The sequence below is a fragment of the Diplodia seriata genome (genome assembly GCF_021436955.1).
Source record: "Diplodia seriata strain FDS-637 chromosome Unknown scaffold_2, whole genome shotgun sequence".
NCBI classification, from domain to species: Eukaryota; Fungi; Ascomycota; class Dothideomycetes; order Botryosphaeriales; family Botryosphaeriaceae; genus Diplodia; species Diplodia seriata.
Window position 1 is genome coordinate 3,083,473 of NW_027117309.1, and position 532,071 is coordinate 3,615,543.

Genomic DNA, 532,071 nt, shown 5'->3' on the forward strand with positions numbered 1-532,071 from the left:
CGTGGCACGGATGCCCTTCCACGTCGCGTTCTCACCGACAAGCACCGGCGTGCCGCCCTCAGTCCGCACAAGGATGGTGTCGACGAGTCGAGTCGCCTTGGCCGCCTCCGACAACACCGTCAAATACGGTGTGGGTGGCGCGAGCGGCGGGTTGATAAAAGCACCACCAAATGACGCACGTCGCACGACCGTCTCCACCGCGCCCCTGGCCACTTTGTCGACGAACATGAACTGATGCGGCAGGCTGAGCTCGTTGAAGCACTTCTCGAAGAACATTGCCTGTGTCGCAAGTTTGTAGCTGCCGATGCCGTAAATGTCCAGCTTGGGCATCTGCCCCATGCTGTGTAACGCCATGTTGATTTCCGCCGCGCTGAGCTGCCCCGGCGCCGCAATCATCGGCAGCAGTGGATGCGTGATAGGGGTGAAGACCTTGTTCAGCGTGCGCGACAACTGCCCAGTGGGACCCATGTTGAGTCCGGAGAAGGGCGGGTGCGGGAAGAACTCGGCCTGCACGGTCGAGCGAAAGTACTCCAGTTCGTAATTGTCCTGCATCTGATGGACCAGCGCAATCATCTTGACGACGTCGCCGTACACGGTGCCCCTTTTGAAAAGCTCCTTCGCTTCCGGCGACGTCCACTTGAATGTGCCCGAGAAGTCGTGGAAAGCAGAGATAATCTTACTCGCCCCCTTCTTGTGGGCCAGGTCTCGCCGGACCTCCTCGGGTAGCCACAGCTCGACGTCGATGTACTCGCAGCCCCACTGCATGGCGCGATAGAGGTATTTGTAGAACAGCATTGGGTCGTCCATGGGGAACCTGCCGTTCTCGTTGGTACATCTCGTCGTGAAGATGATGGGGAGTTCGGTCCGTTGGCGCAGGATCATGAGCTGCTCGCCGACATATTTGAGGCTCGGAACGGCGCTGAAGGAGCCGTCGGACAGCGGTTCCTTGAGCAGATCGACACGCAGCTCGACGGCATCGGCGCCGACCGAGAGGATGTCGAGGTTCGGGAGGGCGGCATGGACGTCCGGAAAGGTGGTAGAAATGAGGGTCGTTCTTGCCTTCTTGGCGAGGTCGTTGTGGGGCACGATCTGCCCGAGGATGAAGGCGAGATAGCGGGTGACGTCCCGTCGGAGGAACGGCGAGTGGGTGTAGAGATATTCGTAGTCGCAAGTTTCGGAGAGGGCCTCGCTAGGAGCCGAGTCGTTCTCGACGCAGTGGGTATTTATGAGCAGACGCCCGCGACTCCGCTGCGCCAGCTGGCCTGGGTCCTGCGCGCTCAGGAGACCGGCGACAGTCGCTGGCTTCAGCGTCTCTGCTTCCCTCAGCGACGCGGCCAGCGAGTAGGCCTGGCCCAGCACGCTCGCGATCAGCTCGACAATGGCTTCCTCGCCAGGCGCATACAGCACCGTCAGCGACGGCTTCGCGTTGTCCAGCAGCGACTCGATGTGCACGACGCTGAGGCTCTTGGTGGTGGTATCGAGGACCTGGTCGGCGTGAACTTCGGTAGCCATGGCTGGCAGGCCGGCGTTGACGCGCATTCGACCAGGCACGCAGACGCAGGAGGGGGCTGTCGGGAGGGAAAGGGCGGCCTGTCGCCGGGGTGGGCTCAGGAATAGACGTTATAGCCGTTGATGCGTAGTTGAAGTTCAGCGATGATGCGGCGTTGGGGATCAGGCTGTTGCGCGTCGAGCGTCGCGAAACGCATCTCCATATGCAATTCGGGGAAAGCGAGGTAGCGCGGCCGTGGAGCTGGGTATTTCTTGACTGTCAGGCCTGACGGGGAATTCGGCGATAGGTCTGCGGCCTGTTACATGGCCATATAGAGGGCGCGAGCAGGGATGCCGGGCAGCGCAACGGCGGCGGAGCGGCGGCGGCGCAGGCCAGACGGCAATCGAGCGCTGCGCGCGATTCGATCGTGTGCGCTGCTGTCGTCGAGCGATGAATATTGCCGACAACGAGACACAATCGGCGGGCGGATTGGCGGTTTGCACGCTGCACGGGCGCCGGGCGCCATGCTACGGTTGAAGATCCTGTCGGCCTTGCTTTCCTCCACGAACCCCGTCGATCCGTTCAGCCTGATATTTCTCCGCCAATAGACGCCGTCCCCCGCACTCCGCAAAACAACTGCGCACGTGCATCCCCACGACGCGGCCATGCTCCATCACCACTCTGTCCAATCCCAGCGCCGCTGTCTCCCTCCTCGGCCGGCCGGCCTTTACCCGCCTCAGGACTGCGCGTCCATCGGCAACCAGAACCCGGCAGTTCACCAGCCCGGACGGATAAATGTGTGCCTGTGGGCGTATCAGATACCGAGCCGGCGTGCGCAATGACATGGGCGCTATGAGCGCCGGTCGCCAGATAAGACGCCCATTTTCGCAAGCGAGCACATCATGATGCTTAGCCTGTTTGCTTGGTGTTACTCCACCGCTTTGTGAGCACCCCACCTGTCGATATAGGTAGCCCAAGACCACCAAGACGCCTTGCAGCACCACAGCCAAGATTCAATCTTCGTCAATTCCGTCTCAGCCTATATTACATACAGCCCACGCTTTCCCTGAAATCATCCGTTATCACCCGTTTCCACCCGCTCAAGCCGGGAACGACTGCAGAGGCCGACTCTTGTCTGCTTTAGCCTCAATCGCCACGAAAACAGATTGACCCGCCCAAAAGAGACCGCGACAAAAAGTCTAGATGCGTGTATGATACAAAAGACAATCAACGCAACCGTCGCGGAGCACCCGCGCCGCTGTTCCGCGCGCAGCAACGACAGCACCACCCCTCGGAGCCCGCCGGCATCCCTAGCGTCGTCTGCCAGATGAAAAAACGAGAAGCGGAGAGGAGTCTATGTCTGCGCGCCAGCTGCCAAAGAAACCCTCGGGTGTGCATGAAATATACAGGAAACAAGTTGCCCGACTTGCAAGGTGAATTCATATGTACGCCGCCCGCCTCGAACGAACCTTCCTTACTTGAAACCGACCGACCACCGGAAATGTTTGAGCCACCGATTTCCCCGCACTCCTTTGCGCCTTCGCTGGTGAAATTGGAAATTCGAGACGATGTAGGAGAAACCCATCCCATGCTAGCCGAACGGTGTCTGTCATGTGTTTGTCGTTAAAGAGGTAAGTTGCGGCACAGCTTCTTTCCGTGCTGGAGATGCTGCTGCTCGTGTGCCGCAGGAATGAAATAATAACCGGTATTGGTGTTTTCATACAGAGTTGTGAAGGGCAACTGTAGTTGTTGGTAAGGAGCCAGGAAGATGGATCAAGACGAGAATTCAGCTGCGTCGTGCCGAAGAGCCTCCCCGTCGGAATCGCTATGACTGCGAACCTTTTTAACCGTGCCGTTACTGCCGCTCCGCGAGGATTTCCGAACCGAAGCCCCGAAACCAGCCAAGACCTTGCCGCGAGACAGTTCCGCATACGAAATGCTCTCGCTTCGGGAGGGTCGCTTCGGCGCAGGCTTCTTACGGAGGTTCATCACTAGCAAGTCATCGTCGGAGGAGTCGTCATCGGAATCTTCTTCGTCGTCGCTCTCTATGGCATGATCGCCATCGTATCCGGCATGATCATGCTCGTGCTCATCCGTCACGTTGATCACTGGATTGGCGGCTTCGGTCGTGACGACCAGAGAATGGATTTTCTGATCCGCGGGAACGAGATCATCCTGCATGACTGAAGAGTTTGCGGACGCAACCGAGGGAATAGAAGGGTTGGATGTCGATTGGGACATGCCGGAGTAGAATTGATCTTCCGAAGAGCTTGATGTGAGAGGTTGTTGAAATCCCTTCGGCGTCACATCGTTCTGCGTGAGAGTGTGCCTCTGGAGCTCAAAATAGGCCTCATCATCGGGACTAGGCGGGCATGGCGGATGACTAAGTGCACTGCTAGGACGGTTGCCTGCGGACGAAGTCGGACGGCTTGAAGAAAGGCGTTCCTCAAGCATGTGCTTCCGTCGGTTCTCCTCCCGAGCACGTTGAAAGTTGATATCGCTGAGATAATCATGGAAGACGGGCGAGTTATAGAGAACATCATCTTCGCGTTTCGTGGGGCGATGAGATGAGGCCGAGGAAATTGACGATTGGCGAGACGGAGTCCCTTCCCGGCTTCGGTGGATGTCAGACTCGGTGAGCGATGGTGCCATCGGCGATCCTGGACTAGTCACAACGCTGCTTGCCGCCGAGGACTCCTTCAGCTGAGCCGGCTGGTCAACATGTCCAGCAGCAACCGTTTCGCTTAACGCGATGCTAGGTTCGCCATGCGCATTATCGTCGCCCGCCACCAGACGGTCAATTGAGGGGTTGCGGCTGTGTGACTTGGCGCCGCCCATGCCTCTCTCCTTGCTTCTCACCGAACGTAGGGTACGGCGAACTCCTCCGAAGATCCCACTCAAATTTGATGCTCCGGGCGTGTCCAGGGTAAGAGGAGTGCTGGGGACTCCCTGAGGCATTGTTGGCGACACACCCCGCCGCCTGTTGAGGTACTCAAAGTCTGATGGGCGAATGGTCCTGATTGATCCGGCAGTAGACATAGTAGATTCGGCTCGAGAAGCGAAACTGAGCCGGTGGTGCTTGTCTCGAACTTTCCCTCGTGGAGATTCATCGACATCATCAATGCTGCCGATGTCGGGAGTACCTGGCCTTGAATGCGGACCTATGAAAAACTGGGTGCGTTCTCTTAACTCGGGGCTGGCGGTGACGCTGTGCGATAACGGGTGGTCACCTTCTCTGGAAGCTCGCAGGGCGGCGCTGATGTCGTCGACCCTCAAACTAGGCCTTCGCGCATCCTGGCTGATGGTACTGCTCGAAGACGCAGCAGAAATCCCTCCTTCCTTGACCCTCCGTTTTCCAGAAGCGGACGTGCTGGAAGAGTGTTTCGTGCCGATTCCCAAAGCTCCGCCTATTTTGCGCATTCCAGATTTGACGCGTTCCAACAGATTGAGCTGAACGACGGCATCGTCGACGTCCTCTCTCGAGACCTCGATCTTCTTGTAGTCCGGTACTCGCGAAGGGTCGGATTGCTCTAGCCAGAGAAGCGGATGCTCGAGGTCCCGTAGCACCCACGGATGATGTCGGACTTCCGGAAGCTTAATGCGTCGACGAGGATCTTTGATCAACAACCGACACAAAAGATCGTGGAGCTCATCGTCAACCTCCTCGTAGATGAGTTCATGATGTGAACGTCTGTCTCGAGTCATGCCGCCCCATAAGCGATTGTGCGAATTGGGACGCGAAGCGGTACGATCATCGACGGCTCTGAGACGAAAGCGTGGGATATAAACCTCATCTTCCGCTATCAGACGCATGACCACAAACGTGTTCAGGTCGTGGAAAGGGACGCGACCAAACACCAGGCAGTACAGAGTAACGCCGAGAGCCCAAACGTCAATCTGTCCTGTGACTGGTAAGGCGTCTGGGTCACAGTCTGTGTCGGTTTGACACAGCTCGGGAGCATAGAAAGCGGGAGTGCCGACAGTCTTTGCCAACTCAATTGCTTCATCAACATCCTGAGCGTCTGATTCCGACTGGTCGTCGCCATTACCATACACAGATGCCGAAGCAGTTGCGGTTCTGCGTCCGAGATAGGAGACACCAAAGTCGGAAATTTTGATGTGGCCATCTCTTGCTTGGAGGAGATTAGCAGGTTTGATGTCGCGGTGGATGACTCCCTGGTAATGGAGATACTCAAGGCCCGAGACCGTGTCACGGAATGCCTTGCGAGCATCCGGGAGCGTCATGAGTGGAACGTAACGGAAATGTTCTGGTACTGGCAAGTCTCCAGGCAACTCTGGCTTGTTTGAAAGCAGGCTTCCGCAGACGCTCGGATTCCTGCCTCGTGCTGGTATCTCCTCGTACGGACCCCACATTGTCCCCTCAAGACCCGTAACCGATGCCGCACGTGGTTCTTCCTCGATGGGTTCCCTGCCGAGAGCGGGTAGAGAAGTGCTTGACTGTTTCGATGCCGCAAACTCTGCAACTGTCTCGTTCAGAGGCGCATGCGGCGTCTGGTCAGCGTCGAACTCTGTCGGGGTCGCAGGTCGACTACGGTACTTCAATCCGATGCCGTTTGGATCTTCGGTGGTTGCGGTTGAGGTCCGGGATAAGAAGTCGCTGTTCGTATCCTCATCATCGGTGTCTCCGCCGTACTCGAAACTCCAGGTCTGGGCGTCGTTTTCATCGTTCTGTGCGCGATGTGCTCGCCTCAGCCGTCGTCGTTCCTCTCGTTCACGCTTCCTCTGCGCCTCCAGCAAAATCCTCTGATCTTCCAAAGCCGCCGACTCGTTATCGAAAATACCTCTCACCTCGCGCTCGTACCGCCTGTGTTCAATTAGAACAATTTCCTTCGCACCTTCCGTTCTCCACCGCACTTCACCCATCTCCACGTGCTCGAGAACGATGTAGACCTTTTTCCGGGACGGATCATCGATAACCTCCAGCAAGCCAACAATGTTAGGGTGGCGTGCTTTCTTGAGAATGGCGATTTCTCTTCTGATCTTGTCCTCATGACTTGTATTCTTGCCCAGCCGACGCCTCTTAGAGTACCGCTCAACGATCTTGATGGCGACATATTGACCCGTTTCCAAACTGCGCCCTAGCTTGACCTTTCCATGTACACCGCGCCCAAGCTCGTCGATAATTTCATACTGATTAATGATCTTGCGCCCCGATATAGGATCAACATCGACGTCGGCAACGTGGGTTTCCTTCGGGACTTGACGATGGGTGAAATGAAGGTAAGGGCTTGAGTAGTACCCGGATTCCGCGGTCGAGGCGAGCACAGGTCGGATCGGGACGTGGTTCGGGTCGAAGAGGCCTGGGCTTCCTGCGGGTGAGTTGCCAGCCGTACGAGAACCGCCTTCGTGCGCAGTGGTTTCATGTGCGAAGTGTTGGGTGGGATGTAGAGAGGGGACATGTGCGGAAGAAAGAGAGGAATACTGTGAAGGGTGGGAACTCCGAGTCCGCAGGACGTGGGGACCAGGCGGTGGATTTTGATGGGCTTGAAGAGGGGGGTTCGGAAATCTGGGATATTCGATCTGGGTCTGCAACGCAGAGTATGCCTGGTTAGGGTATTTGGGATACTGGCGGGGCGGACTGGGCAGGGTGGCCATAGTCGGTATGGCATCAGTCGTAGCGTAAGCCCTGATCGTGGCATTGCTCATGGTGGAAGCTGTCGAGAGCTGGTCTCGCCGCAGGGACGGGCGTTCTGGCGTTGCTGTCGAAGCTCGGTGCGGATACTGAGCCCCGCCTGACTCACAATCGGCCGGAGCATTAGGGGATGTGTTTGTGTCATTGCCCGGAGAGGGGGTCGGCTCCGCGGAGGCAGTATTCGATGTCGGAAGGTATGCGGTGTGGTATCTCACCGGTCTTGGCGAGTGGTATGGGAGGTCTGAGGAGTAATGAGTCGACGGGAAGGCCTGCTGTGAGGGGTGCACAGGGGGCCCCGCAGAGGGAGTTGCATGATCCAATTCCTGAGTAGGGCCCTGGCTGGCAACCGGCGCAGCATCTGCAGGCTCGCAAGCGTCGGGTGGCGGACTGGAGCGCGGAGAGACAGGGTGCGCATCGGCGGCGTGCGTGTTATCAGGGCTGCGGGCGGCAGCGTCGGGCGCTGCGTCTGGCGGCGCCATGATGCGTGTCTCGCAGGCGTCTCGCTCCGTTCGCTGGGGATATGGTGCGGGTGCCTAGCTGGCAGAAACCTTCATCTGAGCCGTCGCGGCGGCGAAGTCAGTCGCGGGCGGGGGGCGTCGCTGGAGGCGGGCGTATCATGGTGCACCTCAGCGACCGGGAGAGCACCGCCGTCGTGCAGCGGTGAACGTGTTGCGGACCGGGCGGTATTATGAATGCTGAGAGCGGAGCGCGGGCGTGGAGGGAGTGGTGAGGCAGTGGCTGAGGAGGGTGTGGCCGGCGGAGCTAGTGGAGGGGACGAGGTGGTGTGGTGTCTCTGGCGGGCGGGCGAATGTCGTGCCCAGGAGCCGGCCGTTAATTTTTTGCCTCGAGGGTCAAGCAGGGCCCAATGCACCGGCGCGTGCAACGACGTCAACGCGGGCCGTCGAAGAGGGTGGAAGAGCAGCAGCTTGATTTACCGAGCGACGCTGCGGATCGGTGTGTTCGGCAAGCTCCAGCGAGAATGGGCCGCAGCAGCAGCGGGCACAAGAGCAGATGAGGCCGCGCTGGTCGCGCGCCGCCAACTTTTGAGTAGCTTGGGCGCCAATCACGGCACACGTCGAGAGCCGCCGGGCTCGGAGGTTGTTGGGATCCCAGCGATGGCCGTCTTTTTCGCTGGCGGTGATCCACGGCCCGCTGGACAAGGCAATCGGCCGCCTGTCTGATCTCTGCCCGCCCATGCACACAGCTCTGCAACGGGGCAGACCGGGGTCAGAGCAATTATCATCGCAGCCGCGTCCTAGCCGCAACGAGCGATGGCGGGAAGCCTGCTGCTGGCTCCTGCAGCTCCAAGCCGCCCTCACGCCCGTCATTTGCTGTCGCCGCGCCCTGGTCGCTCAACAGCCAGCGTGCCCGCAGCGTCGGGTTGCCTGCGCCGTGTCCGGCAGCCAGCACGTCGGGGGAGGCCTGACGAGCCTGGGAAAATGCCTCTCGAGTTGCTGCGCTGCGCTTCTGCAGGCCGCCGGCCGCCAAGCACCGCGCCGCTGGGCCTGGACCTAGGGACAGCGACGGGCGCTCTGGCGCGGTGCCTCGCCGCCTCGACGCTCACAGAATAGTCAGCACCGCCCACCCCTGGCCTCCGGCTCGCTCGAGCTGCTATTTTCGCGCAACCGCCCAAGCCGACAGACAGTGCGCTGCTCGCCGCCGCCGGGATCCCGGCCGCACTGCGCCCTTTGCAGGATCGGAGCCGCCCTTCCCCAGATTTTCTCGTTGCTTTTCGCTCCCGCTCAGCGCCCAGCATCACACGAGACGCGGCGTGATGAGCGGGTGGATACAGGCGAATCGCGTCGCGCCATTGGCTGCCGCCTGCGCTTGGCCGTGTCATGCCTCGCTGATGGAGCGGATGGTGTGGAGGGCCCACCAGGATCGCCGTCCCCAAACTCGTCTCCACGCACGCTGTGGAGGCAGACAGGATTCGCTCGTTAGCGGGGCTGGAAAGACGAGAGGAGGTAACAACGCGCTACCGTGTGAGCTATCACTTTTCGGCGCGACCCTTGTCGAGCACCTGGGGCGAGACTGCCCAGCACTCGCGGCTAGCTGAACTGGGAAATTCACGATACCACGCTCGAGGGACGATGCGTGCGTTCAGCCGATCGTCCATGTTGTGGTGGCCGCCGACACGCTTGCACAAGCCGCGACTGCGCTCCCGCCGCGGCCTGTGCCATCCCCGTCGCGCAGGGAGGCCCGTGTACTCGCACTCTGCGTACCGTTCACTGCACCCGCGCCTCTCCTGTCCAGCACCAGCTACCAGCACCGCGACTTTGCACCTGTCCCCTCATGCATGTCCGCGCCGAAGCCGAGCACGGGGCGGCCCCTGCGGACGAACGACGCGGCGCGCCCGCTCCCGGAGGTAGCTCCTCCGTGCAGCAGCAGGAGCCGGGTCTCCATGTCTTCCTGCTACTGCTGGCCATGCGCATCGTCAACGCACTGACGACGCGCACCTTCTTCCAGCCCGACGAGTTCTTCCAGTCACTCGAGCCGGCGTGGCAGATGGCCTTTGGCGAGCAGAGCGGCGCCTGGATCACATGGGTTTGCCGCCGCCACGCCCTCTGAGCGGGCGAGTGCTGACGATGTCTGGCAGGAATGGAAAAACCAGTTGCGCTCATCACTGCATCCAGCGCTCTTCGCCGGCCTGTTTGCTGGGGTGTCCGCCATCTCGGGTATTTGCAGCGTGTCTCTGGCGCTAAGGGCTGAACTACTCATCGCTGCACCTAAAATCACGCAAGCCGCCCTCGCCGCGTCGACCGATTACTTCACCTGGCGCCTGGCCGAGCGAGCGTTCGGAGCCCGGAGCAGCGCCGCCTGGGCAAGCGTATGGTGACACCGCCCGCAGGCGATCAATCACTTCGGCTGATCCTTCTCCCAGCTTGCATTGACGGCATGCAGTCCCTGGCAGTGGTTCTGCTCCACGCGCACGCTGTCAAATTGCTTGGAGACAACGCTGACGGCCGCCGCGTTGGTCTGGTGGCCATGGCAGTGGCCGCTGACGTCTTGCTCAAGCTCGACGGCCACCCGGCCTGACGTGCAGAAAGGCGTTGCACAGCGTTCTCCTACAACTCCTTTGGGGGTCATCCATCAGTAAGCCGCTGGCCTGACTGCCCCTTTAGGCCAGCACGGACGAGTGGCTGACATCAACCGGGGCATAGTCTGAGACTTTCGTTGCTTGCCGCAGCGGTGGCCTGTGTTTTGAGGCCAACGAACGGTCTCATTTGGATATGCATTTCCGCACCCACGTTGTGGCAAGCTTCGACGCGTGAGCGCCTTGCATTAGTGAAATGGACCGTGCTCTGCGGGTGAGTGTGCCACCAGACCTTGCGGGCTCGTTGATGTGCTGCAAATGCGACCTCATAATTTCATTGTTGCTGACGCACGAGGGTTCCCTTCTCCAGTTGTGGCGTCCTTGCACTATCCATTGTGGCGGATCGACGCTATTATGGCCTTTGGACGTTCCCGCCTCTTCGCTTCGTCCACTTCAATATTGCCAAGTCGCTGGCCGTCTTCTACGGCACGAACAGGCCAGACTACTACCTAACCGAAGGCTTACCGCTGCTCCTTACTACCGCCTTGCCGTTCACTGTTTATGGTGCCCAGCAAGCGGTACGCAGGGTTGGCCGTACAGGCCCCATGCTTTCATGCTTTGTACTGACATGCGGAATCATGGTAGGCACCCTGAGCCTCATTGCTCACAAAGAGGTTCGCTTCATATACCCTCTTTTACCAATGCTCCATGTTCTCGCTGCACAACCCGCCTCACACTTCTTTTACCCTATTACGCCTTACAAAAAGGCAGTGCTGGGAGTCCTCCTCGCCATCAACGTTCTCGTAGCAGGTTACGCTTCGCAGGTGCACCAGCGTGGCGTTGTCGACGTCTTGCATATGCTTCGACGCCAACACGAAAGCCAAGCCCTGGACGGAGGGTCTGGCAATACGACCGTGGGATTTCTCATGCCTTGCCACAGCACACCCTGGCGCTCACATTTGGTTTACCCCGATATCAATGCTTGGGCTCTTACATGTGAGCCGCCTATTGACGTGCCGCTGGACCGACGTGCCAGCTACCTTGATGAGGCAGATGAGTTCTACATTGATCCCGGCCCTGTCGCGTGGCTGGGTCAGCACATGGAGAGCGTCGGCACCATCCGAGGCAAGGGACATGTCAGCAAAGACAAGGATGAACATAAGACGCATAGCAGCGATCCTAAGAGACCCTGGCCCAAGTACCTTGTCTTCTTCCAGCCACTTGAGGGTACGCTCGCCGACTTTCTGCGGGGAACAAAGTACAAAGAGTGCTGGCGTGGTTTCAACAGCCATTTCCATGACGACTCACGCCGAAAGGGCGACGTGGTCGCTTGGTGCTTAGACGATGACGGAGCCGACGCCGCTCATGACCATGCCGAGCAGCATGGATTGCCTGGCAAAGAACGGATAAGCTCTGGACAATGGGGGATGGGAAAGCTACGGGAATAGGACTTGGCGTGGAAATATGATTTGTTTCCTTTTTCGAACGACATGCCGTAGCATAAGAGAAGCTGGGAGGAAGCAGCCCTTTCGACTTCTACCCTTGCATATTGTCGCATTACTTTAATCCAATCGCGTATCAAGATGTTGCCGCACAAGGGAGCTCTCCACGGGAAGATGCCCCCAACCACGCAAGCCTCGTCCGCTCTGGACCCACTCTCCTGGAGTCGCGGGCCTACCTCCTTTGCCTCAGTCATCACACCCTCACTTCAGATCCTCCGATGGCTTGTCTCCTTTTTCTTCACGAAGTTCGATCGGTTAAGAGAGCAGATGGCTTACGCGGTAGCAATGGCCACTATTAAGTGCTTACTGATCATGGCTCCGGTATCTCCGGGATGATGCTATCGCGTTCCCTTCCGAGCGCTATTTTGCAGTCGGCGTCTCGCCTCGAAAGCCTCGCCTCCGAGATCCGCTTGAGCCGCGATGTTTGAAGCGTGCTTAATCCCCATTATCGGTGTTTGACCTCCGTGAGCGGACTCGGATCACTGTCGAAGCGACGGACGGCTCGGACGGGGACTACCACCAGCCTCGTCCGAGCAAACACATCGTCGACCCCATGTTCCTAGCGCATCCGGTTCAGAACCCACACCCTCCCTTGGAAAGCATGCCTCATCACGGCCAGCGGCCTCGAAGGGAAAGAATATCGTCATCCCGACAGCGTCGATTGATAATATGGAGATCAAAAAACAAAAGTCATGCGGCTGCTCCGGAACTCTCCATCCCCTTCCGCTGCGCACATGGCCATGCAATCTAAGTCGACGGTCCCGTCTCCCGTTCCCGATCAAGCGCCCACCCTTATTTTTTTCTTTGCTTCTTCTTTTCTCTCTGCCTGCATAGGTAGCGAGCTCGAACGCCTTGCATATTGCCTTCCCGTTCCGCGTGGCGTCCATCGCCTGCTCGCCTGTCTCGGAACGAAGCATAAGAAAAAACCCTTGCGCAAGCCGGCGGCAAAGCCATCAAGCCACCAGAAGGGTCCAAGGCTGGTCCAAGGCTCCTTCGCTTCGTGACCCGGTTTCCTCTCGAGCCGCCTCTTGCTGACATCGCATGCGCTGCAAGCCACGTTTTCCCGGACCCCACTGCCTCCGCTCCTCAGACAGGAAAGGCAGAAAAAGTAAAGTCAGCGTTCTCTGCGAGCTAAGAGATTACTATCGTGGATGGCGCCGCCAATCGCCTTGCCGTAAATTTCCCACGTATTTCCTTTTTCTCTTCGGAGCGATCGGACATTGTAGGAAATCCCGCACGGCACGAGCGAATGCCTTCCTCTGTTCCCAACAGGTTCATTGAAGTCCTCATTAAATTATTTTTCAGATTGTTGAACATGATGCGCCAGTGGTACTCCGAGTCCTCCCATCCCACCTCCCCGGCCTGCCTTCCAATATACCCTTCGTAAGATCGTTACGTCAATGTTTAGTTTTATGTAGCAGATGCATGTGCTGCAACGGGGAAATGATGCAGCGTATGCGAGAATGCAAGTCTCGATCACAACAAGACTTTGGACGCCACGCTCAACAACCACGCAGCATCCTGCCAGCCACCCTCACCCTCACCTTGGCCAGGCTGCGGCAGGTCCTTCCTCTCCTTCGCCGCGCTGCTAGCAGCCTGAATGCGCGCCCGCTCCTCTCGCCGGCGCTGCAGCTCCTCTTCCCGCCGCTTTTTGAATTCCTCGCCCTGAGGCGCCTCCTGCTCCGTGACCTGCTCCTCCTCATCCGTCTCCTCCCCGTCTTCCTCAACGCTGAACAACGACCAGCCGATCAACCTCTCCATCCACCCCCCGAACCCACCTTCCTGCGCGAGCCGGGCGACCTCTTCCTCGTCGCCCAGGCCCTCCTCGTCCGACTCGACGAAGTCCGGCTCGAGCGGGATGCCAGACTGATGCTGGTCGGCAAGGTAGCCGTCCTCGACGCTGTCGCCCGGCGGCTTAGACGTGAGCCCGGTCAAGCCCCGCAGCTCGACCCGGCTCCCGACCCTGCTGCCGCGCCGGCTGTTGAACGCACTGCCCGTGCGGCTGCCACCGCGACTCTTGGGCGTGATTGGACTATATTCGTCGTCGGCGAAGAAGGTGCTGTGACTCCGCGACGGGCGGCCAGAGTTGCCGCCCACAGGGCTGCCGATGCCACCGCCGTCGTCGTCGCCCGAGCCGTCGCCGTCGCCGTCTTGGCGGACGAGCGAGGTGCTGCTCTCGCGGCGGGACAGCCACGATTGGCCCTTGGACTCGCGCGTCTCCGAGGCAATCGCGAGCCCGGCCCGATATAGCCAGTCGGATGGGGTCTCGCGGGTGTGCTGCTGCTTCGGCGTGGTGAGCTTGCGGCCGGTGTTGCTGAGGTTGGCGAGGGAGCCCGGCGGCGCCGTGTGCTTGCGGCGGTGGTGCCGCGGGTAGTAGGCGATGTCGGCGTGCAGGGCGGCATCGCTCTTGGACTTGTTCATGCCGTCAGGGCTCATCGGGCCCGCAAAATAGCCATCGTGCGCGTAGTGGACGTGGCTGGCGTGATGGCGATGGCGCGATGAACTGCGGCTGAGGATGCCCGGCGTGGTTGGTGCCGTTTTGGGCTGGATGTAGGAGCTGTGGGGGCTGCGGGGACGGATGTCGCTGGTAACAGCTTCGTCCTGGAATTGGGAGCTGAGGGGAGCAAGGGAGAGCTGCTGTATGTTGGGATGGGAGCGGCGCGACGAGCGGACGGGCGTGCGCGCGCCTGAACGCGGCTGTTCTGCAGTGGACTGGGCCATGATGGATCTAGATGGGGGATTGGGATGCGGGGACCGCGACGGGCGGCACTGCAGTTTGTACTCGCAGGCGCTGCAAGGTGTTGTGGAGGTCGAACGACCGTCACGATACTTTGCCTAGCGCGGCCGGTTTGAGGCAAGCGGATTGCGGAGATGGCCGGGGACTTTGCGCCGATCGGCTCGCAGCTTGCACGTGAAGAAGTTGGGTCGTGAATCAGGGAACGGCGACCGGCCTTTCTCGGCGCTGGCCTAACGCCGAGTGGCCGCGCTGGCACCGTCATAGCCATCTCCACTCGTTAGCCGCGTCTTGATTTCGCGCGCCGCCAGCTGGCAGGGATTCCGGACAAAAATATTCGACTGTGACGCTGCCGGTGCCATCTAGATGAGGAAAGCCGCGGTGCAGGTCCCTTGACGCCGCCCTCGCTGCCGGCCACAGAGTCGCAGGTGCTGGGCCTGCGGCAGCCGTGGAAGCTCCCGAACGCCTCATCCCACCTAGAGCGCTTCGGATCGGCCAAGGCGGCGCCAGCCAGCCGGGCTCTTTGACCACGCCGCCCGTGGTACGCTTGCCTGCGTCCAGCTCTCACCACCTTTTTTTAACGACAGCCCACCGCACAACCCCGGCTGGCCCACGCCTCCTAGCCCTGTTTCTCTCTTCCCCAGTTGCTCTTCAACCCGCCGGCAGCCTCGCGACCAAGACACCAGACCCACCGAACACCTTCGCCAACACACACACATCATGGCTTCCCTCACCGCGCCCCAGCAAGGCCGCAATTCGCAGCTGAGGTGACCTCAAGGCCGCTTCAAAACGCACACATCACACTTCTGCCCGCCCACCCCGCAGCTTCGCGTCGTCAAATCTCAAATCTCTCTCCGCACGTACCGGTGCACTCAGAGGCAGCAAACCCTCCTTCATCCTCTACGACTTTCAACCCCGAAACGTCGACACCTGACGCGCTTGCCGACAATCCCTCACCCTCACGCGACCTCCACCCCGCGACATCTCATGCCTTTGCGCATCAGCGACAAGGCACCTGAACCACCACGTCTTTGTTTGGCTTCCGGGGCCGAAATGTACAACATAGTTGACGACTCTGCCGCCAAGCCCACTCGCGTGGACACCCTCGTGGACGGCACCGATATGGCGACACCGGCGCTCAGGGGATTGGTTGTACCTGGTCCTAAGGGGTCAGTTTCGCTGCGTTCGCAGGAGGCGAAGGAGAAGAAGGTTGGAATGATCTGCGACGAGGGAACGGTCCAAGCGGGAGCAGGTAACATGCACCGTGCCTCACTGTGGCGGGAACGCCCTCTGACTCCGTGCTATTAGTCACAGCCGTCAGCTCGTCCGTAACGACAGCTAGCTCGACCGCGATGTCTTCGAGACGCTCAAGTTTCGAGGACAAGGCGCCCGCCCGTCTGACGCGCCTCACGCCGCCTGACAATTTCGGCGCCGTCGTCGATGGCAAGATTTTCCGAAGCGCCTACCCCAAGGAGGAGAACTACGGCTATCTGAAGACGTTGAAACTGAAGAGCATACTGTAAGTTCTGAGTATCTCAGACGCAAGAGAGGTTGCCTTGCTGATGCGTCTCTCAGCACTCTCGTCAAGGAAGAATGTCCTGAACCCTACGCCAAATTCATATCTGAGAATGGTATCCGCCATTACCGTGTGCACGTTCCCGCGAACAAGGGTCAAGTCTGCATACCGCCAGAGGTTATGGTGCATGCTCTCATGGTCGTTTTAGACCGGAGCAATTACCCTCTGCTCATCCACTGCAACAAGGGAAAGGTAAGCAAATCACTCTTCGCCATACCGTTTTCGGATGTACCGGAAGTCGAATTCCAGCTAAACAAAAAACAGCATCGCACCGGTTGTGTTGTAGCATGCCTTGGAAAGGTCCTGGGAAGGAGCAAGAAGCAGATCAAAGAGGAGTATCAGACGTACGCGGCAGAAAAGGCCCGCGCTTTCGACGAGCAGTTTGTGGATGGCTTCGACGAACGCTCCGTACTCTGGTTGGCCAGGTTCCAGGGTTGGGTTCCTGACGACGAGCCGCGGTCGCCGCTGCCCACACCCACGCACTCGCCTCGCCAGGCCGCATAGAAGGTCCCACATCACATCACAACACCCTCATTGACCCCGTGTCACGGACCGGATTCTCCACCAGCAGTCACCAGTCAACCGACACCAACCAACAACTCTAACTCACTTGTAATATTGCCATCATCGAGGATCATCCTGGCGTTTATCCAGAAGGAGCGGAAAGGGCGGCTTTTTTCGTTTTATCTCGCATCACATCAGATTTCCACTGTCAAGCCAACACACCTGGCTTCGCCTCCTAAGAAAGGCCACGACTCCCTGTCACATATCGGGCGTCGCACAGCATCGGTTCTTGGATAAGGCCACTTTTCATTTGTTCACGGGGACATGGCGCGGATTTTTGTTTATCGCCCACATCGAGTACCCCCCTTCAGCATTGTTGCTTTTTCCACAGCATCGGAAAGAGCTGGTGGATTACTTTCGCGCATTCTTTCGATTCTTCAATTGTATTATATCACCATTTGTACCAAAAGAGGGGATGGGGAAAGAGGGCATCGGGCGGGACACGAGTCACTTGCATAGAAATGGGCATGGGATAGCAGCCTGTCAGGGTCTTGCATTGGAGCACAAGGGGAAGCGATCAACTACTGGGATTCCTTTTCGACTGTTTTCTGTTCACCACCATCATCAGCCACCGATGCGTCTCACCATTGAGCTAGGAGGGTTCAGAGATAGCAGAGCAGGTGGCCTTTTTTTTTTCCTTTCTCTGCTGCCCCGCTCTTGCCGCGAGGCTTACGGCAGCACAGAGTACATAGGACGCGGATACTTGCATTATCGCCCCCGCTCAAAGTCTACTACTAGATCTTTCCGATACGGAAACAGAGAGGAAAACAAACTCATCTTCTTTTCATCTCGTGCTCCTTGAGGAGAATCTTTATTATCATGCTCGCCTCATTCCACGACATTTGTTGCATCGCATGCAAGGGGGTGGGAAGGGTTCAGATCAAGGTCTTGTTCCAGCCGCGGCACAGTGGTGGAAGAGGCAGGGGTTCCCCAAGGTTCTAGAACGTCTGGGAGGGGGGGAAGGGGGGCGCCCCGGGGCGATCCTCCGTTTTCTGCTCCATCCGCGCGTGTGCGCACGCGACGGCTCGTGCAGCAAATACTCCAAGATGGGGAGGAAAGGAAGGGCGAAGGGGGGGAGAAAGTGGGTCGTGGTAGGCATACAAACGCAAGGCTAACAGGGGAAATGAGTGTAGAAGCGGATTGTCCGACAACATGTTCCTACGTCCAAACGAACGATGATTTCGAGTATTCTTAGCTCCTTGCTGGTTATCTTTGCCGCTCTCGGTCTATAATGGCGTGCTCTACATATCACAGGGCCATCGGTGGAGGGGGAAAGAGGACGAGTATTGTCTCCATTATTGTTCTAACGGTCGAGGTGTGCAGTGTAGCACATTGAGGAACGCAATAACGATCAAAGCAGGGGTGCGGTATATCGATCGGCGAAATAAACCACTACACACAAAACCAAGGCGAGAAGGCCAGACGCAGCCCCCAGACAGGGGGCGCATAACGTGCGTGTGGAGCGGGAAGCGAAAAAAAAAAAAAAAAAGGAGATGGGAGCGGCGGTGATGCGCAACGGACGAACTGTTCCACCCAAACGTTTTTTTTTCCCTTCCCTTGAAGATTCTCCGCGGAGGGGAGGGGGCTGGTCGGATAGTAGTCGGTAGCCACTAATGCAGGTCATTCTGAACGTGGTAAGGAACAGGTGCGGGGGGTGGCTTCTAGTGCATGCAAGATACTCCAGACCGGAGATTTTAATGCTGGTGGAATGTCTCTTGCTTGGCCTTGTTCGTTCCTTGGAGAAGGTTGAAAGAGAATGACGACGTGGGAGGGAAGGTAGTCCGGGACGAGGAGGGGCGGGGGAGCAACGATGGTGCAGAGCTGGGAGGCCCTACAGATTATTGGTAGTCTACAGTAGCGGGCTCCCGACCTTGGCGGGGAACGGGACGTTTTGGTTCTTCTTTATCCTTCGCCCGAAGCGGTCTAGAGCTGGCTGCCATGCTATCATCTTCCGGAGGGACGGTCTGGATTGCTGGCCTTAGGCGGAACCATCTGTGCTGCGTCGGCTGCGAACGGAGCTTTCCTGGCGATATGCATGCTCTCAAGTGCCGCAGCAGCAGCACGTTGTGGCCTTGCTTTCTGCAGCAAGCCGCCGCGAAACATGGCGGCGCTTGAGTGGCGTTTTGGCCAGACGATTGATTGGATTGCGTGGTGCGCGCCAGCCGCTGATGACGAGGGGAATTGGTAGATCCACGTTCATTCCTTCGGCGGGGTTGTTAGTGCACTGCTTCGGGCGCCTCCGAGCAGTTTGGCGCCTCCGTCAGATCTCTCGGAGAATGACTGCTGGGTGGCTGCGCGATGGCTGTGCATCATCATGGGGGGTGGTTGGCTGGCATGCAGGCAAACACGTTCCACGCCCTGCATCACCCTCACGCAAGGCCTCCGGCAGCCGCGGAATATGTCTGCCTTCTTGTATGTACCTTCGGCCGAAGTTGGGAGTGGCTGACTACCTCCACCTCCGTCTCGATGGCCGACGTCGGCTTGCTGCAGCGCGCGATGCACTACTCGAGGACCTGACCAGCGGTATAGAGCAGCCCTTTACCACATTGGCCAATTTCTCTGCGTGCCGTCCACGCCTCGTGTGCCGTCCCTTTACTCGGCTTTCGTAACCGTACGCCCGTGACTCGCACACGCGTCGATCGAACCACGCGCTCGCTCGTGGCCGTGACGGAACCATGATCGGCAGATGGAGCCATTGCACTTCACGATTGGCGCGCGGGCTGGCCGGCCGAGGAATCATTGAGGAGCAAGGAAAAGTCAGTTCATCCAGCCACGCAACCCAGACCGAATCCGTTTCTCTTCGCATGATCCCAACCCGTTTGAGCAACTGAGATGTTGTGGCCGCTATCATACTCCGGCCGGCAATGACTTTCTACCCTGCTCATCCCTCCCTGGAGGGACGGGAAGTCTGTATGACAAGCGGACGCGGCCTAGGATTTCCCAACTGCCATACCGTGTCTTAGCGGCCGCACTATTTGCGCTATTGCTCGCGTGAAACACCATGAGGCAGACTTCGTGCGAGTCTATCGGTCCGGGTTCATAAGCATCTTCCTCTAGAGCTCGACAAATTGCCTTTGTGGCTGGCGGGCGTTGGGGGTGCCTAAGCAGTGCGCTCACTTCACTTCGTAGGGGGCTGTCTCGAGGGCGTGCGGCTTGGCGCCCGTGGCTGTTTCGCATCTTTCAGCTTATGGCAGAAGTGGGGATGTAGAGTAGGGATGGTAAGAGCTCGTTTGTTTGGAGGCCAAATGATGAACACAGGTGAGCATGGTTGGGATGCTGCGTAATTGGTTTTGGAGCTAATTGGATATTGGATGCCTGCCCCCACTTACGAGTCACATAGTGGCAGATAGCCCATTGAAGAACATACATCGATGAATGTCATCTTAATTCATGACTATGTTTATGGCACAATGTCTGTCAAGCTCGGTGATGTTCCTATCTCTTTTTATCTCCCAGTCTCTTGAATAAGGGAAGGTACACGTACCTCTTTCTATGTGCTCCTCCACCGCATCTTAAGTTAATACCCTTGTCTTAGCCAATGACTTCGCTATCAAATCGTCTGTCCACCTACCAAGACTGGGCCAGCAATATTTCGATAGAGCTTACCTTCAACTCTCACATACTCCTTTCCCCTGGCGAGATCACCAAAAGCACCATCGTTTGGCCATCGTTGACTACCCATCTCCAAATAATTCAGATGAGGTTAGATACAGGATATTCAGCGTGCACGCAAGTAGCCCAAATCTGTAGCAGATCATTTGTAACTTCGAACTTCTACACGTGAATCTTCCATAGATACTATCAAATTGGGTTACCTGGGCGAGGTGAGTGCGTAAGGATGGGGCTGTCATGTCTGTAGCATATGTGGATCACCTGTCATGGTTTCTTGGCTTCACCTTTGGCAACTCAGTTTTCCAATCTTCGCGTTCGAAACCCGTAGTTAGCTTCTGTCGCTTCTGACTATTGTTGCTTCACAAATTCACCGTGATGTAAGTTGGTGCCATCAACCGACCATCCCGCAAGGCAGACCAGCAGATTCATCTACAAAAACAAACATCTCTCTTCGTCTCTTGGACCCGCCACTGATACGCTGGACTCGTCTCCAACATCGCCATACTCAACACTTTCCCATACCTTCCTGTGCTTTTTCTGCCTTTAAATACCCTCGAATCCCCCCCAGTACAGCATACATAAATCGCCGGAGTCAAACACTTGTAAAGTGAGTATGCTTTTTGCCCTGATGCGGCTCGTCATCACTTAAGCTCCATGCTGAGTCGAGTCATCTTGCGCTCCATGCTGCACAGCAGCGTTTTTGCTCTACGTGCGCGTTCAGATGCCCAATGAAGCGGTTATGTGTATTTGACTCGAGATTCGGGAATGTGGTAACGGGAGTGGACTGTCGGCAGAAAGTGGAAGGCGGTGCACAACTCGTATAACATCGTATCGAAGCGGCATGTCCGCTGTCCACTGGTGCCAGAAGGCTATAGCTTGACGAATAGTAAAGTAGGAGCAGGCCTGGCCACTCCTCCATACTCGGCCCCCAGAACGGGCGCGAGTAAGCCGCACTATCCAATCTTGCTCTTCGCCAGTGAGGGCTTCACTAATGGCTTCCAGTCCAAAATGAGACAACAAGGACATGCATTTAGAGGACTCTTCGCCAGATCACGCTCATGAAGGATACTGTGCAGTTTCTCGATGTAGATGGCATAGCACCCAGTCACTGGAGCTCCGTTGCTTTCATTCAATCATTCTGCAGCCGATCCACTTGATAAATTACACATTCCACATGACGTTGCTTACGCCCTCAGCCAGTTTACAAGATGATTAGGAACTGAGACGCGACGTTGAAGTCATTCATCGAAGCGAAGAGCCACTGAGGCGTTCGGTGTCTATAGTTGGCCGGGCTCAACCTTTTATATTATCACCAAACAGAAATGGAATGAGAGAGACATACAAAAGAGCTTCATCAACTTTATAAGTACTTTCGAATATTTCCATCTGTCCACATCCACACGTCAAGAAATCCATGACTGCATCAACAAGGGAATAGCGCGTATGTAAATACGGTGAGGGCCAAGACATTTCAGTCTTAAGATAAAACGTGGCTTTTTAGTATAAAAAAAATCAACAGTCAGTGTATTCGGCTTGAGTGCTTGATTATGCTCCAGCATCAATCTTCCAGGATGCAACACATGTAAGCATGCAAACGTCGCATTTCACCAAAAGAAGCAAAGGCCCCCGTAGATGGATGGTTGGCCGCTTCAACCACCTTTGTTTTTCTTTTCTCCATCAATGTATTATCAGTAAGTCTCTTCGCACCTGCTCTTAACTCTACGGGTAATATCGCGGCCATAATCAACTTACTCCGCCCATCTTTTAAGGCTCTAAAATTGCGGCGGCGAATGACTAACGCTTGCCCGTGCTTCCTCCGGCTACATGATAAAATCCTGGCTATGGAATATCGAATTGACATTGTTGTAAACTGCTGGAGAGAAATGTATTCTTTCCCAAATCACAATAAACCAACGACTAGCTTCATTTTCACAGAATGGTGGTCTCCGCCATTTCTTTTAATCAGGTACCTCACCTCAACGCTCAACCGGACAACGCAAAACGTACATCTGTTATGGAGCGAGAAAACCAAAAACCCCACAGTAATGTGAGCCAATGTCTCCACTAACTATTCACTCACTTGTTCGAAAGACCATTGGCACTTCAGGCTAACAATATAGTTGACCGGCGTTAAGTACTCGATACCTTTAGAAAGGACAAGATGGGTGATAAATGCACCCACGTAAATCTCTTGTGCCACCCCGTCTCCGAGCTTAGTTTAGTTTCCCAGGTTGATCTGCGCGGGTGACCATTGGTCCAGTCATGGCCTTTAAGTGATCGGACCCTCAAACCATTTCGCGATCTGCAGATTGATCTTCCGGGGAAAACAACCCCCACACTACGACGATCAGTCAAGACCCTGACTGACCCAGGCCAACAAGCCCGACGAGATACGCATGCAAACTACATCTCAGCTCACCCCAACCAGCCAGAGACAACCCCATACGTGGAACGAGATGCAAGATCCCGCTTCCAGAAACCCTTTCTACCCCCGAAGTTCCACAGAAGCAGACCTTCACTTCGAGAGTACAAGAAAACGCATGCGACGTCGACTCAAGGCCCACCATATTGGATACTGGATGGGGTGGAAGAGCGAACGCTGATCCACTTACAATCCACTCCCCGCCCGACCCGACGTTCCACACGAAAAGCCTAAATCCCAAACAGCACCCGCCCGATCCGACCCCATCCGAGCAGCATGACTCGGCCCCCCCGATCCCGACTGTGCCACGCAAGAAAGAGAAAGGAGCGAGCGATATATGTGGGTCCCGATTTCCGGTAAACTCGGTAGAGGAAGAACGGAAGAACCGCGCTCTTGGGCCTCGCAGCCCCCCCAGCTTCTTCTTTCTTATTCTCCGGGACCGTCGGATCACATGTGGGGAACTTTAATTGGCTAATAATGTATTCTGGAAACATATGGAAAGATGCAACGCTGTACTCTCTTGATATGACCGAGTAAAAATAATGGGGGAAGGGGCAGCAGCTTTTCATCTTGGCGAAAGATAAGGCGGATGGCGATTGAGAAAACAAGGTTTCGGTTCATGAGCATGTTTTTTCTATATTGCTATGGCAACGAAGCGTTCCACGGGACAAGAACATTGTGATCAATACACTATTACTGAGTGGAAGGATCTTCAGATATCATGCAGCAACGGCATTTCAGTGATACAGCAAACGGCGTTTCAGTGATATTAGCTACTATAGTTTCCCCTTGACAGCAAGAAAATAGGGACACCCCCAGTGCAGCGTCTCACAAATGCGTCGAGCACGAAGCCCTTTTCCATTCCCCCACACCCCCAATAAATCAGGCAAATATACAGGCTAGAAGCAGCAGACCCAATCTTGACCAAGCATTATGCATTACAACCCTCCACGGCACCAGTAGAAAACGATTTCTCGTCACCCTATTTTGCATCCCCCGCCACTCAACGATGGACCAACACTGGAGAGAAACTAGATAATGAAATCTTTCCGCTCCGGAAAATGCCATGACATGCACCCCAACATCCCCATTATGCTTTTTACAGCATGGCGGCGATGCCGAGGGCCAGGCCGAGGGCACCGCCGGCGGGGACGTGCATGGGGGCGGCGGCGCCCGTCGACGAGGAGCTCGACGACGAGGCGGTGCTGGTCTCGCCCGAGAAGGAGTCGAAGTCGCCGCTCGAGGTGGAGGAGCCCGAGGCCGAAGCCGAGCTGGAGCTGCCCGTGGCAGAGCTGGAGCCGCTGGACGAGGACGTGGCCGTGGCGGAGCCCGACGACTTGGAGGAGGAGGAGCTGTTGCTGTTTGCGGGAGAAAATGTCACATGTTAGCGGGGGAGGGCTTTTGTGGGGATTGTGATGAGGGAGGGGAGCAACTTACGCCTTGGCCGCGGCGCAGAACTGCGTCACCTGGTTCTGGACGGACGACCTGGTGGGGTCGTTGGGGCAGTTGTTGTAGCAGCTGAGACTGTGTTAGCTTCCAATGGCTTCAATGGCTCTGCAGGTGGTGTACTCACGTCGCGAGATCAGTGTAGGCGGAGCACAGGCAACTCCAATCGTTACCGCCGCAGGCCTCGGTACGGGGCTTGATGCCGGCAACGCATGCGTCGACGATGCTGCAGGAGCAAGGCAATTAGTGAATGGGCATGCGTTGAGGTACGGGGATAACTTACTTGGAGGCATCGCAGTCCGAGGACGAGGAGGAGGAGGCGGCAGACACGGTGGAGGTCTGCGCGGCGGCGAAGCCGGCAGAGGCGAGGACAGCGACAGCGACAGTGAAACGCATTGTGGCAGATGGAGTTGGAGAGGTGTTGGAAGAGGAGAGAACGGGACCGTGGAATGAGTTATATGGTGTTTGTTGTTTGTTGAGGCGGAATGTTCTCTTGGCGAGCAAAGAGAGGTCAATTGGGGCCCAGAGCGAGTGGATGGGCTTGTTCTCTTTTGGGAGTCGGGTTGGGAACGGAAGCAGCGGACAGGTTGGGCGAGGAAGCAGCGCTGGGGAGGGCGCGACTAAATGCAGGCCGTGACAGCAGCTAGGGGCCCGCGCCAGCACCGGGAGCAGCACCTAGCATCACATGGAGCCCGCTCGTGTCTGGTATCCGTGCATATGCCGCAGCCTCTTGGTTGAGTGTATCGGCCAATCTTTGCGCGGGCTAGCCGCATGGGGCGCTGTATAAAGCAGCCGTCCCTGCAGCACGGTGGATATTCTTAGCCACATACGAGACCACCTCTCCACACACGGCCTGCACGGCGCGCCGCCGCCGGCCGCTGGTGGCAACCGCCATCGTGTTCGCGTCACACCAGCAGAGCCCAGCTGGCTAGCTGGCTAGCTGTAGCTGCTGGCCGAGCGCGGTGCAAACAGCGATGGAAACAGAGTGAAGGGGCACTTGCCTTCCCGTTGCTAGTGCCGCGGCCTTGCTCGCAGCTGCGCTCCGATGCCTCTTTTTCTCAAACACTCACACTTCCGCCCCGGTCCGCGCTAGCCTGCGCCCGCATCCATGTCCTCGCATCCCACCCAGCCGTCCCCCAGGCAGCGAAGAGCCGCACCTCCACCGCCGGATGCCATGCTGTCAGCCGCCCTCGTCCATTGGGCCATGCCGCTGGGAATAGGCCGCCAATGATAGCGCGCCAGCCTGGTCCATAGCATCGCTATTGGCGGAGCAGCGCGCCTCAACTGGGAAGACCACAAGACATCGGACGAGCGAGTCGGTATCCTTCCCCATCGATCGACGGCGGAGCAAAGCTACGCGAGCCCCAGGTCATGCGATCGCCGCTTCTGCTCACCGCGACAAGCACAAGAAAGTGCAGCAGGAATGGTCCCGGCTCGGCATCAGACGACGCTGTTGGTCGTCGAGGATTGATGGCTGCGCTGCGGCCACAATGCGCCCCTTTGCCCGTCCTTCACCCGCAAGACCCGCATCGCTGCCCGCGACCCGCTATGCGCCTCCGTTCCCCTCTCGCCCCATCCTCCGGTCGGCTCTTCCTGCAATCATGCCCTCACCAACCCCCAACCCTCAGCAGCGCTGGCCAGCAATCCTCACATCAGGAAAGGGCGCCATCGACGAACCCTGATCCACCTGGCCCAAACAATGCCCCGTAGAATCCCCATAGAACAGCGCGGAACGTTCCCGTGATAAGCTAGCTTGCCTGCGCCCTCCGCATCTGCCCTCCATCTCCTTGTCTCCCAACCATCCCATTTTTACCCATGTTCTCCGACTCGGTTGGAGCGAAGCCGTCCTTCCGCGGAATGCTTTGATCAGTGGTGATCGACAATGCTCTCTCCGGCGTTGCAAGCTGCCCGCAGTGTGACAGCTATGTCGTACATTTCAGCCACCTCCCGTGGCGTGCATAAATGCTTATGCCGTACGCAAACAACCATTCCGCTTTGGGATCGTCTTGCGCCGCATCGCTGGGGTAAACTTTCTGTCGCGCGCGCTGGCCGCCCCCGCCGCTTGTCGTGGTGATGGTGATGGCGGTGGTGACGATGGCACGCATTCCGCATTGGCCACGTCTTCGGTGGAGATTTGCCCCCCCTGCACAATCTATTCAGGACCTCGGCGGCGCCGCATTCCGTCTAACCTGAGCCAGCGTGATGAAATCCACACTCGGGTCTTGACGCAATCTATCACAAACGCGCGCTAGCGCATGAAGTAATAGACATTACGATGCTTGGTCGTCGGCATACCGACCGGGAAATGCCCGTACAATGTTCGCCTCACGGTCCGTCCCGTGATATCAGGTCCACTATCTATTGTGTGAGGCCTCCTACATCATTGTCGAAGCGAAGAATGGCCAAGTTAGCCAATCCTGACCTATAACGTCCACCAATATTATCAGCTCGTATAATCGTTTAGATCTCTATAGCTACGGCATTTTACAGCAATCAGAAAAGCCAAATTTAGCCCGGCTTTCGCCGTTATCGTCGGCCAGATACTATAGCCTCTATTTTATATCACGCAATGCCCCCCACCTCGTTCATCGTCAGGCGTCCTCCGAATACGTCAAGAACGGTGTGCAGCGATATTAATAGACACCCCGAAAAGCTTGTTGTCAACCGAGCTGCTAGCAGAGTAAACTTATCTCACAACCCTAAAATATCATCTCATATATCGAATATGGTATTGTTACGAGCTGTTTCTACTGGAAGCCCTTTCGCGGCCTCTTCCCAATGTTCCCATCGTTCTCCTGTATGCAGTCATCTACGTCGCTTCAACGTTGTGGTCAGCGACAATCCTTTTTCACCTCGCCAAGCCCATACTGTCCACGGAATCCATCAAAGTGTAAGGGAAGCAAAGTGGGAGGAAAAGAGCAACCAACACCGCTCAAAGGCATAAGATGACAACCAAAGTTGGCATCGCAAAGCGCAAATGCCGCACGAAACAAGAAGCAGAGCGGTGGCGAAGCATCAAGTAGCCAGATTCAAGCACTCGAACAACTAGCATGATTGATACTGTACCCCAAAAGTAAACGCCCCTCCCACTACCAGCCGTTCCAAACACAAAGCTACACACATATAAAAGAAGAAGAAAAAAGAGATCAAACATCCCCCTCACCCGTACATCAATGCTTTCCACTTCTTCCCACGTTCTGGTGCATGTCCCCCCCCCCCCCCCCCCCCCCCCCCCCCTACCATGGTCGCGTCTATCTTCCCGTTCGGCTTTACCGTCAATCATCGACCGATCCCTCTTTCAACACCGCCCTTATTTTGCTGTTTCCTTTTCTCTCTCTCTCTCTCAACTGCCATCCCTTCTGTTATGCCCGTTGCGTTCCACGCCACTCACGAAGAAATCACTCATTCGTAACCCACAGTCGTCTCTGCTCTTGACCCTGATGCATAGCAAAGAAAGAAGAGAAAGGGAGAGAGGGGCGGAGAGGGAGTAGAAGCATCCACACCCCACCGACCTCAACATGAATACAGACGAGCAAATAAGCAAACAAATGAGGGGAGTATAAATACTGTAAAAGAGCAGCGAAGGTAAGAAATGCAAGAAGTGCAAAGAAAGCGACACATAAACAACAATCAAATCCCAAGGAACAGAGGGGGAAGGGGAAGGAAAAGGAAGGTGAGGCGCCTCCCATAATCATTGCGAGGGAACTAAAGTGAAAAAAAAAAGAGCCAATGTCTAAAAAAAAAAGAAGCGATCGATATCCTCTCTCGTTCCCGACTGAAACCCACACCCATGGAGAGCCGGTAACGATGTATTACAAAAGAGGTGTCTTGTCCCTCAAGACGCAGCCCGCAGCCCAAAAACAATAAAAAAAAAGTGATGATTTTTCCCTTCCCTTTCCCTTACTCTCTGGCATCTCCTTCCCTCCTGGTTCCCTTGAAGCTTCGAATTTCCTTCCTCGTCCGCATGTCGAGCCTCACCACCTCATTCGTCCCCCACTCGCATCAGCTAATGAAGAGGGTCCAGCCTCTCTCTTCTTTACCCATCTCTCCCCGAGACGATGCAGCGCACCTCGCTTTTGTCATCTTATCGATCTGTTCCCATGCCGGTCATCGTGCGAGCGCTGTCAAAATAACAATTCGGATATTCCTCACTCCCCTGTTTGCGCCTGGGCCTGTACACGATAAAAAAGCGTTCTTTCCTTTTTATACAAAAAGATCGCAAGATGAGGGTCTGATGGGCGGGCGGGCGGACGGGCGGGCGGGCAAACAATGTTGAATGTGTGAGTTGAAGAAATGTCCGGATGACGGCAAAAAAGCAGGGTATACGCCAATCTCGAGTTTCCTCCGCGACAATTCTTCAAGTCTCGAGAACGCTTGAACGCTTACTCCTGTCCGAAACCGACCGTCTCCTCAACGGCAATCGTAAGCTTCTGGTTGAGCGCCTCGTACGTCTTGTAAGGCGGGAGATCGAGACGGTTGAAACTAAACATCGTCGTTAGCAAATCACGGAAAGCCATATCAAAGATTACCACCCACCATGTGTGCGACTTGGGCAATTGTGTCATCTCGCCCGCCTTCTCAATCGTGAATCTTCTTGGACCATCGCTGCCTTGGAGATCCTTGAAACCGTTCACGGGAATACGAGAAGTACCAGTAGCGAACTGGAGCAGACGCGACTTCTGCTCAGCGTCCCAGCTCCGGATGCACTGTGATTGACGTTAGCTTTATGCTCAAGCATTTCCGAGCAGCAGGATTCGATTTCTTACCTTCCAGAAGTTCTGGATGACCTCGTCGCTCTCGGTGTAGCCACGGTAATCGGTGTGTTTCTTCCAGTCTTCCACATCGATATCTGCAATACCTCCAATGAGCAGCTCCAGCTCACGCTCATCGAAGACTGTAATCAGATCCGCCGGGATCAGCTCGTGGAAACCGGTGATGAAGGCATTGAACTGCTCCTCCACGCGCTTCTGAATACGCCATTCCGTGATGAGTCTAGTCGAGTCAGCTCATGGTTCGACACTCCTTGCAGCGATTCTACTACTTACTCAACGTATTCTCGCTTATTCTCGTTGGTCACCTCGATATCTCTTCCGCCAGGCTTCAGATCAATGGTCACCGTCTCACCAAACCGCTCGTCATCGGTAGAGAAAGTGAGGTCGAGCACATCGTTAATGTCGTTGTCCCTATCAATTCTGTTAGTGACGCGGCCCCTTAAATTTTTTTTTTAGGGAGTGCTCGATTACTCACATTGTCCATTGAAGGTTCCTGTGGAAATCAGCGTCCACACCCTCCATGTCCTGGAGAGTGATCTTCTTCTTCAAGATCATCTTGTAGAAAGCACTGATGAAGAATGCGTCCAGGAACCGGCGGTGGAAAATGGCCAACCCCACAACACGACCAATGAACTTGAAATAGTTCAAGTGCTCCGGGTTAATTCCAGAGTGCGGGTTAATCTGGAGGGTGTAGTTGTCGTGTGCGGAGTACTCGAACAAGCAGTAGAACGGGTTAAACATCTCGTGGGATAACAAGAAGAAGAATTCTCTGGACAGACCACCGTAATCCAGACCATCTTCACCGTCGAACTTAATCATGAGACGCTTCTTTAAGTCACCAGCGCTCTGCCTCATAACCTCGTGGTAAGAATCCTCGAAGATGTGACTTCTGCGGACCTTGACGTGACACTGGCCAGACACAATCCGGAGCGCAGGCTGCGAGCGGAAGTAGATCAACTTCCTCCTGAAGTCACGCTTGTACTGTGGCACATTCTGGTCCAGAGAAGACGGTAATCTGGGGTCGTCCCAGGTGGTCGTCTTGGTGTTGTGATCAACAAAGTAGACGCGGGCAGTGTTGGTCAGGCGCATTTCCCATCCGCTAGGCAACGGTCCCAACTGCGATACAGGCTGCTGCTGAATGGTGCCATTTTGCGCATTTTGGCCGTACATGCGGATGTACTGTTGGCGACGGGGATCGACCCAGGTAGTGGTCCGGGTGTTGTGGTCAACGAAATACGCTCGTCCCTCGGGCGTATGCCTCATTTCCCATCCTGAAGGCAGTTCGCCGGTTCCAGCTGTGGTAGCCCCTGTGGCCATCATGGAAACTGCGCTTGCAGATGGAGTAGTGGATCCAGGCGAGGGCTGACGTTCTGACAGTGTAGGAGAGTTGGCACCGGTCCGGTCCTCTGGAAGCATACGGTTCTGGTGCCTCGTCCGCTCCTGCTGCGTCTGCGCCTCCAGCTGGGTCCTCTGTTGTGCTTCGTTGACGTTTGAGGCTGGTCGAATCCATGTCGTCTGCCTCGTATTGTGATCAACGTAGTACGTGCGTCCCAGATGGTCCTCCCGGCGCTCCCAGCCAGCAGGTAGGCGGCCCTGAGCATCTTCAAACGCACTGTATCCCGCGTTCCTTTGTGCGTTGGTCGCACCGGTTCCGTTAGGCGGACCTCCGGGCGGGGCAGGCTGATTCGGACGGCCTGCAGCCGCAGCAGCAGAAGCCCCGGGGCGGCTTCCGGGAAACATATCGGGATGCAAAGAATTCGACGGGCCAGCACTGAGAGGGGTGGTGGGGTTGTTCGACGCGGGCAGACCGTTGACGGACGAATGCGCGGAAACGGAGGAAGGGCGGGGTCCACTAGGCTGGTTGATGGGCTGCGACAAGTTGGTCGATAAATTTAGAATCAGCTTGCCGTGCACGACCATATTGTCGTTTGACTTCTTGAGGTCGCGTGTCAACATCTCTGCGGTAGCATTCGTTAGAACTGAAACCGGAGTGGCATGGGCCACCAGTCTAGCTTACCGTCGCCGCCGGCATCCAGGTCTATGGCGGTGCCGATGCGCACATTGATGACGCCCAGGAAACCCTGGTCCTTCTTCTTGAACTTCTTCTGGTCGAATATCTGGACGGCGAGAATGCTATCTTCGGTTGCTCTCCTGCGCCGTGTCAGCGATGGCCACTGGAGCCCGAGTGCGGGCAGCCCAGGGCACGCATGCTTACATGTCGAAACTCTCGTTCCAGTACGGGTTCAGCGTCTTCTTTATGACGCTGGTGGTCCGCGTCTGCTCGCCATTTATGGTTGCCACCGCGAAGGGATCGGGGAACCCTGAGGAGTGGTCAATATCCGGGCGCTGAGCAGCGGGCAGAGGGCGGCTTACTGAAGACATCGCGTTTGTACAGGCCATCGGCGGCGATGACTGCGGGACAGGTCAGCTCGGCGGCGGGCTGGAGCTATGGCATGCTGCGGGGTGGACTCACTGGTAACGCGCAGGTTGGGCTGGGCGGGCTGCTCCATGGCGCGCTCTTGGGGGCTCCGCTGTGGTGCCGCGAGCGTTGTTTTACGTAGGAAGGGAAGTGTCGTCAGAGGGCTCAGGGAGCTGGCTTGGGGCGCGCCGCAGCGGTTATGTCAGCGCGTGTTGAGCGCAGGACGGTGTCAAGGATGGCCGGGGGCTGTGCAGCTCTCGACGGCGGCGGAAGGGCCAGGCGTCGGCCCGCGGGCGCTGTGGCAGCACCGTTCAGCAGAGGAGGATCGGACGGGCGTACGTTGGCGGGTTGCGTGGCCAGGACGGCGGCGAGGAGCGAACGGGGGTTGTTGCGTGGGTGGGAGGCGCGGTGCAATTCTATCTTTGAGGTGTCGAGTCTGTCCGCCGGCAGCACTGGGTCTTTGCTTTGGGCGGCGGGGCGCGCTTACAAGCGCAAGGATCCCTACGACTAATGCGATCAATCCGGTCGGCGGGCCTGCACGAGCGACGGGAGCGAGCGAGAGCGGCGCACCACAACGGACAGGCACGATGGGCGACGATGGACAGTGAGCGATCGCAGCGGTGCAGGGGACATGCTGTCAATCACCCCGTCGCCTCTCCGCCCTCGCCTGACCGGGGCTCTCCTCCACAGCCCTCGACACTGACGCCTCCTCCAGGCTGTGCGCATGATGTAATCCGCCTCAGGCCCAGCCGCCTGCCCACGACGCGCCCGCCGCCAACGCCAGGCCCGTTGCTCGTGCGCCGGCCGCGAGCAATTGGAGCGCTGCCCGTTGTGCCCTTTGCTGTGCCGCCGCCCGCAGCGCCCTATTCGCGCACTGCCGCTCTGCAGCCTGGAGAAGCCTCCTGCCGTGCCGCTATACCCGAATGAACATCTGTCCTGCGCCGAATGCACTGCCGCAGCACGCTTTGAAATGCTTTGTCTTTGTCTCATCAGCACTTTTCTGGCCCTCGGCCCCACATCGCGTCCTTGGGAGCACTTCAGTCAGTCCTTGATAAGCATCTTGAGCCTGCGCTTCGCTTCCATTGCATCTAAAAAATAAAAATAAAAATCTCCTCCAGCGCCACCACATGCGAGCCTGTCCACGGCGTGCCTCTCAACGCCACAATGTGATCTCCTCGAGCTTCCTATTTACATCACCGGGTGCAGCCCAAGTACCCGTCTGATAGACAGGTAGTACTCGTACAAGTTAAGTTCCAAGTCCACCCTCACATACGAGAGCCAAGCCCGCAAGAAGCGGAAGAGGTTGCTCGGCCGCAGGATGCTGCCGCTCAAAGCCTCCATGTGCTCTTCGAATACGGTCCGGGATGCATAGCGCGCAAGAATCAAAAACGTCCGGATTGGTCCCTGGCGCGTGTGGAGGTTCTCATCGAGCGACCGTGCTGGGTGGTTGTTAGTCCTGCAACTGTTTGCCCCGTATCAACACTTACTCAAGTCATTAGTCTTCAAAATAAGCAGCATGACCCTAGGTACTTTGCCAAGTAGATCGACCAACTGTTGCAGCATACCCTCGCCAAGAGCGGTTGAGATGGCTTCCTTCTCGGCCGCATCCCTCGGCTTGTCCACGCCCGCCGTTAAGGCGGTGAAATCTCTGCCAGTGATGGCGCTCGCGAACAAGGGAAAGTATTCATCAGGGATACCAGCAACTTCCTTTGCGTATTTCCTCATTCGTGTCTCATCCGCATCCAGCACGGCGAGCCAAAGTTTGGCGTATGAACGACGAATGTCCATGGGAATATCTCTGTACAAGCCATGATCGTAAAGAACAATGTCGAAGTTTCCCTTACCCCATCGGGAAGGATTATGCCGGATGGCAAGGTTGCCTCCGTGGGGATCACAGTGAAGCGGGGCGTTGGCACCGAAAATCATCTCGTTGAATATACGCGCAAGAGCAGCAGACACCTCGTCGCGGTCGATGCCGTGGGAATCAAGGTATTCGAGATCATCCGGCCTACGTCCGGTGACATATTCCATGACCAGGAAGCGGCGCTCCGCCCACAGTACATCCGGAATAATCAGGGGCGCATCTTTGATGTTGGAGAAGTATTCCTTGGCCCGCATGGCATTCTCGGCCTCTCTACGGAAGTCCAGTTCTTGGGGCAGCGAAATGTCCATCTCGGCGGCGAGCCATGTAAGATCGTACTCGGGGAACCATCTTTTCAATGTAGCGAAAGAGAACCGGGTCAGAGCCAAATCGAGCGGGGCCCATTCGTCCAGTGCGGGGTGCTGCACCTTGACTGCTACCTTCTGTCCAGTCTCCCTCACCACGGCGCAGTGTACCTGGGCTAGCGACGCCGCGCCGATGGGCGTTTCCTCAAACTCAGAAAAGTAATCCATGAGAGTTTGTCCGGTGTCCTTCCTCACCATTTCCTCGATCGACTCGAACGACGACACCGGGCACTTGTCCTGCAGCGGGATGAATGTGTCGCACCATTCGGTTGGCAGGAGGTAGTTCATGCTGCTCAGATGTTGTCCCAGCTTGATGAATATGGAGCCGTTCTTTTCCAAGGTCCACAACGTTCTCTCCGCACAGCGCTTGTGGCACGCCTTGAGCAGCTCGGGATATCCGGGGTCGGCGTCATGCTTGAGCGTTTTGCGATAACTTTGAGGCAAGGGTCGTTAGTCAGACATACGTGGATGTAGGAGGGCATCTTACTCCTGAATGTTCACGTAAAGGGTTGCAACGACTCGCCCTGAGCGCCGAACGGCCGTGACCGCGTGCTTCGCATCGTCGCTCACCGCCACAGCCGTAGCGACAGCACCGCCGCCAGCTGCAGCAATAAGTAGCCGGCGCCTTCTCTTCTGTCTCGATATACTCCTTGCATTGGATTGGGTGGCGTAGTCGAGACGTTGACGCAAAGGTTGTTGAGACTGTTGCTGTTGCCGAAGGCAGGTCCTACAGGTCCACGGGGATGCGGCGGTCCTCCTCAGCAGGGGGGAAAACAAAGGGAAACCCAACATCATATGCGCATTTTGCTGAGAGAACGGATGGCCGTACAGAGGTTGTGCGCGCAGCCAGACGCTCGGGGGAAGGTGGACGACAACAGGGTCTAGAGCGCGTGGAAGAGATGATGATGCTCTGGCCAGGATCCCGACATTTTTTCGGACCTAGCGCTGCTCGCCAGCCACCTCCCCCTTCCGAGGTAGGAAGTCGCTGTGGCTGAGGTGACCCCCCATATCTAATCTTTAGCGTTGGCATTGGACAACACCGAAAAAGGCAGCGTACGATGCCAGACGGTGCCGTGCCGAACGCAACCTGTCCTATTCGGTGAATAGTCCGCACGACATCAACAGAGCATACGTCACGCGTCACGGCGAAGGCTACATGGCTCATCCATCTGTAATTCTGGCAATTCACTCTGCTCGCTCGACTTTCACCCTGATACTGCTCCTCAGCGACTTAGGTATCCTGATCAACTCCCGCCCCCTATCCTATCCATCGCCGCTCCCGCCGCGTAGTCCTGCGTATCCAGGCCCACTCGAATCGCCTAAGCCATTCCGCCTCCGCAACGCCACTCGCTGATGACTATAAGCATTCGTTCTCAGCATCCGCACCATGACACATGCCGCATGTCCATCGTCTGCATACATGACCACCGGACTTTCGTCCACCGTAGTCTGCATGCCATCGCAACCGTGAGACGCCAGAAGGAACGCCGACCGCTAAATGCCAATTGCCTTTTGAGTACCAGCAAATCGCTGAGTAAGCGATACGAGACCCAGCCACGCTAATGCAAGCAATGAGGAAAAGCCTGGAAAAAGAAGTATAGGATGAAGTAGCAATGTCAGCCCTCCGGCGGAGCAAGGCATCTCCATGTCAGCTAGAAGATTTCGCGAATGCAGTCACCCTGCGCTCTCAAGGTGCTCATTCAACTTTCTCTCCAGCTTCAGGCACGTGTTGTCCAGGTCCAGCGGGGGGAGGCATCTGCGGCGGCAAAGAATGCTGGGGCATCATCGGCTGGCTGTAGGCGCCGCTGGGGGTTCCGCGGTGTGGCTGAGGGTATTGATGGTGCTGGTGAGGGCTCGAGGCGTACTGCATGTGCGGTTGTGGATAAGGACCACGCATCGGTGTCACTGGATAAAAGTCAGCCGGTTTCATATTGCGTGGCGAAGGAGACTTACTTGACCCCGGCTGCATTTGGTGAAACAGTCCAGGGTATCCACCATTGGGCATGGGCATGAACTGCTGCGGGGCATGGCCTTGTTGAGAGCCCTGGTGGACCATCATGGGCGCTGGACCCGGCCTCGGACTAGGGAAACCATTGGCACCAGGAGGTGCAGGCATCATGCCGGGCTGGTAAGGATAGGCTTGGCCTGGAGCCGGAGACTGCATCATTTGTTGCATCTGGGGCATCTGAGGCATTTGCGGCATCTGAGGCCCAGGGAACATTCCGGGACCGTTCGAGTGCTGGTTCATCATGGGATGGCTACCCATAACAGGACCTTGAGCAACAAATCCCGGCTGCGGACCAACAGGTACCGCACGCATTGCTGGGCTCATCGCATAGGTTGCCGGCATAGCACCCTGCTGGAAGTTGGGCATATGCTGTGGTACTTGGCCGTAGATGAACTGAGGCATGCCTGCACGAGGAGACGGATGGATTGAAGACTGGGATGCTGAGAATTGCATGTTATGGCCATCAAAGTGGGGAGCGCCTGGATGATGGGGCTGAACAGGAGGGTGGCGAGGCGTGTGTTGGGGAGTGTGCACTTGCGGCATCCCCTGCCCACCCTGCTGCAAATGAGTGGGAAGCTGGTGCTGGTGCGGAGGCTGGACGCTGTTGAGAGTAGCTTGAGGAGCTGAGTTCGGCTGGACTGTGATAGGAGCACGCTCAAACAAGTCTGCAAAGAACTTTTCACGGTTTGGTTCCGTGACGTCCCACCTGGGCGGGGTCCTATAAGCCTGAGGAATACCGCCGTTGACCACGTACTCTTTGCTCTTGTTCTCCGCCTGGGCGTCCTTCTTCATACGCTTGACGGGGTTAAACAGGTCTGCCAAAGCCGGCTTTTCAGCAGCTGGGGTAGGCTTGTGCGATCCGAAGAAGCTAGTCGTCGGCGCCCTACGTGGCTCCGGACGAGGCGGAGCAGACTCCTTCCTCGGACTCGATGCGTTGCTACCGTTGCCTCCGGGTGTAAACGTGTTAGCGGCAGGATTGGGCCGGAATTCGAGAGCCTTGACATTGAACCTGGTCGAGATGCTCGAGGAAGGGGTGTGGGATCCACTAGATGGCGCGGCAGGACCCGAGGGCGGAATGCGCAAGTCGTGGATCGGCATCGGCATGGTAGGCATGCCCACACCGGCCTTGTGTTGCTGCTGCGTGATCGCGAGACGTTGACTGAGCATTCCCGGGCCATTCCTAGGTGGCATACCCGGAATGTTCTGAGCGTTCCTGTCGCCACGGGGAGCTTGAGGGTAAGGGCCTTGATTCGGCCTTGCGCCACGCTGGTTAACGGGGGCCGGTGCCGCAGGCCCGGAGGCCCTCTGCTGCGTCTTGACATCGGCGTTGTTGGCGGCGGCCTTCACATCGGTAGCTGAAACCACTGAAGACTTGCGATCCTCAGCGGCCTTCTGGGACTTCTGTTTGATTTCCTGTTGCTTGCTGGGGTCCTTGGCTAGGATCGGGATCAAGTCTTCCGGAATCGGAGCACTGTAGTTGAAGTTCATCGCAAACTTCTTGAGGTCATTGAGCTTCACATTCTTGTCGTGCCTGGCGGCATGACGTTGCCTCTCCTGGATCTTCATCTTCTCATTGGCAGAAAATTGCTTGAAGGAATCCAAAAGATCGTGCTCAACGGTATTGGGCCCAGTCCGTCCAGGCTTCCGAGCTGCCATATCCGAAGTCGTTTGTTGTAGCGCTGGTGGCGGCTTCTTGCTACCGTCGGCGGTAGTCGCAGCAGTTGAAGTCTCTACAGGCTTTATCGCGTTGGTGGCTGCAGTTGCTTGCTCTCCCACTGTTGCAGTCGCTGCAGGTTGCTTGTCCTCAGATTTCGGCGCGGCGCTGGTAGCTTGCTGATCCTTGGTGTCGGCGGCCTGGGGTTGCGGAGGGCGAGCAGCGGAAGTCTCAGGACGCGCAATTTGTGAAGATATGATGGCTGGATCGACCGGGGCGCCTTGAGTGGTGGCCTGCGCAGTAGGTGCCCTCCTCGCGGGAGGAGTATACTTGTTGGACTGACCCGACGAAAGCGATGGCAAGTCGCGCTTGACCCCGCTATACTTCTCTTCCTCATCCAACCCGCTATCATCGATAGCTGCTTGGCCACGCTCTTCCAAGACGTGAGCATTCAGCGCGGAACCGGACTCGATTTCCCTCGCAAGCCTCTCGGCCTTCGCTGCCCGGTCCCTGTACCGCGGATCGTTGCGATCGATCTTAGTAGTGTATAAGTCCTCATCGTAGTTGCTGGTAGCACCGAACAAGCGCTCGTTAGTCTCGAACTGATCCCACCCGGCACCGGAGTTATCGCCAAGCGAAAGGTCGACGTCGGTGTCTGCTGCAGGAACCCAGCGCTTGAGGTCGCGCTCCCGCGCCTGGAGATGACCGGAGATGTCGCTATCAGTCTTGAAGCCAATAGAGGCGCCTGCGGGTCATAAGTCAGCAGGCTCTTACCCCGAATCGCAAGGACGGTACACACCATTCTTGGCCTTCGTCTTATCCATGGCGACATTCTCTACGTTTAGAACGACAACATCCTTCACGTCGAAAACCATGCGATGGTCTTGGCCAACACCGCAGTAGTCGTCCTGTGATTCAGATGTACCGTTGACCTGACCACCGAGGGATTGCAGCCGCTTCACCATCTTGAAAGTGTAACGGTACTCCTGTTGCTCGAGAGAAGAGCTCGAGAATATACCGGAGAAGCGCTCGCCGCTCTTCAGCGTGACAGTCGCAGGCATACCCTAGTAATTTTTGGTGTTAGCGGGGTGGTTGTAAAATGCGTCATTGCATGACGCGCTTCAGCGAATGTGTCGCCAGGAGATGTTGATTGTATCTCTTTCGCGATAGCCTGACGCAGGAAGTGGTGCACTTACAACAAAATTACTGATTAAGAAGATCATGCGGTCGTGCGCATGCTTATTGTTGTCCGCGGCCGAGGATTCCTTCGAAGAAGCCGCCATGCCCTTTGCTCCAGCAGGACCTTTGCCTGCGCCGGCTGCGCCGTTCGATAATGCCGGATTGTTGGGGCGTTGGGTAATCGGGTTCGTGCCTGAGGACCAAGCCTTGGGAGCGGGTGCTTTCCTACGATGAAGCAAGGCGTTAGCTTTGAGTGCCAGAATTCTCAAGTGTGTGGCCGCGGGCCGAGTAGGGGGAGTTGCGACCAGACAGCGCCCAAGTGGAAAGACGTGGTCAAGTGAGCGGGCATTGAAGATGAAGGAGAGAGATGCAGGCGGGAGCGCAGGCGGACCAATCGCTGCAGCGATGGTGTAACCGCGAACCCGGGCAGAAGTCGAATCGAACCACAAGCGCGGAGGGGATTCGCTGGGTGAGAAACGGTCACATTGTGCCACGAACGAGGCTCATTGACCACGCACGGCGGGCGGGTGAAGGGGAGCTTCTTACCTCTGCGAGGCGTCAATGGGGCTGGCGGCCTGCTTGCGCGTGCCGTCCATGGCCTTGCCGCTCGTTGTCGTCTTCAGCTGTGCCTTGTTGCTGCCAGAACTGACTGACGGGGAGGCGTTGCCGTTCGTGGCGTTCATGGACGCCATGGTCGGGTTGAGTGAGGGTCAATCGAAGCCTCGTCGTTGGCGGGACGCAGGGAGGAAGAGGAGGACCGCGACGGGCCGGGGAGCTCTGGCCGGGGAGCGCCAACGTACGGTGGTTGCGGCGGCGGGAGGCAGGAAAACGGAGCGTTGTCGCCGCTGCGGGCACGGCGGGGGGAGGAAGGGTGCTTGGGCGAGGTCCTGGAAAGGGTGTCCTCTGCAAGTGAGGTGACGGCCCCGGTGTCGAGCCGTTGAAGGTTGTTGGATCGAGCGTGGTTTCACGCTAAAACGGAGATCCTGGGCTGCCCGCGGGAACCCTCGAGTCTCAATCACTATTATGTACGGGCAGCAGCGCCGCGCACCAGCCCGGGGCGCAGAAAACGATGCCGCAGTCAGTGGAACCAGTGCCGGGGCGCGCAAGCGACTCGACGGGGCGCCAGGCTGGGGGTGTGCCTGCCTGCTGGACGTTGCACACGCAGTCGCGGCCGGGCGTTGCTGGCGGTGGAGCTGCTAGGCGCATGAGCTTGCTGGCCGCTCCAGCTCCGCAACGCCTCGCACCGCCCATGCAAACAGCCGCCGCGCGCGGGCATGCTACGAGCGCTGGGCTCGCCCGCCTCCAGGTGCAGCGCGGGACGCCCTCCGGCTCGCCCAGTCGGTGAGCAGGCGGGCGACTGGCAGAGACAGCCCAGCCACTTTTTCGTAGCCACACCTCCGCACGCCCAAAGCAGCAGGGCGGAGGACCCAGCGCGATTGGCAGCCGCCGCTAACCACCGACAAAAACGCCCTCGCAACACTTTCGTCCTGTGTGTCTCTGTCTTTGTTCTACGCCGCCTGCGCCTGCATCTGCGCCCGCACCCTTGTGGCTCTGCACGCGTCTCAGGCACTCCAGCTGTCAGCCCTGCTGTCTTTCCGCCGTCTCTCGGCGGTCGTGGCGCAAGAGCACGTACGCACAGCGCGGAGCGGAGTCCAAGCAACAACGCCCGGCGGGATCCCTGAACGCTGGGCTAAGCATCATCAGCACCCGACACGCTCAGATGCTGCACGCTCGCATCTGCATCTAAGCTGTCATGCAGAGCCCCCCGACCGCACAACGACAACACCGCCGGTCGCCCGCCACAGACTCTGACCAGACCTTCTACTCCAACACCTCCAGCATGACGCTTGCCGGCGACGATGCCGGCTCCAGGGCGTCGTCGGCGTCCAACCGCTCCGCCGGCAGCCAGTCGCGGCGGCCCATGAATGTGAGTCGCGCAGCGTTTTCTCCTCAACGCCGTCGGGCGGGCCGCCGCCTGAATTCTGGCTAACTTCAGTCCCTCGACAGCCCCAGCAGCAACTTTCACAAATTGAGAAAAGCGTTACGCACCTCCTAGTCGCCACGAAGCAGCTTCTCGAAACGCTCACTCTGTGGTCGCGCGGCACTGCAACGGAGAGCGAAGTCTCTGACGTCTATGTGCGTCTCGGATATGAGTTCAACATTGCCTCTCGCGCCTTTAACGCGATCGGTGTCGACACATCGGACCTGGGAAATGTCCCAGAGCTTCTCCGAAGCATACTGGAGGAAACCCTCAGCCAGGAAGCTTCCCAAGCGAGTCTCGACCGGTTCCTTCCGAGGATACGAGACATCATAATCAACCTGCTGCATGGCTTGAAGAAAAAGCAGCAGAGATTACGCCAAAGAAGTGGCAGGGACTCGTCTGGATCGAATGGGTCGAGCTCTAGACACGCGAGTGTGGGTGAGGACGAAGCACAGAAGCAAAGACGTCAGGGGAGCGGAGATCTGGGCCTTGACCACCCGGATCTTCCTCCACGGACCTCATCTGCTCATGGCAGGGCGTCGCCCAGCAAGTATGAAGGCCAAGGCGCGCATTCGCGCGTCCGGTCTACAACTGGCAGTCGGGACGGGCTGAACACATCGGATTCCTCGCTATCGAGTAACGCCGCCCAAAACATTCCCATCATCGCTCCATACCCTGAAGACGAAGGTGGCATGCCCGTGGTAAACCCACCTTCCTCGATTCCTGCAGATTTCCCGCCGCCGCCACCGCCTCCGAAACAGCAGGATGCTCTGGCTGCGCTCCAGAGAGGTGGTGAGCTGGAGAGAAGAGCTTCAAGGAGATTCTCGGCATATCAGATCCAAAAGCACCTGGGTGCATCGAGTGGTGTTCCCATGATGCCACCGAGCCAGAATTCCCCGATCCCAAACCGTGGGCGAGATGTTCGCGAATCTATGAATGCCGTTCGCAAACGCGGCTCGCTGCTCCACACTCGCAAACAGTCTACTCAGCAGCCAGCTGGCGATGCTTCTCCTAGCGCGAACACATTGGCATCTCGCAGAATCTCCGAAGAAAGCAGCCAGAGTGATGCTACTGCGCCTCCTCCCGCCCTACCTCCCACCGAAGAGGAAAGCCCAGCCGCATCGGCCGCGGACGATCAAGACGCTCAGAATGACGAGGGTGAGGAAAAGCCTGAAGTCAGCGTACCCGTACCCGGACCGGCCGATGACGTCCCGGCAACAGAGGGAGAAGATAACGACGAGAAGAACACTAAACGTCAAGCGGTAGTCACGCCCACTCGTAGCGACTCTCGTAAAATGAAGCCGGCGACGCCTCCACAGAGTCAGGAGTTCATTCCGGACCAGTCTCCGCAGCCTGGTAAAGAATTGACTTTGTTCTTGCAGTACAAGAGCAAAATCAAAAAGTTTGTTCTCCAAGACGGCTACAACGATCTGTCGATTGCGCGCCTACAACTGGCTTTTATCGAGAAGTTTGCTTGGAACACCCACAACAACGGCGTCGATCTACCAGAAATTTACGTTCAAGACCCGATTTCTGGCGTTCGACATGAACTTGAGGATCTGAGCGATATCAAAGATCGCTCGGTCCTTGTCCTGAATGTTGAGGCCCTAGATGAAGTGAAGCGTCATTTCGATGACGGTCTCGGCGACATCCGCAAGCTCGTTGAGAGTGTCAAGAGTGCGGTGGTCGACCAGCAATCGGCTCTTCAACGAGTCTCGGATCGCCAGGCTCAAGCTGCAAAGGAAATGGCCGGCTTGTCCGTTGCTCCGTCTTCCCGTAACTCAATCGTGTCACCTCGTCCAGCCGGCAAAATCGGAACGGTCAACCTCAAAGACTCTGCAGCGCAGCTCGACGAGATCCAGTCTCTTAGGCGTGACCTGGCAGTCGTTCGCCAGACTTATTCATCCTTTGTTTCGGACATCGAAGCGAGCATGGGCGCTATCCGTTCGAAGGCTTCTTCTGTAAAGAGTGCAGCTATTAACGCTGAGGTCCCTGCTTTGTCTGGCGAAACGGGCCGCTCCTACGTTAACAAGGGCAAGAAGACTCTGAACGAGGATTCGGAGAAGATGGTCAACCGCGTCGATGATCTTCAGGATCTCGTGGAGGATCTGCGGAAGGACGTTGTTGCCCGTGGTGTGCGTCCTCGTCCCAGGCAGCTCGAGGTGGTTGCCAAGGAGATCTCCTTCACCACATCAGAGGTCAAGAAGCTTCAAGATTTCCTCAAGAAAGAGAAGCCAATCTGGACCAAGCTCTGGGAACAAGAACTACAGATGGTCATGGAAGATCGGGAGATGCTCACGATGCAAGAAGAGTTGGCCCTGGATCTGCAAGACGACTTGGAGAAGCTGTCAGAGACCTTTGGCCTCGTCGAACAGGCCACAAAGTCGCAGAATGTCCAAGGATCTGGCAACCGCCACCAAAGCGTCAGGAACGCGCCTGCCATTGCACTTGATACCTCCGCCGATCCTCGCGAGGCCAAGGACGGAATGCTCAACGAAGTCAGGGCTCTGCAACCTAATCATGAAAGCCGTCTCGAGGCTATTGAGCGCGCCGAAAAGATCAGGCAGAAAGAACTTGAGAGCCGCAAGGAGGGCGAGTTCCAAAGGGAGCTCGGTAAATTTGTCGAGGAAGGCAAGCTCAAAAAGAGCGGGGGCGTCGAGGAGGTAGAGCGCTTACGAATTGCCAAAGACGAGAAGATTCGAAAAGAAGTTTTCGAACTTCAAGCAAAGAGGGCTATCGAAGCCGAGGAAAGAAGGCGACAGAAGGCTGAAGCTAGGAAGCAGGCTCAGGCCGAGGCTGCTGCCGCCGCTGCAGCAGCAGAAGCGCCTGCGAATGGCGAGGCTCCACAGGCAGAGGGAGAGTCAGCTGAGAAGCCAGCTGAGGCAGAGGCGACAGAGGAAAAGAAGGAGGAGCAGGCACCCACCGAAAACGGTGGTGAGAATGCTTCTTCCTGAAGTCCCTGTTCCTTTCGCTCCGTCTGCTAATGAAGAGTAGGACAGGGTACAAAGCTCTCGCTACCCTCAGATGCAGACGCGCCGCATTTGAAGGGTGTCCTCAAATCTTCGCAGCTTCAACGCACCAAGGCCGAGCCCACCACTGCTTTGAGAACGCGCGAGATCTCCAACACTCAACATCCACAGCGCTACGAAGCGGCTACTGTGAGAGGATTCGTTGGTCATCATTCTCAAAGCTCGGAAAATATGCTTGTCACACAGATGAAAAATAGTCCATATGGCCGATCAGGACATAGTATCAGCCCGCGTACGCTTAGGGAGCCGGCTGAACGAACGACAAACATTTCCCCCACGCGCTCACTACCGACCCAAAAGTCGGCATCGAGCGTTCGGAAGACGAGATCATTTTGGAATAGCATCACAGGATTGGCTGGATGGTGATCTCGGATCCTTGTTCTTTATTATCGTTTTTTTTTTTTGCCCAGCCTTTCCGTTGTAACTATGTTTAGTTTTTTTCTTCCAATGCCCCTCCTTCCACTGACGCGTCTTTGAGCGAGTAATCATTAAATTCGGTCGTGTTCGGCATTTCAAGGGTGTCGTCTAGCGACGGGGAGTTTCTTTTCTGCTTTCATTATGGTTTTGTTTGCTATCACGCCATGATCCTACGGGCTTCATGCTGAAACGTTGCAATGTTTCTCGTTCAGATTGAGCAATCAAGATTGGGTATAAATACACACCGAGGTGTCCTATCTACAAGAGCTATGGGGAAAATGTGCCGCGCGATTATGCTGGATGTCTTAAAGATGGGGGTGGGAACGAGAGGATGTCCTTTTGATGGCAGAAATAATGATGTGCCCAAATGTATTGGAGCCCAGACAGGTTAGAGTTCATGTATAATTCCCTAATAGCCATATGCACAGTTGCAGCTACAGCTTCCGTCACCTCAGAGCTATGGCCTGGTGATACTTATTGGCGTATCCGCAACCATGCGAAGGCAAATGGCTTCATGTGCCGGTAAAACTGTGACCTGACGATGCAGCTCGTATCCGGAAGGAGTTCGTTTGATACACCGTGATGCTCTGTATGCGGCTGACTGCCCTTTGAAGTCAGCATTACGAGAACAGACGGCTCACACAAACATGACTGGCCCGGACTTTATTGAAGAATAGGGCCGGTCATAAGGCATGATGGAGTGGCGGTCCGTGTAGCCGCACCATATGCATCCTTCGCGCACAGTCGAGGCGCGAAGCACGGCTGGAAGATGCCGACAGAAGCCGTGGCAAGAGAGATGGATACCCGAAACGGGAAGCGGCATCTCGGTTGCTCGCGTCTACGATGGGGCAGAACCCGGTCGAGGATCCACTCATCCATGCTTGATCCCACAGCTCCCCAAATCCTGTCCACGACTACCTGCGATCTGGTCACTGGTGTCGGTCAACTTTTCAGTCGCCGTTCATGATCCCGCAGGATGCACGCACCCCGGCTTTTCGGCACCGCCAGCGGCCAAAAGGGCTCTAAAATTAGGAGTGAATCCTTCAGACGCCAAGCTTTTCCGCCGGTGCTAACCACATTTTAAAATGAGCCCCTGCGCTAGCCGCCGCTTGTTCTTATCCTGGGACTTTTTGGGGGCGTGTCGGACCACGCGATGCTTGGCAAAGGATGCAATGTCACTGTGGCAGACGGGCTGCTGCAGGTTCCTTTGCAACAATGTCGTTTGAGCGCGTGACTTGGAAGAGAGACGAAGCTAGCTTGCACACTCTCTGTGCATCTCGGTCGAGAATGGCGATCCAACGGCCGAGAACTCCGTCGCGTTGCTTCTCGTGCAGTCTGGCCATCATCGGCTGTGGTGGACGGTGGGGAGTGGTGCCTGGCCCGTTGGCACAAGCAGCAATGCCAAGCTCATTGAACTTACCGGAATAGGGAACGCAGAGACGTCGGGCAGGCGCTTTGACGGCAGAAGCACCACCTACGGCCTAGCGCCAGGCAACCATCCTCGCTTTGGCCCGTCGGCACCAGCCGCTCGGTGCCATGGCCCGGCTAGGATCGTGAGAATGGGACTGAGTGGTGCATCCACAGCGCCTCTTGTCCGACTATAAGATGAGCTGTAGAGACGATGGCGTTGCGGCGTGTTTTTAACTTCTCCACCGTTCAGCCTCCCGTCTCTTAACCAAGACCAACATTCACTTGATTTATCTATCTAGTCTCCGCTCTTTTTACTACCTTCACTTCTTCCTGATAACCATGCGTTCCGCCGTTGTTGCACTCGTGGCCGCCGCCACAGCCGCCAGCGCACAAACCACGTCCATTTCATTCTTCTACCCCGCCGAGGAGCCTTCGTACGATGAATACAGCGACATCGCTCTGTCCGTCATCGAGGTCCAGGACGCCGACCACACCGTCGTCGCCTTCTCCTGCCTCGGCGGCACCACCACCACCTCGGCCGACTGGCCGTACAGCACGAGCAACGACTTCGACAGCGACAGCGACAGCTACTACAGCAGCTATGACTACTACAACGACTGTGTCTTCGCCGGCGGCGCGCTGACGGCCACCGTCGGCCCCGACTCGTTCGCGTACACGACCGTCTTCGGCTACGACAACTACTACGGCGGCGAGTACGACTACACGCTGAGCATGGGCTGCACGTCGGGCGAGGAGGCCGCCTTCTGCACCATCCAGTCGGCCGGCGCCGAGGCGTGGTCCGAGTACTGCTCCTACACTGCCGACCTGGTAAGTTCCCCTTCTTTCCACCCATTCAAAAATCCTTCCTCTCCTAACACGCCTGCGCCCCCAGCCTTACGACGACGACGAAGCCACCAGCTCCTGCATCAGCAACTACGCTTCCAGCACGCTGCCCGCCTCCACGTCCGCCCTGCAGGCGTCGGAGATCACCACCATCGCCATGACCGTCACCGCCGGCGCCGACAAGCTGAGCGCCGGCGCGTCCGCTACCGGCACTGGCGCCAGGGCGACGTCGACGTCGTCGCACATCAGCAAGTTCACCGTCACCGGCAGCGTGGCCGGCGGCGCCACGACCACGATTGGCGGCCCGAGCGGCAGCGCTGGCGCGACCAGCAGCGGTGCGGCGCCGGCGCAGCAGACGGACAATGCTGCGGCGGGTAAGCTGCGGGCGGCGGGCGCTATGGGCGTTGTCGGCGGTGTTGTTGCGGCGCTGGCGTTGTGAGTGGTGTCTTGTCTAGATGAGCGAGGACCGGGTAATAGAGGGGTAAAGATGGGATGACGGTCTGAGGGAGGCTTGATGTTAATTTTCGAAAGAGGAGATGTGGCGTATTTACGTGTGATGTTTGAATGGCCTTACTTACTTATTGTTCATATATCCCCCCAACCAGCATTTAGAGGAGTAACAACATGGTAGCATGTTGGTATATATCTGTAATAGAGGAAAGATGCATGTGTACTCGTTCTCGTGAAGGTGCTGCAGTCCGTTACAAGCTGGGCTGAACTTGTCAGGTCATCTTTCCTGTTTCACCGCCGCCCTTAGGCCTTCAGGTCAAGTCGACTTAAGGTGTGAGTGAAGGCCGTTATCTGTGAAATGGCTGGATCCACGAAGACAAGGCGTCGTTGGCCATTTAAGCGGCGTTCAGCTAAAAATTAGTTAGTGGAAAAAAAGCAATCATAGGTCGCAAGGCTCTCTCTCAGGGTCCATGGAGAAAAGCACCACGCGCTATCGTCCGCACGCGCATGCACGCCTCCGCACCAGCTAGCTAGTGGACGTCAAACAGAGCCACGCGGACATTCTGGAAGGAGTTCGAAGGAGAGATGGTGGGTGGATGTGGGCATCTGGGGTCATGTGGGACGTGCCGGTCCCTGGCGATCTCGGCAGAGCTTGACCCGACCTGGGCAGCCGGGGCCGCCAAGTGACAACGACGCGCATCGCCGACAAAGGAAAGTCCGCCTGAGACACCGGGGGGCATGTACTCGCGCTGGGAACCGTGGGGAAAGAGTTCACGATGATGGAAACCCAGGGCGTGCCAACACAGCGCCCCGCCAGCGCATTCCCCGACGCTCTCCTTTTTTATTCTCCACCGGCGACTCGTTGTCCCTCCTCTCGCGTTGTCTCTCGCAACTACTCTCCCTTGATCGCAGCTCGTTGTCGCTGACCGGTTCCACCCACCGCCGTACTGTCCTCCGCAGCAGCATTCCCGCACACCTCCGATCACTTCCGCCATCCCCCTCCACCCCTCCAAATCTACAAAGTCCACCCGCGCCGGCCGCTCAGGCCTCCAACACCTCCTATACTGCCCCGCGAATACGGCACTCCCGCACGACCGCTGCCACCCCATACGCACACGCACCACCCTCCGCGACGGGGCGACGTTCGAGAATGCGGGACCACGGTGCTCGCGGCGGCGGCGACGACTCCACCGCCCACGAGCCGCTGATCGGCGGCCGCAGCTCGCGGGACCGGCTTCCATCGCCCACCGCGTACGAATACGACGAGGGCGCGACGGACTTTGGTGTCGGCGATGATGGCGACGACCACCACGGCGAAGATGTGGACGAGAGCAAGATTGCCTCGCCGGGGCTATTCATCTGGGCGCTGACGTTCTCGGCGGGCGTGAGCGGGCTGCTGTTTGGCTACGAGTGAGTGGGAACCAATTCCATCCCGCAGGCGTACGTGTGTATACAGCATAGCGTCGCATGCGAGGACATGTATGCGTTGTGTATGCCATGTGAACATGTTGGGGCTTATGAATCACTCTCTATCTTTTTTCCGCTTCCAGCACCGGCGTCATCTCCAGCACCCTCGTCAGCATCGGCACCGACCTGTCCGGCCGCGCGCTGACGACACTCGACAAGTCGCTCGTGACGTCGGCGACGAGCCTGTTCGCGCTGCTGGCCAGCCCCGTAACGGGCGTGCTGGCCGATGCGTGGGGCCGCAAGCGCGTCATCCTCGTCGCCGACGTGCTGTTCCTTCTCGGTTCGCTTGGCCAGGCGTGGGCGAGCAGCGTGTGGGGCATGATTCTGGGGAGGAGCATCGTCGGCTTGGCCGTGGGCAGCGCGAGCTTCGTCGTGCCTTTGTACGTCCATTCCTCATCTTCTTTTTACCTGTCGTTGTTGTTTAGGATAGGGAGGTCATTCGCCCGCCGTATGCTGCTGCATCTCCCCTTCAATGCGGAAGCGGCGGGTAGGACGCAAAGAGCAGAGAAGAGCAAGGCATTCCTGAGTGAAAGAACATCATGTACTAACGTGACAACCGACACACAGATACATATCCGAGCTGTCCCCCTCCCCCTTCCGCGGGCGGCTCGTCACCGTTTCCAGCCTGTTCATCACGGGCGGCCAGGTGGTCGCCTACATCGTCGGCTGGCTCTTCTCGGCCACGCCGCACGGATGGAAGTGGATGGTCGGCCTGGGCGCCCTGCCCGCCGTCCTGCAGTGCCTCACGCTCGGCTTCATGCCCGAGACGCCCCGCTGGCTGGTCAAGGCCAACCGGAAGGACCGCGCCCGCCGCGTGCTGCGCAAGGTGTACGGCGCCGACGGCGACGTCCGCAAGGACAAGCTGGTCGAGGCGCTGCTGCGCCGCGTCGAACGGGAGGTGCTGGAGGAAGAAGAGGCGGCCAACTCGCGTCGCCGCATCAACAACTCCTCTCCAAACGACGCCCACGACGACCACAAACCCGGCAGCCTCGCCGCCAGCCTCGCCACCGTCCGCGACGGCTTCGGCGAGCTCGTCGCCGTCGGCGCGCACCGGCGCGCGCTGGCCATCGCGTGCATGCTGCAGGGGTACCAGCAGCTGTGCGGCTTCAACTCGCTCATGTACTTCTCGGCCACCATCTTCGCCCTCGTCGGCTTCCGCAGCCCGACGCTGACCAGCCTGGCGATCGCGCTGACCAACTTCGCCTTCACGCTCGTCGCGTTCCACTCGATCGACCGCGTGGGCCGCCGCCGCATCCTGCTGCTGTCGGTGCCGGTCATGGTGCTGGGGCTGGGATTGTGCAGCGTCGCGTTTGGGTTCTTGGATCTGGGCGATGGCGGCGGGGGGGAGGAGAGCGCGGCGGGGGCGGTGGTGGCGAGGGTCGTGAGGAGGGTTGTGGAGGGGGATGATGGTGGTGCTGGTGCTGGTGCTCCCGGTGGCAGTCCGTGGGCTGTGGCGATCTTGTTGGCGATGGTAATCTATGTGGCCAGCTACGCCGTGGGCATGGGCAACGTGCCGTGGCAGCAGTCCGAGTACGTTTTTCCCTCCTTCCATCTCATCCGATTTGCATACCTACACACACAGAGACAAAAGCAACAAGACCTCTCTCGCTGACAATAACCAGACTCTTCCCCCTCTCCGTCCGCTCCCTCGGCTCCGCCACGGCCACGGCCACCAACTGGGGCAGCAACTTCCTCATCGGCCTCACCTTCCTGCCCATGATGGAGACGCTCACCCCGCAGGGCACCTTTGCCTTTTACGCGCTCGTCTGCGCCGCCTGCTGGTGGACCGTGTACCGCATCTACCCGGAGACGGCCGGCCTCGGGCTCGAGGACGTGGGAGGACTGCTGGCGGACGGGTGGGGCGTGGACGAGAGCTTGAGGCGGTGGGGGGAGAGGAGGAGGAGGATGAGGATGGACGCCGGCGTTGGGATTGGGGAGGAGTAGAAAGGGTGTTGTGGTAATGGTGTGGGGGAGGTAGGGAGGGAGGTATCTGGGTGTGTGTATATGTGTGTATTTTCTTCCCTTCTTCATGCGATAGCGTCGCTTGGGCTCAGATACCATAGACTGTATATAAACCATTTGGAATCGGCGTTTAGCGGCCGTTTGAGAGGCATGCTGCTTCTATCCTATTTAAATTTCATCCTTTTGAAAAGCGACCTCCCATGCACGACATTAACGAGGCCTACCGTAACTGCAAGTTTTGATGGGCATCGGCACATATTGCATTAGGATGGTCGTATGATGGTAAGATTTCCTCTGTTTCGACCTCGGGCCTCACCAGTAAAACATAATTCCTTGAAATCATCCTCGCCGTTGTCGTTGGCGTCGGCGTCGGCGTCGTTGTTTTATGAGAAACGGATGATGGCGGCGCGTTTCATGTATACTCGCTTTTTTCCCTTGGCTCTCACTAGGTACTCATCATCATCCCCACCGCAAGGTTTGTTCCAAGGTCGCTCTCTCCGCCGGAAATATATTAAATTGCAGGTGTGTGCGCGCCGGGCAGCTTGGCTTTTTTTTGTTTTTTTATTGGCCGTCGTTTGCTCCAAGCGCAGACCGCGTTCTGGAACGCTGTAGGGCCATTTTTTTGCCTGCAAGGCCGTTGTGGTGGTCACGCCCGCGCAGAAGAGCATGGAACACTATTTACACAACCGCCGCATGGTCTGTGTGCGAGAGTGAATGATTTGTGGGGCGCGAGTCTTGTCGTGGGCAGTGGTCGGGAAGGCGCGAGGTGCTTACTGCTTGTACATACATACAGGTTATGTAGCTCGCCCTTCAATCAGAAGGCCTCGTGCATCTTTGCATAGCGGACACAGCATTCGTGGTTGGCGTTGGCGTCGTCTGATTGGCCTGCAGCCACGTATATTTATCCAATCACATTGCTTCTTCGTTGTTCAATACACCCGCAGAGACTGAAGTACAGGCAATGAGTCAATGTCGCATGTATTCCCTTGAATTGACTTGTCTCGTCTCTTATCGACCGCTGAGGGGTTTTTGTTCCGCACGGCGAAAAAATAGGCGGTGGATGTGTGATGAGTTGGTCACCAAACCACACAGCAATGCAAAACCGCCCCTCACGATAAGCACGGCGGGAAGTTTGTCCGTCGTCCCTACACTCCGAGCGGGGAAGAGGAGGCCAGCGAAGTAGAGAGATGAGGAACAAATGGCGCATCACAGTAGTGAATACATAATGACACTAGCAGCTAATGCAGTGGCACATATCGCCATCGTCCCGAGCTCTCCGGGGAAATCCCAAATGTCTCAGAGCTCGGGCGATTGCGCATCTGCCATCGTGTACGTACTTCGTGGTGGCGATTTGGTGCAGTCCGCTCGCAGCTGCACCGTCTGCATGACCGATCTATTTCCCTTGCCTGATTGGCGTTGACCGGCAGGCTGCGGCCTCTGAATGGACCAAGTTTAGTGGTTGGGGGAGTTGGTGCGGCCAATTGGCGTGCTTTGCTGTTCCCCATCAGCAGCAGTCAGGCGGGCTTTTGTTCCGGACCGCTGGGATCGGAGTCAAAAGGGAAGTGAGGGAGAGAGAAAAGAAAAGAGAAACGGACGTAGGCGGTACGTCCGTGAAAATCGCCATGTATCAACGGCCGGCTGAATGGCTGTCGAGATTTCGCCTCACGCTTTTCCCGCAGCTCCGCCAATCCCTGCCCCGGTCGTCGATCTACCATGGACCTGGGAGCTGCGGACGCGGGTAATCAGACAGGTTTCTCTCTTCCTCTTTGTTTTTTCGTTTTTCCGTGTCTTAAGTCCGCGGATCCGAGCGCAGAGCGAAAGACGTGGAGGATGGATTCTGTTTGTTGGGGCATTGTGGTTCCACATTTCCGCCTTGTCCACGTCTTGCATGGCTGATCGACGGGAGATGCACTCTTGTCGGCGGCTGGCGGAATCCGCTCCGCTGTGGACACCGGCTCTCATTTACCTGTTTTTGTTGTATGTAGGAATGTAAGGGCTGGCTGGTAAGTGCAAGGGAGATGCCACCCAGCGTCTCTGATTCGCACGTGTGAGTAGCGCCCGGTACGTGTGACGGCGCGACGACATTATGTCAGGTCGGATATCAGATGGTAGCAAGGGTGCTAAGGACATTTCCGGACGAACATGTCCTCTTCGCAGCGATCACGGGTGAAGACAGGGGTTGAGAAGCGAGTGGTTAACCGGGCTGAGAGAGACAGCCGAGGCGAGGCGAGACGGAGCGGAGGCGGAGCCCGGCTGTGGTTACTTGAAGAATGGAGGCCAGCCATCGGAGCGGCTTGATTGGATCGTTGCTCACAGAATATAGCGGTAGGCAAAAGGTAGGAATGAGCACCGGCGCCACGGATGACGCTGTCAAGGTCCTCGGGCCTACGTAGTAGGTGCCAGGTGAAGGGCGACAGGGGTGTCTGCTGCCGTTGGATGTGCCCGGGAAGGGGGATGCGCGTGGGTCCCGCTGCCAGGAGCCAAGCTTTTGACTCTTCTCCACTCTCCTCCGTTCGTTAAACGTGCAGTCCCGTGATGGCCGACGCTGGAGTCGGAGGACGACCGCACGTACCTGCTGTGGCTGCTCGTACTCGCTGCTTGCATGATCACCGAATTTAAAAATAACCTGCTTCCCTCTTCAACCCAAGGCAGAGAGCAATTAAAACAAAAAAGACAACAGTGTGCACCAAAAAAAAAAAAAAAGAGACACGCAGTCCTCCGCCCAAGGTTGAGCGGCGGGACGGCGCACGATGAGTCCCGAGGGACGGACGGACCGAAAGGATGGTAAGACGGTAGTGGCAGCTAGCCAGCCTCACCGATGCGCAACGGTCCATCGTCATGCTGAAGCAGGCTGCGAGGTTGCCCTCAAGGCTGACTTTCGAACCGTGCCCCGTTTTGTCGTTCCTTTTCAGCCGAGCAAGGTACCCGGCCTGCGTGTCCCCGGCGCTTCTCTCTGCGCTGCTTCGCTCGCTTGTGCCATCGTCGACTTCCGCTCCAGCTGCTGGCTGCGCAGGCAGACGCGCGTCAGGCGTCCTGCTTCGGCTTGTGGGGCCCTCTTTCCTTTCCATCATCTCACGCGGCTAACGGCGCCGCCGGTACTTTCGTTGGTGCTCAAGGAAGGCGCCCGTCTCGTTTCGAGAAAATCGGATAACGGCAAGCGCGGATTCCCCTTCCGCCCCGTGAACCTCGCGCGGCCGACGTCAATTGACGCTTCGCCGCAGAAGGAAAGGCAAGGAAAGAAGGCTGTCAAACCCGTTTGATGAGCTTCCCGTGCACAATAATATGAAAACGACACCGAACAAAACCCACGCTGCACACAGACCGGGCGCTTGGGGGACACCGTCCCGGTGAAGGCGGCAACGCGAGCGCGAGACATTCAATAAAACAAAGATGCTCCGGTGGCGCCGAGAGAAAGATTGGCTATCTTTTGTCTTGGACGGCCCCGTCGCCGTAGAGTCCCTTCCCCTCTCAGAATAGGGGGAGCAGCGCCCATACGGCCTTGGTATCCTGACTCGCATCAAAGAACATGGGGGACCTGCAGACAAGTGGATGCATCACGGGCAAACAAGGCCCAGGGCCCAGGGCCCAGGCTTTCCGTGCGGGTTGCGTCGATCCAGTGCGTCTTCACACGCTGGGTTCAAAGGATCGATTGAGACGCCTATTTAGAAACTATTACACCTCCTATGCGCAAGATGACAGGACAAGACCAGAAAGGAAACCAGCAAAGCACACCAACAATCGAAAGGGGTTTCCAGCGTTTTTGCCAGAGATAAAAGAAAGGTGCCTCCAATTCCCAGACCAAGTAAGCGACCAGGCACGGGTGAAATGGCTCGGGATGACGGATGTACTGGGGTAGTGGGAACGCGCATAATCCTATCTCATTCCGTGTCCATCAAACCCGCTACTCGTCAACCTGAGATCTGACTTCCACACTGAAGACTCCTGCCGGTGTAATTGAATCCGAAAGCCCTGCGCAAGATGAACGCCTCAGGTTGCCGAGAATGAGAAGCTCTAGTATGTGGAATGGACCATGTAACTGAGAGAAGCGTCCACGCTTGTCTTCATTCACCGTACTCCATCATTCGCATTGAGCTTCGTTCGAGGTTATGAGCCCAGTGTCACAAGCCACGGATGTGTCGGCCATGCGCAGGCACCCAACGAAGCAGCCGTGGTGGTTGGTTCGCGGGGGTAATTTACAAGATGCTGCACTTCTTCTTCTCCTTCTTGCGGGTGAGCAGTGCAGCGCGCGTTGCGTGCTCGAACACCTCGCGCACGCCCTCGTTGGTCTTGGCCGAGCACTCGAGGTACTTGAGCGCGCCGATCTTCTTGCGGACATCTTCGGCCTGGAGTGGGGCGTCAGCAACCGGCCCTGCACCAGCCGTTCCACGAAACTTACCTGCTCAGGAGTGACGGGCTTCTGCGAAGTCTTGTGCAGCTCCTCGATCGTCTTTTGGTCGTGACGCAGATCCTTCTTGCATCCAACGAGGATGATGGGCAGGCCCTGGCAGAAGTGCAGGACCTCGGAAATCCACTGCGGTCGGGCTCCGTCAGCAAACAGCGGGCGAGCGGTCAGCGGCAGGGCGGCAAACCTTCTCCTGAACGTTGTCGAGCGAATCGGGCGAGTCGACGGCGAAGCAGATGAGGATGACGTGCGAGTCGGGGTAGGACAGCGGGCGGAGACGGTCGTAATCCTCCTGACCGGCGGTATCCCATAGCGCTAGTTCGACGTGCTTTCCATCGACCTCGACATCGGCAACGTAGTTCTCGAAAACGGTGGGAACGTAGACCTGCTCGCAGTATCAGCATCGATGCGCTCACACGTCGGGCCAGGCGACGATCGGAGGGCGCTCGGCGGAGCTGACGCCCGGCGACGGGTTCCACGGCCGCGAAGAAGAAGGGGTGCTGACCTCAGGGAAGGTGCCCTTGGAGAAGACGCTGGCGGACGGCCGACGTTAGCAGTGCGTCAGGAGGCTGCCAGGCGCTGGCGGCAGCGCGGCGGACAACGGGGAGGCACTCACATGAGCAAGCAGGTCTTGCCGCACGCACCGTCACCGACGATGACGAGCTTACGACGGATCTCAGCCATCTGTGCGAGTTTGTTAGGAAGGCGTGCGGTCGGGTCGTGGGAGATGGCGCGGGTGGGTGGAGGACGGTGATGTCGGGGGAGGAAGTGGTTGAGTGTCGCGGGAGGTAAAGGTCGGAGCGAGGCGTACTGACTTTCTGGGGCTAACAAACAGCACAGCCGCAAATACGTCTTCTGGACTAAGGGGGCGGTCAAAGCTGCTCCGGGCGGTGGCTTTGGCGATGGCGGTGCAGGGCGGCGGGATGCGCGCGTGAGGACGGAGCAGGTGCAGGAGAGAGTGAGTTTGGAGCGAGAGGAGCGAGACGCAGAGCTGCCGCTGGCTGTTGCTGGGCAGGCAACGTCCTCACTACCACCGCCCCCTTTCGGCTAGGCCCGCGTGCATCGGGCCAGCAGATAACGATGAATCACGCCGCAGCGCGATACCAGCAACAGCAACACCGCCCTCGCGCCTCACGTGGCGTCCTCCGCGGCCATGTTTCCAGGTGCGACCGCGCGGGACTCTGGGGCCCGTCTTGACATCACCGCCCGACGCAGTCCACGTCGCAGCCAGAGCGGGCGTTGCCTGGCCGCCCCGGGGCAGTTGCAGCCCTCCCCGCTTGGCGACGACGAGCGTGCACCGGCAGCACGCCTTTGTGCACGCCCAGCACACCAGGCCTGCGCCTGAGCCTGAGCCTGACTGAGTCCGTGGCGAGCCTCCGTTTCGGGCCCGCTCCCCTTCCCTTGCCGGCCCTGGTGCTCATTTCCATGCCACCGGCCGCCGCCGCCCACGCCGCGCGCTCGTGGGAGCTGGGCGCCGGATCAACGCGGTGCTGACGACCGCGCGCACAAGCTGGGTGGCAGCCTTATGCACGAGCTGCGCGCCGATCGCCCGCCGCGGCGCTGCGTGGGCGTGGATGAGGATGGCCTCTGGCACTCAATCCTGCCCCATTCGGCAGTCGTCTCTAAGGGATGCGACGCTTTTTCGGCGGCGCCAGTCCGACGCACTGAATATCGCGGCCGTCACCGGTGCAATCTGCAGGGCTGAAGACCCACCGCTGCTATTGCCTTCCCCAGTTTTCCGCACGCTCAGGTAATCACTCGATTTGCAGGCCTTTGGCGAGTCGGATCGGCCGCCGCTGCGGTTGATGCCAGTACGAAGTAGATCGGTGTCCGATATGCTCCGTTAGCTATCTTGCTTGTATGTAGCAGCAGATGCGGTGTAGCAACTGTCGAACCTGCGGTACTCCATTGCCCAAAAGCGTAATTAGGGTCGTTGGGCCGCTTCTCTCTGCGTCTGACATCGCTATCATTGATTCACCACTGCCTCTTTCTGGAACAGCAGCTTGGGACACTGTGACGGCACAGCGGGTGGCAAAAGAAATTTGCCCTCCCATAGATTGTGCACTATATTCATGGGTAGTTGAATCTAAGGATGCGGGCGTAAATGTGCGCATTTAAAGCTCACATTTACATCGGGACCCTTCTTTTGTCGCCCGCTGTGACAGTTGAGCCGGCGTGCCAGTGGTCCGTACTTGAAAATCATGACTCTCACATTCGAGCGCTTTCCATGGTCAAAGGCACAGTCTAGTACATCTGGCATGCAGCGCATGGCCAATGCCCCGTGAGACGCCGCTCGAGAAATCCATGCCCATGAGTGTGACGAGACATGTAAAGGTAAAGCAGCAGGCGTTATTTAGACATTTTGCAGCCCTGCCGCAGCGAACTTTAGGTGCGGAGTTTAGCGGGCGGCGGGGGAAGCCAGGGAGCGGGTGCCTGGTGCCGTGGGTACATCATCGCCTCTAGCTCAAGCCGGCCTCACCACAGCTCCAGGCTCAACGGCCACACCTCCAACTTCCCACCACCCCCAAGCCTTTCCTCATCTGCTGCGCCCGCTGCACCCCACGTCAGAGCTTCTTGCAGATCTTGTAAGCAGACTGAACCGCCATGTCCGACGCGCTGTCCGACGCGGATAAGGTACCTTTGCCCCACCCACCTGGCCACCCAAACCGCATCGCACTGATACTTTTGAGCAGATCCGCAACAAGCGTCTCGCAAAGCTCGGAGGCCAATCTTCTGCTCCAGCATCGCCTGTTCCAGGCGACTCAAACCCCCCATCGGGAGCTGCCTCGCCTTCTGCCTCGACGCCGCAGCCCGCAAGCGCCCAAAGTCCGACACCGGCTACAGTACCATCGCCCAGCCCGAGCTCCACGCCTGCCGCCGTGACCGAGGACCAAGTCTCCGCGCCAAAGATCAGCATAACCAAGAAAGCTCCGACGTCGTTACCCCAGAAGCGTGATAATGAGAGCGAGTCTCGGCCACGACCCCGTCCCGCCGCGGCGCCTGAGAATTTTGAGACGTGGCAGCATAGGATACTCAGCACAATCTTCAGGGTGACATTGGATGAGGCACACGCGCAGGATGCGCACGGAAACCGCTTGACGTACGTGCCCGGCGTGAAGGGGGACCTAGAGGATGCTGGGAGCCCGCTGCTGCTGAACACAACTGTGCTGGAAGGGGTGCTCTTTGAGGGTGCGTCCAACCGGCCTGATGGCAAGCCGTTGAACTGGCTACTTTCATGCTGGAAACGTGCTGCTAGAGTCTCGAGAGGTGCAACCACTGCAGACAAGAGCGACCCGGAAAGAGCTGAGGTGATGAGGGAGGCTCGGAGGCTTACCTTGAGCTACACCATGCTCGCGGTCAACGTGCCCGACATGTTCGGCTTGGACGCTTGGCTTGTGAATCCTCTGGCCCAGCACCTGCTGAACGATCCTGAAGATGAACACGGCATATGCCATGACTTCCTGAACGAAGCTGTCTCCCGATTCGAGGAAGACGAGTCTATAAAGGAAGCCTTGGTTGGTGCAGTGGAGCAGCTCAGCCAGGATTTGAGCAAGAAGAGCATGAACGACCAATTCAAACCTTACATGCTGGTATGTAACATGATCCTCAGTCTCGACCCAAATAAGTGACTCTTTGGCAGGCCCTGCGCAACATCTGCCAGTATCCTTCACTTGTAGTGGCTCTCTCGCAGTCACCCAGGTTCTTGCCATCGGATATCGGTGCTCCTAGTCTGGAGAATGACACTCTGCTGGGACCTTTCTTCAAGCTCTCGCCATTACAGGCCGAAGTCGCGCTGAACTACTTTGCCGGATCACGAACGAGGGATAGGTCTGTCATCATGAACGCGCAAAGGGCTCTCCGCATGACCTTGGCAACACACCAGGACGAGCTCTTCGACGTGGCTAACCGCTTCATTCGGGCAAAGGATTCCCGATCGAACATGCTTGATTGGTTTGCGGCGACGGTCAACAAGAACCACAAGCGGCGCGCCATGCGTGTCGATGCAAAGCAGGTCTCCTCTGATGGCTTCATGAACAATATCACGGTTATACTCGATCGCCTCTGCGATCCGTTCATGGATTCGACGTTCTCTAAAATCGACCGTATTGATATCGAGTACTTGCGGAGAAACCCACGTGTCGACATAAGCGACGAGACGAAGATGAACGCAGATCAGACTGCATCTGACGAGTTTTATTCCACGAAAGTCGAAGGAGAAAACAACTTCATCTCAGAGTGCTTCTTCCTCACTGTAGCAGCTCATCACTATGGTACCGAGGCTGCTCAGAGCAAATTGACCCAGCTCCAGAAGGACCTCAAATGGATGGAACGTGAGCTTGAGAAGTTCGAGACGGAGAGGCACAAGTACGCTCATGTAAGTTTTGCAAAATCTCTCTGATCGTGGCAATATACTTACTTCAACCAAGAACCCGGCGCAGCTACAGCTATTCGAAAATGCTCTGAAGAAATACAAAGATGCGGTCGAACGTAGCCACTGCACCATCTTGGCAACTCAGGGAGTTCTGCTCGATGAGACGATCCAAGGCCGAGCTATGCAATTCATGCGATACGTCATTGTCTGGCTGCTTCGTATCGTCAGCCCCGGTTACCCTCAGAAGCCGTTCAAGCTTCCGCTTCCTGCACAGCAACCAGAGGCTTTCAAGTGTCTGCCGGAGTACTTTCTCGAAGACATTGTGGATAACTTCAAGTTCATCACACGCATGATGCCTCAGATTGCTACCTCGACACAGTGCGAAGAACTAATCGCAATTTGCCTGACATTCCTGCGGAGCTCGGCCTACATCAGAAACCCCTATCTCAAGTCTGGACTTGTCACCATCCTCTACTACGGAACACTACCCTTCCAAGGCAGGTCTAAGGGCGTGCTTGGAGATCTTCTGTTTGCGACTAAGTTTGCTACCGACAACCTCCTGCATGCTTTGATGCAGTTCTACATTGAGTGCGAAAGCACTGGCGCACACACGCAATTCTACGATAAGTTCAACATCAGATACGAAATTTTCCAGGTGTTCAAGTGCGTCTGGGGCAACCCTGTGTACCGGGATCATCTGGGAACCGAGGCCAAGTACGTTGTTTCCGATTTCTACGACCCCATGTTCTCCTGATACTAATAACTGAGCAGGGTCAACCTGGACTTTTTCGTCCGTTTCGTCAATTTGCTTCTCAACGACGTTACCTTCGTCCTTGATGAGTCATTCACAGCTTTCACCCAGATCCATGATCTTACCAAACAACTTCGCGATCCGAGTCTCATTCCGGATGAGAACATCCGAAAGGAGAAAGAAGAGGCTCTCGAGTCAGCCAAGGGCAGGGCCAAGAGCTATATGGGTCTAACCAACGAGACTGTGGCTATGTTGAAGCTTTTCACAGAAGCCCTGAGCGATTCATTCACCATGCCGGAGATTGTGCAGCGTCTCGCTGATATGCTGGACTACAACTTGGACGCGCTGGTGGGTCCCAAGCAGACAAATCTCAAGGTCGAAAACCCGCAGGAGTATGGCTTCAATGCCAAGTCGATGCTTTCAGAAATCGTCGACGTCTACATTAACCTCATGGAGAAGGAGAACTTCCGTCTTGCGATTGCGCGAGATGGCCGCTCTTACAAGCCGGACAATTTCAACAAGGCTACTAGTATCATGAGGAGGTTTGCTTTGAAGTCCGAGGAAGAGATTGGCAAATGGGAGCGATTGGCAATCCAGGTCCAGGAAGCGAAGGAGGCGGATGATCAAGAAGAGGCTGATCTGGGCGATATTCCGGACGAGTTCTTGGACCCGCTCATTTTCGACATCATGAAAGATCCAGTCATCCTCCCCCAAAGCAGGATGACCATCGACCGTGCTGTCATCCAGAGCCATCTTCTCAGTGATCCTCACGACCCTTTCAACCGTGCACCGCTGAAGATCGAGGATGTCATTCCGGATACAGAGCTGAAGGGCAAGATCGAAGCGTTCAAGGCCGAGAGGAAGGCTCTGAAACAGGCCGAACGCGCCCAAGCTGCCGGCGGCGAAGCGATGGACACGTCTTAAAGCTCAGGGCAATGATGATGGGTTGATCTTCTGGGAGCGGATGCATGGTGGGCGTTCAATGCGGGACTGGAAATTTAGATGGCTCGAGAACCATCCATGAATGATGAGGTGCAACGGAAGGGAGGTGGTACCATAGAACCATGCATAAATTGTTTTTGGTATGATTACCTATCTGATTGCGGGATTCATGTGTGGATATTGAGCCGTTTTACCTAATGCCCACCTGTTGGCCAAAATGCTTGTCTTCAATGCTTATGTTGCATCAGTTGATTACACCACAGCGGGCGACACAAGAAATTGCCCGCTGTGACACTGTATGTTACATTTGTTATCGTAAGTTCGTGATGACTTGCCCTTCTACTCTAACCACTGGTAACCTGTAGTCTCTATCATCAATCCTCCTCCGCCTCCCTAGTTCCAAACGCGTATGCCAACCCACCGCCGACCAAATTGGCTCCGCACATCGCCACCGTCGCGCCGCGGGTAATACCTCTAGCGCCGAACTTGGAGTACAATCTCTGTTGTGGGAAAACATAGCACGTCAGCATCGATAATCAATCACTTCCGCCCTATGACCCGCTCCCACAGCGCAACGAATGCCTCCAAAAAGTTTCTTCCCAATTTGCTGCAGCAGGGGGCAAAACACAACGAGGCTTGACTGACCTGCTTCCTTCTCCGCGCAAGCAACACGTACAAGCCACTCCAGGCAGCCGTCATGCCGGCGGCGTCTTTCTTGTAGCCGTTGAGGTTCAGGTAGCTTGACAGCAGGAGGACGGGCGGGAAGAGCATGGGCAGTGGCTGGAACGGGCGCATGTGCTGGGCCGTGATGAGCGTCGCGGTGAGCGTCGCGGGGAGGGGGTTGTCTATTTTTTGGGGCAGAGGTTAGCTCTTGGATATCCATTGGGGCTTGGATGAAGGCGTATGCTGCCATTGCCGGCGCATTTGTTGGTGGGGATGGGTATGTTGTGCAATTGTACGCACCTCCCCATGCTCGCAACGTCTGCGCGACGCCGGTCTTGACTTTTTGCTCGGTAGGTTCGCCGGCCATTGTTGTGATTGCGAAGGGTGGAGGGTGAAGGAACGTCGTCGTTGGCGCGGGTTAGAGGTGGTGGTGTCGCGCGCGTCACGAAAAAAGACGGTTTCGTCATACAGCAGCCAGGGTAAGCTCGATGGGATTGGCGTCAGGCCAGCATTTTGGCGGGGGTTGCCGCGGCCGCAGCGCTGGCGTACGAGAGGCGAGAGCGGCCACCTGCAGCGGAGGCAGGGCCGATTTTGCTCCTGCCTCTCCGAAATGGAAGGTCTGAGCTTTTTTCCGCTTTCCGCCCGTGGCAGCCCGCGCTCTCGCTGAAGCAATCGACCCCAAGAAAGCCCGGCCCTGGTCCGCCCCCCGTCGCCGCCGCCGCCTTTTCCTGGAATCCCCCGGCCTTGGCCGACCCGCCGACGGAAGAGAGGCAGACCGACGTCGATACTACCACTGTGGCATCTTAAAGATAACGGGGGAAATTTACCAACACACAACAACGCCGCGATACCGCACACGACTCTTTGACCGCTGCATCAACTCAACCAAAGGACGACGCTTAAGAGGAGCGAAGAACGGGATTTTAGACTCGGACCGCCCGCCTGCAGCGGACTGCCTTTTCCCACGCCTTGCGCCGGGCAAGCTCTCAGCGACACACCACCCACACCACCACCCGACAAACAGCGTCCGTCTCCACCGCCGCCGGACTCCGAATCAATCTACACACTCGCACCCGTCACTTTCGGCCACCAAAGACACACACACACACAACCAGAGACAAACAGCCCACCGCATCTTTCCCCCACCACCACCGCCATCTACCATCACCGCTAGCAAACGACCGCCAAACAAACGCCATCTCCACCATCACGCACAAAAATGTCAGCCAAAGCTAGCGGCGCGGACGCCTCGGGCGGCGCCGACGGCGCGCGGCACCGGCAGCACCATGACGGGTCGGCGGGGCGCGCGTACACGGTGGAACAGAAGGCGGCGGTGCTGCGCATCCGCAAGTGCTCGCCGACGGCATACTACGAGATCCTGGGGCTGGAGGAGAAGCGGGCGGTGGTGTCGGACGCGGAGATCAAGAAGGCGTACCGCAAGCTCAGCTTGCTGACGCATCCGGACAAGAACGGGTACGAGGGCGCGGACGAGGCGTTCAAGTGTAAGTCGTTTGTCCATCCGTTGATGGTGCTTGGGTGGGGGGCTTTCATTTGTGCGGGATGGCCTGGGATGCGGGGCCCTTTTTCTTGGGCAAGAGAGCTGATATGTTTGGTGTCCAGCGGTATCGAGGGCTTTTCAGATCCTGTCGGATCCTGATAAGAAGGCCAAGTTCGACAAGTTTGGCGGCGATCCGGAAAGCAGGTTCGGCGGCGGTGCATCGGCGGCCGGCGCTTCGCCGTTCAGCGGCTTCGCGAGGTCGCCCGGAGGAGCACAGGGTGGAGGGTTCTACCAAGAGGAGATGTCGCCGGAAGAGCTGTTCAGGCAGTTCTTCGGCGGAGGAGGGTTTGGAGGAGGGCCCTTTGGTGAGTTTTTACCAACCAGAGCGAATATGGGTAGACTACAGGAAGGACGGCCGACACTGACTGGATCGTCTTCTCTATCACAGGCGGTATGGGCTTCGACACCGGCCCTGGCTTCGTTTTCAACCTTGGCGGCGGCCCCGGCATCCGCGTGCACCAATTCGGCGGCGCGAGACCACGCAGACGGCCGACGGCGGCCGAGCAAGCGGCCCAGGCACCTAGCATCAGCAGCACGCTCTCGTCGCTGCTGCCGCTGTTATTCCTCTTCATCCTGCCGCTGCTGTCGTCCATCTTCTCCGGCTCGAGCTCGACGCCCGCGGGCCCGTCGGTGCGCTTCGACGGCGCGGTGCCGCCGCACACGCTGCAGCGCACGTCGGCGCGCCTCAACATCCCCTACTGGGTCAATCCGGCCGACGTGGACGACCTGAGCGGGCGCAAGCTCAAGGAGCTGGACCGCACGGCCGAGGTGCGGTACATGAGCCATCTGAACGTCGAGTGCGACATCGAGCAGCAGCGCCAGGCTCGGCTGATGCAGGACGCGCAGGGCTGGTTCTTTGTGGATGAGACGAAGATGAAGGAGGCGAGGAAGATGCCGAAGCCGAGCTGTACCAGGCTCAGGGACTTGGGCTATGGACGGTGAATGAGGTGAGGAGGTTGAGGAGTGGACAAAGAGAACAAACGTAATAATAAAGAGACCATGAGGTTGGGGCACGAGGATAAGCATGATAAGGCATTTTTTCCCTCCTCTCTTCTGTATTTCTTAACTGGTCGAGAAAGCATGGGTCGGTCGGTTTTCTTCCTCGTTCACGTCTTCTTTTTCGAGGTGTTGATTATCAAGATATCGCTGGTATTTGCGAATGCTGTTCAAACTCCCCATTCTCTGCCTGGTTTCCTAGGTTCGTGGTGTGCGAAACGGCGAGCGGATCGTTGGAGTGGTGCGTGCGTCCGTTTTTCCTTGTCTTTCCTGCCAGTTTCGTAGTGCGGTGTCGATGGAGTTTCTCTCCGACATTTGCCGTTCTGCATGTCTTCTCAGTTCTATATCTCTTTCATTCGGCATGTGTAGCACGATGGTCAAGCGGACCGTCAAAAATGGAACGTGAGCCGACCGGGCGGTCGGACGGCAAATAGGGAGGGAAGTCGTGAGGAAGGGGAATGAGCAGAGAGATGGAGTTGTTTTCAAGCTTGACATAGGACGGGTTGGTTGTTCTGTTCTGGATAAGGCAATCGAGTGTACAGACCTCTTTAATTCATCGAAATGGGTTCATTCACCTGGACGACTTTGATTTTCGCCCTTCCGAAACCAACTTGCTCGTGTGTCATCATCACGCGTTCAGAGTCGTCGGAGGTTCAGTGATGCGGGTGACGACGCATGTGCCAATTTACGGCAGTTACTCGGATCACGAGTTGGACAGGTTGCTGTTGGCAGGTCATGAGAGCAGCAGCTGCGCAGTGCAACAGTAGCTCAATGCTCTCTTTATTTAAGCACTTCTGTCGATGTTCCTGCCGACGTCAAGAGGAGCCTTCAGTGCAATACCCAACCAGTGTGACTGGCTTTCTTTACTCGAAAGTACAGCGTATGAGTATCGAATACACTCGGTCGCCTCCGGTTCTCTTCGTTAGATGCAAGCGGCTCTATCACGACTTTTAATTGTACTAAACGCTGGCGGAAAATATGATGACCATGGTCCGATGGCGATCTCCATCATGGTAGAGACATGATGGCGAACTCCATAGGATTATAATGATAGTAGACGGTATTCCCTACACACCTTGGGCAGCAGAGATACTTAGATAGGGAGGACGAATTCTAAGAGGAAAAGCTTAGTGGGGGACGAACAGGCGGACAAGTAATGTAAATATATCCGTGGTGGCCTTTCGATTGATACTAAGCCTCGTGGGATTGGCAAAGTCAAGCATGAACATGCATGAACTTGAGGAACCGGTCTTCTCTCGACTTAAATAGGGAAAGTTCGGCGTCGAAAGGCACCGGATTTAGACGCCTGGACCCACATAATTGTCAGCGGACATAAGACAAGGCATATTACTAGGGCTGTTCTTGCCACGTGAGAAGGTAATAAGCGGTACGCAGAGGAGGCGGATGAATCTTTCGACTAAGGGCTATGAGGTGACCGTTACGTTGTCAATACAGATAGCAAAAGACTATATAAAATAACTAGACTAGCTACGCGGCTTCGCTGGGTAAGATTTGTTAGATTCGACTATCACAATCAGTTAGTGAGACAAATCAGGCGTGGGAATTTGCAGTGTCAACTCAATGGGGGGTGGCTGTCAACTGCACGTAGACTCGTATCAACCGCCCTCCAGAACACCAAAAAAATAGCAAAACTGAAGCCGCCGCCGCAGGGAATTGAACCCAGGACTGGACCGCACCGCACCGCCGCGCTACATGGGCAAGGCCCCGCAGGACTCCCTAAGCTGGCATAGCAGGCATGGACTGCTGCAGAAAGGCGACACGAGGGGCCATCGCCTTTTTTGTATCCGTACGCTTTATCCCACAAGCGCTGCCTAGGAGTCGTGGGCGGTTCGTAAACCATTGAACCACGTAGCCGTCATTAGCTGGATGATAGTGAAGGAAGTTGCGGACTGGGTACATATACCCCACTTTTATTTTCACTCACTCACTCACTCACTCACTCACTGCGCCAAGCAACCCGAACTCTCTCCATCACTGAGCGGAGGTGAGCGAGCCCCTCCACTCCCTGGCATCTCTTGAGGATGGCAACGAGGCAATATTCTCTCGCTCCCCTCAACTCTGCTCCACTCACCCGCATTCTGCAATCCCCCCTCATGCAACGTTCACGAAAAAAACAATCACGGCTTTGCTTTTGATCACTGCTCAAGCTGTCCAAACTACGGTCACGTCAGTGTAGTCAGTTCTTGTGCCAACGACGTATTGATTCGACTGTTGCACTAATAGAGTTGGGAACGTGAGGAGGGAAGCGGAGTTTCGGTCAGTGTCGTTCTCATATGCTCACGTGAGTCATGTGTCAAAGAGTTTTTGCATATGGGCAAGGTCGCGAAGGTGTACGGCATGAATCCCAGTGCTGATGCAGTGCGGTGTTGAATAAGAGGTGAAGAGTAGACAGCAACTGGTATAGCAAATACTGTGGGAGATCGAAGGCTTGATGGAATCGGCGCTTATAGGTAACTCGGATTGGAACCAATATATATATTTGGCTTATCACTTCGTATTGTACGAGTATAGAGTATTAAGATATAAAGGAAGATGAGCAAACCATGACACCCACTCTCCGCCGCAGCACCCACCCCTCAAGCCGAAAACACCTTCCTCAGCGTGTTCTCAAACGGCGTCGGCAAACTCGGGAAGTACTCCGACTCCCTCCTCTCCTCCGATCCACCGTCAACATTAGGGCGGCCAGCCGCAGCTCCCCGAGCCTTCTCCCTCTCCTCCCGCAGCCCGCCGCCGACCTCCTTCTCAATCTCCGCCCTCTCCTTCTCCTTCCTCTCGGCCTCCTCGGCCGCCGCCTCTACCGCCTTCGCGCAGCGCCACCTCAACGCCAAAAACGCCGACGGCGCCATGACGACGACCCACGCGAACAGGATGGGCAGGGCGCGATACAGCCTGTTGACGGCGCCGCCGGACCAGATGGTCATGAGGACCTGCCACGTCTCGTGGGCGGGCAGGGCGTAGGCCCAGCGGTAGAAGCCGGGGCTGAGCTCGAAGGGCGCGATGGTGCTGGTGACGTTTGCGATGACCCACGACAGGACGAAGAAGGGGACGAAGCTGATGGGGATGAAGGTGGTGGCGACGTCGAAGACGAGGAACTGCACGTGCTGGTACAGCCACAGGCACAGCCAGACGAGCGCGAAGACGGACGCCGGCTGCTCCCACGACTCCTTGAACGCCCAGAAGTAGGCGGATTGGCAGAGCGCGCCGACGAGCGTGTAGCCGAGCGAGAGCGCGAACCGCACCGCCAGGTTCTGCGCGAACGGCAGGTGCGAGTACAGCTGCAGCGACGACGCGACGCCGTTGACGGCCATGAGGAAGAAGAACTGCATGATGATGCCCATGACCATGGGGATCGTGTTGTACACGGTCTTGGCGGCCTGCGGGGACGGCTTGATGTTGGTCGAGGAGGCCTGGATGGGGTTGAGGTAGGCGGCGACGGCGGCCGGGTCCGACTGGGCGAGCGAGGTGAGCGCGGCGCTGCCGTTGAGGTGTGTGTAGACGGCGCGCGAGACGGAGACGAGGGTTTCCAGGTTGCCCTTGATGGAGCCGGCGGCGACGGTGGCGTAGCGGATCTCGTTCCAGACGTACGTCACGGCGGCGGACGAGTTGTAGGTCGAGGCGGCGTCGCCGCCGCCGAGGGCCGCAGCCAGACGGTTCGAAGCTCCGGCGTGGGTGTAGACGGCTGCCCAGTAGTCGCCGCGCCGCACTGCTGCGACCACGTCGGACACGTCGGCGTAGCCGTCGGCCTCGTTCTTGAACTCGACTCCGGGGAAAGAGGGTGCGGCGAGGTTCTCGTAGGCGCCGCGGAGGCTTTGGCCGATAAGGCCACCGTCGTAGTCGACGGCGAGAACCTTGAGGTTGTGGATGCGGGTGCTTTGCCGGTAGATGGAGCCGAATAGGTAACAGAGGGTGGTGAGGAAGAGCAGCTGAATCAATATGAAGGAAGCGCCAACCGCAATGCCGAATTGCTTCTTGCGGCCGCGCCAGAACTCTTTCTCGGCGACCATGGTTGCGGCGTCGGATGAGGTGGAGGCTTTGCTGGATCGATTGCCGGTAGCCATGGTGAGGGCGACGTAGGAAATAAAGGTTTGAGGATTAAAGTTAGTGAGGTGTGTGATGTCTCAGGCTGTCCGTTTCCTATCGTGGTGTGGATCACGGCTGCCTTTTGTTCAAGTCCAGGTAGTTGCCTTGTTCGGAACCACTGGGCTGAGGATCACCGAGCCCCGAGCCTCACGACGCCCATCCCTTACCAGATGCGCCTACTACCATCTCGGGGCGCGAGGTAGACGGCTCACGCTTCGTACGGCGGTCGCAACCTTGGCCGCTTGCGGGAAGCTATGATCTCATTTGGGCAGGGCGAGCGGGGTATCGCCGGATACTGCCGGTGGTTGCCAGGCGGTTGCTCCGGAACAAAGGGCACGTCGAGTCGGCGGTCGGGGTGTGGCTTCGCCGATCGGCCGAAGCTTGATGTAGGTAGTCCTGTCGATCATGAAGTTGAGTTTGTGGCTGTCTGGAATTTGATATCGACGCGGACTTGTGGTGATGTCGGCGGATGTTGGCCGGTCAGTCGTCCGGCTAAGAAAAGAATGGTTTATTGTTTGCTCTAGAGTCTCCCATGAGAATCAACAGTCCTATCACCCCAGACTCCGACTTGGGGAGCCTAATAGCGTAGGTCAATCCTCCGACGAGAGAGCCCTGGTTCTCGCTTCAGCCGCAAAAGCGAGCCTAATCCCACTACAACCCACCATCGCTCATGCGCCTCTACTCCCCCTCCTCCCCCTATTCAACGCCTCCCACTTCCCAATAACCTCCTCAGCGAACTCATGCACATTGCCCCCCATCTCGTCTTTCAGCCGCGCCACCTCCCAACACCCCTGCAACACCCTCCTCTCAGTGATCCACCTCACGCTCTCATGCCCCCCAGCCTTCTCGCACGCGCTCCTCACCTTCCTCTTGACATCCTCGCTCCCAATATCCTCCGGCAGCACCAACTCCCTTCCCTTCAGCGCCTTCTTCCGCTCCGCCTCCGCCAGCCAGCCAGCCACCTGCCTCTCCACCCCCTTCGCCCCGTACCCAATCGGCCCCATGACCGCCGCCCCAACCTTGAACGGCGCGCCCGCCAGCGCCTGCCCGACGCCTTTCGTAGCCCCGAGCACTCGGTCTCTCTTCCTCACTCTTTTCTCTCCCTTCTGCTTCTCCTCGTCGGCGTCCCTACCACCGCGATGAGGCTTGGCATCCCTCCACCCCAGAACCGGCAACACGACCACTCCTGTCACGGCGTCCGCGAACCCGAACACGAACTCCCGCCAGCCCAGCCGCATCCCGGACGCCACGCCGTCGATGCGCTGCCGGGGCCCGCGCACCGTCGGGTCGCGCAGCAGGACGGACGGCGCGTTGTGCAGGCTGTTGGCGAAGTTGTAGAGGAACGCCGCGGGCCCGCGCACGAGGGTGAGTTGGAGGGTGCGGGACGCGAGGGCGGCGAGGGCGGTGGGGAGTTTGCGATTCTTTTTAGATTTTGGCTTTCTTTTGGGGTGGAAGGCGGAGATTTGAAGGGCAGAGGGATTGGTGGTGGTTGTGGTGGCAGGGGAGGACGGCTCTGACGGGGTGGATTTGAACGAGGACGGAGGGCGGTGGTGGGTGGTCGGGTAAGGAGAGCTGGAGAGGTCGTTCTTGAAGTCGCTGAGGATGATTTGGTAGGCGCGGACCCAGGTGACGAGGGTGCCGACGATGGCGGCGAGGGGGTCTGCCGGGCCTTCTTCGACGTACCAGCGCTTGTGCTCGCACCTGGGTGCTGCCTGTTAGAGCTACGTTCGTCATGGTGGTTGGGTAGATGTTTCGATGACTTACAGCTTCAGGTCGTGCGGGTCTACGAGGCCTTTGGCCACGAGAACGGTTGCAGCTGCAGCGCTTAGCTGGATGCCTGTCTGCCGGACCTTCCACACGGCGACTCTGTCGGGACACAACGCGCAGGCCATGCCCCGCATCTGAGGCATGGACTGGAATGTCTCTGCTGCTTTCTCGGCGCCCCTCTCCCCGCGGATCTTGGCTGCCAGCTCCTTCGCGCGCACCTGCATCTCGGGCTTCAACGCTTCCGTGATGTTTTGCGCGAGCTTTTCGGCTGTCAGTTTCTTGAAGTGGACTGCCTCGGGGCCTGCGCCCGCGCGGTAAACCATATTCGCCCACCATGGTTGGTCGCCGAAGAAGGGGACGATGACGGTGGGTTTGCCGAGCGCAATTCCGATGGCCGTGGTGCCGGCGCCGCCGTGGTGGACGACGGCGGACACGCGCGGGAAGAGCCAGTCGTGAGGCACGTTTCCGAGGAGGAAGACGTTGTCGGGTACGTCGGAGCCGCCCATCTTGCCCCAGCCTCGGGAGACGAGCGCTCGCACTGCATCTGAATGAGTTTCTGAAGGATCAGGATATGTGCCATCTATTTACCTCCTGACATTTTAACCGCTTCAAGGACCATATTTGTGAGCCGTTGGGCGTCGTCGACAACGATTGAGCCGAAACCAATGTACACCGGGGGCGGACCGGCGTCGAGGAATGCTTGAAGCTCGGGCGGTGGAGTGTAGGACGATGCTAGAGATAAGAAAAAGAAGCCACTGATGCTGATGTGTGGTCCCCAGTCTGCTGGCTTTGGGATAAGCGCTTCACTCCAGCAATATGTATGTGGAACTTCATGACGGGTGAAAAGTTGATGACCCCAGATAGGACTTAGTGGGTCGAGATCAAGGGTCCGTACGCGGAAACGGTTGATAAGGTCCCCGAGGCCTTCCCACGTGAGAAGATCCATTTCGTAGTAGGAGGTCCAGTTGGCCACCTTGTTGCTGGATTTGCTTGACTGGACGTTGGCCAGCGGGTGCGGGAAGGCTGTGGTCGGGGACCAAGGCATTGTAAACATTATGTGGAGTGGGACCGAGAGTTTCTCGGCAATGTGGATGTGAGCATAGCTTGGAGGGTTGGCTATGATGGCATCGGCGACAAACGGGATGTCATCGTCCTTGGGATCCTCTATCCCATCTCCTGCCTCGGTACATCCTCGCCATGCACCGAATAGCATCTCTGCAATCTCTCTTCTCCTCATGCCCACGTCTCCGGCTTTCATTGACGCCATCGATGGCAGAATTGATGGATTTCGAACCATGTAGGCCATCAACTTCTCTGGATCCCCGCCCATGGAGTATAATTCGGCGCCGTTCTCCTCGACAAATCCTTTGAAGTTTGGATGGGTGACAATTCGGACCCTGTGACAGTACGGCGGACTTTGGAGGACCTTGGACAGAGCGAGGAAGGGCTGGACATCTCCGCGTGATCCAGTAATAAGGATGGCAATGTTCATGCGCGGAACGTGGGCGAAGTCTTGCAATACCTTTTCGTCCAAGCGACTTTGCTCCTTGTGTTTCTTCCATGGCGCTTTCCTTCTCTTTCCGAATGAACGATAGGATCTGAAGGAAAAAGGAAGTTTGCCCAACACTTTGATATCCACACGACCATCGTCTTGCAGAACGGTCACGGCGGAAGCGCGACGTGGGTGAACACCGGGTCGAGACATGATGCAAGGAGGGCACGGCGGTCTGGGACAGCTCGATCGGGCGCTTCGCTGAACCAAGTAGTGAACAGCAGTAGTGAAGACGGTGGCTTGTTATCAGTCAGCAGCTAAAAAGCTGATTGAGATGGGACGGAAGTGCTGGAAGGCTAGCGTGCAGCCTAAGAGAGATCTAGCAGCCGCAGGTTCCCGTCGCGCAAGATTGGCCAGGTCGGGCAAAGCTTGGCGAGATGAGTGTCTGCTTGTCATGGAGTGCACAGGGCTAGCTGAAGAGGGCGCAGAAGCGCAAGCTCGTTTTTCGGATTGTCGGATGCGCCGGACACAAGCTGGAAGAGGTAGGTATTGACTCAAGTGGGGGCTGAGGCTGCGTCTTGCATCATGTCCACGCCCATCGTCCGCTCGCTTCTCCACCGCTGCAAAAGAAATGTCCTCAACTCCCCCCGGCAAAGAGGCCTCCCCAAATGTCCTCGGCAGGCTGTCAACTGCGGAATACAGACAGGCAACCGAAAATGTCATTGGCAGGCTGCGCTCCGGGTCCGTCTCGGCGGCCAAAGAGCTGCTGCAGTACAACCCGCAGCTTGGAATGTGGGCAGCAACAGGCACTGCCATCGCACACGCTCCGAACATCACCGACCTGCAGCAGGACGACGTCGAATTCGACGCTCACGGCCACAGCGCACGTGAAGCCGACACGGCCACGCTGCGTGCATTTCCCACTCCCATTGCAACCGAGGCAGAACACGCGACTGCCGAGCCGAAAGCACCATGGACAACCGTAATCAAACGTGGACTCATCGCAGCCGGCAGGTTCGTCGTCACTCCCACTGGATTCTTCATCACCATCTACGGGCTGAACGTAGTAGCATGGGGAGCAATGCTGTTCTTCCTGCTCCTGAAGGCGGCGCCTGCCATGAACCACCCCGACGATGGCGATGCAGACTCGTCTCCGCGGAAGATCTGGATTGAGATCGACTCGCAGATCCTGAACGCGCTGTTCTGCCTCACCGCCTGGGGGCTTGCACCGTGGAGGTTCAGGGACCTGTGGTTCATTGCAGCCTTTCGCTTCGGGCTTGGGCCAGAGAGCGGAAGAGTCGGGCTACGCAGGCTCGCTCAGCAGAACGTGAGCTGGTTTCGACTCCGCCAGGAAGACGTGGATGCAGCGAGCGCCGAGAGAGTCACTACCTCGGGCGTGTGTGCGCCGGCGACGAAGTATTGGAAATTGGATTTCGTGGTCTGGATGTACGTGCTCAACACGCTATTCCAGGTTGGCATGGCCTTCATGATGTGGGAATACAACCGCATCGACCGGCCGAGCTGGGGTGCTGGCCTGTTCATTGGGCTGGGCTGCGGCGTCAGCCTGTTTGCAGGCCTCATGTGCTGGTGGGAGGGACGGAAGGTCAAGCTGATCGAGGGCCCGAAGCTTGTCGAGAAGGAAGTGTAGATAATAATGCAGAGTTTCGGAGCGAGCGAAGCGGCTGAGTGACCGGCCACTCGGGCTTCCTTTTCGGTCCGTCCGAGCGCGGGGACCCTGGCGTTCCTGGTGCGATGCCTGAGCAGTGCCCCTCAACTGCTCCTCCACACCGCTCAGCTCTCTCGCTTTTCCTGCAATCAATCTTCTCCCCTCAAAATGGCCGATTCTCAAGTCTACAGAGCGAGCACCACCGCCCCGGTGAACATCGCCGTCATCAAGTCCGCCTCTCGTCCCGCTGCTCTGCGCCATTGACTAAACCCAAGCCCGCAAATCACAGGTACTGGGGCAAGCGTGATCCCAAGCTCAACCTGCCCACCAACTCGTCGCTGTCCGTCACCCTCGCCCAGTCCGACCTCCGCACCCACACCACCGCCTCCTGCTCCTCCTCCTACTCCACCGCCGACTCGCTCCTCCTCAATGGCCAGGACCAGGACGTGTCGGGCGCCCGCACCCAGGCCTGCTTCCGCGAGCTGAGGGCGCTCCGCGCCGCCCTCGAGGCCGCCGACGCCAGCCTGCCCAAGCTCTCGTCGTACCCGCTGCGCGTCGTCAGCGAGAACAACTTCCCCACGGCCGCCGGCCTGGCCAGCAGCGCCGCCGGCTTCGCCGCCCTGGTGCGCGCCATCGCCGACCTGTACCAGCTGCCCGCCACGCCGACGGAGCTGTCGCGCATCGCGCGCCAGGGCTCGGGCTCGGCGTGCCGCAGCCTCTTCGGCGGCTACGTCGCGTGGGAGAAGGGCGCCGCCGCCGACGGCAGCGACAGCCTGGCGTACGAGGTCGCGCCCGCCGCCCACTGGCCCGACATGCGCGCCGTCATCCTCGTCGTCAGCGCCGCCAAGAAGGGCGTCAGCAGCACCACCGGCATGCAGACGACGGTTGCCACCAGCAGCCTTTTCCCCGCCCGCGCGAACGAGACGGTGCCCCTGCGCATGAAGCAGATGGAGGACGCGATCAAGGCGCGCGATTTCGAGGCGTTCGGAAAGGTCACGATGAAGGATAGCAACAGCTTCCATGCTACCTGCCTCGATACCGAGCCCCCGATTTTCTACATGAACGATGTGTCCCGCGCGGCGATCAAGGCGGTCGAGTATATCAACGAGGCTGCCGGCAAGACGATTGCGGCGTACACGTTTGATGCCGGACCGAATGCCGTGGTATACTACTTGCAGGAGCACGAGAAGGAGGTTGCTGGCCTGTTCAAGGCTCTGCTCGGGGAGAAGGAGGGCTGGGAGGCGAAGAGGGGCGCCGCTGTTCAGGCGAACGCCGAGGCGCAGTCCAAGGTCGACGAGAAGACCGCAGCACAGCTCAAGGAGGGTGTTAGCAGGGTCATTCTGACTGGAGTTGGCGAGGGCCCGATCAGTGTGACGGAGCACCTTGTTGATGAGAAAGGTCAGGCTGTCAAGGCATGAGTGATTGACGAGATTCCCCTTCTTCTATGAACATTTTAATGCATGTTGTAAAGTTCAAATGAGAAATATCATGAACTCTACCAGTGGACCTTAGCAACTTACAAGTGACCTGTAGAAACATTTGTCGTTCAGTATCCTGAAGAAACACTACGTACCTACTTAGGTAGTGAGAGCGTGCATCTGGATACAGATATTTGGATTTGCTTAAGAATATGCAGACAAAGCCTTCAGCTACTCACGTAGGTAGGCAGGCTGCTGTGTTGCTGGTAGGGCTATTTCGTTAAGGTAAAATGTGCTTGTGGCACCATCGTGCTGGTTCAACATTTCTTTATCGGTCAAAGACCATGCAATAGGGTGAAGCTCTTTGAGGATAACCTTTTCCTAATTAACGGTTTCTTTGTTTCTATCTCCACATTTTGCATTGGTTATACACGACAGCGAAGACTTGCTTAGAGCCCTTCTTTCGCCCGTACACTCGACCAACTTACCCAGCATTCCCCGCCGAAGTAGACGTGGTGGTCATCATGACCAACGCCATGATGCTCCAAAACACGCTCAACGTCATGAAAGAATTCACACTCAACGCCATCCTCCCGATCCTGCACTGGGTCTCCATACACGAGCACCCCGTCACGGTCTTCACCACCGCCGCCTGCCTCATCGTCCTCCTCGACATCATCGTCCACGTCGCGCGCGCCCTGCTGCGCCTCCTCCGCCGAATCGCAGACACGGGCGTGCCCATCATCGGGCCGTGCCTCCACGCCCTCTGGCTCATGTGCCACGCCTTATGCCTCCTCGTCTACGCCGCCGCGGTCAAGCCGGCGTCGATGGCCCTCCGCATCGCCGTTTTCCTCTTCTTCGCGCAGATCCTCCTCAACGCCCTGCCCGAACGCTTGCACAGGGCATTCCCGGACGTCGTCCCGGCGCTCGGCCGCATCACGATCCCGTACGCCTCGAGGGAACGGGTCGCGTGGGACGAAATGGAGGAGCACGTGCGTGCGTCGTTGCCGGTCGGCTTGCGGCCGGAAAGGGTGTGCGTGCCGCGCATCTTGGCGAGGGATAACGCGTGGGACAAGACGATTCGATACATCATATCAAACACTAATAAGGAGTGCGTGTGGGTGCCGAGCGGGTGTAGGGGGCAGCATTGGGCGGGGACGGTGGCGTGCGAGAATCCGCATGTGAGGCTGAGGATGGAGGATTGGGTGAGGGAGCTGCTGGATGTGGGACCACAGAGGGGACGAAGGGGCTGGGCTGGGGCGGGATTTACGGAGGAACGATATGGCTATGCTCACCTTCGTGGCTGAATGGAGCGGTGTTCTGACGCGGGCTGGCGCGGGTGGCCAAGTTTTTGAAGTGTTACTGTACTTTGTCTGGCCCCGAGAATGTTTATGTAATGTGTACTTGCAGAAGCTCGGAATGCTGGATGTTGTTGGCTTTAGATTTATTCTTCCATGTATGGTTGCTCACCACTTCGGCCGTGTGATTCATTGTTCTGAAATTTCTTTATCTTTGCCCACTCTTTCAACGCTGTCAGCCGCTCCTCAAAAGTCGCAAGACGTCCGACACCAAATAAAGGCTACCAGCAATGACAAGGGGTGCTTCATGACTGTCAGTGGAGGCTAGCTCGGTGGCCTTCTTCAAAGCAGCTAGGACGTCTGGTCCACACTCGACTGTTTCGCTCAGCGTTGCGGTGCTTTTTGCGGCCGCGATCACTTCTCCAGCGGGTGTTGCCTTCACCCAGGGCATTCCATCAACCGGGCCGAACTCTGTAGCGACGACAGAATCGCCGTTTCTGAGGAGCGGCTTCAGCATCTCAGTCATGGCCTTGCCGTGACTGATTGATAGCACCCAAACTACACTGCCCTTAGTCTTCTCGCGTAATGACTCTACAAACCGACCAAGGGCTTCAGCCGAGTCAACATTGTGTGCACCATCCAACACGGCTGGGCTCTTCCGCTCCGTGACCCGCCCCAGACCCAAAGTCTGCAGACGTCCGGGCAATTTGACATCTGTCAGACCGTCGAAAAGGCTCAACTCATCGGCAGGGTTCCGGCCGAGGGCCTCCAAAGCCAAGAGAGTGGCCTTATGAGCACATGCCGTGTTGAGAATCTCGTGGGGCTGGAGGTCTTTGGCTCTTAGGAAGTTCTTGTACTCTGTGTTTGATTCCGGCGGTTCCGGTAGGCCGTTAACCATGTATACCGGGCCTGCGGATATTTCCCTGGCGCGCCTTTGGATCACCTCGATGACGGATGGCCTATTGGTACCCTCGATGACACACGGAACGCCTGGCTTCAGGATACCAGCCTTTTCGAACGCAATCTTCTCGATGGTGTCGCCCAAAAATGCCTGGTGATCGATGCCAATCTTGCAAATGACAGTCACCAAGGGGTGCTGCAAGACGTTGGTGGCATCTAAGCGACCGCCCATGCCGGTTTCGATGACGCCAATCTCAATCTTCGCGCGAGTGAAAAGCTCGAAGGCAGTGGCGGTCAGCAGCTCGAACTCTGTGGCGTTGATGCCCTCGCGCTCGTTGCGACCCACGACCAGATGCTCAACCTCGCGGAAGACGGACTCGGCAACAGGCTCCTCGTTAATGCTGATGCAATCCCAACGGTCGATCAGGTGCGGCGAGGTGAAGCGGCCGTGCGAGATGCCAGCCCTGTGCAGCATGGCGGCGGCTGTTGCGCAGATGGAGCCTTTGCCGTTAGTGCCGGCAACGTGGATGGCGCGCCACGGGAGCGGCGTCTGCCTGAGCAGCTGACCGACACGGGCCAGGCCGAGCTCGATCATGACGGCGACTTGGGTGACGTTGGAAGAGACAGGCGGCGACCAAGCAAACGCGCTCGGGGGGCGTTGGGTCGCGCGCGGCGGACCTGCAGCGGCGTTGTACGCGAGATGCAGGGGCCGCTGATTGGCTGCAGCGGAGAGGGCTGGGCCAGTCCGCCTCACCCGGCTAGCCAGCGGTTGGCGGCGCGACCCCAGATCTCTGCGGCTGCTGCATGCTCTCTTCTCTGCCTCAGCCAACACTCCGCGCAGCCATCCTCCACATCCGTCCGCGCACACCCTACCAGGCACCTTCATCATCCGTCGCTCGTTATCGTCCAGTCGCGCATCTCCTCCGAACCATCTCCGCATCATGGGTCTCCCGTATGTCTCCTCACGCCACTGTTTATGCGCGACCAACACGCGCGTATCTTTCAGCCTCACAGGCGCGCCGCCTCCAGCATCGCTAACGCACCCCGCAGTATCTGGCGCGCGCCGTCCCCTGCCGACCACCGCGCCCAGGCGGTCAAGAACGACGCGTCTGCCGCGACACGCTCCCCAATACGCCGCTCCTCCCCAGCCTCATCGCGTCCGGCGGGGCGCATATCAGGGCGCAGTGATGCCAACGGCTACACTCGTCGTTATATCAACGTCGCGGAGCTTATCACGCGTCGCGCGAATGGGCGCGAAGCGGATAGGCGCAGCCAGGAGCGCCAGACCGCGGACCTGAGCAGCATGGCTGACGACTGGCTCTCCGACCTTGACCGGCTTGCATCCATCGCCTCCGAATCGCGCGAGCAGACCCGCAGCTCTGAAGACCGCGTCCACTTGTACATCAGCACCGATGGTCCCAGCATCCGCGCCAGCCGCTTCGGCCCCAACCACCCCGAGAACAGCCCCTTCTCCCGCTCCCGTCCCGCGGCCCACGAGCGAGAGTCGAGTAGCGATCCGGATCGTCCCCTCCACCGAGAGCTTGGGGAGCGCCCACGCTCCGCGCCGCGCGGCACGGACTTGATCCCCAGGATGTCCAGCAGGCGGCGCCGCGCGTGGCCGGGCAGGACTCAAGAGCCGCTTGGAGAACTGCCAAGACACACATATCGTCGTGCACCGAGCAACTGGCCTTTCGCGAGTGATTCTGCTGATGGTGACGAGGAATCTGCGCCAACGGATGCTGGTCGTGATGTGGCGGATGCTACACGCGATTTTCCTCCGCTCAGACGCATGGGCAGGAGACAAGTAACGAACGGCCTCTTGCCAGCCAGCTATCTGCGCCAGTCCTGGAGCCCGCCGGGAGCCATAGATGGCCTCGGAGATCGTGAGCGCAGCCTGAGTCCTCCCGCCGATCCCTGGGAGACGATGCTCACTACCATAACGCCAGACACACAGCTTCCTAGCGCGGACTCATCTTTCACATCCGCAGCCGCTTCCGCTTCGTTCTCTGCCTCGAATAACTCTCAGGACGGATCTGAGTCGGCTCGCGCGGCTTCCACGGACTCTCCGAATACCCAACTCACCGTGCCCTCTCGCCGGCCGAGCCAAGACGAGTCGTCCTCTTTACCGCAACGCGGATGTGAGACCGACGATGATATGTCTGGAAACGACACGGAGAGCGAGGAGCGACTGGGTCCCCATAACGCGGCAATGCGCTCTCGTAGGCATAGATCGTACGAGTTCAGTTCCCACCCCCGTCAGGATGGCCCGCCAATGCGCAACCCGGCGGCATACCCACCTTCCGTTCGGTCGCGCTCCAACGACGCAACGACGCTTGTCCAGAATTACTTCGCATTCGCCGAGCGTGCGTCATCCTCTGGCAGGTCCAGTCCCTCGGCCCCTCCCCGTTCGCCGCCGCCGCGTTCTTCTCAGTTCACGAGCTATGTCCTTCCCCGCCTTCCAGGCCTGTACCGAGAGAACAGCAGCGGCGTCGAGCGAAGCTTCGAAAACAGGCGCGATAGCGGAGTCGGTAGCGATGCCGCGAACACCAGCAGCAGCGGCGGCGACGGCGCCGGCGGCCGCAATCGGGTCAGCACCCCGGCCCTCACGGACTTCGCGGACATCCTGGACAGAGTTGCGGAAAGACAGCCCCAGATGGACCCGGAGCTGGAGTCGATGCGCGACATCCTGGGACGGCTGGCGCGACGCGACGACGTGCCTGAAGAGTTCTGGACCGGTGCTGGCCTGGTGCCCCCCATGCCTGAGGGCACGCCTCCCAGGAGGGAGCAGCGTGAGAGGGCGTGGGATGAGGCGTAGACGATGGAGTTGCTAGATTAGGGTGGAGGCTTTGTTTTGGTGCGTGAACTTACCGCACCATCGTCACCACCCGGGTGTCGTATCTTTCTCATTTTGCTCTGCGAGCCGTATTTTACAATGCTTTTTAGCTATCTTTTTGTTGTGCTGTACTAGGCATGATTATTTCAGAATCTTTGGAAAGGGTATACTCAAGGAACAGAGCGGGTCTGGCGTTTGGAAGGTGAAATGAGATGGGCAGAAGTTTTACGGCTTCGGGAACTGCGTCTCATTGTGGGATCAATGCAATCAATGCAAGGAAAAGAAAGAACAACAAAAGTTGAAAGGAACACTTGAAGCAAGGGAAAATCATCATCTATACCCGACTTCTTTCTCAGAAGATAGAAGAAGAGTCGAAGTCTGGCAGCTGGCGAGCGTGTGGTTGGGAGAAATCAAATTGATACATTGTTTTTCGCTGCCGATGAATAGTTCAATCAAACAAAAGGTTTCGGGAAAAGCGCTTCTACTTCAGCTACGGTTCGGGCGGATTTGGCATGTTACATCAACTGGCTAGCGAAAGCCTCTGTTTTCTCCCGTCGGCTACGGCAGCTTGCTTGACTGCCAACCGGGAACTGCCCGTGCGGGAGCGGCGGTGCGGCTGCAAAGCGGGGCACCTTCAGACGTCATTTCGTCTTGCTTGATCCTCAACAGTTTCTCAGAGACAGCTGCCACATACGCTTGAGCTCTTTACGAGGACCAGGCAATTGATTAAAATGATGACTCTACGCGCATTTGGCGAGGCGCTGACGTTTTTGAGGTGTGGGGCCGCGGCGGCGGCTCTGATCTTTCTCGGGGCGGATCCCCCGCAAAGAAAAATACGAGGCGCAGCAAGCTGCCTGGCGTCAACAAGCGTGAACCAGGCACAGCGTGGGGCATTGTTGGCGTCGCGACGCGCGCGCGTGTGGCGTCATCGATGCAGAACGGGGACGCAAAACGTCAATGACTTACTTTCAGCTCGCGCTTCGGCTTAACAGAACGGTGCAATTCTGGAGTAGCAACGGTTTGCAGAGGACTGGAGGCATTGCAGCGGCAGTGCGCAAGGAATTGATGATTTGCACACCTACCGATCGAGGCCGCGATCCCGGGCGTGGCGGAGAGCTAAGGGCCCACTCCCGAAAGAGTCAGAAGGTGGCAGAAGAGATGCACGCCGGAGATGATGTCGCACGAGGGCCGCCATCGCCCGTGACCAGAAAAATACGTGATCTCGATGTCAGATTCACCATGGGCCAGTTTGCAATGCCGATTGGACTGCGTGGGGAAGAGAGAGGAGGCCATAGCTCCTCGCAGCTGGGATCCTGCGTCACCAGCCACAGGCCGTGCGCCAAGCCGTCATGACGTCGATCCAGCATAATGGGCTATGGCGCAGCGTTTCTCTGCTTTCACGTCATGAGCGCGCGGGGCCTCGGAGATTCGCGGCGCTGGATGGAGGGACGGAGGAGGGCGCGGGCAGCTGCAGACACGAGAGGCTCCAATTGCTGCAGGCCGGCGATGAGCTGTGATGAGGACACCAACGGTTGCGCTTCCTAGCTACGTTCGACTGGTTGCTGCTGGCAACTGGCTCACTGGCTCACTGGCGTTCTGGCCCTTAGTGTGGCGCTTCTGGCCTTGCCTTGTTCCTCCGGGAACCGCTCCGCTTGCTCTTGCTCCTTGGAAACGGAAGGGCGTCCCAAAGCGTGCAGGGTTTCGTCATCATCATAGCAGTCGCGCAGCTCCCGTCTTTTAAAGAGCGACCCTCGTCTCTTGTCACACTCCATCACCACACAATCCCATCTCTTCCTCACGACTTTCTCATCTCAAAACCCCCCAATCAACACAACCCCACCCTATCGCAACAATGGCCACTCTCCACTGTACGTTTCCTTCGACTGCAATCGCCTCCCTTCCCTGCAGCCCCTCACTAATGCACACACAGACCTCCCTCCCGTCAAGCCCTCGGCTATCGCCCTCGGCACGGTCTACACGCACGCCGTCTCGCTGGCAGTCCTAGGTCCCGTCTTCGGCGACACCTACAGGCAAGCGCAGGCGGCCAACTCCAAGGAGGAGTTCTTCAAGTCCAAGGAGGCCGCGACGGCGGCGGCCAGCTACGGCTCTAGCCTACTGGGCAGCGCGGTCCAGGCCTATGGCGTGGGCGCGCTGATCAACGCCACCGGTACCCTCAGCTACAAGGGCGCCGCCTACCTCGGCGGCCTCATCTTCTTCGCCAGCTCTGCGCCTTCGGTAAGTTTCTCACACACACGCACGCACCCATATTGGGGCAGTCGGTTTCTGGGATTGATTACATGCTAACTGAGTACGCAACAGCTCATCGCCCACGTCGTCACCGAGAAGCGTCCCCTCGAGCAGGTTGCCGTCGGCGGCGTCTCCAGGCTCCTGGAGACCGTCGGCCTTGCCCTGACCCTCACCTGGTGGGGCACCCGCACCAACCCCTTCGACTAAAGGGTGAGCGGCGGAACTTAATGCGCGTTCTTACGTTGGCTGAGATTGCCGAAACGAAGTGATGAGCCTCTTTTTTTCTTCTTGATCACGAAAGGTCGGACATGGACGGTGAACAAGATACGAAGCAGTGGATGAATGTCGCCGCTAGGTGATACTGGTACCCTGCACTGTATGATCAATCAATGGAATAATTAGTCACAAGATCTTCTGGTGTCTGAGTGTGATTTGATGCGTGATGTTTGTGCTCAGGCTTGAGGATGGAAGCATTCGCTTCTGCGGTTCAGTCAATCGATCTTTTCAATGTTAGATATAAACATGATGGAAAGTTCCTTCTCCCTTGCAGGACGATGTATCAAACGCCTCCGATCTCGGAGGGCAACGCCTCCCCACGTTACCTCTGGAGTGGGTTGGTCTTTTCGGTGAATCGTCATCACGCATTCGCCAATATTGGAGTCTTCTCTTGTATTTAGAACCTCCATTTGGTTCCCAGTCATACGGTTGCGCCCCGTCGGTATCCCCGCGCGGAAATTATTCTTCTGCTTCCAGAACGGGTCCTCGCGTTCCAGCTGCGCGCAGGATCAGCTACGCAGATGGTTGGTTAAAAAGGCGCTTGTCACTCATCTATCAGAGCAGACAACCGCATCTACTTACTCGAATGGCTTACTGAAATTCAAGATGTCGAGCAGGATGCTGGTGCTGCCATCCTCACTGCCATTATGCTACTTTTGGCCTTTTTGCCGGGTCGTTTGGAAGAGTATACTTTTCTGTCTGTGAGCCGGCACCGAAGTAGACGCCGCATTTTGTTGTTACGCCAAAATGCTGAGAAGTATTGATAATGGATAATGGTGCTGAAGCCCATATGTATTCAGGAAGTCTGCAGCTCAGCTTGATGCGCTGCATGCCTTGGGGGATCTTTGAGACGAATGAGGGGTGCTGTTGTGATGCAAGGAAGTTAAGCCTTTGGTTTCCAGTCTCCACGGAGTAGGAGTGACTTGTTGTGTTTGTTCTTGACGGTGTAGCAAGGTTTGTGGGGACTCACGGCTGTCCCGCTGTCCCGCTGTGAAGTTGGGAAATGGAACATGCTGGAGGAGCTTCTTAAACAGCAGGTCTGGCTCAAACCTTCGAACTCGACTCGTGCTCCAAGGACCGTGGCCGCGGCACGGTATCTCGGGGGCTCAGATCGAAGGCATGTGCTGCAAGTCTACGCGGACGCGGCGGCATGGATTTGAAAGAGGTGCCTTGGTCAACCGCTGGTGTGTCTCGATGAGCTTCCGGACCGGAGTATGGTCAGCAAGAGCTTCCAAGCGATTGCAACGTTGCACTGTGACCGCCGCTCTGCCCTCGACATGCAAACCGACCCCGACACTCGCTTCCGATATGACACACAGGACTGACCTGAGTATTTTTTCCTTCTGCGTTCCCGGTCCACATCATCAACATGTTTTGCTGAGGAAACATCATCCTTATCGCCCAATGCAGAAGCCCAGCATGATTCCAGAATACGTTCTGAGTAGCCAGCTTGTGTAAAATTCTATCGTATCTTCTTAACGAGTTACCGGAGTGATGTTGCTTGTCTGAGGAAAGAAAGGGAAAGTATGCGACCTCTGTCCTATATCGGTGCTCTCAAGATGAAGCTTGTTTGTGTAGACACGGAACAACCTTGGCGAGTTAAAGGAACAATCATATACGAAGGTCATGGCCCACGTGTCGGCGGCTAGCAGAATAGCCGCGTGAGCGCCCCCGATGCGCGACGAGTTGCAGGTGCACACGGCTGTCCCCTACTCACTTGCTGCCTGCAATGCGCCGTGGGCACCGTCTTTAAAAGGACAGAATTCATGCTAGGGTTCTCTTCAATCTACTACCTTGTTTCTTGTCATGGAAGGGAACTGAACTCTACCAACGAGCTACTCTCGGCCTTTCTGGAGGACTTGTCAGGATTCAACTTCGCCGGTCGCAGAAGATACCGTCTGACAGCATCTCCACTGTTCCATTGTCTGACTGGCTTCCCCTGCATCAGTATCAAGCGATGGGGGGTAGCATCATCTCTATTGCTGATGGAGAAGGTTTAGCATGACTGGTAGAGGTCACAGTTGGCAGTGATCACTGGAGGAGAGGGCAGACCCGCCGTGTCTGAGGGTGAAATAGTAGCGGGTCACCGTGAACATGATGGAATTACAGAGGTGAAACCAAAAGCAAAGAGAGAGAAGAGATTCAATTAAAAAAATAAATTAAAACTACTTTTGCCCCCAGCACTTTGTGCTGTTGACCCACCCAACCCCGACCTTTGAGGTAGTCGTCACCCCGGACGCGTCAATGTCCAAGACAACACGAACTAGTCACGAGCAGAGAGGCAAGCTCCCTACTTCTGAATGCTGATCGGCGCCTTGGGCTCTTCGCCCGTTGCCCCAATCGAAGCCCCTTGCGGGACCCCGTAGAAGGACTGATGAAGAGAAGAAGAAGAAGAGGAGGAAGAGGTGGGGGGAGGAGGGGTTTATATATCCCGCCAGGCGACGTTGGCAGCTGCTCAGGGTCTACCCGTTGCTGGGGGCAACGGACCGTTTAGGGCAGGGGCGGCGCTTGGGGAAGGAGCGACCGGTTGTTGCGTCACTGGGGTTGCCTCACTTCAGTGTCTGTGCTGGGTGACTTGTCACCGCGGAAACCAACATCGTCATCACCACCACCACCACCACCGAAGCACGCCTCACACTCAGACTCATGCACGAAGACAAAGTCCAACAGAAAGGAGCCTTACGACTGGAGAAACTGCCTAGGGACATATCTCTCACGGTACTTCGAGAGTACAATCGGTTTGTGACCAAACACGTTGCTCAAATAGTGAATGAGCATCTACACATGATGATGCGCTTGACTTCCGGTTTGAAATGGTAATCAGTATCTGCGTCTACCTCTAAAAGTCTGTAGATGCCCTCATAATTTCCGCTTCTCCGCCATAGAAAAGAGAAAGTACAGCCTCTCTGTCTTCCGTTATTACTGGACATGGTTGGGCATCTTGCGACTTGACGCTGCTGTACCCCGAGAAGTTGGTTAAGAAGCAATCGCATGGCTTACCACCATTTAAACTGAAAAAAAGGGCACCCGATGGACAGCCTTACGTGGGGCATCTCAGGTGACATTTCTCCGTGATCTCTCTCAGAGGAATATGACAAGCCCGCTGTTGCCTGCAGCTGAACGCTTCTGAAGCGAAGAACACAGCTTGTGCATAAAGCCATTTCCGTGAAGATATGCCACACCAACAGACTAGTGATAGATCTCAACCGGAACTGGCGTCTACAGCATCCGATCTTCCCAACTGCCTCGTGCCAATGGTAGCCATGGTAGTGGCATTTCCCGTCAATGTATTGGATTCTTACAAACGATGCGGCTTGTCGATTGGATTGTGGAAAAGCGATGGCTATACGCTGCATTATAAGCAGCTGAGACCTGGTATCTATCGTAGACGATGACGTTCAGCAAGTTGCATGAATGATTCTGGATGAGAAAGTGATGAAATATGACCGAATAGCATTCCAGGTGTAACGAAATTGCCCCCAGAGGGACAGTAGAAGAAATGATAGTCCGTCGTGCACAGTTCTGAGCGTCGATGGATGTACCCGCTTGTTTGAGGATACAAAGTGAAGGCGCTGAGGTAGAATCTTGTAATGCTCAATATATTATTATAAAAGATTGTAGCCAGTTCTTTCATCCCATGTGCTGCATGTCCGTAAAATGCCTGCCATGAAGCTCCATCGCCGTACACCTCACCATAGCAAATCCACTTCAGATCGCCCGCATGACCACCCAGCCAGCCCCTCTGCCATCTCCCATCTTCACCAGCCACTCCTAGCAATCGGCCTACAACTCCTCGATCCTCTTCACCGTCGCCAATATCATCTTCTTCTGATCCCTCTTCACACTCCTCTCCTTCTCCCTCACCGCCATCGCCTCCTTCGCCGTCTCCTCGACGAGCGCATCCACCATCCCCTTCAACGCCTCCACTTCCTCCTCCGCCAACCCCCTCCCCACCTCCGCCACCTCTTTATCGACATTCTTCCCCTTGATCATATCCCTCACCGCCTCCTTCCCGAAGATGTCCTCCGCCAGCAATCGTATCTCCGCCTGCGTCTGCATCCACCTAGTACCGAGCTCGAAGAGCTTCTTCTCCTCCCGCGCCACCACAGCCGCGAAGTCCGCCATCAGCGCGGAGAGAGGCTGCTCGTTGTGCAGGTCCGGCGCCAGGAGGGCGTCGTCCGCCTTCTTCTCCTCCTTACCCCCGCCAGCGCCGAGTTTGCCTCCTACTCCTCCCTTGACGACCGGCGTGTCCCCAAACGGCACCGTGACTTTGGCCACGGCGGCATTGTGCGCGGTCTGTAGCTCGGCGGCCGTGGGGAGGCGGTTGGGCGGCGAAGACGCGCGGTTCGACGCCGGGGAGAAGGAGAAGGCGTTGCACGGCGGGCTGGGGGCGGCGGTGGTGGGGAGCCGCTGCTCGCCGGGACCGTTGGTGCTGGTCAGGCGGTCGATGAGGACGCGGCGGGTCGCGAAGAGGGAGTCTTGCGCCGTGTTGATGATGGTGCTGCGGTAGAAGTCTGATGATTCTGTGGGAGAAAGGTGAGTCTTTGGGATGCTGGGGAGTACCGTGGCGGCTGGTAAAGCGGTGAGGGTAAGGATGGAGGGGCAAGGCAGGACAGGAGATGAGGTGAGAGGTGAAGTGAGTTACCGTCGAAGAGCGTGGCAAGTGGGTGGTCTGGTTTGTGGACTCGACGAGAAAGACTACGTCCGTGTGACCTGCTTTTTGTGATTCCATGGGGCTTAGATGTTAGATCGTACTTGGTGAGCGGCGCTGCCCTGCCCCGGGCTGTGGTGGTGTGGTGGGCGTGGTTTTTGAACATATCGGAGGTGTGAACGATGGCTTCTGGCCTCGTAGTGAAGTGAGCGCGGTTGCGGGCAGCGGCATTGCCTTGCGCTGGTGGCGGGATACGCGGCGCCATGGTGAGTTTATTGGGTGGGCGAGCGAATTGAGTGTGCGGAGAAGTGAGGAGGCGGAAGATTTGTGAGGAAGGCACGAGTGGGCGTGACACAACCAAACCGGGCGTGGGCGAGAAAGGATGAGAAGAGAGAACAGAACAAGAAAATGTTGCAGCCGCATCACTCGTGTGCATACTAAATTTACAAGAAAAGGTTATGGGCAGACAGCCCCCCAGGATACAAGCTCTATACTCGTTCAATTACTTCATTTCCATTCATCAGCCGCATCTACTGCGAGCCCTCCTCCTCGGCGGGCACCAGCACGCCGTTTTCTTCCAGCAGCTTGGCCAACGAGCCATCCTGATGCATCGACATCAGGATGTCACAGCCTCCCACGAACTCCTTGTTAAGGTACAGCTGCGGGATGGTCGGCCACTCCGAGTATTCCTTGATACCTGTATGCCCGTCAATAACCATGGTCCCACACTCTGCCTTGACCTTTTCCAGCCTAGTTTGAGAGACTGTGTGCACATACCTGCTCTCAGATCATTGTCCTCCAGCACGTTGAACGCGGTGAACTTGCTGGGGTCGACGCCCTGCATGCCGAGGATCTGGATGCTGGCGCGCGAGTAGCCGCACTGCGGCATCTCCGGGGTGCCCTTCATGAAGAGGACGACGGGCGCGCTGGCCACGGCCTGGTCTATCGCGGTACGAGTCTCCTGCGAGAGCAGGCGGATCTGGAGGGGTGCGAAGCGAGCGAAGGTGAGCGGGTTGCGCGATGGGCGCGCGGCGGCGCGGAAGGCCTGGAAACAGTCGATTGTTAGCGGCGAGCGGAGGGAATTGATGCAGCAATGCAAGTCCCTACACTAGAGAATGCGGTTCGCGAGAACATGGTAGGCTCGGGGTGTGCGGGCGTGTGTTGTGCGGAGGGGTTTATGCGGAGAGCAGCGTCGTTCGGTGGAGAGGCGCGGCGACACAGAAAGTTCGCCGCAGATCTCGTCATGACATCGCCATCCTTTCGCCGCGCTGACATATCGCACGACTCCCACTCGTCCGAGCCCACATCTCATCTCGCGTCTGTGACTCAAACACCATGCTCTCCACCGCTCAGTGACCGCCTCTACCTGCAGCTCTGCAATCCGTGCATCCCGCTCCTTCGCAAGTCGTGACAAAGATGTCCGCCTTCGCACCCTCCGCACCACCGCGCCGTCGCGCTCCACCACCCCACCTCACCTCGTCCCACCACCTCGCCGACAACAAAAAGCACCTCCTCCTCGCGGCCTCGGGCTCCGTCGCCACCATCAAGATCCCCTCCATCATCGCGGCCCTCTCCCGGCACCACCCCCGCCTCTCCATCCGCGTCGTCCTCACCGCGTCCGCCTGCGCCTTCCTCGCCGGCCAATCGCCCGAGCAGCCCGAACTCGCCTCCATCGCCGCGCTGCCCAACGTCGACGGCGTCTACCTCGACGAAGACGAGTGGCGCGAGCCGTGGGTGCGCGGAAACTCGATCCTGCACATCGAGCTGAGGCGCTGGGCGGATCTGATGGTGGTGGCGCCGCTGAGCGCGAACACGATGGCCAAGATGGTGGGCGGGTTCAGCGACAACTTGCTGTTGTCGGTCATCAGGGCGTGGGATACGACGGGGGTGCTGGATCCGGTGAGGCTGCCGGATGTGGAGGGTGTGGAGGGCGAGGTTGGTGGCGGTGGTGAGGGCGGCGATGCGGCGGTGGTGAAGACGACGAAGAAGAGGATTATTGTTGCGCCGGCGATGAATACGGCTATGTGGGAGCATCCGATTACGGGGAAGCAGATTAGGGTGTTGGAGGAAGAGTGGGGTGTTACGAATGGCGGCTGGGTGGAGGTGCTGAGGCCGATTGAGAAGACAATTGCGTGTGGGGATACTGGGAGTGGTGGGATGAAAGAGTGGAAGGAGATTGTGGGTGTGATTGAGGAGAGGATGGGGTTGAATAGCCCGTGAAGTTTTGGTTTCAGCGATGGGGGTGTGGAAGACCTCCCTGAGTCCCGGAGTCGAGACTGATGCCCGAAGTTGAGCTCTGTGAGATACATCTACGGGATCATGGTTAGAAGATGCCACTTGCACTAACGTTGCGCTGCCGGTAACCTTCTCAGCTGGTCATTCGGATGTTGAAAGGCTGCTGTCTGCTAACACAAGGTAATCCTCCGCCGTTCAATCATGAAAGAACCAGGCAAACCAGTGATTACCACTCCAAAGAGTTTGACCGCCGTCAATGATGTAGCTGCTGGCAGCAGAATTGTGCCAACTACTCCAGCTATCCGCTCTCCCCTCATCGGAGCGGCATCAATTGGCACGTTCGTCATGTTAGAGTACTTATGAATATAAATAGTCATAGAATAGCCATAGGTTATTCTACTGAAAAGTTTCACGTGTACTCCTAATATTGACAGTACTATGTAAGCTCTCGCTGTCATCTCAAATGTTGGCTCAGAACCATCCGGCCTTCAGATGCAGGTCATGATCCTCTGCGTACTGGCGTGCCGAGATGCGGCAATACTTGCAAAATTGCGTTCGAGGGATGAGGCTATGATCTTCACTGAGTGGTCTAGCCTCAAGCGGGCATAGGTTGCGGGATATTGGTACTTATTTTGCTTGTGGGATCCTTGACCCTGAATTAATGAGCTGTCACCAAGGGTGACATGAGTACGATGGGCGACCTGCTTCTAATCTTGCATTTTCCACCAAGCAATGCTATCTGCATTCGGGGCCACAGAATGGACCCAATTGAGAAGAAGCCGTCGGACACGGGCATACATAAACCGAGAAAGCTGCAAGATTTCGCGCAACAAGCACCGGAATTGGACCGCTAGAGGAAGTTCCGGCGCAAACGCCGGTGTGAAAGCGAATTTGGAGCTTAGCAATATAGTCTCGTATCCAAGTGAACAAGGACACAGCCACGAGGGAAAGTGATGGCGCTAAGGCTGAGTATGGGAAAGGAAGGTCAAGAGGCTAGCTGCGGGGAAACAATAGCCGGCCGTGAGTTTGAAGAGGGAGTCCGTGTGTCAGCGAGGAGCGTAGGGATCAGCAGATCAAACATCGCCAGGGCACAGCCGCGAAGGTAGACGAGTCGCCGGGAACAAGCTTCCAACGGGTAGGGAGCATGTCAATAAATAGTACACTTCACAACCATTCGCTGTCACGCTGCAAGTGACTGAAAGCGGCAATAGGGGGGTGCTTTTTGGGAAGGCAGAGTTGCGGGTCGAACGTCTACTCACGTCAGATTCCATTCCCAAATTTGGTACCCTTGCGGGGGACAGGAAAACCAAATGATTTAGTTTCGCGCCGAGAGACTCGCTCGCTGGTGAAGATGGGGTGGAGTGGTCAGCATCCCGGCTGCCGTGAGGTGGAAGTTGCCGCACGGTGTTGGGCATGTTTTATTTCGGCTGTCAACTTGTTACGGGGCGCGGCTGCAGTTGGATGGCTTCGAGAGCCGTTTTGCCGCAACTTCCAACGTCCTGGCGATTTGGCTTCGCACCGACGGTCGGAGACGAGAAGCTTGTGTGTCGGGCTGGGGTGGGGCCATAGGCACGTGGCGGGCGCCTGATGACGCCGGGTTCTGGGGAAGCGGCAGGACCTGGGCCGTCAGCATCGAGACCGGGCCGGCAGCTATCACAGCTGCCTAATTCGGCTGCATTTGTCTGGGTGCCCTAGCCCGTCGCAAGAACTAGGCTGGTGTTGACACGGGCTGGCGGGCGGAGGAGCGCGCGCCCCGACACCGGTGCGTTCCGCTTCTGCGCGCCGCGTCCGCTGCGCGCGCCGTACACAGCCGGGTGCCGGGACAGGCGCCAGTACAGCGGGCGGTGGAGGCCTGAGGCGCACATGTGCTCGTTTCCACCATCGCCGCCGAGTTCGGAACAGCGTTCTTCGCCCCTGCAGTCGCGCGTGTCTGCATATATCTGGCTCCATGTTGGTCCGCAAGTACTCGACTGGGGTCGCCATCACCAACCCTCTCGTGCTTTACCGTGCGTTGTTGGCCACGAGCCGCATCCGCCCTGATCCATCCCAGCACCGGCTTGGTACGTCATAGCTCACATCGCACAACCCCTCCATATTACAAACTAACGCCGCCGCAGCTCTCCACCTGCAGAAGCTCTACGAGCGTCTGAAAGACTATGAGCCCGCCACCGAGTACAGCCACCGCCTGCATCAAATAAGTCGCGTTGTCGGCACCAATGGCCGCGCCAAGACGTCCGGCGAGGAGATCCAAGATGTTCACCCACGCGGCTTCTGGTCCTCGCTGCTCGCGCAGAAGGAGAAGCGCGATAGCATGGCCCTGACCCGCGTGCTGACCAGCCATGAGCAGGCTATGCAGCTCGACTCGCCCAAAGGCCTGATGCTGCACGGCGAAGTTGGCACTGGGAAGAGCATGCTGATCGACCTCTTCGCCGACTGCCTTCCCAACCGCAAGAAGCGCCGCTGGCACTTCAACACCTTCATGCTCGATACCCTGTCCAAACTCGAGACCCTAAGGCGTACGCGAAGCTCAACGAGGTTCTTCAAAAATTCCGTCTTTGACGACGAGCATTCGCTGCTCGTCCTCGCACGTGACATGATCGAGACGTCGCCCATTCTCTTTCTTGACGAGTTTCAACTTCCGGATCGTGCGGCGTCGAAAATCATGTCGAATCTCATGACGAGCTTCTTTCATCTGGGCGGTGTCTTGATTGCAACGAGCAATCGCATGCCTGAGGAATTGGCGAAAGCCGCTGGTATGGAGTTCACACCACCGCCGACGCGAATGGATTCTTTGAGATGGAGATTAGGCGTGCGAGGTCGGAGCGAGAACATGTTTACCGGACGCGGTGACTTCGCTCCTTTCCTTGAAGTGCTCAAGGCTAGGTGTGAGGTATGGGAAATGGAGGGCGGAAAGGACTATAGGAGAAGCGAGTCCGAGGCAGAGCTCCACGAGGCTGAGAGAGACTTGGAGACCGCTGTCCAGGCGGCAGTAGCAACCGACGGCACCTCAACCGCGCAACCATCATTCGGGTCACAGACGAAGGACTCGGTCCCGAAGATGGCGTCCATGCCAAAGAACTACTTCGTCAAGCCTTCCACCGAGAAATCAACATCAGAGCACGAGGAATGGCTCCTGAAGCTAAAAGAGGCCGAATCAACAGCATCGGGAGTCACCTCCGCCGACATCCCCTGGTCGCCCAGCACGATGCGTGTCTACGGCCGCCAAGTTACCGTCCCCCGCCAGCACAACGGCGTCGCGTCATGGACCTTCTCCGAGCTCTGCGTCAGCCAGCTCGGCCCGGCCGACTACATCACGCTGGCCTCGACCTTCCACACGCTCATCCTCACCGACGTGCCCGTCCTCACCCTGCTCCAAAAGAACGAGGCGCGGCGCTTCATCACCCTGCTCGACGCCCTCTACGAGGCCCGCTGCAAGCTCCTCATCACCGCCGCCGGCGGACCCGACGACATCTTCTTCCCGGAATCCCGCGTCGCACCTTCCACATCCTCCTCGTCGACATCCTCATCCTCCCAGCAGCAACAACAACAACAGCAACAGCAACAAGAAAGCGACGCAGTCTACTCCGAAACCTTCTCCGACATCTACCAAGACGCCACCGCCCCCTTCCGCCCCAACATCTCCTCCTACGACCCGTCATCCCCCCAGCCCGCTCACGAAGAGCCCGAACCCCCACAATTCCCGCCGCCCATGCTCGGCGCCGCCGACGACGACAACATGCTCGCCCCCGACGCCCTCGAAGACGACCCGCCCAACCGCGTCCGCCGCGGCACATCCACCGGCTCCTTCGGCCTGGACAGGGATTACTACTCCAAAACAGCGGCAGCAGCAAACGGCTGGAGGAGGAGGAGTGGTGGTCCATCATCATCACTAAACTTCGCCCAAACCACGGCCTTCACCGGCGAGGACGAACGCTTCGCCTACAAGCGCGCGCGCTCGCGCCTGTGGGAGATGTGCGGCGCGCGGTGGTGGGCGCGCGACTGCCCGGCGCGGTCGTGGTGGACGCCCGTGGCGCCCGAGGTGCGCGCGCGGTGGGAGGTGCCCGTCGCCGAGCGGGTGGCGGCCGAGAGGCGGGAACGGCAGGAAAAAGAGGCGGCGGCGGCGGCGGTTGCGGCTGAGCAAGAGGGTATGGGTGCTGCGAGCGAGATTCACGAGGAGAGGGATGAGGTGCTGTTTAGGCATGGGGGCGCGAGTCCGTTCAGGACGCATCCCGGTCCGCCGCCGAAGATTGGGTGGACGCATGTTTGGGGGACGATGACGTGGGGGAAGAAGGCCGGGGCGTGGGGGAAGGGGGTAGAGGGGTTGGAGGAGAGGAGGAGGGAGAAGGAGGAGTTGGCGGAGAAGGAGGAGATGGAGAAGGAGAAGGAGGGTCAAAAGTAGGGGTTGATTTGAGCTACCTTGGTGTATATACGTCTGTGAAGCTAGCGAACTCTCTTTGATGTTCTGTTCATAAGCAGGCGGTACCAGCGAAATTGAATAAAGCTGCAGCCTCCTTTGCTAGTATTCATGACCCTTGGAAAAACAAAAAGATGTGCCAGTGTCGTTATAGTAGTAGTGCCTTCGCGAACAGCCATGTCACAGCCTGACTATTCACACCATCCTTCGAACCAATTACGCATCGTATCGTTGTCTCTGTATCCGTTCAAGCATCAGTATTGCTGGCGGGATCGAGCTCGTAAACCACCGTCGTCACAGTGACCTTTCGAACCCTCGACATGAGTTCTTTGTCCAGCGATACTGCTACGAGCTTTTGCACATCCATTATGCCTTGCGGTGGTGGGGCTGCGCTGCTGGACGAGGTTGGCTGCGTAGTAGTGTGGGAAACGGTGTCTGGAACGTGTACTTCTTCTTGAGGGCGGGCTTGGCCTTGACCTTGCTGTTGCTGCTGTGACTGTTCTTGGGTCGTCTGTTCTGGCGCTTGGTTGACACACTCCTGTGCCTGCGTCTCTCGCTCTTGAGTGTCATTGGGATCGCCGTCATCCTCGCAGCGCTGCTGCTGCAGCACTCCTCCCTCACGCCCATCCCTCCGCCTTTCCCGCTCCTTTTTTCGCTCCTTGAATCGCTCTAACCTCTCGAGCTCTTCCAACATCCTCTGTTTCATTGCCTCCGCTTGACCCTTGTTCAAATTCTCCAACCAATCCCGTTCGTCATCTATCTCACTCGTCCACTCCTCCAGCTCGATCTCCTGATTGACCAATTTATCCATTCGCTCCTCACGCTCCTTGATGCCCCTCTCCCATTCCTTCTCTTGCTCTTGCAGCTCTAATATCTCTTCTGCAGGCCTCGTCATCTTCAGCCGCTTGTAAACGTGAGACGGATAGCGCCGCGGCGGCCAAGCGACGTACCAATCCGTCGGCGAGGCATTCTGGGAGGAGGATATGGGCGTCCAGACGTCAGGGCTAGTCGACCGCTCCCGATCATCGAACGAGACGGTCCGCTTCATTGGCTTTGACGCGGTGGGGGAGGATAATTGGAGCTGAACCGGGCTGCCCTTCGGGAGGTCCTGAGCTCGCCGCGTGCTTTGGAAAACCATATCGTGTGGTTCGATACGACGGTTGGGCGCGGTCGATGTGTGAGCGGTCGGCTTGGTTGTGGCAGTTCGTTTGGAGGCTGCAGCGGCCCGGAGCGCGGTGAGCTTGGCGGTCGAGGTGGTAATTTGGGCCGACGGTGGCGGTGGGGATGAGTAAGGTGTGCCAAGAACAGGCGAGCCGGATGGATGGGCCAGGCTGAGCTTGGGAGAATGCCGAAGCGTGCAGCTGGGCGGGCTGTCGGTGTGCGGTTCGGGGCAGCTGTTGGCTGCGGGTGGGTGGCGAGAGTTGTCGGGCGGTGTGGTAAGGGTATGCCAGCAGCCACTGCTGAGTTCCTCTGAGGGCGGAGGGATTAGCAATGAACCGTGGCTTGCAGCGGCAAAACAGGTGAGCTTACCGAATGGCTCGCTGGAACTGATGGAGAGCAGTTCTTCTTTAATGTTGCGGAAGGTGAGCGGGTCACTCGGCTCGGGCGCAATGTCGAAGTCGGCCATGGCGGCAGATTTGCGCTTCTGCGGGAGCTGTGAGTCGGCCATGACGCCAAACGTCGAGAGAAAAAGAAGACCGTGGGCGCTGGTGTGAGGCGGTGAAAGATGACTGGTGTTCTGCGATACGGAAGCCAGGCAGCAGCCACGCTCCTGCTCCTTCTGCTTCAGGAAAGAGCGCTGGCTCCGCTTCCCTCTCAGTATATTAACCAACCACGCCTCAATGAATCCTCAATAAAGCCCGCTCTAGTATCTTCCTTGTGTGGTCCAGTAGGCAAAGCCAACCTTTACCTTGACCGAACGAGTAAGCCCCGATTTGGCTCGAATTGTCTTTGCCTTATCCGAGCCACAAGGTATCGAAACAACGTCCAAGCGTCCTTGAGTCCACCTGTTATCCCGATGATGCAAATATTTCCTGCTTGGCTGGAAAAGGAAGAGGTAAAAAGGCAGCATACCATCCCGAGCCTTGCGGACGCCCATGGAGGCGAGCTACTCTGGTGTGACCGTCCTGCTTAACCTGTGTCCCTGGGCGGCTCGATACTTCTTTACGAGGCGCTTCAGGCTGTCATCGGTCAAGAAGAAATCTGAGTCCGTGCCCTCGGCGTCCGTATACAGCACCAGTCCGGCATGCTCGATGATGTACGAGTCATCGCGTATCGAGACGTAACTTCTCGTGCGCATCTGTTTTCCATCCTCAAGCGACAGTAGCTCCGACTCACCCTCCGGTCCCCCTTCCCCGTGGTCTATCAACAGATACTGGGATCTGAACTCGACGCCCCTGCCCCTGTTCCATTTCTCTTCCTTTGTCAACCCGTTCCAGGACGTCAAGGGCAAGACCTGCACCGCTTCATCGAAACTGTAGTTTGCGCTGCCCAGAGACAAAATCACCGCCGGATGGCCTTGGGCTTCTTCCCGGATGTTGCATGTCTCCCAAACGATCGAGTCCTTTTTGATCTCTGTGATGAAGACGATGCGGCCCGGTATCGCCGTCACCGGTGTGAGCAAGATCTGTGGTGTTCTTGGAGAAGGAGGAGGAGGAGGAGGAGGAGGAGGAGGAATAGGAGCGACGAAGAGGTGGATATTGTTATCGAACGGGTCAGGGTCCTGGCAACCTCGTTCCTCATGGGGGCCTTGGTGGGGTATCAGGATAGCAGACATGGTAAAGGAGTCAACTGCTTGGATATGAGCAAGGTATGGGAGGTGTATCAGTGTAGCAAGATGCTTGTTGACCGGCTTGAATCTCTGTTAAAACAGGGGAAATGGAGGTTTTTCACCCTGGTGCAGTGTCAGTCGTAGTTCTGACCGGACATCAAATGCATACTATTCATTGGACTACTGACCGGAACATCTCGTTCTTAACCGATGTTTGATGTTAGTGAACCATGGGTGAGCTAGGCACATTCTGAGTCAGAACATACTCGGCCTCATGCAACCTCAAAGAAGCACCCCAGCCGGACGTCAATCGCCTATAGGAGGGGCAACGGACATGAGCTCGGCGAATGTATTCTCGGCCTGTGCGTTTTTGGGAGTGGGAGGGTAGAGGTCTCGGAGGCTGACAAGGGAGGCGGGCTGATAAAGAGTGAGGTGGACGTAGAGTTGAGGAGCCTCGGTGTTGGTTGTAGTAGGACCGTGTGCGCATTGTGCTGGCACGGGCCGGGGGACTGATGGCCTGTCGCGGGCTGGAAAGGTATCCTGGGGGCCATGAGGCCGTGCGGCTGGCGATATCCGGACGGGTACGCCGCTGCGCGTTGTTGCAGACGCTCGTCCGGCGCTGAGGTGCGGGTCCGGGTGGATGGTGGTGAGGTGAGGAGGTGTCGTATCGGTGAGCAGAAGAAGCTGTGGACTACCCCCTGTCGGTCGCGCCTGCCAACAGCGCTTGGTGCGGCTGGGGTTGACGCACCCTCTTCGGTGACTGCTGGACGGGTACAAGATCTTGAATGGTCTTCCTCTTCACGCCGCCCGACATCATATCGTGGATCAGAAGGTCTGATTAATTCTTGCTATCACTACAAACAAGCACGCGACAAGAATATAACCAAAAAAAAGTTCCAGGAACCCAATAAGCACTCACATGAAAAGAGCCAACAAAAGCCAAACTCCCAGCTCCGCCCGACGATCATGGTACATAGCACGTACTCAGCTTCTTCAGCGTCACCGCCCTATGATCGGCCGTCAAGTCCTCCAAACACCTCTCCTCCAAAAAAATGTCCTCATCCCCCCCGTTCGAGAACAAATCCAGCCCCTCAATCTCGATGATGATCTTATCATCGCGCAGCGAGATGTAGCTCCGCGACCGCATCCGCTTCCCATCCCTCAACCACAACACCTTGATGCCGGCCTCCTCCATGACGGCCTCGCCCTCGCCGCCCACCGCGGGTGCCGGCCGGTCGTTGGCGATCAGCCGGTAGTACGCGCGCAGCGCGACGCCGCCCTCGCCCACGCTCCACTTCTCCGCCGCCGTCTTCACCCCGCCCCACGACGTGATCGGCAGCACCTTCACCGTCGGCTTCGGAGCCGGCGAGCCGTCCGGCACCGAAGGGAGAGGGTCGACGTCGGTGATGACGCCCGGGTGCTCGGCCGCGCTCGGGCGCGCCCCATATTTCAGCGCGGTGCTGTCCGCGGCGAAGGCCGGCATCCACACGATGCGCCCCGGGATGGCGGTGTCCCGCGTCAGTGGGGTGCCGCGCCGCGGCGGCGGAGGAAGGGGGGCGGTGGGGAAGGTGGGGGCGGGAGAGGGGGAGGAGGAGGAGGAGGTGGTGGCGGAGGTAGCGGCGGCGGCGGCGGTGGAGGTGGATGGCCGTGCGTTCTCGTTGTTTTGAGCGGCGGCGTTGGTGTTGGTGGTGGTGTTGGTGGAGGGCTTTTGGCCTTTCTTGCCCTTGCCCTTGCCCTTGCCCTTGCCCTTGCCCTTCTTGTTCTTCTTCTGATGGGGTGGGAAGGTGCCGTTGTGTGCCATTTTGTAGAAAGGTGGGATGGATTTTTGCGTGTTTGAAGAACGATGAGCAGCTCTGGGAATGTTTCGTCTCCCATGGGCGGGCCTGGAGTATATGTAGCTCACCAGCGTGTGCGTGTATACCTTTTGACCAGCGCAGAAAGTTTCTTCTGTCTTCCCTGGAAAATTTGTTCGGTACGTTGTGTTGGATTTTTGACTGAGTGAATGCAGATGGCCAGAAGTGGTAATGGTATATATGTGCAAGAACCGCATTAATGTTCTCTCCCTCTTTTGCACCGCACCATCATTCCATTCTCATCTGAACACTGTAAGCTTTGCAGTATTGCCTTAAGAGCCCACGCATACGAGGACTTCATTAACTGACGCATCACCACAGATATGAGTCGTTTCAGAACCGGGTTCCACAGCAAAAGTTCTCCGGCTTTCCTCTAAGCACTGGAAGGCCAATCCGCTCCGCTACCCTCCCGGCTGTGCAGTCCACGTAGATCTCTTTGCGGTGGCGCAATTCCATGCCGATGGCCGCCGCAATATTCCGCTAGAGTGAAGAGATTTCAAGTGGAACTGGCTGTCCCAAGTTGCCGAGGAAAGATGGTCGTCGAATTATTCTCCGCGCAGACAGCGGTACGCCAACCATGGTAGAGCATCACCGTTGTACGTCAACTCCGCGCGGCCCCGTGATGAAGGGTATAATGATGAGCGACGTTTGACCGGGTTCAGGGACTCAGCTCGGCATTCGAGTAAAGGGGGTTGGGTGCGGTTCGGAATGCAGCCCGCAGAGCTCAAGTGATGGAGTGTGATGCTTGTGCCAGCGCTGTCTGCCGTGGCTGGGCAGCGCTCGCAAAAAGGGAAGCTGCATGAGGGAAGCTGCGGGGAAGGCAGCCGCAGCCCTACAGTCAGGAACGGGGACCCTCGCCGCCGCCGCTACCGCCATCGTCTGATGATTGGTATTGTCGCTCGAATTCTACACTCTTCACCGCTGTTCTACCCACACATCGCCCATAGGATATCCCGCAGCGCAATTGCAAGCCAATCCCACGATGACGTGCGTTTACCATCAACCAGGAACCCGCTGCCGTACCTTGTGCTTCCGGAAGCCAAGCCAGCCCAATTGCCCCTAAGCCGCTTTGCGGTACTTGATGAGCCGGCATTGGCACGAACATACGGGATCTACACTCGACGAGGAACTGGACGAAGACACCTCTGCAGGCTTCGACGGGCAAATTACATCCAAAAGGCGGCATTTTCAAGTCGATATCCCTCTTTCGTTGTACTCCTGCCACTGTAGCTGCCCGGGGGCTCTTGGAATCATTGGAGACAGTGTTTACATTGTACCAAACTTCGTCCGAATCCCATAGTGACCGCCTGCCGCCGTACCTGTGGCTCATCAGAACCATCGTGAAAGACAACCACTATCAAAAAATGCCTCTCAGATTTTTCAGACTCGCTTCCAGAGTTCGTTCTGGCGACCTGGTATAATTCATGAGTCCCGCCTCGTTGCTGCTTTCCCCCCAACATACACACATCTCACAGCTTTCCAGTGAACACACATCTCACAGCATTCCGTCAACACACATCCCACATCTCTCTGATCAAGCATTCAACTTGATCCTGACGAATTCTTCACTCTTGAAAGCATACACACACACACACACACACACAATCATGGTTGTTCTCTCTACTTCTCTCTCTCTCAAGAGAGCGACACCAGCCACCATGGAGAAGGCGGCAGCCGTCCCGCCCGCGCAGGTCTCTTATGCAGCGATGCTTAAGAATTCCTCGCCCGCTCCAACAGAACCCGTTACTCCTCCTCCCTCCACCTCCACTCTCTCCTCCACTCCCTCCACCTCTCTCTCGCCTTTCGCTTCGGAATTCACCCCCTCTTCTTCTCCCTCCCCCCAGCCATCCCCCCAGGCTGACCCATCCACTCCGGGTGACGACATCCTTGCCACTCCCGACGACAACGAAGTTGCCAAGGAGCTTCACTGGGCTTGCCCAGGAAAGCTTGCATGGCTGGACATTGGCATGATCGGGCCCAGGTCGGTCATCCGCCAGCGTCTCACGTGTCAGGAACGGGTGGACGGGTTTGAGAACCATCCAGTTCTCATCTGGAGAGCCCCGGACGAAGATGGGATTGTTCAAGTCATTCCCATCACCTCGTACGGCGGTCAGCGGGCCGAGCATAAGTGGGGGAAGATGAGGGAAGGACCGATGAAACAAGCCAAGCTGCAGCAGCTGCTCATGCTTGAGAACGGCTGGGAGAGGCCGCACTGCGGTACGGAAGTGCTTCCTTTCACGAAGCCCTTCTCATGCCGCAAGAGGTCGTACCTGCACATCGAACACGGAATCTTCAATCTTGAGGTTGACTGCCTCACTCCGTACACTGTACGGAATGATTCCGACATTGTTCTTGCCGACTCCGCGATGCACTACATTGCCATGCAGCTGTATCGTTACGTCCATCCGTGTCTCTGGATGGGCGAGGAAGACGCAAATGTGCAGGTTCCAATGGCTTTCTCTGCGAAGGATCTGACGAAGCTGTGGCGCTGCTCGTAGATCATCAGGTGGGGATCGACCTCATCCAGAGGCGAATCCGGCAAGGGCCTGACATACCCAAGTGGCCAACCACCGACAATCCCGGCAAGCGACTCCTTGTGAGCTCCAGCGCTGGATCGCGACGTTTCGAACTCACAACTCTCGAACTCGCACCCCGTCCGTTTCGGTACCATTCTTCCCGGTTGGCGACACCTGCTTGCAGGCCTGCTACCGTTCGATTCGGCATCCTTTCTTCCGACTCTGCCTCGAGCCCGTCTTCGCTCTTGTGCTTTGGGTTCGGACTTCTTCACAATATATGTCGCGCCCGCTTGTTGTCACTTATCGATTGGGCTTCGTCAATACGATACTTGACCCAAGCCTTTCCTGCAAATCGTTCTCAGAAGATGACCTCGGGTGCTTTAAACCGATAGTCTTCATACGAGATTCGAACCGTGGGACATTCCTTGAAGACCTTTACGTCCTACCACACATCTTGTTATTCTTGGGCTATTCTTGTTGTTACTGTTGTTGTCAAAAGGACAAGGCGGAGGGACGCCAGCGATGTCAGGCTCGCACCTCTGCGTTGGTGCTGGCGATTAGTAGCCTCCGGCGTCCCCCATTGTTGGGCGAGCTGTGGGTGAAGCTAAGACGAGCCTCTTTTTGTATGTATGTACGTTGCTGTTGGTGACGATCTTGGAGGCTTTGGGCGTTTGGCGGAGGAGATGGTTGTGTGGGATCGTATGCGGAGGAGGCGTGCTGGAGGATTGGAGAGTAGCAATACAGAAGCTTTGAGATGACCTGTTTTTTACTACTGTTCTCATGTGATATGCGTCCTACCTGGGAATCTCAACACCATGTATCTTCAAACGGCGCCGCCCAGTTATATTGCCTGACCACCCCAAAATGAACTCTCCATCAAGAGCATTCCAGCACCCCTTCTCTCCAAAGGCCTACACACGGCGTGGTACTATGACGAGAGAGGTTCTGAGCACCTGGCTACAGAAGTGGAATGGGACGGTCGTCGACACCGCTTTGACAGTGCCGCGGGCCAATGTCGTAGGTGTAGAGCCGAATCGACGGGCATATTTACTAAGCGGACGCCCACTCATGTGCGGCCGTAGTCAAGCGCAAATATGCAGGCGTACGTCGTCACGGCCAGCTACTTTGACGAAGTCGCGTAGACGGCATGTCCAATCATCCTCATAATCGCCACGGCGATCTGTGTTCAGAACAACTGGGAGGTTTTGGGGACTGGTCTTGTAGCTCCTGAGATAGGCTGACATTTTCTTAGGGTCCTTGGGGGTGGAGCCTGTCCAGCGCCGAATCCGCTTCTGAGACGCATTCTTCAACGGATGCACCTTTTGCTCCCAGCAACGGCTTGATAATCACGGCGTCATCAGGGACCCGGCGGCTGAGGTAGCCATGAGTGTGCGCAAGAACGGATCATCCCCTCGCAGCGGATGGCGGAGATGCCTCGGGGTTGTAAACAGAGGCGGGACACCGCCGCCAGGCGCGAGGCGCAGGAAGCGATCTCATTCGTGCGCGGTGCCTTCTTCGTCACGGCCGACAAATCTGATCGTCCCGGGTTCAACATGCGGGAGAAATGGGATCTGGTACAGGCAATCGGTCATCGGTCAGTACTGGATATTCTATGATAACCTTAATCCTGTCAACAGAAGGCCAGTGTCCTCGTAGGTGGCGTTTAAAGCCCAAACCGTGAACCGTAGCTGTAAAGAAGACGCTCCATAGCAATCTTCCTCAGCGACCGGCACCGCACAGTAACCGTCCGCCGCGTCCGTCTTGAGATGTACCTGATCACTCGTTTTCATAGCGTTGAAGATTGGCTCCATCGGATGCATCGGGTAGCAGGACTTAGTCGTAGCATTGTTTATCGGACAGAACGTGCGTACTAATAGGCAAACACAAGCCGTTACGGCCTAGAAGATGGGACCTCTAGCGGCGGAGCTTGTACCTTATTGCCCACTGTGACTGTTCCTTCCTGTGTAACCCGAGGGCTGCGTGATTCGAGGCGTAACGGGCGGCTTGGGTGGCGCGGGTGGCCGGTCTGAAGCGCTGTGGTGATGACAAAACGTTACGAAGTGTAGCGCAGAAACTTGGCTGACCCCGCTGTGTGTGGAGAATATGATCGTAAACCGCTCGAGCTTGTGATGCCGCCCATCTCCCTCGTCAGCTGCTACGTCAGCAGAGATGCGGCTGCACAGGAAAGGGACTCGTGGGTTGGACACTTTGCGTCTTCTTGCGAGCAGACTCTCGCGGGAGCCATCTGGATGGATATGTGTACATAGTTCCGTGTGCTTCCTCTTCTCCTCCTCTCTTCATGCCAGATTCTTGTGGGTGCGGTCGCTCTGGGCGGGTAAAGTCGGCCGTTGGGAGCGGAAACATCATCTCAGGCTGGCTGGACCTACCAAGGAAAAGATGGTACCTGAATGTGCCTTCATGGAGGAAAGAACTTTGGGTATGACGCAGTGCCTGGGTGCCTGAGGCGGCGAGTGTGCGGCTGATTGCGGGTCGGTGTCAACGTGCAGCTTGTGCCAAGCTCCTCGTGTAGCTGGGAAAATCGTCGACGAGTGCGACGGCGGCATGGGAGGAGCGCCTAAGCGCTGGAACCACGGAAATAAAGGAACAAGCAAGGCCAATTGCGAGTGTTTCCGCCGCAATTGGTACAGGGGCCTGCCAGAGCTTTGGCATGATGCGGAGGCGGCAGTTAAAGTGCGGCGCGGCACTTCGTCAACAGTGACGCGCTGGGAAAAACTAGAGCTTGGGAGAACAGCTGTCAGTTGAGCTGTGGCGGCGCAATCTTAGTGTTGGCGCGAAATTTGGCAGGCGCCATGATAGCCGGCACAGCTCTGGGAAAATCTGCGACGGATGCCTGCGTTCACTGCGCGATAAAAACGGCAGAATCTCTGATTTTTGCATTTCACCTAGAAATAGGGCGGCGGAACAGCAGGCGGTAAGCCATTGGACCCTGAGAAAACGCGCGCGCGGCGGGTTGTTTTCTGAGCGCGCTCTTGCTTATCCACTCCGCGCCCGCTCGCGACACTTCCCCTCTGCACCACCACCTCTTCATCTCGCGACACCAAGATCTTCTGCACCCGCTACCTTCCCCACTACCACATCACACTCTCCCCCATTCCTGCACACCAGCAATCACCATGACGCGTCAGGGCGGTCTTCCTCCTCATGCTGGCGGCGGCGGTGGTGCTGGCCGCAAGCGCAAGCTCGACGACGACGAGGCGGTAAGTTGCAACTGTTGATCCACGACATAGAACGGGCTAAAGCGCTGGTAGCAGGACACCTATCGCCCGCGGAACAGGCGCCGTACATCACCAGGTAACGTTTGCAACTGAAAATGAGGTGAAGAACCCAGATAATTCGCGAGATCTTCTAGGTCCTGAACACCACCAGAGGCAACCCCATCAGCTGGAGGGCTACCCTCAGGATTGGCAGACGACCGCGGTCGGTCCGCAGCGCAACAGCCTGCGTGTCCTTCCCAACCTGCCTTTCCCCGCCGCCAGCACGAATGAGTCCTTCCCCCGTGCTCCTCTCGCTCCGCCTCTGCCAAACCCTCTCCCGCCCCAGGGCTCCAGGGAGCTGGGCGACATCAGGAAGCTCTCCAATGACGACATTGTCCCCGGCATGATCGTCTTCATCAAGAAGAAGTCCAACCAGGACTTCACCGGCCACCCGGGCCTCGTCGTCGGCCGCCAGGACATCCACGGTGACTGGCCCATCATGGGCCTCACCAACTGGAACGGCCTCTCCATCTTCGAGAAGTGGGGCGACAGCGTCGCCAGCGAGCACAAGGCCCGGTGCTTCCGCCGCCGCTACCTCCTCATCGACCATCCCGGCGCCAGGAGCCACGACGACATGCCGGTCCTCCCGCTCAACCCCACCGGCCCCAGACTCCCTAAGCAGTCCTACTTGGACTTGCACTGGGTTCGCCCCTTCCGCTCCGTGGATCTGGCGCGCTTCATGCCGGGTTGGGCGCCGCGCCACATCGAGCTGGACGACAAGCGCAGGACGCTGGAGACAATCGGCCGCATGAGGGCGAGCTGGCTGGAGGACACGTACCCCTACGAGTACTTCGACCGGAGCCATCTGGTGGAGAGGGAGGGCGAGAGGAGGGGCCAGAGGAGGGGAGAGAGGAGGGGGGGCCGCCAGGCTTATCGCGGCTCTTATCGTCCCAGCTACCGGAACCGCTAGTCATCACTCAGTTGGCTTGCAGGGTGCTCGGGTTTGATTCGTTCTTGGTTGTCTGTTTTGAGTCCGACGTGTTGGGCTCTTTTTTTCGGCATAGCGTAGCATTCTCACTGGATTCTCGGGGAGGGTTTTCTGGAAACAATTGATCGATACTTTTGGGCACTTGAAGAACACGCATAGACATGAATGTGAACTTCTCTATCGTGCATTCGTATCCCAATATTCTCTCCATTTACTCACGCAGCCGGGCACATACATACACATATCACGTCAGAATTTGGCGTTCTGAATAGGTCCTTTCCCCCACCCCCTGTTTCTTCTATTATTTGTAGCTGTAGCCCCGCAACGCCCTCTCCATCTCTTCGCCTCCTTCTCCTCCTATTTCCTTTTCCTCTTCCTCTCCACGGCCATCCTCCGAAAGTCCTTCTTCACGCCCTTCAAATACTACTCGGCCCCACCACCCTCCCCTTCTCCTCATCCGCCCGCCCTCTGCGCCTCCCCCATTACCGCCCAAAGTACCTCCCTCCTATGCATGCGCCTCCACGACCACCTCCATATTCTCCATGGACCACGTACTCACTTCTCCTTCCCCTCTTTACTTCTTCCTCATCATCGACAATATTCCCATTGTACCACCTCTCCACGCTGAGGTTGGATGGGGCCAGACGGCGAGATGGGGAGGTGTGGGTGCTAGAAGGGTAGTTCGTGTGTTGTTTCAAGAGATCACAAGTAAGAAGGTTGAATCAAGAGTGTCAAAGCAAAGCTTAATGTCGGATTAAGAAAGTCCAGCCAAGGAAGATCCAGATGGATGACCTCCATCCGCCAGTGATGAGGCCCTTGCGATATTGCCAGTCGTTCCTGACACATCTTGTCAAAATGATATGGGGTCTGGCCTGGCTGCTGGTTCGGGACGAAGGCCATAAGCTCGTTGGCGTCTTGCTGCCACAGCTGCCAGCCTTGCTCCCACCGTTGCTTTCCTTGGTAGCAGGCTTGCTACGGCTGGTGGCCTTGGCCTTTTCGCCCTGCTTGCTCTTACTCTTCTGACCCTTATTGGTCTCGGCCCTGGCCTGCTGCACGTCGACCTTCCAGTAGATGTCGCCCTTCTTGCGGTGCTGCTGGCTGTTATCCGGGGGCACCAGTTGACGAAGATTGGTAGGTTCATGAGGACTTGAAGACAGCTCCTGCGGTAGCAGTGCACGTAGGTGTGATTTGCAAGTTCAGTCCTCAGTACAGGGCTCGGTGTGAAGATAATCAGGGATGTGAAGTTCCTGTGTGTTATGGATCCGCCTTTAGTGAAGATGGCGAGGATGCCTGTGTCTGCCGCGCGCGCGGCGCTAAAGTGCTTCGCGAAGGCGACGGCGGCGGCTCCGGTGGCGCGGACCACGACGATGCCGCGGATCGTGCCGGAGGGGGGCCGCCGAGGGTCGTAGTCGGTGGGCGTGTTGGCCGGCGGTGCGGGGGGTCGCGATGGTTTGGCGTGGTGGGGCGGCGCGATGGTGGTGTGGCGTCGTCGTCTTGCGCTTGGTCTTGGTCTTAGTCTTGCTCTTGCTCGTGCTTCTGCTCCTCCTTCTGCGCCTGCGCTCGTACTACTCGCAGGGCGACTGTGTACTAGATCAGATGATCCAAGATCTCCAGTTTCTGCTCGACGGTGTACCGGAAGACACCGTCAGCAGTACCAGCAGCAGCCAGCCGTGGCTCGCTTCAGCTCCTATATCTCCCCAGATGATTTCGCCTCGATGAGCCTCAAACTTGATTTGGTCTGTTGGACAGCTGAGCATCCTCGCTCAGACCGAACCCGAACAATGGGTTTGTCCACGCACAATGATTGAACGGGTCCGCGTCGAGCTTAAACAACGTCGACCTGCAGACCGCTTCTGCGGTGCGGCCGTCGTGTACTGCGGCGGCGCAGGCGAGTGGATGGAGTTTGGCTATGCGCTGCTGCCGGACCAGGGCCGGTATAGATGTAGACTATGAGTCTTCAGCGGGGCATATTGGGTGAGTGTGAGAAGACGTCTCGCTTGCAGGCAGCATGTCGCATCTGAATAGAATATATAGAGTGGAGTCCACTGTAAAAGAAGAGTCAGTAGATTCTGAGAAGTAAGATGTCTTGCAGTAACTACCTAAGAAAGCCGCAAACAAAACGCCAACGCAGGCCAAGAAGAGCAGCTACATTCTCATCACCTAGGTGTATCCTACACCACGTCCTACTCCGTCTCCGGCGAAGACACCACGCTGAGACCCTTCACGGCCTCGGCAATCTTCTGCCTCAGCTCGGCCTGGATACGCTGCTTCTCCTCTGCCCTTTCCTTCTCTGCCCGCTGCCTCTCCTCTGCCCTCTCCCTCTCGACCCGCTCCCTCTCATCGGCCATCTCCTTCTCCCGCTGCTGGCGCCTGACTTCCGCCTCCGCCTTCTTGATGACGGGTAGACGGTGCTCCAAGTACCGCTGGCAAAGCTCCCAGCTCTGCTCGTCGAGGACGTACTTGTTGTCAAGGCTCTGGCCATCCGCGTACTTGCAGATGTCCGTCAGCTCGCAGTGGAAGCGGTACACGAACCTGAAGTACGTGGGCTTCTTCAGCGTCCGCCCTCCCCTCAGCTTGAGCACGGGCAAGCCCAGCCGTGCGTACGCCGGCGCGAAGTCGCGGTCCTTGGCGCCATCGCCGTCATCACCGTCGCCGACGCGCAGGTACTCCCGTCCGATGCGAGCCTTCTCGTGGCCCTCGCGGATACGCCGCATCTTGTCGGCCATGCCGCGGCCCGCGAAGCTCGTCCCGATGAGCATCTCGACGTACCCGGCGTCCTTCCACGCGTAGACCAATCCAAGGTGCCGGCCCGTGCCCCACGTGTCGTTGGGCTTCAGGTGCACGATCATGCCGCGCTCGAGGTCGCCCAGCCGCAGGTCGAACCGCGCGTGCGACCGCTTGCGGGTGTCTTGTTGCCACGCACTCGGCGGGCCGGCGGCGCCGCTGACGGCGCTGACGCTGCTCTGCCTGCTCCGCATCGCTAGTGGTGTCGATGCTGATGAGTGAGAGTCGGCGCCGCGCTGATGCGTGGCGGGAGGAGGAGGAGAAGGCATGGCGGAATCTGGAGCGGCACCGGCGGCGGGCTGTGAGAAGGAGACGTCCCTTAGGCCGGCGAGTGAGAGGGGTCCTGACAAGTCCTCTTCCTCGTCGCGTGCCGCGGCGCCGTAGGTGGCTGTGTACTCGAAGGTTGATCTGGGTGGACGGCTGGGGAGAGTATGATGAGGGAAGGGCTGCTGCTGCTGGTGGTAGTGCTGTTGCTGCATGAAGGGGTTTGGTGTAGGGCTAGAGCTGAAGCCCTGCTGCTGGTAGCCCATGGGTAGCCTGCCCTGTGCCGGCTGTTGCTGCGGGGCGTATGGCAGCATCCGTTGAGCGGGCGAGTTGCGCTCATTTGGGGTGTGGCGACTGGCACCGTATGGCGGTGTCATTCTTGTAGGCGGAGCAGTTTCACTATGGGCCTGCGATCCAACAGGTAGCATCTGCTGGTATGGTGCATTTGTGAAGGTGCCGGGATTTGCTTGGCCGTTATAAGGACCAGATGGAGCGGAACCGTCACGACCGTACGGGGCAGGCTGCGTCATGAAAGAGCCCGGGACGACGGCCACACCGTTGCACCTGAGCCTACAAGTGGGGTTCAGGTAGTGCAGTTGGCAGCAGATGGGCCGAGGGCCTGTAGGCGCGTTCGGTGGCGGCATCTGGCGCGGTGTCCGACCACCAGTATAGCGATCGCCTTGGGTGCTGCCGTACTGGTCTGGGGGGTTTCTGTCAGAAGAGTACGGCGCGGAATGACGGGACGGGTGTACATACTGTGGTTGCTCATGGTGGTATATAGAGCTCCAAGTGCGGGCGATTGGATTGAAGAAAGCCTTTGAATGAGACTGGTGACAGTAGCAGTGCTGGCTTGAAAAGTTTTGCACGAGGGTGAGTCCGGGCAATGGTAAGGTTGGTGTTGAAGTTACGGCGGCGGCGGCGGCGAAGAAGTAAAGCAGTTCAGCGCAGCGGCAGATCGCCTCGCTTGGCTGTTCAGCTCTTCCACGGTCTTCCATGCAGTAAATCAAGGTTACGACTGTTGGGGCTGACTAGCGGGTGATTTGAGGGGAGGTTAACTTTCACTCCGTGCGTTGCCTGACGACCCGCTGTTTGGTATCTCAGGTATCAGGGAAAAGAGGCTCAACCTGCTTAACAATGAGTTTAGTATAGCATATACTGTTTCTGAAGCGTGCAATGACGGCAAGGAGAGCGAGAGGTTTATATAATGTAGCTGCGTAGCTCGTAGGCTTTGGTCATAGGAGACCTTAGTCACATTGCTACCACCATACCAAACATCAAACCAATTACGGAAAACTGGCTCTAAAGGTCAAGCATTTGCCAGACATCGCGTGAAATTTGCTGATTCTTTGATGTCGTGATTGTTTGTGCAGCCCATTGCCACGAGGGCATTGTACTGCTACAACGGATCCCAATTTTGTTTGCATGAGAGGCCGGCATGGTTTGGGCTTTGTTACTATAATCATTCCGCATAAGCTTGTACGTTGCCGAAAAGTGAGAAATTGGAACTGTATCGAGGAAGCAAAGATGGTTATGCTAATTAATCAAGAGCTTGACTAGCAACTGTCACTGGTTCTTCTTGAAATACACCATGAGTTATATCTCCCAAATGCTCAGCAGACGTTTTTGTCAAAAAAGACCGTATTAAACTTGTAGAAACCAAAACCAACACCAAACAGGCTATCAAGGAGCCCTCCAATTAGCTCTGAAATCAAACAAACTCCAATCCAAAAAGCCCCGCTGATATTCAATCAGTACCATCCGGTCTGGTACTGCTGCGGACCCCGGTACTGTCCTTGCCACTGCTGACCCTGCCACGGTGCCTGCGCAACAACATGCTGCTGTGGCTGCCCAAGATACCTGCCACGCTTCCCCAACATTTCCCGCTCTCTCCGCATCTCATCCTCCCAATCCTGCTTCCTCAAGAGCTCCGCAATGCTCTCACGGTACTCCAACATCACCCTCACGCTCTCCGGCGTCAAGCACCTCCGCACGAACTGCTTCTCGGGCGTAAACAGCATCAGCTGCGCCAACCTCAGCGTCTTGACCACGCGCAGATTGACATACGACCGCTTCGGCAGGAACAGTCCGTCCGCAATCTCCAGCACGGGGCAGCCGTAATGCGTCTCGGTCCGGCCGCTGTCGGCGATCAGCAGGAACGCCTTGGACAGGTATTCCACCTGGTGTTGGTTGACAATGTGCGCGAAGCGCTCGCGCACGGTTTTGTTGTCCGCCCCGAACCCCGTGATCTGCGCGACTTGGATCCGCCGCGGCCCGTCCCAGCCCAGCACGATGCCCGGGTGGTTGCTCCAGCCGCACGAGTTGGGCTTGATCTGCACGATGAGCCCGACGGTCAGATCGGATAGCGTGAATTTCCACGGGTTGGTGCCGCCCGGGGAGTCGTCAACGAGGAGCTCGTGGGCGGCGGAGCTAGTGCGGCTGATCGTCTGCTGCTGCGTGGGGCAGGGGGAGGAAGGGAGAGCGGAGCTCATGCCGCTGTCATCAACGGGGGAGGTCTGTGGGTCTTTCGTGGGCTTGCTGGGAGCGAGGCGCTCCTGGGTGTCTGATGTGGTCGGCTGTTGTTCTTGTGCGGTTGTCGGAAGGGCGAGATGCTGGGGAGCAGCTTGGATTGGCGCGTGTATAGATTCGGCGGCAGGACGGCTGGATGCGTCCGGCTTGCTCGAGGTCGTCGGACTCGTATGGTGCCACTCGTAGATTTTGGCAATGTGCCGCTTGCGTCCCTTGGGAGCTGGAGGAGTCTGGAACGGAACAGCCTGAGCATTGCCGTAGTGCATCGAAGGAGCAACACCAGCATTGAAAGTGTTGAAGGCGAGGCCAGGTAGTGTGTTTGCCGGATACTGCGGCGGATAGACCTGAGGTAAGCCGCCGCCGCCGCCGCCGCTTCCCAAGTATGCCTGGTTGTTCATCGGGCGGTTTCCATGACTGAACTGGCCCGCACCATACGGCGATGAAGCGTAGCCAGCATACGGCTGCTGGACTACAGGAACTTGTTGATTGTATTTGTGAGCGACAGGATGAAAAGCCTGACCATGTGCGTGCAAGGTGTGGGGTGTATAGGGGCCGAAGGTGGCCGATGCGGTGGATGGGTAGCCGGTAGTCGAGAAGCTGGCTAAGCTCGAGATTTGGGCGAGGCTGGAAGGGCCTGTTGATCTTATTGCTGTTGGAGCGCTTGGTATATGCATTTGACCAGAGGCCATGTGCTGCATGTGAGCTATTGGATGCCCAATGTTCGAAGCGCGAGGACCACTGAAAATGCCAGAGTTGGGGTAGCCTGCAGCTTTATTAGAGATATGCCATGGCAAGGCGTTAGATACTGTACCGGTCGTGGGCCAGTTCTGACTCTCCGCGCAGTTATGTGCATCCATGTCTCGCGAAGTCGACGTGGCAAGATCTGAAAGTGTTGTTCTTGAAATCTCAAGTTGAGGGAAATGAGTGAAAGTTGTCGCGGCATGGAACGCAGGGTTGTTGAGGGCGAGGTTGTTGACATGAGTTGGAAGCGCCTGTAAAAGCGAGGCAAGCAGGTGGGAGCAAAGGTTCGCGTGTCTCGCCAGATATGGCAGGGGGAGTGACGCGACCGCGCTCGCATGTGCTCCCCGCGAGCTCACGGTGGCCTCAGGCCAACTGACAACTCAAGGGCCAGCCTGGCAAGCCGCCTGATGTCAGAGCATCTCTCGAGTATACCGCGCACGCACAACGAAGTCCGTCCTCGCCGCACCTGAGGAACCCGAGCATTTCATCTCGTTCATTGTAGTATACTCATTATTTAATAGAGGTGATACTTGCGTTCCATCTTCTTGTGATTTCGTGGAGAGAAAATAGCGATAGCTTCGTTGCGACCAAGGACCAAGGTCATCTTTTTATGAACCACGGGTCATATCAGCAAAATGCGGAAGCTAAAGAACCGGATTGACGTCTCACTAATGTGATTGGACTTCCTGACAGTGTGCAAGTAGTGGTCCGCAGATTTCGGCTGACGTTGACAGGTACCAGAGCCATAGCGCCAACCGCATCGCAGCCGAGCGCGACGTTCTGCACGGGCCACCCGCATCAGTCCGGTCGCAGTTTTGGCATTGCTGTTCTGCAACTGCGGGCAGCGCGCGGCTTGAATCAAGCCTGCCAACGTCGCGGCGCTCAGAACTAATGAAGAAATTGGCGATTCACCTAAGTACGTATCCGTTGCGTAATGACAAGAGTTTGCAAGCCGGAAGCGCTAAATGATCAAGAAAAACGAGCGGCCTGCCCCACAAATTATCGCGAGCAGTTGTAAGCAAGCATCAAGCAACATCAAGCAGGATGCTATTGCTTACAAGCCCCGCCAACATGGACCGCTCACGAGCAGATGTACTTGCTTGAAAACTCACCAAACAAGCAACCCAGATGGACTGCTTCTAAGCGAGCGACCAAGCGACCAAGCGATCTACAAGCAACCAAACCTGTCGCGAGCCTCGGGCTGTTGTCGTGTGGTCGGGATTGCGTTTCTCCGGGAGCATTCGGCGTGCGGAGGTTCTGATTGGTCGTTTAATAATTTCCTCTTCGGGAAACTGCCGAACACACGCCATGGGCCTTGAGGCACGAAAGAGGAAAGGAAAACACGGCAGACCTTGGGTTGGGTCAAAAACTCGAGATTCTGGTAAAGGTGGGTATCCGAGATTGTGCGGTGCACAGAAAGCATACGTGCATCCTTTGCAGTCGAGCGAAGGACTTGCGATCAATTTACCAATCATCGACTCTGGGCAACGGTCATGCAGCCACGAGTCTGAAGTGGCTTGAAAGTTTCTACGCCGTTTCATAGGTTGCGACCGACTGCTACTATGCTCCAGTCGTGTGCGCTGAACCGAACAGGGCCGCATTCGTGCAACTTCGCCTGCGTTTCAGCGCCGCTTTCGCCACTGCGGCCGTGCGTGATTCATTGCGATGCTGCCTCTTGAAATTGCCCCTGGCCCGAACGAACGACGACGAACAATGCAACTGAGTTGCGCCTATGCCTACACAGCCATGCCACTTCAGAATGATCCGCCATCTATGATTCGTATTGATGGACATCTCTTGATGACACGACACAATGCCGGAGGGATAACAGTTTCTGGTTTAGACTATTTTTCATAACCCTATACTCATGATAACAGCTTTTCTACTATTCCACATTAGTCTGCGTAGAAACGAAACGACATTCACTTTAGATGTAAGAGCCTCTGTTGGTGGACTAAATCCTTTTCTAATTTTGAGATGCTAACCAATGCATATCCAACCCTAATCGCAGTCCAATATCATGAATAGCTGACCACCTTCTAGCCCAAGTCCACGTGCAGAACGAACATCGACATCAAGTGATGCGCTCAAGAGTGTCGTTCTTTAGAACAAGATGGCGTTCTCCAGGACACGAGTAACCGAGATCATCAAGGTACCGGCCGCACTATCATAGTGCTCACGGTAGACAAGATGTCCAGTAACGTCCTCGGAGTCCTCATCATGGAACACCGACACCTGGTTATGATCGCCAATAGTCTCGATTTTCAGAAGGGTGCCAGACGGCGGCGTCAGCTCGCGGGAGCGCTCGCCAGTGCTGTTCAGATCAGCGTAGCAAGCAGGGCAGTTGAAGAAGCAGGCCATGGCATGCTGCGTCTTGAAGGCGAGCGTAAGGCAGGACAAGTGCAAGTTGCACCCACACGGAAGCGCGAAGATAGGCTCGTTGCGCGCGGCACCGCCGTACTCGAAGCAGAGGTTGCACACAGCCTCCTTGTCGGAGGTGCGGGGGAAGACGAGGGTACTCGTACAGTAAGCCATGACTCTTGATCGGAGTGCGGTTCTGATGGAGGCATAGGGACGATGTTGCAACCTTCTTTTAACTGAAATGACGCGAGGATTGTGCGTGAACAATGCTGTATAGTACCCAAATACCCGGACGGGCGTTGTTTATAATCGTGGCCGATCGCCTGAACACCTTCGTAAACAATGCAATACCATGCTTCAACCCTGCAGTGAAGATACTCTTGTGTGGAATCAAGACATCTTGAACAATGTCAATGTCTCCCCTAAATGTGTGAGAGTCATCTGACCATTGACACTGTGTCTTACAGTGACCAGGGGTCGCAGCTTGAACGGCTTGCAAGCACAGGGGGGTCCTCGAGGCGATCAAGCAAGCGGCCATGCTTGCGCTTGGCTTAATTGAACGCTTGACAAGCGCTTGCAAGCGCGTATATATACTGTAATTAGTAGTAAGAGGCCCGTGCCCGGTCCGTGCCCGGTTTACCTTTCGTTTATAGGCCACGATGCTTAGCATGGTGTTGAGGCCTCTATTACGCCCACTCTTCTTCCTTTCCTCCCCACTCCCTCTTCTTTAGCACCCGTCTCCTCCGACGCTATTTAAAATACTTGTTATAGTATTAAAGCGAAGATAAGACGTACTTACGCCTAGTTTCTATCTAATATATGAATAAAGATTACTTGCTTGTGCTTATCAAGCGCTTGCAATCAAGCGGGCAAATTTACCCCGCTTGCAAGCCAAGCACTTGAATGCCGTAAATCGATCAAGCGGGGTAGATCTGCCCGCTTGCAAGCCGCTTGCTTGAACGCTTGCAAGCGCTTGCTGCTTGTTGCGACCCCTGACAGCGACCAGTGTTTCGATCCATCAAAGGCGACCGTTTTATGGCTTCGACCAGATCAAACCTCGAAAGAAGATAGCTGACTGGTCAAACAGTGTATGAGTGATAAGTTGGTATGGACCAAGCCAGACCATTCTACTACGGAAACTGCTTGTAAAGTTGCTTTAATTGTGCCGCGAGTGTTTTCTGAGGCCGAATCTCACTTACCGCAGCATCTCTCCATGCACAAACAGATTATCAGGCGCCATGGTCAAGGCTATCAACAAGCATGCTTGCCAAACTCAAGCGCCTGCTCAAGTGCAATTGGCAAGCATGGGCGAATCAGATTGCTGCCAAGCAAGTTGTGTGCCCGCGCTTGCGCTTGTTTGGTAGCCTGGTAAACTTCTTGCACCTTTAGCTATGGAGCCATATATAAATCACAACAGACTGCGGACATGAATGTAGAATCATCCAACTACCGCGTACGTCCAAAGCGACATCCAAACTCCGGAATGTTCCCCACCCGATATAGGTATGTGAAACTCGAGTCTCATCGTATCCTGTATTATTGACGTTGCGCTGACTTTGAAAGGACTCAAAAACCGTTGCGTCAGGCCAAAGCAGCTTCAACAGCATACATTTGTGTGGCTGTGTCTGTACACAGTCGTCCGACGCGTACCATAATGGGTAGTTGGTGGTGTATCAGGCAGAGTGGCCAGCCAAAGTGCGACATGCAGCATGGATCAGGCCCGTCTAACAGCAGGGTCGTTGTATGAAGAGAAGTCCCAAAGTCTGCTGTTCTGCATGGCTTCTTCGTAGCTGCTCTGTTCCTTGGCGAGCTCTTCCGCGGACAGTTCCGTGAGAAGACTTGCGATGACCGCGATGCTTGAAGTTGATTGGCGGTCGGAGAGAGATCAAGTACCCCCTGTCGCGGATGATGGGTGTTAAGGAAGTTCGGAGGACCCACCGGACGGCGCGACGCGCCTCGCAGCCATGCCATTCTCTCTCTCCCAGCGGCATGACCTGCGCGCCCCCACCCCTTCCCCGACTACGCCTCTCCTACACCGACCACCATCCACCAGACACTCTGCAGCTGCCGCAACCCAGAAGCAATTCCATTGTCGCAACTTTCGAAAAGGAATTTCGCTTCAGCGCAGAGCTTCTCATCGGACCATTCGGCCCTTGGCACTGTACTTTCTCTTCTCTTCCAACCACAACACAGCTCTCTTGTTCCCCATGGCTCCATCAAACGAAGGTACATCCTTGTTTCCTACACGCTCGGCCCAAACCCATGGAAGCTTACAAACAATAGTCTCCGAGCAGCAGGAAAAGCGCCGCGTTGACCACCAAAGCCAGAAGGTGTATAAAAGGGCTTACAGCGCTGTGTTGAAATCGGCACCGGACGGACAACCCGGAAAGAATGTTGCCGTCGGCGCGTCGCAGGATCTGGGCGGTGCCTCTATAAATACTACAAAGAGTAAGTTCGCCAATTTGAAGAGACCTCCGACGAAACCGTGTGATCAGCCCGCTAACGGACATGCTTCAGCAGAGAATGCGGAGGAAGACTTGCGACGTCTTCGTCCTTCTATAAACTCCAACCACCCTACTGCTTTCGGGTCGCATCCCACCTCCGGTCCAAAACGTTCGACATCTCCCGGTCACAGCGTTCCCAAGATCCCCAAATCCGCTCTTCCGACTGGCCGGCGCCCCTTTGATGTCCCCCAACTCTGCCATAACATTCATGGGCCTGAGCCTGCAGACAGCGACGCCAATGCTGCTGGCTGTCAGGGACAGGACATCCCATGGAAGCCGGAGCCAGTGGGAGCGCACAACGACCTTTGGCCACCCCAACAACACCCAAAGCGTCACTGGGCACGGAAGATCCCTGGTCAGACACACCGTGAAGCCTTCGATCTCGACATCGACAACTTGCACTTTGGCAAGTTGATCCACATCGATTGGGTCGAGAACGAGCACTGGACGGATCGTCCAGCAATCGTCACAGGGATCAACGTGGCGGCAAGGCGTGTGCGAGTATTCCCCATGTACTCGTTCGCCAAAGCGGGTGGGTTGTATAAGCGGTTCAGCAATGCTGGACGCGTTTATAACAAGAAAGACCAGGCTCTAAGGATGCATGACATGATGAGCCATATACTCGTTAGCAGTGACGCACCAGGAGCAAGAAAGGGGCATTGTGGGACGCCTGTTGTTCGGTTGAGCGGAGACCAGCTGGGAAAAGACAGCTGGGTAAATACTGGGATGGTCTTGGAGCTTTCTCTTGACAGGGTCAGTAAACACTCGCTTGGCGGGGTGTTTATGGAGGCTTTTTTGCCTCTAGATCAGATGAAGATCCTGAAGACGCACGTACACTACATGAAGAACAATCTGTTTCCGTCGGAGGAAAATGGATTGTTGGAGCACTATAACGAGCCTTGGGAAGGGTTTCACGAATATTGGTAATACAACCACAGTAGATAGTAAAGCAATTCTCCTTGTTAGACAGAGCAAACTTGATTTAAACAGTGAACTTTCCTACGGAAAGCTACGGCTATAAATATTTTGTAAATGCGAAATTTCTAAAGCGAAATACCGATATTAGCGATGCGGAGACTTAAGGGGCAGGGTCTTACCGGCTAGTCTTTTCTGTGGCTGGCTTTACGCGCGCTCGTCGTCACCGTGGACAGCGACTCCAACGGGGCCCCTAATTGGCAAGACGGTCTTGAAATTTAAGCTTGGACATCTTTTTAAAGATAAATAAGTTACTCTCCTGTATTGGCTAAGATGAACTTACTGAAAAGTTGATAGATCTTGTTTTGTTTTGCGAGGTTGGGCAGTAGGCACACCGGAGCGTAACTTAAGAACATGGCTTAGAGGGCTTCTGTTAGAACAGAAATTGAGGCTTCGCCTTACTTAAACAAAAAGGAAGTTGCTGTTAAACTATCTGAAATAGTATACAAGGCTCTATGTGGCCCTTCATTCCATCTCAAGTGTCATACATTCGGACCCGCGCAGTGCGCAAAGCCCGGCAAAAGCTTAATTGGGCAACCGCCGAATCGGCTGCAACAGAAGAAGATTTATTCTATTCCAGGACCTACCGTCTCAATTGTCTCACAAGTTTCTTGAATAAGACAACGATCCTTGCCTGGGAGAGTCATGGACTCCGAAGTCTAGCGAGCCGTCTTAAGCCATGTTGTACGGCGTATGCGTACGTCCAACTCGTGTGTGAAGCCTTAGAGACAGTACAAAAGCCTGAGCCACTGACAATCGAAGCAAAATCTGACTGAATTCGTGTGTGCCTACGTGTGGACAAGGCCAAAATCTTGGCTTGACGAGACAAACGTGTCAACTGGATGTTGGCTCTTTTGACAACGTTTTGCTAGCAATACAATTTGCGATTCCCAAGCAAGAGTGTCAGTGACATGGTCACCGCTGTGAAAAAAACTTAGATCCAATCACTCACCTTACGTTGCATGATGGCACGCGCGTGGTTTTCGCTGTGCTTGCCATAAATGCAAGCAACAGGCAGCATCGATCCCCACAATTGCTTTCCCGCATGTGACAGAGCGCCGTAGATGTTTGGCAAGGTGACTTGCGGCTCATACCCCGCTTCTATGCATTACGGTGGGTCCTTGGTGTAGCATGCGGCACGGATCAGAGCCGCAGCGCTGGCGCAGCTTCTTCATTCGAGCTGTGAAGTTACAAGATGGGCTAACGTGTGAGTGCTTCAGTAAGGCACGTCCGAGCGCGACTTCCTCTTTCAGGCGGACTGAGAGTGAACTTGCGGATTGTCGCCGAATGGCATGGAACTGCCAGCCGGCAAACAGAAGGTGAAGGGTGAAAAGTTTGCCAGGCGGTGCATGTGCCAACCGGCACCGCAGTTTCCAGGGCAGCTGCGCCTGCCGGGCGCTAAGATTCTGCGGGAGTACTTAAGATCTCGTCCGCCACCCAGCTTCAAACCTTTACCATCACCCTCCCTCTCTGACCTGGCGCGAAGATATTCTGACAACCCTCACACCCTTTTTAAGTAAGCTTCCTGACGTGACTTCCGTTCTTGCTCTTTAAGTCTCCTGTGACCCCTTCTTCTATACTGATGTTATCATAACACTACTTATTACGTCTCCATAGACCACTTCCTTACGCCTCAAAGAACCTTGAACCGTGATCATGTCTGGACATCAAGACCCTGATAACAACAAGCGCGAGGCGGAGCGCGAAGCGGAGCGTCAGGCTGCCGCTCAGAGTGGATTTCAAGGTAAGTGATGCCCCGCTCCATGGCTTACCTCAAGATCTTTTGCTCACGCACCACAACAGACGAAGACCAACCCGCCGCCTCCTCGTCTTCCTCACTCTTCGACCCCAACTACAGGGGTCCGCCGGCCGTGGGGCAGCATGGGCAACAGCCGCACAACATGAATGCGTCCGGTATATACAGACATCCTACACATTCGTTCCATGTGCCTACTTACCACCGGCGTCAAGGACGTGGCTACCACAACAGCCACTTTGCTCCGTCATACCACCCCGCCGCAAGCCGCGGTCGAGGCTACCCTGCTGGACGTGGTGCTGGTGGCGGCCGGTTGCCGCCTACGGGCCCTCGGTTCAACGCACCGTATCCTCTTCGCAGACACCAGCAGGCCACCATCCAGCAATTCTCAGGCCGCGGCACACCTCCGACCGGTCCTCGCTTCCAATCGCGAGGCCATGGTCGCAATTCTGGCCAGCGTGGAGGCCAACATCCGCCTGTCCGGTCGTCCGCGAACTCGCAGCCCGTTGCACCTCGGCGTGATCGTCCTACTCCTACCGGTCCCAGCGCCGGTGCTTCTCCCAGGCCCTTTGGCAAAGACGACTTCCCGACCCTCGGCATGGGCCAACCCCGTCAGCCGGCTCCTCGCCAACAGCTTGACGTCGTGACCGGCCCGCCTCGCCAGCAAGCTCCTCAAGCGCCTGAGGGCCAGGCCAGGCCTTCTTCCAGCCGTGGCCGCGGCAGGTTTGTCCCCTTCACGGACTTCAACCCCAGCAGCGCGCCACCGCTCGAGAGCAAACAGCGACAGGCTGCCACCCAGCCACCTCCTCGCAGACGACGGAACCCTGCGTTCCAGGTGTCCTTGAGCGAGTGCTACCGCGGCAAGGTCATCTTCATCGACGACCTGCCGGGCCTCGACTACAGCGGTCACCCAGCTATCGTCCGCTCGATCGACCCGGTGACGCAGACCATCAAGTTCTTCAAGAAGTCCTCCTTCAAGAACATCGGAGGCTTCATGGAGAAATACGGTGAATACGTCAACCAGTCGCAGAAGAAGTGGCACGAGAAGCAGTGGCTGCTCGTCGATGACGGTAGCACCAAGCCTCATCACGGCACGCCACTGCTGAGGCTGGCGAACGGCGAGAAGATGCCGGAGAAGGGGAGCTATGTCGACATCCACGGCGACACGGAGCTCCACATCGACTACTTCTCGAAGTACTCACGGTTCGGCGTCTTCCCGGATTTGTTCCTTCCGGAGGAGGAGATGAGGACACTGGAGAACTACTCGAGGTGGTACTTGGGGAAGGACAGGGAATACAGGGAGGCGGAGGAGAAGAAAAAGAGGGAGAAGTGGCAGATGGATGGATCGGCGGATGTAGACATCGGAGATATCTACGAGGACTCGGAGAACGAGAGCGCCCGGTAGGCGGTGCTTGGTGCGTGGCTTGGTGGGATTTTCGGGGTAGAGTCTTGATGACCATTCGCAGAGACTGAGTAGATGTAGACCAAAGAAGTTCTTTCTTGCACAAAAGTTCAGAGTTGCCCAAAAAGTGGCCTACTTACCTGTGACAGCTGAGAAGGTCCCTGCGCTTTCGTGCGTCTCAGTGTTTGGTGAACAAGGCGTGGGTTTGTGTTAGCGATAGTACGTCATCACTGGTCCATGCTCTCATAAGTGCCCTTTCTGGAGTACCACCACCTTCCCGAACACATTCCTCCATTGGTGTCACTCCTCGCTGACGCTCAGGATCCGACTTTCTTTTTCCAGCAATCCTCCTTGGCCATTTCACATCCCGATATCCTTCTCTTGTAGTACATCATGGCGAACCTACTACCAGCTGAGAATGACCATGCTCACTATTTCACTGAAGGTAATTCAGAACCCTGTTGACCCCAATCTCTTGATTACATTGCCAACCAACACCAGACTCCGTCTTAGCGAACATCCCAGCCGCCGGAAACATAGCTACAGATGATGTAGTCAAGACAATACCATCTCCGCCGGACAAAGATCTTCCTCCCATAAACAGAATTGATACCCGGCCTCTCAAGCGGAAATGGGATGATGGCACAGCGAGTACCTCCTCCTTCCCCATCGACGAAAACGACAATCTACCCGCCTCTCCTACCCCGGACCACACCGAAGCGCTTGACACGTCGGGGCCAGCCAAAAAGCGTCGCAATCAACGCCGCAGCCAGTGGCGCAACCGCCGCCGCCTCACTACGGCAGCCAGTAAACCTACCGACGTAGCGACCACCACACCCACCACGCCCGACATCATCCTAACACCACCACCGCCACCCCGTACCACTACCGCCGCAGCTAGTAAGCCCATCAAGGCCATCACCGTCGTACGCCTGCACCTCGAGGCCACGCCGTCACGGGCCAGCGGCGTATCCTCCAGCCCACTCCCAGGCTACCCTACAGCGGCGTCCCAACGCATCCTCTCTCAATCTACCAGCAGAACCAACAATATCAACAATACCAGCAACACCATACCTCCCAGCCGATCCTTCCGCCCGCACTCGCGCCATCCTTGCACCCGGGTGTCTACCCCGGACCCTCATTTACTGGATTCCACCACCCCACGCCAACAACCCCCCAGTCAACGGAGGCAGGCCCGGATTGCAGATCACCAGCTACCCGCCTGCAAACCAACAACACCAGTACACCGCCCAGCCGACGCTTCCCCCCGCGCTCGCCACATCTCCTCCTATAAACTACCAGACGTATCCACCCAATCCCTTCTCCCTCAACACAGCAGCACCCCCGCACCACGCCAACCCCAATCCCGCCCGGCGCCACATCTCCCTCGCCGACATCACGCCCGGCCTTCTCGCATGGCTGCCGTGGAACGGCGAGTTGTGGTCGCGGCACCCCGTGCTTGTCGTCACCGTCGACCACACCGTCGGATACGTCACCGGCTACGTCGGCTGCCTCGCCGCGACCTCGTTCCACGGCCTGACCGTCGCCGAGAAGGCTGCGGCGATACCGTGGAGGAGCGTCGAGGAGAAAGAACGCTTTCTGCGGAGTAACGTGCCTTTGGTTCGTGCGGGGGATGCCGTCGATGACGAGCAACATTCAGGGTTGTTGAGGCTGGAGGAAGGGTGTTGGATGGAGAAGAGGACGTATGTTAAGGTGGGGATGGGCTTGGAGTTGGTGCATTATAGCAAGTTGAGGCGGTTGAAGGGTGGGATGGCGAGGGTGAAGAGGGAGGATATAGAGGATTTGAGGCGGGGCATGGAGAGTGGGCGGTATCCGGAGAGGAGGAGGGTTTTTGGCGGCATGTGAGAGACTGGACTGTGGGATCGAGGACATTTTCGGTTCTATTTGGGGACTGGAGCGGAGGGCGAGAAAGTGGCTGGTTCGGGCGTCATGGTTCCGCTGCGCGATGGATTTATATCCGGTTGGCCGATTTCGGATATTGCCTCCTAGTATTCTGGTGTAGTAATGAGATGTGTCTATAATGGTGAAGCAGGATGATCGATCAGGAAGGCTGCTGGTGGTGCTATATACCACCTGGTAGCAAAAACCCCGCTAGCCTCATGAAGGAGGCCCTGCCGATCAGTCCATAATGTTTGACTTTCCAATTCGTGAGATGGATTTGCTGTGTGGAGTGAGTTCAGTACTGGCCGCGAAGATTGAGTCGCTCGAGCTCAAACATTTTGAATGGGTTGCCAATAGGCTTCAAAGGTTACTTAAGCTGTTAGTCCCTTCCTGACAGGCATATCTCAGACTCGACACTGACTGTGGGTGTGGCTTATAATCCAGTGGAGTCGGCAGCCCGGCTGTTGCCACCGATGTCGCGTAACCTTAGGTGTAGATGTATACAAAAAATTGCTTACTTCATACGAGAAATGGCCATGTTCGAGCGTACTACGGTAGGCGTACAACGTCAACGTTTGTCCTGGCCGCAAGCACGAGAGCGGTGTTGCTCAAAAACACGCACTCAAACTTTTCCCAGTGAGTATGCAGGCACCAGCCAAGAGTACGCGTTAGTAAAACAAGTTTGACATAATCTAGCCCTGGAGAGTGTAGGTAGGATCAAGGCGCTGTCGCTGCAACGGTTTCACGGAAGTGATGTTGGCCATGGGGAATCTCTGCGCCCGCCCGCACCTCACGGACTACTCGACGCTGCCGCACCACATTTGAATTACCTTTAGTCCTCTTTCGACCCCATACCACATCGTGAGGGCGTGATATTTCAAAGCAACCTCACAGCCAGCAATCCGCCAATCGTTCCTGATATCCAAGAACAACAATAGTTACAAGCGCTGTGTTCTTCAGTTTGCAAGCAATGACATATGGCTATACGGCCAAGCGGGCAGGGTTTCACGGGGAAAAGATCCCGACCAGATGATCGCCATGAAAACGACTTATTTGTCCCGCCAATACTGATATGTTTGCGTCCACAGTAGCACACTAAGGCAACTGCGTATACAAGTAGGTCCTTCCCATCAGTTGCATCTCGTGCAGCAGTTGAACTGCATAGTATGGACACATACGAATCGGCTGTCTTTTACACTCTGCATTCTGCGTATCATGATTTTTTTCCGTCTTCTGTCCTCTCTTGTACATGCCTGTACCACAAAAGATGCTAAGGCCCTTTGGGGGCGCCCGAGCATCGGTCACGTTGTCCGTTGCTCGAGTTCATTGTCTATCTTCCTTGTAACGTTCGTCGGTGCGCAGTGACATTCGAACGCCGGATGACATCTGGCGCTTGGGCGCGGACATTCAGTCTGAATTATTGATACCCGATGAGCGCGCATTGTGTAGCTCGGCAAGACATAGAGTGCTGTAGGAGCGATACATGGCCCGCCTTTGTCTCTTTCCCCTTTGTCTCACGCACACGATTCACGATTCAAGGTCTCTCCTTGGGGAGTTCTAGAATCAGCATGTTTCGGCTTATCGCAATCGTCAATAGCGAGCTCCAGACCTGTAAAGTTGATGGTTCAGACGGGCGAATGGGTGCTACCATTTCAGGTTAGTCCGGCAGTTGGTCGCCCGGCTGCGGACTGCATGCTCTCCCGCGTTGTTTACCGCGCGCCACTCAAGCGTGATGGCATTGGCTGAGCACATCAAAGCCACATGAGAGCGAGTGGCTGCGACACCCGCGGCTTTGCTTCGAGCGCCGACGAGCCAGCAACCGTTCCTTCCTGTAACTCTTCCCGCAACTTCGCCCGCTACACTGACGACACTACTTCGCGACGCAGTAACCCTTACGCCATGTCTGGAAGCCGCAGCAAGAACCGCAAGAGAGGTTCCCACTCAAGTGCCGGCAACGAGGCGAAGGAACCGTCGAGCAACCCGCCGGCCACTCCAACGCCCCAGCAGCAGAATGTTGCATGTGCCTCCCAGGTTCCACTCCCGCACTCACTTCCCCAAACACACCCATCTCCTTCATGGGTATCACCACCACCAAAGTCACTAGGAATGGCTACATGTACCCCTGGTCAAGGTAAATATCACAATAATCCATATGCTTGAGGCTTATGTCTGACACTTAATGGCTCTACAGCTCCCAGACCCGGTCTCTCAACCAGGGGCCATTCAATTGACAATCTCTCTGCCGCTCGCAACCGTGTTTCTGAAGTTGGTGTCTACAAAACCAATGCCTATCGTCAAGTGCCTGCAATGCCCGTTACCGGCTACCCTCCAGCTGGCCAGCCCAGCATTCAGCAGACACTGCAAGCCGCCAGCAGCATCAGCTACCCCACACCGTATTTCTCAAGCCTGCAGCACGTGAAGAACGAGACCGGCATCCAAAAGGGCAAGAAGAAGGTGGCACGCGCACTCGCACCTTTCAGCAAGGCGGTGGCCGATCGCGAACCAACCACCGCCGCGCCGCCGCCATCCAAGCCCGCGTGGACAGGCAAGCCAGAGCCCTGGCTGGAGAAGGCCCGGCAAGCCTCCACCGCCAAGGTCATCCCCGTCATCCCCGTCGACATTCCCCGCGATCAGCAGCCTCGCACCACCGCAAAGCAAATACCCAAGTTCAAGCGCCTGGCACCGGCAGACATTGTCCCTTTCCGCTTCGTCAACATCGAGCCGCTCTCGGCCGGATCGCTACAGGCGGCGGCGCTGGGCAGTACATCACTAGATCATGCTGCGCATGAGCAGCAACAACAACAACAAGCTGTCACGGACCACGGCTGGCGCGGGCACCCGGGCGTAATCGTCGGCATCTGGGACGGGCTGGTCGGCGTCGTCGGCACGACGAGCTGGGGCGGCAAGGGGGCGGATCTGAAGTTCGACCGGGCGGGCGACCAGGCGCTGTACAAGAAATCCTTCTTCCCGATATCCGGAAAGTCGGATGATCAGCCCATATTGACGGATGACGGCGGCGACCGCATGATGATGCGCGTGGACGGGCCGATGGCGTTTGCGGCGAACACGGTCATCGATGGGCGGGCGGTGCGGTTCATCCCGGCGACGGTCTTCTGCGACGAGTGCTCGCGGTATTTCCGGCACGGGACGAGGGAGGAGGTCTTCCTGGCGCCGGCGTCGGCGCGGCATCTGGAGGAGCAGCTGTTTTATCTGGCTGGCTTGACGGATGTGCCGTGGAAGGCGGCGGATCATGGGGGGCTGAAGAGGTGGCGCGCGTTCAAAGAGCGGGAGGGCTTTGCGCCGACGGAGGACGTGCCGATGGAGGATCGCATTGCGTGAGACTCTTGCTCCTTGTTCTTGTTCTTGGTACGCCTTGCTTGCGCCTGCGTACAGCTTTCTCTCGCTGAACCTTATCGTCAGAGGCTATGTCGTTGTCGACAGCTTCTCTTATTATCTTGCCCCCTTCTCTATTTGGTCTTCAGACTTGCAATACATTGTCAAAGCGGTATAACATGACTCTAAGAGTTGAATTTTGGCATGGCGCCCTGAAGCGGTGAAATAAGCTAGCAGGCCATAGTCAACCTCTCTCTACCGAGCCATGCTTCGGGAGTCCTCACTCCTTCGTTCTTCCCAAGCCGATTTACTGGGCTTTTTTGACCGATGATACCTATTCTGTACTTTCTCTCCAGACAAATTTTTATCTGGGTTTCGCCTTGACATTGATGTTGAGTGGAACTGTTTTGCGCCATGTGGTTCAGCACATTGCAGTGTTGTCTCTCTTGGCGCAACAGCGCGATCCAGCGCAATTTCGCGGTTGGTCCTAAACACCACTGGGCGGGTGTCACACGTCACTCGGACGCGCGTGGTGTTTACCTGTGCGCCTGGTCCTCATATACTACTGCGTCTCTTTCCAGGGGCTCTCCGCAACCTTACTTTCTGCCTCCACCTCCCCACTTCTACTCCACTCCACGTCTGTGTTTGTCGCATCTATCATACAATCCAGCCGTAGAAGTCCACGCCATCGCATTGAATGAGATTTCTACGCACGAAGACCCGTGTCTCCTCAGTCTTGTTCTCGACACGCTCATCCACTGTTGGAGCACCGCATCATCTCAGGTAAGCCAGAGGCATTCCCGCTCGCACCGGGCTGTCGAGCTAATTATTACCAAAACAGTATAAATACAAAATATCAAGCGTATCTACTGTCCAGTATGCTGCCTTCATCCGGATCAGGAAGCATCAGGAAGACTTCTGCCGGACAGTCCCCGCATATGAGCCAGAGTTCCTGGGGAAGCGGCTACAAAAACTGGAACGTGGCTGCTGAGGTACTTCCATCGCAACAGCAACCGAGATGGAAGAAGCTCATGGATATGACTTCGTGGAGGCGTGAAAGCAACAACGAGAAATCAGTTACCGTCATTAAGTCATCGTCTGCAGCCCGCGACCTACAAGCCGGTCAGGGCAGTTGGTCGCGTCCCCGACCTTCCACCAAGCCGACTACCGCATCATCACAGCCCAGCAAATCAGCTGGCATCGCCTTACGTTCCCTCCCTGGTCCGTCCGTTCTGGCAAGATCCAGCGTCGTTCCAAGCAGCCAGCAGCACGAAAAGCACTCTGTGGCCTCGGCACCAACAACATTTCGACGCCCAGACCAGACTTATGCTTCAGTCGCAGGTCGTGGGCAGTCGAAATCGCGTCCAACGCCCAACGCCTCAAGGTCGACGTCCCTGATCCAAAACGACAGCAACGGGAAACCTGACCGCGCCGCTCCCACCACCCTCTCCGCCGTCCCTCGCCAGCCAGCCGCCCCAGCACCACGGCCACAACCCCGTGCCCTTCTCCCGCACGAGCTTGTCCCCGGCCGCATCGTGCACATCAAAAAGAACTCTCTATGCCCCAAAGAAGGTTGGCGCAACCACCCCGCCGTGATACTCGGGCGCCTGGGGAACAGTAGCAATGATGACAAAGAATTCCCCGAACCGGACGACCAAATCGGCGTCCTGATGTTCACCAGCTGGTCCAAGCTCCAATCCGGAATCGCAGGCAGGTTCGCCAACACCGGTGCTAACCGTGTCGCGTGCGAGCAGTGCTTCTGCCGGCTTGTTTTCATTCCCGCCGGCGTCACCGCGAAGGAGGAGAGCATGTTGATGTCGAATGCGCGTGCTGATACACCCGCGCATGTGCCCATACTGCGGCTGGAAGGCGCGGACGTGTTCGAGCGGGAAACATATGTCGACTGCCGCGGGGTGCGGGTGGTGAATGCGGGAGACTTGCAGAAGTACTTTCGCCGCGGGACGACGACGGAGGAGGCGTGGGTGGGGGAGGAGTCGTTTATAAGGATGAAGGAGCATTGCAGGATGCTGGCGGGGCTGAGCGCCACGATGACGCCGTGGGCGTTTAATAGTCGGATGAGGTTGAGGGATTGGCTGAGGATGGAGGGAGAGGCGGAGGAGAGGCGGAGGGCGGCGGCGGCGCAGATCGTGGTGGTGGCGTTTCGAGTTGTGTTTTGTTTTGAGTGGGCAGTTTTGCGTGGGATTGTTTGGCTTGGGCCGGTTTTTGATACGGCTGAGGGAGATGTGGATACGCAGTATAAGAAGTTGTTGGATTGCTCGCCGGGTATAGAATAGGAAACTGACCGGCACGAGCTTGAGTATGGTGGAGCCTATATGGTAGCTGAATCAAAGCTTCGACTTTTGTGGGACAGTGATCTTCCTATGGCGGATTTCATGCATGCGGTGAAGGATTTCTAAGACTTGCGAAATAAGAGCATGCGCTACTTGTTGAATTTGGTAGCATACTTCTGAAATAGTGTGTTTCGGCTTATTATAATATTAAAGCGGATCATCATATTAGTTCAATCACGTTGGCCGACCTTTCAGTGTTGGGGTGTACGGTTTTGAGCTTTTGCTGGCGATATTCCGTCTGGAAGCTCGCACGACATCCTTTCCGTACATAGATCATGATGCATCACAGCAAAATCCAGTACTTGATATCGAACAAAGCAATAGAGTCAATCAGTCCACTACCTGGGTGCATTGCGTTGATGGTATCTGATTGCTTGGACTGCTTCCATAACCGGCTACTGCACTAAGTGCTTTCGTCCAACTTGCCGAATACAATTTAGTAGCCCATTCGTTATTATAATCGTACTTACCTTTCAGGTATACGTATACATATATATATGTAAATCAAATTCAGCTGATGGCGTCCCGATTCGTTCGTCGTCGTTTTAAAGTAGAGAACAAACATGATTCACGATCAAAAATGACAAACTCGCTCTCTGTACTCAGAGATCGCATGAGGGTGCTGAGCCGGAGTGGAGCGACCTGGCTCTGTCGGCTCTGCTTAAGATCTATTTTTCGCGCGTCCCGACACGGCTTCTTCCCTTTCCCTCCGCCCTCTGAGCAACAACAACGCCACTCCTCCCGTTAAACTCCCGCCGCAGACGGCCCTTCGCTTGCCCGCGGGTCGCGCACTTGGACATCGCCAGCCCGGTCAGCAGCAACCCGATCGCCCGTACCACGGCGCAAACGCGCTCCACCATCGCGTCCCGATTCCGCCGCCGCCTGCAGCGCGTCGCCGCTCCATCCGCACATCTTGACCGTCAACCCGGCTGAGAAGCATCGCTCCGCTCTTTGTCGACCTCCCGTCTCTACCACCCAAGTATCTCTTCCAGACTCGTAAGATGTGTTGTCTTTCCCCTCCTTTCCAAGTGCCTACTTATTCCACGTCGCTCAACAGGGACAAAGTCATCGCGAACGGCCCAAACAGCCAGCATGACTTCCGACTCCCCTTCCGCACGTTCCAAGAACAAACGCGCAGCGCCCGGCTTCTTACCCTCGCCATCCACCCAGAACAGGCTCGAAGATGGCAGCGCTGCGGCCAGACCCCGACCCGTGACTGATTCATACCGCCCGCCCCGCGAGGCATCCCGGCCTTTTCCGTCTCTTGGCTCCAGGCCTTTCGACAGATCCACTCAGCGTCCCGTGATCGACTCGTACAGCACGTGTGTCCGGCCCGCCGGTGGTTACGGCCATGCTGCGCCGAAACGCAAAGTGTCAGACTCGCCCGAGCGGGCTCCCGACTATGGTGGTCCCGCGCACTACGGCAGCGAGCCGAATCGCAAGAAGCAAGACACTGGCGGGCCGTGGGCCGGCAGGCAGACGCATCCGCTCCCAGCCCGCGCACTGGAGAGCCCGAGAAACCGCTCGTCCTCTTATTCTTCTGGCTCCGCCGCCAGTGCCAGGCCCGCACATGCCACACGCTATCACCACGATACCTATGCCGAAGCCACGCGTGGCAGAGTTGTGCCAAACCCGTACTTTGACACCTACCGTCCGTCGAGACACCAGAGCTTTCGCTCTCGATCGCCGCCGCCGCCGCCGCCGCCGCCGCACGACTACTACGACTACTACTTCAGCTCGCCCCCGCTCCGCCGCAATGCAAGCCTTCCGTCTCTATATTCCTCGCAGCAGCAACAGCAGCAGTACCCGCAGCCATATCCCCGCCCGCAACCCGTCCACCGCTACTACGACCAGCCACCGCTCCCACCCCCACCACACCGCAGCATCACTAACGTCCCCGGCCCGTTCCCCCACCGACAGCAACCACTCGCTCTGCCGTCGCCGCCTCCTCCTCCTCCTCCACCGCCGCAGCGCCACCAACACCCCTCCACCATCACCGCCGCACCGGCCGCGCCCGCACCACCACTCCCCAACAACCCAAACCCCAACCCCAAAGACCTGCCCCCGCTGCAGTGCACGCCCGGCCGCATCGTGTGGGTGAAGAAGCTGCCCAACACGGCGGCGGCGCAGCAGGGCTGGCACAGCCACCCGGGCGTCGTCTTCGACGCCGAGGACGCGCGCGACGCGTCGCCGCAATCGTACGCGTGGGTCGCCACGACGACCAGCTGGCGCGACTTCGACGGGCTGGACGACAAGTTCAAGTACGCGTCGGCCGCGACGCGGGACGAGTTTGTGGGCTCGTTTTGCGCGGTCGTGCATGAGGCGGATGAGAAGAGGGAGGTGAGGGAGGAGGAGAAGGAGGGATCGTCGCGGATGGTGGTGGTGGAGATTGAGGGCGCGAGGGTGTTTGAGCAGGAGACGTATGTCGATGGGAGGGCGGTGAGGAGGGTCAGGAAGAGGGAGTTGTGCCGGTATTTGAAAAAGGGGACGGTGGAGGAAGCGGCGGTGACGGAGAGGTCGATGGAGAAGTTGAAGGCGCATTTTAGGGAGTTGGCGAGGAGGGGGAATGGGGTGTGGGATCGGAATGATTTGAGGGATTTGAGGGCGTGGGAGAGGTGGGATGCCGAGAAGGAGAGGAGGGGTGAGGGCAGGAAGGAAGAGCCAAAGGAAGAGCCAAAGGAAGAGCCAAAGGAAGAGCCAAAGGAAGAGCCAAAGGAAGATCCAAAGGAAGAGGAAACAGAAGAGGAGAGGGACGGAAAGGAAGAAGGGGAGATTTCGGATGAGGAACAGGTCGAGAAGCGGTAGGTTGGTTTGTTGGGAGGTACATCTATTTGTTGTTGGTTTGGTTCTCTTGATTGTCACTTTGGTTATCCCATAGAGTCACCTGCCCATCAATGAAACTATCACAAGTGGTTGATGATGTCATTTGAAAGTGCCATTCTATACTCGTCAGCAGTGCATTCTGTGGCAGGCAAGGACAGGCTGGGTATGATGCGCTTCACCGGAGGTAGGATCTTCAAGAAGGATACTTGAGAGGACTTCCTCGGTGTGCGCGCCGCCAGGACGGATGAGGTGGAGCAGTACGTGGCGAAGCTGTGGAGTAAGGAAGACGCTGCTGTTCCCGAAGAGCTGACGGAAGCCGAAAGAAAGCGCATGGGGAGGCTTTCATGTACGAGGAAAGCCTTTGGCGGATCGAGGTATTCTGCGAAAACTTTTCGGTGGGCTGCAGCCCCAAGGGCATCAAGCAGGCGGGAGAGTATTCTTTGGGACTCCAATGACATTGTTTCCATAAAGCGTTATCTGGAGACAAAGAGGACTGGCGTTCCGCCTGGTAACGCCTGGGCGGAGCAACAGATCGCGGAGCACGAGATGAAAGTCTAAGCAAAATCTTGCGCCACTGGTCTGTATTTTTTCGTTTTCGATAAAACATATATAAGAGCTTAGAGAGATCAAAGTTCTCGGGAATAACAACTTTCAGCTCGATTGTAAATACGGCGGAAAGCACGACTTGCGACATACGGATCATTTTCCCGATGATATCTAGAAATCGTTTCAATATCTGTATACAAATAGTACCATTCTTTTGTCTGAGTGTCAAAGTAAGCCCTCTGGCGTTGTGAACAGCTCTGCACTCACGGAATGACGTTCGCTCAGAGGCGAGCGACTTCCCAATTTGGCTAGTGCGTCTCGGTTAGGTCGCCGGCCAAATCAACAGCACGTAAAGGCCGCATGGCAGGAGCCACTTCGGACTACCGTGCTGAATACGGGTGCGTGAGGTGGATTCGATCTGTACGAGAAAGTCAGCTTCGCCGCCCACTGTAGAGATCTGGCCAAGCATCGCCCGCAATAGTGTAACGCTGTTGAACTTACAGTGCTCAGAAAATTGAGGGCGGATCTTGTCAGATACGTAAGAACTTCAAACTGTTTATAACATTGTTTCGGCAGAGCTACAGTGAGGGAAGGTTCCAGGATCGGTTGTCACCGAGTCTTGAAGTGTCTGGGCCCGCTTGAGTGCTCAGAACGCCTTGCCTGATGCTCCAGCACTGGAGTCTCCTACATTCACATTGCCTAAACAGATGCGCCGACGTTTCCGCGCCGGTGCGCCTCTAGATATTCTACGCCGCTCCACGACCCGTCCGCTCCTTAGCATGACACCACCGCATGACAGTGAGTAGCCCGCCACTCACACACCGCACGCCCATAGTGCTCTCAAGAGTTGCTAAAGCGCGATAGCATCCATTTTCACATCCAAACACCACCAAATCTGTCAAAGCCACCAAGATGGTGGTTTGTGGACCTGCCGGGCGCTTCAGCGCCAACGACAACAACAGCAACAACCTCTTCGCCGTGCTCGCCGACGAGCGTCCCGACGGGGAGGTGAGCGAGGGTGGCAGTGGAGGTAGCAGCGACGAGAGCTACCACACTGCGCCCGAGTTCCCTCCTCGTCGCCGTTCTGCAAGTCCCTCTCTACTACGGCGCCAGCCACCAAAGACACATCGCTAATTACCTCCAAGCCAGTCGCGCCTGTCGCCGCCGCCGCCGTCCCCAACCCCGCTCTTGCTGCCGCCACCGCCAGGCCGCGCCCTCCGCGCCCTCCGCGCCCTCCGCGCAGCAACCGCAACCGCAACAACACCAGCACCAGCACCAGCACGAGGCTGCGCCGCGGGGACGTAGCCCCCGGCCGCATCATCCACGTGCGCAACCCCACGGGGGAGAAGTCCTGGCGCGGCCACCCGGGCATCGTCCTCGCGGTCGACGGCCGCAAGGCCCACGTCGTCACGCTGACGACTTGGGCAGGCAAGACCTGTGAGCAGAAGTGGTCCGCCTGTACTGAGGACCCGGTCAAGTACCGGCGCTGGTTCATGCTGGTCGCCGACGGCCGGGCGCCGGGCCACGACGGCGTCCCGGTCGTCGAGCTGCGCGGGGGCAAGAAGATGCCCAGGCTGTGCTACGTCGACTGTAAGCGCACGCACTGGCTTGACGTCTCCGAGATGGAGAAGTACATGCGCCGCGGCGACACCGACTTTTGGGTCACGGACGAGAGCAAGGACGATATCATCAAGCATTTGAAGTATCTCGACACGGTGGAGACGCCTTGGGTTGATGATGCGCCCCCGAAGGGGCAGCCGTGGAAGCCGCTTATGGCTGGAGCTTTGCGGTGCGATGGGTGGTGATGGGTGTGTCCCCAAAACAACGACAAGCTACGCTTTGTTTCATCATTTCTTGGAAGCATCTATAAGCTGCCACCAAGCACTATTCTTCCAATGGGATCTGGCGTTGAGAGTCGACACCACGGCCTTGTTGTCCGCTACGGAGAATTTGGCTCATCTTACTACATATTGGCTGCGTTTGCGCGGAAACCCTATCACTGGGAACCTGTTTCCTGAGTCTGGCGCAGTACTCCTTCTTTCCCAGCGGCGGTTTGGCCTTTCGCACCAGGACTATTCACCAGGTTCCCCTATCCTTCCACACGCTCAGATGCCGCAGGTTTGCGCAAACAAAACACTGAATAGAGCCTTTTGAGTCATAGAGTGAAAAGAAACGGTATTGTACGATGCTCTATCTACTAACGCCCACAAAGAATGTGCTAACTGTATCACAAGTCTGAAACAGAAGCTTTGAGTTCGAATACGATACGCAAAGGCGGGATCGATGGTTATATCCTCGGGTGCAAGCACGCATTCCTCGCGCTGACTTGTAAAGATTTTTCTTTTCTGAGAACGTCTTGACAAGTTAGCTGAGGAGGGAGCGTCTGCGCCGTCATCTGATCGCGCTTCTGGGTTCCAAATCAGCGGAGGGTATTAGCGTGGCCGTCCTTGGTTGGGGTCTGCAACGATGTGCATTATGATTTTATTACTCTTTTCGACTGTGTGCGTTGTCAGCAAGAACTTAACAGAGCCTAGTAACCGCTCACCCCGTCCTTGCTACCCATAAAAATAATGAGCCCGTTGTGAATCTTTCTTCATTATTCCGCAACAACTCCGTCGACGTCTCTCTGCGGCCACGACTTCTTCATCGCGCCTTCGCGCCTGGTCCCTGCCGCCCGCCCAATCGCATCCATCCAACGTCACCGCGCGCCCAAACGGAAACCGAACACGTCCACCACCAAACCGTACCGCCTCCGACGCACAAGCTCCGCGGCATCCTGCACGACCACTCGCCCGCCAAACGCCTCGCAGCTGGCTCACACGAACTCCTCCAACCTTCTCCCCCGCCCTTTACACACGAGCGTCAAAAATGGTACGCGCCCCCAACGCACTCTCCAGTTCCCCCTCGTCCCACACCAGGCCCGCAACCACTGACGACCACTCCCCCTCGCCGCGAAATACAGACCGCCCTCTTCAACTTCCAATCGCTCCTGCTCGTCATCCTCCTCCTCATCTGCACGAGCACCTACGTGCACGCCGTCGCGCCCAGCATCATGGACCGGAACAAGGACGGGTAAGGCCCACCACCTTCCCCAAACGTCTCTCTCTTATTCCTCGCTGCCTGCCTACCGCTCGCTCGCTCCCAACCTTCATATCATACCTGGAGGACGAGAGAGAAGCCGAAGACTCTACAATCGCTGCAGCGGAGGAAAAAAAAAGAAAAAAGGACACCCGGAGCGAGCGGCGGAAAAGCCGGCGGAGAACCAAGAGAAAAAAAAAGGGCGCATTTGCTGACGTCGCCCTCTCTTTATCCACAGCGTCTTCGGCATATTTTGGAAATTCGCCCGGGTGGGCGAGCGGTTGAGCCCGTACGTCAGCTTATGCTGCGTCGTCATGGCTGTGAGTCTTCTCCCCCTCCCACACACCCCCAGCGATTCTCGAGGCGTAGAATCCGCTTGCTGACGGCACGGTGTTGCAGACTTCCCTCTTCATCGGCCAGTAAAGGAAGTTGCGCCACAATGCTTTGTTTAGTACGGTTTGTGAACGGAATATATGTTTGGGAGCGATGGCGTTTTGTTTCGGAGGGCGGTTTGATACGCGATCAATCGATGCTTGAAATACTTACTCCACGGAGTGGTTGCTTGCTTGAGACTGGAGGCTTGCCATTTTCGTGGACCTGAGCATGTCTTACGCCTTCAGACCCGGAAGATGCACAAGGTACCAACAAGTCGCTTCGAGAAGCTGACGATCAAGATTCACCGAGGCATCATCAGCGTAGAAGAAAGGTAAAATGAAGACCTCTGTTTGCTACATGTAAAGGCTACATCGAGCTGAATTTGGGTCGCTGAAATGAACATAGTGCCTCGCAATTCCCGAAAAGCAAATAAGCCATCTTTCACGTCCAGACAGTTATAAGCCTTCAACCGCATTGCTCTGCTTTTCTTCTTGAAATCTTTGTTCACAAAGTCATAGAGCCCCTGCTCGCGCCGCTGTCAGAAGAATTGTATCCACCATACGATTCGGGCTCAGTCTTCATCGGCTTCATGTTCTCGTTTTGCATATCACCCGCTTCCAGCTGCGGCAATCCTGGCTTGGACTCGTCTTCGGAGTCCAGCCCACTGTCGTCGATGAAGTCCGACTCGTACTCATCCAACATCGAGTCGTCAGAGTCGTAGTCCGTGTAGTCGGTACAGTATCCTTCACCATCGTTGATGTGCTGCCAGTAGCAGGTGTGCTTGTCCTTGTCGGTGTGATCGTGGTACTGGCAGAGGTTCTCCTCCCACGGTGGATAGTTGTCACTGAACTCGCCATGCTCTTCTCTCTGTATGAGAACCGAGATCCAGAAATCAGCTGGAACCTGCTTGCGCAAGATGAGTTCTTCGCGGCATCCGAGATCGGCCGCGTTCGTCCAGTTGCGAGCGTAGACATCGACAAGGTACTTGCGCATTAGTGGAGCGGGCACGGATGCCTGCCAGACCCTAAGCACGATGCTGTAGCTGGGGACGAGATTGCCACCTGAGTTCATCTCCAAGATGCAGTCGAAGAGGTCGTTCTTGAACAGCCGAATTTCGTACTCAACGGCGAACATGTAGCATTCAAGGGCTTCAGCCTCGGGTTGTGAGAAGTGGTAGGAGGCAAGGCCGTTTTCGAGAAACTCGTCGTCGCCGACTTTGACAGGCTCGCTAGACATGTCGCGACCTTCGCGAACGTTCCAATCTGGCAACTGGTCGCCATCGGAACGGATCCAGTCGAGGAAAACTCGGAACACTGCAGGGCTGACGTCCGGGAGCATCAGATGTTTGGGGTCGGTCACGTCAAACTGAGCGTCGAAGCATTGTGACGAGTGTCGAAGGAGGTCGGTGTAGGTGACGAACTTCTCACGATCAGATCCGACGAAGACGGAAGTAGTTGCGCTGCTCAAAGTTCCATCTCTGGTCCTTGTCAGTGGGTCTCTTAAGGCAGAGTAGGTTGAGGTAGCGCGTGGGATGGCAACGTACGTGAAGGACGGCGCCTTGTTGGGCGCGGCCTTGTCCTTGGCCATGGTCATTGCTGGTCTTCTTCCTCCTGTGAGGGTGAAGTTGGCTTTTGAGGAGGGTGGGGTGAGTCGGAAGGTAGAAGAGAGCGCCTTGCCGCGAAGGCAGACGCATTTCAGGGTCCAACCTCCGATTGAGGCAGGCGCGACCAAGAGCGCTTGCCCCCAACAACTCCCGGTCGGCCGAGGCATCCAAGCCGATGGCGCTATTTACTACGCGACAGTGCAGCTGTCTCGGGTGGTAGTCTCAGCTCTCACGGCGCAAAGCGTAGGGATCCCGCGTTCTTCCCGGTCGAGGCAAGTCGAGCGGCACCGCCATATCTGACGGCCAGCGGTGCACCATCTTGCTGGCTGGTTTTGCTCAGTACGTAGCATACTTTGGACGGATCGATTTGGATGGGGGCGCAAAGGAAACTGGAAGTATTGAGGCTGAGGACCGAAACGCCGGTGGTATCTCCACAAGCTGTGTCAGGATGGCGAACGACTCGCCCGAATTCAAGTAGATGCAACGCAAGCAGAGCAAGATTCACAGGTGACTTCATAAAATTGTATTTGAGCTGGTGCTGCATGGAAGTGTAAGCTATGTACTCACACCAATCAGCCGCCCTATGAAGCAAAGCTTGTCCATTTCCATTGAATGCAGATGCTATGATATCTCAAATTCCGCGACTAGCACGTACCTCTTCTCAGCTTTCAAATCTGAGATGATTTTCCTTCCGATTGATTGTGCATCTCTTTCCGACCTGTCCGTTCCATTACATAGGCTCCAAATAGTCATCTACCACAAGTTTATTCTCCTCAAATGTTTTGTTCACCACCTGCAGGAGCCAGGACACCAGGAATGTGTTGGGTAATTGTTCGCGGAGGGCCAACTCTCCTGGGTACATGCTATCAAGCTCCTCAAAGTATTTCCGCGCGTATTGGTCCACGAAGTACTTAAGAAGCAGCGAAGCCGGAGGAAGATGCTGGTAAGCTTTGAGCACAATAGCGTAAGAGACAACGAACGAGTGTTTATGGATCTCACGAACGGTATCGTTCCGCAGCGCCTTAATGTCGTACGTGGTGGCGAAGATGTAGATTTCTAGGGCGTGGTATTCGGCTTGCTGACGGTAATAGTTCTCTGGATCCTCAATGTCCTCCTTGCCATCAACCGTGATGATTCTAGGGTCTGGAAAAGTGGTACGAATCCAGGCATCCTGGAGTTGAGCTGTGTAGAGCCAGTGTACAATAATCCCGAAAACCTTGGCATCCAAAGCGAACCTGAGTACTTTCGGCGGCTTGATTGCTAGCATCGCGCGTAGCTTTGGAGACCAGTAGCAGAGAAGATCGGTATGCACGGTGAAGGCTTGACCGGAAGCAAGCTCTATGGCGGTAACGGCGTGACTGAGGGAGCCGTCACTGAAAAAGCGGGTTATCAGTATCTGGTCTCTCAGAAGATTTCGGCTGGTCTGAGCAAGTGAAGGTGGTCCAAGAACTCACCGGAAAGACGGCGGTGAGGTACGCTGCACGCCACGTGCATCATCAGGCTTGTCGGAGTCGACCATGGTGTCATAGTCGGGTATTGTGGGTCCGCCAACCAAGAAGCGGCGACGTTGTTGGTAGAAGAAGAGTGCAAGTTGTGGGAGGAAGACGCGCGCAAAGAGTCGATTCTTGGGTGTCCAGGCTCCATTGAAGTGGGGCAGGTCCGGCAGTTGCCCAGAATGGAAGTGACTGGGGGATATTCGGCTGGGCGCTTCATCAGTAGGTAATCATTTCTCGACTTGCCCTTAAGGCTTCCTCACGATTTCATCAAGACTCCAAAAACATGAATTTGAGCAAGGACCTAGGTTGCTCGTAAAGATACATCACCAGAAGACCATGGGAGGTAGGGTACCACACCTTACTCCCTCTTTACTTACCATATATCCCATCGCAAACATATAGCAATCACCAAGTTAGCATGAAATGGCCGACTCAAAAGAAGAATATCCATGTTCCTATCAGAACATAAAGGAAAAATAAAACTAGCTCTCCGAAAGACGGCTGGGTATAGTAAAGGGTATATTCCGGTTTGATGCCACAGCCTTCATGTGCTCTCACAAGTTTCAACGAACGCATGACAAAAAAAGCAATTACAGAGATCACCCCTGCACTAAGCCTCCCAAGGCTGGTATCGAAAGTGTCAATTCCATCCCATCAAGCTCCCGTGACCAAAATCCATCCTCCGGTGAATAGTAGAGTTGCAGTGGTACGACCGACTGTTGCTCAAAGGAAAGGAGTAGAACAATAACACAACGCCTCACCAAGCGCAGAGAATGCATCTGCTAAGAACGCCCACCCTTCCAATAATTAGCCCAGCTTCCCCAAAGTCAAAACATCAGTGTCAGTAACGTAAGGAAATGCTGTTCCCAATTTAGTTTCCATTCGTAGCGACGTCCTGCTCTTTGACGGAAAAGCCGTTTGCGGGCGCCTTGACGCTGTCGCCGTTAAGGGAGGTATTAGCGTCGCCCTCATCGTGATCGTAATCGTCGTACTTCTGATACTCCTCATGCTCCTCGATGTCTTCGATGTCGTCATCCTCCCTGCGGTTGCTGCTCCGCCGGCTGCCCATGCGGCCGGGCCCAGAGGAAGCAGGGTGCACGGGGCTAGCCAACGGGCTGACAGGCGGACCGCCTACGCCCGTGTTGACGCTGCCAGCCAGGCTCTCCGCGCGGCCGTGGTGGCCGTGCAGGCCACTCCGCACGCTGCCCGTCTCCACACCCCCTTGCTTGCCGGTCGCATAGTAGCTGTTCCGCTCCGAGTTCAGCGCCGGCGGCGCCGCACCTGACGACGAGTACACGCTCGCTCGCTCCGCGCTGGCCACCCCGCCCAGCCCGGGCCGGTTCTGGCTCTGATAGATGCCGCCGGCGGTGCTTGTGGCGTCAACGTTGCCGCTTAGCACCGAGAGTGGCAGCGACTCACGGCTGCCACCCCAAACGGACGAGGGCGCTAGCGCGCGGACCGAAGCGTTCGTGTCAAGGGAGTTGCGGCGCCGGCGTTTCGACGAGGAGGCTAGGGTCATGATCGAGGCGTTATCTGATAAGGTGTTTCCGGCGGTAGCCGCTTGGTAGGTGTGTGGGTTGGGCTGCAAATGCGCGGGCACGGCGGATGCAGGCGAAACCGGATATTGGTGGGAGAAGTGGACGCTCTGGGGGTGCAGGGTGTTCTGCGGTGCGGCGGTTGCGGATGCGCCATTGAGCAAGGCGGAGGGCGCGGTCGACTGTATTGTGGTGAGGGTGGTCGTCAGGGAGCGCTCCGAGTGGTTGGGAGAGGAGAAGGTGCTGTTGGCGCCGCCATCGTGCGAGCTCAGCGCGCCGCCGCGGGTGTTGCTGGTCTCAGCCTTGGACTGCCCTGCGTCTGAATATATTGTCTCGGGATTTGTCGCAAGGGTCGGGGCTGCGGACTTCACGGGCTGGCCGCCTTGGTCGAGGTCGTCGTCGGAGGCGTCTGAGCCGTAGCTTTGGCGGCGCGATACGGGCTCGGAGAAGGAAAGGTGGCCGTTCGCGCTCGCGGCGGGCGCAGGGCGATGCAGGTGGCCCGACTCGGGGTACGGGTTGTTCTTCGCAGGCGACTTGTTCTTGGCCTTGGAGGCTTGCGGCGCGCTGTTGGACGAGCCCTTGAGGTTCGCGACGCGCTTGATCCAGGCGGCAAAGGGCCGGCGGCGGGAGTGACGGTCTTTCATGGCTTGGTGAGCAGGGTGGGCGGAGGAGTAATAATGGGCCGGAGGTGTTTGGGCGCCGGATATGGATGCGTCGGCCGGGCGTGGGCGGGTTTAGGCTTACCTTGCGGCGTGGGAGCTGGCTCGGCGGTAGCCATCTTGGCACCCCGGGGAGTGACAGGCGCCGTTTGGGGGAGTTCACTGCGTGCGTGGAGCGCGTCTGGAGGCGGCGGTTCGCCTCAGGAAGCAATGGGGAGACAGGCGAGTTCAGCTGCTGCGCAGCAAGTCCGTGACTGTGGCGCCCAGAGCGCGGATCGACCGTATGCGGCCGCGAGCGGCCTCCACGGCCTGAGGTGATCGCCAAGCCGCTCCGAGACGCCCTCCTCCACGCACTCGCCCAGCACTCGCTCAGCACTGCGCTGCCGGCCGAGGGCTACGCGCGCGCGCCAGGTGGCAGCCCAGGAGCCCTCCGCGTTGCGCTGCGCCGCACCGAGAGCCTGCAGAAAGCGTGCACGCGCTGCACCTGCCAGCCACCCAAAGCGTGCGTGGTTACGTACCTCTGCGCTTGCGCCCTCGCCCATTCGGCACCTCTTCGCCTCGGGCCTGTTCGCGCTGTGCGCCGCTCATTCGTCACCAAGCCGCGCACGACTCGCTCCGCCATCTGTTCCCGCCGCTTCTCCGCTGCTCCGCCCTGCGTCTCTGTGTGGCAGCCGCATGCGGGAGAGCATTCTGGATCCTCCGAGCCGAAGCAAACGAGCCCTGATGCGCCCTGGTCTCTATGAATCTAGAGCCTCCGCATGATGTGACCCACCGCCAGCGCTCCCAGCGCTCGCAGCGGCCCATCGCGCCCCTGCCCCCGGACGTGGTTGCCCAGATAAAGTCTTCAACCGCCATCACGAGCCTCGCCACCGCCATCCTGGGCCTTGTTGAGAACTCGCTCGATGCCGGGGCAACCAGGATCGAGGTCGCTGTGGATGCTCGGCGTGGCGGCTGCACCGTTGAGGACGATGGGCTTGGAATCCTGCCTTCAGAGTTCAGAGACGGCGGCGGCCTTGGGAAACCATACTGTAGGCTTCCCGCAGGCTTGCAAGCAACACCACGCTGACGTCCGCCAGGTACGTCCAAGCACGACAGCTCTGACACGGTCTATGGCCGTCATGGCACCTTTCTCGCTTCGGTGGCTGCCTTGTCCCTTCTGACAGTCACGTCGCATCACTGGCTTCACCGGTCACACAACACCATTACTCTCCACCGGTCCCAAGTCATCTCTCGTCAGATTCCGGCTCCTCGTCAACAGGAGCTTGGCTTTTCTGATCATGGCACTCGCGTCACAGTAAGGGATCTATTCGGCAGTATGCCGGTGCGTGTAAAGCAGCGTGCCACCATGCTCGAAGACCGGGGCGAGCAAGAGCGCCAGTGGGAGTCTCTCAAGAAGTTCGTCACAGGGTTGCTGCTAGCTTGGCAGCATCCAGTATCTTTTCGTCTCCGAGATGCCGAAAGCGGCAGATCTTTAGTTCTAAATGCCAATCGTAAGCAACCTGTCTCGCTGACAGAGAAGCTTCCCAACGAGATGAAAATAAACGGCCCACTTCGTCCGTTCATCGCTATGCTATCGCAAGCATCCTACACCACGCCAGATGAGTGGAGTTCATGGGTACCTGCATCAGCGTCCACGCACTCTGTATCAATCAAGGGCGCCATTTCTGTGAAGCCTGCGCCCAGCAGATCTGCACAGTTCCTATCCGTTGGCATCAAGCCGATATTCTCTGATGAGGGCCACAACGAGCTTTTCGACGAGATCAACCGCCTGTTCAACAACTCCAGCTTTGGTGTTGTTGAAGACGAACATGAGCTTGACGAAAGAGAAAAAGAACGCCGTTCACATGATAAGCGGTACAAAGTAGATGGACCAACAAATCAACAACTCCGAGGTGGGCGAAAAGGGGTCGACAGATGGCCCAAATTCTGCTTGCACATTCGACTCGCGGATGCTAGTGGGAATGAAGACGACGTGCTCAGCTCGGAGTCTCGACTTCATTCCATCCTAGAGGTGCTCCGAGCCGTAATAACTCAATGGCTTCAAGTTAACCACTTTAGACCACGCCTTCGTCCACCCAGAAAGGTAGCGAGTCGGCCAGAATCCGTTTCAAGCCGTGCTTCAACTCCCGCATCGCAGGGACATGATGAGTTGCAGTCACAATCTCGGCACGGTGGATCCACTAGGGAACTGGCGGAAACAGTGCTACTCAAAGGGCAAAAGCGGAAAAGGCCAAGCGATAACCCAAGCAGAGCTACTACTAGCCACAAGCCGGACGATGTGGACGTACCAAGTGATTGGAGCAAAATCAAGAGCGGGAAGTCGTCATTTTATGAGAGCATTTGGGGTTCAAAGAGGTTATCAACGGCATCTACACCTCAAACTACACCAGCTACTTTTAGAGAGCTCGGATCGGCCCGAGCCTCGACAGGCCGAAGTGGAACTGCTTCCACGTTCTTTCAGGCAGACCCTGTCATGCCAGGTGACCTCGCGTCACTCCGCCCCTCGTTCTCAAGTCCACCGCAAGAGATGGACATTCCTGAGGATGAACATGCACCAGAGACAAATCACAACCCACCTGCAGGATCGGGACTAGATCCTTCAATGAAGTGGACGGACCCTCACAGCAAAGAAACTTACACGATCAATTCTCGTACGGGAACTGTTATCAACCAAGATGGGCGCCGATCTAAAACCGTATCGTCTGAACCCTCGAGAGCTCCGGCAAGTATCTCAACGGCATTCAACAAACCTCTAAGCTTGTCGCGAAAAGTTGCGAGCGCACCGGGTGAGGATGGTGGAAGGGCATGGCTGGGGGAGTTTCTGGCTGGGTGGGACAACCCCGTTTTCCGCGCACAAGCTCCAGCTATACCTCAAATCAGCTTGCCTGGGTTTAGCAACGAAGTAAACGGTCTCCTTCACGGCCGTGGCGAGCACTGTTCCCACGAGGACATCAAGAAGGCATTTTCTGAATATTCTGCACTTGGAGAATACAAGCTTTCGAAGGAAGCACTAAGTACAGCCAAAGTGGTGGCCCAGGTCGACAGGAAGTTTATTCTGGCAGTCATGAAGGCGACGAGTGCAACGGCCAGGACAATGCACGAACGTGCGACATCTCAGCACAAGCAGTTGCTCGTCATAATCGACCAGCATGCCGCCGATGAGCGTTGCCGGGTCGAGGAGCTGTACGCTGAGCTGTGTTTACCCAACTCATCTGCAGAGGGAAAGGAATGCCGTTCCAACCACAGTCACATGTCACGCATCAAGACAAGCGTCATGGCAAACGCGCTTTACTTTGAGGTCTCGGCCCAGGAAGCACGCCTGCTGGAGACGTACGGGGGTTTCTTTGCCGATTGGGGCGTCGTATACGACCTCAACAAATCAGGAAGCAGGCACATTCTCGTCGTGAAGACGCTCCCACCAGGAGTGGCCGAGCGGTGCCAGGCTGATCCCAAGCTGCTACTCTCGTTCCTTCGCTCCGAGGCGTGGAAGCTAGCGGAGGAGCGGACGCGAGCACCGGCGGCGGCCGCAGCAGGAACAGCCAAAGGGCGCACAAGCAAACCCGCAGGAACGGACCACGGATCGATGGGCACCCCGGCGACGGCGGAGGAGCCGCATTCCTCATCGCCGTCCTGGCCCGCGCAGATCGGCTCGTGCCCGCGGGGCATTCTGGAGCTGCTCAACTCGCGGGCATGCCGAAGCGCCGTCATGTTCAACGACGAGCTGCCGCGGGCGGGGTGCGAGGAGCTCGTCGCGCGGCTCGCCGGGTGCGCGTTCCCGTTCCAGTGCGCGCACGGCAGGCCGAGCATGGTGCCGTTGGTCGAGCTGGGTGCAGCCAGCGGCGGCGTGGCGGCGTCGACGGCGTGGACGGCCGCGGCGACGGCGGCGGCGCAGCGTCACCTCGCTCGCGGGAAAGACCAGACCGCCATGGACCCTGGGGGTGATGTGGCCGGGGGCCTGGGGGTCTTTGGTGCTGGAGGGTCTGTTGGTGCGGCAGACGGACAGCCGCCTGACGAGGAGAAAAGCGGGTTTGTGGAGGCATTTAGACGCTGGCGTCAGAGACCACCCGGGGCGGATGCGCTGTAGGATAGCTGTATGGCCAATTGCAGTGATTTACATCTGACGCTGCCGTTCTGCAGCATTGACTGGCGCGCGACATGCTAATTGGGCAATTGGTGATTTGCGGGGGTCGATTCTTCACAGCGCAGCCGCAGACGTGGGTGGTGCATGGAGAGGGATGCGGCAGCACACGAGGGGCTGCAGCGATACCCAGCACGGGGAACGCAGGAAAAGCAGGACACCAGCAGCAAGCGTGGTTAGCGGACTCGCCGGCGTCGACGGGACGATCAGTTAGCAGCTAGCGCGCCCTGGGCCGGGCGCGGGCGTGCGGCCAGGGTGCGATTGGATGGGGGAGCCAGCGCCATCAGGGTGGGAAGATCCGCACCACGACTGCAGGCCTTCCGCACGTCGGCGTATTTTGGCAGGCCTAATTAGGCCGGAGGCGGCGGGCGTGTGGAGTTAGAATGGTGGAGAGTCGGGCTGCTTGGCTGCGTGCGGACTGCGGGATATACAAATGCGGATGGGGCGGCAAACAACCCAGGGAAGGAAGGGAAAAAGGTTGGCGGAGCAGCAGGCCCGAAGCACGCAGTAGAAGAGCGGTGGACGGGCGAAACGCTGCGTTGTGAGCGATGGAAGCGGGCATGAGTGGAGAGCGCGTCAAGCTGGCATCAGCGAGCGCCCTTCCGGCGGGACGTGGACGGGCAGAAGCGCGGGCGCTGCTGCCCTAGCACGGGCTGGAGACAAGCTTTCGTGAGATTGAGCGGCGAGACGGAAGCAGTGTGAGATGGGGCCGTGGATGCCTGGGCGGTGCGGACGGCGGCATAATGATCAAGCGTCGCAGCGAGACGCCGCGGGGCCACGGGATTCAGTTTCATGGTGTCGCAAACGCGCGTTTTGAGGGCCTGAGGCGATGACAGCTATCGCGACCCACTTATGATGACATGGCCGCCGAGCTGCGGCTGCGCTGGGCGCAGCGGCGCGGACGTGAGGTGGGAGCCCCGACCCCCGACCGATCGCGAAAGAATGCGGGCAGGCGGACAAACCAAACACCAGCCGCGGGCGCTGCGGCGTCGTGCCTGCGCGGCCGCATCGTTCCTGCGCCGCACGCAGAGCTGGCCGGCGTCAGAGAGTGCGCGTCTGCGTGGGGTGACGGGTGCTTCAGATTCCGCGGCGTGTTCTCGAAGAAGGCGCGAAGGCATCATCATCATCATCGCCCAGGGCGATTGGCCCCCGGCACCCCTGAGCCAATGGCGTGCCCCATCGCCGCGCACTACCGCCCGCATCCCTGTCCGCCGCCCAGCATCGGCCGCCCGAGGAGGCGCTGCTGGCCCTCAATCTCCAGCCTGCCTCTCATCCCTCCTCTCCCAAACCCTCCTGCACAGCTGCAGCTCCCCAGCACCACGACATCTGTTCGTTCAAGCACCAGCACTCCGCCCTCGCACCTGTTTGCACGCCCTTTTCTCTTCTGCAGCACGCCGGACTGCTCTATTTGTCCCGCTGCCTTTGCGCGCTTGCGCCCTAATCCCCGAGCTTTTCCGTTTTCTCCCGCTATCTGAGCTCGCACCGAGCCCTGCTTGAGGAGGGAGCTCTGTCCTCCACGCCGCTGCAGCACGTCCGCACGACCGCAGCTTGCCTGCCTGCCCACCGTGTTGGCCACGCCGCCCACCACCCACGCCCTGCACCAGCAACCGGCCCTTCTGTTCTCTCCACTCTTTGGCGATCTGCGCCCGGCAACTTTAATATCTGAGCTCCCACTTGCCCCCCCCTAACGTGCGCGCTGCCGAGACATCGTCACCGCTTTGCGACACCCAACGTCGCGTCGCGCAATCACCACACCCGCGCCTTCCATCCCACCCTCTACGCCCTCCACCGCTCCTCACGCATTCAGATGACCGTTGCATCACGGTCGCAACCCCCTCCTCCGCCATGCAGTCGATGTTCCGCCTACCATGGAGCACCGAGAACCCCGCTATGGACAAGGCCCAGTTTGCCCAGCTCCAAAAGCAACGCCCTGTTGTCGACATCCCGCTGCTGAGCAAGCTGAAGCGGAAGCGGACTGACAGCCCGGAGCCTTGCCCGCCCTCTTACGCCCCGCAGCACGTCACGAAGAAGTGGAAGTACGCGAACGGCAGCGAGGTGCGTCCTGTGGTTGAGATAGGGAAGCCTGATCGACCAGTGTTGGATGCACCCACTCCGGCGCCTGCACCCGCAGCCTTGCCACGTGTGAAGAGCTCGGAGAAGGCCAGCGACGCGTCTGCACCCGCAATGGAGGCGAGGCCGCGGGACGTCAAGCTGGAGGACGCGGACCCGGCGGCTGCGCTCAACGCGTCTCCGAGCTCGCAGCCAAGCGCCACGACTCAGGAGGAGCGGCAGGCATCATCGGCAACTTCGGTCGAGGTTGATCCGACCGCGTATACGCCGGTCCAGCAAGCGATCGAGACGCACTTCAACCAGGAAATCCTGCTCAAGCACAACGAGCTTCGTTTGATCGAGCAGGAGCTTGCCAAGTGCCAGATCGCATTGGAGCAGGTTCGTCGCTGTCAGCTGATTCCGTATCCTGGAACGGATGCGGCGTCGACAGACGTCAGTTGCGGCGTGGGTCCTGCGCTGCAGCCTCGGCACGGCTTCACGACGCCCGAGCAGCCTGCGCCCTGGGGCGTGACGGAAGGCCCGTACAGTCGCCACTACGCGAAGTGGCTCATTCCGGATCCCAAGTTCGACTCGGTGCCGGTTGCGAGCTTGCAAGCCGGTGGCCGCTCGCACGCAGGCCTATCCGAAGGACGCGCGACTCGGGGAAGTCTAGCCGAGCTTCCGATGGCTGGAAAATCGCGTTCGTCACGTGCTTCCGCAGGATCCAAGCTCCAGGCACTGGGCGACCCGTCGGCTCCTAAGATCGATCCCTTGCTGCACAAGCGTTCGACCGACGGCAAGTGGGTGCGCCTATTCTGCCACCACCCCGACTGCCGGCATAGCAACTTTTCCAACACCCAAGGCTTCCTCAACCACTGCCGCATCAAGCACAACCAGAAGTTTGAGAGCCACGACCAGGCTGCCGTCGAGTGCGGTATTCCGGTTGACGTCAACGAGCTGGGTGTCGTGTTGCCCAACAGCGAAACCACTCCTTCGACCCCTGCCACCGGTGCTGCACCGAACCTGAACGGACCCTTCGTCCACCCTCTTATCAAGTCCAATCCTCCCACAAAGTCGAAGCCTCTTCCTCCGCGCGCATTACCGAAGAAGGACTCCTCCGCCTCCTCCGAGAATGTGCAGACTCCGGATGCGAAGCCTAAAGCACCAAGCACGTCTTTCGTTCCCTCACCGCAAACGCCAGCTTTGAACGCTCTGCTGCAGAAGCAAGGTTTTGCCGGTGACCTGAACAAGCTCGTCGATTTTGCACGGACGAAGGTTGATCTGACCGACATGGAAACCGAAGAGAGTGATGAAGATGCCGAGCAATCTCCGGTTGCCGCACCCAAGTCTACCGCTACCGTCAAGAAGACTCCCTCTGACGCAACCCCTCGCGGCCCGCCCTTGAGCCGTCTACCGGCTCGGGGTGGTATGGCGCCGGCCTCCCTCGCAACCACGGGTCTGCATCCCGCTCCTGGCGCCCCGCCTCGGTTACAGCACAGCAACAGTTCCGCTAGCAGTGCCGCTGGTGGCAATCTGGAGTCCCCCACCATGGAGCTTAGCCCGCACACTCTGGATTCGGCACCGGGACTTGTTACGGATCACGAGGATGATGACGACGACGAGGAAGACGGCGGCAGCGTGGCCATGCGGGATGAGGACTACGGGGACGACAATGTTGTTGTTGAAGATGGCAGTGACGTTGAGAGGGACACGAGGAGAGCGAAAAGTGTTGAGGGTTTTGTGCCCAAAGCTGGCGGCTCGTCGAGGAAGTGAAGCATTTTTTTTGAAAGAAAAGCAAGAAAAACAACAAAAAGAAAGAGACTTGGCTTATTCTTTGCCGAACGAAACTTCACAAAAAGAACAAAGGCTTGCCCAAAGCACCACTTATTCTCTACGTGTCTGATTAATTTCTTGCCCGGATGAGTTGGAGATGCGTCATCGCGCACGCTCCATCTCTCTCTCATTTTAATACCTCTCTCCTCGTCGCTTCAGCGCTCTTCCGTTTCGAGGAAGAGCGATTTCTTGAGCCTCTTGGTTTTCAATTCTCTCCTGTCCGAGTCTCGTACGGATGCCTTGTTTTTGTTTATGTTCCTCTTGAGGGGAACGGGAAAAGTAAACTCGGAACGAGGCTGTTCTTTGCAGGTCTTCGCGCGGTGTGAAAGATTGGGAAAAGCTGGTTGTTTTCCTAAGCGTTGTTTTTGTTGTACAGAAGAAGGGTGGGTGGTGGCCTTTGTCATGCGTACTTGTTATGAGTCTCCGTTGTCTCCTTTTTGCGTTCGGAACATATCACCCCCTGTCGCGTTGTATGGTTATGACGTTTCTGCTTTTGTTACGAACTTGAAAAGACTAAACCTCTCTACTCTCTTGCTTTATTGTTTTTTGTCGTTTTTGTTTTTGTTTCCGCACGCTGCTCTACACGTACATCTTTACCTACACTCTCCCTGCCTTTTGTCCAATATCCCCCCTCCTCTCAATGCTCTTCTTGCCCCGGCGCCCTGGAAACGGGTGGGGGTTTCGAGAAGGCTTGTGGTGCGAGGAGTGTGGGTTGGGCCAGACAGGAGGGCGGAGGTTCTCTTCCTTGTCCTTTTACCTTCACCTCCTTCCTCGTCCGCATTCTCGCTTTTTCCCGTGTATCCATACGTGTGGTGTGTTTCTTGTTGTTTTGTCAAGCGTTGGCGTCGGGGGAAAAGGAACGGTTGCGCGTGCGAGTATGGATTGACAGAAAGAAAAAGTGGCTAGGTTGTAGGTGGGATGGAAGAGAAGACGTACCTGTGTACAGAGTGTGACGGGGCTGAAGATGTGATGATTATGGTATGGACAGACGGATAGCTGGTTGATTGGCGGGATGGAACGGGATTCAGATGGGATGATGGACACGGATTTCATTGTTAAACTTCTTACTTTTTTTACTTCTCTTACCTCTCTTCTCTTCTCTTGTTGAGACCCGAATATACAGATATCTCTTATCTTTTCTCTCCCGTCCTCCTAGGACAACATGAGTCGGGATTCTTAATGTACGGTTCCGTTGAGTGAGTTACTTGGAAGATAGAATTATGCCAATGCTGGACGGAGGTTTTTGGAGGGCTGCTGGGCTGCTTTCCTGGCTTCTGACTAGTTTGGCTTTTGAGTTTGCATGGGTAGGTAGGATAGACTTTAAGACATGACAAGATTGATTTTTTCTCCGACGCGTTAGCATATCCGCTCTTAGCGGTGGTGATGAATTTTTTATCTGTTCTTTGGCCTGGTGAATAGTGCCGCTCCGTTTGAATTCGATGATCAGACCATCCGCCGGAACTGCTTTTGGGAGCTCTCGTTGGTGGGAGACCTCACAAGTCTCCAAATGTCAGAGTTCTTGGTGTGCCATGGTCTCATCTTTTGTGCAGAACTTGGAGACATAGCGCCAACGCCACGCGAGCCACTTGCACCCAGGACGAGAGCAGCAATCTGCAAGTTTGAATCACTCATGGTGCACGCCGTGTGAAGCATCTTTGCACTGCATGTTGTGGTTTGGGAGGCAATGGCCACGACTCTTGCACGGAAGCGATCGCGGGCTGCAGAGCTTCCTTACTTGTCATTGGTCAGCTTTGTGGCAGTGTCGGGCCTGGGTTCGTCACAAGAAATAAGCGCGCTTGTCAAGGCGCATTATCATTTCAGGTGTCAAGATCGCTTCCCGTGCCCGGAAATTGGCGGATCCCTGCGTATGCCCTTCCAACTCCAAGCGCAGGATAGAGGGCGGCCCCGGCTAAGCTCGAACGGGCATGGTCTGTCTCCCTCTACGTTCTCGTCTCGACTGCTTTGGATCTCGACGCAACGTCATCAACTTTTGATGCACCATCGGTGACATTCATAGAAGCTCACATCTTGAGCGATTCGACGCTGAGCGTTATGGACCGTTCACCTGAGCTTTCAGACACGCCGCTTTCCACCTGCCTGACCTTGGTCCGCGTCTGCGAGAATCTGCTGCCGGGCAGGGAAGGGCAACCGCCACCGACATCCTGCAGCGGGGAAAATTGGGGCGGACGTGCCGGCGGGCGAGCGCGCGGCGGGGAGTAGGAAGCGCGTACAATGTTTTACTTGGCGAATTATTGGCCTGAGGGCCGGATTGTGGGTCGATGAGCTTTGGCCGGTTCTCGGGGGATTCGGATGGGGTGTGGGCTGGTTGAGAGGCGTAGTAGGGTGGATCTGTGGTTGGAGGGTGTCGCTGACTCTGGGATGATGAATTATGCCGTCACGAGTTGCACGCATGGTGGCTGACGCGACTGAGGCCAGCAATGTTTGCCGGGGAAAAAGAGAAAAGGAGGCTAATGCTTGATGATGACGAACTCAGTTTCGGTAATGAAAGTAACACGACAGATGACGATTATGGATCAGCAAAGACCGCATGGTGACGATACTCTGTTATTGGAATTTTGCTCAGGAACATTTCCAGCGCCAGCGTACCATCTTCTCTTCTAAGGAAGACATACTCGATTATCGATCGTAGACAGAAAAGGTACCTTCAGTCCGGAAGAGCCAGTCGGAAAAGACTTAAAACATCTGCCAGTTCTGGCTTTCCATGAATGAAGAAGTGGCTCGTGAACAAGCCGACAAAGGCTTCTATAACGTAAGGGGAACAACACCGCCTTGTAGCCATAGCTTTAATTAGTTACTATGGGAATCTACCGGAGATTGGCTCTAAAGAAAGAATCGGGGGTTTTTGTGTGACATTTTTCGGCAAAGCAGACATAGAATCAAATTTTCAACCATTAATGAGATAATTAAAAGGTAACCAAGTGATAAATAATTTGGCGTATCTAAACAGGTCTTTACAATAAAATGGCTCATACCAATAGTCAAAGCTCTCCTACACCGACGTTGAGTGAGACCAACTAAAGTATTTTGTACAAATATCAAGTTACAGATTGGACTCACTCGAGCTTCGTCGGTAGATTTCGGAACAAGCCACCACATGATGCTGAAATAGGTGGCGGTGTTGACCCCGTGGCAAGCACTATGCGGTGCATTGGTATTTCGCTTCTCAGAAGTAAGCTGCAAGAGGCACTCAACTTGCCCATAGCCTTGCTTCACGTCTGGGGTGTACCTCAGATATAATATAAAGCTCCGTGGTGGATGTTGTTTAACCAGCATAGAATTGACACTTGTGAAGAACCCGCCTTTCAAAAGGACAAGTTCACTTTGTGGCCTTGTCTTTGGCTGTATGTGAAGTCTTCTTACCGCAGGCTGGCGAGGTGCGGTGGCCCCCGAGAACGAATTCATGGTGTTAATGATGTTGAGCAGCAATAAATTTTGATTATGCTCCTCGTTATTCTACAGTGCTAAAGCGGATTGTCATATATGCTGATACTTGACGCAGGTCGGCACTGCAAGGCATTTAGCCGTGAGTGAGTACGTGTGTATACATAGTATACATTGGTTTTCTACTCCAAGCCTCATAATCTATGGTAGCATATTTTCGGATAGAGACTGAGGCTATCTTGAGAGACTATACTATTGGATGAAGTGGGGTCTACACCGATGACATCAGTGTGAATGACAACGTATTAAGCATGAAGCGCACACTGTCTTCCCCCAGCTGATCACTGAGTGTTTAGCTGCTGGCACTTGGTCTTTGGCTCGAAAACTTGGTCACGCCAACGAGTGGCTTTCCGCGATCACAAGCGGTCTTCTTGGGATGGGCTTTCTCATTCAGACAACAGCAACAGCCTCTTTCGTTTCACTGCGCTGAGGCCAGACGGAGCCTTTCTGTCGACAACCGCTTTCGATATCTCTTACTGGTGGAACCCATCATTTGAGCATGTTGGAGACGGTCCCCATCATTGCTAAGCTCAATTCAATATTGTGCAAGACAATGCGAGGAAGCTTTAGTTGACTGAGCGACGCAAGGAGAGTGGTGGGATGGAGTTGATATATCGGAGCGCGACGCACACAGTGGCCCAGTAGTCGACCCAGTAGTCGTCCCCATAGGCGGCGCCCGACCAGATGAGAAGGCTCAGTTTTGGAGAAGCGCGGATCATATCGAAATCGAGGGGCCGTTTATATTTGAGGCCCGAACCCAGTCAAGCTCCGATACAGCTTTTGGTCTCGTGAGTGTCGTGGTCAGTGCCACATCGAGTACGATTTTGTCCATGAGCTCAGTAGCTTCTCATGTGACAGCGAAGGCTCTAGATCGACCTGTTGCTTGTGATGTTTTTTGAAGCCATAGAAACCCGGGATCAAATGGACGTTTACCATGATTTCGGTTCCCAACAATCGGGCGGAGCCAGCAGTGCAGGAACGAAGTCTGAGCGGTTCAGCTGAGGGTTTCAATGGTGTCCTTCTTATTGGCAGATGTGAGTAATGTGGCAACGGTTATAATTTGTGTGATGCAATAGCATGGCTGCTGCTTGAATGCGGTCTGCTCATGGGTGGTTTGATGCCCTGTGGTCAGTGCAGCATTCAAGCATGCACATATTGTCTTTTACAGTAAAGACATTCATCATTGACTTCACCGACCTTGCTGCTCCAGTGACGTTCCCCAAAAGCGGGGGCGATGACAGTGTTGATCTGCGATGGTTGGCGCTCGCCAGCATCATGAAACGACGATCGCACATGATCATCGAATACGTGAAACTGCACATCGCCATGATTTGAAACCCGTTGATCAGTCCTCAATATATGCACATATATGTGTAGGATTGGCATAGGGAAGTGCACGATCATCCTTTTCATCAAGACCTGGACCGCCGGAACGAGTCTTGGTCGCTGGTCGTCTGAGCTTGAACATCCACTCCGGGACCCCGGGATGGATTGGAAAGGTGACCGCTAGCAGGAAGCAGGTTGAACGTAATTCAACCAAGCGTACTGGAAATGGGTGTCGCACGGCATGCCAGCATGAGTCTCGAGCGGATGCTCAGGTGCCGCCGAGCAGCCCCCATTCAAACTCAAGTGAGGCCGCGCCAATCTGCATGTGAAGCACCCGATTGGCTGACTGCCCCCGTCACAAGACGCTTTCTCTGAGGTCATGTAAGCTTTAACACGGGTTTGTTTCCATTTGTGCCACTGCCTGTCACCGTTTGAGTGGCAAAGTCAGCGGCACCTCGGTCTTCAGTGTCGCTGCCGTGTAACACGTGCCGGTGTACGCATGAGCAACTGCTCCGGTGGCTGGATATCCAGACTACCTATCGAACACTTTTCCACCGTTTCCGTAAATACCGTATTCGGTGAAGATATCTCTGGCACACAAGTGGAAAAAGACGCAACTCCCAAAGCTGTCAATAGCGAATTGGACTCGTGCGTCTTCGTTCCGCGGCCTCGATAGCAACCCAGCTTTCCTAATGCGTCTTCATGACCTATTTCCCCAGCAAACTGACATAATCATGCTTACCATGGAAAAATAAAGCACCCCGCCGTGAACCGAAGACGCTGCGTAGCCTCATCACTCTTGCACGCTCGTCCGCACCACTGCATCTATCATACCCGTACGAAGTGGGCGAAGCCGTAAGGCTTGGCCGAGGTCGAGCCGCAAGTACGTGTCTTCACTAATCGCTGTTCTACAAGCAAGGGAGGACAGGGATCTAATCTCTCACACTGAGCCCAGTATTGGCGGGTTGTTGGAGGACTATTGGGAGCGTGGTCGGACTGTATTTATAGTCGACGGGGCGGGAAGCCGTGGATGGAAGTGAATTGTGAAGTCGAGGTCAGGTGGTGCCGTATCAAATGAGCAATGTGAATCGTTGATGGGGGATTCAGCTACATAGGTTTTTCTGAGAGGACGATGCCACAGAGACGGTTGAGTCATAGCGCCAGAAGGAATGGTTGATGGTTTTTCTGTTTGTTCCGCTGCTGGATTGGCATTGAGGATGAAATGTTCTGAAGGTTTGCGGGATCGGATAGTACGCTCTACATCCCCGATGCTCAACGCAGCAACAGAGCAAATGCCTGCTACACATCCTGCAGTGAAATATTGTCGAAGACGAGGCTGTCAGTTATTGGCGTAGGTCAGTTGGAGTTTTAACATGGTAGACCTCGTACAAAAGGAGTTACGTCCGGTCGTCGTCCGTCTCTCACTCCACAACCCCACCTCGCCTCAGGCCTCCTTTGCGGTGTTCCCCACCAATGCCACCAACGCTAAAGCGATATCGGCACGATGGGCGGGGCGCGGCATCGTATCGGTATCTCACGACACTATCGGGGCCGCTGTCCATCTACTTCAAACCGTCTGTCAAGCCACCGGAAGATATAAAGAAGACAAAATCAAGGCAGAAATTTTTCAGATGCAGGGCGGTTCATTGAGAATACGAAATCGAGGCCAGAATGTTCTCTCGCCATGGAGAGATTGTAGTCAGAAGTACTTCTGGTCGTTTCCAGTTTCCTTTGGATTGCGGATTCATAGATCCGTAGCTCAAGACTGATGCGGGCCGCGGTCCGTTGATACACGTCCGGTCATTGAACTGCTGGGTGGGCTATGAAGCGCTTATATGCGCCAGTCGTCAAAATAGAGTGGACGCAGGCCAACACAAAGCCAGGTCCTCACCCTGGAGCGGTCAAGGGAACAAGCCGTCGACGAAGGAAGGCGAAGCAAATAGTTTGTTGCTGCGCCTCTCCTACCAAAAAAAGGATCATGGCCAAGCGACACCGCTTCTTTCTACGAACACCTACCAGTGTACGCAGTAGCAAGCGCGCGTATGAGCTCATGATCTTCTTCTACGATCCGCATCGCCAGAGCTGGTGGGCGCATTCTAGAACCATCTACGGTGGAGGGGACAGGGAACAGGGAGGGGGAGGGGTTCTGCGGCACGGATCGCTCTCATCATGGCCGCATCTTTCCCGGTCACCTTCTGCGAACGGTGAAGGAGGAGGGGCGGTTGTTGAGAGCCCCTGTGGCTAATCCCGATCATACGCATCCGCCGCCAAGGGGAAGGAAAAGAATAATACCCCTCCTTCCTTCCACGGCGGCGCAGTCAAGCCACACGGCAAAGCGGAAATTTGCCCCGGCTGGGTTGACGATGACGAAATGATTGTGGCTTTCGGACGATACGAAGAAAGCGTGCAGGGCGGTAGCGATAACGAGGTAGGGCGGGGGTATGCGAAGAGTACGAGTACAATAAAGTCGGGTGGGCGACTAGCGAATAGGACAAAGGCATTATATTACGCCGAAATGCGCCTGGGCCGCTTTTCTGCTCCAGGTACGCAGGCACTTGCCGCTGGTTCGCTCCACTTGTACACGAGTTGTATAGATCCGGAGCTGCGATATTAGGGGCCCCGCTAAAAGAAGGCTGAGGATTTTTTTCACGCGCGGACTAGGCGACAAAAGTGGTCGGCAGAGTCATCGCCGGCGGAGCGGTCTGAAAAGGAGGCATCCAGACATATTCCAGAAGACGAATGGTCGTAGTGCACCGGTGAGACTACGTGCGACGACACCAATCAGCGCAAAATTGAGGGCTGGAAATCAGCCAGACAAGGCAGGAAATTGGTGAAGGAGCCGCTGCCACGCTGCGAGCGCCAGCACAGAGTCTTGGATTTGGCTCTGAAATAAGGTTCGGACATTGGCTGATAGCGCGTGGCGTCCGGTGCTCGGCAGGCGTCGCGAGAGAAGCCGGCTATTTTGCCGCATTTCGGTCGGAACGCAGTCAGTCAAGGCCGTCGGCGGTCCTGAGTGCGCTCTCTGTCGGGGACCGCCAAGCGTGTTGTTGAATGACACAGCGGCGAGTCTCGACTGAGGCGACTGGGCGCTTGGACGCTCACTGCGCAGCTGGGGGGACTGTGTCGTCTGGAAAACGAGGACGATGGCCAGTGCTGCGGGAGGTGCCACGGCGTTGGCGCTGGCACTGGCACCGGCGGCGGAAGAAGGCGACAAGGCACCCGCGCTTTCTGCACACGTCGCCCATCACCCCATCACCCATCGCCGATGATCCGCGCCGGCTCCGGGAGGCCCAGTGCTGTCCGGCCACGGCCGCAATAACGGTGCTCGCCATGGCCGCGGCGTCATCTTTATCCTCGGAGATTTGTGGTGGGAAGGCGAGCATGCCGGCGCTCGGGCGCAGGCAGCTGTCTTTCCAGCATGGTGAAACACCACCCTGCTCCAGCCATCTCCAAACCACCGCCGCGGCCCGCTGACCGCCACCGCGCACAGAGCCGGCAGGCAATGTGCCACGGCAGCGTCGCATCACCGCCTGCGCCATCGTACAGCGCCGCCTGCAGGTACGGAACTCGCCCACGCCGCTCCCCAACACGCCTTGCATGCTCTCGTGCTGACGATTTGCCGCCAGATTGACGGATCGCCCGGCGCGTCATCGCATCAGCGGCCACCACGCGGCCAACAGCCAGCCAAGAGCCGGCCGACAAACGAGATTGACCTGATGAGATAAGGAAACAGGCCGGCCGGGATGCAGCAGCGCCGTGTGCGGGGGCCGCGATCAGCGGCGCAGCATGGCCAAGGTCGTCCGATGCGACTCAGGAGACGGAGCAAACACCACCAACGAGCCCCCGCGCCGACGGGCAAGACGACGGCGTGCGGAAACAGGCGAGCTGCCGACCGCGCCAGTCAGTCGTATGCGCGCTCTTCGGGTGCCTCTTCGGGTGCCTGCGCGACACCACCGCCGCCAACGCCGGCCAGCTCGGGCGCCGTCGGCCAATGTGCACGCCGGCCTTGCGGACGGTGGTGAGCTGCAAGCGCCGCGCTTCGCGACGACATTGGCGCCGCTGCAGGTACGGGCTGCGGTAGGCTGGGATGCTGGGGGGCGCCGGCTAGGGCGAGGCCGAGTGGCGCGGTGATTGGGCCGTGCCTGGCGGCGCGCGTGGGTGGCCCCTGTCGATAGGCCTGTTCCTGGAGATCCATCTGAAATTGCACCAGGAGGGTCCACGGCCGCAGCCTGCCGCCCAAGCCATCCGCGAGGCCTTCAAAACTGTCGCCTTCTCCCCGCCTCTCCACCCTTTGCTTTGCCTTGCACCGAGCCTCTCGCTTTCGACACTCGTTCACCGTCTCTCAGAGACACTTACTTTCCTTACTTCCCATCGCTCTTTCTGGGAATATCGGCTTCTGCGGAATTGACTTCTGCACTCCCACGACCAATCACTCCTCCAGAACGCTCAGTCCTCAGTCGCCTCTTCTAGCGCAGCTTCGACCATGCAGCTCACCGGTGCTCTTTTCCTGGCTTCGGCCGCCGTCGCCGCCGCCTCGGTCCAGGCTCCCCACCACTTCGAGCGCAGGCAGTATGCCAACGGCACCGCGTCCGTTGACGCCGCCGCCGTGACCCCCGCCGAGATGACCACCTCGACCGTGTATGCTACCCAGCTGCACACCATCACCTCGTGCGCTCCCGAGGTCACCGACTGCCCCGCTCGCTCCGGCACTCCCGCCGTCGTCACCAGCGTCGTCGCCGTCAGCACCACCGTGTGCCCCGTCACCGCTGCCCAGACCCCGGCTGGCGAGGCCCCCGCTGGCACTCCCGTCCCCGCTGTCTCCTCGGCCGTCGAGGGCGCCACCGTTGGCGAGACTCCTGCTGGTGTTCCCACCCCGGCCTACGAGACTCCCGCTGGCATCCCTACCCCGGCCGGCGAGACTCCCGCTGGCGTTCCTACTCCCGCTGGCGAGTCTCCTGCTGGCATCCCCACCCCTTCCAGCGAGGCCCCCGCTGGCACCCCCACCCCCGCCGCCTCTTCTGGCGTCGAGGGCGCCACTCAGGCTCCCTACCCTACTCCTGAGTCCCCGGTCTCCGCTGCCGCTGTGCCCTCTGTTCCCCTCGGCACTGGCTCCCCAGCCCAGCCCAGCTCCGCCAGCGATGTCCAGGCTGAGTCCGCCCCCGCTGGCCAGACCCCCACCGTTGTCACCAAGACCAGCGACTCTACTCTGACCTACACTCTGGGCACTGGTGCCTCGACCACTGTCGTTACCACCACCGTCAAGAAGACCAGCTACGAGACCCTGTACTCGGTGAGTTTATTCCGCTCCAAACCCAATAGATGCGCAGCAGCTAACCCGATTTCAGACTGTCTACGCCACGAAGTCGACCCCGGCCGCTGTTAACGCTGCCGCTGTCTCCTCTTCCGCCGGCCTCAGCACCATCTCCTCCACCTCCACCACCACCAAGTACAAGACCGTCTACCCCGTCACCCCCACTGGCTCTGGCGAGGTTTCCGCCGAGACTGCCGATGCCGATCTCTCCGGCACCTGCGCTCCCAAGACCGTCACTGTCACTGAGGCCGCCAAGACCGTCACTGTGGTACGTAGACATGAGCACTGAATTTGGCCAGCCTTTACTGATTGCTTTTAGACCGCCGCTGCCACCGCTGATGTCCAGGACGCCGCTGCCACCTCCTCGGCTCCCATGACTACCAGCACTGTCTACACCACCATGCTCCACACCACCACCAGCGCCGGCAAGGAGCACGTCGTCACCAAGACGGTTGCTCTGTACACGACTGTGTGCCCTGTCACGGCGACTGCCACCCCCACCGCCCACTCTGTTGCTCCCCTCCAGTCCAGCTACAGCGCCTTCTACCCCACCCCGGGATCCCAGGACGTTGATGCCGCCGCTGTCAGCACCCCCTGTGCCAGCACCGGCTTCGTCACCGTCAAGGGCGCCGCCGCCCCCAGCGGCTTCCGCCTCCCGGCTAAGAAGTACTAAGCTACTTCTGACGGCTGCCAAACCCTCACTGTGCAAAGTATGAAGAGAGCGTACATACATTCCACATAAAGGCGCTGGACCGTTTTTGGACATGAACGAGGAGAGAGAAAGGGCTGGAGCTTGGGAGTCAAGAATCACTTTTTTTACTTGCGTTTTGTTTTACGTTTAATCGCTGGTCGGTGTTGCAACCGGACCGCGGCTCGGTGAGCCCGACCGATTTTGAACTATTCACTTCTTCAACGAACCATCTGCTGTCAAGCTACTCGTAACTCGATAGAATCTCAGGGTTCCTCCCAATCGTCTTTACCGCCTTTTTTTTCTTTTTCTCGACTATCAAGCCCTCTCCCTTTCTTTCTCCCTGTTCTCAAAAAAGAGACTGGTGGGAAAGTTTGCATTGTGTTTATTGTCTTGTTTTGCGCATTGTAGATCTATACCCTTCATCCGTGTACTCTTCATCAGAGTCACTGTTTTGTGCTTTTCCTTTTTGTTTTATTTGCCATGATGAAGTTACGGAGACTGGAGCCCCTCAAACCGAGCGACTGAGCTTTTTCCCTTTTACTTGTCATTACAAACAACAGCATCTCAAGGTCGCATTGGGCGCTCCTCAAAGGTCGGCGTCGATTTTTCTTTCCTATCATTTCCTTTGTTTGCAGCGGTTTCCGCACCCCTCTAGTCATAACTGTACAATACCCCTCCCTGCACACCACAAGCGTACTTCCCTTTTTCTTTCTTTGTTCCCTTTTTCTTTTTGGACACTACTTGGGACTGGCTTCCTCGAAAGCGAAGAAAAGAGCTGGGAAGGAAGGAATGGGGGGAAGGAGGAGCAGGAAGGATTATTTCGAAACAGGGGGGGCCTGCGGTGAAGAACAATTACTATGCCGCTAGCTAGCTAGGATGGAAGAGAGAAAGAAAGAGAGACCCCCGTCTTTGACGGAGGATTTTTATCCCCAGATTTCAAGTCCCGCTTTGGCTTCTGATGGTGATGATGAGTGTTCGTGATCCGGCCCATTGATGGTGTAGTAGTAGTCAGTAGCTCGAAGCGTCGGTCGGCTCTTTCGCTGATCTGCCGTACCCGGCGGCGGAAAGAAGGCTCTATGAATAGATTCAGAAAAGCCGCTACGTACAGAAGCAGCGACGGCGATGGTAGCTGCGCCGGTGCGGCGGCATCTAAACATCAAGCGCGCCAGACGGAGAAACACCGGCGACGGCGCTTTGTATTGGTGAGTGCGATTTGGAGCGAAGGATCATTTGGGGGCGTTTGTCATTTGTTAGTGCTTTGTTGGCTGAGAATTACCGACCGGATGGACTAGGCATTCGTTCCTTCGTAAGCGTGCGCCACCATGGTTGGGGCTATCACAACACCTGTGTTTCTGTTTCGGTTTCGTCGCCTGCTTCATTCAGGGTGACAATAGCACTTTTCATCCAGCCCGCGTACTGCTCTCGCGGGGCTTTGTCGCCAAGTTTCGTGCGGTCTAGACTTCTCTCCCTCCCTCTCCCTTACCTTCCAAGCCTTTTCATCTTCTATTTTTAATTACATGTGATGAGAGAGGTGAGCGGAGCAGCGGAAGCATCTCCACGCAAAAACCATCTGGGCTCCGCCCGCGCGCGCCGGCCCCCGGGCCCCCCCCCCCCCCCCCCCCCCCCCCCCCCCCCCCCGGTGTTTTGGTTTGAGCATCCGCTCCGTGGAGAGAGAGATACGGGGTGATGGGGAAGACCGAAAACAGAAGCCAGTGTCGCAGATGTATTGAGATTGAAACGAACCACCTTCTTGTTTTAATCCTCCGGTCCGTGCACGCACCACCGCCGCCCAACTACGGATGGCATGGAAAAAAGGCTAATAAGAGGTTTGGGGGTTTGGCGGGGGTGTTCCTTGCTGGAACGTTGGCGGGGTGGTAGGTAGTCAGAGGATTTGGGGCTTGGTGGGTGGCCTGGGTGTTTGCGCGTGGCAGGGATAGGTGGGTGGCGTTGTTTGGTGGAGAGTACTGCGGCGCCCGCACGCGGGGTGGAGATGGCTGGTGCGGAGTTTTTGGGTTGGGAAGGGGACTATATATTTTTGTTTCGTAGGGTCTCTTTCGGCTTCTTCTTCTTCTAATGCGCATCGTGCGGAGGCTGCGGGTGGGCGACATCTGCACCCACTCCGCGCTTCACTCCAATTTTATGGATAGACTCTACACTGGATGGCATAGTATGCTCCGCTTGGGAGATATTGTTGATCATCTGTCTTAACAATGGGGAAGGTAATTGTCGTGTCATTATGATGAAGCTCATCATTTCCGCAAGTGTAGGGGCGAAGACAATACTGAATACAGCCGTTGTGCCGGATCGGTGCCATTGACTTGACGGGCAAACCTCCAACACCGGTACCATCAAGTATACCTAATTTCACAAAGAAGTCAACGGCTGGAGTTGGAAATCCCTCAGTAAACTACAAGCACCCAAGGTGTCGCCGTTCTGGCAGCTTTCCCCAATAATAAAAAAACACCTGCAAGACGTGTAGTCTCAAGGTGATTCCAAAACTCGGCGTTGAACCGGTTCGGTGAACACGAACTGCCGTCAATGATAGAAACTCTCGCCTCTTTCGCAAGATGATCCACAGACCACACATTTTGAGAGGAAGGTGGCCGCAACCGCAAAGTACACGGCTTCCAGCCGAACCGATCATAGTGTAGAGGTCTTGACTTCAACCACCGAAGGTCTTTTGTTCCGCGCCAGAGTTCCGTACTGATTAAAATTTTTGACCGTCTATTTTAAATGCTTCGTGAGAGTCTTTTCAAAATCTCGGACTGGCGCCATGAACCGCTGTGATGTGCAGTCTCGGGTGCATATGCAGTCCCGGAGTGGCGGGCACCACTGCTGACGTTTTGGAGATTATTAGTCCAGTGGTAACAGCATTGCCGGATGGCTGCTGCTAACTCTCGTTAAACCTTTCGCCTCCCATGGCTTGGTCGTCTTGTCTCAACTGTGGACGTGAATGCGTGGATTCACCATGCGAATGCAGAAAGCCTGGGTGAATCATACTTCCCTCGGCGCTTGGGCTGTGTGGGATTCCGGCCTCAAGGTCGGCACATATTCGAGGGATCTGGGACTGTGACCTAACCCTTGAGCACGATGGGACATCCCTGCTGAACATCGAGTGTTGGAGATGCATATATGCACGCTCCTCTGGTGTTCATGATATTATTGACCGTGGAGCCAATGAAACAAGAACTGGCCAAACGAGCTTCGCCCCAGCATCCACAAGTCCCCAAAGAAGTGTTGGTTTTGCCGGGGGCCACGTTACGAGTAGCCTGTAGATACACTGCGGCTTTCTCATGCATTGTCGAACGGCGACGAGGGAAAGCTCCTATACACAAAAGGAAGTGGCCGAGGCCGGTAGCATGGACCTCACCCTGTGATATTGAGGCCTAACACTATGGAGCCCCAGTCTGGGCCACTGCGCCCGTATCGGAGACGTGTGGCGGTCAGCCGCCGTCACGCGGACATACAGATGTGCAGGGACCCACACATGCCAATACCGGTGCTGTTCGCGTATTTACTTACCTTAAAACATGCACGGAAAGCGAGCAGTCATTTCGAAACTACGCCTTGTCAGAACTAAAGGTCAATTCGGGGCAAGAGAAGAAATTGGGTAGACGAATACACTCCTGTTGTCGTCTTCTTTGTGTGACCCGAGCATGTTTCTTCCCCTTCCCATGTTGCGGATATCACTCGGCACATAATGCTGCTACGCAGCATTGATAGAAAATTCCGACGTTCAACTCTCATTTAAAATCTCCAAGTGTTTCTGAAAAAAGAGACGAGTGTAAAAAAGTTCGTGTGGGTTCTCACCGAAAAGACACCGTTCAATAATCCGGTCTGTAGTTCTGAAGCTGGCAAGGATTCGGAAACACTTGAGCAGACGTTGTTCCCAGCTCTCAGCCTTTGTATACTGATCGAGCCATCCACCAGACAACAAGCGCCTACCACGAGTGGTGACTCAAGATTCTCATTCCTCTCTGACTATATATCAATCGGCTTGGGGGTGCTAAAGGTTGCGCTACTTTGTTATGTCCTTCGGAAGAGGTTTCCTTTGATGAAAGCAGAATAAACAAGATATACGAATACGTCACTGCTGGTGTTGCGCCGGCCGTTGCCTTTCACTGCGTTGAAATGCTTTCTTTGCTTAAGCGGATCTGCTCCGAGCTAGCCGGCGTGTGATGATGTCGTTTATCGGCATCGAGGTATTACGACGGCGTGCTTAATTATCAAAGAAATCACATGCTTCAGCATTTCCAAACTCTGATGCCTGCTGTTCCTCGATTGCACAATGATCAGATGGCGCCCAATTGAGGCCACTTGATGGAACAAAAACACCCGAGACTCGAAACCGGTGCGGCGTGAGCAAAGTGGAGCAGAGTTGATACAAAAATCAAGTATCCAGTCGACCTTCATCGAACAATTCAGTTATATACAGGCTCATATCTGTACGTCAATTCTACAACCATGCACACCCCATGTTCCTTCAACTTGCGACTCCCGTGTTTGGCTTGATGCATCGAGCCATGGCTTTTATCTCACCTACAGCATTTCTTCTTGTCCAAGGCATATCATGATGCCTAGATGCTGCGCCGCAGCTTCGTGGGTTGATGCTGACAAGGTCGAAGTCTGGTGTAACCGTCTTCGAAAAAGATCAAATGATCGTAAAAAACTGGAACGAGACAGTCCGGATGGTGATTGGATTCGTCTCAACGGACCAATACTCAAATCTGCTGCTGCAGGACTGGTGGTATCGTGTCATTGTCTTGGACAGCAAGAATGCATTTTTATGGGAAGCGATAGATGGTTCGCATGACGTGCAAATGCAGGCTGTGAGCCCAAAAGGGAAATGGAGTACGAAGCCCGCCACAAGTATTGGTGCCTTCTCCATTTCCAATATTTAACGCCGGCCAGAGCCATCGTGTTGACAAACTTGAATTTCTCGCTCGGTGGAGCAACGTACTCGTAATTCTTCCTTCGTGTTATAGTCACAGGCCAGACGCTTTCGATCATCATTTATCCATGATGGAGACCATTGTGAAGGTTTGATAAATGATCAAGCCATCTCTGCTTCATTCCGGAGAATAGCACAAAGCTGACGCTGACCTCTCCGACATATGATGGCCTGTAGCAGGCGCACACAGGAGAGCCGCAGTCATGTTTGTGCAGGTTGACACGCGCGAGTCGGCGAATGGCCATGGCCAACGTTTCGAATGAAACAGTGACACCAGTACGGACAGAAAGAAGAGTCCTCCGCAAAAAAGGGTTGAAATACTCGAAATGAGTACACTCCTGCACCAGCGGTGAGAGACTCGTTGCTGCGAGCGAAGTCCGCGCCGCGGCGCATGACGCACTACGACTATGCAGGCTCGGGGTCTATAAAACCCAAGCGGCATCAGCAAAGTCAGATAAATGGCGTCAATGCGTGGACATTGCGAGGATATGACCACGCTGGCTGGACTTCAGCGTCGACGAGAACGAAGACTGTCACTGTCTTCCCCCGTCACTCATTTCCTGACCAGAGACCGGGCCAATCGGCTTTCTCTGCACGATCTCACTGCGGTTGAGCATCGCCATGATGTGCAAGTTCGGCTGAGCAGCAGGTGGTCTTGCTGTTGAAGGCGGTGATGCTGAATAGACAATCAGGAGATGCCTATGGTCAGACTCAATTAGTTCACGACAATTAGTGAGTTGTCCGGGACACGGAGATTCACCCATTTCTTGAGCCTGCCTCAGACCTTCGACGCGCTGGAGCTGGCACCTTTGGAGCGTAAGTAGGGAAAATCATCCAGAAAAGGGTGTAATATAGCTTCAAGCGCCCAGCTGACTTCACACGGGGCGCAAGTCGCTTTCTGGGCCTGAAGTACGGTGGATAAAAGCGAGTGTACATCGTCATTTTCATTCTGCTGTTTGTGAAAGAGCTACGTGGATTCAAGATAAGTCCGCAAGCACAAAGCCTTATTTGACTTGCGTTTCCTTCCTCTGCCTCCATCACGATTGGAAAGGGTACACTTTCCTCCCGCTCTTTCCAATTTCTACTTACAGTATGCCAATGTGCTTGTAATTCCATTATCATGTCTACGTATTGATCAGCTTCATCACTGTGTTATCCAGCGCAGCATCATTTGGTGTTCTCGCTCAAAGTTCAATCCACCGCATGTAACTTCCCCCGAGCGTAAGATACATGAGCACAACACTCAATGAAGGCAAGTACTTCATCAAAGTAAAAGCTTGACATGTCCTCCAGAGGGTTCGGCGCAACCCTGTGAGTGAAGACCGTGGGATCTCGCTCCTTGAGCCATGCTTGAATATCTTTCCTCAAAGCGCGTTGACCATGGAATTTGGCAGTGCACTGCTCCCGACCGGTGACCCTCAGATTGCATAGATGAAGTCACCGGAGACTTCTTGCAGCATGTGATCTGTGTTTCCACACCACGTATTGAATACGGCTGAGCGCTCGGAAGCTCCTCGATTCCTCAGCTCTGCGAAGCGAAGTGCACCACAGTTCCCACTGTTGTGGCTGTGGTGGCGCTCCAAGGACATCTCATATCAACCTCACTTTGTGATAAGACATATATGCTGAGTGTGCGATTGCGATAACTCATGCCAATCCAGCACCGCCGACCATGGGTGATGGATATCACCATGACAGATACATATCGCTGCACAGCAAATTCGCATGATGCTGAGAAGTCCCAACTCTTGTAAGTGTCACCAGTGCTGATGAGATCATACGAGATTTCCAATGTTGGCCTTTAGGCAGGGCGCGCGAGACGCACACAAGTCATTGATATTTGCGTGCTCGATGCATGGGATTCCAACATTGCTGTGCAGAAGGTCTGGCGGACAAGATTCAGGAACAGGCATAGCCTCCCTTGATAAAGCACGGCATTCGGGCCGGACCGCAGCCTAGCGCGTGCCATGACGTCTTAGACGCCTCGGACACCGAGTAGCTGGCGTTTCGAGGAATAATTGGGGAGAAAAGACAGATAAGTTTCATTCATCGACTGGCCGACACTATGACTAGGCTTTTTGCGGTATTTTAAGCGTGAGAGACCACGACATCCAACATCAAAAACGTTAAGGGAATCATCAACCAAACAGGCGTCGTGACCAAAAAAAGGGCGGAATCCAAAAAATGACCAGGTCAAAGCGGTGGTGGCTTTTTGACCCAAAGAGAGATATCGAAGAGCTTCAACACGGAACATCTGCACGGAACATCATCGTCGTCATGCATGTGCGCTGCTCTCTCTCTCTCTCCCTCCCTCTCTCTCCTTCGCACACGCAAACACTCACTCACATCACCGCGACGACAACAGCGACAACATCACCTCTTCACCACTCACTTACTCTCCCCGTCAACACCGGCCTCCTCAGCCGCATCCGCCACCTCGCCCGCCGTCTCCGCCTGCTTCTTGTCCTCGACCTCGCCGCCGCCGCCACCGCCCTTCTTCTTCACCAGCTCCCGCACCACGTCGACCGTCGCGTCCGGGCCGCCCGCCTCGGCAGCCAGCACCTCGCCGCTCTTATCGACGACGAAGACGCCGCGGACGGTTCCCTTTGCGTTGCCGGATTTGGCCAGGCCGATGGCGCGGATGAGCGACGCCGACGGGTCGCAGAGGAGCGTGTAGGGCAGGTTCTGCTTGGTCTTGAACGTCGTGTTGGCTTTGGGGCTGTCGGCCGACAGGCCGTAGATGCTGAGGCCGGTGGCGGTGAGGGGCGTGAAGGAGTCGCGGAAGAGGCAGGCTTGTTTGGTGCCTGTTTTCTTTCGTGTCAGTTGATGGGAAAGGAGGGAGGGTTGCGAATGCGGTGGTGATGAAGGGCGGATGTGGGATTTGTCGGTGGGAGTGGGCGATCCGTGCGCGAAGCGGGGTTGGTGGTGGTTTTGTGGGGAGGAGATGCGAGAAATTGAAGGGGAGAGGGGGTGGGTGGGATAACTTACAGCCGGGCGTCGAGGCCCTGGGGTAGGTAAAGAGAACGACGCCTTGCTTGCTCTCATCGACGAGCTTCTTCAGCGTCGTCTTGGTGCCGTCGTTGGTCTCGATGTCGCCGCCGAAACCATCGAGGTCGAGCTTCGAGCCCACCTCGGGCTTGCCGCCGACGGCGGACGACTTGGTGGTGGAGGCGCCATTGGTCGCGGTTTCCTCGACCTTGTTAACCGTCTCCTCGACCTTCGCGGCGGCCGTTTCAACGGCGTCGGCAGCGGCTGCTTTGGCTTTGGTCGTCTTCGACTTGGGACCGGGCTTTCTCTTGGCCGCCTTCTCGGGCGCGGGCGGCGGGGTCTTGCGCTTGCGGAGTTCGACCATGGCGGGCGTGGAGATGGAGATGGGCTATCACGGCAAAGCTTGATGGCAGAGATGGGCGAGGCGTGAATTGTTCAGGTGGCAGATGGGAGCAGCAGTGAGGGCTGCCGGTGCAGTGAGCTGGTGGTCGGGCGCGCGGGTGCAACGGTAACGTCGACTAGAGCTGTAGGGGTCGCACGAAGCAGAGGAGGTCTCGACGAGATGGGTTGGGAGGAAGTTGTGCAGCTCTGGTTGTCTCTCTGAGCTGAGCTGTGGAAGCTGGGGAGCTATGGCGAGGAGCTGGTCCTTCCGGGCGAGCCCTTCTCCACCCGTCGGCTTGCATCTCGGCCTGGGCCCTGAGAGGCTGCATCCGCCATTGGTACCGCTCGTGGCCGCGCTGATTGGCCGGCGGTTGCGAGCTCGACGAGCCTGCATGCGGTGAAGCTCAGTGCCAACCGGCCATGTCATGTTTTCCGCCCGGCCTTCTTATCGCGCCCCGCTTGTCAATGGCTGCGCCCTTCGCCGAGGCTGCCAGCATATATCAGACACGCTGCCCTCGCCCGGGCTTGCGGACCCTGCCGTGTCTCGTACGAGTGCGCAGAAGAGCATGCAAGAGCTTGGGATTTTCGAGGGCTCGAGGCCCTCCGACAGCGGCGCGGAGACGCTTGGCCGGCAGTGCGCGCGCCGGTACCGCTGAGAAAAACGCCGCCCGGGCGCCACTCCGACCGCTGGGCTCCGACGGCCTGAGGATGCATCAGAAGACTATCAATCCACCAGCCGACGTCACCTCCCGCGCGTTTTCGCCTCCAGCGTGCTCCGATCCCGCCTCCGACCGTCGCGCGCTTGACGTGCCTTGATGGCGATCAGCTATTCTGTGACGGCGCGGGTAGCGAGGGAGACAGATCAGCCCTGCTGCGAGACTGGTGTGCTGGGAGGCGCTGGAGGGCCGTTCCGTACCGTGGCTCGCGTGGGAAACAGTTGAGCGTTCAACCCGCCCAATCACCGACTCCGTGTATCGCCCGTCTGTCATCGTGGCCCCTCCTTCCCGGGGCTCGGCTCTAAGACAGTCATCCTGCGCCTGCTCCGCCGAGCAATGCGCGCGAATCTGATACCAACGGCTCCCATTACAGGCGACAATCACACATGGAGATCCCAGACGACGATGCGCGAGCCGGCTGTCGCCCCGACGGCTCGCAGCCTTCATCAAAACCTTCCAGATCTGTTCTCCAGCGGCAGTTGGCCTGGGGTATGCTGGGCCCTCTGCGGCGAGATCACGTAACAAGAAACCACCTCCTGGTCTTAGCTCTCGCCTAGTTTTTCCTACGTCCCAAAACTGCACCATCGCAGCTGTGCTCGCCGCCGTAGTCGCCAGACCTCTCGTCGTCCGTCGCCGCTTTCCTTGAGTCACTTGGCTGATGGCGCGCCGCGACAGGCCTGGTTGCAGCTCGGCCGTTGACGGACCCGCTCGCTGCCCTCGAATCCACTTCGCCTCCCCCGGACCGGCTACTTCAATGGTGCTTGCACGTTCTCTTTTCTTCCCGCCCCTCCCACGATCTGAACTTGCATCTCGCCATCCTCCACTCCACCCTCGAAAGCCGACGCAACCCGCCGCTACCCTCGTCTACCCTCCCTAATCTTGCCCACCATGGGTGTCCAGGACCATTCCCCCGCCAACGTCCGCCCTAACGAGCAAGATCTGGACATTAGTGCCGCTGCCCCGGTCGTGCGAGACGAAAGCAAGCCCAGCGAGGCGGCCGTTGCTCTCGAGACCCGCTCCAGCACCTCGGAAAGCCAGGATCTGGGCGACGCTGAGAAGTTGAAAGATCGGCAAAAGGGCATTGACAATCTGGAGAAGGCGATCCCGCCGCCCTACACGACTTCTGACACTGCCGTAATTGCCCCCGCTCTCATTGGCTCTTCATCATCTTACTGATTTTGAAGTCTGAGCAGGCTGGCGAGGTGAATCCGTTCGGCCATGAAGATGAGCACGCAGAGATCAAATATCAGACCATGGAGTGGTGGCACGCGGGGTTGCGTAAGTTGTTCCTTTTTGTCGCTTTTTGGGGCTATGGACTAACTGAAAGTATAGTCATGGTTGCTGAAAACATCTCCCTGGGTGTCCTCTCACTCCCTCAGGCTGTTGCCGTTCTGGGTCTCTTCCCGTAAGCTCTAATCACGCCCCTCTAGCCCATCAATTGAGTACTAACGAGAACAGCGGCATATTCATGATCGTCCTGTTTGGTCTTATTTCCAGCTACAGCGCCTTCGTTATCGGCCAGTTCTACCTGAAATACCCGGGCTGCCACACCTTCGCCGACGCCGCCTTCTTGATCGCCGGCCCCATCGCCCGCGAGATCATGGGCGTCGCCCAAGTCCTCATCCTCATCTTCATCCAGGCCGCGCATCTCCTGACCTTCACCGTCGCGCTCAACGTCCTGTCGAATCACGGCACGTGCACCATCGCCTTCGGCATCGTCGGGTTCGGCGTCTGCTTCATCCTCTCGCTCAAGCGCCAGCTGGAGAAGGTCTCGTACCTCTCGGTGCTGTCGTGCATCTCGATCCTCATCTGCGTCACGCTGGCCATGATCGGCATCGGCATCACCAAGCCCAACGCGGGCGCCGTCGTGGCCGTCAATAGGGCCACGGACTTGCAGTCGGGCGTGCTCGCCTTCCTCAACATCATCCTAGCCTACGCCGGCCACGTCGCCTTCTTCACCTTCTGCAGCGAGCTCAAGAACCCGCGCGACTTCCCCAAGTCGGTCGCCTTCATGCACATCACGGCCACGTCCTTCTACGTCGTCGTCGGCGTCGTCATCTACTACTACGCCGGCGCCGACGTCAAGTCGCCCGCGCTCGGCTCGGCATCGCCCATCGTCGCCAAGGTCGCGTACGGGCTCGCGCTGCCGACCATCGTCATCGCCGGCGTCGTGTGCGGCCACGTCGCGTGCAAGTACGTGTGGGTGCGCTGCTGGCGCCACCAGCCGCACCGCCTGCACCACCGCCGCGGCTGGCCGCTCATCTCGTGGATCGCCATCGTCGCCGTCGGCTGGCTCGTCGCGTGGATCATCGCCGAGGCCATCCCGTCCTTCTCGCTGCTGCTCGGCCTCATCAGCGCCCTGTTCTGCTCGTGGTTCAGCTTCGGCTTCAGCGGCGGCCTGTGGCTCTGGATGAACCGCGGCCGCTACACCGAGAACTGGAAGAAGTGCGTCCTCACCGTCGTCAACGTCTACATGCTGTGTCAGGGCGCGGCCATCTGCGGGCTCGGCTTGTGGGCCAGTGGCTCGGCGTTGGCCGAGGGCCAGGGAGGCGCGGCGTTCAGCTGTGCGGATAACTCGTAAGTGGGGGTCGATGAGGAGTTGTTGCGAGTTTGGTGTTCCCTTGTTATTTTTCCCTTGTTTTTCCAACGAGCGGGGTTGTTGATACCCAGATGCCGCATTGCAAGGAGTTTGCGCCTTTTTGTCGTTGCCTGTCTGTCATGTTATGACGGGCTGACGATTGGTGCTGGATCTTTTCTTACACTATTACTACTACTTTTACTCTTCAGCGCTTGTGTTTTTGTATCAACATTTCGTTCTTTCTCTTCTATTGTTACAATTTTCAAATCATGTCAAGAGGAAGACGGCCGTTATCAGTCTCAGTTGGGAAAAGCTCAAAGAAGAGGAAATAGGTATTAAGAAAAAGCCGGCGGCGCGCAGGAAGTCTATTCGATTGAACGCTACAAGGGAAAGAAAAAAAAGCATCGCTGTTTTGAGGGCATTCTCCATTGCTGGGAAAAAGGCAAAAAGCGGGTCATTGGTGTCTCATGGCGCACGACGAGGGACGAAGTCCAGATTTGTTGGTTGGGGATCTGGCTCTATTAGCGAAATAATTCATGATTAAACAAAGTTCAGTTTTTCGTTCGATCTTGTAGGTCTTCATCGTTTTGCGAAAATGCTGCTCGTGGATCGTTTTGGAAGACTGTTGGATGATGTTTGTCTGTGGTTGGTGATGATGGGGTGTTCGGGTTGCTACGCCCTCGCGGCAAGGGAGTCTGCCAGAAGCCTCCAGAAAGTGATGGTGAGGTCGACTTTGAACTCAAGTGGCGAGTACCGTTGAGCCTTGTAGCTCCGACGAAGTCGGAGACATGCTGGTTAGCAGTATAGAGCTCCTGGAGTGAGAGTTTTATGCATTATGGGTTGGGACCTGTATGCCAAAGCGTCATGTGCTGGGACCTCAGAATGTGACGTCTGGGCATGTGGTTGCGCGAACAAATGATCCGGCCACGTGTTTTACGTACAGCCATATTCTTTGGGTAATCTGGAACGATGTGACATTCGTGATCAGGTATTTCACCAATCGAAGATTACGACAAGCTTTGCAAACTGTTGCAGTAAGCTCTGAATGAGGATTGTAGCTCAATTCTTCTTCCCAAATAGAAAACAATAACGTCGCCATTTGAAACCCAAGCCGATAAAAGTAAGCTCGGAAGCAGAGCGCTAGTAGGACCATTCCCAAGCGTGCCCACGGACACGTACACCAGTGGCCTTGGAATGTACGCTCATTTGTTGGTTTCGACTTTGGACTTCAGTTCTTTCATGTCCTCACGACTTCAGATTCTCGAGTGCCATGGATGCGCACTTGAAGCAAGACGAACAGGACGGGATGGATGAAGTGAGCGGGAAGGATCATGAAGAGCAGCGAGCAGCAATCGGCGGCAGTCCGCGCAGACTGCACCAGACCGCCCTCGCAGCCCTTGCGGTCTGATTTGCGCAGACCGTGTTGCTAATATTAGGACAAGTCACCCCAGCACTCTTCACTACCGCCGGATGGCTCGACTATCATCCGGAGGATTCGTGCTAATGTACCGGACGGCGCGGATCATATCCGCGCGCCTAGGAGGGCCCAACTCGACAGCGGTGATCGTCGATGCTGAGTTATCCCTGGCTTCCTGCGGTGGAGCAAAGACACGTGCGTCGGGAAATTTCTACGGAAAGCATTCTCCAAATCACGGAGTTACTGGTCTAGTACTCAGTAAATAAGGGGATCGCCAGAAACCCGCAGTCTTCTATGCTTGAGGAGTTCCAGAGAGTTGGATCAGATTGTTCGCAGTCTCTTTTGGAACAACGGAAAAAAGGCTGTTACACGTCACATATTTTTCTTTGCTCTATGTCTGGAAAAGCCGGCGGCTACGTGATTAGACGGATCACGCGAAGTGACGACAGCTCCGCGCGACCATGTCGGAGAATATCCAAAGATGGCAGCCATCCAAACTGACGGCGAGCGCTACACATGGCCCATGCTGACCCGCTTGCTGCCAGCGACACCCGACGCTCAAGGTACAGGGAGCACAAACCAGATTTATAACGGTATTTTCAGCTTGCTGCGGGGCTCCAGGGGGTGGCGACGAAGAGGTGGCTTACAGAAGTGGAGAGATGATGCGCACTTCATGCTTTCCGCCCCACTACTCGATAGTCCTGTTGGGGTTTGTTGGCCGTGTGCATGATGGGCTTCCCGGGCGGGGAGTGGCAGGAAGCGGGCGCAGCCGCTGTTCCGCCACTCGATCTGATTGCTGCCTTCACGGATAACCAAGCAGCCCCTGCATGCACTTGGGACACTCTCAAAGGGCGATCACGGCAATCTTTCTTACTGGAATTGGTCATTATAAAGAGAGCTCGAAGAGAGCTCATAGTGCATATGAGAGCGGACAGTATCAGACTGAAAAGCTATCTTCATGAGAGGAGTGTCAGGCGTGATGATTGAGCAGTGCAACTACGCGTGCGAGCCGTAGGCAATCAGTCATGTGTTGAATACGTGACCCATCTCCTCGGGCTGTTCAAGGCAATGCCTGCTCCGCGACAAGAAGCTTTACACGGGAGGGAAATGGTATCTCAAGGATCCTCGGCGGCGAAGTGGCATTAGCAAGCCTGGAGTTATCAAGGTGGAGGTCCGAAGGCAAGATCAGACAGAGGCCAGCAGTATTCGCCTCGCTCAGGCCCATTTGGGGCTTAGTCGTAAAGGTGGGGATTCAGATCGCACGCTACGTAGCTGCCTCCAGCGGCTGGGACGGTCTATTAATTCAAGGCATGATCGCAGAATTCGCGAATGACATAACGCGTTGCAGCTCAATATAGAGCTTTGATTCAAACAATTGTGGCCTCGTCCTCCCTTCACTTGGAAGCCAAACACCAGACGCCGCAAACCAAGTTATCCTATCTAGATGCGCGAGCTGCCGCCTCGAGAGGTTTTCCGGCGATCCATGATGGCACTAACCACCAGCCCTGAAAATATGCTCCACGTCAGGGTGTTCCTCAAGACGTGTTCCAGATCAGCCCCTAGAGCCAGGGACAAACCGAGTCCAACGAGAAGCGCAACGCCGATAGCTCCGGTTTGATGAGGCCAGTATTTGTGTTGATTGTACCACCAGAGAGCGGCCGCTGAGTACGCGATGCAAGCGGCGAGTATCATAAGGGCGTTCGGCCTCCAGAAGCACTCGTCGGTCCCGCCAATGACTATCCAGTATCGCGAGCAGAACGGTAATGGATTGTCTACCCAGAAAGTGCTGACCATGGAGGACGTGACCATCATGACGGTCGCGGCGAGGTAGTGCTCCCATATGGACACCAGTGTTGGTGACGGCCTTGGTCGGCGGGAGTTGTGTGGTCTGGCATATCTCGAAGGGCTGATCTCACAGACATCCTCAGGATCTCTGTTAGCGTGAGTGGAAATGAAGAGTGATCAAGGCAGGCTGCTATGACCCACCGTTCCATGTCGTTCGAGTGTTTCGTCAGATGAGGCTCTGCCGTCGCTGGTTGATGCGACGGGGTTGGCAACGGTCCGAGCAAGTGTCGCGGACACCAGAAGTCGTAATTCAAGTAGCGCAGAGCTGCGAAGGGCACGTGTAACTGTTCTTGTTTGGCTGTGCAGTGATCGCGGAGGATCCTCAAGTTCGACTCGAAGAAAGGCGTGTCCTCTGAGCCTACTTTGGCCGTATCCTTTCGCTCCACAAGGCCCGAGCAGCCGGTAATGACAGGTCCCGAGGTGTCTGGCAGCGATCCTCGCGCTTTGGAAGTGCAGAAGGATCAGTATGAATTGGAAGAGCAGAAGGACCCGTCAAGTTAGACTTGAATTAGCCGCTGCAGGCAGCCTTCTTTTCTGCCCTGTGGCTGAATGACCCACATATCACGCAGCAGGTTCATGCGCGAATCGGATTTTAGCCGACCCGCTGTATTCTGCACACCTTCTCTTACTGAACGGAGATCTGCAGAGGCCCCCTTGCACGGTTCAGGGTTGCCGAGTAAGCCTACGTGGCACCCGCGACTCCGGCTGGCCGGTAACTGACACAAGTGCGTGAAGAAAACAAAGCCGCTCTTCTTAGTTTCCCCGGCTGCATATTCATACCACGAGGGATGCGTAACAACGTTGAACTGAAGTCGAGCTGAAGAGTTCATTTGCCCTGACCCATCGCTTTGGATGATATGCGTTCCGCATACTATACAAAGAAAATGCTGTAATGATTACAAGAGGAGGAGCACAGGATGCGGTAACCCCATTCGTCGTCATGCGATTCGTCGCTGATCGTCATTCGCGGAATGTAGGCGAGCACTCCACCAGCTCCACCAAAACCGTAGTGTTGGTAACGGCATGACTTCCCATTCGGCCCCCACAGCTCGGCCGTATACCGGTATCCGGTGCAGCTGTGCCGCAAGCATGTGGCACAGCTCCTGGGTCTGACCACGGGCCTATCTGCCAACCATGCGTGCTGAAGCAAAGGCCTTGGAGGATTTCGACGCCGCACACTCTGATACATCCGGCCACGCACAGAGGGGGCTCGACGGCCGAAGGCCAGCGCGAAGGTGTTTTACTGTCATTCGATGCCATCTGATCTATCACATTACTTGTTTACCGCCAGAGTCCCTTGTCCGAAGGAGCCGAACTCATCGCGCCAGCCTTCAGCTCGAAGAGGGTGTCGTAGACCAGGCTGTCCAGCTCACGAATGAATTTTCTTGATATCCGTAGAGTAGGTATGACCCCGATGGGTCTTGCATACGGCGATCCGCTTACGCCCAGACGTCTTTTTGGGGAAGTCCATCGCATCCATGTCATGTGTCTTGTCGAACACGAACCCGTTTGCCACATTTGATAGCCAGCCTGAAAGCAACTACGTATGACAGGATGACCTACACACTGAGAACGGGTCTTCTGGTCGAACTCCAACTTTCATTGCGTCCTTTGACAAGTCTTAGGTCTCTAATATACAGATACACTTCCGTACAGTTTGGCGGTGAGTGCCTATCAGACTCCGCAAAAAGATGTAAAAGAGTAGGCATTGGACCGATTTGCCCACTTGGCGCGCGCCAACTGATTAAGCTTAGCTTCCCATGAGAACAGCCGGTTGATCATTATGGGTCGGTCCAAGACCATCGCTGGCCATCGCTGCCTTGCCTTGGGCGGGTGGGGGCAGAAGCAGCCGGCTTACTGAGCCGCACCAGCTCTGCGTGCACGTCTCTTGTATCCGTATAGATACCGCTAGGTCCCGTTAGTGTCATCACGAGCACGCTGGCCGTGAAGTCGTCCCAAGTCCCCCTCATCTAACGCTTTGTCTTCTTGACTATCTCTCTCCTGATTACTGGCCAAAGCGCCCCGCGTGGATCCACAGACAATACAAAGATGCGATCTGGTCCGCCCGTACCACCAAAGGACTCGTCCAAAGCCCCGCTCACAACCGAAAGTCGGCTCAAGCGTGATCCCGCACATTCTTACGAGAGGATATCCCCCACCTCCAACACATCTTCAAAGGACCTCAACCATCCACAACTTGCCTACGCCGAAAGCAACCAGAACCACATACTGCCCGAAGCAGTCCTAGTACCCGATAACCATGATGCACATAATGATGAGAAGACACTTGTCTCTGCCGACAAACCCCCACACGGCTCATTTTCCCAGGATCAGGGCTATCCCGAAGTGAGCTACGCCGAACTTGCCCACGGAGGCTCTCTACCTCAAGCACATCTTGAACTCGAGAATTATCCGCAAATTTACAACGAATCCCTGCCTGAGCCGCTGAATCGAGATCGCCGACCTCCTTACGCGTTAGAGACGACAGATGAGAAAGCATCCACAAGAAAGATTTGCGGCTTGCGTCGATTATGGTTCTGGATAATCCTCGCGGCCGCGATCTTAGTAGCTGCCATCGTCGCCATTATCGGCGGGGTACTTGGTTCACGAGCCGCGAAGAGGGCCAAGGCAGACACGAGCTTCCTTCCGACAGGGGCGCTTGCAGCAGTCAATTACACCGAAGGCAATGGCATCCAACACCGCCGATTGTACTTCCAAGCCGAATCGAATGCGCTTTACCAGTCAGCATGGAACTCTAGCACTCAGAAATGGCACGTATCCCCGCTGAACCCACGGGATGCTTCGGGACCGTCAGTCAGGCCAGGAACTCCGCTAGCCGCATATACTAAAAATGATGGAATACATGTGAGTATCAAATGTCCATCCGAAACATTCGTGTGCATTTCTGAGACATTCAACCTGTAGGCCGCAATTGAGTACCACATCTTCTTCCTCGACAACGACAACAAAATCTGGGAGCGCGGCTCTTACGATCCCGACGACATGTGGGGGGAACAAACATCAAACACCCTGAACGGAACCCTTTTCGCCGGCAACAACTCCAAACTCGCAGCATACGGGCAACAGTGTGACAGATATTGCGTCCAGACTTCCCTGGTCGCATACGAGGACTACGAAAGCAAACTCTGGTGGGCCGCATACATCTCCGACTACGGCTGGTACGCGCAAGCGGCGAAGGCGGACTCGAACCACTCGCTCGTCACCGGGAGCAGTCTGTCTATGGCGCCGATATGGAACAACGACTCGAGCTTGGTGGCTTTGTATGCCAACACGGGCACCCTGACACGGTTCACGTGGTATCAACTCACGGCCTGGGAGGACTCGTGGTCGTACGATCGTAAGCTATTCCTTCCAAGTACCAGGAATTACAGAGGGAGAATTAATGCGTGACACAGTTTCATTCAAAGGGAAGATAGAATCGAATGCCGGCATCGCAAGCTTTTCACTCGGATACAACGGAGGCAATGACACGATGTCGGACATGGAAGTTCTGGTAAACGAGCCTGGGACGCATGGTGGCATCACGGTGTGGGATTCAAACTTTACGAACCGAACCTTCTCCAATAACAGTGCGCTTGCCTCCACATTCTCATCTACCACGGAGTTATCCAACATTGCGGCATCATCCGGTGGTAGGGTATATGCCGTAGAAGGGGAGAGCATAGTCGAGTGGGAATGGCAGCATGGAAATCGGTCTTTTACAAGACTGGGGACTGTAAACACGGACCTGACTTCGTAGTGCGGCGCTTAATTTGACTGCTTTGTTTTGATGCTTCGTAAAGATACGACTGACATGCGAATATTGATGTCCCGGGCTGGTTCCTCTTCAGTTTGGCGAAAAAATTGTCTTAAAACAGCATACCAACGTCCTGTAAGTGAGGATAAGATCCAGGTTGTTGCTACACTATACATAAAAAGTGATAATATAACAGTGATGAGCTCACAATTAAGGATTTAAAGCTGTTCCATCCTTCTCGAAGACCTTCACTTTTGTGAACCGCTGCTTATAATCTTCAAAGGAGATTACTAAAAGAATTCAATAAGTGATAAAAATGATGAGCGGCTCAGGGTATTCCGTTCCGCTCAGCAAAGGGAAAAAAAAAAATTAACCAAGCAAGGCCGAATCTGGTCCTGTTGGCGGGCTATCTACAAGTTCTTACTCAGTCTCAGCGTTTTATACCTCTCACATGCTTGCTCCTTGGTAGACCACCTTGTCAAGTGACCCCACTCTCGGCATCCATTTATCTTCTCGATATAAAGGCCGCACCGTATGACCATGGATTTCAGCCACCGGTGATGAGCCTTCTCCACATCATCTACAAAATGCACGGGGCCTAAGAACTTTGGCTGTTGCGTATTCATCATTCAATCTGATAACACCTGGACCACTCAAATACGTGGCCTCTTGCCAACCTCTAGCTTGTTCAACGTTAAACGAGAGTGCTGCGTGGCCTCATCATGTGCCAAACATGCGTCAGTATTGGATAATGCTGTGATAACCTCTTAAGCGTTCTCCATGTGTCGATCAAGCCAACGCAAAGCAGAGACGCGAGTCGCTGTCGGCCATCTCAGTGCAAATAGCTGAAGTGATGTCTGACGCACCGGTGGTTGACCATGGACTGCCGAATGTTGTCGATTAAGCAAGACCATTGACAAGAAGTAAGTCTTTATGTGATCGTCTTCGACACCCACCCCTCCACTGGTGAGGCGTACTCCTCACGCGGACAGCATATCATGTGATCTTTACTACCCAGCTGCTCATTGTCCATAGCTTCTTGCAGGTCAACCTGACTCCTTTCAGTAAGGCGTTTTCAACGGTCTACGCCATGCCTCTTAAATAGGGACACACACTACCTGAAACTGTCCGGCATCCACCTAATGTATCTTCCGCAGAGCCATGAAGAGCCTCGAGAATTGCTATACTGTCTGGTTCTGTGGAAGTCTCGTCTGGTCGCTGTTAGAGGACACGAAGCAACCAAAGAAGCAGCAACTCAGTGTACGTGGGAATTCCTTCACCAAAAAATATTGATGATTGACAGCTGTACTGCGAAATGCTGATTTTCATTGTTTGGGTATCTTTTCTGAAGAGAAGAGAACAAAGGTGGCCAGTGCTGATGGACGGCGGTGAGAAAAGGGAATGAGTTAACGCGGTGTTCATTGGCCAACAAAGCCTGACAGGCTATTCGAAGTAGACAATGTTACTCACACGAAGATAACTTTTGAACAGAGAATTCCCCAAGCATCTCCTCGGCTGGTCCATAGCCCGCGTGCTCTCATTTCCCATTGAACCCACATGCGCCTGCATACGTCATTCGGACTGACTTCCATTCTATAATTGGTTTCCGTGAGTGGATTTGGAACTTCAAACAGAGCCACACTGAGCGTTGCGAAGCAGCCGCAACTAGATGTACTTGGCTATGCTTCTGATTTCTCTATTCTTTTACTTGTGTTTTTGCCTTCTCGCCAGTTGCTCCTGGAAGCCGAACGCCCGGCAAGGACCATTCCGAATGTGAGCGATATATGCTGCTCGTCATCACCAAGTAAACCAATTCTTGCACGGCACTAGTCCAAAATGACGCCGTTCATCATCTTGAAGTGATGAAGAATATGATGCCCCCCGAACGCGTGGAGCTCACTTAATCTCCGATCGGCAAGAAGAAGACAGCCCACAGACGGAGTGACATAGGTTGATGTCGCGACAAGCTAGACCAATGGCAAATGTCGACAACCCAAGTGCAGACCCAACACCGACACCCGATGTTTGGTCTTATACCTCCAATTCTTAGCCAGGAATCTCTTCCACGTGCCTGGTCACCGGCCGCATGACCGTCATTTCCTCCGCCCGAGCCTCCGTGCGTCCGCTGACCAACAGACAGCCATATCGACGCCCTTTAAAAAGCAACCCACCACGTCCCCAGCAACTCGATACATCAAATCCCTTCCTTGTCGCGATCGGAGCACAGTCCTGGAGCCGTAACCACTCTGTTGCCGCCAGTACACTGGGCACATTCAACTGTCCTGCCTTGCGGAACAGTCACAGCACACTCCCGTTCCATTGGCAACTTCAGCCGCACAGTAGACTCCACCATGCACATCGTCAGCAAACAAACCCGCTGCTCAGCACCATTCCCTCAAAACGCTGCTCTTCCCCTTCAGGCTTGCATGACGCACAGTCGCAGCGCCTGGGGTGAGGCTAGCTTGCATACATAGACCGAAGGACAAACGACGACCAAGTCCATGGTCCAGTCTGTGGTTGTATCATCTCCAGCGCAGTGATGTTCACTAAGATCTAGGAGAGCTCCAAAACCCGATAGGTGCTGTGGAAGTTCGATTGGAAGGCTATCGAGACAGAGTATTTATACCTGCGACTCGTCAGTTTGGCACCCATCATGTGCTTGCTTCACTCCCACGCACGAGTACGGAAAGCACCACGTTGGCGCTCAGAATATTGATAATCGAACTGCTACTACCAGCAACAAAGTGACTACTCTGAATGACCTGACCCGAAAAAGATTTTTCCAAGGTAAAGGGAAAGGTACCCGGTAGTAGAAGCTATCGCAGACAAAAGAAGAAGAAGAAGTAAATACTACAACAAGAAAGCGTGTCCAGCATAACACATAACAAGCGTTAAGAATGATGAAGAAGATCGAGGAAGCCAGTTCAAGAATGAACCCCGTCCAGAGCGCCATCGTCCCACCGACCCAAAGAGCCACAAGAACAATACAACCCAGTAATAATCACACACACGTCTCCATCCGCTCCAACCCCCAAATCAACGACCCCGACCCAACCTCGCCTCCTTCTCATTCCCCACCTTAACCAACTTCTCCGCCGCGCCCGCCTTGTTTTCGAATATCCGCCTCAGATCCTCCACGCTCTTCTTCTTGAGATCCAGCTTTCGCGGGTTGTCCCGCGGGATCGGCGGCGGCTCGAGGCTCGGCATGCGCCGGAGCAGACCCGACGACAGGGCGCGCGGCTTGGTCGCCGGCTCCGTCGCCATCGTCGCCGCGCGCTGCAAGTGGCTGTTGCCGGGCGGGGCCTGCGCCGCCGCCGCCGGGAACATGGGGCGGGCGAGCGAGTTGATGGTCGGCCCCCGCGAGCGTGAGCGCTGCTGTCCGTTGTTGGCTTCGTATTCCGAACCGACATTTTCTGCGGAGAGCGAGGAGGAGGAAGGGCGGCGGGATAGATCGTTGTTGGGGCTGAAGGGAGGAGAGAGTTCAGCTCTGCGGAACTCGGCGTCTTGGGGAGAAAGGGAAGGTTGGCGACCGTAGGTGCCGTGTGCTGAAGGGCTCATGAGGTTGGGTGATTGGATGGCGGAAATGTTGCTTGAACCACTTGAACCTGGTCTAGAGTTGATGGGCTTGCGTTGGACGCCACCGGCCGCCGCGGCCGCACCGATCATCTCGGCGAGACCGGGTGGTGGCCGAGTTTGCTTGGATGAAGGCTGAGGGTTTTGGTGTTGTTGTTGTGGGAATTGGGTGGCAGAAACGGTGCGCTCTGGGGAAGAGACCGCACTCTCTGCGCTAGCAATCTGCTCGGCAGTCAGGGCTTTACGCTTTGGAGCTGTGATGTGAGGAACGCTAGGACCGGGAAGTCGCCTACTAGACTTATCCTCTTTCTTCTCGTCCACGCTATGCCCCGAACTGCGAGAAGGGCCAAAACCATCCGCTGCTGCGGCGTACGTCAGAGGCGACTGGTTGTTGACCGATCTTCCCCCCATTTCATCAGCAAGAATGGTGGAGTACCGCGGGGGCACCTGAACAGATGGTGCTGGTTTGCGTCTTACAGGTGAATCGTCACTACCAGTGGGGCTCAAAGGTGTGTCTCTGGAACTAGATACCGACGGGCGCGGCGGCAACGCTGGGGGGCCCGACACGTCCGTGTTGTCCTGCAGGACGATGCCCGAGAACTGCTTTTCGGAATCCGCGAACCCGGCATCCTCCTCTGACGGCGACTCGATGCCAAAGTCTTCCGACCTTGGACGGGGCCTACGAGAAGACTCGAGGGGATCATCATATTCTTTCGGGTCCTGCGGTGGCTGGAGATCACGTTCGAAAGTAGCGCTATCAACACCGCAGTCCTCGCGGAGGCCCTCGTCCCAAGTGTCGATGGCCTCGGTCATGATGCGGCGAACCACGCTCGACATTTTGGCGTCTTCGATCTGATCGGGTCCGCAGACTAGCGTTGGGGCAAAGCAGACAGCCAGGTTCTCGGCCGACATCTTGTTGTAATCCTGATGCGCTGCCACGATGCTCAGAAGGGGAAGCAGATGACGAACCAAGATCTCGCGCGATATGGCTGGGATCGCCGACCATTCCGACTTCGGCGAGATCAGCTCCACCAGAGCTTTGCGCGATGGCGGCTCGTCTGGATCTCCGAAGAGACTCCGTAGCTCCCGGTATGCGGATTGAGGGAAGATAGGTTGACGTAATTCGGCGTACCAAGTCTTTGTCAAACCAGCAGCGAGGAATACTCCGTAGCAGTCCCTAGCATCGACCTCCTCGACAATGGCCTTTGTTACATTCGAATCATCGAAAGGTGGAAGAGGCAGCATGACGCCATTCTCTTTCCACAAAATGTACTTCTGGCCTCGGTCGTATGCTTCCTTCAGGATCTCCTTGAGCCGAGAATGAGGCGGAATCCGGAAAATGCCTTCAGTCTCAATGTTAGGCTCCATCAGCAAAAATGTGCTGGTTTCACGCAAGATGCGCGGTAGTCGTGTGCCGCCGCCAGCATTCTGAGGCAAAGGATTCCGGACCGAGAAAGCCCGGCGGCCGCTAGCAAAAGGTGCGTGGATGTCCTGCGCCAGTCGTCGATCGTGAAGATATGCGGACGGCGGTATCAACAAAGTCTCTATCGGAAGCTCTAGTGCCAGTTGCGTCAAGGTGGAAACTGCGGATCTCATGTCAGCATGCTTCTCGGTAAGCCACACCGCCACCATGTGCGCGGGTGAGCTAGAGCGCGGGTAAGCCAGGAACCGCTGAGCTCAGCTATCTGCGCATAATATGCACGAGATGTTCTAGTCGACTTCGTACCCCTTCGTACGAATACGGAGCTGCGGTCCATTTTGCCCAGACTTATGCGCCAGGCCCCCATGCAGCGGCCTGGCTCACGCGCACTCTTTCCGGATATGGGGCGCACTCACCATGCACGATCTTCCTCCGGAACTTGGGGCTGACAATGGTTGAGAACATCTCCACCAAGATCCTAACCCAGCTTCTCTCGTGTACAATGTACAGCTTCTGCAAGCGTTTGCGCATGGCGCGGCTCAGGACGTGGTAGGCCTGGATGAACCAGCCCCAGCCAGGGCGGTTCTTCCTGGCTCCAGCTGCGCGCTCGGCATCGCCGCCTGCGAAGAAGATGACCTCGTATTCGGTGCCACTGAGCAGCTCCTCCTCGCCAGGCAGACGGGCCAGCACGTAGGGGAGCAGGCTGTCGAAGTCGGCCTCGTCGACATCGGGCAGTGCGGCGGCGTTCAGAATGTAAATGGGGAGGCCGGAGTCGGAGGGGACGGGGGTGCGGTAGAGGATGCTGGCGGCGACTCTTGCCAGGTCGTGGTCGTAGTCGGCGGAGGCGCGCGGAGGAGGGACGGCGCTGAGGGAGGTGCTGCGGAGGCGGCCCGCGCGTTGGGCGATTTGGGCGCGCATTGTCTTTCCGGACCAGGTTAGTCGGCGACGAATGTCCATAGCAGACGTATGGTGGTGGTGAAGGGAATCGCAGGCGTGCGGGTGCTGCGACTTCATGCTCCACTTCTTTTTTGCCCGTACGACGAGACGGTGCGTCACAAAGGGACGGGCGGACTTTCAAAGAAGGAGCGAATCCTGGCGGGGCTGTCGGGGCTATCTGGGGAATTGGCAACTTACATACTGCAGGAGTGGCTCCTCTGTAGGACGATAAGAGGGTTGGCCCTGCCGTATCCCTGTTGGCGTGCGAAGAATGTGCCGTACGGAAGGACTCGTAATGCGGGCAGCCCTGAGTGAGAATGCTTGCGTAAGGCAGGGGAAGGGTGTTGCCTCACAGGGCTGAGCCAGAGGGTTCTGGCAGGCTGACGGGGGTGGGTCGGCGTGCACGAGATCAGTCGGGCGATTTAATGCTGTCGAGCCCCGCAGGTGGTCGACGTCAGGCAGTGGGAACGTAGAGGTGTTGCGGCCGGGATGCGGTGGTTAGCGGCGGCCAGCACGGCAAGGTCTCCTGGCGACGCGTAGCCGCGCTGCTCAGGGTCTGAACTGGCCGCCTAATCTGGCGCCGCCTACGTGTCCGCCGCGTCAAAGCATGCTAGCTGTCTATTTTTGCCTACCTAATTCTTGCGTTTAGCCTCCGCGATCTCCAGCCTCGCCTAGTTGAGCACCCGCCACTTCTGATGATGCGTGTCGGCACGCTCACGCGCTCCTGTACACAGTGCCTGATCGACGACTATCTACGCCGCAGGATCCGCCCCCCTGGCGTCCTCGTTGTCTCCGCCGCCCTCCGCCCGCTCTACCGAGGGGTTCTGACCTGCCCGACTTTCCTCCGTCTCCGGAAGTTCCTCCAGTTCGCCCATCATTTCCATTTGGTTCTGCAGTTGCTCGAACCGCTGCGTGCGCTCCCAGAACTCCTGGAAAGGGATCCCTCGCTCGACCATCCGCCTGACTACCTCCTCGTCACGCACTTCCGCATCCAGCGCTGGCGCTTCATCCAGCTGCTCTGCTGCTCGCTGTTCGCCCGGGTTGCCTTCACGTGCCTGGAACCACGGCATGAGACTTTGGAAGAATGCCCTCAGATTGCTGTACTCCTCTCGCATCTCGTCCGCTGTCTGGCCCTCGCGCTGCCGGCTCGCCTTGCTTGGGCTGGGGTCATACGAAGCCAGGTTGTCGTGCGGAGGCAGCGGGTCTGATGTCGACTGCACTTGAGAAGACAGAGATCGCGGAACTGCCCCAATGAGTGCCGGATTATCGGTAAGTATGGTGTGACGACCTATGTCTCGTGTGATGGTGATGTCTGCAGGGTCTGTCATTCCAGAAGCCTGCACCGCCGAAGCCACCTCGACCAGTAAGTTTTTTGCTTCTGGTGTGTTCCAGATATCCTTGGCGCGAATGACGTACAGCTCAGTCAGTAGGTGCTCAAAGGGCGTGCGAGGCTGCTTGCCCCAGATCCCTGGTGGGATGTCGTTGACCTCGAGTTCCTGGAACAGACGAGCAGCAACCCAAGGGTATTTGCCGATCGCCGTGTAAAGTTTCTGTTGCCCCTTGTTGCGTTCGTTTGCTTGCACTTGTACTAGGCCCAGCGTCAGTTGGATGTTTGGAAGGTCTGCCCATGTTTTCTTGAAGAATTCGCTCTGAGCTAGGTTGATAAAGTCCTGCTGCTGTCGACCGCGGATGGCATACTGGTCGATGACGAGTCGAACGCAGTACGGATCGTTCTCGGGATCAAGGCTGAGAAGTAGCTTGGCCCATTCATATACCGTCCTCCAGGTCGCACGCATACCGAGGTTGGCAATGTAGCGCCACGCTGCCAGCCAGAATTCTCTGTTCTCCGGTCTCCGGAAATCCAGCCTGGCTTTTCCTTGCGATAGGTTGTTGGAGAAAGTTGAGTGGATGGATCGGCCAAAGGAGAACAGAGCACGCTCGAGGAGATCGCCAGATGTTGCGTGGTCTCGCTCTTGCTTTGCGATTTCCGATACTTGAAGGAGGGTCGAGATGTGATATGGATTGAACTGGAGCAACTGTACCAGCCGATTAGGATCCATAGAGGCTACACAGCTCTCGAATTGCCTTTGTACGTCCTGGTACGCTGTGCTGTGTATGAACCTGTACTCCACAGTTCCGTCGGCGCGTTTTTCTACAATCTCCATGCCGAGACCACCACTCGTTGCTCTAGGCCACTCTTCCTTCCCTTGAATGAATATGTTCCGGCGCAGACCTAGTGACGCAAAACCTTGGCCGCCGGGGATGTTGCGCGCAGCAACAGCCTGCGCCAAACCAAGCTGCTGCGCGCCGCGACCGCGTCTGCCTCTACCAGCAGGCTCATCATCCGACCTGTTCTCCAAGGCAGCCCTTCCGAAAAGCTTCCGCATTTCATTCTGCGCATGCAGACCTTGAGTATCGACCGCCAGCAGCTTGTACAGTTCTTGTGCCGCAGCATCGGCCGCGCTTTCCTCAGCCGACTTGCCCTTGTCCTCCGATCTGCCGACTTTCAGAGATTGCAGCGCAAGGTCGATTTCGTCGAGATCGGAGGGCGCAGATTGTTCTTTGGTCGGCGTATCGGTAGCTTGCTTCGCCGCCTTAGCCTTCTTCTTCTTCTTTTTATTTTTCTTTGCGCTGGGAGCTTTCGGTTTCGGTGCTTCCTCCTCGCTCTCCTCAGGCGCTTCCGGAGTATCTTGCGGCTCCTGCTTCTCGTCTTCATCCTCGTCCTCGTCTTCTTCGGCGCCTAGCATGGCGAACATGCTAGCCTTCGCAGGGGGGGCGGTTGGCTGCTCCTCCTCCGACTCGTTGTCTGCGTCATTGTCGGCGGCCAGTTGCTCCAGCTGTTTCTTTTCCTCAAGCTCGCGCTGGAGCTTGCGCAATGCACGCGCAGACATGGTGGTGAAGAATTTGGTGGTACGGATGCAGCGCAGGTTCGAACGACGAGAAACTAGAAGATTATAGGTGCTTGTGCGCGAGTGAGTGATGACGTGGGGCAGCTTTGCGAGGAACCACGGCGGGGCGTCCGTCCGCAGCACCAACGAAACGGGCCGAGCGACCGGCAGCTCAAGCGATCGGCGGGCATGCGGGAGCCTCAACACCAGGACAGCACTCCCTCGTTTACCTCCGACACGCCGCCCCTCTCTCCTCGGACACCGCTCCTATCACCTGCTCCCCGCTCCACCGCCGACTCAGGCACTCGGGCGCGGTCTTCCAAATGCGTCGTGCCGCCCTCCAGACGTGCCGCGCCGTGCGCCGCCCGGGCCTTCGCAGAACCGTCCGCACGCCCGCGAGCCTCGTCAGCTCGCGTGCTTTCAGCACCCGACAGCGATCCGGCCACCAGATCCTTCAATCCTCGATGCAATTCCGCGGATTAAGCTACGCCTTCGTGTCGGCCGCCGTCGCTACCGGCGCCTGGCTCGCCTACCGCGGTGACGGCGATCCTCTACACGGTGCCTCACCCGCCGCCTCGGTGTCGGTCTCCGGACAACAGACCCGAGGCTTGAGTGCGTCAAGCGTCTACACCAACGCCGCAGACACCAGCGGTCCTACATCTGGCAAGGCTCCCGACGGGGGCAACAAAGTGCTGGTCATAGACGAGGGCCAGGTCTGGACGGGTACCTTGCCGGCCGACGCGCCTTTGTCCAAGGAGACGGACGACTACGGACGCAAGGTCGTCGAGATGCTGACGCCCGAACAAGCGACACAGAAGCTGAGGAGGAACGAGGAGTCCTGGCTTGTCGGCCGGGGCAAGGGCGTGGTTCGCTACGACGTCGTGCAGATCCCCAGCAACGATCCCATCGAAGACGATCACGCAGAGAAGATCGTCGAAGTGCCCCAGAGCGTTGCGTCGACCGACGACGGCTCCTCCAACAGCGATTGGATGTTCTGGGGTGTTTTCGATGGCCACAGGTATGGGCAAGGATGTGGAGTGATCAGGGATGACATTGGTTAACTTTGCCTTCTAGCGGCTGGATCACCTCGGCGAAACTGCGCAACTCTCTCATCTCTTTCGTCGCCCGTGAGCTTAACGCCACATACAAGTCGGCCCTGTCGGACCCGTCTGTCAAGCTCCCCACTGCGGAATCGATTGATAAGGCAATCAAGACTGGCTTCCTGCGTCTCGATCACGAGATATGCCATGAGTCGGTGCAGAAGGTCATGAAGGCGCAGTCCAAGCGTGTGGCCGCCGAACTGCTTGCTCCTGCATTGGCCGGCTCGTGCGGTCTGCTGTCTTTCTACGACAGCAACTCCAAGCTCTTGAGGGTAGCTTGTACCGGAGACTCTCGTGCCGTTCTTGGACGGAGAGGCTCGAACGGCAAGTGGACGGCCACTCCTCTGTCCCAGGACCAGACTGGCGGTACTCCCGAAGAGGCCGCCCGCCTGCGAAGGGAGCATCCCGGTGAGCCGGATGTGACCAGAAACGGTCGCATTTTGGGTGGTCTTGAGCCTTCGAGAGCATTCGGTGACGCGGTTTACAAGTGGAGCATTGAGACTCAGAGGAAGATCAAGGACTACTACTTCGGCCGTTCTTCCCCTGCGCTGCTCAAGACCCCGCCGTACGTCACGGCGGAGCCTATCGTCACTACGACCAAGGTCCAGCCTGAAAAGGGAGACTTCGTCGTGATGGCCACTGATGGCCTCTGGGAGATGCTGACCAACGAGGAAGTTGTCGGTCTTGTCGGCCAGTGGCTTGAGTCGCAGGCCGAGGGTAAGACCAGCCAGAGCAACACCAATGCTTGGCTCAAGAGTTGGTTCAGCCAGCAGAAGGGCCTGCCGATCGAGAAGGATGGCGTCCAGCAGGACATGAGTGGCCAGCGGGCTCCTATCAGGCAGCGTCAGTGGGGTGTGACAGGCTCTGAGACCGAAAGGTTCATCGTGGAAGATAAGAACGCTGCAACGCATCTTGTGCGCAACGCTCTTGGTGGAAAGAACCAGGACCAGCTTTGCGCGTTGCTGACGCTGCCAAGCCCCTTCTCTCGTCGCTACAGGTAAGTTTCTGCTCAACGACGTGTTCTTGAGGAGTTTAATGTTAATGTTCGCAGGGACGATCTCACTGTTGAAGTCATCTTCTTCGGAGAAGGCGAGAACACGGGTAACGTGGCGCTGAACAAGGAGGCTAGCGCCTCAACAGAGGTGAAGCCGAAGCTCTGATTTGATATACCCTCAAATGAGCAACACTATCATAGCTGAGGATACCCAGTGTTGTTCTGCACGGCATTTGACTTTAGGCTCGGTTCAGATGATTGGCTGCTCAGCAAAAAGCCTGGTATAAGGTCTGGCGCAATGCTTGATTATGATCGGTTCGCTGCGATGGCGTGGATATTCGTCCGGTAAATAGGCTTGTAACGAAACGAGTTGGTATACTCGTGTACCATTTCTATGCTTCGACACGTGAAGACCTTCGCCATAGACCGCAGGGCAGATGAATTGAATGCCTGCAATTATTACGTCTATTTCGATTCCACCGGCCACGTCCAGTTATGTGGTCTGCGTGAATGCGTCGTGAGCTCTATAATCCTAAAATGCTCTTCCATGATTGGTTAATCACATGCTTCCGATACCGGGCGTCCACGTCTCCCCTATCCTTTTCACCTCGTTGGTGAAGCGCCGACTCGTAATCTGAGTGGAGCCGACAGACTGCTCGGCGTTGGCAGTCAGAGGAGAATGCTGGTCCGGATCGTAAAAGGGGTTCCTCAGCAGCCCAATATATGCAGACTGCAGCGCCTTGAAAGCCTGCACGAACAGTATCAACACCACGAATCAACCTCCCTTGGAGAAGGGGATATGATAGAGAGTCACTTACAGGCTTCATGTCGGCATCTCTCAAGCCGATGGCGGAAGTGGTTTTTGCGTCGCTTGAGGTGGCGGGGCGGCCCTCCATGTCGACGACGACGACAAACTTGACGCCGGTGTTGGTCATCCAGCCGTACATGGCCAGGCGCTCGTCGACGGCCTGCAACAGGCCGAAGTCCTGGTCGGCCGTCTTGTGCGGCATGCGGGCCTCGAAGATGTCGAGCGAGGACGAGAGCAGGAAGGAGAACTCCAGCGGGGCGCGTGCATCTGGCGGGAAGAGCGAGACGTGGAGAGGGTTGTTCTGGTGCTTGCGTGAGCTCTGGACGGGCGGATGGTTTGCTTGAGTTTACGGCTACCTACATGTTTTCCGATGATGCCGATGCATGCTATAGAGGGCACGCGGGTGGCTGCCATGATTCCAACGGCAGACGGTTTCGTGGGTTCACATGCGCTCAGACGGGATTAGATTTAGCGGTGAGGCCCGGGGCAGCGCGCGTTTGCATTTGAATTGGAGATGCGCCTTGGTTGCCTCACGGGGCTTGGGTTGGGTGTAGTCATCAGGGACGTCGTTGGCCGCGACCCCCGGGCCGGCAATATTGCGGGGCTCTGGCGCGGCCAAATCAGAGCGCAGGCTATGGCTCTTCCGTAATGGATGAGCCCTAAAGCACAAGCGAGAGAGCGTGAACGTCGACGACATCGACTTGCTGCAAGCGCGTCCCCATCCGCCACCCGCTCCCACCGCGCCCACCTCTCTCCACTCCACCCTTTCCTTGCGTCGTCCCGGATACCCACCGCAGCCATGCTGTCGACGACCAGATCCGCCGCCTCAATGGCGCTGCGCGGTACGCCAATCCTCCACCCACGCCTGCTCGCCCGCCCACCACCACTTCAACCCTACCCCGGCTCTCCCGCATCTCTGCCCCGCCACTCTCGATCAATCAATCACCACTAACGCCTGCGCCGCCTGAACAGCCAAGCCTTCCACCGCCATCACCCCCTTCCGCGCCGTCTCCGCCGCATGGATCTCGAACTCGTCGAAGAGCAATGCCACTCCGATGCAAAAGCCCGCCATCATCGCCGACGGCCCTGGCGCACCGCCGCCCATGAAGAAGGGCATGCCGACTAACGTGCCGCTGGCGAGTCAGGAGGGAAAGAAGGGTGTTGTCCAATACGCGCTGTACGTTCGCCCTGCAAGCAACTGGTCACGGAGGAAAGGAGCATGGGGAGGTGGCGGGAAGGAGAACAACATCAACAATTGCGGACGGGGATGCGCAACACGATTGGTTCCTCACGGCTGACATGAAACTCAGCACCACGCTCGACCAGATCGCCAACTGGGCGCGCCAGGGCTCGCTGTGGCCCATGACCTTCGGTCTCGCATGCTGCGCCATCGAGATGATGCACCTGTCGACGCCGCGCTACGACCAGGACCGTCTCGGTATCATTTTCCGTGCCTCGCCCCGTCAGTCGGACGTCATGATCGTCGCCGGCACCCTCACCAACAAGATGGCGCCCGCCCTGCGCCAGGTCTACGACCAGATGCCCGACCCGCGCTGGGTCATCTCCATGGGCAGCTGCGCCAACGGCGGCGGCTACTACCACTACAGCTACAGCGTCACCCGCGGCTGCGACCGCATCGTGCCCGTCGACATTTACGTTCCTGGCTGCCCGCCCACCTCCGAGGCGCTGATGTACGGCATCTTCCAGCTGCAGAAGAAGATGAGGCACACCAAGGTACGTCAATTTATTTTGCCACTGCTTGCCAATATCCTGGTTTCATGCTAACGTACATGCCAGATTACTCGCATGTGGTACAGGAAGTAAATGTGGCAACGGTTAGCGGGTTGCTGGTTAGGCACGCGGTGTGGCATGGATACACAACAGCAAAGGGTTTTGCAAGGCGTAGTAGATCTCTTGACCATTATTTTTTTTTCTTTCTTGCGCAAGTGGCCGCGTATTTGGGCCCACGAATGCATGTACAAATTGGGATCCCCCATGATACAACACCAAAAGAAGGCTTTTCCTTTGTCGTACCATTGGCTTTGTCATTCTCCTCGCATTCCTGAGAATGTACTGTCTTATGCTGATATCAACATGCCGGACTTACACGTTCAGTCACTTTGAAGTCGAGGGATTTGGATTGTATACAAAGGTTATGCAATGAAGATACCCTGTCCGCCGCTGGACGAGACTCACTCATAGGACAAAGCATTTGGATCCAGCTTAATGGAAACCTTGCAAGGTTAGCAGATTAGTCAGAGTCCGACAATATCCAGATTCATCAACACAAGTCAACCTTTGTATCTTAATTTCCTTCCATGCCTTCAGAAATGGAAAATCGAGACAGAATATGTAATATTCAATAATTTCTCATCTATATACCAAGCACCCTGACGATCAGTCTAAAAGAAAGGGAAGAAAAAACGGCCTCAGTACTCGACAGCGCGTGGACACCCCGCCCCCTAAGTTTGCCTTGTTACGAGCTGGACCTGGTGTACGGGACGGGGTGACCGGCGTGCTGTGTTTTTGTGGAGCTTTTCATCATTGGCCATACACTTTCATGGTTTTGTATTCACACTCTCGGCTGCTGATCCTTTGATTCCCTCTTGACCTCAGCGACCCTGAAAGCACTCGTCCCCTTCGCCAGCACCCTTGCACTGTGGGCCATTGTTTCGACGAATGAAGGATCAAGACTTTTCTCAGCGGGTGCGGTTTGCATCATCGGTCTGGTTCATGGAGTCATCCAGTACTCGCAAAACGTCGAAAGGATCAACCGACATTTCGCGACGTACCTCTTCAAAGGGTTGACCTCAGTCTTTTTCGCATTCCCCTCAAGTGACTGGTGTATAGGTCAGAGTGTTCACGGTTTCGGATGAACATGGATGACTCCCCCCCGTGTTGAGTCTTTGAGCCCCCGGGTCCCCTCAATGCTTGCGTTTCCCTTGTCTTGTTTCCCACCCCCCGTGACAGTGGGAAACTTTTTTGCAATGGAGCAAAAAAAGACGGACAGAACGTCCGCCTTGGATTCCATGTTCCCTGGAGGGAGGCACGTGCCTCTCACGACCTCCGGGCAGTTTCCAGAAGAACTGGAGTGTTCGCTACTAGCGGTAGTAGGGCTCGCGGCTCCGCGGTTGCTCGTGAGGTTCCAGACGTGGAAGTGGCGCCGATGTGCGCTGGACAGGATGCCCGAATCGTGGGGCGAAGGGCGGAAATAGGGAGTCGAGGGAGCGATGCTCGCTGCTGGGCGGTCCTCGCTGCTGGACGGCGGCGTCCTCGCTGCAGCTGGTCGCGGTAGGACTACACAAAATCACATTAATGGCGAACTTGCTTGGATGCGACTGTGAATATTGGTCAGCAAAGGGGTCTTCACGACAGACTGGGTGGGTAGGCTGTAGACAAACCAGGTCAAATATCCATACGTATCCGTTCGAGCTTCGCCGTCGGCGGCGGCGGCGCTGCGGGCGCTGCTGCAGCAGCACTACGGACGTCATAAAACCAGAGGATCCTCCCTTGCCAGCTTGGAAGTCGATTCGACCGACGCGTCTGGATAGCCGTGGCCAACCAGCTTCCGACATCTCGCATCGCTGTCGAAGACTCGGAGCGGCTGTGCGTGACACGACGACAACTGCCGGTACGAAAACAGATTCGAAGTTCGCAAGAGAGGATCGTGGTCATAGATGCCAATAGTGAGAACAGGTTGGTGTTTTTTCGACATTCAGAGCTGGTAGAGGACTTTTTATGCTGAAAAGATTTTTCTAAGGGACCCGCCTGGAGGAGTACCGTGGCTAGCCCTGGGTACTTCTGACTGGTACTTCTGACTCCTCAAGCTTGTGTTCTAGGGTCTCCTCGTCATCGACCCAAACTTCTTTTCCGCGCAGTTCAGGGTGAGTCATGAATACTTCGCAAGCTAATTGGGAAGATGGAGGTGTGTCCGGCAATCCACTTGCAGAACTATGCTATACATACTTAAGCGTATGACGAAAAACAGGCTTCATACACATATTGCTTTTGCGGTAAAGCTATCCCTCAGATGGTCTTGAGAATTTTTGAAGTAAGGTGGGCAATGAGACTGTTGCGTGTAGAACGTAGTTGCTCGATCCCCTAACACACACACATTCAACGCAACTTCCATCTTAATCAAGAAAATTTATTATCAGCAATGAACGGCATTGGTATCTAACAACCCAAAGAAAATCAAAGAAGAAGCCAAGCCCAACTGAGGGAGGATATGAGAAAGAGGTTCATCCTCGCCATCACATCCAATCTGACCAGTGTCAAGCGCCGCGCCGCGGCTGTCCATGTTCCCCAATTTTAGAGATCAACCGACCCAAGCCCAACCGAGTCCCAGTTCTTGTTTCGTTCTCTCGTTTCGTACACGTAATAATCGACAAGCAAATAAAACTCTCGTCTCACTCAGACCATCATGCTCTTCCTCCGTGACGAGCTTCTCTCCGGCTTTGCTTCGGCTGCTGTGGACGAGGTTTTGGACTGGCGCGAAGCTTTAGCGCGGCTGGCCTCATCGCCGAAGCTCACGGTCTTGGATGACGATGGTGCCTTTTCACCGCTCCCCCTCTCCTTGGTTGATGTGGACATCACAGAGGAATGGCGTCGACTGCTCGAGAAGGAGGCCGTCTTCGCTGCAAGAGCTCTGCTACTCTTCATGATTTGCTCTACATTTTGGTCGCGAGCACCGTCCTTATCGTCAGGCGGTGATGATCCATCGGTGTTGTTGAAGTCGAAGATGGCGAGGTCTGGGCGGTCCTTACCAACCGAGTCGGTTGATGAGCTTTTGGCCGTAGCTGTCTTTCTGCGGGATGATGATGCGGAAGTAGACCTGGATATAAGGTCCTTGCCTGCATTCGTGGACGTCATCGGCTTGTCATCTGCCTGCGCCAGGTCTTGGTCGTCGGGCTCCTTCATTTGCGATTCGGAAGCGAGTTGAGCTGCAGCAGTCTTGCTGCTTAGTGGGCTGTGGGGTTCGGCTGGTTCCGATGAAGCTGGGTGTGCTTTCCAGGCCGAACCTGCATCTTCCTGCCGTTCTCGCTTGATTACCACGGTCCGCAACGGGTTTGCTGAGCTAGACGCGGATTGGCTCTGCTCGGATTGTACATCAGACGAGCGCCTACCATCCACTACTGCATCGACGAGGTTCTTGTTGGGCCGACGCATTTTGCTTACCAAGCTTGGCTCGGCGTAGTTGACTTGGGGACGAGCACGCCTCGACGGGCGCCCGGCTGCAGACGTTTCTGAGTTCGTAGCGCCGAGCTCACCCGGGGGAGGGGTGTCCTTTGACTCTTGACGAGCCGCGGAAGGCTCTGTTGACGTAGGGGATGCGAGATCAAGGCCGGCCGGGGTCTTAGGCGGAAGCTCTGGCTGCTCTTGCTCTTGTGGATCCTCGACCTGAATTTCTGCCGTTTCAACTACATCGGTTGTCTCCGTCGGGGCCACGTTGACCATTGCAGCTCTTGACTTTCGCTCTTTCACACGGTTGCGAGCAGCTTCTTTTGGGATCTCAAGCTTCTTGGCGTCCGATTTAGATTCCGACCTCTGTACCTTTTTCGGAGAGGTGTTGGTTTCTGTAACTTCAGTCAGCGACATGGCAGATAAGGCTTGAGATGTGGATAACTTACTGTCTCCCAGAGCCTTACGCTCAGTAGTAATGAGCATGTCGAGTCTCGCGTTCTGCTTGGAGGTAGGCTCCAGAGGTTGGCGGTTCTCTCTATCACCACCTCTGCGGCTATACCTAAAATCGTCGCGATAATCCTTGTCGCCGGCGTCTCCATTGGTCTCCTCAGCAGTGGCACTAAGCTTCCGCTTTCTTCCCGCTTTCGACGGCTCTTGGTCATTGCTGATTTCCTTGTTGACCTCCTCGGGCGACTGGAAAACGGACATCTTCCTGAGGTCGAGCTTGGAGCTGTCCCTCCGTTTCCTCCTCGTCTCCAGGTTGATTGATATGGTGGCTGGGAGCACTTCTTCGTCCTTCTGGTCCACTTCCATGTCGTCATTGCCGTCTTCGTTTGCGGGCTTGGGATCGAACTTGATGGGATCCTCATCGGTGAAATGGGCGACTGGTGGTGGGCCCAGGTCTGGGGAATCGTCGGTCGTGGTCGTCAGTACCGCGTGAAGCTCATCAGCGCTGTCACTTGTCAGTACTCATCATCGGCCAGTGGATGCATTTCCGACATACTCCAGGGTGCGACGAGGATAGAATTTATCCTCTCTGATGGTGGGCAGGACCTCTTCGTCATCCTGCTCACCAACTTGCTCTTTCATTGCGCGCCTCCATTCAAAGTGTTCCACCGCCCTTGACGGGCCGGCATCCGACTGTCGAGCCTTGTGCGACGGCTTGTTGATCGAACTCAGCTCAGCAACCAAGCTGCCTATCTCAAGGAGCTTGGACTCCAGCTTATCCTTGACAGAGCTGATTTGGTGGACAGCATTTGGGCCTTGGTTTTGCTCAAGCTCGGTCTGCAACTGGATTACTTGCTCTCGCAGGGCGAGGTTCTCGGCGAGTATGCGGGCTTGCTCGTTCTCAAGGGCGCGGATGCGGACGGATTGGGCCGAGTTGTTCCTGCGATAACCGGCGTTAGCGCCACGTAGACGGACACGGTGGTGCTGAGGACGCACTTTGCGAGCTCGCGATTTTGTCTGATGAAGCGGCGCTTGACTGCAGGTATTGTCAGCGGCGGTTGCTTGGGCGAGCGGGGAAGGTAAACATGCGCTGATCGACGGATTCCTGTGGCGGCGGGGCCTCGTTGAGTCGCGCCATGGGCGCAGGATGCAATACAGCCAAAACTGATGCTGGAGCAGAGTAAAGCGATAGCGGCGGGCCGCGTGGTGGCGGTCGCGAGGTGGGATGTGGGATGGGGAATGATGTCGAAGGTGGAGATGGGAAGCTCACGAAAGTTCGGGTGTAAACAAAGGCCGCATCTGACTCGCGCGAACGCCCGCCCGCCAAACTAGCGCAGCCCTGCGCAGCCCGCTGGCCCGCCCAAACCAACAACACCGCGCCGCCTTCGACTCGCTCCGCGCCGCCCACTGTTTGCGACTCTTGAAGCTCGTCCGCCATAAGGTTCTGCTGCGCACTCCGACCGCTTCGACTCCTGTTGACATGGAGAACAAACGCCAAACGCTCTCGCGCCCACTCGCGTCCCACCTTCGCGGCCAGTCCATGGGCGCATCTTCCGGCGGCGCATCGCCTGTGCTGCTCGCACGCATAAATGAGAAAAAGCAAGAGCTCGCCAATCTCAAAGAGCTGCAGGCCCTAAGCGGAGGTCTTGCTGACCAGATGGAAATGCTGGAAAAGAAGCTGTCCACACTGTCAGACGGGACGGAAGGTGCACATCATGGTACACTGCGATTGGAGAGTACTTGAAGGCTGATACTTCTCACAGCTGTCGCCGCCGTCCTATCTAACTGGCACAATGTTCTGCGCGCCATCAACATGGCCTCGAGTAATATCCCCAAGGCTTGTCTTGTCTGCGCGGTTCTCTAACAACACATAGTGAAAATCCCCAAGCCCAAACAGACCGAAGAGGAAGAGGGCGCGGAGGACACCAAGGAAGAAGTCCCTCTCCCGCAGACTCTCGTCCGTATTCCGACTCAACATGCGGCGCCACTGCTTCAGCAGGCCAGCTCTGGCAACCCCGCAGAATGAGGGTATCTATGCGGTCACCGAGACTGAGAGTACAACCCTCCTCCCAACGACCTAAAGAAAACCACCACTGGGGGTGGACAAGAACCTTGCCTTATTCCGCCGAAAGGGAGCCTCGACTTAAGTATACCACCAGACAAGCTTAGACCAAAGCTTCACCTTTGGAGCCTATGCGCCTACCGAGGGGTATACCGAATTAGAGGGTGCAATGCTGCCTCTACCAGGGGATAAACGGAACGTAATTGCATGTCATCCAGGGCCGCCCGCTCAACGGATGTGTCATGCACGCTCAACCTTTAAGCAGAATGCCGCCTTGCGGCATGGAAAGCGAGAAGACGGGCGGACCTGATGGGATAGTGCATGATTAACAATCGAAGTAATTATGAAGATAGAAGCTTCGAAGCAGGCAGGCGAAATTTGGGACAAGTGGAAAGAAGCAAAGGATAATTGAAGAAGCAAATTGGGTCAGACTCAGAATCACCCTTGACAACTACGTTTTCCTTGCTGAAGACCGCGTCTGTCTGCGAGGAGGGTCCACAGGTACAGCTTTCTGGACTTTCCTCTTCTTTGATTTGTTCGCGGTCTCCTGTGTTTTCGTTCCTTCCCCCACCTTTTCCACTTCTCCTCCCTCCCCCTCCCCCTCCGCCTCCCTCTTTTTCCCTTTCCCTTCCACCTGCTCATCAAATATATCCTCACCCTCAACAACAACCCTATCGCAATCAACCCCCTCCTTCCCCAAAACCCACGCCACCTTCTCCACCGCCACCGCTTCGCCCATCTCGCCTAGCTCCCCCTCACCTAATCCCCACCCCCTCACCCTCCCTACCACGTCCCTCACCTTCCCCACCAACACCGCATACTCCTTCTCCGTATACCCAATCTTCCTCTCCCATCCTCTCCCCTTCCCATTCCCATCCTCCTCCCACACCGCCAACCTAAACACCTCATCCGAGAAGAACGGCGTCGACGCCGGCTCCCTACATGCCAACACCAACGACGCCGTCGCGGGTCCCACGCCCTTGAGCGCCTTCGTAAGCACCCTCAGCGCCTCGATCTCTTTTCCCTTCTCCTTTCCCTCCCCCCTCCCCTTCCCCTTTGCCTCTCCATCATCCCCTTCCCCATCACTCGCCGCCGCCGCCGCCGCCGCCGTCTCGCGCCGCAGCATCCCAAACGCCTCCGCGCTCGCAGCCTCGACGGCAGCCGCCGCGTTCGACCGCACGAGCGCGAGGAGCGTCGGGCGGTAGGTGCCGTGCTTGAGCTTCCATTCGACCAGCTGCTCCAGCTGGCCGAGGGAGAGGGAGGAGGAGGGGCCCGAGGAGGAGAGGGCGGACGGGATGTCGTGGTAGCGCAGCTGGTCGAGGGGCTTGAGGGCGGGCGGGACGAGGGCGGGATAGCGGCGCAGGGCGGCGAGGAAGTGGGGTTTGCTGATTTGGTGGGGGGTGAGGTTGGTGGCGGTGGGTTTGGGCGGCATTGCGGTGGTGGTGGTGGTGGTGGTTGTGGTGGTGGTTCGGTGTGGGTTGGGTTGGGTCGAGGGATGTTTGTTGTCCTTGCTTTGTTGAAATTTGCTGGCCTTTGATGGATAATGGGAGTGGCTTGTGGTTTTCGTCCTGGCAGGTGTTGTGAAGCGGAGAGTGTGAATGTGGCCAAGGATGGACCAAAAGGGTTTCTTGTCAAAACATTTTAGCAACAGGAACTTGTCGAAAGTTTCTCGGGCAATGTATCGAAGCCAGAGATTAGTGCTTCATGAAGCCACGGGGCGGCTGGGTGATGTGATGAGGGTTCTTTGCGGATTGAAGCCACAAATTGACGAAAAATGCTACTCGGTCGGAGATGATGCCGGGGGTGACGGAAATGAAGGATGACCAAACACATGACCTACCTACTTATGCTCTTTGGAACATCAAGCGTAGCTCATCAGCTTGCGATCAATGATATTCTCTGTCGTTGCAATTTTGAGGTCGAGCTGAGGTCTGGATAAAGTCCGGGGGCGCGTGCGACGCGGGGAGGACGCGTAGGCGCGCGCCACTTCGTATGTATAGCAATCAAATGCACGTGCACTGTAGGCACTTGCCTATTCGGACCTCTACCACATATTTAGGCGGTCTTGACCAATCAGAGATTTGCCATTCGGAGACTTCATCAAGTGCTCTCCTCCGAATGAGCCAAGCTCCTAGAATGCTTATTTTGACTGCATCTGCCGATGCGTAGTGTGTGTCATATGTGACGCAAGTCACGATCAACCAACGAAAAAAGTCCCATCGAACCCGATCCAAAACGCCGATTTTTAGCCAAAAACCAGGGTATCGTGAGAATGTAACCGTAACCCAAGGCCGTTCATAAGGGCAGTCAGCGCCTGTTCCGTCCACTCATGCTCCCGATTTGATCCAAATTTCAAGCCTTTTCACGTACTCGTCCCTCCTTGACTGCGCCAACGCTGACTCCTGCATCGCCTGCCATCCAACCAGGCATTTTTTCTCCGTCTACTATGCCTTGCTCAACTAGCTGTCGCACGCCGGCGAAGACATGCGAGCCTTGAAAACTGAGGTGGACATCCGGTGTCCACGATTCTTCGCCAGATTGGGCTTGATCGGCCGTGGAAGGAAATGGGTCCTCCATACGTATGTCCAAGCGTTCAAGGCCCTTTCCATCGTTTTCTTTCGCAGAAGGGCCAAATCGAGCTTCTGCAACTGACTTCCTTCTTTTTGCTGCAGCATCATCCTTGTGTCCACGGCCTCTCTTGCCGCCACCAACGGAGGTACTATTGTGCAGTCTTTCCGTAGAATCTTCTTGTTCAGCACCAACTCTACCATCGGCCTGCTTACGATTAACTCGAGCATCATAATCAAGCACATCATGACCAAAACTGTTCTCCGCGAATATAGACCAACCTGCAGGGGCAGCATTGCTACGACCGGGACCGCGCAAAGAGAGGAGGGTCGAGAGAGAGCGGGAAGACAGCGACGTCGTAGTCAGTGCGTAGCGACTATGGGGCCGCGAAAGCGCCTTCGGAACAGCCTAACCATGGATCAGTGTATTGCAAATGTAAATGATGAGATAACTGACATCAACAACCACTTTCCTGAGACTGCGGCCTTCCATTCCAACCGTCTGGCCCAGATTCGTAGCTAGCGAGACATACACATAGGGCGAGTCGTCGGGAAAGACCAGGAATACGGATTTGGATCCCTCAGAAGCGGTGCTGGCCGCGCCAGGAAGCGGTTGATTGTAGGGGGAATCATGGATATGCACGCGCAGCAGGGAAATGCCAAAAGCTTTGACGCGGGTGATATAGTAGTGGGCTTTGGTGACAGGCGCCACTTCTTTCTGCAGGTTCAAGACGAAAGTTGTCGCATTGAAGCGAGGCAGACTAGTAGCAGTGCTCTCATCGATTACCTCGATGTTGTCTTCGGCAGATGAACCTCCAGAGCCGGTGACCTTGGAAAGCTGCAGCGCATTCCAGCGCAGGGAATTCGGATGGTCCAGAAGGTAGCGCGTTTCGGCCATGGCCAGCTGATACATCGTGATGCCATGCCTCCAGTCGCCTTCGACAATCCTATCGGCAACCTCGCGCTTGCCGCCCTTGCGTCCCTTGAGCTCCTTGTACGCCTCCACGATCTCTTCCTCGGATGCGGCGGGAGTGTAAGGCGATTCTTCGTCCTCATCCTCGTCGGACGCACGCATCAGATAGGGTTTGCAGAAGGCGCGATTCTTCTTGTCGAGCCATTCCAGAACGAGCTCAAGAAGCGACTGGCGGCTGAGGCGGGACAGGGTTTTGGCGACGTCAGGGCTGTCGGCGGGCAGGCGCTGGATGTGCGGCAGCGCCGCATTGGTGGGCACGGTAAGGGTCTTGCGCGACATGGCGTGCTGGGGCGTGTGGTGCTCAGCGCGCAGCGTCGCGGTAGCTCGGCGGAGACGCGTTTGGTGTTGACTAACGCGGCGGGCAGCTGCAATGCCCTAGCGCTTCACCCGGCGTGGGGGCGCTTTGACGCACCGCATTGGGAAGTCAGGCCCAGACGCTGCTGCCGTTCCCGCCGGCGAATACCGGCAGCGTCGGCCGTGTCGGCGTCCGATTGATAAGCCAGCCGGCGTCTTCAGCGGCAAAAGCCCGCGCACGTGGGTGGGATGGCGTGGTGGGATGCATGCCTGACGAGAGCGGGGTGAAGAAAGAGAGCACCGCGTGGGCGCTGAAGTTGGCGTATCCGTTCTTTCAGCACTGCAGCGAGGCCGTCTTTGTCTGCAGTGATTGGCAGATTTGCAGGAGCTCTTGCAACTCCGGACAAAGACGCGGAATTGGCTCACGAGAGACCCGCCGGCCTGACGACCCGCGCGGCGATCGCGGCGCGCCACCTACTGCTACCTCGAAAATACCCCATCGACCCGAGCGCCCATCCTCTCCCGATCCACAACCAGGACTCAGCGACCGCTTCGACACAATCTCTCCAGCACATCCGCACCCTGCCGAGGACGTCAGCAACGAGCCCCAAGTGCCTTGGTGCGACCGCGTGGACCACCAGGGCGATCGCCCAGACCGATTACTCAGCGCGCCCTCCCTCCGACATAGGCGCCCCATCACCACCATCGACGACGACACTCCCTTTCGACTGCGCGAACACTGCCATTGCCAACCCCTCCAGTGACGTCCAGAATGTCTGGATACGCCGGCCGCAAGGCACCGAACGTGTCGCAGTACATCCAGGACCTCAACACCGTCCCCACGCCGCAGGAGCTGGCGCAGCCCAAGGACAACTTCCCTCTCGACGACGATCTTTCGCTGTTCACCAACACCGAATTTTTCGACTTCGACCTGGGCACGTCGCTCCCGGACGTGTCGCAGGCAGCGCCGCTCGACAAGTTTGATCCGCACGCCGAGGAGCGTGCGCAGCGCCGCAACGCCTCGATTGCATCGTCGTACGGGGCGGCGCCCGCGCAGCAGCAGCAGCAGCAGCCAAAGCAGAACATGGACTTCAACTTCACTGGTGAGTTTTAATTTCCGTCTCGCCTTTTCTGCATCGCACATGCGGCCCTGCGCCCTTCGCCTCGGCGATTGGCAGGGTCCTCGCCCACTGCACCAACGGTGCCATTTGACCGCGAAATTGCATCATCCCAAAATTCCGCTGCTCTGGCCCCTATCACCTTGTTGGGCCTAAGCTTGCCGCGCGATGCACCTATTAGGCTGCTCGCAGTTGTGCGGGATGCGAGATCCCAGCCTGCGTATCTAGTCTAGTGGGCTCCGGAGCACGCCATCACCCGTGATCCCAGCGGGTAGCCCGAGCCATCGTCAACCACCGACCATATTTCAAGTCTTTGTATACACTACTACTCTATCCAGTATACCGTACTAATGTCGTACTATCAAGGCGAGTTCCAATCGCTGGACTTTTCCTTCCCCGTTGGTGGGCTGTCGGACCCCAACTTCCAGCACCAGCCGAACCCGTATCCCGTCCAGCACCAGAACGGCACCAGCACCTCGTCGCCCATCTCCGCCACCTCTCCGACTGCCGCCGGTGGCAAGCGCAAGCTCGATGGCTTGACCCCACAAGGCGCCCAAAACATTTCCATCGAGGATGTCTCCCGCTTCGCCGCGGAGGAGGACAAGCGCCGCCGCAACACCGCCGCCTCGGCCCGCTTCCGCATCAAGAAGAAGCAGCGCGAGCAGCAGCTCGAGAAGACGGCCAAGGAGATGACGGACAAGGTCTCGTCCCTCGAGAGCCGCGTCGCCCAGCTCGAAATGGAGAACAAGTGGCTCAAGGGCCTCATCACCGAAAAGAACGACGGCAAGAACACCAGCGAGTTCGCCGAGCTCTACCGCAAGTTTATCGGCAACGACATCAGCAAGGAGGAGAGAAGTAAGGGGGAGAACAAGGACGGCGTCGGCACCAAGAGCGAGGCCTAAATGCAATACATTCGCGGCATTCTTGTTTCCGGAGTTTGTTTGTTCTTCGTTTCTCGTCTTTCCTGCGGAGGCGCGAGGGCATGGGCGGGGTTGGAGACGACGAGCAGCAAACAGCAGAACCGTGGATGGGCCCGCCAACACCGCGATTCCACATGCCTATCACGGTGATGCCTTGAGCATCTAGCTGGGCTTCTCGTCGTCAACTATGGGCACGGTCTCGGTTATCTGCACACGGCTAGCCATCCACGAAGTAATGCGGAGGTTGTATAGCAACAAAGGGCGATTAAACAGCTCTTCACTTTCATTCATGATTTTACTGGCTGTGGATGCCTTATCCGCCCTTCGCCTTGATGTTTATACCCAAATGATTTACTGTTCGCGTTCTGTCTACGAAACTCTCGCCGTCCTGCTCCTCGCCCCGTGTGCTAGGCTGATGGCTGGGCGAGAACACGAGGAGAGTCGGGTAGTAAATTGCATGAATCAATGCAAAGGGCCGACGTGGGCGGCACTGGCGTGGGAGCCGTAAGCCGTGCTTTTCCTTGGTTGGAGTCGAATGGCGTGCTTTTGGCTTTACCTAGCTTGTCCATTTCCCGTTGCATAACAGGCAACTGTCGGCGGGGCATCCCACACCCAAAGGACGCAATGAACATCAGCTTCGCCACGGCACACGGGTACGGGCGGCACAGTATAACGGCGTGTTTATGGAGAAGGAAGCGTGCGTTGAAGAGCGAGGCTGGCGGCAACGACTTTTCCACACCTGAACACCGCCCTTTTGCTGGGAAGTGTCATCATGCATGGCGTCATCACTTGAGCGACTTACTGCCTAGGTCCCGCTCACAGCTCGAGCCTTCATCCCCTTCTTGACTGTCGATCGTCGACCGTGTTGTTGTCTTCATCGCGAGCTAAGTGATCATCAGGCCTTGGAAGTGAGGGTGTGACGATGTTTTCCTCCTTGTTCTCACGGCTTCCTAGCTTCCTAACCCTGCTGACACAGACATCCCAGACCTGCGCCCCGATCGGCTCCGACAAGTCTCTCGCCCTCGCTGTGCCTGTAGATGATCTGCTCGCTGCGCAGGTCGGAGGATATTGATGTGTTATCTCTCCGGGCGAGTTGGAGCCAGCCTTGGGCAAGGGATGCCGGGAATGCCAGGATGCATGCGCAAGGAAGCCGTCCCACCGGCGCCGGTCGAACGGACAAACATTGTAAGGAGCGCCTTGTCTGATTCACAGGCTACCATCGGTGTATTCACGGTAGGTGTTGTCGTTCGAGGCTCTGCCTTTCGCATGCAAGCGTGCGTTGGCACAAATGCTTCCTGCCTCGGGCGTGTAACCTGAGCCTGAAACACCATACACGAGCTTCACAGGTGCATCGAGATCGTGTCACGGCTGCGATAACGCTTCTTCAGCGACAAGTTTCGCATTTTCTGCAGTCTACAGTTTCGCTTCAGGGGCTGTCGAATCGACCCACTGACAAGGGACCTTCGTAACAAGCAGAGTCTACAACGCATTCTGCAGCTTCAGATCCAACATTCGTTGCAATTAACAACTATCACAGTACTCAGGGACGAGATACTCTACTTCATCGCCGATAGAGCGCAAAGTCAAGGATCCGGCAAACTCTCAGAGCTTCTGGAAAATTCCGCTTCCTTCAGACACATCATTTCTTACTTCTCCAGTGACACAGTTGACTGTTCAGAGCAACTGGCGCTCGGACTCCAGAACATATAATTTTCAAGCTTTCTGCATTGACTGTTGTGTGCGACCCAGGCGACGACAAACCGTCCGGCAAGCGAACCGTCTGCGCCCCGGGCCCCTATCCGACCCGGACCTCTATCCGCCCCCAAACGCCCCGTCCTAGTCAATTATCGCCAAACGTATCTATCTCATGCCAAATGTACACGTTCACTTCTCATCGCCCTCCTTTGGTACATATGCCTGCGGTATGCTCCCGTAGGGCAGCAGCCTAACCATATGCCTCCTCTCCCCGTCCTCGAAATCCGGAATCGCCGTATGCGCCGCGCTTCTCTATTACGAAGACACCAGCCACGAATTAGCAAAAACCACAAACCAAAAGAGAAGGCAAAGCAGGGCCACTATCCATCACGAAATGAAGATACGATGCCCCAACAACAACCAGCCAGGAAGAAAAAGGAAGAAGGGGGACAAGAAAAAAAAAACTCACCTGATCCCAAACCACCACCGTCCCTTGCTCCCACCGCACGCGGCACGAGAAATCCAAGCTCCGCACGTGCGCGTGCAGGAACCCCAACACGTGCGCGCTCTCCTCGGGAAGGCAGCCCACCACCTCGCGCGCGATGGTCGGGTTGACGAACAGCGCGGGCGCGCGCGTCACGGGGTGCTCGATGACGAGCGGGTGCACGGCGGACACGGCCTCCCTGAGCGCGCGCTCGGCGCCGACCCGCGCGACCTCGCCGACGGACGCGCTGGTGTGCACGAGCGAGAGCGGCCGCAGCGTCGCGCGGAAGGCGGGCGAGAGCGCGGCGTAGGCGGCCGTGAGCGAGGTGAAGGCCGTGTCGCCGCCGCAGCCGCCCGCGGGCGTCTCGAGCGCGAAGAAGAGCGTCGTCGAGGGCGTGTTGGGCGTGAAGGTTTGGTCGATGTGCCAGAGGTCGTAGGTCGTGCGGGGGCCGAGGAGGGTGCGGAGGGTGCCTCTGGTTTCTTTCTTAGTGGTGGTGGTTGGGTAAGATGTGCTGCTACTGCTGCTACTGTGCTTGTCTACTCCTACTAGTTACTCACACTTTCTCGTCCGCGTACACGACGTGGAACTCGGGCCCGGTGGCTTCCGGGTGCCCCATCGTGGGGTGCTTGTGCAGCGGGCCATAGTGCTCTGCGATCTCGCGCTGCCGGTCGAAGCCGATGTCCGCGAAGTCTTGGTCTCTCTACTCACGCACATGCACATGGCGTCAAAAAATATCCCAATCCAGCAGCATAGAGGAGAGCGATATGAAATGCACGGCGAAACGTCATCAATGAATTGTAGGTATGTTCTTACAAACACCAGAACGCCTCTCTCGGCCGCCAGCAGCGCCACCTGGTCCAGCCCGGCCGCGGACAGAGCACTCAGCTGCACACCCTGGATCTCGGTCCCGATGCGCGGCGTGATGTTCTGCACGCTCGCGCCCTTCGCGCCCAGGAGTTCTGGCTTGGCCGGGTCGGCGCGAAGGCCGGGCTCGGCGGCGTCGAAGGGGGGCACTGCGAGCGTGGGCGTGAAGCCTTCGGGCCGGACGGGCAGGTAGTGCGGGTAGAGGGGCTCGGATTGGGACGAGGCCGAGGATGGGTTGGTGGTGGTGACCATGTTGGGTGGGCGTACGTGTCGATCACTACGCGGGTAAACGCGGTTGAAGCAAGAATGAAAATAAGGCGGAGGCGAAGGCTTCGCTTGGGATTCGTTTCTTCAGGGACGGACGCGTGGCACGGGTGGGTGGGAAGGAGGAGCAACGAAACGAGTGGCGGAGGCTGAAGCGGCAACCGTCCATTTGTGCTACCATCGGCTGTCAATCCTGCCTACGCGTTGTGCTTAGCTCCCGCGCGCCTTGCTCGATAGGTTCAAAGCCATGTCGATCATGGGATTTTTGGGAGTGGCATCGTGATGCTTCTTTGCGGGGCGGCCTTGGTGTTGGTCGCCAAGGCGATTTCGCAAGAAGGAGCTGATATTTGCACATCGGGAAGGGACCCGCAAAAAATTGCTCCCTCCGACCATGTCGACATGGCCCCACTGAGGGCAATCCTACAATACGTGCTTCAACTTTAATTTCCTGCTATTGCGGCGATGTCGGCGAAGTGAGTGAACGAGGAAGGCTTTCCCGACGGCTGCTTCTCCGCGGAATATTGGATCCACGATGCCGGCTCTGGCCGATAGCGAGGTAGTATCTCTTGCCTAAGTGGCAACGTTTTTGTTAATGTAGTGGCGGCAGTGGTGTGGGGGTTGCACAGGTGATCAGGCTGGCCTGGACGCTGTGGCTGCTTGCTTCAGTCCTCAATCATGCACGTACTGATTTGCCGCTCCCTGTCACTTGCATGAATTCCTTGCAACCCCGAAAACCTTGCAGTCAGCTTTTCACGGTCCGGCCCGGCGAGGGTCTTGCCTCTGTCCACCGACGGAAGTACGCCCGGAACCGCTCTCGGTACCGGACCAGACTCACCTGCACGGCTTGCTCCGCATGACGGATGGGCCTGCACCGTGTATGCAGGAGCATGACTAAGGAAACAACAGCATTAGCCGATGACATTGTTCAATCGCCGATAGGTTGACTTCTAGCTTCCACCTCCTCAGCCGCTTCGGGCTGTGTCGACATGTAGAGGTGAAATGGTGAACAGTGCCTCACCCAATGCACGAACAGAACAATCCCTTGCTGGCATCGACTCAAGCCTGACCAGAGTCAACGGTAGACGCTGACTGTTACCCTACTCTGAGAGCTACTGCCGCTACCAAGACATTACCGAGCACGCAAGATTGGGCTCAGATTCGTAAGGCAACTTCGCAGCGTGCTGCAGGCATCTTTGAGATAGATGTTCAATATCAGCGATGAAGAAGTCCACTCTCCAGATACCACCCACCAGTTCCTTTTCGTCAACACGTGCAAGTGACAGCGGGACATCACCACCACCACAATGACTACAGAGGGCCAAACCCCACGATGGTGGAGCGCGCTTGCCAAGCCTTTTGCGAATCCTGAGCGTCGTCTGCTGCTCAAGATAGACATCTTCCTGCTGGCTTGGGCGTTTGTCGCAGGATTGACCAAGGTCAGCAGATTTGGAAGGTGGCAATGCAGGCAAACCATTCTGACGCTTATTGAATAGGACATGGACCAATCAGCTACGACCCAGGCTTATGTCTCGGGAATGAAGGAGGCTCTCAGTCTCAACGGCAATGAGCTTGTGGAGTTCACTACCTACTTCTCGATTGGCTATGCGCTCGGCATTGTGCCCGCGCAAATCATACAGACAATGGTATGGAGTCGCTTGTTCTTTTACCGCAGGCTTGCTTGCTAACATTCAGGCGTTGATTCTTGCAGTGGCGGCCCTCGATATTCTTGCCGGTCTGTGAGATAATTTGGGGCACTCTCACCTTGGTGTATGTCGATTTGCATTGGAATCTTCTACGAGACAAGCGACTGACTTGTTTGCAGCACTTACAGGTCGAAAAATGCACAGACTGTCTATGCGATCCGCTTCTTTCTGGGAATATTCGAGTCGGTCAGTGGCCCGTATCATCAGCCAACAAGGTGCCCAGTGCTGACTCCCGGAATTGTAGACGTCATGGCCTGGTCTCGTAGCCTTGATATTCAACTGGTACACGCCGAAAGAGCTTGCGACTCGCCTCGCCATCTTCGGTGTCAGTGGCGTGGTTGGCAACATGTTCCTTGGAATCCTTCAGGCGGCCTTGTATAAGAACCTCAATGGCGTGAATGGGCTTGAGGGATGGCAATGGCTCTTCATCGTCTCGTGAGTTCACCGTCACGCTCCGGAGAATCTCCCGAAGTCCGGCAAACACTCTCCACTAAGACACAACTAACCTTATGAATCCATATAGGGGCGCAATAACCATGTTCTGGGGATTTCTGGGTCTCCTCACCATTCCAGACTCCCCGGCCATCACCCGCGCACTGTGGCTCACCCGGGCGGAACGCGAGTTATCCCGCACGCGCATGGCAGACCACGGGACAGAGACGGCCAAGATGATTGACCGCAAGAAGCTAGTCGTCAAGCTGCGCAAGATGGTCATCAATCCCGTGTGCTGGCTGTTCATTCTGGGTACGTCTTTCAAGACGTAGCTTCACAATCCAGCCTTAGCAGAACCCCCATTCGAGCTAACCATAAAAACACGTAACGCACAGCCTACCTCCCTTACGCCTGGAGCCAGCGCGCCAACTCCTACTTCCTCCTCTACCTCAAGGGCCTCACCCGCGCCGACGGCCACACGCCGCTCTTCAGCACCTACAAAGTCAACCTCATCCCGCTCGGCGGCTACGGCCTCTCCGTCGTCAGCTCCATCGGGCTCAACGCCATCAGCGACTGGAAAGGCTGGCGCTGGCAAGTCTCCATCTTCGCCGTCGTACGTTATTCCCCTCTTTCCTCCCCTCTCCCCATCCCCATCCCCCACCGTCCATGCAGCTGGGGCCAACCAAAAACCACGCAAACGACCCGACCTAACACCACATCCAGGCCATCCAAACCCTCTCCTGCGCCGTCCTCTCCGCCTGGCCTTCGTCAACCCCCACCATCCTCACCTTCTACTTCCTCACCTTCACCACCGCGGCTTGGGGCTACTCGCTCGTCGCCTGGCTGGCCGAGCTGCTCCGCCGCGAGCCCGAGGCGCGCAGCGTCGCCGTCGGCGTCGCCGTCACGCTCGTCTACGCCGGCCACGCCACCATCCCGCTGCGCGCGTGGCGCACGTCCGACGCCCCGCGCTACCCGCTGGGCTTCCCGCTGGCCACGGCGTTCGCGGTCGCGAGCGGGGCGTTTGTGTTGGCGTTGAGGTGGTACGTTGGGGGGAGGAAGGAGGAGGAGGGGGAGGATGGGGTTGAACGTAGCAGGAGTGAGGGGGGCGGAGAGGAGGAGGGAGGATTGAGGGTTGGGGCTGGGAAGGGGGAGGACAGGGTGGTTGTGGAGGTTGCGGTGGACGGAACGTTGGTGGAAGGGGGAAAGACGGAGGTGGGGAGGTCGAGGTCGCGGTGAGGCATTATTGGGGGATTGCAATGTGAAAAAGAGCGTGGCTGCTTTCCGATACGGCAACTATTCATAGAGGTATATTATGGCTGGGTGCTTTAGACATTGCACTGCATGATATCAATGGCTTTTCACTGTAAACATGGGGAACTTCAAGTTGGTGGGAAAATCCGTTTTTCGCAATTCTTTGTATGAGCCTTTCGTTCGGTGAACAATGCTTTCAAGACATCTCAGGCTATCGCAGGGCAGAACCAATCACCTTCTACGTCAGTACAGTGTCAGCAGATCTCGGCTTACCATCTACAAGTCATCCCACCCACACAGCCCGCCCTGCCAGGGCAGTGTCCACATTGGGCGTTAGGGCACTCCCAGAAATAGCCAGAAATAGTCAGATTACACTGGCAGCAGACCCAATCGCCGAGGTCGAAGTGGAAATCGCAGTGGCACTCCAGGCTGGGGAGATGGCTGGGGAGGTGCGCGCATCCCGCGATGGGGCACTTCTCGACATCATGAGAGTTGGCCTTGCCACACTGGCAGCAGACCCAAATGATCATCGGGTGGAAGTCCCACTCACAGCAATCCTCCATGCCGGGGCAGTGGCCACACCCGGAGGTAGGGCACTCCTTGTAGTCGCCAGAGTTGATCTTGCCGCACTGACAGCAAGTCCACGTCATAGGCCTCTCGTCCCTCTCGTCCTTTTCGTCTTTGGTGGCGGACTCAGAGTTCGACATGACTGGTCGGAGAAAGAAGAAAGATGGTTAAGGTAGTGGAAACTTTTTGGAAAAGAGCTTTGTCAGCTGGGAGGTGCTCGGAACTGAAGGTTCGAGTTGTTGGTTGTGAGAAATTGGAGCGAGTTGCGTCTGTATTTATATGCCTCCGAGTGCGGAGTTTTCGATGGACAACCAAGAAACTCGGAGAAGAGACAATGGTCTTGTAGGAGAACAATGCACCCACGCCCTTCTTAGCCACCTACGCGGGCCCCTTAGCCATTCACGAATTTCACCTACTACACACTCAGAACTATAGAGTAACCACTTAGATTAATGATAGGAAAGCTCGACGTATTCAATACGAATCTTTTAAGATTGTTTTTCTTTGCTTATTAGCTTCTCTCATTGCGCATCTTGTATCACCATATCCAAAACAAGACAAAGATGACCAATACACATAAACAGACCACGAAGGCGCCAAAGACAACAACAAGATGACACCGCTGGGATCACCGGGATCGCCGGATATCACTGGGATGGACGTGGACGAGTGGTTCACAGCCATGATTCCGAGCTGGCATAGAAGAAGAGTGCGTCCTCCCGCAGAAGGGGAATGACTTGCATGTCTTCCTGATGTTTAGCTACGTGCTAGCTGGAAGAAGTAAGAATTCCATATGGGAAATGTGTGCGAGTGCAGGCCAAGAACTCGGCGTCGGCGGCGGATGCAGCACACACAAAGCAAAACGAGAGAAGAAGGGCAATACCAGAAATGTAAAAGATCAATAAATACTACCGTGAATACCCACTGAAGTCCATATACGTGATACGCGTCATGTCAAGGCAGAGAGCAGGTGTTCACCGCGTACTGGGCGGGGCTCCGGCGACCTCACTTTCACCTCCAACCCCCCCCCAAAAAAAAAAAACACCCGCAGATTCCCGCAACACCATCGCGGCCGCCTATCCGGTTCGAATCCCACCGGGAGCAATGCCAAAAACCAAGCATGCGACGGAACCAAAAGACAAAATGGCAAAAACTATAGTTATCCTTCTATAGAAAACCCCAGACTGTCGCCGAGGGGTTTTTTTGGTCGCGTCTCTTGTTAGTTTTGCACATTTGAACTATCATCGATCAAGGTTAGCCGGTTCTTTGCAAGTTCAGATCTTAGAACTTGCCACTGCGCCACGAGGACGACTGAATCTGTCGGATGCCCTTGGGCGAGAAGAGCAGTTGCCGGCAAAACTTATAAACCCACCCACCCCCCCACCAGAAATTTACTACCGCCTATGCCTGCCGTGCGCCCGCAATGCTGCAATGCGCCCGCAACGTCCACCTCGTCGCCGCCGCCGGCGGACGTCGACGCTGCCAACCTCACCTCGACACCCAGCGGCGGCGGCATGGCCCACCACCTACGCCCACCTTGTTCAACCAGCACGCCAACATTCGCCACCTGTTCTCACTCTCCGCGTCCCCGTCAACGTCGGGCTTAGCATGTCGCTCATAATGCTTTCGTAGGGACATATATCCGTTCAAAGGCTCATCGCCGGCTACCATTCATTGCCCGCGCTTTCCCAACCGTCCAACCTCACCAACACAGCGAAGCCCCGACAGTGGCCTTTGACCCACGGGTCTCACTATCTAGGTTCGCCTTCCTCGGTCGCTGGGCGCAAGCGCGCGGTCGATCAGCCATAACACAACGACAGCTCACTGTTACTCACTACCTTCACAGTCTCCAGATACCGGATCTCATTGAATATCTACACGAGCCACAACTTTGCCCGACAAACTCTGACAATCAATTACCCTAGCCATACGCATCATCCCCGTACGCTCCGCTCTCCATCTGCGTCGAGCACCACTCCTCGCTCGCCAAGCCCCTCTCCTTCCTCTTCCACAGCGCGATCGGATCCTTGCACCAATCGCACGCCCAATCGCACGACACCGCCTCCCCGCTCTCTCCAAAGTACGCGGCGATCAACCTGTGTCTGCACCTGTTCGTCTCCTCGCAATAGTCCACCAGCTTCTTCAGGCTCTCCGCCCTGCTCCGATGCTTCTCCAACGCCGCTCTGTTGTGCGCGGCATCCTTCGGCATGTCCCTCGCCATCATCACCACCGCGCGATCGCGATCCTCGCGTGCGTAATACAGGATGCACGCCGCCGCCTTGCCGTCGCGCCCCGCGCGCCCCGCCTCCTGGTAGAAGCCCTCGAAGCTTTTGGGCAGCTGCCAGTGCACCACGAAGCGCACGTCTTCCTTGTCGATGCCCATGCCGAACGCCGTCGTCGCCACGATGACGTCGAAGCCTGGCGTGTTGGCGACCCATCCTGCCAGCGCTGCGTCTTTCTCGGCGTTCGACAGGCCGGCGTGGTACGGTCGTGCGCCGATGCCGCTCTCGCGCAGCCGCTGAGCTAATGTCTCGCAGTCCCGACGGAATAGCGTGTAGATGATGCCGGAAATGGCTTCGGGTCGTTTGCCTGCGGCCTTGAGGGCGGCGACGCGGACTGGGTCAGCGGTTCGTCGGGCCTGCGCGGCGCGGAGCCAGCCGATGAGGTTGTCATAGTGGTCTTCCTCGTCGCTCTTGAACCTAACCTCATAGTGAAGGTTGGGCCTGTTTGTAGTCATGGTGAATAACTTGAGCTTCCCAGGATCCAGCTCCAAGGTTCTTATGATGTCATTCCGGACTTGAGCGGTAGCTGTCGCGGTCAGACAGATGATTGGGACATCTGGGAATTCGTGCTTGAAAAACGACAGATTCTTGAAGGATGGCCGGAAGTCATGACCCCACTCGCTGATGCAGTGTGCTTCATCAACAGCTATGCGGGCAAGCTCGCGGTGTGAATGGATGATGCGGAGAATGCGGCGGAAGGAGTCCAGTTGGCAGTACTCGGGAGTGATGTAGAGGAGACGGGTGCGTGGATGGCCACATTGCAGATCCTCCATGATGACAGTCTTTTGTGAGTATGGAACTGTGCTGTTTATGGTAGCAACCCTGATGTCAGCAGCTCTGAGAGCCGCCACTTGGTTGTTCTGGAACGGAAGTTAGTAAATGTATAGCAGTGCCTGACGGGTGCGGCGGAATACCATCAGTGCGAGAAGAGGGGAAACGACGATTGTGACTAGTTCCGTTAGTGGGCTGGCATAGTTAGGCTCCGACTGTGTACGTACGGCCATGGTCTATCACCGCTGGCAGCTGATAGCAAAGACTTTTGCCGAATGATGTTGCCGCTTGCACGAAAACATCATGTCCTTCTAGAGCAGTGTTGATTATTTCGCGCTGCCGCGGTCTATTAGGCGAGACTTAGCAAAGCGCCCCCAAGCAGAGAACTCAAGTGCCCAAAACGTACCTGAAGGTTTTCTTGCCAAAGATCCTCTTGAGCGTGAAGTCGATGTCGATCACAGGCACGGAATTCCTCCTCTCGGCCGGCATGCTGAATTTGCAAATAAGGCGTAAGCGAGGGAATTTGCCAGAAGCAGAGAGAGAAGATGCGTCAAGGTCAAAGAGCGGCGATGTTGATAGGTTTGGAAGGAGCGACGGAGACAGATTATTGGGAAAAAGTCGTGTCCGAGATTGTACGGATAAGGCAGTAGTGCGACCACGCAATCAGCCTCCTCATCGTCCGCTGCACGCGTTCACGCTGGCATATGCGCCTTGAGGATGGTTGATCGAGGCCCTATGCGGGCGGCTGCGGATGCCTGTCCAGTACGACGCGTGGTTGGTGGTCGATGCAGAGGGCGACGCGGTAACGCGAAGTCAGGCCGTCGCTTACATGCCACTACTTAGGCAACGACTTTACCGCCGGGCTTTCCCCAAATGGCAGTTTCAATATCATTCCCAGACAGCGACTTCTTCATGCGACATCACCATACACTGCTTAGGTAGACACAATCACCACATATCTTTTTGTACACGCCAACCGTTGCTTTTGCTATCCAGTGGCTCTATTTGGAATTTTACAGTCCCCAGAAATGACGCCAAAAATATAGCCTGCAATTCGTTCACACTGGTGGTACATACGTTAGCGGGTACTTGACATTACCCAAGAGCTTGAGCGTACTTTCTAGATCCCCTTCGGACGGATTCCATCTCCGCCTGATCTCCTCCCAAACCTGTAACGTCTTTTCCTCGCTGGTACACTTGGAAAATGCCATGATGATGGCCTTGGTGATGCTGCGATCCAAGCCGACGTCCACATTCTCGTTGTCGAGAGACATCAAAAAAGCGCGCCACGTGCCCTCCAATTTCGCCTTCGTCCACGGAGAGTAGCGCACACCGCCGTGGGCATGGAAGCCCCAGAACAGCGTGTAGTAGATATCCCCCTGGACCGGGATGTTGTAGATGCGATCCATTTCGTCCAGCAGCTGCGTGACCCGGTCGATGTCGCCGGATCTGTTTACATGGTACCTGATGAGGATCTTGAACGTACCGTGGTCGGGCCCCACCGGCGAATGATCCTGCATGACCCTCCGGCCTTCGGCATCGTCTCGCGTCCGATGGGCCGCCTTGTTCAACAGGTAACCAAGCTCGCGTCGTTGCCGCCAGTCCCGCGGCGCTTTCTTCGTGGTCTCCAGTACGCCCGCCATGTTCTTCATCCGCAAGAACACCTGTTCTGCTGCCGAAGGCTCCCCTGCATTGAACAGGGCTGTGAGGACGCAGTTCATCACGGCCGAGTCCACAATCTCCCCGGCCTCCACCAAGTCTTTGTATGCCCTCCTGACGCCCTCTCCGTCCCGCGACAGCCCACGCCACATTATCGTGCTCGTGCGGAAATATCGGTCCAGCTTCAAGTCTCGGGCCTTCATCTCGTTCCTGATCATCTCCGCGAGCTTGTACTTCCCTGCCTTGACGGCGATATCGAAGAGGATATTGAAAGTAATGTGATTTCCCTTGGTCTCGGCATCGTTCTCCATTTCTCGCCACAGCCACAACGCGGACTCGACCTCGTCGTTCGTGATCTTGCGGAAGCACTTTCCCACGAACTGAATCGCCATGTTCCAATCCGCCACCGCGATTGGGATATCCGCCGCCTTCATGTCGTCGATGACGGCTAGGTACCTCAACATCGACGCCTCCGTGGAATGCCTCACGACGCCCAAGCAGTTCAGCAGGTTACGGAGGGTGTCATAGGACAGATACGCGGCGCGCGGCCACGACAGAGACGAGTAGATCTCGTACGCGATCTCCGGCGACAGTCCCTTCTGCTCCAGCAGCTCCTCCAGCTCGCCGATCGACTCGTTCTCCACCTCGTCCTTGTTCGGCCACGGCTTGTGCCGGCGGTGGAACGGTACGTATGCTTGTTTGATCGCGTCGGTCTCGCCCTCGACCTCGTCGCCTTCCGAAAGCGTCGGGCCACTTGCTTCCGCCTCTTCTTCCGCTTCCCTGACCTCCCTCTCTTCCTGCTCCTTCCACGTCTCCAGACGCGCGGCGGGCCCGTAGAAGTCGACCAGGCGCTTCAATTCGGCCAGTGCAGGCGCAGTACGTCCTTGTTCTTGCCGCTGCTGCCGCTGCCGCTGCTCTTCCTCATATTCAGCGATCCGCTTCTCCATTCGCTCGTCCGCCCGCCGACGGTGCAGTTTGGTGGAATGGCCAAATTGGCGGCGCGCCGCATTGGTCTCGCCCTCTGCCGCCACACCGACGCCATAGTCCGCCCTCTTCCGCCGCGGACGGTCATAGTTATGCATCCGCGCGGCATTGGCACATGGCGCCTGCCACACACGGTGCTTCCGACACGATCCAGCCTGGACAAGGGCGTTGACGAAAAAATTGTCCATCTGCTGCGGCGAAATCGGGACGAGCGGTCTGCTACCGGCGCGGGTGTTCTGGTGAAAAGCGCGACGCTGCGCAGGCGAGTGGTGGCGATTGCGGTCCGGCGACGCGAGCGTGGTTGGGCAGAGCAGGGCAAGAAGCGGCCTGGATGCTGTCATGCAGACAGCCGCCGGGGACGAGGGCTTGGTTGAGAGGAACATGAGACGCGGACATGGTGCTAAGCAGCCGGGCAGAGGTCCATTGGCGGGGCGAATGTTGCGCGGAATCGTTCGTTGCGGGCTCCGAAGCAGGCGGCGTGCTGGCTGGAGCAGATGCTCCAGGCTTGAGCGATGGTGGTTGCGGTGGTGGTGGTGGAATAAAGTGGGCTGAAATAATTGAACGCAGATCGAGCGCGGTGTTTGCAGCGCGGCGGAAAGCTTCCTTGCCAGCCCGTCCGCCGGCGATCTTTCACGCTACGTACTTTTCCAACACCACCCGCCGACGACAACAACCATCCCGATCCCGCCGCCGTCGCTGCTTTCCCCGCCCAGCGCGATATTCCCCCCGCCGCTGCAGCCTCGACCTGTGAGCCTCTCAGCCCGACAGCCCCGGGCCTCGCGCGACAATGGGCCGCTACAACTTCGCCCCCTCGCGTGTGCACCGTGCCGCGACCCAGCTTCTCGAGACGAAACGCATAAAGGCGCCGCCGCCATGGTACGACGTGGTCGCCAACGTGCCGCCGCCGCAGCAGCTCGTCCGCCCGGTGCAGCGCGCGTACAAGGCGCGGGAGGCGGGGAAGAACCGCAAGCCGTCCCGCATGTTCCAGCCCTCCAAACTCTACTATCCCGAGGACAGCCTGCGTCAAGAGTTCTTCAAGGACCACCCGTGGGAATTGGCCCGGCCGAGGTTGATAATCGAGAACGACGGCAAGGACGGCAAGAAGTGGGATTGGAGCAAGATCGTGCAGCCGGGCAAGAAGTTGGACGGCGAGAGGTGAGCATGCTCTGTGGACCTTCCCCCAAAAGCCGGGAGGAAACTCAATGGTCGAGCGTTTCAATTGATTCCCGTCTGCAGCGTCGTCCAGCGCCAGAACTGGCTCATGCAGCATGCAAATCTAGACAAAGCCGAGGCTTATGACCAAGCCCGTAAAGAATTCTACGAGTACCGGCACAAGGAGGCGATCGAGCAGCGCATCGCCAAGGAGGAGGCGCTGGCCGTGGGCGCATACTTCGGCCTCAGCGAACTGGAGGTGGGCATGGGCCTAGAGAACGAGGCCTTCGAGGACTGGAAGGCCTGGGCGCTCAACGAGGTCGAGGTCCAGCGCCAGATGCAAGCTGCCATGTACACCGGCACCGACTCGACGGCCGCTCTGGAGAACGACGACGCCGCCACTCTGGCGGCCACCGAAGAGCTCGAGGAGAGCATACCGGCAACAAAGGCCGGCCAGACGGCTCGCGGAGGTGCGATGCTCCACCCGTAAGTTCTCAGGCAGAGGGCTGTTGTGCGAGGAGTGTCTTGTACAATATGTATTGTGGATATACCAAGTGCTGGGAAATAAAGCAAATCAACGAATATTCCATCATACAGTCTACTTAAGCTTCACGTTTGGATGAGTGTAGCATGTACGCAGTCGCCCACCCTTTAAGGAATACCGCGAAGGCTTGTGATTTTGTTAAGCCTGACACTTCACTCTCTTCGTAGTAGACCGTCCACTGGATGCCGAAGATACTGAGTGTCTAACGTCTCTCTTCTCTATTCTATGTATTGTCTCATCGAGCATCGAGCAACCCTACATGTCAGCCACTTCACTCGACCTTCTCCCCCAACCCAAACATCCTGACCGAGTTGTTCCAAGCCCTATCGACAGAATTAGCACCAACCGCACAGAAGAAGATAGAAAGCGAGCAAGCGGCCCAGCAGAACTTACGCCTCGCAAACCTCCTCCACCGGGATACCCTTGATCCGCGCAATAACGTGCGCTACGAGCGGGATTGTCGCGGGCTCGTTCCTGCCCTTGACCATGCACCCCTTCGCCCACCTCTCCTTCTTGACCGCCTTCGGCACCTCGGGCAGCGCCGCCGCTGCCTCCTTCAAGAACTTCGCGCTCGCGTGGCTCGGCCGCATCTCGCACCACGGCCCGTCCGTCTCGATCTGCAGCCGCTCCAGCGGGATCTGGCGCACGACGTCGACGTTCTCCTCCGTCTTCAGGCTGCAGCCGTTGACGCCGACGTCCAGCCCCAGCGCGACGACGCGCCGCATCTCGTCGGCGGTGCCGGTGAACGAGTGCACCAGCCCGCCGCGCGGCAGCCGCGGCAGCCGCTCGCCCAGCAGCCGCTCGAAGTCGTCGGCCGCGGCGCGGCTGTGCAGGAAGAGCGGCAGCTGCAGCTCGACCGCGACGTCGAGCTGCGCCGCAAAGTACTTGAGCTGCTGCTCCTTGGGCGTCAGGAAGAGCCGGTCGTAGTCCAGCCCGATCTCGCCGAAGGCCACGGCGTGGCCCGCCGCCGCCGCGTCGCGCGCGAGCGTCGTGAGCGCCGCGAGCAGCGCGTCCGGCCCGCCCGGGTGCTCGTCGAATTGTTTGGCGGAGCAGGGGTGGACGCCGACGGTGGCGTAGCAGAGGCCGGCTGTGGAATGAGAGTCAGAAAGTGATTTCGGTGAGTGTGGGATTGGAGTAGAGGGAGAGCGATGGATGATGGTGAGTAAGAAAGAGAGTAATGTAGAGATGATTTGGTGAGAAAAGAGAGTGAAGTCTTACGATGCTCCCTCGCGATCTGGACCGCGTGCTCCGACTCCTTCAAGTCCGAGCCCGTCACCATCATCTTCTCGCAGCCGGCGGCCAGCGCGCGCTCCATGACGCCCTCGAAATCATCCTCGTGCGCCTGCTTACCGTGGTAAACACCACGGAAGATGGGGTCGCCCAGGTTGATGCCAATCTGCCAGGAGCGAACCAAAAAATTAGTCAAATCACGTGCGTAAACCCTTTTGTCGACGTGGATGTGTAGAGCGCATGATTTGGTGGCGAAAAGCGATTACTGTGTATGCATCGGTTGCGTGGACGGACATCGATATATCTCAGCCTCTTCGTCTGCTCCTGCGTGCCGTTCTGGGCGGCAGCGTTATCGCTGCTGAGAGTGGTGGTTGACATGGTCGCGTAAGGTCGAGGCATCGGACCCCTAAATGATGCCGGGATACGAAAGTTCTGGGTCTGCCTTGGGACAGCAGTGGCGTGAGCAGGATATCCGCGTGTGACTTGTGTCCAAAGATTACCCGCGCGGCGTGGGAGCATAGAGAGAAGCAAAATGTGTTGATGCGGATGAATCGTGTCTGGTCGCCGCACTTTTTGAGACGTCTCGATCCGCCTCCGAGCTTAACCCGAATAGGAAACCCGCTCGGTGACTCTTTCACCGCAGAGAATAAGCACATTCGAGCAGGCATCACACTGGTCAACCGGTGTCTTCTGTTGGCTAGCAGAATGGGTACTGTCATATCCCGGTTGAAACTCCCATAAGCACGATGAACAAGCCTGACCTGAGGAGAAAGTCATTCTGTCATTCGCAACTACCAACGTCTAGTAGAAACGTCCATATGCCAGCGCAATCTCCCTAAGCCATGTACACATATTGCGGACCGAGAAAGCCAGAATTCCCACCCATTCCAATCCGTGCCCTCTATAACAATCAAACCATTGCGTGGCCTGTGTGCTCCGATTATACCTTGGAAACTGTTCCGTGAGCAGACCGAAAAACATAAAGGAAACCATTAAAACGAAACCGTCGCTGAACCCAGGAATGCCCTTATTCGCATGCAATGCAAAAATGGAAACTCAAACAACTAGACAGAAGACAATTAACCAATAACTGTGGGTACTCGTGATGCTGCTGTCCAGGGGATGTCTCATGCAGATAATGAAAACGACTTAATCACTCCGAGTCCGCCAGACGCTATGCGTAGAAGTAGCCTGAGGATAAATCGAGACCGAACCACAACACCAAATGGTTATTAGTATGAGACGAGAAACATAAAAGAAACGTGCGCCAAGCTACCGGGTGCTCAGTCAGTTGCGTCGCCGTTGCTGTGCACGCAATGTCGGAGATCGTTCGCGTCGTCGTTTCCAACAGGGAAATATGTGTCTAAGTATGAAAAGCGGAAGATTGTCGGTACGGTTCCTGAGAGGGGGTTTCCCCTTTTCCCTGCACATCAAGGTGTAGAGAAGACACACCCGCTCCAGATATACGGGATATTAGGGTTGATAAAGGCGATATCGCGAGGTAGAAAGATGGTGGAGAGGTTGATAGCCATACGAATGCTGGGCTTGTGCTTGCTGTTGATGCTGCTGTTGCTGTTGCTGCTGTTGCTGCTGCTGTTGTTGTTGCTGCTGTGAAGACTGGCCGGACAAATGCAGCGCCTGCTGGTGTTGCTGGTGTTGTTGGTGTTGAAGATGGGATTGCATCGGACGGTTGTGCGGATTGAGTTGTTGAGGATGCATAGGAGTGAAGGGCTGGTGCGAGTGCTGATGCGAGTGCTGTTGAGGCGGTCGATGAGGCTGATGCTGGTGCGGGTTTTGGTGCTGATGTTGAGTTTGATGCTGTTGCTGTTGTTGTGGCTGTTGCTGATGCTGCTGGAGGCTGAAGGGTTGAGGAATGGATGGTCGGAGGTGCTGTGCAGACATCGGATCTTGCGCGGGATGTTGTTGACGCCACTGAGCCATCGTGACCTTTAGTGGACGACTATTGAACCTTTGCTGTTGGTTTGCGACGGTTGCCAGAATGTCCATACCGACCAACTCCCTCTTTGGCGGTTCCTTCGAGTCGGGGAATAACGTATGGAAAGCCCTGTTGGCCTCCTTAGAAGCCTCGCTCAACGCCCGAGTGACATCTTCGTCGCTAGGGAGCGTAAACATGTCCTTCGGCCAGGTCTGGACGTTCGATTGGTGATGTGTGCCGAAATGTCTAATAAGCTCAGCACGGGAGCTAGGCATCCTGGCATAGTTCTTGCCACCACGTGTCTTGCCATCTGTGGCCTTCCGGCAAACACCACAACACATTTTGTCCAAGATGTCGTGGTTATTGCTGCTCATCAGGAATGCATCCACCTCGAAACGCAGAGTATGCCAGTCAGGCGAAGCGTCTTTGCCCTCTGCCTTTTTGCATTGGCGGTCGGCGAATTCGATGACGATTTTGCTACGAATAGCCGCGCTCAGCCCTGTACCCTCGAGAATACGTAGAGCATCTCGAACGTTACCGACGAAGTCCGCTGGTCCCGTAGACGTCGCATTTGGAAGCGACTCGGGAGCGCAAACATCTTTTCGCGCGAATGCAGACTGCAGGATATCTTGAGGCTGCTCTGCAGATGTGTCGACCGTGCCGTATTCTGGCTCGGAGTCCTTGTCCCAGGTACCAGTAGACTTCTGCTTGTCCGTGAGAGCGGGCAGGTTCATGGGCCAGGGAACTGCGCAGAAGTAGGGCTCGGTTCTGAATCCCGCAAGTCGGAAGACCTGGAAATCGCCAATTGTCGTAGCATGGTCCTCACGGATGTGATTCATCAACTGCCGGAAAGTGCGTTGCTTACTAACGTCATTCCGTTTGCATCCCGGGCACTTGAACTTCTGGACGTTGCGGGTCGGTTGACGGAATTCGGGATAAAGTCCCTCGAGGTTGGGGACGACTTTCCGTTCGTATATCCTGCATGCATGCTCAATCGTAAGGACATATCGGCCATCTCGAGGATAGCAGTCAATGAAAGGTGACCGATCCGGGATCTGCGAATGGGCAGCAATAGGTTGCAAGGGCCAGGACCGGCGGACCATGTTCAGAACACGAAGTGCGAACTCTTGGTGAGGAATTTGCACCTTGCTGTGAGCACCCATATTGTGGACCCGTTTCAACGAAGCGTCTACCAGCCCCATGAGCTGGTGGTAAGCACCGGGGGCACAAGTGCTCATTTGATTGGTTTGGTTCTGTAAGCCGGGTAAGAGATCCCAGTAACCGACCTCGTTGGCACTAGTCTCCATCGCGTACAGTCTCTCTGCCGTGGGACGAGCTTCCTCCAGCTTGGGCATCAGGACCTTCCAGAATTTCTCCGTCTTGAATTCCTTGTTGATCTTGATGTTTTCCTGGAATGCCGGGATGAGCTTGAGCACCTCCTCACACATCGGGGGGTCGAGATTTTTGGCCCTGCGGATGATGAATTCCCTGCGCATATTCTTCAGATCCACACTCTTCTGAGCTCTGGCAGCGATCCATTTCTTTTCGAACTTGTCGATTTCCAGGCGCTCGTCCATGACCTCCTTGGCTTTTTCCCTGCGCTCCTTTATCCACTCGGTCCGTTTCTCCTCCTTTTCTTCGGCGGATGAGTCCTCTTCTTCCAAGGTCCCCACGAACTCCTCGTAGGCGAGAGCAACTGCGCTCACATCATCCTTCAAAAAGACCGGTTGGTTTCCCGAAGCAGTCGAACGACCGTTTTCGTCTCCCCACCCGGCGTACGAGTAATGGTTCCAAGAATCCACGGTTGCGCAAGGAATACACTCAAGAATACCAGGAAATTTGCGATTGATGGCGAAGCAGTCCTCTTGCTGCGTGCTGTTAGCTAGCTCCGTGTAACCGGAACCGACGTGGCGGCCGGAAAAATACGACGAACCTTAATTACTTTTTCGCTGAAACACTTGGTGCACCAGCGACGGAGAAAGGCCCAATAAGTCTTGCGTGCCTTTGGCTCTTTACATGACATGCAGCCTTGGCCGGATAGTAGATCTGCATACTGACGATCCTGAAGATCCTTGGGGGTTTCTGGAAGGCCGTCTCCAAAGTGGTCGACCATGCTGTTCTTCCAGATATGGCTGTAGGTGGCAAGGGCTCCGCGAAAGGCCTTGTTGACTCTCTCGTATGTGAACAGCATAGCGGGATCGCTGAGCTCGAATATTCTCTTCCAAACGTCGTCGTAGACTGGCGTTTGAACACGGCGGTCTTTCCGTATCCTGGTGGGGCCGGCATGCTTGGCTATGGCTCGTGTCTTCTTCGGGGGCGGAGGGGGTGTGCTAAGTTCGCTGCTCAGAGCGCGCTTGCCCAGAACGGCCTCGGGAGCGGGGAGAGTTGGCCGGGCAAGCTGGGGCTGGACCTTGAAGGCCAGGGTGCCGTGATCCTCACGCACGGTATACAGGTACTGGGCATGGTCGATCTGCGAGAGCCAGACATCGGAGCGTTCATCATGGTAGGTGGAGTCGTTGAAGAACGACTGGGGCGGTATCACCTGAGGCGATATCTCGATGTAGCCGCGGATGGGGTCCCGGAGGAAGAGGTGTCCGTTGTGCCACTGGGCGCTCCAGCGAGCAATGGCGGCCAGGCGGGCATCGTTCCTCGAGGCGCCAGGCGGGCGATAGGCGAGCGGCAGCGAGGGAGCAGCAGCGGTGGCTTCGCTCTGCGGTCTCGAGTAGGCGGGTGCCGTGCAGTGAAAAGGCTGCATGGCAGGCAGACGGGTTGCGGCGCCGAGGGCCGGTGTCAGGGCGGCGGCATGGGCTGGCGAGGACTGGCACAGCCTGGGGGTCGGAGGTCGGAGCCGGGGCAGGCAGCGGGGCGGTGGTGAGAGGGCGGGTGGTGGGAGGAGGCTCAAGGCTCGGGCGGGCGAGGGCGAGGACAGGTGAAGGTCAGCGAGGGTGCCCTGAGGTGGTCGTTGGATCGGCAGCCGGCCTACAGTCCGCGCCAAAACCGCCGGGCAGGCCCCGGCGTCGCCGCATGGCCTGGAGCCCGTCCAGCGTGAGCCCTGCGCTTGGCCGGCGCCTCTCGCCAAGCGGGCCGCGCGCTGACGCAGAGCGGGCCTGGCCGCCACTCTGGAGATTGCGCTGGCACCGGACCGCGGCTGTAGGGCTCGGTCAGTCGGTGCCAGCACTGCCCCGGAAGACGTGGCCGGCGGTGACGGGAGATCTGAGCCCTCTGGGCCCGCCGAGGTTGATGCGCTCCTCCTGCACGGGCAGTTGGATCCCAGATTCGGACGCAAATCTGAGCGTCGAATGCGCGCGCCCATCTCTGGATACTGGATTCCACTGCCTATTGGAACCTGCTCTGATATCTCTACGCGGCCGATGCGCGTGGGCTCAATTCTTCTGTCACCCGCTGTGGGGGCAATGCGGATGCACAGCGTTAGCCGCATGCGCCCTAGTGCGATCTGCCTCTCTCCACACGCCGCCTCTCCCGTAACCAATAAAATACACGGCAATCCGTTTGAGGCAGCATTACCGCCCCGAGAACGCGGGGAAGCGTCGTGCCTCAGACCAATGTGGGCTGGCGCTGCGATACCGGCGTTAAGACTCATTGCCCTCGCGCGCTTGCTCACCGAGCTGTCAGCCATGGCCGTACGCTTATAAGGGATCGTCCGCCGCCGGCTGACGGCTGTCAGTCGCTCCCCTTCCTTTCCCTGCGTCTTTGCTTGCCTGTGGAAAAGTGACGGCTCCTCGGCATGTTTTCGAGATCAGAAAGTGAGATTTAGCTGATTCCTTGCCTCACCGCCGCCGCGTGCTAACACTTCGCGCAGAGGTCGTCGTCGCTCCGCGCAGCTCGAGCGACGACGGCGGCTATGCCCAGGACCCGGCTGCCGTCGAATACGACTCTGACCTCCACGTCGAGTGCCCGCCGCACACCACCGACCGTCGCCTTGTCAATCGCATCGATTTCCGCGTGATCCCTTACCTGTGCATTCTGTACCTGTTGGCCTTTCTCGACAGAGTCAACATCGCCAACGCCAATGTCTTCGGCCTGAGCGAGGATTTGGGTCTTGCGTCGAAAGACAGCATGAAATACAATATTGCGCTGGTTATCTTCTTCGTTCCATACGTTCTGTTTGAGGTTCCATCGAACGTGTTGTTAAAGAAGGTCTCGCCGAGAGTGTGGTGTGCGTATACCCCAGTACCCCAACTCCCTGAAAAGCACCCACACTGACTTCTAGGCCAGTGTCTGGATGCATGTTCTTCTTTGGATTTACTACTGCTATGCAAGGACTGGTCCAGAACTATTCTGGACTGCTGGCAACAAGTAAGCGCTAACCCCCAAAGATGCGGCTGACAAAACTCCGCGCACCCTAATCGAGCTAGCCTACCGCAACAACCATTGGTACAGTAGTGGAAAGGGCCCCGTCGCGAAGGCCTTTTCAGCTCTGTTATATTCATATGTGTTGTTGCGGGTTCTGAGATGGGCTGCTGCGGTGCGGAGAGATTTGTTGGCTGCTTGCCTTAAATCCATTTCTAATTTAGCAACAGGATTCTTCCTCGGTCTATTCGAGAGTGGGATGTTTCCCGGTTGCTTCTACTTGATAGGAATGTGGTATCGACGCAGCGAAGCTCAGCGCCGCTACAGTTTCTTCTTCAGCAGCACAACCCTTGCAGGAGCCTTTGGTGGCCTCCTCGCATCCGCAATCGGAAAGATGGATGGAATCCGTGGATATCGAGGATGGAGATGGTGGGTTTACACAGTATACCTTGCGTAAGAAGCCAAAGGCTTACGATTGACGCAGGATCTTCATTCTCGAAGGCCTTCTCACAGTTGTGGTCTCTGTGATATTTTTCTTCCTTTTGCCTAACTTCCCCGAGGAGGCGAATTGGCTCAGTGAAGATGAGAAGAGATACGTCAAGGCCCGCCTGCAGGCTGACCAAGGCCGGTCGGCTGCCGAACGCCAAATCACCATCCGGGATGTCGGCCGTGTTTTCAAGGATCCCAAAATTTGGGTCGGAGGATTCATGTACTTCGGCCTGATCGTCCCTGCCTACGGATACGCATACTTCTCTCCGGCTATCCTCAAGACCTATGGTTACTCGGCGATCCAGACACAGCTGCACAGCGTACCACCTTGGGCAGCCGCTTTCGGGCTCGCCATGACAGTTGCTTGGCTATCAGACAAAACTCGACACCGCTTCCTCTTCACTCTGATCCCGATCGCCATTGCCATCGCCGGATTTGGCATTCTAATATCTGTACACGACAACGTGGATGTGCAGTATGCTGGCCTGTTCCTTGTCGCAATGGGTTGTTACTCAGCAATGCCCGTCATTGTTTGCTGGTTCAACTTGAACACTGGCGGACATCACCGCAGGTCAGTTGCTAGTGCGTGGCAGGTTGGATTCGGGAACATAGGCGGTATTATATCCGTCTTTGCCTTCCTTAGCAAAGATGCCCCCGATTACATTCCCGGACACAGCATCTGCATAGCGTTCATCTGCCTTAGCGCGCTAAGCTGCACCCTTTACTGGGTCCTCTGCTCTTGGTCGAACAGGAAGAGAGACAAGACACCCACCAATCTCGGACTGACCGAGTGGGAGAAGACGGAGATGGGTGACTTGAGTCCTGACTATAGGTATCAGCTGTAGTAAGCATCTGGGCTTGGAGGTGTAGATTCTGACAGAGGATGGAGCTCAAATCAGAGGATAGAAGTGTATGTTTAGTCTACGTATTTATGGAGAAGGGAAGAGCATTAAGAGGGGTAAAAAAGCCAAGGTCTGAACATCAAGGCATCGGCGCACGGACAAATACTGCTACACGTAATGACGAGCAATGTATGAGGTATCAGCGAAGAGATTTATGTATGATGATAAATAGAGGATGAATAACTCAGTAATTGAACTGCGGAGCATATGAGCGGTGTCTTGCAGTTGAAGGAGTGTTGTTCATCTAATACAGGCTTGGCGTGCCAGACCAGGTCACCATTCTCGATGGTTATGGTCCTTTTCTCCCTAAATGTGAAATCGCCATGGCAGTTAAAACTATTTTGAACTACGAAGTAGTTGGTATCAAGGTTCCACAATGACCTAATACACACTCTGAGTCGTTGTGATGAAGTGAGACAGAAAAGCCACAAAGTAGAGTTGGTACGACAATTGGATAAACAAGATAACGCCAAAGAGCACAAGGATAATTACAAGACCAGAATACAGACACGTGTTACGGTGCCTTGTAGTGCAGTGCGGCGCACACTAGGTGTTGATGCAGGGATTAAAGTTGCATTGGCGCTTACGCCAAACGCCCTTCGGCCAGCATTTATCAATCATGCACCAGCTCGTACGAGCGCCTCGTGCTGGGTCTGCTGATACAGCCAACAATGCGTATCGAACAACAGACGCACACGTTTGCTCTTGGCATCCTCATTCCTACAACCGCACAACCGGGACAAAAGAAATTGGCCTGCGGACGTAATTGCGAATGTTGAATACGTGAATATTTGTCCAGACAATGGATTCAACTACCCATGTAGGAAAAGTGTATCATCCTCGGTGAGCTCAAAGGACTCGAATCTTCTGCCACCTGCTGTGACCGCGCTTCCCTGCATGCCGCTGACGTCACCAAGTCCGAATACATCAGCTGTGGCCCCCAAAGTGCTTTCCAACCCTCGCGTTTCGGACTGACCCCGCACTCCGCCGACCCCGACACCGACGGCGCCCTCATTAATATAGCTGAATTCCACGCTACTCTACGACCACCACCCTTCCTAAATAAGCTACAACTTCCACGTGCATACCACCCAAACCCTCCGTCCAACCCCTCAACCAAAAAAATCCCAATCCATACCACACAGCCAGCGGAACACGCCGTCAAACCCACCGTTCCGTCCAACAGCAAAAGAACACCATCAACCCTCCCTTGCAGCAACAGAAACCCCTCAACCGAAAAAAATGGTGATCGTCAACGTCGCCTTCACGTCGCCCATCAACCCGGCCGGCGCCGCGCCCGCGCTCTCCGTCGGCCAAGTCTGGGCCGGGCTGGAGCGCAAGATCCGGTTCGCGCAGGAGTTCGTGCCCGTGATCGTCGGGACGGAGGTGCTGGAGGAGACGACCGAGGGGAGCGGCTCCGAGGCCGTGCCGGTCGTCGTGCGCGAGGCGACGTTCAAGGAGGGGTTCAGGCAGGGCAGCCCGAAGGTGAAGGAGGTGTGCAAGTGCTATGCGCCGTCGAGGGTATGTTTTTTCTTTCTTTCTTCTTTCTTTCTCTCTCGTCTTGGGTTGGACTTGTTGTTGTTGTGAGGAATGAGAAAAAAGAGAAGGGAGGAAGACTATATTCACAATTCCCAACGATAGCATGTGAGGAGTCAGTCAGTTTGCTAACAAGCCATCGTCAGGTCGACTTCCACCAGCCCGACGGCACCACCGTCAGCAACATCGTCAGCTTCGACAAGGACGACGCGCTGAACATGACGTACAGCTTCGCGTGGCGGTACCCGGAGGTCGACGCGAGCGATGCGGCGGCCGTCGCCGAGTTGCGCAAAAAGCACCGCGCCGGCGCGCAGATGGCCGTCGAGTCGAGCATCCAGGCCATCAGGGAGATGGTCAAGGATGGGCGGATCAAGGAGGCCTAGGGCGAGAGAGGTCTGTACGGTTGCCTGCCACGCTGGAGGCAATGGCCGGTTCAGGGTTACAGAAGGGATCTAAATGGAAAGTAATTGAAGGGCTTCACGATGTATGAGTGAATAATCATTGAAAGAATCGAAATGATGAAATGTTTCGAGTCGTACTCGAAGAATTCTCAGTGCCGGTGCGAACACTGGCTGTCACCCTGCCACAATTCAGTCGTTGATTCCAACAAGGCCACAGCGCTCTATAGAATATTTGAGCTCTGTGATCCTCGCTGAGAGCAGTACGCGTGTAGTTGAATCTAAAATAAGGACACATCTGTTAGCATTGAAGGCATACACCTACGTCCGGACAATAAAATCAGGCTCGTCTCGCGATCATATTAACAGTAAACATTTTTGATTCGCAATATTTGGTACGTTGGCAGTATCATATCGAATTTCGAACAGAAAAGATCAAAAGAGATGTGGTATCCCGAAGAACCCAGACGTGAAAAATACAGCAAACATCCAGAGCGCCTTGCGTCGATAACGTGAGTCTGTTGAAGAAAACAAGCCAACCAGCCATGTAAATGCCAATCTCCACCCTTGTGTCGTGCATGTCAATTAAAGAAAGTCGAGGAAATGACACGGAAGAAGAAGAAGAAGCAAAGGAAGTCTTTGGGTTGTGAGGCCGTCCGAGAATGCTTCATCGTGGCTGCACTGATAGCTCAGAAGTACATATCCTCCGCCTTTCTCCTGGGACCGCCACGACCCTGGATCTTCTCTCCGAATAGCTCCTTCCCAGCATTTGATCCAGCGCCGGTCTTCATGGGGAACAGCTCTTTCACGTCTGCAGCTCCGCGGATGGAAAATCCGGGCGCATCTGCTGAACCCCTGACGTTGAATCCTTGGTCATCTCCATTGAGGCGGCCATTGCTGTTGGGTCCTCCGGTGATACGCTCCTCAAGACTACGTCCATTCGTGAAAGCTACATCAGATAGGTCTCTTGAGTCATAGGCATCCTGCCGGCGGTGGTTACTGTGAGCTGTCTTGTGCGGGAACAGCTCGCGAGATCGCTTGCCAGGCGTGTGTCCGCCTTTTCCGGGGAACAGCTCCTTTGCGTTGCTTGTTGAGGGGTTGGGGCTGGAGGCGGTCGACGAAAGAAGGGTAGACTTGGAGGTTGAGGCTGGGAAGAGCTCCTTGGTCGCACCGCCACGGCCCGGGAAAAGCTCTTTACCGCCGGGAGGACCACGGTTCGACGGAGGGGAGTAACTTCTTCTGCGGACACGGCGATGCGCGGCACTGTCGTCGTCACCGAAACCGTAACGACCATCGCCATCGCGGAGCGGGGATGCACTGCGGTCGCGCAGACGTCCGTCAGCCTTAGACGGAAGTAGGTCGTCCAGGTTCTTGCTCCGCGCCTCCCTCCTCCTGCTCCTCCTACGGCCATCCATCGAATCATCTGACAGCGAACGACGTCTGCCGCGCCTGCTGTCATCCCGAGCTCTGGAGGGACCTTCTTCGTCGTACATGTCCATGTCGTACTCGGTATTGTCCTTTCTCCGTCGCTGCTCGCGTTCATCGTAACGCCTCCTGTTGTATCCATCGCCGCCTCCATTGCGTCGGTCACCTTGTTGCTTCCTCCTCCTCTCACGAGGGTCTTTGTCGGGGTTCATGAGGTAGAAGCGGCTGGCTTCGTGCGCGCGCGCAGCCTTGACGTCAGTGGTGACGGCCAGCCTGATCTTCAGCTGAACTTCCGGGTTGTCAAAGAAGGGTCTCGCGTCGCGCTGCTCCAGGGCGTGTTCCAGCGTGTCGGCAGCTGTGGCGGGATCGCGCTTGTTGGGGTCGGTGAGGCCGATAAGGGCCTCGAGGGCGGCGTTTCCGGTCTCGTAGACGATATTCGCGTGGGAGTCGTCAATCCACTCAAGGCGGACATACTGGTCGGAAGGGAAGTGGTCAAGGGCGTATGCCTTGACTTGGGCAGTGGTGAGGTTGTCGACGCCCTCGACGTTGACCTTCTCCAGCTGAGGCTCGATTGAGGGAGCATTCGGTTGGCCAGCTCCAGTGTTCGTGTTGGTATCATCCTGCGTCGGGGGTCAGCGAGAGGGGCACGCCATGGCGATTCGAGAAGGCGCACAAGCGTAATGCCCTCGGTGTCGAAGGCTTCAATGTCGTCGGCGGTGGTGAGGTCAATGTCCATGTCGATGTCCATGTCGGCGGCATAGCCGCCCGCAGGGTGGACGTTGCTGGCATCCATGGTGCAGAGGGTGCTGGCAGGAGGCAGCTCGCAGGAGGAACGGGCGAGGGCGGCGTTTAAGAGGACGGCGCGTTTGGATAGGTAGAAGTGCAACGGCAGCATTCGACTGGGCTTGGCACGGGTCCGCGCACGGACGGAGCAGCTAGCGGGGGTGCGCCATCAGCCGCGCCCGCCTCCGATTCGCCGACCTCACTTCCCCGACGCCACCGGTCACCCCGCCTCGCAACACTCGCCCTCCCTGCATCTGTGATGTGCATTCCCTTCAATCATTTCTGCCTTATGCGCGCGTCCACCTGCTGTATCTGCGCAGATCTTCCAACCTTACCCACAGCTCCACGCTAAACGAAGCAAGTCGTGCCAGCGTCTCCAACACCTCGAGTGCCAGATTCATCTCCGTGTTTTCCTATGGCTTGATCGGCCCTTGGATTGGCACCAAAAACATGCGATCCGCTTTGGTCGCTCGGCGTTCTGGAACACCGCTTTCTGCACGCTGCGGCAGCCGTAGCCGCACTTGCCAGCCCAACGGCAGGTCATGGCGAACTGAAGAATTGCCGTTCGGCTGATTGCTCCTGATCCTCAAACCGGAGTATGCCTTGCATGCAGCCTTTGTGGAGACTGAATTGTTCCGTCTGTGGCCCTCATCCCTCTCCCAATCTCCGCATCTTTGTCTTCCTGCCCCCGAATGCAAGTGTCAAACTCGGCTCGTCTGAGTGAACTATATCTAATACAATGGCGAGCTCACTTCTCAACAACGGCTGAGTGATCTATTGTTTGACGATGCTGTTGAGTGTCGACGTGTCGAAAGGGCTTACGCAGATTGCCCAACCAGTAAGGCCTTGTTCGGTAATGCGAACGCAAGCAACTCAGAAAAAGTACGAAACAGGATCACGTAGGGCCAAACACGATAGTGGAAACAATCCTGCCTCTGCTTCCGTGACGAAGAAGCAGAGCCAGCAGACGACGTTGATACTACACTAGAGTTTGGCACCGCGCTGCCAGCAGCCGGGCTCCCAAAAGCAAACAAAAAGCAAATCTGAGGGGCCCGAAGCCCAGAGCCTGACCGCCGCCAAGCATAGAAAACTAAGAGAGAGAAAAAACAAGACAAAAACCAAACCAGAGCACCACCACCGCCAAAACAAGACCCACCACACCGCCACCACCGCCATCACCGCCATCACCGCCATCACCGCCATCACCGCCATCACCGCCATCACCGCCACCGCCTAACCGCGACGAGCGCGGCGCGAACGGGTACGGGCGGTCTCCTCCTTATGGAGGCGACGCGCCAGAGCCTCGTCCGCGGCCACCTGGGCAGCCTGGGTATCGGGCTCCGCCGAAGCAGAACCCTCACCAGCCGCGCCCGCCACGGCCGGCTCCTCCTCTTTCTCGTCGCCGGGCTTCGGCGAGTCGGAGGAACGAGGAGCGAAGCGCACCCTCTTAATGCGACGAGGGGCCTTCTCGACCTCCTCGTCCTCCTCGTCAACCTCCGCCCGGCGACGCTTCCCCTTCCCCTTCTCCTCCTCTTCCTCCCCCTTCCTCCTCCTCTTCGCCTCCCTCTCCCCCTTCTTCGCCTCCTTCTCCTCCTCCCTCTTCCTCTTCTTCTCCTCCTTCATCGCCTTGTCGGCGGCCTTGCCCGCCTTTGCCGCAACGGCTGCAGCCTTCCAGATGGGAGCAGAACGCTTCCCGGTCTTCTGCACCGAGGTCTGCAGCCGGTGCGGCTTGGGCGTCTTCCGCTCGTCGACGCCGGTCGCTTGGCGGACTCGGCGGTTGTACGCCGAGCGGAGGGCCTTCCAGGACCGGCGGATCCCCGACTCCCGCTCCATGCGCGCAGCGCACTGCTCGTAGCGGTCGTCGACGGTCCATGTGCCGGGGTCGACCGCCAACACCCACTGCATGGCCCTGCCGGCCGCCTGGATGTCTCGGTCGATCCACGGCATGTTCTCCCTGTCTTCGACAGGCGGCGGGGCAGGGCTGCTGCTGGTGGTGGTGTTGGTGTTGGCGGCCGGTACCGCCGGTTCCTGGCTGGCGGGCAAGGCCGCATCATCCTCCTCTTCCTCCTCTCTCTCCGACGCCTCCGTCTCTCCGCCCTCCTCTGCAACACCCGCGGGCTCCTGCCCGTCCTCAAGCTCCGGCTCCGACAAGGAAGGTGCCTGCACCTCCTTTGCCGGACCTTCGATGTCCACCAGGGACACGAAGGGGGCGGGCGGCTGCCCGCCGGAGCTGAGGACCGCAACAGGAGGTTGCGATCCCGGGGTGTGCAGGGAGGGGGGGACGGAGGCGTCCACCTCCTCCTCATCTCCCTGGCCCTCTCCCCTGGCCCAGGCCTCACCCTCGGCAGGCTGGAGCTGCTGCTGCTGCTGCCCCCTCAGGCGGCGAGCGGCGAACTCCTCAAACTGCCTACCGGGGTAGGCCTGGGCCAGGAAGCCCACGAACTGATCGAACGCGCTGTCGATCGACAGCCCCTGCTGGTGGACCGACCCGAACAGCTGGTGGACTGGCAGGAACTCGCTGTCATCAAGGGGGACCAGGTCCTCGACGACACCCTGCTGTTCGGGCCGGCCACTGGGGCAGGGGCTTGGGCTGGGTCTGGGGCTGGGGCTGGGGCTGGGGCTGGGACTGCGGTAGACCAGGCCCAGGGAGATGAGGATTCCGAGGTTCTCCAGCTCCTCGTTCGTCATGTCCTCGACGTTCTTGGGGGGGCGCGCCGCCGCCTGACGGGAAGACTCGGCGTGTAGGATTTCGCCTTCGTCCAGGGGAGCCGGAGCCGCCGCGGTGACGAGCGACTCGGCGACGGCGCGCCGGAACATCTCTTCCTCGGAAATGGTCTCGGCTGGGATGATGCCTTGCTCGATGAGCCACTCGTGCGCCTCCGGGCGGAAGACGTCCTCGACGGGAGAGGCAGGGTTGCTGGGGGAGCGCAGACCACGGTTCATGATGGCGGTTGGGAGGAAGTGTTGGACGGGATGTGACTGAGGGAAGAGCTTGGGAGATTCGAGCCGCTGATGGGAGCTCGGAGGCGTGAGGCGTCAATGGAGCTTGGTCCTGAGGCTGGTGATGGATGATACGATCGTATGGACGAAGGTATCGGGCCTGTGGCTGGAGGAGGGAGCTGCTGATGGAGCTTGGTGACGAGAGCCTCTGGTGGAGCCTGGGAATGCGAGCTGAAGATGGAATGGTCCAATCGTTACCAGACGATGGTACCGGATGCGACCTGCTGATGGAGCTGGTGGCTGAAGGAAAGGGCACAGTCGTACCAGACGAAGTGCTGGGTGGGTGGTCGAAGGTGCGAGCTGCTGATGGAGCTGGCGGGTGAAGGAAAGGGCACAGTCGTACCAGACGAAGTGCCGGATGGGTGGTTGAGGGTGCGAGCTGCTCTGCTGGTGGAGGGTGACGATGAACTTCGACGATACGATCGTTGCCAGACGATGGTACCGGATGCGAGCTACTGATGGAGCTGGCGGGTGAGGAAAGGGCACAGTCGTACCAGACGAAGTGCCGGATGGGTGGTTGAGGGTGCGAGCTGCTCTGCTGATGGAGGGTGACGATGAACTTCGACGATACGATCGTGACCAGACGATGGTATCAGATGGGAGCTAGGAACTGCGGATGGTGCTTGAGGCTGAAGGTGGGATGGTCCAACGTAACCAGACGGAGGTACCGGGTGTGAGCTGCTGACGGAGAGCTGGCGGCTGAAGGAAAAGGACACAATCGTACCAGACGAAGTGCCAAGTGAGTGGATGAGGTTGCGAGCTGCTCTGCTGAGGGAGGTTGAAGATGATCGTCACGTCGACAATACGATCGTACCAGACGAAGGTATTGGATGGGTGCTGGGAGCTGAAGATGGAGCTTGAAGCCGAAGGTGGGATGGTCCAATCGTAACCAGACGACGGTACCGGATGAAGTGCTCACGGAGCTTGGAGGTGCGGGGAGGCTGTGAAACGAAAAGGTCGGTGGGGCTTGTCAAAAGTCGCTGACGATCACAGATGGTCAAGAGAAGTTCGAAGACGGTGGGGCTGAAGAGGAAAGAAAGGAAGAGGTCCAAGGCGAGGTTCGAAGAGCAGGTGTAGGGCATCCGGACAATAGGAGCGGAAGGCTCCTGCCTGCTCAATGACATCCTCATTGAAACAATAGGAATCGGTATATTCTGAAACGTTTGGGTTGGCTGGCAGGGGTAGGCTAAACCGGAAGTGGTCTTTTGAACGAAGGTGAGGCCGTGTACGAGTACTGTGAGCAGTCAGTTTCTGTGGCGCGGCATGTGAAAGAAGAACTTACAATAGGAACTCTGAAACACATGAAACGTGAGCCAGGAAACGCGAGCCACGCGAGGTGGCGACCGGCGAGCATCAAAACTTTGGGCTGAACGCGTAGGGTGGTGGTGTACGGAGAACAGCTGAAGTGAGGCGCGTGGACAAGCTTGGCAGAGCCGCACCAACACCACGCCCAATTCGGACGAAGAAACAACAGCAGCATGCTCGAGGCTTCGAAGAGATACTGAACTATCTTGAAGGTGCTTTATGGCTTCCATCCGTTGCGGACTGAAGGCAAGGAGATTGTTTGGCGGAGAAGATTCGGAGTGCGGGAGCACACAAGCAGTGCTTAATACCTGGAACGAACATCACAAACATTTCGGGCTCGTGCAGAGTATGCAGGTTGCCCAAATTACGCTCGCTGCTTATCCAAATCAGGAAGTTGTCAGGCCCAGAGCTAGCTGCGCGACTGCAGGGACCGGCCGTGCTTGACGAAAGATTTGAGCCTCTCCCTACATGGGAAGTTCGATTCAATATCCAGACATGGAGGCGAGTTCGAAGCGCGTGCAATCAGTCTGGAATCGAATTCATTGAGTATGGTGCACTAGCTCTGTGCGGTAGGTGCGGGTGGGGCTCGACTGTTTTTGGTTACCCGCGACGGTGCACAACACTTTAAGACGACGTTGGATATTCAAATGCAACGCCAGAACGAATATCACTCGACTATAGTAGGGACGATACTATATCAATGCAAGAATGAACGCAAAATATCTTCCGTTACTGGTCGTGGAGAGGATTTGCTCTGGGATGACGCCCACCGCGCCCCGAATCATTGATTCAGCTTGAGGCCGTCCACAGCAACCACATCAAGACGAAAGCGCCAAGTCATCAATTTGAAGTGTAATCACAAGCGCTACTTTGGAACACTTGAACGCTCCTGCGATGGTTGCGGCGATGCCCACATATGCCCAAAACCGAACCAGATCATTCGCGTAGACCACACAGCGACGCATGGGCATTCTGAAGGCGCTGGAGGTGCTTGATGAGATAACCGCGCCATCACAGTGAATTACAGAATATTTGAGTTCACCTGTATAGACAGAAGCAGATGTCCGGACGTAAATGTAAGTTTTCTTGGCCCTCTTACGTGGACAGTTGGAGCAAATATCCGGACGAAAATGGAACCTTAGGGACTGTACATGTGCATCCAGACGTATGATTTCACTATCCCCGTAGGTACGGTTCATAGCCTCAGTGGGCTCAATTATTTCACAACCCACATTGCCATTCTACAAATGCCTAAGCCACGCGCAGGCCAGCTCAATCGGGGCCCAAGGTAACGTCGTGGACGAAACATGGATATGGACATGGATATGGAAGCTCAGATGCTACGAGCATGCAAGAGAGCCTCAAACAGCATCATCCATCCACGGGCGTGGAACGCTTAACCAATCATTGGCAACTGACAACCGTGGATACAGCGATAGTGCGCCGGACCATGGCAGCAGTATTATTCACAATCGCGCACAATAATGGAATTATGTCCAGCGCCGCCATCTCCACAACCCCGGTCCGAGTGTTCGCGCTGCTTTAGCGCACCATGATTGAAGCCAGGTGTGCAATTGGAGCGGTGATTTCACGATATGTAACCTCTGCTGATTCCTAACATCTCCTACAAGTCGGAACGACTCATCGAAGTCAGGCGCCCAGCCATGGGTATCGGTCTCCGCGCGGCGCGAAAACAGCATCTCCACTGAAGGGGGAAGCTGTCGATAGTAATGTGATTTGTTGCCGGCGTAGTTGATGAGGAGAGGAAAAAGGATTTTCGGCGGCGGTTTTGTAGCCTCCCCCGGTCGCGGAGCCACGGCGACCCACCGCGCCGATTGGCCGGCTAGGCCGCTTCGGGATCACCGCCTACAACCTCAATGTGGCCGCTTCCACCCATTGCACATCTGTCCACCCGCCCGCCTGCCCTTGCAGTCGCACCCTCAAAAGCGACGGCCCACTCTCCCAGAGCTCCGCCGCCGCGCGCTCGAGCACCCGTCAACCCGACCTACACCTACTCTCAGCGCCCGCAACGCGACCGCCTACGACACACCCCGCCAACCCTGTCCAGCTGCCACCATGGACTACGAGGCGCTAAAGGAGCAATGGAGCGACATCGAGGACCAGGACGGCGTTAGGCTCAGCTGGAACACCTTCCCCAGCTCGCGCATGGTGCGTATCCTCCAATCATCAGCCCCGCGCTTTACTGACTTTCTTGCAGGAAGCTTCGCGGCTCGTTGGTAAGTCGGCGGCTCTCGCTGCCCGACCCCATTGCTGACCTTCGACAGTGCCTATCGGAGCTCTCTACACCCCACTGAAAGAGAAGCCTGACACCCCGCTGCTCCAATATGAGCCCGTTTCCTGCAAGGCTCCGTGCCGTGCTGTCCTCAACCCTTTCTGGTGCGTATTAACTGGCCGCATCTGGGGGCCCGTCCGCTGACGCCGCCACAGCCAGGTCGACATGCGCGCCAGGATATGGATATGCCCCTTCTGTCTCCAGCGCAATGGTCTCCCTCCTCACTACAAGGACATCTCCGACCAGGCGATCCCGCCCGAGCTCCACCCCCAGAACACTACCATCGAATACCGCCTCGCCCGCCCTGCGCCGTCGCCGCCAATCTTCGTTTTTGTCGTCGATACTTGCCAGGAGGAGGACAGCCTGAAGGCATTGAAGGATTCGATCATCATGAGCTTGAGCTTGCTTCCGCCGTGGGCTCTTGTTGGTTTGATCACCTACGGCACCACCACTCAGGTCCATGAGCTTGGCTACACTGAGTGCGCCAAGTCGTACGTCTTCCGCGGTAGCAAGGACTATACCGCAAAGCAGGTCCAGGAGATGCTTGGCCTGATGGCTGCTGGTCTGAGGCCGGGAATGCAGCCCCAGCCCGGCCGCGCTCCTCCGCCAATGGGTCCCGCTGCTCGCTTCCTGCTCCCGGTCCAGCAGTGCGAGTTCCAGTTGACGAACGCCCTTGAGCAGCTTCAGAAGGATCCTTGGCCTGTTGCGAACGACAAGCGTGCGCTGCGCTGCACTGGTGTTGCTCTGAGTGTTGCCACTGGCCTTCTGGAGACTTCTTTCCAGAACTCCGGCGGTAGAATCATGCTCTTCACCGGCGGCGCTTGCACTGAGGGTCCCGGAATGGTTGTTGGTCCTGAGCTGAGGGAGCCTATCCGTTCCCACCACGACATTGACCGTGACAACATCAAGTACTACAAGAAGGCGCTGAAGGTAAGACATGGTACTGAATTTCTCGCAAAGTGCCGCCAGCTAATTTTCCACAGTTCTACGATGCGCTTGCCAAGAGGACTGCCCACAATGGCCACATTATCGATATCTTCGCTGGCTGTCTGGATCAAGTTGGTCTACTTGAAATGAAGGGCCTGTCGAACTCCACTGGTGGCCACATGATTTTGACCGATAGCTTTACTGCCTCGATGTTCAAGCAGTCGTTCGCGCGCGTTTTCGACAAGGACGGCGACGACAACCTCCTGATGGGCTTCAATGCCTCCCTTGAGGTTCTCACCACCAAGGAACTCAAGGTCACCGGCCTGATTGGTCACGCGGTGTCCTTGAACAAGAAGTCTGCTTCCGTGGGTGAGACCGAGTGTGGTATCGGCAACACGTGCTCGTGGAAGATGTGTGGTATCGATCCTGGCTCGAGTTACGGTATTTACTTCGAGATTGCTAGCCAGGGCGGCCCTAGTCAGATGCAGCAAGGTCCGCAAAAGGGCATGATGCAATTCTTGACTTACTACCAGCACTCGTCTGGTCAGTACCACCTCAGAGTTACCACGGTTGCCCGCAATTTGAGCGGGCCTTCTGGTGACCCTGCGATTGCCCAGTCTTTCGACCAGGAAGCTGCTGCTGTTCTGATGTCCAGGATAGCCGTCTTCAAGGCTGAGGTAGATGACGGCCCGGATGTCCTTCGCTGGGTTGACCGCATGCTCATCAGGCTCTGCTCCCGCTTTGCTGAATACCGGAAGGACGATCCCTCCTCCTTCAGACTTGAGAAGAACTTCACCTTATACCCCCAGTTCATGTTCCACCTTCGCCGCAGTCAGTTCCTGCAGGTCTTCAACAACTCTCCTGATGAAACCGCTTTCTACCGTCACGTCCTGAACCACGAGGATGTCAGCAACTCGCTCATTATGATTCAGCCTACGCTCGACTCCTACGGTTTCGATCACGAGGGCGGCCAGCCGGTCCTCCTCGATTCCGCATCTATTCAGCCCGAGACGATCCTGCTCCTCGACACCTTCTTCCACATTCTCATCTTCCACGGAGAGACCATGGCTGAGTGGAGAAAGGCCGGTTACCAGGACCAGGAGGGCTATGAGAACTTCCGTGTCCTGCTGGAGGCACCCAAGGAGGACGCCAAGGAGCTTATTCAAGACCGTTTCCCGCTGCCTCGTTTCATCGTCTGCGATGCTGGCGGTTCGCAAGCTCGTTTCCTACTTTCCAAGCTCAACCCCAGCACAACCCATACCACTGGTTCGTACGGCGGCGTTGCACAGACGGCGCAGACCATCTTCACGGACGATGTCTCGCTGCAGACGTTCATGGACCACTTGATGAAGTAAGTTTCGCTTGCTCTGATCATCTTTGGAATTGTACTAACATGATGTTCTAGGCTGGCTGTTTCCGGTACTGGTTAGGTGAATTCAAGACGATGTAGAGTCGAAAGGTCGTGATGCCCAACGCAGGGGATTTACGACCCAATACGAGAGGTCATGATGCAGTTGGTAGATGCAAGATTCCCCGAGGAGATGAAATAGTGCACTTGGGAGGCTTCTCGGATCAGTGTTGTCTACGCTAGAGGAGTCCCGAGAGACGGATCGGATTATGGTGTGGAAAGGCGTGTGTTGAGGACGTAACCATTACTCATGTGTCATTAGCGAAAAAGAGTGCTTTAATTTTTTGATACTGTTCGCTGACGGCTCGTATTGATGAGTGCATCACTTGATTATCGGGATGATTAACTTGCTACCGTCACAGCAGGGGGCGAAACATTTGGGTTTATCCGCATCTTCCTCTCAAATATAGGTATTGCACCATATTTATAAGAAATTGATTCCAAGATCCGGACGCATTTGTGCGTATTTAGGACTCGAATCTACATTCGGATTTGGATTCAACTACCTGTGTATGAGGGGCGGTAGCGTCATCGGTGGAGCTTAGAGGCCCCAATTCTTCTGTTACCTGCTGTGATGAGACACTGCAGCCAAGGTCACTGCCGCGAAGCTGTAAATGAACTGAAAGCGCGGCAAAACCGTCGGGAGTCGGAATTGATCTGTTGTTAATACATGTACACATATCCCCCTCTCTTTCCGTTGGCAAGCGCTCCCACCCAAACAATTCCGGAATTTTTCACTCTTCCAAACCATTCCCACCAATCCGCAACATCGTCCTCAAACTTATTGCTTGTACAGCGGACCCTTCCTGCCCTTGTTCGGATTCAACGGGTCGTGGTAGACGGACTTCTGGTGGATCTTCTTCACCTCCTTGCCGCCGGCCGTCAGCTGGTCGAAGCGGGAGATCATCTCCTCCATCTCGCTCTTGCCCTTGGATCCGCGGAACTGCAGCACCTTCTTCAGGTTGGCGCGCGTGATGGGTGTCTCGGGCAGGTTCTCGGCGCGCTGGCGGGCGACGACCTTGGCCATCATGGCGAAGCGGATGTCCTTGGGCGAGTCGACGAGCTCGAGGATGGCCGACGGCGCCTGGTCCTCCTTGAGCGGCTCGATGCGCAGCACGCGCGTGTAGCCGCCGGGCCGCTCGGCGTAGCGCTCGCGCAGGGGGCCGAACAGCTTGGGGATGAGCTCGACGGGGCGCTGTTGGGGGAAAATCGTCAGCTCGTTGGTGTCTTGCCTACCAATGTGGGACAGGTGCCGTGGCCCGTGATATGTGTGCCCAGTTCCACCATATATGCGAATCTGGCAAGATGTATGTATGCATGCGTGGCGCGCGGGTTCAACGTACGTAGAAGACCTCTGTTGCTTTTCTCCGGCTATTCTCGGTGTTCTTCTTGCCCAGGGTGATGAGCTTATCCGCCAGTCTTTGCGCCTCCTTCGCCTTGTGCCATGTTGTCGAGATGCTCTCGTGCTCGAATAGCGAGGTCACCAGGTTGCGCAGCAGGGCTTGCCTGTGCGAGCTCTTCCGAGACAGGTGTCTGTACTTCGCGGCTCCGCCTGCCATTGTGACGGCGTGAAAGTCGGAGGGTGTGCGGGAGTATCGAGAACGCGGGCGCGCCGCGGAGGTGGTTCAATTGAGGTTTTCGCGCTTCAAGGGATCGCTCCGGACCGGTAGGGTGTCTCCGACGGGACGGCAAGCAGCAGCCCGGCTTCCGGGCGCAATTGGGCGGGCGGCGGTGGAAGAAGCGCAATGGCAGGGCGGGATACAGGTGATCTACCGTCGTCGGAGGTGCAGGTGGTGGTTCATTCGGCCGGAGAAATTCACGCCAAGACGGCGACGATGGAAGCTCGTGCTTTCCGCTCCGCTGATAATCTCTCTATCGCCGCCGTGCTCGGAGCTCCCAAATCAATCCCGCAGCATCTTCCTCCCACTCGCCCTCGCTGCACTATTTGCTCCGCGAACGACATTTATATTTACGGTGGCTCACTCGGGAGCTCGACACGAATCGCTCGCTTCTTCCTCCGCGCAGACACGCAACCGGCCAGCACGCGAACCAACGCCGCGCAGCTCGCCTCATCCCTGCGACGCGAACAAGAGCTCCCAGCTTCTGCCGCTCAACTCCAAACGAAATACAACCCTCTTAACGACCGCTCATCATGGGCTTCACAGCCGGCTTCGTACGTTCCCCTATCCCCTATCCCCCCCTTCCATCTCCTCCAAGCTCCCGTACCCAGCCAGGCCCCCTCTCTCCCGGCGGTCTCCCCACCACACGCCCCCCCACCGCCAACCAACTTCCCTCCCAGCTAACCGCTCTCCCCTCCCTCCCCACAGATCGGCGGCCTCACCCTCACCTCCTCGGCGCTCTACCTCTCGGCCCTCATCCACCAGCGCAACCGGCTGCAGCAATCGCTCTCGCTCCGGCAGTCGGCGCACCTGCTCAAGCAGATCTACGACCCGGACCGCCTCTACACGCCGCCGTCGATGCGCGAGCGCACCGCCGGCGTCGAGGACCTCGCCAAGGACCGGTGGAACCGCGAGGTGGCGCGGGCGGTGCGGCGCGTGCAGGAGACGGACTGGCGCGAGGTGGGGCGGGGGGTCGAGGAGGCGGCGTGGGGGGCGTGGGAGAGGGTTAGGAAAAGCAGCGGTGGTGGTGGAGATAAATAAAGGACGGTGAAGGGTGTTGGATGGTGTGGGAATGGGGATGGTCAAGAGGTGCTTTTCAGGTTTGAGGGGCTAGGTTGAGATGGAGAAGGGGGGAAGAGCGAGGCTGGTTGGCGTTGATGATACCCTTGTTCTTCGCCGGAGGAGTGCATGCTTTCCTACGGGGATTGATGTCATTTGCGTACAGACGACCGAGTACACGAGATTATGTCCCTTTTTTCTTGCCCATAGACTTTGCACATATTGGAATTTATTAATGTTCTATACTGCCTCGGTCGTTCATTCTTGTACGCTTCTCATAGACGCCATTAACGTCTACCGCCGATTACAACCTACCGCCTGTCACCTATAGTATTCCCGGAATCGCCGCCTTCCTATTCCCCACCTTGTCCGCCCCAAACTTCTCGATATACCACCTCTTCCCCTGCACCGCCCGCGGCAACATGGTCGCAACCTCATTCAACACGAAGCTCCTCGCCGGCGTGCAGCCCCACCCGCCGACCATCCAAAACCCGCACCACTCGACCCACTCGCACAAGTAATGCGCGTACAGCACCCACCTAAACAAGCCATTCTTGGGCAACATGTACACCTTCTCCACGCCCCCCTCCGCCTTCTTTCCCCCTTCCTTCTCCGCCTCGCGCGCCTGGCGGCGCGCCGCCGCCCGCCGGATCTCGCGCAGGTCGTCGTCGTGGTACACGTTGGCCAGCAGGCCCCAGCCCCACACGACCAGCCCGACCTCGGCGACGTACAGCCGGCCGGCCCAGTCGAGCGGCGTGCGCGGGCCGTGGCCCGCGAGCCAGCCGCCGAGCGAGACGGCGTTGCAGAGCTGCCACGCGCCGGCGCAGGCCCAGACGAAGGGGTGGATGGGCGACATGCTGGGGTTGAGGACGAGGGGCGCGAGGACGGCGCGGTAGGCGTAGTGGATGGTCTGGGATTGTCAATTAGCATACATACCTATGCTAGTTTTTGGGGGAGGGAAGGGGGAAAGTCGAGACGCACAAACATGCCCGCCATGGTCCAGTTGCCCCAGGGCAGCGGCTCGGCCAGGTTCAGCTCCTTGGGCAGGCTGTACATGATGTAGAGCAGCGTGACGGCGCCGGGTATCTCCATGGTGAACCACGCCCACTTGCCCGGCAGGTTCCAGCGCGAGTCCGTCGACGTCTTGCCCTGCGGGTACCAGTCGACGAACCATTGGACCGCGGCGAACTATGGAATCACGTCAGCTGGGAGTGCTTCTTGGTTTTTTTTTTTTTTTTTTTCTCCTGCGAGGACGCGTAATATTGCGTTGAAGGAGAGGGAAAACAACATGGTGGGAATGCGTAGGTGGAATGGAGCAGAGAATGAAGGGCACGAGTCATTATTGCGGAATGCCACGGGACTGCGCGGCGAGATTGGAGATTTTGCGGTACGCACCAGAGGAAAGAGCTGCCACACGGACTGGATGAGTTCCCAGTTCTCCCGCGTGGGCGGGAGCCAATTCTGTATGATCGCCATGGCTATTTGTCCGGGAAAGCGTCGCAGCTGGCGGTGTGGAAGAAGAAGAGCGTGGAGAATTGGAGAGAAAAGAAGGGGACGAAGCTCCATGGACCAGCTCGTACGCGTTAAGCTTCATGTCGTCACCATACGCGCGATCCCCGGCCGGTTGGCTGACCAGCCCACCGCTCCCTGCCGACAGCTCCCGGATCGGCACGGTCCCGCAGACAGAGCTAGGTACCCTACTGTACCAGACCTTGTCACAGCGGATGACAGAAGATTTCCTGCATCTGCCTCAGAGATATATCATTTTACAGGGATATTTGAATCCAACGTCCCGCAGTGGATGTAAATAATGAACGCGGACAATCGCGTCCAGACATTGGATTCAGCTACCCATGTAGCGTGGTCGTGGTAAGATCCCCCAGGTACAAGCCAAGCGATTAGTACCGTCAAGTATTGACGTTCACAGGGATTCTCATGAACAAAAGCTTGATATTATTATTATTACGTATGGTCGCGCGCTTGTCTCACCTATCACCCCCCATGCCCTATAAATCCCGACCCCGCTTGAGCTTCCTTGAACTCGACGTATGCCGTCTCCTTCAGCAACCCTGCTGCCCGACTGGACTTATGTGCTATTTGCATCTCGTCCCTCCGATGCTTGAAATCCACGAAGCAAAAACAGACAAAGTGGTATATGATGCAGTAAAAACACGAACAAAACACAACCGAAACCCATCGACCCAACCTCCTCCGCTTTTCCGTCTGCACATCTGCAGCGGAAGGTATCATGTGCTTTTCAACCCACTCTCCTTGTGTCCGAAAGTATCCAAAAGAAAAAGGCGTTAGATGCATCCAATGCTGTTGTGCCCTGATCATGCGGTCATGTCTTGCTGATGATGATGATGATGATGATGATGATGCCGATCCCCATCCCGTGTTGTTTGTCCTCCTGCTTTCTCTCGAGCCACGAAAATAGAAACGCCCTCCGCTGTGCGAATAGGAAATTGGGCGCTTGCAGCACCCGGGTATACACCGCTGTCTCAAACTTACATCAGCCCACCGAGAACGACCTTGCCGACGCCCGCCACCTCCTGTTTCACGCCGGAGCGACTTGCGTCCTCGAACTCCCGGACCACGCCGGCAACGATGATCTTGCGCACACGTGCGTCCGCCTTCGCGAACAGCTCCCCCACACCGGGCCCACACGTCTCGGGGCCGTTGACCAGGCTCATGATCTTCGTGTAGCAGTCGATCAGCACGTCGCACAGCGTCGAGAAGGTCTCGAAGAAGTCGGGCTCAAAGGGCAGGTGCGGCGTCATGAGGTGCGTGTACTCCTCGCCGGGCAGCAGGTGGTCGCTGTGCTCGCCGCTGGGCAGCATGGGCGCCGAGCTGACGTCGCTGACCTCCATCAACCCGATCTCCGTGGCCGAGCTCTGCCGCCGGCCCTTTGCGGCGCCCGACGCGGCGTGCGTCGCCCGCTTGAACATGCCTGCCACGCGCCCGCGGCCCAAGCTGCTCGGCATGCTTCCGTCGGGCGGGTGGATCGACTGGTATGTCTCAAACTCTATGAGCAACGCGTTCAGTGCGCGGAGGTAGTCGGAAGCGCTGTTAGAGTTGAGATCCAGAATCGTGGGTAGCGAGAAACCGAGGAGGAGGTAGTTGGTCGCCCGCTTCGACAGCGTCTTTTGTGAGAAGTAAGGGAGCTTGTTGAGGTCGGTTTTGTTGAATAGAAGAGTGTTGAACCAGTATACCCTGCCGTCGTGCCTGTGGATAGCTGTCAGCATCTGTCGCTGGGGCGTCCAAGTGCGACCAAGACTCACGCTTTCCGGAGGTAGTCCAGAGTGGATATGCGCTTTGACGACATGTCATGGATGTGCTGGAAGATTGCGTGCGGGTTGTGCCCGCCGGCAGCAGATGGGACGGGCGGGATGTTGGCGGGAGCGGCCAGTGGGTTGCTGCTCTGGCCAAAGGCCAGGTTCGAGTGCGCCGTGCCCGACGGGCGCGACGCCCACATGTGCGCAGCGCCGACGGTGTTGGCCATTCCGGGTGTTTTGGGCTCGTCAGGCTTGTGGCCTACTGCTGCAGCGGCAGTAGCGTCGTAGGATTTCTGGCGACCGCGCGTGAAAGTGGCGAGGAGCTTGTTCGACGAGGCATTGGCAGCAAAGGTGGGCTTGTCGGGGGAGAGGGTGGCCTGGGCCAGGGACGACGACGGCAGCGGCTGCTCCTTGGCGGAATTGGAGGATGAGGAGCGCAGGGAGGCAGAGCGACGCAGGTTGGAGCCGAAGTCTGCGACGGACGAGGCGAAGCTGTGCCGCGAGGAATGCTTCCCGCGATGCGGCGGCGAGGTGCTCGAAACGGCCTCTGACTCGTCGATAGGCGGGACGGGCGTCACCGATCGGGGTTGGGGCGTGCTGCTGCGGGGAGGCAGGTCGGCGCCGTTGCCGTCTTTGTTGCGCGATCTGTCGCGGCGGAAAAGCGAGGGCTTGCGCGGCAGGAACGAGTGCGATGTTGCGCCCGAGGTCGAGGTGGGCGCGGTGGAGGAGGCGACCATGATACCCAGGCCCAGGGGCCGCTCAGGGACGGGAGAGGCTGTGGTAAGGAACGCCTAAGCCCAATCGTGAGGCGCCGACAGTCGCGCTGCGAGCCGCGAATCGTTGTCCGTCACTGGAAGCGCGGCGTCCAGGGCAGGCGAGCGGAGTCAGAGTCGCAAGTGGACATGTCTAGCAGCGAGTGCCTCCGCTGATGAACGATGCGCACGAAATTGCACTGCTGAGCGCGCACGAATTGATCGTCGAGGCATTGAAAGCACGTCCAGCTGGCCGGAGGCCCGCGCCCGCCGAGTCATGCGTGGCGTCGGTCGAGTCGCAACGGGCGCGCGTTAAGGCAAGCTGAATGCCGGTGGCGCGCTTGTCCCTGGATTGCTGGTCCCTGAGCGGCGAGAGAGCCCCGCGCTGCTGCCCCTCGCTGATGCACATGCACCCTGCCACGAACAGCATCTCTGCAACTGTCTCGAACACCGCCATGAGTGTGCGCCACGATGCCCTTGTCGCTGCCGCCCCGCGCTGACCTCGCCCCAGGCCGAAGCAGCCGAATACGTGCCCGCGCGTGGCCAATGGCCCGTCGACCCGCAGGACGATGTGCCCATAGCCGACGACCGCATTTGGATTGATGGCTGCTTCGACTTTGCCCACCACGGTACGCCTCTCCGTTCCTGCTATTTTGAATAATGACCAATCCCCGCAGGCCATGCCGGCGCCATCTTGCAGGCCCGCCAGCTGGGCTCCGAGCTGCTCGTCGGCGTCCACTCGGACGAAGCTATCCTCGAGAATAAGGGGCCCACGGTCATGACTCTGAAAGAACGGTCAGTCCACCCCCGCCTCCCCCGACCGCGATCGCGTCCGCTGACGCCCGCTCAAGCGTTGCTGCCGTAGACGCCTGCCGCTGGGCTACCAAATCAGTCCCCCACGCCCCGTACGTGACCTCGCTGCCCTGGATCTCCCATTACGGCTGCAAGTATGTCGTTCACGGCGATGACATCACGTCGGACGCCTCGGGTGAAGACTGCTACCGCTTCGTGAAGGCTGCCGGTCGCTTCAAGATTGTGAAGCGCACACCCGGCATTTCAACCACCGACCTGGTTGGGCGCATGCTTCTGTGTACCAAGGGACACTTTATCAAGAGCCTGGAAAATGTTCTGACGGGCGAAGAGGGCAGTGGCAGCGAGGAGGAGAGGAAGAGAACGGGTGCGGAGCTGAAGGAAAGAATCAAAGTCTACGCCTCGGACGAGACTGGTCTGGCGCCAGGCAGTGAGGTCTGGGTGTGGCATGGTGAGCAGGACAAAGCCGCAGAACCCAGCGCGGCGAGTGGGTCTGGAAAATGCTCCAAGATGGTCCCGGGAACTGCACCTCGCAAGGGCCAGCGCGTGGTCTATGTCGATGGCGGGTTCGACCTGTTCTCTTCCGGTCATATCGAGTTTCTGCGACAGGTCGCCCTGCTTGAGGAAGAAGAAGGCAAGAAACGCGACTGGTACTCCGCCGAGGCCACCCAGCAGCGAATCGCCGAGACCGGTTCCGACTACAGCCCGTACTATGTGGTTGCTGGTATCCACGACGATGAGGTTATCAACCACTGGAAGGGCATCAACTACCCTATCATGAACGTATTCGAACGCGGCTTATGCGTTCTTCAATGCAAGGTAGGCCCAGTATCCGCATGCCTAATCTGGCAATGTGCTCATAAACCTGTGTGACAGTACATCAATGCCGTGGTCTTCTCCGCTCCATTCACGCCCACTCCGGCGTTCCTAAATTCGCTTCCATATGGAACTCCCAACGTCGTTTACCATGGCCCTACCTCGTTTATGTCGTCTGTCGAAGACCCCTACAAGGATGCCAAGGAGCTCGGAATCTTCCATGAGGTTCCTGCGCACGATTTCCAACACGTCAACGCTGGTGAAATTGTCGAACGCATCATGGCAAGCAGAGCCATGTACGAAGAGCGGCAGCGGAAGAAGGGCGTCAAAGGAGCTGGCGAAGATGCAATCAGGCGCCGAGAGGAACTGGAAAGAGAGGCTAAGGCGATGGAAGCTGAGCGTGATGCTGAACGTGAAAGACGGTCGTAGGGCATGTTCACCTGCTACCTCGACCGCTTATGAATGAGAACGTACATGATGGAAGGAACAAGGCTTCAACATGCCCATGATCTGGATGCAGATGTTGGCTGTACAGAGGATAAAAGTTCAACATAATAGCAAGCAGATGCTTGTGGATATCACGAATCGAATGGATATATATAAATACCGACGCATTGACAACACGAACGAAGGCATATGTTTTGTGGAAGAACTGCAAGCAAGCCATGGCGGTCCAGGCCCAACCCTATTACAGAGAACTTAGAAATCCCGACATTGATGAGTCGACGTTGAGAGCTCATGAGGTTAGGAAGGTCAGTCCGAGCGCTCAGATCCTCATGGGGAATAGAATCCCGACCCCGACATCGGGTGCGTCGGCCGGTCATCTCGCCGATGGAGCCGAATGTCTCCCCGCAATTCGAGCAACCAGATGCCGGTCGCCGACGTCACCCGCCTCCGCCGCCCCGCGATCAACCATTCCCCGACCGGCCTGACGATGCGCCAGGATTGAGCTTCGTGGTGTTGCTGTCATGACGGAATCGATTTTCCGGCAATTGGAGCTCGAGGGAGCTATGACAGGCTGCTTCTTAACCGTCCGGTTCCCAGCGAGACTTTGGTGGTTTCCCAAAATAACTGTTCATCTTCCCTTGCCTACTCCTCTTTGACGTTACATACCACACTTTCACAATGGCCGACCCCAAGCAATTACCATACCGCATCGAAGACCTGGAGGCGCAGCTGAACACCAAGCCCTCACATCCACCGAACGCCAAGCAAGGATTTGTGAAGCCGCCGCCAACCGCTACGACAGAGCTGCAGGCTCATGAGAAACCGCCGCTGGACACGCTACTGAACTCATACGACTTCGAGTCAGTGGCGTCGCGGACGCTGGCGCAGAAGACGTGGGCCTTCTACTCATCGGCGGCGACGGACGAGATCACGCGCGACGCGAACAAGAGCAGCTTCGACCGGATATGGTGGCGGCCGCGCGTGCTGAAGGACGTGTCGCGGGTGGACACGCGCACGCGCATACTCGGGTGCGATGTACAGGTGCCGTTGTTCGTCAGCCCTGCGGCCATGGCTCGGCTGGTACATCCGGAGGGTGAGAAGGCGATGGCGGCGGCATGTGGAAGCAAGGGTGTCGCGCAGACGGTACGTTCTAACCCGGGGCGGGACAACCCCACGTTCGGTGCACTTTACCACGAAATCTTCCACCTGCCATTGAGGGGTGAAGGGCTTCGGGAGAGCATCTCAGCGAAAGGTGGTGGCAACGCCAGAAGGCTGACGGCCGTCTTTGTTCGACCCACAGATTTCAACCAATGCCTCGTACTCGGTCGATCAGATCCTGCCGAACGCACCGCCGGATCACCCCTTTTTCTTCCAGCTGTACGTCAACAGGGACCGAGCAGCGTCCGAGCGGCTGCTGGCGTCGCTGCCGAAGGGCATCAAGGCCATTTTCGTGACGGTGGACGCGCCAGTGCCGGGGAAGCGCGAGGCGGACGAGCGGGTGCGCGCCGACGAGGGCTTGTCGGCGCCGATGACGGGCGCCAAAGCCGTCAACGACAAGAAGGGCGGTGGCCTCGGCCGCATCATGGGCTCGTACATCGACGCCAGCCTCACGTGGGACGACCTGCGCTGGCTGCGCACCGTCACCGACCTGCCCATCGTGCTGAAGGGCATCCAGGGCGCCGCCGACGCCCGCCTCGCCGCGCAGGCCGGCGTGCAGGGCATCGTGCTGAGCAATCATGGCGGCAGGAGCCTCGACACGGCGCCGTCTTCCGTCTTGATCCTCCTCGATTTGCAGAAGAACTCGCCCGAAGTGTTCGATAAGCTGGAGGTGTACGTCGATGGCGGCATCAGGCGTGGCACAGATATTTTGAAGTGCCTGTGCTTGGGTGCTACGGCGGTTGGCATGGGTAGGCACTTCCTCTATGCGTTGAACTACGGTCAACCTGGTGTCGAGCATTTCATTGATGGTGAGTAATGCCCTTAACTCTTTGATACAACTGGAACCTGTTTCCTGGACGGTTTGCTAACGAAGCGACAACAGTGATGAAAGATGAGCTGGAGACGACGATGAAGTTGCTCGGCATCACGGACCTGAGCCAGGTGCATCCCGGCCTGGTGAACACGCTGGAAGTGGACCATCTGATACCCTCGACGATCGATCACCCATACGCCAAATGGTCACCGAAGTCTCGTGCTTTCCCTAAGGCGCGGTTGTAGCGCTTTAATCTGGGTCTGATCCTTTCGTTTAGTGTTATTATTTAGAGATACCGCGGGGCCTTGCTTGACTCTAAGAGTGAAATAATAATGGGTTCTTCTTGAAGCTGGTGTTCAGAGACGCCGATCATGTTGACATCGATCTGAATAAGCGGGCTTCGGAAACCTGCGGATTCGGCGTGTGCTGGGGAGCCGCAAGGGGAGCGATCTACTCGTGTTGAGACTACGGTAAAAGCCACTACGAGGAGAGGAAGAGGGTTTGGCCGGCGGTGGTAAATCAAGGCAGTGCCTTAGCGTGTGCGCCTGAGGCATCAGAAGCCTGCCCACTGTACCTGATCAGTGACAGCGTGTTCAGGAAACCGCCATCAACGCCGCTGTCGCCCACTCCGACCTCGCCATCGTGCTCGCCGTACTGCTGCTCTTTTCGTCCATCGGTGGCTCCGTCGGCACCGCCATCTGTAGGGTAGACTTCCTCAATCTGTTGGACACTGAGGTCAGATTCCATCTCCGCACGAAGCAGTCGGCAAATTCTCCGAAAGAAAGCTGCACAGACAAAAGACCAAGCACGTTTACTTTTTGCTGAAATAGCGATGTGGCGGAGCTGTCTGCCACCACACTGGGATCCGACTGGATCCCAAGTAACGTCACGTGAAAACAGGTTTCCTACCTCCCGTCTGGCACAGCCTTACGAATTACGTGGCATAAGCATAACCAGTGACCGGAACATCGTGAGAACATCTCAGGATTTGTCTCGGGCTCGCCGTCGACCTTGATGATAATCGCTTCGAGGTCCCAGACTGCGACGACGACGCGGAGACGATGACGAAGATGAAGACGACGATTATGATGATGACGACGACGACGCCGACGAGAAGGATCGTTTGTGAGCGCGAACGGCGAAGGAGGCTGGTAATATGAGAGGGGTGCGGTGCCGGCGGTTCCAACCACCGCGAAGGAACAGTAGGTCTTCTGCTTTCGGCCAAAGGCTTTTTGGAGACCCCGCGCAGATGTAGGGTTTGGATGGGACGGATGAGGCGGCGGCGGGTGCGGCCCGCAGGGGGAGGCGTGCGGGCGGCTGGCGGGCAGATTGATGAGTGGATGGTTTGTTTGGTTGATGACTTCGATGGCTTTTGACGACTTCCGCTTTGGTGTCTTTGAGAAATCCTAAACGAGGAAATTGTTGATCATGGGAGTTCTTGGGCAGTGGTGGACGTGTATCGCCCGTGGGTGGGAACTTGGGGTTGGGTGCTGGGTAGGAGGCACCAGTCTCAGGCAGTCTTACGCTTTGTTATTCCTCCTCATGACAGCTTACAATTTGATCTCACTTTCATTTTGTCGGTGTCTTTTTTTTTTTTTTTTTTGCCGGGTTGCCCTGTTGCTAAGGTATAGTCCATCTCACACAATTTGTTTCAATCTTCACGAGATATCGTTCAGGCTCGAGAACGTCTCGCCGAATAGTCACTGGAACTTTGTGAAGGGGTATCAGTGCTTTACTCCTCGTCTCAGCGATGGTAGTCGGTCTTCAAACGAGTCGAAGGATTGCAAATCCAGTGGAGCAATATCATGACCCTGGATTCCCACTGACCTTTGCCAAGACAATGACGCCTTCGATTTGTGTATAGACAACATCTGCTGCTCCTCTTTAGCTGTTGATCTCGAAAATGTTGTCTCCATCGAAGGCCCCATTACTAACAGCAAACCCGACTTGGTTACTTTGAACCGAGAGGAGAACGCTCGCTTCGCCGGAAACGGCCACGGCAACGAGGTCGGCGCGGAAACTTCCCCTGGCCTGCACATGGATGACGTGCCGAAGTAAGGGTGCGAGGCAGTAGTAGTTGTTGCTTGGCAAGAATTTTCCTGGAGATTGCTCCGCGCCAGAGTTTGAATGCCAAGAAAAGGGGATTGGGTGAAGGTGATCTCTTTGTACCTTTGTCGGAGAGGAACAATGACTGCATCTGTTTGACAACTCAAATCGTATCCTTGTAGTCTTGCGCAGACTGATGATTCCCAACTGGCTCTCCTGCATTGAAGCGTATTGTGGTCGGAGCTCGGAGGTGTGTCTTTTTTGCGCTTCAGCACGGATAAGGCGGAAAAGTGGCTGTGCGAAGGGCAAACATCCAATAGGACATTGTGAGCATCCTGGGAACGATAACTTGGGTCGAAATAGCGTAAAATGAGATACCGCTTTGGCTGCAGTATTTCCAATAATAGGGGTCAAAAGTTCTAGAAGAAGCCGGTGCAGTTCTAGAAAGGCCTTGGCCATATTCTCTGCCTCGGCAGCTACGCTTCCCCTGATACCGAGCAGGACCTGTATCCAGAGCAGTGGTTACGTCCAAGGCAGTGCTACCCTGGGCCACTAACCTAGACTTTATTGAGTGTAGCAAGGGTCCTTCCACACTTCAGATCGCTGTTTGCAGCGACGGCCGCTGCAATCTAGGTTCGCCTACCTTGGTAGTTCGGGTAGCTGGGAATCGTTTTGCCTCAATAGGGAACGCAGGGGCATCTCTTTACCTGATGCGGAAGTACCTCCCTGATATCCGCCAATTGGAGAGAACCGTGCTGTTGACTATCACTTCTCCAAGTGGGCCTGTAGAACCAGCGCCGAGGATTGTTCTCTCGGAGAGCACGAGGCAGGCGGGCCAGATGTGTGGGAATACCTGGTGCGAGTAAGAGAGCCTGGAGCAAGCAAGCTGTACGTGTATCTCCGGACCGTCATCTGTCGAGAATGAGCGTATAAAGATGGACGAACGCACGTCTTTCTCTCAACCAGAACACCACAGCTCCTCATCCCTCTACTTCTTCAACAACTCCAAACTCCTCTCAGAAAGCGGAAAGAGCCCACCAAACCGACTCACCAACACTTCCAATCAAACCTCCACTCCTCTCAGGACACCCCACTACCAACCACCGCCAAGATGCGCGCCGGCTACATCCTCCTCACCCTCCTCACCCTCAGCACGGCTATCTACGCCCTGCCCGCCCCCACGACTACAGCCGACGCCGCCCTCAGCGCCTCCGTCGCTGCCGACATAGCCGCAGCCCTCAAGAACGCCGACTTGGTCGATGCCACCAAGGTGGACGCCGCCGTCAAACTTATCATCCAAGCCGCCGCCGCCGCCGACGTGAAGCTCGCCGCCCGCGACGCCACGATCATCGCCGAGCCGGACACGAGGCTGACGGACCTCAAGGGCGTCGCCGTCTCCAGCAGCAAGGTGGGCACCGAGAAGGTCAAGGCGGCGCTGGGCACGAAGGCGCAGGCCGATAACGGGATTTTGAACCTGGACAAGATCGCTAGCACGGCTGTGCTGGACAGCCCCAAGAAGCGCACGACTGGGGCGCTGAGTAAGGATGAGGCGAAGGATCTTATCTTGCAGCTCGCGGTTGAGTTGGATGTTGACGTCAATGTGGTCTAGTCAGCTTAGACCTGCGCCTCGAGAGTCGGTGATGCTCTCATTAACGAATTATGTTTGCTTTACGATCTGTATTTTTTTGTTTTGTTGGTTCTTTTTTTTTCTTCCACTTGCTTTTCGCGAACTGATTTGAGGAGTAACGGTTGCAGAGACGACTGAGGTGGAAACTTCCTTCGGAATGCTGAGCGTGTATTGTATAAAAAACACATCAAATTTAAGGAACTATACTCAACTGGAACCATCTCTCGATGCTCGGTGATTACCGTTGTCGTGGCATCTGAACAAGTTGCAAAGGTGAGCTATGCACTGGCCGATTGAGAACCATACCTCGCCTTTTCGGTAGATACCGAAGGCCCAAAACAATGACACGGCCTAGATGGAGGCAGCGATCTCTAGGGATGTCTCGCTTCACCTTCCCACACCTGGGTTCATCACTGATTTTGTTTCTTGATTTATCAGCTCGGCAAAACGTCCGGTCCGATCCCGTTTGGAAGAAGAAATGAATTATGACCGATCAGACCATCAGAGCGAGAGGACGACGTTTGGTAGTGTGTACCTTCCTCTCGCAGCGAATGGGTTCACTCAAACGAACGACACCACATGACTTGGCTGAACGCGTAGACGAAGAACCGTTTCAGAAAGCTTGTCCGGCAGGCACCCGAACCTTGTTTCGACGCAGCTGAGTCGCTTAAGACATGAGATATTGAGCGATATCGAATTTAGGCGGGCTGCAGCATGGCGGAGTTGAAGATTAGGCGAAAGCGGAAGCGCAATCGCACTCGTCACAACGGATGAAAAGCGCCCTTCGGAAGCTGGTCCGGATATTGCCGGGAGCGATGGTGCCGATTGGGTAATAAGACGGTACGCCATAATGGTGGTCGTGAGTCGTGACGGTGCGGTTTCCGAGTAGACAGACCCTTTCCAAGCTGAAAAGGGCTTGGCCGCCAGCATTAATTGGTCCGCTAAGCTATAGCAGCATAAACGTGTCTCATAGGCGACGCTTGCGAGAAAAAAAAATGATAACCTGATTTGGTCGGATAACGGCTGGCACCGAGTGGTTGTAGTTGCAGAGACGTCGACATTCGCGACGTCACGTCGCCGCACAGAGCCGCGGTTGGGCTGCTTTCGCCCGGAAAATTTTGATGCTTAAAGTGCGTGCAATTTAAGTGACGTCTGCACCTCGTGGGTGGGCCAGGAATGCCTGGCAGCAGCAAATTGCTTGGCGGACACGTAGGGTGCAAAGAGGAACCGGCGTGTGCCGGAAGGTCGGCAGTCAGCCTTACCTCTGGGTTGCTAGGGAGGCGAAGCGAGTACGGCGCGATTGCGCGGCGCATGAGCGCGCAGTGGAGTTGGGTCGCTGAAGGTGGGCAGCGGAGAGCGTTGAAGTTGGAATAGACCCTGCCCGACTGACTCGAGGCCGATCTGCCGGCTGGTCACAGGCGGATCAACAGCCCCGCGACGCGACGCGAACTCGCGCGAGCCTGCAGCGCGTCTGCCTGCGCCGGCGCCCCAGCGAACGCCCGAGACCAACCATCCATCCCCCACCCGCTGCCATCGCCCGTCCGCCGTCCCGTCCGTCGCGCATGATGCGCGCCGCCGTTGCGCAGCACAGGCCTCCGCGTCGCCCGAGTTCGATGTGCAGTGGTGGGCGGGCTGCATGCTGTCAGGCGAGCCAGCCTGCCGCACCCAGCCACGCAACCCGCCGGGCGCTCGTTGCTAGGGCTACCTGCGGGAATGCCAGTAACGCCAACGCCAGGGTCGCTCCATGTCGCGCATCTGCTCCGGCTCCATTCCATTGGCCGCATCGAGCCAGCGCCGGCTGCACGTGGATCTAGACGCTTGAAGAAAAAGCATGGCGGCCTGCTTGCGCAATGGGCCACCCGCGAGGCTGGTTGCATGTGTTTACAGCGGCCCATCCGCCGGCCGCGCCCCAGCTCCCAGCCTCTGACTTTCCATCTACCAAATCGTGACGCGCTCCACCGCATGCCCTCCACAAGATCGCCCACTCGCAAGACCGCTTTCGCCTGAGAGTTCGAGACCGCTGCACCGTCTCCCCGTGCATGATATCAGCCTGCGCACGGTCTGGCTGCTGCTTCAGTCCCGCTGCCAGTCCCGCTGCCATGTCCTGCTAGACGCATCGCAACCGCCCACTAGCCGCGACGCGCCTGCCCTCCACCGCGCAACCCAGGGCAATGGACAGCCCGCGACTGTTCGACCCTTCTTTCGGCCTGTTCCTCCTCCTGCTGGCCCAGTCCGTACACGCACAGCTGCCTTACCATCCCACGAGACTCTTCCGCTCCTCCAAGGAAGACGGCCTGGTCTACATCTTTGGTCCTGCCACGAGCGCCCCCAACCAGGCCCAGTTGCGCTCAATCGACGTTACTTCTTCGCTCGACCCGGCGAGCCTCAACTACACCACCCTCTACTCTACTCTCCCATGGTCCTCTGCCGCCGATGCGGTTCCATACATACCTGTCGTGGAAGCTGACGGCAATTTCACCGTTTACGCCGGCGCATGCACGGACTCGGCGCAAGATGCAAAGACCTGGACCTTCGAGATAGGTGGTGATGGGAACGGCACCTGGTCGCAGGCAGACGTTGTGCTCGGTGATGTCGGCCAGAGTTCGCTACTTGCGCCGAGTTTCCTCGCCGGCGGTCTATCGTTCTCGAGTTCAGAAGATGGATCAAACAGCAGCCTGTTCGTCTTTGGTGGCATGTGTCCTTACGCAGCCGCGACCCAGGATGACTGGCAGGGCTCCGCTAATTACTCCAACACCATGCTTCAGCTGGGGCCCGACTCCACCACGCAGTTCTCTCTGAACGTCGCGCCAACTCGCGGCCCACCTGTTGCGGAGGCGGGCTTTGCATTGGTAGGTCTGGCCCCAACCTATTCCAACGGGGATAACGGCTCGAGGGACCAACAACAAAACTTTGTCCTGATCGGGGGACATACGCAAACCGCCTACATCAACATGTCCCAGGTCGCTCTTTATTCGCTGCCGCAAGCCACCTGGACCTTCCTTGGTGTCGACCAACCCACGCAGGAGCATACGGATCTGGCCAAGCGAAACCAAGTAACCGAGGTGGAACCTCGTTCAGGTCATACGGCGCTCTTGACTGCAGATGGCTCCAAGATTATTGTTTTCGGTGGTTGGGTTGGCGACGTCAACACCCCAGCCGACCCGCAGTTGGCGATTCTAAACGTTGGTGAAGGCTATGGTGGGGATGGATCCTGGGAGTGGACGGTCCCCACAACAACAGGATCGGGTCTCGCAAACGGAGGCGGAATCTATGGTCACGGTGCTGTCATGCTTTCCGGAGATGTCATGATGGTTGCCGGCGGCTACTCTATCTCTTCGACCTCCTCTCGGCTGAAGTCCAGGGCCGATTTAGCGCAAAACACCCAGAGCCTTTTCTTCAACGTTACGTCAAATACCTGGCTATCCGAGTATCAACCGAATTCAGACACATCGAGCGACTCCTCGGATTCATCCCCATCCAAGGCCGGGCTGGGTGCTGGCTTGGGAATCGGGCTAGCTGCTGTTCTCGCCATGACGATTTTCTACTTCTGGTATAAACGATATCTCCGAAAGAAGCGAGAAGTCCGGGAAAAGCAGATCGAGAGGGACTTCTCTCGCGGTGGGTACGGTTTGCAAGGAAATGAGCCGTATGACAACGGAGGGAACTATTCCGAATATCTCAACGACCGTGAAGCGGCAGCGCTTGCTGTTGATCCATGGTTTTTGAACAATCGCCTAGGATGGAAGAATCAACAATCCCAGGAGGCGGAGAGAACAGGTTTGCTCGTCGAGATCCCGAGTCCCACTCGCGGCCTGCGCCGCAGTCTGAACGGCCGAGCATACCACCAAGCGCCGCGTTACGACGACAGCCGTATGAACCAGGGCTCAGGCAACATCCACCCCATTGACGAAGAGGATGAGATCGAGTCCGTAACAAACGAGCGGACCGGTATGCCCGAAATGAGCGAGCGGCCTCGCACAGCAGAGAATCGATTCTCCACTCTTTCATCGGCTTCGTACACCCCTACCCCTGGCCAGGATCCCTTCCTCGACCCCGATCCGCTCAGGAGCCATCCTGTTCCCATGCCGCAAAACGTGGTCCACTTTCCAACAAGTCTCAAATCCAGTGGAAAACAGCCAGTCATTCAACCCGGACCGTCGTCAGTAGCGCAAGCGCGAATAGCAGATGTGCGATCTGTTTCGCCGAATTGGGAGCTGGTTGCCAACGGTGGATCAAGCTCCGGACGCTCTAACCCACAGTCTACTGACACCTCTGAGCGCACCGAGTCCAACCTCAGCGATCAGAGCGCAAGATCCGCTCTCTCCATGATTTCTGCACGCTCAGGCGCAGCGAGTGTAGCCCGGACGCTTTCCAATGCATCGGCTGCTATCATGGCATCGTTCACAAATCCCTTCAACACACCTAACACTAGCCCGGTCAGGGAACGTCATCAATTATCCTTGCAGATTCCTCCTGGGCAGAGTTTGGCCACTCGGGGTTCGGGCGAGAGCATCGGGAACGGTCCACGCACGAACGCAGATGCCGATTCCTTTAAAACTGCGAAATCATCCTTCGCAAAACTTCAAGCCGAAGGAGAAGCTCTTCTTGGTGGCCGACCACAGGATGTTGACGATCTTCCAGCCCCATCTAATTACCCCTCAAGCCCCAGCTCTGATAAAGAATCCCCGAATCAGGTCCACACACCGGTCGACTTCTACCCGGAAGGCTCATTCGAGCAGCCTCAAGAGCAAAACCAACCTACGACTCCTCTGCACCAAAACCCGGAGACACTCCGCAGACTCACACACGCCGCTTCTTCTGACACGCTGGACCTGTCGACGCCAGTTGACAACTCCTTCGCTACACAGGATCGCAGCAAATCGTGGATTAGAGGTTCAGTCCGACTCGCTCTTGCACGCCGACCTTCGTCTAGCCATCGCCACAGCAATTCCCATGATCGAACTCAATCACTCACCTCCAGCATTCATCGTCGTCGGCGCCACACGAACGAAGATGACGGATCAGGCTGGTTTGGTAATGGTGCAGGTAACCGCAATAGTGGAACCAACAGTCCAACCAAACTGAGACGGCACCGGAGGTCGGGATCCGGCGTTGGGATCGGAGAGTCGACCAGCGGCAGCCGCCCTTCTACGGGAGGCGACAATGTCAATCCGCCGCGCCGCGCAAATAGTGATGCGTCCTTTTGGAAATCCAAGCGCGGCTCCAAGGCTTGGTCGGAAGACCCGGCATCGCCAATGTGGCCATCGGACAGGCGAGATGAAGGAGACTGGGCCGTCGCAACACCGGACCCTGGGAAGAGCAGGGAAAGTCTTGACGCATACCAGGAGGGTGAAGATTGGGATGTGGAAGCCGCCGCAGAAGGGCGTGTCGTCCAAGTCATGTTCACAGTTCCAAGACAACCACTTCGGGTAGTCAACGTCGACTCCGAGTTAGGCAGTGGCGAGACGTCGGACGAGGCAAAAGGCTCGCGTGTTCCAAGCGGAAGCAAAGGGAAGCAGCGCGTTGAGCGTCTGGGAGCCGACGACGAGTCCATCTCGAGCCCACCCGCCGCCATCGCCGCCGCTGATGATCTACTCTTGGACCTCGATAAAACACCCACACCCAAAGGCAAGGCAAGGGCGACGCTGCAGCCACCTTTAGAACTTGCGCCTCCGCCCAAACTTCGCCCCCGTCCAGCCGCAATAACCTCCTCATCTCCTCCGCCAGACATGCGACGCCCTGGTTCCCTCCCAGATCTTCAACCACTCTACAAGCCTCCCCCAGTCTCCCCCGCCTTCCCGCCGCCCGACAGCGAGGACGAGGAACCACTAGTTCCTCCGCCGTCGCTCTCTCAACTCACCAGGTCAAGCGGCGTAACGTCAAGTAACACGGCGGCTTCCCTGATCTCTCCTTACGGCACCAATCCCCGAGCGGACAGCAGCTCGACGCTCGGAACGACAATGACGGCGCCCGAAACGCCGACGTCAGCGCCGATGCGCGGCCGCCCGAGCGAGAAGAACTTGCGCGAGTTGCGCAGGGAGCGGGAGGATACAAGAAGTCGGAGCCGCAAGAGGGGCTTGGTGCTGACGACGCCGCCGGTGAACAGGCAGTCGTTGGAGAGGCCGGGGCTCGGGGAGAGAAGCAAGAGTAAGACATCGGTCCGGAGTGAGGGCGGTGGTAGTGTGAAGGATTTGATCAAGGAGATTGAGTTGAGGAACCGGGGCTAAATCGCGGGTCACAGCGGGTGACGGGCGGGCTCGAATCTTCTTGTCACCCACCGTAGGGTCGTTGATTCTTCTTCTTTTCTGCGTTCATGGGCATTGGTTTCCCAAGTATGGGAACCTTATATCTTTTCCATTTTTCCCTATCCCTTCTCCAGCGGTATAGATTGAGCGATGTGATCACGATGGACGATACACCAGATCATGCTTGGAGTAGTTTTTTTCTTCTCTTCTCTTTTCTTCTTCTTCTTCTTCGTCTTTCTTGATTTGTTCTGCTTATCTTTGGGGGTTCGGGCAACAAGGCTGGGTTTGGCCTTTGGCAAGGGTACGGGTGTTTTTTGGGTGTTTTTGCTCAGGGTGTTGGCTACCTACGGTCGGGCGGCGGGTATTGTTGATTGTATCCCTTCGATGGCAGTTCGCATTGCCTCGTTTGACTCTTCCTTCGTTCTTGCTTGTAGTATTTCCATTCGTTTTGGGTGGAGGCATATCTTAGATTCCTCTTGGCTTGGAGATTGAAATTAGGAGCGGGATGCAAGGACGTTGTAGATGATATTGATGGTTATTGATGTGGAAGTAGTCATGGGGCTGCGGACGATGAGATTAGGTAGTCAGCTAGGAATGGGGAGAAGAAGATTATTGATTCAAAAGTGGACGTGTGTCTCTCGTGGCTGGGGAAATGTTGGTGCTACTAGCGGCTGTCTATAAGCTCGGTCACCAACAGATCCCCACGTGCCTAAAGCCAAACACGAGAGCTTGTTTCGGAAGTGCACAGAGGGAGACTAGCGAATAGCAAGATAGTCGAACAACGCTAGGGTTAGTAAGCGGTTTATTTTTGTGCCCATCTAACCAGATGTAAGATGGTGTTGTAGATGGAGAGCGAGCAGGGATCACTATGCAGCGCGATCTACGTCATCGTCTCACAGGCAGCCCACCACCCCACCTTCCGCGCTTACGGAAAGCAAGAGCGCTCATCTTCCAACAGCCGACACACTAACAAGGCTGCAATGCTTCCTCAACCGCCCCTCAGCCAATCGACAGCTTGTGAGGACCCACAGTGGTGCCGCTGATGCCTGCTTGCAGCACTTGATATATATATTACCCCAGTTCCACCGACTCGACATAATCAGACGCGCTGGAAAAATGTCGTGTCTTCCAGATCTCCCGCATCATGAGCCGGACGCCGCTCTGATTGTGTGCTTGTGCTTACCTACAGCGACGGATGGACGAGAAAAGTTGAATGAGGCGCTGGAACAATGCCTGCATCCGAAGACGAGAAACACGTCTGAGCCGAAGGTCGTGTCCGTCGTAGATTGCACTAGGCAGAGGAAACTTGAAAAAGAGAAGACTGAAGGTTCACAGTCCTGTCCATCTACGAGGCGGGGATAGCTGACACCTCTTAGGCTCGACATCCGAGCTCTTCCTCGCCGCGTGCAAAGCAAGAGAAAAAGGATGGACGAAAATCGCCGTTGTCGACAACCTGACCTACCGCCACCTCTGCGGCCAGAAGCGTCCCGGCGAGAAACCGGAGTGCTCCATGATCATCCTGCAAACCTCGCCACCGTCAGCATCCAGCAAAACCGACCCTGGGGACGAGCTGCTGCAACCAGAAGTCGCGGCGAAGCGCTTCCCCCTCGACCAAGCCGTCCGCATCCTCACGCAGCAAGGCGACGAGGAACCGATCACGGTCAACCGCACCGCCGCCGCCTTCGAAGAGGACCGAGGCCGAACCTTCTGCCGCCCCGGCGGCCTGTACGGCGGCGTCGGCTTCGTGCTGCACGACTGGTCCCTCCCGCTCTTCAACTCGGCCGCCTCCGTCCGCGCGCAGCGCGCCCTCGACCGGTCCGTCGCCCAGGCTCTGGCCGGCGCCGCGCCCGGCTGCCCCGCCCTCCCGCTCGAGCTCGCCGACGCCATCAGGGAGGAGCTCGCGCAGCCGGAGCCGATCGAGGAGCTCACGGCGGCGCCGACGTTCGTGCTGAACGACCACGACGTGCTCGAGTTCCACGCGCTGGTGCCGCTGAGGGACGTCGAGGCGTCGACGGCGGCGCTGAACGAAAAGCTGAGAGCGGCCAACAGCAAGGGCGTGAAGGACGACGCGGACGTGGCGACGAAGGCGGTCATTTACCCCTGGAAGCGGGACGGGATGCCGGCTTCGCGCCGCGAGTTTTGGCGCCTGTGGCAGCGCATCCTGCACCATAACGAGAGGCCGAGCCGGACGGTGGCCTTGTTCTTGGATGTCGACCCGGCCGCGGATCAGTACGGAGATGACGACGACGACATACCCGTCATCCTCGCCGAATGGCAAGACAGGGGCAATCCCACCCTCGTCAGCCGCGCCGGCCTGCGCGCCGAGGGAAACAACCTGATGCGCCTGTGGCCCACCATCCTCGGCCCCCGCAACCGCAGCTACTCGTACTGCTCGCGGGTGGAGCTGATCCAGAAGCGTGAAGAGAAAGGGCCCGGCAGCCCGGTCTTCCCGCCGACGGACCGAGTCGAATGCCTGCTCGGGCCCGACGCGCGCTTCTTCGTCGACCCGCCGCGGTGGAAGTTCGCGGACGAGGGCGCCCTGAACGAGGCGCATCCATGCTTTTTCCTGACCAAAGGGGAGGGGGAGGGGGAGGGGGAGAGGGGGTTGAAGGGGATCGTGGAGTTGATGCATCAGGAGGTGTACGACGGGGGGGACGTCAGCGAGGATGACGGGCCGTACGCGTTCGTGGAGTGGGAGGGCGAGCAGGACGGGGGCATGGACGACGTGTTGAGGTTGGCGGTGGAGTGCTTCGAGTGCGCGGGCTCTCTGACGAGAGGGAGGGAGGAGTATTGCATCTTTGTCGATCGGGAGGCGTTGAGGACGAAGGAGGTTATGTATTCGATGTAAGTCCTTCCTCCACTCTCTCCCCTCCCCCCGCCTCCCCTCCCCTCCCACTTACCATTTTCTCTTTCCTTTTTGCCTTGGTAAACTGACTCCTTAGCTCAGGTACTTGAGGCCGCTGGCGCAGGAAGACGAGACGGCGTCGAGGGAGATCGAGAAGGACGAATCGCTGGATGAGGAGACGAAGCTTCAGAAGAGATTTGAGATGTACAGGGAAGGCATCGTGGTCGCTCGTGCGAAAATCGAAGAGGAGGAGCTTCATCTTGCATGGTAAGTCACTCTTGATGGTGTTGACAAGATAGACAGACCCAGAGGAGAGAACATACCGGCATCAGCTGGTGGTCGTCTTCCCGGTCTCTGTAGAGGATATGGTGGGTGCGAACGGATTCACTGACGCTGAGCAGGTGCAATCTTACTGTGGCGAATGCGAGCTTCGACGAGCTGTTCGATGTAAGTCAGGCTGAGACCATAGAGCGGAAGTGGAAGTCGGAAGAGGAGAAGAGGCTGGCGTTTGAGAGATGGGACCGTTCAAACTGGCGCCGATATGTGTAGGTCAGCCGCTGAGATATCCTCGTCCGAACGGCTCTTTCCCGTTTCATGGATGGATAATGGAGTGTGAAAGGGGAGGCTTCTGCTTGAGACGTCATAGTAATTATCAGGATGCTTGATCGCATGCTAAGCTCTGTCGCACCTTCCGTAATCGTCTACACAAGCATACGTCTCGGCAGAAACCCCAAGAGGATTGGCGCAATACTTCACCGGTCGGCGCAGCATCTGCACGTTCGCCCCGAATGCTGCGCGGTCGGGGTATCACAGCCCCTTACGTTGAGCCGAGCCACCTCCTCAGCGGAGAAATGACTGGCTCGGCCCTCTCGCTTTGCCTGTCAGCCTCGTGTTCTGCTGTTGCGTGCATGCACACCCCGCGCGTTTCGGCTTACTTTATGTGGAGCAGCCGGCTTACCATCCTATATCATTGGCATCTGAGCACCACTGTTTTTGCTTCTAATTGTTCGCAGCTCATAGGTATTGTGGCAGTCGGAAAACAACATCGATCGATACTTTGGTGGCAACTACTCAAACAAATACGAGCAACTCTCAAGCCTCCGTGATCACCGGGTTTGAACACAAATCCTCAATCCGGTCTTTCTACTGCAATCACCAACAATGAAACTTGATAACCTCAGTGCTGCTCAGCAATAGAGTGAGCTTCACGTTGTAAACTGAAGGACATTAGCAAGTTAAGGTGCTGAGGCACATATATTCGTACAGGATTTGGCCAAATTAATGGATGAAGGGATGACGAAGGACAGACGGAAATCTCGGAGGGTAGCCACGGAGCTTTGTAGATACAACATGAGGCTACAACGGAAAGCCCACTTCTACTTTGAACTGACGCAACGGTAATAGCTTTCAACGCAGCTACACCTTTTTCTTTCTCTTCTGAGTTTTCGAACGTGACCTAACGCAAAAGCTACGGTGAAAGGTATTACGTGATGGAAAATGTATGCTCTCGGTCGAAAGAGCAAAGGCGGCTCCGCAAGCCTACGAGTAATAGACCTGCAACTTTCACGATTCCTATCGAGAGCTTTAAAGCGGCGACTTACATATGATACAGGCGCGGGCCATGCCGGTCTTGTCTCGCTAGTGTGTTTGCCTTCTGTACGGAGGGGTCCTGCGCCGGAGTGTTAGCGCGAGAATCATAACAGGGGGAGTCATAGATTGCTCCGGGGATGTGACTGGTCAGAATTGGTAATGTATGCTGATTCTGGTGGTATGATAGGCTAAGGCTCAGGTTTTCCATGAAAAAGCAACTCCGCGCTAACCGTCGGCTGCGGAATCCCTCTGTATTGGTCTATGAGTGCAAGGCAAGCAGTTAGCAAAAATGCGAACCGTCAGCAGGCAACCACGGGGTGCGTCCGGTTCCAGCCCCCATCACGATGCCAGTCGCGCAAGCCAATTGCATGGAGCCGCGCATCTTGCTGTCAAGATCTGCCTGTCCCCGATCGCAGTTTATATAGCCGCACAGGTCGTGGACACAAGCAGTTATCTCGACACAAAGCAGCGGACTTCAGATTCCCTTCACCTTATTTAAGGTGTATCTTGCTCACGATTGTGTGAGAGCCGCGTAATTCTTTTCTTTTACAACTATATTTACGTGCAAATTTCCTGTTATTGTTATATTTTTATCACTGCAGGGGCTCCAGTCACTACCAGCACATCATTTGGGCCCCAAAAATCCCAAAAAAAAAAAAAAAAAAAGAAGAAGAAAAAGAGAACCGCTGGAAGAGGGTCCAATCACAATCGCCCATGATGCAAGCCCCTCCCACTCAGCCTACCAACAACTGTAAGTAATTCTCGCAAAGACTTTCTGATCCAGTGATTCTCAACGCACGTGCTCGCAGACACCATTCCGGCCCTCGGGCGCCAGGACCACCAGAAGTGGTCAACCGAGGCCGTTGTCGCCCTTGTTGGACTCTTCATCGCCATTGTCCCTTTGTTCATGTTTCTTTGGAAGAAGAGCGAGCCTTACCGGGCTGCTCTAGGCAATCGCTCGCGACAGAGAAGGTTTTTACAGTCAAGTATGTAATTCATGACAGATTGTGACAAACCTGCAATGTGCTGATATGTTACAGATCGCGAGAGCGCTGCGGAGCTGGGCGAGATTCGACCGTTAGATCGACCTCCCACTCTGAACCGTGCCATGACACTTTGAAGGATTTTCCTTGATTTCGCGGGGATCTTATCGGTTCGCATGCAAGATAACCTTGGTGGTGGCTGGAGGTGCTGGGGTGCCTCGCTGTGCCACGTTGTCAGCCACAAAGCTCTCGATGGTGCATGTGAACACATGGTCTCCTTGAATTCAAGGCAAAAAAACACTCTCGAACAGTTTGAAGGTTCCAAATGATATATTTGTCATAAATTTGATCAGTGAAGTTCGTGAGCATGTCGTCCTCATTGTTAACCCCTGAAAGAAATGCTCGCGGCAATCGTCCACACCTTAACAGTTGAGTTGGTCTGAAGAGTGTTCAAGCCCATGTGTTTCGTGCCCCCAAACGCCAATGAGCGAGCGTTGCAACTTCGAGTGGAAAGTGGAATGACGTGTGGGCGCATCTCCCGGACAAACCCGATGTTTGGTGAGGAGAGAAATAGTTTGATAATATGGGAGAGTATCGAGGCGTCATACCAACGCAAATCGGCGACCGCTTCTAATTGCCCAAACGACTAGACAAGACACGCGCTAAGTTTCTAAGCCCCGATCCTTCACGCATTGCACGTTATAGTCCCACTTGTAAAGTATACTCACGACGTGCGGGGGGGACGCTCCATGAGGCGTTGTCGGTGTATGTGCGGAACCTGGCATATGTAGTCTGTGATGGTGGATACAGTGGGGTGGCGCGTAGGTGTGTGTGATTTGGTGAGATAAGGTAACGGCGCGGATGAGCCCGGAAGGCGGCAACAGTTGAACAGTAGATCTTCGGACTTCAGAGCGGGGACCGGGTTCTATTCCCTGCAACTCCATAAGCCAGACAGCGATCTAGTTTCATACACATGACCCTGGCCATGCGGCTAAACTTTTTCGTGCGCCGCGCGTGGCCAGGGGGCGTCAAGATTTATACGCACAGCCAATGGGCAATGGCAATGCGGCTGAACGTTTCGGTGCGCCGCGCGTGGCCGGGGGTCGTCAAGATTTATATGCACAGCAAATGGGAAATGGCAATGCGGCTGAACGTTTCACTGCGCCGCTGCGTGGCCGGGGGTCGTCAAGATTTATACGCACAGCAAATGGGCAATGGCAATGCGGCTGAACGTTTCGGTGCGCCGCGCGTGGCCGGGGGGGCTGCAAAAACCACAGGCCAGCCAATCATGAGTTGGTATTCCACATACGACCTCTCAATAAACCTTTCGTCATTCGTCTTACCTGCGCCTGACTTATAATCTGTGCGGCTTTCTCAAAAGCATGGGATGTGAACTCGTATGCCAGGCTGGTAAGGTCTTTCTGTATATAATGTATGTACGGATCCCATTTCGAGGCGCCCAAATCTTCAAAGCCTCTTCATTAAAGCGAAGAATTGAAAACACCTCCTAGTCTGCCTTTTTCCCCCTGGGTATTTTTGCCTTGACAGACAACACTTCATCAGTCGTCAGAAGACAATCTCACCGTGTCGCACAAGCACAATTCAAACTTCTCGGCTCCTTACCATAATTGCTTCAAGATTAGAAGCCAATATGTCCGATTCGTTCGGGCCAACAGATTGTAACTCAATTCGAATTTCTCCGGAGGAGTCAAGCTGAACTAGTGGGCGGCGGCTGACTTTCTATTTTATCAGATAAAATCCCAGCTCTACAGCCTGACGACCATCGAACCTGGTCGATTGAAGCAATAGTCGCTGTCATCGGGATTGTCGTTGGCCTCACGCCACTCGGAATCTTCATGTGGAAGAAAAGGGACCGCATTCACGCCAACATTGCGGCAAGGCGGGTCCGCGTACCATCTGGTAGGCTCCGAATTTCTCAAATCGCACTTCGCATTATTGTCTCCTTCACTTTTTTTCAAGCTGTTGTTGCAATACATTATACTGACTAGCGTACCGTACAGATTTGACTGGGATGGTTGAGTTGGGTGATCTCACTCGAGGCCAGACACCTCGTACCTTGGAACGCGCGCAGACCTTGTGACGCCTTATCTTTCTACCTTGGTGAGAGCTCTCGTGGGACAAGGTTGTGCAGAGAGGCAGCATTACTTGATGGCGTTGTGGCAGAAGCCCGTGGTGCACACTGGTCGACGTGATGCCCAGGCTTTTTTCTTTCTGATTGTCTCACGGTATAGCCGATAGAGAAGTAGTAAATACTAGTGGGCATTTTGGGATAAGTTTTTGTTTGGTTTTTCGGAAGTGTTGGCATGGCCGGTAGGCCAGGTTGTGGTACGGTGGAAAGTCAAACCACGGGTCAGAGGTCGGCAAATGCGACATACTCCCCAGTTTGCAGAAAATTACTTCATACATGATTTCAGGGCACAACGCAATAATTTATTAATGAATATGAAGATTCGCTCTAACCGCGCTCCCGATAAGCCTCATGCAAAAACTATTACCCCACAACGCCCAAATGTCCGATCCCGCCCACAAATTCATCTTCCATGATGACCGAAATCGAGATACTGAAGCAGACCATACCCCCCGACGCGCATATTGTGTGCTTGCTACTACGGAAGACTTGAAGCAATTCGACACCACGTGCTGCGACATATGCCTGCGGGGGTTCGCCAAGCTCAGCGAAATCAAGGACTACGTAAACGGCAGCGATGAGATCGTTTCCGGTGAAATCCCCTACAAACTCTGGTGTGGCCATGTGTTCGGCCACAAATGTCTCATGATTGTCGCCACACGGAGCAAACTGGGCGGGAAGCTTCCGACGTGCCCGATGTGCCGGGGGCCGTGGAAACTACAAAAAGACCCGCCTTACTGGCCCCGCCAATATCACCTCCCATGCTTCACGCGGGAGTTCTTCCTTGAAGAGACTGCAGATGCCTACCTGGAATTCTTCACACGGCAACACTTCCCTGAGACTGCAGAGGCCGACCTGGCCTACTACAGGAGGATACAAGCAGATCGCCTACTTTGAGTCATCAGAAACTTATAAGTGGTATCGTTCCACGAAGCGAAGTCTGTTATCTGTCAGGCAGCAAAGCCAAAGCTGCTGTATTCGGGTCGATAAGAGAAGGTATTCGCGGGGGGCTTGCTAGCGCGGCGGTTGTAGGGACTTGACCAAATATACCCTTGGGAAAATTGAAAATGATAGGAAAATCATCACAAAAAGTATACACATAGATCGTGTATCAGCGCCGAATCAACGTGGTAAATGAACTGTTATGCATGCAAAGATGGAACCAGTCTAAAGTCAAACCTGGTCGAGAGTCATACCCCCAAGAGCACTTGAGACATACAGAATTGATAACAAGTGCAATCACACATCCGTTACAACCAAGGATATCTCACCATCCTCGTCGTCTTTGTGCAACCGACCCTTCTCCGCCGCAGCTACCTCCGCTTTCAATATAACAACCCACGAGTTCTATTTTCGCTTCATGATACCGGCCACTGAGGAAGACATGCAAAAAATTGGCACAGAACCCTGTCCTATCTGTTTGGAAAACTTCCGCAGCTCTGGAGATGATGACAAGGACTGCGACGCCATCAACTGTCCGAAGCCCAGTAAGCTCTCCTGCAGCCACCTCGGGGAATGGCAGTGCCTTCTCACGGCACCGCATGGACGCTGGGTCGACCTAGCATGTCCCATCTGCCGGCAGCATCCCAAAGCCCTCGACAGATGTGTCGTTTTTTCGTACAATGAACCGATCCAGGAAGAGGAGATCTCGGCCCCGTTCAACGAAGTCATTGACTTCTTTGAAGAAAAAAAAAAAAAAAAAAAACTGGACAAGAAGCTGCGCCCCGTGAACTGGTGGTGTGGTGGGAGCGAAAAGCATGGAGACGTTTACAGTTCATTGACCGATTACACCTATCGGTATAGCAAAAGGCAAGGATTCATCGATCCCCAGATGGTTCGAAGGACGTATCATATACAGTGGTGCACTGCTATAGCAAGTTGAAGATTTCAAAGGTCTCGAGACGCAGTCACGAGGGGTATAGAGTCGAAGTGTAAAAGAAGAAAGCGGTGAAACGCCATCACCATCAGCGCAGGAAAAAAAAAACCAAAACATGTTCCCCCTAACACCAGAATCTGAAAGAGTTTGGCTGTGCAAGCAAAATGATTTTGTCGAGAAGGAAGAGAAAAGAAAAACGAAATCCACTACGCCTGAATCCCAGAAACGCGCACCCTGTCCCATCCTGAAAAGATACTACTCCAAAGGCCGTCGAAGTGGACTACGTCCAGTCGGGTTTTTGGGTCAAATCTCGAGAGGTTGCGAAGAGGACATCCCGGATGGTCCACATCCTTCGTCTTCGTATTGGCCGTCCGGTCGTCGGGAGTGTGATCCGGATCGACCGATCTGATGGTGTCCAGGCCCTGTCCTGTAGTCGCTATGGTTGTACGTGGTGATCCGTTCGCGTGGAGTAGCGCGTATCTCGAGAAAAGCGTTCGTCGGTCTGTCTGTCTTCTTCTTCCACAGACCGAACCGGCATGTGTCCTGCATCATGCCGGGGCAGTTTCGGAGCCGAGAGGGAGAGAGAGGAGAGGGGGAAAAGGAGAGCGTGCGTTCGATAGTTTCCTTTTGGTAGCTCCCAAAAAAAGAAAACACTGATCTTTGTCGTCTGTGTCCTGTCGTGCACCACCTCGTCAGCTGACATTGTCCATCAAATACTTAGCACCGACCAACCCCAGCACCCTCGCAAGCCCAAGCTCCCTCCACCCCCTCATGACTCCCCCACCCCAGATGACGACGACCATCACGAGAGAGAGAGGGAGAGCCACAAAAAAACAAAGACCAACATACCTTTCACTCCGAAAATCCCTCATCACCCCTCCCACTCCAACCCACCGACCCCACACGCACACAAATCTCTCGCTCCCCCGCCCGGGCCCTCCATTTCCTCCACTCACTCACTCCGGCCCGCTCTCCGCGCCCCTCGTCCCGCTCCTACTCCTCGACCTTTCCCCGCTCGCAGCGCCGCCGCACCGCAGCTCCTGGCTCCAAATCTCCAGCGCCTCGTGCTTGTCGTGCAGCAGCTTGATGCTCTCGTCCAGCTCGCTGTTGTAACGCCCGCGCGGCGTGCGCGCCTCGCGCTCGTGCCGCGTCGTCGTGATCTCGCGCACCAGCTCGTCCAGCCGCGCCTTGGCCGACTTCTTGTACTGCGTGCGCCGGAACGACCGCGCGCGGTCCGACGAGTGCGCGCGCGCCGTCGCCCCCACGTGCTTGGGCACCTGCAGTGCCCCCGTCGCGAAGCCCGCCGAGGCCGGGCCGGTGGCGGCGGTGGCGGTGGTCGTGGCCATCATGGGTGTGGTTTTGATGTAGTTTTTTTTTTGGTGGTGGTGGTGGTGGTGGTGGTGGTGGTGGTACGTAGGCCGGTACGCGTAAGAAAGAAAGCTGGGTTCTTGTCCTCTCAGAAAGAAAAGAAAGGCTCAGACGCCTGGTGCTGAAGCTCTGTATCGTGGGCGTGAGCGACTGAAGAGGAAGAAGAAAAAAGGTGTTGGCGGGACGGGCTGGATGAAAAGTGAAAAAGTATCGGTGTACGTGCGAAGCCAGAGCGAAGTAATGATGGGCGGCATGAGGCGAAATAATAGCGGAGATTCTATAACTTTCTGGCCCTCATCCACGCCCCATGTCTCGTCGGTAGCGAGATGGTGCTCCGGGCACGGGGCGCCTTCCAGCACCTCGCGCTCTGGTGATGGGGGGGAGGCGCAAACGGTGGAGCGTGGGTACGTGTGTGCGGCCTCGCATAAACCGCAGATCCCCGTAATTAGACCTGTGCGTCCTCTGCTTGAAATCAAACTCCCAATTTCGTGGGAACGTCGTTCCGTCCACGCGGCGAGACCGAGACCAGACCGCACCCCCCCTTCTGCGGATCATCGCTGTCAATTTGGCGAGTCCGATCAGACATGATGGAGGGACGACGCAATAAAACCATCTTCCGGAGCTAAAATGCAAGCTTGCGTTGTCAATGATTCACTTCTCGACTGCTCATTTCACTAACGGCACCATCAACGGCCACGCGGACGTGCCGCGCCGCCCCCCTTCCGCGGGTGCTAGCCGGAAGGGAGTGCTGCCGTTGCCGCTGCCGCCGTCGCCTTGCCTATTCGCCTTGTCAGTCCCTTAAATGGTGAAACACGGGCGAGGCACGCTCTTGAAACGCAATCAAAACGCTGCTCTAAAATTGTCAGCCCTACCCGCCGTGCCGCGTAAAGCGGTTGCGGAAAGAGAGGCGCCGCTGATGCTTACTTTCCGGCTCGTGGACCGCCCCCCATTCCGTGCGCGCCTTTCACCGGTCCCTTAGTCACCCGCCTCATTTCTCCCTCCCGTTGCGTTTCCGTACAAATTAATTCCTCTTCTGGGAGGTTGGACGGGATCGCTCGGCTACGCTCGTGCTGCCGGAAGCCCTTTATTGAACGGCCCACGCTATTGGGACGCCCATCTCATCACCTCGCATTTACTGAGCAGGGGCCATCTCGTGCTTATTCGAGTAGTGTGAAGGACCATTTTCCGAAATATGTCGACCCATCAAGCCCCGAGCCACAACGGCAAGAAGAACCGGTGTCTGCTGATGTATTGGCTTTCATGTGCCTCGCTCTGGCGACTTGTTGAGTAGTGCGTCGGAGAACCGTGCTGCCATCTCATTAGTGACACAACGCCGCGGAACGCCGTGAGCAGGGACCACCATCGACGTCAGGGTTCAACACCTTTTGGCGCCTCAGGGGCATGGTATCGATAGGAAAGCACGCGGGGTGGCTCGTCCCAACAGCACCAAGGCTCCAAGCTGACTGTCGTCAACACCCGAGGCCGTACGCTGGTCGAGGTGTCTTCACATGATAAGCAAGCGAGGTGGGATGAAGTCAGAAGGAACTTTAAATCTTGTTCCGTTATTGGTATCTTAGTCGGGTTGCTTCTTGCGGCACCCTATATACTATCATCAATGACCCTGTTGAGGGGTATTCAGCTCTTAGCCAACCCAGAGCTTGCGGCGCATGTTGAACGCTGCGATTTTTCCCCATCCGTTCCCCTGGACCAAAACGCCTTGCAAAGTTTCCATTGTTGAAAAAACGCCCATGTTGAATTCTCTCAACCCCACTCATATCATGCCTGTTGAAAAGACTTTTGATATCGTAACACATGAAATGCCAGTCACCATTGGTGGTGTCTGTCGCAGCTATGTTGGAGTAGCTGCTGCACGCTTAGTTGGCGTGCTTCTGGCGGTAGAACTTGGCAGCGTTGACGAGGTTGGTCAGCGCCTCCTTGGTCTCCTTCCACTGACGGGTCTTGAGACCGCAGTCAGGGTTGATCCAGAGCTGCTCGGGCTTGAGGTAAGCAAGCATCTCCTCGATGCGGTACTTGATCTCATCCTCAGAGGGAACACGCGGGGAGTGGATGTCGTAGACACCGGGTCCGATGTGGCGGGGGTACTCCTTGTCGACGAAGACCTTGAGAAGCTTGGCGTCACTCTTGCTGTTCTCGATGGAGAGAACATCGGCATCGAGAGCGGCGATGGCGTGGAAGAAGTCCTGGAACTCAGAGTAACAGAAGTGAGAGTGGATCTGAGTAGAGTCGCCGACACCAGCAGTCGAGAGCTTGAACGAGTCGACGGCCCAGGTGAGGTAGGCCTCACGCTCCTTGCCGGAGCGGAGGGGAAGACCCTCACGGAGGGCGGGCTCATCGACCTGGATGACGTAGATACCAGCAGCCTCAAGATCAACAACCTCATCGCGGAGGGCAAGGGCGAGCTGCTGAGCCTGGACGGACTGGTGGACGTCGTCACGGGGGAAAGACCAGCGAAGGCAGGTGATGGGGCCAGTAAGCATGCCCTTCATGGGCTTGCTGGACTTCTGGGCAGCATACTTGGACTCCTTGACGGTCATGGGAGCGGGACGAGAGATGTCACCGACGATGATCGGGGGACGGACGCAGCGAGAGCCGTAAGACTGGACCCAGGCGTGGGTGGTGAAGACGTAGCCGTTCAGGCGCTCACCGAAGTACTGGACCATGTCGTTACGCTCGGGCTCACCGTGGACGTAGACGTCAAGGTCAAGCTCGTCCTGGATCTTGATGACATCGTCGATCTCCTTCTCAATGAACTTCTCGTACTCCTCAGCGGTGATCTCACCCTTGGTGAACTTGTTACGATGGATACGGATCTCCTTGGTCTGGGGGAACGAGCCGATGGTAGTGGTGGGGAAGAGAGGGAGCTTGAGGTGGGTCTTCTGCTGAGCGTAGCGCTCAGGGAACGCAGACTTGCGGTTGTGGTGCTCAGGGGCGACCTCAGACTGGCGCTTCTTGACGTTGGGGTCGTTGGTGCGGGCAGACGAGGCACGAGACTGCATCGACTTGGCGTTGGCATCGATCTGCTCACGGACAGCGGCGGGGCCCTCAGTGACGGCCTTGGCGATGACGGCAACCTCAACCGCCTTCTCGCTGGCGAACGAGAACCAGTCACGGACCTCAGCATCGAGCTTCTTCTCGCTGGCGAGGGTGTGGGGGGTGTGGAGGAGGGAGCTGGAGGTGGCAACGATGACACGCTCCTTGCCGAGCTTCTGGACGGCAGTCTCGACGAGCTCGATGGCCCTCTTGAAGTTGGTCTTCCAGATGTTACGGCCGTCGACAACACCAGCCGACAGGATCTGCTGCGAGCCGAGCTTCTCAATGACGGGAAGGAGCTGCTCGGGGTTGCGGACAAGGTCGATGTGGAGACCGTAGAGCTGAGAGATGGCGGGCAGGACATCGAAGTTGTGGACGATGTCACCGAAGTAGGTAGCAAGGACGAGCTTGGGAAGGTTGGAGCCAGAGAGCTTCTCGTAGGCAGGCTTGAAAGCGTTCTTGACCTCGGTGGGGAGGTCGAAGACGAGAACAGGCTCGTCAATCTGGACGGTCTCGGCGCCAGCAGCCTTCAGCTTCTCGAGCAGCTCGACGTAGACGGGGACCAGCTTCTCGAGGAGGGAGATGGGGTTGACGCTCTGGCCACGGTCGGCCTTACCAAGGGCAAGGAAGGAGACCGGGCCGAGGAGAACGGGGCGGGTGGTGATGCCAGCCTCCTTGGCCTCAAGGAACTCGGCGACAGGCTTGGGGTTGGCAGCCAGCTTGAAGGTCTGGTTGTCCTGAAGGGTAGGCTTGACGTAGTGGTAGTTCGAGTCGAACCACTTGACCATTTCCTGAAGGCTTGTCAGATTCAATTTGCCCCATTGTAGTATACGTGTGCGCTTACCAGAGAGGGGACGTCAATGCCGTCCTTCTGGTGACCACGGCCCATGGCGAAGTACTCATCAATGGGCTCGAGACCGTGCTTGGAGTAGCGCTCGGGGATAGCCTGCAAGATGGGTTGTTAGATGAATTCGCATCGATGGCGGCGGGGAAAGGGCTTACGTTGAACATCTGGATGTGGTCGAGAACGTGGTCGTAGAAGGCGAAGTCGTTGCTGGGAATGACATCGACGCCAGCATCCTTCTGGATCTGCCAGTGGGCGAGACGGAGCCTCTTGCCCTCGGCGAGGACCTCGTCGCGCGAGATCTTACCGGCCCAGTAGGCCTCGTTGGCCTTCTTCAGGTCACGGTTCACACCCATGCGGGGGAAACCGAGGACGGACGACTGGACCATCTTGGCGGGAGTTGCTCTGAGTACGTGGGAGTAAAGAGCAGGTGAAGAGAAGTGTTGGAGTAAAGGCTCCGGCGGGTGCAGAGGCCTTTATGAATGAGGAGGGAGGAGATGGAGGAGGTAGTGGGGAGGATGAAGGTGGACGGTCGGCGGGGAGGGGCGCGAGAAAAATATACTCGCGCCCCGCCATTGGCCTGTGGGCGGGAGGTGGGCTAGCGCCGAAAGCGTCACTGGCGTGCTCATTCCGATGTCGGTCGCAATTGGGCGAGCCGAGAAAGTCTGCGACGCCGACATGGTCGATTTTTCACGAGTCAAAGCTCGCCGACACATATGGCGGAGGTCTCTGGAGTATTTATACGCCTCCAACAAGCTGCCCCGCGTTCTGGGGTAGCTACCTTGATGGAGTCCGCGCGCACACGCAAAAGTCGATCTTCGGCAGATACCCCTCGGCATTGCAAGCTCTGCCACGCCCGGCTGCCTGAGGCCACAACAAGCTCCTCCGGCGCAGCCTGCACTCAAACCTTCGCCCCAAGGCCGCACATGGGCATGGGCTGGCCAGTGCTGAGCGCCATCTCCACGCGCTGTCGCGCTTGAGGCAGAGCGTGCTTGCCCCGGGGCCCCTCGGCGCATTACAGTTTGGATTGTCGCCGATGGGTGCCCGAAGAAGCATCTGTCCGAAATGCAGCCAGTCATTCGCGCAGGACCCTGAGGCCAAGCGTACGGAGTAGTAAACTCTCAAAAGTCCGAGCGCGATGACTCGCAGCGGCTGCGCCGTATCTGTGGACGATACGTACCTTGTAGGTCCGCGCGTCAGGGTATGTATACATAGATATGGGCGATGAATCAAGCAACCAAACGCAGGAGCAGGAGCGGAATGTCACTCCAGATCCAGCCTGACTCTCCAAGTAAGCCTCGCTCTGTCAAAAAATCGCATGAATCAGCCAGACCCGTCATGCTTGCACACGCCACAGCGGTTGTGCGATGTAGAGCAGGCACGCGCGGTAGAGCACGTCAACGGCGTGCGTGCGGTGCTTCCAGCTGCTGCATGGCAGGCAGTGAACGCGGCCCAGCAGCGCGCACGCGACCAGCTCTCTCAGCCGGCGACGCTCAGAAAGGCGCATGCAGCAAGATAAGAGAGAGCCTAGGCCAGCCGCCGGCTTCTTGTATCGCGATGTGCATAAGACGCGGCCGTTCTCTTGCCGATGGAGGAGTGCGAGCGGCGGCGCGGACGCTCGGAAACCGGCGGTGGAGGGGACGGCACATGGCGCCCGGTCGGCCACATACTTTTCTGCGCGCCCCTTCTGTGCCTCGCTCCTCCGCACGCGTCTCTCGAACAATATCACCCTCGCCCGTTGTCACTCCATCGCTGCCCGTCATGTCCAAGGAAGCCAAGGACGCAAAGGAACGGCACGCGCCGCATGACATTGCCACGCGCGTGCAGGCGCTGACGCTCAAGGTCAATGGCTTCTCGGACAAAGAGATCCTGGAGCAGACAGGCGTTGCGAGTCGGACCATCCGGCACATCTACAGCAGAGCCCGCAAGCGCGGCTTCGATCCAGACGTCAGCAAGAAGATCGAGCTGAAGCACATTGAGGATGGCAAGCGCACCGGCCGTCCCCGCAAGGATGCAACCGCTACACCGAAGAAGCCCGACGCCCAGCTGGCCGAGGACGAGCAGCAGGAGCCGCCGCAAGGTCCGCCGTCAGCCTCGCTCGAGGGCCAGCAGCCGCTCCCCCAGCTGTCGCCGCCCCACGAGCAGCCGGACCAGCAGCCGCAGCAATTGCAGCGACAGCAGCAGCAGCAACACCAGCAGCAACACCAGCTCCAGCAGCAGCCAAAGTATGCGCCTCCGCCTCAGCCTCAGCACAGCCCTCTCTACGTTCAACATCAGTTAATGTCTTTCGCCGCACCCAGTGAGCACGAGACTGGCGAGCCGCCGCAGGACGTGGACATGCAGGAGGCAGACCTGGCCTCGCGCCTGCGTGAGGAGCTGACGCAGCCCGACAGCATCCCCATGGACCCGGCTGTTGTGGGCGACTCGGCAGGGCGCAATGAGGCCATGAGTGTTTACCCGCCGCCGCCTCCCGCGCCTGTTCCCTGACTGGTGATCTGACCTCACCGCGAGATCGGGTCTGTGCGCAATCTCCGTCGCGTCGCACCAGTCGCAACCACCACAACCAGCCTTGCCCTGCTCACTTTTCGCACTCACCCTCAATGGCAGACATGGCGGGCCGCATCGCATCCATGCGTGCACTACTCCCAGAGCTCGAATCCGCGCTGCATGCCTTTACTTCCTCGTCGTCTGCCTTTCGCGTTGTTCGGACAATCAACCCCGCTGCCAGCTCCCCGCAGCCTCCAAAAACGCTGTACATACTAGACTCCTCGTTCAACCCACCATCTATTGCCCACCTAGCACTTGCAACATCTGCTGTTACTCGACCTGTCATCCGAGACCCCAATCCTCACCGGATTCTCCTTCTCTTCAGCACACACAATGCGGACAAGGCGCCTACCCCTGCGAGCTTCGAACACCGTCTCGCCATGATGACGCTTTTCGCCGAGGACCTTTCGGCAAGCATCTCGAATACACCCTCCGCTTTCCAATCGCGCCACGATGTAGCGATCGATATCGGCCTGACCAAAAAGCCGTACTATACCGACAAGTCCATTGCGATTACGACCTCTGAACCGAATCCTTACCCCAGCAACCCCACGCATGTACATCTCATCGGCTACGACACCGTAACTCGCTTTCTCGCGGCAAAGTATTACCCTGACCACTCGCCTCCGCTCTCAGCACTGGCGCCCTACTTCGACCCTGGCCACAAAATTCTTGCTACTTTGCGCCCGTCCGATCCGAACGACTCGAGCTCCAAGGAGTTCGGATCGACAGAAGAACAGATCGCATACATCGAAGGGCTGTCCGACGGGTCGCTGGCGAAGGATGGGTTCAAGCCAGAATGGGCACGACAAGTGGATCATCTCGTTAGTCAGGAAGGCATCGGTGTGAGTTCCACGCGGATTCGCAAGGCGGCAAAGGCACATGACTGGGCTGAGCTGCAACAACTATGTACACCCGGCGTTGCAGCTTGGGTCGAGAACCAGCGGTTGTATCAGGAGGATGCTAAAGGCGCGAAGATGGCTTGACGAACTTAAGTTAGCCGGTTATGAATGAAAAGTGTAATCACTGGGCGAACAGACCCTTCCTGTAGTGCTGACAGTGACAATAGCACGATGGGTGAACATTGAATCCAGCTGCGGCTGCCTCACAGAGGTATTGCACCATGTACGCGGGCAATTGAATCAACTGTCTGGACGCAATTGCCCACATTCAAGACTCACATCTACGCCAGGACAATGAATTCAGCCACCCATGTAGGAAAAGTGTAGCATCTCCAGCAGGACCTGATGGGCTTCAGTCTCCTGTCGCCTGTTGTAGAGCATGTGATCCGGGATCGCTAAGGCGCTTTTGGAGTCTTCGTCGCAGCTTCCGCTAGGTGTGTTGTTTGCCCCTTCCTCCTGTATCGGCTAGTGGTCTCAGGGCCCTAAATGCCTCTCTCCCGAGCCCGTTCATCTCACTTCTTCTCTCTTATTCCTGCATTGTTCGATCTTGATCATATTCCCCAAACATCACACATCTCGTCGCGCAGCACCGATTCTGCGATTCCAGGCGCCGAGCAAGCGGTGTTTGTGACCTTGGTACACGTCGCTGCAGCTCGCCCGCGGGCAATTGCCCGATCGAACGACGTGTAAGCAGCCCTCGCAAGCAAGTCCCAGGCGTTACGAGACGGGCCCTGCCATCATGCCTCCACCCCCAGCGGTCGCAGAAGCATTGTGCTGCAACGCACATACGGACTCTCGCCCCAACTCTCCACAGCCATTCCGACGTCACCCACAGCAATCGGAACAACGGAGCGGCCCTCACACCACCAATGATCTCATTGAGCTACAGCAAATCTTTGCCGAAGCAGGCTCGACCGTGCCGCAATCTGCTGGTCTCGCTTCCAGCATGGCGCTGCTCGGCCTCAAGTCGCGTTCGAGGCCTGCCCCGGCTGTCGAGAGAACTCCAGACGACGACAAGAGTGGCAGCAAGCCCAAGAAGCGAAAGCTCTTGAAGCGTCTGACGCGGGACCTGAGTAGGTCGAACCTCAGTCTGTCTAACGTAAAGAAAGCAGCTGCCGCCAAGGACAAGGCGCAGAAGGAGCAACAGCAAGATTCATCCGGCAACAAGAAAGTCAGAAACAAGAAGTCGAAACTGACGAGTCAGAAGGATGGCGATGCTGCTGTCGAGATGCATCCTGTTGGTACTGGGACAAGAGAGGTCTTGCTTGATCGGACGTATGACTCCGATGCTGCGAGCTTGCCGGATCTCAGAGACAGTGTCGTCGACCGTTTGACGAAGCAGGTGACGCTTTCTGAAAACGACGAGGAAAAGGCGGGGCGGTCGCCTATCAAAAGCAAACGCAGCACCGATAGGAGAGGCGACGTGAGCAGCATTGATTGGACTAAAAAAAGTACTGGTGGTGAGCCATACGGGTGAGTCTACTTACGTTGATCAGATGCCGGTGAAACGATGTAACTGATTACTGTTGTGTAGATGGACCGAACCCAGCAACAGCGCCCCCGCCCTGTCCGTTCACATACCCGAGAACGCCTCAGACTTAGGCGTGCTACCTCCATGCAATGGTAGTGTCGAAGATCTGCTCCAGCTATACCAGTCCAGCGGTAGAAGTAGCCCCTGGAAAAAGTTCGCGGAACAGCACCTGCGCAGGCGTTCAAAGTCTGCAGACAACCTACAGCCCGCGACACCAGATCTCAGAGCCACAGAGCTGCCCAACTTCACTACAGCTTGCAACAGCAAAGCTTGGCGCCTCTCGTCAGAGGCAACACCCACTCTCAACCTCCCACTCAGTGAACCGAAGCACACCATATCCGAAGACATGGCTCAGGAGGAAGCTCACGACGCAATCAAGCTCAATGAGAGTCGACTCTTTCCGAACAATGTCCCATTCGCCTCGCCTCCAACCACGGATCGCAGCACCGATAGCACTTACCGCTCCAGGTCTGAAGCCTTACCTGATGTGGAGCACCGAACTTTGAGCGTCATCCCTGGCCTCGCCCGCCACGCCTCTATCAATGATCATCCTCGCAATCTTCCCGACTCGGAAAGCGTCAGCGTGCACTTGCACAACATGCGAATCTCGCAGCATCTTCGCTCCGACAGCACGCTGTCGGGCGACTCGGGCACGCCGACCACAGAAACGCAGCAGCGGCCGCGGGACAGCGTCGCGAGCGGTGGTGAGCAGAGCCTGGCGCTACCTCTACACACGCAACCGAGCGACAGCACGGTGAGGGCAACGCGGAGACTGCGCTGCTCGTCGTCTGGGTTTACGAGTGGCCGCGTGCCCGAAGGCTGGGGCAACGTCGTGTCGGGGACGACCAGCAGCGTGTACGAGCCCAGCTCTGTGTACTCGACTCGTCAGAATAGCTTGACAAGCAGCAACTCCTGTACGCCTGTGGCGTTATCTGGGTTGAATATTCCTACGAGCTACTTTCCCGCCACCGGCCATGGGACCATTGTCAGGAAGAGCGGGTACGAAGTGTTGAACTTGGGTGATATGGGCATTTTGGGGATGGGGGATGTCGAAGCCCCGGATGAGAAACCAAAGGCAAGTGCCAGGGAGGATTCAGTGGTGGAGGCTTCAACCATGCCCGGTACCTTTCCGCCCTCGAGCTCGATGAACCTGCTCAAAAGGACGGATACGGGCTTGACATTCAGGACGGCAAATGAGAAGCTCGAGGCGGTTGAGAACAGCCGTGAAGCTACGAAAGAGAAGGGGAAGCGGAATCCATTCGAGTTTGTAGATTCGTCGGACCAGACGACCGACGCAGGGGAGGACGCGGCTTTGCAGCCGAATCAGCAGAGCCCTGAAGAGACGACGGACAGCTCTTTGGACATCACTCCTGTCACGGCGGCCGAGTCACCCTCGTCGTCTGCATCGATCGAGAAGACACCAAGAGCACAGATCGTTACGCCGGCTCCAGCGGCGGAGCCAAGTAGCGCCAAGCACAAGAAGACGACGTCGAGCGTCAAGACGCCCAGCAAGAGGTTCTCGACCTTCTCGTTTTTTCGCAGCAAAACTTACTCAAATTTGCGGCGTGCGTCGCACAGTCCTGCGCTGCATCTCAGGAAGAGGTCGAGGTCTGAGGAGCATCTGGCTCTTCGTGATGCTAGAGAGAAACAACCCAAAGGAGCTCGTGGCTTTGAAAGCCAGACGGATGGACCTGCTGACCCACATGCATCTTCGGAATCTCTCGAAGATCCACCTGCTCGAGAGCAAAAGCAGTCCACGGTGTCGGAAGCTGTCGAGGAACATCGGCCTGGCCGACTCTCTCGCTCTTGGCTGATTGGCGACGGCCGCAATGGCATCGGCCAGGGTGCCGTGTGGGAGAAAGCTCTGAAAAAACACCGAGAGGAGAAAAGTGCGATGTTTTTGTCGCCGGAAAAGGGAGGCAAAGCTGAGGCACGCGGCTTGTTTCGAGAACGCAGCGGAAGCGCGAGCGCCCTGAGCGCCCTCAGCGCGCGGTCCCAACAGAGCGATCGCAAGGGCAAAGCCCCGGCTATTGCAGAGGATTTTACGTTTGGTGGTGCCAGGCCCGGTCTTCAGAGGACAGCGACGATGGTGCTCGACCCGTTGGAGACGACGGGATTCGGAGAAGAGTTGATGCGGCAGAGAATGAGCAGTGGGATGTTGGGCGATGAGCTCAGGTGGAGCGCAGCTTCTGGTTCTTTGGCGCCGTCGGCTGGCATCTCTCCTGGGACTTCGGTCAAGGGAGAAGAACCTAGCGTCGTCTCGATTGAGAAGGACCAGCACCTCGATACTTGGGGTGGAACGACACTCGCGGAAGTCGATTTGGGCGACCTCGGTGCCTGGGGCCGCTTCCCCAGTCACACTAGAGAACAGCGTACAGGAGCTGCTGGTGAAGCTGACAACGTGTTGACTCGGGACTTTGCATACGAATCTACCGGCACGGCAGGAACTGAAAACGAAAGTTCGACTGAGGACGAAGATACCAGCAAGAGTGCAGCGAGACGGCTTACCACGCTTCGTTCCAAGAAGAGATCGAAGACCCGCAGTGGTATGTCGAAGAGCAAGAGCATGACCTTCAGCCGCAACTTCAGCTTTTTCAAGCACTACATCGGTCTGTTCAGGAGCCAGAGCGAGGAATTCAGAAGGCACGGCCACGGACACCGCAGCTCGATTGCTGAGAGCGCCACGCTTGAGCATCCAGAGCTGGAAATCTTACCCCCGGTCTTCTCGCCTATCCTGCTCGAGTCCCGAGAAAATTCAGGGGGATTGCAGACAGATGGTTCAGCCTCGAAAGTGGATCTCACCGATGATCCAGAGGCCACTGGCGTGGAGAACAAGGCGAAGGAGAGCAGAGTCGAGTTCCAGGTTCAGCCCATGAACCGCCGTGAGGAGAGCAAGACAGACAATTCAGACGGATCTTGGACAGCCAACGCTCGTCTCTTTACAGGCGCTTATGGCGATGACCTCGGTCGCTCCAGGAAGAAAGTTGATAGCTCCGCTGAGTGGTGGAGCAATGCGCGTACCTGGACACGGTTCAACACGCCAAGCCAGGATTTCCAAGACGTCATGGATGATGCACGGCAAAAGTTCCTCATGACGCCTACGCGCCTGGGAAGGCAGGTGGAAGATGTGACGGAGGAGGGCACAACCACCCCAGCGGTGAAGCGCCCGCCACGGGCGGCACATAGGTCGTCGGAGGAATGGCGTTCGGACGCCCGCCTATACTCACAGCTTTACGAGTCTTGCGTACAAGTTCCGAACTTCGGCGGCAGCTCCGAAGACGCAAATGCCAGCGAGTCGGCTAAGAGGCCACTGTTGGCTAACAAGCATCGGAAGTCGTCATCGGCAGCTACCGCATTCCGTCTTGCCAGCACGGGACATTTAGATGCTGAGAGAGGAAATGGGGAGAAGGTCAGGTTTAGGACGTTGTCAGGTGGACATGGTGAAAACGAAGGCAAGAATGGGGAGTATCTGGCGAGGAACGATAGCTTCCTTAGCATTGGAAGTGCTGAGGGCACCACGATGGACTTGATGAGGTACTTGCAGGACTTGGAGGAAGGAGAGAAGGCTAAATTGGAGGCGGAGAGGGGAGGAGATTGACGTGATTAGCGGACATTATTCCTACTGGGGCACTGCTAGTACCGATGGAGTGGAAGGATTCGTGGGGATTTTAATATTGTCGGGTTGACTGAATAGGATAATTGAACGTTCGCTCATTGGCAGCCCTCTAAGCACCGCTGAAGATGCTATACCCTTCCTACTTGGGTAGTTGAATCCACTGTTCGGACGCGGATGTGAGTCTTGAATGCAGACAATCGCTATCAGATACTGGATTCAATTCAATTCCCCACGTAAGTATGCTTCAGTGTTTCTTTAAGACAGACGGCGGCGCTGTCCACAAGCCTTGCACCAATGCGGCCATCTCTATCATTCGAAAGGATCGAGTAGCTTAACGAGTTTTCCTTCGTCTCTCATGTAAGTATGGTGTAATATTTCTTGTGAGGCGGATGCGAGCTGGGGTGTTTTGTTGCCTGAGGCAGAAATAAGCAGCGACCAATCAGCACCTCGCTGACTTGAACTCCCGCCAACCGCCAAGACAGCGCCGCATCACGGTTGGCGGCAGTACCTCCAACGTCAACGGCCATCTCAACTCTCCACTCCGAACCCCCGGATAACCACCACAATGTCGCAGCCGGTCAAGTCCGCCGCGGCCAAGGTCGCTCAGGCCGCCTCCTTCAAGGTGCGCTTGCCCTCCGCTCGCCTGCTTTAGCCTTCGCCCGCGCCTCCGTTTCCCTGGCCCTGCAAGCTCCCCCGAACACCGCGGCCACCGGAGCGCGGCGTTGGGGGCGAGCCATTGAGCCCGCCTACGTAAACCTCGACCTTGCGTGAGACATCATTGACACAGTGCTGCATCTTGGGGTGGAACAGAAGTACACGGTGCAGCCCGAAGGCATCTGGGCGCGCATCAGCAACATCCTCGCCGTCGACTCGAAGCGCAGCACCGGCGTGCCGCTGAACCCGCAGTTCCGCAACCCGCCCCCGGGCGCGCTCGACCCCAAGACGTACGACGACCCGGTGACGGTGCCGGCGGGCGACATCGCCGACAACCCGTACTGGAAGCGCGACGTGCGCCGCAACTACCCGCGCCTGGCGGCCGTCACGCAGGGCGACGTCGTCGGCCTGCTCAGCGTCGGCAGCGCCGCCAACGAGAAGGTCGAGCTGATCGGCGAGGCCGGCAAGAACAAGCTCGTCGCCGTGAGCAAGGAGGGCCAGAAGGGCGTTGCTGCCTTCTTCGAGAAGGAGCCTGCGGCGGTGAAGAGCGTGTTGGGCGAGGACGGCCTGCCGCCGCTGCCGAGCGGTCACCACACGACCGGAAAGCTGGGCGAGAAGAAGTACAATCTGGAGGAGGAGCAGTCGTATGAGGGAGAGTGAGTGGAACCCTTTCTGCTCGATTCGGGTACTTTGTGTGGAGGACTTGTGTTGTGCTAACTTTGTCACAGTTACCCTTGCAGGACTTTCACGTAGGAGCGAGGTAGTTCCTAGAAAAGAGAATAGAGATGGAGTTGCTTGTGTAAATATAGCACAGGAAGAGATCGCGGCTTTCGTTCGTATGCCTTAATTCTCAGGTGCGATCAACAACACCGTGATTTTGTGCACCATGTTGGATTCTGCAGGGCGGAGCATGTAATATGAGACGCGTGACCAAAGCCAACGCTCACGTATTGCATCCTGTTGGGAGCAGTCAAATCGAGTCCTGCCTCTGCTGTGCCTGATGGAGTGGGTACTGCATTTGGCAGGCACGCCAGGCAAACGCGCATCACACCCAGGGTCCATGCCGCCTCCACCGCATCCCCTCCCACCCCACAGCGACGATCTTCGAAGGCCAGTCATGGCGCCTGCACCAAGTACGGGACAATTTCCGGGTGCCCTGGAAGTGATCTTCACCTGCGACATCTGCCAGGCCAGCGTCTCCGACATCTACGGCAAAGGTGGTGCCGGCGCGACTGAGACAGACTTCCAAGATGGCCGAGCTCACACTGCAGACCGACGCGTTACCTGCCTCTGGCTCACTCAGTGCATGCACTTGACGTGTGGCAAGCATCTCGAAGGTGGCGGTGAGTCGGTCACCTCTATTGTTCAGTTTCAAAGCTGTGCCAGGCTGATAAGGCCCCGGGCCGTAGGTGCGCCTTTCCATCCGAAGGGCCAACATCCCAAAGCGCCATGTCCACTATGCCGCAGGGACAAGAACGACGAGAAGCCGAAGACGCTCTATGCTGTGCGAGGCTTGCGACCCGGCAACTTTGATCCCGATATACCAGACGTCCTATTCCAAGTACCACCGATGAAACTCCAAGGCCAGAGCGTGGAGAGGGAAGCTCTACAGGTGTGGTCTTCTCGGTTACGTGAACTTGCTCGCTCTGCTCACTCTGCCAGTTCCAATATCTTTCCCTCATCCGTTATAGCACATCTGTGGCACACAAGCTCAACGAGTTGGAGCAAGAAAGGCGTGAGACCGAGCTACAAGCAAAGAAGACCGCTTCCCAGAACGCAGCATTAGTCACGGAAAACAAAGAGCTAAAGGCCAGGCTCTCATCACTCGATGAAGATAACGCGAATATTGGCAAATGGAAGCAGAGGCTTCCGAAGGTTACACACTATCTGAAGCAGTGGCCCATGGTCGTAGAGTAAGTTCCTCGCATTATGACTTGTTGACGTGAGGCTCATCCATTGATAGAGAGGTGAACCAACTACGAGAACAGCTCGCTGACCTGGGCTACGCCGTGCCTAAAAAGGACTATTCTTTCCGGGACGTGGTAGGCGACAGGTCTGAACAGGCCGTAGATACGAACCAACCTGAGCTCACTGCCCGTAGGAGGGGGGCCTCAACAGCAAGACTGCCCACCGACAATACACGTACCGATTACAGGACAGGTAAAGACTATTTTTCCTCTCAGATCATTGCCGTTTCGTATCGGCTAACAGCTCCGGCTTAAAAGCGCAGACCCACATCTCCGAGTCGAGCTCTGGTCGGAAAAGGAAACTTTCCGAGTACATGAACCACGGCAATGCTTCTGGATACGACCAACAACACCAGAGCCACAATGATAAAGACCGTATTCCCGACACTAGAGGGACTATGCAAGGATTCATTGTGCCTGGCCCAACGGAGAAGATCGTACGAAACCAAAAGCCATGCGCTTCGAATGCATTCCTCTCAGATCCAGCAAATATCCCCGAGGTACAAGTATTTGAGGACGGTAAATGGCATGGGCACCCCAACAAAGAAGCGCGCCAAGGTATTCCGCATACACCGAAACTTCTCGACCAGCCTGAAAACCGCGGGAAATACCTCATGACCGGAGGTATACGTCATTCCACGGAGCATTTGCCGGACAATATGGGAAACGAAAGGCGTCCACAACACGGCCGGCGCAACGATCTCCTACACACTCAAGGGCCGGGAGGTATCTACGAAAACGAAGCGGCGTTTCATGTGTACGACAGGCGACCAGAAACCATGCGACAACCTGTATTCAAGCAATCGCATGATCGAACTACGTTTGAGGATTCGTCCACATCCCACGGCAACCGGCAACTAGGAAACTGGCCGAACACCCGGAAACCAGACATTGGAAGCGATCAATTGAGACGACAAGAGTTCTCCATGTATCCACAAAAGCCGGAGAGGCGTCAACGCCTAAATCACGAGCCTATCACGCCATTGGCAGGGGCAAATCATGTCTCCGGAATGCCACACGTAGGCCAGAATTCAAGTCCATTCTTTTCAAGACTGCGAGGAGGAGCTCGTTCCGGCCTCAGCCCTGGTGTAGCAGGTCTATCCGCAAACGCTCGTGTGGGTACTGTAACCAAGAGAATTGACGCATCAATGGCCCCTCAAAGCAAATGGAGTCAACCGCGTAGTCTCAATGGTCTTTCTTTCATCAGTGTCCCACGAGACCAAACTCAGAATCAGCCTCTGTACCAGGACAACAGTACGTTGGCATCCCGGGGAGCTAACGCCAGCCGCCCTTTTATCGCACATAATCCTCAGCGAACTCAAGATGGTTACTTTGTGCGTCCGGAACAAAGTGGGCTTTCTTCTTCATATTTTGGCTCTGTGCCCCAGCTTCAGAGAACAGCTCGAATCCCTGAACCATTTCAGACACCGCGCATGCAGTCGATACCTCAGTATGCTCCGCCAGACTCATCCAGGAGAGCATTTACTCGGAATGACGCACTGAACCTGGTTGGAAGTTCGAATCATCAGGCGCCTGCATCGTTTTATCAAAACCAGGAAAGAGGGATGGGCTTTGGCGGTCCTGCGGGTCATCAGGTTGCGGAGAACCGAGGCCTCTTTTCATCCACGGGCGGGAGGCGCGCCGTCAGGAGGTGAACAGGAAGCCTATTGAGTTTCATTCTGTTTTTGAGGTTTCCATCTCATATGCTTGGCTGCTGGCAACTGGCAATAGTAAAGTCCCGGACTTCAACGAGAGTTGCATATTTCTGGCGTCCAAGGGAAGTATGTTAGCTAATCGCCCTGCTTTGAGCGGCTGTCAAACCTCTCATGAGAAATCAGTAACGAGTTTGATCTGCGGTTTCATCTTTTTCGAGAGCAAAAGGTCGCTTAAAAAATCTGTGTTTGGGGGGTGAAACGCATGAGATGTGTGGATCCGGTACGTACCATGATGCAACCGACATAACGGTCAGGCGTCCAGGCAGTAAGCCACAAGATCCACGCGCTCGTCAGCTGCCGCAGAACTTCTCCAATCAAACCCTCAGCTTATTATCTTCCGACTGGTGGCCTCCGGCCAGACCGTCCATGGGCTCGGTGAGGCTACCTGCCAAGGCGGGGAAGGGCTGCGCGGAGGATCAGATCTTCGTTTGCCTCATCCTTATCCGCACGGCCTTGGACTTTTCGTGCACCCCAGCCCCCACAGCGACTTAATGCGGGAGGAGATCTTCACTGGGATCGGAAGTACCAAATGCTACAACGGTCGGCGGTCGTACATGCATCCCAGACTTTTGGATTTTGGTTGGAGAGTAGTATGCTGGAGGAGCGAGAACGCTACGAACAGGCGGACATCTCGAGGGAGCCCCGGATGCGTTCATACGTTCCTACCCATCAGCTCCGGCGGTCCTTTCGGGTCTTCTACCGTACACGACGTAGCTGGCGCCCCGGGTCAGTATATGTGTTTTTCTTTTCTATTTTTTGACTTGTGCGAAGGAAGGTGGGATAACGTACAACGAAACGTAGCTGTGGAATTTGTTGGCCATCAGCTCTTTGCGCATCCGCATCAGCATCACCTCCATCTCCTCGCGCGATCGGCCGAACTCTTTCGTCATTCCTAGTCGAAAAGTAAAAATCAGATCAGTACTTCTGTGGAACAGAAAGCTTCCATCCAAAACAACATAAAGGGGAAAGGGCCAAAAAAAAAAAGGAAAAGAAAAGAAAAAGAAATGAAATGACATAAACCACCGCACCGCACCGCACCGCACTACACCACACACGCATACATGACATACCTCTCAGCAAAAACGCCTCGCCGCCCTCGAGCAGGTTCAGCCGCTCGAGGGCGCCGACGCGCTTCAGCCGCGCGTCCTTGGGCCACTCGGACGTGGGCACCTTGAAGACGACCTCGTCGACGTCGACGAACCCGCTCTCCCGCATGTATCGCGCGTAGCGCCGCGGCGCGTCGGCGTCGGCGCCGATGGCCTCGCCGATGTCGCGGAAGGTCTGGCACAGCTCGACGTAGCCGGACGCGTGGTCGAGCGTGCCGTCGTCGCTCTGCGGGACGGGCCAGACGCACGAGAGCTCGAGCCAGCCGGTGCCGGGTTTGAGATGGCTGTTTGTGTGTGGTTGTGGTTAGATGGTGGTAGTAGTAGTGGTGGTGAAGGGGGAGGTGGTATTATTGTTGTTGTTTCGGACTGGCGGAGGACGGATAAGGGGAAGGGAGGGGCGGGGATGAGGGAGAACAAAAAGGACATACTCGTACGCTTGGCCGATCAGCCGCGGCCAGTTCCGGATCGAGAGGTAGCAGTCGCGCGTGTGGATGAAGTCGAAGCTGTCCTTTTTGAACTGCCAGTCCAGCTCGCAGTCGTCGACCTCGAAGTAGCAGTTTGGCGGCGTCCTGTATTTCTCGGTTTGGGACCGGTTAGCCCCCGGCCACTACTAATAATGCTCAAGAACCGTAGGATCTGCACCCCCGCCTCTCCCCCGCATACCAGTTTGGTTGCACCGGTGCGATGTCGGTCCCGACGACCTGGTTTTCGATCAACGTCTGCTCGCTTTTTTCGACGCGTGGTGCGTGGACTGACCTCGGCCGAGTGGAACTTTTCGGCCATGTCGATGGCCCAGATGCCGGTCCCTACCGATGTGTGTTAGGAAAGGTGGGTGCATAGAAGGGCGGGTGTTTGGCGCCCCACCTGTGCCGATGTCGAGGATTTTCTGCGGGTCGTCGTGGAGCGGAGCGAGGTACAGTTTGTCGCCCTGGAGCAGGGTGTACTTGTGGTGCTGCATGTCCATCCGGTCGAGTTCGGACTCGTCGACGGGTAGCATGTACTCTGGGGTCTATTGTTAGCGGGATGCACGGCTAGGAAGGAAAGACCGACCTTGAGAGCCATAGGCTGCGTATATCCGGCCATTTTCCTCGCGACCCCTCCTGATTTCGGAAGCGATCGAGGTCAAGACACTCGAGGCACTGATAGATGCCAGTTAGTCGGAGTCTTGGTGACTGCCATGTCGCGGTGGCAGTGGCTGGACAGCTACTACATGCCTAGACTCGGCGTACGCCTCATCGGAGAATTCTGTGGCCGACTGGGGTCAAGTCTGCGCGTGAATATCAAACCCTTCCAACAGGGGGAAGTGTAATAGTTGAGCTTACATCGGGCTCAATCTCCTGCGGCGGTTCGTACGCAGCGGTGGCTTGTTCGGGCTCTGGCTCAGCCATGGCGGGGGAGATGCAGCGGGAGCAAATGTCAGCAGGCGGGCATGGTGGGCGGGAGGCGGCGGCAAAGGCGTCTTATAGCTGGAATGGCTAGCTGGGTAAGCTCAGGGGATCGTACAGACCGGTAGGCCTCTGCGACGGGTCGGGCGCAGATCGCACGCGGGTGGGATACAGGGGATCGGCGGCGAGCAGGCCGTGAGGCGTGGAGATCGACATGTGGGCAAACGCGGGGCGCCGGCCCGCAATGGGCGTCACACTGCGCCCAGCCATGTGCAACGCGTGCACACCGTATCTCTTCACCCGTCTATCGTGGCAGCCGCGTCGTCGAGGATGCTGCGCGTGGCGGCCAATGGCTGGTGCTGCGCACCTTCCTTTGCTGTCGCGTGTCGGCAGCTCCTTCCTGTCTCCACACCCTCTACTTTAAATTTATAGACTCGCCCGCGCCACTTTGTGTTCCCACCCATGCACGAAGACCAACCCTCCATTTCCACCATGGCGGACTCGCTCAAATCCTTGTCCAACCATCTCTCCCAGGCCATCGATGGTTACACCGACTCGTCCGGCCCGGACGGCTTCGCTCAGCGCAAGAAGATCATCTCACTCGCCAGGCAAATCATCGACGATGTTCAAGACCCGCGTGAGAAGCCGTTCGATGACTACTGTGTCTCGGTAAGGTTCCCATTACCCCGCGCTTTGCACAGCCAGCCCCACGTGGGAAAGTCGTGACCTGACCGCATACGCGTGTAGATGGCCGAGATGGGCGCTCTACGCGTCTTGATGGACTGGCGCGCCCTGGAGCACATTCCGTCTGATGGTTCCATCTCTTATGCCGAACTGGCGGCCAAGGTCGATGCGGAAGAGCCTCTGCTGCGTAAGTGCCACATCACTCATTTGCATGCCACTCTCACTGACTCCTCCCCAACAGGTCGATTTGCTTGGGTGCTTGTCTCCACCGGTGTTCTCCGCCAGATTGGTGAAGACCGCGTCGCCCACACCAAGTTCTCCCCAATCTATGCTAATGACGTCCCTCAGGGCAAATTCTTCCAGATCATGTACGCACTCGCCGCCCGACCGCTTGTCGCGCCGCTTCAATGCTGACTACCGCCCAGGTTCGACGAGGGTCTCGTGCCTTACTCAAGGTTCCCTGACTACTTTAGAAAGTACGGTCGCAAGGAGCCTCTGGAGCCGACGCACTCGCCCCACGGCTTCGGCTGGGGCGTGCCGGAGAAGAACTTCTGGGAGGCTTGCCCGGAACAACGCATCCTGGACGTCAACATCAGCATGCAGACCCTGGACCAGATGCTGCCCGTCATCGGAATCTACCCCTTCGAGTGGATCGTCGAGAACGCTGATAAAGTTACGCCCGAGGCCCCCCTCATTGTCGACGTCGGCGGTGGCAAGGGCCAGGTGCTCGCGCAGATCAAGGGAAAACTGCCGGAGCTCCCTGCCGAGCGCCTCGTGCTTCAGGATCGAGAGACCACCATCAAGGATGCGGAGGAGAACAGGCCGCCGCTGCTGAAGGGCGCGAAGTTCATGGTCCATGACTTCTTCCAGCCGCAGCCCGTCAAAGGTAAGCCTCGAGTCCCACGCTGAATGTTCAAAGGCTCCTAATCGATAGCAGGAGCGCTGGTCTACTTCCTTCGCCGCGTCATGCACGACTGGTCGGACAAGTACAACGCGCAGATCCTCGGCCACTGCAGGGACGCCATGACGCCGCAGTCACGTATCCTCATCATGGACCAGGTCATGCCGAACCCGCCCACGACCCTGCCGTGCCAGACGGACATCTGCATGATGAACCTCGGCGCGAAGGAGCGCACCGTCAAGGACTGGCATGCGCTGGTTGACTTGGCTGGGCTGGATCTCGTCAAGATCTGGCAGATTCCCTCCACGGAAGTGTCGGTGATCGAGTGCAAGAAGAGGGCGGAGGCGTAAGCTGCACTTTGAAAGTGCTACATAGTCTACTTCCCGGCGGCTTCCAAAACTTTCCTCGGGGTTTGCAAGTGATCTTTGCAGATCGACGTTCATATTCACATGGAATGGCAACAGACTTGCTTGAAGTTCTTTCTTTCAGTTTGCGTCATCGAGCATGGCTACCTCGATGATAACGTGAAGCCGTACCTGGTTGTAGAGCAAAGCCTTGCAGGTTTTTTCTTCTTGCATAGTAAGTCTCCTGAGCAGGGCGGCATTCAAACCCAACATTGGCTCTTCCACCAAGCACATAATCAAGGTACAGCATCTTCCGCGGCGAAGCATGAGTGGCCGAATTCCATTTTCCACTCACGGTGGGCGTCGATGTCTCGGTGTCACAGTGTCTTGAAACAAATAGAATCAACACCCAAACAGCCGCTCCGCGGCCTTCCTCGACCGAAAAGACGCCAGCCTCTCCTCGGTCGCAAGATAGCACTCCGGCAGCCACCCGCTCACGTCCTCGCCCCTCATCATCCCCGCCAGCGCTTCGCCGCTCAACCAGCAGTTGCCCATTCCGTAACCATTGAAGCCGGCTGCTATCCATTCTCCCCCTTTACCAGCACTACCACGCCTCCCCGTCGCAGCCTCCGGCAACCGCCCCACCAACGGCACGCCGTCCGCCGTGAAGCCCATGATGCCGGACCAGCTGCTCGTCACCTCGGGATGCCGCCGCCGCCGCCGCCGTCCCTTCTTACCATCCTCCTCCTTCACCTCCTCCTTCTCCGACCAGACCTCGTCTTTGAACTCCGCCCGCAGCACGCCTTCCAGCCGGGCGAGCGAGGTCGCCGACGCGCGGCTGTCGTCGGCATTCAGCATGTCGGCGGCCGTCGCCGACTCGCCGCCGATGAAGACGGCGCCGGTGGCGGCGTTTTGCTGCATGTAGTGCAGGCCGAGGTCGAAGACGGGATCGTTGTTGTTGGAGGAGTTTTTGTTTGGTGGCGGCAGGACTACTTTGACGCTGCCGTAGAAGCTGAGGGTCCGGCGGGCGCCCTCGTCCGGGAAGGACGGGCCGCAGTCCTGCACCGTCATGGTGCCGCGGAGGGGGAAGAGCGCCGCGCCGCCTCCGCCGGGACCTGGACGCTGGCGGAGGCGCGGGAGGAGGTGCCCCGTGTGGCCGTTGGTGCAGTAGACAACCTCGGTGGCGGCGATGGGGCCGCGCGGGGTGGTGAGGAAGTATGGGTGTTGTGTGGCGTCCGCTGAAGAAGAGGTGGCGACGGAGGTGACGGGCGTCCAGGTCTCGATGCGGAGGCGGTTGGGGTGCTGCGAGAGGAGGTGGGCCCACGCGCGGGTGATGAGGCGGTACGGCCAGAGGGCGCCGCCTTTGCCAATGGCGCCGCCGGCGACGTTGCGGAGTTTGTATTTCTTGAGTGGTTGGCGTTCTTGTTAGCTTGCAGGTAGGTAGGTCCCCGTCCAGGCTGTTGTTGCCTGGCTGATCAACATACCTCCTCCAACTCCTCCTTCCCCACCATCCTCATCTGCCCCTTCCACCGCTCCGGCATATTCGCCTCAAACGCCTCCAGCGAAGCCTCCAGCTTCTCCACCGCCCCGTCGTCCCGCAACGCCAGCACCTTGTCCACCCTCCTCAGCTCGCTCGCCTCCCCGACCCCCGGCCCCAGCTCCCCGGACGCCACCACCTCGAACATGCGCTCCACGTTCGCCAGCGTGAACGCCGCAACCTTGACCGCCATGGCCGTCCCGAAATCCGCCTGCAGCGCCGAGAAATCCGCGACGGCGGACGAGACGAGATGCCCGCCATTGCGGCCGGTGGCGCCGCTGGTCAGGCCGCGCGCCTCGCAGACGACGATGTCGGCGTCGGGATCCTTTTGGAGGAGCGCGTTGACGAGGCTGCAGGCGGTGATGCCGGACCCGATCACGACGGTGGTTGCGGTCGGGGGAAGCGAGGCTGAACTGACCGTGGAAAGATCGTGTGGTGGGGTTTGCCAATATGCTGCGGTAGGGTGGGGGTGGGGGAGGCACGGGTCCGTTTCTATGAGAGCGGAGATGCGGGAGAGGAGATCTGAGGGTGGGGGGAGGGTCAGTGTCGGTTACTTGTTTGACGGGGTGGAGGGGGGAAAATACCTTCTGAAGCCATGTTGGGCTTTGTTTATTCTTTTCCTTTTCCTTTCCTTTGCGTATTCATGTAGAAAAGACGAAGTAGTGTTGGCTCCCCACGTGGGTGATATATGGACTCGGATCTGCATACCGGATCGGGACAGCGGGGTTTGCGGAACCCGCGGACGGCGCCCTAATTTCAATATAGATAAGCGCCAGCTGATCCCACACGCGACACCTCCACCCTTCAGCTGCCATCCTGTGGTTCGCCAGCCCCACGCCCTATAGCCGAAGTCATGGTAAGGCTCTTATCTTGAGGACCGGTATCTTCTCCAGCATTGACAGCCACAAGTCTGCCACCCGGAGCCAGAGCATGCTCTGGAAGAGAAGTGCGTGGCTTCAACCGGATGCTTGAGCTGCAACCGCTGTGTTCGCCTGCACCGTCATTTCCTCCGCAATCGCAAGGACACGCCCTCTACATCAACCGAAAATCCACAGGTATCGACTATTTACACTCCTGATCGTGACTCATTAGACTAGTTGACGTCTCAATGAGCGTTCTTGCGGGAGTGCTCCCACTCCATCCTGTACTAGACACTGACAGCGAAGTCCCGACCGAATCGGTGAGCGATGCGGCATTCTCTCATCTCCACATCAAAAATTTTCAGCTACTTTCATACACCATTTCCTCGATTCGGTGAATATCTTTGTTGGCCACACCTTTCCGCTTCTCCGGAAGCAACTCAAACCCTTCCTCACAGCACTGTGGAACACGCGGGATTACTCAACTGGATCATTCCGGTTCGACCTTGTCCCTCACCTTCCACTGGTGACAGTGGCCATTTGATAGCAAACCTTGGACTGTCGTTGTGCCCTTTGGATAGAGCTTCCGAATCTAGACTAACCAGATAACCGCTTGGATTGGCTGAGGCTTCTAACGAACGCCCTGATCTGAGGTTGGGCTTACTGGCCAATGGGGTCGATTTGCGCCGCGGGCCGCTATCCAATCAACATATCGACATACGTTTCTGCGATGCTCGCAACAATTCCCCGCAAGGTAGTTGCATGAAGTCTCGCCCACTTTTGTACGACCCCCGCATCGATTGTTATCAGTTTCAAACTGGTGGCACATGTGCAACCTACAAATGTCGACCACGTCCGAAGCCGTCAAGCGGACATGCTGTTTCGGCCTCGAAGAACCATAGCTGTTCAACATGCCGCACTTGAGCCCGACGTCGTCAGAGTTATGGCCGCCAGGCACGTTGAAGTTGGAAGAGCGTAAGTCACTGAAGCATCGGGTTGATGGACGTACCTAACTTGGTAGTGTCAAATGAGGGCTTGTCCAGGAACTTTCATCCTGTTCCATCCAACGACCCAGATGAGCCACTGGTAAGCTCACATATCAGACGCACCCGACTTCCAAGCTGACGCGTCGACAGAACTGGTCCAAGGTCCGGAAATGTACGAACTTCAGCATCGTGCTCTTCTACTCTCTTATGGCTTTTGTCGAGTACAGTGTTACGCTCTTACTTCTTTTGCAGCTCGGAAGCTAACAGCAACTCAAGCCTCGACATCGGCACCGTTATCTGGGGCGACCTGAACGCCGAGCTCGGCATCTCGTACTCGAACCTTAACAACAGCTTCGCCGCCAACTGCGCCGGCCTCGCCGTGGGCTGCATCTTCCTGATCCCGTACACGCTCAAGTACGGCCGGCGGCCCATCTACATCCTCAGCTGCAGCCTGATGCTTGCGTCGGCCGTGTGGCAGGCGAAGATGCAGACGGTGACGGACCTCCTCTTGACGAACGTGCTGTCCGGCCTCGGCGGCGCCGTCAGCGAGACCATCGTGCAGATGACCATCTCCGACCTGTTCTTCGTGCACCAGCGCGCCACGATGAACGGGCTGTACATCCTCATGGTCACCGCCGGCACGTTTCTGGCGCCGGTGGCGGCGGGGTACGTCGCGGTCGGCGAAGGCTGGCGGTGGATCTGGTGGTGGACGGCCATCCTGCTCGGCGTCGCCTTGCTCCTCTTCGTCTTCGCGTACGAGGAGAGCAAATACGTCCCGGTCTTGACGTCAACGACTGCCGCATCCTTCGAAGAGCCTCCGACAGCAACGACCACAGCGTGCGAGCCTGAGCAAGAATCAACCGCCCTCAAGAAGAAAGACGCCGACTTTAGCGAACAGCAACTCGACGACGAACAACAACAGCCGGCCACCACCACCACCACCACCACCACCACCACGCCCCGGAAAAAGCCCCTACGCCAGCGCTTCGCCCTCATCACGCGCACTCCCGGCGACCATCTAAGCGTCCGCCACCTCATCGCCCGCTTCGGCCTCTGCCTCGTCCGGTTCCCGGCCGCGGCGTGGACGGCGCTCGTATACGCGTCGTCGCTGGCGTGGTTCTCCGTCATCCTGACGACCATGTCGACGTACTTCACCCTGGCCCCCTACAACTTCGGCGCCGCGCAGATCGGGCTGCTCAACCTGCCGCCGTTCATCGGCTCCGCGGTCGGGCTGGCGTTCAGCGGCCCGCTGAACGACTGGTTGAGCTTGCGGCTGGCGGAGAGGAACGACGGGGGCGTGTTTGAGCCCGAGATGCGGCTGTGGGCGGCGCTGCCGAGCGTGGTGCTCATGCCGGCGGGCCTGTTTCTCTATGGGTTTAGTTTGGTTGATGTGGGTTTCTCTTTCTTTCTGCTTCTTCTTTTTTTTGCTTCACCTCTAACCTTTATTTCACTCCGGGTGGGCTTGTGTGTATGTGTGTGCTGATTGATATCGTTGTAGGGCCGGCATTGGATCATCCCTTGCATCGGGACGGCCGCGTTTGGCATCTCGTTCTCTCTCCTGGGAACCGTGTCGTTGACGTATCTGACGGACTGCTACAGAGAGGTATTCTCCCTCCCCTTCGTGCTCGGCGCGTGTTGCTGGAGTAGTGCTAACTCCTCGATTGCATCATGAAGCTCATCGGAGACGCGCTCGTCGGCGTCACGTTCGTGCGCAATGCCTTGGCGACCATCATCGTCTTCGCTCTGACGCCGTGGATCGAGGCCATCGGACTCCGCAATATGTTTCTGAGCGTCGGCTGTCTCGCGTTTGGCATTTGTCTGACGACGATCCCGATGATGGTGTTTGGGAAGAGGATGAGGGTGGCTACGAGGGAGACGTATTTCCGAATGGCGGGGCGGTAGAGTTTGAAGGTTTGTTGAGCTCGGTATATATGTTGTTGGGCGTCAGTGGGCAGGAAGACAAATGTCATGTTTCTGCGTTTCCATTGAATAGGGAAAAAAACGAAAGAAAGATTAGTTAACATCGGCGTTAGGCCGTCCCTGCAGCGGGACAAGATGCAGGCCAGTGGATCATTTCCAGGAACCCGCTGCACCCCACAATGCCCCGAACCCTCCTCACATGATGGTGGATTGCTGAAGAGTCACAGTGAGATTTGATCCCTTAGCGTCCCATGCAAGACACGACACTCTTTTGTGTGGGCAGCCGAAGTCAGCATTCGGACGCAAACTTGAGATATAGAACTATACGGATGATACATCTCGACATAGGACCCCGCTATCCATGTGAGTAGAGTAAATATCTACGAAATGGATGCAGGCGGGCTCAACTGATCTTTTGCAACCAGCAGTGGGGGTTTGTAACCGAGCCCATCAGGCGGTCAGGACTCGACATTCCTACCAATCACAAAAGACGTGTCCAGTGGACACCAATCAAAGGGCGGCCCGTGGGTAGATAAAGCGTCGAGAGAGTACGTCATTCGGAGAAGATCGGCAAGCACAAGTGCCGACCGAGAAAACACCTCCGCCTAGCCGGACATGGATTCGTCATTTTGTTATCGGGGCACCACGACAGATTTTCTGAGAGCTTGGCCGCTTTGCGTAGCATCACCTGAAGATCTCCGCGTCGGTGTCCGCCGGGCTTCGGCCTCCACCCTGCATTTCGGTACACTGCACCTTGACGGCGGATCATACCGAGACCACCACTGTCAATTCAATTGACAGCTACCGGCCCATGCTCGAGATCCAGGCCAAGGATGACGACGAAATGCCGAGCTCCTCGCAATCGAGCAGCCGCTATAAATTGTCTTCATTTCTCGCGAAGTTCCGCCCGGGTTGAGCAGTGAGTCCAGAGCCAGCAGCCAGCCAGCCAGCCATCATGAAGTTTTCGGCATCCGTCCTCTCCCTGCTGCCCCTCGCGGCGAGCGCGGTCCCCACGACCATCCGCAGACAGACCAACACCACCGCCGCGTACAAGCCCAAGGTCATCCTCGACAACGACTGGAGCCCGGCCGGCTTCATCCCGTTCCTGCAGGCGCTCGACGCGGGCTGGGAGGTGCTCGGGCTGGCGTCCGACACGGCCAACACGTGGGCGCTGCAGACGGGGCTGCACGGGCTGGCGACGCTGGAGGTCGGCGGCCTGGCCGATTGCGTGCCCGTGTACAAGGGCGCCGACTGGCCGCTGCTGCACACGCCCGAGCGGTACAACGCGTGGAAGGCGATCCACGGCGCGTTGCCATGGTGCGTGTTATTATTTCAAAACACCAACCCAACCGCTATCAGGGAATCTCTTTTCGCTGACATGCAATTGCAGGGAGGGAGCCTTCGCCCCCGAAAACCTCACGGCTGAAGCGCTCGGCTCGGACCCGACGTCGGGCTCGCCCACGCGCATCTCGCGCGCCGCCTTCACCGAGGGCTTCCCCAACGCGACGTTTGCCAACGACACGAACGCGGCGTACTTCATGGTGCAGCAGGTCCGCAAGTACCCGGGCCAGGTCAGCATCTACTCGGGCGGCGCGCTAACCAACGTCGCGCTGGCGGTGCGCATGGACCCCGAGTTTGCGAGCCTGGCGAAGGAGTTGGTGATTATGGGCGGCTATGTCGATGTGAACCTGCTGCAGGTGACGGGGAGCGTGTTGCAGGCGGATTTGAGCTCGGATGTGAGTGTTGAGTCTGGGGATGTTGGAGGATGTGGAGTAGTGGCTAACGACGATCGATGACTTGCAGATTAACCTCATGATCGACCCTGAGGCGGCTAAGATCGCTTTGACGGCGGACTTCCCCAATATTAGTAAGGATTATTGCCCCTTCTAGACAAGCGTTGTGGGTGGTGGAACTGACCCGCTGCACAGCCATTGGAGGAAACGTGGCCAATCAGGTCATGTCGACCCAGGCGTTCCTGGACGAGGTGTACGACGTCAAGAACCCGTACTCGGAGCTCATGCACACGTACTACGGCACCGAGTTTCCTTTCTGGGACGAGACGGCCGCCGCTATCATGCTCGACCCGTCCATCGTGACCAACTCCACGCAGTGTAAGTAGTTCGCCTGTCCACCAATCCTTTGCGGCATCCACTGACACTCACGACAGTCTACCTCGACGTCGACGTCTCCTTCGGCAGCCCGAGCTACGGCAACATTCACGGCTACCAGAAGGCCCTGTCGCCGCCCAACCTGCGCCTCGTCAACTTCCCCATTTCCATCGACGGGGATAAGCTCAAGACGGCTATCAAGCACGCGGTGCAGTACCCCAAGTCGTGCGCGGACTTGCAGTAGTATTAGACGTTAGTAGATTAAAAACAAAAGACTAGGAAAACAAGCAATTAATGGCATAGCTTCGCAATAGCTTCTGCATGCACTAGGTGGGGGCGCGCTTGACCGATCGGGAAGGTGAACTGATAACAAACCCCCGTCGCGTACGCGCACTCACACCATCCCGTCGTATCGTCTGCAGTATCGTGTTTGCAACAGGGGAAAGGGCGCTGTATAAAAAGCCTGGGTCTATAGCCATGCGGCCAGCTTCCTCGACGCGCGTCTTGCTTGCTCTCCGGCTCGACGATAGCAAGGATGAAGTGGACTGCAGGCCTCCTCGTCGGGTGCCTTTTCGGCGCCGCCACCGCCAACGTCCTCCCCAAGCACCGTTCGCTGTTCCGCCCTCCCCCACCCCCGGACGGTGAAAGCGGCGCCAGCGCTCTCAAGGCCAGAAGCACCGGGACCGGCGTCTTCGAGCAGCTCATCGACCATGAAGATCCGTCTCTCGGCACCTTTTCGCAGCGGTACTGGTGGAGCGATGAGTACTGGGCCGGACCGGGCTCTCCCGTCGTCTTCTTCACGCCTGGCGAGGGCGCTGCTGATGGCTACGAGGGGTACCTGACCAATCGTACCATCACGGGCCTGTTTGCTCAGGCCATCCAGGGTGCCGTTGTGATGCTCGAGCGTTAGTGAAAAGGTTCCTTGTCCAATTTTTCCTTCTAACCATCATACAGACCGCTATTGGGGCGAATCATCCCCATTCGAAGATCTTACGGTTGAGAACCTGCAGTACCTTACTCTGCCGCAATCCATCAAGGATACGACCTACTTCGCCAAGAACGTTGTCTTCCCCTTCGATACGAACGGCAGCAGCCAGGCCACTCGCGCTGTAAGTCCTTCGCGCTTATGTCTCTGAATCCCCACTGACATGACCGCTCCAGCCTTGGGTCTTCTCCGGCGGCTCGTACAGCGGCGCACTGGCCGGATGGGTCGAAGCCGTGGATCCAGGCACATACTGGGCCTACCACGCCTCCTCCGCCGTCGTCGAAGCAATCAGCGACTTCGTAAGTCCAGCCCGTTTCTTTCTCTCACAACCAAAACCAAACCACTAACAATGACAACAAAAAGTGGCAATACTTCGCCCCCGTCCAAGCCGGCATGCCGGCCAACTGCAGCGCCGACGTCTCGCTCGTCATCGACCACGTCGACGCCGTGCTCGCCAACGGCAGCGCGGCCGAGAAGGCGGTGCTCAAGGCCCGCTTCGGCGCCCCGCTCGCGTCGCTCGCCCACGACGCCGACTTCGCGTCCGCGCTCGAGAACGGGCCGTGGCAGTGGCAGAGCAACCAGTTCTACACGGGCTACTCGTCCTTCTACCAGTTCTGCGACTACGTCGAGAACGCGGTGCCGTTTGGCAATTCCACCACCAACAGCACCGTCACCCCTTCGGCGGATGGTGTGGGCCTGGAGAAGGCGCTGGACGGCTACGCGGCGTGGGCGCGCGAGGTGCTGGTGCCGGGGTACTGCGCGAGCTACGGCTACGACGAGTGGACGGCCGACGACGACGTCGGGTGCTTCGATACCTACGACGCGGCGTCGCCCATCTACACGGACCGCTCCGTCGACAACGCGGCGAACCGGCAGTGGAACTGGTTCCTGTGCAACGAGCCCTTCGACTTTTGGCAGGACGGCGCGCCCGCGGGGACCCCGTCGATCGTGTCGAGGCTGGTGACGGCCGAGTACTGGGAGAGGCAGTGCGCGTTGTTCTTTCCGGACGATGGCAGTGGTTTCACGTACGGCCACGCCGAGGGCAAGACGGTGGCGGACGTGAACGCGTACACGGGCGGGTGGAGCGTCGCGAACGCGACGACCAGGCTGGTGTGGACGAATGGCGAGTTCGACCCGTGGAAGGATGCCACCGTGTCGTCGGATTCCAGGCCCGAGGGCCCGCTGGAGTCGACGGCGGCGGCGCCCGTGTTTGTGATTCCCGAGGGGATCCATTGCTCGGATCTGCTGGCGAGGAATGGCGAGGCGAATGAGGGCGTGCAGGCCGTCATTGATGGCGAGGTGGCGCAGATTGTGAGCTGGGTGGCCGAGTACTATAAGTGATAGACGATGCATTATCTTTCCTCCGCTCAAACTTCGCTGTTTCACATGAGTTCCGATCTTTCGCTAGTACGACTTCCTGGAAAAGACCAGAACTATACTTGGCATCGTCCATACAGACCAAAAAGTGAACCTCATTCTCTCTGGCTTCAGCTCCCTGCTGAGGTTCTCGGTTACAAACACTTGAGCCGTTTGAGAATGGTAAAACAGCATCATAGCTTGAAGAAGGGTGGTTCCAAAGAAACCGAGCACTGCTGTCAAGGGGTGTCCAAACAGCCCCTTTTTTCTGGACGAGCTGTTTCCAGAGAGCCACGCAATGTCATCCTTCGAGTATGGGAGAAAAGTTTCTGCATGGCTTTCGGAACCATCTCCTCAGAAAAGTCGTCGTAGATGGCCTCTCCGCATCGCTTCTTGTTTTGTGAACTTGCAAGCCTTCCAGCAAGAGAGATGAACAATAATTACACAGCGCCATCAAATCATTTGTGTGCCCGCTGCTACTGGCTTCTCCAATAGACCCATACTTTGGAGTGGTCTCCAGAGAAAGCTAAACAAGGTCATCCAGAATACTGCTTCTTTTGCGTAGATAGTGATTTTCCAGTGTTCGCCAGTCTCTTACCGAAAACAAAGGCCCAACTTGATCAGCAATGACCGCAGGCCTCGAGATTCCCGCGAATGCAGAATCCGCCGAACCCAGCCTCCTTCACCCCCCACGCCGATGACCATCCCTCCCCCAACAAACCTGAGTGTCGAAACTTCAGCTAACCCTCTCCGCCTGAAGCGGCAGGTACAGATAGCAAGTGTCGCAGGCGTCGACGCGGAACTTGGCGCGGACGTGGTACCACTCGATCGAGAGGCGCGTCGCCGGCCTGCGTCTGCCACGGGCCCGGGGTGCTGCAGATGCGGTCTGAGGGGGGTTGGGGTCAGCGGAGGACTGGAAGGGGAGGTAGGGGTACCCTTGCTCTGGCGATGGAGGGTGATCTCCATCGGGGTACCTGATAGACAACCCATCTTGATGGATTTTTGCAGAGATGGGCTAGTTGGGTGTTGAGTTTGTGGGTGATTTGGCGGGAGGTGGTGACAGTGTTGGATAAGAGGGACTTCGCTACAGCCGAGTCTGTGAGGTACTGGCAATGCATCTTTCTTCGTTTCGGCTGCCATCTCTCCTTACTGCCTTAGGTAGGGACAGGATAGTGAATGTAACGAACTAATGTGATTGACTTTTGAACCATTCGCCCGGATGAATGCTTGACTCCCCTCGTGGGGATCCCGCTTCATGAGCTCGCTACCAGTATATGAGCTTCCTCATATACCAGGTTCGTGACAAGCAATACGGCTTACGGCTTTGTCGTACCTCATATCGACACTCATTCACTACACTGAATTCCTTCAACTTGAATGAAACGTTTGGCTCTATCATTGCATATGTACTGAGTCTATGGTCACTTGCTCCGAAATGTAACATGAAAGCTGCATCCTTCTACCCTCCTTATATATGTCGCATCTACCACGGAGGGTTGGCGCCATCGTACTGGTTGATGCCCTCGGCATGCTCCCAGCCGGGAACGTGGATGTTGAAGAACTTGCCGGTCTCCTCCTTGCCAACGCGGAAGACAATGTCGGTGACAGCCTTGGAGCCCTGCTCGATGGTCAAGTCGGCAGTGGAGCCGCCCAGATCCGTCTGGACCCACTGTTGTAATAGCGTCAGTTCTAGTGTTCGAGGGATGTATGGATGGAGGATGGTACTTACACCGGGCGAGACGGCGACGAAGGTGAAGCCCTCGGAAGCGAAGGACTGGGAGTATTGGACCGTGAGCATGTTGAGAGCGGCCTTGGAGACCTTGTAGGCAGGGACGGGGAAGAGGGCGTAGGTAGGGGCCTTGCCGATGGAACCCAGAGTAGTGGAACTACAGAAGCTCCGTTAGTAAAGGTATCACGAAGGCATTCAGGTACAACTTACATGTTGACGACCTTCTTCAAGTTACCCTTCTTCAAGAGCGGCAGGAAAGCGCTCGTGACGTAGTGTACACTGGTGACGTTGATCTTGAAGGTCTCATCGAGGTCGGTCCTACCGTAAGTCAGTACAGATGTTACCAGAAGCGTCGAGGAAAATTACATCGTCTCAATGCCGTTGGGGGTGTAGTTCATCACACCGGCATTGTTGATGATGACATCAAGACCTTTGCCGCCAAGCGACTGCTCAACGGTGCTTGCAGCCTTCTTTGCACTCTCCTCAGAGGTGACATCCAGCTGGACGAACTCGACGCGTCCGTTGGACTCGGAAACCAGCTTCTTGATTCCGTCGGTCTCGCTACGAGCAGAAGCGAACACCTTGCTGACCTCAGAGGAGGGCTTGGAGGCAATCAGGCCGGCAATGGCCAGGCCAAGGCCGCGAGAAGAGCCAGTGATGAGGTAAGAAGCCATGGCGACGGGAAAAGCGGTGGTTTAGATGGATGATGGTGCTTCAGAATGGAGAGTGTAGGAAGGCTTGTGTTGATGAAGGTCCAATTGCAGAAGTACCCGTCTTTTATGTGTGGTTATAAGCCCCGAAGGAAGCAGCGCCAACACGTTGGCCCCCATTGTGATGTATAAGCCGGGGGGCACAAAGCGCGGCGTTGGTGCTTAGAAATTAGCGCGCAGGCAACGAGCTGCGTGCGGCTGAAAGAAAGGCAGCGGCCAAGCTGTATGCACGCTCGTAGTGCGGAGTGCCTGTGGAAGGATCAAAGAAGCTTGTGTTTCTGTGGCTGGGCTGGGCTAGTGCTTACGGCGGGAGGGATGCCATTTTGGGAGACAGCGGGATGCTTGGGCTCCCGCCCCCACCCCCCACGGCCTCCGTACTCCGTGTATACCCTGCAGACAGCCCGCGCCGCCGCACAGACTGCATCGCGCCATAGAACCCCGCTACAGGAGGATTCTTTTACGTTTGCATTGCATGCATGCAGCAGACAGCGGGATTTGTAATGCGCTGCTGAGCAATGCACACGTCTTGGTTCTCACTTCAGCCAGCGTTCAGAAAGCAATTTGATTCATCTACAGTCTAACCTCTAGTCCTCCATCCACAAACGCCAATCCACCAGCAACTACGGGTTCAAGATGTCGTGGGCAATCTTCTCGGCCAGGGCGTCTGCGCACAGGTCAGCAAAGCGGTCTCCACTCGCACGAGTCGCATGTCACTTACAAATGGTCGCAACAGGGTGGCCCGGGGGCAGCAGCGGGAAGGATGAGGCGTCGACGACGCGCAAGCCATCGACGCCGAAGACGCGCGCGCTGGTGTCGACGACGGCGCTGGAGTCGTTGGCGCGGCCCATGGCGCAGGTGCAGGCGGCGTGGTAGACGGTGCTCACCGTCTTGCGGATGACCTCGAGGATCTCGTCGTCGGTCTGCACGTCGGCGCCGGGGAAGTACTCGGGGCCAATCAGCACGTCCTGCATGGCGGTGGCGGCGAACATCTGGCGCACTCGCTTGTAGCCCTGAACGACGACGGCCCGGTCCGCCGGATGCGTCAGCCAGCGCGGATCAATCAGCGGCGCGTCCGCCATGTCCGCCGACGCGATCGAAACGCTCCCGCGTGACAGCGGCGCCACCAACGCCGTCGACACCGTCGCGTAGTTGAAGCCGTCCGTCGGGGCGTCGCGCGCGTAGTCCTGCTGGTAGCCCAGGAACCCGCTCATCGACAGGTACTCGACCTCGGGCCAGTCGGCCGGGAACGCCGCCAGCGCCCCCCGCGTCGCGTTGTCGAAGCCCGCCCGCTGCGCCGCCGGGATCTTCTCCCACGCCAGGAAGTCGCCGCCCGAGTTGGTGAGGATGCCCTCCTGCCGTTCGAGATAGTCCTGCTGCGCCTGCGCCAGCACCGCCGGGTCGGCCAGCGACGACGAGGTCATCACGTTCACGCGGTACGACGGCCCCATCAGCACGTGGTCCCACATGTTCTGCCCGACGCCCGCGAGGTCTGCAACGACGGGGATGTCGAACTTGTCCAGCGTCGCCTTGGGGCCCACGCCCGACACCATCAGCAGCTGCGGCGACTGGAACGCTCCGGCCGACACGATGACCTCCTTGGCGGCCGACAGCGTGTACTGCACCCCGTTCGAGTCGACGGCGACGCCCGTGGCCTTCTTGCTGGCGTCAAACAGGATCTTCTTGGCCAGCGTCGACTGGTACACCATCAGCGACGTCTTCTCGAGCGCCGGCTGCAAGAACGCAGTCTCGGACGACTCGCGCGTCTGCAGCGTGGCGTCGATGTTCTCGAGGACGTAGGACGACCCGTTCAGCGTGCCGCTGGTGAAGCCCTTCTGCGACCCGATGCCGATCTCGGCGAAGCCCTTCTGCACCCAGGACGCCATGGCATTCGCGTAGTTGGAGAAGGTTAGCGACAGCGGCCCGTCGCCCTTGCCCAGCGTGGCCTCGTCGTACTCGGCCGTCGCGTTGGCCGCGCGGCTGCTCTTGGGCGGCGTGAAGTTCAGGCTCTTCTCGAAGAAGGGCGCGAAGTTGTCGAACGTGTAGCTGTCGTCGCCCACCTGCTCCGCCCACTTCTGGTACGTGCCGACCGTTCCGCGGTGGTACGCCATGTAGTTGCGCGCCGTGCTGCCGCCCAGCGTCTTGCCTCGGGCGTAATGCACTTTAGCGTCCAGCAGCTCCTGCGATCCTGCTGTCAGAATGGGACTTCTCTCCGGGAACAACAATTTCAGCACGTACCTTCTGAGGTTCGGTAACAAAGCCCCAGTCCACGCGGTTCGTGTCTTCGGGGTCCTTGCCGGTCCACATGGTGTCGTAAGCCGGGATCTGGCTCAAGTTTCCGTTCTCAATCTCGTAGAAACTTCCAGCTTCGATGACCGCAACGGAAACACTGGGGTCTTCGGCCAGGCGGGCAGCCACCGTCAATCCAGCGTTGCCGCCGCCGACAACGACATAGTCATACGTCGCGTTCCGCGGAACCCCGAACGAGGAGCCAAGCAGTTTCCGTGCAACGAGCTCACTGCGGGGCGCAAGTGGGACCGACTGCACCAAGTATGCACAGAGAAGAGGTGCTAGTAAAGACAGAGAGAACATGATGGTACGGATGGGAATGTCGGGCAGAGGAAGGAAAGGTGGAGTGTGTTGTTGATTGGAATCTCTTGGCCCTCCGGTACTTGAACTCTATATACACAGCTTTCCCTCGAGGCTCAGCTCTCTCTCCTACGGTGGCTATCCAGAGGGCGTTCGGCAAACACCATCCTACGGCGTCAATAGATCAAAAGCACATTCATGATAGTCCTGTTGGCAATTCTCCACCCGAAGGCTCCTGTTCATCCTGTGGCGGCCTATCAGTGCCACCTTGGGGCCAATACACCAACAGTCCAGGTATTTTTGGCGTAGTGAAAGGTGCTCGCGCCATGGTGGCTGACTTCTGAGTCTCGTCGAGGGCTGTTGGAATTAGGAAGGGGCAATGCGGCTCGGAATTTGCCCGCGGGGCGAAGTAAGAGCCTTTACGCGCAAGTCCGAGAGGTACTCGGGGATACGACTAAGGCCCCAGCTGGTGGCTGAGTAGCTACGCAACCAATGGGATACCCAGGCTTCGCTTAAAGTGATGAGGCCGGCTAGAAGCGCATGAGGCAAAAGTCATGACACCAGCTGGATCGCATCAGGCAAAGCTCTAGAACCTCTCCGGAAATAAGGTGATGATGGCTCGCGTGGTGACGGCTGACACAACTGCTGCCTGCAGACGCTCGAGCATTTCCAGCTTCGGGCAAGGCGTGCAACTGCTTTCCGAAAGGGGCGCAAAGATGGCCCCAACGCGCTAAGCAGGCAGGGGTGGCGTGGAACAGCGGCAGGATCTCGAATTAACCAGCCCAGATCAAGCGTCCCAGCCTGCCGGGAAGGAGCATGAGATCCCCTGCAGGGCCCCCCACGCTAGCCCGGAGCGTCTTTATGAAGCTTAGGCAGATGCAAAGGTTGCATAAGCCTCTCTGGCGTGCTCCAGCGCTCTTAGCACCTACTCAGCCCCGGTCAGCAGGCAAAGCCCTACCCGGAGCCTCTTCCGGCATCGTCCAAATCCAGCACTCTCCGACTTCCTGCAACCCTTGCGCCGCCTTACGGTTCTTTCCATTCCTTCAACCTCGCTTCCAGGAAAGAAAAGAAAAAAAATCCCTCGGGGCTTCCGGACTCCCGGGCTATGCATACTGGACTCGCATGGCCGCTCGCCTGGTTCGCGGGACAGGCGGGTGGTTGTCTGGGCCGCAGCAAATAGTCCTTTGAGCCGCTCTTTGTCCCCATCACACACCACTTCCCAACAGCAGGATGGAATCCTGGCGCCTGGCTGGGCCAGCGTAGGATCGTGTTGTTGCGGTCGGTGAGGGTTCGTCCGTCATCGGGTGGAAAAGCCCCGCCAGGTGCGGGCGAGTCTGGAGAGTGACTGAACGTGGGAGATGCTGAGTGTACTGCACCCGTGGATTAAATATCGGCTTTGAGATGTACAAGTCACTGTTCGAGTGAGCAGGAGATCCCCAGCTTTGCATTACGCTGTCAGCTGTCATCGCAATCATGAAGTGTGTGACTCTTTGGAGTTACCTTGCCTCTGTCCTTACTGTGGGCGCCTCGGCCAAGTGAGACCTCCACCTAACATGGTGCAATTTTGTGTAGCCGCTGACAAGTCCTCTCCAGAAGCCTGACTCGTTCACTGCCTCAGCATGCAACGAATGGACAGTCGAAATGGGGAACTCTGGACTGTCCGAGATTCCCCGATTTCCTGACGTCCAACCCACTCCCTGGCGGCTTCCCGTGGGGAGATAGGAGTGGCCTCAGCAATGAACCTTACACGGATGTGCCAAACACCGGAATCACGAGATACTACGACTTCAATGTTGCTCGTGGCTACCTCTCTCCGGATGGCTTCAACAAGAGCGGCATCTTCATCAATGGCGAGTTCCCTGGCCCCGCAATCGAGGCCAACTGGGGAGACATGATCGAGGTGCGCGTGCACAACAACATCACTGGTCCCGAAGAAGGCACTGCGTTCCACTGGCACGGCATCACCCAAAAGGGGACTCAGTGGTTCGACGGTGTCCCTGGAGTGTCCCAGTGCCCCATTGCACCAGGTTCCTCCTTTACCTACCGCTTCCGCGCAGATGTGTACGGCACTTCATGGTGGCATTCGCACTTTTCTGCTCAGTACACAGCGGGTGCCTTTGGCCCATTGATCATCTACGGCCCTAAGCATGTCCCTTACGATGTTGATGTCGGCCCCGTCATTCTTGGTGATTACTACCACCGGGACTATTTTGATGTCCTGGAAGATGCGGCCAGCAATACCACCGACTTCAACATCTACGTGCCGTGGTCCGACAACAATCTTATCAACGGCAAGAACAACTACAACTGCTCCATGGCTTCGAGTAACTCAACCTATGGCAACTCGACTGCGACGTGCATCTCCAACGCCGGCCTCGCGCAGTTCAGCTTCCAGCCAGGCAAGACGCACCGTCTGCGCCTCATGAACGTGGGCGCGGCAGCCTTACTCCACTTCAGCATTGACGGCCACAAGATGCAAGTCATCGCCCATGACTTCGAGCCCGTCGTGCCCTACGAGGCCGATGTCATCACGCTCGGCGCCGCCCAGCGCACCGACATCCTCGTCACCGCCGACGCCGCTCCAAACGAGACATACTGGATCCGCTCCACCATCTCGCTCAACTGCTCCGTCTCGCACAACACCCAAGCCCTCGCCGTCCTCTCCTACGACACCAACCCCAACCCCCAGGCGCCACGCAGCACCATCAGCCCCGCTGCGGCCGCCGCCGACGAAAAGACCTTCCTCTGCAAGAACGACGACCTCAACCGCACCGTCCCCTTCTACCCCAAGCCCGTCGCCGAGCCCGACGTCACGCAGACCATCAACGTCGACCTCTTCACCAACGCGACCGGCCACCACGTGTGGCTCATGAACAACCGCACGCAGCGCACCAACTACAACGAGCCAGTCCTCCTGCTCGCGCAGCAGGGCGCAAACGCGAGCAGCTTCCCGGCCGAGTGGAACGTGTACGACTTCGGCGGCGCGCGCACGATCCGCATCGTGCTCAACACCGTCTACCAGTCGGCGCACCCGATGCACCTGCACGGCCACTCGTTCCAGGTGCTGGCCGAAGGGCCCGGCGCGTGGGACGGCCGCACCGTCGTCAACCCCGCCAACCCCGCCCGCCGCGACACCCACATGCAGCGCCGCTACGGCCACCTCGTCATCCAGTTCGAGGCCGACAACCCCGGCGCCTGGAGCTACCACTGCCACATCGCCTGGCACGCGAGCATGGGCTACAACATCCAGATCTTGGAGAGGGGTGACGAGCTCGCGGCCGCCGGCGCGATTCCGATGGTGATGGAGCAGACGTGTGTGGACTGGAAGGAGTGGACTGCCAGTAATGTGGTCAACCAGATTGATGCTGGGATTTAGAGGGGTTGGGTGCCGGTCGTTGCGTGTTGAGTTGGTGGTTGTTGTTTTAGCTTTGTGGATAGCATGAAAAATTTCGTACATAGAAATAGAACGCTGAGTTATATGCAATATATATGGGCTATTACAGGAAGTAATACCACGCTTTGTGCTAATTTTTGCTGCGCTTTCTCGTTTTGGCGCAGATATACTTGCGTTACTCTGCATTGCGCGAAGTCAACAGTCGACGGATATTCCGCAGCCTTCCCACCCGGCGACTTTTATCATTCAAACAGTTCCGGGTTGCGAATCATATATGACCACTAAGATCGATCAGGTCTTGCAGAACGAATCTCTCAACTTTAAAATGGGACATTAATGGTCAGAATATATGGAAAGAGCGCATTGTTGTCCATATGAGACAAGCTGTCTTTCCCGTGGGCGGACTGCAAGTTGAGCGTTCAGTACGCGGCACTCGTGGCCAACCCGGCGAACCTGTTCCAGTAAGAGAATCACTGCTGAATGTCTCGTACTCCAGGTGTCACCACACCACGCGAGGGATCAGAACTCAAATTAGTGAAAATAAGCTTCTTACTCTGCTTTGAATTTTTACGCTCACGGAAGAACTCAACATCTAAGCTGCGAAGCAGCTGAGACAGCTCACGTCATCTTTAGGCAGTGTCACGTTGCATAAGAAAGGATGAAAGGATAATGCAAATTCGTATTTATGTGCAATGCGGTGGGCAGATATTCTACTCTACTGGGGGAAGGTGATGTGGATAAGGCACCCGTCTCAAAGGGCCTTGTGTTTTTTGCGCGACTGGCGACTGTTGCTTTGTGCTAAGCGAGCGAACAAAAAGAAAGAAAGGAAACCAATCTACTGTAAACTCCAAAAACGAAAGGAAAGAGGGAAGAAAAATGCAGGAGTTCTGTTTGACGTTTATGCTGCTGCTGCTGCTGCCGCCGCTGCTGCGTTAGCGAACCCAACCACTTCCACCGGGCCGGCCGTGTGCACGGCTCTCAGCTTCGCCAGCTTCTCGATCTGCTCCTCGCTGAGGCTCTTCGCCTCGACGCCGCGCCGAGGTCGCACGACCAGGCGGTTCGGGTACAGCGGCTCGAACACCACGTCCGCGTCCTCCCAGTCCCACAGCTCGGACTTCTCGCGGAAGAAGTGGGGGGTGGCGGCATCGTCGTCGCGGGCGACGAGGACGTGCGTGTCGCGCACGCTCTTGCTGTGCACGGTGCTGTAGGAGCCGTCGAGCGCGAGCGCGACGCTGCTGTGCCACGGCGTGCGGGGGAACTCGCCGGTGCCGGTGACGATGAGCGGGACGGACAGCTTGACCGCGCCGGTCGAGGGGTGGATGGACAAGCGGACGTAGTCGGGGCATTTGGCTTGGAGGAGCTTGGTGAATGACTGTGCGTATCGTAAGCGTTGTTACACGGCGTGCGTGGTGGGTCGGTGGTCGGAGAGGGAGGCTTACCTCAGCCCGTATCATCATGTTGATGGCGACCTTCTTCACGCACTTGCGGAACTTCTGACCGCTGGTCGCCGTCTTGGAGACTTCGCTATGGCGCAGGTCGGACTCGAGGAAGCGGATGAAGCCACAGTACGTGAGGAGCGTGTCACTGTCTTCGCGCATCATCTCCCGCACCTCCTCTTCGGTGCGGCCGAAGCTGGCCAGCAGTTCCTCGCGGCACTGTTGCGTGAGTGACAGGTACAGCTCTTTGTCAAGAGTGCGACCCGCCGTATGACCGAGGATGTCCATGACACGCATGAGCTTGATGTGGCTCTCGTAGCCCCTCTTGCGGACAATATCCATAAGTCCTTCGCTGTATGCCCAGGTATCTTCGTCTGGAATGCCAACGACGTCATCGAATACCATGCCGTCCGTGGCGATGTGAACCTCGCCACCAAGGGGATAAATAACCCTGATGTCCTCGCACATCTGGTTGAGGCGGGCCAGAGCAAGCTCTTCGCCCAAGTCGGGCAAGATTCCAGTGACCTTGTCAACCTTGTTGATCTGCACTGACTGTCAGCGACGTGCTAGAGTAATTGTATGTAAAACTTACACTCTTCCAAGGGAAGGCAGGCAAGATCATCCGAATGGGCTGATTCTTCTCCAACTGTTGCATGACCTTCTCCACGAACAGTGGCTTGCCAATCCAGCCTGATGAGTGGTCGCCGTCTGGGGGAGCGAGATGCTTTCCATAGCGCTGAAGAACATCCAGGATGTCACTTGCAAGTTTCTCAAGCTCTTCAGTAGTGGGCTGCTCCACAGGGGTAGCAATGCCTTTGGTTGCTGTTAGTACGTGGTTGGCAAAGATGATACACCGGTTACTAAGTTCTTACCAGAGTCGTGGATCTCCTCGACAGTGACTTCAGGAACCTTCTCATCTGCCAAGAGCTCCTCCTGGGCTTCGGAGACGGAAGACTGGACACGGGATGCTTGGCCATCCCAGTCGGACAGCACCTTTTTGAACTCAAACCCAGCTGGCAGAGAAAAGGACGTGGCGCTTCCCAGAACTGCCACAAGGAGCTTTTGCACCTGCACCAGACTCTGGAGCTGCTGCTCGATAGAGACAATACGGGCCTCCATTGCGAGAACTCGAGAAACAACGAGGGGTAATGGGAAGTAATGAGTGATAGGGGCTCGAAGATTCAACAAAGACAGTGAAACGTGCACGTCAATGGATCGCTGGAGACTTGGTGTCGAGGCTTGTGGGTGCTTGAGCTCGATAGCACCGAGCACAACCCGAATATATATCCCCCATCGACGAGGCCTCCATACTGCCACGCACAGTGAGTTGGGTCAGAGCGAATTCTCTGCATCCATCCCACTGTCTCGATCCTTCGACCAGGCAGTGCCGGAAGCAGGCAAAGCCCATTGCGGGCTACCGGATGGCGCAGCACTCACGGCGGAGGTCGGAACAGCGGAATCGGCTCAACGCCTGGGAAGGAGGGCCACGATGTCTTACCCCGGGGTGTCTTCACCGTGCGTCTCCAGCCCGCTACGATTCGCCAACAGGGCTGCGCGTTGCTCTCCACTCAACCGTGGTTCTTCGACCATCACCTCGCGGAAACGGCTCCATGGTGACATCTGACTGCCTGGCGAGCAGCGTAGCACAACCCCAGGGCGCCAATCGGATTCCGCGGTACGCCTATTGCTGGAAAATGGTGGAATTTTCCCGCAGAATTAGGACTCCCATGTCACATTGTGGCTGCCGACGGGGCCGTTGCGAGCAGTTCTTGTTCGCTTGATGGCGCAGAACCCTGATGTCTAGACCCAACGCCTCCTTGCACGTGCGGTGTGCACCGTGCTCGGGTCGAAATAAGCCTTACCATGCACCCAACAGCCGCTCGAAGCTGCAAGATCAAGCACACTCGGAACAATCCTGGATCCAGCAGCCTGGGAGGCTGTACGTAAAACGCTTGGCTGCTGAGGAGAGACAGAATGCGAGAGCCGTCTCGAAGTGTCCATCTCAGCTGTAACCTCAGTTTTGCATTAGCTTCCCGCGCGTAAGACCAGCGAATGTTCCTCCGCTCGCTCAGCCACTGGTCTAGCATGCGTCCTAATGGTCGTTGGATATTGTGTTTCTTTCGTCTCTACAGACAATCCTCTCGTGTTGGTGTGAGCCGTGGGGTAATCCTGCACACACCGCCCGCCCACTAAGCGGCTCCGCGTTTGACATGCTCTTTCTGAGGGGCGGACCATCAAAAGCCCCACTAGCTAGCAGGCAGCAGAATTTGGCCCCGGGAAAAACCGTCTCGCACATTGATGCTGCTGATGTTAACTCCGTCCGACGGAAGGATCACTAGGGAATTGTCACTGAGTCTTCGCCCTCGGGGGTCCCGCACAGCGAGGCCGCTGCGGGCCGCGTCCCCGTGTATCCACTGAAGGATCACCGTTTGTGGGAAACGTAGGATTGGGGCTCAGTGGCGAAGAGTCTGAGGCCATTTTCCCCTCCGCTAACGCAAGTGTTACAAATCAGCTATTTTCGTTGCACACAAGGCCCAGCTGTGCTGATGGGAGGTAGTTGACTATGGTCTATGACCCCCTCACTTCTGAGCAACTCACCAGCTCCGAACCTTCCTGCCGCTTTGTCTTCAGAGTTCTCAATTTTCATCATGTCTTCTTCGAACACGTCCACCTCTGATCTTCCGAAGGAGCAGTTTGAGTCGCAGGAAAGCTTGCCGGTCTCCAACGACAAGCCAGAGGTCAAACTCAACGGCGGCTTCGTTGCGTGGTCCCAAGTCCTTGTTAGCCATCTGCTCGTCGTCAATGGGTTTGGCTACTTTTCTTCCTTTGGGCTGTTCCAGTCGCACTGGATGTCCTTCTTGGACAAGTCCGCCTCGGACATCTCCTGGGTTGGATCTCTGTCTCTCTTCCTCCTCTTCTTCCTGGGGACCCTCTCCGGCCCAGCGATGGACGGTGGGCATTTCCGCTCGATCCTCTTCATCGGCTGCGGTTTCCAGTTGCTCGGCGTTTTCACGACTTCGGCCATCAGCCAGTACTGGCAGCTCATCCTCGCCCAAGGCATTGTCCAAGGCATCGGCAACGGGCTCCTGTTCACGCCGTGCATCGCTCTCGTCTCGACCTACTTCACCGAGCGGCGGGCGTTCGCTCTCAGCCTTGCGGCCTGCGGCGCGCCCATTGGCGGCATCGTGTTCCCAATCATCTCGCGGCAGCTGTCGCCCAGCATCGGCTACCCGTGGACGATTCGGGTCATGGGATTCGTCATGGTCTTCAACACGCTCGTCATCTTCGCGCTGGCGCGGCCGCGGCAGTTCAAGCGCAGCAAGGGTCCGTTGGTGGATCCGCGAGCGTTCAAGGAGCCAACGTACGCGCTCTTCGCGATCGGCATCTTCTTCACGCTCTGGGGCGTCTACATTGCCTATTTTTACGTTAGTCCCCAGCCCGCCCCCAAATCATGCTCGCAAGTGCTGACCTGTCCGCGCAGACGACCACATTCGGCAAGGAGGTGATGCACATTTCCGAATCCGGATCGCTGACTCTGCTGATGATCCTCAACGCGGTGGGCATCCCCGGTCGTGTGGTGCCCGCCTACCTGGCTGACGCCTACTTTGGGACGTTCAACACGCTGCTTCCTTTCGTTGGCGGGGCGGGCATCATGCTGTTCGCGTGGACGGGGGTGCACAGCAGGGCGGCCTTCTACGTCTTCGTCATCCTGTACGGCATCTGCGCCAACGCGGTGCAGACGCTGTTCCCGTCGACGCTGTCGCAGCTGACGCCGGACCTGTCCAAGGTGGCGTCGCGCGTCGGCATGGTGTTCACCGTCGGCAGCGTCGCCTGCTTGACGGGCCCGCCCATCGCCGGCGTGCTGATTGACCTGGGCGACGGCGACTACCTGTACGCGCAAGTGTTTGGCGGCTCGGCCGTCTTCCTGGGCTTCCTGTTCCTCGGGCTGGCGCGGCGCTTCCAGTACCGTCAGCAGCGGAAGGAGCACCGGGAGCCGCAGCAGGCCTGAGTAAGAGGCGGCTGGGGCTGGATCTCGAATCTCGGAGGATGTGCTGCAGCATCAGGCCCGGTCCGCTGTCGCGTCATCCGCCGTGGGGGCTGAAAGCGCGGGCGAAGCGCACGGAGCAAGGAAGAGCAGGGAAGAAATGTACAGGGGTTTGATGTGTTGGCGCTTAGTCAATTGGAGAAGGTGAAGGATTTACATAGTTAGTGCAATAGACTAGAGAGATTTTCGTTTGCCTACTTGCACAATTCTGTGAACAAGCCGCGCCAAGATGCCTAACTCGGCAATCGCACGGCAGCAGCCACAAAGAAAAGCTTTGCGTGCTTGGTACTGCACTGCCGCTAACGGCGACGCCGATCACACCCTGATGGACGCAGCCCCCGCGTGGCCCCTGTGCCCTCCACTGTGCGTGCTGCGACGTCCCTTTACCCTGCCCCGCTTCCGTAATTTTTCTTTTTCTTGCGTGTCAACGCCGCGTATTCGCCATTTCATCCTCAATCCTCCAGGATGCAACCGCTGCTGCAGCCTGGGAGCTAGCAATCTGCCGAGAAGGCGTCAGTTCATGGGACTCCGCTAGGGCTCGCCTCCTCACCGTGCCCACCACAGCCGCGATGGATTCATCGCCAACCTCCGTCGGACTATTCGCACCGTGCCTCATCCGCAGCTTGCTGCCGAGGAGGATTCGACGCGCCCACTCGGAACGGGACGGTATTACGCGTGGAGAGAAATAAAAGGGTGAGACTCAAGCTGTGTTGTGAGGCATCCAGCACCATCAGCCTCCGCGACACTGCCTCGTTCACGATGCCCGCTTCTCTTGTGTCCCTCGCGGCTCTGCTCAGTGCCAGCGGCTCAGCCCTGGCTGCTGCCGCAGCGTTCCCCCAGTACTCGAACTCGTCTTCGGCGAACTCGAGCTACGTCCCCGTCGCCGCAGCGTGCGGCCCGTCCACGGCCAACATCACCTGCATCCACCGCTACGGCAGTGTTCTGCCGCCCTCGTTCTCGCGCGACGCAGACCCGACGGTTGGCTACTCTGGCACTCTCGTTCCCGACGACGCCTCGTGGGGCTCTCTGGTGCCGACTGCAGACTTTGTCATCTTTGACAAGGAACGCGGGCTCTCGCTGCTGGGCCCGGCACCCAAGATCTGGCACAACTACATCCCCGTGCTGAACGTCATCCACGAGGCACCCATCTTCGTGCCGGAGCTGAACAAGCTGTTCACGACGCAAGACGGCCCGCCCGGCAACCTCAGCAACATCGTCATCGACCTGAACAACGATCCTCCCACCGTCGAAGCCTTCGTGACGGACCCGCCGGTGTACCAGCCCACGGGCGGCATCCTGCACGACGGCATGATCTACTGGGCGGTGCAGGGCAACAACGTCTCGCTCCCCAACGGGCAGCAGCAGCGCCCGGGCATCGTGCGCGTCGACCCGCGCACCTACAAGGCGGAGTGGCTCCTCAACAACTACTACGGCTTCTTCTACGGCGGACTGAACGACCTGACGGTCGACTCGGTCGGCGACATCTGGTTCACCGACTCGGACTACGCGTGGGGGCTGGGGCTGGCGCCCGACGCGAACCAGAACCAGCTGGCGACGTACCGCTTCCGCCCCTCGACGGGCGAGGTCGTTGTCGTCGACTCGTCGCTGCAGCACCCCAACGGCATCACCTTCTCGCGCGACGGCAAGACGCTGTACGTGACGGACTCCGGGCTCGAGACGGTCGGCGCGCCCGGCACCGAGAACAAGAGCGCGGGCGACTTCTACGACTACCCCATCCGCATCGAGTTCACGTCCACCAACGCCCGCAACATCTACGCCTGGGATGTCGCCAGGCCCGACGGGCCCGAGGGTGTCCCCGTCATCACCGGCCGCCGCAACATCTTCCAGAGCCTCGAGGGCAGCCCCGACGGCCTCAAGGTCGCCAAGAACGGCTACCTCGTCGTCGGTTCGGGCCTGTCGAACGGCGTGGATATCCTGGATGCTCGTGGGTCCCCCATTGCGCGTATTCAGACGACCCATGCTGTTGAGAACATTGCGTGGACGGGCGATGATCTGAAAACGCTATATTTGGTGGGTATCGGTGGTATTACGAAGGTGGAGTGGGATCTGGAGGGGCCGGATCCGAACAACTACTTCCTCTGAGTGGTTGGATCATGCAAAAAGGATGGGCTGTATGTAGAAATGGCAGGTTTAGTCCTGGATGTGAGGATGAGCTCGCTGGATGTTGGCTTGGAGAGTTGATAGACTAGACCTCTTAGAAAATTTCCCGCAATGGACTTTACTTCCTCTGTCCGCATCGTCTTTGAATCTGGGTATTCATTACAGTGAGCAGTGATGACACGCTAACAAATTTGCCAAATACGGATTCTCTCGTGTGAAACAATCAGAACCCCACTTAAGATGACTTACGTTCAGGAACAAGGGATGATGACAACTGTATCAAGAAAACTCTCTCCAGAGACTGACACGCGAGTATCAATTCCCCATGTGCCATTCAATACAAAGAGATATTCAAACAATTCTGTAGTACTTGAATGAAGATACGAATTCATTGCTCATAAAGTCTAGAAGAGCTACCGAAACCTACAAAAGACTTCGCTCAAACGAGGTAAACTAGCTTCACACCGCTGACCTTATCCTGCCTGAGGTCCTCCAAGCCATCCAGCACGCCCTCCAGCCCGCCCTCACGCACCTGGGGCGGGTGCACCTTCAGCTTGCCCTGGGCCAGCAGCTCCTCGGTCAGCTTCCAGAAGCGGGCGGCGAAGGCGAGGTGGTCCTCGTTGGCGGGGAACTCCTTGGCGCCCTTGCGGAACGTCTCGCCCAGGGCCGTGTAGGCGAGCGTGCCGGCGTTCTCGACGTCGGCGCGCGGGAACTTCTCGACCGTCAGCAGGCTGCTGTACTTGGCGACGCCGGACGCAGACGTCAGAGCCGCGGCGCAGATGGCGGCGGTGCTGTCGTACGCGATGCAGTCGAAGGCGTGGCGCAGGCCGTCGTTGGTGGCGGCGCGGATCTCGGCGCCGACGGTGGGCGACTTGTAGTCGAAGACGTGGTCGGCGCCCAGCCGGCGCACGAGGTCGAAGTTGTGCGGCGAGCAGGTCGTAACGACCGTCAGGCCGGAGAGCTTGGCGAACTGGATGGCGAGAGTGCCGGTCGCGGTGCTGCCGCCGTAGATGAGGATGGGGAAGGGTGTGGGAGCCGGGGTCGTGGGCCACGGCAGCGCGAGGGATTGGTATAGGCCCTGGGCGACGGTGGTGATACCGACGCCGAGCGTCGACGCTTCCTCTAGAGAGACGTTCGAGGGGACCTTGAGCGCGAGAGCGGCCTTAGCAGCGGTGTGCTCGGCGAAACAGCCGTCCTCGTGGTTGGACTCGTTACTGCCATGCACGAAGCCAGCAACCTTGTCGCCGACTGCAAAGTTGGTGACGCCGGGGCCGACCTTCTCGACGATGCCGCTGTAGTCACACCCAACGATAGCGCCCTTGTCGGCGCGGAAGTCAATGTGCTTCCAGTCGGTGGGATTGAGGGCCACGGCGACGGTCTTCACTTTGATGTAGCCGTCGCGGAGCTTGGGGATGGGAGCATCGGAGACCAGCTTGGCCAGCTTGGGGCCCTGGATCTGGATGGCGCGCTGCAGAGACATTGTGACAAGAGAGGCGGGAGCAGAGGAGAGATGGTGATGGAATTGTGCATCAGAGAGCCGCGCAGGCGGCCAATTTCTAGTGGGAGCATCGTCGGGCAGAACGAGGGTTTGCAACGCGATGGAGCATCAGCTGTGGTCGTGATTAGCAATCAACAGTGTAGGCAAACACGGTGGGCAGCTGGAGTAGGATCGTCAGGCAGCCGTTGGTTTGAGGTTTCAGTGACAAATGCATTCGAGTGTGGGGTTTATGCAGCGGGGTTGGTTTAGTGTGCAGCGTAAGCGTAGGATCTCCCAGCCCCGTTCCTTCCCGTGCACGCGGGCCGGCCCCCACGAGCCCCTGCCAGTGCCTGCCGCCATCAGCCCCCCGTTCCTTCCCATGCACGCGGGCCGGCCCCCACGCACTGGGCCTGTCAGCAGGGCCAAAATCCTTCCGTTTCATCGTCCTGCCCAATCCGGAAATCTATCCTCCCGATGATTAAGCCGTCATTTCTAAGCCCGCTGTGGGCCAGCGTGGAGCCTGAGTTACTGTGTTGGCTTTCAAAGCAGTGTCGCACTTCTTTGCATTTCGCCCACAGAGCCTCTTTGTCTTACAGCGCTGGCAGTTCATAGACCTCGCTCGTCTCCGTGGTTTGGTTCCCACAAGCTCTTTCTGCCATTCCCTCAGACCTCTTGCGTGGCTCTTACCCATTATTTGTGCCCCGCAATGGCCTCTTTCAAAGACTCGCGAGACACGTTCGCGAAATCCAACAATGCCAGCGACGTTGATTTCGCGCGTCCTGCAGAGGCCGTACCCGAAGTCTCGTCACCTGCTCGGAAGCTGCACGGATTTTCGGTAAGATAAACGCCACCATCTCCAAACAATAGCGAGTTTCCGAGACCTAACAAGATTACAGTGGTTTCTCGTGGTTTTCAGTATCCTTTCCAGCATTTTCTTGTATGCTCTGGACAATACGATTGTCGCCGACATCATTCCGGCAATCGTGAATGACTTTTCCTCAATTAAAGATCTGGGATGGCTTTCAGTTGGGTAAGAAATCCTCGCTGGCAACTTCGCACCGCAACTCCGCTGACCGATTTCTGAAGCTTCGTGATTGGCGGTGTTGCCGTCATCATGCCTCTTGGGAAGATCTACGGCATGTTCGATGTGAAATGGCTGTACATCATTTCCATGGTTATTTTCTTGGCCGCATCTGCCCTGTGCGGCGCTGCTCCGGACATGAACGCTGAGATTGTTGGTCGAGTCTTCGCCGGAGCTGGCGGCATTGGCCTTTACATTGGTGTGATGATTCTTCTCTCCATCAACACCACCGAGCAGGAACGTCCTGCTTACCTGAGCCTTGTGTGAGTAGCCGATGGTATCTCTATCTCCTGCTCCCAAGCTGACAATGGCACTCATAGCGGATTGGTCTGGGGCTTCGGAACTGTTCTTGGACCCGTCATTGGAGGCGCCTTCGAGAAGGTCAACTGGCCCTGGGCATTTTACATCAATCTCATCATTGGTGGCGTCCTTTTCCCAGTCTGGCTCTTTCTGCTTCCCTCGTTCCATCCGGCCAAGAACCAGCCTCTCGGCGACAGGCTCCGACGCTTCGACTCCGTTGGCGCGATCCTCAGCATTGGCGCTTTTGTGACGCTCATTATGCCCATCAACTTTGGTGGTACCCTTTATGCTTGGGACAGCGGCCAGATTATTGCCCTGTTCGTCATCGCTGCCGTCCTCTGGATCGCGTTCGGCGTGCAGCAGGCGTTGTGCCTGTTCACAACCACTTCCGAGAGGATGTTTCCTGTCCAGTTTCTCGTGAACAAGGAGGCTATCCTTCTGTTCATATGCGCTATTGCGTGCAACTGCGCGGTTTTCGTCCCCATTTACTACGTTCCCATTTACTTCCAATTCTCCAGGGGAGACGATGCGTTGAATTCCGCCGTTCGTCTACTTCCTCTCATCTTCCTACTTTGTTTCTCAATCTTGACAAATGGATGGCTCATGTCACGCCTGGGCTACTACATGCCTTGGTATGCTGTCGGCGCTGTCTTGGCACTGATCGCCAACGTCTTTCTGTGTAAGCCGTATCACTTTCACGTTCGATCATAGATGCTGACGTTCCAACAGCGCTCATTGACCTCAACACTTCACAAGCCTACCTCTACGGCTTTGAAGCTATGCTCGGACTTGGTGGTGGCGCTTTCGTGCAAGCAGGGTACGCTGTCATTCAGACCGCAGTTCCTGCGCATGATCTGGGCTACGCTGTGAGCTTCATGATGATTGGTATGTCACACGAGCCTTGGACGTACATTCAAGCTGACTTTCATCCTCAGCACAAATTGGCGGAATCGCTCTTGGTCTCGCATGCGCTAGCGCAGTTTTTATCAACGGCGCTACGGATGGTCTGAAGGACCTTCTCCCTAGTCTTCCTGTTGACCAGCTCCAGGCCGCCATCTCCGGTGCTAGCAGCGATGTCCTCCAGAAACTGGATGAGGAGACTCGGCAGGCGGCCCTGAGTATCATTGTCGACAACATGAGCAAAGCGTACGTCTCACTATCTTGCCATTGAACCATATGCTGACTTGAATGCGCAGATTCATCTTTGCCTACGTTGCAGCCGCAGTTGCCTTGGTTGGTTCTCTCCTCCTTTCCGTAAGTTTGACCTGCCCTTATTACACCGAGGAGTAAATTCTTACGTTATGTGCAGAGGAAACGGGTCTTCGTACCCACGGCTGCAGGAGCTTGAAGAGGGAGGAAACAGATTAAAGCATGTGATTTATGAGAGAGTACCAAGAGCGAAATACTTTAGATTGGTCGGTAAAGATGATATACACATGAACATAGAACGGTGTCTTTGGAGTTTGGAGTCTACTTCATTATTTTAGCACGAAAGAAAATCAATACTGCAGACTAAACTTCAAGTAAAATAAGATGCAGTTCCATCCAAGAAGTGAAGCTCTTGAGAGCGGTCACGACGAATCTCAAAAAGGCATGACAGGGGACACATCGTAACCAATTCCTGTCCAACAGAAGCTACAACTACGTGTGCCCATGACTTCTGTACTCCTCGCAAAATGGCGCAGAAATTGCACACAATTGTGTGATACAAGGAACGTAATCCTTCACTTTCTAGTTTCGCCCGTGTACGTCTGCATTGCCCGAATGCGCCACCTCGGCCGTCAGCTTCCAAAAGGAACTGCAATGTCATCAGGCAGCATCCTCCGGGATATTGAGCATTTCCCGAAAGTTTGGGAGCTGTGCAACGCAAATCCGCTGCCAAGACCTCCACGTATTTCATAATCAGCACTAAGTATCTTCGGGCTGAAGTATATCCCGCAATAAATGGCCAATTTGTAATCAACATGGATGCGAAGGCATCGAGACAGAGATATAAACTTCTTTCATCTCTATGGGAGAGTGTCATTGAGAGCCAACGTCAACATCCCACATCTATTATTCCCCAAGGTTTTCTTCTTTCAGCGGATATGTGGACTTACCTCCTTGGAGTCGCCAGTGCGGTAGCACTCATCGGCACCAAGGCTGCATTCGCTCAAGAACTTCTTGCAGACACTGGCGTTGCCGGTCCCCCTGTTGAGGTTGTGCACTACTACTACGATCAATGGCCGACAGGTGAGTACTACATGCAACTTTGGAAAGTCTTCCAGGAACTACTTCCATACTGACCTGCATTTTAGGTGTTGGTGTTTCAAAGGCTGGCCGCATTTTTACATGCTATCCTCCAGGCTTTGACGCTAACAACACCTTTGATGGCTCGAACGGCCGGTACAGTGTTGCGGAGCTGACCTCCAAGGATACTGAAGCGGCATGGCCCAGTGTTGAGTTGAACAGCCCTCCTGGAGGTGCAATAAATTACACCACCAATCCACCCAGTAAGTTCACAAATTCCCTGCTTTCATTGACTATATACCTATCGACTACTTCTGTCCCTTTTCGCCTGTGAACAGTTACACCGCAGTTTCAGATATCGTTCACTGACGCAATGAATTCTCAACAGCCGGCGCAAACTACACCGACTACATAATCGCCGCCCAAAGCGTTGTCATCGACCCCCTCGACCGGGCCTGGATCCTCGACACCGGCCGCGCCCTCACCCCGACCGGCAGCCTCGTCCCGGCCAGCGTCCCCGGCGGGCCCAAGCTCATCGGCATCGACCTGTCCGCAAACGACACCATCTTCACGACCATCGTCTTCCCGCCGTCCGTCGTGTTCCCGGACTCGTACCTGCAAGACGTCCGCTTCGACCTGCGCCCGCACCTCACCGCGTCCGGCCAGGGCGTCGCCTACATCACGGACTCGTCGATCGAGTCGACGGCGGGCGTGATCGTGGTGGACCTGGGAACGCACGAGGCGTGGCGGCGGTTCGACGGGCCCAGCGTCGCGCCGGTGGAGCGGCAGTTCTCGGCCTTCGTCTGGGGCACGCCGCTGCTCTTCCAGCCGGGACCGGACGCACCGACGCGCTACCTGCCGGTGGGCCGCCGGCTCTCCCTGAGCGCGGACGGCGAGGAGCTGTTCTTCGGCGCCGCCGAGAGCCGCACGCTGTGGTCGGTGCGCACCGCGCTGTTGCGCGCCCGCGACGGCGCCGCCGAGCTACGCGCCCAGGCAGGCGTCACCGGCCGCGGCCAGAAGGGCGTCAGCGACGGGTACGAGGTCGACTCCAACGGCCTGCTGTACCTCGGGAACGTCGAGCAGAACGCCATCAACATCTACAACCCGGACAACGGGACGGCGGCCGTGTGGGTGAGGGATCCGAGGATCAACTGGCCGGATACGCGTAGGTTTCCCCTGTCCAAGGCGGAGGGTGATGTGGATGGCTTGTAACTGACGTGTGTGGACAGTGGCCATTGCCGAAGACGGGTATCTCTATTTCACCGTCAACCAGCTACAGCTGTCACCTATCATTTATCCGGGAACAGATCGTAGGGTCAAGCCATATGGGCTTTTGAGGGCCAAGTTGCCGGGTAACGGAACGAAGGTCAATCTCTTGTAGGATGTCATACATTGAACTCAACAGCATGGCCAGAAGAAGAGAAGCGTTTCCTACAAATTGCTCCATATATGTATACTCGATGTTGCTGTTGAACCTGCCTGTGGACCTGTAGTGCCGTGCTCTCTTGCTCTTTTAATTTCTTGCATCTTCGGCCCAGCAGACTCGTGTCACAGCTGCGCGCCACTCAAAAGCCTCTGGAAAATCACGGTACCTGTTACTTGTGGCTGTTGCTGCCTGGCCGCCACTGTTACCAGCGTCGCTCGTACCGAAATGGGCAGGTATGAGGCTGACAGTGCATTCCTGGTAGTCACCCAATGTCTGTACCCAGCCTTATTTCGGCGTATCCCTCGAGTTTGTCATCCGACTGCTCAGTAGCGAGCACTTTCGGTGTTTATGCTGGATACCAACGGGTAGTTCCACCTGATATTTGGAAGCTTTGCCAATATTCGACGCCATGACCGGCACTGTACAGAACGCGTCTGCCAGTCTGCCTCCTGAAGAGAAAGCATGGCCGAATGATACAGCTGGATACGGCTGTAAGCCAGTACCGCCTGATAAGCCGCCACCGACTGAATCGAATACGTTGATGCATTTTTGGCAAAGTCCAGACTGTGTGGCGGAGAAGCAGACGTGGACATTGCAGCAGTTTCCAAAGGGAATTGGAGATAAGCTAATAGCACGAGTCGAGAACCCCGTAAAGGCCTGGGGGATCTACCTCAAGAAAGGTACTTTTCCTGATATCCCTCAACCTGGCAGTGATTGATTCCTGGTTTTTGGGAATGTATGGTCGGATGTGAAGCAGGACATCCAGGGTGGACTTGGGATAGTTGCATCTTGGCTTGCGGTGCTTAGTCTGGCTTTTCCGTACATGGAGCTGAGTGGTGTTTGAGCTTTCGACTTCGTGTTTCCTTCAATGGTAGTCTTCTTTCATTTCGCACCTCTATGTTGTGTTCACCCTTCTTGAGCTTTATGAGAACAAAATATGCCACGTGTACAAATATCTACACATACTTACAGATGATAGAAACGAAAAGCATAGCCCACCCCAAGAGCGAACAGCTCAGCAACCATATCCGATGAGATAAGAGATTTGCATCCTGAGATCATACAAGGCTTAACCTCCAAGCTCATACGGTCCCTCCTTCTTCACCTGTTCCTCTGGTAGCTGCGGCAGCCTCTTGTCCGGCGGCGTAGTCGGCACCCTACGCAATGGTCAGCCCTACACTCCATCACAAAGAGCAAGAACTTACTGATCCCTCCCCACCTCCCCATACGCACTCAACTCGCTCACCACCGTCTGGCTCTGGCTCTGGCCCCCGGTCCGCCCCCGCCACGCCGCCGGCGTCCACGGCGGACTGACCAAATACTCGCCACCAGCACTCCCCGGCAACTCCGACACGACCGGACTCCTCCTCCCACCACCACCACCACCACTGGCACCGTATACCTCCCCTCTTCCCCCCGCCTCACCAAACCCCTCCGGCACATGCCTCTTCCGCCAATGCCGCAGCGCCCATATCCCGCCGCCAACAACCGCAGAAGCGACAAGACAACCAATAACAATCCCCGCAATAGCACCAGGAGATACCGACGACGATCTCGACGACTTCGAGCTAGCGGCGGCGGTACCCGACGACGCGGTTGATCCAGACGACGAAGAAAGGCTCGAGCCTTGCGGCAGGGCCTCGCCCGGGCTGAGCGCGAGCGTGGCGGCGGCGGCGGCGCGCTTCTGGACAGCAAGCTGGGTGGGCGAGGCCGGGTTGATGACGCCGACCATCTGGTGCCCGACGCAGGCGTCTGGGGCCGAGTTGTAGAACCACAGGGGCGTGACGCGGTTGATTGTTATGTAGTACGCGGGCTGTTTGTTGTGCACTTGTTAGTTGTTGTTTTTCCGTCGTTGCCGTCGTCGTGCTTGGGGAATATGGATAGCTGTCTTGCGGTGGGTGGGTAGGCGGGATATATATATGATGGTGGAGGAAGGGGAATGTTTGATTCAACTCACGAGCTCCGTGATGTTCACCTGCGCCAGGTTGGCGACGATGGGCCGGAAGCCGGACCAGAAGGCCGAGTCAGCGCGGTCGGGCGCGGTGAGGGCGTACGGCACGCACGGGTAGCCGTAGTCGGCGCGCGCGACCGAGTTGTTGGTCGGCCAGAACTCGAACTTGACGACGTCGCCGACCGCCGCCGTCACGTTCTCCGGCACGAACAGGTTGGCGACTCGGTTCACCGTGATCGTGATGGTGGCTGGGCCGCCGCTCGTGGACGTCGTCACCGTCGACGCGGCCGCGACGTCCTTGGATGTTGTCGTCGTCGTGGTTTGTGGGAGGGTTGTTCCGAGGATCGAGACATCGTTCTGGGCGGAGACGAGGGCTCGTAGGTACGCTAGTAGGAGGGCGATTGCTGCGAGCGCTAGTTGATACATGATTTGGGTGTCCTTTTTGACGGTGTTGCGGCGATGTTGGAAGTTGAGTCAAACTTCGATGACCCAGCGCAGTGGCGGAAGGAGAGACAAAGGAACGGCATCGCATTCAATCGCGTCGGAGCTCTTGCCACGTGCGGGATAATGAAATGATTGGGAATGACGTATTTCGTGGGAACAAAGAGTAAAGTGTACGAACTCAGAAAGAAAAAAATGTATAGACGTGTGTAGTGGATTCTTATGTTTGGTGTATATGTACAAGTCTGAAAAAGTTGATCCGGGCTCAGAGATTTGGGTCGAATGCTCCCGTAGGAAGACTGTTTGGTCCAGATGTTTGTTTCAACTGCCGACATGATTTCCATTCCCTACTATAATTTACGAGTGCTTCGGATTAGCGTCCACGACAAGGGTACCCTCTGGGGGTGTCTCTGGTTGAGTTTCCCCATCGACCGACTCCGCCTTCAGCTTCCGCTGTTCCCTGTTACCACAGTCAGCATACAATTCTTCAGAGAAAGGGTTGTCAGACTTACTCCTCCCTGTTATGCAGATGCCTGACAACAAACGTCATTAGCACCGTAGCAATCGTGCTCGCCAACACGAACGGAAACCCCTTGGGATACCTCGGCGCCTCGACCGTCTTGAAGACGAGCAGCGGCGTCCAGGCCGTTGTGCTCTGGGCAATCGTGTTCATGGCGATGAGCATGAACGAGCGCTCGTCGGGGCGGTGGCGCATGATGTCGTTGGCCCAGCCGTACAGCACCGACGACATGGCGACGGAAGAGTAAAACGTGTTGAACGCGAACCACTTGGCCGCCTCGGGCACGTCCCACACGCACAAGATGATCATGCCGATGGCGTTCCACGCGTACGACAGCGTGATGGCGCCGGCGCGGCCGAGGAAGAGGTCGGCGCCGAAGCAAATGAAGAGGACGTAGAAGATGCCGATGGCGGGCGCGGTCGAGCCGAGCGCGTTGACCGTCGGCGACGCGTACCGCTTCAGGCTCTTAATCCACAGCAGGTACGCGCCCGAGCTGGTGTTGATGCTGGCGTTCCAGAAGAAGATGTCCCAGATGACGAGCACGTACAGCTTCCAGCTAGTGAAGACGTTCTTGACGGTGCGCAGCGTCAGCTGGCCCGACGCGCGCGGCCCGTCCTTCTCCAGCCGCCGCTTCGCCAGGGCGATGTCATGGTCCTTGAGGATGAGCCGGTTCGGCATGTCGGGCGTTCCTGGGAATATGAAGAAGCCGATGAAGCCCATGAAGAAGGTCATGCAGGAGCAGATGATGTACATCCACCGCCAGCCTGAGAGGCCGTGGACGCCCTCGAGCGTGCTGGTCGCGGCACTCTGGATCAAACCGGCGGTCAGAGTGCCGAGCGTGAGCCCGACGTAGAAGACGCCTCCTCGGCGACCGAGTTCATGGCCCCGGTACCACGCACCGAAGACGTAGTGGACGCCTGGGAAGTAAGCACTCTAAGCGCTTTGTCAGCATGCTGATATCGAACGGAGGTTTGGTGGCTACACTTACCTCGAAAAGCCCGACCAAAAAGCGATAGGCCATCATCTCCGAGTAGCCATTGGCTCGGTATTGCAGCAGCGTGAATACTCCCCAGGCAAGGTCCATTCCGGGTAGCAGCCAGTGCATACGGACCTTCGTGAACAGCCAGGCGAACGGAATCTGTCCAACCACCGCTCCAACAGTGTACATTGTTTGCAAATGTACGAGCTCATTTCCATGGAAGCCGAGCTCATCAGAAAGGCCGGCAACGTAGGCATTGTCTATAAGTGCGCTGGTCAGCGGCATCCATATAGGCCCTGTTCAGGGTCACTCACTGATATTCGCCTGGTCGAGGTACCTGCGCCCGTCAGGAACGTCGCTCATAGACTGGGGTAAATGCAGAAACTTACTTCAGCCAATAGACCAAAAACGCATACGGCACAATCAAAGCGTCCAACTTGACGATGAGCTTCCGCTCCTCGGGAGTGTCATCATCGGCGAACCAGTTGTACCAGCGCTTGGCGCGCTGAGGCACAATCGACGGCACAATGGACGGTGCCGACACCATGGTTGGAAACACAGGCGCTTCCTTTGCGATGAAAGTGGTGGTGGTGGCACAAGGAAGAAAGCGAGACAGGCCTCCATTCTTGAATCCCGGTGATCTTACCCTTTTCACAGCGTTGCCTGCAGGGACGAATAGCGAAAATTCCGGGTATGAGGGAGCATCTCATCGCTCCACTGCAACGCGCCATCTTCTGCGGCGACGCGCATGGCTGCGCTAAACGGGAGGGATCGGAGCTCGGGACGTGCAACAAGATAACAAAAATTTGGAAACGATCCCGGAGCCTGCCTCTCGAGTCAAGGCCTGTTACCTGATGCATAGGCTTTAGGAGAGCGCACGGCAGGGCTGCGTCTTGTTTGGAAGCGCCCTATCACGTTTTTGGTAATTCGCCATCTCTACCCGCGAGCACACAATAGCAGCCCGGCAATTTGCCAAGGGGCCAGACGAAGAACGATCGGATGGTTCCAGCCGCGGATGACGGTACGGTGGGTCTCGAAAGAGTCAATCTGCAAATACTCGCGTCTTGCAGCTGCCGTTTAGCGATTGCTCGGTCTTGCTGTGTTAAGTCGAGTCGCTCGGTTTCAACGGGTCTGCTGTTGCACGCAGCGTCGATCTCAGAGGTACTACGTTACGAAGATATGTCGCATCTAATTTTCAGCTAAGCTTCAGTAATAGTAAGAGTTTGGCCCCCTTTGGACATTATTGAGAACAAGATTCTTCAGCACTGCGCGGTGCATATTGCAACCCGCCGTTAGCGCCCTGCAAAATCGTCGGGTAGCTTTCATGAACAAAACAGAACGCAAGCCTTTCGAGGGCGTCGATAGCGTAATTAGCTGAATCTTATTCGTGCCATAGTCATACCACTTGCCAGGCAGCCTGAGTGTGTGGCCAAATAAGGGTATCCAATTCGAGGCGGCCAGCATCCAAGGCCCACAATGAGGTTGCACCTGACTCTCAACGCCATAGCCGAAATCCAATCATCATTCCGCTCGACCGAGGGCGCATGAGAACAACAGCATTCTCTTTAGCCTCTGTGGTTCCTTTCCAGCAAGCTGGCGTAGTGTCCACGTGGGTTGAGGTTGCCGTTGCGGTCGTACAAGGCATCCCCAAAACTCTCGCTGGCTTCCCGCTGTCCATAGACTTGCGATGGGTAAGAGCTCCACTCCTGCTGGAACTCACTCAACGGATGGCCGCAGTTCTTCGGGCCAGGCCTCCTCTTACCCCAAAACTCCATGACTCCGCCATGAAGACCAAACAGCCTACCCTGGATTGAGCCCGGCTCAGGAAATTCCATCTCGCCGTGGCATCCTCGCCCGAATCGAACGCTACCGCCATCTTTGTCACGCGCACGCCATCCAAGTGTGACGGAAGCAGGGGAGTAGTCGGCTGGCCCTGGGTTCATCTGGATGACTCCGCAGTACGGACCCCAGGCGAAACAGCCCCAGACCTTTGAAGACCTGGTCTCGCGGCAGAGCAGGAGCTTGAGGTTGTTCTGGCTTTCGAGGAAATCTTCCTCGATTGCCGGGCACTGGACGTCATACACACCTGTGATCTGGCCGATATCTGCAGAAGCAAACCTCGAAGGAGCGGCGGACGGGGAATTGTTGTAGAAAGCGTCAGTGGACTGGATGTACGAAGTTCGCCTAGCAATTGCGTTGACGGACAAGGGCTGTGCATCGGGCTCCCGCACGTCAGGTTCGTCTTTGATCTTCTGCTCCTCCTTGGGTGGTGTGCCCTCAGGGCTATCGACGGGAAAGTAACGCGGCTCATTGGCCTTGAGGGCAGCAAGGGTGGAGCTCTTAGCAAAGTTACCGGATGGAAGCCGTTCGCCTTCGGGAACCTTGATTCCAGGTCGTCCGAACCAACCATTCGCTTGCCTGTAGTCATCCCATTCAATGGCGAAGCTGAGAGCATCTCGAGGACACTGGCGCGCACCGGCCTGGACTTTGCCCTCAAAGGTGGTCCGATAATCGTGGAGATTGTAGAAGGTCCCTTCAATCTGTTTGGCATTCAAGAAACGCATGTCTCCAAGTCCGGTGGCAAACTTGAGTTTCGCAGGATCACTGGTATCCGTGCCGCGCCAAACAAAGTGGAAAGAGCCATCATGAGGGTCCTTGTCAACAAGGAAGACACCATTGAAAGGGCCGAGAGTGTAGGAACCCCACAACTTCTCCCCGTCCGGACAGAGCAGCATCTTGAGCGACTTCGGAGCTGCGGCATGAGTGGGCCATTTGTCAGCGACGACAGGTGCGGTGAGGTAGTAGAGACCCTTCATGTCGCCCAAGGCGGGCTTCTTCGGCGTAGAAGATGCGGCGCTCTTCCTCTGCGGAGCTGCTCCATCACCGGATTTGGGTGTCGTGGGCGTCTTCTTCGTCGCAAGCTCTTTCTTTGCAGGTTCCTTCCTCTTCGCAGGCTCTTTCTTCCTCGCAGGCTCTTTCCTCTTTGCAGGCTCAGCCTGTTTTGTCTTCTTCACAGCAGCGGGCTGCGCAGCTGGCACCGCGTCCTCTTCACCATTCCTCTTCCTCTTTTTCGGTGGAGTTGCGGTTGGCGTGTCGGGTGCCGGTGACTTGCCCTTCCTTTTATTTTCTGGAGCTGCAGCCATCGTATCGGGTGCCGGAGACTTGTGTTTCCTCCTCTTGGCAGGAGTGGTTGTGTCGGGTTCCGGTACCTTCGCCATCAGGTCCGCTTTTGCCTTGCGATTGGCAGCGTCGTATTCCTTCTTTAAAGTGGTCTCCAGATTCTTCACGTCGGCAGGCACCTTGAGTTTGTTGGTGTTGAGCGCGTCGAGCAGGCGAATCTTGGCGGCGTTCTTGTCTTTCGTATGGGGCAAACCATAATGCTTGAGTTGTGCGACGTACCAATGACCAACCTGGTCTTTCGGCTTCTTTGCTGCCTTTTCGGGGCGCAGCAGCTCGTTTAGCTCGTCCTTGGAAGCGCGGGGGTGTCGGTTGAGATTGCCGGCGTCGGCGAACAGCTGGCCATGATACACGAATCCGGCGCGCTCGATGGGAGGCGCGAAATTGAACGTGCTCTCCGCCATGGGTGGAGATCACTTTTCGAGTGACGGGTAGCGGAGGTGTAGAGGAGGCGAGCGGACGCAACGGTGGAGTGGGGTGTGGGGGACTTAAAACGCGGGCGCGTACCAGTGATGGAAGGGCACGCGCTCACGTGATCTCGTCAGCCCTTGCATTATGTCATCAACTGCTATTCTCCTCCATTCTCCCGCTTCATCTATCTACACCTCGCCCGTCTTCCGCAACCCTTTGAAAAACTTGCGCTGTCCACTCATGTCGACATCATCCTCGGCGTACACCTCACCCTGCTTGGCCGCTTTCAGCCGCAGCCGCCTGATCCTGCGGATGTCGTGTTCCAGGTCCTTCGTCAACCACCAGCTCCAAGCAATTCCCAGGCACGTAGCTCCACACATAGCTGCGCAGATGGCAAATGGCACCTTGTAGCCGTTGTACGCGTACTTTTCCTGAAACAGTTGCGGCCCCACCACCCCGCCCACTTGACCCACGCAGTTCTGGAACGCGAGTCCGAATGCCGCGCCCGTTGCTCCGCTGAGAGTCGACGACCGCCATGTGAAGAAGGGGATAAAGAAAGCCGCTCTGATCGAGTCGCCGACCACGATGGCCGAGTAGATGGCTGCCTTGTCCGACACGCCCGCCAAGACGCCGAAGAAAACCAGCACGATGATGTTGATGATCATGATGAACATCGGACGCGTCAGGTACGCCTGCCGCAGGAACCATCCCGCGAAGATGATGAACAGCACCGATCCTGCCGCTGAAGGAATGTTCAGCAGCTGATTCCGCGGAAGTCCAGCATATCCGAGAGCCGTGGTGATGGTAGGAAGCTGCCACGATAGCGCGTAGCCCGCCATATTTGTGGAGAAGTGTATGGACATGAAGGAGTAGGTACGCCAATCCTTCAGTGCAGCCATGACCTCGGTCTTGTCGAATGACGGCTCGTGTGTCTTGGGAGCGTTGCCCGTCAGCCGCGCCTCGAGATATTCTTGCTCCCGCGGTGTGAGCCAGCTGTTTGATCGCGGTGATTTGGGATAATCCGGCAGCACTGCATACACCACGGCGCCGAAGAGCACAGTTGCGATGCCCTCCAGCAGATAAACCCTGGAGACAAAGGTCAGTTTCGTTTCGAAGTAATCATGACTGACAACAGCAGCTGTTCGTCCAAACAGAAGCGCTCGCTCTTTGACTTACCATCTCCATGCGCTAAGGCCACCGAGTCCATTCATGTAAGATACTCCATACGCGACCAGGGACCCGACGATTCCCGACGTGTTTTGAATCGCAAACATCCACATGAACGGTTTTTGGATCTCGTCCGCTCTGTACCAAGAACAAAGCTGTACAGCAAGCCCTGGGAACATCCCGGCCTCCATCATGCCAAGAAAGAAGCGAGCAGTGTAGAGGCCTTCTTTGTTCTTGACGGCGGCGTGGCAAGCCAGGACAGTTCCCCAGGATACGATGATGCGTGTTTGCCAATTGCGCGGACTCGTCTTCTTTAGAAGCAGGTTGCTAGGGACCTCAAACAGGATGTAGGATATCTGAAAGGGGTCAGTGCCAATTCTCAAGGAGAAATCATCAAAGGAATATAACGTACAAAGTATATGGACTGGACCCAGTTGTATTGGTTCGCCGACATCTTGAGTTCGTTCAACACATTGCTCGGCTCTCCAACTTGTAAGACTTTTACACTGGCAGCGTTGGTGTAGTCGATCTGGACCAATGTCAGTTGGGCTTCCTCGCTCCATTCCGCGCCGAACTCACATTTTTGAACAGGTATATTATTCCGATGAGAAGAAGGAACTTCCGATCAACTTTGCGCCTGATGGCTTTGTCTTCTTCCGCAGTGAAGGAAGCAAGGAAGGCTTTTTTGCCCGCATCAGTGCCATCGTGAAATTCGTTGACAGCGATTGAAGATGCCACAGGGCTTTCGGCCACTGCAGTGTCTGTGGCGGTAGCAGTTTTGCTGTCCGTCATTGTTGAGCGAATGAAGGGAACTGGAGAGCTATGTGCAAGCTACAACTCCCAGGAGCGCAAGAAGTACAAATGCTTTATCGTCGATGCTACTCTACCCATCACCCGCCACCCAAGACGGAAGATCCCACCGTATCAAGGTTGCACCGAAATTTTCATCGCAACGTCCAGGCTTGGCTGTCTCGGGTCCCAATGAAAGACGGCTCACGGCATGTCGAGTGTGGATCTTGTATCGAGGTGCGATTTAATCCTCCGGGCACGCCATGGCTTATCAGCGGAACTAGGGCGAGGCGATCCCATTATTGCGGCAATTGGGCAATCGGGCGCGCTGCGAAGAAGAACCCCGCATGGCTCATGCAACGGATGCAGGCGCTAAAGCGGGGAGCCATGAAGCTATATGCCCCCGGTATGGCGTGCTTCGCTCACCCGCTTCCGCTGACTGACTAAGCGGTGATCCAGGAACATCCGAACCCAAGTGCGCGGATAAGAATGCTGGCTGTTGACTGTCGAAACTTCTTTTTCCGCCGTCGTAGTCGATCTGGTAAAGTAAGAGCCGCCTGGTTGCTCGAGTCGCGTTCTTGCTCCACCCGCCACGTGACTGACAACACACCTCCTCTCTCATTCTCCCGCATCGCCCCCACAGCCACAACATCTCTCCTTGTCTTTTTCCATAGCCACTTGGCGACCTAAGCCACAGCCTTGACCATGCCGGCGCAAACGAACGGCATCAATGGCTACCATGCCGAGAAGAAGCACATCCTGCTCAATGCGTTTGATATGAGCACCGTTGGCCACTTGTCCCCAGGCCAATGGAAGGTTAGTCCGGTTGACTGCCCATGCGTAACCTCGAACTCACGTGTAGTCCTGCAGAACCCGAATGATCGTTCAGCTCACAAGAGGAAGCTGGATTATTGGATTGACTTGGCCAAGTTGCTGGAAAGAGGAGATATCAATGCGCTTTTCCTGGCGGACACCTATGGCGGCTATGATACATATGAGGGAAGCTTGGATAATTGCATCAGGAGAGCCGCACAATGGCCCATGACAGACCCGACGATTGTGTGTTTCTTCCTTTTTTTTTTTTTTTTTTACATGAGGGACTCAGGTCTCCCCTGATGTGCTGGCTATCCGGACTATCACTAACGGTGTACTAGCCAATATCCGCAATGGCAGCCGTCACTAAGAACCTGGCCTTCGGAATCACTGCCTCGACCACGTTCGAGCCACCCTTTTTGCTCGCTAAACGGTTCTCGACCCTTGACCATTTAACCAACGGTCGGATCGGCTGGAATATTGTCACTTCGTGGAAAAAGGTATTTTGAAATCTTTATTTACACCGTGGGAGCTTCCCGCGATAGCGCAACCCGAGCTTATTGTAATATCCTGGGGAAAGGCGGCCTTCAAAGCCATCGGCCTAGACTCGCCAATCGAGCACGACGAACGCTACGTACAGGCCGACGAATACCTGCGGGTGCTCTACAAGCTATGGGAGGGATCCTGGAGCGACGACGCCATCGTTGAAGACAAGGAAAACGATACCTACGCGATGCCCGAGAGGATCCGGGAGATCCACCACCACGGCAAATACTTCAAGCTCGACACCCGACACATCACCGATCCCTCCCCCCAACGGACTCCCTTCCTATTCCAAGCCGGAACATCCCCGTAAGTCTATTGCCCATCTACCCCCTTCCCCGCAACTCACAATCCAACAACAAAAACAGCGCCGGCTCCAAATTCGCAGCCACTCACGCCGAAGCCATCTTCGTCTCCTCGCACAGCCCCATCCCTCTCCGTCCCAAAATCGACACCATCCGACGCCTCGCCGCCGCTGAAGGCCGTGACCCGCGCTCGATCAAGGTGTTCGCGACTTTCTGTCCGATCGTGGGACGCACGGACGGCGAGGCGCAGGAGAAGCTGCGCGAGTACCGCAAGTACGCGTCGACGGTGGGCGGGCTGGTGCTGTTCAGCGGGTGGACGGGCATCGACGTGTCGACGCTGCCGCTCGACGAGGACCTGACGCCGGCGCACTCCAAGGAGGCCAACAGCGTCAAGTCGATCCTGGCGACGCTGACGGCGACGTCCAAGGACGTGCCCAAGGTGACGCCGCGCGTGGTCGCGGAGAAGGCGGCGATCGGCGGCCTGGGCCCCGTGGCCGTGGGGAGCCCGGCGACGGTCGCGGACGAGATGGAGCGCTGGGTGCGCGAGGCGGATGTGGACGGGTTCAACCTCGCGCACGTCACGACACCGGGCACGTTTGAGGATGTGGTGGAATTGCTGATTCCCGAGCTGAGGAGGAGGGGGCTGTATCCGGAGAAGATCGAGGATGGTCTCACGGCGAGGGAGAAGGTTTATGGGAAGGGCCAGTCGAAGCTGCGGGACGATCACGAGGGGAGCAGGTACAAGTACGACGTCTACCAGGAAGATCCGCCGTACATCCCCCCGGAGACGGTCAAAGCCCAGAACGGGGTAAAGCCGACGCCGGGGAAGGCTGTCGCTTATGATCTCAGGAGACAGCAGGAGCTTGTCGCGTGAGGACACAAGGGTGTGAATAAAGATATTCGTCTTCCTACTTTTGCTGGTGTCGGTACCATTCTAGCGTCTCTAATGCAGAGTCAAACCCAGTCCATCCAACCCGTAACTTTTCCCCTTCTATCAATCCAACTCAACGGCCAACCTCCGCCCGGAAATCTCGCCCCTCCTCATCCGATCCAACGCGCCGTTCACGCCCGCCAACCCACCCTTCTCCACCACCACCTCGGGCGGCGTCAGCAACCCCTCCTCTAACAACCGCTCCAACCACGCCATCGTCGCCCTTCCCACCTCGGGCACCTCATGAAACAGCTTGATCGGCACCGAATGCACCCTGACCCCCTCTCCCACGTCCTTCGGATTCGACGCCAACCCAACCAAATGCGCCTTCTGCACCTCTCCCCCCGCACCATCTAACGCCCGCGCCAACCTCCCCGCCGTCTCCCTCCCCACGAAATCCACCCCGAACACCCTCCTCCCCCCAGCACCACCACCACCAACAACCGCCCTCACCACCTCCGCCGCCCTCTCCGGATCGTGGCTATCCACCCACAAATCGACGTCGCCGTTTCCGTCCCCGTCCCCGTCCCCCGCCCACCGCCTTCCGTGCTTCGCCACGTCCCCCACCGCCACGACCCGCAGCCCGGCCACCCCGCGCGCCAGCCTCGCCGCGCACCGCGCCGTCGTGCTCGAGCCGCCCCACAGCACGAGCCAATCGCCCGCGCGCGCGCGCTTGTCTTCCGCTATGTTGCCGCCGTGCGCTTCGGCCAGGCAGTCGGATGGGATGCGGGACGCGGGGACGGAGCGGAGGAGGGCGCGGTAGTTTGGGCCGATCGGCACGTTGGAAGGAGTGGCAGTCGAGGGGGAAGAGGGGGAGGAGAAGTCGATGCCGAAACAGATGCCGAGGGTGAGGGCGGCGGCGACGAAGGCTACCCCGAGCGAGGCGCCCGAGGCGGCGGGGAGCGTGCGCGGGAGCCGGCAGATGGTGTGGGGGTGGGCGACGGCGTATTGTTGGAAGGCGGACTTGCGGGGGTCGCGGTAGTCGGTGGAGATGGCGAGGTAGAGGGGGGCTTGGTGCCCGTCGGTGTCTGGAGAGGAGGAGGAGGCGGAGGAGGCGGAAGCGGAGGAAGATGGGATGGAGGAGGCGGAGGCGGCAATGGAGCGGGGGTGGAGCGGCGAGGAGGGGTGCGCGTGGACGATGGTGCCGACGAAGTCGCGGCCGTTGATGTAGGGGAGGGTGGGGATGCCGAAGCCGAAGTCCCTGGTTTTTGGATGGTGAGTTTAGTTTTGGAGGGAGGCGCAATGGTGCGTGGCAGTTGGTGAACTTACGGCCCCTTCCAGTCGATTGGATTCAGGCCAATCGCTTTCACCTTGATCAAAACCTCGTCGTCGGAGTGCAGAGTCGGTATCTCGTGTTTGGGCGTGAGGGCGTAACGGGTGCGCGGTTGGTATAGCATGAGGACGGTCTGCATCGTCGGGACATGCGGCGGCGGCGCCGTCTGTTGGTCGGCCAATGATGATGATGGCGCTGTATCCATCACCACGCCGCCGCTCTCCTTGAGTGTTTGAAACGGCGCTTTCTTCGAGGAGCCATTGACAGCATTGGTTTTTAGGTCGGCGATGGTCAGATCGCGCTTCAGGTTACCCCAGGCGGGCGCCTGCACATCACGCTGGCCAATCATCTTGTTGCGTTTGCCCCGGAAAAGAAAAGAAATTGGCAATGCTGCGAGCAGCAAGCAGAAGTAGAGGCAATTGAGGGAAACAAAGTCAACGAGAGGTTCGAAGGTGGAGAAGCGGCACATTATTATTATTTCTGAGAGACCGGCGGGCGAAGACGACGTCAAGCAGCAGCGCCGAGGTAGGGCGTGGCGCTAGAGCCGCTTTCACGACGCATGATTGCGTGCTGCTCTTCACCGCGGCCGTTTTGCCGGCGGATGCGAGTCAAAATCGGCGCATAAGTGGGAGCTGGCGCGTGGTGTTGAATAGCGCAAGCATCGCCTCAGATGCTCCCGGAATCACGTCATCCACCACGCGGATAATTCCCGATAACACAATTCTGGCCCGCCCTCCGACCCCGTCGACCGGCTCGTCAGTGGAGTACATAAGCACGAATGATTTTCGAAGCACAATTGATGTGCAACCGTGACATGTTTGGACGGGCGGGGTAAGTGAGCACACTGCTTACGCCAAGCCTACGGTAACTACTTCTTCCCTTTCCCCAAATCTCAACGCAAACTCAAGCCAAAACACTCATACCCTGGATGATATCCTCCGGCATCTTCTCATCCCTGAGCAGCCACCCAAAAGCAGCAACAGACGCAAAATTCGACTTCTGCCCGGAAACCAGCCCCTCAAACGTAGCGTGCGCGTGCGGCACCCCGGGAGCGACATCGATGCGCGTCTCCGCCCCGCGGTCCCTCAAGAGGCGCCAGTACACCAGCCCGTCGTCCCGCAGCGGATCCTCGCCGCAGGCGCTCACGTAGGTGCGCGGGTAGCCGACCAGCGCGTTCTCCGCGTTCAGCGGGCACCAGTCGGGCGACGCCGTGTCGGGCCCGTACTTGTCCATCAGCGCGTCCACCGCCGCCGCGTTCAGGATGAAGGCGTCCCTGTTCTGCTCGCGCGAGAACCAGAGGTCCCGGTAGGCCGCCGGCACGTTCGGCTCGACGAACAGCACCGGGATCCCGATGTGCAGCCCCGTCAGCGCCGGCTCTTGCTTCTCCCCGATCCACCTCTGCGCCGCGACGGCCGCCAGGTTGGCGCCCGCGGACGCCCCGCCGACGATGAAGCCGGCGCTGGGGTCGGCGCCGAGTTGGGTCTCGGCGTTGGCCGCGATCCACTGCAGGTTGTCCCACACGTCGTTGGGCTGCGTGGGCCAGCGGTGGCCCGAGGGCACGAGCCGGTACGACAGGTTGACCACCGTGGCGCCGTGCAGCTCGTTGAGGATGCGGGCGAAGGGCGACATCTGCGTGTTGTCGCCGACGAGGAAGCCGCCGCCGTAGATGAGGACGACGAGCGGGCTCTTCCCGTTTGCCGGGGGGGACGTCGGCTTGTGCACGCGCAGCGGGTTGAGGTGGCCGTCGCGCATGGGCACGTCGATGATGTAGCCGTGCTGCGCGGCCGAGCTATTGACAGCGCCAGACGAGGCGTCGAGGCCGGGTAGCTCGGCGAAGCTGGCCATGTTCTCGTAGCCATTCTCTTTAATGTACTGTCCAGTGTTGTTAGCTTGGAGGCCCAATCATTGTCCTGGGATAGGAAATGCTCTTGGTGCAGATATACGGAGCAGTACAATCAGAAGACAAAGCGGTACAATGACAAGGGCCATGGACCCTGTTTTTATTTCCGCTCTTCAATTTCATGTCCGCAACATTCGTCTTACCTTCGTGAATTCCGGGCTGGTAAAGAAGTCAGCATGAATAAACCAAAGCATTTCAAGCCGGAACCTTACTCTCTGATTCCCAACTTAGCGACTTCATCGTATGTGTCGTACATCTTGGATGTATTTGAGGTGTATTCCGAAGGCGTCTGCAGGCTAGTTTGGTTGTGTGAACCATCGGCCGTTGCCGCTGATGCTGTCGCTTTTAAGAGTAGTGTGGGGACGATTAACCCCGCAATGTCCATAAGCGCCAAGATCCTCATTTGTCTGATGGTGTAGCGTTCTCTAATTTTATATGATCAAAATCCGTGAAATTTGGCAGGATTTGTTTGCGCGGCAACGGCGGTATATACAGGTATGTGGGGCGTTGCGTCCGGTGTGCATGCGGTGTTGTACAAATGCGGTGTTGTATGTGGTCTCCCGTACGGTGTTGCCTTTTCGCTGGCAGAAAATCAATTGAATGCTGCAATCCTTCCGGACAAGACGATCCGATGACACTTCATATATTATGTTTGCTGTGATGGAGTAGTACAGTTAGGTGGGGTAACGTCGCGAGTAATGAACCTTGTGAATGAGGAGAGTTTCTGTCTGACGAACACTTCGCAATATCGAACGCTGACCCTCAGATCAACCAATGCTTATGCGCTATTTTCCATCCTTGTTGGATAGTACTTACAACCTCTCATCTACAACGCCTCTCAGAATGCACATTAACTAGTGTCGACACCTTCGCTCCAAGACAACTTTTCTCCACGCTCAACTCCAAACCCCCACCACGCAAAATAACTCAAACTCCATTGACACCGTTCACTCCATTGGTGACCTTTTTCGTTGGGATCGGCTCCAAACTCTCCTTCAAATCCTGCACCCATTTCAGCTTGCCCTCGGGGAATATTTCACCGCCGGCCTCGAGATCGTTTCCGCCCTCAAGCAACAGTGTCCGCACAATTACCTTCTCCGGCATGGCATCCTGATGGTGGTAGATGTGCGAAGTGCAGGTCGGGCAGAAGTGGCATCGCACGTCCTTGCCTGCAATCATCCAAAGTTGTCAGCAATCGATCCGAAACGGGGGGAACAAGTCCCACAACACTTGCGGCGAAGGATAAAAAGGGGGCCAAACTTACCGCTCGCGCCCTTGTACGTATACACGCTCGGCCGCCCCTTGGTGATCGTCAAGTCCTCCCTCGGCACGATGTAGTTGCACGAGTAGGGGCCGCCTCCCAGCTTCTTACACGTGTCGCAATGGCACAGCACGTGCTTCAGCTCCTCGCCCTCGCCCCGGACCACGACCTCCCACTCCGTGCCCCCGCAGTGGCAGCTCCCCTTCCACCTCTTCCCCTCCTCCTCGCCGGGAAACGTCACGCCCTCCGGCCTCGTCGCGCCCGGCCCGAACAGCACGCCGTCGCGGATGTCGACCACGACGCTGTCGTCGATGAGGGGCCCCGCGGCCCGGCTGAAGGCGCGGTGGACCGGGTCTTTCGTGAGGTAGTAGTCGAGGTCGTCCTGCGACGCGAATTCGAGCACGAAGGCGTGCGTCATGCCTTTCCCGAACGGCTCCCACGACCGGTTCTTGCCCATCCGCATCGAGAGCATGTACGGCCGGTTCGTCACCGGGTGCAGGCATTTGTGCGGGAGCGCGCGGAAGGCGTCGAAGTGGGTTTCGAAGTCGGACCAGGTGATGGTGGGCTTGTACTTGAAGAGGACGATGTGCGTGATTGTTTGGGTGGAGCTGGCGGGGGCCGACATGTTGGGCGGAAGCTCGGGGGGCGAGGTTGGATGGGGGTGAGGTGACTGTTCGGTGTCGGTGGTCGGTGGCTTTGGAGGAGGGAGTTGCGCTTTGGTGGATGACGACCGCGAGGTGATTGGTGGTGCTGTTTGCGCAGGTAATGGGTTCCGAGTGCGGTTCTGCGGAGGAGAGGGAGGCGGTGATATGGTGTCTGGAGCTTTACAGAGGCAGGGTAAGCCTCTACGCAGGAATCGCCGGCGGCGAGAAGTCGAGGAATGAATGTTTAAATGCTAAAGACAGAAGTGGTCATAGTTTGGGCGCAACAATGAAGCAAGACTTTTCCTGTCGTGAGAGACGAGATGAAGTCAAGCAGCTTTATATGCAGGGCTTGAACCGGTTTTGTAGCTCGCTACCCAGAGCAGCTCGGTCTTTGAAATCGGCATCGGCATGGCAGGATCCTCACAAGGAGAGCAAACTTTGCCCGAGCAACAGTTGAAATGACGAGCATTGAGCAGCGCGGGGTACGGTGCCTTGCATTAGCGCTTGGCGGGGACGAGTGTAGGCTTTCCGGGAAGTGCTCGGAAGAGGAGATTTGTCCCGCAGGAAGGTCGCCCCGAGGGAGCTATGGCCACCCCGCTGCTTCTCATGGAGTTACTTTCCCCGTGGGGTACGGAAGGTGGAGTAAGTAGCTATCTCCGCTCCCGAGGTGCTATCGAATTGCGTTTCACTTATTACTCCCGCCACAACCTTCACTACGGCTTTTCTTTTAATCTGCTCTCTGGAGAGGAAGGAAAGGTACAATCACGACATTACGCCCCACACTTCGCAAGCACCTCTTTCTCACTTGAGGGCATACGACGGTTTTCCCTCTCCACGCTGATTTCTTTTATCTTTTGCGTCGCAAAGTCCATCCTCCTGCCCCAACAATTCTGAGTCTATGGACTGAATGTAGCCTTTTTAGAGTTCGAGAGAAGCAAGGCCATCTCCAATAGCACCGACCTTCAAAAGATCGAGACCAAATCCACTGCCGACGCATCGAACTCACCTTCAGGTAAATCTAGGCATCCTGCAAACCATCGGTCGAATATTTCGATGAGCGGGACCGTGCTCGGCCTCGTCCAGGTCTGCATCAGGCCATGTCCACCCATCAGCGAATCGGTTCAACGAAGCCGCTCGCATTGTCTCACAGAGTAGCGCCATGCGTCGCACATCCACGAGGCTGACTTGAGTTACTGCCTGGGTTGTTGAGGCGTGGTGACGCTATCTCGGAGGAGATCAGCCTTGTGCTGATGCGGGGTACTGATGATGCTGCGCACATTGGCGGCTTTGCGATGCGGCAGTGCCGCTGCTTATCTTTCGCATCCGCACGGAAGTGCCCTGTATCGGCAACCGGGTTCCACAATTACTTGGTAAGGCTTGAATAGGTATGGAACGCTCGAAATTTGGTTGTAGCTCTTGTCGTCCGACAAATACCTATGGCAAGAGGACTGAGAGGACTGGGTCTGCTTGCTGTCACAGCATCTATGCGAAACAAGAGAAAGAAATAATGGTTATTTGGGCTGCTCCCGGCGTCCACCAAGGATGCGGGAAAAACGCGTATTCACGTTGCATAGGCTACTCCGTTTTGTCAATATTTATAGTGAATGATTATTATCATTCCTCACTCCACATGAGCTATTACTGATCCAGAGCGTCCATGTAATAACCACTGGTCGTTTATGAGCCGGGTTTGCGTCTAGACACTAAGCAAAAACCGGGAGGCTGGGCGTAAGCAGCTGACCGTACCCAAAAGGCTCCTGCAGCAAGGCATAATCATGCTCTGGAGTGTTGTTCGAACCTTCAGCCTTCCATGTACGGGGTGGACGGGCCAATCGAGAGAGCTCGTTCAAGGCTGACTTGCAGCAAAGTACGCCTTGCATGCCACAATCAGATGACCGAGAGCTTCAGCCAGTCATCTCTGTACATGTGGCACTCGGCAGTGCGATGCTACCCTTGTCGAAGCCAAGGAGCTCCATGGAGTTCTTGCATATAAATGGAGAGACTACCACCATTTCTCTCCGTCATCACACAAGTTACTTTTCATCATCCTGTTCCAAAGTTTGGCGGCTGGTCAGCATGGAGCGGCCGTCGTGGCAGTGGGATGCCACTCGGCAAGACTATTACTACTGGGACCCAGCGGACAACTGCTACGTTTATCAAACTTACGGTCGAGTATACCCCGAAGTCAACAACTCGCAATACGTCTCGACGAGGATGAAGGATGGTACGCCGGAGCAAATGACGGAGCCAAGTGCACTTCAAAGCGGTATCCGATCATATAGGAGAGTTAGGGGGAGACCCGGAGATGCAGAGCGTCTCGATCCTCGTAAGTATAAATCTATGTTGTATATATTTATAGTGCTTATTTCGTATAGGATACGTAAGACACTATCCAGGTCAGGATTTCTACAAAGTTGGAAAGGTTTTCAAAGTCCTATGGCCCGAGCCCGCCGGAAACGCGCATTCCGGAGTGACTTTTGTCACTGGGGCTTACAATGAGCCAATCTACAACAAGATACGATGGTTTATCGTAATTCGAGAGGGAAGAGATTGTTGTACATGCCTGTAAGTGCATTAGAAAACACAGTACAGAGTTCGTTCGCTTAACTACGCAGGTCAATCCAAACGTACAACAGACAGGGTGTTGCTAAGTCTGGCGTGGATAAGGCAGAGCACTCCGTGGTGTATACTGGATCTTGCTCTCCCGACGTACCTGAATGGGAAGATCCGGATGGGAGGATGCTTCCAGCCATTCCTATTGTTGCCACCGATCCTTCCCAAGCCAAACTGGATGTTATGACTCGTCTCAACTACGCAAAGCCATACACTGTGGAGCATAACGTCAAATCCCTTGAATTTGGACATGTTGCTCCGGAATGGCTGGATGTATTACGAAAGAACTTTCTAGATGTACTGCAAGGTTCAGACAAAGCACCATCTGCGCCTGAAGTATCATACTCAGGACACCAAATGTCTAGATCAAAGCCAGACCGAAACCTCGCAACGGATCAAATCTACACGCCTATCTCAGAGGTTGGGCCCCCAGAAAGTACTAGCTTGATCTACAGTCAGACGCAAAGCGGACATACATCAAGTCCATCGAAAGAGGAACAAGTTAGAGTCCCAAGCCAGTCCCCCACCTGGCCAACAGCATCAACCCAAGGTTCACATGGTGGTCTCCAAGACAGCCCTTACAATGCGTCCCAACTCCATGAGCAAGATGGCCAATCTCGGACAAAAGAGGCCATCGAAGGCTTTCTGGCTCCTGGTGAAGGTCAAGCCCATTCGGATTCCGGGTACCATAGCGGGAAAGGCACAGATACGGCATCTATCTGCTCAACGGAGACAGGGAGTAGTTCTCGTGTTATGCCTACAAACTTCTTGCAGGATTTCATCGCGTTCTTTGGCAACACCCTGATCGCGAAAGCTGGAGCGCGTGAATGGGCACCCTATGCTGCCACACAGCATGAGCCAGCCGTTATGGAGGCCCACTTGGATCATCTCCTCAATCGATATGTAATCGACCTTGAAGAAATTGCCTCAGGAAAGGATTCTGCTGCGTAATTAAAGTTTGAACCAAACGTGAAAATAAAAGAATATCTGGACTAATACAAAATGGCAATAGAAATCCCCTGGTAGGATTCGACAACAGCATAGTCAAAGACGCAATTCGTCTAATCCGAAGGTACCGGTCCACAATTGCGCGCTATTTCCGACAGAACGCTCTCTCCACTGTGGACCCGAACGCACTTACTCTTTCTCGTCTCCAAGGGTATGGGATGCGACTCTCTTTGGATGAGCGTATCAGCTTATTTGACAAACTGCAAACGGCCGAAACGAATGACGACTCGGACACCGATGAAGACGATGACTTCGAACTGAATCTCAATGCGGTCAATGATTTTCTACTTGCTGGACAGCCGTTCAAAAAGTTGATGATCTCAATTCGGCGAGACTTGTACTGTGATGACCAATCGCAAATGAAGTACATCCAGGAGATCGTTGCAAGTAATCTTCTTGCACCTGGCGGGGAACATTGTTCCAAGTGCTTCCTCGAAATGGCCAACGAAGGAACAACAGAACAATCCAACTGCAAATGTCACCCTATTGACACCTTGTATCTCACGTCATTCTCAATCGATTGGGACCCAATGGAGTTTCTGCAATCCCAATATGGCGATCTGAAAACACCTTTGGCAAATGTACTTGTGCTATGTGGGTCTGGACTTTACGCGTATGCCGCCACCTGTGCGGACTATCTCCAATCAATCTGGCCGAATAGCTGCGACATATTTCTACCTTTGCTCCAGAAGTCGCTGCAGAAGTCAACATCTTCTATCCGTCTTGGAAAATGCGGATCCATCAGTATCCACTTGGACAGCAAATTTCTCGACAAGCGGAAACACAATTTTGTTCGGGTAGAACTGGTTGCCACGATGGATTTAATCGTGGAAATTGCCCAGCAGATGTCATGGCTTGCCACCGCGCTCAGAGGTGGGCTCTCTGGTAACGTAGTATCATACTCGGAAGCTACAGTTGCTAAGAGCACATCGACTGAGTCGGACATTCGCTGCTTCCACGTATCCGTCGCCCAGCGGCCTTTGGATCCGAAGGAGGCATCATGTTGGTTCTCCCTCTTCGATGGTGCTGGAATCGCTCGCGGCTTCCCAATACCGGAAAGGGAGAGTGTATCGGGTCTGGAAATCTCAGTCGACATTCTAGCAGCATTGGCTGGTGCCAGACATGCTGTCGAGTTCGAAGGAGGCATCATTTTGAAGGGTTTCTCAACCATGATTGTCCCCACAGAAAGGGTTCAGGAAAGGATTCGATGGCACCTTGTTCAAAGCAACGATGGCAAGGCACTTACGTATGAAGATGGAGTCAAGAATTGCCCGAACAGGCTGATGATCCACGAGTTCGACCTGAACGCGCTTAGGTCTACCAGGGCGATCGTCGGTTGGTGTAGCGCGGTCAAGTTATTCCTTGGAAGTGAGGCGATCAACTACGAAAATCTCCACTACTCCGGCTTCCACTTGAACAGTTTCGGTCAACATCTCAAACTCAGTGGAGGAACCGTCGGGTTTTCTCAATTAGGTGTAGGACAGCTCAATGTTGCTTTCGGCACCAAGGATGGAAAGTGTCACTTCCAAAGGAACAACGGCCCTTACCAGGAAATCGTCGCTTTGGCCGAGAAACTGAAGGTACTGCTTTATGACACCAGCGAAAAAAGAGCTTGGCTTGTACCAGCGTCACATGTGGTGCTCCACATCGCTCAAGCACGACTGCAGAGCGGCTTTTTTGCGGACAACGAAGGAAAGATCAAGCTGTTTTCCACAGACACCTCCAAGTGTAGTGCACGAGAAACACTTATGAGAGATGTCAACAACATGATAATTCCTGAGGAGAACTACCGCCTCAAAGAGCTGGTCGTGGACATCTGGTCATACCTCGATCGTCTCAAGGAACATAAGGACCCCGATGACGCCACTCCAGGAGTCGAGCCCAAAATCAACTTCCGGGACGAACTGATTGGTTTTGAGTTCAGAGACATCGTGCAGAAAGAGTCCCCTTGCGCCTTGAAGAGATGTAATATCGCCAAAACCAATGGAGGTTGGGTCAACCTCATTCACGATATTGGCGCTCTCGCACTCTTCGCGAACGGCTTCGAAGATCTCGTCAGACCCTCCGCTACTTGTCAAACGTCTCTATGCCGCCGCTGGATTAGCCTACCAAAGGGCGAGGATTATCTCGCTGTTCCTGTGCAAATGCTCAAAGGCCTGTACGAAGTCGCTGGTTGTCCTCTTGATCGCAAGTTCCTGAGCAACACCTGTTTGCAGTGGCACCAAAGTCGATCAATCTTTGGACCATGCGACGTCCGAGTACCGTATGATTGTGGATGCAACCGCCTCAGTCAAGTAGTGGGAAAACACGCCATCGGTACTGTCAATGGACCCGGCAACTTGGATCCATACGATAAAGGTGCTGTGATATTTGGCCAGTCGGGGACGCTTCTACAAGACATCTGTGGCCGCAAGCACACTCCAACCAAGAAACTGTTCAGTCAAGAGAATCAGGATATCACTTTTACGCGAATACAGAACGACAACGGACCAAGCGAGTCGTCAATATCCGATGGCGGCTCTTCCATTCAACGTTCTGACGCAAGCGAAGGAATGACTTACTCGAGCATCTCGACCGTCCAATCCGAGGACAATATTACTTCTCTGTCTGAAGAGAAGAACGTTGAGGTACAACTGGAAGCAGAGCAGTCACAGCTTACAGCAGTTCCAGGCAAGTGTAAGCTTGAAAAACTCACCTTCGAAGACAGTCAGCGCCAAGAGAATCCGGCAAAGGGGAATAATTCCAATCATCCAAGGAGTGTATACACCGACAAGCTTCAATTGCATCACGGTACGCATCCGACCGTATCGAAAGGAGCATCGCATGTATCGCGAATTCCGTTGCCTACGCAGAAGACACCGCAGGCGTATCCGAAGGTCCAAAGCTCAGAGGCCAGCGGACATCGCCTTCGCCGGAAGCACGGAAAGACCAACCTCGAAATGGACTCTGTTGACTGAATTCAGGAAGGTGGGAAAGTTTGATATGTCTAGCAGGGCGTACCAAAGCAGATGTAGAAACGCAAAGTTTTTTTTTTTTTTCCTATATTCCATAAGCAAAAGCTAGTACTCCTACAATGCTACATCTTCTCATGTGTAAAACCAAGATTGCAGCTGCTGCGACAGGTCATCGTAGTACTTTATGTCAAGCGTCACGAGAGCATGTATGCATTTGAACCCGTGAATAAGTTAACACACAATGCGAACATTCAGCGGAATGTACAGATACGTGACCATGAATTTTCGTATTACTCATTACACAATAAACAGCCTCGACCCGGAAACTCTCAGGTCCGCACTCAAACCACCAATGCCGTCAAGTTTTCGCATCCTCGGCCACTTCTTAGCTGATGACGACGTAGAACCCAATCGGGCAGAGATCGGAGTCCTGGAAGTACTCGAAGGTGGTATCGGAGCTGCACAGCATGCCGCTGACCTCAAGCGAGCCCTGGCCGGCCTGGACGCCGCAGTCGCCAGCGTTGATGACGTAGGCGTTGCCCGGTGCCAGCACGGCAGGAGGGGAGGGAGGGCCTGTATATCAGAAAAAAAGCAAACAATCAGTCACAAGTCCCATACACAGCATCATATGAATAGCGGGACAACAACAAGAAAAAGAAAGAAGAGGGGGAAAAGAAAAAAGGAAGACTTACTCGGACCCGCGGACGGCTGGTTGTTCCACGTCGTCTCGTCGGTCGCGCCGGTGCCGAAGGCGTAGCCGGTGAAGGTGAAGTGGCCGGCGCCCTCGTACGTGTAGCTGCTCGTGCGCAGCTGGTCCTGGGACGGGAACAGGAACTTGAGCGTGCACGTCTTGCCCGCGGCCGACTCGGGCACGTACAGGTTGAAGATGGTGCAGAAGTCACCCGGCGTGATCTTGGGCGAGTAGACGGTGCCGTAGTTGGTGTCCGGGTTGCTCGCCGACACCGGGTAGATGCCGACCGGGAACAGCCACGAGGCCGGGTCCGCGGGCAGGTAGCCGTCGGCGGGGCAGACGGGGTCGGCGCGCTTGGTGAGGAGCGGGGAGGCGGTGGTGAGGGAGAGGAGGGAGAGGAGGGCGGCGGCGGCGAGGGACTTCATCATCGTGACGGGAGTTCTGAAGGTATGTTGTGTATAAGATGTTCTAAAGGGAAGGCGCTTGGGGTATGGGCCTATGCGCTGGGAGGAGGATGGGATATTCTTGCCGGGATTGACTTGCGTTACTGAGACCTGGCAGATCATCTCTTTATATGCTGCTCACGTTGGCCATGGCTCGACAACTATCAGCCGGCACAGTGACTTTGCCAGGCTGTGCTGTGCCGTGACATGGACCAAGGAGGCATCTGCCGTGCGGTCAATCCTCCGGGCATGAAGCTAAAGTGGGCACGCGCTTCGCCTGTTCGGTGTCAGACAGCCGAAGCGCAGCAGAAGAATTTCTGGAGACAGAACAGGGTTGTGGCGAGCATCGCGGCTCTTTCTCTCTCCAGGGCTGTGGGTAAGCTGCGGGAGTCTGCATGCTGACCGTGTTGGACAAGCTTTACCCCGAATGGGACAAGGCGGTTCTGACCAAGAACCTGGTAGGTCAAGCTTTCGTATCGAGGCATGCTAGCGACGGTGATGGCGGCGGGGATCCGGCATCGTCATGTGGGGAATGCTGCTGCGTTAATGCAAGCCCATCTTGCTGCAGCTTCGTGTTGCACGGCGGTGAAGATTAATTGCATGTCTTGAGGGACAATTTACATGTACGCTGGTAGCGTGACTACGCTCTGAGACAGGGCGCTGGTTGCTGTAAGCACTGCGGATATGGCGGGACCCAGTGCGGGATGCGCAAAAGAAACACCGACGATCACTCCACGTTCCGGAATCTTCGCCCAGGCTTGCTGACCAGCATAACCATGGCGGGGTAGTAGGATTATACGAGCGGGCATTTTAAACGGGTATAGCTGATGCGGAGAAGGCTCCATTAATGGAAATCTGCTCGCTGACGATCTGAGAGGCGGCATGAAGGATGGGGCGGTGTTCCTGGCTGAAAGGCAGCAATAAGCAGGCTAAGTGCGATCAGCAGTGAGCTGTCCCTGGCTGTGGCTTGGCTCGACGGTGCTAGAGTAGCATTGCAGCAAGGCTAGAGGTCAAGGATCGGTTATTCTTGGTAAGTAGTCTTCGGATGGAAGCCGAGAGCCGCTCTCGCCGACGCCCGCCACTTGGCCGCCACCAACACCCGACACATCCCACGTGTGCCGCCCAATGCAGCCACAAAAGGAGAAGTCCGACACTGCCAAAGAAGGAGAAAAAATCTCCTGGCTCGGTGAAGCTCGAACAACGAGTTCAAGACTAAAGCACATGCCCATCTTCTCGTTGTGTGGATCCAGGCGGAAGAGCCTAAAAATTCCCAATCAAATAATAGAACGACAGACCAAGGAAACAAAGAGAGTTGGCGGATCAAATAACGAGCATCCGATGCAAACAGCAGAGAGTTAATCCCAAGCAAGGATTCTCCCTCACGCGATGAGGCGCATAGCAAGTCTCGAGTCCTCCGTAATTTTGATCGGACCTTGGGCGTGTGAAGATTCCCTCTCTCAACATGGCAGGTTTTCCAGACGCTACACGTAGGCTATTGCTAATGTTAAAATTGGTGCAAGAGGCGTGCTCGATAGAACCTACGCAGATGAAAGGTCGAAGCTCGCTGCCGCCCAACAAGTTGAGGCATCTCAAACATGCAACTTGTTTGAGCCTGGGCCTTCAATAATGCTCCGCCACCAGCTAAGCAACCAGTGAGTCTTGCATGCAATCCTTCATTCGATCAAGCAGTCTTGCAATGCACGTCAGCAGAATGCATTTTTCTACTACCACTCGCAGTCTGCAAGCGCATGCGCGTATTTAGGATGCGAGGGATAAGCCAGTCGGGATAAACCACAGACGTGAATGAGCCCATAGGCAAACATGTGCGCCATGCAATGCAACTAACACCTTTCAGCTCAATCCGGGGAAGGCTGGCCCTCTCGGACTTGCTTCCTCAACGGCGGAATTACTGCTCAGCTCAGCTCACTCTCTGCCCACGGTCGGGAGCTGCCAGAATAAGTGCTGAAGGGAAAGAAAAGGGCTCAATCGTATGGCAGATCGTAAACATTACGTTCCGTTCCGGTCAAGGGATTTGACGCCAATCTCATCTATTAGCGCCCTCTACAGGATCCGAAGTCTAGCCCACGAACACCGAGGAAGATGTGTTAAACGGCTCACCGGCATACCCACCCCGCTTAAGGGCTGAACCGCATACCTCCGTTCGCGCAGACGACGCTTCCAGTGCTCCACCCCGCCTCTGGGCTGCATAGCATGACCACGACACCCGCAATCTCCTCCTCATACGCCGGGCGGCCACCCGCCTTGGGTGCATTCTGAACAAACTCGTCGCGGTCTATCCCCTCCCTCGCCGGCGCCAGCGGCGTGTTCTTCAGCCAGGGGTTGATCATGGTGAAGAAGTCTTCGCCGTTGCTCGCATACATGTCCGTCGCCACCGGGCCGGGGTTGACGCAATTGACCGTGGCGCGCTCCGACAGCTCGCGAGCCCAGGTGCGCGTCATGGCCTCCAGCGCCGCCTTGGTGCCGCCGTAGATGCTCTGGCCGGCGAAGCCCAAGCTGCTGCTCACGCTGCTCAGGCTGACGATGCGGCCGGAGCGGTCGTGCGGCAGGTGCGGCTCGACGGCCTGCATGAGCAGCAGCGGGCCGCGCACGTTGACGTTGTACAGCCACTCGAAGTGCTTGGGGTCCGTCTCGGCGATGGTCTGGTTGCCCGAGACGCCCGCGTTGTTGACGACGATGTCGACCTGGAACTTGTTCGTTTTCGGGTGCGAGAAGTGATTCTTGGCCACGTCGACGACGTGCGCGGCCCCCTTCTCGCTGCCCATGTCGGCCTGCACCGTCGTGGTGCGGATGCCGTACGTGCGCTCCAGCTCCGCCGCGAGCTCTTGCGTCGGCCCCGCCGACTTGTCCGACGTGTAGTTCATGACGAGCGAGGCGCCCTTGCTGGCGAGGTTGGTGCAGATCGCGGCGCCGATGCCTGCGGAGAGACATTGGCTCGTCAGCGATGGTGTTTCCCCGGGTCGAAGGGTAGCACAGGACGATTTACTTACCTCGAGAGGCACCGGTGACAATGGCCAGCTTGCCATCCAGCTGACGGGCGCTTGAGCCGCTGGAGAGATTGGTCGATGCAGTTCTGCCGAAATCGGGACGCGACATGGTTGTGTGGGTGGAAAAAAGGCTGTTGGGGAAGAGAAGACTGGTGCGGGGTATGGCGGGGTACCTAGGTGGTGCGAAGACGTCACGCCCACCGGAGTCGGAGTCGTCGCACGTTCCAACCTCCCACCGTGCAATTGAATGCGCACGAAAACTCTGCACTCCACGATGCTTCTTTCGGGGAGGAGTATGGTCCGAGTCTGAATGCTGCGAATCATTCATTCTCCACAGCCGGTTACAGCAGGATTAAGTCTTCAAACTCATATCTACTCAATTGCATCAGGCAGGCCAGACTTCTCATGATGCATCATGGCAAAGAGCGGCTCCCATACGGTGACGGACCGCCTCGTTACCTCTCCATTGCCCATCTCCGGCAGCTCGTAGAAATGCAGCTTGTCGCCCGACGCTTCCACATTCTTGCCAGTCATTCCAGTCTCGTCGTCCAGGAACAGTCTGTACCCCCTCAACACCGTCTCGACCGGGGTGATGCTTGCGATGAATCAGCTTTCGGTCATCTTGTTTGACCGGAGAATTTAACCCACCATTCGCGCGACACAGCCTCTATCATCTCCGGCGGCACAATCGGCGTATCCACAATGCCCGGATGCACCACGTTGACCGCAATGCCCTCCCTCGCCATCAACACGGGCGCGACCCCGCGCACAAACTGCACCACCGCCGCCTTCGCCCCGCAGTACTCCGGGTAGCTCTCGTGCGGGAACATGGCGGCCACGCTCCCCGTTACCACAATCTTCCCGCCCGGCCCGGGCTCTCTGTTGTGGCGCATGAAGTGCACGGCCAGGCGCGCGCCGTACACGACGCCCTTCCAGTCCGCGTCGGTGCACGAGAGGTCGGGCGCGGCCGGCACGTCGTCGACGGGCCGCCCGCGCGAGTCCAGGAGGTAGGCCGAGGACTGGTCGACGATGCCGGCGTTGGCGCAGAGCGCGTCGACGCGGCCCCAGCGCGCCCACACGGCGCGGAACATGGCCGCCTGCGACGCGTACGACGACACGTCGGCCGGGAAGAAGTGGGCGTTGTCATCGTCGTCGTTGGTTTCCCCGCCGCCGCGGAGGGAGGCGGCGATTTGCTCGCCGGCCGTGGCGTTGCGCCCGACGAGGGCGACTTTGTAGTTGCGGGAGACGAGGTCTCGCGCGAGTTCGATGCCAATGCCGGACTGTTTTGATTTTTGTCTCAGTCTTGGGGGAGGGTTGGGAGGTGATTTGGGCAAGGCGTACGGTAGCTCCCGTCACAATAGCTACTTTCTGTGCACGTTTAGAGTCTCCCATTGTGGCAGCAATGTCTTTGGGTGAATGGCCGGGGAACCCATCTTCACAAGGCACTTGTTGAAATATCTGGCACGCAGTCCCAGTTGATCAAGAGGAGGAACTCGAGTGATGATTGGGATCCAAAGGCAGACATGCATAGAGTAGTCAGGATGACTGATGAGCTCCTACATCATCAGGCATGGCTTTGGACCGAGAAGGCTCAGTAAGCATCTTGTAGAGGGCAGGCGCCGGCGGCAGGCACCAGGGAGACTTATCGAAAGCCCCTCTTAGCCTGCATTAGCGAAGACCCACCCGCTAGTAGCCCGGCGATCTTTGCCCGCTTTTACAGGAACTACGTGCGGCACGGAATCACGCTCGACGAATTACAACAAATTTTTCTCCCTTGTTATCTGCGGCGCGGCGATGCTGTGGAGCTGGCTCTCAGGCAACAGCACGATGTCGGAGAATTGACCATGCATGTTTAGGGGACTTGGCAGGTTCCGTCCAACTCCGTGTCCCCTCAGTATCACGACTTTTAGAGCGCTAATAAATTAGGAAATCACAACTGACTCTTCGTATCTATTACCAACGAGGAAGAAACATCTATTAGATGCTTTGGTGTTCGAAGGGATGCTAGGGCCAAGACGCTGGTCAGCACTGCCAAGTCACGGACGAGAACCACCACTATGATTTCCAAGATTTCGCGAGGCTAAGTCTCTTTACTGATGTTACAGGATCACCAATGTTGAAGTATTTACTAAATTTGATCCAGCTTCAGCGAGGGAGTGTGAACCCTAGAAGGTTTGAAACATTTCGCGGTTGGAACCTGTAGCGTATCATCTCAGGAACGACAGCTCTCCACACACGCAGCTCACCAGATCATCGTAATCGTCCGAGAAGGGTTCCTTTGAGACATTGTGATCGCTTTTCGGCCTCTTGGTAGGTCACTCCGACCACGCAACCTTGAGAAACTGTAGCTGAACCTTACCCAGACCCGCCCTTTTCAAGGTGGCCAACAAGTAACTAAAGACAAAGATGAGGTCCAATCTTTGGTTGATTGCTAAATATATGTAAATAGGCAAATATCTTTGCCTGTTTGCTTGACATATGCACAGTGGCCAATATGAGTTTTGCCCCGATTCGGTAATGACAACCCAACCCAACCCAATCCCCCCTCCTACCTGTAACCTAACCGAATCGGGGCAAAACACCATAAGAGCGGCCCGCGTATACGCCAACCAGACAACCAGGCAGTTCGTAAATAACCACGCCTCGCGATCTTTCCTTGATTGCTTCAACTGGGACCACGATCTTTGCGCCTGGTTCATCTACAGGGTTCCCCGCAGCTTGTGTTACAAAGGGTCCATGGCGCGCTGTATCCGAAAGTTAAATCTGTTGCGGGGGCACAGCGTTAAGCCCTGTTTCCTGCCCGCCCTGCGTTCTTCCTTCCCTGGCAATTAGGTAAGTTGATTGTGCGGACGTAGAAAGTTTGTTCTGGAACAATGCAAACACGTCCAGATATAGAATTTCACCATCCAGGCATTGAGTCTTCGGGCTCTTTTCCTAAAGTCTCCTCTGCCCAGAATGAGCAAGGATGTCTTTACGCCGAAACTTCCTGTCCTGTTTCCAAAACATGGCATCCTCCCGATCAAGTGGTACAGTATTGTTAATATCACTTCAGGATGGCTCACAACCGAGTCAAAGCTCAGTCCGCGAATCATGGACGAGATCTGCGGTCCGTGGTTAGCAGCGGGCCGCCCTCGCGAGCCGGGCCACCCGTCATGTCTAGTCGGCTTTACCCGAGCGCCTGGGTGGCGTCTTGTTCCACTCGGCCCTTGCCATCGTCGGTTGCACTGTCTTGAGTGTGTGGCCGCCACAGTTACTCTGTACCACTTTAGTGTTGCAAGGCGGAAGCAGAAGAAGCTGGCCGTACTCTGCTGTGCCACAGCGGTCAAGGATCTTTTTCCTCGGACAGCCGTGAGCCCGTGGCATGTGGGGGCGGCCTGGCGGGAAGCGCGAAGGTGGACTGCGCGAAGCCCGAAAGGGGCCATAGTCCCCTCGTGCTGCAATCAATTAGCCTCGTTCTGACTCGCACACCACGTCCACGTAGTGAGCGGCGTAGCATCTGTCAATCGTCCTTTCGTCGATTTCTTCTCCCGTACAGCGGCTTGCGCCGTCTTGGTAAGCCGCTATGCAGTGATCGGTCCAGAAAACCACTCTCTGCAGAAAAATAGTCCTCCAACGCTACCTCTTTTAGACATTCTTCCGTTCTCTCGCCTTTTAATGCACAGCCCTTATTCGTCTTCTGCTTTCCTGCTCGCCTCTGCGCGCTTGGCGCTAAAGCTGCGGATGCGCAATACTGCGCGGCTCTTCTCGTGTTCTTCAGTGCCGATCGAGCGCTACATTTATCTCGGTGTTTCCGCCTCCGTCATTTGCTCAGCTACTGCGCCTTGCTCTCAGCAATACTCCGGTCTTGCAGTCATGGCCACCGCGGAAATAGCCCAACAGCAGGACGACTCGCTGCATGACGGCAAGACACTGGCGAATCCCACCGAAAAAGATGTTGAAAACTCGACGCCCGAGTCCACCCCCGCGCCTTCCGAGTTGGAACCGGTAGTAACATTCAAGACTTGGATCGTCGTTTGTGTAGGTAAACGTAGCTACCGACCAGCTGACACATGACTGACCATGCATCTTTCAGTTTCTGTCCTTTGGATATGGCCTCTGCTTCTGGCCTGTTCCCACAGTAGCCGCTGTCGGGGCCCTTGTGTCGGCCGACTTCGGACAGCCTAACGCCTACGTGTGGTTCGTTCCGGCCTGGTCTGTCTCGGTAACTGTTTCGTTCATGGTTGGAGGAGCAAATACAGACATTCTGGGGCGGCGTTGGTTCCTCGTGGGCGGCAATTTCGTGAGTTTCCTGTTTTCTCCTGCACGATCTGCGCTGATGCACTGCAGCTCTGTGCCGTGGGTCATCTCATTGTGGGGGCGTGCAAACAGACGGAGAACCCTAACATGTTCACCGCCGGGATGGCAATCATTGGATTCGGTGGAGGATTTTGCCAGGTTCGTCTGCCCCACCTCCGCTTGCCCTGCATGATCCCCACAGTGGGTTGCACAATAGTTGAGCCCTCTTGCATCGGCGGCAGGAGCAAATGCCCACACAATGATATGGGTTCCCAAGCCTTCCTACGTGGATGGTTGAATACTACACCTTGATGCATAGGTGCAACTACCAAACGCACATCTGGGTTCGGACATTTGCTTCGGCTGCGGCCTCTATTCCTTTGCAACTCGCTGCGTCCCCACATCAACATGAACGTACTGATCGCCTTTGCAGATGGCAGCATTCGCACTCCCGGAGCTTCTCCCCACCAAGTGGAGACACATCGGAATCATCATCGCCGACGGCACCGTCTACGTCGCCATTCTGATTGCGCCTATCACTGCAAGGTACAGCTACGAGTTCGCCAACTGGGAGTGGAACTTCTACGCACCGGCAATCTTCCAGTTCGCCTCCTTCGTCGGTCTATTCTTCCTATACTTCCCGCCGGCGCACCCAGCCGGGCTCCCCTTACTCCAAGCCCTGAGAAAGATTGATTACCTTGGCATCCTCTTCTTCACCGCCGGCTGCGTACCCGTCCTGGTCGGCATCGTCTGGGCAGGCATGTACGCCGGGTCGTCCGCGCACGTCGTCGCGGCGCTCGTCGTCGGCTTCGCCTTCCTCGTCGCCTTCGGGCTGTGGGAGAGGTACGGCGGCGCGCCGCACCCGCTCGCGCCGACGCACATCTTCGCCGCGTCGTGGGGCCGCGACTTCACGGCGCCGGCGCTGGCGCTGTCCATCACCAACATGTTCTACTACTCGAGCAGCATCCTGTGGCCGACCATGACGACCGTCTTCTACACGGACGGCGGCGCCGACTGGGTGTACGCGACGGTGCTGACGCTGCCGCAGGGGACGGCCATCTGCTCGGGCGCGCTCTTCCTGTTCTGCTTCGGCAGCAGGATCCGGCGGTGGCGCTGGCAGCTGGTCGTGTCGACGTTTGTCGTCGTGCTGTTCGGCGCGCTGTTGGGCCTCGCGACGCCGCACAACATGGGTACCATGTGCGCCTTCTTGTTCATCTCCCAGACGGCCTTCGCGTGGGCGGTGCCCCTGAGCATCATGCTCTCGCAGCTGGGCGTGAAGCACAAGGATCTTGGCATCAGCGGTGGCATCTCTGGTTCCCTTCGTTTTGCCGGAGGTGCGGGTACGTATTCGCTGCAAGCGCTCACCTTGGACAGCTTCGAACTGACTTGGCGGCAGTTGCAACCACGGTGTATCAGACCATCTTCAACAACGAGGTCACCAAATGGACCCCGAAGCTCGTCTTGCCCGCGGCACTCGAGGCTGGCTTGGATCAGTCGCGGTCCGCAGAGCTGCTCTCCGTCATCGGGACATCGCAACTCTCGACGTCCTTTTCCCCCGCCGTGGTGGCGGCGGCGTCGGAGGCGCTCAAGTGGGCGTATTGCAAGGGAATTTTCCTGGTTGCCATGTCTTCGATGGGGTTCGGCATCGTTGCAATCATCGCCTGCCTGCTGTGCAAGGATGTCGATTCCAAGATGACGAATACGGTCAGTGATTGCTATCCTTTCGTTTACAATATCATGCTGACTTCTCGCTTTCTGCCAAGATTGACGTGTATCTTGAGAATGATGAGTTTGCGCATAGGAACAGGGTTCACTAGATTCTTTTGCGCAGAGATGTAGGTGGAAAAAGTTCTCAATGGAAGGGAAAGGTATGACCGAAGGAAATGGGAAGACAATAAAAAACGTAGTTAGTAGGGTCATTTGTCTGCATGTATTTCTACGGTATCAGTGCTTCCAACTGTATCCGGGTACTTACTCCGACTGTCCACTAGCAATACCGATGAAGCCTCCTTTGCGTGGCACAGAAAATAATCCACTATACCCCTACTGTTCTACCGGCACGTGACTCTGCTTCGGATGTACTCTACCGATGTGCGTTCCCGTCGTCTCGCTCTAGAATTTGCTCTCGTATCACAACCCACTTGTAAGGCTCTCTTACGATAACTATACCCCGCCAGTCTCAAAAGCGTTGCATGCCAAGCCACGTGATGTCGTGAGACTGGCGTGTTTCCATCGTATCGCTCCATCGAACACCCACCTGCCGCCACGTACTTGACCTCATCAATGCCAGGAACGGAGCTTTTTCCAGTCCCACTTGCCTCGCCACCCGCCAGCCCAAGACGGATGTGACTGTTCCTGTCCGCTCCGCGTCGTCGTCGGACCGGTGTGCCGTTAGTGACGGCGGCTATTCCGGCTTCTGAAGCCGGTCGTCGCGTTCCGTTTGAACTTCTTTCTCCCCTGATTGGAGCTGGGCGCTGTTTCGCTTGGCTTTTCGGCCATCTGTCCAAAACTTTTGGCCGTCTTGCCGCTGCGCCTAACGACAGCCAAGCCCCCGTCCTACTCATTGATTCTCCTTATTCTATCCTCCGCCAAACAATTGACAGTTCTTCCAGGGAGACACATCACTCGCTGCTCGGGACGCGTCCTCGGTGAGGACTGTTGTGGGTAAAGACTACAGACCACTGTGCTCATATGCGCATAGAGTGGGCCGCGCGGTGTGATGGCGACCATGGGGTGATGAAACCGGCAAAACAGGCGTGGCGATCATACCGCCCCAGACTTCCCTAATCACCCCGGGCCTGACTTCCGCTGGCATAATGCGGAGACGACGCGGAGTTCTTTCGCCGTGACGCAAATGAGGGCTGCCAACAGTTCAGGACTTCGACTGCCCTTGCACGCTATATATACACCCTCGTTTCGTCCCACAATGCTGTCTCCATAGCCCATCTGAGAGGCATTCTTTCCTTCACTTCCTTGCATTCTCTCTTTCAACCCCAAGATGCGTCTCTCCATTTGCCTGGCCACGGCCACGGCCGCGTTTGCCATGGCCGCACCGGCCAAGCAGCGCCGTCAAGACAAGTTCCTCTGGTTCGGCATCAACGAGAGCGGGGCCGAGTTCGGCGACGGCATCTTCCCCGGAGTGTACGGCACGGAGTACATCTGGTACGACATGGACACGGTCGACACCTTCATCGAGCAGGGCATGAACATGTTCCGCCTGAACTTCGCCATGGAGCGGCTGATCCCCGACTCGCTCACCGGCGAGCTCGACGCGGCCTACATGGGCAACCTGACGGCCGACGTCGAGTACATCACGGGCAAGGGCGCGTACGCCATGATCCAGCCGCACAACTACGGCCGCTACTACGGCGACATCATCACCGACACGGCCGGCTTCAAGGCGTGGTGGGCCAAGGTGGCGGCGCCCTTCGCGGCCAACGAGCTCGTCGTCTTCGACACCAACAACGAGTACCATGACATGGACCAGGACCTCGTCGTGCAGCTCAACCAGGCGGCCATCGACGGCATCCGTGGCGCGGGCGCGACGACGCAGTACATCACGCCCGAGGGCAACAGCTGGACGGGCGCGTGGACGTGGGTGTCGTCGGGCAACGCCGACACCATGGGCGCGCTCACTGACCCGGCCGCGGCCAGCAACGACTCGTCCAAGCTCGTGTACCAGATGCACCAGTACCTCGACTCGGACGGCAGCGGCACGCACGAGGAGTGCGTCAGCGCCACCATCTTCAGCGAGCGGCTCGCGGCGGCCACACAGTGGCTGCGCGACACGGGCAACAAGGGCCTGATCGGCGAGTTCGCGGCCGGCCCCAACGAGCAGTGCATGGCCGCCGTCAAGGACGGGCTGCAGTACCTCAAGGACAACAGCGACGTCTGGACCGGCCACTTGTGGTGGGCTGCCGGACCATGGATAAGTCTTCCCCTTCCCGCCCTTTTTTGTAGCTTGAAACGCTCTTGACTGACCAAAGAAACACTGGGGCGACTACATGTACAGCATCGAGCCTCCGAGCGGCACTGCGTACGCTTACTACGAGGACACGCTCGTCCAGTACGCGTGAGGAGAGTAAATGGGTGGAATTGGAGCCCGGGACTTCGCTTCTTGTGCATAGCCATCACTTCGGCAAACTTTATAAAATTCCACCACACATTCCGTGTAAATATTCAATGCGATTCGTTATTTATCTCCTGTCGCGCCGGTGCACCCAACCCCCTTTGGGCAACATAAGCGAGAGCATGCCTGAGAGGAGACCAATAGGCACGTGAAGGATGCTATGTATTGCTACCTAGATTCGATGGTGGCGTCACTCTTACCGACAGACTGGGATCAAACTCGGCTTATAGTTTTGCGCTAGTACTACACCCTCAAGCATCGTCAATTATGCGGGGTCGACAAGGGATGGTCACAACAACAACAACAAGAAAATCATACACACACGCTTGATTCGAGAACGATACTTGCAGGTCGAGGTAGTCAAAGAAGGCCTGAACGACTTGTCTTAACTCCAATGTCCGTTAAAGCCACTACGAGTCTATACACGGAGCATCTCAGACCTTCGACCAGATTCCCCCGAAGTTCACCCTCGGCCGATCGCTACAAGTCAGTCCCGGACATATGCGGACGAAGCAACAACGGACTTGAAACCCTTAACCCCGCCGGGAGCATAGGCCAAGGGTCCCTCCTTCCTGCTGTGGGTGTACGCACGTCATGGTATTTAAGAAGCTTCCGCCGTGAACCCCTCATTGATCCAACTTCATCCCACCGCATCTCCCGCATCCAATCCCATCGAACCACCGCAGCTGCATCAATTGCTTCAGAAATCGAGCAATAAAATAAAATAAAAACAATGGCTTTCCCTCCGGCTGCCACGCCCAAGACGGCTCTCGGCTACCACCGCATTCTGTCGCCGTCGGCGGGCGTGAGGGTGTCGCCCCTCTGCCTCGGCGCCATGAACTTCGGCGAAGCCTGGTACCGTTTCCCTGCCAAATCAGAGAAAGCATCGGTTGGACATTGGCCGCTGACATTTCAAATCATAGGGAGGGCTTCATGGGCAAGTGCGACAAGAAGACGACGTACGAGATCCTCGACTTCTTCGTCGAGAGCGGCGGCAACTTCATCGACACGGCCAACAACTGTGAGCTTTCACCACCCAACCAATTCAAGCCATCGATTCCCGTGCAGCAAACAACAGCAGCAGTTGAAGCTGACACGCACATGCAGACCAGGGCGAGGAGAGCGAGGAATGGCTCGGCGACTGGATGGAAGAGCGCAAGAACCGCGACCAGATCGTGCTCGCGACCAAGTTCACCACCTTCTTCCCGTCGGGCAAGGGTGGCGAGAAGGTCAAGAGCAACTTCCAGGGCAACCACAGCAAGAGCTTGCGCGTGTCACTGGAGGCCAGCTTGAGGAAGCTCAAGACGAGCTACATTGACTTGGTAGGTGCTTTTTTTTTTCTTTTCTCAGTTATAAAAAACTGATGGCCAATCTCACAGCTCTACGTCCACTGGTGGGACTTCTCCACCTCGATCCCGGAGGTCATGCAGTCGCTGCACCACCAGGTCGTCGCGGGCAAGGTGCTCTACCTCGGCATCAGCGACACGCCGGCCTGGGTCGTGTCCATGGCCAACCAGTACGCGCGCGACCACGCCCTCACGCCCTTCTCCGTCTACCAGGGCAAGTGGAGCGCCGCCGACCGCGACTTCGAGCGCGACATCATCCCCATGGTGCAGCAGCAGGGCATGGCGCTGGCCCCGTGGAACGCCCTGGGCGGCGGCCTCTTCAAGACCGAGGAGGAGCTGGCCAAGCAGGAAGAGGGCCGCAAGATGTTCCCGCCGCGCGAAAAGGACAAGAAGGTGGCGGCGGCGCTGGACGTGCTCGCGAAGCCGCGCGGCGTGCACCGCACCGCCATCGCGCTGGCCTACGTCATGCACAAGTCGCCGTACGTCTTCCCCATCGTCGGCGGCCGCCGCATCGAGCACCTGAAGGGCAACATCGAGGCCCTCGGCATCGAGCTGTCGCCCGCCGAGATTGCCCAGATCGAGGAGGCCGAGCCCTTCGACGTCGGCTTCCCCATGAACTTCCTGTTCGAGTTCGGCGGCGGCCAGACGTACCACAACCGCATGGGCACCGGCGACATCGCCCTCGTCAAGTCCGCCGTCCACATCGATACGGTCCCGAAGCAGGAGGTGAGTTGTGCCCCGCTGTGCGCGCGCGCATGTTGCACCAGACTGACCGTTCGTTGCAGCCCATCAAGCCGCGGAAGGCCTAGGGAGGGTCCGGTGATGGCGAAAGAGATGTGGCATGAGGAGCTTGGCAATGAAAAGAAAAACGAATTTGATTTACATGGACCGGTCTATTTGTGCTGTCGTGTGTCGCCCCTGGGGTATCTGAAAGTTGCATGCATAATAACGCCAGCGAACCGCGCATGCTTTGATGAGAAGTTCCAAATGCGGATTGCAGCGTTGTTTTATTTACCGCCTGCGCGAGAGGGTAAGTGGACCTGCAGTCATCGGAAACGGCGTTGGAACACTCACCCGTCAACACACGTATCTATTTGGCCAGCCCCGCGCTCTCGACCTTTTCGCGGAGGCTGGCCACCTCGGCCTCCAGGGCTTGGTGCTTGTTCCAGAGCTGGTTGACGAGGGCGGCGGTCCCGAACATGTCCTTCTCGGTCGACGTCGACGGCGAGGCCACGGGCGACAGGGCGCCCATCCGGCGCCAGGGATCGCCGCCCACGACGGGCACGGGCGGGCCGCCGCCGTTGACGACGGGGATGGTGATGCCGAGCTCATCCTGGCGCAGGAAGGTGGCGCCCTGGAAGACGGGGTTGCCGCGCGCCGACACGGTCAGCGAGAGCAGCAGCGGGCGGCCGTCGGTCGGCGTGTCCTCGGGCCACAGGGCCGAGTACTCGTCGGCCAGCTGCAGGTAGGGCAGGCCGCTGGACCGCTCCTGGCTGGCGGGGAACAGGATGCGCTCGGTCTTGTCGCGGTCCGACACCATCAGCCCGCCCTCCTTGGTGTCGATGGCGCCCTCCTCGAAGGGGGCGCCGATGCCGATGATGCTGCTGCCCGTGAGCAGGTTGTACACCAGGTCGGGCGTGTACAGCACCCCGCGCAGCACCAGGTCGCCCGTCTCGTCGCCAATGGTGCGGATGCGCAGCTTGACGTCGCCAATCGCGTAGGCGAACTTCAGCCGCCGCGACACGTCCGACGTCTGCAGCGGCTTGATGGCGCGCAGGCTGGTGAAGCGGCTGAGGTCGTTGCACATGGAGTAGCCGCTGTCAGCTGACAGCAGCACCCAGGCGTTGTGGTTGAGCCTGAAGTCGGTGTTGGGCATCCTGGTCTCCTTCCTGGTCCTGGTCCTGGTATCCTGGTCGTCGGGTGGGTGGTCGGCGGGCCAAGTTCCGGAAAGCAATCGATCGCTGCTCTACTGATGGGGAGAATGTTTGTTTGGTTGGCAAGGTGCAGGAGTTGCGGGCGCAAGTTAAGGTGGTGCAGGTGCAGCCCAGACCCCTGGATGATGGATCATCGCGGGGAAGAAAGGCGGCACTAAACCCGCTTAGGCAGTCCTGATCACCGCTGTTCATGCAATAATTTACCAAGTCCCATGCTTTGCTGTAAACAGTGGGGCTGCTGCAATCTGTCTCTATACGAAGGACTTTCCCTATATTATCAATCCCGCTATAATCCTGCCCGCCCGTAACACCACCGCCAGCCACTCCTGTACGACGAAAAACAAGACTTTTGCGACGCTAGCCGCCAAGCGTCTTTCCGCGTAGAACACGGCCCAATGCCAAAATACGCTTCCAATCCAAAGCACCCCCGGCTGGGCACCGCAAATCACTTGGGAGTTGAGCCTCATCGTTCCGGCACGGCACAATGCATGCATCCGCTTGGGTGAGTCCATTGCGGTGGAGAACAACGTGACACATGGCTGAAATGCCGTGCATTCATGTGGCTGCTGTGCCCCACTCCATGGCATCATCTTTGCTTGCTTTGCCCAACTCTATCCTTGCACGCAAAACAGCTTGCGCGAGCCTTGATTTCAACTTCTACCCTGAAACATGCAATGAATAGGAACATATCCGTATTGGAACTGGTCATGTAAGTTGAATCTACAGACCCGAGCATAGATACTCTTATTGTCCTACAACTTCCATCTGTGATACTCTATCCGCAGCGTGTCTCCCAGTTAGGAAATCACCAGGTGAACACATATGCAGAAACATGCGTCACGCACGAAAAGTAAGTATCCACATGCAGCCTATACCGCATCAGATGGAATACACCTACATGAGCAACATCCGGAGATGCAGACGACGCGGCAAGCTGGGGCATGGCTTCTGTTGTCTTGCTTTCAGGGCCGTAAGCATAAAGATGCCGCTTGAGCTCTGGAAATCCAACAGCAGCTGAACAAACAAACGAGATGAAACCTGGTCTCTACAGTGCAGCATTTGCTGCCTCGTTATTTCTCACGCTTTGCCATGCTTTACCCAATGCTCGGCTTAAATCTCCCCGGGGCACAAGCCGTACACCCCCCCATACCAACCACGAGAAGAGTACCATCCGCCAGCGAGACGCTGATGACAAGTCGCGCACCTACGTCTCCATCGCCTCTACTCTCCAGAATCCGTTCCTACCATTGAGTGACATCGAGGCTGCCGATGTTACCAAGTTTCTTCACAATCAGTCGAAACTCAACCTGACGGCTGCGGACAATGCAACAAGGCATGCATATCCTTCTCCATTGTTCAGACCTTGACATTGCTGACTATTCCAATAGCTGGGACAACACCATCGTCACAGTGGAAACCCTCGCACCGAACAAGTCAGCTGCTCTGCCTTACCTCAATGGTGAAACCACAGCACCGCCAAAGCGATTTGCTAGAGCGACCATCAAGTTCGGGGCAAGCGAGCAGCCGTATTTCCAGGAGTATTTTGTAGGACCATTGCCTATCGGCGACACGACTGAATGGGAACCGCTTACCTTCCTCTACAACAAGGAGGTCCCCATCCAGCATATATACGATGCGGATGATGGACTGGTTGGGGATCTGATACAGAAACTTGGAGCTGATGTTGCTCCTATCTTACTAGACCTCTTGAGTGCATCAGATGGTGGTGCGAGCAATGACTCAGTGAGCGCTTGGAGGATTGATCCCTTGTGGAAAGAAAACGGACACGTCATTGCCTGGTACCAGTATTGGAGGAGGCCTACCCTGGGCTTTGATGACGACACGCTTCTTCCGCAGGGCCTCTACTTCAAGCTCAACATCACTGGCCGGGATCCTAACGGTTGGGGGGTCATAGGTTGGTACTACGGTAAGACGAAATCCCATTTCCATACGCCCATACTATTTATTCTTCTTTCACGGTGATCTCCTACCCTCCGGCTTGACAACTAACTTGTCAGATGGAATCTTCTATAGCTCTACAGAAGCCTTCCAAGCCGCCTGGAAAGCTGGAAAGGTCATTCGCCTCCCATACGAAACTGATGGCACGTGGGGAACAACCGACTGGAACCGTGAAGAGCTCCCCCTAGATCAGTATGACCCACCAATGGCAATCAAGCCGGACAATCCACGGTTTGGGCTTGACTTTAGTCAAAAATATGTCGAATGGAGTGAGTATCTCTTCCACGACGAGGACCCTGAACTGACATTATGAAGTGGATTTCTCTTTCTTCATAGCCTTTACTCGAGACACTGGCTTGGCTCTTTACGATATCCGATTCAAGGGCGAAAGAATCATATACGAGCTGAGCCTGCAGGAGGCCCTCGCACACTATGCCTCTTCAGATCCTTATCAGTCAGGGATCTCATACTTGGACTCATATTACGGTTTCGGGCCATATGCATTTGAACTGGTCAATGGTTACGACTGTCCGTCTTACGCGGCGTATCTCAATACTTCCTTCTACGCGTCCGAAAGAACTCATTGGCATCCAAACAGCATCTGCTTGTTCGAGTTCGAGAATGACTATCCGATCCAGCGCCACTCAACATCGAGCTATGTTAGTATCACGAAGAACATCAAGTTCGTTGTTCGGACCGTGTGTAGCGTCGGCAACTACGATTACCAGTTCACTTACGAGTTCCACCTGGATGGCTCCATCCAAGTCCTCGTCCGGGCCTCCGGGTACATCCAGAGCGCTTTCTGGGCTCACAATGGCGACTACGGATTCAAGATCCATGACGCCCTGTCAGGTTCAATGCACGATCACGTCCTGAATTACAAAATTGACCTGGACGTAAAAGGCACGGAAAACAGTCTGATGAAGACAGAGTTCGTGCCCGTCACGGAGACGTCAGTGAACCCTCCATCCCAACCTCCTAACACGCCCTTTCGGCTGACCACCCGCACAGATACCCATGGTTCAACGGCACGCGCAACACGATGAAGCTCGAAAAGACCTTCATCGCCAGCGAGGCCGATGCCAAGATCCACTGGTCCCCCAACAGCGCCGCCGTCTACTCCGTCGTCAACAAAGACGCCCGCAACGCCCACGGCGAATACCCGGGCTGGAAAATCGTCCCCAGTAAGGAAACCCCAACCCAACCCTCCCACAACCAATCCCACCCTCTCTCTCCCATCCCCCTTTTCCCCCAAAACCCCCCACTAACAAGAAACCCCCTCCTTCCCAACCCCAACAGCAACCGGCACATCCATCCACCTCACAAACCCCAACTCCACCAACCTAACCCCCCACTCGCTCGGCTGGGCGACGCACCCCCTCCACGCCGTGCGGCACCACGACACGGAGCCGCGCAGCGCCTCCCCGCTCAACGCGTTGGACCCGGGGGCGCCGCTCGTCGACTTCGGGCTCTTCGCGGCCGACGACGAATCACTACATCAAACCGACGTCGTGCTCTACGTCAACCTCGGCATGCACCACGCGCCCGACACGGCGGACCTGCCGAACACGGTCGCGACGCTGGCGCAGAGCGGCGTCACCATCGCGCCGCAGAACTACCGCGTCGACGGCGATGCGTCGAGGGCGGCGGCGAGGGCGCAGGTGAGGGTGCAGCATGGCGGGGGGAGGGCGGAGGTGGTGAGGTTTGGTGGTGGAGAGGGGGAGGACGAAGGAGAGGGGGAGGGGGATGACGGGGGTTTGTTCAATCTGACGGCGGCGAGGGCCGGGGTCGAGGAGTACACAGGCGGCTTCGTCGTGAGGAAGTTCCCGTACGATCCGGCCAACTGGTATTGGGAGGGCGAGGCGGAGGATCAGCAGTCGGGGGAGTGAAGAGTGGGTGGTTGGGCAGGGAGTGGGGAGGGGCTTATGGCTGATGATCTTGATGACTTTCAGTATCCTACTTGACGCGATTAACGGCCGTGGTGATGAGTTCTTCTACTAAATAACGATTTTACTTTGAGTTCTTTTCTACTATCTCTCCGCCATATCAGGTCGTCCTCGACCCCTGTCCCTTCTTAAGCGATTGTGGGAATCGAACATAAAGACCTTCCAGGCAGTGAATGTTCACCGCTAACTGTTTCCAAAAAGTATCCCAGTACATACATCATGCTCGTAGGGAACCAAATCGACTTGACATTGAATATGTAGATGACATTACAGAGTGAGGAGCGTGAGTGGGACGAACACTGCAACTATCCCTCTGCATTTGCACCGACGTGTTTCGGCACTACTTTGATTAATCCCGCAAGTGCGGTTCTCGCAATTGAACGGGTGTTCTGCTGTTGAGATTGCGTAGACGGGACGAGCAGAATGCTGCCGTGGGAAAGATTGAGTAACGGCATCTCATCTCTCCGAGACATCAAGGTGGCCGCAGCCACGTCACTCGGAGACCGGCCCCACCGGCCATGCTGTGGTAATGGCCACAGGGACAATAAATGGGTCAGGTAAGGAACACAGCGTCGACGAGTTAGTAACCAACAGAGCACACGCATGCATAGAATAGACAACCCCATATACATTTCATTGAGCAACACGAAAAGCAGACTCCATTACAACATATTACAACGCACGCAAATGCATACTCACTATCCCCAACCTTGAGCTCAAAGACTCACGCCAAAAGATATACCGAAAAGGACAGTGCAACCCCTTGCCGGTGAATAGGTATACCCAAATCCTCGTCAGCAAAGCAAAACAAGCATACACCACCGGAGTACCTCTCATACAGCGGAAAAGCAAAAGGCCATGCCCCAGGAGAGCAGCCAGACGAGAAAGCGTGCCTGTTGGTGTGCAGGCAGCTCCTCCGGGCGTAAGAAGAAAATGACCGATGATTGTTGCTCCGAATCCGTGCTTTTAGGAAATAGGCGAAAACCAGAAACCCTCCCTGCATCCCGACTCTTTTTCAGCGCCATGCCCCCACTCAATGATCCGGAACCCCGCCAAGCATGAATTGATTTGAACTCCTTCTCCTTCCCAGTTAGTGCCCAAGGCAAAGTAATAGAGATACTGTTGCGGGGTATAAGTAGGGGTATAAGTTAAAGGAGCAACTGGACAACGACCGGGGGATCCTATAAGGAACGCGAGACGAGAAAGAGAGGATTAGATGAGAGAGAAAGCAGAAGCCAGAACAATTTTTTGTGATGTGACGTGTGTTTGAGGGAAAAGATTGCGCCATTGACCCACCAGCCCGTGTAAAAGACGAAAACAATAAACAACCATATCCGACCGTCCCATCTTTCTTGAAAAGGTATCCATGCCATCCCTCATGAGTAATCGTGGCCGCCAGCTGAACACCCCACACTCCCCGGATTCGTTTCGTGCGCTGGAAAGACTCTTGAAGATGTGAACAAGCAGACCAAGGACCCAGAGAGTGCGAGTACAAGGACGACCGACGCAACTAGAACACCTCCCACCCGTTTTATCAACCCAAAATTCGTGTACGTAGAGTGTGTGAGGACAGAGAAGGTCTATGCCCCCCGGGAACACCCTGAAATGCAAAAACTCCGTTCCAGGGAATAAAGCAAGTACTCTTGTCGTCAAGAAAGATTTGAACTCCGAAACCCTGTTTCCTCCCAGCCTCCCAGTAATTCCGAAGCTCCGCCCACGCATGCATAAAGGTTTCGCATCTTTTTTTTTTGGTTGAAAGAAGGAAGATTGCCAAACCAAATACAGTACTTGGTTTGACATGATTTAGCCCCAGACCGAGGCCTGGACGCCGAGAGAGCTCTTGGAAGAGCCCCAAACGCCGCTGTTGCTGCCCCAACCGAGGCCGGCGACAGTCCCCTTGTCAGTGATGCTCGACGAAGGGTTGGACGAGGTGGACGCGGCGCGGTCATTGCCCTGCTGGTCGCTGGCCGTGAAGCCAAAGCTCAAGGGCGACGGAAGAGGCGTGGTCGAGCGCTTGTTGAGCGCCGGGTTCGCGGCCTGGCCTGCGGCCTGCGTCGGCCGAGTGCCGATCGGCGCAACGCCCGTAGATCCGCCCGACTTCATGCCGCCTCGAGGAGGAGAGCCGCCGGTGGGCGACGAGGTCGAGGTCCTGCTCGACTGCTGGGCATTCTCGAACAGACTGAAGGATGCGTTATGGTTCGACGAGGGCGAGGAGGTGCTGTTGGCGCGAGAACGCTGGGCCCCGGCGTTCGCATCCTTGCCGTCACGGGCCGGCATCTGCACAGCAGGATCGCCGCCACTCTGCATACTGAAGGGGTCGAAGGCGAGCGGCGAGGGTCCCCGGCCGGCGAGGCTCGTTGCGACCCGGGCGTCCTGGCTAGGCTGGCGGGGGGTGCCGTCGGCGTAAATGGTGGAGTTCTCGCCATACAGGGCACGGTGCTGGCGCGCGATGAGCTCACGGCGCTCGTCCTCACTCATGGCGTTTGGAGACATTGAACGGTCGGACTTGGCTCCCGAGATATCTGAAAGAACACCTGATGGGTTAACTACTTTCTCCTATTCTATTGTCCATTCTCAATCTCCTTACTCCGGTTGTATTGCTGCTCCTGGTGGTAGTTGCGGAGATCCCGTTCCCGCTGAGCAGCCATGCGCCGCTTCGCCTGCATCATTTGGTCGGTCTCGTTGGGACGCGGCGCAAAGCGCTGATTGGCGTAGTACCCCTGGAGGTTCTGGGCCGAATTCGAGCGAATGCCATCGTAGTCGCTTACCGAGTGGTGACGCTGGCTGCCGGCCATGCGCGGGTCTGGAGCAAGCAGTCAGTTCCGCCTGCGCGCAGCAACAGCAGCCCGGGGCAGCGCACTCTTACCGAACTCGCCACCGTATGGGCGGCCGCCCATCGGTGGCATCGAGTCGCGGCGGGGGACGCCAGGCACAGGCGGCATGCCGGGCACGCCGCCAGCGCCGCCAAACATGGGCATCTTGCCGCTCTTGTAAAGATTCTCAATGGCACGCTCGACCTCTGCATGTCATCCGTCAGTCAACTGATCATTGGAAATTGGGCGGCAGCGAGGGAGCAGAGGCCGGTGCCATCTGCGCCATCGTCACTGCCACGACGACGATCCGGCGGCATCGATCGATCGAATGGCAGGGCAGGCGGCGGTTGCGCGGCGACGTACCTTCTATTTGCGAGGCGAAGGCGGCGCCATCGTCGCGCTGGACGGTAGAGCTGGTGCCTGTGGTGGAGTTAGCATCCGTCCTGATGCTACGCGCAGCGGGAGAGATGGCGCTTACCAGAGCGCGAGGGCGGGGCGGGGCTCTCCCAGGACGGCTGGCGGCCAGCAGGCCAGGCCTGTTCGTTGGCGTAGTATGCGGACATGGTGGTGGCGTGTTAGGGGCGCGGAGCTTGGGCTCGTGGGAGGAATGGCGGGCTGGCTCTTCAGGGCAGGGCAGGCAGCGAGGATTATTTGGGGGGCGGCAGGCCGGGTAAGCAGAGTGCTGATGACAGACTCGAGGATTAGCTGAGCACTGGGAGGGCGGTGGTGTGCCTCGGGCGCTATGTACAGGCGTGGTGTTGGGGGAGGGCGCACGGGGGAAAGTGGGTGCTCTGGCAAAAAGATTTCGTGGGAGGGCGCGCGGCGTCCGGGGCGCGGCTCACGCTCAGCACACAGACACACACACACGCACCTGTGCTCGGGGATGCGCTCGCAGCGGCGGAGGCTAAAGGAGTGACGGTTCTGCTCTGCGCACCGTCCGGGGAGGGAGCGTGGTCGGATGAGGGGATCGCGTTGACGCTGTTACGGAGGGTCCAGCGGGTGTTGAGTGCGCGGCGTGCAGCGCAGGACTCAGGAGGAGTACTAATTAATGCCCGTGATGGGTCCGCGCTAGGCGACGCTGCTCATTTCCGACAGCCCTGAGCGCAGTGCCGGGCAGCAGAGGGCGATGCCGCACTTTTCTACACGCCTTGCCAGAGAGCGCGGCGGCTGGCTCGCCTTGCTAGGCCGAGTCGCGCTGCGGATGCGCGCAAAAACTCTGCCCATGCATGACGTCTCCCCACGGCTGGTCGCTGCCGTGGGCCAACGGCGCGGCAAGCGAGCGACTGCACTTGCGCCAGCCGCGGACACCCCGGGGCTCCTCCTCAGCAGCACCGACGAGCACCGACTCCCGCGGCTGCACCAGCTCTCTGCAGGAGCAAAACTGCCAACCACATGCGTTTCCCCGCTGCGCATCCTGAGCCTCCAGCCCGCACGGTGCGACTGCCCGCGCCCGGCCCGCGTCGACGCTGCCTTTTTGCTGTCAGCGCGCCCTCAACTGCAGCCCCGTCACACGCGCCGGCTGCTGGCCGGTGGAGTCACGGTGGCTTGACAGTGACAGCATCGATCATCGTCGCCATCACAAAGGCGCGCGCTGCCCCGCCTGTCACGCTGCCCAACCGCAGCCAAGTGTCGCTGTGACGGCATTGGGCAGGGAGCAACACCTGCATTCCTTGCGCCGAGTGCGCCTCGCTCGGTGCGTGACCTCCAAATTCTCGCGCTCAAGAAGATCGTGCGGGTGCGCTCGATCATGAGCCCTAAATCCTGCCCGGATCTACCCTTGAACGGAACGGCTTGCATGCTCTAGCACCAAAGCATCTAGCTGCCGCGGCCAGAGGGTGTTTGGCATCCTCGTGGCTTCCGTGCGTCCTCCCGACTAGCCCTTCACAAGCCGGCTGCTGGCCACGACGAGAGACCCTGCGTCTGATATAGAGACGCTCTGCGCTGAGGCGACTCGGGTGCGGAGCCAGACATTCCATCGTCGAGCCGTCGCTGTGTCCCCGTTTCAGACCAGCAGCAGAGTCCAGACGCCGGGCTAAAGACATGGCTTCCGTCCATCAAACCTCCTTTGCTTTCTTGTCTGTGCCGCATGTCTCAAGCACATGCGACTTTCTTTTCTTCATCTCCCCGTCTCCAGCCATCCTGCTGTTTTCAGGCTAAAGTCTCGTGCGCAACCCTCCCTCTCCCTTTCAACCCGTACCCAGGATCTCGTTTATGCCCTGGTTCCCTGGTCATACGCTGCAACGGCCCGGCTGCGCCGTTTGGCTTCGAGAACGTCATCTGTGTCTCACCCCCCTCGAAAGCACGTGTCTCGCTTTCCAGCCAGAACTAGGCACCGGACCGCTCCTAGCTTGGCAGATTGCATCACCAATTGGCCCTCCAAACCTTTATCTACTCACATGTCGCTTCCATGGGACACCACGGTTGCTCAAAGAAGCTCGGTTTGCTTCCTGGCCTGGCAAACGTCATCTTCGCCCGTCGGCCCTCACAGAAAACCGGTCCAGCATGGAAAGTAGGCATCTCGATCGGAAGCAGGCCCTTGCATACCGAGAAAAATTTCCACTGGCATGGGATCGTGCCGCGCGCTTGCTGCTGCAAAGATATGAGGGCGGCGAAGGCGGCGCAGGCGGCGCAGGCGGCACATGAGGCGTAGGTACCTGGATCATTCTGATCACTCACACACGCAGCATGATTTAAGCTTACTGGCGACCTCGGGGTCTTAACGGTCTCAGATCCAGCAGCTTCTTTTCTTTTTCATCTCTCTGTTCCGTCTGAGTTGACTTCCTCCCTGGACTCCCGTCTGTGCGACCAAGCTGCTCAACTTTGGGACTTGCCCTATTTGGAGCAAACTTTAACGTCACATGTGATTTCCAATACTCAGAAACAGGATCTGGAAAGCCTCTTGGATAAGACGCTTGAAAGAAAGGTTTACCTGCTCCTATGCCACGTCCTTCTACCCCTGCTATGGTAACAATATATTGAAGACGGCTGATGCAGAAATATATTGGAACAGGGGCTGTCGAAACGTCTCTGGATGTGCGGTTCTCTTTCAAGCGGTTTGAGGCGTCAAATTCGACTCAAACGCGTGATCTTTCTCAGCCCTTGGAGCTCAACACGTCCTAGCTGGCCACGCAGATCAACTTTAATATCCGGATCGACGTGATTTTCACCTGGGTATCTCCAACTACCTACATTTTCGGCCACCGCCAACATCAACGTTCAACGCAACTTGAACACTCTTTCCCACTGCCACACCGCTCACTTCAACCTTAAAGTATCACCCACCTACGATGGCCTTCTTAAGCCTGACCATTCCCTCGCCTTTACCTCCCATGGCCGTCAATCCCACCACCCCATGTCCAACCCGCACACCGACCTTCCTCACCCTCCCACTCGAGCTCCACCTCCTTATCGGCGCCCAACTCCCGTTCCCGGCCTACCTCTCCCTCCGGCTCGCGCACCCGTATCTCTACCACGCGCTGGCCACATCTACCCAACCGCCGCCGCTGAGGGCGCTCGACCAGTGTGCACGCGTCGCCGTTCTGACTTACCTGGCGCCTTACCTCTCCCCCTCCACTTCCACCGCCGAGAGGAGTGCCACAGACCGAGTTACACCAAAGGAGCAAACACCACAGCAACGCCAACAACGCTGCGCCCTCTGCGGCAACGTCTACCCCCTGCACCTTTTCAGAAGCGCCGCCAGCCCAGCATGCTCGATCAAAGATCTCGGCCCCATTCACACCGCCACTGGCAGTCATGGTCGCCTTCATCATCACCCCTCATCCAGCAGCCGAGGTCGGACACTTCTCGAAGAGGTGGAAGAAGAGGCAATATCGGGAGGAGCGGCAGGAACCGGGGGAGCATGCGTTGGCGGTGACGAAGCAGCGAAAGAAAGGAACCACAGGCTCAACGGCGACACGCTAGCCGGGAAACGGCGGGGCGAGCCGGGCTGGGACGTGATCGAACTGCCCCAGCGGATGTGTTGCTGGCATGTGGGACGATTGACAAGGGTAGTGAAGGTCAAACAGCAACGACAACAACATCAGCAACAGCAGGACGTGAAGATGAAAGATGTGGGCCACCACGACGCGAGGATGATGGTGCAGAAAGTCAACAATAATCGAAACGACAAGAATTGTAGGGCTGCAGAGGGGCTATGCACAAGCCCGTCATCGCTTGATGCGAGAACCGGGACGCTGCAGGCGTGGGTCAGCCGCGTGGAGCAGATGTGCACCCACTGTGGGGCGATTCAGGCCTGGAGGCCGTGCCGGTGCCGGTGCCAAGGCTGCGGGCTGAGGGCTGCCAGGACGTACACGCGATACGCGGAGCCGGGTTGGCGCTGCTCAGGCTATGTCTTCTGGCGAGACGACGGAGGCAGGTTGTGGGTGAGGGAGACGGTGGTGGTTGGTGGTTCGGACGGTATGATATCTCCCTTCTTGCAATGGACAAGCTAACTGACCAATTGCAGAGGAATTCCGCACAACTTCCTTCGTAGACGTTCCTGTGATCTTCGAGTAAATTAAGTATTAAGATGCGAAAAGACGAGGACCTACACCAACTTTAACCAATCTTTTGCATTTTCATTTTCAAACACTAATCATCGCTCATCTAATCATCATGTAAAAGGGAAAGAAAAAAAACCTAGGGGTATAGTCATCACCGTCCGAACACCTGACGCTGTTCCAACTCAGGCGCCAGCTTGAATGCATTCCAGTGGCTCTTTATGCCACCAGCACAACAGCAGCCTTCTTCTCGTCCAACAAGTACCTCTCCTCTCCGGCGCGTCCGTCGTCCAGGTCAGCAGCACCAGCCTTCTCCTCCACATCGCGGCCGTCCTGGCCATCAGTGTTCAGTGACTTGGCGAACTCGCGCACCCTCAGGGCGACGCTCCACTGAGCGGCGCCGCTAGCCACAGCCAGGAACGCGGCGACCCCCATCAGAGTGTTCATGACGACGAAGCAGCGGTCCGGGCTGGTAGCGCGCTTGGCATTGTGAGCGGCCGACGGTAGGCTAGGGCTCGTTGGGGGCCGGAAAGGGTTGGGGAAGTCGGACGGTTCGCACAGGGTGCCGGGCAGGCTGGACAGGAAGGCGCAGAAAATGACACGCGGGACGGTCATGAGGATTGCGTCGAGCAGCACGTGGTTGGCAAAAATGTCGACGCAGGTTTGGGATTGCTAAGCGGGCGCGGTCAGCGGGATTTGCCACTTCTTTCGGGGTTTTTTCGTCTGTGGTGCGGTTTTTGCGGTGGAGTTTGGGTGTTTTGGAAGAGGCTCCGTTCGCTCGGCCGAAGCAAGGGCCTCCTGGTGGTGACGTACCTTGATAGTGCCGGCCAGGCCCAGCAGGCACAGGACGGCGGCAACGCAGAAGTAGAGGATGAGGGACTCGCCGATGCCCGAGGGCAGCTCCTCGTAGAGGTATGCTATGCAGAACAGGAAGGTTGCATTGTAAACGAGCATAAAGGCGCTGAAAGCCAGAGTGATTTGGCTGTTTCAGGCAGCAAGCGAGTTAGCCCAGTCGGGACAGACGTCTCTGCGACGCCAGGCGAGTGTGACACGTACCGTCGTCCCGCGTCCTTGTGAGCCATGGTGGGCGGTGGTGGGTTGGGCGTGTCAGCGGCAGGGCTGGTATGGGCGGAGCTGCTGGATGCGGAAGCGCAGGGTTGCGGCGTGGCTCGGGCCCCTCCTCGCGCGGGCTGGAGGGAGAGGGGATTGTAGGGCCGGGGGATATTGCGGATAGAATGCTGGAGGAGGGGAGAGGGGAGCGGTTAGTACAAGTAGTGGGCGACAAGAAGGGCGGAGGTGCCTGGTGTGAGCTCATCGTGATCCATCATTCATTCCTAATGCACCAGGCTCGCTCGCACAGACCCGGCGCTCCCGCAGCGCCGCCGCCGCCGCCCTGCCTGCTCCATCAACGCGTCCGCCCCGCCCGCGGCGCCCGAAGCGGCGCGAAAAAACGAAGAAAAAGAGTCGCACGTCGCACGCGGTCCCTCGCCTGCCTCTATCCGCGACAGATCTCCGCCTTGCTTCCCGCCGCCAGCTGCCAGCGGCCGCCGACGCACGCACACGGGCCCCGTCCCTCGGGTCCGCGTCGGAGAGCAGCGCTGAGACCGCATCGGGGAGCAATCATGCTCGACCCCCGCAGCAATGCCTGCGCTCCCGCCCGAAGCCGGCCGCCTGTTTCGACGGTTCTTCACTGGTTTCATGTGCTGCTGCCCCTTCCCGCCGGTACTGCTGAACCAAGAAGGCGACATAGCAGCGCCGTTGGACTACTAGCGCGCGCGCCGGGCATGTGCAAGATGCCAGCCCAGCCACCAACAGAGTGCTGTCTGTCCATGACCTCATTGCAGCTGGCCGGCCAGCTCGTAGTGTGCAGTCGGGCGGCCAGCGCCAGAGGGGCTCCCGTGCGCCGGTCGCGTCAGCGCACGTCCTGCTGCCGTCGAGCCGCGAGCGTCCGCTCCGATTTTCCCAGACCTCATCGCATCCACATCGAGACCTATGGCTCGCTCCGGCTCGGATCTTCCCAACTCCCCTCCAGCGCCGTCCGTTTTCACCGACTGATCATGCAAGTCCCTTCCTCACGCGCCCGAGAGATCGTGATCCCCAGCTGCTCCGTGGCGTGTTTGCTGGCGCGCCGGTCCCCAGTTCCCCCTCATTCTCGTTTCCGCCATTGTGTCCGTCCCGCAGTCGGCTTGTGTTGTATAACGCACCACCACCATCTCCTTTGTCCGCCCGCACATCGATAACTAGGGCGTCGCGTACCGCAAACTCCGCGTCGCTAAACTCCGTAACGCCGACAGAATAGGCACCACAACATGTAGTGGGGACCCTTACCAAGCCTGCCTAGCCGTCCCTGCTTCTGCTTACCCAAACATCGTCGGGCACGAATCACGAAACTCGTGCTTCGCATTCACGCATTCTCGGCTCTCGGGAGCGCGCCATCGCCGGGCGCGTGTCGCGCGGTCTCCACCCCTGCACCTTCCGCTCCCCGTGATTGAGAGCAGGACAAGGGCCCCATCTTTTTCCCACTCTGTGATCGACGACAAACCACGCGATTTGCGGTGACGCCCGTCTAGACCCCCCGCCCGTCACCACATCCAAACGCCAAGCCCGGTTAGCCGGTGGCCGTGCAACCTGCCCGACTCGGGGCGGAGGAGGCTTCGTCACTGTTTCGTCGAAAAACATACCGCCTCGTTGTCCGCTGCCGGTGTGGTGTGGTGTGGTGTGTGGCTGCCGCTCATCCATACCCATGCATGTCTCACAGCAATTGTAATCGTCAGCAAAAGCCATGCGGAAATCGTCCATGCTTGTTGCGATTCCCGACCGGCCTTCTCGATCCCCATCTCTGCCAGCAGCGAACGGGGGGCCCACACTTACCGTGACGGATGCAGTTGACCGGTTCTACTTACCCCCCCCCCCCCCCCCCCCCCCCCCCCACGCGTTACAATCAATCACCCCTTATCTCGATCCCCGGTTCCAGAGCTGAACAACGCTTTGGCTTCACGCTGGTCATCGCCAGCAGTGGGGTAAAAAAAGCAAAATTTTGGCCACGGCGTGCGTGTGTGTTGTCCTCACATACTACAATATTGTACTACTGCGGTGGAGAAGAAAAGGAGCCGGCGCGTGGATGAAAACTTGATTTAGAGTTGTTGATATCGCAGGGCCGATCGCAGACCCGCCTTTGTACCACGGTCTAGAACTCCTGCTGCAAATCGACGCTCTGAGGTGGAGAAAAGACATTCTCCTTAGCGCTTACATGTGAGGTGTGCACCCTACCTCCATAGACCTTGCACTTTTTGCCGTGTGCAGTGGGAGAGCGAGGTCGTTGCTGAGGCTGCAGTGTCTGTCCCCAGCACGCAAACGTTCACGGGGCCGAGGAAAGGAACAAAAACAAAGTTTTCGCGCATACTGTGTAAGGCGACCAACGCAACCATCGACTAGCTTCATCCATGCAACAGGCAGACCAAGCTTCGGTCACAAGGTCACTACCGCGCGTCAATTAGGTTTCAGGGTCCAAAGTCTACTTTCAAGCCCTATCCGACGCACCCCAGCTCGCCGATGCAATCCCCGCACCAAAGTAGATCATCTGCGTTCAATAAACATCATGCCATCTCGCTTTTCGCAGGGTATATGAGTAGCATGCGTGTCTAAGATGCTCTTTGGATATTTTGATACCTACAGGCTGCTCAGTAGTGCTTGCGAGCTAATCCATCTATGCTTGGGGTTGACGCGCTCTTAATTATAATCATTTGGCCGTAGAAGTGCACCTAGGTAGTGACCTTTCATCAAATGCATAGCATGCTGTTGCAATAGAAAAGAAGACCATTGAGGAAGAGCGACAATTCCGTAAGCAATGCGAATTTGAGGTCGCCAAGTGGTGGTGGTTGGTGTGTAATATGCTTGGTCTATTTGTGCTGACTGGTAGGTAGGCCGGTTGTTGGTGGACGGTCCACATTAGCCATGCATTTTGGCCCATAATGCAAATATCTGTCTCGTCAGACAATCAACACATGGCGAGTGGGAAGAGTTTCCCCCCAGCGAATCGATGCGCAACTCGCCGGTGCGGTCTCGGCCCACACTCTCGCAACACCCCTCTACTTCATCCTCCGAGAAACATCCGACGACGCCCTCCGACGGAATTCCAGACGCTCTGGAATATTCTCAGGGCGTTTCGTTATTGGTATTAAGACCAGGTTCCCTTCCCTTTCACCTTGTCTTGGCGTTTTGGGCCTTCTTGTTCTTCTGCCATGGCGCAGTCTGTATTTTCTTTATCACGCTCTCTCTGACTCCCTGCTTCTTGCTAGTCTTCGAACTTTGGCTTTCATGCGCGGCTGGCCAGCTGCAATCTCTGTTGCCCTTCTCGCACGCGGCGCAGGTAGGGTGCCGCCCGTCGCACTTTATTTTCCGGGAATGGCAGCTGAAACAGCGATTTCTCCCATCTCGATCACGCTTCTTCTTATCTGGGGCCGAAGCCGAAGCCGGTGATGGGCTTGTAGCTGGAGGCGGTGCTGGTGCAGTGTGCGAGCTAGAAGCTGAAACTATTGGCGCTGGTTCCGCTGCGGCTTGCGTCTTGGTCTTCCTTTTCCTTGGCTTAGATGACGATGCGGAGGAGCCTGGGATGGTGCCTTCGATGGCCCCTGTAGCTGAAAGATGTGACGCGTGTTGACTGTGCAAGTTGGACGCTGAGACTGTTTGTGCTGGTGGCGCTGAGACCTGCGTTTTGGCCTTCTTCTTGCTCGGCTTGGATGATGATGTTGCGAGGCTCGAATTGGCGCCGTTTATGCCCCCGTTCAGATCTACAGTGATGGCGTTAACCAGCGTTTCAAGACCGCGTGTATCCTGAGAGGAGGAAGGACCGCTGGATGCTGCATTCAAATTTTGCGAAGACTTCTTCGGGCGTGCTCGTTTCTTCTTTGACGAACCGCCACTGGCTGCATCAACTTGGGGTGTCGAGGACGATGCGGTCTGAACGATTCCAGATGGTGTCTCCCAAAAAGCATACCCAGGCATAGGCTGGTTCTGCATTGGTGGTTGCGCAGCACTATTCTCAAACATCAGACAATTGCCCCAGTCTTGCAATGATGCTTGCTATATGACTAAGAATGAATTGTAAGAAGGGCAGTGAGGAAAAATCAACAAAAGACGGGAGATGATTGAGCGCAACGGCCGGGACGACAACCGAACTTGATATCACGGCCTACCTTGCGATGACATGTTGCGGTTCTTCTTCACTCTGAGGTCTGTTCACTTTATCGAGCTCGAAGGCCGAGTCATGAATGGGCAGATGGTGATACCAGACATCGACGCAGAGGTTCTTGATCGAAAAGGTGACTCGGGCTCCGCCTTTGCAATCGAAAGTTTCCTTCGCATCTATGTCCAGCTCAGCATCGATACCAAATGTCACTGGCGCAAGACGTGGTCAGAGCCCTCATACCTGGTCCAGTGTCATGCTCCCTAGCTCGTTTGTTCGCCACTCTATCTTTATTTTGCAGTGAGTCCCGACATACGTACCAGAATCTGTAACCATCTGACTTGGCCGTATCCACGGCACGTCTCTCGGCATATCGGAAGCCGTCCGCTGCGCCGACTGTGCCGATGATGGTCTTGGCGACGATGCGTTGATACTTCAGTTTCTCTTTCGAGTCACAGAAATTTGACAATGCGGCCGCGATGCTGTAACCGGGACACGGATCAGGATCAATCGGGGCATTGGTCGCTTTGTTCAACGACAATGGCGGGTTTTCTGGAGACGAGGACGATGATGCGATCCGCACCTTCGGGAACTCGAGCCCGGCGTTCAGCGTGAACTGCAGCCGGCAGTGGGCCTCCTCAGGAATGAGGCTCTGTGAATGCGTCTGAACCTCGTACTGCACAGCGGCCAGCAGGTCGTCGAGATTTCCACACTGGTAGGCCATTTCGGGTCGGGGGCCGCGTTGCCATCCCGCGGCCTTAGTGCTGCTTTTCTTGGTACTGGTTGCGGCGGCGGGGTCACCGCCCGTCTCTTCTATCGACGGGACAATATCGCTCATCTTGGTGGTGGTATCATCACGGTTCGTGGGTGAAATGCAAGTTGCTTCAGAATCGGGCGATCGACGCCGACTGCTGTTTAAGCTTGGCGAGGGGCAAGCTGTCGTCGCGGCAGGTACGACCAGGCGGGCTGCGGGGCTTGGCGCTGGAGAAATGTTTTTCCACTGCCTATGCTTAGTTCCATCGATGTTGATAACGGGAGGGACATTATTCTTAAGGCGTTCATCAAATCAATATCGTCATTAGGGCTCTGGTCATTTTCTTGTGAGTGTTCGAGTAAACTTGAGGCGACGAAGCCTATTTGCTTTGACGGTATTATCATTGGTGGCAATACACGCGGTGATAACATGTATTTTTTTTTCTTTCGAAGGGAAGAAAATTCAACTGTTGAGCATACTTACATTTGACACGTATAGTGGAGGCAAAAAGAAAACCGCAACCTATAAATCGCTGGAGATACTTAACACCAGCCTTCTATCGTCTTTCGAAGTATTGGGGGAATGGACATCTTTCATTCCTTCCGCGCTGCCGAACCCAACCTCCGTAGCATGATCGACTCATTGGCACCGTCTTCATTTCCTCCACTTTCCACATCTGTAGACATCCCTGTCGACTGGCCCGGAGGGCCTTTCCTTGATTCTGCTCTTCGGTCTTCATCGTCTTCTGGCGCGCCGTCTCGGCATGCCCATGCATCAACGTATCTCAGAATCTCGCGGTTCCATATCCGGTTCATGAAATGAAGCCGGATTGGCACTAGGAGGATGATGATAATTGGGAAGGCCGGCCCAGCCTTCGTCAAGGTTACAATAAAAATTATGACCGTCACGATGATCTGGGTCAGGGTATACAGATGAATAGGCACATAGTTGCGGACTCGTTGAGGGAGCTTAGGCAACTCTGATGGCGGTGTGAGCAGGTAGAATGTGCGCCAGAGGATAGGGCTGGACAGTATTAGCTAAATTGGTTCAGGACACCAGACAATTGCACACTCACTTCACAGAAAGACTCTGCTCTCCCATGAAGAGGAAGAGGCCCGCGAGCACACTAGTAGGAGTCAAGCCCAGGACGTGCATAAGCGGAGGGCTGACGAAAGCCATGATGCCAGCAGCGTGAAGGAAGTGGCTCCATCGCTGCTCATAGACACGGCGGGATACTCTCAGCTCACTGGTGTCGCCACCAGTGGGGCTTGCCGTCTGTATGGTTTCGCGGTCATCGTGCATGAGACTCTCGGAGTGGAGTGGAGCTTGTGGTAGGAGTCCGTTCGCAGGGGGTATGCCAAGGATGCCGCAAACAGCCGTTGTGGTACCGAGCAAAACGATGTCCCAAGCGAAACCCCCCGGTTTCCGGGTCCCGTAGCGGTTAATAGTGCATATGATACTACTCACCTCATGGTCGAAAAAGAACAAGACAGTAATGATTGCGCCAGGTATCAGAGCGGCGAAAATCCAAGCTACGGGAAGTTCCCAGAACTTGACGAAGAACACCGACCTCTCAGGGCTGCTCGGGCGGAAGGACTTGCTGACATGCAAAGTGTCCTTGTCCAGGCTTGCGAGCTCCCCTGTATATGGAATGCCAATGAAAATGATGATGCTGATGGCTGCGGCGTATTCGGAAAGGCCCATGCGAATGTAGCGATGAAAGAGAGGCTTCCACTTCTCAGCAGATGCCAGGAAAATAGCCAGCAGGCAGGTTCCAATGCATCCAATGATGGCGTAGAGGAAAGCGGCGAAGGACAAGCGCGAATGGGCGCGCTCGAGCTCCTGGATGGCCTTATGAAAGTAGATGATGCTGTTCAGCAAAGAAAAGATCTCAGTGGAGAAGGTGGTGACATATCGCATGGTATAGTCGTGGGCATTGAAGATGGCAAGTAGCCAGTGCATCCAGCAAGAGTGGATGAGCGACCAGGCCATGAAGGGTAGGAACGGTATCTAGACAGTCAGGGGTATAGCGTAAAGTCGGGCAGGGGCTCTCACATGGAAGGAGGAGGTGCATAGCGAGTAGATGTTCTCGGCTAGGATGGAGAATGGACCGGTAACGCCCAGAATGGTTAGAGGTTGACTGGAGAATCTGTTGGCCTGGTATCAGCATCAGTCCAAGTCGGACTGGGTTCCAGGGTCGCGTGCATACACCGAGAAAATAATGCCGCAGAGGCCGGTGCTAAACACCACCTCAATAGTGCCCCAGTTCTCGCCGGTGAGTTCGTACAGATCGCTCGCAAAGGTGATGCCCGGGAGCAGGTTAGTGAAGAAGACATAAACGGCGCTCGCGAAGATCAGCTGGTTGAAGACGGTCCAATCAGAGGCGTAGCGGCCGTTGAGGTTCGCCAAATCCTGCCGCAAAAGGCGGAAGGGCTGTAAGAGATGTGCTCTGGCCATGGTACGGCGAGCGTTTGCCAGAGGGTCCGGTTGAGGGATGCGGCTCTGGGGACATGGGCTTATTAAAAGACAAGGAAGAAGGCGCAGCCGGTGACGTCTGACCCGCCCCGCTAGGGCCACCTTGCCCACGCACTCCATCCGCGCCCAACGATTCGTCCGCATTTTCTCCCTACACCTCCGCTTAGCATCTCCGCTTGGCACCACCGCGTCCGTTCGCCCCAGCTACCATGCCGCCTAGCGCCCAGCGCGATAACATCCCTCGGCCATGGTCTCACGCTTCGTCCCGCGGGGCGCCTTCCCCCCCCTCGATTCGCTGCCACGCTCGTATTTCCTCGGCCACCATCGCTCCGGCCTGGCAAAGATGAAGTCCATGCTCTCGCGCATCGACCTGATCATCGAGTGCCGCGACTATCGCGTGCCCCTCACCTCCACCAACCCGCTGTTTGAGGAGAGTCTGGCTGGCCGTGAGCGACTCATAGTCTACACCAAGAAAGACTTAGGCCGCCGCCGCAACGAGCAGGACCAGCAGGTACGTTCCCCACATGCACCGCCTCTCGAGAGAAACTAACGCGTACTGCACTGCAGCGAGAGCAGATCATTCGCCAATGGCACGCCCCTTCCCAAGTCTTCTTCTCAGACCACCGCGACAAGAGCGACGTCCGCCGAATCCTCAAGTTCGCCAAGGACTACGCCTTGCGCAGGGTGTCGCTGATAGGCTTCCGCATGATGGTGGTCGGCATGCCCAACGTTGGCAAGTCTTCACTCCTCAATGCTCTGCGTCTGGCGGGGACGGGCAAGGGCAAGGCCGCGAGCACGGGCGCACAACCGGGTATCACGCGGAAGATCGGCTCTGGCGTCAAGATCGTTCAAGGTGAGGCTGGCACCGAAGGTGTATACTTGCTTGACACTCCTGGTGTATTTGTGCCCTATGTTCCCGATGCCGATGCCATGCTCAGACTCGCGCTTTGCGGGAGCGTGAAGGACACTATCATTGCTCCCGTCACTCTGGCCGATTATCTTCTGTATCATATCAACCTTGTCGACCCAGGGCTTTACGCCGAATACCACGAGCCGACCAACGAGGTTGTTCCTCTGCTTGAAGCTGTGGCGATGAAGACTGGGAGGCTTGGAGCAGGTGGTGTGCCAGACACGGAGGCTGCCGCCCTATGGATGATCCAGAGATGGCGTACCGGTCACCTCGGACAGTTCATGCTGGATGAAATCACTCCAGAAGCGCTGAATGAGCTTCGTGCTTCAAGAGACCGTCAGGAGCCAAGTATGAATCAGGCCAGAAAGGCCGACAAAGAGCGGAGGAAGGCCGAGGCAAAGCGCATACGATCTCTATAACCCTGCTAATGTGAGGATCGTTGTAGATATAATGTATTTTACTTTGAACTGGTAGTGCTACCCCATGGATGCGCGTTTGGACCCTTGCTACCATTGATCCCTCTCTTGATTGACATCTCATTCAGTATTGCAGCTTGAAGATTTAGCAATTTTGCCATAGGTATTGAGCGGAGATGGCCGCCGGAATCCACGAGTTGGCTCAGCTTTTCCACTATTACTTCACACATGAATTGCTCCGCAAACAAGTAGCCAGAGTAAGGAAACCTCAGGGTTGTTCCCGTTGGGGACAAAACAGCTGACCCGAACACTACCTCGGTGAGTTAGATAATACGTCTGTTCCACGGTTATATACTTCCTGTCAGCCCGCCGTTGATTTTCATTGAAAATCATGAAGTCGAGAGCTACTTTCCCAATGTCGGGTAGCAGTTCCCCTACGCTTAGGTTGTGATCTTCAGTAGTAGTGGGAAACTCTCCCGTTGTGTCGTGCAATGCATCGGCGGGGGTAATGCTACAAGCCTAAGCCGATGCAATGTGTCATGCGAGCCGGATGCAGGTGCGGTTTCAGGAACAGAGCCGATCAATTCAGACCTACCATCCACAACCCTAAGAAAATCGTAGTAGGGGCAGCAGGGTTGACAAGATTACGAGCAACCCAATCATTAACTATTGAATTCTTTTTGAAGGGCGAGACATGGTTAGGTAAAAAACGAAAGGTCGGGGTCGAACAAGTTGCTTGGCAACAGTCAGCTGGACGATGTCTCCGATGACGCCCCTTCCCGGCCGGCGCAGCGCTAAACCTAAAGGCCACTTCACTACTCGGCTTGCCTAAGACGCCTGTTCCATGGCGTAGGCCGAGCGCCAGGCGGTTGGCTGGGGAAGCCACAACGCTGGCCAAGCAATTCACCGTCGCCGTTGCCGGCCTGATCGGCATTTCCAAAGCCAGCAAGCTGGGAGCCAAGAAAGGAAGGCCTTTGGTAGCTCTCCAGCTCCCTCCTACCGGCCTTGCCCTAGGCCCCCCTCCCTGGCGTGCGAGTTGCGAACCTAAGCTACTAAAGCTCGAACACACCCTGCGTCCTGCGCCATATTACTCTTCCCCCGGTTCCCCAGAGCTGGTATTTTAGTGCCTGTCGTTGTTTCGTACGAGTCCTGGAAACCGGATTCAGCGGCAGCCGCCATCATGAAACAGAAAGCGCTCGATCGAGAGAAGGCCCACGCAACCGATGGTTATCCAGACCTCGATTCGAAGGACACAAGCTCAGATCCCACCGCGCAAGCCGGAGTGCAACGGATCGAAACCGTTAGCGCTGCGTGGACGAAATGGTCGTTGATATGTGCCTACGCTGGGTAGGTACCGGACATCCTTCGTGTTGCACGACGCAACTTCTTCGCAAATCGTCTACCAATGATATTTCTGGGTATACTTGTTGATTGTGCTTCCTAGCTCTTAGTCTCTACCTCATGGCCTACGCAACATCTCTAGAGCAGCAAACGGTAAACCTCTTTTTGCCTTTTGCTACCTCGGCCTATGGAGCGCACTCTCTGTTGTCAACTGTGTCGGTAGTACCCATTGTCAATTGTTAGTTTCTCCAATGGTCTGTCAGACATACATGACGCTAACAAGAGCAGCCGTCATCAAACCACCAATGGGTAAGATTGCGGATGTCTTCGGTCGATGTGAATCTTTCACTTTCGCCGTGGTCATATATACTGTCGGCTACATCCAGCAGGCTGCGTCCAACAACAATCAATACCTATGCTTCAGCCCAGATGTTCTACGCCGCAGGGTCTCAGGGAGTACAAGTCTTACAGCAGATCTTCGTCGCGGATACAACGGATCTGCTGAACCGTGCCCTCTTCTCCACCATTCCAGATCTTCCATTCTTGGCGACTGTTTGGATCGGTCCGGAGGTCGCTGGGGCCATCCTACCTGACTGGCGCTGGGGATATGGCATGTGGGCCATAGTCTTGCCTGTTTCATATTTGCCCCTTGCTCTTTCTTTATTCCTAAACCAACGTAAGGCGGGCAAAATGGGCATTCTGCCATCATCTCCGTTCCAGGGAAAAGATGCCTTCTTTGTACTGAAGACGCTGTGGTATGAGCTAGACTTCTTTGGCCTTCTGCTGCTCGCTGCTGCGGTATCTCTCATACTTATACCTCTGACCATCGCGACAAGACAAAACGACGGCTGGGCAAGCTCTAAGATCATTGCCATGCTAGTCGTGGGTATCGTCTGTCTTCTCGGCTTCCCGTTGTGGGAACGATGTAAGAAGCTAGCTCCGAAAGCCTTTTTCCCACGAGACTTGTTCAAGGAGAGGACCGTTTTGGCGGGCATATCCATCGCCTTCTTCTACTTCAGTGAGCTTTCCTTCCGCTTGCTTGTTACAATCTTCCTGATGAGTCACAGTGGCCTTTTACTTGTCGGTATATCCGTATTCCTCAAGCTATCTGATGATTGTTCAGAACAAGAGCGTCACAGCTGCCGGCCGCATAACACAGGTCTTCACCTTTGCCTCGACGGTGTCGTCGGTAGCAGTCTCGGTCCTGATCCGATACACGGGCCGTTATAAGTGCTTTGTCACCCTTGGCGCCTGCATATACATGATGGGCCTGGGCCTCATGTATCGATATCGCGTGGAAGGCGCATCAACGGCTGCCCTAGTGGGGTGCCAGATTGCCACTGGCATTGGAGGGGGCATGCTCAACGTCCCCGCTCAATTAGGCGTCCAGGCATCGGTGAGCCACCAGCAGGTTGCAGCGGCCACGGCCATGTTCCTCACGATCCTGGAGATCGGCGGGGCGGTAGGCAATGCGATCTCCGGCGCAATCTGGACGAACAGCGTTCCCGGGAAGCTGGAAAGGTACCTTCCGGAGGGCATCAGGGACCAAGCGTCGCTAATCTACGGAAACGTTACACTGGCGTCTGCCGGGTGGCCCATGGGCACGCCGGAGCGCATGGCCGTCAACCGAGCGTATCAGGAGAGCATGCATACGCTGCTCCTAGTCGCCGTGGTTGCGTCGGCGCCGCTTGTGCCGCTGAGCCTGATGATGGCAAACTATAGCCTCGACAAGGTGAGCGCGAGCCGGCGTGCCGGGCAAGCCTGAGACGACGGTGCTGACGGGGCACAGATGGACAAGAAGACGACGGAGGTAATTGGCCGAGCAGAGGGCGCGGCGCCGGACGCGGGCCGCAGCGCAGACGGTGTTGATGCCGGCAGCGCAGCGGCGGGCACGCGTGCGCGGTGGGCCAGCGTGCTGCGGCGCTGAGGCTGCTTTAGAGTTCTGCTGCTGAGGCGGTGTTTCAAAGGCGATGAGACAGGCCGGGGCTTTGAGGGCGATTGTCGGTGGATTGGGCTGGTGCTCCGTGCTGTGCGGAGAGAGCCCGTCCTCCTCTCAACGGCAGCCCGGCGCAGCACGCCTCAAGTCGGCACAGCGCCCCGGCGCGGCGCAGGTGGTGCGGTTTTGCAGGCGGTGCAGTGCAGTCGCAGCGCCGCCGCCACGCCCACGCGCGCTGCACCGCGCCGCCGGCAGCGGGCATAGGTAGTCGTAGGTCGCCAGCATGAAGCGCGGGTTGTGCAACGAATGTGATGATGCGTGCGTTGAATTGCGAGGCGTCGGCGAGCGGCTGAGGCTGAACCTATCAAAGGGGGCAAGACTTGTTCGCGCCATACAATCTCCGCCGTCCCCCAAAAAGACCGTCCCTATCGCACCGTCTCGTCCTGCCATCTGCCGTCGAGAGCAGCCTGCTCCAGCTCGTTTCCCAGCGCCTGCGCCAGAGACTCCGCGCGCCGCCCCTCCCTTCTCGCCCTACCAGCGCCCTCCACGCCCAGGCCCTCAGCACGCAGACCCACGACCAGGAGCCCCCATCTTACGTTTCGAGTTTCAACCACAGATCGCTCCGCGTTGCACGCGTCCTCGGTGGTTTCAATCTCGGGGCGACGGTATGCCTCCCTGCGCGCGGCCCTGACGATGCGCGGCGCGTCGGCGTTGCTGATAGTCCACCTCTCCAGGCTCCTCATCACTACTCCACCTTCCTTTGGATACCTCACCGCCAGCCCAACACCACCACCGACCCCCGCGCCCCAGTGCTGAGCCGCCCAGCCAGCCCCCGACCACGCGACCCGCCGCCCTCCCACGCCCCTCGCTCCGCGCCGCCCCGACGAGCCTCAACCTCACTCCTGCACGCCTCCGATCGGCGCCTGCCACCCGCCCTCAGCTTCGTAGCCCGCACATTACATCAACAACATGGTCGTCGCAACCATTAAGTACGTGCTGCCCACCGCCTCCGCGCCCCGGCCCCCTGCGCCGCCGCCTGCTCCGCGCTAACCACCGAGTCGCACAGATGCGTCGTCGTCGGTGACGGTGCTGTCGGCAAGACGTGCTTGCTGATCAGCTACACGACCAACAAATTCCCGTCCGAATACGTCCCGACGGTCTTCGACAACTATGCCGTCACCGTGATGTGAGTGAGCCTCCAATCCTCCCTGAGACGCCATCTCGCTCTTGGCGTGCGGATGCACTACATGCATTTGCCTTGGACGACCGCCGCCGCCGGAAATCATCCGCTGAACTTTACGCCTACAGGATCGGTGACGAGCCCTATACCCTCGGTCTGTTCGATACTGCCGGTCAGGAAGATTACGACCGTCTGCGGCCCCTGTCATACCCTCAGACCGACGTTTTCCTGGTCTGCTTCTCCGTAACCTCGCCCGCATCTTTCGAGAACGTCCGCGAGAAGTGGTTCCCTGAGGTTCACCACCACTGCCCCGGCGTCCCTTGCCTGATCGTCGGGACGCAGGTTGACTTGAGAGACGATCCGAGCGTCCGTGACAAGCTTGCCAAGCAGAAGATGCAACCCGTTAGAAAGGAGGACGGCGAGCGTATGGCGAAGGAGCTTGGTGCCGTCAAGTACGTCGAGTGCTCGGCGCTGACCCAGTACAAGCTGAAGGATGTGTTTGATGAGGTCAGTTATCCCCAGGCCTGCTAATCCTGCCCGGCGAGAGCTGATTGCGTTGTGTGTAGGCGATTGTCGCGGCCCTCGAGCCACCGCAGACCAAGAAGCCCGGCAAGCGCTCGCATTGCGTGGTCTTGTAGTGCTCCGGCCGTGGAAGGCTCACAGCGCAGCCTAGGCAAGCATCGCCACTATATCATGCTTCTCGTTTCTTTCAGGTCGGGCGTGGTCGGTTTTCCCCGGATACCTTGTTGTGGAGACCCGGCGCATTGGGTAGCGGATCAGTTCTTCTGAGATTTGGCAGCTTTCGATTTCGAGTTGGAAGATCAAACATTGAAGACATTTGACATTGGCCCGCGGAACTGCCCATGATCATGATGCGACTGACGTGACGGTACAGTTGCGGCTGTGTGCGTTGGGAACTTGGAGCGGTCACGGCATGGCAGGGCGGATCCGGGGTCAGATGGGTGGGTGCCGGCGGTTTCCAGCTTAGGGACCGCGGCGGTGGATGGTTCGTAGCATGAGGACTTTGGAAGGTCAAGGATATGTTCGTTTATGAGGAATTTGTACTTCGGTCAAGGGTTGGATGCGTCAGGATGAGTATACGTCTCTTCTCAAGTCCCAGCTCCAAATTTTCAACTACCAGCGCGTCTCCCAGCACTTTCCTTCTGAGTCAATTTGCGTGACGTTGCCCGCGCGCCGCAGTGTGTACGCGGGTGCACGCGCTTTGCCTGGACAGCACAGCGCAAGCTCGTGGCTGCAGGCGAGCGCGCGGGTTGGCATTGACTGCCGATACTGCTGCAGAATCATGGGGAGCAATGCGTAGAAGCTACTGGCGGAAAGATGAGAATAGCATTGTTCTGCATGGCATCGTTGCCGCCGCCGCCGCTGCTGCTGCTGCTGCTGTTGGTAGGTTGTCCGTTTTGTTGTCCCTCTGCCACCACCCGCCTCCATCGTCACCCTCCCTCTTCAAACCCTCCCGACCGCCGCTCTTGCTTCGCCTCAAACTTTTGGCGCCGCTCCGCTTTTGCAAGCTATCAGCTCTTTCCCCAGCGCACACTGAACCGACCGCAACTTGGGCGTCCATCGAAGATGTCGCTCAACTGCTACAGTCCGACGAAGCGGCGCGTCGCGTCGCCGAAGAAGTCTTCCTCAGCCAAGTCCTCCGAGAACGAGAAGCCCTATGCGGCTTTGGATGAGACGCAGCGCTCGCACGCGTACCGCTACAACATTGGAAATAACTTCTATCGCGAACAGGTGGACAGGGAGAATGCCACGAAGAAATGCGTTCAGACCGGGTCTGCACCTGCGGACAACCGTTCGGACAAGAGCCTTCCTCGCATGCCAGAGATGACGTCGCCGCCAAACACTACGATCACTATGTTCATGACGCAGCTGAACCAGCCTGAGCTTCCGCAGAAGCATGACGACCTAAAGCTTGTGCCCGAGTCTGACACCGAGGAGATGCCTACCGACCGCGCTCTGATTGAGAGTCGCAGTGAAGGCAGGCTCTTTCGTATGATGGCACAAAGGGCAGAGACTCCTCTGCATACTGCTCCATCGCCTAGCTCGGAGGAGGGTGATACGCCGCCTAACGTGCCTCGCCAACACTTTTCGAAGTGTCCAGCTCATCAGCGCAAGGTGTCTATGCCAGACAGTTCCAAAGTTTCCTCTTCCAAGGATCTACGCCACGAGGTAACTGCCCGTCGCAAGCCTGGAAAGCTGGCGTTCAACCTCCCTGGTATCAAAGGCCCCGCCAGCTCCTCGACCGTGGGCGTTCAGCGTAGCACTTTGGCTGACCTCGACATTCCGACCAAAGCTGCAAAGTTCCTGGGCAGTTATACTGCCGCAGACCCTCACGGCAGCTCCTCCAAGTGGACTCTGAACTTGAGCCGCCGCAAGACCCAGCGGAAACGTGCTAACACTACCAATTCTCTCCCGGAAACGACTTGCGAGCAGGATGAAAAGGACATAACGGCGCTACCTCCAGTGTTCCCAACCAGCTCTTCGGCAGAGCCTGATCGCAACACGGCTTTCGAGGACGGCACAGTCCGAGTTGCCATTGATTCCCGTGGTAACGGCCGCCGGTTTGCCCATCAAGAGTCCAACCCATCCCTCCCACCTACGCCTCCTGCCAAGAATACTCCGCCTCATATCCGAGCGGCTCTTGACGCTCTTGCTGGAAAGTCTCTAGGTGGCCTAAGTGGGCTGGGAATCGCCACGGCGGAGAGCCATGACGAAGTGGCCAGCATAGATTTCGGTGAAAAGACGCCGAAAGACGAGAAGGGCCCGGCGTGGATCAAGCATGGAGTGGCTGAATACGCGAAGTTGATTGAGGCTTCTCCAAGCATGCACTCTATGAAAGCGAGCGTTGTCGGTTCTCCCACATGGAACACGCAAGCCGGAGAGCAGACTCCACGTCCGGCTGGTCCACGTACCGATGGTCTCAGGATGGATGGCTTGACGAAGGAAGGATATCTCCCGCAAGCCGTTTATAAGCCGAACGACTACTCTCCGTCCGTCTACTCGACGATGTTCAAGACACCAGATCTGAAGGAGGTAGGTTCTCGGAATTATTCTTGGAGGCGGGTGAGCTGCCAGACTTGGGCGGCCCTGGTGTCATTCGCCACTGCCGTTTCATGTCCGGCTCGTGAAGTGCCTTCCACATCCAGAAGCCACGCGCAGCTGTCACCACTTCACGCGCTCGCCCGCCCGCCTTCCGCCAAAAGCTTTCGCTAACGCAAAAATCCAGCGCGGAAAGAAGCCATACTCCGTCAAGCCCACGCCCGCTCTTCGCACCATCGCCGACTCCCCGCCGACCCGCGACAACTTCGACACGCCGGCGAAGCGCAACGACGACCTCACCAACCCTAGGACCAACGCTCACCTCAACTCCAGCTCAAAGGAGTCTTTGCCCATCGTATACCGCTTGTCGCAAGGTGAGTTCATCCTCGAGGACGAGGACGGCATCCGGGTCGTAGACGATAAAGATCTCTTCGCTCGTCCGCCCCGCACCTCATCCTTGAACTGGCAGAATAAGCCGCCGCCTGGCGCGCGTCTTTCCCTTATCCCAAGCATGTTCCTTCAAAAGCTCGCTACTTCAGAAAACCCAATGACTTCTTCCAACCTCACTACAGACCCGAGTTTGTCAAACACGTCAAGCACCATGCGCGACGCCCCGCATCACGCCAACCACGAAAGCGTGGCTGAGCGCAACCCTGCTTCGAACAGCATCGACTCTCCGACCGACGGCTCCGACGGAGTTCATATGAGCCCCAGCGCGTCGCGTAGCGGCCAGCCCTCCGACCAGGCCTTCCCGCATTCGGTCGGATTGACGCCGTACTTGGCCCAGCAGCTCGACAACAACCCGAACGCGATCAGCCCAGCTGGCTTCCACCACCCGAGTGCCGTACCGTCGCCGCTTACTGGCCCTTTCCCTCCCACCATGCAGCATAGCATGCCGACTCACGAGCAGCTGCTCACTCACTTCCATGTGCTGCACTATCATATCGAGGAGACATTCCGCGCATTCGGTGATGCCCAGAAGCACACTAGAGAGGCGATCGTGGCCGACAGCGAGAACAAGTTCAGTGAGATGCGTAACGCCATCGACGAGTACTTTGCGGACGTTCGCTCTCACCTCAACGCTATTGAGCACAACATGAGCCGCGCTACTGGTGAGACCGAGAACTTGAAGAACGCTCTGGATACTCATGTCCGCAGCATGGACGAGCACGTCTTCAAGCCCATGAGGAACATGACCAGCCAGAACAACGATTTGATCAAGAAGGTGGAGACGCTCCAGCAGCGCATTGGCCAGCTTGAGAAGAAGTCGGAGAACACCCCACCTGCTTATTGCTTGCCCGACAAGAACGGAAACGGCCAGGGTCCCACGCAGAACCGGGCCGTCATGGAGGGTCAGTCTGCGCCTTTCGCACGTCAGTGGAACTACGATGGCTCTCGCCACACGCTCTCTGGTCAGCAGCAGGACCGTTCGTCGTACACTGATGTTGGTGGTCACTACTACAATGGCGCCGATGGTGCTCAGCACCACAACTACCAGGACAGGTACAACTATGCCGGTAACTCTTCGTACAACAACTACATGCAGTAAGTCTGGAAGCCCTCCGGCGAACAGAAAGCTGCTTTGACTAATCACAAGGTTTGAAGGCGCCATTAATGACGATGAAGAAGCTGTGATCGATGGACGTGAACTCTTCAACTCTCTTTTCGATACGTTCAAGCGCAACCGGCTTTGAGTGCTCATTCAAGATCCAAGGCGGGTAATGGTCAAACTGCGATCTGCTTGATTTGCTTTTGTATTATTAGATAAGAAGAACGACACAAATAACAAAAAAACGTTTAAAAAAAAATCTGGCTGTCGGTGATTGTGAATCACCATTGGAATTCAGAACTAATTGACACATGCAAACGTGGATGTAAGTCTTCAATGCGGACGAACGCGTCTACATCTTGAAATCTACTCTCCGCGTAGATAGATTAGTTTCTTCGGCGGCGCCCAGAAGGCTCAAATATTTCGTAACCTTCTGTGACACAGACAGGCGGCACAGCGGATGACAAAAGATTCTAGCCACCGCACCATGTTCATATCTGGACGGTTGAATCTTGGCTATCGGATTCAACCAGGGAGTATAGCGACCTCGGTGGGGCTCAGAGAGCGCAAACCTTCCGTCACCTGCTGTGGCCAGCCGCATCGGCCACCTACCTCGCCGTGCGAGAGCGTTGAGGTGCTAGCGCAAGGCGGGTGCGGAGGAGCAGGGCCTTGATGGAGAGTACCCTGCTGATGCGGCTTCTGTCGCACGCTGGCCGGCTTCAAAGGAGTCGCATGAGCCAGGATGTTCCTTCCAGCGTTCCCGAGACAGCGTGCAAAACGACGGCCAGCACGGCGGGAGCCCGTATCGTGCCGGCTATTTTGGAGCATTGGAGGGGCGCGGCCCCTGTTCTCTTTGGTTCGGACGGCGCGGGCAGGCGCTGGCTTCGGGCCAGGGCCGAGAACACATGGTGTAGGGCGCAGTGGCCACCCAAATAGCCTAGTAGCCGCCATGTTCACGCTCGACGTTCCGCAACGACGACTCCAACCGCCCGCCTCTCACCTCTCTTCCGCTATGGGCGAGCCTGAGAGCTTGCCTGCACCGCCTCAAGGCTCCCAGCCTGCTCTGTCCCGTCCCGCTCCCGCGTCCGCGACTGGTCAGCGCCGCGCCTCGGCCGCTCAACACCCGACATCAGCCGCTCAGCCTACGAGGACGACTCAATCCCAATCGCCAGCCCGCGACGCCGCTGCGCGCAACGCGCCAGCCTTCGTAACCTTCCAGCACGCCGTCTCGTCCGCTGCGCTGCCGCGGATCGACACTGCGCCTGTCTATCCGCCCGCCCACCTGCCTATCCACCCCGGCAGCAGGCCGCACAGCCGCTCGCCGTCCGCCGCCGGCCTGCAACTCCAGACCGACTTCTCCAAGCTGACCCCCGGCTCCCGGGAGCTGTCGCAGACTCCCTCTATCGTGAACACCCCTGCCGAGGCCTCGCAGACCCCGGGAACGGCCCCCATGGATATCCAACAGAACGTCAAGGGCCTCCGCTCCACCCTCTCGGCCGCCAGTCTCACGTCCTCGCTTTCTCCCAGCTCCGCCATCTCTTCGCCTGCCCTGGGCGCCCTTACTGACATAACGCCCCTCCCGTCTCCGTTGATCGTGAGCGATTCGCCCGGCCCGTGGCGCCGAGCCGCCGCAGGACAAGCACACCGACCCGACTCGCGTGGGTCCGCCGCTGTGTCTCGGGACGACTCGCTGGCCATGTTGTCGAGCGGCACTCTGTCGCCCTCGCGCACACCGTCGAGGAAGAACAAGGGATACTCGGGCCTGATGACGGCAGCCGTGGAGGCGCACAGCGCCAACGTGCATGCGATAGAGAAGAACAAAGCGAACCACAGCCGCAATCGGAGCCTGAGCGAATTCGTGCCGGAGCAGCTCGTGAATACCCGTCCACGGAACGTCACTATCTCCAACGCTGCTAATGCTCGCGTGCAGCCAAACGCTCTAGAGCAGGCCGCTTCGCAGTCGCAGCTGCGGCGCGAGGAGTACCTTGCCGCGCAGCGGGGCCTTGCTCCTGCTCCTGGCGCTGAGCCTACCCGGACGCTTCCGACGCCGCCGCCAAGCAACCGTGGTTCTATTGAGAGTGAAGAGGAGGAATTGAAGGAGGAAGATGCCGGACTGGAGTATCTTGCGGTGAGACACGATTCTGGGAAGAAGAAGTTTTACCGGCCGATCCGCCAGCTCGGCCAAGGTGCTTTCAGCAAGGTCCTGCTGGCCACAAGAGAAAAGACGGCCTCAAAAGATATCACGGACGAATCCAAACTCAACCCGAGAAAACTCGTGGCCATCAAAATCGTCGAGCATGGCCCGGCTGGCGGTGCGGACGAGGCACGCGTGGAGATGACATTGAAGCGCGAAGTGGAGGTGCTCAGATCAATCTGTCATCCCTCGCTCATCCATCTCAAGGCCTTCGATTTCGACGAACAGCAGGCGCTCATCGTTCTCAACTACTGCCCGGGAGGCGATCTGTACGAGCTCGCAGACAGAGGACGCGATGCTCTGACTCCACCTGTCGTGCAGCGACTCTTCGCAGAATTGGTTGGCGCGGTGCGGTACCTGCACAGTGAACTTATAGTCCACCGTGACATCAAACTTGAGAGTAAGCTTCCACTTGTTGTGATGCGCCAACTCCTGTTGGCCGGTGCGTTGACCATCAAACAGACGTTCTTCTCAATGTCCCTGTGACCACCCTTCGTGAACTCTTGATTCCTTCGCGCCACCGCACGGCTCTCGTAACTCTCACGGACCTTGGCCTCTGCCGTCGCATTGACCCCAACAACCCGAAGCTCCAGACTCGTTGCGGAAGTGAAGATTATGCTGCTCCTGAGATCCTCCTGGGTCAGGAGTACGAGGGTCGTCTGACCGACGCCTGGGCTCTTGGTGTTGTGCTCTATTCGCTCATGGAAGGTCGTTTGCCGTTTGATCCCCCACCCGGAAAAGCCCGCGGACGCAGCAGGGCGGTGCACAGGATCGCGCGTTGTGATTGGATGTGGTGCCAGTTCGGTGATGAAGATGGCGTCTGGGACCCTACGAAGCCCGGCGCTAGCGACTGGGGTGGCGCACGGGACGTCGTCGAGGGCTTGCTGCAGAAAGTCAGCCGCGGTCGTAAGTCACTCGACGAGATCGAGAAGATGGACTGGGTCGTTGGCGGGATTGCTATCGAAGGCGAGCTCCGACGGGCGGACGAGGATTCGGACACGGACGTTGTGATGGGCAACCAGCCAGCATAGCGGCTATTGAGGATCCCATTATCAAGTCCCTATCACGCTTGCGGCCCCGGTCAATGACGTGCCAGAGGTGTGGTCACGATGAGATGGTTGGATCTGTCTTTTTCATTACTCTCTTCCTCTTCTCACATGCGTTCGTTTCTGCCCTGCCCTTTCCGGCCTTCAACTTTCCCAGTGTCCCGTCATCTGGGACGTGTTCACAACACGGCATAACTTGATTGCACTCCACCTTCACTCACACTTCCCTCAAATTCAGTTGCCTGACGGCCGATTCACTTTTCTCTTTTTCCTTTTCCCTTTTAATTTGACCTTCTACTTCTACCGCTTTGTTTTGTTCCGCATGTCGATGATACCACGGTTATTGGTGTTGCGCGCAACTCTTCTCTTTCTTCTCTCATATTCTTTCCTATGGAAAGAAGCCACCACTTCTCACCTTCAATCCTCGCAGTCCCTCCTCGCCGATAGGATCTCCTTTTTTTTTTTTTTTTCTTTCCTCATTCTCTAGAGCCGTGGTATAACATGGCTTTTTTGATTAGTTCTCTGCGTGTTGCTCCTGTTCCGCTTAAGAAATTACGTGTTCCTGTCTGTTTTCTTCAGAGGGGTTTCAAAGAGTATTAGAAAGGATTAGGATTGGAAGGACAAGAGGTCGCCTCTTTTGGTCTAGCAAATCAACAAAACGAAACACACAGAGAGAAAAAAACAATAAAAGAGCGTTCTTGAAAAAAAATTGGAGGCCCTGCTTCTCGTTCTGCAACTGCTTTTTGGTGTTTATGTAGAGAAAATTTAATATTGGTACGGAAAGAAGCACACCAGAGATGACATGTGTAATTCAGTAGACCGACCGATTGTGTCGATTTCCCCACGCTCAAACGCATGGCATGTTCCGTCGAAGGATCTAGTCGCGATGGCGAGTAGTGACTCCATAGATCGCGGCGCTTGATGGCTTACCTTCCAGATTCGGATAGGAGGGAGGGTGGCCAATGAAGCCCTTGAATATATGGCATGTAGTTACGTTTTATGTTACTATGGCGTAGAGGAAACCAAAGAAGGGGCTGATTGGTCCCGTGCCGATTCTGGTATGCAGCATATGTGTGTGGCGTTTGGGAGCCACGTGGAAGGTGGGGAGCCATACCGTCTGACGTGCATGATCCTCCTGCATGCAATGCAGGAGCTCGCTTGCTGCCGCTACAATCTATTTCAAAACAGTCGAGCCCTATGGCCGGATGCACATGTCCCGTCTTGAAGTTCATATATCTACGTCTGGGTATTTGTTTTGAAACCCCGCGGGCCAAGTTCATATCTGCATCTGATGTTCTGCTTCAACTACCCACGAAGTTAGGGGAGGTCTTCAGGTCGAAAGAACGGAAAGGTCTCGTTAGATTTGGTTAGTATTTTTCTTTGGTCTTTTCTCTCAGAGTCATATCACATGAGTTACGCTTTAAAAAAAAAAAATAACAAATGAAATCCTTCCCCCTCCCTTAGTCCCGGCTATACGCCCTCCCGCCGCCCGCACTACTACCCCCCAAACTCCCCGCACTCATCCTATCCCCCGCCCCCCAACTCAAGCTTCTTCCTCCACCTCCTTCTTCCTCCTCCTCCTCGCCCTCCCTCTCCACCCTGACCACCGTCTTCTTCGCGATGATCATCCGCTTGCTGTCGTTGCTCTCCAGGCTCAGCTGGTCCAGCTCCGCCATCATGCCGATCGCGCCGCTGCCGCCGACGGCGCTGCCGCGCCCGGCGGCGGCCTCATGCTCGCAGAAATCCGGCCGCAGGTCCAGCGACATCTTGCCCGGCTGGTCCGGCGGGGAGCCCGCGCCGAAGAAGAAGGCGCTGCCGCGGTGGCCCAGGCTCGGCTTTTGCCTGTGTTGATGATGATGATGTTGCTTGTACTGCCCCGCCGCCGCCCCCGCAGCCGACGACGACGACGAACCGGTGGCGACGGCGGCTGCCTTCCCGGAACCGCCGCTGTGGTGGTTGCTGATGGGACCCATCTGGATGGCGGTGCCGAAGGAGATGTTGTCGTTGAAGGAGCGGCCGTTGCCGGTGCCGCCGCGGCTGCGTTGGTTGTAGGAGGGGTATTGGTCGCGGTATTGTTGCTCGGCGTAGTAGCGGCGGCGGTAGCTGCTGCCGCCGCCGCCCGCGTTTTCAAAGGGGCGCAGGAAGGGTCCGAGGCAGCTGATGGTCGTCGAGATGATGGCGAAGTCCAGCTGGAACTGGCCCGAGATGACGGAGTAGGCGCTCAGGAAGGTGGGGTCCACGTTGGGGTCGGTGAAGGCGCGGATGTATTTCATGCGGAGGATGGAGGCGATGATGACGCTGTTGACAGGAGAGAATGGTTCGTTAGGATGGTGTGTGGGGGACGAGGTGGGATATGGGGATGGGGGCTTACGGGAGGCGGATGCTGAAGGCGAGGATGACGACGATTTTGAGACGGACGGCCATGTGCAGACCTGCGACGAGGTAGATGGCGTTGAAAAAGATGAGGAGCTCTGTGAGGCAGTCGAACACGCCAATGACGACCCATCGCCAAGTGATGTCTCCGCAGATTCCCAAGCCCAGTGTGAAGAACTGAACGGGGTTACAGGAGATGGAGACCATAACGAAAGAGGTGACGATCCAGGCGGCACATAGCGCCATTGTCGCGTAGGCAAGCGCGGCATGCTTTTTACCCGCGGTAAGACGCAGATACAAGAGACAGACGACGACCTTGGAAAGAAAGAGGGTGAAGATGTAGAGAAGCTGCTGAGCGAAGTTGGCCTGACCATGCGAGTCAGCAAATGGTGCTTGATCTTCCCCCGGAGCAGCATCGCGCCCGTTACTCGGCACTGGTGAGCCGATGCAAAGCTTACCTTTCCAAGCTGACTCAGTCTGGCTGGGTCGAGATGTTTCAGGCCCAGGCCCTCGTGGACTTGGAGGTACACAGTGGCGGCCTGGAAAAAGGAGAAGAGCTAGATTGCATGAGCGACAGTGTGGAACGGAAGTGGCGGAGGGGCTGACCGTGGCCACTGCCAGCAAGGAGTCGTCGCGCTTCCATTCCCTGACATTTGTGCGAATGTAGATTCTGACGGCCAGGCAGAGCATCACAAAACTGACAGTGACGGTCGTGATGACCATGACGAGCCCCCTCTTGTCATTCTCGTTGATATGGTAGGCGGGGGGGATGACATCGCTCGCCAGTGCCTCAGCCATGGGCGTGGGACGCAGGGTGGAGAAGAGAAGGTCGGGACGGGAATGCTAAGCAGCAGATCTGGAAACACCACGATCTTATGAGCGACATGCGATCGGCGGCAGGGCGCGGATCGTCAGGGCAGTTCCAACGGGTGTGGAATTGGCGAGATGGGCAGCAAATACGGGCACATGGGTAGGCCGCAGCACGAGCGTTACAGACATGGTGAGAGGTAGTCTGACGGAAGCGAGAGGCGTCTTTCAATTTGCAGGCTGGGACATGTGCAATCAAGCCTCGTGGGGTTTCCACTGCATGACACATGTTGTTGGACGAGGACGTGGACATGGGCCCGGCTGCGGTAAGGCGTAAGGCGCGACGCCGCGAGTCCGGCGGCGAGGATTCGCCCTGGAGGGCTGAGGCCACGGCGAGTGCCGGCCTCGAGGGGGACTTGAATCAGCGACGACTCAATCATTTGCGGGTACAGTGCTTGGCATGGACTGAGGAGCGAGCTGCGAGGCATCCAATGCAGATAAGCGGGAGAAAAACGCAGCCTGCAGCGGGCCAAGGCCACGCCGTCGGGTCGCTTGCACGGCACAGGGTGAGTCGACGCGGGTAATGTCGAGCATGGGGGGTCGGTTGGATGCAAGCACGCGGGCTAGCGCGGGGCGACGACGATGGCGCACTGGATCAAACGGCGGACTGCACGGCAGATTGAAGAGGACCCGGAGAAAAACACGAGCTGGCGGGCAGTCGTCGTGGATTCAGCGATCAGCCGACAGGCGATGCTCCCTTGCCGAAGGCCACGGCGCGCCCGACGGCTGTGGCGTGGCCGTCCCAGATCTCGGCCCCTCACGAATCGCTCTGGCTCCACCCCGCCGTTTAAACCTCCCCGGATGCGCGCGCGGCTCGGCGTGTCTGCCCTGAATGGCCATGTGGCCATCGTGGCTCCGCCCTCTAAATTGCCGCCTCCCCGGCCGATGCGTTATTGATCAGATGCTGCAGCCCAGATCGAAGCGAGCGGCCAGGGTCTTGCGCGCCCTTGTATACGCCCTGCCTGCTCCGCCAGCTGCTCCCAGTCACTCTTTTCCCACTCACCCCTTCCACCTCCGTCCAGCATGACACGCCCCTCCACCGAGCTGGACGTGCTACCTGCCGCAAAGGGTTACCATGACATGTCCTCGCGCGAGTTGTCCGCCGCCACTGCTTCGCCCTCGTACGCCTCGGACGATGAGCCCCACGGCCAGAAGGGCGACACCCGCCATGACCGCGCCGACATGAGGCGAATGGGCAAAGTTCAGGAGCTCAAGAGAAACTACCGCCCGCTGTCCGCCATTGCCTTTACCGTCATCTTGCAGGGCACCTGGGAAGTCCTGATGACGGCCACGACGCAGGGCCTGGTGGACGGCGGTCTGTCTGGCTTGATCTGGTCCTACGTGTGGACCTTTTTCGGCTTCAGCTTTGTGATGGCCTCGCTGGCCGAGATGTCTTCGATGTATGTGTTTCAGCGCCTAAGCCACCCCTTGCCAAGACCCCGACTTACATCTGACTTGCGCTGCAGTTGCCCTACAAGCGGTGGTCAGTACCATTGGGTATCCGAGTTTGCCCCTGCCGAGTATCAGCGCGGCTTGAGCTTTTTCACCGGTATGTCTGGACATGTCTGCCGTGCAGCGCCATCAATTGACCGAATGCAGGATGGATGTCGACCATGTCATGGCAGGCTGGAACCGCCTCGGGCCCTTTTCTGGTCGGCACTCTTATTCAGGGCTGCGCCATAGTGGCCTATCCTGACTATGCCGTGGAAAACTGGCACGGAACTCTGATGGTCATCGCCGTCGCCATCATCGTTTGGTTCTTCAACGTATACGGTGCCCATGCCATGCCGATGCTTCAGAACCTGATGCTCATCGTCCACGTCCTTGGATTCCTGACCATCATCATTGTGCTTTGGCTCTTGTCGCCACGCAATACGGCAGAGCGAGTCTTCGTGACGGGCTGGTCCAACGATGGAGGGTGGAACAGCATGGGGCTGAGCTTGATGGTAGGCCAGATCTCAGCCATATATGCCTGCATCTGTAAGCGTTTCCCCTTCTCCCAATTCCTCAACCCTGCTAACCAAAGCAGGCTCCGATGCTGCTGCCCACATGAGCGAGGAGATCTCCGATGCTGGAAGAGTCGTCCCCAAGGCCATGATCTGGAGTTACTTGGTGAACGGCGGCCTCGGCTTCGTCTTTCTCGTCACCTACCTCTTCATGATTACCGACGTGGAGGCATCTTTGGAGGACTGGTACCCACACATATGGGTGGGTGGCCTTGCTCATTTGACTTTCGATTTTGATACTGACACATTTCAAGGTGTTCCGCCAAGCTGTGGACGACGCTGGAGTCATAGGCTTAAACGTCATCCCCACCGTGCTCATCTTCGCCGGCACTGTCTCTTACAACCTTTCGACCTCGCGTCAGACCTGGTCGTTGGCCCGTGACAAGGGCCTCCCGTTCTCCGACTGGATTGCCAAGGTCGATCCCAAGCTCGAAATCCCGACAAACAGTGTCACTGTCACCACTCTGATCACCATAGCCCTTTCGCTCATCAACATTGGCTCCGACGTCGCCTTCAACGCCATCATCTCCCTCAATGTAGTCTCGCTCATGATCACCTACATGACCAGCATTGGCTGCATCCTATGGCGCCGAATCTACCACCCGGAGACGCTGCCGAACTGCCGCTGGAGCTTGGGGAAGTGGGGCGTCCCCGTCAACATCGCTGGCTTCTTGTACAGGCAAGTCTCAATAAATCCACTTCTATTGATCTTCTGCTAACTTCGAAAAGTACGCACGCATTCTTCTGGTGCTTCTGGCCCAACGCGACCCCGACAGATGCCGTCAACTTCAACTGGGCTTCTGTCATGTTCGTCGCAGTCGCCATCTTCTCAACCGCATACTACTATATCAAGGGCAGGCACTCTTACAAGGGCCCCGTTGTGTTGACTGAGGGTTGGAAAGGCGAGTAATTTGTATACTACGGTGAAGGTACTATGAGGTATATGGTAGCTGTCCTAGCAAGGGATTTCTTGAGGGTTCAATCTGCCTGAGACATAGACCGTCTGCGGCTGGACCGTGAGACATCCAAAAACACGGGCAATTGTATACAGAATAGAAGCTTTTTAATTTTTTCTTAGCATGTCTCTTCTTAACCGTTTCGATTTTATTTCTGGGTTGTTGTAAATCCACATAAATTTATCCGGACATAGAGTTCTAGAGCCTACGTACACGGGAACATCGGAAGTCCTGGTGGACCTGTCGGCGGATTAGGGAGATAAGAACGCAGAAGGGCGTTAGGGTTAGGCCTAAAAAGAACTGGAACGCTTATGGGTACCGGAACCACATTTCCAGACGTAGAAGGGTATGTAAGATTCAATTACCTCCGTCAATAGCTCCATGGGCTCACTTGTTCTGCAGCTCCCGACAATCACGCCTTTCCTTGGCCCTCCCCAGGCTCCGTCTTCTCCCTCTTTCCAATCTCTTTGTTCTTCCGCGAACTGCCCTCCAGCCCAGCCAAGATATCCTCGCCCACCTGACCCGAGCTCGGAATGACCATATCGAACGTGTCCCTGATGACAGCATATTGATAATATCCACATCGGGCGATGGGCAGAGTCTTGCGCACGTCCAAAATGCCATCCGTCAGCACGTCATCGGCAATATGCACAGCGACAACCTTCCCGATGACGACATCGACGGTGCCCATGGGCGGGTTCCCAGGCAGCCTCAGGGTGGTATGATATTCGCACTCGAACTTCACGGGGCTCCTCTTGACCATGGGCACGCGGGGCTCGGTCAGCACGGTAGAGTAGTCCTTCTCGAGGCCAGCATGGTCGAACTCGTCGACATCGGGCGGCACCTGCTCAGCCGAGGCGTTGACGGCGTCGCGCAGGTCCCAGGTGGCCAGGCTCCAGGAGAAGCGGCCAGTGGCCTCGACGTTGGCGACCGTGTCCTTGCGGCAGCCCGACGGCGTCTGGTTCGCGCTGAACATGACATACGGCGGGTCGAAGGTCAGATTGTTGAACTGTGAGTAGGGCGCCAGGTTGTGGGCGCCCGCAGGCGAGACGCTGCCGATCCAGCCGATTGGCCGTGGAACTACACAGGCCTGTTTGGTCAGGACAGAGACTGGCACGCGGAAAGGGGAGTATTGGGAGGATGCGGAGGGATTGGCCGGAGGATTGGCAGCTAACCTTGAACGGGTCGTGGGGCAGACCATGGTCGGTCTTGCCGGGCTCGTAGAACATATTGGAGGCTGGCTAGCACTTGCGATAGGAGATGCCCACCTTTTCAGAGCTTCTCCAGTGGCTCGCTGACGGGGCGAGGACAAGCTGCGGACGCCATGTCTGGAGCAGGCGGCTCGGTGGATTTTCAGCACACGGCAGAGGGGAGTGGAGTCCTGGTTTATCAGCATCCAATTGCCGAAGACGCACCCCGGTCGAGCAGTGAAAGCCGGCATGGCAGAGCAGTGGAGCGGGGGTTGTGCCGCCAGAGATTCGGCCCGCGTCCCGATCGGCGCGACCTGGACCCTTCGACCCTTCCCAGTACGTACGTCACTGCCAAAAGTAAAACAATTGGATAATCACCATGCCGTCACCCCCTCGCGCTCTCACTCTCCCCGTCACCTCCCATTGCCCTGGGAATCTACCTGTCCAAACATGGCGTCCGAGGCACCCGTCGACTCCAGCATCTCGGCCCCAACCACTGCCCCACCACACCAACTCCCACCACGGCCCCGGAAAGCACACATCCTGGTCACCGGCGCCTCCTCCGGCCTCGGCCGAGCCTTCTTCGAGCACTTCTCGTCCTTTCCGCCCACCACCCACATCGTCCGCGGCATCGACGCCCGCCCCTACCCCACCCACCCGCAAGCCAGCTCCTGTCCCGTCGGCGCCTGTGGCACCTTCAATCAAGTCGACCTCAGCGCCGAGCCTCTAGTAAAGAAATTCGTGGCCGCCGCCACCCAGTCGCGTTCACACTCGCGCTCGACTTCCAATTCCGTCCCCCTCGCCTCCCCAACCATCTACTACCGTGACCGCCACCATTCCCAAACCCGCTGGCCCGACTCTTCAGAACACATCGACTATGAATCAATCACTGCTCCCAAACCACCGACTCCATCATCCTTAGCCCCTCCATCGGCGCCACAAACACCAACCAAAGAAACAAGAAAAGACTCCTCTCAACCCACTCCGCAAGATGGTGACCCAGCAGCACCAGCCCCGCCACCGCCCTACACCGGCCCCTTCACCCTCATAATCCACAGCGCCGGCATCCGCGGCCTCGTCCCCACGCAAGAGGCCGCCCGCCCCCACGACGTCGCCGGCGCCGAGACCATGGCCGCCATGGACGCCGCCACCATGCGCCGTGCCTTCGAGATCAACACGGTTGCCGCTTTCACCTTGATCAAGGCCCTCGTCCCCACTTTCCGCATGAACTCCTCGCCGGCCGCCGACAAGCCCAAGTTCGTCGTCATGGCCTCGCGCATGGGCAGTGTCGGCTCAAATGGCACCAACGCAGGAGCCTCCAACGTGGCAGGCGGCGGCGGTTACGCATATCGCGCCAGCAAGGCGGCGCTGAACGCCGTCGTGCGCAGCTTCAGTGTCGACGTGCCCGAGGTCGACTTCGCGCTCGTGCACCCGGGCAGGGTGGAGACGAATTTGGTGAGGACCAAGGAAGAGGGGGCGATCGACGTGGACGAAAGTGTCGCGGACGTGCTGAAGCTGATCGACAGGCTTGGTGAAGAAGAAGAGTTGAACTCTGGCTGCTTTGTAGACAGGTTTGGAAACGTCATTCCGTGGTGAATCGACGATACGGTTGGTAGGTACCGACGAGAGAAAAAAGAAGCGTTGCTTTTCTGGTTGTGGTGTGCATGTGCACTTGAAGCAAATGTATGGATACAGATGCGAGGTTTTATACTGTACGATTACTTCCGGATTGAGATTCTAGTATCAACGTATGTAGACTTTTGTGAGTTAGATGTATGTAGATAGATCTTCCTACTCTTACGAACCCCCTGGAGAGACCCCCAACTTCTTGGTTTCGCTAACCATCATCACCAGCACCAACAACAGCTAATATCACCAAATACCAACAACAATCGCCAAGGCTAAATTGACTACCATCCTAACTCTAGCTTCTGACTGCACTCCAATATTGCGCCAGCACCCAAGCTTGCATCGACCTCTAAAAGCCGCCGCAGAGGGCTCATTAATCCATTCCACTAGGGGGAGACGATTGCGATGACTACAATCGGTGATCCCGCAACATCTAAACGCACTACGCTAGCTCTCCGATCCACATCTATTGCAAGCGCCACGGCCGCCGTTTCCTCGTAATCGATGTCCGTCAATCGTGCTGGGCGCACTCAAGCGCTCACAACATACGTGATATCTACCGCAAAGACGGCAATGACGACGACTAGCTACTAGAAGACCATCACGAAGAAGCAACTGCTACGAAAATGCGTGCGTGGACTGCCATAGCTTGTTCGGCATTTCTAGCTTACTCGCCTAATGCTTCGCCGCTCTTGTCGCATGCGAAGAGTGCGACGTCCGCTCACATGGCCACCTATCAAGGCGGAAGAGGGGGGTGAGTGAAGGAATAGCAAGGACGGAGAGAGTGTGTGAGGGAGATAGGGATGACGGCGAGGGCGAGGAGAGCGAGTGAGACTTTAGAAAGGTTGTTGAGGACGATGGGTTTATAGATGGGAGAAGGGGGTGAAGGAAGGCCACGCAGATGGAAGGCTACGACCGCACCTATCTCCAAGTGTAGAACATGATTAGGCAGGAAATGACACCCCGCTCCTCTCAAGAAGACCAACTAAGTACAAGCTCAAGGCCAAGTATGTACATACAACCAACTTTGCCATGCTTGTTCCTCCGGATACGCTCGAGGACATCAACTTACAACCTCAAGGTCAAATGTAGCAATCTACGCCAATTCGTCGCTCCGGCTACAATCTCATGATTAAGTTGTAGCAACATACGATTAGAAGGACGTGGCTTCTCAATGCATGCAACGACCAGTTTTCAACACAGGAATAGCTGCATAATCTAAACAGGCCGGTGGTTCTTCGCATGCCACGCGGTTAGAGGTCGACCACAAGATCAAACACGCACTGCCGAAGAGGTATAGCTTCAGATATGCTGACGGCTCGCACCATTCTGACAGCTACTCCCTTCTGTGTTGCACTTTCTTTACTTTCAGATGGTAGTCGACGAAACTGTCCTTCAACTGCTATTCGTTAGAAGCATTCTAATGACACACAGTGACCTCTATGTGCCTATATATCCACATAAATCAAGCTGTATAATTATTGTAGGGACATCATGCCTGACGCGGGCCGCAGCGCAGGCGGTGTTGATGCCGACATGACAAGCCGAAGCTGGCAGAGCGATTGTCGTTGGATTTGAATGGGTTGGAACACGGGGGAGAAGTCGTGAGAGACCGCTCGACCCGAGGCCGCGCGTCTTTCCAAAGATTCGAGAGCGGTAGGTGAGACGCAGAATATGGAGATAAAAGATGACGGTAAAGACTGAGTTATATAGGGATTTCTACGAACTGGACCATGACAAAACTCAAACATTGTTTAAACAGCCTTCTTACGGGGGCAGTTGAAGCAAACATCTGGAGATATATGCGAGATGTAAAAACCGTGCGAATACATCTAGACGCAGGCTTCAACTGCCCAGGTAAATCGAACGCGCTAGCCCACGTCTTCTGGTTGGATGCACTTGATGGCATGTTCGCCCAAGCACAGAGAAGCAGTAAAATCCATAATTGAACCGAGACCAGCAACATCAAAAGCCATGTGTCTTTACGATGTTCCGATCCGAGAGAATGAGCAGTTAAAATCCAAAAAGAAGCAATACACAAATTCGACAACCCTTGAGGCCGCGCACCCAACTTCTGGCCTCCGCACCTCTTCGATATGTTCAGTAGTCCGACTGCTCGGCTCCTGCGCTATGTTTTTATGAGTTTTCTGAGCGTTTGTGTACGGTGAAGACAGGAACCTAAGCCATGTTGACTGCCAGTGGCCAACGTGGCGGTCGGCTGTAAACGATGCAAAAGCCCGTGAGAGCATGCATGCACATCGTAACTGTGAACTCGAGCAGCTGACTGCGTGCGCTGCCGACCATCGGGCGAGCTGCATATGCTGACGAGCAGTCGCCTCGGACGAAGCAGTCGAATCAAACGCACAAGTGAATCCCGGGAGTGGATCAGTGCTCCAGAAAAGCCAGTAGGAAAAAGCGTAATGAGTAGTGAGCGCCGTCCTAATCGGTCACTCAGTCCCGGTGCCTTACGCTGGTTCCCAGAGCTTGCGTCTGCCGCCACGGAGCGAGCGGGCAATCGGTGGCGGGCGGGCGTACGAATCGGGATCGATGGGCCCCGAAGGCTCGGCGTTCTTGGGCGCAGTAGGGGGGACACGGGGCGTGGGTGTAGCAGAGGGCGCAAAGTTTCCGCGACCACGGTGGCCACCCCTTCCTCCACGTCCACCTCCACGGAGAGCGGGCACGGGGTGAGACCGGCCGAAATCGTTGGGATCGAAGACCTGCTGCTGTCCGGCCTTGGGCTTTGCCGCAGGCGCGCGCTTGAAGACGACTTCATCTTCATCCTCGGACTTATTCTCATTCACCACGATGCCGGCTTCCTGCTCTTCCTTCTTGATCCAAGCCTGCCTGTTCCTGAAGTCGCGTTCCTCACGGCCGATGATGTCACGGATCTGCTCCAGACGCTTGGCACGGACGCTGAAGCGCTGTGCAATCGTCTGCTTCCTCGGGTCGTTGGTGAGCAAGATGAAGGACTCGGGCGAAATATCGGGGTTCTGTTCATGGTGGATGCGCCAGATCACATGGTTGAAGAACGGCTGGAGCGGCACAGGGACCACAGACTTTCTCTTCGGCTCGGCTCTGGCATCCTCATTGGTGCGCGAGTTGTTGCGCGACCTGGATTTGCCGTGCTTGTTCACGGCGGTCTCGATCTTGTATGGGCTGGCGTTCAGAAGACCGGGGCTTGTGGCAGAGTATGCGGAACGGGGAGACTCCGACTCGCCCCCGTGAGAGCTCTCGGAAGCCTTGTCACCGTTGCTACCCAGAGAAGCCAGAGAATTGTTCAGTTCGTCGGCTAGCTCGTCGGCCTCGTCGGCGGACTCGGTCATGGAGAGCAGCGTCTCAGGCAAGAGGAAGCTCTCGACCTCCTCCCAGGCGCGGTAGATCTCGTCGCCGCCCTGCAGTTGTACGAGACCAGCGGTCTGGACTTCGGTGATTGAAGTAACGTCGTCGAGCCACTGAAGGGCTTCCTGGGCGTCGGTGGCCGGCTTGCCGCCAGCCCGCTTGATGCGGTCGATTTGCTCGAGGGCTAAACGGCGGGTCAGACGGCTCAGCCGAGGGCAGCGGAGGACTCACTGTAGAGGGGTACGAAAAGGCGCATGGCGCCGTTGCTGATCCACTTGCGAATGCCATCGCGGGTGCTCTTCTTGACGCCGGCCAGGAAGGCTGTCTCATCGACGATGCAGTTGAATACTTTCCGCGCGGGCGCATCGGGCTTGGGCAGGCGGCCCTGCTGGGGCTGGGCCTGGACCTGCGCGCGGAGCGGAGCGCTTGCGCGCATCGTGGGCGATGCGAGCGGGGGGAGCGTGGGCGCAGACGGCGGCGGCGGCGTTCGCAGGGCTGGTGGTCTTCTTGGTTGGGCGGTGTTGGGGGTCTGGGCAGTTAAGCAGCTGGGCGACGAGGCATCGCCGTGCGGGTTCGGCGCTGCAAGGGCCTAGGGCGAGGCTGGTCTGGAAGGGCTCACGCGGCGACCGAGTCTCACAGCAAGCGCATGTCCGGAGGTGGGCTGGTCAGAAGTCGGAGGCAGTGCGCGGGCGAGGTGCATGTCGGAGCGGGTCGAGGTGTGGCGGGCGTAGGCGCCGTGGGCTGGCGAGCCATGATTTAACCACGGCCGCCGCCCACAGCCCTAAAGCCGGAGTCACTTGGAGGTCTCACTTCACAGCCAGACACGTTGCCCGGCCTCGTCGTTCTAGCCATTGTTATTTCTTCATGCATCCTGCATGGCCCGGCTTCTACGTCCCTGGCCGCCGGCCTGCACGCTGCGTCTCGCCCTCACGCTCTCGCCCTGGCCTCTGCCCGCACCCGCATAGATCGGACCAAGGGTGTGTTGAGGCCTCAAGCCTGACGCCCCTCCTGCATAACCGCGCAATCGCCGGGCGCTCAGAAGCCCTCGACCTCCTCGCGACCCCGGCGCTCCCCTCCCAGGTCGGGCATCCAGCCCTTCGGCCGCTCTCGCCCACGTATGATCAGCCCGTACAGCGCACTCTCAACCTTTTCCACGCATGTCCGCATCACCCCCATCTTCTTGTCCACGTCGCCTGAGAACTTCCGCTCGCCGATGTCCAAGCCCTCGAGATGCGTGCGCAGCTCCCGCATGTCCTCCAGCACATTCCTCTGTGGCGTTTGCGTTGGCGTGTCCACGTCCATCGCATCATCCTTCTGCTCCTTTGCTGCAGGCTGCGGACGGGACTCTCCACCCGGCAGCCCTCCGCTTGTTGCCATTGCTGTGATTGCAAACCTCATGAGCTCGCCCACCATGTCAAAGATGCCCAGGATGTAGTCCTCAGGCGTCAGGAGGATGGCGCCACCCTCGCTGCCCAGCTCTGCCAGTTTCTTGCATGATTCTTCGTACGATATGAGGGACTGGGTCTCGAGGTAATGTTGGAAGCTCAGCGATTCCATGAATTCCTGGTGGCCTCCTGTGATGTTGCGCGAATAGCGATAGGCATCGATGCCCTGCAGGTCTTTGGAGACGGCAGCATACGTCTTCTCGATCGTGTCCCAGTACTGTGCATTCGCTTTCTTTATATTGGGCGGGATCGGCTGTCCGAGCTTGCGCATTCTACACAAACGTCAGTCGAGATGTGCTCCCATTTCCCGCGTCACCTCTGCAGCTGAAGGCGCATTGTTGCGACGGGCTGGCGTACCTCTGGAGTGAGAAGATACTGTCGACGGTTAGCAAGCGCTCATCGCAGGCATGTACTGCGCCGCTCACATCTTCTTGCTTGCAGCGGTAATGTCGCGTGAGGCCTTGATGATGCGCTCGCGACGGTCATGATGCTCGTCCAGTTCGGCGCGGAAGACCTCGAACATGGGCATGAAGGGGGAGGTGCGCTGCTGCTTGCTGGAGTCCTCCATGGCTTCGGTATATGTGCGCTTCTGGCCCATTGAGGTTGTGTGTAGAGGTCGGGCGCCCGTGGCTAGGGTAGGTGCATGGAGGAAGGCGCGATGCGGGCAGCGCGTAAAGCAGGTGCAGCTCGGGCAGTTTTACGCGCCGGCAAGACCTGCCTCTCCTTTTCGTCGCGCTGGCCGTCTCCCGTCAGCGACTGACCCCCGCCGTGCCCGGTCCATCGTCTCTGTCACCATTTGCTGTTTCTTTGGTGCCCCGCCATGGCTCAATTGATCTCCAGTCCTCAATATGTCTTCTCGGCCGCATTCGTCCTTCGCGCTGTCCTGCTTGTCTACGGTCTCTTCCAGGACGCGTATTCACCGATGAAATATACCGACATCGACTACTTCGTCTTCACCGATGCGGCCCGCTTCGTCTCGCAAGGCGCCTCTCCATACAAGCGTGATACCTACCGCTACACCCCGCTGCTTGCTTGGTTTATTTACCCAACCACTTGGTCCCGCCTATGGTTTCACTCGGGCAAGGTCCTCTTTGCCCTCGGTGACATTGTTGCCGGCTGGTTTATTTACCAGATCCTGCGGCGCACTGCCAATATGCCTACCGAAAGAGCAATCAAATTTGCAAGTATCTGGCTTTTGAACCCTATGGTTGCTCAGATAAGCACCAGAGGAAGTTCCGAGGGCCTCCTCGGCGTTATCGTTACCGCTTTACTCTGGGCGGTTGTCCAGAGGCGCATTGTGCTCACTGGGCTCTTACTGGGCCTTGCGGTACATTTCAAGATCTATCCGTTTATTTATGCTGCCTCCATCGTCTGGTGGCTAGACGACGAATACCGTGATCCACCGAAACCGTCGTCACGGTCCGGGCTCTTGGCGTTCTTCAACAGAGCACGCATCACATTGGCCGTTGTCAGCCTTCTAACTTTCATGGCATTGAATGCCATCATGTTCCTCATGTGAGTCTCAGTCGAACCCTACGTTCAATGTCGCTAACACGCAGCCCAGTTATGGAGAGCCTTTCCTCGAGCACACCTTCTTCTACCACCTCATTCGACTCGATCACCGCCACAACTTCTCGCCTTACAACACCATGCTTTACCTCAACTCATCCCCCGTAGCCAAACCAGCTTTGAAACTTGAGTCCTTAGCTTTCATTCCTCAGTTGTTCTTCAGCGCCATCGCTATTCCCTTGGTGCTTGCGAAGAAAGACTTGCCTTCCACAATGCTTGCCCAGACATTTGCCTTCGTTACTTTCAACAAGGTCTGCACGAGCCAGGTAAGCTTTCCGCTTCGACTGTAAGCTGACTTTCGCTCACGGAAACTCATTAATCAGTACTTCTTGTGGTATCTCATCTTCTTGCCCTTCTACCTTCCCACGTCATCCCTTCTTCGAAGCCCTTCCAAGGGAATTGCCGCCCTTGTCTTATGGGTTATTGGACAGGTAGGCCTCCTCTCCTTCCACTACCTCCTAACCATTCACTGATTCTGTTCAGGCGCTCTGGCTACAACAAGGATACCAGTTGGAGTTCTTGGGCAATTCCACTTTCGTTCCCGGCCTTTGGTTCGCCAGTGTGATTTTCTTCCTCATCAACACATGGATTCTCGGCGTTGTTATCACAGACATCGGAAGCGCAAAATCTGCGAGGCTTGTTTCCGGTGTTGGCAAGAAAACTTCTTGACATGCTCATTTTATTTTCAAGCAATCTCCCATTTATGTCAGGGATGATTACTTCAACTACCCATGTAGAAAGGACATAGAGTCCTCGACGGAGCCCAGATACTCAAATGCTGCTATTGTGACGGTAGACGCACCGACTGATGAGATAAGTTCGCAATTAAGGGACTTCTTATTGTCTATTAGGAGATGGTATTTCATTTTCGTGCACTAGGAACGAACATATATTTTGGATGTAGGCGGACAAGGTATTGTATCGTTGCACACATAACAATATCCGTCCGCGCATCGTCCGCATCGCGAGGCTTCCTTCGAAACCTCGGTCTCACCACCAGTACACTTTCAATTCCTTCTTCAATAGTACACAGTTGTTCAGCCAACCAAGCAAACAGTAGCAAAGTGTCCCCACCAGACCCTCGTTGGATTATTTCTGCCCGTTTTTGAGCCACGAGAAGGCCGAAGCGCCTCCGATTGGGTTTGTAGACCGAGGCTTGCTTCCATCCCTTGTGGATCCGCTCATCTTGGACAGGTCAGTCGATATGGTTCTCTTCGGCTGCTGCTGTTGCTGCTGCTGTTGCGTATCTGCACCGGCCGTAGACACGGAAGAAACACTTGTCACGCGGCGGCGACCCTCATCGAAAAAGCGCGACTGACTAGTGGGAGTAGTCACAGAAGCAGGGCCCTGCGACATTGATGGAGTGCGGGATGAAGTGCGAATGGGCTTGAGGACCTTGATTCCGGTATCACGGCGCTGGTACGTATCGTTGCTTGGCACTTTGCTTGCGCCAGCCCAGTCCATGGACTCCGACCTCTCGGCTGTGCGCCGCCAGTTACTCCAGATGGCAGGGGAAGATCCTGAACGAGAAAGGCCGGGACCTGAGGACTCTCCTTCTGAGGGTTCTTTGGCATCGTTCCGGATGCTCGGGCCCCAGGCTGGTCGTTCGAGACTCCTACGATCGCTTTGGGAGGTATTTCCGTCATCAGAGGATGGAACAGTGACATTTCGGTCGCTGTCGGATCCAGGGGGCACAGGCGACACGGACACTGCCTTGAGTCCCTCCAGAGTCTGAGGCATGGGCCTTTCCCCAACAGCTGCATGGTTTGTTGCAGGCTCTTGGTACGTATCCTGGTATTTGTCTTGCTCATCCGGCCTAATCCATGGAGAGCTGCTGACTTGGAGCGTTTTGAATGCGTGGTCATCTTCAGGACGTACCAATGGTACGGAAAGCTTGCTCCTGTCGTCATCAAACAAGGTCAGTGTGTTTGACGACAGCAGAATGTCTGCATTATGTGACCGCAGCAAGTCACTACCAAGGAAAACCTTGACAGCCTTTGACTCTTTTTCCGATGCCTGAGACTCTACAACGGTGAAGTCAACGGTCAGCGAGGGAAGTTGAGGTGTAGGGCTACCGGAACGAGACGAAGCAGGATATGGTATCGCTTCGGGCAGATAAAGCTCGAGTTTGATTTTGCGAACACCATCCTCAGAGTACCTAATCTCTGACTGGAAGCCCAGCTTGGTGATCAGGGCCAGATCCAAACACGAGGTGTAGGATCCAGTGCACACAGCTGCATAGAGGAGCGAGTCATGCTTGAAGTTTCGATTGAGCCAGCAACGGATAATAGCCGGCACCGAGCCCAGGATGAACAAGCCGGGGGCAAGGCGTGGAACCTCCAGCGTCGGGGCGCCAACAGGAAAGGTAGAGTCAAGACCTAGGCTGTTGGCACGACCAGAAGTGGCTGAATGTACGGATGCAGCAGCGGAACTTTGGCGTCCATCCGACTTGTGGGAGAAACTCCGCTCAGTCATTGGGTGGCCACCAAGGCTGCTTCCGGTCCGCGGTATCAGGTCCATGGACGAGCGGGACGCGTGAGACCAGTGGCCCTGATTAGCTGTTTCATCAAAGCGGACACTGTTGGCGCGTGAAGTTGTCCCAAGACGCCTAGGCTCTTCGTCCGCATCTAGATGTAGGCTAGACAGCAGATTAGTCGACTGGTCGTCAAAGCTGGAGAAAGCGTCGGCGGTAGGCTGCTGCAAAGGCACTGGAGAAATGTTAGCTATATGCTGGGGCTTGGCTGAATTTTATGTTTGACCTTGCTGCGGAGTGCCGCCCAGGACACTCGGAAAAGGCGAGGAAGCGCCCCAGACAGACTTCACGCGGGCGTCCTCATCCTGCCTCCTCTCCAGGCGGGCGAGCCGGTCAGCGTGATCGGTCTGGGTCTGCTGGACGCGCAACATCTCGGAATGGATGCGCCAGAGATCGTCGCGTGGAGTGAAGGAGACGCTCTGAGGATCCATCACAGAGAACATGCAGTTCCTACGCCAGCCGTCAAACAGCAGTATAGGTCCGAAGCGAACAGAATGCAACCATCACCCAACGGGGCAGCCTAGCACCTCTCCGCTCCTCTCCTCCGTCACCAGTGTCCCAGCGGACGGCGCAGCCGCCAGCGACCCAAGCTATGTGGCCTCGCTTGTGTCAACAGTGCTGGTATCACGCTGAGTAATGGTACTGTTTATCGGTGACGAGGGCCGCGGAGCCAGACCGTTGTCGGAGAGCAAGGGGAAGCGGACGGATGTCGTAGCAGATGCGCGGTCAGCGGGCGGTAGAATGTTGGAGCTGAGGCTCAAGGCGCGTCGTAGCGTGAAGAGCGCGGCGGAGCGAGGCCGACGGTGACGGTGGCAGCGAGGGATGGGCGGCAGGCGTTGATAATAGCAAGCGGCACGGGCGAGGCAACGACAGGCAACAGGGGAGTGGACGGCTACAAGAGCGGATGCGTTGGATTTCGTACAAGCCGAGCACAGCGAAGGGAAGGCCGCGGAAGCTGGAGGCGTTGGCGTGAAGCCGATGTTTAGGTAGCTGAGGTTGGAGGTTCGAGCAGAGGCCGGGCCGCCCGTGCAGATCAGGCAGGCGGGCGTCACTTTAGTGGAAAGCAGCTGCCTGTTGTCACGTCCAAACACGCTAGCACTCGCTCACTGGTTTGCCACCCTTGCGCAAGCATAAGACAATAAATAATCCAGTCTAAATGCTATCTATTTTCTGCCCTCGATACAAACGCGTTTCGCGATTGTGGCTCATGCAGCGACACAACCGAACAACCCGAAGTGCGGCACAGCACAGGGCTAAAGCCTACTCCACCCGTCCGCATCGTTCCACGCAGGGAGCGCAAAAGGAATGTGTTGCGGCAGCTGCTCCGGATAAGCCGAAGCAATCAAGCTCATTAGCTCGTCGATGAGTATTTTGTATGCTTTTGGCGTCAAATGCAACCCTGAGCATTCCACACTTGTGAGCCAAAGCCAACAGCGGCGTTATCGGACATGACTCACCGTCGTACATGAGCTCCTCTATCAGCTTGTTTCTCTCGACGCTTCTGCAGCCAGGCAGCGGCTCGCCCGCAACCCAGCCGGCTCGAGCCATTAGGATGGACCACAGGTCCAATACTGGCAGATTCAATTCCTCGCCTACTTTGCGTGCTGCATTGGCGTACTTCCTGGTGTGTTCGGCAGTGCGCTGAAGGCCGTTGTGGCCCTTCATGATGTCAACCGGCTCCATCCGGCGTTCATCGACAGGTGTAGGCGTGATTATAATCAGACGCGGGCTGTGTGCCTTGACACAAGCATGCGTGCATATTTCCCGAAGGTTCTGCATGTACCTCTCCAAACTGACGTGCTGCTTGCTGCTGCTTCCCTCGACACAGGCGTCGTTGGCGCCAAAGAAGACGGTCTGATGAGTTGTGGTCAGAAGAGTGGGCGGCACGGCGGGGCGTTGGGACTACCATTATCCGGACTTTTGCCTCATCGGGAGAAGGCATGAAGCGTGGGAGGACCTTCAATGCCTTCTCGGTGTTGTAGCCATTGAAACCACGGTTCACCACATCGAGTCTGCGGGCATAGGCTGCTCGGCCATCAGCATGTGCTTCGTCGGAGGCGGCGAGGGCTCCAACGCACCCTGCTGCAGGGGTGCAGCGAAGCCAAAGCCGTCGTTTTCACCGGAAGCCTGGGTGATGGAGTCTTGGGAGGCGGTCAGCGCGCGCTTACATCACCGGCGTGTACAGTGTGGCATGTACCAACCTCCGAAGAGCAGTATCTGCTCATACAACGCAACCTGCCCCGCCGATGGTCAGCGTGGGCGCACGCACGCGATTCGCTCAAGGGTGCTGACCATGACTCGGACGGTGTGCGGGCCGCAGCAAATCCTGCTTCAAATGCTGATCTATCCAGGCCGACGATGGGGGACGCGGAGAGCCAAGTTGTCGCATGACAGACTTTAGGTAGGGTGGAGGGGATGGGGCGTGCGCGCAGCCGGTGCAAGAAACGCCGAAGGAGCGCGGAGCTTGGGTCGTGGCGCGGGGCGGACACGGCGATAGCACGCAGCCGCGATAGCCAGCGCCGTGGACGAGAGCCTCGCAGATGAAACATGGCGTCAGCGCGCAATACGGAGGGCGGTCAGCTGCCCGCGCGCTGGACGCGCCGCGCATCGGTTCGGCTGGCTGTACGATGGGTCGGGGTCTGCTCGATGAACCGGCGTCGCGTGGGGCTCTAGTGCTCTATTGTTGGCCCTGCCCATGGTCCCCGCCTGGTCCCTTTTGACCGACTGGCGCCGCTCATTCGCCAGGCTGCTGCCAACTCGCCGGGGCGCGTGCACACCGCGATGACCACATCTGCGTCGGTCATGCCCGCATCCTTGTGGAGATCCTCTTGTCGCTCTGAGTATTAGCTCCCCATTGTCCTCGCGCCTGCCCTCTGCCCAAACCCCTCCTCCTGCCACATGCGAACAAAGCGGGCCGCCCGCGTGAACCACAGGCAACATGCCCAAGTCCGTTTCCTCCTTCTACGACAACGCCGTCGGCTCTGACGACGAGCCGTCGGGCGAGCACGACACTCTGCTTGACCACTCTGGCTACCTGGATGGCAGCGACAGCAGGCACCCGACCGGGCCTCCGTCGCCGAAAGCAACCCGCTCCACGCTGCGCGCCGCCCGTTTCTCCGAAGTCAACCTGCACGACCGCCTGCATCCTCACCGCGCTGCCGACGAGAGCTCCAGTCTCTTGGGCAACAGAGACCACCGCGCCTACCATACCACGGGCCCTGGCACTCCCCGTCCCCTGCATGGCCGCCAGGGCAGCGGCAGCGTGCGTCGCCCACACCACCAGAGCCGCCGCCAGTCTTTCAGCAACCGGCTCGTGGCTGCGCTTGGCCAGGAGCAGCGTGAGGTTCTTGGTGAGTGCGCCCTCCCTTCGCCGCTCCCTGCAATATTGACTGGCTTGGAGCAGCGAACGAGCTCGCTGAGTCGAGGCACTCCGTCTTCCGTGATGACCGGGTATGGTACGATCAATTTACCTCGACCGATTGGGTGCATGACAGCATTGCCGATGCCTACCGTGTGAAGGCCCTGCGCAGCCGCAAAGACATCCGGGGCCGGCTGGCGGCATGGTTTGATGGCGCCCAGGGCTGGATACTGGTAGCTATTATCGGCGTCTTGACTGCCTTGGTTGCCTTTGTTGTGAACACCTCTGAAAGGACCCTGTTCGACTACAAACACGGCTACTGCAGTGTCCGCTGGTACTACAGTCAAAAGCAATGCTGCACTGGTGCTTCTACTTGCGATCAGTGGAAAACCTGGTCCAACGTCATTCTCAACGAGAGGGTTGATGACATTTGGATTGAATACTCGGTCTTCATCCTCTTCGCTGTTGGGTTGGCCCTGCTTTCGTGCCTCCTCACGCTCACCACCAAAACGGTCATCCCCTCGAGATTCAACCTAACAACACTTGACGAGAATCTGGCCGCCGACACTCCCCTTATCCGGGACGAAGATGGCAACAAGCTCAACGCGAATCCACAAGAGGTTTTGGAGAAATCTGGAACCCGCCCGCCGATGGTCTACTACTCTGCCGCCGGCAGTGGCGTTGCCGAGGTCAGGGTCATTCTCAGCGGCTTCGTTCTTCACGGTTATCTGGGCTTCCGGACTCTTGTAATCAAAACCGTTGGCCTGATCCTCAGTGTGGCTTCTGGTCTCAGTTTGGGCAAAGAAGGGCCGTATGTCCACATTGCAACGTGCATTGGTAACATTGCTTGCCGTCTTTTCGCCAAGTACAACCACAATGATGCCAAGAGACGAGAGGTTCTCAGCGCGAGTGCTGCAAGTGGTGTTGCGGTGGCCTTCGGTGCGCCTATTGGTGGTGTTCTCTTTAGTCTGGAGGAAGTCAGCTATTACTTTCCACCGAAGACCTTGTTCAGGACCTTTTTCTGCTGTATAGTAAGTACATTGCTGTCTTGTAGCCACAAGACTGAATGTTGGTGCTAATGATCTCTCACAGGCCGCCGCTCTTTCCTTGAAGTTCTTGAACCCCTACGGCACGGGCAAAATTGTCCTGTTCGAAGTGCGCTACCTTTCGGACTGGCACTTCTTTGAGCTAATCGCCTACGTGATGGTTGGCGTCATTGGAGGTGTCTTGGGTGCTCTCTTCATCAAGGCGTCAAAGCTGTGGGCACAAACTTTCCGTCGGATCCCCATCATCAAAAGGAGTCCCATCCTAGAAGTATTTCTTGTTGCCCTCCTTACCGGAGTTGTAAGCTTCTGGAACAGGTACACCAAGCTTCCGGTTGCGGAGCTGCTATTTGAGCTGGCCAGTCCTTGCGATACCTTTACCGAAGAGGGGACCGGACTCTGTGCAACAAACGAGAGGATTCCTGAGATTATTTGGTACCTGTTCATCGCATTCGTCATCAAGTCTTTGTTGACCATCATCACTTTTGGTATCAAACTTCCCGCTGGCATCTACGTACCGTCCATGGTGGTTGGTGGCCTGATGGGTCGCATGGTCGGACACATTGTGCAATATCTGGCTCTCAACTATTCCTCCACCGGTCTATTCGGGACATGCCACAAGGACGACAATCCGGAAGCATGCGTTGTTCCGGGTGTTTACGCCATGGTTGCCGCCGGAGCTACTATGTGCGGAGTAACAAGACTTTCCGTCACTCTGGCAGTCATTCTTTTTGAGCTGACCGGAAGTCTCAACCACGTCCTGCCCTTCTCTCTTGGTGTGCTGGTGTCCAAATGGGTGGCAGACGCGATTGAGCCGTTGAGTATTTACGACCTACTTACGGACATGAACTCTTACCCCTTCTTGGACAACAAGATTCGCCCGGTGTTCACGTCACAACTGGGGGACATCACTCCGCGCGTTCGCGAAGAACGTCTGATTGATATTACCAACTCTCCGCTTGTGGCTGCACAGCATCTGCGTTACCAGCTGCAGCACCTCCATATGGGAGGTGAGCTAGATGGTGGTCTGCCCATTATCAGAGATGGTATCCTCGTTGGCCTTATTCCTGCACCGGATCTAGAGTTCGCGTTGGACAAGCTTCAAAATGAGGAGAACACCTTATGCTTGATGTCTCCTGAGGTTGGGTGGAATGCGCGCGAACAGCCGTCGGATGAGCAAGAGGAAGATCCGACGGATTTCACCCCCTTTATTGATCCGGTAAGCCTTGTACACGCTCAGGTAATTGAAACTCTAGCTGACAAGTACATAGTCCCCAGTTTCCTTGGAATACCGCTCGCCCATGGATTTAGTCTACGAGTGTTTCGTCAAGCTCGGTCTTCGCTATATCTGCGTGCTCCGCGACGGCCGCTATGCTGGCCTTGTGCACAAGAAGGCTTTCGTCAAATACATGAAGGAGCTTGAAGCAGGTGAAGCCGGTCATTGATGAAGGGCTTGTTCATCTAGGCTTTCTTACTCTCTCCCCCCTCTTCGTATCTTTGGTCCATTGCGAATGTCTCTCTCCAAAAGTCAGTGCGACCGCCAAAAAACAACACTCCTGATGGCTGCTCGGTTGCATATCCTATTGTTCGTTTCTTTCCTAGAAGTATTGCATATAGTTCGGTGTTTTATCGGGTCTCCCTAAACCCCTTTCCGGGGCATGATTCGTCTTTTGACTGGGAAATTTGGATTCTCAGGGTAACATTGGCCCCCGCTTTGTTCACGTTCTCGAACGTTCTATACATTGATCCTTGTTTTTGTTCTGTCACGATTGTTGTATATGAGGTCATGATGGGAGGTCAGCAGTCTTGGTCATCTGCTTGAAATTCCAGGGTCTCGACTTGGGTCGACGCGTACTGCGACATGTCCTTGTTTGCGATCTGCATCTGAAGCGAGAGAGAGAGAGATTCTGATTTTAGATCAAAGTGCCAGCTTGTGCTTTAGATAGACATGAGGAGATAAACAGTACGATCCCTCGCAAGAGGCCGAAACAGATGATGAATTACGCAGAAATTAGTGCAGCTACTTCTACGTGCATGCTTCGAATAAGTTGGAATGCTGAGCCACAAACGAACCCAAGGCGGGATTTCTCTCTGCAGTACTGCACGCTGAATATCACAACAATGCCAAGATAGTTGAAGCACTTGTCCCAATGCTCTCGTTCCAACGCATCCTGATGTAGATGGCCGCCCAATGCCCGTCCATTATAGGTTCTCATAGACACGGTCATGCGTGATCATACTTAATGAGGAACTATACTCGTCTTATATACCTCATCGACGCTACTATCTAGACGGCCTTGTAGAATTCTCTCATGATATCTACGTCCGGCTGGTCAACTTGACTACCAACAGGTCGTGAAGGATAAAGGTAAGTGTTTTAGATACGACTATGTATTCTTTTTGTCACAATACTCGGCGAGGACGTAAATGAGGAGACAAAACGAGCAGGCGCAGACATGAGTGGGGAAACTGATCAGATTATTGGGCATATACTCGACCAGTTTATTCTTCTGCTTATCACGCTCTAAAAGAAAGGGACGATGATATGCTCTTCTCGCCATCGCATGCTTTTGTTGACATAAACATGACTTGATTTTGATTCCTCTATCGTGACTCAATCGCTGGGGGCCAAGTTCCGTCTTAGGTCCTCACCAAATGCATATTATCATACATACATATCCCCCCTCAACGCTCTTACTCTGTCGTCATTTAATCCTCATCCCAGTTGGGGTTGGGGCCCGGCGGCTTCGGGCCACCTGCCTGGCGAGCGACGATGATCTGGTCAACGGCCAGAACCGTACGCGCAGCCTCTGTTGCCAGCTTGATAGCCCAGCTCTTGCTAACCATCAGGTCGAGGATACCCTCGTCGACGGCATCAAGGACGCCCGTCTTGTCCTCATTCTCGATGTCGACACCTGCGGTCCAGTAGGGCTTCGAGTCGTCGGCAGCCTTGGAGGCGGCGTGTGCCGTGTACAGGCGCGACAGCACCTCGGTAGCATCAAGGCCGGCACTCTCGGCCAGAGTACGGGGCACGACCTCAAAGGCCTCGGCATACTTCTTGATTGCATATTGCGAGAGACCAGGCGTCTTCTCGCCGATGGCCGTGATGCGCTCGATAAGCTGCATCTCAGCAGCACCGGCGCCGGGGACGAGACGCGCGTCGCGAGTGATGGCCTTGACGACATTGACGCCGTCATCGACGGCACGCTCAACATCATCGAGGTGGTTCTGAGTGGCGCCACGGAGCACCAGAGTAGCCGTCCTGGTCTGTTCGTTCTCCTGGCGGAAGACGGTGACACGGTCACCACCAATCTCGATGGTCTCGACGACATCGACGGAGCCCATCTCATCGGGCATGGGCGCGCCGAAGCGAGCCAGAGGGGTCCCGCCAACAACGCGGCACAGACGGCGGAGTTCGAACTTGGAGAGGATCTTGATGACGAGGATGCCGAAGCGGTTGAGGTAGTGGAGGGCCAGCTCGCCGACGGTGGAGCCAGCAACGACGACGCGCACACCGGAGTCGTGGAGCTCCTTGATCATGGTCTCAACCTGCTGCTCCTCACCCTTGGTGAAGTCGAGCATCTCCTTGGCGTTGTGCAACAGGACGGTGCCCTTGGTCTCGGTCTGGGAAATGTCGATGGCGGAGGTAAAAATGGCGACCTTCGCCTTGGTAGCCTTCTTGATGCTTCCATCAGGCTCACGGCCAAAGACCATACCCTTGACGACCTTGCTCTGCTCCAAACTGCCACCCATGATCTTGACCACGCGGATGTTGTCGACATTGAAGTTGACGGGGTTCTTGGGCAGGACTGCCAGCACGGCCTCGGCGACCATGTCGGCCAGGACGTCCTCGGAGCCGCTCTGTTTCGCGGCGATGACGGTGCGGATGGCCTTGCTCAACTGCGCCTGGTCCCTCATGTCCTGAACCTTGTCCACTTCCAGCTCTGTGTTCCATGTGTCAGCATCTAGCCGCTTTCCCACCACGGACTCGGAAACGTACGCTCGAGCACGTTCAATGCCTCCTTCTGAGCCTTCTCATAGCCCTGCACGATATCGCTCGTCTTCAGACCCATGCGGATCAGCTGCTCGGCCTTCTTCAGCAGTTCGCCGGCCAGCACGATGACCATGTTGGTGGCGTCGCCCATCTCGGCCTCCTGCTGCTGCGAGGCCATGACCAGCAGCTTGGCGGCAGGGTGCACGACCTCCAGCTCACGTAGTATGGTGGCGGCATCGGAGGTGAGGATCATCTTCTGCAAGTGGTTGATGACGATCTTGTTGCGGCCATAGGGGCCCAGCGACGTCTGCACCGTCTGGGTGATGGTGCGGCAGGCGTCAATGTTGCGGATGACGGCGCCGTCCTCGGCATCGTAGCTGTGCAGCTGTCAGCACTGGGCGCGGGGGGTTGGGGGCACCAGGGGGAGGGGAGAGAGCTCGGAGGTTGCGGGCGGCGGAGGGGCAGCTTGAGCGGGAGGACAGCGTACTTGTTGTAACCCTGCTTGAACAGCCCCGCGTTGGGGGCGCTGGGTATCGAGAGCGACATTTTGCGGCGGATCTGGGGTCTGGCCGGGCGTAGCAAAGAGGGGCGGTGGAGGGTGGGCGGGCTGCGAAAAGTCGAGGAGCTGCCCGCTGGACGTCGTCGCGTTCGCCAAAACTAATCCGCGTCGCCGCAAAACCCCCAGCTCTTGGCGCGGGCCCGTCACCGCCTTCCTTCTGCCACTCACTTCACACGGCACTGCAGCACGTTCATCTTTAAACTTCGTCCATTCACTTCACTAGTAGAGCGATACGATGTCTGACTTATACAGTTTTGGCCAACGCAGATATTGCCACCCGCAGTATTCAGATCCCGTCCAAAAAAGAAAACCTTCGCAAAGGAGAGAACGCACGCACGTTTGGCAGATGGGGACATTTGATTAGAAAGACCAGGGTACGTCCGCCCTCAAGCATGCACCGCGAATCACGTAGATGCAGACCAGCCAAGACGCAACGCATTCCCGCCAAACCCCATGTCTAAACGCCAGACGGTCAGCTGGATAGAGAGAAAAACATTGAGACGCTGAAGAAAAGGAAATTAGTTAGGAGGAGAGTGGTCGTCCGGACTGTGGTATCTGAAATTCGACGAAAGTAAAGGGATTGGCTGGTATATCATTACTGATACCCACGAGAAAAACTACATCATGCCCAAGGCTGACTCCTTCATTGTGGCGTGCCGGTGCGATCGAGCTCATTTTGGCTGCCGAGGAACATGCTCGCGCCAAACGAGCTGGACCGCGCGTGCGACGACTTGCGCTGGTGGCTGTGGTGATGATGGCTGTGAGGCTTCTTCGACAGCGATCCGACGTCATGTTTACCTGTCACAGTACACGTCAGTAAGGGGTAACTGCCATCGCCGGTGTGACAATCGACGATTGCCTTAGCAGAGAACTCACCGTCACAGCATGCCCGCACGTTCTCCAGCCTGTCAGATTCGTCCTGCTGCGCCGCCATCACCTGTCTCAAATCTTCCGCAGAGTCGGCAACGATTGAAGCGTCGTAGATCGATGCATCCTGCCCACTGGTCTTGCTCCTGCGGCTCGAGAATGATCCGCGGAAGGTTGCTGTCGGGGGGCGGAACAATCCACTCAAGCTGCTGAAGCGGCCTGATGTTGACGGAGTAGTAGGCGTGAGTGTTGCAGCACGCTGCTCAGCCGCTCGCCGCTTGGCAATCGACGCCAGACGGCTGTGATGCTGAGGGGAAGAGTTCCTGGTACCACGGCTGTTGTATGACGAGAGCGACATCCGGGACCGGGCAGTCCCCCGCGAATTGCGCCTGACAAGCCCAGGGTGAAACTCGGAAGCATCTTCCGGAGTCATTTCCTTGTCGTGCGAGCCCGGCTCATCACCATCGGTGCTTGTGCGGAGGAGCAGGTAGGAGAGCGCGTTATGCCACGTCTCGTGCCTCTGGCTGGTCGTGGCGGTGAACTTGACAGCGCGACCAGGGGTAATGACGATTATGCTCTTGCGGTGGAGACCAGGCGGGTACGGGTTATCGTCCACCTCGACCTTGACAGCTTCGATCTGGACGCTCTTTGCCTTAAGCTGCGCTTTACCTGCCGTGGCCGGGTCTTGGTCACTCCAGTACAGAGTTCGAGTGTACGGGTGGACCCAGAAGAAACGCCTGTGTCTGTTGACCGACATCTCCTCGCGACCAGCCTTGCGCGTGTACTTCCACAAGTACTCTCCAATCATAGTCTGAGTAATAGCCTGGACCATGCGTGGATCGATAGCCTGACCGTACTCGTCACGACCAACCGGGTTGCCAGCGATGTTGAAGCGGTTGTCGATTTCTGAGGCAAAGGATGAGACCGAAGTACGGCGTGAGACAGGCGATGAGACCTCACTGCGAGTCGCTTGAAGGCGCGGGCGAGGCGTAGTGCCACTCCTGGCCGAGTGCGGGCTGGTGGCTCTGACACTGCTGCCGTTCGGAGTACGGGGACGGAATTGTGAGGTGTGCGAGCTGTTTTGGTTCTTGAGTGCGGATGCGGGCTTTGTAGGGGGGCCCATGGTACCAGGCGTCCTTTGCGTCAAGGCAGCGATAACCTCCCGGTGGTCCCGAGGAAGTGGTGGCGCAGGCTCTGAGCGGGCGCTGCGCATGCTCTGCGAGCTGGTTGGGCGGCGCACCGTCTTGAACGCTGGCGCATCCTTCTTGGAACTGGAGAAAGAACCCGTGCTGGGAGAAATGGCGGCGGATGCATCAACGACAATATCGAGCTCCTTCGCGGCCAGAAGGGCATCAAGTTCAGCGGAGGACACCATTGTCTGCGTGCCTCCGTCAGCCATAGACGCCGTGGTCTTCTTCGAACGACTCGGCTCCACATGCGCCACATCTTCATCGATAGGAGCGAAAGGTCTCCGATCCTCAGCAACGGGCTCCTGAGTGGCAATGACATGAGTTTCCTTGGACATCGCATTCTCGTAGGCTTCATTAAAGCCAGGCGCTTTGCGCTCTGCTGCCAGAACGCGTCCCGGCATGGTGGCCTCCTCCGGCTCAACGTGTTGCGTCGAGATGTTGGCGTAGGTGAGAGAAGGAACGGCCCTCTTGGTCTCTTCGGGGGCAACAGGCTCGACGTGTTGCGTTGAGATATTAGTGTAGGACAGCGAGGGAGCGGTCTTCTCGTCCTCCGTCGGCATAGGCTTGGAGAAAATGTCCGGGAGAGGCAAGGAAACCGGCTCAACAGACTGGCCAAGGACGGAAGAAATTGTCGACGGAATGACCTTAGGAGGTGCAGGAGCTTCCACAGCAACCGGCTCTGAATGAAGAGACGAAATCGAAGAGAAGTGGAGATCGGCAGGCTTGATCTCGGGCTCTGCCGGCGCGATGGGCTCCGAGTGCAGAGAAGAAATGGAAGAAAGCTTGAGATCGACGGGCTTGATCTCTGGTTTGACAGGTTCCACTGGCTCCGAGTGGAGAGAAGAAATGGAAGATAGTTGGAAAGAAGGTGGGATGATCTTGGGCACCTCAGGGGAGACAGGCTCAGTATCGATAGACGAAATCTGAGAAAGCTGCGAGTTCGAGGCAGGAAGCTCGAGCTCACGCGCAGCGGGATACTCAGCCTCGACGGGCTCCGACTGAAGGGAGAGGATGGAGGATAATTGCGAAGGCTCTGCGGGAGCACGCACAGCCGTTGCCGGAGGCTCCGACTCCAGGGGTTCGGAGTGGAGAGAGGAGATGGGGGTGAAATGAAGAGGCACTGGTGCAACCTTCCGTGGAGTAGGAGTCTCAAGCTCGACAGGCTCCGATTGCAAGGAAGAAACGGACGATAGCTCAAGCTTAGGAGCCGCAGGCTTCTCGGGCTCGATGGGCGCCGAGTGCAGAGCAGAGACGGACGACAGCCCAAGCTTCGGGACGACTGGCGCTTCAGGTTCGACAGGCTCCTCCGAATGCAGAGCCGAAACAGAGGAAATAGCAAGGGCAGGCACAACTGGCGCCTCGGGCTCAATCGGCTCGGAGTGCAGAGAAGCGAGAGATGAAAGAGCAAGCTTAGGTGCAGGTGGAGCCGCAGGCTCAACCGGCTCAGAATGCAATGATGCAAGAGAAGAGAATGCAAGTTTTGGTGCCTCCGGAACGGTGGGTTCGACCGGGTCCGATGCAAGCGAAGAAATGGACGACACCTGGAGGTTCTGGCTTTGGGGCTCGAGAGGCTCGACTTGCTGCGAGTTAACCTCCGAGAGGCCGAGGTTGGCGGGCACAGGTGCCGCGTCCTCTTGTGCCAGAACCGTCCCTGTCGATGCCGCAGTCGACGCCGGAGAATCGAGGCTCGGCTCCTCCAGTGCCGAAGGGGCCAACTCAGGCGTAGATTCTCTGTGCCTGGTCTCCGATGCATCATGCTCCTTGCCAAGACCAAATCCAAGTCCTCCGGCAATCGCAGCACCGAGAGCTGCGGAAGTGCTCGAGACGGGGCGGTGGGATTGAGGCTTCCAAGGCTCCGTGTTCGTAGACGAATCGACCATAGGCGCCCTGGCCAACGAAGCTTTGCGGATCAGGGCGCGATCGGCAATCGCCTTGCGAAGCTCAGGAGATTCTTGAGGCGAGATGATTGAACTACGGCCAGGGGTACCAGGCTCACTCTCAGGGTCCAGATCGCTGTCACGCTCGCTGAAGCTGCCAAGCTCAGCCAATAGGCTCTTTCCACCGTCAGGTTCAGCTTGGCTACCATCGCTCATGAAACTTGCGGAGGGCGACTTCGTAACGTCAGATGTGTTTCCGTTAAGCGCTTCCGTCGCACTGCGAGCAGAACGGCGGGCGCCGCGGGTCACCTTGAGGCGGTAGCGGGGCTGCTCAGTCCTCTGAGGAGTCCTGATGTCGACCTCGCTGTCAATTTCATCGCCAGACGTGGATGCAGTGCTGAGATAGGAATCGCCAAGAGTCTGATGCGAGTAGCGGCTGCGAAGCTGGCCCTTAGTAGAGCCAACTTCGGTTTCAGTATCCTCCTCGGTGCTAGAGCCAGCCATGGTCTCGACACCTGTCTGGAACGCTTCGGTTTCCGTGGTAGTGTCAGGCTCGTTGGCCGTTTCAAAAGCGTCGGACTGGTCGGTGGCAGCCTGGAAGTTTTCAGTGCTTGAGGTGAAAGACGCAGACGTCATACGACGACTGAAGGGGCTGAGGCCAACGCCGCCGATGCTGGGCTTTGGCCTCCTGCTCGGTGTTTCAGGAACGTCGTGCTCGTCGTTGTCCTCCCAGTCACCATCGTCGACGATGATTTCATCCCTGGAACCTCTTGCCATGCCTAATCTGTCCGGACGAGGCGGTTTCTTGAACAGGTCTTGCTTTTCGTTCGGTCGCCGCTTCTTCACGGAAGCACCTACGCCATTCACAGCTTCACGTCGTGCGATGTCAAGCTCGTCTCTGGTTTCCTGCAACAATCGCCGGAGTTCCATCTTCTCGGTCTTTTCGCGGTGGATGTTGTTCTTGAGGTTTTGGATCATACGGTGGGCATGTTGCAGAGAGCTCTTCAAGGTTTCCGTCTCAAGTTGGCTATGACGGGGTGTGAATTTGCTGGGCGATGGCGGCGGCGAGTGGTCAGGGGTGCTCTGGTCGGAGTCGTGATCGTCGGCCTCTTCGTTGGAGTTCCTTCCAGATCCCGACTCTTCAAGCCTGCGATGGTATGCAACAGCACGAGCAAGCTCTTCGTTCTGCGACAGCAGATCCTCGACCTTGCGTGTGAGAGCACTCCTCTCGGCTTCACCCGAGCTAACATTCCGCCGCAGCCCCATGATCTCGGCCTCGTGTTGTCTGTGGGTGGCCTGGTAGTCATCGTGCAGCTTTCCGTGTGCTTGCTTCAGATCTTCGAGCTCACGCTCTACCGAGCTCTTCTCCGAGTTCACATTTGTCAGGTTCTGGTTCAGGCGGTGCTCCTTGTCTGTGGCCTCCTTTTGCTGTGCGGTGAGCTCTTGGATTCTTGTCTCGAGGTTCCAGTTTTCATCTTTGAAGCGCTGCTCGCTTTCGTCCAAAACACGCAATCGTTGTGTCAAGCCCTCCACCTCAACTTCCAGGCGTGAGCGCTCGGAACTGATCATCTTGAGCTGTTCGTCCTTCTCGGCCAAGGCGGCTTGCAGCTCTCTGACTTGGTTGAGCAGAGAGCTGCTGATCTCGGTGGCAAGTTTGATGTCATGAATGCGGTTTGGTTGCTGGTTCCGCTGTTTCCTGGACGAAGGGACAGTGATCTTGGAGGGTGAGTTCTGGGCTTCGCTCGAGAAGATGGAGTTACCGTCGGCGTCCAGAGACTGGTGATAGCTGGGCACTCGTGTCTTCGGGATGAAGGCGCGTGCAGTATCTTTGCCAACCTCGTTGAATTCACGTTCCAGCTCTACGAGCTGCGCGCGCAGATCGGGTCCGATTTCCGTCGCATCCTGCTGCACAGAGATCTCCTTGAGACGGTCGCTGAGCTCCTTGCGCTGCTGCACTAGGACGGTGCCCAGCTGCGACGCCTCCTGGAGCCTGCGCTCCGTCTCCTGCAAGTGTGCCTCAAGAGCGAGCTTTGCCTGCGAGGGGGAACCCTCAGCGTATATGGAGAATAACTGATTGTCGAAGCCAGCATATCTGCGCCGCGAGTCGGAGTTGTTGGAGGCAGCAGGCGAAACGAAAGGGTCGATGTCGTCGACATCGACGGCGACGACTTTGGGCGGGGACGCGGCCGTGGTCGGCATGGTCGTCGCAAGACGCCAGGCGGAGCGTCAGCGTCGCTGCCGCTGCCGCTGTCGTTGTCGCGTTCGCAGTCGCGGTTGTGGTCGCGGTCGGCGAGGGTGCGGGCGACGAGGATTGGCGTGTTCGGGTTTGTGCGGGCAATGGCGGGACCGGGGCGGGTGGTTGGCGTCGGTTGTTTGTTTCAAGCTATTAAGATTGGTAGGGAAATGAAAAAGAGTGTCGGTGGCCGTGGGCAAGGCAGGCCGCAGAAGGGGAAGGAAAGAAAAGAAAGCGGAGAGGGAGAGGGAGCGCCCGCGCAGCAGCCGGCTGTCGTTGCGCCAGCGGCCGTCCAGAGGTCGAAGGCACGGCGCGGACGGAGGAGAGTTGAGTGATGCGCGTCGGGCAACAACAACAACAACAGGCTCGGGGGGCAAAGGCAGCGGCGCTGGAGGCGCGGTCAACAGTCTTGAGCGTGTCGACGCGTCTCTCTGCCGCTGGGAGGGGGTTAAGGGCGTGGAGAGCTACGCATCGCTGGGGTTGCGCGCGCAGATGGGGTGGCCTTCGCGAGGAGCAGAAGCAGAGGGGGCGCGGGCGGCGAGGCGCTATGGCTCCATGGTCGGAGGAGGGCCTAGCTCACCACGCGGCCAAGCGACCTCTCCTGGCCAGCAGCCGCAGCCGCAGCATCTATCCGTGACACGTCTGTCTGCAAGCATGCATTCTACGCCTCTACCGCCTGCCTGCCATCTGTTTGCGTGCTGCGCCCGCATTCCCAGCGCCCGCAACGGCGCGGGACAGGACGTTGGGCATGACGTCCCGTCTTCTAGACGATACGCCAGAAGCCGCCTCGTCCCGGGCGCCGTCGTGGGTTGCGCCGATCCCAATCGATCCCCTTTCGAGCCCGCTGCCCCAACCACATCTCCGCCCGCGCTCCTTGAATCCAATATATCATACACGCCCACCGTCGCCCTCTCCACACCCGCCTCCCCTGACGATTCCCGCCGCCTCGCAGGCCGCCGGCGGACACCTCACATGCGCAGGGCTGCGCGGGTGGGACGCGCCCCGTGCGGGTGATGAGGTGTTCCTGCATGTCTTCCGCGCGGATGTACCGTGCTCCCGCACCTCGGCATGCCGTTGCGGTGGAGAGGCGCTCCCTCGGCGCGCCGCCTTAAGGCACCAGCACCACCTTCCGCGTCGCGCGCACTCGGTCGACGTCAGCGCCAAAGTACCGCTGTGATCTGAAGCTGCGAGCAGAGTCAGCGCGTGAGCCAGCGGTCTGCTTTGGCGGTGGCGCTGTGTGCAACGTGGCACCCGGCGCCCGGGCAACGCTCGTGCCCCTCGAATACGGCTTGGCCGTGGCGCATGAAGACTGCTTACCTCCAGCGGACGTTCGCCCTGAGCACGTCCAGACACGCCTTGAGGTACTGCTGCACCTGCGCGTCGACCTTTTCGCCCCAACACGGCACCGCCGCATGCGCAACGTACCACTGCCGGTAGCAGCGGTGCAGCAGCTCGTCCGCCCTGTCGTAGCTCTGTTGCTGCGTGAGGCCGAGCCGCCGGCGGAAGATGGAGATCAGGTTCTGGCTATGGCCGACGCTCTATCCGAAATCAGCCAGTCATTTCCGCGACATTACGCCTTCGCCCTTCCAGAACGCAGGGCTGCACTCACGTGCTCGCGGTGATACGAGAGAATATCGTTCTGGCTGTCTCAAGTCAGCGTCGGCGCTGCCCTAGTATTGGCTGCGAGTGCTCGGCCTTACAGCGTCAGGATCTCGGCCACGAGTCGCTCAATCTCCTGGATCGCCTCGTGCTCTACTACCTCTTGCGGCAGATCGACCCCGTAAGCGTATCTCCAACATGTTAATAATTCGCTCCAATAGTTTCTGCTTTTAATTTCTTACTCTTCCAGCGCAAGCAGCGGATACAGCCCAATGTTCTGTGCACGGACTTGCAAATAGCGGCGGATGTTTTCCATGACGACCATGCCATCAAATTCCTCGCCGTGCAGTTCTGCGACGCTATGGCAGAAGTGGACGTTCGATTTGACGTAGCGCTCACGGACAGCTGTGTTTTGCTTTAGTGCGATCCGGCAATTGGGATATACATGGACCCTACCCCGGGATGATGTCTGAATCCTACGTCAGCGTCTAGTGTCCCCGGATACGTGAACTGGCAGAACACAAACTTTTTGGACTCTCTCCCAGATCGATTGGAACAGCAGTTGCAACGACGTCGCCTTCTGGGAGGTTGCGGCATCGTGCTTGGGCACGGAGCTCGTCTCAACTTCATTTACGGCAGCCGAAGTGACAGCCGCCCCAAATCTCTTGGAGGCGTTCCTAGCAAGAAAACTGGAAAAGTGCCTTGCCTTCGGCCGAGGACGCACGGAGGGCTCTCTGTGTTCGCCTTCGCCGGCGAATATAGACACCATTGCTGCCACCTCGGCCTTCCCTTTGTTTTGGTCCCGGCCGAGCTCGCCCTCATCGAATTCTGGGTGACTGATCAGCAAGTACCTCACAGTCCGTTTGTTGCGGACGCTTACGATCGTCAAACTCAAACACCTACAAAAGAGATGCATTAGCAACACAATGTTGCTGGCAGAAGTGTTACACGTACCCAGTATATCCAGTCGCAGAGAGTGCGAAATTCCTCCTTGCCAGCATCTGGGCACATGACTGCGCTGAAGAAGCAGAAGTCGGCGCCGCAGCGCTTCTTGATCTCATGCTCAGGCATGTTCTTCCAAAGGTTTTGCCTCATCCACTCTTCGGATTCCCGTTTCACCTCCTCGTAATGAGGGTTCACTTTTGGCTCTGGGGCAATGAAAAGGACAAAGAGATCCGGCAGAGTGGCCATGTCGGCATTCGTTCGCGCCTCGGTGGGCGTGGGCGGGCCCACGAATCTGGTTTGGCTGATCTCCATGATATCGAGTGCTCGTGTCAACTGATTCTGAGGAGACAGGAGGGAAGACAGCGAGAGATCAGGAATGGCTCCGAACGGAGTGATCGCGTGACGGGACGCATGGTTTGATCTTTTCGAGTACATTGTTTCTGTTGTTGCAAGCCTTTGGTATTGAGTCAACTGACCCGTGTTTCTGGATTGCTTCATTTCCACGCTTGTTGACCCAAGTCTTTATTCTTTTATACACATGGAGGCGGGACGACCGCGGCGGGGAGTCGGAGTCTTTCCCGCTACCTTGAGCCCTATGGCCGTCACACGGGGGCGAAGTGTCAAGCACATGAGAGTATTGCATATGCTGCAGGTCGGCAGGTCGGCCCTGCGGTAGCCTAAAGCCCAAGTGGAGTGCAACGCCCTTCCTTCCGATGAAGAAGAGCGAGGCCAGAATGCTCAACTTCGAATGCTAGGCCACAAGCGGCGTCACAAGCATGCTTTGCGCGAGGTTCGTGCCACTTCAGTGCGACGGACTTCCGAGGCCCCTTTGCACGGCTGGACCGGCGTTGTCCATTGGGAACGATGCCGGCCAGCGGCTGTTGCTCAATGACGGTCTTAGGGTGAGCTGCTGAAGACGGCTTGCCGCAATCGGTAAAGACGAGCTGCAATGCGCATTGCTGGTATGACGCTTCGCATAACGAGTCTCAATTGGGCATTATGGGTTTTAGTAAGGCTCAAGTGAGCCGTCGAGCACGCGTCGGAGCTCCCTCCATCTAGCTGCCAGGCGCCTGAGTAGGGACGCGTGTCTGCGCTTTGGTTCCAAATTTTAGTGTTGCAAGAGTCCAGAACATGATGTCAGAACCAGGAGCATGCGAGATGCCAAAGGTCAGCAGGCCGAACGTGACTTTGACCGGTCTTTATGCAAGCCTGGAGTTGGTGTTGCGAAGGCGCTAAGCGCGCTTACCTGAGCGTGGCGTTGCCCCCCGCGTGACTAAGCATCGGCGATGTCTTGGCCGCGCCTTCCAGTTCCTCCCAGCACCCCTCATCTTCCCCGGCTGCCACTCCCAGTCTCCCTTGCGCTGCTGGCCTTACGGACGCTTATTCCTGCTACGACACATCACATTGCAGCCATGGACGCGCCAGTCGTCTTCAAGAAGCGCTCGGCCAAGGCCAACCCTCGCAAAGTCGCACCGCCGCCGCGCTCGCCTTCCGCAATGTCAGATTCAGACTCGGGCTCCGATCGCGAGGACGGCCGCAGCGTCAAGCGCCGTAAGACTGGTGCCGTCGTCAACGCTTCCTCTGCCACCCAAAAATCCAAGTACGAAGTCGAAGGTGCCACAAAGTATGCCGCAGACACCTCTGCTACCATCGCCGATTCCAACGACGCCACCAAGCAATCCAACTGGTATGACGAAAATGGGCACGACGCCTTGAGTGCCAAAAATTTGCTAGGCAAAACGCGTGCGAGGACGGACGAGGATCCTGGAACGGACGGCACATACAAGGGACAGAAAAACTACTCCAACTTCATTCAGAAGAACCCTGACGGGCCCAAGGTCGGCCCGGTCAAGCCTACTAACACCAACGTACGCATGGTCACCCTAATTGATTATGCCCCAGACGTGTGCAAGGACTACAAGCAGACTGGCTTTTGCGGTTTCGGAGACTCCTGCAAGTTCCTGCATGCGCGCGAGGACTATGCGGCGGGCTGGAAGCTGGATCGGGAGTGGGAGATAAACACTAAGGGCAAGAAAACGGCGGGCACAGTCGTGGCATCAGCCAACCGGGATTCCAAGACCGATGACGGCGAGGATGAGGAGGAAGCTAAGATGCTGGAGAAGATCCCGTTCGCTTGTATCATCTGCAAGAAGCCTTACACGCAGCCAGTCATCACGAACTGCGGTCACTATTTCTGCGAGAAGTGCGCACTGCAGCGGTTCAGAAAGAACCCCAGTTGTGCAGCTTGTGGTGCGGGCACCGGCGGGAGATTCAACGAGGCCAAGAATCTCAAAAAGCTGTTGGAGAAGAAGCGAGATAGGGACAACAGGAAGAAGGAGAAGCTCAGAGAAGAGGGTCAGGAATTCAGTGACAATGAAGAAAAAGACTGAGGAGGAGGGGAAGCGGAGCAGGAGCCGAAACAACCTTTGGGTTCGCCGAGCGCGGCTCATGAGACTTGTCAGGCACCGAGCCCTAATCCGGTGTTGTGCAGATCTACATGAGGCAACATCCTCGGGTCTAGAACGCGGCTCATGGTAACCTTCCAAGGGCGTCGATTTGGAAAGGCGCACCCTGACGTGGTTGTGCACTAGTCTCACCCACATCAAAGTCATTACAGAAACCGGTGAGGACTGAGCTACACCTGCCGGTGCAGTGAGTTCGGCAGAGCTAAATACACTCGGATCCAAGCTATTCGTACTCCTTCATCAAGGCATTGTCCTCGACCATCTCTGCAAACCGGTCAATGGCAGTCGAGTGAGCCCACGGCTTGAGAGCGATCTCCTGTCTGATGGTCTTGGCGAAGCACCCACTCCACCCACTCCTAGGATACTTTTCCACAACATTCCTGATGGTGTCCGGATGAACCAGCTCCTTATGGTGGCCGGCATTGTCGAACAAAGTCGAAATCTGGACCAACAGACCGACGCAGCTAAGAGTGCCTGTTTCGCCGGGATCTTGATGGCGTATGATTGCTTCGGCCACGCTTTCCGCCTGGCTCTTGTTGGCGCCAAACCTCAGCAAGGTCTGCAGCGCTTCGATGCCGCCCCACAAGTCAAAGCTCATATTAGTGGCGCGTAGGTTTTCCTGGGTAGTACCAATGTCGTGAAACAGGCTCACGAGTAGCCAGGTCTCTGCGTCGATCCAGCCGTCGGACAGCCAGTGGGGGAACTGGGTTCGAATGATCGACATGCCATAGTAGTAGACGCGGAAGCTGTGGTTTAGCGTCTCAGTCGGGAGCTCCTTTTGCACGCGTGCCAGACTCTGGCGCACCAGCTCTGTGTCTGGGAAATCGATATCGGCTGGAGAAAATGGGACTGGGTCAACGAGTTTGGACTTGCCCTGCAGAGCGACTGAGGGGTTTCGGGGAACGGCGCGCCACCCGTAAAGCTTGTCGGTGGCGGACATGGTGTGATCTGCGAATAGGGTTGTGATACTAGAAAGCAAAAACCGCAGCAAGCAGCAATTAAATATTCTCACCAAGTGCAACAGCGTTGGTCTACTGGCGAGGATTTCGAGCGTTGGTCAGCAAGTCGCAAGGGTGTCTGTCATCTGTCTGAGCCGCACATTACGTCACGGCTTCTGCTGTTGCTTACTATGCCGAAGATGCCGAAGACGCCATGAAAACGAACGTTTCCGAGGAGCCCAGATTTTGTTCGGGTGGTTCTGGGGCGAACTACGAGCATGGCAACACGTGCGTGACATTGATGTTGCATGTTAGAAGCTAGACCCCGGCTAGATGTGTGACCCCGCAGGACCAACGACACGGAATACATAAGCACCGGGAGATTACAAGATCAGCCCCTGAATCACATTCCTCGATGGACATCGGCTCTTTTCCGACGCTGATGTCACCGGCGTTGCTGTCCTCCTCCCATACTCACGGCACCATCAGGAACTCTCGTCCCACAATGCGACTTCCCTTCGTTTCTCAGCTCTTGGTGGCCGTGTTTTCGTGCACTATCCATATTAGTGTTGCCTCGACACAGTGCCCAACAGCGAATTACTCTACATGGATGGCCACCAGCATCATCTCACGCGGCCAGGGTGTTTTTGCTGGGGACGGTGACGCCTCCCAGCTGCTCCAAGCAGGATTTACCCAGAAAGCATTCCGCCGATGGTTAGAACAGTACCCGGACGATCCGGATGCGCAGCTCATCGGCTCTTACATCAAGCAGAGCACCGACTCCGTCATCGCCGCCGTATCAGACGCCGCAGCCACCATCGACACATGGTCGTTGGACCGCCTTTCCAGCGGTAACAACCTCATCTACTTCTACCGGGAAAGCCGCAACGAAACTTACCGTGCAGCGTTCGACGCACTGCGCCAGTCCATAGACCTGCAGCCCCGGAATGCCGAGCGTGGGCTGTTCTATTATGTCTATCCCTATTGGTCCTACCTGGATGGAATGTACTCACTGACGCCCTTCTACACGCTCTACACCGAGCTCTTTGACGCTGCAAACAGTTCCGCCGTGCCAGACGACATGGTGCTGCAGCTCGACCTCCTGTGGCAGCACTGCCGAGACAACTCGTCGGGCCTGCTCGTCCACGGCTACGACGACTCGCGTACCGCCGTTTGGGCGGACCCAGTCACAGGAGCGAGCCCGCACGTGTGGGGCCGCAGTCTGGGGTGGTATGCAATGGCGCTGGTCGACACGCTCGATCTGCTCTCTAGCCACGGAACGGCGGCGGCGGCGACGGCGGAGGCACGGCAGCACTTGCACGCGCGGTTCGCGGAGCTGGCGGCGGCGGTGGTGCGCGCGGCGGATGCCGGGGCGAGCGGCGCGTGGTGGCAGGTCATGGACCAGCCAGGGCGGGCGGGCAACTACATAGAGAGCAGCGGCAGCGCCATGTTCGTGTACGCCCTGCTCAAGGGGCGGCGAATGGGGCTTCTGGCGGAGCCGGTCCCTGCGACGGATGTGGCAACCCGGGCGTACGAGTACCTGGTGGCCAGCTTCGTCGTGGACAACGGGAACGGCACGCTCGGGTTCAATGGAACTGTTTCCGTCTGTAGCCTGAACTCGACCGCGTCGTACGAGGTACGTATCAACCTGTCTACTCCGACCCGTGGGAGGGTGTAGGGTTTATGCATGTTGCTGCAAGGAAGGCTTGCTGACAAAACCCGGTGTCTCTTCGCAGTACTACGTTGGACGGCCAATGATTTACAATAGCGTTCTTGGAACTGCCGCATTCGTACTTGCGTCTTTGGAGTACGAGGCACTGAACGCCGGATCAGGAATTGGTTCGTAGAAGAGGCCGTAACACTGCGGGAACGGTCTCCGGGGTTGATCTCCATGTCAGGGCCAGAAGGGGAAACAGTGGGAAGCATGAATCATTTTGACCCTGTCAGTATATACACGGAAAAGCCGAAAGGGGAAAGGCTCGTCTAATGGTATCCTGTGTAGAGGCTTGCAGCTGACGAAGACCGAGGCTGGCCAGTCTGCATAATAACGCACCAATCTCCAAAGGCCTTCCATGGAGAAATATGCGTCTATTTGAATGCTTTCACTTCCCATTATTAATCTACAGTCGCACCTGTGCTGTTTTAGTGATGACTGGTCTCATACGTCATGACCCCGGAGAAAATTCAACCGTTCAAATCAGCAGATCTGACGCGAAGATAACAAGGCGATGTGGCGGATATCAAGCATGCGGGTGTGGGGAAAGCTTGTCTTGCGGCTCGTGGCACACGCGATCAGCAGAAGGGGCGGTCGGCGGATGTTGAGTGCTTCGGTCTCCGAGTCACGAGGGGTGGATGATAAATGGAGCAGATGGAGATAGGAGTTAGCTGCTGGGTGGAGCCAGGCTAAGAAGGAGCTCGGGGCTCGGCCTCGCCTTTCTTTCTTTCAACCTCACCTTCGACCATACGTCATGCTGCGCTTGCACAACGCCATCGCCGGACGCGGCTGCTCTGACGCGCAGCATGCCAACCGGCAGCCTGCGGCTCCTAGGCGCGGCACATGGCCTCCACGAGGCTGTTTCTAGATTGCCGCCAGTCCAGATAACCTTTTTCCGATGGTGGTGGCGACCACCGACAGACCCTCATTCGGCCGAGTCGCTTTATCGGTCCCCGTCTCCCGTCTCCCCGTGATCGCCATGATGCGCTGATCACCTTCCTCGGCCATGTTTACTCACCGGCAGCACTCCTCATGATTGGGCGTCTGCCTCGGTAGACGGGCCCTAACCACCCTCCATGTACAGCAACTGCCCGTGCGTCTCTGTCGGCATGGCGTCACCTGGTCGATTTTTAATCCGTTGAACTGGGGAAGTGCCGAGCACCCACACAACTAGTAGCTTTTCGCTCTTCGGCCGGCGTTTAGGACTCCGCTTTCGAATGTCCATGTGTATATTACCCTGTGTTGCCCTTTCCGATTGATCAAGTACCTGCAGACAAGACGACCACTGCGCTTGTCCGTCACGAATGAAGTCCGTTGTTGCTTGATACCCCAATTCCGCAGTACTCCATTCGCAATGGCCAGTAGCGATCTTGGCGAAGGCATGATAAGAGAATCTTTCGAGTCTGTAACACCGGTAGACAGGCGAAGCATAGACGAAAAGGACCTCGAGAAGGATGACGTGCAGCCTGACCACTTCCGGTCTCCTGGTCGGCAACCGGGCCCCTACGAGAGCGACAGCACCGACGACGACATCGAGAGACAAGCCCCGAGGGAGCAGGAAGCACCCGTAGAGAAGCAACAAGAAGAGAGCGATCCCAATCTCGTCGTCTGGGACGGTCCAAATGATCCAGTGAGTGTGGTCGAACACTGCTTGTTGCCGAGCTCAAATACTCATCGATGCTAGGAAAATCCTATGGCTTGGCCGGTATGGTGGAAGTGGACTGTGACTGTGACCCTTGGTCTAATGACCTTCTGCATCACGTTCGCATCGAGTGTCTTCAGCACAGCAACCATGGCAACGGCATCAAAGTTTGGCGTGTCTACTGAAGTAATGACCTTGGGAACGTCGCTTTTTGTGCTGGTGAGTACTCGCTCCCTTCTGTCTCACGGGTCCAGTCGTATCTAACAGGACAGGGCTTCTCATTTGGACCCATAGCGTGGGGGCCACTCTCTGAGCTCTACGGACGAAAGCTTCCTCTCTTTTTCGGGTTTTTTGCCTTTGCCATCTTCCAGATCCCAGTCGCGGTAGCTCAAAACCTGCAGACGATCATGATCTGCCGCTTTTTCGGAGGATTCTTTGGTTCAGGTGCGAATCCCCCCCCCCCCCCCCCCCCCCCCGCGGTGTAACGTTGCTCGCGACTGACGTCTTCATACAGCACCGCTCGCCATTGTCGGCGGCACCTTGGCCGACTTCTGGGACCCGATTGACCGCGGCATTGCCGTCTGCATCTTCGCGGGTGCCACATTCATTGGTCCCGTCGCAGGCCCTATAGTTGGGGGGTTCATAACCATGAGCCATCTCGGCTGGAGGTGGACGGAATACATCACTGCCATCATGGGATTCTTCTTCGGTGCCATTGGCTTCGTTGTTGTTCCGGAAACGTACGCGCCCGTTCTGTTGCAACGTCGGGCCAAGAAACTCCGCTATGAGACGAAGAATTGGGCCATCCACGCCCGGCATGACGAAGTTCGCGTCGATCTGAAGTCCATCGCCCGGAAGTATATCCTTCGGCCATTCGCCATGCTGGTATTGGAGCCGATCTTGATCCTAGTCACTCTCTACATGTCAGTGGTGTACGGAATCCTGTACCTATTCTTCGAGTCGTACCCGATCGCCTTCCAAGAGACGCGCGGCTGGAACGAGGGTGTCGGGGCGCTGCCCTTCCTCAGTATCACCGTCGGCGTGGTCATCGGGGGAGCGCTAATCACCTGGACGACCAAGACGCGCTTCAAGCGCAAGATGGAGAAGCACGGCAAGGTGATCCCCGAGGAGCGGCTGGTGCCGATGATCATCGGCGGCTTCCTTTTCCCAGCCGGGATGTTCTGGTTCGCGTGGACGAGCAGCCCCAACATCAACCCGTGGCCGCAGATCGTGGCCGGGGTGCCCATCGGCGCGGGCATCCTCATGATTTTCTTGCAGGGGCTCAACTACATCATCGACGTGTACATGATGAACGCCAACAGCGCCATCGCCGCCAACACTTTCCTGCGCAGCTTGGCCGGGGCGGGCTTCCCCCTGTTCGCCGTCGCCATGTATCATACCTTGGGGGTTGACTGGGCGACAAGCCTTCTGGCGTTCATCGCCGTCGCCTTATTTCCTGTCCCTATACTCTTTTACATCTACGGCGCGCGGATCAGAAAGCTGTCGCGCTACAGTCCGTCTGCGTAGACGGCTTTGTTGTCATGGTTGGGGTTTTTTCAATGCTTCAGACCCCACACTTTACCAAAACATCTAGTTGTTATGCCTTCGACACCCTCGCCCTTTTGCCATGGTCCTAATTTGGGTGGGTTTGCATGTTTATAAACGGGAGTGGCGAACAATTGGCGTATAGAAATATTAAATCCTACTTGTATATATATGGATAGTGGAGCACCATCTTTGAACATATTCGTATGTTTCATAAACTTCGTGTACATCTGGATACTGCCTTCAAGTATCCACATAGGCAGAAGGTAGTAGAACATCGGAAAGAAGGTTTTTAGTATTACAGTGATGCAAAGCTACAGTTGTGCGGCATTCCAAGAGAATGCGGAATGAGAGCATTGCGCATCGCGCGTGCCACTACACCGGGTCGCAAGAGGAGTCAAACTTCCCAAACTGTTACCACCAGAAATTCAACCAAACAGTTCAAATGTATGTACAGATGGTTACATTTCCCGTCGATGCATGCTTGGAACGTCGTCTTCGCGACACCAAAAGAGTTGGCACGTCTGGAAAACAATCGAAAATCGCGCCTCCTTGAGGATGGAGGGGTCTTGGCCTGGCGTCATACCGCCTTCGGCTTATCTGCACGACATGCACGAGCTAGGATGATTGGCGGTCTCAGGTAGATAAAGTTTATGGTCAAGCGAGCTGTCCAAAAAGGGACGGCGGCGGTGCATCTACGGAAGAGAACGGCGGGCGAACAGGCGGTCGGCGATAGGGCCACCTGTGTCGCCATAAGCGGAGCTGTCTCTGTGGATGCCACGGTGGGGCACGGCATGGCGGGCGGGCCGGACGAGCATCGGAGACATGCTGATGCACTTGTTCTAGAAGGCTGGAAGCAACTTCTGCTGTGTGCGCAAGCCACGAGAAGAGGAGCGTGGAAGCGTTGCATCCGTCATGATCTGCTGTGGCACGCTCATCGGTGGTTGGCGATGAGGCTGGTGGTGAGGCCCGCCGAGTCAGGCGCGGGTGGAGCGGTGGCGGAGCTTTTGACTAGCCAATGCGGGTCAGCCATCGAGTGCCACAGTGCGGAGGACAGGTCCCAAGCTTTGCTGCAACGGGCGCGGGCGAGAGCGAGCAGAGGCGCATCATAGGCTGGCCCGATAGACGCGAAGCAACGCTGACCATCTAAGAATAGCAGCCGTGGCTTCGCCGTCCCCGTGTCTGGCCACCCGCACAGTACATCGGCCTGACCTGGCCCTGCACGCTGCAGGGAGCCGCATGCCGCTGCTTCTGCCATTATTGTGCCTGCCCTTGCTCTCACCGTCTTGGGCGACCGTGCCTCGAAGCGGAGCGCAGGCCTGTGCAGATCGCCCAAGCCGGCGCTGAACTGGCTCGGCCTCCGATAGGCGCCCGCAAACCACCGCCTGCGCGCTACCTCTTCCGCCTGCCGGGCCTCTGAGGCCTCTGAGGTCAGACGTACGAGCCAATGCCGCCCATGACGACGCCTGTCTCTCGCATTCCCTCCGCCCTGTTGATCGTGGCAGAGCCCGATGCGGAGCCCGGCCGGTCTCGCCAGGCGCTTCCTCGTCGTTCCTTGCGCCTGCATGCTGCTAGCGCGCCAGCACAGCTTTAGGCTTCCACTTGCTTTTGCGGCCGGACATTTTCTCCTCGTCTTCGTCCCTTTCGGTGCTGTCAGGCGGCCGTCATCAGGCCCTTTGGCAGCAGCCAGTTCCCCATATTTCCTCCTGCCGGACCCACCTTTTTTCGCAGCGCAGCGTGCACCGCGCCGTGCCCCGCGCGCTGCGGGTGAGGGCGGTGCGGTCAAGCCATGGCGAGCTGGAGCTCAACCGTGGGTGCGCGCTCCCGCCTAGCGCAGCTAGCTACGGCGCGGCTCAACACCATGCACGCCCGCACGGCTGGAGATCAGCTGCGGATTGCTCGGTCACGGGCAGTTCGGAATGTGCAAATGCCAGAGTCGAAGAAGTGCGCAGAGCCCACAGCCCGAGCCCGAGCCGGGCGACGACGTAGCTAGCGTCGGCGGCGAATAAGCGGTGGTTGGGTCATCAGATGCCTGTCCGGGTCCTCGCTCTCGTGTGATCCTACCCTTGGCCGGCAACGTACCTTGCAGCTACTCCCAGCTAGGGCGCCATCCCGGATCGTCGCGCACATCCTCGCAGCCCGGACCGGAAAGACCCTGTTCTGCTTGCTCTGACTAGCGCCACGCGCCTCTAGCGCCCCGTCTCTCCATCGCCGTCCAAGCTATATAACCATCCGCCCGCTGCCGGAACTACTGCCCATCATCCACAGCAAGCATTAATTCTACAATCCAAATTCCCCAACAACATCCACACCACCACTCCTCCAAAATGCAGTACCTCACCGTCATCGCCGCCGCCATTGCGCCCTTCGTCGCCCTCAGCTCTGCCGCTCCTCCCACCAACAACATGCCCAATGGCTTCGTCAAGCGCGAGGTCGGCCGGGTCACGTTTTGCAAAGGCGCCAACAGCACCGGCGGTTGCCTGACCCAGACCTACGCCACAAATCAGTGCATCCTGCTGCCAGAGGAATACAAGAAGAACGTCCGGACCTTCATCCCCGACCACCAGAACCTGTAAGCCCTGGCCCCACCCACTCAATGCTAACCAGCCTGCTAATGCCCTGCAGTGTTCGCATCACCCACTCTGCCGACTCCTGCACCACGCACGGCGACCTGTTCCTCGAGTGGCCCGGTTCGGCCCAGTTCGATGACTACGAGGGCGTCGACTACAGCGACATGACCTCCTTCCTCATCCAGGGTTGCACTGGCTGCGCTTAAGCTCGCACATTTGTTGCGACACGTCCATTATTCCGCCGCCCATCAGGTGTCTACCCGATTGTACAGATGGCGGCATCAAAAAGGTGGAGATCACGATCCTTGTTTATATCGCATTGGGCGAAAAAGATGCATACGGCACGGCGTTCTGTTTTATTCTATGGGTTTTGGCATGCTGGCGAAGGCATAATGTTGGACACGACACGACACTCTCTTCACGACACTCCCTAACGACAATGGCCGGATTGATAGAGCACCCGGGCCCACGACGATCCCTACGACATAATCAGTAATGATAATCAATCGAGATGGTTGACATGTACCTTGATTCCTGCGCAGCTGCAGAGGTGTAAAAGTTTCGCACTGTTAGATTGCCTACTAACATCGTAGTTGAATCCTATGTGTGGATGCACACACACATGTTTGTACGACTGGATCTTTGCTTCAGCTGCCAGCCCGCCGTCCCGCACAGCAATCGAGGCCAAGGGAAAATCCGGAATGCCATACTCAAGAGTCAAATTCACGCCCACAGGACTTTCCTGCCTTGTGGCACTGGCGGGTCCTCGCACCTTCCCAGTGGTATGGTAGTAGGGGACGACATTGCCAAAGCCGGAAGAGCGAGGGAACATAGCCGAGTGAGTTGGCGCCCCAGGCAGACGCGGGCTGTGTCGCCGCGAACACGTCCACCCACGCACCTCCACACTTGGTATCTCCGCAGCCCCCAACCTGGCGCATGTCAGCAGCGGCTGAGCTCACCCGGCCCGCTTTTAGAACTACCGCAACGAGCCGCATCTGCACTACCCTGGCTCCCGCCACTTGTGTTTAAATACCGCGATCCCCACCTACCATGACGGCTGTCCTCACCCTGCCACACTATCATGGCGCCTCCCGATGCCAACAATACAAACCCGCTTGCACTTGGCTTCCATCTTGGCCTGGCGCCAGCCGAATCGGTGCACGGAAAACACGAACAAGCCAGGCTCGCATTCAACAAGTTCGTGGACGCACGATATAAAGATGGGTCGAGCGGATACTCCGAAGTTGGCGTGCTCTTGGTGTGTTGGACGGCGGATGATATGGATGTGCAAAACGAAGTAAGTTGGCAAGCGGTCGGAATCTGCCCTGCAAATGCTCAAACAGCGGCAGGTTGACATGCTCAAGCAAGTCTTCGACGAGCAATTCCGCTTCTACACCGAGGTCTACAAAATCCCCAGTCAGAACTCTGCCGTCGAGCTGCGCGCAAAAATGCAGCGATGGGCACATCAGTTCGAGGGCGCCCAGAAGCTGAGCATCATCTACTATGCTGGCCATGGTAGTCAGGTCGATGGGAATCCGACAGATCTGGCAATGCATGGGACTCGCCAAGAAGAAAAAGCGGACACCTTCTTCAACTCGTCGTTCCAGCCATTGAACTTGACCGACACAGACTGCTTGCTGGTCCTCGACTGCTGCTACGCTGCCGCAAGCTTTTCTCGCGCTGAAATCGGGCGGAGGAAGTTCGAGCTTCTTTGCTCCGTGGCTCCCAACGAAAAGGCTTACGGTCCCACGTATGCCAATTCCTTCACCAAGGTTCTCTGTAATGCTCTTGAAGAGTTGCTGGAAGAGCATCCATCGCAAGGCTTCTCGACCTCGGAACTGTACAGAAAGCTCTACCACCGATCCGGCAGGACCAAGAAGCCCTTCCTTTTCGACCAATCCTCCAAGAACTTCGGCTGGATCTACCTTCGACCCTTCTATTACGGCCCGGAAGCCAAAGAGGAGAACATAGCTGTGGAGTTGCGCCTCGAGATGTCCAGGGTGCCTGCGGAACCGGAGATGAAGGAGCTGGCGGCTCACATGCAATATCTCCCGCTTGTGAAGAGACTAAAGTTTCAGCATTTGCATGCACCAGACCACATTCTTCAGGAGTTTTTCGACGACTTGATCAGGCGGCAAAGAATCAGGCCATTCATCAGAAAACTCCGTCAGCGAGTTGCCATGAGGCGCAACAGGGACTTCGGCCTACCGGATACCGAAGAGGAAAAGCGAGTGGCCCGTGACGACGTCATCGACTTGTACGACTGGGGAGCAGAATCAGAGCTTACCCATCCGGACCGCCCGATTCGACGTGCAAGCATGCCCTACAAGAAGGGTCTTTCCAGGCAATCGACGGCGGTTGATAGCAATGCTACTGAAGACAATTGCATCGACTATGAGCCCGCTCAGAAGACCGTGTCCTTGGCAGTCTCGCTTACTGTTTTCAACTCTCCTTTACTAAAGGTGAGGCGGAAGTATGCAGAACTCTCGCCTTTCAAGCGGCTGCTCGAAATTTCCATTGCGTTCGTAATCCTGTTCTTGGAAGCGATGTTGCGCTGGTGTAATGGGATTTATGAATGGACACGGCAGTCTCAAAGACGAAGAGACTAGGATGCTTTGATTTTCTCGATTGATTACTTTCTTTCGTTACCTCAACCGCCTTTAGATACCCAATTTGCACGCACTACAGCGGAAAGTAAGAACCCACTAATGATATGTCTCGTTCTGGGTGATGAAAGATGCGTGATATCCATCCTCCTCCTTGCTGACGAGGCTGAATTGCCACCGGTTCATCCACCAATGTGGGGAGGATAAGTAGAAGCTTCTACAGCCTCGTGTGATAGATACCGATCGCTGACCAAGGCGTAGACGCCTGGTAAAATGTGGGCTGACACTGGTTGAGCCTCACAAACCCCGCCTGTGAAGCTCACTCGCATGCAAGCAAGCCACCTCTCACTGACTGCTTTGTAATCACGGCTGGGCCAACCGGTAGATGACAATAAGGCTGATTACCTCCCAAAAGCAAATCCAGCTGCGCCACCTGGCTTCCACTTAGCCATGGTCCGAACGGCTGGGGCCAATTGTGTTGGCCGCATGGGGAGTGTGATCCGCGGTGGGGGCCAAGATCATCGGCTGCGGTGCACACTGCTGCCTCGCGCAGTCGCACTGCTTGGGGGCTGCGAGCAGGCTATCGCCGGCGCTCCTAGAGGCGGCAGCTCTGCCTTTCAGCCTCGCCAGGTATAAGTTAAGGCTGCGGCACGCTATCCGGGCGGCATCGCAGGTGCAGAGCAATCCAGCTCGACCAAAAACATCAGTTCCATTGTTGCCCCATTTGTGGCAGCGTCTCCAGCCAGCATGGTAGGCCTTCTCCTCGCCACAGCTGAAGGCGGCTAACACGATCAATCCTGCAGGCGCCGCACAGCGAGGCCGAGGAGGAACAGCAACAGCCCGAGGCGATCGGCGCGTCCGAGACCAATGAAGCCGCCGCCGGTGAAGAGGGAGACTTCCGCTCCGTCGTCAGGCCGGGCCAACATGCGGATGTATGCTACTCGGATCAAGACTGTTGCCACAGTGGCTAACGTGGACTCAGCTGCCGCTCTGCTTCGGACATGGCGATCTCGTTTACTACGTGCCGGATCCCCGGAGGCCAAGGGCAAGGCAAGGCCCGTACAAAGTCTTGAGGGGCAGAAGCGGTGGGCGTGGCCATCCTCCGCTTTACACTCTGGAAGGCTATGGTAGAGAGGTTTCGGAAGCGAACCTGGCCTATTAGGAGGAGACGGCGGTTACTTCGAGACATAGCACATGAAATGTCGATTTTTCACTCATGCAACGCCGAACACGATTGGATGGCTGGCTGCAGGTGTGGTAAGACCAGAAAGAAGGCAGACCGCGAGGCTGTGTTCTGCGCCACCGACAGGCATCGGACTCCGCCTCAGCACTCGTGGAACGTTGCATGAGAGGGCTGGCACCTGGCCCGCTCTGCGTTGTCGGCCTTGCCCCGCCCGCTTCTCTTATACCTGGAGGTCGCCTTTGCGCTCACACACTGCACACTACACGCACCAGCTTCTGTTCCGCGCCATTCCATTCCTGTCCATCCTTTTAGCCTGCATAGCCGCTGTAATGTCCACGACTCCTCCCCAGACTCAGCCACACACGCAGCCCCCACTTTTGTCGCACACGTCCTCCACGAGTGAGAATCAAGAAGCATGTGACCCAGAAAAGGGTGACTTCGCGAAGGACTCCGGTGCTCCGACATCGAGCAACGACTTTACGAATCATGGCGACATTGAGAGTTTCCAAAGGCGCGATACCGACACCAGCATCTTCAGCCGCTTCGCACGTGCCATGACGGGTCTCAGCACCAAGAGTGAAGACGAAGAGGTTGGAAACAGTCCCGACGACATTGACTATCATCCCGCCGGCTATCCAAAGTTGGCGGCGTTCATCAACAGCGATGAAAACTTCCTCATGTGCCGCCGGTACGGCCTTTTGCACACGCGCGTCATGCTGTATCGGCAGGACGAGCTGCGCGAGCTCGAGGCGGAGCTGCTTGGACTTGATGCCGAGGATGCAGAGCAGAACCCGCAGATGCTGAACTCGCGAGCTCGCGATGACAGAAGAGCCGGTCAGCAGCGGAGAGAGCTGATTCTCAAGATCGACGAGAAGCTCAAGGAATATGGTTAGCAAAGCTGACCCCGCTTCGCCTGCGGAATGATACCTGCTGACTATGAGCAGATGACTGCGTTCTCCGTGCGCGCACCATGGCCCAGCTGCCGCCCGTCACGGACCGCAACTACAAGAGCGTGTCGCAGTACGTGAACAACAATGGGCCGGTGGTGTGGGCGGAGCAGGACACCTTCACCGAGCGGCGGCAGGACTCGGTGGCGCTGGTCGACCCCAAGGAGGGCAGCTGGTTCGACGCCGCCATCGAGGACCTGCTGACCTCCCTGCCCTTCCCGCTCGCCCGCCTCGTCTTCTCCGACCCGGCCCAGCGCCGCAGCACCCGCGATGACAAGGTCCGCTTGTACTCCAAGATGCGCGTCGACTACTTCGCCCGAATCCTCATCGCCCTGCTGGCCGTCGGCCTGCTCATGGCCCCCGTCGTCGTCCTCTTCCTGCACGAGGAGAGCGGCGGCATCAAGATCGTCGTCGTCCTCCTCTTCACCCTGTTCTTCGCCGGCGCCCTGTCCGTGTTTACCAAGGCGAAAAGACATGAGGTCTTTGCTGCCACGGCTGCGTAAGTGCTTTTCTCCTCAGTCACTTCTTTATAAGACAGAGCCGCGGCATGCTCCTTTGGCTCCACTTCTCAAGTACATAATACTTTGCGCTCTGTTTTCTTTGGGCCCTCTAAGCCTCGCCGAGGAAGTCATACTCTTTCTACGTGGGTAGTGGGATCCAGCTTCTAGACGAACTTCCCGCATTTGAACATTCAAACCGATGCCCAGACTTCGGATTCAACTACCCGCGTAAGTAGAGGGAACATGCTCTCCATAATAAGGTTAAGAGGGCCAGTAGATGTGTGAACAGCTAGAAACCAAGCCGCAAGGCCATAAGATACCTGTTTAATTTTCACTTTCTTGGCGCCTCTTTCACCTCATCATTCTGGAAACGGGTGGTCTCGACAGGTCCCAAAATGGCCACACTGTACTTGATTGCAATAGAAAGCGTCGTGGTCGGGTTCCTTGCTTGCTTTTACCAATCAGCGCTCTTCTGCGCGCTTGCTTTCAAAAAAGAGAGGACCCCTGGAAGATCGATTTGCTGAGACAGTTCAAATGCTGAGCAGATATTGCGCCGTCCTCGTTGTCTTCCTGGGCAACTTCCAATAACAACGCCGCCAACGGGCCGCGACGTCCAATTTTCTCAACCTTTACGATCGATCGTGGAATGTCTCAAATATCCAGCCAATCTCACATCGCCTTCCAATTCCTGTGGTCCTCGGCCCCGACCCATGTCTGACCGGTCACCAAATTCGGCCGCTTCCAAGGCAGCCTCGCCACCACTTACGTACCCCCCATGTCTTCGGGCAACGGCCCTTTACGAGAAGCAAAATTTATCCAAGCTTGCATTGACCCGATAGGGTGGTATCATTTGCCATGTAAGCTCTGGAATGGCGTTCTGATAACAGTATTTGGTAGAAGGAAAGAAAAAATTCAATGAATGTATTACTTGGCCCCGAAGCGGATCACGCAGATGGAGGCCATGACCGCATCTTTATCTCAATGTCGAACACGAACCAAATGTATGAGCGAAATGAAGGAGCAGTTGGGAGCAGTCAATCCACCGACCTTAGTTGTTGAACAATGTGCGATGTAAAAATACAGGATTGCAATGTAGGGCGCCTTCTACCCAAACACTTCGACTTGGTCGTGCCCCTTTGAGAGATAACAATCCTTCGATCTGTCACGCCAAAAGAAGAGTTAACACGGAGTCGAGCATTCAGCCACCAGATCTCAGCCCGGGGCATGTAAAGTCGCGCGGTCTGCTCGGTGGTGACAAGTAAAATCCGAAGGAACTAGTAATTGCTCATTCAAGGTATATCTCTGCTGTCGCAAAGACCTTTTCTCCTAACTCCAGTAAAGACAACACAAACAGTACAGGAAAAGGGGTTTCCATAGACATCCCAACCAGACTCGCCAGCATAATTTGCCAATCGGTAATAAACGAACATTGACCGTGATAACTCCGCGTCGGACTCGCCCAACGATCACCAGACTCCTTTCGCCCACCTCCATTTGATTTCCTCTCACGCCTACCTCACACATACCCTTCCTGGAACCTCTCCATCCCCTTTCTAATCTCCCTCACGATTTCGGCCGCCTCCTCCCGGCTCTGGGTCTCGAAGTCGTACCGCTTGCTCTCGCGCTCGCGGAACACGACGACGCGGAAGGTCTTGGGGTGCTTGCTGCTCACCTTGCTGCCGACGACGCTGGTGAAGTGCACCGTCGTCGTCTTGCCCATGCCCGTCGCCTTGTTGGCGGCGTTGGCCGTCGTCGTGTCCGCCGGCATGATATGCATGTACTCGCCGTCGAGCGCGAGCACGCGCGTCGAGCTGGACGTGAACGACATGGGCTGCTTGCGCGTCACGATGTAGCGCTTGTACGACGTGTTGTTGGTCGCCGTCAGCGACAGCAGCGCGTCTTGCTTCTGCGCGAGCGGGTGTACGAGGCCGCTCGGGCCCGGCCCGCCCTTCTGTTTCTTCTTGGGCGTGCCGCCGGTGCTGATGAGCAGCGGCGCGTTGGGCGACGAAGACCCTGGCGAGCCCGAGAGCCCAAAGGCGCCATCGCCGACGAAGCGGCGGCGGGCGAGGTCGAGCTCGGTGCGCGGGCCGAGCGCTTCGACGGTGCGATCCGAAGGCGCGATGGTGGACGTGCCGCTGACTTTCAGAACGTAGAGTGCCTTGTCGACGTTCAGGTCGCGACAGGCACGATCAAAGACCTCGGCAAGATATGTATCGGTTGTGACTTCGAGCGTCGAGACACGCGAGGTGAAGTCATCCGAAATGAAGTGTATGCGGAGCGTCTTCGGCGCCCCCGTACGGGGAGTGAAGTTGGGTGCAGCTGCTGCCGGAGCATCCAGAAGGCTGGTGCTGTCTTTTCGAATGGCCGAGAAGTACGGTCCAGTGATGGGGTTTTGTTGGGGAGCAAGAAGGGGTGCGGGCGTTGGGGCTGTTACTGGTGGAAGGTTTGAAGTAGGATCGGCTTCCGACGCCGAAGCCGTTGGCACTTTTTGGAGTTCATTGCCGCCGTTTTCGCCGTGTGCTTCCGCAAACTCTCGGCTGTATTCAGGAGTCGACTTCTCGTTTTCTGCAAATTCTGACGGGGATGCTTCGACAATGGCGAACTCATCCCAAGGCTTGTCCCTTGCTCGCCCGCGAACTGGTCGATTGTTGGTCGAGGTGAAGTCCTGAATCGGCCGTGTCCGAGCAAAAGGAGGAAACTCGTAATCGACCTCTTCATCCTCGATCATTCGTAGGACCCACTTGTTAATGTTTTTCTTTTCCAGCGGGATCGGTGGCTCCAATCCATTCTCCTGGTACTTGAAGAGAGCGCAACCAATGGCTTCCGCGACAATCACCTTTGTGCCTTCGTCGACTGTCTTGCGGAGCAACAGTTCGAACGGCTTGGTCGGCTTGCTAGAGAATGGGGCGTAGATCTTGATGTACAAGGGACTCGACTCGGTCTGTCCCAATAAGATGCCGAACCGCTGCACCGGATCCGCAGGTTTGCTGGACTTGGCCTTTAATGCCTGTGTGAGGGCGCTGACGGGCTGCACCACACTGATCGGGCGTGCTGGCGGTAAGGTTGGGAGAATTGTCTGGGCTTGCTGCTGCTTCGTCCGCTTGTTTGGCGACGAGTTATGAGGAGTAATGGCCGGGGGTATGTTTTGAATCTGCTTAGGAGGCGGTGTAGAGTCCAGAGCATCGGCTCCCACTCCAAGCAAAGAGTTCGAATCAGCGGTGCCCGCAAAGTCCGAGTCGAGATCGCTATCTTCGGTTTCATCCTCGTCGTCCTCTTGGATCTTCTCTGAAAGCAGCTTGGATCTTCTCTGCAGCGAGCTGATTTGCTTCCTTTTGAAGACGGACGGGTCGAGTTCGTTTTCCGAGGACATTTCGCTGCTGGTGACGGTGTCTCTCCGGGGCCTTTCCTGGACAGTATCGAGAGCGCTCAAAGATCCTCTGCGCACGCTGCTGGTCTCCGGAGGCCTGGATGGAGAAGTGACCATGATGAGCTCGGGAGCATCAGCCAGCCTGGTTTTCTGTATGGGCGACGAACCAGCGCGCGACCTGACAGGCATCTTGGTGAACTTGATCTGCTGGGCACCTCGCTGTCCATCCGCGTCCTCGTCGCTGTCGTCGCTCAGGTCGCTGCTGTCCTCCTCTTCCAGTTGCTCCTTCCTCCGGCGCCGTCTCGTCAAGGGCATGGGCCCAACGGTCTCGGTACTCTCTCCCCGGCCAGTAACCATGCCGCCCTCTTCATCGTCATCGCCAAAACCGGGGCCAGCCAGGCCGGCAGAGCGCGGCGCTTGAAAGTATTCCGAGGCAACGGCAGTAGGTATGGGTGGTGAATAGGTGCGCTTGATATCAGACGTGTTTGGCAGCCAACCGGAGGCGCGAAAGGCGGGATTGTTCAAAACAGAGGTGTTGACGGAGATGAGGCGTTCGCCGACGCCATCTTTGATGTTGGAGAGGTAGGCGGTGCGAAGCTGGTAGAGAACGAAACTGCGCAGCGCGATTAGCGAATCGCACTCCGACAGACGGCGCGACGCGGAGAACGATCATTCTGGCCGCTGTAGTGCTCGTCAGAGGCGGGCGGCAGTGCGGAACTCACTCTTCGTTCTGGAGCAGCGACATGATGCTAACGAAGGAACAGGCAGGCCGGAGGCGGCAGCATGTCTCCAGCACAGCACAACAGAAAGAGCGGGCCCAAGAGGCGTGGAGCGGAGCGGAGCGGTGCGGCGGTGGTGTCGGGCGCGGATGCGGAGGGGCGAGATGCGCGACGCGGGCCAGTGCGTCAGCGTGCGGGAGCTTGGGTTCCTTGCGGAGATCCACCACTCGCTCTCGCTCTCTCACCTCTCCACAACCTCGACCGAGCAACCACCGCCGTTGCAAGCCTGCACCATGGGTCTCGTCGACTATTCCGACTCCGAGGGCTCTGACAACGAGGCCCCGCCCGCCTCCAAGCCCGCTGCAACCTCTTCCGTCACAACAAAGCCGACCTTTCAAAAAGTCGTCGACCGCTCCAACCCGGGCAAGATCCGTGTGAATCTCCCTTCCGCCGCTGCCTCGGGCCCTGCCGGTGCACAGCCTTCCTCCGACGAACCTCCTGCAAAGAGAGCGCGCACCGCCACCGGCGCTTTCAGTGGCTTCAACTCCTTCCTGCCTGCCCCCAAAAAGTCCGGGGGAGCGGCTGGAGGTGCAGCAAAGAGCCAAGGCTTGCGCAAAGGCATTTCATTGAAGACGAGCGCTGCTCCCGGTTTCAGTCGAGAGCTAGCGGAGGAGGAGGAGACTCAGGATGGCGGCAGCAAGCAGAGCGGCGGCGACGGCGCGGATGAGGATGCGTACGGGCCTGAGGTTCCCACCGATGAACCCAAGCCTTCCGAAGAGGTCAAGTTGGTTGGGAAGCCAATGATGTTCAAACCGCTGTCTGTGTCAAATAATGCCAAGAAAAAGAAGAAGGCGGCGTCTACGCTACCGACCATGGCCAAGGCGCCGAAGCCTGCAGAGAACGCAGCGTCCGCTTCGCAAGCAGAGAAGGACGATGCCTCGGCCGTGGCTGCGCCTAAGCCAAAGCCCAAGGTCTCCCTCTTTTCCATATCTCAGGAAGAGTCCAGCCCGGTTCCCAGTGCATTGGGGGGAGAATATCAGCCCATGCTCTATACATCGCAACAGCCCAGTGAGGTGGAGTACGCAGATGCCCCAGAGACCGCAGCTCAGGGTCAATCAGCCAGCCAAAACGTTGGCCGATCGGCTGGGCCACAATCCTTGGACACCATCGCTTCTGACCTCAACCTTACTGAAGCCCAACGACGCCAATTGTTCGGCCGACAGCGCGGAAAGGGCGGAAATGACCTTTCCGCCATAAGCGTTGTCAACTTCAATACCGACCAAGAATATGCTCACAATGAACAATTGAGAGCCGCCGGCGAGACGGTCCAGCACAACCCAGTCAGGTCCATTGCACCTGGCAAGCATTCTCTGAAGCAGTTGATGAACAACGCTGCCACTCAAAAGGACGCTTTGGAGGAGCATTTCGCCTCAGGCAAGAGAAACAAAAAAGAGGCTGGAAGCAAATATGGTTGGTAACTGAAGAAGAAATAGCTTCGTCCAAACTCAACTGCCCTTGCAGAGGTTGTAATTCCTTTTGTGAAAGAATCAGTGGGTTTGGCGGCTTTTTAGGTCAGGAAGGGAAGCAAGCACGAACCAGGTTTAAGAGCTGTCAAAAGTGAGGCGGAAGGTTAGAGGATACCCAATTAGGAAAGGAAGTGTTACTAGGGACATCATGAAGCCAAGGAACTAAAAGGCACACGTGGTTTTCCGTGGATCTGACTGGGTGCTACGCATTTAAATAGTGTGCTGGCATGCCAACAAAGAAGCAAAGAGGAAGGCCCAGTCGAAGGGTGGCCGTTTCCTCTTCCGGAGACGCACTCGCGTCGGGTGCTGCTTTATCTCGCGTCTCCTCGGTCACTACATCACCACTTAACACCTGCGCCGAACCCAACCCCGCCGCCAATTTTCTGCTCCAACCTTAGCGCCTATTCACTTCGCCTCAGCGCCCTTAAAACGTCTACCCTAGATGCTCAACTTCTCCCCTCCCCAACCGCTACCATTGCTTCATCCACAAGAATCTCAAAGCGTCTCCTTCACCCTGAGACGTTCAACTACTTTGAAAGCCTCTTCCGCGACAGTCAGAAACCACCCATCATGAGCGGCCCCATGCAGGAAGTCGTTGTCTACATGCATTCCAGCTGTAGCGAGAAGCCGGCTGTCCTGATGATGACGAGGGAGCAACTTCAAGACACCATCTCGGCCAGTACGTCGGATCACCTTCGCCATCCCGCTCCCCTCGATTACATTCCCGAACCTCGACTCACTCCCCAGCTTCACCTCCTGTTACTGAGCTTCGCATCACCTTTCCCTATATCGATAGACTGACTCTCTACTAGACTCATCCCTGCGCCTGTCACACAAGCCCATTCCCCGCGGCCACCGCCACATCGAGATCCTCGGTCTGGATCTGATCCCGGAGGCAGAGCGTGAGGCGTGCGCCGACAAACCAAACATGGGCGCTTCGATCGCGGCCGTTACTCTACCCAACCGGGTCTGGGTACAACGTCAGATGGCCAACCAGTTCACCGAGCTCTACATACTCTCGGTGAGTAGCCCACCGCCGTTTCCGGTCGTGTGTGTGATGGCAGTGATACGCGAAGGGAGCGATGCGCGGGACGTGGTAAGTTTGACGCATGTCAAAGTCGGCACTCCTGCGATCGCTTTCTTCCATACACGGCCCTCGGACGAGGCAGGGCATGAATGGCTGATTGATGTGAACAGATCTAATGTGGCCTAGAGCCAAAGACGGATGTAAAGTCTCACGATGCTCCTGGACCCGAGAAGACATGGTGTTGACGGCATGGGCTTCCACACTTCATCCCTGGGTGTCCTTGACGGAAAATACGGTCGCTGATTGGGAAGCTCCAGGCATTGGTATTTGGTTTAGAGTCAAGATTGGAGATACGTAGAGCACATAGGCAACCGGCATTTGGTTCGCTAGGGGCTGGTAGACGGTACACAAAACCATTGTTTGAATGTCTTCCGCAGTGCTTCCGTGCCAATTGATTCATCGTGATGGAAATGTGGCAGAGTGCAGTCGAGACGGACGCGTCGCGACCCCAGGCGCACTGACCAGCTGGAACGTGCGGCTGGGCGGAGCCTTGCGCGCCACGACTCCGGAGCTCCTGCGCAGCTCAACCACCAACCTCACCTCCGCGCCTTCGCCGACCATCCTGCCTCCGACCATCGCCGCAGCCGTAGCATCTTACGCCATCTTCGTCTCCTTTCTCGCGTGCCACATCAGCCTAAAATGCCGCCTGCAGGTTTGTACCAGCCCTTTCTTACCCTCCATCACTGCCAATCGTTACCTCGTCTTTGCATTTGCGCTGTCGATCTCACCCCCGTCGCCCGCAACTGGACCTACGGATGCGCCCAATCCTTGGATCCGAAGGACTATCTCCTCCTGGCCACCTCTCTCGCGAGCCTGCCTTGAGCGCCACCCGCTCCAACCTCCAGTCCATCCCCGGCGATCGAAACATCAGAGCAGACGAGGCCTGGCGGCGCAAGCTTGCAGCGCGACAATGCATGTCTGGACGTGAAGAGCAAGCAGAAGAGCACGGACCGACGGGGCGATCAGGAAGAATATTGGGAGAGGTCCTCTCGCGCTGGCATTAGATGCTCCGGTTTGGCCGGTCGACTGAGAGCGCCGACTGTACGTCGCACAAACATCCTGTCTTGGCGCCAGCCATGTCTCTGGCCTACAATTCCAAGCTGCCCGTCGATTGAAGCCATGAACCTCGGAAGGCGACCATTACCATGGAGAGATGCTAGAGGGCTCCAGGGACATGCGGCCTCCCATGGAATCCAGTTGCGCGCGACGGGAGATCAACCCTTCATACTTCATCACACTCATTGACACTGCCTTCGTGACTCTGAAACGGTGGTTCGTCAGCATACTAACCAAAAATGCAGATAATGCCACACCTCTGCCCCCTTCTGTCGAGGCGGCGTATTACCGCAAGTGCATTGCGCTCAAACGCCGCCTGAACGAGATCGAGGCAAACAATGAGGCTGCCCGGCTGCGCAAGGTGCGCCTCGACCGGGCCATCCTAAAAATGCGGTTGGAAAGAGCATTCTTGCTGGAGCGCCTTGCCGAGAGAATGGCTCCAAACGTGGACGACTCGGACCGCAGCACTAGCCCTCCTCCAACTGTACGCCACCAACTCTCTCCCTCGCTTGGAAGCTCTGTCAAGCCTGACATTAGATGCTCGCAGCCACAAGAGAAGCCGACGCGTAGCAAGCGCACTGGCCGTCAGAAGACACCTCCGCTCGAGGGACACCAAAGCGGCAGCGTACCGCCCCATCACTCCCCAGGATCCGTCAGCAACACCACTCAGCAACCACACATTCACCCGTTGCACGCTATGTCGTCAGCGCAATCGACTCCTGATCCAGTCCGACCGGGCTCGGCGATTCCTTATGGCAACACGTCTGTACCCACAGGACTCAACGGAACTCCGTCATCTACGCCCTACAGTGGATCGGCCCAGCCGCCCGCTGTTCCTGCCCCCGGCAGTGCTGCACCTACCTTGCCATTGCCGCAACCAGAGTTTGGCGAAGGCAGGCCAGAGGATCGGGAAAGGCCGCTCAGTGCTGCGAACAGCACGTCCGCTGCCAGTGGTGATTATGGTCGTCCCTTTGCGGCAGCCTCTGCCTCCGGCACGCAAGGTACTACTGGCGAGATGCTCAATGCCGGTCCCGAGATCAGATCGGATGCAAATGGTGAAAGGAGGATTGTGCAGCAGGACACAGAGATGGGAGAGGCGGATGCAGCGCCCCGGGACTCTGAAGATGCACGTGCCCAAGCTGGAGGTCTCGGCTTTACCGCTGTCAATCGGTGAAAGCGCCTACACTAGTCACTGGACACGGTTGGACCGAAATCGTGGATGATTGTAATACTCAGCCCTTACCAGAGGATTACCTTCAGCTCATCCTTTCATGTTTCCTTTTTTTCCTTTTCTTCCATCCACTTTAAGATAATCTGCGCAAAAGAGGGATGGGGCAATGGTATAAGCACGAGTGGCGGCGGCGTTGCGGGATGACGGAGAAAACCACCTTAGCATGTACGATTACTTGACACCAGCAAAAGAACGAACTGGCTTTCATCTGTCTAGATCCAAGCGTGGGTGATCTAACCCAACCATATCTATTTGGCCCCGCTGATTGGCCCAAATCTTGTTACACCCGCTTGACATGGGAGCCCAGACGTGGGTGAGGACCGAGATGTCCCATGCATGGTCAGGGGTTCCCTTGGAGAGTAGGCGCACCGGTGGCATGGTTGGCAAGGTCATGCTGGGACAGGTGCTGCGGAACGATTACCGCAGCATGTTGGTGGTCGTGGAGGAAGGGGTGAGTTGACGCGTGTAAGCAGCGTACATACCTGGGGTAATATTTGTGGCCCTGTTTCTCATCCATGCGCGGGCAACTTCATCCAATCGGATGTTGCCCGTTTCTTGTCCCTGCACCGACGATCACTCACCACGGGTCGTTACCAGTCTCCGTGTCCCGTAACTGCTGTCCCGTCGGTCTGCCCGTTCCTTTTCAAGGGCCCTGTTTGCACAAGTTTTTGGAAGCTTCATAAGGCGATTGACATACGTGGGATTCCAGCGGGAGAAGCGCGGCAAAGGGACGGAGCACCGTCCTGCCAAGAGCTGGCCTTGGAGGATAACCTCGCGTCTGGAAGGACGGTACTCTTGAAGTGAGGTGGGTCGGACTATGACCGGCGAAGCGTACTCGATACGCACCAATCGGAGCAAAATCCGACTCAGGAGCGGAGGTGGTGCGGAGACGCCTATCAAGTGAGATGTCCAGCCAGAGCTGTGCATGGCTCTCCAAAGTTCTCTTAATCTCATGTTCCCACGGAAACAGGTTCTGGAATTATCGGGACCCCATCAAACTCAATTCTCTTCTCCGAGGCTGAAGTGCTTCGAGGCCGCCCCAATGACTCTACAACTCTCGACTTCGAGCGACGTCGTCAAAGTGTTGACAGAAACATACCTCGTCCGAGTAGCGGCGAACGAGGTGTGAACCTCACGGAATCTGTATCAGTAAGAGTCCAATTGTCGACGCTTGGTCGGCCAGTGCGGTCTCGCTCATGTGATCGATCGCCGCCAGATCGCCGCCAGACTCATCGCGAACGGACCTGTTCTTTTCCTCCCTGTCTCGCTCTCGTGTCGAACTCCACGAGCACGGAATCTCGCACCAACGTTTTCCAAAGCGGCCGGAGTGGCAATTCGCTCAAGAGGAAGCGAGATGGTACATGTATACCAGGATGGTCAGGGCCGAGCTTCTATCGGATCAGCTGTCTAGGCTGGCAGCATCGTCCACGGAACGCGCGATGCGGAACTCGCTCCGCCACAGCAGGGTACAGCAAATTTTGAGCCCCCTACGCCCCACCGAAGATGCTACACCCTTCCTACGTCTGCAGTTGGATCCTATTAGTCGTATATGCAGACAAGCGTGCCCAGATACTGGACTCAACTACCCACATAAGTATGGTGCAATGCCTCTGTAAGGCAGATATAGGGGGGGCTCAGTTGCTGTGTCGCGCTTCTTAACTGATTCGTATCGTCACTTCGTTCGTCTACTACTCGAACTGCTGCACATGGTCAGCGCGGAAATGCTGGCGGCATCTGCGAAGAGGTATGTTCGATATTCCAATCTATCGGTTCAAATGACGCCAGAGGCAATAGGTCCACCCGTAACAGACGTTGTCAAAAGCAATAGGGGCAAACGAATAGGCGAACATAAATGAGACCCGCGTCCATGTTTCTCTCCAACGGGCCCAGGGAAATGACATCAACAGTATGGGCGGCCGTTATGCATCCCTCACGGGATCGTAAGGAACTGTGCCGGCTTTAGCACGCACGACACCACGGGCATGAAGCCTACAGAGCTTCGAGGAAAGGAGAGCGAAGATCAAAGACGTACCTGTCCGTCTGTCGGTACCGGATGATTCCGGCAGAGCAACGGGTGAGGCATGTTCAAGAGCAGGAGAACTGTCGTCGGAGTCTGGGCCGTCAGCGTTGGGGCACGGGCGACGAGAGGGACGGCAGTACCTGGGTGACGCTTCTTGTTCATTCCGTACCGGAAAGCATTCCACAGCATCCAGCGGATGACCCAGTTGTCCTCGTTCTCGCCGTCCAGGAAGCGGCCAAGCAGGTAGTACGGCTGGGTGGTCGGACTGGCCAGGCTGTAGATGCGGAGAACCTCGCGGTGCATGGCCGTCTCGGTAATCTGGCTGGAAGAGAAGGGGGGCTGCACGGTCACGTCGTCCCGGCACTGGGGTACCAGGTTCTCGCGGCGTTGATACAGCCGGGCACGGCCTTCCATGGCCTCGCGCTGGCCGGACGATTAGCACGCAACGGCTGGCTGGGCTCGCCGCGCCCCTCACCTTGATGGCCATGTACACCTGCCTGTCGCCGGGGCGGTCGTTGGACAGGCCCAGGCTCTGGAGAAAGTCGGCCTTGGATCTGCTCACCGCGAGCCGCACCATGTTGGCCGGTCAGGACGCCAACTAGCCACGGGCCCGGGCGGGAGAGCATGCACAATAGGTTCGGGACAGGACGAAGCGGCGGACTCGGGCAGGGCAGCGAGGCGAACGCCCGAGGGGCTCAAATACCGACAGTGCGACGCCTCAGCCTCAGGCCCGGCCGAGCATGGCGCCGGTTGGGGCGGGAAAGTGCGGGGATGACGGCCAGCACATCGGATTGATCAGCCAGGGAAGCCGTGAGAGAAGTTGCTGCCTCCGTCAGTAGCAGAGCAGCGGTGCTGATCCCTGCTTTTCCGACGCTAGAGGCCATCAACAAAGCTAAGGCGCGGCGCTGCTGCAGCGTGCTCTAGAGCCCTTCCATCGGGCCAGGGTCCTGTGTGGCTTCGATGGACCATCTCTGTCTGTCCGGCCGGGGCATGCCCGAAGCAGCTACCCGCAGACGAGCGCCGGGCTGCAAGCGAGCAGACACTTGCCCGCTGTCAGCTAACCAGATGCCCTTGAGGATCGACGGCAGTGGCGCCGGTCCCGCTGACTGGCGATCCGCGTCCGCGTGGGCGTCGAGGCCTCGACGCAGCTAGCCATGGCTGCCGTGCTCCCTCCCGCCAGTGCCTGTGCGAGAGGCCGGTACATGGGCCGCTCCGCCCGGGATTTGGCTTTCTTGCGCGTTCGTAGGCCTTGCCGCCTGCCCGCCCAGTCACAGCCCGCCGTCCGCCGCGCAAGGATACTGGCCAGCGGTTCACTTCCCATCGGCCCACTTGCGAGCAGATCGGCCACCTTACCACCTCGCCACTGGGCTGCCGCCGAGTCCAAGCCCGCCGGAGCGTGCTCGCGGGGAGAGAGTCTTTCCCTGCGCCAATCCCAATCCCAGCCGTACCCCGGGCCGCAGCCCCGGAAGCTCGGTGTGTGCTGCCTCGAGCACCGAGTGGGGGTTCCATCGGCCGCGGAGAATGCAGAAGGAGCCGTTCAAAGGGCTGGTCGATGATGGCAAGACGGAGCCGCAAGCGCAGTGGTTGTCTTCCGCCGTCACCAAGCCGTCACCAGGCGTGCCGTGGAACCCATGCTAGCAACGGAGGCTATACATATTGGCGAATGACATGCATACGCCGGCTGACGCACACGGCCCAGCGCCCGCAATCTCCCACCGTTCCACGGCATCGAAACCATCACTTGCATGCAGGCGAGACCGACTGACGTCTCAGGCACTTCAACCGCCCCAGCCTCACTCTCACGCCCGGAGGTTACGGACGTGCGGCTTCTCTTGTGTCTTGCACTCGATTGTCTCGGTATTTACGCAGCAATCAATTAACATTCTGGCTGACTGCATGTTGAAAGAAAAGGGAAAAAAAAAAAGGAAAATATGGACAGTGGAATTGGTTCAAAAAGATGCGTTCTCTCGCCCGTCTCCGTGGCCGGTGTTTGCCTGCACAATTCTCATTCAATAACAGTTGCCCTCGTCTCCATTGCGCGCGGGATGGGCAGTCGACATTCAGCCGTCGCCCTCAACGAGGTCCTCGACGTCCGTGTCATAAGGGGTTCGCTCTAGACGACGTTGCGCTTCTCGTCCTTGGTGTTGCCGGTCATGGCATCGCCGACCTTCTCGAACGGCTTCTTGAAGTCGTCCCAGCTGAAGGGAGCTGCCTCGCGCTTCTCGGTGTTTCCGGTGATGGCGTCACCGACCTTCTCAAACGGCTGCTTCACATCGTCCCAGTCGAGGGGCGCGGCCTCGCGCTTCTCGTCCTTGGTGTTGCCCGTCATGGCATCGCCGACCTTCTCGAACGGCTTCTTGAAATCATCCCAGCTGAAGGGCGCGGCCTCGCGCTTCTCGGTGTTGCCGGTGATGGCGTCACCGACCTTCTCAAACGGCTCCTTCACATCGTCCCAGTCAAGGGGCGAACGCTTTTCGTTGGAGCTCTCGTCGCCCTTACCGGTAAGGAAGTTGCCGACCTTCTCGAAGGGCTTGGCAACGTCGCCCCAGTCGAAGGGGGAGCGCTCCTGGACGCGGCTGCCGCTGAGGTGGACGACGCCGGCCTTGGACGTCTTGTGGGTGGGCAGCTGCGCGGGGGCGGCGTTGGCGGCGAGGATCAGGGCCGCGAGGGCGGTGGCAGAGGAAAAATGCATGGCTGGTAGCAACTGGCAGCGGACTGAAAGAGCGTGGATCGGCTAGGAGGTGAAGGAATGACGAGAGCGAAGAAACGACAAACAATGCGGGGTAGAAGAAGGGTGTCGTGGGCCGGGGCGAGGTGGGAGGCGGGCCTTATATTGGGCCACGGCGCTTCGTGCTAGGCTGGTGCCGTGACCACTGGCAAATACGTGTCTCACAGGTGGCCCACGCCGTCTCAAGGGAATTGTCGCCCTGATCGCCGCGTCTCCTGTGCGCTCGTGTGGTCAGGGGGCAGGGCAACCGATCAGCGCCGCCACCTTCTCGTTTCATGTGAAGTGAGTCTATTTTGCGCAGGGCCGCCCGTGGAGCGGATCGACGCGCACCGCGCCTTGCTGCCATGACGTTGGCCCGGCCCACTGCAGGGCGAGGCGCTCGCGGATTGAAACAAACACGGCAGGAGGAAGTAGTGATGGAGAAGCAGGCGCGCCGATGCCGACCGCAGCCCTGCAGATACTTGGCGCGCTCGGCCCGATCTCTCCGCCGCCGCTCGCCGCTCGCCGCCCGCCGCTGACCGCCCGTCGTTTCTGCCGCCTGCCGCAGCTCTACTGTAGACCCAGCTCTTCGGTCTACGTCTCCGTCTCCGCCTCCGCCTGCGCCACGGCCTCAAACACTTGCGTCGGCACCGCTGCGACCAAGCCCTGCTCGCTGTCGCGTTGCCATGGACGCCTTGCCGCCCACCGACCTTTCCCTCACGGCCTGTAGGTAGCGCGCACGTCATCTTCTCAACCTGGCGGATTAATCGCGGATTTATGCAGCCATGAGCTTCCTCGAACAAAGGTGGAGCGCAAGAGACGACGAGAGGAAGTGCAAGCACGCCTGGGACTCTCCTTCGCAGAGGCGCCCGAAGGCGGTTCCCAGACGAGCTTTTCCCGCCAGCCGGCATATGTGTGCCCGACCCATTGGACAAGCAGCCGCCCTTGCTTTTGACATCGGATGATACGCTCGACCGGGGTTCCGGGGCTCAGCTCCACGCGCTTGGGCGGGTGCGGGTACGAAGCCCTTGTGATTGGAGGCGCTCCCCGCTCATCGGATGCCGCTCTCTGCTGCATGTAGTCCTTGACTGCCCATGCCTATCCGGCACCTCTGTTGCCGACCGGAATGACAGCAGCGAAGCCGTGCTGCCATCACCGCTCCGGAAATGTTGCTCTGCAGTCGACATGTCATCCCATCAGCGCCCACTGTGTAACCACCCCACGCAAGGATCGCTGTAGGGCTGGTAATTCCCCGCACCACTGATAATAATGCATGCTTCCTGCAAAACTCGGGCCAAAGGTTCGTATTTACGCTTCCCCCACCTGTACCGTTCTCACCGTACTGGCCTTGTGGCTGCCTCAACCGCACCTTTTACCGCCGAACACGCTCCAGCCCGCTTGTCACTGTCAACATCAGGACCACTTGCCGAGCCTTACTACGCGACACAAAGCAGGCGACGGGAGGATTTGATGCAGCGCATTCCCTATCCTATCCGTTCTTCCATCCTGTTGTTGCCCGCGGAAATGCCAAGGTCCGGAGATATGCTGTTAAGAGGCTCGCAACCCCGGCAAGCCCAACTCCTTGTCGAACAAGGGTGGCCGCATGGCTTTCCATCTATCCCGCATCCGATGGCTTTAGTAATTCCTACGCATCCCTCATCCTGCGAAACGCGTCAGTACCCGATCTATAGCTGGGTCAAAGTCGTGCCCAAAACATGCACCAATAACTACCCACTTCCGCCGTCAGGCCGCCCTTCCGGTCCACCACGACATCGGTATCAGGCGCGGAACGGGAAGCTGGAACCGCTGGTGGAGATACAGAGAGCGAAGCCTCGCCAACAGGCGGTTGCTGGCCGTGCTGCGGCAGCAGTCCAGACCATTGCGACCACAAAACCCATCATCAACAACACATTTTATACCATGACTCTTCGGTCCCCGCGTTCTTGCCAAGGCCTTGTGCCAGTTATCATCGATTGATAAAGATTGAAAATGAAGGCACCGTGGTGTTGATCACCTGGCGCGATCGTAAGGCATTCCGCAAGCTCCAGAGATTGCACGGCTTCCTACGATCCCATCTGGCATGCCAGCGCTAAGCTTGTGAACAAGTCAGCATTGTCGCCGAGTGTCTGCTGGCGTGCATGGTGGACGTGGGGCAACTCTCCTGCCCGCAGCGCGGCAGCCTGTGTCTCGTCCCACTACTGCCACGCCACCACATCCCCGCGAACCACCTACCTTTTTGCAACGGACGTCGGTACGCCACCTCTTACCTGTCATACGAGGGCAGTTAGATCCCAGCCATGTCGCCACACCGGAGAGGTCTCCGCTCCTTGCCAAGCATTCAACCAGCAGCCATGTACGAAAAGCAAGGAAGGATCAACGACATCTACCCCTCAATGGTCGGCACCAGATAATCTGTTCTGTCGCTGAGTGCATGCATGACAACCCAACTGAGATGGCCCAAGGCTACTGATGGCGGAGCATGTGACCAATGCGCACGCGGCAAGCCTCACTACTTTTTGCCTCGACATCTCGTCTTTGTTTCCGTGTTTCGGCCATTTCTCTGGCTCAGCCCTTTGCTGATCTCCCCCGAGACTAAGAAACCTTATCTGAACCATCTACTGGCCTACATACGTCGGTGCCACGGCCACGCCGCGTAGGTTCGAGATGGTTTCACCCAAGAGCACCAAAGCGACCATTCGAAGCGGGTCGTTTGGTAACTACACCGAGGATCTGAATAGTGACTAGGCAGGAACAGCGTTAAAATTCCACGGTGGATCTCAAATGTGTGAGCCCACAGAGGTATTTCGTCCACTCTATTTACACCGATATTTGAGTCCGATTTCTGGATTCATACATACAGTCTTTAAACTCACATCTACGTGCAGATATACCCACGCAGGAGAGCTCGGAAAAGTCACATATACGTCTAAACATTCACTTCTGCTGCCCACTCTAGAGGGCTCGGAGTTTTTGTGATCCACTGTATTGGTAAAGCAAAGTCACCTAGGTCCAATGATTATTTAAACTAAACAATAGGCTTCAAAGTCACCAGAGTTCTTACCAACTGTCAGTCTCCGGGGGTGCTAGGACGTGACAAAGGCTACGAGTTGCGGGCAATTTAGCGTATGTATCAGTGTTCCGGGACGATCCCCATTGCCCTCCTTGACCCGTCCCCGGGACTAGTTCGAGCTGACTAACCGCCGTTGCTGAGGACTGACGTTCTCCACGGACTCATCTGCTGCGGTTGGTCCACAGAGTCCCGTTTCGGCTGACCAATCCAGACGTGCTCCGAGGGCAATTTCCTCAGCGCTGCTCAAGGGCATGGGGATGCCGTATGCTGCTATTGGGCCCTCGAGGCCATTTTGATTAACCGCATTGATATTCTCAAACGGAGAGCAGATTTGGGACATTAGATGCCGGGACACCTCGTGGAGCTGGGACTCGCCCGGGGGAACCTTCAGCAGAGTCTCCCACGTCAGGCTCGGATGGGCCTGGAATGTTTCGCGGGGAGGGCTGAAGCAGTACATCTGCTCAATGGTCTCGGCGTCGTCCTCGGTCATGAAAACGAGATAGTCGTAATGGCTCTGGACGGAATCCAGAAGCTCCCCGGCAAGGTGGTCCGCGCTGGCACAGAAACTCAGCACCGCCAAGGACTGGCTCGCCAAGGCTAAGTCTGGACGGCATTGTGCCACTGGGAAGCCGTGCAAGAGTCTCTGCACGACCATGAACAGTATCTCTGCGGTGGCAATGTACGACTGGAAAATGCATAGCCAACAGCGCTGTAAGACGCCGCCATATGCGTAGATGAGACCAAGAACCCTCGCGCTTGTCATTGATGCGGCGAAGCCCTCTTCAATCGAGTCGCAAAGGTCTCGGATAGTGTCGTCTGCCAGGGCAAGGTCGCTTCTCGTCGTCGGGACGTAATGGTAGAAGATTTGGCGTTGAAGGTATATTGTAGCCCCCAGATGAAGGCAATGCATAAGATGGATGCCGCGTCTGGAGTCTAGATTGATGGTTGGCGCCAACAGCTGCGCCAGCTGCATTGATGGGTCGAGTTGGTCGGACCACCTTCGTAGATCCGCCTTGACACTGTTGATATCGTCCTTTGAGATTTCGGTAAATTCAAAGGCCGTTTGAGATAGCTTCGCCTTGATGATGGCGATTTGTGTCATTTTCATCTGGATGGTGTCTGCGCTGCAAGCATCCGCTTCTGAAGGCGCATTCCCGGACTGCACTTGTTAGCGAAGGACATGGATGTTAAAGGGGCACGCGGACAGCGATGAACTTCTCCATCCAGTCATCCAACGATGAGTAGCCTAGTGTTGCAACCAAGCACCTATCGGCAGTTAATCTCTCCGGCCACACTAGCCAGTCTGATTGGAGGGTTCGCTCACCTTTTGCAACACAGCAGTGTCTTCCAAGCCTGCTTGTAGTCAATCCATGACTGAAGCGAAAGACGGGCCGGGGGATCGCCCGCGAGCACGCTTTGGCCTATGCCCAGGCCAAGTCCCATTTCTTTGGCAATCCCATTAGCACAGGAACATATACCTTTTTGTTGATGTTCAAATCATGCTGGAGGGGAACTCGGACTATGTATTCGTGGGACAAAGGAGGCATACCGACGTATACTAAGGAAACGGACGCCTTCTTCAGAATGTTATACATGGCTAGCAGGGCACACGCCTTCATGGCCCTCAACGGGTCCGCTGCTATGGCGTCATCCAAATACTGCCTGGCAACATTGTAGAAGTAATGGCCGGTTTCCGAGCTTATCCTGCCCTGGGAATACTGTGAGCCCAATGCGGCCATTGCGCAGACTTCGCAAATGGACGCCTTGGAAATGGCGGCATCATCATTGTCCTGGACCTCTTGCAGCGCGGCACCCCCCTGCGCCTTGGTGAAGACGTGGAAGAGGAGGCCAGTACATTGCAGGAAAAGCCGGAAGGCTTCACGGGTGGCGGGCGACCTGAGGAGAGCGAATACGGAAGACGAGAGTCGGTGTTGATTTGATGGGTGCAAAGTGTCCACGGAGGTACTACTGGGTGAGGGCGGAGGCGGCTGGAGGGTCGGGTCTTGCGGTGCTGAAGTCGGTGTCGAATCCAACAGGTCCAGGCCGGCGGGTTGGTCGAGGACGTGCGAAGGGTCGGGGCTGGACTTGATGCGCTCCAGGATGCGTGCAGCCTCGTCTGGCGGCGCCATCTTGAGGGCCCATAGCAGGCTGACGGAAGTGGACACACGCGTCTGAAGCTGGGCAGTATGGCTCTTGAGGGCAGCGGTTCTGGTCTGACCCTCGGGGACGTCGTACGCGCAGTCAATTTCAGCTTTCTTGGAGGCGCATTGATGGCAGGCCGGACGCGCTCCGTCGCACTGTGAGGGTTGAGTCAACGGAACCATCTATCAGATCTACAGCCACGAGATTACCTTTATCTTCCGCTTTTGGCAGGGAAGGCAAGCCACGGACAGGATGCCCTTTGGGCGCTTACGTTTCTGGCCCGCGACCGGGGAGGGTTGCGCGGGAGGGTCGGCGGCGAGCGGCGAGAGTGAATGTGGTAGTATTCGACGGGCCATGGAGTAGGCGCTCGGGAAGCTGACAGGATCATATCAAGGCGTCCGGAGACCGATCCGATGGGAATTGCGGGTGCAGGCTTGTTGGGGATGGAGCAGCAACTTGGGTGTGTAGTCTTGAGCAGCTGAACGTGGCATCGAGGACAGCGGTGTGTGTTGCGAGGTGTGCCTTTGAGGCAGCGGGACTCCACATGTGCCGGAAAAGACTCCGAACGCTCCATGTTCATGCATCTGTGTGTCTGCACCTCCAACTCACCCTTGATAGGTTTGCATCGGAGTATATAGTCTGCTAGCCACTAGCTTCCAATCAGCTGTATGAATCCTCCTCGCCTGGCGTCCCCACTGCCGGCAAGGGTAGACAGGAAGACATTGATATCACATGCCATTCTAAGCCTGAAATTCACTGGCCCATCGTGAATTAATGCATTGCATGGCACTATGACCATCGAAGATTAGAGGACATAGCAAGAGAATCGCAAGTTGTGCGATGAGTGCTGCAGCATTCAGGTCAACGTGGTCGAGGTATCTTGGCCCGTAGTAAAAGCTCCCTTGACTCATCAAACCGTTACATCTGCCACTCTCCCTCGTGAAGCACCGAACCACGTTGCAGAGCCATAGATAATAGTAACATTGAAAGAAGCAGAAGGAAAGCCTCGAGCATCAAATTCACAGTAGGGTATCCTCCATCATTGTAATGTTCTCGCCATTATATCACGTCTTTCGGGTGCTGATCATGCGTCAATACCTTCTCAGCCCGCAAGTTTCAGCGATCTTTTCATACCCTTGCCTTTCTTAGACGACAACACCCTTCCTCCCAATGCCACCCCCTCGCTTCATTGCCAGCAGTGCGGTAACGACCGTGCCCATGCAAAAGACGGCCGTGATGATCATGAATGCTGCATCCGCGCTGTTCTTCACGCAGCGATCGAGCGCGTTATCGACCGAGTGGGATCCGCAGTCGCGCAAGTTGCCCTTGTTGTCCTTGATGCAACCCCCGTTGGTCAACTCATTCTTATAAAGTTTGTATTCGTTCTCATCGGATTTGGAGCTGCATGATGTGCCGCGGAGTTTGACTGCGACTGCCTATGAGTGCATTAGCCACCATTGTTATTTGTTTAGGTGCTGCAATGGTGGAGGCTGGAGCTTGATTTTGAAGGGAGAGGAGGAACGAGCTTACGATGCCACCAGCGAGGAGGAACAGCTCGGCTAAAGCGTCGGCGGCGACCATGACGATACCAGCGAGAGGCTCGATGAAGATGGCGGCGGCGCCTACAAGACCAACAAGCAAGCCGAAACCACCGGTAAATGCGGCATAGTTGTTGGCAGCGACGGTACCGTAACTTTGGCTTCTAATAAGCGTGATGGAGAGGCCGAGGACAACGGCCGCACAGAGAATCTGGAAGGTTCGGGCGACGCCATTGATGACTAGCAGTGCCATTGCGAGGTATGTTCTTTTGATGGAAAGGTTGCGTCTGTGTAGAAAGAAGGTAGGGCGTGTGGGTTGTTGCTCTTAATTAGAAGACCAGATCCTTAGCAGGGGAGAGGAGTCGGGTCGGAAGTGGGCGAAAACCTTCACTCGACCAAAGGGAAATTGAGTGGTATGGAGGAGAAGAGCGGCAGGCATTTTGGGCGGGAGGAAGGACGTCGCGAGACTATATAGGCCCAAACAGCCGGGGAATGAAGAGTATTGGCTTCAATCCTTCGCAGGCAATGCTCCAAATGAACCAGGCAACAGCAGCACCTTTGACACCAAGAAACCGAAACGGCAGGCTTGCAGAGGAGCTCGGCTAGATCGGACGGGTCCTCGTGTGACTGCGAAGGCTGTGTGTGGCGGATTGCTGCCCCTGCATAGCCGCCTTGCTGCCTGTACGACCGCATTCCAACGTGCGAGCGATATTACTGGACGAGCTCAGTGACCTGGACGGTCGCTGCCGCTGCGTTGCTGTTGTTCGGTTTAGCTATGGTTTTAAGATTTTGGAGGCTTAACGGTTGGGTTGGTTGCGAAAGTTGTGGCCAGGATTTACTCCAAGTAACCCATGGCCAACGGCATCCAATACTATTCCGGCCTAGTATAACGCTCTATTTTTGAGGCGCCCGGCCTCGAAAGCTTGTTCTCGAATCCTCTGTGCCGTGTTCCGCGCCGCAATCACGCGCCTATTGGTGAAACTCTTAACTCGGCCTGTATTACTTCCCACCTCAGCCTTGGCCCACCGAAAGCGATGCGGAAGCTAGGTGAAGAAGGCGGCACGACGGCTCCTTGCATTGCCGTAACCACAGCTGGACTGTTGATCTTTAGCCGCAAAAGGTCAGCGAGTACCTGACAGAGTTTGCGCATTCCACGGCGTGAATAATGGAGTCAGACATGATTGGGAGCTTCCATGTCGGACCACCCGACCGACGCTTGGCCGCTTCTGGTGTCGCCATCGGATCAAGCGATACATGTAGAAAAACAATCGCTGGCCCCAATGAGGACCCCCTGCACGTGGACGATGATCAGCACGTGGCTAGGCGAGCCAGAAGCAGTAAACGGTATCTCGCAACACGGCCGCTGCTTGACATGGATACGCCAGATTGTTTGTGAGGCCAGGCGTCGGGTTCGGCCATCGGCACTGGGTTTAAGCTTTGGTGGAGGAAAACAAGACTCGAGTCTGGCAGGAAAGAGGGCACGCAGCGGATTCGGAATCACGGCGATAGGAGGGTAGGATGGCGGCGGAAGCGCTGGCTGCCGAGCGTGCGGCCGTCAGCAGGCGTATCAAATGCCGTGTCGCTATCACGGGCTGCAGATGTCAAGCACAAGGCGGAGGATGTGAGGGTCAGGTGGGGGCGTGAGTGGTGTTGGGCGTGGGGTCGCACGTCCGATCGGTCCAGGCATCAGACGTTGACTGCCTGGCGGCTTCAGCTGGGGCTCGCTTACTGCTTGTGGCCGTCGGGTGCGCTGATCCAAACGACGGCGGCACCAGCATGGAAAACTCCTCAGCCTTACCACGCCATCGCCGAAGACGGAGAGGCCTGGGTGGGCTCCGAAGCCTCGCCTCGCCTCGCCTGCCGTGTCGAGAGCACATGCCAGAGCTGATATGCACCCTGCGCGCGCCTTCTGACGCCGTCCCACCGCAAGACCAGCGCCGTTGACCGCCTCGTGCGCGCGCCCCAAGGCCCAGCCCGCCCCTCGAGATCTTCACACCAAACTCCACGCGATCTTCGCACCACCGATCCTCCCTCCCCAACCTGCCTGCGCCCCGGCTGCTCTCGTCCCTCTCACTCCGCGCGCCTGGCCGCTGATGTCACCCGGCATCCTGTCTCTGCAAGCCGCCCGCTCCTCGCACAATGGCTGCCGCCCACCACCGGCCCCCGTCGCCGCCCGAGCACATCCACGACCCGGACCGCAACACCTACCGCTACCTTCACATGCCTGATACCTCGTGGGTCCGCCACCGCGACCCGCCCGAGTTCGACGACGCATTGCTGCAGAGCCTCGAGCAGAAGCGCCAGGAGCTCGACGCCAAGGTCAACCGCTACATTGCGAAGAAACAGGGGCAATTCAACGACTATGTCGCCGAGAAGAACCGCCGCTACGACCTGCGTGCCGACGAGCGCCTGAAGCGCCGCGCCGCCCAGCAGGAGCGCGACCACGAGCAGGCAATGGTTGATGTGTGCGACGACCATGCTCCCGCGCCGCATCTCATGGACGACGACAACGAGGCCAAGTGGTTCACAAAGCAGCGCGAGGAAGACGCGCGCAAAAGGGCCGAGGCTGTGTCGGAAGAGGTTGCAGTCGCCGAGGCTCGGCATTCCAGCGTGCCTGACGTCGCTGCTCACCCGCTTTCTTTGGGCAGCGTCCGTGAAAGAGACTCGGAAATCCTCCAGTTGCTGCCCGGCTTTTTGCCGTTGCTCGAGGACCAGGACCAGCTGAGCAGCTCCGCCCCCGCTGCCAACGGAGGTAATATCAGACCCGCCAGAGACCCTCGTTCTGAACTCGTGCGTTCCTCCACCATGCCGCCGGTCCTCAAGCATAGCCCGGCTCCGCGCCGCTCCTCGCTCAAACAGTCCAACGGAGAACGTCCCGGAAGCGCTCGCAAGGCCGTCCGTCTGAGCTTGGGGCCCAGGATTGTAACGCCAACACAATCGCCGCCGGATGACCGACATTTGAGCTCTCAGGAGACCAGTGCCGAGTCATCGCTTTCCGAGGAGACTCTCCGGGCAATTCAAAGGGAGATTGAGGAAGCAGAACGGTGGAAGTCAGAGCCGGAGAGAGTTTACACCGAGGAGATTCCTACTGAAGATCTGTTGTCAGCATCGTCTAGCCAGAATCACAACCATGCTGAGGAAAAGGTCGCTCATAATCAAGCCGATACACCAGCATCGGTGTCTCCCGAGAAAGGAAAGTCAAAAGCGCAAGCTACTGATGGAGAAGCTGTCATCGAGAATGCAGGCCCCGAGAAGCAGCAGTCTCCCCCCCAGAGCAAACCAAACTACGCAGAGAGTCCCATCAATTTCAACAAGGAAGAGATCCCTCAGCGTCCAACTGCGAGCCTAGGAAGGAGATCATCACTCACCGAGGAGGCCAAGTCAGCACCGAAGGAGCCAAAGAAGAAAAAGAAGAAGAGGGCCAAGACGCAGTCGAGCGCCGGCTTGCCCACATACACTCCCGTACGAGCAGCCACGACAACAGCCCTGTCGTCCACCGCACCTGAGATTGGTGCTTCCTCTGCGCGCAGCATTGGTCCTGCGTACCAATCCACCCCTCCAAATACGTCCGCTTCTCTCTTGTCAAGTAGCTTTGTCGACGCCAACAACACCGGGATCTTCTATCCAACCCGCTCCCGCCCGCCGCCAAGCCATCTGAGGCCGGACGAGACGTCCCTCAGCGCTGTCGAGGTACCCCTTCCGGTGGGAGGATTCAGCAGCGAAAGCCTCTCGAACAGCTATGGGAGCGTGTTGCGAGGTACCAGTCTGGGCGAGTCATACATGGCGCTGAACTTCGCGCGACGCATGGCGGAGAGGGACAAGGCGCAGAATGAAAGTGGAAGTAGGAAGAAGAACAGCAAAACTAGGTCAGCTTCTTTGCAGCAGCCGCTCAAAGAGGAGACCGAGGAGGACGAGGAGGGCGAGGACGGCGACTCCGAGGCGGAAAGGCTGGCTAGGCAACGAGAAGAAAGATACGCAAAGGACAGGGAGCTGGACGAAGATGAGTTTGCAGGGGGATTGGATCTATAAGATGTTTGGAAAATTTTTCTTTGGTGTAGCATACCGGAAGTGGAAGGGGAAAGGCACAAGGTGGGATCTCTTTTTTGGTTATCGAAGGGGGACTCAAATGCCATATATTGGATACTTAATGCGAGGCTGGGAAGGAACAGGCGGTAATCCCCAAGGCTGGCTGCATAAAATGTAATGCAGCTACCCGGAAAAGTTCGAGCCGATTGGCCAGGGCATTTGTATATTTTCTCTAGAGTTCCGCACGTTTCCCTTGTACAAGAAGTGGAGCGGCAACAGCAAAAGGGGAAGAAGAGAGAGAGATCAACGCAGCGAGCGAATAAATTCTAACACGGCGTGGTTTGGATGGCGGGGCAGCAGGGAAAGAGGTGGGAGGAAAAGGAAGAGAAAAGCAATAGCGTATGTGGAGTGGACTCCGTCTGCTACCGGCCTTGTTTCGGACGCCTGATGGCGCCAAGCGGCGAAAGTTCAAGGTGGAGGGTGGAGGGTCTCATTCGGAAAAGAGTCACGGCTCCCGCCTGCTGCAAAGTAACCTTTGTTTGCCACCACACCGGTCTGGTCCCCGCCACCTCGGAGAGAGGGTGTATGACACGGCAGCCATTCCCCGTTTCCACCGGTGAGCTCTCGCGGAATAGCTCTTGCGGGTTTCAAGATTCTGGGTAATTGCAGGGCAGGGTCGGGGAATGGCGACCAAGCCATGAACACAGTGTCTATGAGGTGCGGGGGCGTAGCAGTGGATGGCAACGTTCCGGGGCGAGCGGAGAGCGGTCGTCCTCCCTCAGAAGCATGCCGAGGGCAAAAGTGATGATAAGTGTGTGAATAAGGCTTGGGGTGGCTTCGCTCAGTCGTATGGTCTTGCTTGCGATGAGATTGGACTACCAAGAACAGCAAATGCAAGCTAGGTTGCCTTTTCAATTCTTGCTTTTCATAGTCGTATTTCCATGTCAGCCTCTTTCGGGATTTCTCTCAACCGCATTCCACATGAACTCGGTGGCTTATGCTGTGCGTCTTAGGGATTCCTGTACGCACGGAGGTATTGGATGCATCCTAAACTATGTCATTGGCCACAAGCCATGCACCGTAGGAGGGTTCATCGATGCATGCTCGTTACATTGCAACCATTGCTCCCCAGGCATGAGGAGTTGAAGGAGCCATTGGGATGTTAATATCGTCGTCTGCTGGATTTATGCGTCCGGACGTTTGCTTCGAGTCTACATGCCTGGTAACAGTAATGTTGCAATACCTCTGAGACCGGCCCCGCTTCGGGAAAAGAACCGTGTTGATGCGCCATGAAAAGAACTTTGATATTCCCAATCCCCCAAAACCCATGTGGTATGATACATCGTAGTTGCAGCCATTGCTTTCGAGAACCAGTTTAAAGCGGCCGTGTCCACAGCCGTACCCAGCTTTTGTGAATGCGAGGAAAGCTCCTCCTCTCAACGCCCCATCAATGCTGCCTTGTCCGCCATTGTTCCGCCACATTCTCGAGCTAGTCCCGATTCCGTTGGCAACCCAGCTTTCTCGGAACAGATTTGTGGTGGCATGCGGTCATTTATGCCGAGAACTTCTTGGTGATCTTGGCGATGACTGTAGAAATGGGTCAGCTCTCCGGTTCGATGATATCCCTTTGAACGGTGGAACTTACCGTGCAGAGCGACGACACTGATGATGAAGCCGACAGACAGAACGAGAACGACAACCGGGTCGACCTTGAGACCGGGAGACTCGTCGGTGTAGAGCCCTGTATCCATGTTAGCTTGCCTAATTTTCCCTCGTTCATCTGTGAGACCAATGGGGCCGTAGCGCTTGTTTGCAGCGTCATTGCGCAATAGTCCCTATCAACGCGCACAACTTGCGGTTCCCCACTAGCTCCTCGAACGACTGATAGTATGCATGGGAGTACGTACTCAGCATGGTGCTGCTGCTACCGCCAGCGCCGGCGGCGCGGGTGCTGCTGGGACGGGCATTGGCAGCCTTGTCGGCGCGGTCGGCGGCAGCCTTCCTCCTGATGGCCACTGCAGGGCCACCCGGGGGCTTGGGAGACGAGGGGCGGGCCGTGGTAGAACCGGTGGCTGGGGGAGAGTTGACGGGAGAGCTGGAGCGAGGGGAAGACTGGAGGGTCGATTGTCAGCTTGAGGCGCAATTGAATTACGATGCGTAAAGGGCGAGCAAAGACGAGCGAATGCTGTTGCTGGAGCTTCGGGGAATGGCGAAACGCCCCCGAGCAAGTGTTGGCAGTAACGACGGCGAAGTGACGGCGCGAGTCCAGCGAGCTCCAAAGCGAGGGCGGCGCTCATCTTCCCGCGTGGAAAGCGCAAGACGGCTGGCTGGTGCATTGAAGGCGCGGGCGTGTTGGGCGGGCTGGAGGAACGTACCATGGTGCTAATCGTGAGGCGTGTTGGGCGGGAAAGACCGGGGTATCTCGAAAGCTGGAAGTTGGGCGGGTAGGGAGTGGTGGTGGAGAGTCGAAGCGCTGCGTGTCTGGAGTCGCGCGCTCCGATTAAGGCCACGCTTCTGGAATCGCTAGCGCCGCCTTCACAACCGAACCTCCCCTTGCACGAGCCACACCATCGCCGCCCGCGCCCAAGCTCCAATCCGCAGCGTGGGGTTTGTCTTGCCTCCCATCAACGGTGTACCGTCCGTAAACGACGGTCTCTCTCGAAGCTTCCCTGTCCAATCCCTTCTTGGGACGGCATGTTTACCGGAGGACCATCACCACCACCAGCCAGCAATCCCAGCACTGGACCAAAAAGATAAAGAAAGAGACAGCCAATGCAAATCGCAAAGTGGGTGTGCAGCAGAAAGGGCTATTCAAACGGCGGCGTCCAATTTAATGCGATTTGCTGCCTACTTCCCTCCGACCACCTGTTCCGACACCTGTTGAGTCACTCCCAGGCTCCCGTCTTAGTTTTATCATCTGTGCACTGGAAGAACCATAGCCACCTGGCTCGAAGGTTAGTAGACTCGTCCAGGAGCCTGGCCCTATGCAGCCTAAGGATAACACACATGAATTCTTTCGCTGTCGGCTTTGATTTGCTTTGTATTCCCCTTAGATCACTTCTTCCATCCCGTCGAGCCTACATTTATACAGAGGCTAGTCGCCAAAGAAGCGGATCAAACCCAACGATTTGGGACGACCGCTCGCCGCTCCAATGCAGGACACCATCGTATGCTGAATCATCTTGATTTCGCCTCCGGGATTTCTCCGGAAAACCCTTGCGTCTCGGTTTTCTGTTTCTGTCGCGTCTCCTACGATCGATACAAGCATCACTACAGCAAGCATGCCTTCTCAACACCTGACCTCGATGTTCTGATAGAAAGCACAGGCAACAGCAACGAAGCAAAGCGCATGTCTCGTCATACCAATGCTTTCACGCTGCATTGACCCTCCCTTTTCTTTCTTTCTCAGTGAACGAACTGGTTCGGCACCGTAGTTGGGCCTCTTCTCATGTCGAAGCGCGTCAAGGGCGCCATTACAGGGGCCCAACTCAAGACGCTTCTTGCACGCATCGGCGGCGGCGTTGGCGGTACAAAGCCAGAACTCGCAGAACGCTTCCACTCAGACCTCAACGTGGCCAAACTTCAGCATGGCACCAAGGCCACCCGCATCCTCAGCGTGGACATGGGCATCCGCAACATGGCTTTCTGCGTGTGCGATGTTTCCATCCAACCCCTCAGCAGTGCTTCCTCGGTGAAGCTCGACGTTCTGGCCTGGGAGCCCATCTCCGTCAGCGACCTCGTCCAACAAGAGGAAGAGCAGGCTTCCTCTACAGACCCCGCAGCCCAGCTGAGCAGCCAGCTTACCCAAGCTGCCAAAGAGTCGTTCCGGCCGTCCATTCTCTCGCGCGCGGCCTACGCACTGCTCAGGCGGAAGCTCCTGCCCTACGCGCCGCAGACCATTCTTATCGAGCAGCAGCGCTACCGTACAAACGCGTCCGCCGCCATCCAAGAGTGGACCTACCACGTCAACATGCTCGAGGGCATGATCTGGGCCATCCTCGAGACGCTCAGGCAGGAGGGGGCTTCCGCACGCCTGCCAACCGCCGTCCTGGAAGCGCCCTCGTTCCCTAGCGCTTTCCCCGTCAGCCCAGCGCGTGTTGCCGCCTTCTGGGTGGGGAATTCGGAGCTCGGCCGAGCGATTCTGCACGAAGCTTCTGCCAGCAGCGCTGCGCTCAAACGGCCCTCTTCCCGCTCGCGCTCGGCAGCCGCGAAGGCGGCAAAGAACGTCGAGGCCGATGCTGAGACCGAGGCCGAGGCCGAGGAGGAGACGGAGGCCAGCGCGGCAGACGACGCAGGTGCGAGTAACGGAAAGAGGCTGAGCAGGACCAAAGTCGAGAAGAAGGTCAAAGTCAAGCTCGTCGAGCAATGGCTGCTTGCAAACGCCAAGGGGGCTGCGTCTGCTCGGCCGGACGGCAACGTGCAACTCAGTTTCGGTACGCCGGAAGCCCGCGGCATGCGTGACTTTTTCTTGTCCAAGCTGTCCAAAGCTGCGAAAAGGACTGGAGGAGGCGACGGCGGCGGCAGCGGCACGAAGAAGCGCAAAAAGGACGCGTCAGTTGCGCCGGCCCCGTCAGCTGCCAGCAGCTCACCGCTAGCCGGCCCCAAGAAACTGGACGACCTGGCCGACTGCCTCTTGCAAGCGGCCGCATGGGCGCAGTGGGAGGGCAACCGACGTGCAATGCTGGGGTTGGATGAGAAGTCCCTGAAGGAGGTGGCTGAGAGCTGCGCTAGCGACTAGGCCAACGAACAACCACCAGCCAAACAGAAGGCAAGGCGACGCGATGCGGCGGGAACACCCTGCGGCACCACGGAAGCAGGTGCCGGCGAATACGGAGGATACGAGCCCGGGATCGCGCTCGGCCTTTGCCGCTGCAGCCGTCACCGCAAATAGCAGCGGGGCGTTCCCACGGCATCGGTGCTCGCAAGGTGGAGCGGCTGGCCTGGAGAAACGCACAGCCGTCAATAAATTCGGAGATGCGAGGTTTCGCCCGCAAGATGAGCGAGGGGAAAAGCGAAATGATTTTAAGATTAGGATGCTGCTATAGCAATGCATTGATGCCTCCTGGGGCCGACCGTGTGTCTATGATCGCTGTCGCTAGTCCCGCCAAAGCCCTCAAAAACGCCGTCGCCAATGCTGAGAACCCATGTGTCGTAATATACGTATCCGCCGACCGACATTTCCGGAAAAGAAATCCACCCAACACACGACTTTTCAAAAATTAAGGAGCTTTACAATACGGCGACGCCGACAAAGATGGAGATGGCCAGTGCGAGCAGCGGCCGGGCCGCAGAGTCGGTTACGGCATCGGAGGTACTGTCGAGCCCGCAGCACTTGCCGTTGTACGTGACATTGTTGGCGTCCGCAGCTGCAGCGAAGACACTGCCGTTGATGTTGCCAATGTTGTAATAATCGACGTTCAGGCGGTTCGGAGGTCTGCCCCACATGTCTGTGACAAGATTAGCGCCCCTTCCGTGTTTCAAACTCTCTCGGGTGCAGCCTTGAGTTTCATGTTTGAGCTGCAGGGTCAAGCTTACCCGTGCATTGATCGACCGAAAGGCCCAGAGCGCCGTAGTCAGTTGTATTGGCGTTCGTCAGAGTCAGATTGACTTTGTTTGGTACAAGGATCGAGTTGCCGAGAATCGAGATGTCCGCGTTGAGATTGTGGTTGATCATGTACATGCGGTTCCTGGCCTGGTCCTGAGGAAGGTCCGGAGGGCGCTGCACGGTGCAAGGGAACGCCTGGTCGGTCGGATCGAAAGGCGTCTCCCACAGCTGGCTGAATTCGTCCATGAGGTAGGGCACTGCCGTCTGGTTTGCCTGATAGTCCAAGAAGAAAACAACGCGCTTCGACGTGAGAATCATCTCCGAGTACGTCGGCCAATCTTCAACGCCCATTGGAATCACCGGTGGCTCGTACGCATACGCCTTGAGGCCGGACTCCTCGATCGGAGTGGTGAAGTTGGTTGCGGTGGCGTAGTCGGCATTGCCAATCAGGATGGTGACAATGTCATAAGGATGCTGTTGCACCCAGCTGGCGACTTCCTTAAGATAATCCACGAGCGTGCCGGCATTGAGGATGTCGCAAGAGGTGTGGCACAAATTGAATTGCCCAGTGCCGTTGTAGTGGGCCTGAGCTTGGACTGCATCGAGTTAGTACCAGGTCACGCTTCAGGGTCCAAGTGCCACTTACGCATCCGGATGCCATCGTTCAGCTGGGTAGTCACGTCGAAGTTCTGGTTGGCTGCGGCATTGTTCTTGACCGTGAAGGGCGAGTTGTGGGCGCAGACCTCGGTCACGTTCGAAAACTTGCGGGAGCACAAATCCGTGTAGCCGTTGCATGGCTGAGTGTTGGTGGGAGCAGCGGAGCTGCTGGTCTCGGAGGCCGTGGAATTGCCAGGGGTGGGAGTCAGAGGGCCGCCGGTGTATGTGCGGGTGCCGTCGGCGCCAGTGAGCAAGGTGATGGTATGTTGCGTCTTCACCGTGACCGTCTTTTCTTCACTGACGCTGGCCGAGGCGCCTGCGGTGGGAGTCTTGGTCTTGGTGCCCGTTCCGTCGTCATCGTCGCCGGTGCTCACGCGAACGGTGGAAGAATAGGAGATGTAGGTGCCTGTGGGCACGCTCGCGCTGGGCTTCGTGTTTGTGCCAGTGAGAACCACCGTGTTGGCGCTTGAGCCGGAACCGGAAGCAGAGCGGGAACCGGAGCCCGAGTTGGAGCTGTCGTTGTCGTCGTTTCCTTGGGCGAGGACGCCGGCGGACAGGAGCGCGGCGAGCCAGCAGGTGGAGAGACGCATGCTGGAGCGATCAGCAGCAGGAGCGGGCGGAGGTGGAGAGGAGGGGAGCTCGACTGGGGAGAAAAACAGAGACGGTCGGGGCGGGCCAAGACGGGCTACGGGGAAGGCAGCGCATAGGACGCAGGCGGTGGAGCAAAGAAGTGCGGCTGAGAGACAGGCTGGGATGACGTCTGAGACGCAGTAAATAGAAGGGCGGGCCCATGGGCGTCAGGAGGACCGGCAGCTTTGGCGCGCTGCTAGCCAGCGCTAGGCGGGAGCCAGCACTGCTCTCTGACATCGTCACGGCATGAGCGCGCCGAAGACGGGGCCTGGCCGGATGGGATGGGCTGCGGTCGGGTGCCTGGTGCGCGCTCGCAGCAGGGGTGCTGTTTCGTGGCTGGCGCCCGATCGCCGCCAATCACGACGCCGCGCCGCCGCCCAGACCCGCTTTGCGCCTCTTGCATCAACGCCGGCCTGCAGGCCCTGACGCGTCGCAAACACCGGCCTGAGGTCAGAGCCCGGCGACCAGCCCGCCCGTCTCATAATGTCGGTCCTTTCCACCGCGGCGCTCCAGGCGTTGCCCAGCACCCCGGCCCGCCCGTCCACTCACAGCCTGGTCTTCTTCTGGCCCGACTCCAACAAAGCCTTCTCTCACGCTTCCTCCCTCCACCAGGCATCGCCATGCCGTCCTCTCCGCCGTCTCGTACGCCCTCGTCGCGCTCCTACGGGCCCGGTGCCTCTGGAAGGTCGTCGCCCACCGTGGCCGCAAGCCAGGATGTCACCCGCGCCCCGCAGTTCGAGGAAACGCCCTGGAACACCTCGCCCGGCGGCGGCCTGAAGCGTTCCAACACCACCCTCTCCAGGAAGCAGATGAAACGAGCAACCCGCACCCGCAAGATTTTCGCCGTCATCTCCTCATTCTTCTTCTTCCTGTCCGCTCTTTTCCTTCTGCTCGTCGAGATCGGCAACACCCACGATAAGACCGTTCTCCGCGACACCTGGTTCATGAAGCTCGATCTCAGCCATATCGTGCCGACTTCGATACCCAACGCCACGCTGCTCAACAGTATAGCCCAAACCTTGGGTCTGCACGATTTCTATCAGGTCGGACTATGGAACTTTTGTGAAGGTTACATCAACGAGGGTGTCACCCAATGCTCCCACCCCCAGAGCCTTTACTGGTTCAATCCCGTGGAGATCCTACTCAACGAGCTGTTCGCAGGCGCAACCAGTACGTCACAAATGCCTTTGTCCCCAATGCGATTAGATGCTAACACCTATCGTAGTTGCTATTCCCGAGGAAGCATTGAAATACCTCGACATCCTCAAGGTGGCCTCCCAGTGGATGTTTGGCTTGTTCCTGACGGGAACTTGCCTGTCCACCACGCTCATTTTCCTGACGCCTCTGGCCGTCTACACGCGCTGGGCTGCAGGCCCAATCGCTATTTTATCATTGTTCACGCTGCTCTGCATTTTCGTGGCCTGTATCATCGCCACGGCCATTTTCATTGTCTTCAAGATCGCACTCACCCAAGTGGACGATCTCAACATCAAAGCAGTCCTCGGAGCCCAGATGTTTGGCTTCATGTGGACCTCGGCCGGTTGCATTCTGATTGCATTTATCATCCAGTCCGGGCTTTGCTGCTGCTGCGCCAGTCGGAGAGATGTCCGAACGGGCAGGAAGCTGGGTAGCAAGAAGGCGTACACCATGCCGCCGGACGGTGACCCAGAGAAGCAAACGTTTAAGCAACGGCTCGGGTTCGGCCGGAGCCAGGCATAATCAACTACGTCGTAACGAATCTCCCAGTTTGCACAGCATTAAGCAGGCCTCCAGAGCGGAGGCCGGCATCAGTCGGGTTTGCGAAAAAAAGCGTTGGGCAGGTCAGCGGGCGGCGTTTGGGCTACAGGTTGTGGGATGGTTTCCGCTCTTAGAGTACAGCACATTGGTCGTCACCCAAATCTCTTAATATTTAGATAGAAGCAACAATACCGAACACACGATTAATCCAGGCGGAGCTGAATGCCAGATGCAATGCAGATCCGAAACCCACTTAAATGATGTCGGACGATCAGGGACGCTTCGCTACGGCGCGGCGGTGCGCCCCAAAACATGGCACGACTCTGAGCCGGAATTCGCCAATGGGCAACGCGAATCGTCGGCTGGCATTCGTCACCGCAAATCAGCAGAGGTCGGGTCACAAAGGGGGCCCCTATCACACCAGGGCGTTGGCGACGATGGCGAGCAGCCGGGAGCAGCGGGTAGCGAGCATCGGACCTTCCGCATTCTACGATAGCCGTTGCTCTCTGCGCAAGTAGGCAGTTGATGAAGATCCCTGCGTGTAAATATGGATTCCAACATCCCAACACAGGATTCACCAGGGAGCCACTTATTACGCAGGGTACAACACCTTTTGCGGGACAGGGTCACACCAGGCTAACGAAAGATCTGAGCCCTCTGAGCCCCACTGGAAACGCTCCAATTCTTCCTACACGGGCAGCTGAAGCGAATGCCCAGATGTAGATGCGAGCTTTGATGTTTAGACATAGAATTCACTGCCACGTAGGTGTTGATATCCCTGTGAGACAGATGCGGGTGGGCTCAATTATTCTGGAACCTGTAGTGGGGTCCAGTCGGGAAGATCGAGCCCATGTGCGGTCAGGGTTAGCTCTAATCACGTGCAAGCGCGCCTGTCTGTCAAGCTTTCGCGCCTGCCTTATCGATACTACCTAACCTTAATCCGCCTCGTCCCCACGCCTCCACCCGCCACTTCATCACTCCAGCTCACCTTGTTCAGCCGCGTCATCTCCAGCCGCATACGACACCCACGCCATATACGCCGCCATGGGCGCACCGGACTCCACCAGCAACATGAGCGGTGTAGCAACACATTCCCAACCTCCTCCACAGCCACGCTCGAGTGGGCGCAAACGCAAGCCCGTTTCGTACGCCGAAGACCCGCCGGGTGAGGTCACTGAAGTTCCGGTCAAGAAGCGCCAGCGCCGCGGCAATGCAGCCGTCGATGATGCCGATGCTTCCGCGCCTGCGAAGCAAACCAAGCTGGAGTCGCCGCCGGCGAAAGAAAAGCGGCTCAAACGGCAAGATCTTAGCACCTATTTTTGCGTATGACGTAGTTGAGCTGACGATCCGCAGATTCCGCGACAAGGCACCTCAATCATTCTATGCTGTGAGAGACCGAGCACTGACACAGCGGTGAGCCCTACCCCCTTCCACAGCCTCACGCGGGTTGCCGGTCCAATAACACTGATCTACAACAGCATGTTTGTCATCGGTCGCTCTCGTGGAGGAACAGACGCTTGCCCACACGAAGACATCGACATCGCAGGAACAACAGGTAATATCTACACCGTTAACATCTCGCTCGTTCCCAGCTGCACGTGCCCTCATGCCGCAAAGGGAAATCAGTGCAAGCATATCGTCTATGTAGGTTTTCAACAAGATTCGAAATCAGCGTCACAATTACTAATGCCTTCAGATTCTTGTCCGTGTGCTCAAGGCCCCTCCAATTCTCCAGTATCAGTTAGCCTTCCTCCGGTCTGAACTCGTGGAAATCTTCTCTAAAGCCCCCCGGATCCCGTCGGGCGCACCTGGTGAGAACGATGGCGGACGCAAGTCCGTGGAAGGCGACTGTCCCATCTGCTGCGAGGATTTCGAATCCACTGGCGACGCAATTGTGTGGTGCAAAGCTGCTTGCGGCAACAACGTACACAAGACCTGTTTCGAGCAATGGGCTGCCACTAAGGGCGGCCACAACGTGACTTGCCCTTATTGCCGTACTCCTTGGGCCGGAGATGAGGATATGCTGAAGGACATCGTCAAGACGGGCGAGAAGAATGCTGAAGGCTATGTCAATGTTGCTTCTCAGTTGGGACTTGATAGCGAGCGAGGTAAACCACACCATGATCCGTATTACTCTTCTTGCTAACAAGTCTGCACAGACTACTCAACTTACCACCCCTTCTGGGTCCGCAGACAAGCTCGTAGTGGCGCCATCGACCCTTCGTGGCGAGGATTCGGGCTCTGGGACGATTGATGGCTGCACAGACAGACCGAGTTCACTGTTTTGACAGGATTCTCGCTCGATGTCCCCACAGCTCGGCTATCCCAGTATTGTACAAGTGCAACAACATTTTCTTAGGACCAACGGAATGATCGACATGCTCGACATTAGGCCCCCACTTGAGATACGATGGAAACAAGACATCTAAATTTACGGCTTGCTGATCATTGGGGCCCCATCCCCTAGCGCATGGCCCGAACGGCCCATCATCAAGCTCTAGCGTAAAGCTCACATCTCGGCTCTGGCTAACATTGTGAGTCTTCACAAAATGGGTCAGCTCACATGTCATACAAGTTGGGGATCAGTGGCCAGTATGATAAATATACGCAAATCAGAGGTAGTCGCCATGACTATTATGGTCTTCAGAGGGCAATGGACGGACTACCCTGCCAGGAGTTGCACGGTGGGGACATAATAAACATTTTACGGAATGAGGCATATTAGAAACATTGGCATACTCGTGTCAAACGTGCATAGTAGCAAATCAGTTATCCCACCAACGGCATTCGGGTCAGTGTTTCAAGCGAGCCTTTCGTCTTGTGTGGGTTCGGCTCTAGTGGATTGTTTCACATGTGCACTCGACTGATTGTTACATCTCCATACCCTTCATGGCATGAGGAGACCACCCTCGAGCCCCGCAGTAAGTGATGCATAAAAGGATATTAACAATCACTTCCTAGAGCACATTTAATTCCATGTCACAGCATCTAAGTTGGTCGAGCGTTGCATTTCCAAGCAATGCTCATACTTTGCTTACGGTAGGTAATAGCCTTATTACCCCCCAGTCTGACGACAGCCTTGAGTTTCTGAACGCGCTGCTCTGGAAACGTGAAGATGGTGACCTAACATTCAGTAATATTGCCGGATTAAGTGAAGGCCCATTAGTGTGGACACACGTCCCTACGCCTCGATTTCAGCTATTCTGTAAGGTCAAGGTGCAGAATCGTACAACAGGAAAACTACCCCTGGGTCATTAAAACAAACTCACCCTTACGTACATGCATAAGTGACACATGCATGTTCATCTGATTGCTTCTGTCTCCGGTGAGTGTGCAAAGTCTAGGAACAATACGACAATTTGGTTCACTTTAGATAGATGAAACCTATGAAATTCTCTTTAGCTCGCAAATGCCCGGAGAAGATGTGCGTATCGTCTCAGTAGGCATGATTCGCACGTCCATCCGCACTTTGACTGGCACGTTTCGATTGTTTTAGAGATGGATAACTAAGGAAAGACACTTTGATTACATGGTGCCATAGCGGTTGCAAATTATGCTGCCTGGACGGACTTGTGCGGATTGAAACCCCGCATATACGTCCGGATAATTGCTTCAATTGCCCACGTATAACAGACAAGTAGTGGATTTTGAGTTTGAGAATCTTGGTGCAATGTGAGTTTTGTGATCGCACTGGAGCGTTCTTGGGGCCAAGAACGACCTGCTTATAGCCCTTCCTTTTCACGGGTTGACAAGTTTGCCTCTGAACTGCTTAGAACGTACATAGTTTGATCTGCACGGGAAAACCAGCGCATTCCCACCACGCCTCCTTTTACTTCATGCCGCCTCAGCTGCAGCAGGTTGCCCGACTTCCTTTGTCGAAGTAATCAGAGGAACATCGGGCCACGGCTTTTTGATGGCATCTTGGATCTGGACAATGCATCCCTTAGGACCAGAGACCGCACCTACGTCTTCAGTCAGCAGAGGGCAAATCCCGTGTGCTCGGGGGATGAAGTCGTACCATTGACAACAACGATGCCATTCTCAGGGTCAACCTTCAGGACCTTGAGGTTCTGCACGGTGACACGCTCGCCACCCATACGACCAGGCATACGCTTGCCAGGCAGCACTCTCGAACCAGAGCCCTGCGAACCACCGGACGAACCCATAATACGGTGGGCGAGCGATTGACCGTGAGAAGCGGGCTGACCGCCGAAGCCCCAACGCTTCATACCCTGTTCGACGGACAAAGCATCAGCATCCCCGTCCCGTTAGGCGAGGGATAGAAAAAGGGCCGGCCACTTACACCCGCAAAACCCATGCCCCGGCTGTCCGCGCGCGTGTCCACGAACTGGCCCTCCTTGAACCACTCGGCGCCGACCAGCTCGCCGACGCCCAGGAGACCGCGCTCGTCGCGGACGCGGAACTCTCGCACCCACCGCTTCGGGCTGACGCCCTGCGCCGAGAAGTGGCCCAGCAGCGGCCGCGTCACGTTGCTCGGGTGCTTCCAGCCGGCGCCGACGGCGACGGCCCAGTAGCCGTGGCGGTGGCGCGTCTTGTGCGCGACGACCTGGCAGCGGTCGAGCTGCAGCACCGTGCACGGCGTGCGCACGCCTGTGGCCGGGTCGTACAGTGCCGTCATGCCCTTCTTGAGCGCCAGCGCCCCCGTCCGCAGCGGCGTCGTGTATTCCTTGCGGGCCAGCGCCGCCGTCGACGAGGCGCCCAGCACGCGCATGTTGGGCCCGCGGTTGAAGCGGTCGGTGGGCGAGGGGTGCGCGACGATGGACTTGATGCCGCGGGTCTGTTGGAGCCGCTGTGGTGCTGCGGCGAGGGCATGGCGCGGCGAGGACGAGGCATTGAGCGGCGAGGCGGTCGGCCGGGGCCGTAGAGGCAGGGCCAACTGGCCCAGCCGGACTTGCGGTCTTGCTGGCATGGCTGGCGGTTGTGTGGAGGCGCCGGAGTGGCTGTTGCTGATCGACGGGCCGCACCCTGTGACTTTTCTGGTCGACGTCGCGGCGGTTGCGCTGGTGGCCGCTGAGCCCACCGTACTCGGCCTGCACCCACACACACGGCGAAGTCGTTGCCGACCGGCCAACGTCGTGGCACACCCCACCGCAAGCATTCACTGCCAATCAATGAGATCAAACCCATCGTAAATTATCTAATTAAGAAGCCTAATCCCATCCGTTCAGCCCCCCAGTAGAGAAAAATCTCACGACTCAACTTTTACTTCATCACCAACCTTGCACATCATCCAGGCTTCGAAAATTTACCCATCCTTGCCGTTTACGCCTTGAAGATGCATCGATTGACCGTGATTCGCCGACATCCAGGCCGACATCTAGACTCCTCGCCGTGAAATCCGATTAAGCAGACCTCACCCTTCGCACAGAACCGAGAGATCAATCTTTTTTTTATCCTTTTGCAAGCAAGCTTCCGCACCGACATCAACGAACTCCTAGAAATGCAGAGCGATGATGGCTCAGGACGCAGGTGCAATGCTCTCATTTGGCAGCACGCGCTCCATTGCCCGCCCCCATGATACTAGGAATAGGGTACGTGCCGTTCGGGTTCTGTTGTGGTGGTCCCGATGGAACCCGGCTGGGCGGCCCATTCGCAAACTTCTGGCTAGGCTGCATCGACACCGGAGGTGGAGGTTTGGGTGGCAAGTGCGACGGGGTGCCCCATTTGGCAATGCTGCTTTGGCTGCTGCCCGAAGCCGATCTCTGGCCCTGATTATGTGCGGCCGCCACCGGCTGAGGCAGAGGATGAGCCATTCCCTGACCCTGATTCTTCACAAATGCAGGGTTTCCGGGTGGGCGGTTGAACTGCGGCTGCGAAGTGGGTTGGCTTGGCCGTGGGGGCTGCTGCGGGTGCATGGGCTGCTGCTGGTGCATGGGCTGCTGCTGGTGCATGGGCTGCTGCTGGTGCATGGGCTGCTGCTGGTGCATGGGCTGCTGCTGGTGCATGGGCTGCTGCTGGTGCTGGTGCATGGGCATGCCGAAGCCGGGGAAGTTGACCATGTTTGGAGTGACGACCCCCATTTGCGGCGACTGTCCCGGCATACCAAATGCACCACCACGCATCCCAGAGCCCGGGAAGCTGGGGACAAATGCTTGACTTTGCGGGTTGAACTGCTGCCGGTTAAAGCTACCAGGAAGGGGGTGCTGGTTGCGGTTGTTCCCGAACTGTGGGTTTGGTAGCTGGCCATATGGATAAGGGTTTTGGCCCGCCGACATTGGTCGGTTATCATAGCCCGGCTGAGCAAATTGATATGGCATCTGGCCCGACATCTGCCAAGGCTGGTTCATACCCTGCGACTGTGGCCTATATCCATCCGGGAAGCTGGCCAGGGTAGGGTTTGACATCTTCGGCGTCTGGTTAGATGCATTCCCAGACTGGAAGGACATGCGCTGGAAGTCCTGCGACAGGTCATAGTTCATCGGCACCGGGGATCCATAGGGCCCTGGATTCAAAGCCCCGTTGGCTGATCCGAATTGCTGGTATTGCCATGCAAATTGCTGTTGGGGATCCTGCTGGACCATGACGGGATAGCTGGTGCTGTATTGCACGGGCGGCGTGCCACTGGGGTTCATGTTGGTTGACGGAGGCGCCATGTTGGTGTATGGGCCATAGTACATGGGAGGGCCATCGCTCGGATAGCCTGGGGTTCCATACTGCCCAGGATAGTAGGGGCTGAACTGGGACCTCGCCTCAAACCCGTCGTCGTCGTTGTTGCGGATCTTCTTCTTGTTCTTCCTTCCAGCAGCGGAACTTGACCGTGACATGTCCCTACTCTCATTGTTGGCCGATTCTCCAAGATCTCCGTCCTCGGCGCTTCCAAAGATGCGCTGGCGGGCTTCTTTGTATTTGGCCTCGCGTTCTTCTCGGGTCAGTTTTCTGGGTCCCTGACCGGCGTCACTTCCACTATCGGCGCCAGCCTCAGATGTTGTTTTCGAGGGACCTTCAGAATTGGCCGTTGTGTTGGTGCCTGATGGGGTTCCTCCGCTCTCTCCTCGGCGCATAATCTTTCGAGCAGGCACTATGATAGGAGGAGTCTCTGGACCCGATGACAAGGAGCTCGGGAGGCTCGATAATGGCGGTGGCCTTCTAAAATTAGTAAAGTTTGGATAATATTCAAGCAGACTGCTTACATTCTACTATAAGGCGTCTTAGTGATCTTCACAGCACTCGTAACCGGATCGACAACATGGCCGAGAAGATAATAGTCAGCGAATCGATGTGCGAGCATTCGATAGAACGCATTGCAATTTGGAACGTCCAATTCCTTCTCGCTTCAAGGTTCGTCAGTCTCGCGGAAGTGAACAAACAGGTCATGAAACGTAACGTACCCAGTATTTCTTAGGAAATCAAGCACATCTTGCTCTAGCTTGAGAACGAACAGCCTGTCCCTAGGAGACTGTAGAGCCTCCAAAAGCTTCTCATCAGGTGCCGGTTGCGGCTGAGAAGTGCCATCGTTTTCCTTAATGGCGCCAAGAGGCAGAGGCACAACGCGACCGGACCCGCCTTGAGTAGCATCATTGCTACCCATGATCTGGACATTACGGGCAGAGGGAACGCCGCGCTGGGAAGAGGCGCCCATGACGGAAATCTCATTTAGCTGGTCGCGGAAAGCACGACCAATGCCGTTCTCCGAGCCAACCCTTGATCCGGCCGCAACGGAATCGGGAGGCGTGAAGACATCTTCGCGGTCCTCCTCCACGGCGCGAATGCTGGCGCTATCGTCTGGGCGAATGCTTTCCTTTTCGTCGAGCGCGAAGGTCGTTCCGGACGCGACACTCTTGCCATCCACGCTCGGCGGCTTGGCCGAGCTGTTGGAGGAAGACACCTGGGTTGCATCGTCATCAGCAACCACGGGCTTCACTGCGCCGCCTACCGAGTGCAACGAAGGCTCGGCATTGGAGTCCGGGCTTACGCCATTCTGCGCATGGGCATCCTTGGAGGAGCCATTGGTGTTAGGAGCATTTTCCTGGTTGGAGCTCTCGTCTCCTTCTCCATTTTCAACCGGAACGTCCGCTATTTGCGCTTCCGGAGCTTCTGACGTTTTCTGCAGGATAACGGGCGCTTGCTGGCCGTCGGCAGACGTAAGGCCAGCAGCAAGGTTTTTGGAATTATGAGGCATGTAAGCTGAAGCTGCAACCTGCGAGCCGTCAGTTATGCTGAAAGCGCCACTGATGGACGAGGGGCGGTAGGGGCGGGAGAGGCCGAGCAAGCAGAGTGAGACGGCACCAAGGCGGATCTCCAGAAACAGAAAAGCGGCGCAACTGTACCTTTGCAAAGGACGGCTTCAGGTCGGAGGTCTCGCTGGCGGCAGGGCCTTGAGAGGACATTCTCTCCAGCCAGCGTGGGGCGGGCTATGCGGGGTATGATGGCAGTAGAATGCAGAGAAGGGCGGTCGCAATCCGGGGCGTGGAAGCGCGGTGGGCAGCCAGGCGGGCTCGCTCGCAAAGGGAAATGGAAATGTCGAAGGCCAGGTGATCTCAGGAACCGGAATGCTCAAGGAAAGTCGTGAAAGCCAGGACCATAAGGCTGGACATCGTGCATTTGGCGGGCTCGGCTCAGAAGGTTGGCGGTGATTTCATCGCGGTGCGACAGGGCAGTTGAAGTGGGCGCACGCAGCGGCGAGTGGGTCCTCAATCGGCGAGGCTCGAGGAGTCAGGAGCGCGGGCGCGGGAGCCCGGGAGCAGTGCGTGGGCACGAAGCGCACAGCTGGAGTACGGAACGGCGGGCGGGGAAGATGCGCCAGCGCGAGCGTGGACGGCTTGCTTTGCTGGAGAGCTGCGTCGGGAGATGCTTGTTGGCCAAGCAGTGGTGAGGGCTCTTCGTCTCGTCGGGCGCCCAGCCCAGCGGATGCTGCAAAACCACCCCCAAGCCTTGGCAGGAGGTCCCCACGGCCGCCGTAATCTTCCCCTCTGGAGGTAGTGTACCGCCGCCGTCCGTCCGCGGCTCTGCTGTTCTAGCTACCTGCGCCGGCGCCCTGGTGTCTGCTTCGTCCACAAGCCACGCCAAGGTGCATCGGAAAAGACACTATCTTGGTGGCCGTGTCTGCTGAAAGACTCCGCGGCCAGGGGGCTAGCGCATGGAAACGGTGCCGGGGGGGGTGCCGGGGGGTAATTTATTCGCGCCCAGCGCAGCGCGGGAAAAACGTCGAGCCGTTGTGTCGGCCTAAGTAGGTGGTCGGCCTGGGGCAAGCCAGCGCGCGTTCGCATTGGATTATTGCGCGCCCAGCGTCGTCATTCTGCCTGCGTGAGCCGCATGCCATCGCGCAACGACTTGCCTCCAGAGCCGCACCCCCCTCCTCCGCCCCTCTTCCCGCGACAATAACAACAACCGACGCGTGAGCTTTCCGCGCTGGCTCCAGCCATGTTCCGCGGCCCTGCATATACTGGCCGCTCCAAGGCCACGCCAACCACCACCTGCCAGAAGTGCCTGAAAAAAGATACGCGAATCCCCGCCCGCCTTCGCTGGCCCGACTGACGCCTCTCCACGTCACTACAGCTATGAGTGTAAGGCCTCCGCTCAAGAGCGCCCGTACGTGAGCCGGCCCAGCCGTACCCAGCAGCTCTTCAACCCAAAGCTCAAGCCGCAACTCACGAGCGACGTGCCGAATGACCTGCTCCGAAAGTACGTGAGCTTCAGCCCCTACTCCCGGACGGATGGCGCTAACATGTTGGCAGGAAGGGCGTTGCGGACGAAACACTAGCAAGCAAGGCCGACGAGAGGGGCCGCAAGCACAGCCGTGAGGACGAGGACCTACAACACCGGCCCCGGAAGCGCTCCCGTTCTGCATCAGCCTACTCTTCCTCGTCCGTGCCAACCATTTCGACGAACCGCTCCCCCTCGCGCTCCCCACCACCAGCCCGACAGGAAGCGTCAAAGCGCTCCAGGCGCTCCCCGGCCGGCGACGATCGCAAGCGCAGGCGCCGCTCGGTGAGCTCCTCGGCGGGCTCGTACCACACCGATAGAGACGACAGACCACGAGCAAAAGAGCGGAATACTCGGAGAAGACGGAGCTCGTTCAGTCCTGGAGAACGTGGCAGGCCACGGAGTCGGTCATTCGTGTCCAATCACAATGACGCCTCTAGAAGCGGGAGCCGCCGCCGGAGCCCCAGCCGTGACTTTGAAAGATCGATCTCTCCGTACAGTCAACGCGCGAGGGTCCCTCGCCTGAGCCCTCCTCGCCGTCCTCGGTCGCGCAGCCCACGAAGGCGCGCCAATCCTGAGCTCAACGGACCTCCTTCGGACAGGCCTCATCGGCCGCCCCCGGGCAATGCTGGCCCACCGCCGGCAAGCAACAGGGAGAGAAGCTTAAGTCCTTACAGCAAGCGCCTTGCCTTGACTCAGTCAATGAACATGGGCGGAAGGTAGATTATGGTGGAAACGGAGTGATTATTATCAATCGGAGCATAGCGTTGGGCTTTAACCCTTTGCCGGACGGGAATGGCAGCCTTGGCGGATATGACCTTACGAGCATCCCAAAGAATGATTGGGACGCCAGTCCTCTCAAGATGCGTGTGCTTCTCTTTTTCTGGTTCCGTGGATTGCTTATCAGTGCAGACCTGCTGGTAGCAAGGAGCTGGCTCTGCAGCACGTCCTGGGCGGGTTCGGTTCGGTCACAGAAGCTCCGAGGTGTTCTTCTAGATACCCATTGTATTTCAAGTCTATACACACAAACGCTTCTCCTAATGTCTGAAAAGGCGAGGTGTCACTTCCACCGTAAAAGCCTCCGAGAGAGAACAAAATAACAAAGTTTGTCTCTCGGCTGAAAGCAATCCAAGAATGACTTGCCTCCCGGAGTTCATGCAGCATGAATTTGCTTGTGGGTCAATTTGACTTTGTCTCGTTTGTCCCCGCTGGCTGTGCCTTGCTGCTCTGTGAATTATTGAGATTGGACAATGTCCATAGTCCGCCCTGAACCCCATGGCCTTTCACTTGCTTGAGCCGGGATTGTTCTACCACTTTCTGGGGGCCAGCACCGCCCATCTCTCGGTTTTGCGCATGCAGGGCTCAGAAATGTAGCTCGCCGATGGTGCGAAATGACTGCGCAGAAGCCTCTGGTCAATCAAGCCAGCCCCGTACTCAGTTGATGCATGAACAAGCCCGTTCAGCCAGCCCTGCACGACTTTCCTGTAGCGCCATAACGCCTCGATAACCTTCCTCCCAATTCATACCAACTCTTCATCTCCCATCTCCCTCTCTCTGTCTGCCTCGTCCTCTCTCTCCCTTTCGCGCATGGCCTCAGCCAGCATCGCGCCCTCCATACCAACTACCTCGCCGTCCTTATCTGTAGGCTCAAGCTCGCCGGTGCTCGCGCCAGCCTTCTTCCTGGCCTCCTTCTGGGCATGTTCGATCCTCTCCCTCACCAACCGGGCAATGGCGTTCTCCGTCCTCACGTTCAGCACCTCCAACTTCTTGTCCAGATCGCGCTTCAAATCCCAATTTGGCTTCTTCGGCTGGAGCTTAAACAGGTCCAGCGGCTTGTCAGCAGCCTCGGCAGCAGCAGCTTCGGCTTTGGTGCGCTCGGCCAGCTCAGCAGCCTTCGCCTCTAGCGTCACTTGGTTCTCGGCGGGGTTGAGCTCGAAACCCAGTTTGGGTCCTTTTGTTTCGGCATCGAAGTTGCGGCCGGAGAGGTAAAGTCTGGAAACATCCGGGGTGGAGGAGCTTTCGCGATCGTCTTCTTGCGCGCTGGGCTCGATGTCGGACGGGTCGTCGGGTGCCTTGCGCTTGAGCGATTTGAGCTTGGCGAGACGTGCCTTGCGCTCGTCGGCGGCAGCACTGAGAGAGGCGTGTGTAGACATGGATACGACAGGACGTGTATGCTGGGAGCTTTGGCGCGGGCTAAGGCCGACGTGAAGGGGATCGTCTGTTGTGGTTGTCGGCGAAGTTGGCGCGGGTGGCGGAGGGAAGCTCTGGCTCCAAAATTTCGGACCCCCGCCGCCGCCTGCTCTCTTCTTCTCTCATCTCCAGCCATGCCCAGATGACGCCCACCCCATGCCCAGCAATCCGATCGCCCACTATGCGGGGACCATCAGAGGCAACTTGCTGCCTGTGCTGCCCATCCTCGCCCCTCGCGCCGTGGAGGAGACCCGCGGGGTGAGCCGTCGCGCTGGACCCGCGGTGACACGCCTGTACCAACAGCGTCCCATCGACAACGGCAGCGTGAGATCCCACGCCTCTCGACGACCATTTGCGACCTTTGCCTCTCCCAACCCCCTCGCTCCCGCTTCTTCACGACCGCAATGTCCCAGATCATGGCCATTCTTTCGCCGTCCGGAAAGTCGCGCCTACTCTACGTCTGAGGAGGACTATTTGGTCGAGGAGGATGACGAGAAGGCTATCCTGCAGGGACTCCCATCTGACGGGCTGCCATTAGAAGATGCGCAGCTCTACACCCTGATGAACCCCGAGTTCAGAGAATTGCGCCGGGCAACCTTTTTGCTTACCTCTCAAGGAGCCACGCCCACTGAGGATGTCAAGCAGCTCCTCGAGAGGGCTGCTGCCCTGCCTCCCCTTGATGAATTCCCCCAGCAGGATGTATGGTGGATCAAGAAGTTCGCTCAGCTCAATGCCGTCCACAACGTCTGGCTACCTGTGGATCTGCGGACGTCTCGGCTGGAAATCAACTCCATGACAGAACAGGCTGTGAAGCAACTTCTGAGTCGTGGGCGAGATGCAGTTTCTATCGACCATGCTTGGAAATTCAGCATGCGCAGCAACTATTCTCCTGAAGGAAAGAGGAACATTTGGTGCGAGATGATGCTGTGGTTGCTCTACAATGATCAAGGCGCGGTCCTGCCGGCCCTGGAAGCCACAAGCAGGGGACGGAAAGCACCTGACTATGTTGTTGCTGATATCCTGGAGCAGTTCATCAGCAACCATCTCCAAGGGGCTAAACGTGGCCAGCTCCAGATCCCTCCTGACTTCCTTTCCACTCTGGCCCGTCTTCTGGGGCAGAACTACTTCCTCGGCCACGCGCTGTCTCAGAAATTTGTGTATCTCACTTTAGCTCACTGCTCTCTTGAGCAAGGCAATACGTTCTGGGACTTGCTCCAGGCGGCCCGGTTTAGAGCCTCGTGGCACACGTTATACCAAGTCGCCTACTTTTTTGGCAGACATGGCGAGTACAACAAGGCTCTGGAAGTACTACGAAAGCCTATCGAGCTTGGGGCTCCTCCCACGCATCCGGCTTTCCTGGCCACTTGTGCGCAAATACTCCGAAACAGTGTTGCCAAAGCAGAAGCCTACAGTGCCACCACCAAAATTCTGTCGGACCTTGTCAGCATGGGTGTTTCCTTCAATATTTACCTATACACGGTGACCATGCATAACGCGGTTGATTGTGGCGATCTACAGTCGGCCTTTACCGTGTATCGGCTCATGCAGGAGAACGGGGTCGAGCCGAACGACTATACGTACACCGTTCTGTTGAAGGGCCTTAAGGACAACGCAAGCCCCGAATTGCTTCAGTCTGTTATCATAGACGCAGAGCGAAGTCTCCCAAACCTGCAAAGGCCCCGGATCGTTGCTACAGATATCCTCCACTGTGTCTACCTCCACCACTTTGAGCCGGCCTGTACAACGGCCACTTTTACCAATTTGGCCAAGGTATACTGCGAATACTTCAACCCGTCAGCGCTGATCAGGTTGGGCGTGCCCGCTCAGTTCTTCGGTGGCCCCGCCGAAGCCACTGACCGAGCTGGCATGAACTCTCCTCCCGCAGCTCTCGGCATCATGCTCACAGCTTACCTGAAACTCGTCTCTCAACATAACCCGGAGGAGGTGGTCCGCCTTTATCGTATTTTCCATGACCAGACCCAACATTCTGGTGATCACGGCCTCGCAACACTTGGACAAAGCGACTACTTCTTCAATTCCTTCCTCCTCGCGCTAGGTCAGAATGCCGAGACGCTCCCAATGGTACCCGAGGTTTTATGGCAAATGAGCGATCCGCGCCTGCATTCTAAGCCGATTACCTCCAAGTATACGTGGGATATTTTGGTTAATGCGTTTATGCGGCACAATCAGCCGGAGGCTGCGGAACGCGTGTTAAACGTCATGAGCAAGCACGGTCAGCAACCGAACGATGTCACTTGGAACTCGCTTGTTCGATGGTACGCTCGACGAAAAGATGTCGACCGTGTTTTGGACACAATACGACGTATGCAGATTCAGCAGATGAGCCTAAGCGTTACGTCTTTACGCGCTCTTGGTAGTCTACCGGAGAGTGATAGGCTTGCCAGGGGCCTACAGGAGCTCGACGACTTGCGTCGCAGGCCGCCACACAAGCAAGCCAATGAAGAGCAGGATTACCTTGTCCCGGATGACTATCAAGAATCATTAGCTTGGCAGAGTATTGATGAGGAGGACTTCAGCAGAGACGACGCGCAACGGATTGAAAAGGCACCGGTCGACGCCGAGCAAAACAACCGCTGAGTTTTCGCCTCAATACCGCCACTTCAAATATCTGAAGTGAACGAACACAATTTTATCACGGACGATTCCTTTCTGAGACATCACATTTTTTTCAATCGCGCTCCAGAACCCCGTGTCGGGGAAGCGGCACAATAGCCTGCGAATAATGTCCAGCAAACTTTATCTCAAGTACGTGACGCGTATTTTTATTTTATTTTCCAAGCAAAAACAGACGGACGGCCTCTAGCCGGTACCGTGAGCCATTTCCTGAGCTGCGGCACATAACCCCCACATTCGGAACTCGACATTTGCTTCACTCGGTCCCAGTCCAAATGCGCATCTACCTGCAGGCTACCAGATGGTGGCTTTTGCTCGGGGGTGACTTGACAAAAATTGTCCAGGCGCCATCTCCTGGTTTTTTTTTTCTTCCCTTGCTCTTTTACGTTCTAGGATCAGCACTGTCGGAAGGCCTACCGTCTGACCCGAGTCGTGAGGGGATAGCCAGGACAGATGAAGATCCTTAGCGTTCAGGGGTTCCACCAGCCCGTTCAGAAGTCTTGCACAAAGTGACGATCCAGCTTGGGGAAGGTGGGCATGGCAAACGATTCGTCTTCGCACCATTAAGGACGGCGTGACGCTCGAGCCGTTCCTGACTTGAAGCCACTCCAGCCGTGTCGCGGCAATGACGACTACCTGCTGCCGCGACAACAGTAGTGCTTTCTATTATTACCTCATCCTTTGCTCTGCCTTGGCCAGAGACACCGGTGGGTGGAAAGTGCACCCTTGAAGTGGACCGCATCCCATCACAATCACATCACGCACAATAGAATAGACTCTCGTCGCTCAAGAGGGGCTGAAAATAGACTTTGAAGATTGTACTCTAGCATTGCCATTGGCCATATTCTGCTTTCCACAGACTTGTCGGAGTTGGTTCCAGAACGGCCTCCTTGCTCGCTCAGCGCCACACATCACGCGTTCTCGTCTCTTCCTCTTCCTCTCCTATGCTTTTCTTTCTTCTTTTCGTAATTGGGAAACCACTCGACAAACCAACCCTTCGGCAGTCCACGACGATACCAAGCATTTAGGTGCCCACGAGCAATGGACCACCAGGGTCGCGGGAAAGCCGGCACCCTCCAATCTCACAGGGACCACAGGCTAGCTTCTCTTTTAGAACCTCTTCCTTCCCATCGTGTCGGATGATTTAATATGCTAGGGGCGTCGATCATCCCGAGGCGATGGAACGTTTGGTATCCAGGCAACCAGGGACGGCGAGCCGATGACTAGTCCCTTCCCTTCCCCTTCTCTTGACCTTCCCAGGCCCTTAATCTGGGCTGCCGTGTCCTTCACGCCTCGCCCATGCCCGCTTGAGTCCTTTCGGGCTTCGTATCCAACGATGCGTTCCCTTAGCGCCGGGCCCGGTGCGATTAGCGAATGGGGCCGGCGAACGCCACGCAAAGAAAGGACAGTAGCAATCCGAGCAGGAAGGGGCGGGCAAGAAATATGATGCGACTCAAGACGCCAGACGCCGGACGCCGCTGCCGTCGCGCTTGTGCTCGCATCGCGCTCGTCGGGCTCGGCTGCAATGACAATGCGTGCGAAAATGCGAAAAGCCACCACCCCCTCCCCCATCGGATGCAGGGCGCAGGTGCATGGCCCGGCGGCAGCGCCACGACGCCGCCGTGGCTGCGACGGCAGGCGCCCCCAAGTCGGTTTCTTTCAATATTCTTCTTTTGATCGGCGGTAGCTAGAAGCAGATCCCGCATTGGCGTTGCTGCTAGAGGTAGCCTGCCGCCAAGGGACAGCTACTCCGTGACGGCACTTCTAGCGAGGCTTCTTGGCTGGGGCGCAGGGCATGGTGTGAGCGAAGCAAAGCACGGGAAAAGGAGAGAGGGGAGATTAATGGCTTCGATTCAAGGCTCTAGAAGGCCGCCTCCGGTGCGAGTCGCCATCTGTATCAAACACCAAAGGGGCCGTGGTGCGCGCGAGCGTGCGGGCAGGCCAAGAGCATGAGCAGTCGCTTCTTTTCTGTTCACCCAACCGCACTGGAAATCTCCGGGCCTCTTGCGCACTTCGGTGCTTCCCTTCTTTTCTCTCTGGGCTGTCCCTGCAACGTTACCCTGATACGTAACGCCATGTGCAGGGGCCCGAGGGCAACGAACATGCGCAAAGGGACGTCGCACTTTCCAGACGTCGGCCTCCTGCGGGCTGTGGACAGCGGACGCGGCGGTTCCGCGTACGAAGGACTAAGCGAGTTGGGCACACGCGGCGGCCCGGAATACTCGTTCGGGGAGACAACGTCTGGGACAGAGGCACACGCCTGAGGCTTGCAGATACGACGACGGTGCGGCGGGGAAGCGTGGGATGTGGAGGCTGGTCCAGCATGGGGAGGAGACAAGGTTAAGATCGAATACAAAAAAAACCTGAAAGTTGTAAGTCATTGAGAGCAGAAAAAGAGTCTCTCCAGGTGGCTTGCAACGGCCGCACAGAAAATATGCAGCGCTGAGAAGGCTCCGGAGTTGCGGTCGAGGTACTCCGTACATGGCTGTAACATCCTCAACAGCCCACGACACGATGATCTGTTCTGGGCGCTGGAGGCGTAGATCAGCGCCGTGTGTGTTTCAGCTTGAATCCGGAGTCGGGCGGAACGACGGGAGAGTAGGACGCACTATGCATGATCGGACTAGCTCTGGAGCTTCTATTGCGCATAGCGTCACTTCCTTTAGAGGCAACGATAGCGGGTCGGTGCGCTTACCAAGTTGACCGAGTGTACAGTCGTCGTCGAGCTATTATTCAGCCAGCCAAGATGCGGGAAGTATCGCACACTGTCTTTTCCAGTTACTAGTACTTCAAAGCTTGGCCAGGAGGATAGAACGAGCCACAGAGAGGGAAACGAAACCATGCACGAGCAACAAAGAAAAAGAAAAGCGAGATGGATGTTGCAGGTGAGAAGCAGGCAGGTCAAAACGCAGTCGCAATTCGACCTTTACTTTCCCATGTCCCGACTTGGGGATGCCGGCGCGTGCAGATGAAGTGCGCTCGTCGGCCACTCCTCTCCTGCTTGTGAGTGACCTCAGCCAAAGCATGAGCACTCGAAGTTTTTTCCCATCGTCTGGCGCGGTTGCCGACAGACCACATGAACCTCACATTCTTCTGCAGGGTATTTTCATTGCCCAAGAAAGAATTTGTCCGCCTCACCGGTCAGTGGACCCATATCACAGAGTGTGCGTGACGGTTGTTGTCTAGTAAATTTGCGCCGTCTCATTGGCTGTCTTCGCGCCAGCTGGAGATCTTCATCTTCATAGCCGCCTGCCATCCCAAGGGAAACACCAAAGTGACGGCGGGTGTGTGCTGGTGTTCGCAAAATCCCGATTGTCACTCGGGGAGGGGCTGTGGGTGTCGCTGGTGATGGGCATGGCATCGGAAGACGGCATCTGCCAGGAGACGGCCTTGCTGGTGGAGCGAGCGCGCTTCGCGCCGTGCTTTCTCCACGTCGGACTGGAGCCTCGCCCAGTGGACAGAGCCATAAGCGGGCTGTGGTCAAGTGCCCAAGCCTTGTGGGGGCTGTTGCCGGGGCACGAACCGGGCTCACGGTTTTGACCTGGTGGAGAAGAGATCCGCCGTGCTTTGCCCATCGACTTGCACAAATGCGGCATGGTAAAGCCGTGGATTCCGTGAATACACGCGCGGGCCGTTTCAGACCCGGGCACGTTGTGGCTTCCGGCGATGCCTCTTTTTACGAGCCGCATCGTGTTCATTGTTCAGGCGGCGTGGCAGTGGCAACGGCGTGCTCTGCCAGAGCGTGCGAGTTTCATGAAACGACCCCGTCGTGATCTACTGGCGCACAAGCCCTGCACGCCCGCAACAGCATCGGCCTGTCCTCGCTTCTACGTCTCGATCGGCACCGACTTTCCGTCATCAAGCAATCGGTTACTGGACAAGGCCGCCGTGCGGTGGTACAATAGGCTTCGCCCCTCTTCTCGGAAAGCTCCCGATCGCACTGACACGACGTCACGATCTTGCTAAGGTGTGAGGTGAGGAAATGGCTGCGCTTTCTCTCCACACAACGTCGATCACGTCCCCTGGCACTGCAAGAGATGGCGTGTGGGTCAGAGCGGGCTTGACGCTGCTAGACGTCAGCCTCGCCGGGGAAACCGCTGGTGATATCTCGGGAGCTTTCATGGCGATTCAAGCGTTCGTGAACGCTACCGGCCCAACACCGGCGGCGTCTCCATCGATCAGGTGCTTGGCCGGGCCATCACTAATCGCAAGGCTGGATAACGTTATACAGATTTTCACTGTTTCGCCAGGGGCGCCTGGATGGACTTGCACCTGAAGGGCACCGTAGCAGAAGTCAGAGACGAGCCACGCCGTGGACTGCACTCCGCATGGCGCGGCCGCTGCGCCGTGAGCGACCGACTTCGGCGACGTGCATGCCCGCTCTCAGTGGTTGTGGGGGTGCTGGCCCGCTGATCAATGCATCCACGTGGGAGAAGCGTCGATTGGGGAATCGGGGCAGGGCCTGGCAGTGCGACAGCTGCAAGTTGGGGAGCCTCACGGCCAGCGAAGAGAAGATTGCAGCCGCATGTCGTGAGCGTCACATGCTCGTCGGACGAGCTCGTGTGCTACATGGCACACTGGCCCGACGAAGCTGGCCGGGCCGCGTCGGAAGCAGGGCTGTGAATCAGACTCGGTGACGCGAGCGTTGCGGGTGTGTGGAAAGCAGCTCGGGTGTATGAGCTCGACAGAATACGGTGGTGTCGACCCAGGGAAACCTCGCATGGACGGCTGGCGATCACTTTCTCCTGACAGCTAGCTCACACAGTCGTCGGCCACCCAATTTCCCCATTAGGACGACTAGATAGCGACGGCGCATGCGCGACCCGACGTTCGTCTGTAGTGCCGCGAAAACAGGCAAGAAGGCCCAGTGTGCACTTTCTGCGCCTTCCTCCATGTATTGGCTGGGGAAATGATGATCGCGTCTCCGCGCATGCTGCTATTGTATGGTGCGCGTGAGGAGATGCCGTGGGATGCGTGGCTGCCGCGTGCGTCAAGCGCTGCACCGGGATCGTCGCAGCCCGGAGCCCGGCAGCGTCGAGCGACAAGCAACCGTCTTCCCATCTGGGGATGATGCAAGGAAGCGATGACGGGCAGCGTCCAGGAGAGAACGGGGTGCGCCGCGGCTTGAGCATTGCACGGCGATATGACGATCAGCCAAAGTGCCGGACGACTCGCCGGTACGGCCAGTGCTCTGTGCGTGCTCGGGAGGCGCAACGAGATCGCAGCTACTGGACGCGGTGCCTTTAGCAACTTCTCTCGACAGATCCAACAGCTCCTGACGATTCACAGCCCTTGGCCTTCTGATGCTCTCACGTCCATGGCGCGCACCGAGAGGGCGTGCAATAAGAGCTCCCCTAGCACAGGCCGAGGCCCAGCAAATGATAGCATCGTTCGTGCTCCGTCAATGCCAGGGGTGGTCCTTGGAGCAATCATGACGGTGCGGGACCCATTCAGGCTTGAGCATTCTCCCTCCGCCTTGTCACCCCCGCATAGTTGAAGCCCTCATCTGGCAAGGCGGCGATACCTCTGATGAATCGTCGGTAGCGTCATGCCAGCCATCCGTCACAACAGAGCGCGCAAGATTCGTGTCAATGCAGCTCCCCGCTGCGGACGGCCAAGCCAGAGACCAACGGAGATAAAACGGAGTACTGACACGCCAATGCGGCCTGCGACTTTGGTCACGGCTTTAGGCAATCGAGACGACCTACTCGTCAAGCGCGCCACACAGACAAGGCAGCTTGCCAACTTGTCGGCTAATGCCAGATGGCTGACTCGTCATACATGCAAACACAGCTCAGCCAACGGCCGGTGGGCGCGATTCGAAGTTGTGTCATAGATCTGGGCTGTGGTGGCTGCGACAAACGGGAAGAAGGCTGTTGGGCCATGGCTAAATCTGGCGTTGGACAAGAACGGAGCGAGGCTCGCTCGTTGCAGCAGTGGTAGTGGGACCTGCGGGCGGCCGACATCGCCATCCCCTTTGTGATCGACCCAGGCATCCCGAGGGCAAGGCCATGGTGGAGCCCGCTTCCGGTAGTGTCTCCACCAAGCTGAGCGCAAGAACAGAGTGATGATGACGATTCCCGATGCTGGCCTGAGCAAGGACGGAATGAGGCAAGACGCCAACGGCGCGTTGACGGCCGCCTGGCGATGCAGCCCGCGGCGGACCGGGCACGTATGTAGCATCAGGGCCGGCCACGGGGAGAGACGCAGTTCTGGTGGCATGGCGGCCTCGAGCTCAGCGTGTCGACTTCCCGCCGGACGTGTGGGCTCGCTGCTGGTCCGGCGACGGCGATAGGGCGGGCAGAACCAGGCTGCTGGGCGCCGGCACGGATGCTTGACTGCGACCTCTGGAGGTGATCCAGGCAGCGGGCTTGTGCGGGTGGGGGGTGGAGACCATCGCTGCCGAAAGCAGCTAGGGCGCGGTGGGATCCCGCAGTGTCTCTCAGGGCAAGGCGGTCGGAGCGCAGCGCAGCGGGCAAAGGGGCGCGGTGAGGAAATTGGAGATGATGAGGACGAAGCGAAGGTGCCCGCGCGCGCGGGGAACGGCGGCCGTTGGCAGGCCTGGCGCGCGGTGACGACTCGCGTGTGCACCGCCGCTGCACGTCTGGCTTGGCGGTTGCCCAAAAGGATGGGCGTGGCGGTCGATCCGTGACTGCGCGGGCGCTGCGAAATGACGGCTGCGCTCTGCAACGCCCACAGGGCCAGAAAGCTCCGCGGGTGCTTCCCCTGCGCCGCGCACGGCGCGGGTCTGCGGGTCACGCAGCCTGTGCGCCAGCCGCGGGGACCTGCCCCGGCGCCTCTCATGGGGCCTCTGCCATCGCTACGTGCTGCCGGGCGCCGGCAACAGGGCATCCAATGTGTGAATGCAGCCTGCACGCCGCGCGCACGCCGGCACTGTGACGGGGGCGCGTCCGCCCGCTGCGCTTTGGGCATGGCGCTGCCGAGGGCGCAGGCGCAGGCACACTTCGAGACGTCGTCCGCACCGCATCGCCTGGCTATCGCCTGGCTGACTCAGGCGCCGCGGGCTCAGGCTCAATCTCAGGCCTGCGCGCCCGCCGATGCCGCATGAGGGCTGGGCAGCCCGACAGTGACAGGCAGGCCGGGCAGCAGAACTCGCGCGGTCGCGTCGACGGCCGCCGGCACGGATGCTTGATGTGCGCCACGCGGATTCGACAGGACGAGAACGGCGCGCGTGCTCGGGCTGCACCCCATGCTGTGTTTGCGTTTGCGGACCCTGGTCGGTCCCCAAAGGCGAAGCGTGCCCGCGCGGCTGCCCGCTCCCAATATCGCTCCTGCTATATCTGATCGCCTGGGCCAATTCTCGACGGCGGAAAAGTGGGCTGACGGCGATTCGAGGCGACGACGCCGCTTGACAGCTTTGCTAGCCCTTGACTGCCCTGCCTGCCCGGTCAAAGTGCCCCCAGACCCTTGCGTCGCCGCAAGCCATTAAAGCTCCCCTCCACCTTGCACCATTGCAACACCATTTGCGCGCGCCGAGCACCTTCCCGCCGCCTCAGTCCTGCTCTGCCTCCGCCCCCAGAAGTGTCTGGACACGCCGAGGCGCATGTGTCTGACGAGCATTCCGCCGCCGACTCACGCCGCACTTGCGCTCCACCGTTGATCTGCCTGCGCGGTCACGCCTGAATCACCGTACGCTCCTCCGCTCCCCCAGACTCGCCCACACGAGCACCGCTGCAGTCAAGACAAGCCCGAGCCCGTCGAGCCGGCCCTCGATCCCTTCTCTTGCTGTTGCGTCCGCCATCCTCCCCGCCGCCCGTGGTCGTGTGTCTTCCCGTTGTCAGGCGCGCATCGCTGCATTCTTCAGCGGTTTCTCTCACTGTTGGGTAGGCGCATTCCTCGCCACCACAGGACCTCGCCCACCAAACATCAACAACACCATCATCAACAACAACACAGACGGCTGACAACATGACACCAACAGACTCGATCGCCGCCACCTTGCCACTCGAAACTCGCCGGCTCGGGCCTTCCAATTGCATCTGATCTCGCCGCTCCATTTCCACGACCAATCCAGCGGCCCATCTAATGCTGACCGTCTCGTAACGTCGCGGCGCACTCTGCCTTTATGTTATTGTCCTCGCTGTCCGTGTCAAGTATTCTGCTGGACGACTCCGGTTCCAGGAATACTCGCCGACGGGAAGCCCAGCACGCGAAGAAGGATTCCAAGATGTCCGATATCGTGCTCAGAGAGGGCATGGACCGCACGAGCGCGTGTGTTGCGCCGCTCACCATCAAGAAGAAGCCCTCAACAACGTGGAACAGCGATGGCGCCCGGAGCATGCAGTCCTCACCTAAAAGTCGGCGGACAACCGGCTCCATCACGTCGCAATTCCAAATGTCACCACCATTGACTCCCCGCGCCAACCTCGAGGCTGAGATGCCCACCGCAGAGCCGGAATCCTTCCCCAACTATCTCCGCGCTTTCTACCACTTCCATCCTTCATCCACAATTTCCTCCGTGGGAGACGAATGTTCCATCACGGTCCCCATCAACCAAGGAGACGTCATCCTGGTCCACTCAATACACCCTAATGGCTGGGCAGACGGTACACTTCTGATTTCCGGGGCTCGCGGCTGGCTCCCCACCAATTATTGCGAGCCTTTTGACCATCCATCAATCAACAGTCTTCTAAATGCACTCACTCATCTTTGGGACCTTGTGAGAAGTGGTGAGAGCAGCAACGCAATGGTATTTGCAAAACACGACTATGCCAGGTCAATGATTGCAGGAGTCCGCTTTCTGTTGGTTAGTTCGGAGCGAGACAGGCTTCTCAGCTGGAGAAGCATTTCATGGATGTGAGCTAACCCTGCCACAGGAAAAGTCCGACTGCTTAACACGAGAATCGCACAACGTCCAAGTACACGTCGGCATAAGGCGGATGCGGAAAGGTCTGTTGGGCGACCTGTCATCACTTGTCAAAACAGCGAAACACTTGCAGCAGGTCGTGTCTCAGGGCGACCCCGCCGAGGAGCCCATCTACGACCTCCTCGACGAGATCGTTTTGAAAGCATTCAAAGTAGTTACCCGAGCCGTCCGTTTCCTCGACGTATTCGCGCAGGAAATCCAGACCCCGTCGCAACCGCTGGTTGTTGACGCGCCAATGGACGAGGCAGAGAGGCCACTCACGCCGCCGCATGATGTTCCCGAAAGCAACGTTGAGCAATCGCAGTCAGCCGAGGATGGTGCAACTGAGCCACCCGAGAGCGTTACTGCTGTGTCACCAACAGACGCGGCGAGAACGGACGATGAACCGGCCGACGTGAGCAATATCAACACTCCTCGCACCAACACCAGCACCATAGATCCTGTACCAGTGCAGTCTTTGCCAGCGCTGTCTCCCTCGAAATTCACCCCGTCGAAGCGCATCTCGATCTCTCACCGAGCGTCGTACACAAGTCAGGTGAGCGGCCAACGCAGACACAACCTTGCATCGGAACGACTTTCTGCCGCCCAGGATTCGTTTCTGGGCTCGATTGGCTCGTTCATTGGGTTACACCTCCAGTCACGCTCCTCAAGCGAGCTCCTCTCCACTACCCAACAATCTGTCATTGCGTGTCGCCAGCTCCTGAACGTCGTGGAAGAGGTATGGGAGCGCGACGCTCGTCGCTCAGAACCACTTTCTCAAGCAAGGGACGCAATGCATGAGAAGTTGTCTGAGCTCGTGCAAGCAACGAAAGACATGTTTGCGCACACCGAGGCCCACAACGAGGAGTTCATGCCTGCGCAAGGCAAGGAAATCGTCATCGCCGCCACCGACTGTGTCCGCGCTGCCGGCGACTGTGTGACCAAGGCCAAGATCGTCATCGAAAGAATCGGCGACTTCGAGTTTGAGCGCACAGGAACTAGCATCTCCGACACCATCTTCGAGAGCCTTGACCTCACCGGTGTTTTAGACGCGACCAACGAGCGCACCTCGCAGGACAACGTCACCAAGCCCTTGCCGGCCCCTCCAAAGGACGCGAGTCGCCCTACTTCGCTCGATGAGAAACCCTTGCCCGAGCCTCCCGCCCCCCTCCCTTCTCCTTCTGCCAATACGCAAGCCGCAAGCCTTCAAAGTCCCACTGCTTCGTCCTTCCACTCCTCCAAGGATTCCTTAGCCTCTCTGGCCAAGCTGCCCATTCCCCATCTGCCTCCTCCCTCAGGGAGCACTGCAGACGACTCCCCCAGTACCAACAGCGTCAACTTCCGTTTCCCTGCAAACAATGCCGCTTTGGATAGCGTCAATGCATCCGACTCAACAAGCACGTACCCCAACAGCCTGCGCGGTGATGCGGCCAGCATCATCTCGCACACTTCCACACGGGCGACGACACCTGACGATGTTCCGTCCAGCCCGAAGGCCAGCGACATGATCAACAGCTATCCTAGCATATCCGAGCTGCGTTCGACGACCAGCGAGGATGCCTATGGCGTTGAAGCCCAGTTGATGGAGAAGACGTACGTGCACGAGCTCGTTTACAAGGACGGTCAGATTGCCGGTGGCTCTCTGCCTGCGCTGGTCGAGCAGCTCACTACTCACGAAGCGACTCCGGACGCGACATTCGTCACCACCTTCTACCTCACATTCCGTCTCTTTACCACGCCAGTCGAGCTCGCTCACTGCCTAATTGAACGTTTTAACTATGTTGGCGAGAGCAGCGAGGTTGCTGTTCCTGTCCGGTTGCGCGTCCACAACGTGTTCAAGGGTTGGCTAGAGAGCCACTGGCAGGCCGACACTGATGCCGAAGCGCTCGGTCTCATCTTGACGTTTGCGACGGGGAAGCTCAGAACTGCCTTGCCCTCGGCTGGAAAGCGCCTAGCAGAGCTGGTGGCGAAAGTCAGCCAGATTCGGCTGGGAGGAACCACCCCACGCTTAACGTCCTCTCAGGGGAAGACGAGCACTTCGGCAACTGTCTACACTGCGGCCGACCCCAATGTACCTAACCCGATCGTCACCAAGAGCCAGATGAACGCTTTGCGGAATGTCCGCAACGGAGCCATGACTACCCTAAGCATTCTGGACTTCGACCCGCTGGAGATGGCCAGGCAGTTCACGCTCATCGAGTCCAAGCTGTTTTGCACGATCCAGCCCGAGGAACTACTCGCATCTGAGTGGACCAAGAAGAATGGAAGAGCTGTCAATGTTCGCGCCATGTCAAAACTCTCGACCGATCTCGCCAACCTCGTTGCCGACACCATCCTTCAACTGGAGGACCACAAGAAGCGCGCTGTCATCATCAAACAATGGGTGAAGATCGCGGCGAAATGCTTGGAGCTTAACAATTACGACTCGCTTATGGCCATCATTTGCTCACTGAACTCGTCGATGGTCATGCGACTTAAGCGGACCTGGGACGCCGTCTCGGCCAAGACCAAAGCCCGCCTCGAGGACCTCCGTGCAATTGTCAATGTGGGTCGCAACTACGCCGTCCTCCGGAAGCGTCTGGAAAACCACGTGGCTCCTTGCATTCCCTTCGTCGGTATCTACCTCACGGACTTGACTTTTGTCGACGTCGGCAATCAAACGACCCGCCAGCTGCCTGGCGATGGGGGTGCGGACTCGGGCATCAGCGTCATCAACTTCGACAAACACATGCGCACGGCCAAGATCATTGGCCAACTACAGCGCTTCCAAGTCCCATACCCGCTTGCTCCTGTCCCAGAAATGCAAGAATGGATGCAGACGCAGATTGAGCGCGTCCGCGACAGCGATCAGAGCAACGTGCAGAGCTACTACCGCCGCTCACTTTTGCTGGAACCCAGGGAAACGAAGCAATCCAGCCCGGTTGGAGACAACGAAAGTGTGAGGCACTTGAAAGATGGAAGTGGAACCAGAGAGCGATTCGACTTCTTGAACGCTCTCTCGACGTTCAAATCTTCCTCTGAAAACAGTTCGACTCAGAGGGGCAGTTTGTAATGTTTGGTACCAGCATCGGAACGCCAACCAAGCCCTCTTCCAGCATCTTTATCCGACTTTCGACAGCATCGCACAGTCATCAACGGCGCAATTCGGTGTTCCTTTTTTTTTTTTCCGGCTGTTTCACTTTCGGTTTCCTTGCTTCCTCATTCCCATCCCCCGGGCTTAGGAAGGCTGTATATCATAGGGGGTTTACGACCTTTTCCTTATGTTTCTATGCTACAGCAGGTGTTTACGATTTGCTTTCCTACTTTCTGTACTTGATACCTCTCCAGCGCTTTCTGTTTTTCTGCCCTTCTACAGTACGGACGGGTTTAAAGGTGTGGGATCTCTATTTATGCCGGTTACGGGATCTCATGTTGTCTAGAATATACGGGGCGGGGGAAAGAAAGGGACGACACCGGCTCATGGTTTGATTTCAGTGTGTTTTGTCATGACCGGGTGTTCCTTGCCACCCACTTTCTTTCTTTCTTTCTTTTCTATACTTTTTTGCTTTTCGGGTCTTGGATTCAATCCCTTGGGGAAGGAGCGCCTGTTCTCTTTCTGATTTTTTGCCTCTTCGATTACATTGGTGGATCGGAAAAGCTGAGGGAGAAGGCGAAGAAAAGGAATGTGGAGTCCATGGCACCGGCGTTTTTGTTTGATTCTCTGGGCGGAAAAGCATACAGCCAGTGCCGAAATGCTGGGGGCGCTTGATGTTTTCCGTTGTTTCCTTGCCGTCACAGCCGCGGCATGAATGGCGCGCTCACTGATTGAGCATGCTGCTAGACCTTAGTAAATATCCAAACGCCGTTCGCTGACATTGCCGAACGGCAATGATCTGAGCAAAACATCTTCGTTCCTCGAGTTGTGTTTGATTCTTCAGTGATCGAAGACCCAGCAGTCAGCAGTGGGCTGGCAGGAGTATTTTACGCTAGGCACTATATGCTCCATCCTTCTTCTGCGAGTAGTTGATGTCTGGATGCATTCGCTCAATTTAAAAGTATACGTCTACACGCTGCTAGGTCCTTCAACTTCCTACGGACTGCTTCTAGTGACGCTCTGACCTTGGCAAAGAAGAAGGATTAAAGCAGCCAACCACAACTCTGCTATTATTGAATTCTAAATCATCGTCAACCACGAGCAGCTTACACTCGACATCAAAGTAACATGGTCAAGCCAAAGTCACGATATCAACCGGCATAGAGACGGATAGATGACGACGTTCTGGTGGCAACATTCTGATAACCTTCAACCGCACAAACTTTCAGCCGCAGACTACCGTTTTGGTAGTTCGAGGTCATAATAGCAATTGATTAGGTATCATTGAGTGGTAGAGGAGGTGTAGGGCTGGGTAGGCGCTCCTTCCTGACTAATGGCCCAGAGAGTTACAGACTGGGAGACCACCGATTGCCACACAGTAGATGGAGGGAGAGCTGAGTATGTAGGAGCCAAATCATGCTTAGAAGCGCTTCGATCGCCAAAAATACCAGGTGCATGTCTCTAGAGGCGCGCATTCGTGTTTGCGGGCCAGTGTTTGTGCCTGATGACGGCGCACATCTCCTACAATATATCACCCCTCGTCAACTGAAACTTCTAGACCCATACCATGGCGCACCGCAAGGATCTCCAGTTTGGAAAAGCAAATCTGGTCCTTCCGGCAAGATGGTCTCGGAAGGTGTGCAGAATGATCTGGACTTGGCACGCAAGACCCTTAGCTCGAGACATGATGACCCGCCTGCCGGCCCGATGGTACTACGTACGCACCGTAAATTCAGGCGGTGGCGCTAGGCCCACGACACCTTGGGCGAAGTGTCAAATCCGATAGCAGCAGGGCGTAATTCCGATGGTGGTAGTTGCCAGGTGGCCAACGCAGCTCTCTGCCGCCACACCGAAGCCGATACGGTCCCAGCTTCGTCATGGGCAAGGAGGGCGATGCTGCGATCGGCCGTGGCTTTGGTGGAATGTACAGGTGGGGAAATCTCGGACGGTTGCAATCCTTCAAGCCTTCTTGCCTCGTTGTTGCCAAAAAACCCACGGGCAGATGTCCAATTGGGTCTGTGCAGCTTTCCATCAGACGAACGGCTCGCCACTCACTGGCTTGCACGCGTGGCAACACCGGTGGCCGCAGTTTACGCACTCGTCGTCGGAAGAGTGGTTGAGGATGGCCTCTCGTTCGCACCTGCAGCATCGCCACCACTTCCTCCCACCCACCTGGGCCGCGCTTGTGCCGCCGGCTTGGTGACTTGCATTAGGGTGTTTGAGTATATCATGCGAAGGACGGTGCCTGGGTTAGCGTGCATGGGCATTGCTCTCGCGACATGGACAGAGGCGCAGCGCTAAGGGCGGTGGGATCAGGACAAGCTCAGAGTACGAGCTTGACTGCGCGCTGCTGTCCACGTCCGATTGCGGCATGGTGGTCGTGCATGAGCAAACAGATCCCCTTGGTGATGTACGCGTCCGCACCACGGCTGGTGCAACGCTTTGCTGCGGCTTGACGTCACGCTAACCGGCGCAAGCCAAGCGATCTGACCTACCACCGGGCTGGTAGGCAGGGGATCATGGTGGTTAGCTTGAACAAACACTCCCCGGATCTCTCGCTTGGCGCTTCGGCAATCTCCATCATCGGATCTGGACGACAGCCTTTGATCTGTGCTGATGCTGCAGCCGGCATGGATGCTGTGCTGCGAACGAGTGGGGATTCTTCTAATAAAAATGAGAATACAATGCAGGACGCCAGCGGTGTAACTCCGATGCCCATGAACGCGCCCTGGTTCCGATGCTCTACCGAGCGCTATGTACGGCTCGTACAACCACAGTGGGTCGCAAAAGACTTCGTCTGTTCGAATCCTGCGCAAGAACCTACGCCCGGGCGGTTGAAGGACATGTCCGCATGCAAGCATACGTACGCAACAACCCCCGGGAGTAGCCCTCTCCAGTGAGTTGGGTTTGGGCAGGCTCAATTCTTTTGCAACCCAGCCGAGCACTCTCGACCGGCCTACTATCAAACATTGGGTGCATCTGTACAGGCACCACACAGGCCATGCAGGTCGTCACAATTACGCCTTGGGCTTCCTCTTGCCAATGTTCCATCCCCACCCGCGCAGGACCTTGACGACCTTGGGCGTCACCGCAGCCGTGAGCGGCACGCGGAAAAATATAAAGGACTTGTGGATAGCATAGGCGAGGGCGAGCTGAGTCCAAATGGCTACAACTGCGTCAGCCGGGGTTCACAGTGTTAGTCGGCGATGGGGCACATACTGGCCTCCTCGCCCGCGTTGGCCTCTGCCGCCGCCGCGACCTCTTCCATGTCGCTGACGGCGCCATCCCGCACCTGACCGGCCTCGGTCTCTACGGCACCTTCCAGCTTCTTTTCCCGGTGCACGTCGGGGAAAGCTACGTGTACAAGATTCCAAAAGGCTGTGATTGCGGCGTGCTCCCACCGGCCAATGCGGTCGGTCCCCAGCATCCGCACCGCAAGGAAACAGAAGGGAAAGTCCAGCACCGACAGGCCCAGATACACGCCCAATGCTACCCATCCGTACTCGCGCGACAGCTTGCGCATGCGCTGTGAAAACGACGGGGCGGCGTCGGGGCTTCCGAGATTCGGGGTGGGATCGAGCTTGGGAGGCTTGGACGAGTTGGCATTGGAGCGGCGAGCCGCGGGGCCACGGAGGAGGCGGAACAGCGGAGATGCGGGCGCGGTGCCGGGGCGGGCATGGACGTGCCAGGCGCGTGGTAGACGGCGGGGCACGGCGGGCGGCGTGGGAGTGCGCTGGGCGCGGGCGGCGGTGGTGGTGAGCTGACGGGCGGGCGGCACTGGCAGCCGCGCGGAGCGAAAGGGCGTGGCGACGGAGGCAAAGCGCAGCGGTTTCATGTCGATGGGGCGTGGATGGCGTGGATGGTGTCGATGGGTCGGACGTGTCGGACGTGTCAGTCGGCAGCAGTTTGGAAAAAGCTCCCGGGCTTGGCGGAGAGGCCGGGCCGAAAAGCGCGCGCCGAGTCAGCGTGCAAAGTTTATTTGGATGGTGAGGCATGGCAACCTGAGAAGCTGCTGGCGGCGGCGTGCATTGCGCATGCAGCGGAGGCCAAAGCCGCCGCGCGGCGGCGCGTGCGGTGCGTGTGCGTGCAGCGGGTAGGGGCCATGGCGTGAGCGGCGCGGTTAAGGTTTGCTGTGGGTGTCCAAAGGCCTTCTGTCCGTGAGTGGCGGGTGGCTTTGACGGGTCGACCCGTGGGTGCATCTCTGGCGACTGGGGAGCACTGCCGCCGTTGCGCCCTGATGCGCGACATCCTCCCAACTTCGCTTCACTCCCTGCTGCGTCCCTGCTGCGTCATGAGCGCCCAAGCTTCGGCGCCGTTTTCTGGCAGTCAGGGCCTGAAGCATCGCCGTCTACATAGTCTGCCCGCCGCCCGCCTCAGCATGCTCGGCCACCTCTGCCACCGTCACCGTCGTCGCCGCCGTCACCGTCCTCGATTGCGTCCGCGTGTGCCCCGGCCTGCCCCACGCACCTTCCCGGCCCGTCCTAGTCGCCTCCGCCCGCCCGCGTCACAGCATGGGCAACGGAGAGATAGCCAACGGCCAGGCCACCATGACCCTACAAAAGGCGCTGGACATCGCGCGCGAGGCCGAGTCCGGCGTCGACCCCAACACCGCCGCCTTCCTCCAACGCGAGCTCGACGGCGTGTGGTCCAAGCTGCGCGCCCAGCCCGACAGCTACATCTTCACGCGCGACGAGTACAGCTTGTTCAACTACTACCACCAGCAGCAGACGGGCAACGAGCTGGCCACCAAGGCCATCCAGCGCTTCTGGAACCACTACCGCCTCGCCGACCCGGCCTCGAGAGGCTAGCCCGCCGATTGTGACTGCTCTCTTTCGCCGCCAGACAGCCTATGGGATCGCCGCCCCGGCAATGCACAAGCACCGTCCCCCATCGCCAGGGCCTCAATGGCCTCGATCGCGCGCAGCACTGGCCCTGACTGCCCGCCTGGCCTCCGTCTTACTGCTTGCAGCTCTAACCCTGGTGCTCGACCTGCGCCTGCCAACCGCATCTGCTGCCGCCGCGCCCCGCCAGCCCCGTGCAGCCAGCGCCGCCGCGCAGCTGCTCGTGCTCGAGGCCGACCCCCCGCTGTTGGCGCCGGCCCAGCCCGCCTGCCAGCAGACGTTGATGGTCCATGTCTTTGCTTACAGCTACGGCGATCCCTTTGTTGGTATGCAGCGCTCTTCCGTACAAGCCTCGTCAACCACTCGATTCGCTCTCCAACCCTTGCTGCCATGCGTGTCATTCCTGCTTCCGCCCGCACTGATTGGCAATGTGTCTGCGGCTTTGCCCTGGCTTTTCCAACATCCTCCGCTGTTCCCGGCACCTCACTCGCTCTTTCTTTCGTCCGCTGCACCGACCGGCATGACAGGCCGCCCCTCGTCCCGACCCGTTAACCGTCGGCAAGTCATGCAGGGCTAACCCGCAATCGTAGGCACCTACGTCCCGCCTGCATGCGACTTTAACCGGGTCACGCTCAATCTGACCGTTACGTCGCGCGGCCGGCAGTTTGACCGACTGGCCCTGATGTACTTCAACGACACCGAGATATTCCGGACCTCGACTGCCGAGCCCACCACCAATGGCATTGTGTGGACCTACACCAAGGACATGTCGGCCCTTGCCCCCCTGTTCCGAGAGCCTCAAAAGATCATCTTCGACCTGGGCAACCTGATCGATGACACGTACACCGGCTCGTTTAACACGACTCTGACCGCCTCATTCTATGCAGACCCTGAGTCGTCGTTCACGCCAGCAGACGTTGTCTTACCCGTTTCAGCCCGCAGATCCTCCGCCGACGCCGCTAGCGCCTTCAACCTGCCGGCTGCTAATGCAACCAACGCGCTATCTCTCCCGCGGAACGTCGACCGCGCCATCTTCTCCATCTCGGCCAACGGACAATCCGCCGAGGAGTTCTGGTGGGCCAACGTGCTGTCCTCCGATGTCTTGGCCTTCGGTTCGGTCACTACCCTGTACGGCTACTCGCCCTGGCGCGAAGTGCAGCTTTACATTGATGGCGCCTTGGCGGGTGTCGTGTGGCCGTTTCCCATCATTTTCACTGGCGGCGTCGCTCCTGGCTTCTGGCGCCCCATCGTCGGTATCGACGCCTTCGATCTCAAAGAGGACCAAATCGACATTACTCCATGGCTGCCGCTGCTATGTGACGGTCTGGACCATTCCTTTGAGATCCGAGTAACTGGATTGAACGACACGGGCACCGGGGAGGCTACCCAAAGTGGAACCGTAGGTAGTTACTGGGTCGTGACGGGCAAGTTGTTTCTGTGGCTGGCTAGCGATGCCTCCGCCATTACAACGGGCACTGCACCCACAGTGATTGCACCGGCACTCAACATTGCCGTCAGTTCTGTTGCGGGCGGCACGAGTACTAACGGCACTAATGCAACCCTCGACTACTCCGTCGCTGTATCCCGTCACTTCAGCGTTAGCAGCACAGTAGTGACTTCTGCAGGTGCAAGCAATGTGAGTTGGACGCAGACACTCGCCTTCTCCAACACTGGAAATTTCTCCGACGCGGGGAATGTCCAAATCACAAACCAGAAGACCACTGGCCTTGACCGAGCTGCGTTCGGCCAATCGTCCGGCATCTTTGAGCGCACCTACTCATACCCCCTCTGGGCCTACACTGGCTATGCCACATCCGGCTCCAATTACTCCATCGATGCCGCCCTTGACCGCGGAAAGTACATCTCCACTGTCGGCACGTCGGCATTCCCACTCGGACTCGAGGGCTACAATACCAGTGCGACCGGGACTGTTCTTGAGGACCGCCAGAACGGGACCGCAACGTACCTCTCCGTCTCCTCGCCGAGCTCGCAGAGCTTCAGTGCCGGGACTACGGAGCAGGACGTTGCCTTCTCGGCCATAGACGAAATCGAGGGAGGGGACGGTGAGTTGCTCTACCACAGGCACATCGTCGCGACCAACGGGACGGTCGTGCGCGACGAGGAAGAGCTATACGGTGGGGCCGACAACGTCCCGACCGAAGAGTCTTTGGTGAAGCCGGTAGGCGTGCCGCAGGAGGAGGTCCTAGTGAACGGCTACGGGGCCAAGAGCGTCAAGGACGTGCTCGGCAGGGGGCCCAGGGCAGCTTCTCCTCCGTCCTCCTTGGCGGTGCCGGCGACGGAGCTGAAGAGGGGGGCGGCTGGGAGCAAGGGTCAGGGGTAGACGCGCCCGTTTGGAGATTGAACTGTATGGCTCATGTGCAGGGACCGACGGGGACGACGGCATGCTGGCACGGCGGGTGACAAAAGATATTGCCTGCCTACATCTGCCTCATCGAGAAATTCGACATGGGATGGGTAGTTGAATACAAAATCCGGACATATATGTAAGATTTAAATGCATGCATTCACGTCCGGATCTTGTATTCAACTGCCTACAAATATTATGATGCGGCATCTGTATAAGGCAGATGCGAAAGGGCAATTTCTTTTCTCACTCGCCGTGCTGGCGGGTGTTCGGGAAAAGGTGGTCGGCATGCGGTCCGAACTGCGACACGGACATCCGGACGGCGCTCTTTCCTCGATGACGACGAAGCAATACATTGGTCCAGTTAGAGGATGCGGCGGCGGGCAATTTGAGTGACGGTTGCAAATTCCACCTTTGATTACTGCGCGGGTCATTGTTATGCCTTTTGTGTTTCAGTGTTGTTTATGGAGACGGAGATTGGCTACAATTACGGCAGGAACAGGGAACGAGGAAACCCTTGAACCTTGAGCCGGGATGTTGTTGTTTCCTTCATAGTGTGTGGCTGCACTCCAGTATTTCTTTTTCGAACGTGCCGTCGAAACCAGATAAGCGCGAGATTGGTCAAGTTTCCAGAGTGCTCGAGTTTGATGTTTGCTCTAATGTTTTCTATTCAACATTATATAACGACTGTCTATGTCTTCACTCCGCAAGCCCTGACCGAACTCTTCGAATCGGGAGGTGGGTAGAATGGTGCGGGGCGGTGAGTATGTGAACGTCTTTGTCTACGCAACAAAAGAAGAAATCATTGACTGAACCAGGGGGAAAAAAACAGAGCGGAAAGCAGAGACGTCTACGCGTGACCGTTCGTAAGAGAGAAGAAAGGAAAATGAAACTGCATATACCCGCCCGTGATGTTCGAACTCCACCGATGCTCTATATCTCAAGATGACGAAAAGAAACGGAAAACAAGAACTTTTCTTCCGCGATACCCGCCCCAGAAATCATAACGCCTTGCTCAAACGCACCAAATACGGACTGGAGAGTAGGATGGCTGCCTCGTCGGTTGCGCTGACGAATCGGCCCGGGAGACAAGGTGGAGCACGATGATGTAAGCGGCGAGACTTGCTTAACCTAGCTTTACACCGCGCGAACGCCACGCTGTGCGGCGTTGTGGTTAGATCTTGGCGGTGTGCATTTTCCGGAGTTCCCGCTCCTGAGCAAAAGCCCTCCTGCTCATCTCCAGAACCATCTCGAAGCCCTCGCGACCTCTTGCGGCGTTTTGTTGGAAGCGCTCAACGGTGAACTGCTCGATGCCGTTCTTGACCTTCTGCCAGCCGCCGCAGAGAGCAACGATCTGAGCATTCTGCTCAAAGGTTGTTTTGGCGCTGGGTGCTGAAGCGGACGGCTTATAGACGACGGTCTCGCGCACCGACAACAGGTCAGACCAAGTCATGTTGACGCTAGTCATGGTGACCTTTTTGCTCTTGGGGTCGACGTAGGAGGTCTCATACATGTGCGACACCTCCTGGCCGCCGAGAAACGAGGCCAGCCACTTGGGGGCGGATTGCTTGCAGGTGATGAGGCGCTCGGTGCGGAGCTGGAATTGCGATTGTCAGCTCGGGTAACGGCAGCAATCACAACATGGAAGTCGAGGCAACTCACGATGCCGGTCGCAGGGTCGACGTGGCGCGCAAGAGTGTCGACGGCGATGACATGCGGCGTCTTCTCGTTCCAGGGACAGTACTTCCGCCAGTTGTTGACGGAAACCTCGTCCCAGGAGTAGTTGAAGTCGTGGCTGTTGGAGAAGATCTTCATGGCGGCCGAGCTGGGGTGGCGATGCAGCAGAGCGGGCGAGCGAGATTTGAGGCGACGGCGATGCAATCAGCGGGAGTCAGCGACAGTGGAAGCGGCGGCGCGGAGAAGACTGGCGGCGGCGCAGGCGAAGCGGGAATAGGGATGCGGAGGGAGCGTGGTGCGCAAGGGCGCAGCAGTAACGGAGAGGATGTTGGGAGAAAGACGGGAGGGTCGCGTGGGAGAGCGGCGCGTGTGCGATAAAGGAAGTGATGGAGAAAGTCGGAAGCCCGTGCGTTTTTCTCTAGCGTCATGGCGAAGGGGCAGGAGCAGCCTACTGCTGATTGGCGAGTGCGCCGGCCGAGATCGTGTGTGGCGTCCCCAGGCCGAGCGGCGAATCACATGCCGACCATCGCAGCCTGCCTCTCCTCCGATTGTCGAAATCAAAGGCCTCACCGTCTGTTGCCAGTGGGGGGTACCGAATTTACCGGTGTTATTTGAGATCAAGTACATTGGACGCTGGTACTCATTCAGCGTATTGTCCAAAGCGTCGGCGTAGACGAAGCAAGTCACGGTTTTGCCGTCCTCGATACTTGCGTCCGGCTTGATCACAATTTCGAGCGAAGGATACTGTGTGTCGAGCCTGTTGGGTCACCCTGATTTGTACCTGTTGACCCTTACCGACTTTTCGAGAGATCCAAGAGTGATGGCATATTCAGGGTCGGGGTCGAAAGAGATGCATGCATTCCGATCCGTATCGAACGCCGCTTTTCTGTGGTGCTTGGGTGCGCTGCCGTCTTCATTGGCACGGGGTATCATGCGAAGTGCCTTCGGTCCCTGTTGCGGTAGTTCTCATGCACCGCGTTCATATCGAATACCGGGTCCGTGGTGTACCCCGACGAATATTCGGTGAACCTCAAGACGGATGGCACCTTGTCGTAGGTCACGAGCTTCGTTGTGTGGCCGACCGGCTCATCTTCGTCATCTTCGTCATCTTCGTCGTCGCGCATGGTGGAGTCGAACTGGTTAGTTATATCCCGGCGCTTCTGCGTCTTCTCCTTCTTCCCTTGTCCCATTCCTGCTCAGGAAGACCCGGGCTTTCGGTGCCGCACGGGACGCAAAGGTCACCCAGGGCAACGCCCGGTGGTAGCTGATCCTCGGAAAGGCTGTAGCACCGGTCGCTCTCGAGAATCTGGTGCTGACCTACGACACAAAAGCAGACTCGAATCAGCTCTTCACTCTGCCAGTCCGGGTGAGTGCAGTAGAGGCACCGCGGTTGGTCGTGATCATCGAGTGCGATGGTCGAAACATCTTCGCAGTAGGTACCGGCTGTGGCTCTACCACCTTCTGAATCACCTTTCCCTGGAGGTCCTTCTCTTCCGTTGCGCAAAGCGCTGGCGCCCCGGGATTGTTGATTCTCACTTGATCGCAAAGGCGAAGGGCGAGATGTACGGGCCGCGTGGCGTTGCAGCGTCCACATTGGAAATGGTCACACCCAGTGACGCGGCAAGCCTTGCAACAGGTGACGGGGTCGGAGACCGACCCGAAGAGTTCACCGCTGGCGACTTGGTGGTTGCCGATGATGCACCACGTTCCGATGTCTACGTCAGCAGCCCCATGCATTGTGCATTTGTCGCAGATGTTGCTGCTCTGGTCGTCGCCGTCGCTCGGCCTCACCGCCTTGCACTGGGTACAGCGGAAGTACTTGGTACTTGGGGGAGCGAACCGCGTAGCGGTCGTGGTGGTCGTGGCGACCGGGGTGGCCTGAACGGCCGATGGATCATGCACAGCGTGCATAGAGGAAGACAAAGATGTCATGGTGAAAGTGTTCTGAAGAAGCGCCGTGACTACGTCACAAGCGCGAGGATATCCCAGTGGGTAACCCTATCAGAGGCAGACTACAGTGAAGTAGTCTACCGTAGAGAACAGACGCGAGTCTGTCTCGAGAGAAACCGATTAAGGGCCGGCTGAGCCACAGAGAGCGCGCAAAGAGAAGAGCACAAAAAACTTACCTTGCGGCAGAAGCGCCGCGAGGCGCAAGGTCGTCGGTGGCCGCCAGGCGGCGGCCAGAAGAGGGGCAGTGGAGGGTGTCACCAGTCGTGAGGTTGCGTTGGTGGTGTTTGGTAAAGAGGTGTCGGGTAGAGAGAGAGGAAATGGAGGATTACGGCGAGTGGGCGGTGTTTGGAGTCGCGGGCGCGCAGCGAAAAAGTGATGCTAACCGAAAATGGAAGCGCAAGGCCGGGCATTCGCAAAAGGGAAGGGGCGGCTCTCACCCAGCCTTGCGCCAGCACCAGCGCTACTCGTACCTAAGGACGCTACAACATATGAAAGTACATGAGTAACTGAATACTAATCTGAATCCGATATCCAAACGCGGACGCGCACTGGGCCAGATATGAAGGCACCGTGGCAGCTAAAGCCGTTAGGTAGGCGCGCGCGGCCGGGCGCTATGCCGCAGGCGAGAGCAGTGCGCCAAAATCGCTAAATGGGTCGCCGTAGCCCGGCGGGTAGCGCGGGAGGCGGGCACGGAAGCAAGAAGCGCGCATAGGTAGCCAGTTTGCGCGTGTGGCGCGGGCGCGGCCCGTTGGCAGCCTGGTTTTAGCGACGGGCCCGGGGCGCTCATAGGCGCGCAGGTTCGAATCACTTAGGAATCACTTAGTACAAGATCGAGGCCATATGGAACTCAGAGCAAATCTCCTGTCACCCGCTGTGGCGCTTCGCGATTCTTCGCATGCGCACTGGGGAGTGACGATAACAACACTTGCATGGTACGTAATGGTACCAAGGGCGGCATCATTTCAGCTTCGCATAGGGCTTACTGGTTGAATTCTCTGTAGACTTTTCTATATGCAACAATCGCAAGTATGCCAGGTGAGCCGCAGCGCGTCTATACCAATGAACCGAACTTCGCAAAACCGGTTCCCGGTGGTGAGACGGGAAAAATTGTATTTACTCGAGTATTATTTAGAAAACAATGTATTGATTGGAGAGATACATGCTGGATTCTGATAGTGAACATATGTGCGCCTGCGGGGCAATGGCCAGCGCGTCCATGGCGCATCGTCTGTCTTTGACGCGATCCGTGCGCACGCGGTGTTGCGGTGTTGGGTTGAACGACGCGCTTGGAACTAGAATTGCGCCGCGTTCGCGCATCTCATAACTTCACGCCTTGACTCGTGCTGTCTATATATTCCTACATGAGAAGCAAGAAATGTGAGAAGGCGCTCATTTGAGACTGATGTCGCAGTCTGGAATATAGTAAATCAATACTGACAATGGGTTAGACCTGGCGCTGTGGCGGCCCCCCGGTCTCCGCCACAATCTGGCAACACTACACAATTGCTACGAGGTTATGTTTTCCAGCCTGAGCTTGAAGTGTTATGCAGACATTGCAAGCAAACTTTCCAGCAAAATCCAATCCTACATATCGAAAGAACGGATTTGAGTGCGATACGAGATACTTGCAGCTAATGAGAAAGTCCTTTTGATTCAACAAGAACCGCCGCAGCACCGTGGTTGCTCCTTAGTCTATATGTGTGTATTCAACAGAACCATGAAATGGATCGCCCATGTCTGGACACCCCATGCTCCGTCAGACATACCATATGAGATTGACTGACGAAACGTGGGGCGAGGACAACGGGGAGAAGCGAATGCAAGGAAATCAGAAAATAAAACAAGCCTGGTCGACATCCAGACGATCTTCGGCCTCAATCCGTTCGTTTGCCTCTCAAAAAGTCTTCCGCCTCTCGGGTCCGCGCCTCGGTGGCTTGGCGGCAATAGGGAAGAAGATGTGGACCGATTTTGTGCAACAATGGAAGGAAAATGTAAGAAAAAGAACAGTAGAGTTATTCCCGGGTCCATCGCTAATAGTACTATAGTTTGACTCCAAGCTGCGCCATCGTACAAGGTATTGAGCAAGCAGAGAAAAAGAGGCAAGGAAAAGCGCAAAATTCCTCCCATTATTAGACAATTAGTCGGAATAGCGGCTCACTGACTACATCTAGAAGAGAGATGAAAGGAACACGAGCACCGCAGATGGCTCCTTCGGCGGCTGTACAGATGCGTCTATATTCCCGATGATCTCTAGGCTGAAAGCCGCGTACGCAGAGGTATACAAGTCAAATGCGGATGTACAGATGGTGCGAGAGTCGTGTCATCATCATGAACAGCAACGATCAGGTTGTCAGAGGCTAATCGTGCGACGACAGCACGACTTTTGCAGGGAAAGGACATGTTAAGATCAAAGGGTGTGTTGAGGAGCTTTTCTTTTTGCAGGTAGGCCGTCCCACGAAAGAAGTCGTTATTGTTGGCTTGTTGCTGTTCGCGCTCTGCCGCGGGCCGTGCCGCGAGTATTGCTTTGGGGGCGACGTGCCATTATCGAAAAAAAGCCAAAGGAAACCTAAAACCTAGCGTGCTCTCACGTGTTCGCTAGGGAAGCCGTTGTGTACTGAAGCCGACGGGCTCTATGCACTGGGCTTCACCTGCGCAGGGCTGTTGGTGTCGCGCAGATCCCAACTTGGCTTGAGGGAAGTCATCATATCATCCTGGGTACCGACCAGGCCCCTTTCAATGCGACTGACGCGGTAGGCACCGGAGCGAACAGCGTTGAGCTGAGCTGCCGAGATGCCACTGCCACCGCTGCGGACGGAAGCGGCATCGCTGCCACTGTCAACGCCCTTGAAGCGAGGCGGTGCCATGAAGTCCAGAGAAGTAAAGGTGCCTGATTTCCGGAGAGCGTGCCTAAACAGAAAGTCAGTATTTTAACCCGAGCGTGAAGTGTATGCATGCAAGAACTTACGGGCTGGGGATGACAGCGAGCTCATCGAAAGCTGTCATAAGCGGCGTGTGCGGACGAACGCTGGGCGAGTACGGCCGATCGACACCCAACGGGCTGTCAGGACGGCGGCCGGCCTGCATGTCGCGGAAGGTGGGCGGGGGCGCGAAGTCAATCGGGTTGAAGATGTGCGCGTCGTCCTTCATAGCTGCGGGCGTGGGAAGCGACGAAAGGTTGGACGGCGGCGGCAGAGGCTTCTTGGGAGGAGCACGGAAGCTCATGGCAGAGTTACCGCGAGGCATTGAGAGCGGCGTTCCGCTGCGCGCAGAACCAGGGCTCATGGGACGTCCACCACTCATCGAACCGCCTGGGGGACCGTGGCCACGGAAGCGCGGAGGAGCACGCGGAGGCGGCGTCATGGCACGACGGGTGAGAGGCTCGGCGAAAGGCTGGCCACCGACGACAAAGTGACCCTTCTCGGGGTCGAAGATGGTACCCTCCATGTATTCTTGGCTATAGTCCTCTTGGGGCTCACCGTAACGCCCAGCGGGATCGGGCTTCGAGTCGTCAAAGTACTCCTTGTAGAAAGATCGGATCCTGTTTGCGCGTTCTTCGGGGTTTTCGGTGGGGTCTTCTGACGGCAGAGGGCGCAAGCTCATCGAAATACGGTTTGGCTTGGGAGCTTGGGTGGCAAGACCTTGCGGCGGGGTGGACGGAGTAACATCAATGGACATGCGGCTGGCGCCCTTGCCGCCCTGGCCGGGCGAGGGAGGGGTGACCTTGAAGCCATCGCCGTAATCGCTGGACTTGCTCATGATACTGTCTGTGTGAGGGTTATGGACCGAAGCAATCATGGACTCAAGCCTAAGAGGATTGGGCTTGCGCGGGGTAACCTGAGGTTCCGAGTCGTGATGTTCCGAGATTTGTGGCAGGCTGGGCTCCTGGACTGAAGTGCGCTTCGAATCGGCATTCAGCGAACGGCGCTTCTCGTTACCGTTAAGGACGTCGCGAGTGAGGTCGGGAGTGTCGGCATCAGGAGAAACGGGCGAAGCGGTAGACGGGCTGGGCAGAGGCTTGACGTGGCTAGGCTCGGGGAATTGGATCTCAGGGATGGTCCTATCCTCGGGGGACATGGGCGAAGACCGCGACATCCTCTGGGCGTTCTTGAGTAGACCCATGCGATCGGTGCCGACGCTGGACTTGCTGTAGGTGGACATGCCGTCGTTGAACTTGGAAGCGGAACGCAGCGACATGGTGTCATCCTTGACGAAGGTAACGGGGCGGTAGGGGTCGTGGTTGTCGCTGATGCGTGACATGGAGTGGAACGATTCGCGGGAGTCTTGAACACCACCAGGCATTAGGTACGGGCTGCTCTCCATATCCATCGACATGCCGCGGCCACCTTTACGGATTTCCTTCTCTGCATCCACGACGGACATTTCCGGGGCCTTGCCGCTTGCGGTCTTGGGAGGCTCGTCCAGGCCGAAATCGAGAGACTTGTGCTTGTCATTGAGGTCCTCGAGAGCCTGTTTCTTCATGTGCCTGCGGTGCAGGAACACAAGCACGAGGATGGCAATGGCGATGGGGACGCTGCAATGGGTCAGCAAGCAGCGCAAAACAGAAAGGCTGAAGAAGAGCAGGGCTCACATGGCAGCGAGAATGATGGCAGTGCTGCTGTCGGTAGGCTTCTGGCAGGTGTCCGAAGATTGGCTCGAGCTGCAATCGGAGCGAGGAGCAAGAGCAGGGCTGGCGTCTCTCTCGTGCAGTGCCTTGGGCGAGCCGTGGACCTCCTTCTCGGCCGGGATCAAGACGCCGAGGTCCAGGTGGGCGACATGGTCTGCGGCAGCCGCGGCTTTTCGCGCATGGTGGAATGCGAGGTGCGAGGCGTGGTTGTTGCGGGTCATGATGCGGCGGCGAGCGTTCTCGTCATGCGCAAATGAATACGGCTCCGCGGTGGGCTTGAGGCGGGGGTTGGGTCCGGGGAAGTTGAGGTTGATGAGGCCGGCCGGATTGATTACGGATTAACAGCGTAAGATCGTGGAAGCGGTCGTGAACTGGGACCCGACTTGGCTGTGCAGGAAAGAGTGACTGCGTACAGGGGCGCTGGTGGATTTGGCCCTTGCAAAAAGAATGACTTGGGTAAGGTGGGATAAAGAACGAGGGGGAGGAGGAGGAGGAGGAGGAGAGGAGGCCGAGGGGGCGAGAGAGCGAGTGAGGCCGCCGAGAGAGCAGTCGGAGGTGAAGAGGAGAGCGAGCGGGCGCGGGCTGCAGGTATGGCTGTTGCTCGCATCTGGCGCCGGGGGCTGGCCGGGGGCTGATTGGTGCTGCCGGCCGCGAATTAGGAGACGAGGCGCATCAAGCTCAGTGCGCGGTGCCTGGCTAGGCCGCTTTGGGAGGGCGTGCGCAGGGGATGCCATCCGCCAGATGCCATCCGCCGCCGCCAGGCCGTTGACGCGCCATTTGCGAGTCGTCGTCAGTGGGAGCGCCGACCAGGCCGTATCGCGCGCCCGGGCAGCAGCCTTCGAGAAGCCTCGCCCTCGCATCAATTCCGCGTGCGCGCGCGCATTCCTGGAGCCCAGCTCGTGCGACGCCCGCCAGCCGCCGCGGCGCTCGTCAGGGGGCCCCCGGCTTAGCACCTGGCTGGCTGCAGGCGCGGCTCTCGCAGCGGGCCGCCTGCACCCAGTGCCAGTGCCAGTGCCAGTGCCAGCAGCGCGACAGAAACACGCCCGCTGCGCCGTTGGCCTCAGGCAGCGCCCGCCGCGTCTGGCGCCCGCCGACGTCGCGTTTGCTCGTGGACCTGTTTCGACGCATGCTGGCCCGCTCCGGCACTGATGCACTAACACGTTCGAAAGCGGGCGCACGTCCGCTCGCAATTTCGCCTGGCTCCATGGATGAGTCGCCGCTCTCGACACATGCAGATGCAGATACCGCATCTTCCCTGCCGGCTCTGCGCTGGCCGCCCCGCCGCGGTCATGCACCGCGCGACCGCCTGCGCGCCCGCTGCCAAATCTGCTGTGCTGGCCGCTGACGAGAAGCCGACCCCATGCCGCCGCGATATCTTGCGCTTGCCCCCTGCTCCGCCAATCCTGCTCCGCCAATCACTCGCACACAGGCCAAGGGGGATCAGCCGTGCATGATGATCTCGCTGCCGTCTCAGGCAGATGCGCTTGGCCGAGGCCAGGCCCGCCTGCCGATATTAAACCAATTCGCTGCGCCATTTGGAGCCCCGGACGCGGGCAATTTCGCCCTGCACAGCCTGTGCCTCATGAGGTAGGCATTGTCTACATCCCGATCGCCAGCGCTCGGAATGCAGCCCACCAAGGGGACCTACTGCTCCCGTTGTGCCGGCCCGGGCGAGGCTCGCAGACGGCTTGCCAATGCTCTCCACACCTCCACGTCCGGCTCGGTGGGCTTTGCCGACAAGGGAAACGCCTAGCTGCTTCAGATGAATGGAGTGGGGAGACGTCCAATTGCGCTCATCACCCGATGGCAAGCGGTCTGTTTCGCGGAGCATGAAGCAGCGCCACAAGCCGGCTGTGGCACTCGGGTGTGGCCGAGCCTGTTCCGGTCGGCACAAACCTGTGATTAGCTGGGGCTCCGTTGTGCAACTACCCGCGGCCCCTTGCGCATCTGCAGGAACTGTATAGCATGTTGCCGGTAGAACACCCCGCCGCGGGGAACTACCTTCGGGATGGTAAACCTGCCCTCTGACATGAGAATGCTCTGTTTCCCCTGCACCAACAATCGGTCCCCTGTCATCCAGGTGGACGCCGCATTTCCCCCCCGGACGCGCTCGGTCATCACTTGATGCTCTAAATAGAAACGGGCGTCCGCGCATGGCAGAGCAGCCAGAAGATAACGGGAGACGATCGAGGAGTAGTAGCGTCGACTGCATACAATACAGTGACGCCAGCAGGCAATCCTTCCACAAGTCCGGGCCCAACAGGCGGCGCGCGCTCCTTATCCCAGCGCAGCCCATTTGGAGGCTTTGACAAGACTACCCGCAAGTGCTGTTACTATCCTGCAAACTGTAAGAGAAAACGAGCAATGTTCTCTACCCATGCTAAGTGACTATCCTAATCTGTCAGGCCCGAGCCCGAGCCCTCTCGAACCTGCCTCGAAAACATGTATGATCACCTGAACGCCGATAAAGCCCCTATTCATTGCTTCAACGCCCTCCAGGGCGCATGAATCCCTACCACTGCTTTTGATGTGGCATTTACTGTGGTTGCGCCGCATTGTCGCCGTTCGCTTTCGACGACGATCCGTTCTCGCTGATCTTCAATCCCTCCATTCCTCTTCCGGTGAAAGGACACACTCCAGCCGGGGCACCGCCCTGAGCAGCGGCCTGGGTGCTGCCAGAGGTTGTCGACTCGGCGTCGCTCTCATCGGATGTGCCGATGATCTTCTTGCCGTGCAAGTAGCCCTCGCGCTCGACAATAACCTCCTCGATCTCCTCGGCGAACTCGTCGCCATCACGGACGTACCACTTGGCAAACAAATCGTTCTGGATCCAGATGACCTTGCCCAGCGCCTTTACGAGCGCGATCTTGCGGTTCATGTGAAGTCGCGGATGCGACAGAATGGCCTCGGTAAGGACGTCTTGGATGAAGGAGAGCAGTGCGGCGATATGCATGTACTCGACGTGCAGAGGGTGCTGGCGGCCACGCCCAACGTGCATCATGCTATGCGGATAGTCAGCACATTTTGTCCAGGTCTGGATGCGTTGGACATGGGAAGAGTGCGGACGGGCCACGGGAGGCGCTCCTCTCGGGCCCCTAGGCCACCCAGTCCGTTGCGCTGCTTGAAACAGCCGAACCAAGACGGTAGCCCATCTCCCAACGCCTCAGGCTCGTAATGTCCACCAAGGGACACAATAAACAAGGAACCAACGGGAGAGGGATGCAAAGACGTACCCAACCTTGTCCAAATACTCCCAAAACTCCATTTTGCTGGGGTCGGAGCACAGTCTAACCAGGTAGGCCCGCAGGAACATCTTGCGGTGCAGGATCTGCGGGCTGTTTTCATCGGGAGCGGCGTCCATGGGGCCCTCAAAGCTGGTGCTGCGGGTCTCGAAAGCGCGGGCAGTGATGTCATATTGCAATAGCTTTTTGTAGACGATGTTGACTATGGCCGGGATCAGGGCCTTGATGTACTTGTGGCCTGTCTGGAGGGCCTCGATATCGCCTTTTGCTCCCAATCGGGATCGCGGGTCAGTCACAAGCACTTTCAGCAAATAGGACGCTTCCGTTTGGGCGGCCGGGAGGAGACGGTACGAAGAAGAGCTCAAAACACTCGGGGCGGCGGTCTCGCGAGAAGGTACGTACTGGAGCTGAAGTCGAGGAAAGTGTGGAGGTACTGTATCCGAGCTTCCAGGTTGGTGTAGAGCTCTTTGCGATCAACGTGCTGGACGGGGCGCTGGTACATGTTGGGCGGAGCCATGGCGGAGGCTGCGGACAGACGGGTTGGTAGAAGGAAAGAGGGGGCAGAGCGGGCAGAGCGGGCGCGGGTTTAGTATGCGCAGGCGCAGGTATGCTGATTCAGAGCCAAATAGGCAGGGCGGCTGGTTTCAGGTTGCGGGTGCAGCACACTGGGCTTGGGCAAGGCAATAGGAGCTGAGGATGCTTCTTCCGGCCCCGTGGCTGCGGCGACGCGCATGGCTATATAGCGCCCCAAGGAGCAGCTCAGGTGAGCGACGGCAAATGCGAGGCACGAGGCGCGCTGGCGATGGCTGGTCGCGTCGTGGTGGTCTGATGTGCAGTGCTGACTTTTGCTGCTCCTTCGTTGGCTCCGGTCCGGCTCTGCCCGCGCAAGGCCGCAAGGCCGTCTGGAACCCAACTACCCGCCCTCCCACCAGCTGCCAGCCTGCCTCTGCTCGCTACCGGCGCGTGTCCCGGCGCGTGCTGCAGGATCTGTTCCCTTCCCCGCGCGCATCTTGCAGAGCCCGGCGTGCGTCAAGGGGCAGCATCTGCAGAAACGCGGCTTTTCCCGCGTCAAACCCTGCGTTGCCCACTCCCACTCCCAACACTCTCCTCATGGCGAAGAAGAACAAGCAACACCCGCCCTCCAGTCCCGCTGCCTTGGTCTCCAACAAACGTCGCCGCCTTGCTTCCATCAACAATGCCTCGCCCTCTGCGCCCGCCGCGCCCTCGGCGCCCACCGCTTCACCGAGCGGCTCGTTAGCTGGTCCGGCCGCCCTCGCTACTCCGACCGTGCACATCGTGGCAGGCTCGAAAATCCAGGCAAAGGTCCGCGCCGTCATGTCTGCGCTAGACGCTACGACTGCCACCGAGTCAAAGCCACCTTCCGCTGCTGACGCCCATTCTGCGCGACATGATGTGCCGCCGGTCGACGCGAGTAAAGACCTCGACGGTATCGTGTTGGTCGAGGCGCATGCCGCGGGCGCCAGCAAGCTTATCACCGTAGTCGAGATTGCCAAGCGCATGCTGGAGAGTGCGGACAGGCGATGGTGGGCGTACACGGGCGTAAAGGGCACAATGGAAGAATTCAAAAGCCGCGGAAGTGCTCGTTCGAGCAGACGACAGAGCGTACAAGACCACCACCCAAACGGACTGCTCGATGCATCTACTGGGGAAGATGATGAAGAGGAGGCCTTCGAGCCCCCGAGCCATGGGCAAATCGAATCCGAAAAGAAGGTTAGGAGCGTTTCCGGTTTGCTTGTGTACCTGGCCATCAAACCATTGCCCTCACTTAGGGCTATATACGGGGAGCAGTGCTCCAAGGTCTGAAAAAGGGCTGGTTTTAGACCATGATCAGGGTTCACGGTAGAGTGCGCCCCCAATGCATGGCAGGTCTAGCTGGATAGGAAAGTGGCGCCTGGTTCTCAGTTTCAATATAACCAATTAAGCTTTTCTAGACTGGTAAGTCCGTTAAGAAAGCAACGTAGCATTTGGGAAGGATGGAATGGAAAACATATATACCCGCAGCATCACGGTGGCTCGAACATGGAGTCTTGAGGGCAACCCCACGCAATGGAGTTTGGATTTTGACCGCTCCTAAGCTGCTTGAGTGCTCTCATTCCGTTCCACCAAGTCGCCAACACCCAAGCCCCGTCCAACCTTGACCTTCCTCTTCTTTTCGCCCTTGCCATCAGCGCCCTCCTCATCCTTGCTGCCCATGGTGCCGACCGGCTCGCCCTCATCCTCCGCATCACTGATGCTCTCATCGATCATGGCCTGGCGGATGTTGGAGAGATCCATGCGCATGCTGTATGCATCCTCACCGTCCGCGTAATACTTGGCTTCGACCTTTTCGACCTCAAACCCCAACGTGTCGCGGTACAGGCGCAATGCGGCGTTGTTGGAAACACGCACGTGCAGCGAGACGTAGTGAGCGCCAAAAGTCTCGGCCATGGCGCGCTCTTTGTTGGGGGGAAAAAATCAGTGGATTCTCGAACAATTTCTCTCACAGATCACAAGGGGGCAGGTGAAGTGTATGGCGTAGCGTGCCAACCATGACTTGGGCGAGAGAACGGACAATTGTCGCTATGACAGACGGAGGGGAAGCAACACTTACGGCTCTGCCTCATCAGCTTCTCGGCCAGACCCAGACGGCGGTGGGTACGCATGACACTCAAACTAGTGATGTGACCATGTTGGATCCCATCGGCAGGGTCTTCCTCCATCTTTGCGAGCACATAACCCACAATCTTGGGAGGATCATAAGGGGTCTTGGGCGGACGTGAGACCTGGCCGATTATGTCAGCATCCAGTCAGTACAGCTGGCAGTTAAGCCAGCACAGGACATGCAAATGAGAGAGTCGGCAGGGGGATCACAACGATCAATGCAAAAGATAAGCTCGAGGTACGCTCTATGCGACCATGTATCCTGACAAGCTTGGTGTAGCATGCCGCCCAACAAGCCAAATGTGGCCTTGCGGTGGAAAAGGAGATGACGAGAAACAAGGCAGCGAGAGAAAAAGACGACAGTTTCCAAGAGATGGCGACTTACATCGACAGCGACATAAGACAGCTGCGGCCAAGAGAGAGCATGGTAGAGATAGTACTTGCAAAAGTAGTTTTCGGGGAGATTGGTGATGTTGGCGGTTTGGACATGCGGGATGTCGGACGGCCTCAGTACGCGGACGTCCATCTTGACCTCTCTTGCGCCGTGGAGCTCAGACGCAGCGACTCTCAAAGCTTGGGGTAGGTCAAAGTTGCACGGGGCGGTGAAGTAGGTGACGGGGTGCTGTTGGGAGGTGAAGATGTGGTTTGCAGAGGAACGTGACGTCGGGGCATTGACGTGAAGCGCTGCTTCTCTCGCTTAGCGTCAGGAACCAATCATAGCCGGGCCTCAGGCGCACTGCCTTCCGAAAACACTTCTTTCTGGCAGTGTTTGTGACTTCAACTACGAGGTCCCCCACCACAAGAGTATATTATCGCAGGGGTGGCCTCACAATCAAATTCCTGTTACTCCACAGACACATCTACCCTTTTCGCGTGCTTCCTTACGCAAGTAGTGGATGGCTATGCTCGAACATATATATAGTTTGATATTCAGCAAGAGCATCATACGTACTGAGCCCACTGCGGGCTACAGCAGGTATTACCTGTAAGAAATATTGCAGTCTACGTATGTGGGTTGTTGCAGTCCGTGGAACAACGCCGGCAGAGTCAAGAAGTTTAACTGTGAGGAACCCTACTCATCCACCAACAGAGTTGACTGGTTAGGAGTCATCTAGACATTGTTCAGATGCTCATGTTGCTCACCAGGAGTAAATGCCATGATTTAAGGTATCCGCCTGCCCAGCGCGACCTGCATTCTTGCTCCCATTGATGTCACGTCCTCAATAAGCGCGCGAGGCTGGGGGTGAGGAGATTGCTAGAGCGAACCGACATCCCGGCGTGTCTTGCCTTGCTTCGGATTGCACGTGTGGAACACTTCCTCAGACGTCGTGATAATGATCATGAACTCTTTAGAGTGCGCAAATCAGATCGCAGACACATCTGATTGGACACTGCCGATCTCTCAAGGTAAAATCTCCCAATCACGTTGTAGGCTAGTTTGATATCGTGGTTGCGGACTAAAAGAGGGCAGGACAGCAGGACCGACGGCAGATGTAGAAGTCAGAGTGATGCTCCCGCGTGACGAGACACTTATCAGACTTCAAAATTCGAAATGGCGAGCGTTTCAGTAAAAATCACAGGACATGAATCGTGGTTCCTGGAAGCGGAATCGCAGGTATGTCCAAGGTAAAGTCGGTTGCAGTATCCCGAACTACCGACAGTCAAGCCTATAATTAATGTTTTTTGATACTTTCCAGGATGGATTGCTGACGAGCACAATTTGTTGTTCCCAAGCAGGCTGTGTCCACGCCGAAGTCGTGAGACCTTGCAGCAAAAACATTGCTTGCATTATTGCTGGTCAAGCAGGTCTTGCTCGGTGCTTTGCGGGGTAGATCATTCGGGCTCCATATTAATGAGATCGGCGGTAGCTTGACTTGCGCATCACTACGCTTGCAGCAGTGGGTGTGCGCACGGCCACACACACATGGCCGGAGTTGTAGCAGAGCAAGAGACAGACATCTATTGCCTAGCTTTGACGATGCTAGCCGTCATCAGTGTTCATGTTCCCATTCCCGTACCACGACATTTTCTCCCGCCGAATACCCGGATCCAAACCCTTGCTCCGATGTAAAAACCCCGCTGTAAGCCACAGCCGAACCGATTCACGAGGGGATCGCAGTGGTCGAAGTTGTTGTGCCGGGATGTGGTATTTTGATTTTCGAGGCTCCAGCTAAACCTGCATCGACAAACGCCAGCCCTGGCTACATGCAAAACCCGCAGACGAAAGGAGAAGGCGCTTAGTCGAAAAGACCGAAGCCCATGTCCTCGTCGGACTCCTCCTTCTCTGTTCGAAACTGTCAGCGCGCGCCCTGCGCAAAGTCGCGACATGGCAAAGGTGGACAACGTACCCTCCTCCTTGGCCTCCTCCTTGGCCTCCTCGGCCTCACCGCCAGCAGCGGCGGCACCGCCGGCAGGCGCGGCGGCGGCGGGGCCACCGGAGCCAACGTTCAGAAGAAGCTCCTTGACGTCCTTGCCCTCGAGCGCCTATCTTCATGTCAGAACTACCGTCGCATCCAGAATCCAGGCCCTTGCGCGCAGCGTACCTTGGCGAACAGCGACGTCCAGATGGGCTCGACATCGGCGATCTTGGCGGCGGAGATCAGAGTCTGGAGCTTGTCGGCCTGCAATACGGTTAGCAGTGGTCGGGCGGCCGGGCGGCGGCGAGCGGCGACTGACGGTGATCTCAATGCCGTCATCCGCGAGGATGAGAGCGGCGTAGGAAGAGGCAAGCTCGGCGTTCGACATTGTTGTAGATGGGGTTGTTGGCGAGGAGAATGTCGCGGGTCTGGTGTTGTCGTCGCTGTCGAGGTGGGACACGATCTTTTTGGGCGGAGTGTTGGCCAGCATGTGTGTCCGGGCCGGTGCACGGCGAAAGTGTTGTTCCAGCTAGCGAGGGCTTGGCGCGCGCCCCGCATCAGTATGCTGCACCGCGGCGATCCAGGCGTCTGTTACGTCAACCGGTCCTTCCCACATAACTCGACCCGCCGCCAACCGTCGTGCTTGCTCTCCGTCTTCGCACCGCACGCTGCACCCCTCGCCTAGGCCCGCGCCATCATGACCGACTCTCCCGCGGTGCGTGCCCCGCTGGATCCCCAGGAACAGCCCATCCTGGACCAGCTGTTGAGCATCCGCACCCAGCTCGAGCTGCTGCGTGCCGACAAGTCCACCTACGTCAAATCCGAGGATGTGATCCGTCTGTACGGCAACATTATCGAGCAGGTCGAGCGCGTTAACCAACTCCGCACCCATAAACGCCTC

General features: G+C 57.0%; 165 protein-coding genes across 165 annotated transcripts in view; 82 read left to right on the plus strand and 83 right to left on the minus strand.

Moving 5' to 3' along the window:
- SLS55_002276 (uncharacterized protein) overlaps positions 1-1,512 on the minus strand; it is a gene marked incomplete at both ends in the record, with an annotated part of 2,016 nt that extends 504 nt beyond the window's left edge. The window contains one exon of the mRNA XM_066773758.1: positions 1-1,512. This exon is cut by the window's left edge and continues 504 nt beyond it. Coding sequence (XP_066636325.1) covers positions 1-1,512 — 1,512 coding nt within the window.
- A 1,750-nt stretch (positions 1,513-3,262) lies between these two features.
- On the minus strand, positions 3,263-7,156 carry SLS55_002277 (uncharacterized protein; the record flags this gene model as incomplete). Its single annotated transcript, XM_066773759.1, has 2 exons — positions 3,263-6,819; positions 7,090-7,156. 2 exons carry the CDS (start codon positions 7,154-7,156, stop codon positions 3,263-3,265), a joined length of 3,624 nt encoding a protein of 1,207 aa, XP_066636326.1.
- A 2,410-nt stretch (positions 7,157-9,566) lies between these two features.
- On the plus strand, positions 9,567-11,517 carry GPI10 (glycosylphosphatidylinositol anchor biosynthesis; the record flags this gene model as incomplete). Its single annotated transcript, XM_066773760.1, has 5 exons — positions 9,567-9,686; positions 9,739-9,830; positions 10,547-10,754; positions 11,001-11,403; positions 11,465-11,517. 5 exons carry the CDS (start codon positions 9,567-9,569, stop codon positions 11,515-11,517), a joined length of 876 nt encoding a protein of 291 aa, XP_066636327.1.
- Positions 11,518-13,154: 1,637 nt separating this feature from the next.
- On the minus strand, positions 13,155-14,399 carry SLS55_002279 (uncharacterized protein; the record flags this gene model as incomplete). The annotated part of the gene is made up of 1 exon (XM_066773761.1): positions 13,155-14,399. One exon carries the CDS (start codon positions 14,397-14,399, stop codon positions 13,155-13,157), a length of 1,245 nt encoding a protein of 414 aa, XP_066636328.1.
- Positions 14,400-15,465: 1,066 nt separating this feature from the next.
- Positions 15,466-16,492, plus strand: SIW14 (tyrosine-protein phosphatase siw14; the record flags this gene model as incomplete). The annotated part of the gene is made up of 4 exons (XM_066773762.1): positions 15,466-15,664; positions 15,721-15,931; positions 15,988-16,180; positions 16,253-16,492. The coding sequence occupies 4 exons, from the start codon at positions 15,466-15,468 to the stop codon at positions 16,490-16,492; spliced, it is 843 nt and encodes a 280-aa protein (XP_066636329.1).
- A 7,193-nt stretch (positions 16,493-23,685) lies between these two features.
- SLS55_002281 (uncharacterized protein) lies at positions 23,686-24,428 on the minus strand (the record flags this gene model as incomplete). The annotated part of the gene is made up of 4 exons (XM_066773763.1): positions 23,686-23,938; positions 24,024-24,104; positions 24,160-24,258; positions 24,316-24,428. 4 exons carry the CDS (start codon positions 24,426-24,428, stop codon positions 23,686-23,688), a joined length of 546 nt encoding a protein of 181 aa, XP_066636330.1.
- Positions 24,429-28,414: 3,986 nt separating this feature from the next.
- SLS55_002282 (uncharacterized protein) lies at positions 28,415-31,314 on the minus strand (the record flags this gene model as incomplete). The annotated part of the gene is made up of 9 exons (XM_066773764.1): positions 28,415-28,514; positions 28,569-28,738; positions 28,799-29,024; positions 29,078-29,215; positions 29,280-30,762; positions 30,822-30,955; positions 31,020-31,125; positions 31,178-31,216; positions 31,278-31,314. 9 exons carry the CDS (start codon positions 31,312-31,314, stop codon positions 28,415-28,417), a joined length of 2,433 nt encoding a protein of 810 aa, XP_066636331.1.
- Positions 31,315-32,411: 1,097 nt separating this feature from the next.
- On the minus strand, positions 32,412-38,982 carry PBP1 (poly(A)-binding protein binding protein; the record flags this gene model as incomplete). The annotated part of the gene is made up of 7 exons (XM_066773765.1): positions 32,412-32,662; positions 32,711-33,882; positions 35,315-35,354; positions 35,403-37,856; positions 37,911-38,175; positions 38,308-38,515; positions 38,837-38,982. The coding sequence occupies 7 exons, from the start codon at positions 38,980-38,982 to the stop codon at positions 32,412-32,414; spliced, it is 4,536 nt and encodes a 1,511-aa protein (XP_066636332.1).
- Positions 38,983-40,211: 1,229 nt separating this feature from the next.
- Positions 40,212-43,225, plus strand: BUD6 (Bud site selection protein 6; the record flags this gene model as incomplete). Its single annotated transcript, XM_066773766.1, has 2 exons — positions 40,212-40,217; positions 40,298-43,225. The coding sequence occupies 2 exons, from the start codon at positions 40,212-40,214 to the stop codon at positions 43,223-43,225; spliced, it is 2,934 nt and encodes a 977-aa protein (XP_066636333.1).
- A 2,241-nt stretch (positions 43,226-45,466) lies between these two features.
- Positions 45,467-46,409, plus strand: SLS55_002285 (uncharacterized protein; the record flags this gene model as incomplete). The annotated part of the gene is made up of 2 exons (XM_066773767.1): positions 45,467-45,955; positions 46,020-46,409. 2 exons carry the CDS (start codon positions 45,467-45,469, stop codon positions 46,407-46,409), a joined length of 879 nt encoding a protein of 292 aa, XP_066636334.1.
- A 2,171-nt stretch (positions 46,410-48,580) lies between these two features.
- On the plus strand, positions 48,581-49,499 carry SLS55_002286 (uncharacterized protein; the record flags this gene model as incomplete). The annotated part of the gene is made up of 2 exons (XM_066773768.1): positions 48,581-48,586; positions 48,627-49,499. 2 exons carry the CDS (start codon positions 48,581-48,583, stop codon positions 49,497-49,499), a joined length of 879 nt encoding a protein of 292 aa, XP_066636335.1.
- Positions 49,500-54,042: 4,543 nt separating this feature from the next.
- RHO1 (GTP-binding protein Rho1) lies at positions 54,043-54,935 on the minus strand (the record flags this gene model as incomplete). The annotated part of the gene is made up of 5 exons (XM_066773769.1): positions 54,043-54,192; positions 54,246-54,380; positions 54,439-54,636; positions 54,757-54,784; positions 54,868-54,935. The coding sequence occupies 5 exons, from the start codon at positions 54,933-54,935 to the stop codon at positions 54,043-54,045; spliced, it is 579 nt and encodes a 192-aa protein (XP_066636336.1).
- A 1,920-nt stretch (positions 54,936-56,855) lies between these two features.
- Positions 56,856-60,298, plus strand: UFD2 (Ubiquitin conjugation factor E4; the record flags this gene model as incomplete). The annotated part of the gene is made up of 5 exons (XM_066773770.1): positions 56,856-56,885; positions 56,945-57,841; positions 57,892-58,626; positions 58,679-59,367; positions 59,395-60,298. 5 exons carry the CDS (start codon positions 56,856-56,858, stop codon positions 60,296-60,298), a joined length of 3,255 nt encoding a protein of 1,084 aa, XP_066636337.1.
- Positions 60,299-62,868: 2,570 nt separating this feature from the next.
- On the plus strand, positions 62,869-63,479 carry HLJ1 (Chaperone protein dnaJ; the record flags this gene model as incomplete). The annotated part of the gene is made up of 2 exons (XM_066773771.1): positions 62,869-62,872; positions 62,926-63,479. 2 exons carry the CDS (start codon positions 62,869-62,871, stop codon positions 63,477-63,479), a joined length of 558 nt encoding a protein of 185 aa, XP_066636338.1.
- Positions 63,480-66,130: 2,651 nt separating this feature from the next.
- SLS55_002290 (uncharacterized protein) lies at positions 66,131-67,612 on the minus strand (the record flags this gene model as incomplete). Its single annotated transcript, XM_066773772.1, has 1 exon — positions 66,131-67,612. The coding sequence occupies one exon, from the start codon at positions 67,610-67,612 to the stop codon at positions 66,131-66,133; it is 1,482 nt and encodes a 493-aa protein (XP_066636339.1).
- A 690-nt stretch (positions 67,613-68,302) lies between these two features.
- Positions 68,303-69,368, minus strand: SLS55_002291 (uncharacterized protein; the record flags this gene model as incomplete). The annotated part of the gene is given in 2 exon segments (XM_066773773.1): positions 68,303-69,346; positions 69,360-69,368. The coding sequence occupies 2 exon segments, from the start codon at positions 69,366-69,368 to the stop codon at positions 68,303-68,305; spliced, it is 1,053 nt and encodes a 350-aa protein (XP_066636340.1).
- A 26-nt stretch (positions 69,369-69,394) lies between these two features.
- SLS55_002292 (uncharacterized protein) lies at positions 69,395-70,893 on the minus strand (the record flags this gene model as incomplete). The annotated part of the gene is made up of 2 exons (XM_066773774.1): positions 69,395-69,702; positions 70,269-70,893. The coding sequence occupies 2 exons, from the start codon at positions 70,891-70,893 to the stop codon at positions 69,395-69,397; spliced, it is 933 nt and encodes a 310-aa protein (XP_066636341.1).
- A 631-nt stretch (positions 70,894-71,524) lies between these two features.
- SLS55_002293 (uncharacterized protein) lies at positions 71,525-72,541 on the plus strand (the record flags this gene model as incomplete). Its single annotated transcript, XM_066773775.1, has 1 exon — positions 71,525-72,541. The coding sequence occupies one exon, from the start codon at positions 71,525-71,527 to the stop codon at positions 72,539-72,541; it is 1,017 nt and encodes a 338-aa protein (XP_066636342.1).
- A 186-nt stretch (positions 72,542-72,727) lies between these two features.
- On the plus strand, positions 72,728-73,977 carry MVD1 (diphosphomevalonate decarboxylase; the record flags this gene model as incomplete). The annotated part of the gene is made up of 2 exons (XM_066773776.1): positions 72,728-72,789; positions 72,849-73,977. 2 exons carry the CDS (start codon positions 72,728-72,730, stop codon positions 73,975-73,977), a joined length of 1,191 nt encoding a protein of 396 aa, XP_066636343.1.
- Positions 73,978-75,510: 1,533 nt separating this feature from the next.
- Positions 75,511-76,770, minus strand: FOL3 (folylpolyglutamate synthase; the record flags this gene model as incomplete). Its single annotated transcript, XM_066773777.1, has 1 exon — positions 75,511-76,770. One exon carries the CDS (start codon positions 76,768-76,770, stop codon positions 75,511-75,513), a length of 1,260 nt encoding a protein of 419 aa, XP_066636344.1.
- Positions 76,771-77,116: 346 nt separating this feature from the next.
- On the plus strand, positions 77,117-78,990 carry SLS55_002296 (uncharacterized protein; the record flags this gene model as incomplete). The annotated part of the gene is made up of 2 exons (XM_066773778.1): positions 77,117-77,127; positions 77,361-78,990. The coding sequence occupies 2 exons, from the start codon at positions 77,117-77,119 to the stop codon at positions 78,988-78,990; spliced, it is 1,641 nt and encodes a 546-aa protein (XP_066636345.1).
- Positions 78,991-80,860: 1,870 nt separating this feature from the next.
- Positions 80,861-81,462, plus strand: SLS55_002297 (uncharacterized protein; the record flags this gene model as incomplete). Its single annotated transcript, XM_066773779.1, has 3 exons — positions 80,861-80,876; positions 80,939-81,243; positions 81,328-81,462. The coding sequence occupies 3 exons, from the start codon at positions 80,861-80,863 to the stop codon at positions 81,460-81,462; spliced, it is 456 nt and encodes a 151-aa protein (XP_066636346.1).
- A 3,852-nt stretch (positions 81,463-85,314) lies between these two features.
- Positions 85,315-86,447, minus strand: SLS55_002298 (uncharacterized protein; the record flags this gene model as incomplete). Its single annotated transcript, XM_066773780.1, has 2 exons — positions 85,315-86,054; positions 86,438-86,447. 2 exons carry the CDS (start codon positions 86,445-86,447, stop codon positions 85,315-85,317), a joined length of 750 nt encoding a protein of 249 aa, XP_066636347.1.
- Positions 86,448-86,712: 265 nt separating this feature from the next.
- On the minus strand, positions 86,713-87,316 carry GRX5 (monothiol glutaredoxin grx5; the record flags this gene model as incomplete). The annotated part of the gene is made up of 3 exons (XM_066773781.1): positions 86,713-86,879; positions 86,960-87,227; positions 87,290-87,316. 3 exons carry the CDS (start codon positions 87,314-87,316, stop codon positions 86,713-86,715), a joined length of 462 nt encoding a protein of 153 aa, XP_066636348.1.
- A 282-nt stretch (positions 87,317-87,598) lies between these two features.
- On the plus strand, positions 87,599-88,402 carry SLS55_002300 (uncharacterized protein; the record flags this gene model as incomplete). Its single annotated transcript, XM_066773782.1, has 1 exon — positions 87,599-88,402. One exon carries the CDS (start codon positions 87,599-87,601, stop codon positions 88,400-88,402), a length of 804 nt encoding a protein of 267 aa, XP_066636349.1.
- Positions 88,403-90,365: 1,963 nt separating this feature from the next.
- Positions 90,366-92,816, plus strand: SLS55_002301 (uncharacterized protein; the record flags this gene model as incomplete). The annotated part of the gene is made up of 2 exons (XM_066773783.1): positions 90,366-90,477; positions 90,535-92,816. 2 exons carry the CDS (start codon positions 90,366-90,368, stop codon positions 92,814-92,816), a joined length of 2,394 nt encoding a protein of 797 aa, XP_066636350.1.
- Positions 92,817-93,078: 262 nt separating this feature from the next.
- SLS55_002302 (uncharacterized protein) lies at positions 93,079-94,458 on the minus strand (the record flags this gene model as incomplete). Its single annotated transcript, XM_066773784.1, has 2 exons — positions 93,079-94,046; positions 94,362-94,458. 2 exons carry the CDS (start codon positions 94,456-94,458, stop codon positions 93,079-93,081), a joined length of 1,065 nt encoding a protein of 354 aa, XP_066636351.1.
- Positions 94,459-94,938: 480 nt separating this feature from the next.
- SLS55_002303 (uncharacterized protein) lies at positions 94,939-95,797 on the minus strand (the record flags this gene model as incomplete). The annotated part of the gene is made up of 2 exons (XM_066773785.1): positions 94,939-95,689; positions 95,790-95,797. The coding sequence occupies 2 exons, from the start codon at positions 95,795-95,797 to the stop codon at positions 94,939-94,941; spliced, it is 759 nt and encodes a 252-aa protein (XP_066636352.1).
- A 768-nt stretch (positions 95,798-96,565) lies between these two features.
- On the minus strand, positions 96,566-97,683 carry SLS55_002304 (uncharacterized protein; the record flags this gene model as incomplete). Its single annotated transcript, XM_066773786.1, has 2 exons — positions 96,566-97,454; positions 97,676-97,683. The coding sequence occupies 2 exons, from the start codon at positions 97,681-97,683 to the stop codon at positions 96,566-96,568; spliced, it is 897 nt and encodes a 298-aa protein (XP_066636353.1).
- A 1,378-nt stretch (positions 97,684-99,061) lies between these two features.
- SLS55_002305 (uncharacterized protein) lies at positions 99,062-99,952 on the plus strand (the record flags this gene model as incomplete). Its single annotated transcript, XM_066773787.1, has 2 exons — positions 99,062-99,067; positions 99,299-99,952. 2 exons carry the CDS (start codon positions 99,062-99,064, stop codon positions 99,950-99,952), a joined length of 660 nt encoding a protein of 219 aa, XP_066636354.1.
- A 3,152-nt stretch (positions 99,953-103,104) lies between these two features.
- SLS55_002306 (uncharacterized protein) lies at positions 103,105-104,155 on the plus strand (the record flags this gene model as incomplete). The annotated part of the gene is made up of 3 exons (XM_066773788.1): positions 103,105-103,188; positions 103,243-103,282; positions 103,341-104,155. 3 exons carry the CDS (start codon positions 103,105-103,107, stop codon positions 104,153-104,155), a joined length of 939 nt encoding a protein of 312 aa, XP_066636355.1.
- A 2,201-nt stretch (positions 104,156-106,356) lies between these two features.
- Positions 106,357-107,990, minus strand: SLS55_002307 (uncharacterized protein; the record flags this gene model as incomplete). Its single annotated transcript, XM_066773789.1, has 2 exons — positions 106,357-107,921; positions 107,978-107,990. 2 exons carry the CDS (start codon positions 107,988-107,990, stop codon positions 106,357-106,359), a joined length of 1,578 nt encoding a protein of 525 aa, XP_066636356.1.
- Positions 107,991-108,969: 979 nt separating this feature from the next.
- SLS55_002308 (uncharacterized protein) lies at positions 108,970-110,445 on the minus strand (the record flags this gene model as incomplete). Its single annotated transcript, XM_066773790.1, has 2 exons — positions 108,970-110,216; positions 110,427-110,445. 2 exons carry the CDS (start codon positions 110,443-110,445, stop codon positions 108,970-108,972), a joined length of 1,266 nt encoding a protein of 421 aa, XP_066636357.1.
- A 2,146-nt stretch (positions 110,446-112,591) lies between these two features.
- On the minus strand, positions 112,592-113,023 carry SLS55_002309 (uncharacterized protein; the record flags this gene model as incomplete). Its single annotated transcript, XM_066773791.1, has 1 exon — positions 112,592-113,023. One exon carries the CDS (start codon positions 113,021-113,023, stop codon positions 112,592-112,594), a length of 432 nt encoding a protein of 143 aa, XP_066636358.1.
- Positions 113,024-118,229: 5,206 nt separating this feature from the next.
- Positions 118,230-119,489, plus strand: SLS55_002310 (uncharacterized protein; the record flags this gene model as incomplete). Its single annotated transcript, XM_066773792.1, has 2 exons — positions 118,230-118,237; positions 118,445-119,489. The coding sequence occupies 2 exons, from the start codon at positions 118,230-118,232 to the stop codon at positions 119,487-119,489; spliced, it is 1,053 nt and encodes a 350-aa protein (XP_066636359.1).
- A 4,005-nt stretch (positions 119,490-123,494) lies between these two features.
- Positions 123,495-124,727, plus strand: SLS55_002311 (uncharacterized protein; the record flags this gene model as incomplete). Its single annotated transcript, XM_066773793.1, has 2 exons — positions 123,495-123,519; positions 123,580-124,727. The coding sequence occupies 2 exons, from the start codon at positions 123,495-123,497 to the stop codon at positions 124,725-124,727; spliced, it is 1,173 nt and encodes a 390-aa protein (XP_066636360.1).
- A 3,437-nt stretch (positions 124,728-128,164) lies between these two features.
- Positions 128,165-129,877, plus strand: SLS55_002312 (uncharacterized protein; the record flags this gene model as incomplete). Its single annotated transcript, XM_066773794.1, has 1 exon — positions 128,165-129,877. The coding sequence occupies one exon, from the start codon at positions 128,165-128,167 to the stop codon at positions 129,875-129,877; it is 1,713 nt and encodes a 570-aa protein (XP_066636361.1).
- Positions 129,878-131,353: 1,476 nt separating this feature from the next.
- Positions 131,354-132,246, plus strand: SLS55_002313 (uncharacterized protein; the record flags this gene model as incomplete). The annotated part of the gene is made up of 2 exons (XM_066773795.1): positions 131,354-131,531; positions 131,747-132,246. The coding sequence occupies 2 exons, from the start codon at positions 131,354-131,356 to the stop codon at positions 132,244-132,246; spliced, it is 678 nt and encodes a 225-aa protein (XP_066636362.1).
- A 2,152-nt stretch (positions 132,247-134,398) lies between these two features.
- SLS55_002314 (uncharacterized protein) lies at positions 134,399-135,481 on the minus strand (the record flags this gene model as incomplete). Its single annotated transcript, XM_066773796.1, has 1 exon — positions 134,399-135,481. One exon carries the CDS (start codon positions 135,479-135,481, stop codon positions 134,399-134,401), a length of 1,083 nt encoding a protein of 360 aa, XP_066636363.1.
- A 746-nt stretch (positions 135,482-136,227) lies between these two features.
- SLS55_002315 (uncharacterized protein) lies at positions 136,228-137,016 on the minus strand (the record flags this gene model as incomplete). Its single annotated transcript, XM_066773797.1, has 2 exons — positions 136,228-136,870; positions 136,952-137,016. The coding sequence occupies 2 exons, from the start codon at positions 137,014-137,016 to the stop codon at positions 136,228-136,230; spliced, it is 708 nt and encodes a 235-aa protein (XP_066636364.1).
- An 848-nt stretch (positions 137,017-137,864) lies between these two features.
- On the minus strand, positions 137,865-139,172 carry SLS55_002316 (uncharacterized protein; the record flags this gene model as incomplete). The annotated part of the gene is made up of 1 exon (XM_066773798.1): positions 137,865-139,172. The coding sequence occupies one exon, from the start codon at positions 139,170-139,172 to the stop codon at positions 137,865-137,867; it is 1,308 nt and encodes a 435-aa protein (XP_066636365.1).
- Positions 139,173-145,170: 5,998 nt separating this feature from the next.
- SLS55_002317 (uncharacterized protein) lies at positions 145,171-147,147 on the plus strand (the record flags this gene model as incomplete). Its single annotated transcript, XM_066773799.1, has 1 exon — positions 145,171-147,147. One exon carries the CDS (start codon positions 145,171-145,173, stop codon positions 147,145-147,147), a length of 1,977 nt encoding a protein of 658 aa, XP_066636366.1.
- Positions 147,148-156,478: 9,331 nt separating this feature from the next.
- Positions 156,479-157,979, plus strand: SLS55_002318 (uncharacterized protein; the record flags this gene model as incomplete). The annotated part of the gene is made up of 3 exons (XM_066773800.1): positions 156,479-157,285; positions 157,341-157,574; positions 157,626-157,979. The coding sequence occupies 3 exons, from the start codon at positions 156,479-156,481 to the stop codon at positions 157,977-157,979; spliced, it is 1,395 nt and encodes a 464-aa protein (XP_066636367.1).
- A 7,357-nt stretch (positions 157,980-165,336) lies between these two features.
- DOT5 (thioredoxin peroxidase dot5) lies at positions 165,337-166,300 on the minus strand (the record flags this gene model as incomplete). The annotated part of the gene is made up of 2 exons (XM_066773801.1): positions 165,337-165,752; positions 165,937-166,300. 2 exons carry the CDS (start codon positions 166,298-166,300, stop codon positions 165,337-165,339), a joined length of 780 nt encoding a protein of 259 aa, XP_066636368.1.
- Positions 166,301-167,921: 1,621 nt separating this feature from the next.
- SLS55_002320 (uncharacterized protein) lies at positions 167,922-169,614 on the plus strand (the record flags this gene model as incomplete). Its single annotated transcript, XM_066773802.1, has 4 exons — positions 167,922-168,167; positions 168,218-168,311; positions 168,366-168,438; positions 168,492-169,614. 4 exons carry the CDS (start codon positions 167,922-167,924, stop codon positions 169,612-169,614), a joined length of 1,536 nt encoding a protein of 511 aa, XP_066636369.1.
- A 5,308-nt stretch (positions 169,615-174,922) lies between these two features.
- On the plus strand, positions 174,923-176,284 carry SLS55_002321 (uncharacterized protein; the record flags this gene model as incomplete). Its single annotated transcript, XM_066773803.1, has 2 exons — positions 174,923-175,468; positions 175,799-176,284. 2 exons carry the CDS (start codon positions 174,923-174,925, stop codon positions 176,282-176,284), a joined length of 1,032 nt encoding a protein of 343 aa, XP_066636370.1.
- A 3,382-nt stretch (positions 176,285-179,666) lies between these two features.
- On the minus strand, positions 179,667-182,580 carry SLS55_002322 (uncharacterized protein; the record flags this gene model as incomplete). The annotated part of the gene is made up of 2 exons (XM_066773804.1): positions 179,667-181,546; positions 182,040-182,580. 2 exons carry the CDS (start codon positions 182,578-182,580, stop codon positions 179,667-179,669), a joined length of 2,421 nt encoding a protein of 806 aa, XP_066636371.1.
- Positions 182,581-183,311: 731 nt separating this feature from the next.
- On the minus strand, positions 183,312-185,450 carry SLS55_002323 (uncharacterized protein; the record flags this gene model as incomplete). The annotated part of the gene is made up of 1 exon (XM_066773805.1): positions 183,312-185,450. One exon carries the CDS (start codon positions 185,448-185,450, stop codon positions 183,312-183,314), a length of 2,139 nt encoding a protein of 712 aa, XP_066636372.1.
- A 461-nt stretch (positions 185,451-185,911) lies between these two features.
- Positions 185,912-187,707, plus strand: PTC5 ([Pyruvate dehydrogenase [acetyl-transferring]]-phosphatase 1, mitochondrial; the record flags this gene model as incomplete). The annotated part of the gene is made up of 3 exons (XM_066773806.1): positions 185,912-186,465; positions 186,522-187,544; positions 187,599-187,707. 3 exons carry the CDS (start codon positions 185,912-185,914, stop codon positions 187,705-187,707), a joined length of 1,686 nt encoding a protein of 561 aa, XP_066636373.1.
- A 393-nt stretch (positions 187,708-188,100) lies between these two features.
- SLS55_002325 (uncharacterized protein) lies at positions 188,101-188,551 on the minus strand (the record flags this gene model as incomplete). The annotated part of the gene is made up of 2 exons (XM_066773807.1): positions 188,101-188,289; positions 188,360-188,551. 2 exons carry the CDS (start codon positions 188,549-188,551, stop codon positions 188,101-188,103), a joined length of 381 nt encoding a protein of 126 aa, XP_066636374.1.
- Positions 188,552-189,148: 597 nt separating this feature from the next.
- Positions 189,149-190,173, plus strand: SLS55_002326 (uncharacterized protein; the record flags this gene model as incomplete). The annotated part of the gene is made up of 4 exons (XM_066773808.1): positions 189,149-189,191; positions 189,322-189,526; positions 189,660-190,083; positions 190,147-190,173. 4 exons carry the CDS (start codon positions 189,149-189,151, stop codon positions 190,171-190,173), a joined length of 699 nt encoding a protein of 232 aa, XP_066636375.1.
- A 2,589-nt stretch (positions 190,174-192,762) lies between these two features.
- SLS55_002327 (uncharacterized protein) lies at positions 192,763-195,118 on the minus strand (the record flags this gene model as incomplete). The annotated part of the gene is made up of 4 exons (XM_066773809.1): positions 192,763-193,925; positions 193,980-194,485; positions 194,537-194,920; positions 195,066-195,118. The coding sequence occupies 4 exons, from the start codon at positions 195,116-195,118 to the stop codon at positions 192,763-192,765; spliced, it is 2,106 nt and encodes a 701-aa protein (XP_066636376.1).
- A 3,900-nt stretch (positions 195,119-199,018) lies between these two features.
- On the minus strand, positions 199,019-199,861 carry CHL4 (chromosome loss-related protein; the record flags this gene model as incomplete). Its single annotated transcript, XM_066773810.1, has 1 exon — positions 199,019-199,861. One exon carries the CDS (start codon positions 199,859-199,861, stop codon positions 199,019-199,021), a length of 843 nt encoding a protein of 280 aa, XP_066636377.1.
- A 787-nt stretch (positions 199,862-200,648) lies between these two features.
- On the plus strand, positions 200,649-201,896 carry SLS55_002329 (uncharacterized protein; the record flags this gene model as incomplete). The annotated part of the gene is made up of 2 exons (XM_066773811.1): positions 200,649-200,979; positions 201,361-201,896. 2 exons carry the CDS (start codon positions 200,649-200,651, stop codon positions 201,894-201,896), a joined length of 867 nt encoding a protein of 288 aa, XP_066636378.1.
- A 2,750-nt stretch (positions 201,897-204,646) lies between these two features.
- Positions 204,647-205,209, minus strand: SLS55_002330 (uncharacterized protein; the record flags this gene model as incomplete). Its single annotated transcript, XM_066773812.1, has 2 exons — positions 204,647-204,793; positions 204,946-205,209. The coding sequence occupies 2 exons, from the start codon at positions 205,207-205,209 to the stop codon at positions 204,647-204,649; spliced, it is 411 nt and encodes a 136-aa protein (XP_066636379.1).
- A 1,316-nt stretch (positions 205,210-206,525) lies between these two features.
- Positions 206,526-208,067, plus strand: SLS55_002331 (uncharacterized protein; the record flags this gene model as incomplete). The annotated part of the gene is made up of 8 exons (XM_066773813.1): positions 206,526-206,657; positions 206,715-206,864; positions 206,930-206,988; positions 207,044-207,110; positions 207,169-207,359; positions 207,448-207,668; positions 207,752-207,969; positions 208,029-208,067. The coding sequence occupies 8 exons, from the start codon at positions 206,526-206,528 to the stop codon at positions 208,065-208,067; spliced, it is 1,077 nt and encodes a 358-aa protein (XP_066636380.1).
- A 5,218-nt stretch (positions 208,068-213,285) lies between these two features.
- On the minus strand, positions 213,286-215,058 carry SLS55_002332 (uncharacterized protein; the record flags this gene model as incomplete). Its single annotated transcript, XM_066773814.1, has 1 exon — positions 213,286-215,058. One exon carries the CDS (start codon positions 215,056-215,058, stop codon positions 213,286-213,288), a length of 1,773 nt encoding a protein of 590 aa, XP_066636381.1.
- Positions 215,059-215,657: 599 nt separating this feature from the next.
- Positions 215,658-216,512, plus strand: RSM25 (mitochondrial 37S ribosomal protein mS23; the record flags this gene model as incomplete). Its single annotated transcript, XM_066773815.1, has 2 exons — positions 215,658-216,025; positions 216,107-216,512. 2 exons carry the CDS (start codon positions 215,658-215,660, stop codon positions 216,510-216,512), a joined length of 774 nt encoding a protein of 257 aa, XP_066636382.1.
- Positions 216,513-216,955: 443 nt separating this feature from the next.
- SLS55_002334 (uncharacterized protein) lies at positions 216,956-218,174 on the minus strand (the record flags this gene model as incomplete). The annotated part of the gene is made up of 3 exons (XM_066773816.1): positions 216,956-217,653; positions 217,785-217,962; positions 218,091-218,174. The coding sequence occupies 3 exons, from the start codon at positions 218,172-218,174 to the stop codon at positions 216,956-216,958; spliced, it is 960 nt and encodes a 319-aa protein (XP_066636383.1).
- Positions 218,175-219,269: 1,095 nt separating this feature from the next.
- Positions 219,270-222,487, minus strand: SLS55_002335 (uncharacterized protein; the record flags this gene model as incomplete). Its single annotated transcript, XM_066773817.1, has 2 exons — positions 219,270-221,600; positions 221,666-222,487. 2 exons carry the CDS (start codon positions 222,485-222,487, stop codon positions 219,270-219,272), a joined length of 3,153 nt encoding a protein of 1,050 aa, XP_066636384.1.
- A 990-nt stretch (positions 222,488-223,477) lies between these two features.
- Positions 223,478-225,377, plus strand: TNA1 (High-affinity nicotinic acid transporter; the record flags this gene model as incomplete). The annotated part of the gene is made up of 4 exons (XM_066773818.1): positions 223,478-223,496; positions 223,553-223,907; positions 223,969-224,049; positions 224,528-225,377. 4 exons carry the CDS (start codon positions 223,478-223,480, stop codon positions 225,375-225,377), a joined length of 1,305 nt encoding a protein of 434 aa, XP_066636385.1.
- A 1,299-nt stretch (positions 225,378-226,676) lies between these two features.
- SLS55_002337 (uncharacterized protein) lies at positions 226,677-227,353 on the plus strand (the record flags this gene model as incomplete). The annotated part of the gene is made up of 2 exons (XM_066773819.1): positions 226,677-226,955; positions 227,117-227,353. 2 exons carry the CDS (start codon positions 226,677-226,679, stop codon positions 227,351-227,353), a joined length of 516 nt encoding a protein of 171 aa, XP_066636386.1.
- A 704-nt stretch (positions 227,354-228,057) lies between these two features.
- On the minus strand, positions 228,058-229,586 carry SLS55_002338 (uncharacterized protein; the record flags this gene model as incomplete). Its single annotated transcript, XM_066773820.1, has 2 exons — positions 228,058-229,413; positions 229,467-229,586. 2 exons carry the CDS (start codon positions 229,584-229,586, stop codon positions 228,058-228,060), a joined length of 1,476 nt encoding a protein of 491 aa, XP_066636387.1.
- A 1,223-nt stretch (positions 229,587-230,809) lies between these two features.
- On the minus strand, positions 230,810-232,519 carry SLS55_002339 (uncharacterized protein; the record flags this gene model as incomplete). The annotated part of the gene is made up of 1 exon (XM_066773821.1): positions 230,810-232,519. The coding sequence occupies one exon, from the start codon at positions 232,517-232,519 to the stop codon at positions 230,810-230,812; it is 1,710 nt and encodes a 569-aa protein (XP_066636388.1).
- Positions 232,520-235,957: 3,438 nt separating this feature from the next.
- On the plus strand, positions 235,958-238,456 carry SEC23 (GTPase-activating protein S23; the record flags this gene model as incomplete). Its single annotated transcript, XM_066773822.1, has 5 exons — positions 235,958-236,050; positions 236,100-236,118; positions 236,167-236,278; positions 236,330-237,104; positions 237,158-238,456. The coding sequence occupies 5 exons, from the start codon at positions 235,958-235,960 to the stop codon at positions 238,454-238,456; spliced, it is 2,298 nt and encodes a 765-aa protein (XP_066636389.1).
- Positions 238,457-239,290: 834 nt separating this feature from the next.
- On the minus strand, positions 239,291-240,068 carry mrpl8 (mitochondrial 54S ribosomal protein bL17m; the record flags this gene model as incomplete). The annotated part of the gene is made up of 2 exons (XM_066773823.1): positions 239,291-239,806; positions 239,853-240,068. 2 exons carry the CDS (start codon positions 240,066-240,068, stop codon positions 239,291-239,293), a joined length of 732 nt encoding a protein of 243 aa, XP_066636390.1.
- Positions 240,069-241,512: 1,444 nt separating this feature from the next.
- Positions 241,513-242,663, minus strand: SLS55_002342 (uncharacterized protein; the record flags this gene model as incomplete). Its single annotated transcript, XM_066773824.1, has 3 exons — positions 241,513-242,097; positions 242,169-242,375; positions 242,583-242,663. 3 exons carry the CDS (start codon positions 242,661-242,663, stop codon positions 241,513-241,515), a joined length of 873 nt encoding a protein of 290 aa, XP_066636391.1.
- Positions 242,664-243,694: 1,031 nt separating this feature from the next.
- SLS55_002343 (uncharacterized protein) lies at positions 243,695-244,512 on the minus strand (the record flags this gene model as incomplete). The annotated part of the gene is made up of 2 exons (XM_066773825.1): positions 243,695-244,412; positions 244,469-244,512. The coding sequence occupies 2 exons, from the start codon at positions 244,510-244,512 to the stop codon at positions 243,695-243,697; spliced, it is 762 nt and encodes a 253-aa protein (XP_066636392.1).
- A 1,157-nt stretch (positions 244,513-245,669) lies between these two features.
- Positions 245,670-247,269, plus strand: MUQ1 (choline phosphate cytidylyltransferase; the record flags this gene model as incomplete). The annotated part of the gene is made up of 5 exons (XM_066773826.1): positions 245,670-245,675; positions 245,726-245,843; positions 245,892-246,009; positions 246,066-246,843; positions 246,901-247,269. 5 exons carry the CDS (start codon positions 245,670-245,672, stop codon positions 247,267-247,269), a joined length of 1,389 nt encoding a protein of 462 aa, XP_066636393.1.
- Positions 247,270-247,965: 696 nt separating this feature from the next.
- Positions 247,966-249,504, plus strand: SLS55_002345 (uncharacterized protein; the record flags this gene model as incomplete). The annotated part of the gene is made up of 3 exons (XM_066773827.1): positions 247,966-248,430; positions 248,588-249,254; positions 249,329-249,504. The coding sequence occupies 3 exons, from the start codon at positions 247,966-247,968 to the stop codon at positions 249,502-249,504; spliced, it is 1,308 nt and encodes a 435-aa protein (XP_066636394.1).
- Positions 249,505-252,416: 2,912 nt separating this feature from the next.
- Positions 252,417-252,914, plus strand: SLS55_002346 (uncharacterized protein; the record flags this gene model as incomplete). Its single annotated transcript, XM_066773828.1, has 1 exon — positions 252,417-252,914. The coding sequence occupies one exon, from the start codon at positions 252,417-252,419 to the stop codon at positions 252,912-252,914; it is 498 nt and encodes a 165-aa protein (XP_066636395.1).
- A 2,189-nt stretch (positions 252,915-255,103) lies between these two features.
- On the plus strand, positions 255,104-259,159 carry SLS55_002347 (uncharacterized protein; the record flags this gene model as incomplete). Its single annotated transcript, XM_066773829.1, has 2 exons — positions 255,104-257,814; positions 258,031-259,159. 2 exons carry the CDS (start codon positions 255,104-255,106, stop codon positions 259,157-259,159), a joined length of 3,840 nt encoding a protein of 1,279 aa, XP_066636396.1.
- A 1,134-nt stretch (positions 259,160-260,293) lies between these two features.
- Positions 260,294-262,571, plus strand: SLS55_002348 (uncharacterized protein; the record flags this gene model as incomplete). The annotated part of the gene is made up of 4 exons (XM_066773830.1): positions 260,294-260,504; positions 260,554-262,021; positions 262,125-262,289; positions 262,451-262,571. The coding sequence occupies 4 exons, from the start codon at positions 260,294-260,296 to the stop codon at positions 262,569-262,571; spliced, it is 1,965 nt and encodes a 654-aa protein (XP_066636397.1).
- Positions 262,572-271,862: 9,291 nt separating this feature from the next.
- On the minus strand, positions 271,863-274,272 carry MET6 (methionine-synthesizing 5-methyltetrahydropteroyltriglutamate--homocysteine methyltransferase; the record flags this gene model as incomplete). The annotated part of the gene is made up of 3 exons (XM_066773831.1): positions 271,863-273,830; positions 273,884-273,985; positions 274,042-274,272. The coding sequence occupies 3 exons, from the start codon at positions 274,270-274,272 to the stop codon at positions 271,863-271,865; spliced, it is 2,301 nt and encodes a 766-aa protein (XP_066636398.1).
- A 1,372-nt stretch (positions 274,273-275,644) lies between these two features.
- Positions 275,645-277,416, plus strand: SLS55_002350 (uncharacterized protein; the record flags this gene model as incomplete). The annotated part of the gene is made up of 2 exons (XM_066773832.1): positions 275,645-276,332; positions 276,647-277,416. The coding sequence occupies 2 exons, from the start codon at positions 275,645-275,647 to the stop codon at positions 277,414-277,416; spliced, it is 1,458 nt and encodes a 485-aa protein (XP_066636399.1).
- An 87-nt stretch (positions 277,417-277,503) lies between these two features.
- SLS55_002351 (uncharacterized protein) lies at positions 277,504-278,809 on the plus strand (the record flags this gene model as incomplete). Its single annotated transcript, XM_066773833.1, has 3 exons — positions 277,504-277,507; positions 277,637-277,644; positions 278,168-278,809. 3 exons carry the CDS (start codon positions 277,504-277,506, stop codon positions 278,807-278,809), a joined length of 654 nt encoding a protein of 217 aa, XP_066636400.1.
- A 19-nt stretch (positions 278,810-278,828) lies between these two features.
- On the plus strand, positions 278,829-282,461 carry SLS55_002352 (uncharacterized protein; the record flags this gene model as incomplete). The annotated part of the gene is made up of 2 exons (XM_066773834.1): positions 278,829-278,834; positions 278,979-282,461. 2 exons carry the CDS (start codon positions 278,829-278,831, stop codon positions 282,459-282,461), a joined length of 3,489 nt encoding a protein of 1,162 aa, XP_066636401.1.
- A 381-nt stretch (positions 282,462-282,842) lies between these two features.
- SLS55_002353 (uncharacterized protein) lies at positions 282,843-283,793 on the plus strand (the record flags this gene model as incomplete). The annotated part of the gene is made up of 3 exons (XM_066773835.1): positions 282,843-282,847; positions 283,054-283,061; positions 283,267-283,793. The coding sequence occupies 3 exons, from the start codon at positions 282,843-282,845 to the stop codon at positions 283,791-283,793; spliced, it is 540 nt and encodes a 179-aa protein (XP_066636402.1).
- Positions 283,794-284,250: 457 nt separating this feature from the next.
- SLS55_002354 (uncharacterized protein) lies at positions 284,251-285,050 on the plus strand (the record flags this gene model as incomplete). The annotated part of the gene is made up of 4 exons (XM_066773836.1): positions 284,251-284,476; positions 284,529-284,538; positions 284,601-284,694; positions 284,796-285,050. 4 exons carry the CDS (start codon positions 284,251-284,253, stop codon positions 285,048-285,050), a joined length of 585 nt encoding a protein of 194 aa, XP_066636403.1.
- A 2,554-nt stretch (positions 285,051-287,604) lies between these two features.
- SLS55_002355 (uncharacterized protein) lies at positions 287,605-289,309 on the minus strand (the record flags this gene model as incomplete). The annotated part of the gene is made up of 9 exons (XM_066773837.1): positions 287,605-287,707; positions 287,886-288,205; positions 288,350-288,490; positions 288,585-288,622; positions 288,678-288,727; positions 288,786-288,923; positions 288,972-289,060; positions 289,151-289,176; positions 289,244-289,309. Coding segments are annotated over 9 exons (971 nt in total), but the record flags the coding sequence as incomplete, so codon positions are not given.
- Positions 289,310-289,798: 489 nt separating this feature from the next.
- SLS55_002356 (uncharacterized protein) lies at positions 289,799-291,241 on the plus strand (the record flags this gene model as incomplete). The annotated part of the gene is made up of 5 exons (XM_066773838.1): positions 289,799-289,975; positions 290,054-290,177; positions 290,232-290,358; positions 290,416-290,876; positions 290,928-291,241. The coding sequence occupies 5 exons, from the start codon at positions 289,799-289,801 to the stop codon at positions 291,239-291,241; spliced, it is 1,203 nt and encodes a 400-aa protein (XP_066636405.1).
- A 396-nt stretch (positions 291,242-291,637) lies between these two features.
- Positions 291,638-292,752, minus strand: SLS55_002357 (uncharacterized protein; the record flags this gene model as incomplete). The annotated part of the gene is made up of 2 exons (XM_066773839.1): positions 291,638-292,639; positions 292,744-292,752. The coding sequence occupies 2 exons, from the start codon at positions 292,750-292,752 to the stop codon at positions 291,638-291,640; spliced, it is 1,011 nt and encodes a 336-aa protein (XP_066636406.1).
- Positions 292,753-294,543: 1,791 nt separating this feature from the next.
- SLS55_002358 (uncharacterized protein) lies at positions 294,544-296,520 on the plus strand (the record flags this gene model as incomplete). Its single annotated transcript, XM_066773840.1, has 5 exons — positions 294,544-294,607; positions 294,654-294,718; positions 294,769-294,839; positions 294,871-296,008; positions 296,293-296,520. 5 exons carry the CDS (start codon positions 294,544-294,546, stop codon positions 296,518-296,520), a joined length of 1,566 nt encoding a protein of 521 aa, XP_066636407.1.
- Positions 296,521-297,493: 973 nt separating this feature from the next.
- SLS55_002359 (uncharacterized protein) lies at positions 297,494-298,890 on the plus strand (the record flags this gene model as incomplete). The annotated part of the gene is made up of 5 exons (XM_066773841.1): positions 297,494-297,816; positions 297,929-298,274; positions 298,342-298,405; positions 298,467-298,649; positions 298,706-298,890. 5 exons carry the CDS (start codon positions 297,494-297,496, stop codon positions 298,888-298,890), a joined length of 1,101 nt encoding a protein of 366 aa, XP_066636408.1.
- A 291-nt stretch (positions 298,891-299,181) lies between these two features.
- Positions 299,182-300,972, plus strand: SLS55_002360 (uncharacterized protein; the record flags this gene model as incomplete). The annotated part of the gene is made up of 4 exons (XM_066773842.1): positions 299,182-299,551; positions 299,601-299,755; positions 299,808-299,930; positions 299,995-300,972. 4 exons carry the CDS (start codon positions 299,182-299,184, stop codon positions 300,970-300,972), a joined length of 1,626 nt encoding a protein of 541 aa, XP_066636409.1.
- A 1,498-nt stretch (positions 300,973-302,470) lies between these two features.
- On the minus strand, positions 302,471-303,390 carry SLS55_002361 (uncharacterized protein; the record flags this gene model as incomplete). The annotated part of the gene is made up of 4 exons (XM_066773843.1): positions 302,471-302,656; positions 302,717-302,873; positions 302,927-303,034; positions 303,083-303,390. The coding sequence occupies 4 exons, from the start codon at positions 303,388-303,390 to the stop codon at positions 302,471-302,473; spliced, it is 759 nt and encodes a 252-aa protein (XP_066636410.1).
- A 656-nt stretch (positions 303,391-304,046) lies between these two features.
- Positions 304,047-306,015, minus strand: SLS55_002362 (uncharacterized protein; the record flags this gene model as incomplete). The annotated part of the gene is made up of 3 exons (XM_066773844.1): positions 304,047-304,090; positions 304,145-305,603; positions 305,662-306,015. The coding sequence occupies 3 exons, from the start codon at positions 306,013-306,015 to the stop codon at positions 304,047-304,049; spliced, it is 1,857 nt and encodes a 618-aa protein (XP_066636411.1).
- A 1,470-nt stretch (positions 306,016-307,485) lies between these two features.
- SLS55_002363 (uncharacterized protein) lies at positions 307,486-309,388 on the plus strand (the record flags this gene model as incomplete). The annotated part of the gene is made up of 2 exons (XM_066773845.1): positions 307,486-307,547; positions 307,606-309,388. The coding sequence occupies 2 exons, from the start codon at positions 307,486-307,488 to the stop codon at positions 309,386-309,388; spliced, it is 1,845 nt and encodes a 614-aa protein (XP_066636412.1).
- Positions 309,389-310,304: 916 nt separating this feature from the next.
- On the minus strand, positions 310,305-311,961 carry SLS55_002364 (uncharacterized protein; the record flags this gene model as incomplete). Its single annotated transcript, XM_066773846.1, has 4 exons — positions 310,305-310,778; positions 310,846-311,385; positions 311,435-311,655; positions 311,715-311,961. The coding sequence occupies 4 exons, from the start codon at positions 311,959-311,961 to the stop codon at positions 310,305-310,307; spliced, it is 1,482 nt and encodes a 493-aa protein (XP_066636413.1).
- A 1,529-nt stretch (positions 311,962-313,490) lies between these two features.
- Positions 313,491-314,851, plus strand: SLS55_002365 (uncharacterized protein; the record flags this gene model as incomplete). Its single annotated transcript, XM_066773847.1, has 2 exons — positions 313,491-314,267; positions 314,324-314,851. The coding sequence occupies 2 exons, from the start codon at positions 313,491-313,493 to the stop codon at positions 314,849-314,851; spliced, it is 1,305 nt and encodes a 434-aa protein (XP_066636414.1).
- Positions 314,852-315,646: 795 nt separating this feature from the next.
- Positions 315,647-316,990, plus strand: SLS55_002366 (uncharacterized protein; the record flags this gene model as incomplete). The annotated part of the gene is made up of 1 exon (XM_066773848.1): positions 315,647-316,990. One exon carries the CDS (start codon positions 315,647-315,649, stop codon positions 316,988-316,990), a length of 1,344 nt encoding a protein of 447 aa, XP_066636415.1.
- A 457-nt stretch (positions 316,991-317,447) lies between these two features.
- SLS55_002367 (uncharacterized protein) lies at positions 317,448-318,488 on the minus strand (the record flags this gene model as incomplete). The annotated part of the gene is made up of 1 exon (XM_066773849.1): positions 317,448-318,488. One exon carries the CDS (start codon positions 318,486-318,488, stop codon positions 317,448-317,450), a length of 1,041 nt encoding a protein of 346 aa, XP_066636416.1.
- Positions 318,489-319,599: 1,111 nt separating this feature from the next.
- Positions 319,600-323,307, plus strand: SLS55_002368 (uncharacterized protein; the record flags this gene model as incomplete). The annotated part of the gene is made up of 9 exons (XM_066773850.1): positions 319,600-319,829; positions 319,887-320,545; positions 320,596-320,751; positions 320,847-321,012; positions 321,063-321,120; positions 321,602-321,611; positions 321,991-322,098; positions 322,164-322,358; positions 322,484-323,307. 9 exons carry the CDS (start codon positions 319,600-319,602, stop codon positions 323,305-323,307), a joined length of 2,406 nt encoding a protein of 801 aa, XP_066636417.1.
- A 2,162-nt stretch (positions 323,308-325,469) lies between these two features.
- Positions 325,470-326,248, minus strand: SEO1_1 (MFS transporter (Seo1); the record flags this gene model as incomplete). Its single annotated transcript, XM_066773851.1, has 2 exons — positions 325,470-325,910; positions 326,240-326,248. 2 exons carry the CDS (start codon positions 326,246-326,248, stop codon positions 325,470-325,472), a joined length of 450 nt encoding a protein of 149 aa, XP_066636418.1.
- A 22-nt stretch (positions 326,249-326,270) lies between these two features.
- SEO1_2 (MFS transporter (Seo1)) lies at positions 326,271-327,959 on the minus strand (the record flags this gene model as incomplete). The annotated part of the gene is made up of 5 exons (XM_066773852.1): positions 326,271-326,373; positions 326,426-327,366; positions 327,422-327,672; positions 327,727-327,749; positions 327,802-327,959. The coding sequence occupies 5 exons, from the start codon at positions 327,957-327,959 to the stop codon at positions 326,271-326,273; spliced, it is 1,476 nt and encodes a 491-aa protein (XP_066636419.1).
- Positions 327,960-328,977: 1,018 nt separating this feature from the next.
- SLS55_002371 (uncharacterized protein) lies at positions 328,978-330,993 on the minus strand (the record flags this gene model as incomplete). Its single annotated transcript, XM_066773853.1, has 1 exon — positions 328,978-330,993. One exon carries the CDS (start codon positions 330,991-330,993, stop codon positions 328,978-328,980), a length of 2,016 nt encoding a protein of 671 aa, XP_066636420.1.
- A 195-nt stretch (positions 330,994-331,188) lies between these two features.
- SLS55_002372 (uncharacterized protein) lies at positions 331,189-332,959 on the minus strand (the record flags this gene model as incomplete). Its single annotated transcript, XM_066773854.1, has 4 exons — positions 331,189-332,086; positions 332,177-332,523; positions 332,580-332,696; positions 332,747-332,959. The coding sequence occupies 4 exons, from the start codon at positions 332,957-332,959 to the stop codon at positions 331,189-331,191; spliced, it is 1,575 nt and encodes a 524-aa protein (XP_066636421.1).
- Positions 332,960-333,661: 702 nt separating this feature from the next.
- Positions 333,662-335,491, plus strand: SLS55_002373 (uncharacterized protein; the record flags this gene model as incomplete). Its single annotated transcript, XM_066773855.1, has 3 exons — positions 333,662-333,772; positions 334,410-334,621; positions 334,681-335,491. The coding sequence occupies 3 exons, from the start codon at positions 333,662-333,664 to the stop codon at positions 335,489-335,491; spliced, it is 1,134 nt and encodes a 377-aa protein (XP_066636422.1).
- A 1,322-nt stretch (positions 335,492-336,813) lies between these two features.
- SLS55_002374 (uncharacterized protein) lies at positions 336,814-337,382 on the minus strand (the record flags this gene model as incomplete). Its single annotated transcript, XM_066773856.1, has 2 exons — positions 336,814-337,211; positions 337,376-337,382. The coding sequence occupies 2 exons, from the start codon at positions 337,380-337,382 to the stop codon at positions 336,814-336,816; spliced, it is 405 nt and encodes a 134-aa protein (XP_066636423.1).
- Positions 337,383-337,724: 342 nt separating this feature from the next.
- SLS55_002375 (uncharacterized protein) lies at positions 337,725-338,977 on the minus strand (the record flags this gene model as incomplete). Its single annotated transcript, XM_066773857.1, has 3 exons — positions 337,725-338,693; positions 338,865-338,880; positions 338,934-338,977. The coding sequence occupies 3 exons, from the start codon at positions 338,975-338,977 to the stop codon at positions 337,725-337,727; spliced, it is 1,029 nt and encodes a 342-aa protein (XP_066636424.1).
- Positions 338,978-339,648: 671 nt separating this feature from the next.
- Positions 339,649-340,607, minus strand: SLS55_002376 (uncharacterized protein; the record flags this gene model as incomplete). The annotated part of the gene is made up of 2 exons (XM_066773858.1): positions 339,649-339,890; positions 339,986-340,607. 2 exons carry the CDS (start codon positions 340,605-340,607, stop codon positions 339,649-339,651), a joined length of 864 nt encoding a protein of 287 aa, XP_066636425.1.
- A 4,232-nt stretch (positions 340,608-344,839) lies between these two features.
- On the plus strand, positions 344,840-347,204 carry SLS55_002377 (uncharacterized protein; the record flags this gene model as incomplete). The annotated part of the gene is made up of 2 exons (XM_066773859.1): positions 344,840-344,845; positions 344,937-347,204. The coding sequence occupies 2 exons, from the start codon at positions 344,840-344,842 to the stop codon at positions 347,202-347,204; spliced, it is 2,274 nt and encodes a 757-aa protein (XP_066636426.1).
- Positions 347,205-347,586: 382 nt separating this feature from the next.
- Positions 347,587-348,320, minus strand: SLS55_002378 (uncharacterized protein; the record flags this gene model as incomplete). The annotated part of the gene is made up of 2 exons (XM_066773860.1): positions 347,587-347,774; positions 347,894-348,320. The coding sequence occupies 2 exons, from the start codon at positions 348,318-348,320 to the stop codon at positions 347,587-347,589; spliced, it is 615 nt and encodes a 204-aa protein (XP_066636427.1).
- A 2,150-nt stretch (positions 348,321-350,470) lies between these two features.
- SLS55_002379 (uncharacterized protein) lies at positions 350,471-351,449 on the minus strand (the record flags this gene model as incomplete). Its single annotated transcript, XM_066773861.1, has 2 exons — positions 350,471-351,270; positions 351,344-351,449. The coding sequence occupies 2 exons, from the start codon at positions 351,447-351,449 to the stop codon at positions 350,471-350,473; spliced, it is 906 nt and encodes a 301-aa protein (XP_066636428.1).
- A 508-nt stretch (positions 351,450-351,957) lies between these two features.
- Positions 351,958-352,732, minus strand: SLS55_002380 (uncharacterized protein; the record flags this gene model as incomplete). Its single annotated transcript, XM_066773862.1, has 2 exons — positions 351,958-352,620; positions 352,682-352,732. The coding sequence occupies 2 exons, from the start codon at positions 352,730-352,732 to the stop codon at positions 351,958-351,960; spliced, it is 714 nt and encodes a 237-aa protein (XP_066636429.1).
- A 2,460-nt stretch (positions 352,733-355,192) lies between these two features.
- On the plus strand, positions 355,193-357,432 carry SLS55_002381 (uncharacterized protein; the record flags this gene model as incomplete). Its single annotated transcript, XM_066773863.1, has 5 exons — positions 355,193-355,324; positions 355,413-355,619; positions 356,049-356,955; positions 357,012-357,319; positions 357,379-357,432. 5 exons carry the CDS (start codon positions 355,193-355,195, stop codon positions 357,430-357,432), a joined length of 1,608 nt encoding a protein of 535 aa, XP_066636430.1.
- A 1,181-nt stretch (positions 357,433-358,613) lies between these two features.
- Positions 358,614-359,691, plus strand: SLS55_002382 (uncharacterized protein; the record flags this gene model as incomplete). Its single annotated transcript, XM_066773864.1, has 2 exons — positions 358,614-359,524; positions 359,628-359,691. The coding sequence occupies 2 exons, from the start codon at positions 358,614-358,616 to the stop codon at positions 359,689-359,691; spliced, it is 975 nt and encodes a 324-aa protein (XP_066636431.1).
- Positions 359,692-360,579: 888 nt separating this feature from the next.
- SLS55_002383 (uncharacterized protein) lies at positions 360,580-361,899 on the plus strand (the record flags this gene model as incomplete). The annotated part of the gene is made up of 5 exons (XM_066773865.1): positions 360,580-360,599; positions 360,668-360,765; positions 360,852-361,066; positions 361,124-361,816; positions 361,876-361,899. The coding sequence occupies 5 exons, from the start codon at positions 360,580-360,582 to the stop codon at positions 361,897-361,899; spliced, it is 1,050 nt and encodes a 349-aa protein (XP_066636432.1).
- A 281-nt stretch (positions 361,900-362,180) lies between these two features.
- Positions 362,181-362,966, minus strand: SLS55_002384 (uncharacterized protein; the record flags this gene model as incomplete). The annotated part of the gene is made up of 1 exon (XM_066773866.1): positions 362,181-362,966. One exon carries the CDS (start codon positions 362,964-362,966, stop codon positions 362,181-362,183), a length of 786 nt encoding a protein of 261 aa, XP_066636433.1.
- Positions 362,967-363,698: 732 nt separating this feature from the next.
- SLS55_002385 (uncharacterized protein) lies at positions 363,699-366,872 on the plus strand (the record flags this gene model as incomplete). The annotated part of the gene is made up of 7 exons (XM_066773867.1): positions 363,699-363,733; positions 364,413-364,951; positions 365,043-365,175; positions 365,233-365,252; positions 365,320-365,935; positions 365,995-366,167; positions 366,283-366,872. 7 exons carry the CDS (start codon positions 363,699-363,701, stop codon positions 366,870-366,872), a joined length of 2,106 nt encoding a protein of 701 aa, XP_066636434.1.
- Positions 366,873-368,732: 1,860 nt separating this feature from the next.
- Positions 368,733-370,305, minus strand: SLS55_002386 (uncharacterized protein; the record flags this gene model as incomplete). Its single annotated transcript, XM_066773868.1, has 5 exons — positions 368,733-369,463; positions 369,517-369,732; positions 369,790-369,948; positions 370,106-370,162; positions 370,221-370,305. 5 exons carry the CDS (start codon positions 370,303-370,305, stop codon positions 368,733-368,735), a joined length of 1,248 nt encoding a protein of 415 aa, XP_066636435.1.
- A 4,155-nt stretch (positions 370,306-374,460) lies between these two features.
- On the minus strand, positions 374,461-375,323 carry SLS55_002387 (uncharacterized protein; the record flags this gene model as incomplete). Its single annotated transcript, XM_066773869.1, has 3 exons — positions 374,461-374,913; positions 375,055-375,223; positions 375,298-375,323. 3 exons carry the CDS (start codon positions 375,321-375,323, stop codon positions 374,461-374,463), a joined length of 648 nt encoding a protein of 215 aa, XP_066636436.1.
- A 4,109-nt stretch (positions 375,324-379,432) lies between these two features.
- Positions 379,433-380,150, minus strand: SLS55_002388 (uncharacterized protein; the record flags this gene model as incomplete). Its single annotated transcript, XM_066773870.1, has 3 exons — positions 379,433-379,605; positions 379,670-379,689; positions 379,747-380,150. 3 exons carry the CDS (start codon positions 380,148-380,150, stop codon positions 379,433-379,435), a joined length of 597 nt encoding a protein of 198 aa, XP_066636437.1.
- Positions 380,151-381,251: 1,101 nt separating this feature from the next.
- On the minus strand, positions 381,252-382,637 carry SLS55_002389 (uncharacterized protein; the record flags this gene model as incomplete). The annotated part of the gene is made up of 2 exons (XM_066773871.1): positions 381,252-382,190; positions 382,431-382,637. The coding sequence occupies 2 exons, from the start codon at positions 382,635-382,637 to the stop codon at positions 381,252-381,254; spliced, it is 1,146 nt and encodes a 381-aa protein (XP_066636438.1).
- A 265-nt stretch (positions 382,638-382,902) lies between these two features.
- mtg1 (Mitochondrial GTPase 1) lies at positions 382,903-383,984 on the plus strand (the record flags this gene model as incomplete). The annotated part of the gene is made up of 2 exons (XM_066773872.1): positions 382,903-383,166; positions 383,223-383,984. The coding sequence occupies 2 exons, from the start codon at positions 382,903-382,905 to the stop codon at positions 383,982-383,984; spliced, it is 1,026 nt and encodes a 341-aa protein (XP_066636439.1).
- A 2,211-nt stretch (positions 383,985-386,195) lies between these two features.
- SLS55_002391 (uncharacterized protein) lies at positions 386,196-387,087 on the plus strand (the record flags this gene model as incomplete). The annotated part of the gene is made up of 2 exons (XM_066773873.1): positions 386,196-386,204; positions 386,446-387,087. The coding sequence occupies 2 exons, from the start codon at positions 386,196-386,198 to the stop codon at positions 387,085-387,087; spliced, it is 651 nt and encodes a 216-aa protein (XP_066636440.1).
- Positions 387,088-388,428: 1,341 nt separating this feature from the next.
- cdc42 (GTPase Cdc42) lies at positions 388,429-389,076 on the plus strand (the record flags this gene model as incomplete). Its single annotated transcript, XM_066773874.1, has 3 exons — positions 388,429-388,433; positions 388,567-388,945; positions 389,005-389,076. The coding sequence occupies 3 exons, from the start codon at positions 388,429-388,431 to the stop codon at positions 389,074-389,076; spliced, it is 456 nt and encodes a 151-aa protein (XP_066636441.1).
- A 949-nt stretch (positions 389,077-390,025) lies between these two features.
- SLS55_002393 (uncharacterized protein) lies at positions 390,026-393,047 on the plus strand (the record flags this gene model as incomplete). The annotated part of the gene is made up of 2 exons (XM_066773875.1): positions 390,026-391,492; positions 391,686-393,047. The coding sequence occupies 2 exons, from the start codon at positions 390,026-390,028 to the stop codon at positions 393,045-393,047; spliced, it is 2,829 nt and encodes a 942-aa protein (XP_066636442.1).
- Positions 393,048-394,059: 1,012 nt separating this feature from the next.
- SLS55_002394 (uncharacterized protein) lies at positions 394,060-396,272 on the plus strand (the record flags this gene model as incomplete). Its single annotated transcript, XM_066773876.1, has 2 exons — positions 394,060-395,641; positions 395,704-396,272. 2 exons carry the CDS (start codon positions 394,060-394,062, stop codon positions 396,270-396,272), a joined length of 2,151 nt encoding a protein of 716 aa, XP_066636443.1.
- A 1,475-nt stretch (positions 396,273-397,747) lies between these two features.
- SLS55_002395 (uncharacterized protein) lies at positions 397,748-399,458 on the minus strand (the record flags this gene model as incomplete). The annotated part of the gene is made up of 4 exons (XM_066773877.1): positions 397,748-398,585; positions 398,659-399,026; positions 399,119-399,217; positions 399,267-399,458. The coding sequence occupies 4 exons, from the start codon at positions 399,456-399,458 to the stop codon at positions 397,748-397,750; spliced, it is 1,497 nt and encodes a 498-aa protein (XP_066636444.1).
- A 1,092-nt stretch (positions 399,459-400,550) lies between these two features.
- SLS55_002396 (uncharacterized protein) lies at positions 400,551-402,443 on the plus strand (the record flags this gene model as incomplete). Its single annotated transcript, XM_066773878.1, has 6 exons — positions 400,551-400,927; positions 400,994-401,076; positions 401,127-401,507; positions 401,557-401,735; positions 401,788-402,206; positions 402,263-402,443. 6 exons carry the CDS (start codon positions 400,551-400,553, stop codon positions 402,441-402,443), a joined length of 1,620 nt encoding a protein of 539 aa, XP_066636445.1.
- Positions 402,444-402,901: 458 nt separating this feature from the next.
- On the minus strand, positions 402,902-403,718 carry SLS55_002397 (uncharacterized protein; the record flags this gene model as incomplete). Its single annotated transcript, XM_066773879.1, has 2 exons — positions 402,902-403,579; positions 403,665-403,718. 2 exons carry the CDS (start codon positions 403,716-403,718, stop codon positions 402,902-402,904), a joined length of 732 nt encoding a protein of 243 aa, XP_066636446.1.
- Positions 403,719-404,129: 411 nt separating this feature from the next.
- Positions 404,130-405,275, plus strand: SLS55_002398 (uncharacterized protein; the record flags this gene model as incomplete). The annotated part of the gene is made up of 2 exons (XM_066773880.1): positions 404,130-404,134; positions 404,159-405,275. 2 exons carry the CDS (start codon positions 404,130-404,132, stop codon positions 405,273-405,275), a joined length of 1,122 nt encoding a protein of 373 aa, XP_066636447.1.
- A 2,498-nt stretch (positions 405,276-407,773) lies between these two features.
- On the minus strand, positions 407,774-409,083 carry SLS55_002399 (uncharacterized protein; the record flags this gene model as incomplete). Its single annotated transcript, XM_066773881.1, has 2 exons — positions 407,774-408,831; positions 408,879-409,083. 2 exons carry the CDS (start codon positions 409,081-409,083, stop codon positions 407,774-407,776), a joined length of 1,263 nt encoding a protein of 420 aa, XP_066636448.1.
- A 599-nt stretch (positions 409,084-409,682) lies between these two features.
- SLS55_002400 (uncharacterized protein) lies at positions 409,683-410,690 on the minus strand (the record flags this gene model as incomplete). The annotated part of the gene is made up of 3 exons (XM_066773882.1): positions 409,683-410,364; positions 410,450-410,467; positions 410,518-410,690. The coding sequence occupies 3 exons, from the start codon at positions 410,688-410,690 to the stop codon at positions 409,683-409,685; spliced, it is 873 nt and encodes a 290-aa protein (XP_066636449.1).
- A 222-nt stretch (positions 410,691-410,912) lies between these two features.
- On the plus strand, positions 410,913-412,330 carry GPI14 (GPI mannosyltransferase 1; the record flags this gene model as incomplete). Its single annotated transcript, XM_066773883.1, has 3 exons — positions 410,913-411,607; positions 411,657-411,927; positions 412,145-412,330. The coding sequence occupies 3 exons, from the start codon at positions 410,913-410,915 to the stop codon at positions 412,328-412,330; spliced, it is 1,152 nt and encodes a 383-aa protein (XP_066636450.1).
- A 420-nt stretch (positions 412,331-412,750) lies between these two features.
- SLS55_002402 (uncharacterized protein) lies at positions 412,751-416,489 on the minus strand (the record flags this gene model as incomplete). Its single annotated transcript, XM_066773884.1, has 5 exons — positions 412,751-414,369; positions 414,421-414,644; positions 415,660-416,048; positions 416,113-416,206; positions 416,464-416,489. 5 exons carry the CDS (start codon positions 416,487-416,489, stop codon positions 412,751-412,753), a joined length of 2,352 nt encoding a protein of 783 aa, XP_066636451.1.
- A 643-nt stretch (positions 416,490-417,132) lies between these two features.
- Positions 417,133-420,040, plus strand: SLS55_002403 (uncharacterized protein; the record flags this gene model as incomplete). Its single annotated transcript, XM_066773885.1, has 5 exons — positions 417,133-417,456; positions 417,526-417,544; positions 417,598-418,583; positions 418,645-419,814; positions 419,867-420,040. The coding sequence occupies 5 exons, from the start codon at positions 417,133-417,135 to the stop codon at positions 420,038-420,040; spliced, it is 2,673 nt and encodes an 890-aa protein (XP_066636452.1).
- A 1,264-nt stretch (positions 420,041-421,304) lies between these two features.
- On the minus strand, positions 421,305-423,135 carry CCT8 (T-complex protein 1 subunit theta; the record flags this gene model as incomplete). The annotated part of the gene is made up of 3 exons (XM_066773886.1): positions 421,305-422,539; positions 422,596-422,966; positions 423,077-423,135. The coding sequence occupies 3 exons, from the start codon at positions 423,133-423,135 to the stop codon at positions 421,305-421,307; spliced, it is 1,665 nt and encodes a 554-aa protein (XP_066636453.1).
- Positions 423,136-423,791: 656 nt separating this feature from the next.
- SLS55_002405 (uncharacterized protein) lies at positions 423,792-429,281 on the minus strand (the record flags this gene model as incomplete). Its single annotated transcript, XM_066773887.1, has 1 exon — positions 423,792-429,281. One exon carries the CDS (start codon positions 429,279-429,281, stop codon positions 423,792-423,794), a length of 5,490 nt encoding a protein of 1,829 aa, XP_066636454.1.
- Positions 429,282-430,628: 1,347 nt separating this feature from the next.
- SLS55_002406 (uncharacterized protein) lies at positions 430,629-432,171 on the minus strand (the record flags this gene model as incomplete). Its single annotated transcript, XM_066773888.1, has 6 exons — positions 430,629-430,853; positions 430,925-430,958; positions 431,016-431,105; positions 431,157-431,319; positions 431,795-431,813; positions 431,869-432,171. 6 exons carry the CDS (start codon positions 432,169-432,171, stop codon positions 430,629-430,631), a joined length of 834 nt encoding a protein of 277 aa, XP_066636455.1.
- A 1,100-nt stretch (positions 432,172-433,271) lies between these two features.
- On the plus strand, positions 433,272-434,249 carry CWC24 (RNA-splicing factor; the record flags this gene model as incomplete). The annotated part of the gene is made up of 1 exon (XM_066773889.1): positions 433,272-434,249. One exon carries the CDS (start codon positions 433,272-433,274, stop codon positions 434,247-434,249), a length of 978 nt encoding a protein of 325 aa, XP_066636456.1.
- A 298-nt stretch (positions 434,250-434,547) lies between these two features.
- On the minus strand, positions 434,548-435,264 carry SLS55_002408 (uncharacterized protein; the record flags this gene model as incomplete). The annotated part of the gene is made up of 1 exon (XM_066773890.1): positions 434,548-435,264. One exon carries the CDS (start codon positions 435,262-435,264, stop codon positions 434,548-434,550), a length of 717 nt encoding a protein of 238 aa, XP_066636457.1.
- A 608-nt stretch (positions 435,265-435,872) lies between these two features.
- SLS55_002409 (uncharacterized protein) lies at positions 435,873-436,940 on the plus strand (the record flags this gene model as incomplete). The annotated part of the gene is made up of 1 exon (XM_066773891.1): positions 435,873-436,940. The coding sequence occupies one exon, from the start codon at positions 435,873-435,875 to the stop codon at positions 436,938-436,940; it is 1,068 nt and encodes a 355-aa protein (XP_066636458.1).
- A 1,390-nt stretch (positions 436,941-438,330) lies between these two features.
- SLS55_002410 (uncharacterized protein) lies at positions 438,331-440,145 on the plus strand (the record flags this gene model as incomplete). The annotated part of the gene is made up of 2 exons (XM_066773892.1): positions 438,331-438,592; positions 439,133-440,145. The coding sequence occupies 2 exons, from the start codon at positions 438,331-438,333 to the stop codon at positions 440,143-440,145; spliced, it is 1,275 nt and encodes a 424-aa protein (XP_066636459.1).
- A 2,345-nt stretch (positions 440,146-442,490) lies between these two features.
- Positions 442,491-442,939, plus strand: SLS55_002411 (uncharacterized protein; the record flags this gene model as incomplete). Its single annotated transcript, XM_066773893.1, has 2 exons — positions 442,491-442,735; positions 442,789-442,939. The coding sequence occupies 2 exons, from the start codon at positions 442,491-442,493 to the stop codon at positions 442,937-442,939; spliced, it is 396 nt and encodes a 131-aa protein (XP_066636460.1).
- Positions 442,940-443,814: 875 nt separating this feature from the next.
- SLS55_002412 (uncharacterized protein) lies at positions 443,815-447,972 on the plus strand (the record flags this gene model as incomplete). The annotated part of the gene is made up of 5 exons (XM_066773894.1): positions 443,815-444,030; positions 444,083-445,258; positions 446,143-446,271; positions 446,954-447,410; positions 447,467-447,972. 5 exons carry the CDS (start codon positions 443,815-443,817, stop codon positions 447,970-447,972), a joined length of 2,484 nt encoding a protein of 827 aa, XP_066636461.1.
- A 1,513-nt stretch (positions 447,973-449,485) lies between these two features.
- AVO1 (Component of a membrane-bound complex containing the Tor2p kinase) lies at positions 449,486-452,081 on the minus strand (the record flags this gene model as incomplete). The annotated part of the gene is made up of 2 exons (XM_066773895.1): positions 449,486-451,949; positions 452,059-452,081. 2 exons carry the CDS (start codon positions 452,079-452,081, stop codon positions 449,486-449,488), a joined length of 2,487 nt encoding a protein of 828 aa, XP_066636462.1.
- Positions 452,082-452,348: 267 nt separating this feature from the next.
- Positions 452,349-453,533, plus strand: SLS55_002414 (uncharacterized protein; the record flags this gene model as incomplete). The annotated part of the gene is made up of 1 exon (XM_066773896.1): positions 452,349-453,533. The coding sequence occupies one exon, from the start codon at positions 452,349-452,351 to the stop codon at positions 453,531-453,533; it is 1,185 nt and encodes a 394-aa protein (XP_066636463.1).
- A 618-nt stretch (positions 453,534-454,151) lies between these two features.
- SLS55_002415 (uncharacterized protein) lies at positions 454,152-454,784 on the plus strand (the record flags this gene model as incomplete). The annotated part of the gene is made up of 3 exons (XM_066773897.1): positions 454,152-454,260; positions 454,394-454,602; positions 454,779-454,784. The coding sequence occupies 3 exons, from the start codon at positions 454,152-454,154 to the stop codon at positions 454,782-454,784; spliced, it is 324 nt and encodes a 107-aa protein (XP_066636464.1).
- A 794-nt stretch (positions 454,785-455,578) lies between these two features.
- SLS55_002416 (uncharacterized protein) lies at positions 455,579-456,898 on the plus strand (the record flags this gene model as incomplete). Its single annotated transcript, XM_066773898.1, has 2 exons — positions 455,579-455,584; positions 455,831-456,898. The coding sequence occupies 2 exons, from the start codon at positions 455,579-455,581 to the stop codon at positions 456,896-456,898; spliced, it is 1,074 nt and encodes a 357-aa protein (XP_066636465.1).
- Positions 456,899-458,885: 1,987 nt separating this feature from the next.
- On the minus strand, positions 458,886-459,552 carry SLS55_002417 (uncharacterized protein; the record flags this gene model as incomplete). The annotated part of the gene is made up of 3 exons (XM_066773899.1): positions 458,886-458,944; positions 459,116-459,398; positions 459,451-459,552. 3 exons carry the CDS (start codon positions 459,550-459,552, stop codon positions 458,886-458,888), a joined length of 444 nt encoding a protein of 147 aa, XP_066636466.1.
- Positions 459,553-461,088: 1,536 nt separating this feature from the next.
- Positions 461,089-461,667, minus strand: SLS55_002418 (uncharacterized protein; the record flags this gene model as incomplete). Its single annotated transcript, XM_066773900.1, has 1 exon — positions 461,089-461,667. The coding sequence occupies one exon, from the start codon at positions 461,665-461,667 to the stop codon at positions 461,089-461,091; it is 579 nt and encodes a 192-aa protein (XP_066636467.1).
- A 3,194-nt stretch (positions 461,668-464,861) lies between these two features.
- On the minus strand, positions 464,862-468,685 carry SLS55_002419 (uncharacterized protein; the record flags this gene model as incomplete). The annotated part of the gene is made up of 4 exons (XM_066773901.1): positions 464,862-465,911; positions 466,231-467,003; positions 468,054-468,330; positions 468,425-468,685. 4 exons carry the CDS (start codon positions 468,683-468,685, stop codon positions 464,862-464,864), a joined length of 2,361 nt encoding a protein of 786 aa, XP_066636468.1.
- A 1,886-nt stretch (positions 468,686-470,571) lies between these two features.
- SLS55_002420 (uncharacterized protein) lies at positions 470,572-472,461 on the plus strand (the record flags this gene model as incomplete). The annotated part of the gene is made up of 1 exon (XM_066773902.1): positions 470,572-472,461. The coding sequence occupies one exon, from the start codon at positions 470,572-470,574 to the stop codon at positions 472,459-472,461; it is 1,890 nt and encodes a 629-aa protein (XP_066636469.1).
- Positions 472,462-474,010: 1,549 nt separating this feature from the next.
- Positions 474,011-474,836, minus strand: SBH1 (Arf guanine nucleotide exchange factor sbh1; the record flags this gene model as incomplete). The annotated part of the gene is made up of 4 exons (XM_066773903.1): positions 474,011-474,045; positions 474,104-474,293; positions 474,325-474,570; positions 474,834-474,836. The coding sequence occupies 4 exons, from the start codon at positions 474,834-474,836 to the stop codon at positions 474,011-474,013; spliced, it is 474 nt and encodes a 157-aa protein (XP_066636470.1).
- Positions 474,837-475,906: 1,070 nt separating this feature from the next.
- On the plus strand, positions 475,907-477,196 carry SLS55_002422 (uncharacterized protein; the record flags this gene model as incomplete). The annotated part of the gene is made up of 1 exon (XM_066773904.1): positions 475,907-477,196. One exon carries the CDS (start codon positions 475,907-475,909, stop codon positions 477,194-477,196), a length of 1,290 nt encoding a protein of 429 aa, XP_066636471.1.
- Positions 477,197-477,687: 491 nt separating this feature from the next.
- On the minus strand, positions 477,688-479,250 carry SLS55_002423 (uncharacterized protein; the record flags this gene model as incomplete). Its single annotated transcript, XM_066773905.1, has 3 exons — positions 477,688-477,905; positions 477,994-478,599; positions 478,650-479,250. 3 exons carry the CDS (start codon positions 479,248-479,250, stop codon positions 477,688-477,690), a joined length of 1,425 nt encoding a protein of 474 aa, XP_066636472.1.
- An 849-nt stretch (positions 479,251-480,099) lies between these two features.
- Positions 480,100-481,009, plus strand: SLS55_002424 (uncharacterized protein; the record flags this gene model as incomplete). The annotated part of the gene is made up of 3 exons (XM_066773906.1): positions 480,100-480,460; positions 480,516-480,858; positions 480,910-481,009. 3 exons carry the CDS (start codon positions 480,100-480,102, stop codon positions 481,007-481,009), a joined length of 804 nt encoding a protein of 267 aa, XP_066636473.1.
- A 1,089-nt stretch (positions 481,010-482,098) lies between these two features.
- Positions 482,099-483,281, plus strand: SLS55_002425 (uncharacterized protein; the record flags this gene model as incomplete). The annotated part of the gene is made up of 3 exons (XM_066773907.1): positions 482,099-482,350; positions 482,724-483,135; positions 483,187-483,281. The coding sequence occupies 3 exons, from the start codon at positions 482,099-482,101 to the stop codon at positions 483,279-483,281; spliced, it is 759 nt and encodes a 252-aa protein (XP_066636474.1).
- A 1,580-nt stretch (positions 483,282-484,861) lies between these two features.
- Positions 484,862-485,957, minus strand: SLS55_002426 (mitochondrial 54S ribosomal protein uL3m; the record flags this gene model as incomplete). The annotated part of the gene is made up of 3 exons (XM_066773908.1): positions 484,862-484,989; positions 485,046-485,259; positions 485,331-485,957. 3 exons carry the CDS (start codon positions 485,955-485,957, stop codon positions 484,862-484,864), a joined length of 969 nt encoding a protein of 322 aa, XP_066636475.1.
- A 571-nt stretch (positions 485,958-486,528) lies between these two features.
- SLS55_002427 (uncharacterized protein) lies at positions 486,529-489,167 on the minus strand (the record flags this gene model as incomplete). Its single annotated transcript, XM_066773909.1, has 2 exons — positions 486,529-488,134; positions 488,377-489,167. 2 exons carry the CDS (start codon positions 489,165-489,167, stop codon positions 486,529-486,531), a joined length of 2,397 nt encoding a protein of 798 aa, XP_066636476.1.
- Positions 489,168-492,210: 3,043 nt separating this feature from the next.
- SLS55_002428 (uncharacterized protein) lies at positions 492,211-492,843 on the minus strand (the record flags this gene model as incomplete). The annotated part of the gene is made up of 1 exon (XM_066773910.1): positions 492,211-492,843. One exon carries the CDS (start codon positions 492,841-492,843, stop codon positions 492,211-492,213), a length of 633 nt encoding a protein of 210 aa, XP_066636477.1.
- A 193-nt stretch (positions 492,844-493,036) lies between these two features.
- On the plus strand, positions 493,037-495,478 carry SLS55_002429 (uncharacterized protein; the record flags this gene model as incomplete). Its single annotated transcript, XM_066773911.1, has 2 exons — positions 493,037-493,138; positions 493,349-495,478. The coding sequence occupies 2 exons, from the start codon at positions 493,037-493,039 to the stop codon at positions 495,476-495,478; spliced, it is 2,232 nt and encodes a 743-aa protein (XP_066636478.1).
- Positions 495,479-503,702: 8,224 nt separating this feature from the next.
- On the plus strand, positions 503,703-507,432 carry BUD5 (Ras guanine nucleotide exchange factor bud5; the record flags this gene model as incomplete). The annotated part of the gene is made up of 3 exons (XM_066773912.1): positions 503,703-504,081; positions 504,265-504,281; positions 504,352-507,432. 3 exons carry the CDS (start codon positions 503,703-503,705, stop codon positions 507,430-507,432), a joined length of 3,477 nt encoding a protein of 1,158 aa, XP_066636479.1.
- A 3,038-nt stretch (positions 507,433-510,470) lies between these two features.
- On the minus strand, positions 510,471-510,976 carry NAT2 (DUF1279 superfamily; the record flags this gene model as incomplete). The annotated part of the gene is made up of 2 exons (XM_066773913.1): positions 510,471-510,619; positions 510,673-510,976. 2 exons carry the CDS (start codon positions 510,974-510,976, stop codon positions 510,471-510,473), a joined length of 453 nt encoding a protein of 150 aa, XP_066636480.1.
- Positions 510,977-511,744: 768 nt separating this feature from the next.
- SLS55_002432 (uncharacterized protein) lies at positions 511,745-512,261 on the plus strand (the record flags this gene model as incomplete). Its single annotated transcript, XM_066773914.1, has 2 exons — positions 511,745-511,808; positions 511,831-512,261. The coding sequence occupies 2 exons, from the start codon at positions 511,745-511,747 to the stop codon at positions 512,259-512,261; spliced, it is 495 nt and encodes a 164-aa protein (XP_066636481.1).
- A 316-nt stretch (positions 512,262-512,577) lies between these two features.
- Positions 512,578-514,635, plus strand: SLS55_002433 (uncharacterized protein; the record flags this gene model as incomplete). Its single annotated transcript, XM_066773915.1, has 2 exons — positions 512,578-512,620; positions 512,885-514,635. 2 exons carry the CDS (start codon positions 512,578-512,580, stop codon positions 514,633-514,635), a joined length of 1,794 nt encoding a protein of 597 aa, XP_066636482.1.
- Positions 514,636-515,833: 1,198 nt separating this feature from the next.
- On the minus strand, positions 515,834-516,474 carry UPS2 (Phospholipid metabolism protein; the record flags this gene model as incomplete). The annotated part of the gene is made up of 2 exons (XM_066773916.1): positions 515,834-516,256; positions 516,322-516,474. The coding sequence occupies 2 exons, from the start codon at positions 516,472-516,474 to the stop codon at positions 515,834-515,836; spliced, it is 576 nt and encodes a 191-aa protein (XP_066636483.1).
- A 4,442-nt stretch (positions 516,475-520,916) lies between these two features.
- SLS55_002435 (uncharacterized protein) lies at positions 520,917-523,131 on the minus strand (the record flags this gene model as incomplete). Its single annotated transcript, XM_066773917.1, has 3 exons — positions 520,917-521,193; positions 521,252-522,817; positions 522,875-523,131. The coding sequence occupies 3 exons, from the start codon at positions 523,129-523,131 to the stop codon at positions 520,917-520,919; spliced, it is 2,100 nt and encodes a 699-aa protein (XP_066636484.1).
- Positions 523,132-525,446: 2,315 nt separating this feature from the next.
- On the minus strand, positions 525,447-526,669 carry SLS55_002436 (uncharacterized protein; the record flags this gene model as incomplete). Its single annotated transcript, XM_066773918.1, has 3 exons — positions 525,447-525,912; positions 526,144-526,414; positions 526,555-526,669. 3 exons carry the CDS (start codon positions 526,667-526,669, stop codon positions 525,447-525,449), a joined length of 852 nt encoding a protein of 283 aa, XP_066636485.1.
- A 593-nt stretch (positions 526,670-527,262) lies between these two features.
- Positions 527,263-527,976, plus strand: SLS55_002437 (uncharacterized protein; the record flags this gene model as incomplete). Its single annotated transcript, XM_066773919.1, has 1 exon — positions 527,263-527,976. The coding sequence occupies one exon, from the start codon at positions 527,263-527,265 to the stop codon at positions 527,974-527,976; it is 714 nt and encodes a 237-aa protein (XP_066636486.1).
- A 267-nt stretch (positions 527,977-528,243) lies between these two features.
- ARD1 (N-terminal acetyltransferase A complex catalytic subunit ard1) lies at positions 528,244-529,339 on the minus strand (the record flags this gene model as incomplete). The annotated part of the gene is made up of 3 exons (XM_066773920.1): positions 528,244-528,608; positions 528,764-528,935; positions 529,199-529,339. The coding sequence occupies 3 exons, from the start codon at positions 529,337-529,339 to the stop codon at positions 528,244-528,246; spliced, it is 678 nt and encodes a 225-aa protein (XP_066636487.1).
- A 1,711-nt stretch (positions 529,340-531,050) lies between these two features.
- On the minus strand, positions 531,051-531,558 carry ALTA12 (ribosomal protein P1; the record flags this gene model as incomplete). Its single annotated transcript, XM_066773921.1, has 4 exons — positions 531,051-531,097; positions 531,162-531,297; positions 531,357-531,434; positions 531,490-531,558. 4 exons carry the CDS (start codon positions 531,556-531,558, stop codon positions 531,051-531,053), a joined length of 330 nt encoding a protein of 109 aa, XP_066636488.1.
- Positions 531,559-531,867: 309 nt separating this feature from the next.
- SLS55_002440 (uncharacterized protein) overlaps positions 531,868-532,071 on the plus strand; it is a gene marked incomplete at both ends in the record, with an annotated part of 1,917 nt that continues 1,713 nt past the window's right edge. Inside the window, one exon of the mRNA XM_066773922.1 lies at positions 531,868-532,071. This exon is cut by the window's right edge and continues 30 nt beyond it. Within this exon, the coding sequence (XP_066636489.1) occupies positions 531,868-532,071 (204 nt within the window).